Genomic DNA, 533,436 nt, shown 5'->3' with positions numbered 1-533,436 from the left:
TCAAACATTGGCTGCATTTTCATACATTTGTAGTGCTTATTTCAAGTCTCATTGTGCCACCAGCAACAGCACATTATTGTTCCTAACCTGGGGATCAGGACTGCCAAAGGGGTCCAATGATAAATCTGATGAGGTCACCAGGCGATAAAAGGAATTTTAAAAAGTTTTTGCTTTTTTGGGGGGTGAAATATGGATATTTTCACCTCTTCCGGCATCTAAAAACCCTTCTAATAAAACAATCTGATTCTTTGATCAAACTGCCCCACATAGAGGCCACACACTGTGATGAGGAGACACAAGGTAAACATGCAGTATTAGTTTGGATCCTGCTTTTTAATAGGTGGCTTGATTTTTGCATGTATTTGTGCATGTTTGTGCAGAAATAAACTTTGGCTGGAAAACCAGTGCTAGATGAATAAAAAAGATTTAGGACCATCGCTGCTGTTTTCCTCAGCAGTGTGATCAGGATCAGGAACTCCTCTGATGTGCACATTTGATCAAACATAATAGGATGCTATCTGCTGTGATCAATAGGAGAAGCTTAACTGCAAACAAACACAAACGAGTCTAGACAACAGCAAACAGCCGACAACCTGATTGGGGCTCTACACAAATCAGCTAAAGCAGAAGAGTGAAAATCAAAGTGGACATGAGGATTAGATGGAAACTGTTGAGAGACTGAGTGCAGAGAGGCTGTGAAGTTTTTGGCACAATGAAGAACACATCTCATATCTATACAAAAAATAAAAGCTAGAAGCCTGGCAATGATAAAACAGGCAAATGATAAAAGCTGCTGAAACTAGGCCATCAAGGCTACGCTTTCCAAACCCAAAGTCCCTCCTCTGTGGCCTTATTTCAATGGGATTGTTTGTGAGAGCAATGTAATTTGCAGACAGGGCCGTGGGGCTTTAGTCTCAGCTGCAGCCATGTTAAATGTCTCCATTTCCCAAGTCTAATAACGAAGGTTTTATCAGAGCCTGCTTGGACCAGCTGGTCCCTGGTGCTGGACAGGGGCAAGAGCTGGACTGCCCAGTCCAGGGAGACTCACCCAAGGGTGGGGAGAGCAGATGGAGAGCCTGCCCCAACATGCAGAGCTGCAGCTGAATGTGTAAATGATTAAGATTGTCGTAATTTCCCTTGTGACTGTGGTCTAAGGTAAAATCCAAAGAAATTCAAAGTTGTTGTACAGTACATGCACATGTTACATCATGTGCAACAATATGTTGACTGTGAGAGCATCACTGAGTTTGCATGCACTGGTGTGCGTAGTTCTGCATATCTCCTGCAATCATCCATCCATCTCTTTCAGTTGTTTTATTCAACAACCCCCTCTTGTATTCCTCTCTCTCTCTCTCTCTCTCTCTTCTTCTCTCTCTCTCTCTCTCTCTCTCTCTCTCTCTCTCTCTCTCTCTCTCTCTCTCTCTCTTCCCAGTCCTCTCATTATTCTTTGAGTGCCGGCTCTAAATTGGTGGGGAGCCGAAAAGAAAGAGCGGCACAGCGCTCACGTGTGACCTCACTGACCCATTCCTCGTCAAATCCAAGGTCCAATCTTACAGGCACGCTAAACAAACAGCCATCACAGAAGGCATCTATAATTAATGTCACCTGCTACTTGACAACTTTCTGATGGATATAACAGGCTGGAGACAAAATCCCCGGGACTCCCTGCATGTTGGAATCTCCATTATTTTCCTGCATCTTATTACCTCCTCTGCTTTTCATCACTTCTTTCTATAATTTGTCAGATGTTTACAGCAGGGCTCAAGGGTGGATGCCCGTCAGTCTACAACTGGTCCAGAGTGAAATATCTCAACAACTATTGGCTTGATGACATTTTCACAATATAAGACATTTATGGTGCCCAGAGGGTGAATTGTAATGACTTTGGTGATCCCATGACTTTTCATCTAGCGCCACCATCAGGTCAAACGTAGGACCAAATACCCAAAGTAATGTAACATCAGATGTACCTTGTAAAGATGATGTATACTCAACATCAGCATATTAGCCTCATCATCAATAGCATGCTGAAGTAAGCATTTAGCTCAAAGCACAGCCTAACAATCACTTTCAGGATTGACGTCACATCATCATCTCCCCCATTTTCCCTGATTTTAGGCTTGATTCAGAAGAAGAAATGTCTGACTAAAATAGTAAACAAAATACCTGCTAAACATCAGAATGTTACCATGTGCAGTCTCACAAAGCCACTAGCATGGTTAAAAGCCACTACAGTTTTAAAGCCACATAGATCAGCTTTGTTCTGCTCAGTAACAAACCGTAAATGTCAACATACAAAACTAAACATTACCACACGCAATACCACACGTTTGGTTTAGTGTCTTCATGTGATTGTTCAGTTTGGAGGATGTGACAGTGCATGGACAGTGTGAAGTCCCCAGACAATGTGTGTAATGATGATGTAATAGGTTGATAACACACACACACACACACACACACACACACACACACACACAGTCGCTCATACACAGACGCACTAATGACCTGCACAGACCTTTGCTACCACTAACCTCTTACACTTTACTGCAGGAAGTAACGAGGTTAGGTGGAGGTAGGACCACACTACATAACCAACAATACATAACAACCATCACCTGCAGCCCTGGTTTGGTTAACAGTGTATCACCACATTATAGTTTCACATCAAAAACACCCTCACACATGTACAGTATCTGCTGTCCTGTATTGAATTCAATGGCAAACTACAACACAAAACACAATCACGCCTATCTTACCAGAAGATTGCATTGTAATCGAGTTTGTGTGACAAGGACCAATGATGATGTTGTATTAAGTACTGGAGAGCAGGCAGGCACTAGTACCCCTGTGGGGGTCTTTCACAGCTATGCTTCTCTTGAAGAATCACCTTTCCCTGTCCCACATTTCTCCGTGATCAATTCACGTCAGCTGGCCATATTTTATTTAACACTTAATCGCCGCGCACCCTTCCCTGCGTCCCCCGCAGCTCATTTGTTCACATGTAGGGGAAAATAATTAAGAGCATGTGATTGCTCCTTTACACTCTTCTCACCTCTCACTCCTTCACACTTCCCTTTGTTTCCTGTATCTGATTCAAGAGGCATTCAGCAGAAACAGGTCAGCCAGTATTGGACTGTTTCTGTATTTATTATTCCTTTCATACGGCGCCCACCATCTGTTGGGTAGAGGAGGCTCAAGATGCCATAATAGAAGCTCCAAGCAGGTTTTAAGATGGTCCTGATCCTCTTTTGTGAGCCCCTGCTTTGTTACTCATGAGTTTTCTTCCACAAAAACCTCTTTCTTTCTTAGTGTAAAACTCTTTAATCTCGTGTGCCCTTGGGTCCTTTTCACAGCTACCTTTTAAATGATATACTGTATCTCACTCAGACAGCAGAGCGTGGTTGTGTTTTCTCAGACCTGTGGAGAGGTGGCGTAGGCCTTAATTGTGCTGATGAGGCAGGAGGGCAGAAACACAGCTGACAGCTCTCTAAATGGACATGATGTTTCACCGTACTCATGCCAAAGCTGCTCTACTTTCTGCACATATAGCATTTCCTAAAAGCCCAGAGGAGTCTGCAAATCATTGGTAGTAAGAATAACGACTGTTATGCATTCACAATTTTGACTTCATATTAAAAAACACAATTTTTTCGTGTACAATATCTATGATTTACCAGTATTTCCTTGTACTGAAAAATTAAGGCAAAGGGACACAGAAATTAGTTTTAAGGGAGAAATGTGAGAGCTGGGAAAATGCCTTAAGGTTAGGAGTATTGTGGTGAATGAAGCATTCAGATCTTTTACTTATCAAAAAATAGAAATACAAAAAAGTAAAAAATACTCCATTACAAGTTAAAGTCCTGTATTCAATTAATGATAAAAGTATTATCAGCAAAATTAAATAAAGTATCAAAAGTAAAAGTACCCATTATGCAGACAAAAAAACAAACAATAATTAAATATCAACTATTCATTTTATGAATTACTGATTTTCAATCTGTCCAGGAGATCCTGTAGAACCTGTTACTTGTTGGAAATATACAGTAGTCATGAAAATCAAGGTTAAAGGTTAAAATCTACAAAACATTGTAATGAAATGTAATCCAGTTTTGGAGGACTGGGTGTCTTTTCTGTGCTAATATCAGCTGCTCCAACTAAAAACTGAGCCTGTCACCAGATCACCTGAGTCAGCCACCAGATTCTTCTATAAAGTAGCATAAAATGGAAATACTCAAGTAAAGTACAAGTACCTACAAAATTTAATGTAGCATATTCTATAAATAGAAGTCAAATATTGTTTTATGGACAGACTAAACAAGCAAACAAGCAACTTATCTTTGGACTCATATTTTGTTTTTCATTCTGTAGACTATCAAGAGCAAATGAATAAACTGGTCCCAAAACTCCTCTCCTGCATTGCTTATTCCCCAAACCATTTCAGCTACATTGCTTTCATTAGGGTGGTGAAAGCAATGTACTGTAGCTGAAAATATTTGGAGAATAAACATATATTGGAAAAAAAGTTAATATAATTCAATTTGTATAATATTGCAGCTATGCACATTTCTGTGCATTCATAGAATCAGAAATTAAATTTTTTAGACCAAAAAACATCTAAGGTCTATTGTTAAAATAACTGTCAGTTGCAGCACTGATAAACCAGATTTAAAAAAAAAGTAAAACCGTGTTTTTTAAGGAATACTTCTTTGTGTCAGCCTTCTGCTCATTAGCACATTTTAGCTGAAGATTCAGACAGTTCACACTGCATGGCAAATTAGATTGAGCTGCTCCCCCTCCCGCCACACAACACACACACACACACACACACACACACATACACACACACACACACACACACGTCTAAATCACATGTATTTATACTGTATGTAACGTTTATAATATGCAAATAGGATTGTGGGTACAGCTTTGGATTCTGCTTGGGCACTCATTTGTGGATAAATGGTCAATAGCAACCATCATGTTACTGAATATCTGCTAAAGAGATGTGCAATAAAGAGACACATTGCAGTATGACAAGGGCAAACACACTCTTTCCACAGGCGACTTAACCCCCCATTCATCTTTTCATATCTGTCACATCCTCATCAGTTTTATTGTCTTTGTGTCTTTGTGCCCTCAAACAGGAACCCCTCTTTCTCTCTCTGAGCATCCATCAGCCTCCCACCCTCCATCTCTCTCCCTTACTTTTTGCTCTCTTGCGTGCCCTTGCTCTCCATCTACCTTCCTCCCACCTTCCTTCTTCCCCTCCCTCTCTCCTCCTCCTCCTCTTCCCTCCTCCTCCTCCTACTGCGCTCTCGACTCGCTCTCATTCCCCCTCGCTCACACACTCAGGCAACATCCTCCCATCTCCACTTATTTCCCTCTCACCTCTCCGCTCCTCTTGCCTCCTTCCTCTCCGTCACCTACTGACACATATCATCTCTGGCATCTCCCCGTCTGTTGTCTCCCTCTCCCTCCATTCTCTCCTCCATTTCTCCCTCCTTCCCTATACTCCCTCACACACTCAACCTTGCTGCCTCGCGCAAACTCACGCGTGCACACACTCTTGCTGATTGGCACTCAAGGACAGAGCACCCTCTCTCCCATACCAGTGACCAGGCGGTTTGCTCGTGTGGCCAGGCTTCTTGACACTGAGCTCAGCTGAGGAAGAGGACGAGGAAGAGGCCATGGAGCACAGCCACATCTTCCCTGTATTTCCCCCAAATGGGAGCACCTGGAAACCAGGGGAGCATCCCTCTGAGTTTGCCCAGGGATGCCCTCTCGGACCACTGCCTGTCATCTACTACAGTGTCCTGCTCTGTCTCGGCCTGCCGGGTAAGATATGTGCACACAAGTATGTGTTTTATGTGTGTGTCCAATCACATGCACGTCTCATGCTGTGTTCATTTGCTCATCGGTGGGTTGCAGGACTCATGCTTTGCATCTTGATTTGTTGTGCATTTGTGCGCAGGTTTGAGTGAGTGTGTGTTGTAAACACCTGCTCCAAAATGTCACTCTTTACACCCATATGTGTGAGTGTGTGTGTGTGAGAGAGAGAGAGAGAGAGAGAGAGAGAGAGAGAGAGAGAGAGAGAAGGAAGGAGAAGGAGAAGAGAGAAAGAGAGAGAGACAGACAGAAAACATGGAGGTCAGATGAAAGAGAAAAAGTGTCGATGCCTAATCAGAGGTTGGTGTTCAGATGTTGAAAGCCCTCCAGATACACATCCACACTTCCCCAGCCGATCACCAGAATGCTGGACTCGTTCTGTGCTAACATAAAGGCTAATTCAAGTGTTTTACTATTTAATCCTGATTTTAATGAATACAATCAGTCTTGTCTTATTTGTCTTATTATATGCTTCATCCCTTTTCCTTGATAAAGACTGGGAGTGAGATGTTATCAACAACCTAAGCTCAAAACTAATCTGCAATGCAAAGTGCAAAGTCTTCGTACGCCAAGACTGCAGTTTCTCCACAAGATTTGCAGCCTTGTACTGTAAAAGTAAAAGTCTGTCTTTTTGATTAAATCTCGTCTAATCATTTCTCCTGGATGGCAAATCTAGTCTTGCACAAGCAATTCTCTCTGCTGTCATTTAAAGTTTCTCCTGCCTCGGACGTATTATTTGATTCTGCTGCGGAATTGTCTTTACAAATGCAATTGAGGCTGTTTGTTTAATCACTGAGTAACAATAACCCATGAGTGTAATGCAATCTTACAATGGTTGTCTGAATTAATGGCAGAGTCGAGAGCGGCGGGCTGATACTTTACAGCAGCCGAGTTCGACTTGTTCAATCATTATGACACAGCTCGTTCCACTCAAGCTGAATCATGAATGTTTCATGAGTGCGGCATGTGTGAGTAGTAGTGACCTACAGACCCACACGTATTTAACACTCTCGATGGATTGGAGGCTGTTACCTTGATTACCAGGCATTGTTTCATTAGTAATAACAGCAACAGGGCTTCAGGGAGACTTTGTCGTGTCTGTACATTTCTCACAGTTTGACATTTGAGCTGCAGACAGAGAGGGGTCACATTGAGAGCACAGGTTTGAGGATGAAAAGAGAGATGATGGAAGGTGATGAGAAAAGGGATTATGCAAGTCAAGTGGTGGAGAACGATTACTGCGTGACCTAGGGAAATGATGAACCAAAATCTTGGGGTGAACAGAATGGGGTATAAGGAAGACAAGGACACCCAGAAGAAGGAGAAGAAGAGCGGAGTTAAGAGAAAAAGATTAATTTCAGCAGAGCCAGTGAAGTAGCACCTCTGAGCCCTGAGTGGGGGAGCTACAGACGACGGAGCTGAGACAAATTGCTACATTTTTAATTAATCGCTTACTCGCTCTCTCTCTCTCTTTCTTTCTCTGCTCAACACACCACACTGCTTGAGACAGAACAGAGTGTGCTGGCATAGCAAACAGCACAATGAAAGAGTTGGTGCTTTGCCTCAGTCTTTGACATTCTGGGATTACAGAAGTGAGGCCTGCTCTTTGTACAGTACAGTATATCTTAAAAGACTCAAAGCTAAGACACATACTGTACAGTATGTTGAAGCTGAGCTGTTCTCTACGACATAACTGGATGTTTAAGTGAAGCTGCTCTGAATATCCGGGTCGAGACAGCTGCTTTCACGCGTTGTTGTTTGAGTTGAACATTTCTCTATACAATCAGTTCATTATGATGGTGTTCATAGACTTTTTACCTGCACACATACATTTGAAATCCTACCTTCTCAGGTGTTGTTAACTCCAGGTCACTGTTGATGTTTGAATATTGCCTGCATTTACATGACCTGCAAATGTAATATTGATAAAATGTATGTGCAGCAGGGCACAAAGCCACTAAAAGGATTAAATAAATTATATTCTTCTTCTATTTAATAATTCTACATTTGTAATTAGTCATCAGGCTCCCATAAAAGACATTTTTACCAAAACCTGCATCAAATTGATTAAGTTCATTTTTACATATATTAAATGAATACATTTAAGCATTAAATAGTTGAGGGATTTAAGATGGCCCGCCTATTTAATGTCACAATTGAACTACCATAGTTCAGTTCCTCCATGGAAGAAGAATTCAGATCATTTACTTTTTTATTTATTTAATATTTTATGAGATGATCCTTTGTTTTCTATGCAAAGTTGTAATCTAATCTAAATTGTAATGTAAGTAACCAGTAATTTTAGCATGAAAATAAAAGTAGGAGAGTAATGACATTATTTGCCTTACAAATAAGGTAGAAGTAGAAGGAAGCACAAAATGTAAATACAACCTTTAAATTGTACTTTACTTAGTTAATTTCAAGCACTTCAATTTAAATCCTGTGCGCGCATTCGAGCAAGGAAGTTTATTTTTGACCTTGGAAACAGTGAGACTGCCTTAACAATAAAGACAAGAGCATCAGTCGTTTCAGCAAATGCCCAGAAAACAATATTTGTTTAAGTTCGACTGACGTAGATTTCTAGCGGCCATAGGAAATATGAATCTGGTCCTCCAGGAGCAAAAGAGGAAATAGAGAGACAGTGGGGTTTCCACCAAATAGCATTGCCAATTTTCAACCAAATTTCCAGATAAATTGGCAAAAGAAAATGCAAAGTGATGCGCATTTCTATCCACTCCCATTATTCGAATATTAGGAGTTGGGCTCATCTGAATAAACAGTTGATGGAGCTAATTCTTCAATCAGGTGGTCAACAATTCACACTATGGCATAATTGAAAGAGCACCAGTCAAATCTAAAATAGTTAAAAACCATGAAGAAAACTTGATGGAAATATGGCATTTACGTTTGATTCATGTATTAATTCAAGGAAGGTTACAGTCTCCTCATCGCTGCACACGTTTTCATCTGCTGTTGTCTTTCGTCCCTTAAGTGTAGAAGAAGCTTGAGTGACAAATAAGTGCCATGCTTCATGCTTGTCATAATTAATTTGCTAAGTCTGTTTCCACTGCACTGTGTCGCATTTTGTTTTTATCAATGCATCAACTTTTCCAGCCAAGTGTAAAATATTTTTATTTTTCAGCATTTCCACTTAGATGTTTTTATGTGGAAGTTGAAAATGTACATAAAAATAGCAAACACATTTATACCGCAGAGGGAGAGACTGTTCATGCTCCTACCAACAGTCGCGTTGTTTTTTTCCCCACAATCGTTCCCTAACCTCAATCAAGTGGTCATTATCGTAACCATGACGACGAGACCACGATGTTTCCTTAACTAAGTTGTTTTTGAGCATAAATGTAACCAAAACTTAACCGTCATGCAGTGCTGTGTTAGCACTGCAGTATGGTCTGGCTACACCCCCTATCTATTCTGGGATAGGTAAAAAAAAATGCTCTGCCTTGTTTGTATTTCGTTAAACCAATTACAACCGTCCTGGGCAACGCTAAGCCCCAATAGTGGAGATAGCGAAAGGGGGAGGCATCCATTGAGCCAGACTAAACCATCAGATACCACTTTTATTTTTGAAATGGATGGCACTGTATAAAATGGTAGATTGATAGAGAACATGCATACGTGTCATTCTGAAGGGCAGTTACAAATAGACGTATTCATTTAATTTGGAGGGTTTGTTGGAAATAGTACGTGCAATTTAATACTCATCACTCAAATTTCTTTTGACTTTTTGAGCCCTTACATCAGGCGAATAAAACTGGCTCAGGTGTTATCACGTAATCTAAGTGTGGACGTGCCAACAAGTGGTTGTATAGTGTAGAGATGTGTGCACATTGTGTCAGCAGAAATGTGTCCCTCCTCCAGCTGTGCAAACGAACCTGCATCAACTCACGTACTCCATAGTATTTGGGTGCGTTCCTTTCCTCTTCCTTGAAGCTTCTCGCAGCTTGTGTGGCTGTTCGACAGTCAGTGGTGTGATTAGCGCAAGTGAGAGCTGAAAAACATCTCCTCCTACTCCCACTTATCCATCCACCCGAAGGGGTAAAAGGTCGGGGATGTTCAGCACTAACAACCCTCTATTCCAAGTCACAGTGGTCAGGTGTCAGTCGCATCTGTGGTGTGATGGTGGCTTGTTAATAGATACTATCACTCTAGAAGTGGAGTTTGAGATCAGTAAAAACTGGACAAAGAGGAAAGGATGTGAAAGCATTTGTTTGACACAAAGGAAAAAGATAGTGAATATTTAAATGTAAGAGAGTTTTGAGCTCTGGTTTGTCTCCAGTCGGCAGGAAGGAGTGGAAGGGAGGGAGAGAAGTGATGAGCATGTCAGCTTGTCATGGGGGAGATGAGCCAGAGAGGGCGCGGGAGGACAGAGAAGGCAAGAGACGAGGGACGTGTTGTTTGAGGCATTAAATCAGAGATGTTGTTGAAGCAGTGACAGAGCTGACTTTGTTTGACCATCTGATAACAAAACCCTGTCACCGCTGATGAAAACACTGCAAAGCCAAATCCCTGCGTGTCGTTTGGCATTTTTTTGGACAACAGTAATGCATCAATCTGAGGTTAATTATAGTGCTGTGATCTGTAGACGTTGTCCTAATGTCGTCTCATTTCATCCATTTACCCTTCTTCTTGTCTCTTCTCTGCATTTAACTCTCTAACTAACTCTTACCTTTTAAGATATTTTTAAAGCTGAAACCTCATAAAAAACATTTGGAGAAGATCCAAGAGCACATTATAATTGTGGCACTGTTTATGAACCCTTTAAACATGATAAGCTGAGTTTGTCAGTGTGCAGTGTCTCTGACAGTCACTGTCTGCAGGGATAGCCTTGATGTAAGGACAGTCATGTCCAACAAACTTTGACTCACTCTGGCCTGTCTGTAAAATGAATGGCTGTGATGAAGAGGTGAGCAGAGGCAGAGCACTGCAGTAGCATCAATATCATTAGCAGCAACCAGGGCTTGTCTCTCTCTTATATGCCCAGCAACCTTAAATATCTTGTTTCCTTTCATATCTCTCCTTTTCTCATTCTTGCTCTATTTTCTTTATTGCATCTTTCTTTTTCTTATGAGCTTCCTCTACCCTTCCTCATTAACTCTCAGATCACACACATCAGGCTGATGCTCACAATAAAATGTGTTGGATTGAAATGATCACATTTTCATGGCATTACAATGCCTGATTTTCAATGAACGATTTCACTTCATGACAACATTAGGAGGTTTCTATTAATTTTAAACCGTTTTAAAACATAGTAAGCATAGTAAACATAGTCAGTAAAACCATACATTTATCTTCAATGTATGTTTTTTGTGGCCTTGCAGCAGGGATGTGGTCCTGGTTTCCGTTTGGGGGAATTAAGGAATTGCCCTGCTTTATGTCCAGTCTGACACTTAGAGAAGAGAAAAGGGAAATGGTTGTCATCAGGAACAAAGTGCTTGTGACCTTTGAAGCAAGCTTTGATATTCACCCCCTCTCTGTCTCTCGCCTAACCTCCTTTCCTCCTGCCGTCACTGCTCTCTCTCTCTCTCTCTCTCTCTCTCTCTCTTTCTCTCTCTCTCTCTCTCTCTCTCTCTCTCTCTGCTGTCTTTCCATCTAATTCTCTTTCCATCTAATCCTCCACTCATTCCCTCTCAATAGCCTGCTCTCTTTTTTTAACTCTCTATGACCTTCCTCACACCACACTTCACCTTTCATCTAATTCCTCATCCCTCTCTTCTCCACTCCTCTTGTCTTATTAGCCTCAGGATAAGCCGTCAAAGCCAAACTTCAATTTCCTCCAAATGACAGAAAAAATCCTTAATTACAATGCTCACTTTCATTGTCTTTTTTGGGGTATAATTTCCTTTTTTATAGGTTCTGTGTGTGTAATATGAGGCCCATGAGAAAGCCTAATGACTAGTGTGCAGCATCTTATGTTTTGCCATTGGTTTTGAGGGGTTACGGTAAGATGCGCAGTGTCATTTGTCGACAACCCTTCTGAACATGTCCCTTTACTGGTGGGATGAGTCAGCCTCGTTACACACCTCGGGGAGCACGCTGTGCCTTCTCTTTTCCCGCTAAACAACGTCAATGGCCCTGTCCCTCGTCATATAAGAGAAGCAGCAGGGGGGACTGCAAACACAAAAGCACTCCCAAACAAAAAGACAGAAAGGGTCACCCGTGCGAACGCACACACAAAATGTACTATACATTGTTTTCCCCTGCAAAGAGAAAAGATGTGGACATTGTGCATGTGTCTCCACCTGAATGTCCAGGCATGGGATGCACATGTCTCTGCATGCATGCCTGAATGCCTCTTTGTATATGTTGTCCTCATGTCTCTGTTCTGTGTGTGCACGAGTATGCAGCTCTCCAACTCATCTGAGCCCCCTCCCTGGCCCCCAAGACAGCATAAAGAGCAGGAGTCAATTGAATTGAATGGGCAACCCAGTGCAAGCTGGCTAGAGCTAAATGGAAATGTCAAACTCGCCATGGATCCCTTTTGTTTGTCTGTAGAAGGTCCTGTGTCACCGGGGAGCCCAAACAGAATAATACCCAGCCAGTGACAGTCAACACCTCAGTGTTTCCATTTCATGTCATCCCTCTCTGTTTAGCAGTATGTGGATAGAGAAAGAGCGAAAGTGAGGTACGAAAGGGGAAGTGAGGCGATGGATTAGAGGCGACGTACATTGTGCAGGGTTACCTCATTTTCACTGCATCGTTCGGCTCAACTCACCTTGACTCAACTTACTTTTGGTACAAGTTGCATCTTTCTATTTCGTTTTCATTGCAGATATTACCCCCTCCGTAGTTGGGATTCTCAGCTGATCGCCATAGCGGCGCCGAATAAAACTGCCGTGACATAATCTTCAATGCGCCTTTCGCTGGATCCTTTCATCAGCAAATAAGTGCACTTAGTCAATTTGTGTGTTTTTTGTGTGATTTTTTAAAATCTGGGGTGAGTGAATAAAAACATTGCGGTCACTTGTGACGGTAGCATTGCTATTTAAAAATGGGTTTGTACAAGATGTCCCGTGTCACACTAGTAACAATTCTCTCAGATCAATCAGTGTTTTAACTCCACATTTAGTATTGGCTCAGCTCGCTTGGAATCTCAACCAAGGTGGTACCAAAGAAAGTACCAGGTACTATCCACGACTTTTGCTAATAAAAAAACAAAAAAGAGCAAATCGAGTTGAGTAGAGCTTTGACGTACCATGCAGTGGAAATGCAGCAAAATGGACCTCCACCAGGAAGCTTATGAGCAGTTCAGAGCTTAGCAGCAAACTTTTCATGGTACAATAAAACACAAATACTGATAAGATCACTTGGATAAACCAGATGAGATTGTGCAGGTGTGTGTACATAGGAAATGACAGCTGTGAGAGGCAGCTGTATGGGAAATGACGAATACAAAGTCTCAGTATGACCAAACAGAGACAAAAGAGTTTGTTGAAACAAGCAGTAGGCCAAAACAAGAACATAAAAAAAAAAAAAACACAGACAGATATATATATTTTTTGTTTTTTTTATATATACACACACACAGGTGTATAGACATAACAGACATAACAAAAACAAAAGAAATAAAAGGACTGCAACTAACAATGATTTTTATTGTTGATTAATCTGCCAATGGCCAACATACAATGATACACGTCATCTTGATCTAAAAATATAACGTACACAGTGTTGGAACATGGTGACATTATCTCTTCTTTGAAATTTTGTAGACTATTTGTTCTGTGCACAGAAGAGCTAATATATATATATATATATATATATATATATATATATATATATATATATATATATATATATATATATATATATATATATATATATACAGTACAGGCCAAAAGTTTGACGACCTTCTCATTCAAATCATGCTTTCTTTTATTTTCATGACTATTTACATTGTAGATTCTCACTGAAGGCATCAAAACTACGAATGAACACATATGGAATTATGTACTTAACAAAAAAGTGTGAAATAACTGAAAACATGTCTTACATTTTAGATTCTTCAAAGTAGCCACCCTTTGCTTTTTTATTAATAAGGGAAAAAATTCCACTAATTAACCCTGACAAGGCACACCTGTGAAGTGAAAACCATTTCAGGTGACTACCTCATGAAGCTCATTGAGAGAACACCAAGGGTTTGCAGAGTTATCAAAAAAAGCATTACGTTAGAGGAACTCAAATCAGCATTAAAAACAGCTAAGAAAGGGAAAACACCGGGGTTGGATGGAATTCCATCAGAACTTTTACTACAGTACTTTGACACAGTAGGACCTATGATTTTACAAACTTTAAAGTTGGCCATAGAGAGGGGCACCCTTCATCAACAAACCAACACTGCACTAATTTTGGTCATACACAAAAAGAACAAAGATCCTACAGAGTGCTCGAACTACAGGCCCATCAGCCTCATTGGCACTACGCCTAAAACGCTTCATTGAGAAACTAGTCCACCCCGACCAATCAGGGTTTACACCAAAGCATCAAGCTACAGACAATATACGCAGATTACTCCATGTAATAGAAGAAGCCAAAAACCTTCCAAAAACAGCAGCAGTTTTATCACTGGACGCGGAAAAGGCTTTTGACCGCCTAGAGTGGAACTACTTGTGGCAAGTAATGGAGAGGCTTGGTTTGGGAGCCAAATACATTGACATGGTACGTACTTTATATGCGAATCCCACGGCCATAGTCTTAACCAATGGCCTGCATTCACAGCCATTCCCCATCACGCGGGGATCGAGACAAGGATGCCCCCTATCTCACCTGCAATTTGCAATCTCTCTTGAACTGTTAGCCCAGGCCATAAGGCAAAATAAAATATGTAATGTCCAGATTAAATCCAATAACTCAATATCGTTATTTGCAGATGATATTTTGCTGTACATATCTGACCTTGAGAACTCTGTTCCAAAACTTCTTAAAATCTTTAACGAATTTGGCTCAATCTCCGGCTATAAAATCAATTGGAACAAATCTAATCTGTTCCTGTTGAACAACAGACAGGTGACATCAGCTATTAGTGATACAATACCAACTCAAAGCAAAATTACATATTTGGGCATCACCATTCACGCATCGCTACAGCGAGACTATGAAACTATACTAAGTAGCGTTCAAAGGGATCTGGCTAATTGGTCTGCACTGACGGCATCACTACGGTCCAGGATTGCTGTGGTTAAAATGAACATAGTTCCCCATGTGAATTTCTTAAGTACAATGATCCCCTTACCCCCACCAATACATTTCTGGAAGAAACTTGATACCGTAATTCGGCAGTATATCTGGAATAATAAACAACCTAGGCTAAAATACTCTACCATGCAACGTACCACAAACACGGGAGGCCTGGCCCTCCCCAACCTTAAAGTGTACCACAGAGCTACGGGCCCTCAGAGTGTGGATAGACCCCTCATCTACAGTCCCATGGAGAGAAATAGAGCAAAACCTCACTGGAAGTCTTAAGACTGCAAGATCTTGCCTTCACAAGTGTGTGTCCAAAAAAGTGTATGCTAGCCTATGGCCCTATTATCACATTGACCAACTTTAAACAGGTGGAGGAGCAACTACGCTACACCAATAAGTGGCATTTGAACACCCCAATTTGGCACAACATACACTTAATGTCTGGTAACAAACCTTTTGTTTGCAACCAGTGGAGTGACAGAGGTATTAATACTCTAGACCAGCTATTCAATGATGAAGGTATGTTAAGTTATAAAGACCTGAGAGCTAGCTTTGAGGTCCCTAGGACATCCTTCTTCCTTTATCTTCACTTAAAGTCAGCCCTAAAATGTTATGGAGTACCATGGGGAAACGGTCTTGAGATGCACCCTATCATTAAATGGCTTGTTGATTCTCCTGTGAGAGGATTAGTGTGCAGGATTTATGCTAAACTGATGCAAGTATCCGTAGGAGAACTCCCAATAGTAAAGAAATGGGAGCGAGAGCTGAGTCCGGAGGGGAACGTAATTAATTGGGAGTCAGTTTGGGACAAGATTTGTATTAGTTTTGGAATAAAACAACATCAATAATATCTGATGTGATAGGATGTCAAATTCCTACTGACCCAATTGTTTTTTTACTTAATGACAACTCTAAATTTCACCTACTTGGGAGACAGAAGAAAATTTGGCTAGCCGGATCAACTGCGATCAAAAAAATGATAACAAAATCATTTCATCCCCCACACTCGCTTTGTATAAAACAGTGGTTGGCGTATTTTCTGGACATAGTTATGCTGGAACTCTCTACAGCAAAGATTAACAAAACCAAATCATCAACTATAGACCTATGGAAAAACGTAGCACAACAGGTATCGGTCCTAATGACTTCAGCATCCTGCGTTTTTGTTTTTGTTTATTTGTTTGTTTTTGTTTTCCTCGAGACCGCAGAGGGTGTGGGGAGAGGGTTGTTGTTCTTGTTCAGTTGTATTTGTCTGTTCTGTATGTTCAAAAAACTATAAAAATAATAAAAAGTTGATCTTAAAAAAAAAACAGTAGCTGAAAACAAAGAATCAATAAAACATCAACCAAGATTTGACATAAAAGCAATTTAACTTGGGGGGGGGGGGTTGTAGTGCAATCCAGCAGCCCTACATGTACAAATATATTGGCTTGTCGAGTCTTGTAAATGTAAACATAAATGACGTCTCATTTATGTTTATTGATAGATTGTCTGTTAATGTATTGTCGCGTCCCTAATGATCTGTGTGTGTGTGTGTGTGTGTGTGTGTGTGTGTGTGTGTGTGTGTGTGTGTGTGTGTGTGTGTGTGTGTGTGTGTGTGTGTGTGTGTGTGTGTGAGTGCATGTGTGTGTGTCTTCTGTGGCACATCCTCCAGTCTGGAAAGGACATCTTTAGTCATTATCTGGAGCCGGCTTTGTAATTTGTAATCAGCTGATAGTGGCTGAGGCTGTGAAGTGTGATCTACCAGACTCCTAGCTGCCATATTTAATCCAATCCCAGATCTATTACTGCAGAAGGGACAGGACCACAGAACACACAGTGACAGCTGCTAAGTGCATTGAAGTCTCAGTGATGCTGCGATGCAAATCCACGTCAGAGGCATCTTCGTCTGAGACAGATCGGACATGTCTTCATGCCGCACCAGCAAGTTTCACTAAAGGAAGTTGGTTAGCAACAACGATGGACAAAATTATTGACTGTAATTGATGTTAGTTTAGGTAATTGAACCAGTACAGCATGAAATAGGAATCTTTGGATACATTGGAAAATTATTGATTTTCACCTCTGAATTTTACTTTACATGCAATGACACTAGTGTCTCCTTTAAGAAGCAGAAATGTCTGAATACTGTATAAGAGGCTTTTCCAGGATTAATATCATACTCTTACAAAAAACTAAAATAACAATTTACATATTATTGCTTTCTGATGAAAGCCATTTATTACCAAAATGTCAAGATCAGGAATTAAGAAAACTAATCTTGCACATGGAAGTGCATTTAAAATATTAATATTAAAGGTCCCATGTGCAGTTTGTGGCCCCTAATAGCGCTGTCCAGTAATGTTTTTAAGAGTGGGTCCACAGTATCTCCTGCAAGCTGATGGTTTCATGCTATCCAACTGGTTTAAAGTCAGTAACAATAATGTGCCCCCAAAAAATTGCAGTGCACCAAAAAAAGGCAAGGAAGAAGAAGACTGCTAGGAAGCAAGCATGGATATAAACAATGTAGGTTTGAAATTCTTCGATAAAAGAAATTGTCTTTGAAAATGTTTAATGGGGGGGGGATACATTCAACAGGTTTAGTAGGTAAGTAAATGTAAACATAACATAGTTAAAAAAAATTTAACTGTGTTATCTACTAAACCTGTTTTAAAAAAAACAGTTGACGTACAATACTATACTAATACTAATATTTAGAATTCTCTGTACCGATATTTACAATGATTCATTCAACAGATTTTATTCCTTTTACATCCCAGCAACACTACAGTGTAAGCAAAGCCATTGTCTTGTGTATAGTCTCTTCCAGGTTTGGGAAACATTTAAGCAAGCTCACACAGTCACCTGGGAATCATGTGCACACATGGTGACAGTGGGAAGCAGGGAACAGAACAGGACAACAAAGAAAGAAGACGTGTAATGAGCCTGTTTATTACACCATACCAAAGTGCAGTATCACGTGAGAGGTCGAAAGCTGTGCTCCTCCTGTCTGATGCAGGCGCGCAGAGGTCATGCATTGGTAGAAGCAGCAGTGGGATAAATCAGATCCAGGCCGTTTCCATGGTTTTTTTAGTAAAAAAAATGAAAGCCCTCCTGGGCTATTCAGCTATCCTGTGAAAGAAAGCGACAGAGTTGGAATAAATAAACAGAAGGTGGCGAGGGAAACAATTAATTTGGCAACATGGAAGAGAAGGTGTAGGTATATGTCTGGGACATGTAGTAAAGATTAAAAAAGAGCAGCAGACGGTGGCGTCCTTGTGCTTTGTTTTAGGAGCTAAATTGCCGGCGGCAGAGTGGTATGCAGTAGTGAACTCAGCAGTTTGCCAAGGCTGTTGCCCTCCTCTTTTTGTTGTGGCTTTACTCTTTATTATAGATAACAATTTGGCCAAACGCAGAGGCAGGTGCTGCTGGAATTACACAGCAGGTGTAGATGAAGGGGAAAAGGGAAGGGAGCAATAAACAGAGGAGGGATTACACAGTAGGAGAGCTGGTTGAACGTGGTACATACTGACTGGGGACGATAACAGATTTGATTTTGTGTGTGTTGTCATATAGGCTGAAACTGAAAGAAAATGTGTGCTTGGTGCTTTTGATGGTGCCCAAAATTGTTTGTATTTTGTGTTGCAATGCAGTTACACTTGTGTGTTAGCTCTACCTAGACTAATGTCCGCTGTCTCTATTGCTGTTATGTTTGTTGTTTCTTCTTTTCAATTGCCTGCCCACTAACAACATTCTTCTGTTTCCTTCCCTTCCCTAACCTATGTCCATCTTTTTCCAATCTCTCAAAACTATTTTGTTTACCATCATTCCCCTATTTCATCCACCTATTTACTTTCAATCACCTCCCTTCCTCCCGTCCTTCCTCCTTCTAGCTAACATCCTGACCGTGGTTATCCTGTCCCAGCTGGTGCTGCGTCGCCAGAAGTCTTCCTACAACTATCTCCTGGCTCTGGCAGCCGCTGACATCCTGGTCCTGCTCCTCATTGTTTTTGTCGACTTCATATTGGAGGATTTCATTTTGGCCGCACCGCTGCCTCCGTCATTAAACAATGCGGTGCAGGTTCTGGAGTTCTCCTCCATCCACACCTCCATCTGGATCACCGTGCCTCTCACCATTGACCGTTACATCGCTGTTTGCCACCCGCTGCGCTACCATACAGTCTCCTACCCGGCCCGCACACGAAGGGTGATATTTGCTGTGTATATTGGGTGCTTGCTCTCTGCAGCTCCTTATTACTGGTGGCCTGAGCTGTGGCACAGCCTGCCTGGGGTGGGTGGTGGTGGAGGAATAGTGGAGGGCAACAGGAGAACCGTGGCCCAGCATGTCCTGGTGTGGGCCCACTGCGCCACTGTCTACCTCCTCCCCTGCACTGTCTTCTTCTCCCTAAACGCTGGCATCGTTTGTAAGCTACGCCGACGACGCAGCTGTTTCCGTCTGCGGGGCTACTCTACCGGCAAGACCACCGCCATTCTCCTTGCCATCACCTCCATTTTCGCTGTTTTGTGGGCGCCACGTACCCTCATGATCCTCTATCACTTCTACTCCCCTCCACCAGCCTCACAAGGTGCTGGTCGACTGCTCCACATGCTCACCGATCTGGCAAACATGCTAGCGTTGCTCAACACCGGGGTCAACTTCTTCCTCTACTGCTTCATCAGCAAGCGTTTCCGAGGCATGGCGGCCAACGTGCTGCGAGCCTTGGTCCACTGCCGGAAGCAGCCGCCGCCATTCTACGCCAGCCACAACTTTTCCATCACAAGCAGCCCCTGGATCTCACCTGCCAACTCCCACTGCATCAAGATGTTGGTGTACCAGTATGACAAAAATGGGAAGCCCATCTGTATTTCCTCTTGAGTCCTCAGCTACCAGCAACCTCCCCCACCCTCAGTTGTTGGGGAACATTGTCAGGCATTGTCTCCTTGGTGACCAGCTTTGCCCGCATGGGACTCTTTGAGGCTCGAAAATGTGAACACACCTGGAGAGCACATAGGTGACAGTTTAGCTAGCGTTGAAAGATAACAAAATGGTTGGATAGAAAGGTGGAATAGCAAACAGCAGATGCCTGCTTGAAAGAAAATTGCCTCTTATGTTCAATTCACAAAGCAGCAACCAGCTGTTGATTGTTACCTCCATGCAAAAAAAAATACAGCTATTGTAAGTGACTGACTCCAGACTCACAGACTGATAAAAGGTATAGGACCATCATCTATTACTGATGTTCATGAGCCACACCACGAAAGAATAAACTGGCAACTAGATGAATCCTTGGTGAAGCTCAAATGCCTGTTGACATTGAATTCTTTATGGACGCTCTCTGTTGCACACTGCCCCCAACGGCGAGGAGCTTTGAACAGCTGTGTCTTTGTCCGTTGGGAGTCATTTCCAGAAAGCAGAGATATCCAGCAGTCAAAGCAGAGTCTAGGCACTGAACTCGAGCACTGTTAAAACAGTGCTGTCATTTCCAGTTGAATATGCAGAGGAGTCTCAAAGGCATGTTAATTTGGGCTTTTATCAAATGAACAGTGTCAAAATGTGTGCGTGTCAAGTTCATTTTAGCAGTGCAGGTCACTTACAAGTCGGCGCTCTCTATGGACATTACCCCACAGATTGTGGTAGGATGAGTAGACTCTCTTCTTATTGTTGGTTAAATATTTATTAATAGTAGACTTGACTGTTATTGTAGCTTAACAAAAATACAGGAAAAAAAATATGACTTGGGGTCAGATCCAAGGTGTCATTAATCTAGTAATCACATTTCCAATATTAGGAAGAGGAAATTTCTGCTATTAGTAGATAGTCCTCTATTAACTATTAATGGTCCTTGATGATTTACTGTTAGCCATTATCTGGATGAATATAATGAATGTAACATCACGTAAGCCCTTTAGCTTTCTGAGAGACTGAGAGAAAAAGAGAGAGAGATAGAGAGAACAGACAAGTCTGCACTCCATCCCTTTCAGTTTGTGTTCCCTCATCCAAGGTTTTCTGTCCCATGATGCAGCAGTGAATTTGGTCTCAGGGTCAAAGTGACACATTTCATCTCTGCTCATTCTGCGGGTGGCTGATGGCAATTCAGTAACATTTTACAGCGAAACACAGTCACCTACATCAACTTTGTCTCAGTGCTGCCTGGTAACAAACTATAAATGCACACACACACACACACACACACTGTGCTCTGTATTGCCCACAGAAAGAGAAAGAGCACATTGAGATCAATGCACATCCATTCTGCAGACACCTGGGGCATTACCAGTGTTCATCTATCTAGCGAGAATGGAGCTGCGCCAAAGGGAAGATTTTTGCTAATAACAGCCTGGAGATCTCAGACACATCAGGCCTTGTAATGGATAAGGCTTTAAATCTGATGAATGTTAGGTGCGTCTGTCATAGATTATAAAGTCATGCCCTCCAAACTCTTGTTTGACACTCAAACGTCTGAGACACTTTAAGGGGTGACTGCAGGTGCGTCGTTCTTTCTCACAACATTTTAAACAAAACAACTGGCTGCAGCTGAAAATCAGGGCAAAGGTTTCATAGTTTTATCAAGTCAGTTGTAATAACTTTTTACCAGCTTTATTGCTGAGATATTCGGACATGTCAACTCAACAAAACACGTCCTTAGGGCGAGGAGTACGAGTGATCAGCCAAAGTCTGCATTCAACGTAATTAAATCCAGATTTAACGAATGTTGTTTTAATCTTTCACATCGCTATCTTCCATCCCATTTGAACATGGTCATATGGTTTTAGACCAATCAAATTACTGAATTGGCAAGGAGTGTCTCATGATTGATGTAGATGGTGCAATATTTTTCTATGAAAAGGAAAAGTAATTAGTATGGAGAAGGTCAATGTGCCTTTAACTGTAAGTGTGCTGTACTGAAAACACTTTACAAAAACAGAGACAAGCTAAGATAAAAAGAGAGCAACCAATGAAGTACACATAAATTATAGATTTAAAAATAAGTGTGACCATTAAAGACTACTGTCCCTTCTCCATGCACATTGCAAGTTTTGGCTTGTGTTGCATTGCCCTGTAAAGTGTTTCTCAGCAATACACTTGGTGAATAACTCAGATCAAATAGGAATTATGGCCAAAACTACAAAGACCCAGGTTGTTAAAAAAGTGAAATTATCTTAAATTTCCAGTTAGAGCTACATGGACACCAATTGTTTCTAGTGCTGTATTTGCAACGATTCTAACTGTTGGCTTATGTGATAGTCTTTCCAATTTCTTTTCCCATCAAAGATTACTTTAACTGGAATGAACCTATTTACCCCCTTTTCAGTTCAGTTGTTCTCTCAGATCATGACTGGCTCCTCCACTTTCAATTCCCTTTCTTTCGTCTTCACAAATTGATTTTCTTCAAAATTGCAATGCGAATGAAGGAGTACCAGTCACCACTTGCTACTCACCTCTTTCACTCTGCACTCCTCCCTCTCATCCCTCTTTCTTCCCACTTTATGTCAAATGCACTCGCTCAAAGTTAATTTCACAAGTGTCCTTTTTACTTGTCAACTGATTGCCTTGAAGTCTCGTGTGCTACATGTGCATACTGAGCATATCAGTCCATCATTTCTCTTCAAAAATGGATCCAATGCGGTTAGGGACCTTGAGATTAAAATGGTGGATGTCGAGAGTTATTGGATGGAGATGAACGGCCCAAGGGTTGATAACCCGTGATCACTCAGCAAGCTCCTTGACTCCAGGTCCAGCAAAGTCATTCTCAGCAGGACGTTACAAATCATTTAGTGTAAAGGAACTAAAATATGTGCTTTAATCCTCAATCAGTATTGCCTAATGAGCTGACTATGATCATTAAGAAAGTAAAATAATTTGGGCTTCAGCCTGAGGAGCTCATGCCAGATCAATGTTGCCATGACATTCATTTCACATGTTAACCACATCCAGTGTTTCAGCTGATGTTTATGTGACATTTGTGGGAGAACTGGCGCCTCAGTCAAGTGGCCTCATGGGAACGAGGCGGGCATGCTGGGAAACCAAGGCGAATGGATGAGTGGGAGGTGTTGAAAGAGTGTCACATGCAGGTGCTTCGTCTCCCACATGAGGCATTCGGTAGCATGTAAAAGGGTTTGTGTATGAGGGAGGGGGTGATGCCAAGAAATCCTCCCTAATATGAGAAAGAAAAGCCCAAATCTATATTTTTTCAGCCAGATATTATAAAGATAACCAAACATAAATCAATCAGATGGAGAAATTGTATTTTCTCTCTCACACCTCCTCCGTTTCCTCTCTGTCTCTCTCTACCTGCTTAGCTCTACAGTGTGTGTGTGTGTGTGTGTGTGTGTGTGTGTGTGTGTGTGTGTGTGTGTGTGTGTGTGTGTGTGTGTGTGTGTGTGTGTGTGTGTGTGTGTGTGTGTGTGTGTGTACATAATGTCCGTCTTAGAAAGAAAGAAGCTTTAAAAAAAATTGTGCCATAGGACCTGTAATGTATGAAATCAAATATTGTATTTATTCCCAATCATGATGAATATAATTACATACAGCACAGTATTATAACGATATATCCATGAATGTACAATTGATGCTTCTGGCATTTTTTTGTGGTATTTTTCTGATTGTGATTTTCTACACAATGACCTTTTTGAGTATTTTACCTTTCTCCATGGCAGTGTTTCAGAACTGTTTTTTGATTGTACTGGAGTATTTATAGGCTTGCACAATTCAGTTTTGTCCTCCTAATGAATGTATTGACTGTATAAAGAGTATGTATTACTGTGCTGTAAGAAGGTATGCAGAAAAGCATTGGTTAATATCAATCTGTTTGATTAAATAAATAAAGAGCAGTATCTCTAAGGATTGAGATATAGTGCTGCTGATGATCTGTGTCTTTTCTGAGTCTTGACAACTTTTTTTTTTTTTAATAGACAAATAGCATATGTTGCTGATTTCAGTTGCCAATCACAATTTCTGGTAATGCTTTGATGTAAGGGACCATCATTTCTGAACAGTTGTCTAATATTTAATTTGATTTCTGACACATTTCAGGAAAGAACTGTGTAATTTGGTACTAATTATGGGGGCAGTGTTCAAATGGTGCTCTTGCAATCGATCAATTAATTCCAATGAATTGCTAACCTACAGAGTCCTTTAGTTAGGTGAGCTGATCATGCACAAATGTGACATTTTGGCTACAAGCAAGCATAAAATGTAACATATATAAATAATTACATTTCCAATAATAAGTTGATAATGACTTAATAAAAGTAAATCTGATTAAATTGAAGTTTTCTTTCAAGGAAATTCCTATTTTCCGTTATTTCCAGGAAACTTTATACGGTAAAATAAAAAGTGTTAACCAATTTTTCCAGTTTTGAATGAAGCCCCTTATATTGAATACACAGCTGAACGAGATATTCATATGACCTAACATCTTGGACAGAATTTCTCTCCTGCTTATTGACATTTTAAAAATTGATCTAAATCCAACTGTTTGTATTGGCATTTAGACTACACACCAGGACATTTGCCTCCATCCATGTGAGTTTTTTAACAGATGAATGTCGATAGATGATCACTGACAATCAACATGTGCACCGTGGCCTGATTTTTCAGAATCCTAAACACACTGCAGAGCACTTACAGCAGTGCTGATCCACAGCACCAGCTCAACTGTAACAATCCAGGTGATAATCAGAAGCTCAGAAAGATAAGTGTGTGTGTGTGTGTGTGTGTGTGTGTGTGTGTGTGTGTGTGTGTGTGTGTGTGTGTGTGTGTGTGTGTGTGTGTGTGTGTGTGTATGTGTGTGTATGTGTGTGTGTGTGTGTGTGTGTGTGTGTGTGTGTGTGTGTGTGTGTCCTATTAAAGTCTTGACAGCATTGCTGACTCAACCGACACTTTGTCCCTGTCAACATCAGGATAAGTGAGAAACATAGCATAGTGTTTGTACATGAGAACAAACACACACACACACACACACACAAAGATTTTATCTGCCTATAATCACCTCTGGTTAAAGTCAAAGCAACCCAAGTGTGTCAGCTTTCAAACTCCCCCTGGTTACATTCACAGTCAGCCAATCACTGTCTTGCTCATTTTCACAGTCTACCAATCTTCAATACGCAGAGCTCACGACAAGACAATTAACACCAAGAACACTCCTGCCAACTACAGCTCACTGTTAACTGACATTTCCCTGCATAAAGCAGCTGCAACAAAAGGATCACTGTGTCTGTTTCAGTGAGACAACCTGCAACTGGCCTCTTATAATAAATCACCACATTGTATATACGTTGAGGTCACCGCACTTTTCATCTATACAGTAACATAAAGTAGGTCTGTCTGATAAATAGTCTGTCAGCCGTGAACCATCTCATCTTATCACATGAAGCTTATGTAACAGACGAGGAGCGAAAGGGAGAAAATGAGAGAATGAAGACAGAAAGATTGAAGGACAGTGTGTATGAGTGTGTTGCTGCAGTGATAAAGATGGATGAGTCTGTCTGCTGCTGCTGTGATTGGGCTGCTGCTGATTGGGAGTGTGTGCATATGCAAATATTTATTTATTTGGACCTCAGACTGGTGTGTGCATTTTAGAGTAAAGAAAAGCAGAAAGAATTGTTTAAAAAGAAAGGTGAGAATGAACATTACATCCTCTAAACATCAGTGCAAAAGAAGGAAATTTCTAAATCTATGTCAAGGCTATTTATTATACTTTAATATGTCTGTTATGTCTGTCAATAACACTTCATTACTAGATATGATCAATATGTCTTTATTAACAGGTTATGTATCGCAGTCATTTAAAGTAGCTGTGATAAAACCTCTTCTGAAAAAACCCACCCTCGATCCTGCGGTCTTAGCCAACTATAGACCTATAGCTAATCTTCCCTTTCTCTCCAAGATCCTTGAGAAGGTAGTCGCTAATCAGTTATGTGACTTCCTACATACCGTAGAAATAGTTCATTTGAGGACTTTCAGTCAGGATTTAGAAAGCATCATAGCACAGAGACGGCACTGGTGAAAATTACTAACAACCTTCTAACTGCTTTAGACAAAGGACTTGTCTCCTTACTTGTCTTACAAGATCTTAGTGCTGCATTCAACACTATTGACCATACCATCCTGTTACAGAGACTGGAACATTTAGTTGGCATTAAAGGAATCACACTAAGCTGGTTTAAGTCTTATTTATCTGATCCATCTCAATTTGTTAACAATGAATCCTCCAGGCACGCTAAAGTTAGCCATGGCGTTCCACAAGGCTCAGTGCTTGGACCAATTCTATTCACCTTATATATGTTTCCTCTAGGCAATATTATTAGGAAACACTCAATTTTCTGAAGTTAAACTCAGACAAAACCAAGGTTATTGTGCTGGGCCCTAAACACCTCCAAACCTCATACATCTCAAGATATAGCTAGTCTGGATGGCATTGACCTGGCCTCCAGCACTACTATCAAACATCTAGGAGTTATTTTTGATCAGGATGTATCGCCCACTTAAAACAAACGTCAAGAACAGCCTTTTTTCACCTTTGTAACATTGCCAAAATTAGGCACTTCCTGAAAAACTAGTCCATGCATATGTTACTGCCAGGCTGGACTATTTTAATTCCTTACTATCAGGTTGCTCAAATAAGTCTCTTAAGACTCTCCAGCTGATCCAGAATGCTGCAGTGTGTGTTCTGAAAAGAACTAAGAGAAGAGACCATATTTCTCCTGTACTAGCTTTTCTGCATTGGCTTCCTGTAAAATCCAGGATTGAATTTAAAATCCTTCTCCTGACCCACAAAGCTCTAAATGCTCAAGCACCATCATATCTTGAAGAGCTCATAGTACCTTATTGTCCAACTAGAGCACTGCGCTCCCAGAATACAGAGCTACTTGTGGTTCCTAGAGTCTCTAAAAGTAGAATGGGAGCCAGAGCCTTCAGCTACCAGGCTCCTATCCTGTGGAACCAGCTCTCAATCTGGGTTCAGGAGGCAGACATGTCACTACATTTAAGAGTAAACTTAAAAACTCTCCTCTTTGATAAAGTGTATAGTTAGGGAGTGAGGAGTTGCAGTCATCGCCTAGACCGGCGAGGGAGGGTTTACATCTACAGGCACGGCACCCCTTCTCCTCTCTGCTTCTCTTCATAGTCGTCAGATTCATCTACCACCCCTTATAGAACTGGCTAAGGTTTGCCTTGCACCAGCTCTTAATTATGCTTCTCATAATTTTAAATTCTCAATTTAACACATACCAAAGGATGTGTTTTAAATGTATCCACTGACATTCAATCAGTAAGTGACCGCAAATTTAGAAAAATTATAAATAATCACATCCTGTCACCCTATTTTACAGTGTCCCTGTCTCTCATATTATATATTATATATGAAATATAATAAAGGCATGACATATAAATTGTCTTCTAACTACTAACTGCAAGTTTCTTAAATAAGGGTTGTCAAATTTTAAATAATACAATTATGTTAATAATGGCTGAATTTCATTTAGCTGCTTCAGTTTTAGGGTCCTGGTATTGGGCATGCTGTCTCACTCTCACCGTTATATGTACTGTTAGTAACACCTGCGCTTTTCTTTCTATGACAAGTCAAAATGTCTGCTGTAAAAAAGAGGTTGTTTTTTTAAAGAGAATATATCTTCTCTAAATAAAGATGATTAGTTAAGTCGTTGTGTGAGTATGTTTTCTGAGTGATAATTGCTGTGGATGATTAGTAAAGGATCTGGTTCTGGATTACTTTTGTGGTAAAAAGAAAAGAAAAAAATCCTTTAGACTTTGAATGACATCTGAGGGATTGATGGAATCACAAGCAGCACTGAGATCAAGGAGGACCAGGTTGGAGCGCTGCCCAGTGGCACCAACTGTAAGGATGTCATTTCAGACTTTGAGCTAAGATGTCTCTGTACTATGCTTTAAAAAAAAACTCTTGTTTGCTTGATACCTCTGAGTCTTGACATTTACCCTCATGAAGCTGGAAACCTGGTCAATAAAGACCCCTAGAGCTGGACCTTGGTTGTTAGTGTGATAAAAAATTTTTTAAAAAATGTGCTAGGAGCCCTCACACACTACAGTGAGTCATTTGATTTGATGCCACTGTAATGCCATAGATTTGCTTAATGGAGCTTTAACAGAGAACTTTTAAAATCCAGAGTCTGAGCAGAAGGCTGCAGGTTCCTAAGACAATTTATGGATTCAAATAAAGTTTTAGGATTATTATGATTATCATTAATATGCCAGGCAAAATAATTTGTTCTTGCAGTCTTTACTGCATTACAAGAACCTTCAGTTCTGGATGAAACACTTTGTGCTTTTTCACTTGAGCTCAGCTTTTAATTGTGCATGCAGGTCCACTTAACCTTGAGGAGGCACTATGAGGAGCTTTTTAAGTGTTTAAATCATAAACTGCTGATGTAAAATATGGTTTATCTACAAGGGAGTGGACACAATAACAGCAATCTAATAAAATGGCCCTGCAACAACTAGTACTGACTGCATGATTGTTTACATTAGTGGTGCTGTTGTACTAGAGTGTATTGTATATCCTAACACAGCTGTTCCAGCACATTTGGTGTTCCTGATATTTTCTTCACAAAGGTTGAATTTATTGAAGAGCTGTTTTATTGGATTTCATTATACTGTTATTGCTTCCGTCCGTATCTGTCTGTGATGTAGGTGTATGTGTCTATAACCGCCTCAGGCTCTCTCTAAAATACTCAACTCCTTTACTGAGCAATAACTGCTATCATCTTTTGTATAGTCAGACCAAGTGTTTGAGATTGAAAAAAATAAATACTGTAAATAAATATAACAGAAACAGGTATGAGACACGGCAGCACTCTGTCTTGTGACTCAACTGATGAGGTTCAAGTTCTTCACGCAGAAAAGCGCAGATAATTACCAGCAATTGATTTTTAACCAAGTCTCACCGTGCACAGATAATTGACTGACATGGTAAAAGACATCAGTAACAATTTGTATCTGCAGAATTACAGTCACAAGTGTGTCACACACCTGAGCCTCTTTCTGACTGGAATGGCAGCTGGTGGAAAATTACCCCTTCACTGTGACAAAATTATCCTCTGGGATGATGGCGCTTACAATTTTTACTTTTTAATGGGAATCTCAAAACATTTATATTTTAACGACGAGCCTGAGAATTGTGTTTGAAAATGTCACTCAATGTAAACATAATTTATACAGATTACAGAAAATATAGTGTTTCTCAATTAACAGTTATTTTGGTTATTTCACAGGAGAGAATAATACTGTTTGATCTCAATTGGAAAAAGGGGAGGTCACATACTCTGTTGTAGCAATCTGGACTTTGCAATATTTTAATTTGAAGGTCCCATATCATGCTTATCTTCAGGTTCATACTTGTATTTTGGGTTTCTACTAAAACATGTTTACATGCTTTAATTTCCAAAAACAAATGTTTTGTGCTACTGTCTGTCTGAATATACCTGTATTCATCCTCTGTCTGAAATGCTCCATTTTAGCACCTGTCTCTTTAAGACCCCTCCCAGAAAGGTCCAATATGCTCTGATTGGTCATCGTTTCTGGGTGTTCTGCATTTGCGCTCCACCATCATTGCAGCCGGGGAATGACTGTAACTGACACTGTAGTGGCACTTTATATCTATATATAGTAAAGTTGTGACATCACAACTGTATGGAAGTCCTGACAGCTCATTTTAAAGGCACAGTTTTTAAATACGGGCTGTAGATTGAGCATTTTGATACTTTCACAGTATTTATATAGCACCTAGACCTGCTTTATAATAAAAACATTCAAATCTCACTTTTGTTTTTTATAATAATAATAATACTACCAAAGGTAGCTTTATGGAAGTTATAATTTGCTACGTTTTATTTTGATTGTTGTTTATTTAGTCATGAATATTTTATGGTATAGAGAAATAAATAAAGCACCTAAGAGTTTTCAAGAGCTTTAAGCTATTTAGGCCTTCTAAAAGGGAAAACTGGACATGAAAGATTTCTAACCAATGTGTTGAGACCTAAACATCAATTCCAGTCAAATCCTTCACTTTGCTGTATTGCACCATATTTGAACTTAATCAGTAAAAAATTACATACAATATGTCAGTTGCTGATCATTTAAGATTTTGTAAGGTTTGTATTGATGCTTTGTTGCCACTTTGTGCTAGTTTAACAAACAAACCTGATGACCTCCTCTCCTGACAATCATAGAGTCGCTTAATAAAGCACTCATGGCTTTCCTGTGATAGAGAGAGATGATGAATCCATGCTAATCCCCCTTTCAGTCCTTCTCCCCATCTGCCTCTCCTGTGTCTCTGAATACCTGACTGTTTAATGTATTACCCACTGTGCAGCACCCTCTGCTTTCATCTAGCTAACCACACCACCTTGATGTTGGAGTAGTGCTTAATTCAGGGTGGTTAGAGCATCAAACAATCTGCAAGTCCAAACAACTACACACACAAAAGGTCACCTGTGAAGTTGACGCAGGCAGTATTGTATGGGTGAGATTTTATGCACATGCATCATAAAAGATTTGTTTAGTGAAAGACCTCTCAACAGTTTGATCATCACATGATTCTACCATGTGGAAAATTAATTATTAATTATTATTAGATCCAAAGCTTGTTTTCCTGCATGAAACATACACTGCTGTATGAATGCCTCCCCTTGGTTCAAAATAATAAAGCAAAGGTTAAATAAGTGACTCCAGCAGCTAACATTACAGTAAAGCGTGTGTGGCACATGGACAGAAGAGGCTCCCCCTGCCTTCCTCAGGGACACATTGTGAAGTGATGGAAAATACAGAAGTATGGCCTGTTGCCACCCCTATTAATCCTCTCTCTTTACTCTCCTCCTCTTCCTCTAGTCAAAAGGTATCGTCCAGGTCAGACTCGCACAAAGGTGCAACAAATAATGGATGAGGTTGCATTATTCTACCATCACCTTTCTTTAATGATGACCTCCCTCTCCTCTGCCTCCTCCTCCTTTTGATTCTATCCTCTCTCAAGAGCTGTAAATAATCCTGCTTTAGCTTTTAGCCGTCTCCCTCTTTAATCATAACTCAAACAGTGTATCAGAATGCAAAACTAATGGCAGCAACAGCAATCCATCAAAACACTGGAGTCGCATGCATATCTGATGAGGAGTACAGTAGAAACAACACAATGCAACAACACTTTGCTGATCAGGTCCATTTTTCTTTCAAGTGCTGTTTTTTCAAGCTGTAAACCCACTGACCCAACTTTTGAAAACGTCCACCTTACTTAATTAGTCACCAGCACCTCATATATTTTGCATCCAATTGATGAATTGATGTTCTCTGATAGACTGCAGTGGCTGTGTTGATTTATTGTAATTGAATGTGGGAAACATGCTAATTTAATATTGCAAATTCAATCACTGTCCATAATGAAGTGGATGATAAACCAAAAAAGCTTGACGTTGGGCTTAATCAACAGAGATGTACAATGTGCTGATAGAAGCAACATGTGACACCTAAAACAAGACAGGTATATGGGGCATTTATTGCTTAAAGGAATAGTTTAACATTTTAGGAAACAGACTTTCTTGCCATGAGATAGACACCACTCTCAGGTCTGTAAGGTAAATATGAAGGTAAAGCCAGCAGCTGCTAACTTAGCATAGCATGAAGACTAAGAAACAAAGGGAAACAGTTAACCTGGTTCTGTCAAGGTAACAAAATCCGCTTATACCTATATCTATATTTAGCTAGGACCAGTTGCCAGGCAACCAGTGGTGACTTTAGGGCATGGTTTCTCAAAGTGCGGCCCGTGGGTCAATGGCGGCCCTCAGAAACATTTTGTGGGGTCCCTGAACATGAAATGCATGGAATATATTTTAATCATCTGTCGTTTTCTTCAATACTTCCACTTTAAAGCTTACATTTACAGTAATACACTTAGTCTTAGTCATTGCCAGACCTATCTCCACAGCGCTGTGGCGTAAGTTTTGGCTACACCACAGATACATTCTGGGATAGGAAAAAAAACTGCTCGGTGTTGGTTTATTTCTTTAAACCAACCACAATCGTCTTGGGCGGCGCTAAGCTCTGGACGCAGAGACGGTTGCTCTGCAAAATTGTCTCGGAAAAGGGACTTGTTTTGATGGAACGTTTGCAGCCTGCAAAAGAAAACGTCACATACAATATTGAATATTGTTAAGAAATTCTAAAATACGTGATCGTTTGATTTCTGAGGAGGAAGGAGAGGCTGGGGTCGAATTGAAAGTTAAGCAAAAGGTTTAATGAACAACACGATGAAAACGACATGACAAAAACAAATGTTACACTGCAGCTGACAGCGGACTGAATCCATGCTTCTCCTTGTGGAGTCACATAAAAACAGCCATGCGACATGACAAAACAATACACTGTAAACAGCGGACTACAACATGCTTCCCCTTGCGGGGTCACAGTTGAAGCCCTGAATCCTTCTCTGGATTCCCCATTTATTCCCTACACCTGGGTTGTTCCTCAAATGAAATCTTTCCCTATTGGTCAGATGTCTCTCAAGGGAAAGGTGGACGTTCCCAATCAATGTGTCTTGAGGCCACACCCGGTCACAGGATCTTACCGAGGCTATGTCAATTGTTTCCAAACTACAGGAATACACATTCTTTGTCCTAAAAGTCTGGCCCAACAGGGGATGGCTCCCCAAAAAGCAGAGACAACAGTTACCTTTTCTGTGAGGACAATGAGTCTTCTAAAGCATCTACTTTCATGCTAAACAACAGACATGACCTAATTAATTCTTTAGAAGCTTGAGTTTGGGGTGAGGCAGACAAATGCTGATTAGGTGTAGTTATTTGATTAGATCTAGCTGCAGGCTGCATAAGACCAAAAGTACATTGTTTTCAAAACATAAGCATGGTTTTAACTTTTTACAACCTAACAATATATGAAATGAACTGTTCACACAACACAGTAACGTGAGCTATTTAAAATACCTGGATACATTTAAACATATACATATTAAACGTAATTTGCTCTTACCAGTGTATCGCTGTGTGAACTTCGTCCATAGCTAATCCCAGGTTGTTGTTGTTTCCCAAAGCGAAAGGACTTTGAGAACGACACAAAGAGCGGAAGGTGAGGGTCAAAGCCTGTATCCTGTATATTTTAAGCAAGGATTTCCAGGCTTTATCCTGGAAATGTACTTACTTTAATCCAGACTAAATAGTAGGCCTACTCGGCTACTGCATCAAACTGTGCCCCCCTAACAAGCGTCTTTCAAGTAAGGAATGACAAATTGTAGAAAGCTACTGGTTACATGGCAAATAGTGACACTATGTGAGTGTCACTAGAATTATCTTCTGTCATCAATGACAAGCCGGGAGGTTGCTGCTTGATTGGCACTCGTCATCAAAACTTTGAGAACCCCTGCTCTAGGAAGTAACTAATAAAATAATCTGGTAGAATGGAGAATGGTCGTTTTATCCTACAGAATTTGTACTAAATTAAACAAACTAGGTGGAGTGGATTTTGTTACTTAGGCCTCTAAGGAAAGTTTCACTGTTTTCTGTCTCTCTGTTAAGCTAAGTTAGCTGCTAGCTCTAGCTTTGTATTCGCACAGAGAGCAGTAATCTTCTCATCTAATGCACCCATTTCTTTTAAACATGCAACATCTCTCAGTATTCTTATGTTTAACAATGTATATCCTCCTGTGTGTACTCTATGTGTGCAGTGAAGCTGCTGTTGTTGTTGGTGAGCTTAGAGAGGTTTATGAGGGCTCTGACTTTGTCCTCTGCAGCGCCCTTTACCACCCTCCAGGGAGCTCGCTTTGAGCCTCTCACTCTCCCCACTCGGAGGACAGGAATTGAAAGCGGCCCCGCTTCATCTGGCAAAATGACAACCACTGACAATAAGGACTATCCTATTTGACACAGGGCAGACTCCAAAGACATTTTGTTCTCCTGTGGCCAGTTGTTGGCTGAGCAGTACTGTGCAACTTCAAAGAGAGGTGAACAAAATCGGATCTCGGAGAGAGGGAGGAGGATAGAGACAGCTAGTGTAATGGAAAGGACCGTATCTATTGTGACAAGGGGGGAAAAAGCACCAGGTCCCTCTTATTTTCTCATGAAACAGCAGGCGTTGACTGATAGCATGTCTGTGAGGGTCTGTGACGTCAATAATGCAATAAAATATAATTTTGGAGGCCACACAATAGGTGGACATGCATCAGTTAACATGAAAACACAGGAGATTTCCAACTACGTTATGCTCCTCTTCTCGCAGTGATTAGTTTTTACAATCAGCGAATGCAAATTGGAATTTGCTGACAGACCATCAATCACATCCTGGCTGCAATATGTTCAGCGTCTCAGCACGTGCCAGTAGACATATCGTACAGTCAATTTGCTCTCAGACACTCAGATATATCTCTGCAGCAGTATATGGGACACATTAAGAACATTCAATTTTCATCTACACTTAAGTAGAGGAGTGGGCTGCTTTGTCATTTGTCTCAGGAGCCATGGAGCAACTCTTTTTCTTTCATCCGTCTTATTTTGTTCAATGGTGCAAAATGTATTTCTAATGTGAGTTTGCTATGCCAGCAATGAGGTTAATAGCAATGGTTTACTAGTTGAACTACAAATGAGTGTGCCGTTTCAGATTAAAACAAGTAATATCTGTAGATATTTTACTAGTTGTGGTGTGTTTCATGGTACAAGGCAACCTAATGCTGACCTTATTTGTTTTGCTTGACATTAATTACTTTACTTACTAAGATACTAATGAGTTCAGATCAGTTCACACTGTGGCATTACATCGTACAACACTTTCACAACACATTACATTCAGTTGTTCTTTTTCATGCCATTATGTCATTTGAATGAAATTGTTTTAGTTGTGGAAGAATTAGTAACATTTTATTAACATGTACCTAAGAGGAGAAAAGCAGTGAAAACACACTCAGTAAAACTTTAACAGCTAGTCTTTAATTTTCTGGACAGAAGCTGCGCCCCAAATCCATACTGCATACAAATAATGATGTTTCTTGTATATTATTGTTGCACAAGACAGTGCACGAAGGAACTCACAGCTGCCAAAAAAGTAATAAAATTAAATGGTGTTGAGGTGACAGCTAGGAAAGAGCTGGGTAAACATAAAATAAATATAAAATCTTTGGTTGGTACAAAACAGTAAAGTATACTATACTCTACTAAGCAGTGTAGGGAGCCCACAAGGGGTCTGAAAATAAATTGAAGGAGCCGCGAGATGATTAACAGAAGAGGAAAGCACAAAAGATTTAAAAGATTGTATTGCCATTTGCACAGATATAGGACAGTACAGATATAGTATTTCTCTCAAAATCAAGCTTTTTAAACGAAAGGCAGTTGAAGATTTAATATAAATACAGAATTAAAAAAGATGTAGCCTACATATACTAGTCCCGTCAAACGATTAAAATATTTAATCACGATTAATCACATTAATGTCAATTAATTGCAATTAATCGCACATTTGTATCTATTCTAAATGTCCCTTGATTTCTTTTTGTCCCATTATTTTTTCACATTTTTTCAACAACATGGAAAAGTGGATCGGCTTGCTTTGTGCTTTTGTCGCCTGGCTTTGATTAGGGGGCGGAGAATTTGCATCAGCTGTGTGCTTGGCCATCAAGTGATATTTCAGACTGGACGTGCTGCGATGATCAATTCACGACAAAACACACAGATCACTTTGGTCTTGTCAATGGAACCATTTGACAACTTTTTAAAAGTAAACTTTCCAGTCAGAATCTTATTGTCATCCATTTTGGCGTCTCGCGCTCGCCATCCACTCAAAACGTAACGTTAGTCTACTACTCTTTGGCTGGCTCGCGAGCCCAAACAAGTGTGTGCGGCGTGCCTGTTGTTATGTTTCCGGTCTAGCTAGATCCGGTGTGGTGTTGTAGTTTTTCTAACGTTACTAGTTGTTGCAACAGCATGTAAAAAAAACTACAAAGTTTGCAAAACAATGGACTGGAGAACAAAAACTCTACATGACAGAGATAAAAACGTATAATATATATAAACATATATTACTGTAGAATTTGAATTCTTCATGACTATAAAAATATTTTCATAACATGAGGGAACTGCTTGCAACCAATGATGAGTTGTAGCAGGTTTAGTTTTAAGAGGTCACTCCAAAAGCAGTATGATAATTTTTAATCATATAAATGGTACATACGCAATCAATTAGTAAGTAGTATGGAGCAGATCTGTACAACTGACCTTTTAGTCACATGCTGTTTGCTCGGCCAGATGTTTTCCAACTGTGAGAGAAGATTAAGCCTTTCACCAAAAACTGAAGTCTACTACCCAACTGCCAGCCAGGCCTTGATATCAAATGAAGCAGTGCGCCGACGTGTGGCTATAAGCATAGCAGCAACCAGGCTGCGGTGAACTCCAGAGTAAAAGAAATGAGGCATAATGTGGTTCACTGAGTTCATTGTGTTTAGCAGTCTGGAGAGGTAGACACAGTTGCTCTCTCACCAAACCATTTCCCTGTAGTCAATACAAAAAGAGAGTGATTAATTAGTATGGCCGGCAGCAATAAAGGGCATAAATAAGTTGTCATCACTGGCCCCGGAGGTGTCTTTCTTTAGTGTAGCTCAAAACAGATCATGGTTTCATTTCCCTCACAGTTATGTGCCCACATACTCTATATGTGATGCTATTCAAAACTCTAGGGGCTAACCTTAATGTGTGGGGGGCTGTGGCAACTCATATCTCTGATTGAAGAAGTAATCAGCAGTGGAAGTGAAGTTCAGTCATTTAATATTCTGATCAGCCTCACAGAGAAATATCTGGCTGTTGCCATTTAATAGCAGCACAGAGCAGAAGGGAAGAAAGTGGGGTGATTATTTTTAAGGAGCAGTTTCAGTATGACAGCTGTGAAGTAAACTAGGAACCCCCTCTTCTGGATTTCTGGAGAAATACTGTTGTGATTTCCTTCATGTTTGTATTTTAAATAGTGTGCAGTGTGCACTGGACGGCTTCTTATTTAATACTCACGGACAAATCATTTGATAATCCATCACTCGTCCAATAAAAACGATTGGTGGTTCATGGTGCAATTAGGCAGAAGCAGAGAAGGCTGGGCATGACATCCATCATAATTAGTGACAGTGGTCCTTTAATGACAATAAGTTCTATGCCAGAGAAGGAGGAGAAGATATGCAGATGGGCAATGCTCCAACTAAGAGGCAACAAAGTCAGAAACTGGCAAGAATAAACTGAAAGTCCTCCTGGCTGTGAGTGTCTTTGTAATCAAATCCACATATATAACTGCCTTTTAATATCGCAAAAAGCTGATTAAATCTATCACAATACCTGATGTTGCAATAATAATAATAATAATGACAAGTATGCATGTCTTTTTTTCTTAAATACTATACTATGACTTTTTTCAACATACTATACCATGACGTTTTGGGGAATTTTTTCGACATACAATACTAAGACCTTTTTCAACTTACTATACTATGACTTTTTACGACATACTATACTATGACTTTTTCATGACTTTTTCTACATATTATACTATGACGTTTTTGTGACTTTTTTGGATATGCTATACTATGACTTTTTTTCAACACACTGTACTATGACTTTTTTCGACATACTATAATATGACGTTTTTGTGACTTTTTTCGAAATACTAAACTATGATGTTTTTTGACATACTATACTATGACGTTTTTGTACCTTTTGTCGCCATACTAAACCATGACTTTTGTCGAATTCTACACTATGACTTTTTTCGACATACTTTACTATGACTTTTTATCACTTTTTTCAACATACAATACTTAGTCTTTTTTTCCATCCATCCATCTTCGTCCGCTTATCCGGTGTCGGGTCGCGGGGGGAGCAGCTCCAGCAGGGGACCCCAAACTTCCCTTTCCCGAGCAACATTAACCAGCTCCAACTGGGGGATCCCGAGGCGTTCCCAGGCCAGGTTGGAGATATAATCCCTCCACCTAGTCCTGGGTCTTCCCCGAGGCCTCCTCCCAGCTGGACGTGCCTGGAACACCTCCCTGAGGGCCGCCCAGGGGCATCCCCACCAGATGCCCGAACCACCTCAACTGGCTCCTTTCGACGCCAAGAGCAGTGGCTTCTCCGAGCTCCTCACGGATGACTGAGCTTCTCACCCTATCTCTAAGGGAGGCGCCAGGCGCCCCCTCCTAAGGAAACCCATTTCGGCGCTTGCACCCTGGATCTCCCGTTCTTTCGGTCATGACCCAGCCTTCATGACCATAGGTGAGGGTAGGAAGCGAAACTGACCGGTAGATCGAGAGCTTTGCCTTCCGGCTCAGCTCTCTTTGCCGCCTCACGGTGCGATAGATGGAATGTAATACCGCACCCGCTGCGCCGATTCTCCGACCAAATCTCTCCGGCCCCATTGTCCCCTCACTTTCGCGGAACAAAACCCCAAGGTACTTGAACTCTTTCACTTGGGGTAAGGACTCATTCCCTACCTGGAAGGAGGCCATTCGGTTTCCTGCTGAGAACCATGGCCTCCGATTTAGAGGTGCTGATCCTCATCCCAACCGCTTCACACTCGGTGGCGAACCGATCCAGTGAGTGCTGAAGGTCACAGGCCGATGATGCCATCAGGACCACATCATCTGCAAAAGCAGCGATGAGATCCCCAGCCACCCCGAACCGCAACCCCTCCCCACCCCACTACGCCTGCGATATCCTGTCCATAAATATTACAAACAGGATTGGTGACCAAGCGCAGCCCTGGCGGAGCCACCCTCACCTGAAACGAGTCCGACTTACTGCCGAGAACCCGGACACAGCTCTCACTTTGGTCGTACAGAGATTGGATGGCTCTGAGTAGAGACCCCCTCACCCCATACTCCCGCAGCACCTCCCACAGTATCCCCGGGGCCGGTCATACGCCTTCTCAAATCCACAAAACACATGTAGACCGGTTGGGCATACTCCCAAGCCCCTCCAGGATCCCTGCGAGAGTGAAGAGCTGGTCCGTTGTTCCACGACCAGGGACGGAATCCGCATTGTTCCTCCTCAACCTGAGGTTCGACTATCGGCCGAACCCTCCTTTCCAGCACCTTGGAGTAGACTTTACCAGGGAGGCTGAGAAGTGTGATACCCCTGTAATTGGCACACACCCTCTGGTCCCCTTTTAAAAAAGGGGACCACCACCCCAGTCTGCCACTCCTTGCGCACTGTTCCAGACTTCCACGCAATGTTGAAGAGACGTGTCAACCAGGACAGCCCCTCCACACCCAGAGCCTTGAGCATTTCTGGGACGGATCTCATCAATCCCCGGGGCTTTGCCACTGTGGAGTTGTTTGACTACATCAGTGACTTCCGCCCGGAAATCGACGACAATCCCCGTCATCCTCCAGCTCTGCCTCTAACATAGAGGGCGTATTGATTCGGATTAAGGAGTTCCTCAAAATGCTCCTTCCACCGCCCTATTACCTCCTCAGTTGAGGTCAACAGTGTCCCATCCTTACTGTACACAGCTTGGATGGTTCCCCCTCCCCCTCCTGAGGTGGCGAACAGTTTTCCAGAAGCACTTTGGTGCCGACCGAAAGTCCTTCTCCATGTCTTCTCCAAACTTCTCCCACACCCGCTGCTTTGCCTCTTTCACGGCAGAGGCTGCAGCCCGCTCGGCCCCCTCGTTACCCTGCAACTGCCTCCGGAGTCCTCTGGGATAACATATCCCGGAAAGACTCCTTCTTCAGTCGGACGGCTTCCCTGACCACCGGTGTCCACCACGGTGTTCGTGGGTTACCGCCCCTTTGAGGCACCTAAGACCCTAAGACCACAGCTCCCCGCCGCAGCTTCAGCAATGGAAACTTTGAACATTGTCCACTCTGGTTCAATGCCCCCAGCCTCCACAGGGATGCACAAAAAGCTCCGCCGGGGTGCGAGTTGAAAGTCCGTTGGACAGGGGCCTCCTCCAGACGTTCCCAATTTACCCGCACTACACGTTTGGGCTTACCAGGTCTGTCCAGAGTCTTCCCCACCCCTGACCCAACTCACCACCAGATGGTGATCGGTTGACAGCTCTGCCCCTCTCTTCACCCGAGTGTCCAAAACATACGGCCTCAGATCAGATGAAACGATTATAAAATCGATCATTGAACCCTGGCCTGGGGGCTCTGGTACCAGGTACACTTATGAGCATCCCTATAGTTGAACATGGTGTTCCGATAGACAATCCATGACTAGCACAGAAGTCCAACAACAAACAACCACTCTGGTTTAGATCAGGGAGGCCGTTCCTCCCAATCACCTCTTCCAGGTGTCTCCATCATTGCCCAGCGTGTGTGCGTAGTCCCCCAGCAGAACAATGGATTCCCCACCGACTGGCGCCCCCCATGCAGGACTCCACTCAAGGTCTCCAAGAAGGCGCGAATACTCCGAACTCCTGTTTGGTGCATATGCACAAACAACAGTCAGAGTTTTCCCCCACAACCCGCAGGCGGGAGGCGACCCTCTCGTCCACCGGGGTAAACTCCAACGCAGTGGCGCTCAGCCGGGGGCTTGTTAGTATCCCCACACCCGCCCGGCGCCGCACACCCTGAGCAACTCCGGAGAAGAAAAGAGTCCAACCCCTATCCAGGAGTACAGTTCCAGAACCGAGACTGTGCGTAGAGGTAAGCCCCACCAGATCTAACCGGTAGCGCTCCACCTCCCGCACCAGTTCCGGCTCCTTCCCCCACAGAGAGGTGACGTTCCACGTCCCCAGAGCCAGCGTCTGCTGCCCGGGTCTGGTCCGTCGAGGCCCCTGACCTTCACTGCCACCCATGTCTTTTTTTGACATACTATTCTATGACTTTTTTATTACTTTTTTTCAACATACTATACTATGACGTTTTGGGGATTTTTTTCGACAAACTATACTATGACCTTTTTCAACATACTATACTATGACTTTTTTCGACATACTATGCTATGACTTTTTCATGAGTTTTTCGACATACTATACTATGATGTTTTTGTGACTTTTTTGGATATACTATACTATGACTTATTTTCGACATACTATACTATGATGTTTTTTGACATACTATACTATGACGTTTTTGTGACTTTTTTCGACATACTATACCAGGACCTTTTCATGAGTTTTTCGACGTACTACACTATGAAGTTTTTGTGTTTTAATTCAACATACTTTATTGTGACTATTTTCGCCATACTATACTATGACTTTTTTTGCCATACTATGCTGTGACTTTTTTCAACATACTATACTATGACGTTTTTTTCGACATATTATACTATGACGTTTTTTGACATACTATACTATGACTTTTTTATCACTTTCTTCGACATACTATTCTATGACTTTTTTCGACATGCTATACTATGACTTTTTTATCACTTTTTTCAATATACTATGTCATTGAAATTCAATGTAGAAGAACTTTCTTGTTCTCTTAACAAATCACAGAGTAGCCAGTGTAATGAATCAGAGTGTTCTACAACGAATCTCCAAACATATCTTCATTATATACAAAACTGGAATCCACAAAAGAGGCAAATGGTCAAGAGTCTCAGACAGGAGACTTCTTTGAACCATACATATCCCAATTAGATTCTTCCTGAAATCACAAATCATGTTAATTTACTTCACACATCCCTTTGTTGTGTAAGAAACAAATATGCCTAAAACATATCTTTCTTTGTCAGGACAGATATCTTAGAGGGTTAAGAGATTGATTGGAAGCCAGAAGGTTGGGTGTTCAGGTCCAATATGTCTCAGTAATTTTTGACGTCCATTTATACTAAGTGAAAGAGGCAAATGACGAAAAAATGATCACACATAGCAGGTCAGATATCTCAGAGGGGTAAGAGAATGATGCAAAGATAGAAGGTTGTATGTTCAAATCCTACATGTGATAGTAAGTTTTGAGGTCCAGTATACTAAGTGAAACAGGCAAACGACTAAAACATAAACATGTGTGTCAGCAGACAGCTAACGGTGATAAGAGAATAATTGGAAGACGGAATCAGTTGAGTTGACGACTTACTATACTATAATGTTTTTCGACATAATATGCTATGACATTTTTCGACTTACTATACTATGACTTTTTTCTACATACTATACTATGACTTTGAATAATTTTTTTGGCATACTATATTGTGACTTTTTTATCACTTTTTGTCATATACTATGACTTCTTTCGACAAACTGTGCTATGACTTTTTTGTCACTTTTTTTGACATACTTTACTATGACTTTTTCCGACATGCTATATTATGACTTTTTTCGACATACTATACTATGACAATTCATAGACTTTATCATTTTATCACACAAAATACTATTACTTTTTTCAACATGAAATACTATGAATGTTTAGGATTTTTTTGGGGCATTTCAGGCCTTTTTTTGATAGGACAGCTTGAAAGGGGAGAAAGAGGGGGAATAACATGCAGCAAAAGGCAGCAGGTCGGAATTGAATCGGCAGCTGCTGCGGGGGCACTCCCTCTACCAGATAAGCTACTTCTTTTTAATCACTTTTCAACATACAATACTAAGGGCTGCAGGTCAGAATTGAATCGGTGGCTGCTGCACCAAGGACTGAGCCTCTGTACATGGGGCGCTCCCTCTACCAGATAAGCTACTGTTTTTATCACTTTTCAACATACTATACTATGACTTTTTCTGATATACTAAATACTATGACTTTTTTAAACCTTCTATACTATGTCTTTTTTATGACTTTTTTCAACAAATTATACTATTTACTTTCTCATCACTTTTTTCGTCATACCTATACTATTTTCTTTTAAAAAATAACCTAAAATATTCCACTATTGTTTAATACATTATTGGTATTATTCAACATATCAGTGAAGTTCGTACTAATTAAAACCATTCCCACTTTTCCAACTACTCTCACTACTTCACTTTCGTCTTACACAATTATGCCAGCAATCCAGTTTAGCTTTAGCAATTTAGCTTTTCAACATTCACAAGCATTTTCTGCAGGAAATGCATTTTCTAGTTTAAAGGTGCCCTGCCACACGTATTTCATTACTTTGTGGTAATGTCTGAAGTTCTACCACGGACTCTAACATTTTTTGTGGAAAAAAATGCCTTGGTTACCTTGTTTCAAGCCATTCTAGTGTGGTATAGAAAGCCTGCAGGAAGACTCTGCTCGATTTGTGCCAGTTTTCATTAATATTCAATGAGATAAGCTGCTTGACTCATTGGCTAACAGCTAGCCAATAAGAGCCTGGAAATCAGCATCCTTTACCCAGCGCAACTGGGTGAGCTCATGAATAGTAATGAGCTCAGGCAATTGGCCTGATTTCTCTGCTTAGTTCTTTTCAGTGGCTAGAGCTGACAGAGGAGGTAGCAGTTCATTTTCAAATTCACGACATAACACAAACACAATATTATATTTATTCTACAATAATACATAATACATACAAATAATTCACATATACTGTATAATTTATTTAATTCTGATTAACAGTTTTGGGCTAAATGTATTGCTCATATTTATTTGATACTTAGTTTAGTTTTAATCTCCCATAATGATCTTGCCTATTGGTGAAACCAGATATTTTATGGACCGTTGATGCGTCTTCCCCCAAAATAATTGACAAAATATGTATATGGGAACGCTTCAGGATCCCCCAGTCGGAGCTGGTTAATGTGGCTCGGGGAAAGGGAAGTTTGGGGTCCCCTGCTGGAGCTGTTCCCCCCGCGACCCGACACCAGATAAGCGGACGAAGATAGATGGATATATAATACCACTGAAGTAGCCTGGTTGACACCAGACCCACTCTCAGTTGTAACTGAGAGTGGGTCTGGGCAAGCTTCATTCACAGCCTATTTCCAAAGGGGCGTCACCAATGGACGCTGCTCAAATGCCTCTGGGCGCAACTGGATAGTCCTTCAACCAATCAGATCAACAATCCGGGTGACGTAGTGGCATCAACGGGTTGCTGCGCTTCGGTGGCCGTCATTGTGTAAAATCCACCTCAACAGTTGTGATTGGTGCCTCGATTTGGAAAAATTGGAAATGGGCTTGAAATGGCTCTTGGCCAGATTGAATTGCAGAGCAAATCTCAAATTTGCCAGAAGTCCGTCAGGGTTTTCCCAGGATACCACTAAAGGAATTCTTTAAGAAAGCAAAGCCCCCAGTATTGTCCTGAAACATATTTGGTGAGCAGTAGATGGCAGCAACAATACCAACTAGATTCTCTCTACCAGAAGAGGAAGAAGGAGGAGAAGGAAGAAGAAGGTGTGTTTATAAAAAGGGTGTGTTGCTACTGTTGGAGTGACTCTGAGGCAATTACAGGACACAGTTTCACATGTTGTGAGCTTAGAATCGAACCAGGTTTACTACATTGTTCAGGTTTGTACTTGTTAACTTAGTTATATGTTTTTTTCAGAAAAGTTCTAAAGTCATTAATGGTGTAACAATAGCTGTTAGCTAGTCAACTTAAGGCTTGTATTCTGTTACAGTCCCTGTTGCTCACTTGAATCCTTGAGTCTGTGTCTAAAGTTTTATTTAAAAAAAAAAAAAAAACTATAGCTGCTGTCAGGATGACTCAGTTTTCCTCATGTCCTCAGTCTGGTGAGATGGAGATGCAGCACAGCAGCAGCAGCAGCAGCAGCAGCAGTGTGACTGACTTTCAGCAGCTGTGGGGAAGTTGGACCACCCTTCTGAAGCGTTTTCATGATGACCCCAAGGTAACACAAAAACACCACATCTGTCAATAGCTTTTTATTGAGTTTGAGTTAATTGAATTTATGCTCACAGTTAAACAACTGAATATTTTGTGTATATGTTTACTTTTTACAGCAGCATACCAGAGGGCACTGCGTTGACCTCCTCCCATCTTTCTCTCTTTAACAGGTAGCACAGCTGAAGAGCACAAGACTCGGACAGTACCTGAGCAGCCACCCTTTCTTTGCTCTCACAGTGTTGCTGTTCGGCGCCTTGTCTGCACTGCCTGTCGGACTTTTCCTCTCTTTTGCTCTTGTGACCTGTATTATGTCGGCAGTAGGTTTTGTTTTCTTTGAAGGTATGTGTAATCATGTCAAAATCAATTTTCTAAAATATACTCATCTGACAGTACTTTAACCCATTTTGTGCCCGAAGACTAAAACAAAAATACCACAACATTTGTTCTGATTGGTCTAAGTCTAGAAATCTGGTACGGACATACTTTGGCCAAGTATTTAACAGAACTACTTTTAAGTGGTTAGATCACAAACAAAAAAATCACACTTTCATCAATAGTTTAAGTCTAATATAGGCTAAAATGTCTTTATTCAAAGCTTTCCATATGAAATCTATTTTTTACGCTACATATGTGTGCACATCTTTGATATTCAACTTGTTTTGAGTTTATAGATACCAAATACTTGATAGTGCTCCTTGTAGTTTCTGAGATACAGCCATTTTCTTATCATACTATATATTTAGTCTTTGGGCACATCCAATGCCTGTTTTTAACTAAAATATAATTAAATGTATAGAAATGTACCCAAAGATTAAATATAGTATGATTAAAAAAAACTCATTTGTGCAAAGTTTCTGTTGCACAAATGGTTAACCAACAATTTGTTTCTCTGTGTGTCTGTCAGTGTTTCTGTTGTTTGTAGGAGGGCTGACTCTGCTGTGTCTGCTACCCGGCATCGCCCTTTTCTCTGTCATGGTTTCAGTCATCTTTAATGTGCTTTATATCACCGCCTCCAACATCCTCAGCCGCTATTACCCGCATCTGACAAAGGTAATGTACTGAGGAATCAGTGTGTACCTAGGATTCCGAGTGTAATTTGAACAAAAGATGACCACCCATATGATTTTATTATATCAATGTTTCAACCACACTTGGTGTTTTTCAAGGTAAGCTCAGCCTTGAAGATATAGCCTATATACAATACACATGATAGTAATCTATAGTCATCAATAACATGATGTCATTAATTAGAGTTCAGGACATTATATTTAAAGCTGCATCTGACACTTGGAACGCAGTTGGTCGAAAACGTCAGTGATGCAGTTAAATCAATGGAGTTTTGTCAACATCTCTTCTAAAATGGGAATACAGTGTACACACATATAACTGACAATATTATTTTCATATCGTATTTTTTATTTTCTTCTCTGTTGTCCTTTATTCCTACCAGCAATGTAAAGTCCAGGAGGAGGCGAGTGAATGTGAAACTTCATAACTGAAGGAAATGCAGTAGGTTGATTCTTGAAATGACCCTTCAAATGCACAGTATGTAATAATTTTCTATGCACAAAGACTCCCTGATGGTTACTGTATGTCTAAGGCCTAAATATTACATATTTTTCTAAAATGCTTGTCATCATCTCTATATCTAGACATTTTATATAGGTGAATTGTTGTGATGTGGGACACTTGCACTCCAGTGGGTGACCTAAAAGTCAATAAATGTAGCTCTCCAATCATACTGTAGAATAGGATGGAGCAATCTTCAGCAGGAAACACCCTGTGTGTAGACCTTTTATATATGTCAATGGTGTAGACCACCCAAAGGTCAGTGGCAGTGTTTAAACCAGACTGTAATAAGAAATACATAACATATAAAGACTGAAATAGGGTTCGAAAGGTGGGACAGTTTGATTGGCCTGATGTGGAACAGCATATTTTTTTGCAATAACAATGGTTATTTACAGGGTTTTAGTCTTCTAATGCATTATTTTAAATAAATAATAATAATGTTTGAGTTCAGAAAATTTAATAAAAATTGTTCCACTTAATTCTATGCATATTATTGATTATTCAATGTAATGTATTTCAGATCACAATGGTAAAGAAGAGAAATAAGACACAGAGAAAGGCAGGCAAAAAATCAGGGAAGGAAATTGAATCAGTGGAGGCAGGAAGGATGAGGGGAGCAATAGACTATAGACAGATCGTTGAGGATGGTGGGGTCCCTTGGCTGAGGCTGTTGGCCAGAGCCAATAGCTTGAATGCTATTGACCTGAGATGTTTATATTACATGAATTAAGATAATTTAGGCCTTTTAACATTGTCCCACATTTTGGACATGCAGATTGTCTGAGACAACTTGGCACTAAGAGTACTGATATGTACCATTTCTTTTATTAGTGTGATATAGCTACATTTTCTTTTCTTTTTTGGTTTGATTAGGACACATCCTGGGGATTTCGGAGTGGTATTGAGTGTGGATGTAATGTGTTGGCTTCATCTGAAATGCAAACAATGTCCCACATTTGGCTAATTCAAGAAGAATAAAATGTCTACAACAGCCAAAACATGAATCAACTAACCTTTCAATTGCATTAATAGCCATATACGGAAGACTTATTTTAGTCTAATCCAAACATATTCTATATGCACTATGCACATATCTTGTGAAATGGTGGCTGATTTCAAGTATCAGAGAAAGATGTTGACTCATGGCTGAACAGTGTAGTTAATCCAAATGCACTATTCTATTCAGTCTGAAAATGCCTGTGTACTGTATGTTGTGTATGTCTGCAAATATCTGATGCACATGCTTATTAAGCAAAAGAAATCACTACAAAATAACTGTTACATGTGTGTTTGCTGTTGTAGAAGAAAATGAATTACCTAACAATTTTAGTCTCATTTTATACTGATATCCTCTTTGTGTCGCCTGTGTTAATTAAGTCTGTCTCCCTTTTTGCCTCGCTTAGTATTTAAAACAAAGTATTTTACTTTGGTCACTGTGAGTGAGACTGTTTCTTTAAAGCCCAACCCAGCTCCAGGGGAGTTCACACCTTATTTAACAAAGGACCATTTTTAAATAGTTTGAGATGGTATTGGGTCCATGTAAACCTACTCAGATAGTTTTGTGAGTGAATGTCTTCTCAGCTTTTGTTATTCTGTTGCTTCCTGTAACTTTGTATAGAACCCTGACTAGAAACTCATTCTGGTCAGAGAGAATCCTACAACTTCTTGTGAGCTTCTTTCTCCACTGCGCAGTGAATAAAACTCATCTGAACCAGCCACGGAACTGGACCTGAGAGAACTTTTTCTTCTACACTGTTAACTTTAAAAGAGCACAATGTTGTACGTTTGTAATGCAGCTTTGAATAAATCCTTATCAGGATAAACAGTTGTGCTGGTCTTCTGTCCAAACAGAGATGGAGAAGTTTCTTGGCTTTTAAAACAATGTATTATTGGTGATAGATTATCTGGTAAAAAATGCAGTCTAATGTATGGCACACACCAATTTTATTTATCAATATGGTATACTGTACAATTTTCTTCATGAGATATCTCCATGTATTACAACGGATTTGAGTTGGGGAAATAATGGTTATTTTATCATCTTCAAATGTTGTATTTATAGTGCACTTTTAAAATACAAAGTGCTTCACAAAGCAGCAAAATAAAAGACAAGTCATACAATCATCACAGCTTAAAAAAAACTGATTAAGAAACTATTTGGAGTTTAAAAACCTGTATAGTGTGGGTAAGAAAATATTTTAAATTTAGTAAGAGTTCGTAGGAGGTTCAAGTACAAATAAAATCAGGAAAGGCTCTCTGATAAAAAATACAGTATGTTTAAAGAAGGGACTTAAAGGAGACCACTGACTCAGCTGACCTAATTTCCTCAGGCAGATTGTTCTAGAGCTTCGGAACCCGACTGCAAACGCTTTTTGTTAGAATAATACTAAGCACATTATGATTAGATTAGATTCAACTTTACTGTCACTGTGCAGAGTACAAGTACAAAGACAACAAAATGCAGTTTGTGTCTAACCAGAAGTGCAAAACAAGCAGAAAAGTGCAATGTGATATACAAAGTATTGACAGGTGGTGCACAGGCAGAACATACATTGCAGTGTTATAAGAGCAGAATAATGTAAATGTAATATGTACAATGTATGAACAACATGTACAGATATGTGCAATGTAGTAGCAGTGACATTATAATAGTAATATATATATATATATATATATATATATATATATATATATAATATATATATATATATATGTGCAGGATGAACATTATGAAGAGCAGTAGAATCTGGCTATGTATAGGTGTAATTACAGTATGTACATTTGTAAATAAATAGAACAGTATGGGTGGGATAGGGTAGTGCAAATTATCTAACCTAACAGACTGAGGTCTGTTGGTTAGTCATATTTAGACAGAGGATCTGTGTATTGCTGGTCATATTTCAGAATTTCTCACCCGCATGGAGCCCCCCACAGAAGCAGACCTCCGCTGCTCTGCTTCTCCGTGCACTGGCGCTACGGAGGGAAACTAAACACTGTTCATCTAAACACTGTACACACAAAGATGACACAACCCTTTAAGTAACAAAAGTGTCCCTTTAAGGAACATTTTCAATGCAGGATATAAATGCAGGGCTTTTACTTTAAACGGCATCTTTACAGTTTGGTATTAATACTTTCACTTAAGTAAAGGATCTGAATACTTCTACTCTACCACTACTCTCCATAGTATTCGTAATGGTCAAAAACACAATGTACTTAAAAAAAAAGGTTTGCTTCATATCTGTGCTTGCGTGATATAAATAATCAAACAGCGACACAAGAGTGTGATTCTAATAAAATCTTTAATGGAGGCGTTATCATGCACAAAAAGACAAAAAGTTGAAATAATCCTTTAGGAATGACTACTTTGAAAACAAAAATTCAAAAGTTAACAAGAGGCCTGTAAATTTAATAAAATTCACCCATTGAACAACTTGATCACCTCTACTCAATAATCGATCAGCACCATGTGAAATCTGTTTAACTGTTCACACTCCAGCTATACGGTTAACAATTGAAATGTCACAACTAGTCAAAGTGCTATAGGATCTCATGCCAAATATCCCTATTCAGTCATTCCTTATTGCTTTACTCTTGACTTCATAGATTTCTACCTTGAGATAACCGACAAGTCACTGTTTGAAGGTGTTCATGAGTTTGTTATTGGGGTGCAATGCTGGCAGAAACAAAGTTTGTGCTCCATCTACATCCCAAATGTGATGTAACATTGTTAAAAGATTGTGTGAAATCCATTTTAAAGCTGTAGAACAATTTATGTATTTTTTTCTTCTTCAATACAGTAAGCTGAAGGAAAAGAAATTCAATTAACACATGAAAAGGTTTAATTATAAATGAGATAGCCACCATTTGAAAATGCTGACATCTATGTCCAAAAGATTGCTGGAATTCAATTTATTTCATGGGTTACATCTTAAACCTAAGTTGAAACTAAAAATCCTCTCATGAGTTCTGCTTACAAAATTGTCAGATTTATAGAAGAAAAGTTAAAATGTTTTACAAAATGCATGTGCGTTGGAGTGAAAGTGTTGCTGTTGGCATCTTTGAATATTTCCATGAGAAGGTACATGTATTACAGTATATGCAGACAAAAGGAAAATCCAAAAGTAAAAAAAGAAAAACTGTGCCAAAGTGGACGTAATCCTCATCAGGCACTCAGATACATTACCTCTTTAGTCTCACTCAAGACTGTACATTGTGTATTCATTACCAAGTCAAACAAGGTACTTCTCGGAGTCGACCCTATTTGTGACATTATAAAAAAAATAAAAAAACAAGCGTATACGCCTCACATGTAGAAAAACAAAAAAAGCCTTTTCGCTTATTTGAACAGCAATGAAAAGAAGTTTAAGGCAAGATGCTGAACACAGAAATCCAAAGGTTGACCTAGTATGATTTTTGTTCAGCTCTGGTGTTTGTTGGCATTTACCAGTTGTCCATCAGCAATCATCAAGAAGACTAGTGTTCCCCCCCCCCAGATAGTTGGCTCTCTGCCTCAGGCATCTTTTGCTGTAGGTCACGAGATTACATCATGTGATCTCCCCCACCACCCTGAGTCTGCTGGGAGTCTCCATCTCCTTCTGTAGGTTTTACGCCGGAAGGCTCAGCTTCTTGCCTTTCAACACTGAGGGGTGAGTTAGAAAGATAGACAGTCAGAAACCATCACTAGGCCGGTATATGTTCACTTTGCCATAAATTATTTACACTTCTTTGCTTTGATCGTTTCAGTGTCAGAGGTTCCATTTTTTAAGGAGCATTTAAAATGGAATTCTGCAATTTGTGCTCAGAAGCAAGATCTGGTGGTGTGAACCAAAAGCCCTTTTCAATTAAACACAGGAACTAAACCGTGAAGATTAGGCCATTTAGACCGATGAGAATTTTTGTTATAAACAGCTTGCTTGAGACACAATTTTCACAGATAAGAAATAACACAGAGACGTGTTGTTCTTCGTAATTTACCATCATGTTTGAATGGCTGCAGGATGGACACGCTGTGGTGAAAAAGGAGACCAAAAACTCCAGAATGTCTGTCTCTACGAAATAGATGATCTGCTGAGTGTTCTACGCATATTTATTTCTGCTTTACAACATAAAAAGGTGGAAAGGCAAATCAATTTTCTGCATTCCTAAAAAAACGTTCCTAAGGGGGGGAACTGGCAACAAGATGTGAGGTTATGTCCAGGAAGTTTTCAGTGAAGCGCGTATGGAGGCATGCATCGATTTAGACCAATGACGTCACTGATGACACCCGAGGCCCGAATGAAGAAATTATCGTTTCTGAATAAAACGAATAGTCTCCCCTCTACATAAAAAAGATACATTTCCTCAACTAGATGATGGCCCCAAGAAAACTACTGTATTTAAGTTACTGTAGAGAAAAAAACTGTGATGTCCAAGATTTTCTACATCATTATTGTTTCTAGACAAACATTGCACAAGTGTAAATAGTTTCAGTTTTGGACGCACTATGATGGGATTGAAGATTATTAATAGTGAAGGAAAAGTCTTGAACGGTCTTGACTTTACTCACAAGCAATTTCTTTCTAATGCAAAATATCCACAGTCATGGTTTCGTGGGAAAAAATTTATTCTGAAGTTCAACCGATGCTAATATGCGGCTTCGGCAGTCTAGGTTAGCCAAATTAAGTGTGTATTTCTAAATTGACTTGTCTTTTTAGCACAAAAACAACTTTGTGTGTTTCCTGGGACAGTGTTTCATTGCTGAGCTACTGTGGACAGTAATACAAAGAGGGATTTTTGTACTAAAAAGATCACTTGATTCAAGAAATTCTGATTGCTTAAGCCTCATATTAGCTTCAACTGAACTTTAGAATGAGGTTTTACAGGGAACAGGGACTATGTATCTCCTACATTGAGGTTACTTTCGGAAGGGATCACTTCAGGGTCAGTGTGGACTGGAGGAATGATAACAAATAACTCTTACAGCATACATATAACTATACGACATATTGTTGGATTATTTCATTAGTTTTGATCTGTCTAATGCCACACTGGATGATACCAGCAGGTAACCCACCTTTGGTGACATAAAGGTAGAAGAAGTCACAGTAGAGGACAGTCTGGACCAATCCGGCAAAGATGGCGATCATGTCTAAGAAGCCTTCAAAGTAATAACGCCAGATCCAGTTGAGAAGATAGAGGGCCCGATACAGGCCCAGGCAGAACAGGTAGTGGGTGGTGATCGTCTCTGCCTCGCCAGTCTTGCTGATCATGAAGAGCTGAGGCAGGATTGCCACCGACTCTAGGTAGATGGAGAATGTCCACAGGATCTGGAGACAGATAGATTTAAATGTGCAGGATTACAAATATTTATTAATTAATTATTAATATTAGGTAAGTAGCACTTACTAGGAATTTGCTTTGGTTGCTGGTGCATACATAAAACCAATATTATAAAAATAAACAAATAAATAAATACAGAAACAAATAACACATACATATAACCGTTTAACATTAAGAAGGAAAATAAAGGCTGTATGGTTAGTGCAGGATGTACAAAAATGTAGATGCTCATTCATACTACAGTAAATGTGATGTGATGTTTATAGCAGGATGTTCTTAGTGCTCAGCTCCTTTTCCGATGAATCATGTCCCGCTTTGACAACAATACAGAAGGTCGAACCCACCTCCATGAGAGAGAAGTTGTGGTTGATGAGAACAGCAAGACCCCCAACGGGAACAACCAGGAACTCCACTCTGAAACTGTCATGGTTGCCATCGTAGGTTGCCCTGAACTTCACGTAGATCAGGTAGACTGTGGCGTACGCACAGCCGATGTAGATCAACTGGTAAACAAAGCAGAACGGCTTGTCATTTAAAAAAAAATAAAAATAAAAATAAAAAAAAGTAGTGAGGAGAAATACGGGACATGTATGAAAGGCTGCTGGTCAGAGCTTGGGCGTGACTGGTGTCTTACCTTCATGCTTGTGTTATAGAGGGAGATAAAGGAGGTGAGCAGATCCAAGTAGCGAGTGGTGAACACCACAGCAAACAGGATTTGGCTCTTTCCAGAGATACCTTTAACAGATGTATCAAGCACATTTAACATTTATGTTGACCCAACAGCAACTTCAGAACAGCTTCACAAGTAGTTTGCATACAGTATGAATCAAATGCTTTTCCTTGTTGAACGGTGACATCTACTGGAAACATGATGAATATTTATCTGGAAAATCAGCAATATCAGTCCTTTTGGACTTGTTTTATTCAGGGTTTCTGCAGGTTTCACCAAGTCAAATTTAAGACTTTTTAAGATCGTTATGAATTAAATTTAAGACCTATATCACGACAGAAAACGGCAGATGTCAGAGTCAGGATCATCTGAAACAATTCTGATTTCCTCATTCGCATTATAGGACTGGTTTCTAGTGACCCTGTGGAGGACCCAGAGTAAGGTTGGGTATAAGACTTTTTAAGGCCTTAAATTTTGATTTTGAAATTTAAAACTTTAAGACTTTTTAAGACCCAGTTTATTGGCATAATGAAATTGCATGTATAGTGTCTGGTATTATACAGTCAATTTTAATTACTTTGACTAATGCTATCTTAGTGAAAATGCACAAACTGATAACCTCTCAGGTTGGCAGGCACAAGAGCAACTCAAGTGCATGGACTTACACAGTACATCAAACTTAGGGCATCATGAGAAGACAAGAAGTTTGTACAGGTTTCTCTCTGGGTCTGTATGGACCTCTGACCGGATCACAGTCACAACAGAGTCTCTTACAACAGTATGTTGGTTCCAAGGACAATTACAGGCAGAGATGAACATCCCTCACACATCTTTCCCTGACCTTTACCATGCCTAAACATTACGATTTTAACTTGCAAATAAGCTTAAGATGTTTTAAAGGGATAGTTTGGATGTTTGAAGCAGGGTTTGAGGTACTTAGTTACTTCTTAGTCAGTGTATGATCTACAGTAAGGCGGTCAGCATGACCCCAGTTTGGAGAAGAAAACATTTTAAATAAAAAAATCGATCAGTTTAAATGTACTGTATATTTAGAAAATGTTTGCCGTTTTACCTTGCCGTCAGACAGCCCTTGCTGCAAACAAACTAACTGATCGAAGCAGCAGTAGACCAACAACTCCTGTGTTCTGCAAGGTAAAATGACTATTTGTCAAGGGAGTCTGCCTCTATGAAGAAAGCATAGAAAACTGCTTCAGTTTCCCGTCAGAAAGGGCTGTTGGGGGGGCGGCCTCTAGCTCACCCAGTAAGAGTGTTCGCCCCATGTTGGCTGAGTCCTACAGCGGCGCGGGTTCAAATCCGACCTGCTGCCCTTTGCTGCTTGTCTTCCCCCATCTCTCTCCCCCTTTCGTGTCTATCCACTGTCACTAGTAATAAAGGGAAAAAGTTCCCAAAAATAATCTTAAAAAAGGGCTGCCGGATGGCAAGGGAAAGCAGTGAAAATACTCAGAATATAATGTAATTTTTTTTTTTTATGTTTTTTCCCTCGTAAAATACATTTGGCACGGTCCACAGCAGTACATTGCTTAGCTTCTGTGCCAGTACTCCTGCCTTCTTCTCCAAACCTGGGGGCCGCAATCTACTGTAGGTATACACTAACTATGGAAAAATACCTCATATAACCCCACTTCAAAAACTCTTAACTACCCCTTTAAGATGCATACAGATCCACACTGGGCAGCAGTGAGGTTGTTGGTTTGAATCTGGCAGATTTTCTGTATGGAGTTGTATATTCTTTGGGTCTGTGTGGGTTTCCTCCCACAGAAATGCAGGTTAGAGTGGCTTTCATAAGTTTACACACCCATGCTAAAGTTGACTAAAAAGAGGAATGAAAAAACATCTTTTGGAAATTGATCTTAATGACTTAATTAAAAAGCTTAGGAAAATCCAACCTTTAAGGATACCAATTTTCTTTGTGAATAAATATTCGTAAATAAAAAAATTTTCTTCCTTAAAATACAGGGGGCACAAGTATAGACACCCCTATGTTAAATTCCCATAGAGGCAGGCAGATTTTTATTTTTAAAGGCCAGTTATTTCATGGATCCAGGATACTATGCATCCTGATAAAGTTCCCTTGGCCTTTGGAATTAAAATAGCCCAACATCATCACATACCCTTCACCATACCTAGAGATTGGCATGGTTTTATTTCAGTTAGCCTAATGGGTGGTTTGATTTGCATTGAGAGATGATCTTATGGAAAGTACCCCATGCCAATCTCTAGGTATGGTGAAGGTATAGTATCCTGGATCCATGAAATAACTGGCCTTTAAAAATAAAAATCTGCCTGCCTCTATGGGACTTTAACATAGGGGTGTGTATACTTATGCCCCCTGTATTTTAAGGAAGAACATTTATTTATTTACAATACATTATTCATTCACAAAGAAAATTGGTGTCCTTAAAGGTTGGATTTTTCCAATTGTTTTTAATTAAGGCATTAAGATTAAGATTTTTTTTTTGTATTCCTCTTTTTAGACAACTTTAACATGTGTGTGTAAACTTATGCAAGTCACTGTAGGAGTGACTTTTAGTCTGAGTGAACTTGTCTGTATATGTCAGCCCATTGATAGCCAGGCGGGGTACAGAGGCTAGAGGCCCCCTGGAAAGTATAAGCGGCTGGAGTTTTGCCCCTGCAGTGTTTGTATAGTCTGTCCTCTTTCCAGGTCTTAATGGTACAGAGGAGGTTTTGGGGTTCTGCCAGTGCTTGGCGGCACTCTGACGTTGATCAATATTTTCTCTGATCATATCCTTAATGTATCTGTGCACCACATTACCTAATATTGTCATTCTCGCTCTCAATTGTGTAATTGTACTATTGTTATTTCTGTCTATTATACAAAACATCTATTGCATGTACTGTATGTCTGTCCTGTAAGCTTTTTGTAAAAAATAAAATAAAAAATAAAATCCCATTTTATCCCGTTAAAAGGAAAATGTATGAGTTGTGATTTTAGGCTATAAAGTTTACAGATTATGGATTAATGGATTTTCTAACATAAATCTCTGTAATAAACATTTTAAATTCACTGTGTAACTTAGATGTAGATACTACGTGATATCTAACCATGTTAGCCTAAATAATGGAGAAACACCATCAGCTCTTAATTGTAACCTCAATTAACTTTTGCCAATCCCAGCGCTTCTCCTCATAACCAAGTAGTATCCATCCACCAGTTTCCTTTTGACTGCACATCAGAATTGACTCTTATCTATCTCTGTGGTTCAATGTGCGGTTTACCATCAATACATAACACGTGTCATAAGAGCTAGCGGAATTAAGCATGGTAAAGGTAAAAGAAAAAATAACACTTTAGCAGGTTAGATACTACCGCAGGGCATTCTAGAACGCCACGTCAGAAGCCAGACCAAAAACATCGAGCACCAAACTTCATATTAACAGAGCCGGAGTGAATGGATGAGTTATGTGTAGAGAAAGCAAAACCAACCGGTGAACCTGAAGGAAAAAATACACTGCAAAAAAATCGGAATAACTTTGTGTTTATTTGCTCATTCATCTACTAAGCAGCAGTGACCCAAGTGACTACTTCAATCCGTAACGTAGTTTAGCTTACATGTTACAACTAAGTTCAACTCACATTAGCCATCCCAACAAAGTTACGTTAGCTGATGCTATGCTACATTGGGACGTTATTGCCTCTAACTTTAAATAGGTAACGTTAACTATATATTTTCAGTAACGTTAGATATAACAGTAACGTTAGACTGCTACTAGAAGTGATGGAGGTGCAGACAGCCGTTTCCAGTTGTTATCGGCTAACGGTATTAGCCTAGACTCAAATGAATGGGTGGGAAACGTTAGCATGTAGCTATCGTTAGCTAGCTTGGAACTTGCTGGTAAGAAGAGAAAAACTAAGCTAAAACGATTTTAGCAATTTAAAGACAGGCAAAGTTAATCAGTGACGTTCGAAAAACAATATTGTAACATATGTAATAGAAATTATAGCTGTGGCTCACCTGCACATGACCTGCTTTTCCATATTTTGAGTAGCAGGATGATGATAGCAGCCAGATGAGAAAGGTCCCCTGTCAGTCTGAAGACGTTCATTGTTGCAGAATGAATTAACAGACACTAGCCAGGAAGCTAACGGGGATGTAAATCGTTTCACACCTACTACTATCTTGTGGGAAATATTCTCCTCTGCAATTTAGCAGCAAATCGGGCTGCAGGCTTCACAGAATTGGAAATATGGCGAGGGTGCAGGTCGACGTGGAAGGGGGCGTGAGAAAACACACAGAGACATTTGGATTGGACCAAAATCTGACCGACAGTACAAGAAGATCCAACGAGCTGAACGAAAGGGAGTAAAAACTTTGCAAATGAGGAGAGACATTGGGTGGGACCTATGGGTGGGACCAGTGCTTTAGCTGGTATTTAACTATCAGCTCTGCATAAAATGGCCTAGTGTAATGGGATATATGGTATTATAATTATACATTATTCGGGTTGTTATTAGCGATTCATTAACATGTAAACATCGGTCAGAGGTCGTCGAGGTGGAGCTAATTCTAGCAATTGTATACTGTAGGGTGGTTAAATCTGAGACAATTCTCCATATTTTATAACATAACCATATAATCATCATTGTTTTTGTATGTAAAATATTAATATGTAGCCTAAAGTAGCTATAATAAGTAATGAAAACGGTCAAGTAAACATAGTGGAGTAAAAAGTAGCCCACATTATTCTCCTCTGAAATGTAGTGGATTAGAAGTTTAAAGTACAGTAAAATATAAATTACAAGTATCTCATAACTGTACTTAAACCGAAGATGTTTTCATGTATTCCGGCTGTTAAGACTTCAGTTCAGGTTGAAGTTGGGATAAAATACGCTTTGATTTTGTGAGGTCCTCAAACTACTCGAACCAATAAGAATGATGAAGATGTAATCCTTCTTTCCTAGATTGCGCCAATATTGTCAATGCACAGAGATGATGGTGCACGTCATTGGTGATTTTAGACCCTTTTTACCCTCAATTTCATCTCAGCCCCCCTAAAAATGAATAAAAAACAATAAAAAAAATAAAAAAAATTTAGTGCTTCAAGTTAGAGTTTGCTAACTTGTCTGTTAGTGACAGAGGACAAACAATTACAGGTCCAAAGGGCTTGAAACAGGTTTAATATCCTGTGATTCTGTCGCCAGTGCTATGCACCTGTAGAACCCAAATTGAAACGTAAGCAAAACAATTGCTGAATGTTAGAACATTGTTTCAAACTGGTTATTACTGTGACTTAAAGTGTCAGGTTTAGTTCCATCATAGTATTAATAGTGGCTGAGCCCCCCTAAAGGTCTGATCTTAGAATCGCCCCTGGTACACGTCATACAGAAAATGTTGTTCATATTATAAGGCATTAACAGGCAGATGGGGCTACTTGTGGTTTCCCTTTATAATGACACACAATCTTTCAGTATTCAGTGTTAAATCTATTTGCACTTGATATTATAAATGCCATTGTTTTCATGTTGTCATGTTTGTAAAAATCCAGTGTTACCGTTCAGCTGCGAAAGACAGGAAAATAAAAAGGAACTAAGTGTTGAGGAAGTGCAATATACCCACTTCCCATGTTGTCACCCGTTTAGAAAGCCTCATGTGAGGAATAACAAGATCATTCACAAGCTGTCAAGCCTCAGACATGGATCAGTTGTTTTGGTTTTCTCTCCTGCTCACCTACCTTCCAGTAACAGGTAATACGTCTTTGTTAGCATTATATAAATTAGTTCTTTAAGGAATAAGATTTTCAGGGATTTCATTTTTCCACATATGAAATATAAATTATCCATATTAGCTTCTGTTCAACAGTAGCTCAGGGTTTTTTCAGAAACCTTTTGGGCTACTGAATGGTATAGGCTATCCGTTCAATTTCTCTGTTTATCCGTTCCAGAGAGCATGAAAAAAGAGGAGAGCTGCTTATTACAGCCAAACAAGGTGATCTGGCGGAAAACAGGACAAACTGCTGTTGTCAATTGTACCAGTTCACATTGTTCAGGCAGACCCCTGCATTATGAGTGGTTTACTTTCAAAGAAAACTTCCACCTTCATCTCAACCTGAATAGCAATTCTCTCAAGTACAGCCTGGACGGAGCATCTTTAATCATCAAGTCACTTGATGCTAATGACAGCGGGATCTACTACTGTGCTGCAGTATCGAGTGGACCCCCAGGAGCCGGCGCCCAGCATGTAGGGTTGGGTACAACTCTTGTAGTGAGGGGTAAGAAGAGATGATTTTGAAGGTGAGGCACATCTGTTTAGATGTGTTGATTAAGATGGATTGGGACAGAGCTTTTGTTTTGTTTTTTAGAACAAATTAAAACAATGGCAAGGCCCATTCTTCTGTGGGTATCATTTGTCCTCTTGGCCATCTACAGCTTGGCAGTAGTGACACTTATTCTAAAGAAGGTAAATTACTTCGACATATTTATTTTAAATGTTATGCATATTGTAAGATCTTTCAGAGTTTATAAAAACAAGACTGAAAACTGAAAATGTATTGATGTGAAATGTACCTGTTCCTCTCTGTTCTAGCATGGCTGCAATATGAGCATCTGCAGAAGGAAGTGCAAAACTGACAAGGTTGTAGATAAAGTGTCTGTTTGTCTGTTTCAATTTGTGTTTGATAATGTTTCCTAAATGGGGAAAATCTAACAGAAGCAAAAATAGGAACAGGAACCAAGGCCTCTATGAATTACTGGGCGGGAAAAGGCTCTTACAACACCACAAATGACAAAGCATTTGCTAACCTGCTTTTGTTAACACACCTAAAAAAAGAAATCTCCAAATATCTCTGTTTCATAACAAATTTCTTCTGAACTTTCCAAACAGAATACCTCAACTAAAAAAGCACAATTCCATGACGTGCTACAAGAAATGTACAGCAGACGGAACTTGGACAAAGGCAAAAAAACTGTGGGCAGAAACCGTTCTCAAGCGGAGGTAAATCTTGTTGCAGCATGTTGTGGTTAGATTGAGTCAACAGATAGACTGAGTGAGCATGGAACTTCTGCATAGCTTGTGTTACAGCATGTATCTAGTTTTAACATAATTTTCACATAGAATTGAATGTAGTTGCAGGCTGCAAGCACAGAGTTCAAGAGCTCAACTGATGACGTCTATCAAAATGTAAAAATTCCACAGCCATGAAACACCTGATGGTGGATGCCGTCATGTGACAGAGGAGATGAGCACATCATCAAAGACTGCAAGTTAGTCATTTGCTTGTTCACCTTTTCTCATGAATTGAGACATAACAACCAATACAAAGGGCCTGAGTTTTTCAGTTTCAGCAGTGACAGACAGACGGCCCTCTGTTCAGGTGTTTGCAGTTTTATCTACATTATGTCGATTGTAATTCAATTTCTTGCAAAACCACACCCAGAAAAAGAAAGAAGAGAAAATCCAATCCAATACAGAAATGTACCCGAGTCACATCATTTTAATCCACCAATTTCATTTCTTCCATATATCTTGGATTTTAGAAAGCCGCAAGATAGAAAAATAACTTGTGAATTGTACTTTCAGGAATAGAGAGTAGAAAGAAGCACAAATTTTCTGCAAATAAGGTAAATGTTAGAAGACATGGTCAATTCCTATTTTGATATATATATCAAGATTATCTAATTATTGACTAACGCTTCTCAACAAATAAGGAAAGCACAAACTTATATCAACATTCTGGGCATAGTTGTGTACAAACTAAGCAAATTTAATCAAAAACCATGGAATATAACAGAAAATGTTACATTCAAATATACTTTCATTAAAAGGTCCCATGGCATGAAAATGTCACTTTATGAGGTTTTTTAACATTAATATGAGTTCCCCCAGCCTGCCTATGGTCCCCCAGTGGCTAGAAATGGTGATAGGTGTAAACCGAGCCCTGGGAACCGGTACTTTTAAAACGATTCCGATTCCTAAACCGATTCTTGAAAGACTGAAAAATGACAAAAGAAAGGCTTTTTTTAAAACTGAAAATGATTTAAATTGAACAATATATTAACGTTTTAAAGTACTTAAATATATAATAAGTAAACCTAAGTCACCTAACACATAATTACAATAATTTATAACAAATAACAGTTACACTATTAACAAGTAACAACAAAATAAATGTTGAGTTGGTATGCCAACCAGCTTCAAACTTTAGCAGTTCTTTTGCCTTCTCTGGCAAGATACTACACCTCTCCTGACTTATGGCATGTCCTGCACAGGAGAAAACTCTCTCAGATGGTGTCCAAGAGGTCTGTACACACCCAGGTATGAGTTTGAAAGGGCAGACAATTTGGGGAGGCTGTCCTGCCTCCCCCACCCCCAGGCTACACGGTCTTGTCCTGAACGATAGACTAGCAGAGTAAGTGTAATATGTTTACTAGCGATCACGTGCAGCGAATGGTTAATATGCTTTTACGTCCGTTTTGGTGAGCCCAGAGGGAAAACATGCCATTTTAAAAGTAGCCTACATTTACGGTAGCTAGCTAACGGTAGACTACAGAGAAAGTGGGATATTTTTACGTCCATTTCGGAGCGTGTACAAAAAGCCGTCTATCAGCAGTGATTGTAGAGTGCATGTCCAAGAATAGCGCGGATACGCGCTCACACCGCGAGCGGGCACGTGCGCCACTCGGCAGAAAAGGGAGAAAGAAAAAAAAAAAAAGAGTCTGCCGCTGTCCGGAGCGACAAAGGGAAAATATTTTAGTCGGAACAGAAATGAGGAACCGAAATTTGCGTTCTAATCCGGTCCGAATACTACCGTTTGCGTAGGAACCGGTTCCATAGTGGAACCGGGTTTCGGTACCCAACCCTACTTATGAGGTCATAAGGAGCAAGGTTACCTCCCCTTTCTCTGCTTTGCCCGCCCAGAGAATTTGGCCCACCCATGAGAGAGAGACATCATGGCTTGCAAACAAGCAAAGTGGCAGTTGGTCAAGGCCACACCCCCACCCTCCTCCTTGCCCCCCTCTCGCCTCCTCAATAGCATTTAAAGCTACAGACACAGAAATGGCACATCCTAAGGAAAGCTCATTGTGGGACTGGCTCTAGTGGCTGTAATTCTGCACCAAGGCTGAATTTCGGGAAAGAAACTTAAGATACAGTATTAGGGGACCACTAAGGCCTATATAAAAGCATCCAAAAAGCAGCATGTCATGGGACCTTTAAAAGTTGATCATTATAAACAATGTAATGACATAAAAGACACATTACAGATGCCTTTACATATAATGCAGTAAAGCTTATGGTAAACAAAGCAGAAGGTTGTATTTTTGGTGCTGGACTAGAGTTTGCTCTAAAAAAAATCATCAACTTACAGTAAAGGCAATATCTCAACAACCGGATGTTTGTGATGCATTTTGCGGTGTCATATTCTGTATAATGACTTCCAAATAATCCAGCCAGTTAACATTAAAATTTACTTTATAAAGTCACAGTGGATCTTTACATGTATTTTTTTTTATTTTATTTTTTTACACATAATAGGCTGTGATATGATTTTTTTTTACTCATACTATTCACTTAAACATCCTTTGTTCAGCGTCTGTGTGCATTCTTCCCTTTCTGCCTCCAATCTCCCATCTTTAAAAGGGGGTGTACTCAATATTCAGAACATAAATATAGCAGGAAAACAACTATTAGATATGTAAAGATATAGTGGAGTAATGGTGTCCTGAGCAGAGAAGAAAGTCACACTCTCCTGTGTGTGTTTCAATCTGACCTTCTCTGTTCTTTGTAGTCTGAGAGCTGTGTGGAGGCAATCCCAAACCAATTTGTTTTCTGAATATCAAGTACAGTCCCTTTAAACTTAAATGGTGTGAGCCAGATTTTGACTGAAAATTTTGAAGCTCTAATGTTACTCAAATTCACAGTGAAAGTGTCTGTAAAAGGCCCGACAGATGTAGATGCTGTAAAAGCATCACCTTGATTTACTGTATTCTGGAGCATGGCTGGAATGTAAGCTGCAATTGGTAATTTTGCCCATGTGTACAATAAAGATGATGGCATTTACTGTACTGCAGACAGTTATTCATATTTGTTTTATTGTTTGGTTAAATTTTGTGTTTTGTTATGCATGTGAAACAGTGTACATCTTGGGACGTAAGACACATTTGAGAAAAACATTTTGACAATAAAAGTGAAATCAAAATCAAATCAAATATTTGTGATATTTTTCCCCTTGTTTCTTCAGGTAAAACGAAGGTCAGCCTATTATTTACTTTAATGATGATTGGAGTTAGATTTCAATTAGGGGCCTCTCCTGGGGCCCCATTTCACCAAATAAGATAATTACAACAAATAAGCAAACCTGCAATTTTTAATATGAGAATTGCTCTAGTTTATTTTGACGTTTCACTTATCAAAACAAAGACTGTAATAATGAGCATGCAAGAGCCCTTTAGGACTCTCATTTGTGACATGTGCTGCCAGCATTTGCAATCTGTATGTAAGTGCTGCCTGTGATTTACATTTGGGAAAAAACTGAAATCCCAACAGCAAAATATAGTGTAAACAGGGTTCTTAGAGTGCTTTTAGTCTTTCTCTACTATCCACAATCCAGATGGATATAACAGAAAAGTTTGACAAAAAAAAAACTTTTTTGTTAATACATACAATACCACAAAGCCCTTAACTAAAAATCGACCATGCAATGTGAAAGTCCATTATAGAAAAAAATCCAAATTAATGCTCATTACATTTTTGTACCTCGCTTTCTGATTCCATATGGTGTAAATGTGCTTCTACAGAAGAGGTAGTCAGTCTACAGTAAGTAGCCATTTAATGTTCAGCTTCTGTCTTGGTTCAAGAGCTATAACATTTAGCTGCTAACACTATTTTTATTGGATCTTATTTTTAATGGAAGACACCCACTATTTCACTACCCACCACCTAATTTCAACTGCCAGTTGACTGTTTCAAGATGCCACTCAACAATTTCTGTAGCGACTTTTCCATTTACATTCATTTTACAAGTACAGTTCCTCCATTAAGAACAAAGTAGTATTTTTCACCTGCCTTCTGAGGAATTAGCTGCAGTTCAGTCAGTGACAGTGACAATCAGTGACTGGAAAAAGACATTTACACATTACTTTTAACATAACCTCATACTTAATCAATAACGAATTTTCCCAAATCCCAAAAAATATCAACCAGCTCACTTTGAATGCTGAAAATATTGAAGTTAGCTGTCAACGTACTTTATGTCAACTGTGTGACTGCTGCGCATGGAAAACGGCCTCCACGCAAGGGCTTGCAGAGCAGCGACACACATGGGCACCACACACACCAAATAGAACATGACACTGTGGAGGCTCTCCGAAGCGCTGCAAACAAGGAAGAATTTTGTTACAGACACAACATGCATTCATTTATAACTGCAGTGATTTAGGTGTCACCATTTCGCTTGCTGCACACTGTTATGACAATAACATGCAACTGTAAATGTAACAACCTGAGCACGTTAGGCAGATTGTTTATAATAAAAACAAGAGAAGTGTTTCTTAATGTTTTTAAGCAAAGTGAATGTCAGACCTTCTTATTTTTATATATATATATATATATATATATATATATATATATATATATATATATAAATAAATAAATAAATAAATATATATATATATATATATATATATAAATAAATAAATAAATAAATATATATAAAATTACTTGATATTGAAAACAATATCATGCAGGACTGCGAGTACAAAAATTACTTGATATTGAATTAAAACTACTGTGGCTTGGATTTTAATAGTTGCCGATTATACTGATCAATGAATTCTTCATACCAATATTACATTAAATCCCAACATCAAGTTTTGACCTTTAATTCGAGAAGAAGCAAGAAATACTGTACCTTGGATTTGAATCCCTTCCTGCGTCTTTCAGCTGTTCATATCCAAACTGGTTGAGGATATTGAGAACTATCATAGGGGCCAGCGACTGAGCCGGCTTAGTGAACAGTGCATTTGTCCCAAACACCATAGATGAAAGAGGGGAACTGTAGAAGGGGTGGGGGGAGGAGAAAACAGGCTCAAATACTATATCACCAGTCAAATAACAGCAATATGTTTGATTATAAATGAATAAAAACATAACTTCATTGGATACATCGGTATATTTGGCATTGGTGTTCTTTTTCCGATGGAGAAGTGTTGTATATCTGTATGTGAGGAATGACTGAGATTGTGGAAATATGCTGCTAATCATATTTGGTTTACCTGCGCTTGTACTTCTGCAGGTCTGTGTCAATGATGTCAGCCAAAGGCAAGCCAAAAAGACTGAAGGCTGCTTGGATTATGACCCTTCATAGAAGACAGAGAGTGAAGGTATAATTCAGTCAAAGTGGAGTGATTATATAGTGTGAACATAAATAAGTGAAAGAATGTTACAAGTCATTTAGCCTCTTACATGTTAACGGTGAGGAAAAATGCCAGGATATAGTAGTGCTGAGGACCGAGTGTGAGCATGATAGCCGCCATTGCAGCCTCTGTGTAGAAGGTGAAGAGGATGATCCTGTAGTAGCCAAGAGTGTGGAGCTGACTCTGACAGCTCAATACTAACAGCTGGGATGGAAACAAGGGGTCAGGAACTACACATAAACACAAAGTAGCATATTATAAAATAGTGCATCAAGCATTTTGTCGTTGGTGCATTCGGGTGCTTTTACAGAGTTCTGACATCTGAATGAGTTTGAGAGCGGGCTGCCAAAAAGCACTGTATTCATGATCTATGTTGTAAGTAAGTATGATACTAAGTATGGTCGTTTGAGATAATGGGAGGACAAAAGGACACAAGCCACTGAGGGACAATACCTGTGGACAGATGAATCCCGCTCCGTACATAATGCTCTTGGCCAGTGATGGAAGCACATCTGGAGGAATCAGGTGCTCAGCAAATATCATGGTGAAATTATTAAAGAAAGCTAACATAAAAACCTGGAAGAAGTTCATTAACACAAAAAGCTGGAAGTCCCTGTTGCTCATAATTTGCCACGTCAAAGATTTTAACATGGAGAAGGAAAATGCTGATTGATGGGAGGTCTGGTCATCACCATCATCTACATCTAAATCAGGTCCTTTGTTATCAAAGCGGCTCTCACTGTGGAGGCCCGTGTAGAGCATGCAGCCACAGCTCAGGATAGCGATCAGCACTGTGAAGGCTTGGAAGGACGCAAAGTCCTCCATGTTTCTGGTCAGCACACCACAGAAGAGGACACTGGAGGAGCCAATGAGAGAAGCTACCTGAGAAATAAAAGGGAGGGGATATGAAAAGGATGGGCAGTTACCCTGTTGGCTTAGGGGCATTCAGAAAAAAGATGGCAGAAGTGTTTGGTATAAAAAGTCCTTACCTGGTTGTACTTTACAAGTCTTAGTCGGCTCTGATGGTGGCTGGAAATCTCTGCAAACAATGCACATTGTGCCAGCAGCACAAAAGTCAGCATGCCGTCAAAAGCACACAGCGCCACCATCAAGTGTAAGCCGCTCAACCAGTCACCAGGGGCGTAGGTCTGCCATGGGAACCAGGCTAGAAGAAAGGCCAGCGAGTAGAGGGGAGCACCATACAGGATGGAGAGACGTCGCTGAGAGCAGCAGGGCACCCTGGAATTATCTTGCATGTAGCCAAAGAGGGGGTCATTGATTGCATTCCACACCATGTACACCACCTGCAGAGATAGGATTATTGATTAAAGTGTTTTAGGTAGTGCTCAACAGAATGTTATTGAAGCCTGTTCCAGCTTTTCAAATGTGAGGATTTGCTGCTTTTCTCCAATTAACATGATTGTAAATTGAGTATCTTTGAGTTATGGACAGTTGGCCAGATGAAATAAGCAATATGAAAACATCACCCCACACTCTGGGAAATTGTAATAAGCATATTTCACTATTGCCAGATATTTTATTGACTAAACAATTAGTGATCAGTAAAATAGTATACAGCGTAATCAAAAAAGATAATAATAATAATAAGTTATAGTCCTTTTTCAAAAGGAAAGCAGCCCCAAAAATGAATGACGTTGAGATTGAAAAGGTACAGGGGCATATACCGATCAGAGGTGTGATGGTCCACCAAAAACTGCTCTGTGTTCTTGATTATAACCAAATCCAACCCTGTTTCCACTGGCCGAATGATTGCAGTTTCTACCTTGTCAATGACAGGTTACGTATGATTTATTTGATTCATGAGGCTTTTATATGACAAATTATAGCCCACCCAGACCCAGTACTTTTTACCAGTTGAAATAAAATAAAAATGCACTTGCCAAAAAGAGACTGCAGCTCCTACCTTAAAGGTTGTTTCTGCCTCAAAATGACTTGATTTCATTAATGAGGGTTGTATTTGACATATATTACACTACGTTTTACCTGTTGAAATACTTTACTAGGCGATAAAGCTGAAAACAGGCTGCCACTCTGCTGAACGGCAATCCGTTTTGGGCAGATGATATATATAAATATAATATTATTTTATGGCCTACCATCAGCCACGTTTCGATCTCGACGCTAGTGGAAAATGTCACTTTAACTCTTGACTACAGCAGTGTTTTACTATTATTATACGTCACATGCATTTGCATACTAACAACAGAATATGTCAAGATAAAATACTCACTTGTGATTGGTGGAATGCTCCCTCTGATATCTTGTACTTATTGAGAAAGAGTTTGACATAGTAGAAGCTAAAAATGTTGTTTATCATGCCAGATCCCAGTGTAGTCATGGCATAAGCCACAGCTGCAGGATTGAGCCCAAAGTTTATCAGATGTCGGACTACTATCATTCTTCCGGAGGCAGGTTTGTCCTCCACAGCCATGACAGTTAACGCAGACCTGTCTAACTAGCTGGAGCGAGGAAGTGTTGTCGCTTGCAACAACTATGTTACGCTGTTGTTGTTGTTGTTGTTTAGCATTGCTAAAAAATGACTGCTAATAATAGCAAAAATAGTGAAGTTGGTCAATATTCCAGAGCAAAAACGCATACGGTAATGTTACTGAGCTTGCTGTGGTTCCAGTTGTCTGATGTTCATGTTGTCCACATGCAATGATGTTACTTTCCATAAAACAGACTTACTAAATGTTTACTGACGCTGTGTTTAAAAAACACAACTGTCAAACTCAATTTCATTTCTGTGTCTGTGGACTGGGGCGGGGCTTCTAAATGACATACAAACATCTAATTGGTCAGAAGCGTTCTTTGGCCCAACTTGCTGCTTCGTGATTTGTCGACAAAAAGGTCTGCTGGCGGAAGCAGGACATTACGACAAAGTCGAACGCATTTTAAACATATTTAGCAGTTAGTCTTTTCGGTAGATTGCCTTAGATTGAGAATAGTATTATAATTTAATTTTAATAATCGGAAAAAATAAAGATATTTTTAAAGCTAATTTTCTCATATCGTAGTTGTATCTGCCACCTGCCGGTTGCTGGGGTGTATTTGCCACGTTGCTGTAGACAACAGACTTAACGCCTCACGCACACCGACCGGGAGGATGTAGTTTACATTTCTCCACACACGGTGGTGGACGGCGGACAACTTCAAGCTGCTAGACATACACACACACTCACACACACCTGTGTGTCAGGCTTCTCTCAGGTGGAGCCGCTGACACACTCGCCCCGCGGCTGTAAGATGTTAACTGACATGATTTTGGAGGAAGAGTTTGACAAGAATGGAGAGGCTTGGTACGACCCGCAGGACCTTGAACACGGTGAGCTGCTCGGCTCTGTGGTCGCACCCTAAAACCCTGTCTGACTGTGTGGGCTGCTGATGTGTTATTACCATAGACTGTAGGTTATTACTTCATAGACAGTTGCATACAGACAGTAACATAATGTAACTGAGTTATTCAGCTGTGATAAGTTTGCTAAGTTAATAAATAAACTTGGACTATTGGTTGCTTGTTAGTTGGTGATCATGTGTTTTCTCTGTACTGACGACATGCCCTAACTTAACTAAAAGAAATGGGCTCACAGATGAAATGAGATTGAAGTCTGTAGCCTACTCTTGTGACTAAATCATCACACTAGTCATGGGGTGGTTTCCTGAGGCTGTCACACTCCTGTGTTGGTTATTTTCTGATATACTTGCCTTTAATGCATGTTGAGTTTGTGTCCACAGAGGTGGGTTTGAGATATAGAAAAAAATATATAGTACGAATAGTAGTAGTAGTAGTAGTAGTGGAGTACTTTATTACTTTAATGCACACGATAAACTGCAGTTTCAACAGGCAAGTCACAGGAAGTAAGAAATAAATATTGCCATTATTAATAAGCAATAACTAGGCTGAAACTAGAACCTAACTCTAAAATGTATTGAATATACAGAACAATTATCATTCCCATTAATAATATATTATGCACTGTATAACAAGGTATTGGATGTGCTTGCATACTGTATATTAAAATAGAATTAAATGAAAAAAATGTATGTATGTATACATTACATATACTCACAGGTAGAGGTATATAGAGGTTATAATACAGGGATATGAGAATAAGAGATGAATATAGGCACGTTTAAAAAAGTGCAAGAGAACAATGAACAGTATTGTAAAGATTAACAACCAATAAATTATAGAACTGAATTAGTTACTGAGAACCATTAGTTGATTAATCAATAGGTCGATGGACAGAAAAATTATCAGCAACTTATAATCAATAGATTTTTCTAGTCATTCTCAACCAAAAATGCCAAAAATTTGCTGGTGGTAGCTGTGAGGTGAGCTGTAAGTGTGAGGTTTGATGCCTTCTGTTTGGCATATATATATATATATATATATATATATATATATATATATATAAACCACTTTTCTTTGGCATATATATGTATATATATATCTAAGAAAAGTGGGTTTTTTTGGCCTGTGGGGCAAATTAATCAGTAATCAAAAGAAGTGTGAGTTGCAGCCCTAATGAAATAGCATTGGGTTTAATTTAAATTATGAATGTACTAGTAAATGACCAAGTGAGCAGTCTGTCCTAGTTGTAGGAAAAAAATCTTACAGTAGGCTTCTTGGGCAGAAGAGCCACAGTCCTGATACAGAGGCGGCTTTTTATACAGAGTGATGGCAGTAGGAAGGAAAGACTTCCTGTAGCATTCCACAGTGAAGCTGAATATAACTGATTTACTGTTGGTGAGTTAGGGTAACAGTTTGTGCAGCATCCTTCTCTCTTCCACCCACTCTAAACACTTTAGAGTGGGGCTCAAAGTTGTTATTTGATAGATAGATAGATAGATAGATAGATAGATAGATAGATAGATAGATAGATAGATAGATAGATAGATAGATACTTTTATTCATTCCAAGGGAAATTTTAGGTATCCAGTAGCTTAGACAACCATAACACAACAAACACACATACACACATATATTTCACATACATAAAAATCACTCACAGAAATTTAAAGAGTTAGGCCTAACAATTTGTGAAGTGATTACAAAGGTCTGGTATGGACTGACCAGACCTTTGTAATCACTTCACAAATTGTTAAATTAGTTTGCCACATGACACGTTTGAGTGTGAAAAACAATGGGCATACACGTTTTTTTGCGTGAAACATGTTTGGTTTCATTGCATTGTTATTAAAACAGTTCCACATAACACATGCTTCACTTTACTTCATAGGACTAGTCAACACTGTTGCTGGACAAGATCCAGTTTTTAAGAGAATTTTGTGGGAGAAGGGTTGCACGGAGATTCCAAGACATGCCTAAGATTCCTCCGTGATTCACCAGTGGCAGATTGTGAGACAAGTGTGTGTGTGTGTGTGTGTGTGTGTATGTGTGTGTGTGTGTGTGTGTGTGTGTGTGTGTGTGTGTGTGTGTGTGTGTGTGTGTGTGTGTGTGTGTGTGTGTGTGTCTGTGTGTGTGTACCCTTTACACACGTCTAGTTCTATCCATTGCCTGTGTTTGGGCATTGAAACAGTCGTGTGTCTTGTGTGTTTACATGTTTTCCTGTGTTTTGACAGATCTCCATTTGGCAGCAGAGCTTGGGAAAACCCTCCTCGACAGGAACCATGAGCTGGAGCAGGCCCTGCAGCAGATGTACTCCACCAACCAGGAACAGCTGCAAGAGATAGAGGTGATACATGTTAGGAAGGAACTTATCAGAGTTCTTGAGGCTCCAACAGTGTCAAGTGTGTGAGCAAGGCATATCCATTTCACAATGCAAAGCATGTTTTTATACAGGATATCCTCCGATGGAAGTCCATGTTGAGAGATCTGAAAAGCTCTTTCACTGCAAGGGAGATGTCATTGTGAATTTGTCTCAACTAAATAGGATGGAGTAAAAGCTAATCCTGACCTAGAGAGCCTTTGGTGCGGCCTCTTGGCAGTATGTTCGTCCACCTAATTATAGATACACTTTCACCAGCTAATTCCACCTTTTACTTGGACATTGTTCAAGCAACCAAGATCTTAATTAAGATTTTGCTTTTGCTCTTATTCCACAAAATATTTGTTATTCATATTACTTTAATCAATACTAGATCAAACTCTCTTGCAGTTGTGTCAGCCTACCTTAATACATTAGAGCGTATATTTTGCTTTTCAGGTAAAGCTTATAAATAAAATTAATTAGACCTTATGTTTCAATGGTCAGCCATTTAATTTTTAAATTAATTTTGTCATATGCAGCCAGTGCTGATGTATTTGAATTTGAGGACATGGCATTCAGCAGGCCAACAAAGATAAGAGCCTTAATTTGTTTACGGCAAGGGCCGGTGGCTTGAGGATTTATTGAGCTTGATATGGTAATCCCCATTCGTCTCTCTTCCCCTCATCCTCATGCAGTGTCTGCCACTGGTCCTACCCACTACAGTAGACAGTCTTAAAGCTGTTTGTGTGTGTGTGTGTGTGTGTGTGTGTGTGTGTGTGTGTGTGTGTGTGTGTGTGTGTGTGTGTGTGTGTGTGTGTGTGTGTGTGTGTGTGTGAGAGAGAGAGAGGGTGTGTGCGTGCAAGCGTGTGTGTGTGCGTGTGTGATACAGCACTAGACAAATGGTTGCATCAATTTCTATCAGAGAAAAGTATATCAATTGAAAGAAGATAAGAGGGCTATTGCAGAAACATCTTTGTAGACAATGAGTGCATTTCTTGTCCAACGTGCAATATAGCTCACACATTTCCCTGTCACCATGTTAAGAGTCGTTTAAAGGCTCTAAATACTGTAGGCAGCTCTTTGCTTCTGAACAAGCCTTTGTCTGTTTGGTAATAAAATATATTGGCCTGGGATATAAAACCAAATGTAAAAGGGTGTATAACTTGCTACCTCCTCTCTTTCTTTTCTATGGGTCGGTTTGAAAGAAGATTACCTCCCGTGTGGCTTCAGCATTTCGATCTTTTAATGTGTGATAATCAAGTGATAATGTGTTATAGGAACTTTAGACTCTTTGTTTGTATTTCTCCTATGAATCTGAATCAAGAAATGTAATCTATATACACATGTGTAGCGCTAAAACTAACAATTACTATCATTATAAGTTCAAATAAAATACAAAAAATGTCTGACACAATTTTCCAGGGCCCAATGTAACGTCTTCAAATGTCTTATTTTGTCCGTCCAACAGTTCAAAACCCAAAAGTATTCAGTATGCAATTATATCAAACAGAAAAAAGCAGCCACCCCTCACTTTGGAGACGATGACACACAACAGTTTTACCTGACCTTTGCAGACTAATTGATTATTACACGTCATTAATTTAAGATACAGTAAAGCGGAAATGACAAAGATTTAGCTTGATTTGTGTTTACGCTTTACTTTTCTCTCTTGTTCACCAGTACCTGACCAAGCAGGTGGACCTGTTGCGTCAGATGAACGACCAGCAAGCCAAAGTGTATGAGCAGCTAGATGTGGCCGCCAGGGATCTGGAGCAAGGCAACCAGAGACTAGTTCAGGACAGCCGCCTGGCCCAGCAGAAGATCCACAGGTCTGTCTACCAGTTATCAGTGAATTTGGCTTTTAAATTATATTTTACATAATTATATATCCCATATCTGATCAAGTGCAGAACCTCACTGTCACATTCTTCTTTCTCCTCTTTCCCCTTCAGTCTAACAGAGACCATTGAAGGGCTTCAGACTTACATGGAGGACCTGCAGACTCAAGTGGAGGAGCTAAAGACTGCCCAGGCAGAGCGAAACAAAAGAGAGCTGGCAGAACAACGCCGCAACCTCGGAGCACAGAGTGTGTCCTGTATCAAAGAGCTGTATGACTTACACCATGACAGGTATTTCATGTATGTGTGTCATTGTACATGTTCTGCTGTATGGTGCTATTAGCTAACAGCAGAACCAAAGGATGAGACACAGGGACTATTTTCAGAGGGAAAATGAGTGTGTGGTAGAGGGAGAAGTGACAGAGTGACGGCGATTAGCTTCGGTGCGAGTACCGACTCTAGAGTCATAGTGAGAGAAACAAAGTGTCTCCCCTGTGCTTTCTGACCAATGTGAGACATCTTTAGCAGGAAAAGTTAACCCTCTCCTAGATTTGATGTTGTTTATGGGGAAGGAGAACCAGGAAATGAGTCGGGGGAAATGGAACGCTACCAAGCCACGGCCGAGTGACGTGCGTCGCTGCGACGTGTTAGTTACATTTTTCGAGAGGTGCACATCAGGCTACCGTGTAGGGTCCGGCGTAGACGCAGAGGGGTCTGCGGGGGTACGCCGTCGATTCTACGCGCAACCATAAAAAGGCCTTAAAGTCACAGTAGTTACCATGTGAATTTTGACACAAATGTATCGGTTATACCCAGGGCAATGTGGATAGATGTTTGCCTTACCTGCACCTTTACATGAAACCAAAGAAATGAAGGGTAGGTCATCTGAATATTAAGAGCACCCGTCTGTTGTGTGATCATCTATTACCCTCAGCCCCTTGTATGCTGACTGGACACCTACAGGTCAGCCAGAGCCAGGCCAGACCTCCTTATCCAAAGGAGGAGGAAGTTAATCCTGCTCCATTGTCATCAGTGTCCTAATACATACACACAACTGTTGCTTTAGCTCACCATTTGTCATGCCACTTGTTTAATGTACTTTAGAGAGAGCAGAGGTGTAACTTATTGTTTGAGGGTCAACAAAACATTTGTTAACCTGAAACACTTTGCCTCCTGTTTATGTATAGAGAAAATGTGTCATGGCAGCACCTAAAAGCGTAGGTTTTGTTTCAATAGTGGAAACAATGAAGTAGGAGGCCTAACATAGCATATTATGAATATAACCAAACATTCAATTTGTTGTTTAAATTGCTGCATTATAAATGCATTAACCCTATAATCGCGTTTAGTTTCCTTGACCTGACACCACTCCAATACTATAACCTTGTTTTTTTACAAAGAGCATTCTCCTTAACTGCATTAAAAGCATAGATTAAAGGATTTGACACATCACTCTACTGGACACTATTAATAGAGGTTTTAGTGAGTGAATCAAACTCAAACTGTAAAAGGGGACAAAAAGAGGATTTTGAAAAGTGAAAATTATACTATTAACTCTTTGTACATTGAGGCCCTGTTTAAAAGATATAGCTCGCGGGTGAAAACAACAAAATATTTTAACAGATGTGCCTTTCGTTTAGACGGCGAAAGCGTTTTTGGGGCTTAGGATATTGGTAGTGCTCCCGTGGGTGCTGTGGCTTATCACGGTCGACTGTGTCGGTCATCATCAGACAAACATGCAACTCCACCTCCTCGTCTGTCCAGACAAAATTGTCAGCTTTTGTTGTTCGCTTCGCCATGTTTTGGTTTTGCGCTACCAGGGAGAGAAGTAGAAGGAAGGTTCTACGCAGGCGTGCGGACTTGGTGGTGTTGTGTGGCAGTGCTTCACACTACCACCTAGCCACCTGGTGTGCATACTACATTGAATTTCACACACTTTTGCGTCACCATATTCACGAAGCGCTCGTCAAAACGCGGAATAAAAATTGAGAACGCAACGCCACTTTTGCGTTTTCTCTTCAGATCGTTTCCGTCTAAACGTAGCCTTAAATGCAACTACAGTATTCATGTATTATGATCTCAGTGTTTGTTTTATTCTGAAAGTGCTATTTTGTTACACACTTACTGACACTCCACTGTCCTGGCTCAGGAATCTAGCCCACAACGGTCTGCGTGTGGATGGACTCTGGTCACCGCAGTGCTCTTTCTATGACCGAGACAGACGCCAAGACCCGGAGGAGGAGAACGTGGCTCTCCAGCGCTCCGTCCGGACCCTTGAGAGCCAGATAGCTGTGGAGCGGAGCCGCAGGGAGGCTGCAGAGCGTGAGATTGAGTTGACATCCAGGGAGAACATAGACCTGGAGCAGCAGCTGGCCGTGCTGGCTGGCTGCCGAGTCAGGCAGAGGGAGCTGGAGGACGAAGTGGAGCAGCTGCGGCTTCTGTGGCGTGCTGACTGCGCCAACAGGTAGGCCTGACTTGTATACGAACTACAAATTCAGATGGTCAAATTATTTTGGCTCCATTTTTATGACTGACACTTGGTGATACATTTGATATGCAGCACAAATACAGACCTATAACAGGTGTAAATACTTGAAACTTGACTTAAGCCACTTTGTCCCCTCCACTCCCACCAGTGTCAGAGGACTGGATCAGCTGCAGTTGCCTGAAACAGTATTATTTGCCTCAGAAGAAAGACCGGGGCAGGATGAGATGGAGGAGAAGGTAGGAAAGGATGAGGAGCAGAGAAGATACATCTGGCAGAGGTGTAACAGTGACAGCATTTTGAGAGCGACGGACCCAGATGAGATTCGGCGTGGTCACGAGCAGTTGTGCATAAGGCGAACGGAAGCGGTGAAACAGAGGGGCATCTCTCTGCTCAACGAGGTGGACGCACAGTACAGCGCACTGCAGGTGGCGTATTTATAGCACGTCTGGTACAATTTATGCAAAAAAAACTCCGAAAAAAAAGTTTTTATTCTTTGTCAATTAGGTTTGTTGTAGATTTAATTTCAATTTTCAGATTGTTTTCTAAAAATGCTTTCCTTGACTGATAATGGAGACTGTACACAGCAGTTAAAAGGAAATGTATACACTTCCTTAAAATATGTGTTTGTTGTCTAGGTGAAATATGATGAGCTGCTGCGGCGGTGCCAGCAGGCAGACGGGCCCAGCCATAAAGACGTCCAGACATCCAACAGTCCCTTTGGGTGCAGCCGGAACCGCCGCCGGTCCTCAGCCGCTCTGTCTAATCTGACAGTGGGTCTTGAAGACAGCCAGCAGCCCGAATACAAGGCTCTCTTCAAGGAGATCTTCACCTGCATCCAAAAGACCAAAGAGGACCTCAGCAACAACAGAAGTCCAGTCAAGGACAGTGATGCCCAGGGCTCTGCCAGATGACTGTATTATTCATAATCCTGGGATTTGCACTTGTTTGTGTCCATCAAAGTTTTTGACACAGGAGAAACTTGGAGGTTGCTTTGCTACAAAAATATCTAGAGGTTGCAATTGCAATATCTTTAACATGCTGCAATCCTTTTATTTTATTTTATATTATAATTATATCATTTTAACACACCTATTTAACACACCTATGCTTTTTTTAGTCAGAACTGTTACTATTACAACCTTATCAAAAATGTGTTATAATACATGTTACATAAAGCAGCTGTGTGATTTGAAGTAAGAATGCATTCCAAAGTTGAACAACAAATTTGTAAAAAATAAATAAACAACAAAAAAACAGAAAACTATAGATGATAAAGAATTATTGTACAGGGAGATATGTATAGTTAGAATAATATATACTATCAGATCCTCAGCTAATAAAAAGTGAAAAATTGTACGAAGTACAATTCCACTGAAATGTAATCCCCAGTACATTTCATTATGTCCACCTCCAACAGTAATCAGTGTTTGTGTAATGTTAATTCTTTGACCACTTAATCAATTGGTGCTTGGTAGGGAAATGCACACATGGAATATTGTTTGTGTGTTTATATAAGTTGTTATAGCTTTTATGCATGACTTATGCAAACCGGATTGTTGTAATGTTGTAATAGGATGAAAAACTGTAGCTATGCAATAACTAAAGTCTCAGGAGTTTACGATAATTAGCTTAACAGCTCATGTGAGTTGGTTTTGTAGGTTGGCAATTCACCAATTGAGGGTCGTTGGTGTGTCACCAGAGAAATATCAGTGGACACTGGAAAACTTGTTACTCGTCTGTGCTTTCTGTTTTCATGTCTGCACAGCTTCTGACAACTGTCTCTATGCCAGTAGGACACACAACAGCTCTGCACTTTTTATGACTGAATCGCATTTTACTTTTTATTTATTTAAAAAAAAAAAAAAGGTTTAGTGAAGATTAAATTATATTTATTTTCTTTGTTGTTAAATTTGCTGAGCAGATTGGTCAGATGAGATTGACTGGAAGTGAAAGTAATTTTACACTGAGGTGCTTATTTTGTGGATGTAAATACTTTGTCTGACACAGGTGATTGAAAAAAAATGTAAATGTTCCTTCATTTATAAACAATATACTTCTTTGCTTAAAATTGTCAGAATATTTCTTCTGACTTGGACATTTCATGCTATTAATATAGAACTGAATTGTGTTGATCAGGTTACCATAAACAATGGAAAGACTTCAATAAAAAGTTACATTTTTAGGTTTGAGTTATGAGGTTGTCAATTTACTTTCACTTTCCATGTGATGTGATGCTCATGTGAAAGAAGATGCTTAATGGACAATGCTGATGTACTTAAATACAATATAAATTAGTATGGCATTTAGCAATATGCTGTTTTGAAGCTGTGAAACTCTTCCAAGTATTAAAAACATTGATGCAAGAGCCTGTTGAGTTTTCTTCATGTCCAAACTCTGACATCATCAGCACATGCATCTACAGTAAAAGCTGAATTGTGGACACTGTAGCAAGTGAGATAGCATCACTACATAGTTTGTGTGTGCTGAGATGTTTTAGCCTGTCCTCCCTGCAGTGTGTTGTAAAAACAAATAAAAGAACACAACAGTAGTGAAGCATTTTCTTTCCCACAGTACCCAGAGGACTCCTCATTTTTCAAGACCTCCATCCCCCTGTGCACTCTATGGCCCATCAAACAATTAATGGGGCTTTGTGTCTTTTCATAATTAGATTTTGCATAACTGGGATTTACCCACCCTGCTTTCAAATCCAATAAACCTCCAAACAAGGGGATTGCATACCAGTTTGCCTAAAGGGGACAGGTCTTCGCAAGACCACAAGCATACAGGCAGAAATCTTACAAAGCATTAGCATAGCAATCAGCAAAGGTCTGTCACAGGAGTTAGACCAAAGATAATGTAAAAATAAATCTGTAGGAAACTAGATTTTCAAAAGGATAGATTAGCTGTCAAATTAGTTACATTGTCTCTCATGGCAGCAATTAGCAACGTTTCATCAGCAGTGAAAGATTAAGTCACCACTGGAAGTAATTAATGCACTATTTCATTTAATAGACATACACATAGAGCCCACAAGAACAAGAGTAAAAAGACTCAGCCCAACAGTAAAATAACGCTGGCTAACAGTGAATTTACTTAATTAGCAACACATTAGCCTCACACAGCTAGCTAGTATGCTAGTAGCTAACTTGGTTAGCAATAGCCTAAACGGACGCAGAAAATAACATGTAAGTATATATATGTAAGTAACATATCAGCAATTACAAACTTGCTGTAAGAGTAACGTTACCTACAGATCCTTCTCCAATAAGGGCATTTGAGGGGTACGCTACATAAAATGCTCTGACAAATTTATGGGAGGTGGTGAGAGTAATGTCATATTACAAATACGGTGACACCACCATGACATGCAACACATCACATAGCCTACAGTGATACCATTTCACTCCAACTCTGGGCAAATCCAAGACTCTCTCTTCTCTCTCTCTCTCTCTCTCTCTCTCTCTCTCTCTCTCTCTCTCTCTCTCTCTCTCTCTCTCTCTCTCTCTCTCTGCTCATGGAAGTCTCCCAGACCCATAGACTGGCCAGATCACAATTTCACAAGCAGTGCACCGTCATGTTTTCAAAAATCTAAATCACTGGCTTGCCTCAAATCACTATTTTATATCCCAAATTAGCCTACATGAACAGCGACATTTTTCAGGGTATTAGTTTGTTACATTAAATACAGGTTTTGGGGAAGTAGCTATTAAATTCTCTATAGAATTTCATATAGCTAGTACATATTTTAGTTATTTATTTATACATTGTGAAACAGCTGCGTAGAGGTAGCGTGGCCGAGTGGTCTAAGGCGCTGGATTTAGGCTCCAGTCATTTCGATGGCGTGGGTTCGAATCCCACCGCTGCCATTACTTTTTTATTTTATTGACAGACTCCGAAGCATGCACATAATAAGTCAGCATACACTTAAAAACTTAGTTATGTGAACACACTATGCACATAGGCCTGTATGACTCATTTCGCTGCTACAGAATACTACATACCACAGGGAAAATCTTTGGCAGTGCAAGAGCACACTCTAGTGGCAGCCTGCAGCCTGCATGTGCACAAAAATACCATCTTACTCTAAGTGGGTTGTGTTTTCATTAAAGTAGAGGCAGGCATGAAAACGGGTGTGAAAAAGATGAGAAGGATATTACCGGGGTCCGGGGGAGCATGCAAAGCATACAAAATACAAAGCATACAAAATTTTAGATATTCCATATTTTAAAGCATCAATCTGATGCATTTTGAGATGCATTTTTTGCCAACCAACAGTGTTATATTTCAATATGCACTCATTAAAGTTAATTTGACTGGCAAAACAGTTACAGTCCTTCTGACATTACACAATAATAAAAGTCATAATTTTTAAAAACTAAAAAGTTTTGGATACATTTTTACTTCTTCCAACCATATGTTAAATAAAGAGTCAATGTGGATTTACATATTGCAATAATATCATAATCCTACAATTAATCATTGTGAAAATTAAACTTTACTACTTTGGCCAGGTCATCATCAGAAAAGCTAGACGTCTAGACTCTGGGACAAGGCCGTTATGTTTAAATACCTGCCATGCTAATTCCAAACAAACAGCTTTGTCAAGACAGTTTGGGCTTCAGATAGCTTTTACACATCATGTTCCGCTATGAACGTGCACACAAGTATTGTTTGTATCACAGTCGGTCAGTAAAGGAACAGTTGCAGCGGTAGCGGTCGTTGCCGGTAACGTACTCGTATGACAGAGTAAACGGACCGAAGCTTAGTGACTAGCATCTAATGACTAGCAAGCACTTTCTTACCGCTGCTGCCGTCCAGTGTCTTCCTTCAACATGAGCTGCAGAAGCAAGCACCCGGCTCCCTCAATTTGAGGCACCAAGTGCAGCTTCCCATCTCCACCATTTTCCTCTTGTCCTCTATTCATGCCCAGCGCCATTTGTTTTAACTACTTTCTCAACTAAAGCTGCCTGTATCTACATGCTCCAAGTTTGATAAACTTTGACTAAATCTTTTTTAGCCGCGTTACCAGACCACACCGGCAACGCACGCTCACATTTTGGCAAAGACCCTTCTGATTGGCTAGAACTCATTTCATTGGTTGGTGGAACTCGTTTCATTGGTTGGTGGAAGTTCGATGATTGGTTAAATCCAGCGCATTAAAACAAATCCCATGAGGACTTTTTAATTTATTTATTTCCCACCTATTTTGGTTTCAAAACGGCGAATTTCGCTGAAAGGTGAGTGATTTTCATGTCTGTAGAGGAATTGAAACTTGAAAATAAATGTGCTTATTGTAGTTACTCATTGATAATGCTTTTATTTCTAAAAGTGTACAAAATTACTAATAAATAATTAAACTAAAGATGTGCAAATCACAACTAATCTTTATCATAACACCTGGAAACTTTAAATACAATAATTTAAAATTATAATATTTGTAGTACAAAGTTAGATTTTTTTTAATGAAATCATAAATTCAAACTGTTGATAAATCACTAACATTTACATAACTCAGTTTTCATCATTTGGAAATCAGACAGATATATACCAACATCAAGAAGGTGGAACAAATTATTATATAACCTGACATTTTGAAGACTTATTTTAGGGCATATTTTATTGCATCTGGTGGGCTTCATTAATACGTCACATGTGGTGAGAATACACCATCAAACATTTAAATTCCAAACAAATTTGAAACAGCTTATTGTGCAGCTGTCCATCCAGTACTTTTCCAGTGAGTATAGTTTAGGTCTGACAGAATATGCAGGATAGCATCAGTAGCAGCAAGCTGAGGCCCATCAGCAGCAGCAGGAGGAGGTGTTGAGGCTGCTGGGAGGTCCAGGAGAGGCTGAAAAGAGCCAAGCTGGAGCGAGGCTGTCTGGACTTCAGGTACTGCTCCACAGAGTCCGTTAGGCTGTAGGGCTTTGGACAGTAACCCAGCTCTTGACGGGCCTTGTCGATCTTGAAGGTGTGGCTCACAGCTATGCTCCTCACCTGCAGTGGAAGACATTTGTGTTATTTGTACAAATGTTTCATTAAGACAGGAATCATGTCTGGAAGCTCCTTAAGCTGCTGCAGAGAAGTCCAGGACAAGTCAAAGGTCATACTGTCAGGCCAATGGTTCAGATTAAACTCAATTTGGCAAACTTGGTTTTACAGCCTGAAAGCCTGTGACTGATGGATGCCTCCGGTTACGGCATCTTCTTACCCCTCTGGGATAAGGTGTCTGCATGTGAAGTGAGAGAAGAGTTTAAACAGACACCAGTGAGACAAAAAGGGTTCCTAAAAGCTACATCCCAACTTATCTTGTCATCCTCCCACACGAGCCAGTTCTTCTTCGCTCATGACGTAAAACTGCTTCAATCAGCACACACCCTTTACAAAAGATCTCCTCTGTGTGACTCATGCCAGATTGTTGTGTATTTACCTGTTTTTTTGTTGGACACACTGAGTCCTGCTCATCCTGTCTGACTTGACAATCATCCTGACTATATTTATCTCCCTCTGGTAGCTGTGCCTTTTTACTGCCTTTAATTTCCCCCCACTTGAGATGATTCAGCATTTAAAAGTAATTCACTGCCACAAGCATTACCGTCCTGAACTAATGACACAGTATGTAGTTTGTGATGTTGCTGATGTGGTAGTGATGTAGAGTGCCTTTTTATACAACGGTATATATATTAAAAATATACCGCCATCCCTAACCTGTCTGTGGTCTGTCTTAAAACAGCTGAGCACAGCGAATGTTACTTATACAGGAGTAACACATATGTGCTTCTTCCTTCATGTGTTTGCAGACCTGGAATTTATAGGTGAGAGGAAACCTCCTCTGCGTGTCACATGATGGCTTAATTTACAGTAAGAGTTGGCTGGACCATTTGAGCCCAGCCAGAAGGCTGCCCGACCCCACTCACCATAGCAACAGCCACTGTGCTGATGTCACCCACAGCAGTTTATGTTTTATTCACAGGACAATCATCGATCCCCGGGCCAGCAGCTGTCTGACAGAGTGAGCTCCAGGTGCAGGCCCACGGGCTCAGCTTACATTTCTGTCTCATCACACATTCATGAGGACCGCAACGGAGGCTCCTCAAGATGCATCATAAAGGTCTCCCCAGGCTGGATTACTGCCTGCCCTGATCCTGATACATATACATACAATTCTTTTGTTTTTTAATAGTAGTCGGACCAGCAGATAGTATTAAAATGCTTCCAGTGACTATGGGAACTTTGGTATTTCATTATCTGCCAATTTTTTGAATTCATTAAAGGCTCCCTTTGGTTTTCCATAATTTATGCACAAGAGATAGCGTCAGACGAGGGAGCAGGAGAGCAGGGGGGCTGATAGGAAAATACCCAGCCTAATGAAGTCTGTCTTCACTGTTGTGGGACATACTTAAAAAAGAATCTACTCGTGACAGGTAACCTATCTCCAACACACAAGACACATACGTTCAATTAGGGAGGGACAAATGCATGCATGTGTTCAAAACCCGCTCCAGAGTGTTACATTTTTATTTAGCTGACGCTTTTATCCAAAGCGACTTACAAGGTCAGTGCTTGTATAGCATTAGGAGCCACAGAATCTTACAGGAGACTCGTCCCAAGATCTCTGGCGGGAAAGCCAGTGTTCTTACCTACTGAGCTATCCAGCTGCGAATGGTGCACTGTTCCTGGCAGCACCATTAAAAAAACTGGGTCGAGGCACGGTGGAGTGAAGGGAGCAAGCCCCTTTTTAACTCCTGATGCTAAAAATCTATTTCATATGTTGTCCCCTTATAGAGGAAATATCATAGAGTATAAAATTGGGACATATCAGATATTAAAGGCAACAATGTGTTGTAACTTTCAAAACTATAGACCTGTCATTATGATCAAAATGCATCACAGTTCATTCAGATCAGACAGATAAAGGAGCTTTTATAAGGAAGTTGACTGAAGTCTGAGAGAAAAAAAAGTTTTAAAAGAAACAGAAGAGGCACAAAGAAGTATAATTACCTCACTTCTGGTAAAGAGGAGAGGCACTTCTATCACAGGTCTCAGAACTACATGCAAATATTCAACCAGGATGGCTGAAAATAGAAGAAAATATACAAAAGACAGTTGGCGTTAACTTGCAAAATCAAAATAAAACAATATAAGGGATATCTCAAAGGTGTACAAATTTAAGAGAAAGAGAGGCGAGCTACCTGCTAAATAGACCAGTGAAACAGGCAGGTTTATCAACGGTCGGCTGTAGCCCAGCTTTTCAAACTGCAATGGTAACATGAAACAGACAGAAGTACATTCTACTAAAGTTTTTACAACATGCAATTCAATTTAACTGTGAAATATCCTTGAAAGTTTAAAGAATAAGGCAGTTGTATATTGTTGGTTTGGGTGCTTTCATGAGATTAGTTGACAATAACAAAAATATAGAATATGACCCGCCTCATCATTTACAGTAACTCACCAAAGGTGTCAACCACTCAAACAGATTGACTGAAACTCCATCATTAATGAAATAGGCCTGTCCACTCTGCAAAAGAACAGAAAACAATCGGGCATTACTGTATAAACTATCTTTTAAAGCTGATCCCAGCTGACATTTGGCCAGAGGTAATGTACAACCTGGTCAATCACAGAGTTATTTAAACTGAGAACAGAAAGGTGGACTATAGCAGGACTAGAGGGACTAATCATCTTTAAATATAAACAATATTCAAGTCATAAATAGGTTATTAACAATAATAAAGTAAGGTTTGAAGCTTTGTTGTAAATCATAATCTCTACACCCTACACGCTACACTGTCATCTGTCAAATAAAGGTGAAAATGCCCCAAAAAGTTATCTAAAAAATAGATAAATACAAAAATAATAAGGTTTAAAAAAAATAGCCTTCAGGCCTGTGTGGCTTTATTAGTCTGATCACATGTGTGTGTTGTCAGTTTGCCCTGACTCACAGCAACACAGCTCCTCTGCAGTGTGAGAGCCTCAGCTGCCAGCGTGTGGGCCAGAACCAGGTTATTTACATGTACCCAATTCATCCTGGCCCGGGGGTCACCAAATCTGAAACTGAACAGCCGGCGCTCCACATTCACCTGAGAGAGAGAGAGAGAGAGAGAGAGAGAGAGAGAGAAATATGATTGTTAAACCTCTGGCATGCAAGATTGAGAATTGAAAAGCAGGACTAAGAGGGGGCAGGCAGTCAGAACATGCTGGCAGGAGACTGGAAAGATGCAGGGGGTCACCTTCCGTCTATTTGTCTGGATAGTAAGATAACTGACAAACTGAGAAAACAAGTTTAAAGTGGTAATGTTTAAAAGGCACTTGTGTCATTTCCCATGTACTTTGGGTTGCTGGCAGCTTTATACTTTGTCGGACTGGCAAAAGGATTCAGACTTATAGCTGAGTTTGTCCTGAAAAAATGGATATCATGCATGTGGGGTGAAGACAGTTTAAAAGGTGAAACAAAAACAAAAAAGAATGCATAGAAAGTTGACAAGAATAACCAAAATCATTTAGAAAAAAATCAAATATAAACTGTTTTAATACAGCACTGTAATAAATTGAAACTAATGTCCGTATATATATATCATTACTTATTTTATGCTAATGATTTGGAATTATAATTATACACAATTTGTAGTTTTGGGGGCAAAACATGTGAAATTAACTCCATACTAGTAGATAAGATTAAAGGCAAACTGCAATACAGTGTATAAAAACTGTTGGACAGTAAACCCAGAACATAACCAACCACATCCAGCCCTCCAGCAGACTGTACTGCTGCCTCGTAGAGGACAGACTGGAAGAAAAGGTGACTGTAACTGGACACCCGGAGAGCTCTATCAATAATGTAAACTCTTCAGGGAGAACACCTTCTGCTAGGGAGGCTTCAGATACTGCAAGACGTATATTTGTTCCAGTGCCACCACAAAAAGAAATGAATCTTTATCATATGACAATATGTTTAATTTAGTCTCTCACCATCACTCTGTGGAGGTGTCTCCTCTCCTCTGGTCCGTAGATGCCACAGGGCCGCAGGACGCAGGTCCGAAGCCTGAGGCCTCCACCTTCAAGAGAGGATTGCAACTTTCACTGAATATATTCATGTATGTGTTTTTTAAAATATGATGCTACATATTGGACAAAGCTATATTAGGAGCAAACTTTGACAGTGGTTAGCATCAGTGCACTCATATTTTTGGTTAAAAAAGGCATCCTCACTGATGCTGGTGTTTCTCTTTTTCCACTGTGTATCATATGTAAGTGTATTGTATAATATTGGATGATTGTAGCTCTTTGCGCCTTGTAATTAGATACAAACGTGAGAAGTTTAGAGGGAATAATTGTTGAGTACTTTCCGCCAGAGGAGGATGTGGTTCAAGTTTTTTTTCCATTGCCTCCTCATAAAGACAGCAGTGGGAAAAAAACGTATACTACATCCTCCTGTAGAGATACATGAGCTTTAACCCGCAGTATGCAATGAGACAGCTCTAAGGTTAATTGAATGTATAAAGTGAGGGTCACTGATGGGATGTCGCGTTACACTGATGGTAGTCTATGTTCTTGACGTTCCACTTCCGGGATTGCTCTGTTTCCGCCGCAAAATCCGTCGGATTTCACTCATTTAGGCCGGATATCTGTTGCCTTGGGCTTCCTTTGTGTTGGCATTTTAAACTCTGGTCGATTTATGAGGACTATGGTTAACTTCTCTTCAGATCTCTGCAGGGTAAATCCAGACAGCTAGCTAGACTATCTGTCCAATCTGAGTTTTCTGTTGCATGACTAAAACAACTTTTAAAGGTACACATGTTCCACCAAAACAAGTTCCTTCCGAGCCTATTTCGCAGCGGCACCGCCGCTTTTCTCCGGTGCTTGGCACCAGCCATGACGATTGTGATTGGTTTAAAGAAATGCAAATAAACCAGAGCAAGTTTTCCTCCCATCCCTGAATGCTGTGTGGAGTAGCCAGACTCTCCTCCAGCGCGCTTTGGAGGAGGGTCTGGCAAAGCGAGACTACACTGTAGGAGGAAATGAGACGCTTCTGTTAACACCTGTTTAATGTAAGCAACAGCAGTGGAACTTGAAACCCATTATAGATATTAGAAAATTGTAAAATAGTCATGTGACTGCTGCACTACATACTGGCACTGTACTGTCCAGCTCTAAATTTAAACTGGGGTCATTGTACAGGATTGCACACTGAGTTTCCATGGCAACCATTCAGCACTTCAGTTTTTCTCTTTCACATTTTTACACAGAAACCAAAAGCTACATTTGCAATCTCCTCTAATTGCACCCTTTTCATGTCATGATGTGATTAAGATGCCACATCGTTTCACACCTTTCAGGGAGCATCCGTTGGCAGAGAGGACCATCTGCTCTGCAATCGCTTTGGTTCTGGAGTAGTGGTCGATGTGCTGGAACAGAAAGAAAGAAAGAAGCATACTGAAAATGTATTATTGTTGGCAAATGTGTGGGACATTTATAAGTGGTCCTTTGTTGTGTTCTTCATTCTAGGTTTTGGTGATACATCGGTAGATAGGACATTTATAGAAATGTATGGGTAACATTTCAATTGACATAAAAGTAGCAGTCAGATCTTTTACTTAAGTAAAAGAACCATAGTGTAAAATACTCTGTTACAAGTAAATGTCTGCATTCAAAATGTATTAGCATGAAATGTAATTAGCCCATTATATAATAATGTATATAATATAGTATATTAAATTATTGGATTATAAATAGTGATGCATTAATGTGTTCATCACTTTAACGTTGAATCTGCTAAATGCGGGCTGATTTCAACTGATTATTAGGTTAGATTACAGTCATCTATAATACTACCTCATAATGTATCTATTGATTATGTTTGGAATTAGCTAAAGTTATTAAGTAAATGTAGTGGAATAATAGTATATAGTATTATAGAAATGCATTATAAAATGGAAACACTCAAGTAAAGTACAAGTACCTCAAAATTGCATTTATGTACAGTACTTGGGTAGAAGTACTTAGTTACATTCCACCACTGCAATAATAAGTTTGATAAATTAGTTGTTTTTTTTACTCACTACGTCGGGGGGCACATACGGCACCGAGACCTCATCACCCTCCTCAATTGGTTTCCCAGCAAACACCACATTGATGGTACTGGTGTACACAAGCCTGGGGATGCTCCTCTCCTTACACACTGAAAGAAAGCAGTGTGTCAAGTGCCCTTTTATGATGACTTTTAAGTAGCTACAGATTTCAAATTATATTCAGAACACATCAAATGTATTTATCACAGTGTATGTGGGACTATGACAAATAAGATAATTCTTACGAGAATCCTTACCGTTTATGACATTATTGGTCCCTTCAACATTGACTGACTCCACCTGCTCTTTTTTCAGCTGGCAGACAAATAGAATAACAATGATGAGGTTAATCCATCTCTTATTTTCACCTCCTGTGTCTTTCTATGCTGTAAGCAGCTTATGTACACCTCAGATTGGGTTGTTGCATGATTACAGAAATCCTAATCAGCATTGTTTTGTCATCATGTTGGTTTATAGCTCCTGGCAAACCCCTTCATCTTTCATCTCTCATACACACACCAACAAGCCAGCAAAACAGAAAGTAATTGTAGTGAGATGTGTTTGCTTCATTGGTGGAGCACTGAGGGTTTTAGCAGGGACGTTTGTCCCTGTATTAGTGTATGTGTGTATTGTATATATATGTATTAGTGTAGTAAAATGTGTGGAAGAAAAATGTGTGGATGTTAAAAAGGTTTGTGATTGAGATGCTAAATCGGTGGAGTGCTCTTCTATATGTAAGAAGAGAACAACAATGGCTCTTATTTATTCATAAACCTCTACTAAATAGACCAACATTGTATGCATCTTCACTTCTCACAATGGTGACTGGTACTTAACTTGTAACTTGTTCTGGAGATTGGCTTCAGCTGCTGATTCATGCAGTAAATATTGAGTTTGGAAAGTGTCATTAAAGCCTTGTGTTATCCTGAAATTTACTTCTTCATCAACATCTTTTATCCTTGGGTTCAATTTGACCCCAGCAATTTAAAACTCCAGAAAATGTGTGTAATTAAAATGATTTCCCAACATTATGTGTCAGGTACTTTGTCTCTTTGTTGACTAGCTTGAATGTGGTCAAATTGACCCTAAGGCTAATAGAAGGGTTAATTATTTAAAAAGGACTTTGAGGCTTAGGGAACTCATTTACTATAAGTACATAAGTAATTAATTCATTGATTAAGTAAAAAGCATTCAATGTTACTCAATGAGTCTTTCTATGTGAAAATACATGTTGACTGAATGCTCTTCATCATTCCATGAACACCCTCCCTACAGACAGTCTCTGTTTCTTTGACCTTTGTTTGAATGATTAAGTGCTGAAAAGATGCTAAAGACGATATGAAGGGAAGTCACCTGTTCTGGTCCAGACATGCCGTAAGACGCTGTGTGGAATATACAGTCGACCCCTTCACACACCTTATAGAGGGAAGAATAGTCCCGGATGTCACTCTGTAAGAAAGAAATAAGAAATATTACCCTTAATTAATTAATGACAGCTCTGAGGACACTAGTCTATGCACACACTCGCACACGATGGCAGCAGGCTACCATGCGACATACTGGCCAACCATCGGGAGCAATTTGGGGTTAAGTGTCTTGCCCAAGGACAATTCGACAGGTGGACAGCCAACCCTGCGATCAGTGACAGAGTTTGTGTGAGTCCATATCTATCCTATGAAAGGACAGTTGTAATTAAGGTAAGTGTGCCGTGAGGCCTGCAGGTGAAACCTGAATCATGTCTCCAACCTCTCTGACCCAGTCAGCAGCTGGTGCTCTAAGGCTGATCACTCACCTGTGTCTGTTTCCAGCCAGCATGCAGACTAACCACAGAGACACACTGATGTTGGCTGAAGCAAGGAGATACTACAGTTATTTTTTAAGTCTGCGTGGAGCAGCATAAGTTGTGTAAGTAAGTCATGTAATGTATAACCCAAACCAAAGCTAGAAGTAAAACATCCTGGAGGATGCCGGTCTTTACTGCAAAAGGGTAGACTGACATTAAAAATTATTTGCAGGGAAAGATAAAAAAATAAATTAAATCAACCCACCAGGGCGTATAATTGACCTCCATCTAAATAATATAAAACAAATTTGCATTAAATACATATGTTATGACAAGACACAATTATAAACCATGTTTGTGATTAAAGTCCTTTGTAGGATTTTAAGAAATATGTAATGTGTATTTAGTTTTTGGTTTGCTCATTTAAAATGTATTTACATCTTTGTCAGATTCTGTTCCTTTTCACAAACTATGCAATGGTGAATGTAATTCATATTCCTGCCACCATTCTGATTGGTAGTTCACAAGAAGAGGATTTCATAAGCTTAGAAGAGCTTAATAATACCTTACTGGTTCTTTAAAGTCCCACATTCAGCAACGAAACCATTTGGCACATATTAGGCCTCTAATATGAGGTCCATTTATTGACAGCTCTTTGTCACAGTGTAGCAAAGGGCCTAACATATCTATGCTAAAACTGTAAAAGAAATAGCAGTGAAGGGACAGTGTTATTGGGCAAATTTCCATAAATTAAGAAAATGGAACCACAACTGTATGGCTGAATAATCATTGCCAGTTGTCAGTGTTGGGTGTCCTGCTATCAGAGCATTGCTGGAAAGCCATTTTTGTATTCAGGGCAAAGTTATTGCGTAAAAATGCAGGGAAATTGGAAAAGTAGAGAACTATTAATCGGTATAATAGCAGGATTTCAAACAAATATCTTCTTCACAGAGACAGTTATCTCTCAATTGTCCCATACCTGATAGAAGATCGCTCCATCAGGGATATCACAGGGAGGCATGTTAATGTCCACAAGGATCACCGACATCCCCTGACTGGCCAGTTCTCTCGCTAGCCTGAACCCAAAGTATCCCCCTCCTCCTGTCACCACCACCTTTCCTGTGGAGACGCGTGGTGCCAGTGCGGCCTCCTCTCCCAGTCTGGAGACCACACACTCTGGGTTGCTGCAGCTGGCTGCCACGGCTCCACTTACCCTGTGGCGAGTGGCCACGGCCGGGCTGGAGGCCACGGCCGGGGCCGGGTGGTTGAGCCATGGCTGGTGGGGGAAGTTACGCATGTGGTGCCCGCTGGCCTGCAGGCGACAAAGGGGGACACTGTGGCAGGGAAGCGGCTTCATCTGGCAGAGAGAGCCTCCAGTCTCACTCATGTTGGGACCGCACAGCTCCATAGATGTCCTGATGACGAAAAAGACAATACTAAAATGTTTTCGCCCCTCTCTCTCTGACACACACACACACACACACACACACACACACACACACACACACACACACACACACACACACCGGTTCTGGTGGTTGATTAACGCAGATATGTGCTGATTAGCTCTCATAACGGGCCAGGTTGGTAGCGCACTGCCATGAGTCCATGAGGCAACTGTCTGATTACTCCACATATTTTCATTGTGATTACATTCTGAATCTGCCCCGGTCTCAGGTAAATATAGTAATATATTCTGTAAGTCATTTTGGGGTACAATTTGGTTTTGGAGAATTATAAAAGCAGCAATACCACAGGCCAAGCAATCGGCCCTTTACTAGTAAACACAATAACCTAATAACCTGATGGACACTTTGCATAAGGGCCTACAACTTATGACACCCTCACGAAGAAATTAAGAATGAATGCATGTAGGCTACAATGTTCACCAGTAAGCTAAAAGTGTATTACTCCATTGTAATGTCTGAGTTAGTAATATACATACCCTATAACTCCACGCCACCTGTTAAGCAAAACCTCTTCTGTATTTCTCTCCAAAACGAATCAGCTAATCAGACATTTAGCAGGATTCAAAGTGATGAATAAACGACACGCGGATGAGATTGCTTAGTTCGATTAGATTGATTATAGGCTATACACTTTAAACTTTCCTAATACTCAAATTAATTAATTTACCTTAACATTCCTTTCGATCTCTCACATCCATACCTGTGCCCGTTGGCTCATGAAATAATTCAGCCTATAAGGTAGGCTACATGCCCTTTCCTCTCGTGGTGGCTCCTGACGCGTCCCATTTCATCCCCTGTACCTTCACCTGTAGAGGACCCACCTACCGTAATGTCTGGATGCAGGACGCAGCCCCGTTGCAGTGAGGATCGTGTTTCCAGCTCCTGTAGCATCAGGTGGACGAGCAGAAACCTTCCATGCCCCTTATTAAGTGCCCAAGTACATTTAATGTGGTTCCCTTTAACTTCACATTAAAGTGAAACAACCAGCTTAACCCCACAGATTCCATACAGTTGGCACTGCCACAAGAGAGACAAGGATTGCTCCCAAGAGTAGGCTAGGCCAGGCTACACGATTTAAGTGTTTAAGGCTATATAAAAAAAAAAAAAAAGTTTAAACAAATAGCCTACAGTAGGCCTAACGTTAAAATAGACAATAATTAAGCTATTAAAAGAAAAATGTTGTATTTTGATTACAAAAGCTGATAAAATACTAGCCTACGTAATATTAATGGTTCAATGATAATAGGCTAAAGATGATTAAATTAGCGTTGGCGGGTCTGGGGAAGTCATGGAGGGGGAAGAAGGTTCATGAGCATAGACAGTGCTCATTAGTAGGCTATTTTAAATTGGAAATAAGGAAGTGGGAGGAGCTATGGTGGATGGCTGGGAGGGAGACAAATAGAGGAACGGGTCGCTTTTACTCATGGCTACAGTTACATTGTTAATTCAGTGTAATACATTAATGTCAAATAAACTATTCCATTTAAATAATCTGATATGAAACTATATCAATAAATAGCCTAAAGCCACGGACAGATTTATGATTTATGGCCCGGCCCCTGGTATAGACCCTTTTATAAATTTGTGTTTGGTAGATTATTTCTCTGTGGTAACAATGCTTTTTGGCAATACATCTTATACCGTTGGAAAGCCTGTTTAGTTCCCTTTCAAATGGTGCCCCATTTGTAAGAAACATGCATTTGTGGGATGAGCAGCAGCGCTGAGTATGTGGGTTGCGCCCATGAAAAATTTGCCAAATCTTCTCTGCCAATGCCAAACAGCTTATTCTGCCATTGACTCGTTTGGTGGATTGGATGATTGAAGTTTGAAGAAACAAGACATATTGGCAATTCAACAATTTATACATTTCACAAACAGGAGCCTCAGTAGCGTGTGGAAGAACCATACACAGCCACAACAGCCTGGCATCTCCTCCTCATGCTGTTCACCAGCCTGGTCACACACTGCTGTGGGATGGCATCCCATTCTTCAACCAGCATTTTTCGCAAGTCAGCCAACGTGGTTGTGTTGGTCACTCTGACACGAACAGCATGCCCAAGCTGATCCCACAAGTGTTCAATGGGGTTGAGGTCAGGACTGCTGGCAGGCCATCCCACCCTCTCCACTCCCACATTCTGGAGGTAGTCTCTGATAAACCCCGCCCTGTGGGAGCGAGCGTTGTCATCTTGGAGGATAGAGTTCGGTCCCAGACTGTGGAGATATGGGATTGGCACTGGTTTCAGAATCTCATCTCTAAAGTGTCAATAGCAACAGCAAAATAACCTGTTTGGCATTGGCAGAGAAGATTTGGCAAATCTTTCATGGGCGCAACCCACAAATGCATGTTCCTTACAAATGGGGCACACTTTGAAAGGGAACTAAACAGGCTTTCCAATGGTATAAGATTTATTTGCAAAAAGGCATTGTTACCACAGAGAAATAATCTACTAAACACAAATTTCCTTACTTTTTGTGCTAAGTTTATGTGCCAGTCTGCAACAAGATATATTGTATGCAAAGTTAATATTTTCTTCTTTCTATCTAGGCCAAGCTACTCAATATGAAAACAATCATTCAATATCCTATGCTCCACTACCCTCAGAACACCATGGTATTAATGATTATTTTTCCTTTATGAATGATAATGAAACATATCTTAATTCACTGCTCCTTTGTTGTTTCAGCACTCGGTGTGATAAAAGGATTGAGTTACTCTCTCATTAAATGCTGCCAAGCACACCCATGAATCAAAGTCAGCAGGGAGCCGTCACCTTGTTTGACCTGCTGCAGCGGTGAGGGGAAGGAGTGCTGTGGTAGAAGGGCATACCTAGCTTGTCTACAACCTTGCCAAACCCTACCCCAAGGTGAACATCACCGTGAAGACTGGAAATAGAGTGGGCAGGTTGCTGTGATTAGCTGGCAACTCCCAGTGCAGTGTGGAGGGCGACGAGCACCTGCAATGATCAAAGATAAGGAAAGGTAGGCTGAGAAATGTGTAAAGTTGGGGACTATGTGTAAAGTCGGGGCTGCCTCTAATAAATATTTGAGTTATTAATTGGTCAGATTGTTATTTGATCAAATTGACTGGCTGTTCTAGAAAATATCAGTTAATAGTGAAACATGTCTATCTCTAGTTAGATGTATCTAAACGTCTTGTTTTGTCCAGTAGCCCTACATCTGAAGAGTTCAGTTCATAGAAGACAAAAGCAACAAAAATTACATTTAAGAAAGTAGGAGTTTTTTTGGCCTTATTGCTTGAAAATGATTTGAGCAATTAAAGGTGCAGTAAGCGATGCTGCGCAAAGAATGTTGATATTTGAACTCAACTGCCAAACAAATGCAACCCCCCCTTCAGAAGCTCCGTCCCCCAGATTCAGGGACAGCTATGTGTGCATCATACAAGAGCAAGTCGGGATCAAGTCGGCTACAAATCTAACCGGCATGCATGCATTGGGTGGCAATCACTGATGATCGATTCTGCGCAGGCCTGGCTCATCTCAAACGAGCCTAACTGCTGGCCTAAGTGTATTAGATTAACATCATTTACTGTACCTTTAATCCATTATCAAAAATGATTAATCAATTAATTTTCTACTTGGACTTATTGAATCAGCTCTAATGTTAATGCATTAAATCTGCTAATAAGCTAAATGTGTGTGAGTCAGAATTTTACAAACAGCCTACTGTGCAGCAGTGGAAACCAACATCACATTTATTTAAATTTTTTCAAGTTTAATTTCTTTTCTGAAACATTGGATTTTATTATTTTGTACACAAGGCGCATTGCAGCCATATACAAAATAATCAAGAATATAATATTAATAATGTTTAGTGATACTTACATAATAAGCAATAATCTGCACAATAATAGCTGTTTTGACCTATGGTGGACAGTTGCTTCTTCAGGACTGAGATGTGTTTTAACATCACAACATCCTGGAAGTTACAAATCTGCCCTTTGGGAGAAAAGAATACTACTGTAGAAAATCAAGGATCTTGATCTTCAGTCCTGGTCCAAAGACCACAGTGCACTTTGACTTTGACTCTAGATTAAGAGAAATAAGAATAAGAATCCCACAGAAATGAGCAATGGGCAGTAGGAGGCGCCAGACAACAGCATTTGACTAAACCATGAGCCCTAAACACTGCAGAATACCCTAAAGGTCAAACATGGTTTTGTTCTCTCTAATTACAGCTCAGATAATCCACAGTCAGTGTACCATAATGAGTTGAAAAACTGATGCTGGATCAGTTGCTCCTGGTCGTCTGCTTTCCTCTGGTTCTGTAGTTTCTATCGACAAATGTAGAGAACAGAGGTGTATGCTCCCACTGGCTTCTATGTACTTTCATAAATCAAAGTAACAAAGGCTGATGATGACTTATTGAATTGTATATTATATTGATAAAATCAACTTTCTTAAGGATGTAAGTTTATGTACAAAATAAATAACACAGAGACTGAATTACGGTACATTCTCCAAAATCTGATGAAACCATCACTGGGGGTTTCATGGCAGATAAGTTGAAAATACTTGGATGATGAATTAAGTGGATGAAGCGTGTGTTGGATTCTTGACAGCTGAGAGCAGGTGAGGGAGAGATATTGAGTGACAAAACTACAACGAAAAGCCCTCAAAGGCAGACATGCTCTCCCCCAAAACACTTTGCATGCAGCATACCTACATTCACACTGGGTGACGGGGCCTCAGTCCCATGTGGGTGGAAGGTTTTTTGGGGTAAAGGATCCATCCTTTTTCACACAGTGTCATGCTGAAAAGCAACCTGCCAGAAAGAGAGAAAAGAATACACCTGACTGACACCAAAGACAAACTAAAAATGTGTTCTTCAGAGAGGGAGAACTTAAAGCACCCATGACATGATGCTCTTTGGATGCTTTTATATAGACCTTAGTGGTCCCCTAATACTGTATCTGAAGTCTCTTTTATATAGACCTTAGTGGTCCCCTAATACTGTATCTGAAGTCTCTTTTATATAGACCTTAGTGGTCCCCTAATACTGTATCTGAAGTCTCTTTTATATAGACCTTAGTGGTCCCCTAATACTGTATCTGAAGTATCTTTTATATAGACCTTAGTGGTCCCCTAATACTGTATCTGAAGTCTCTTTCCCGAAATTCAGCTTTGGTGCAGAATTACAGCTGCTAGAGCCAGTCCCACAATGAGCTTTCCTTACTATGTGCCATTTCTGTGTCTGTAGCTATTGAGGAGGAGAGGGGTGGCCTTGACCAACTGCCACTTTGCTTGTTTGAAAGCCATGATGTCTCTCTCTCATGGGTGGGCCAAATTCTCTGGGCAGGCAAAGCAGATAAAGGGGAGGTAACCTTGCTCCTTATGACCTCATAAAAAGCAAGATTCCAGATCGGCCCATCTGAGCTTTCATTTTCTCAAAGGCAGAGCAGGATACCCAGGGCTCGGTTTACACATAGCGCCATTTCTAGCCACTGGGGGATCATAGGCAGGCTGGGGGAACGCATAAACAACGTTAATAACGTTTAAAAAACTCATAAAGTGAAATTTTCATGCCATGGGACCTTTACAAAATGTGACAAAATACCTTTACACAGTACAAATAAATGGTCTAACGCCCAGTGCCACGCTGTCACAGGCAATGAAAATGCCACATAATCATGTCATCAAATAATATCATACTTGTTAAGTGTATTTAAACTCATCAAGTTACAAAAAGAGTAATTACCCAACATCCGTACTTGTAACACCCTTCAGTGAAAGTTATTGCAACATTTATTTTGATGTTGGCAGGTATATTTCTTGCTGAAATGAGCAATTGAAGTGGATTGTAAGAAGCATTTTAAGAAGCGGGAGAAGCTTTAAGGTCACACTCCTGAAAAAGGCAGCCTGAGGAGCTAATGCTAATGAGGAGCTAATGAATAGGGCTTTAAGCTAAATCAATTAGTTTTACTTGATGTATAACCTCTCCGAAATCCCTTGTGCGATAAAGTGGGACACAGAGAAAAATGAAGTTGCAGTAAGAGGAAGATGAGAGGCAAAGCAGTGGATGAATTTTATTTATCCAAGTAAGCGATACTGAAACAAGAGTCAGCCATGCAAAAGCCTCTGTGAAGCTGAACTTCAGCTAATTGCTAATGCTAGAGTGCTAACATGTTCACAATGGCAATGCTAACATGCTAATGTTAAGAAGGTGTAATGTTGAGTATGTTCACCATTTCAGCTTACCATGTTAGCAGTAACATTGGCTAGTCAGCACTAAACACATAATACAGCTAAAGCTGATGGGAATGACATGTTTTGCAGATATTTGGCCATTAACCAAAGTATTGGACAAACTGAAGTTTTGACCTGATTACTAATAAAAAATGAATCAGTACATTGTGAGGGGGCATGAGTGTGTGTTGCCTACATTTTATGGCAATCTATACATCCATAGTTGTTGAAACACTTCACTCAAACCACAAATGTGAACTTTACGATGGCACTAGAGGAAAAGTCAGAGGGTTGCAAATCCTTAAGATTCAGACAGAATTAGCTCTGAGAAGGAATGATGACTGTCGGCCTACATTGTTTCATGGTAATCCATCCAATAGTTGTTGACATATTTCAGTCTCGACCAAAGTGGTGGACCGACCGACTGATTGCATTTACTCTGCTCATTTAAGAGACACAAGGGATATGATTTTCAGGAAATATAAATGTCAGTAGTGACTATTATTTTTTCAAAAGAGAAAGGTAGTGGGGGTAGCGGGACTTATTGATACAGGAGCACTGATTCACTGATTAAACCCTGACAGTTAATTAAACCCTTTCCAAAAAAGGGTTGTTCTGCTCTTTTACCTGACCCACACATTTAATAAATACAAAAGTGCAGCATAAGGGCTGGCTGCACTGCAGAAATGAGACAGGAGAAAAGAGAGGACAGAAAAGTAAGTGTTCCTCAGTGACCTTCAGTCAACCTCAACACAGGAGAGGAAATTACAATCAGCCACCAGACAAACACTTGACCGTGGGTGAAGGGCAGCCAGCCAGAAATCACTTGCTGAAAATTCTCTGAAAGCATACTCAGTACTCAACAAGTATAGCTTACGTTAGTACACTAGAGTTGTATTCAATAAAACCACTACAGTTATTGTAATAAAGGTTGTACTTACTAAGATGAAGTCTGATAAATTGCCTCAAGTGATGTCACTTGAGTCAACATCAGTTGGGGCTGAGGACTACAAGTTTGAAAATGACAAAAAAAGTTAGAAGACAAAAAGAGTTAAGGTGTAGACACATATAGCCGACGGCCGACCGTTGACAGAAAACCCTGTCGATGTGATCAGTCGCGTCCCCGAGGTCCAAAAAACTGCCACACAACAGACCAAAAAGACGAGAGGAGACGAGACGTAATACATCTCTATGACAGCAGGCAGCTCTAATCTGTAATGTTGCCCAAGAAATGAAAACCGAAAGCTGATTGGACGAACGCGTCACATGGGTTTGTTTTCTCCGGAAATTCAGAGCTAGACTGTCATGGCGGCCGTTCAGAATACGATCTCATATTGTACTAAAATAGTTCACTGAAACATGTTTCTGAAAACATTTTAAGCAAGAAATAGGCCGTGCAGTTGCTGAATCTGTCTTCATTTCAGCTCAACAAAAGGTCAGTTTAAAAGATTTTCGTCAGATTTTGAGAGACTGTAGTCACCTCATCCCGCTCATCATTTCCGGGTGAGTCCCGACTGCCCTGCCTCCGACCGAACATGTCAGGTCGGCCAAAATGAACGCCGACAGCCCCCCAGACGTATGACGGCACGGGACACACCAAACAGATTTGAGTCACTGACCTCGCAAGACTGTCCCACGGCTGATAATCGGCCTGGTGTGTCAGCGCCCTTAGAAAGAAGTGCGTTTACCAGACCTCTGTAGCCGGCTCCTCATCTCTGGCAATACAGGCAGGCGGTACAAAGAATGTGTTTGAATAAAAAAGACAGTATCGATCACATCTCATGGTAATCCTCAGCAGATGGTCATGACAACTGAACTATCTCCACGACGACTGAGCAAACTCCATCTACTGATGATGAAAAGACTTGACTGAAAGTGCAGGAAAAAATAATAAAGGGGTACTCTAGCGATTTGCTATTGCACTTCCATAAAGTCAAGGGACTCACAATAGGCAGAATGCAAAAAAAAAAAATTGTCACTATTAAAGCATATCCAAGATATCCTGACGTTTAGTTTGTAGTACGAGTCAAGCTCCAAAAATAATGGATCCTACGTTTCCCATAATGCAACTCAACAGTATCTTTCATTATATCCTCTTCTTTCCAGTCCCACACCTCCAGTTTTAATGCAGGCTTTCTATTAAAACCCTTCTTTCAGTCTCAAGCAAACCCAAGCTGAAATAACCCTAATGACATCACTGTGATATCATCAGGGTGTGTTTTGATAAAGAAACAAGTGTTTTCACAAGCTGAGTAGTGCTCCTTATGACGAGAAAACTGAACGTCATGCAACTGGGGGAATGCTACTTTAAGTTCAAAGTCTCAAGTGTTGTTATTGCTATGAAAGTCATGTACAGTATAAGTTACTGTATAAGACATTTCAAGTATATTTGTTTAACAATGTCATACATTTAACTCCTTTTTATTTGTTGTGCACATTGAACATACAATACATAATTAATTAAATACATAATATAAAATTCATATAAGTCATAAAAGTCATAAAACAAACAATGCACAGCGTGGCTGCAGCTCTCACCCCATACGAGGTGATTCTAATTTTGTCAACTCTATTATTAATTTGGGAGTTTGCTTTTATTAAACAGCACAGTAGAGAGAAACAGGAAGTGACAGGAGAGGGGGGAATGACATGCAAGTTAATACCCGGCTTTAGTTGAACCAGAGATGTTTTAGTTGTGTGATTTGTTTGAATCTAAATCACTGACCGATCGGGAGTCATTTTTTCCTTCAATTTCTCACAAATCACTAGCACGTTTTTTCTTTACTAAAACTATCTTTTGATGTATGACAAAAACTGTTAAATGTCAGTATGAATTTCATCTGATTTGTCCTGCGAATGAAGCTTGCTTCCGTCCAGTCTCGCTTGAAGAGATAAAGGAGAAAGCAATTGAGAAAGTGACAGACAAGCCCGTAATTCCTTAGAGGACTAAATTGGAAGCTTGGGACAAAGATGATGGCGGTACTGCTGCTTCAAGGACAGCTTAAAAATGAGGGGAGGGGGGGGGGTAAAGCTCCTGCTGGTGAACCATTGACTGACTGTTTTGTCAGATCAAAAGGGGCACAAAACCTGCTCCTAGTAGCTCCATAACAGAGAATGTTAAATATATTGTGAGAAAGCAACAAGGATCTCTTAATTTCATGTACGGTTTATTAGTTCAGCTTCTTTCTGGCACACATGTTTTGTCAGAATGTTTTGCTCTCTTTATCACCCTGAGTCAATATTTTGCAAAAGCCCAACAGGAGGCTGAACAGCAGCACAGATAATATTGTAGCAGAATCTGACAAACAGTTTTTACTCCAAGCTCACTCTTGTTAAGGTCAGAGGCTTGCAGGCAATCAATATTTGGCAGTTAGCTTTCAATCCATCGCTCCGGAGCCCAATCAGCCCGAGCAGCTGTCCTGATGCACCTGATGGCTCAAAGCAAAGGACGGGGAGAGAATAGAAGGTGAACTTCTTCCTACGTTTAACTCTGCATTTATCTGCAGCTAAAACACAATATATGGAAAACTTAAAGAGAGGGAAAATGCATGTGCATATGTTTTATAATTGCAGAGAAAGACAAGGAGAGAACGAAAAGGACTACAGTCACCTCCTTTGTTATCACAATGCCTGCAATGTCCTCCAGTCGTCCCTGACAGAGACCGTCAGTCTGGCTCAGCTCTCATCTCCCTCCATAACGACTTGGCATCCTTACTATTAAATACCACATACATACAGTATAGCCCGGAAATCCAGACCCAAATCCAAAAGATTAGGGGTCTGGCAATCAGTAATCAAAATGGCCCAACTCGAAGGGCGGCACCAAGCATGCATTTGAAAATCTCAATGCACGCAATTGGATAACACTCCGACCAATCACAACAATACACGGGGTGACGTATCCAGAGCCCCATACGCTTAGCTACCAGAGGAGCTAACTGGTAGATTAATTTCTTGCCGTATACGGTCGGCAAAACAGCAAAAGCAATGGGCTCTATTCAAACCAGGACCACATTCATCATTCATATCTGGTAAAAACAACAACAATATTTTCTTTGTGTATTCAGCACTTATTTTTTGTGAAACAGAGGGTTATTCATGATAGCTGCTTCCGACTTTGTACTGCAACTGCTGCACAACAATGTCCTTCAGGCTAAATAAAGTTCTATCTTATCTTATCTTGTCTTGTCTTAAGAGATCTGGATACAGCCTTGCTGCCAATTCGTCTCAGTGGCCACTCACATATTTGTAAAACTTTCCCAGAGCCAAGAAAAGCTAGTTTGATTTGCGTGATGCCATGGCAACGTCAAGTCTACAGGCCATGAGGGAATGTATGGGCATGACCAGCAGGAGAAACACTAATGTAACAGCAAACCTGAAAGCTAGAAAACATTTTTTGGCTTATGCGCTCGATGAGCAATTGTCATGCAAATGACTGGCCGCCATCTTTGAGTCCGGTATCCAGTTCTTATAATACATCCATGGTTTCTTCAGAATAAAAGTACATTTTTAATGAGATGTTCATATAGTTTTGGTGTGAAAAGCGATGTGACAGTTACCGAGGCGTCGTATCGCTCTCTCGTCGAGAGCCAACTCCCTTTATGCCTTCCCCTCAGTAACCCCCGCGTCTACTATGCCCTCTTCTGCCATACGGGAACGCCAGTTACCGTCAGGGGAGCGGATGTTTTGGTCTATTCAAAAGGAGTTATTTAGATACTTCCCTGATTGCTCCCAGGGTCACTGGAGGTCCCTTCATTCTTAAGGACGCCCGCTAGCCTTCCTCGGTCGCCGATCTGGGAGAGGTCAGGCGCTCAGGTGCTCTGACCGGCTGAGTGGGTAGGGAAATGCACTCCCTCTAGGAGGTAACAGGAGGTCTGGCTGTCTAAATCGCCGGGCCGCAACTCGCCACGGGCGGTTAAAGAGGAGTCTGTGCTATCCCCCGTGAGGGTGAAAAGAGAAAAGAGAGGAAAATACCCCAAAGACACAAGAGACTGGTGAGGCTTTGGTCTCCTAGCTCAGCACGAGCTCAGGTAGTTTTATTTATATGATAGAAAAAGAGACAAAATAAAGAAATAAAGAAATTAAACTAAGCTCAGAACCGGGTCGGTTCAATGAGTGTTGCTCTGGCTGTTAGAGGTACTAAGTCTTAAGTCCTCGTGGCAAAAAGCACAAGGTAACCTAGGCTATCTTAAATGCTATTCTCAGAACTGGGTCGGTTCAATGAGTATTCCTCTGGCTGTTGGAGGTACTAAATCCTTGCACCTAGAGCACAGGGTAACTAAGCTGTGATTCCTGCTTGCAAAGCTTCTCTTTTTATGCACAAGTTGGTTCACTCCTCTAGACGCAGCAAGGTTTGTTCACCATAATTTCATCTCCTTATAAGGTAATGCAGAAGACACTTTACAGGAAACTTCACATGTGTCATACAAGATAAGCAGTTAGAAATCAAACAGTTGGGTGAACTCCAATATATTTCAAATAATGCACTACAAATTAATACATTTTAAGCAGCAGAGGTGTCAAGTAACGAAGTACAACTACTTCGTTACCTTACTTAAGTAGACATTTTGGGTATCTATACTTTACAGCAGACTTTTTACTTCTACCCCTTACATTTTCACACAATTATCTGTACTTTATACTCCTTACATTTTAAAAATAGCCTTGTTACTCCTCTTTCAGTTCAGCTTCGTTTCATTCCGGCTTGTCATCGTTCAAAAACACACACACAAAAAAAACTATCCAGATAAATCACGCCATCTGGATAGAGTGAATTTGACTGTGGTTGGATGAGAAGTATAAACATATACCATTCGACACCCTATTGGTTTGTACGCAATCCATCGCACCTGCACAGACCCGGTGCTAATACAGCACCGGTGCCTTAACGACCGCTATCTACCGGACCAAATAGCAACGCGGATTACGGTGCCTTATTTAGGTGCCACTTAAATGCCTGCGCTTCTCTCTGATGCTCTGAAAACGGACATTAGAGGGAACTGAAACATTGCCGCTCGGGACGCTAGTTAACACTACACTCGACAGCAGGTAACGTTAGCCTACCGTTAGCTAGCAGCTGGAGTAAACACGTTAACATGCTGACAGCTAAACGGTGTAAAAGTGTGTCTGTATTTCACTGGAGATGATTCCAACATTACTCTATAGCTGCCGTTGTCTGAAAAACACAGACTCAGCCTCGCATCGTCAGCCTTGTAGTGCATTCACAGTTGTTGTAAAATACCTTTTTCCCATCCAGTGGTTGTTTTTGTAGTTGAACAGTAATTTACTGGTGAAATAAGTTATTGTTATAAGATATTATTATTTTTTTAATAAATCATTTAATTTTGACCCTGTGGCCTTAGAACAAGCCATTCTTTTCTTTCTTTTAAAAAAAAAATCTTTAGATCAACTTTTTATTGTTATATTTTTATTTATTATTGGCTTTTCAGGACGATGAGAATGATGTCAGCAGGCCAGGCCTCTCTTTCGGGCCTGAACTCTCCCCCCTGGGACTCCTCTATCTAACCCTGGCCTGACACTGTGAGAGTCTGGGGGACAAGCACGGGACAGTTGGGCTACAGACAAACCTACTACTGTCCAGGTTATTTCTGTCTAACTAGACAGAAAACATTGAACACTGAAAATGGACATTATTTAATTTGAAGTGTCCTATTATGTCATGTTAACAAATAACACAAGAGACTTTCATGTCTATTCTCATATTTTTTTGACGTCAGATAAAGAAACAAGCTCCTCTGTTCAACAGGATACAGAAGCCTACATTATCACACACACACACACACACACACACACACACACAATCCTCTCCGTTGAGTACACGTGTCTCGCCCATCCTTGCACAGGCACAGACTGTTCTCACATGTACCCATACAGTCCCCAATGACTCATCTAAGATAACACAAGAGGCATATCAAAATAGACATTAATACCCTCATTAAAATAAATAGCAGGGTCCAGCAGAAATAAACACGGGTCGCAGGCTTGGTCTGTGGGCCGTGAGACTGCGGCGCCTGCAGCCTCTCCTCAAGCTCCTACTGTTACAACAACATACCAAACACATCGAGGTCCACTAGGAGGTCTTTAGGATTCCACAAGGTTGTCTGATGAATAATGGGTGCTTTCACTTGAAGGGATTTGTGTCAGCAGTAATATCCGGGGAATGATGACTGACAGAGGAGATTTGTCTGATTGGACTCATGTGGGGTAAAGGTGAACTGCTTCATAGGAAGTAAAGGAGGAGAGTAAGAGGAGGATTAGGTCTATCTGGGTAATCTACTACTAAACAGAATATTTAGAGAGCACACTGACATATAATTGATTCTAGTCTTGAGCAACAGGTGTATCTTTTATTCAATGAGTCAGCAGTGTTATTTTATTACTTTATTTTTTTCCCACTTCATTATTTAATGAAGCGACAAAATCAACCAACCAGTAGAGTTAAAATAATCTAAATCTAAAATAATCAAAGCAACCAATCACAGCATCATCCATTAGTGCTGATCAACAATCAACAACCAATACAATGTTTGAAGCATTTTTCTAAACTTTCTTATACATTTTTTTATGGAGTTGATAAAATTTCATGACAAAAAGATTGAACAAATCAAAATAAACAAAAAATATTAACAGGTGAGTATGGTCATTCGTAACAAACTCAATCCGATAAGGAAGGCTGTGAGTTGCAGAAAAAAAAGACAGCAGATATGATCGTTGTTTAAAGGCACATGATATCAGTCAGTGTGTAGAAAGCTGCTGGGATGCTAGATCCCCGATTGCTGCTGTGGTACTGTATGACAGCAGTGATCACAGCCAAAAATATCCTGTTACTTTACAATGGTCAACACACAGTAAAACACTACAGGGAATAGGGTACACATTTTAAAGCGTTAATGCGTAACTTTATGATATGAATAAACGTCTGTTACATTCAAGCCGTTGCCAAATGAGTTGCTACAAAGCTAATTAAGCCTATCAGCTCCACACAACTCTCTCTGTATTTCTCAGTATGGCGCTCAGAAGATTGTGGCGTCCAGCGACTTTCCCTTGCAGAAACTTGAGTGAAGATAATTACCTCTTCTGAAGAGTCCATCGTCTTTTTTAAATCCTCCGTGTCCTCCTTGAGCTACTAGCAACTGCGTGGGGGAGGGGTGGGGGCAGCGCGTGGTCACCGAAGGCTTGTATCATGTGGACGCCTCGACAGTGTTGTTGTCATTACTTAGAATTCCTCTGCTCTGGAAACAAACTCTTTCTTCTACCCCCCAGGACCAAGCTCCACACCATGGGGGATCGGGATTTCTGCTCAGCCGCTCCTCGTCTGTGGTATTCCCTCCCAGACAACCTGACGGCTCCAAAAACCACTGACTCGTTCAAGAAGGGCCTAAAAACCTTTCTTTTTAAAGGTGCTCTAAGCGATGTTGGGTGACGTTACTTCTTGTTGACGTTCAAAGTATTGTCAAACAAAACGGAGGCTAGCTCGCCCCTCCCTCCTCCTCATCCCATCCCCTCCCCCTCCCTTCCGTGCTTCCACGCACTAACCCCCCCACCCCCAAATCCTTCTTGTTGGTTATTGGCTGGAATGCTGGAACTCTGTTTGTTATGTTTGGTGGGGCAGGTTGGCGCAGTTTGTTTTTGTTGGCGTTTGTGGACCGCGTTTTTTTAAAGTGTGTTCAGGGGACAGGCAGCTAGTGGATAGTGAGGAGATTTTTGCTGTATGTGACAAAAAATATTGTGGCTTAAAAACCGCGTGACATCGCTTACACCTTTAAGCAAGCTTTCGCGTAAATCTTATCTTATTTTTTCTTTATTTGTTTATCTTTATTTCTTTGGTTTGCTTCTGTTTTTACCCTGCTCTTAATCTCCCGTAGCACTTTGGGATTGATATTTCAATGAAAAGTGCTCTACTTATAAAATGTATTATTATTATTATTATTATTAATTCCTCATGGGAGCGACAGAAACTACACACTATAGCTTTAACTAATAGATATCTCAATGAAACTTCTACAGTTACATCACTTACAATAAGATAATTATTCTTTTAGTTTTCTGAAATGTTATGTTTAAACATACAAATGAGGCATTATCTAATATAAATGTGCTAATTTGCATTTCCAGGATAGAAATCTGAACATTGGAAAAAGCCAGGTTCATAATTCTTGCTTTATTTTGTTGATATATTACAGTCAAAGGTTTTTCATAGAGGGAATTTTGGATATCTCTTTTTTTTTTATTACTCATTGAATCAGAAAATACTGTGAGCAGCCATGTTTTTTGGAATAAAATTTTATTTAAATCAGGCTATGAATGATATTTGAACAAACCCCTTTGTTTTAAACCTTCATAATATCAAACTAGAAAGTTTGGTGTTAGTGCTAATTTATTTTTTAGAAAGCTGCTATTGTATTGTTTGTATTGTAAAATGCCATACATTTTTATTGGAAACCACTATTTATAAACACGTAAACAAGTATCTAATAAATTCTGACTGAAAGAAGACATGTTATGGAAGCAAAATAGTCCTTGCCTTAAATTGAAAAGAAAAAAATCTGACTCATGTCCAGTATCATATTGTTTTGTGATTTTTTTTTTTTGCAGCTTTGTTAACCTTTCAATCACTCAAAATATAATATAACATTATAAGGTTTGTGACTCATGTTTTTCTGGCACAAACACATTCGGTACGTTAATGATGGAGGAAGAAAAACTCTAATGTCTAATTTGTCACGCTGAAAAGCCTATTGATCAATTGCTAGCTTACAATCAGTGAAGTATGTGAACAGGCTGACGTTTTGACCTTTGACATTATACCTACTGATAACCTGGGTAATATAAATAACTGGTAAATGATCATCGATTGATAATTACTTTAATGAGTTTTGGTCAGATGTTTACATTCCACAGAATGTTTTACGAAACATTTCCTTTCCAAACGCTTCGCGTTTAACACAGAAAATAATACTAATTTCAACACTACAGCCAATATATAATATTTTCAATAATAAAGCACTATATAATAAGTTAGACAATGTGTATATATGACTCTATTGCTCTGTCTGTCCTGTTACAGTTCAGTTATGCTGTAAACAGTCAGGATGTCGTTGGACTGCAAACACACAGTCACAGGTGCTCTCTGTTAGAACTGCTGTGGCAGCTGTGTGAGCTTCATATGACAGCAGACAGCATACGTGTGTGTGTGGGTGGGTGACGCATGTGTGTGTGTGTGTGTGTGTGTGTGTGTGTGTGTGTGTGTGTGTGTGTGTGTGTGTGTGTGTGTGTGTGTGTGCATTTAGCAGCATCTGTTCGTACACTCGGGTACACCTAAGTGCCAGCAGATGTCCTTTGCATTCCAGTGTTTATCATGTGGTGGTAACATGTGTTTGTGTTTATTTGTGCAGACTCCTGTTATTGTCAAAAAAAATACACAGTGACAGAGCAGGATGTCCAGCTGTTTGAATGTCATTGTCCCAAACATGACAGCAACATAGAGAAAGAGCAACAGTGGAGCAGATTTAACTCTGGAGCTGCAAAGCAAGACTGGGAATTTGAAATTAAAGAAGCTCTAAATCATCGACTATGGTCACCAGCTAACTTGGTCTGTTTGCAGTTTGGTGCCAGATAGGTAACGACACCAAAAACGAAACCAAAACAAGAATTGAAATGTACTAAAACGCTGCGAAGCCGAGGAGAGTTGGTGATAATTGCCTGTGAGTTCATCACTATGAATGATCCCTTTCACGTTATACATTGTTATTTGATCCATTGCAAGTATAGAAAATATGGACTGATGCAGCTTTAACATTACAGTAAGATGAAGACAAGGTGTTAAAATGTTGCCATTTCAGAACACAGAAACTATAAATTGTGATAGTATCTCTCTTGTGACAATAATTGTATTTTTGTTCATATGCAGATCTCCATCATTATTTCTTTTCAGAAAATACCACCTTGACTAATAATATTAAAATAAGAACTTAAAAGAAGTGAACATAATTACTAACATTTTAAAAACTAAATTCCATCTGACAAAAACGACTCAAAGTATGCCAACCCTGATGTCTGCAAACACACATTCAAAAATCAAGTTTTCCCAAACAATGGTAGCACTGCTCACATTGTAATCAAATAGATTGCATTAATTTGTCTTCTTGTGATTATTCTCCTGAAACTTAATTGTCCTGTCTTGTTTCTGTGTTTCTCCCCTCAGCAGCAGATCTGCTGTGTGACGAATGCTGACGAGCAGCAGACAGACATCCGTCTGGGAGGAAACATCTGCATCCTCTGCCGGGCCTCTATCTCCCACCTACTGACCGATCAATACTGAAGGCAGCTACAGTTAGCACCAGCGAAGCATCTCAGAGCCCTCAGACCAGCGTGTCTCACATCACTTTGAATGCAGTGAGTATACTGCTTACATAGACCTTTTTTAACAGCAGAAGATAAGCAGTACTGTAGGTGTGGCTGTAAAAGCTGCTGCGTCCAATGAACTGGGTAATTAAAATGAATACATTTGAAACAGTAAACAATATCTGCATTATGCAAAATATCCTTTTCTTAAAGGTGCCCTGCCACTCAAAACCGTTTTTACTTGTATTTTTTTGAAATATGTTAGGTCCATATGTGTTTGTGTTATGTAGTGAATGTGAAAATTAACTGCTACCTCCTCTGTCAGCTCTAGCCACTGAAAAGAAGTAAGTGGAGAAATCAGGCCAGTTACAAAAGCTGGTCAGTCTGACCAAGGGGGTAAGCTTCGCTTCAGAACTCGAACCTCCTGTGGCGCCATTTTGATACAACAATATCACCTCTCGTTAGTATTCCATTGACTGACATTCATTTTGACGTCACTTTGACAGCAAATAACTTTACATCTGAAGCGTTTAAAGACTCTATTTGTCCATTGTTTATTTCTAAAGAAACACGACAATGTATAAAAGGCTCCATTACCTTGTACCTCATGTTACGGCTCCGTAGTTTTTGTAAAAATAGGCTGACGATTGTGTCATAACCAAGCGACTAAGGCCGGTTACGCACTGGAAACATCGCGCGAGTGTGTCAGCCGCGAGGCATGTATTTATATTTCGGCTCCCATGTTAACAGGTTAGAGCTTACACACTGCCGGCGTGAGACGCGCGTCTCAGGCGCGGCTCGAGACGCGCCTGAGACGTGTGCCTGCTAGAAATAGAACCGACGCCTATTTTTCACGCGAGACGCGAGCGTGTTGGAAGCGTTTCCAGGCAAAATAGTATTAATACATATTAATAAATGACATCTTGATGTTTGAAAGTCTAGGTTTTGACATCAATGTAGATATAAATGTAATACAAAATTTCAGAGAAAAGATTTTCAAATATTGCACCTGTCATACAGAACGAAATATTCTGTAACATATTTTGCAGTCAATACTGCCGACGTTGTCTTGCTTTAATCAAATCAGTAGGCTATATATAAATGGTAGGATAGGCTATGATAACAACGTAGTGTGTGTTCTGAGTGACGGTCCAACATCCGATAGGCTATATAGGCTCTTTACAGCTACACAAAGTTGTTCAGACAGCCCACCTACCCATTTATCAGTTTGAATCTGTCGGCACATCTGTCCCGAGATCAGCCCTCCCTGTACCTAGCAGCAGGAGCAGCGCCACGTCAGACACGCTTCTGGTATGTAGGACACAGAAAAATCCACGCAGCTGAGACGCAATAGAAACGCCACGCTCGCGAGACGCGTGCAGTGTGTAACCGGCCTTACTGTCGCACAGTAGAGGAATTACCGTACAGTACAGGAGAAGCTCGCAGGCAGTTTCGACTTACATTATCTGTTTAAGTTTAAAGTGCTCATATTATGAAAAAAACACTTTTTCTGGGATTTGGGGTGTTCTTTTGTGTCTCTGGTGCTTCCACACACATACAAACTTTGAAAAAAATCCATCCATGCTGTTTTGAGTGAGATACGGTTTCTGAATGTGTCCTGCCTTCAGTCTCCTGGTGAGCTGTTCAAAATCGGCTCGGACTGTGACGTCACAATCCGAAATGAGCTGGCTATAACACTAGCATGGTACCTCGTTCTCAATAGCAAAGCACTGCTACAACACACACAAGTTCACCATAATCTACAAAAGAACTACTTACATGTGCGCCCTCATTTAGAAGTCTCCCAGCTAATCCTGCCTTGTAACTGACTGAAGTTGGAGAAACAGCCTGTCTTTTACTTCTATGGAGCTAGCTAGCTGACATGATCTACATCTGAGCTACTGAGCATGTGCAAGTGCAATCAAAGATAGTACAGAAGAAGAAAAAGAAAAGAGGTCTCACTCTGTAGCTAAAACAGAAACCAGGTGAAAAGAGGATCTGCAGCAGTGAGAGAGAGCTGTGCAGTACAACAAAAATATGGTGTTTTTTGAAAATTAAACCATGTTCTGCATGGCACCTTTAACATACAAGAAAAACAATGTTTTGAGTTTGGACCTATAAAGAATGTCTAGAATTTGATTTTTTTGTAATAACAGCATCTAAGCGGAGAGTAAGCTCTGAATCAATAAGAATACTCAATCAATATTTTATAGTTTGATAATAAAGATTCATTACTGCATGTAATTGAAAACATATTTCAGGGTCTTTTTTTAAAGTCCCCCATCCACTATAAACATGTATTTTGCTTATTGTTACCTCACTGTGCAGGATGATGTACAGTATGTGCACTAGGAAGCTGTCTGCTGAAAAGGGGAAAGTTTCTCAGTTCTCATTTTAAATATGAGTTTAATAGTGGACGTACCAACAGCATTTTGTGACATCACAACTAGTTTGGAGACAATTCAGTTCCAGTACATAACTTGTAAAACAAGTGTGATGTAGAAACGTGTAGCCTCTCGTGTACACACACGAGTAGGACACGCCCTGTGTCCAGCAGTTACTTATAGTCATAGTTTTTTAAATAAGCGAAAATAAGTAGAAGTAGGCACATTTTTAAGAATGTCTAACCAGTTAATTTAAGTTTCTGTGGAAACAAAACACAATAGACAAATAATAATTCCAAGCAGTGTATTTTTATGTCATAAAAAATGTTTTCGAAGGGTTGCTTGTAAATTGGTGTAAATAGATAGATAGATAGATAGATAGATAAATAGATAGATAGATAGATAGATAGATAGATAGATAGATAGATAGATAGATAGATAGATAGATAGATAGATTGATTGATTGATTTCATCATCAGGTCCAGGTGGAGCACAGAAAGCTAGAGCAGCCTCTGACGAGAACAGATGGCAGCCATATTTCCATCTAAGTGCTCTTGGCAGCATGCTGACACAATAATCTGCCTTAGCGGGCAGAACGACACCACTGTAAATAATGAACACAGGGTTCATACACACATTTGCTTATAAAATATAGGAATATGAATTCTCTCACCGCTTCTTCCACCCACACGACTCAATGTCATGTTAAGGCACCTATCAGTGTGTGCAGCACTGAACAGGAGTGATTTCTGCACTTTGGTGTTAAAAGAGTAATTTCTATCATATATTGATTTCAAGATATTTTTGTCTGTCTTCAATACCAATAGCAGCTGGCAGAGATGTGATATAGTAAATGGCAACACAGCAGCTTTTATCAGAATATTTATTTGGGTAAATCTGCTTAATATAAATAATTGGTGCTAAGAAAAAGAAGTTCCTTGGCTGGAAATGCCAAAAAAGTGCACACAACTACTATTTGTCTCTCGGGTCAGTCCTCCAGAGCAGCTCTTCTGCTTCTTCTTGAATCTCTTTTATTGTGTTCTTATTGTCTTATACAAACTAGAGCAAGAGTCCAGATGGCAGACTCTTGTTGAACGACAGACATTTCCACAATATTAGAAAGGGATCATTGCTTGATAATGTCTCATTAGACAAATTTAGCTCCCAGCAGTTGAGAGTAACATTTTCACAGGCAAAATCAGCCAACAGTAGTCATATTGCAACAATTCATTGTAATGCACTGCAGTCGGACATCATTGTAAAACTGAGAACTTTTTTAATTAAACCTAGTTGAAGTCTGATAGTGAAGCACTTATCTGTCCAGTTTATTACCTTCCAACATAGTATATTATCCTGTATGTGTATTGCTGCGATACTCAGGCTTGCAAATGCTCATTTTAATGCATAATAAAAAAAGTTTTTATAGCTAATTATCTACTTCATTTTTAATGGCAAAGCAGAGTGCACGTTACTTGCTTAGCAAACCTACTGGTTAGTTATAACCAAGCATTTTGGGCCAAAGAAACGTCTCACCTCCATCTGGACTGCAGAGAACTGTTCTGGGATCTGCCAGTGTTGATCTGTCCTCCAATAACTCACTATTAAGCATCTGCTGCCGATCAGGGGGGCCCGACTAAATCAAGTCTAGCAGTCTCAACTGTGAGTCCTCCTTTGTACAGTGACTCGTCCCCTCAGTACATATGCAGGGTGATACTTTATGCACACTCTGAGTCAAGATGCAATATAAAATGGAGGTTTGGGTAAAAGCTAACAAAGAAACCACTGCAGGTCAGGAGCATTAAAGATGCTCTAAGTGATGTGACACGTGTGCACAAATGTATTTATTCTGCTCATGCAGTGTTTTGCTTTGATGAATAGGTAGAGGTGAGAAGAACTTTTTCATTTGTCATACAGTAAGACTGCTTGTAACCTCTTAATAGATCAATACCTTAATGCCGCATTAAAAGTTTGGGTTTATATTTTATATTTAAGATTATTAACTTGTAGCAATTGTTTATTTTAATTTTCTCTTTCTACGTTTACTGTGACCAAAAAAAGGCAATTCCCCTATATGTAAAAACGTACTTGGCAATAAACCAGATTCTGATGCCTTAACAGGTAAAACTTCACACCGCAGTATTTAAAGAAAAAAAAAATCATATGCAAGGAGCCTTTATAAAAGTTGAGATCAAATATTCATTAATGCATTTTTCTGTAGTTCTGATAAACTCCCGCAGCTATCTTCAGAGAGCAAAGCACTGTTTGGACTGATGTGATCCGCTGAGCCGAAATACTGTGACCTTCTGAAATCCTAAATGGAAACACTACTCATGCTCAACTCCGCGCTGCAAGTCACTGAGAGGCTAATGGAGGTGCAGTCCTGAGAGGAGTCGTGCTGTCTCATCTTCAGCTGCACACTGACAGTGAGAAAATGACAAGTAAATGAAAGTGACCCGTCCAGCTGAATGCATGACAGACATGAATATAAAGACCTATTCATGGTAGTGCTGAGAACTGAACACTTGCTTTCAGATCTCACTGTGCCTATTTGTGTAAAGTGTGATAAATCTGCTCTCTTGAGGAATCCTGAGTTTGTAGTGCATTGTTAGTGAAGGAATGAAGGGCGTACATGTTTATTAAGAGAACCCATAAACTGACGGGCTAATGCTGCAGAAAAGCAAATAAGAACTCCAACTTCAAAGATGTTCATGTTTTCTCTTCAGCTGGAAGCTTAGAGCAGGTTTCATGAGCCTTACAGGAATAGTTCGGCAGTTTGCTTATTTGCTTCCTTGCTAAAATTAAGGGGGGATGATTGACACTACTCTCACATTGGTATTGATCTTCTCATCTAAGCAAGTAAACAAATAAGCTCTGTTAAGCTATTACTTTAAAAAACAGTCATAACTTTGTCTAAAAAGGTAAAATAGTCTTTACATTCCTGAAAAACTGACAGTTTGAAGGTTAAGTTGCAATCAAAAGCAAGGCCAGTTGCTGCCACTAGTCTTTGAATAATAAATAAAATATTTTTGGCAATCAAGCAAGGTCTACATAAAGGGTGCAAATACTGCACGTCCTCTGGAAACGTTTCCAGCTTTCAAAGTCACAAACGCTTTAATGCAGACTCTGAGCGCGCATTGCTGCAGAGCACGTGCTCATAACTATGACGGTGATGCACATGATCGGTCATCACAGAAACTAAGATATTATTCTGATGGAATGCAAAGTAAAAGCCTCAAAATGACTGACTTAAATGAACCACTTAGCCCAGACAATAAACCATTCTAAAAATAGATTTCAAGGCCACTTAACAGCATTTAACAGATGCACTCTGGGAACAGAGAAAGGCCTTGCACTGATGCATCCTGGGTGGCTGCCCTTGAAATAGGTTTTTTTCAGATTTAATGAAGTAGGAGTAGAAGGACATTTGGGTCACATCCTGCAGAAGTAGCATGTTGCTTTTAAGATTAACAGGTTATGGAGAATCTCTCTGATTAAATGATCTGCTTTCATTTGGCCATCATCTCAGCTATTTGTTAGATTCACACTTCACATCCCCTTATATAAGAATAATAAACCATAAAGACTGTGTCAGAGTCACACACACATTTTTCCTTTTTATTCAGTGATAAATAATTTCCTATGATCATAGGCTTTATGTGAAGACATCCGATCAAGGCAAGAGACAAATTAGAGGGCACACATTGCCACCATTAGAAAATAATAGCAGAAACAAAAACAATGAGGTAAGAAGTTCTCTCTTTTTTTTTTTTTTTTTTATACATTTGTGGTGCTTCTATTTCTGTTACCTATACTGTTGAACGCACAGTGCTTCCTAATACAGAAATCCTGCCTTTTGTGTGTCTGTACATTGTTAAACAAAAACAGGTCATGGCACAATACTGAACCAACCAAGACAGGGAGGGCACTGACTGCAGAGTGTAGAGTTAGCAGTATACATCAGACCGAGGAAGAAGAGCTGAGAGCAGGAAACAGAAATACAAAGCAAAACTGTAAGACTTCGCGACAGCGCTCCATGATTGAACGAACACACACACACACACACACACACACACACACACACACACACACACACACACACACACACACACACACACACACACACACACACACACACACACACACACACACACACACACACACACACACACACACACACACACACACACACACACACACACACACACACACTATCTTAGTGTCAGTAGGTTGTATGCTACCCAAATTGTTATGAGTGTAAACATGTAAAGTACAAGCTTATACAGTATGTGTTTATTTCTGTACGCATATGTGCAATTTAGTTGAGGGATGGTTGTGTTAAGTTAAATTGTAAATGGACTTTTAATATTTATGTATAAACCCAACTAATTTCTGAGATAGTAGAGATTTGTGTGTGTGTGTGTGTGTGTGTGTTGCACTCACAGGCCTCAAAAGCAGCACACTGAGGCACAGCCCCATGCATGGACCTGACCTGCAGTCCCTGTGCCTCCACTTTTTTTACAAAGCAAGACAAAAACATCCCCTGGCTCGTTTCTTTCCCGTCCAACATTAAAGGAGAATACCACCGATTATTAGCATTCACATGCTATTTTCACACCTTAATGTAACTTGAGCTTCTACTAAAAAGTCAATACTGTCTGCTATAGTAAGTGATAAATGGGTTATTCTCAACTCCTCGAAAATGTAACACCACAGTGATGTAACACCTTTGAAAAATACTTTAAAAAAGGCCACTGTGCTTGTGGCTGTACTGAACATAATTAGTACTACAAATACAAGAGGTGTGTTAATGTTTAGATGATTATTCTCTAAATTCAGTCTTGTAGTTATTGGCAAAAGATGTGTATCAGTGTCATGGGTTTAGCTTAGCAATTAAATGGCATAATGCAAGGTCTTACATTGAGTGGCATTCTCCTTTATAGTACTTGACTTCCTGTTCTGCTGCCCAGGGAGGTCACCCCTCGTTGCTACCTGCTCCTGATCTGCAGCTGGTTGGAGAGCGGCACACCTGCACCTTCCTCTCGTCCACAGCAGCCCGTGAGCTGGCCCGCACAGCTGTGCTCACAGCTGCTCTCCCCTGCCACACACCTGGGGCCTTGTGAAGTGACAGGCAAAAATATACACTGCCCTAAAGCCAAGCTGGCAGAAAACCCTCAAGTTGCCCTCAAGGATTCGGTTAAGTGAACCTCGATTACACTCAAGCTACTTCAGCGAAAAGGCTGCGTGGGTTGGAAGGAGAAAAAAAAACAAAAAACAAAAAAGAAAACAAAATGTACAACAACAGAAAAGCACACGACTGAAATAGCTAAGAGAAGCCAAAAATAGCAACAGGAGCAGTCGTGACGGTGCAGATGTGTGCTGACGGCGGCCGGGGGTCAAGTCAAGGAGAAGGCTGAAGTGGTCCTCAAAAAATGTGCGCAAGCATTGTGGCCGCAGTTGCCTTGACAGCAGCAGATTAAGCACCCTTTTCCAACAGAACAACAACCGAGACAGCCATATTTAAAATCAACAGTGGCACGGTGCTGCGACAACCTCGGCTGTCCGTTTTCTCACCCCTTTGTGCCCATGCCCCCTCCTTTTAGTGTTTTGTTCGTTGTCATTTTTTTTTTTTTTAGTCGTTAGGTACTCTGCGGTGCTGCGGCCCCTTGACACATAATCAAAGACTTCCCTGTTTCAGGCTTCTGTTCAGAGTTTGTTGTTTTTGATTTTCAGTCATTGTGTGTTTGTGTAGATCCCGTAACATTTTCAGAGCCTCTTGTGTCGGTCCAGAGGCGAGCATGGTCGAGTCCTCAGCCTGGGAGGCAAACTTTGCCTGCAAACAGAAGTCCCACTATGGTGAAGAAGATGGAGAGGACAAACAGCACGTACGAGGAGCCGACCACTGTGTTGTTGGGCAGCTTGTACGGCTGGCCTCCCACCTCGTTAATATAGAAGCCTATGGGAAAGATGAGCGCCGCCATGCAGAACAGGATCACTGGAAGGAAGGAGTGAGAGAGAAAATGTTAGCCTACTGTACACTTAAACATAAAATATCCTATGATTCTGTACAGACACCTCCTACTGCAAAAGAAATAAAAGATGGGACGCAAAAGAAGGTCCGACTTCAGTCATCGTTTTTAGCCTTTGTTCTCCACACAAGGTGCAGAAAATTAAGCATGAACTCACTCCACTTGAGCAGGAAGCATAGGCTGCTCAAACTGAATTAGATTTTAGAAAGTTCATTAGCGACCTCCAATAGTGCCTCTCAAATAGCTTTGAGAAAGCAATTACACAAAGCAGACCCTTGTGCTTTTTAGGAAGATGAGAGACTCAGTCAAAACGCACTGTGACACAAAATGTTTCTGTTAAATGGCATTTAACCTTTGGGTTTTAACATTAAAAGATATGTTACATGTCGTAGATAGCACATTATTCTGACAAATATACATTAACAGAATATCAAGAAACACATCGGAGTTGCCCAGTTTATAATCACCACACCAGCAATTGGGGAAACCCCACATTTTACACCAAGATCAGGGTTATCAGCGCTTAAGCGCTTTCTACCAGCACTGGCAGATGGAATGGAGAAGAAGTCTCTATACGTGACAGTTGGAACTGTCGCGTATAGAGACTTCTCTTCCAGAAGTAAGAACTAAAAACACGGCCATGGAACACAGCATTCCATGCAACAGTATGCCGTGTGGATCACTTCATATGTCAAGAAAATCATGGTAGGTTTTGTTTGTGTTATTTGTTTATTTCATATTGTTTTTTAGCAACCTTTAACGAACACCATTTTCCATAAGCCCTTCGACCTTTTAGGGGTAACGGTGTCGAGTCGGTGGTTAGTTCAGACACGTCTGTAATCACAGCAGGACGAAACGTGAAGCTCTGGCAAAAACATATGGCTATGGATGAAACCAAGTTACGATAGCATAAGTACTGAAAACTCAAAAGAATTCACTCTTTACATGTTACGTTTGCCATTCTGTTGGGTTGTTTGTATTTCTACCTTTCAATTACAATACTTCTGATATTGCCTGTCGGCAGCATTCGTCCACAGTCAAATGTTCTGGCAAATCTCTAAAAAGATGATTGATTTAATGTCAGTCTTGAAGTTAGTAAAGTCATGCTTTTGTGTGGCTTTAGGCAATTATTTGTGGGTAAAATTGTATCATAATCAAGTATTATCCTTGAGCTCACCACAGATTTACTGTATTTCTGACACCACTTGAATGCAGCATTAGTTTCAGTAAATGTTTCTCCATGAACCATAAATAAGCTCTTTAGAACAAACTCAGGCTGATTAACACTGTTTAAATTTCTCTATGTGCTTAAAGGCGCAAATCAGTGATCGGATTTCAGGCTTTCTAAACAGCAACATCCAGCCGTTGACGTGCTACAAGTTAAATCCTACATTAAAGTCAAGACAAACATGAAAGACTGCAGGAAGCAACACATATGCTGATGTTGTTGTAGTTTCCTACAGCTGCCACTAGATGTTACATAAGAGCTTCAATTTACTGATAGAAACCTTTCGTCAGACGCATGATTACAAACCTACTGTGCATCTAGGTTGTTTTTGTTTGAACTGTGGCCCACTGAAACAAATTTAGTTAATTGATTTTTTTCGGAGAGAAGAACGTCAGTAGAGCTGAAGGAAGCTCCATCAGCAACAGCAATCAACCAGCTTTCATCTTTTTTTGTATTTTATCCCCCTTAGAGAAGTTTATAAAACACATTTCATAGACTTTCTGTCTACACTGGTCAAACACTGACACTACAATTCACAAGTTTCAGCTAAACTGTCTCACTCAGTGTTTATTTATGCAATTTAGTAAACCGGCTTATAGTCAGCTTTCTGCACCTGATTTTGTCAAGAATGGTATGGGATTAGAGCAAAGGTCTTCAACAAGGGGTCCGACCCGTAAGGGGTCCTCAGAGTCACTGCAGGGGGTGACAAATTATTATTTGGCCCTTTAAAACAAATGCAAGAAAAGAAAACAAATGCAAGAAAAGAAAGGCAAATAAGCATTTTCGTGTAAAAAAAAAACTAACATTTCATTTACACAACATTGATGATAGGCTTTACTAATCAAGGTAAGGGCAGCCATTCTCAGATATATTTGAGCTTGTATGTTTAATGTATGTTTAATATTAAAATATGATGTACAAATCTGGCCCAGTATAATAAGAAACTCAATTGTATACAATATGGGCTATGTAGTAGGGGGTCACTGTTCTGTCTCTCTTTCAGCTAAGGGGTCCTTGGCCTAAAAAATGTTGAAGACCACTGCATTAGAGAAACCTAATTTAAAAGAGTAGTCCTCTGATTTAGCAATGCACTCCTATTACATGTCAGATTCACAATGGACAGATGATTGAAATCGATAGAGCAGGCTATGCTAGCAAGCTGAGATGAAGATTGGCTAGAGGCTTCTTTTAACTCCAACCATTAACCCCCTAAAAACTGACTCTACTCCCCAGCACATGAAAACACACTTTGATGTGTAAAATCCGCGGAGTTCCCCTTTAACCAGATTTTTTTTAAATTGGCTTTTTCCAAATACGCATGTGCATGACAAAAACTTCAGAGGAAAATTAACCCTCTAATAAACAGTGAGCATGTTGTGATGTTCTGCACAGCATGTTTACAACTGCAAAGCAAAGCAGAGGTCAGGGGTGAAGTCACGACTTATCATACTGTCCAGAAAGTAGGTGTCTGTGATCGGATAGCAAAGTTGTCACTAATTAGAAGAGCTCCCTTTTTCCATTTCCTTTAAATATGTTATTAGTATATATTCCTGAAGCTTTTGGTCTGGCTCTCAGTACACTTCTGTAACACACAGTGACGTTAAAACAGCCAAGCAAACTGAGACTTTTGTCAAACATAGATCAATGGCTGTGCAGAACTTGTGGAATGGCTTCATGTACTTAAAAATAACTATTATTGCATTCAAAGAGCACAGTCGGATCAACATTTCTTCCTGGAATGATGTCTTAGAATGGTGGGGGTGGGGAAATGTGACCCGTTATATGCTACTGTGTGTGCTACATAAACTCTAAAGTTTAACCATCAAGTATTTCAATACTAGATATGACAGCTCTTTAAAGTTAACTGAGGCTGAGTGAAATTATTTTGGTTACCTCAACAGTGTGTAATCCATTTGACAGCACATGAAGCCATTTTTAGCTTTCACCCTTTCTTTCCAATTAGCAGAGATGTTCAGTACCTGAGGGATGCCTTTTCCAGGTCATTCATTCATTCATTCATTCATACATTCATACATACATACACTAACTGGTCAAACATCTCCAGTCTGCCAGCGAGCATAAATGAACAATGTCAGGTAAACTTGCGTCAGAAAGCACACACAAGCTAACATTTACGTCTGTCATTTGGCACTGATGGCACACTTGTTCGCCTGCTGCTGGTGAAAGTATCTTAGCGGATTAACTAATGACTTATAAACATTAATGTCTAGTACAGACGTTACCTCTGCACTTAAATAATAGACCTGTAACAATGAGTCTATTATTCATTTAGTTAAATCAACAGAAAATTAACTTGCATCAATTTAGATAATTCAGACTGATCTCATGAAGTGGCGTATGTATGTATGTACTCGCTATTATAAAGACGCATACTCGCTATTTCGCATGTTTATCAACGCCGTTTGGCCTCCATTGACTTACATTACCTTGCGATTGCGTGTGAATTGACGCTGTATGAAAGGCCGAAAATCTGCTTAAGGAGGTTGGTTGGGGTGGCAGATGGGTAAAACACAGGACTTTCACCCAGGAGAGCGGGGATCGCGTCCCTCGTGTGATGTTTCCTTTCCATGTTTGTTCTTTTCCTAATCCCAACCCCGTTCTTTTCCTAATCCAAACCGTTTTTTCTTTTCAACCCAACCCCCACACGCAACGTGGCTTTAGAAAGACGTTGCAGACTACAGTCAGCTGTATACAACGTAGACATACACGCGGACAGCTGACAGATAACACGCCTCTTGGCTTTAGGAAAGTGGCGTGTAGGTTTTCACCAAAGTCATGATGTCACATTGGATAATTGATTCATCGTTTGACCTTTTTCATGCAAAAGTGTTCAACATCCTCTAGTTCCAGTTCCTCAAAGGATTTGCTGCTTTTCTTTGTCTTATGTTATAGTAAACTGCATATTCTTGCATATTTATTATTACCCCACTCCCACAGATGACCCTCACACCTTGGGGAAACACTGCTGGTATGTGTGTGTGTGTGTGTGTGTGTGTGTGTGTGTGTGTTGTGTTTTTTGTGTGTGTGTGTGTGTGTGTGTGTGTGTGTGTGTGTGTGTGTGTGTGTGTGTGTGTGTGTGGCGACACAGAGGCGGGTCTGTGCAGGTCATACAAAGCTGTCCATTCAGGTGCCGGAGGCCTGGACCCAGTTGCACTACAGACTGCCCACCTTCTCTCAACCTTCAACACCTGGTTGCCCTGAATGCACCACCCCCGTCTCCTTACAACCAACTTCACTTTATTCTTCGTCCCTCCACGTCCATTTGCGTCTTTACATTGGCTCTTTACCTGTACAAACATTTTTTTTTTCACTCAACTTGCCTTCTCATTTAAGCTCCCACCCATTTCCTCACTTAACTTCTCCCCTACTCGGCCATCAGCAGAGAGGTTTTGAAACAAAACAGCTAATTTCAATTTCTAATTTTGCCTTTTCATCCTACACTTCAACCAGGCTCAAGAGGATCCCAGGAAGACCATCAGTCTCTACAGTGTCAGCTAATGGTGGTCTTAAAACAGAATAAAGTGATGATTTATCCTTCTCTTACAACAAACCAAGCCAACAAACCTTATTCTGGGATTTAAAGTGATAATCATCATTAAAAAGAATAACAACAATTTACCTCTCGTCTACTATGGCCAACAGAAGCTAAGCAAGGGTGACAAATTATCACTGTTTCCATGGCAACTGCCTTCCTTTCCTTCAAGTGTGATGGTTAACAATGAGTCAACACCATCCAATTTAGCCAACACAGATTTGTGCTTACCGGACAGACAGACACGTTTGTGGAGAAAGTGGTGATTCATCAGGAATTAGGAAACAAAACCTAATAACAAATCTGCATTTGGCCTGGCAGGCAAAAAAACTTGAGGAAAGCACAGGGTGTTTGTTCAAATCTGCAGAACAAAAAACCCAGTGTCCTGAAAAATGCACCCTGCTTACAAACAATAATACAGAGCATTGTGACTTCACAGGCCACTGCTCCATCTGTACAAGTGTGCTTTACGCCATCTATTCCCTTAACAGCCCAATCAAACTCCGCCCTCCCACACAGCCTTACGAAACCAGCCCAGCCACGGTGCACGAGATGGATGATGGGTTATTATCGAGTGCTGGAAGTGCATCTAAAAAAAAAAAATTAAGAGTGGCGATGTTCAAGGCAAAGAGGGAGAGAAAACACTAGAGAAATGCTGTGGCACATAAGCCACCCACTCTGGTATCAGAGGAGCTGCATTACTCAATAGATCAGCTTCAGGGAGCAAGAGGAGTCGTTAAGCATGCAGGAAAAAAAAAACTCATGAATGCACACACACACACACACACACACACACACACACACACACACACACACACACACACACACACACACACACACACACACACACACACACACACACACACACACACACACACACACACACACACACACACACACACACACACACACACACACACACACACACACACACACACACTTCTGTATATAGCCTTGGATGCTTTTGATGACACTTATCTATACATCTAAATTAGCAGTGCATAACAGGGCCAATTCATACTTTGCAGTGACATCATTACCATGGATACCTGGCGGGCAAGAAACGCCGATAGAATGGCGCTGAACAGTTGCCAGTCACGGGAATTGCAGCCTTGCAGATTTCCAATACTACAATCAATCAACTATTCATACCATATGTCACTCGGAACTTGTGATCCATACACAGCACCCGCTGATGTTTTCATTGCTTTGAAGCTGGCAAAGTCTCTACCAGACTTGGAGTTTGGAGATATTTACATCTATCTTATACAGAATCCGTCACTTTACACCGCACAAAAAATGAAAGCCTACAAAAGTACAGATAGCTATCTTTTTTTCAAGAGTGGATGGGTTAACAACGCTGTCGTATGAGAGGTGAAAAACAGGAATATCTTCATAATCAAAGCAAAGGTGAGTGTTACTAGTTAGTTAGTTAGTTAGCTAGCTAGCTAACTACCCGCTAACGTTTGCTAATCTGTTCAGTCGTGTGATGAAGTCTTCATCTGAATACGTACACCCTGCCTGCCGGCGAATGACAGCTTGATAAGTAGTTTATTTTTTTAAACCTTCTGCCAACACTAGGCTATGTATCATGTAGGGTGACCAGACGTCCCGGTTTGACCGGGACAGTCTGGAGTCCCGACAAAAGCGGTGTTGGGACGCCAACCACTATGAAATTGTCCCGGTTGTTGCGATTAAATAACAGACGTGGTCTTATTATAGCCCGATCATTAACTAAACCCATGTGGAAAGACTAATAAAGCGTCCAGCGTATGATTTTAACAATGTGTGTGTGTCGTGTGTATGTGTGTGTGTGTGTCAGTCAATCGTAGTGGTCTGCGTCTGCATAATCTGTGCCGCCAGCGTTACGATGTATATTTGTAAACATTTTTGCAATGCCTCTTCTTATCGGTGTCGTTTTAACCAGTCTTTTGCTGACACCTGTGTTAAATTTCACATTAGGCTTTCAGCCAACAAATTGATTCTTGAGCAAATTCACTCAATTCACACAACAAATATACGTTATAGAATGATGTTCTTTCCCGCCAGCCAGTAGTTGTGACGTCACGTGTAAAGTATGAATTTTGTGTGAGGATTCAACCTCATCACTTCTCCTTTTATTATTTCCTTCCCTAAAGAGACTATGTCCATGAGAATACTAATGTTGCAAAGGTGACTTTCTATAGGTTATGTCAGGACAGATGAAGTGAGACAGAGAAGAAGGTGAGATAGCTCCAGGGAGAATTGTGCTGATGGCAAGTCCAGTAAAGCAAAACAATTTCATTCAGCGTGAATGTCATTGTCTGGTTAACTTACTGCCAGTAAAGGCGATCCATCGGGCGTATTTGGTGGCTTCTCGGCGCCAGTGCGATGCCACGAGCAGTCCACAGGTGACTGTGAGGGAGATGATGCCCATGATGATGAAGAAAAGTGTAGTGACCCACTCTGGGGGCAGCCGAGGTGGAATACAGGTCCGGTCTCTTCCGTGGATGGTCTGACATTGTCGGACTAGACCGACTGTAAGGGCACCTGCAGATAGAGGTTGTTGAGGAGGTTTTCACTTTAATTCGTCATTCAACAAGCACACAAAAACACTGAATATTGGGTTTACCAGGTGATCTATGACAGGGGGTCTCAACCCTTTTTTGCACTTTGAATATTTTAACACACATTAGGCCTTTTATTTCCTCTACCTCCTGTGAAGAAACTGTTGAGCTCTCATGAATTCTCTGAAAAATAGGATAACAGCATGCACAAATTGAGTAGCTAAGCAAAGATCAGACCATGGCAAGTTCAATGTAATTACTGCTAAAATAGCCTAATGTACAACTTTTTTTTGCACAATCATTTGATTCCTCACAACTTGGTAGCCCCAGAACTGGTCCGTAACATGTAACACAGGAGTTGGGAATCATCAAGCAGAATTTAATACAGCACAGCAAACAAAATGCAAATAACGGACCCCCTGCTACATATATTCTATAAAAATGAATTGCACAGTTAATCCTTAAGCCTAACTGTATCTGTGGATGGCTACAGTAGTGGCTAACTTACCTTTAGGCCAGTAAGCCTATCCTCAATGTATTTTTCTTTTCACAAATTGCAGAGTTATCTTTGCTAATAAGTTGGATTCATGTTAATTTATATTTTCAGTAGGGCTGTCGAACGATTATTATTATTATTTTTAATTAATTAATTGCTGAATTTCTATAGTTAATCCCGATTAATCGCATGATTAAAATTCTATTATTTCGCATTTCAGAACTGTTTTAAGTACATATTAACAATGGAAAGCAATTCTTACCAGTGTATATTGATTGGGAATCAAATGAACGCAAAGAAAGTTACTTTATGAACTTGATTTTAAGATTTGTATGTTTATTATTTATTTATTTACTGTAAACAAAAGGAAAATGTGTGAATCTAGTCACACATTTAAATCTAGAGTCAATATTAGGGTAGGGTATTGTTTGGTTTGGATACCGGTGCTAAAGCGGTATTTTTAAAAACGGTACCAGTGCCTTAACCGATTTTGAAAAATCAAGTTTAAAAAGGTCCCATGGCATGAAAATTTCACTTTATGAGTTTTTTTTAACATTAATATGAGTTCCCCCAGCCTGCCTATGATCCCCCAGTGGCTAGAAATGGTGATAGGTGTAAACCGAGCCCTGGGTATCCTGCTCTGTCTTTGAGAAAATGAAAGCTCAGATGGGCCGATCTGGAATCTTGCTCCTTATGAGGTCATAAGGAGCAAGATTACCTCCCCTTTCTCTGCTTTGCCCGCCCAGAGAATTTGGCCAACCCATGAGAGAGAGAGACATCATGGCTTTCAAACGAGCAAAGTGGCAGTTGGTCAAGGCCAACGGTAGCTGCAGATTGTTACATCCCGGTGTCGGAATCCTCTACAGTGAAATACAGACAAACTTTACAACGTTTAGCGTTTAGGCTAACATTAGCTGCTGTCGTGTTAACTAGCGTCACGTGCAGCGATGTTTCTGTTGCCTCTACCATCTGTTTCAGAGCATCAGAGAGAAGCGCAGGCATATCAGTGGCACCGGAATGAGGCACCGAAATCCGCGTTGCTATTCCTGCAGCAGCAGGATGCATTATGAGGAAGTATGGCAAAGTGCGGCAAAGGGTCAAAATAGTAGCCTGTTAGGCAAGACGCGAAGCAGAGTGAAGTGAAAATAAATTAATGAATGGCGGCATGTGATTAATGAGATTCAAAAAAAATGTAAGCGTTATGCTCGGCCCTTAATCGTATCGCAATTAACGCGTTAATGCTGACAGCCCTAATTGTCAGACAATTTTATTTTGAAAAAATATTATCAAACAATAATGTTGTGCCCCCCGCCCCCCCTGCAGTGACCTCCTTATGGTAACCCCCTTGTGGTCATAAACAAAACATATCAGCATCAGTGACTGCATACGGCATGCTCAGGAAATTCATTCTAAAATGTCCCAAAACTAATGATAACATGGTGCAGAAGGGAACAGCCAAATCATCGACACCTAAAACACAAGATAAGTGGCTTTGAAACGTCAAAAACATGTAGAGGCACTCAAACAGCCCGAGACCCACTGAACGCAAACTTCCTACACAGAGGCCATTTGCGCAATTTGCGCATGTGATGCAAATTTCTTAGACTAGATATTTGAGGGTGACCGTATGCCTCAAGGCCTGAATAAAAACTGTGGGTGAAAAAACTACAAGAATGAAAATTAAGTGTCTTGTACTGAACAGTAAAACTAATTCGGAGGAGGGGAGACAAAAGTGTAGCAGCTCAGCTGACGTCAAGTGAGAAAGAGAAACAAGTGAAGGAGGAGAGAAGAGAGAACCTCCTTTAATTAGTCAACAATTCAGTGCTAGCGAGGAGCTGGGGGGTCTGCTCTCTCCACACTGGTGGGCTCAATTATGGCGGCCAATATTTTTTCCGTGGGCTTTCACACTCAAGAAGAGATAGTGAGGCCTAAATCAATCATGTCAGTTACTGAATCCATCCAACGCAAGTATGACAATGATATTAAGACAAATTTTCAGCAGCTTTTGAGACCCAGTATCTCTGTAAATATAGGTCAAAGCCTTCTACACTTGACAATAACCTTCGCCTTCCTTCATTTCTAGTCTTTGGCTAGGATCTTTGAATATCTAAGTATGCACACTGATGTTCTACTCTACCCATCCATCATTGATCAGACAAGGAGTCAAATGGACTCATGTCTCACTATGAGTCATGAGCAGAGCTCTGCTAAAGCTCGAGTGTGAAGGCCAGTACTCCGAGCAGGAACATGCGCCAGTGGTGCAGCCACTGTGGAGGGACGCCATTCAATTAGAGCAGGTCCTCAAGGGGAATTTCTACCTGAGTAAGCAGAACAGCATCGCATCACTCAGGCCTCTGCTGATCAAAGGTCTCGGGCAAAGAAAGGCGGACTATAAAGCGAGAGGCTGTGGGGGATGTGAGGTGTTCATTTGAAAAATTAGAGGGGTTTTATTACACTTGGATGACGTATAGTGGTCTTTTGGGATGGCAGATGAGCAGTCCTACACCCCATGCTACATTGGACACTTTGTATTTGTAGACAGATTATAGGGCATTGTTATACTGTGTAAAGAGACACAACAGCACTGCATGAAAAATGCAGCACCCTTCTTCATTTCAATGAAGCCACAAGGCAGATAAAACTAGGTTTTTGCAGCGACATCCTGCAGCGAGCGCTGCACTGGCCAATCAAATTGGTACAAGCACACATTCCCGGGTAATTACGTTGTAACATGAATGAGAGAATTCTGCAGTTTACCTGGCAATTGTCTCAACAGAGGTTAAACACATTTTCTTCTTTACAAGTTAACAGCAAAAGACACAAACGGTTGTAGCGTGTTCTGGTCGTTGATAATCCTTTAAAATCGTTGATGTTTTAATCAAACTGACATTCCGGGATTGCATGTCTTTGTCACAAAGGTACCTGAAGCAACACTCCCTGACAAACGCAGCTCCTTGCGTTTCTTTAACGCAACACTGTTTTCAGTCTTAAAATGGCACTAGCTATAAATGTCACAGTCATAATTAATAAACCCCACACTTTAAAAACAGATTCAAAGGCAATATTTTAATTTATTTTTGCTAGCGGTCTTCTTTTTTCCTGCTTTTGCTGCATATGGTGGCTCATTACCACCATCTGTTGATCAGGCCATTGGCATGTGCATCCTCGTGTGAGTGCACGAGATGAACAAAATGGGGACCCACACATGGATAACTCCATAGCGCTAAAAGAGGTCAAAAACTCCCCAGGGAACCTTTAAATAAACTTTGTCCATCTATTTAAAACTGTTAAACATATACGGTATGTGGCTAAGCTAATTCTGAATTGAAGCTTTAATGGCACAATGTCTTCTCAGAGTAATGCAGGGACTTTATTTACTCTACATGTTTGAGGCATTATCTGAAAAAAGAAACATTAACAACCACAAAATAACCAATTCACTGAAAAGGCAAGTCTGTGTAGGCGACATCATAAAAGTTCAACAGGGGCTCAGCAGGTGGGCGGACGTGTGCATAAGATAAGTATGTGAGCTAGAATTTCAGAAGGTCAAGTGCATTACTTGTTCTGTCTGGCACCCAAATCCAGACATTTTATAACCTGTCTGCTATAACCCTTTGTATATTTACACAATGAATACATGATGCTGCTAATAACCCTATTGAGTCCAACGCACTTGAATACGAACAGAATAGCAAAGCCTGTGTGAGAAAAATGTTCATGTCGCTCCAGGGGTGTGGTGCGTTCTGCAGGTGGTCCAGAGGAAATCCTGTCCCCTTTTAAACGCCCATTGAAAGTACTGCTGTTCTAGTAACAACCCACACACACAATGCAAGTGGTTTTAAAAAAACCTTGGGAGCTGTAGATGTTAAAGTAAGCTATGGAGCTGAAGAACTGAGGGCTTTAGATCTGCCGGTACAGGCATACAAACCTACATTTTAGACTACACGCGTCGTTAGGGTACACCTTTCATTACAACCAAGGAAAAACTGAAAAAGGATGTTCTCTGTCTTCACTTTTACCTTATTGCTAATGCAATTCAATTCTCGCTGTGCAGAAACCATAACATAAAAATGGCACATGAATAGCTCACAGGCTTACTCAACAGCCTATTACTGAAGTCGGTAACAAAGTAACCTTGAGCAAATCAAAGTACGGGAGGCTAGCAAGGTAAAAAAAAACAAAAACAGGAACTTGTGCTGCGAACAGAAAACCATTAAGCAAAAGTTTGAAAGCTGCAGTTAATGGCACCGGTTTATGACCATTTCTCCTGGATCCTCTGGCCTCCTGCTGTTTCACTAGCTCTCTGTGTAATTCCTGCCTTACAACAGGCAGGCACGCTATGGTACACGGACGCAGGTAAACAACTCAACAAGCAGGCGCACACACAGACACAAACAGTTCTCGTTAAAGTTGGACTTATGGTCAAAAAGCAGTTGTGTTCATGATACATATTTCATTCTAACATGGGAGACTCCACTTCTGTCTTAACTTGCAAACACACAACCATACAAAGCCAATCTTTTCGTGTAACAGAAAACGAATAAGCCTATTTCCCAAAATGTCTAATTTTTTCTTTAACTGAGGGAAGACATTAAAAAGTACAACTAAGCACCAATGGCCCATTTTCACCCTCTAGCAAACATGATGAGCAAAGGTCAGAGTAAGGAGTGAAGGGAGCATCTGGCTGTATAAAGGTAAGGGCACTGTTCACTTGTGGGTAATAAATACATATTGGGCAGAAAGATCACAAACAGTCTGGGAGAATGATGCTGCAGTTTGCAGTCTAGTAGTGATATTGTTCTTGATAAGGTGATGGCACATCTCTAGTATAATGACCATTTCCAAACACAGCAAATCAGTGTCAGTCTATCTGCTGATCGAGCACATCCGCAGGGTCAAAATTAATCAAAGGTGAACTCTGACTAAAAGTCCACCGAAGAAAGAAACAATGCTTGAACTCAGTTGAAGTAAATGGGACACAGAGCCATTGTGACCATACCTTGAGCCTGCTCGAAACAGCCTAAATGGACTCTCTTTAGTTTACGAACAAATCTTTTATGGCCCCTCTGTCTCTAACATACAGAAATTAATGGGTAAATCCTTTATTTTGAGGCCCTACTCACTTCCACGCCCCCATTGGGCTCTCTTACCCTGCCGTCAACTTTGTGCATACTACGATCAAAATACTCCTCTCACCATGTCTCGGTCCAAATGAGAGGAAATGAGGTCCGAGTCTGCTCATCTTCAGCATGAGGATGCTATCATTAGTGGAATATGGGGGGGTGCTGCTGTTTCAAAGCTCTGGAGGGATGAGTCAAACAGGCCTCTGAACTGTGGTGGGCAGCAAGTAGGCAAGCTAAAGCAGCAAACAGCTGCGTCTTCTGCCACTGCTGCTGGAGGCTTTTAAAGCACCCACTTGCCTTGTTGGGGCACTGGAGCACAGCTGCTGTGTATGGCCAAAACTTGGATACAAACCATGTTAGACCAGCCCACGAGAGTATTGCATTCTTTCAACATAAGTGCTAAATGACAAAGCTAGTCTTATCTAATATACAACCTGCAGCGCCTATATAAAAGCTAAATAAGCAGACAGCAGTTGGAATGCTATCACCTGCATGCAATGAAAGTAAACACTTGGGCCACCTGCAGGCAGTAAGTGATACAGCTATTTTTTTCCTTTTAAAGCTGCTGTTTTCTGTGTGCGATTTAGGGGTGTAACAGTAAACAGAAGTCACCATTCGGTTCATACCCTGGTTTAGGAGTCACAGTTTGGTGCAAATTCGGTACAGTGGTACAGCAGTTCTGCTTTTGCGTCTAAAAGGCAGCGTGAAAGCAGCGGAGATAAGGAGTTAGGATCTGCATTGTTTTCTCCTTGTCCCGGTGATTGCCGCATCCGGGTGATACCGTCGAATGTGCGCTAGCATGTTGAACCGGCAGGCAGGTCTGGTATTTTATTCGCGCTCGTCATAGTGGGACTGACTCACATGCTAATTAGCTTGTTGTGCAATCCCCAGCACCTGACTGTACGAACGGCTTACGGCGGAAAGCTTCTGGACGAAACTTACGCTTGTGAACTTTATTTCCACATCACGCGAATCAATCTGCATCGGTGTATTCTGCGCGCACCAAACAGTGACCCCCGTTCCACGACGGTTCGGCACGAATACACAAACTGTTACAGTCCTAGTATTAATTAAACAGAGTAATTTTCAAACGTCGTCATGTTTACATCTGTAGTTCTAAACCAGCGCTGCTGTTTTTGTCCTTTCCTGTTGGAGGCACAGGTTGGACTGAAATGCAGGTCTAAACTGCTGACTCTAAAACTCTGCAACTAGATGACATTGGCTGGGCCTGGTTTCAGTTGCTTTGCATCAGGGACACTGTGTGTCCTTGTGCTTTGAAAAAGAATAACTAAAATAATAAAATGTAATATTCCTCCATTTCATCATTCATTTTTATATATGTATTTAATTATATAATTACAGAAGCCATTCCTGTGCACAAGTGATTATTTACTGTAATTTTGACAAATCTTAGTCTTTTTCATGCATTTTGTACATTTATATTGTTTCCTATTTGAAACTATATATGAAATTATATGCATGTTTGTTTTTCCCCAATAAGCCAACAAATGTGGCATTTTTCCTGTCGATCACAACTTTCACCTTGTGATCTCCATCAACAGCAGTTTTCAAAATGAGTTCCACCTAAATTAACAGGTGGAAATCACTGCCACTGTTGATTTTGAGAAAAGGTCGCCTTTAAGGTTTAAGATTGTCTATGAAACCTACATCATCTTGGATGTGGCATGATGAAAGGCCAATCTGTGAATTAGCATTTTTTGTTTCAAGGGTGTGTGTGTGTGTGTGTGTGTGTGTGTGTGTGTGTGTGTGTGTGTGTGTGTGTGTGTGTGTGTGTGTGTGTGTGTGTGCAGGGGCGCCGTATAGGGGGAAAGTTAGGACAATTCCAAGGGCCCATGACTGACAGGGGCCCCAAAAAATAGGTAAAAACTAATAAAATTATTAAACCATCATCATTCAAGTATATATATTTCAAATATAATAATACAATTAATGATCTCTTTGTTTTACTTGTTTTTGGCAGTAAAAGTTAAATATCCCCATTGACCAAAAAGTAAACATCCATATTGACCGACCACCGCCCTGTATCTGCATGAAATGGTTTGGTCCTGCCTCAGCGCACTCAGCGACGGTGTTTAGTTGCAGTCAGTAGATGCGCCAGAACTACAGTGACCACAATGTTGCCAAGTAACGTTATATCAAAATCTGGTTTTGAAAAAAAGGAAAGAGAGAAAAGAGAGGAAAAACAAAGGAAAGGGTGTCAAACTGTAACCCAGTTTTTCACCAAGAAAGGTGGGTAGCCTCTAGTCTGTGAGTGGTATTAACCTGTTGGCTTAATGTCCTTAGTGAAATAAGCTAGCTAGCTACAGACTAGTGTTAGCCTACATTTAATCACCATTTAATCAGTGCAGGGAAACGTTTAGCAAGATATTCATATTGAATCATTGTCCCTACCCCTTTTAGCAGACTTAACAACAGATGAGTCAGCAGCACCCCAGTCTCCCCCTAACTGTGTCTCTCCCTGTCCCAGTGAAGAAGGTGAGCAACACTGTGTTCAATGACATGCCAGTTGGCATCATTGCAGGTAGTCTGTGGGGATTTCTCTGTCTCTCTTGCTCTTTTTACCATTACAAAAAAAAAAACACATTAATAACAATTATTTTATCAAATAATGATCATTATGAAATAAAATAAAAAAACAACAACAACCTACTGTCTGTATTGGATGCTGGACAGTTGGAAAGAGTGAGTAGCTTACCTGAGCCTGCATGTAAGATACAGACAATATTAAAATAATCCAGTTTGATACGTTCATTTAGATTGAATTATGGAATGACATCTATAGATACAGACTTTATTATTCCCATCATGAAGGACAATTTATTTGAGAAGCTTGCGCACACACACACACACACACACACACACACACACACACACACACACACACACACACACACACACACACACACACACACACACACACACACACACACACACACACACACACACACACACACACACCGTATCTAATGTATGTAATCAATTGGTGGTGATATAGAACTAGGTAATTTGGGTCAATGTTCTGTAGTGTTAGTGTTATTTATTAGTATATGGCAATCTTGCATCAAATAGTGAACTACATACTAGACTTGCATGCAGGGGTTAAATTGGGCCGGGGCTCAGCCCCAGCACATAAGCCTACTCGTGTCCGGATGTGCCTGCTTGCAGTCTAAATATGTCACAAAAAATATGATGAAAGTTAGGCCTGGGCAAAAAATTGATTAAATTAATGAATTCAAATTTTTTGTTGCGGGCGATTTAAAAAAATAAGTAAATCGAGTTTTTGTGTAATGGCGCATTTTTGGCTCCCCGGAGCTTCCGTAACGTTAGTTTCACATAGCAGTATGGCAAGCGACAACAACAACATCATAGCACACACGAAACAGCAACAGCAAGTGACAACATGGCTACCGGTGAGAGTGGGAAGTTTGTTCCCAAGAAAGGAATAAAATGATCTGTTGTGAGACACAAACAACATGGCAGCGACAGGGACTAACATTAATTATTTTCTTAACCAGTCGTTTCATTACTTACTTATCCGTAATCTCCGCCGAAATGACCGGCAGCTCGCGGTGCTCTGTCCCCGGCTGACAGTCACCTATTCTGGGATAACTGAACCACCAGCTACAGCTGACCTGAAGGAGCACCATGTGGGGTACCAGAGGCGGTGTTGAGGAACTCTGTTGCGGCTCAACGCATCTACTAAATGCCGCTGATACAACCGAGCTGTGACGGAGGTCAGTAGCGGCTTAAACAACTTGCAATCGCCGCTCTGTAGCACGGAGCTCCGCTTCGACGTTTGTTTTTATCGCTACGAAGGAGCTTGCTACAGGTATGCTACATTCAAGAGACCATGGGATGTTAACGTACGTTACAGCAACAGATGGAAATAGGGGCAAGGTTGCGCAATAACGTTAAAATGATTTGAACTTTTAGCGAGGAACGAGAAGTGAATTACCTGTATGTGTGAAAACAACTGTATCTCAAACATCAGTTTTGTTGTTGTTGAATATATAGCCCCCCCCCCCCAAAAAAAAAACAAAACTGGTAGGGAAAACACTCAAACCAATTTATATTTCCACAAAATTGGCATGAATACACATAATGGTACATGCCCCATGTGTGTGTGTATGAGTCAAAACAAAATAAAACTTGTTTTGAACAATTTCTTTGTCATCTGCAGATTGATTTTAAGTAGAAAATCGATTTAAATCTTAAATCAAATTTTTATTTTTTTAAATCGGGGATTTTATTTTTAGGCCATTATCGCCCAGCCCTAATGAAAGTGATGCTTTTGAAAACATGACATTTCTGACAATAAATGAAAGATGTTTGAAATGGCATGTCTATTTTGTCTCGGCGGAGCTGAGATGAGAATTAGAACACGGCAACAACCCGCCCAGAACGGCAGACAATTCACCACCGCGGGTCAACAATAACGCCAAAGTGTCTACGTCGGTAGGATTAACAGATAGAATGCCTTCTCCTAAAGCTAAAAACCCCGTTCGCAGCGGTGGAAGTTTGGTGCTCGGAAGCTCCACCGGCCGCTACGAGTTCATGTCGCTGACCAAGCCGTGGAACCGGTTCTCGCTGTCGCATCTCCTCCAGCGGGTCACCTCCGAGCATTGGAGAGCCCCACTCGGTACCGTGTGTGCGCGTGCGTGCGTGCGTGCGTGCGTGCATGTGTGTTAGTAAAGAGAGAGAATGGGAGAAGGAAGTTTGTGTGAGGTGGCCCTGGTCACCACAGACCCAAATCTTCTCAGCTGTTGCTATTGTCATATGCTGCACTGTCTCTTCATGTGGCACATTATGATTGGCACATTGTATGGGTCATTTCTGATATAACAAGGTAATACAATGTGTAATCAAGTGATGACTGATTAACAGTAGGCTAATGTAAATGCTAAATGCCCTAATACCTGTTGATACAACAATGCAAAATATAGGCTCTTAACCTTGCAGTTTTGCACATATCACGTAAGACTCGATTTCTCCATTTCTTTGCAAAAACCTCTCCAGAAAGTGCCCTTTAACGGTTTATTTTTAAAAACAATTTCACGGGGGTGCATATCCCCGGACCCCCCTAGGGAGAGCCCCCCCACATAACAAATTCCAATTTAACCCCTGCTTGCAAATATTGTGCTAGTACTAGTATTAAACTACAAGCAGCAAGACAGTTGCAAGCCTTTAATTAGAGTTCTGTAAAGCTTTTGATGGGACAGTTAGGTCCTAGAGATGTGGTGACAACAGCTGCGCAGAGGGGGTCCAATTAGATTTTTTGTCATGGGGCCCAAAATTCCTGGCAGCGCCCATGTGTGTGTGTGTGTGTGTGTGTGTGTGAGCGCACACACACACACACACACACACACACACACACACACACACACACACACACACACACACACACACACACACACACACACACACACACACACACACACACACACACACACACACACACACACACACACACACACGAGAATCAGTTTGTGGCGGACACTACAGCAACAATGGCTTTGTCTTGAAGCTCAGCACAGGAAATCAACTTCAGCTGGTATTGCCTGAGGATATCACACTGAAGTGAGGACAGTGTCATAGATATACACACTCTGTCTTTTGTGTTGTGTTACAGTAGTGCTACTTCTCCTTCCTCAAATGTTTGTTTATTTACGTATTCTTGATTTGTTCTCCAAAAGCTTTGATCAAATCACTTGACCAAAACAGGAGGCAAAAGCCACACACACTTAATGAGCAAAGGCAGCTTTATTGCTGCTAACTGCCCAGGAGAACATGTCTGTTTCTCAACACTGAGTACAAAGAAGACACATTGAGGTCCTACATAGGAGCGTTGTCAAGTGCTGAGCCACCCTAACAAACAAAACAACAACAGAGCTGGGAACCAAAGGTCAGCTGACTGGAGATAATATAATCTGGGGAGTCACTAGGGGCTCTTACTTCATATTAATAACTAAACTTCCAACACTACACTAGTCTATTGAATGGGATAGACAAAATAATGCAAACAACTCATGATAAATAGTTTAACTCCGATATAACTTGAACACAATCAGTGCACAAAATGTGGCTCTCATGAATCCAATTACGGTAGCGACATCAGCTCTAATAGAGGCCCAAGAATCCAACAAAAGAGTGTAACAGAGCCCCAAAGAGAAACTGTAAATTTGTATTTAATATGCCTAGACCATCTTAAACAAAACAGGCAAGACTGTACTGACAAAGAGGAGAAAGTAGAAACTATGAAATGTAAAAATAAGAAGACAACCTAAACAGACTTCACTTTAACGTCCCCATTTAACATTTATAATTACTATAATACTATATAATGAAGTTGTAAGCAGCTATATACTGCAACTGTGTTTTACTATACTACTACTCTAAAGTTTGTCTTTTATTATAAGTTCATACACCAGTCTCCACTCATTGGTGCCCACAGAAGACAAATACTTATAAAAACTTGTATCTGCTTACAACTACATTATAGTGTGTTATAAATCATTATTTGATATTTAGGTTAAAGTGGTACAGCAAAAACTAACCACAAATGTGTGTGGTTGAGACCGCACACCCAACCCATAAAGACTAATCCAGAATCTTTTATTTACACTCAAAGCTCTGTCACAAAAAACTTATTGTACATTGGCATTTAAGGTGCACATTATGATGCATTTCTACTTAATGTACAGCTGTATAATGAAAATCTGCTTTTATTTTTCCATTGACTCAATAATGTAAAGAGGCTTTTATAGGACTACGTTGCTGCTGATGCCTTACCAAGATGGACAGAAACTGTAACCTACTGTCCAAGGTGAATATTTATTTAAAATTTACTAACTGCCTTCCTAGATTAAAGAACACTACAGAACAATGACTAGAATAAAAACCTAAATTAATTTACTATCATACATTACACCATGGTCTGGGTGAACACTCAATTCTGATTGGCTGCAAGGTGTTCATTAAAAATTGGTATAGAGTGTTTCCCGTTTAAATTAAATGGAGAGAAAAAAAAAAAAAAAAAAAAAAATCGGATAATCTTATTTACTACACTGAGTAGTCCTTTCAGTGCCACCACAGGATGGCGCTAACACACAAGCTTCAAGATGCAAGTTACACTTCCCCTCTGAACTTCCTTTGTTTCACATTTAGCGACCATCTCACATCCCGTTCTCTTTTCAACTCACTACTTCAGGCTGTGGCCGACAGTAAACATGGCCTATCATTTGTTCATTAAAGCCTTTATATTGATTTGGGGACAATGGCATTGCTGGATAGCTAGCTTGTCTTGTTGGTAAACATACTGTGAAGTTATATTTACCGATTGTCAACCGTACACAATATTACTGACTTTGGATCTTGCTAGAATAACGTTAGCTAGCTAAAGTCTGGTTGGTAGCGGTCTGAGCTAAAGGGTTCTATGAGCTGAGTGGACTAGAAATATCTAGATAAGACCTATCTAATGTCTGTCCTATTTACTGGAGCAGTGACCAACATTTTCATTGCATAAGAACCTAATGGGATGGGAATGCTTGTTCCAGGTATTAGTCAAACCCTCCGGTGTTACCAAGGAAACAGACTTATTGTTTGAAAAACTTTCGATTTTCATTGCAAATGCATAAAAATATATAAATGAATAGTCTTAAAAAATATATTTAGCAAGTGACCATGGTTTAAGCGGGTTAATGGTCTTTGAGCTGTCCATTATCAGGTAATTAATGGTTCTGGCCTCCCCATCGTCCATTAATTCCTGATAATGAACACCTTGTCGGGCATTAAAAGGTGCTGTAGATAGGATTGTGAAGATCCAGGACTTAGCCAAAAGATTTTAATATGACAACTTCTCAGTCCCTCCCCCCTTTCCGTTAAAGCCCAAAACGGTCTCCTAAGCCCCTCCCCCCACAAGGGAGAACGAATGTGTGTGCATGAGCAGTGATTGACACGCAGTAGGAAACCTGCTCTAACACACAAACACACACACACACACACCAGTTTAAATGTAGCGAAGTTTCTACTTTCTGTATGGTTACCCACTTTTTGGCTGTAGTAAACTCTCTAATACAATCAAATGGCATGCATTGTAGATGGTGCCCTCATTTCATTTGCATCCTATATTTGCTAGGTGTGTGTTGGCGGATGATGGACCCTCCCTGACCCAGTTACTAATCTGTCATCCTACAGAGGGAACAAAGAGGAGCAGCTGTCTATCAATAGCCTTGGTGTGTTTTCAGGACCGACACAAATAAAGCAGAGGACTAACAGCACGTGCTTCTCTCCAAAATCAGCAGGGACACCACAAATGAGCACCTGCTTCGGTTCCTCAAGTGATCACTGATTAGATTGATCACTTTAAATGTCAAGTCACAAGAGGAATACAGGATTAAACATTACTTTTAGTGTTAAAATAATAAGCCGCTTAATCAACTAGTCGGTGGACAGAAATAAAGGCTGCAACTAAGGACTATTTTAACGATTTAGTCTGTTCCGTTTTTCCCGAATTATGATGGCCGTTTTTCTCCATTTTCTGACATTTATATAGACTAACCCTAGACGCAGCAGAGGTCCATGGTGCTGATCAATCAGAAAACACTGCTGTGTAGGACAAAAGATGTTGCTGCAGATGAATGGAGCATATCTTTGTTGTGGAGATTATCGGATGGGAAATGGTCATGTGGTGTGGGGGGGCAGTGAAAAAACAAACATAATGGTAGTTTTCAGTGGCAGCTGTGGCCTGCTTCATTTACCTGCTGATTCACCAGTGTTGATCCAGTCTGGGTTTGCAATGCTGGCTATTGCAAAGATATCTGCTGCCAGAAACAGGCACCCTGAAATGATCGTTAGTTTATCCATATCGCCAGCTTATGAAGCGGTGAATGACGTGGAAAAATGTGGTGGTCGTAGTCCAAATGTGAACCGAGTGTTAGGAGATTCAGGGTGGGTTGTTATCTGTTATCAGTCAAACCTCGCCCCCTTCAACAGGAGCCTGCTGCTGTGGTTCTGCTGTGCATTTTGCAGCAACGTTAGCTCCTTCGCGTCAAGCAAGCAAGAGCCTCCAGCTACACAAGGCTCAAAAACGACGCACAAAAGCATCACATCGCAAATACCCGTTGTAGTCCAGTAAGGTAAAACGATAGCTCACTCAGCGCCGGGGCCCTGAACTGTTTTTGTTGTCCTTCGGATCCGTTTAGCAGCAGCAGCCGCAACAGCAGCATCTGGTACAGCTGCAGCAAGCAAGCTAGCTATTTCCCAGATTCGGGCTCGGTGTGCCGAGCTGCGGCCCAGAGGCTGCTCGACGGCTGAGACCGCGCTAGCATTTCAGGCACAATGTCACATAGACGGAGGTGGAGAAGAAGCAAAGCAAGTCCCCCTCACTTCGCAGTATCCGTGTTTCCAACGAAGGTCTAACGTTAACGTTAGCTAGCCGTCAGGAAAACGGGAACCCATCACCCTCTCTTGCTTATTCGAGCCAGTTCTCCCTCTGCGCTGGAATAGCATCTGGTACTTTCAGACCGTTAGCTTTACCTCGTCTTCTTCTTTGGACCACGGTGAGGAGTCGGTATTTAACGCTGCGTATTTAAATCCAAAATAGACGTTAAGTCCCGATGTGGACGGTAAAGCGGTAACGTTATTGTTATGCTTTCCACTCGTGTGCCCACCGTTAGCTCAGCCTCCCTTTCTGCCAAATGACATCAGGCGAACACCCCCACGCAGCGTCGCACACACAGAGCTCAGTGTCTTCACGTTCAGAAAGGGGAGGGGGGGCGGGGGATTTGTTAACTTCTCGCGATACTATGCAAAAATTGGGGGTCGGTGTAGTAGTAGGAACTGAATCAGTGCTACAAGGGTGCACCTTTAAAACCACACACAAGTCTCAGATTCAATGCAAGTCATTTGGTTACTTTGATAATCCGATTAATTAATTAATTGCAAATTCGGGGATGTGCGCCATTACTCAAGATCAAGTTTGTAAATTTTTGATCTGCTCAGAATTCAGAATCAAAATTTGCATAGTTAGCCAATTTTGAGGCCCTTGTGTCAACATCTAATGTTGAGACCTGTAGGTACTCACAACTCATAGCATATTCCTAAATAAAGGTGTTTAATTGAATTAGAGCTGAAATGATACAACAAAAATAATTGCCATTCACTGTTCAACATTAATTTAGCAAACTATCACTGATTCTAGCTTCTAATATTTAAGTTTTGTATGACTGCAAATAAAAAAAATATGGGTCTTGAGTTAAAGCAAACCATTCAAATATTTCATCTTGGGTTTTGAAAAATTGTGATTAACATATTCACACCTAATCTGGCATTATATTGTTAAACAATGAATCAAAAATAATTAACAGCTAAATCAATAATTAGCTGTCTCTGGACAAAATCGGAGCAAATTTGCCCCTGGACCACTAACAATAGTTTGGCTATGAGTGTATTTGGAGACTTAGGGTACACCTTAAGCAAGTACTGTGCATAAGTACAATTCTGAGGTACCTTCAATGTTATACTATACTCAAACTACATTTCAGAGGGACATTTTGTACCTTTTACTCCACTGTATTTATCTGACAGTTAGAGTAACAAACCACTCTGCAGATTAATATTCTACATACAAAACATAAAATAAACACAACAATGTGTTAAAACAAAACACACTTATTATACTTTAATATTTTTTTATATTATTTTGATTATTCATTTACATTTAGCTGCTATTGCTTTATATGCTATATGCTTTGTATACAAATATTGATACATATGCTTACATGTATCAATATTTATTCCACAACTGTTAAATCTGCACAAGCAAAAATAGGGTTGGTTAAACCTAAATTTAGGACTTTCAACATTTAGCAACTTTCAAGCCTGCATGTTTGTGCTTTTGGGTCCCCCTATTGGTTGATGAATGGAACATCTAACTGCTAAAATACCTGCTTTTTAACCACCAGACTACCCTCATACTATTGATACTGCACTTTAATCCTTCAGTAAGTCTGGGTTCATTCCAAGATACAAATTTAAGGGACAACCAGCAGTTGTTACTGTCTTTAATTTACATAGATATACAGTTAAATTGACAAAAAAACAAAAGAGAAATTGCATTATGATTCTCCGGCCGCCTGTTGGTGCTTACACTTACTGCAGGACAGAGAACAAATGATGACATCAAATGAACTGTTGCAGGAGGCTGTGGCTTTGAGGTCCTCTTTCCTTTTGAAGCAGCTAGGCATAGCATGCTCAAGTTAAAAGTAACTGTTCTTATACTTTATCTTCATACTTCATCCACAAACGGTGTATTCACCAGGTGTCCACTAGCTGCCATGGTCTTCTTGCCATCCACAAATTGTTTCGCAGCCTGTAAATAAAAGGGCAGAGGGAACTTTTTAATTTACTGCTCAGTCAGTACCTTATGTGGTAAATTACTCAAACAGTACACAACTCCATTTACTATCATAACATCTAACAAATACATTGAGGCATAAAAGTGCAACAAAATTTACATTTCTGTAATTGAATGTTTCTGCCTCATTATGTCTGCATTTACTTTTTTAGAATTCATAAATAGCCACACACACACACACACACACACACTTTCTGACTTAAAGTTAATGCTGCTGTGCGGAACTTTTGTCTCCACCGTCTGGCAGTTAGAGTAATTACACAAACACTGTCAGTGCATTAAGAAAAGCAGTGGGATTCATAATAACGCTGCATCACTGTGGTCTCTCCCCCCTCCCTGCCTGTCAAGGTATTGGGTAATACAGGTAGAGTGACATACCATTTAACCAATCAGAGAGCCAGAATAAGCAGCTATAGTGTGAAGAACTGTAAATGAGTGAGCAAGGTTGGTTGATGGCACTTTGTGTACTGCTCATGTAACTGTAAGTATACTGAGAAATACAGAGAGCAGTCCCTGGCACTGATGGGCTTAATCAGCAATGTGTGAACTCATTAGGCAAGGGCTTGAATGTAACGGACATTCATTTATATCAAGTTCTGCACTCTAGCTTTAAATAAAAGACCGGTATGTAAATAATTTAAAAGCTGTATTAATTGATTTTTTGCCACATGGAGAAAGCAGAACAAGCTGTAAGCTCAATGTTGACGTATTATTACCATATAAAGCTGTTATGAACAGGTTAACAAACAGTTGACTATTTACACATTCAGCAGACATGGAGCAACATCAGCATTCATTTGGTCTCATGTTTATGGAAATTTGATTACTGCAAGTCCAATATTTACTCTTCTTTTAGCTGGGTTTTTGGTCTCCAACTCCTGAGGGAAATATCTGTATCTTTATCTGCTCAGTACTCCGCTATGTTCACCGGCTAGTTGGGCAGGTTGTGTACACACTGTGCTTATCTGAGCTTTTTCACTGAGAGAAGCTGCCTGCTGCTGATAATATATTGCAAAGAACGACTTAAGCAAAGGTGTGACTAAAACTTGATTCAAGATTGACATACAGTACATTAGAGACATTTACCTTGACCACATCGTCCTGGGTGACAGCATCTATAGCCTGGAGAACAGCGTCAGGGAGCTGGTACGCCGCAGTGGTCAGAGCCTGAGCACCGATCTCCTCCATCAGTCCCTCAGAGCTCTCCAATGACATCAGGTACTCTGATTTTACCTGGTTCCTATGCAGACAAGTCAAACAAAAACCAGAGTCAACAACATATTATTATGGTACACAACACTGCTTCACCTCTATGTCCAACGTTACTCAGTGAACTCACTTTGCTCTGCTGATGTCCGCCTCTGATACGTTTCCCTCAGCCACACCTCTCACTTGAGCAATGGCAGCTTTGATTACCTACGCAGAGGACGGCAACAGGCAACAGCTCAGTGAAATGCCGACTGTGGCATCTTTTCATATTTTAGATGCGGTAACATTTGTCTTGGAAAGAGTGAATTCGGCAATTACCTCTCCTGCAGAGTCAGCTTGTGCAATGGTATAGACGCCAAACAGGCCGGAGTCAGAGTATGAGGCATTGAAGGCTGTGGCCTGAAAGACAGCCATAGGTCATCTGACATTAGGAAACAAACTGCGCATTTATAACTAATGCAACACATAACACAATGTCATATAACTCTTTATTTCCTTCTTTTCTTTCTTTTTTAACTTACATCAAAGGGCTGTGTGGTAGCTTTGGCAATACCCTGGCTCAGTTTGCTGGTAATGTTGGAGCCCCTCTTTACATGCGGCCCGGCTCCCAGGATCCTTTGCAGCACACTGAAGGTATTAGCCTCTGCGCTACCTGTCACACCACCCTCACTGGTAATCAGTGCGTGGACCAGGTCATCATTGTTTTGCACCCGCAGCTCACCTACACACACACACACACACACACACACACACACACACAGTGTGTCACATCGTGACAAGAACGCAGCGGTAAATCTCAAAGGGTGTAATGTCGCTATTAAACATGAGTTTTACCTCCACGGTACACAGCCTTAGCCACAGGTGCTCCAGCCCCGCTGTGGACACTCAAGAGCCCCTCGCCCATTTGCCTCAGGACGGAGTGCTGTACACCTGGACGCAGAAATGAGAAAAACTAGCATTGATTTGACAAGTTACACAGAGTGGAACACAGAGCACCTTCATTAACCGATAAAGGCTGGACATTCCCAGGATAGAAATATCCATAAGAGCATGATGAACAATCAGGCATGCTGACACTTGCATTATTTGCTTGCAGGCAAAGTCAGCCTAATGTTTGACATGTTCAAAAATCCACATTAGTACTGCTGGCCTGTTGTATTGACTTACTACCACTATTTCTTTGGGCAAAGGCCAAATGACATTTGAGAGGAACACACACACACACACACACACACACACACACACACACACACACACACACACACACACACACACACACACACACACACACACACACACACACACACACACACACACACACACACACACACACACTATATTCAACGTCATCAATCTGGTTACTATGACCTCAGAGTGCTGACTAAACATTAGTAAAAATGAAGCCTTGTTAAACAAAGCCCGATGAGAAAGGAGAGCAGCTGTGAAAAAACGATGCAGACAAGCGACACTCACCCAGTCCTACAAGAGCCATTCTGCCAGCGGTGAAATGGTCCTCAACAAATGACTGCAGCTACAAGGGGACGATGAGGAGGAGGAGGAAGAGGAGCAGTGTGTAAGAGCTATGCACACACTAAGGATAAAAAGCTATATTCGTATGTCTTGCTAACAAAGATCCATACCTGTGTAGAGGAGACACGACCAACCATGTAGTCAGGGCAGTACAGAGAGTTGGACAGGGCGTTTTTGTACGCTGCCTCATGCAACTTCTCAATTACACCTGCGGGTGAAAACAGAAATTACTCCGAATTACAGAAAGCATGCTCCACAAACTACATCTTCAAATCTCCACTAAAGTCAAAGTGAAATGAAAGTTGGAGTGTCTTTAGCTTCATTAATGTGACATAGGCCCTATTTCTCTAAAAAAAAATTTTTTGACATGACACATATTTGACATGTAACAAGAGAAATTAACAATCAACACAAAATTCGAACTTGGACACGTTTTACTGTGTCTTTACGCATTACCGTTATAATGAATATTGAGTCAAATTAGTCCCTGTGATATGCCAATCCCACTGAGAAAAAGCAGCCCACTATGCATCTACTTGCAGCTTTTAGCTCACAGTTTTTGTTTACTCACAGATAAAGAAGCCAAATAAGAAAGTGCCAGTTAACGATTGATCTACATTTGTCAGATTGGTCTGATATTGCTCTCATTCCGCTACTGTATAACAAAGGCCAAAGTTCTGTTGCTGTTTGCTTTGGCCCAAGAGCTCAAAATCACTTAATGCAGATTTCAAATCTGACAGTGGAAACCCACTGCACACAGAAGCGCCGCGAATAGCTGTGAAGCGTAGATTTGTGCCTGACCGCGCTCCTGGCTGTTGATACCAGACGCGCATTTCTCTGTGCCGGACACAAAGCGATCCTTCTCCTCTTCACTCGACAGAACGGCTCTCTCTCTATCTCTCTCTCTCCCAGTACGTTTTTTTTTTGGTTGAGTGTGTGTGTGTGTGTGCGCGCGCGCTGTCCGTCAGTCTCTCTCTCTGTGTGCCTAATCACGTGTCTAGCTCTAAACACAGCTTAGAAGTCAAGACAGCCGGGGTGGCCTCTAGCTCACCCAGTAAGAGCGTTCGCAACATGTTGGCTGAGTCCTGCAGCGGTACGGGTTTGAATCCGACCTGCTGCGTGTCATCCCCCATCTCTCTCCCCCCCTTTCATGTCTATCCACTGTCTCTATGTAATAAAGGGAAAGTACCCAAAAAAATAATCAAAACAGAAAAAAAAGAAAGAAAGAAAGAAGTCAAGACAGCCAAAAATCACCATAGAACTGGGTGTTTTATTTTGAATTTTATATTATTTTGAAAAGTAACCAACTGCAATGTGGCCTTCCTGTATATGATTACCTGCCTGGCTTGACGCATTCCCTCGCGGCTCGCAGACAAAATAGAGGAGATGCTGAAACGTATTTGCAGCGCACAGGCCGCAGCTGGTGTGGCGAAATGAAAATAGCTTTGCTTCGCTTCACGGCGCTTCGCGTGTTTCTGGCATGACATGACACCACAATTTCCACAATGAAAAGGTAGGTTAGGAACGGATATTTTGTTCCTGGTACTAACCTATCTGAGGACACTGCTGAGCCAGAGCCTTGTCGATCTTCACCCTGGACGTCAGATCGTCCACCTCCCATGGCCGGAAGTCCTGAGCTGCAGTCACGTTGACCAAAAACTCAAATAATAAATCTCTGCGTGCACACACACAGATACAGTAAGGTTAACACATACTGAGGCGTCAACATAGGAGTGCAACAACATAACAGGCTCGACATAAAGAGGGACGCACTTACAGGTGATCTCTCAAGCAGTCTGCGGTGTAGACGGTGGTCTCTCTTGATGATGTCACACTGCAGGTACAGATGACGACACAGTTGGTTCAATGTGGTGGGCTATTTGGTTACACTGGTATGTATTTATAGCAGGAAATGCAGGAACTGTCAGTGTGTGCATGTGCAGAGAGTGCCCTCACTGACCTCAGGCTGCCCCCCAGTGCTTCCACACCGCGACAGATCTTGAAGGCAGACGCACCCTTCGTAGTCTATAAAACAACAAAAAGCATGTTGGTGATATAGGATTTAAAAACTAACAGGTTGTGGGCTGGGATACCTCTTTAATAAAGTATGATATACCGCAAAAGGAAAACGAGAGCTAACTGTGCTCTACAGTAAGCAGCTACGAGAAGACGCATTCAAAAAGTACCAGGTTTGCTGCTAGTCGAAGCACATGAGAGACGCCCTGGTTTTCCACTGTCTCATAGCGACACCCAGCTTTTACAAACACACCAACACTGGACAGGGGGGAATTGTTCTCCAGAGATGCTACCACCAGACCGTTTGGAAGCTTGGACACCTAAAGCAGCAAAAAAAACATTTTGTTTTACTAAAAACTTGCAATCTCACTGTAAACAAATATACGTATATGTCCAGTTTGATTGTAACCTGCAACAGCTATTCGTGTGTAGCCGATGGCAGGACCGACCTGGACATTTTGGGAAGGGAGAAGTGCAGCTGAGGACGGTGCGCGGCCTGTGAGGGGTTCAGTCAGAGCTTCACTTCTCCTGGCAGCGGCATAGCAGCGTTTCTGTGGGATGTAGTGACACTGGATTTAAGACTAGTGACTTCTTTAGCAATTTTCCCTCTGAGAGAATCCTCTTCCGTGGAACTTCTTCCACTGTCCTTGACAGTGAGGATAGTTGTTAATAACTCAACATGAGATTCAGCTGCGTTTTTTGTTAATCAACCAAACAAATAACGAAGTGTACGCACTACATGATCATTTCCATGTATGGCATGTGATGTCAGACATTGACAGCCTGTAGTAAAGTGGAGTAGGGTGCGTGAGAGTAGGGTGTTCCGAAATTACCCGTGCAACTTTGTACATTGAGACCACATGAACATGTGTCCTGTAAACAAAGAATTGGGGGAGTGTATCTGCAAAATGTCTTGGTGTATTTGAATATGACCAAATTGTGGGCGTTGTTCGCCTGGATCAAAATATTTGGGATACGCGAGTTTGGTGATGACCTTCAGGTTGCATCCAGCTGAACCACAAGCGGCCCGACCAAACCGAACCAATTGCCTGTTTTGCTGCATACGCATTATACCGGACATTCAATTAATGTGAATGATGCCTTACTTTAACCACGCAAGCAAGTCTTACGTTAACGTTAGATAGTTAGCTAGCTAAACCTGCATTAGCTAGCCACCTAGCAAGCTAACTAGCCAGCAGGCTAACTGGAGCCAAATGCGGTTTCACTTTTAAAGCAGACCGAAAACCACAACGAGCAGAATTTAGCTCGTGTCGGCTCAGATAATACAGAGAAAACACGAGACTCACGGGGAGATTGTTCAGAGCCCGGATTCCTCTCATGACTCTAGTCTCTCTCCTTCAGCCGGTACAGAAAGACAGATATGGCGGCGGACTAAGGTATTACCCACAATGCACTGGACCGTGCAGCCGATCAAAGATGATATAGGATTTCAAGATAAACTCTTCTCTCTTCTTTATCATAAACTAAACTCTGGTTTGTCAAATCATATAAAATAATGAACTACGAAATACTGAGCCGAATTCTAAACTAAAATTTACTAAATTAAAACTGAGAAACACACAAAAAAAGTACAAACAAATACGTTTTGTTTACATTTAGATCCTCCACAAAACTCATGCATATCCGTGAGCTCTGAACAAATACATTTCCTTTATCATAAAATATTTGCAAGCCTATTTAAAAAATATATATTTTAAATCCTGCATTGTTTACATTCATTCACTCTTATTTCCCCATCTTTGCTGGCACAATACCGCCACCTGTAGATCAGTGTAATAAGCTCAAAACATTCATAGGAAAGTATGTACGTCCTTGTGAACTTGCATAAGATAAACACAAGGACCCATTTATTAGAAAAACCGCTCCATAGCACTACTAGTGGTAGAAACTCCACAGGAAACCTTTAAGACAAAACTATGAGAAAATAAGTTTCAACTGAGAGACGAAAGCAGCCACTACCATTTGAACTTCTTTATTAACTTTTTTCCTGGCAGAAAAGAGTTTTCAGTTTTCTACTAGCTCTGCTTTAAATCTACTGTTCTGCAAGACAATGCTTTCTAGGTTTAAACAAATTAAATGTATATTTAACTATGTCAAACTTGTCACTGTGCATGTTCCTAGGTCATCTGTGAAATGTAAAATAAAATCCCAGCACTCACAAATAATTAAAAATCTTTATTAGAACCCACTCCATTTAAAGTCACTAAAATGCATTATGCACATTAAAAAAATATACTCAACATATTACAAGTAGTAAAGACAATCATTCAGAACTTACAAAGATTAATTACAAAAACACTGCTCACGTATAGACGACTTTTTCACAGGAGACCTTCGAAGATATTCACATACATTGTAGATTCTTTGGCCCATAGAGCATCTTTTGATAGAGCGTAATGTTTACCATTTTTTCTCACAGCTAGTCACACCCCATTAAATACGCCACAGAATACAAAAATCCACTTTGTTGGCCGAGTAAACCTTCAGAGTTCAGGTGCTCGAACAATAACAGTACCCTAAACATACATCATACGGAGGCGAGTTATGACTGCAGTCGTCAATCAGTAACTTGAGATTCATGTACGATGTTTCCTTTGTCGCCACGTCTAAAGACAGGACCCAAGTGAGACTTATACCACAAGCAGTCAGTTTAAAAACAGACTACGCTTTGCCGCCTGTAACAGCTCAAACAGCGCTCTGCCAAATCCAGGCATCCCTTCTCAGTTCGCTGTCCTCCACAGCTCTGAGCTTTGTAGGGCACCGTCCCCTAATGAGGGTGCAAAGAATAACCACATAAGATTTCCTCAGACAGATCAGCTGTCATTTGGCGTCCCGGGAAAGCTGCTTATGTGGAGGTCCTTCCTCAGCTGGAGAGACACACAGCTGAGCCAGCTGCGACTGGTGGTCATCTCCCCAATGATCTCCCACATGTCCTTCTCGTCACAGTACCTCTCGATAGTGTCATGATATCTGCATGAAATGGGCGATTAGCATTAGAACAAGAATGGCTGTAAATTGTCAGTGTTTTTAATCCAAAGGAACTAAATCCGGAACCAAAAGCCCATTTTACGCATTCCTCTTTGCGTTTCAACAGCATCTGAACACATGAAGATAAGGTATATAGTCTGATTTTCAAACAATTCTTTGTATTTATTGTTGAAAGTTTATGTTTGAATGGATGCAAACAAGGATGTATAGAGGTAAACCAGTACATTCCTGAAATAGTTCTTAGGCTCCTGCAAAAGTTCCTGCTGGGATTAGATGACTATTAGATTTAAAAGCTACTTTTTTGGAATTTTCCCAGATTAGCCTCTCACCTGTCCCAGCCTTCTTCTCCTCCCAGGACGTAGATCTTTCCATCCACCACAGCAGCACCAGGCCGGTAGCGACGTTCTTTCATGGGGGCGCACATGGTCCACTGATTGGTTTTGGGATTGTAACACTCCACCTTATCGGTGTTCTCTGTCGAGGCATGCCATCCACCTGGGAGAATGAACGAGAGATTGAACAGTCAATGTCATTATCTTGCCTGCTTTCATTAGAGTGGTTGCTGTGTTGTTGAGCGCTTTAACGTGTTACGCACCTATAACATAAATCTTTCCTTTGAGTGTGCAAGCAGCTGAACCAGACCGAGCGATCTGCATGGGGGCAACCTCTGTCCATACAGAGGTTTTAGGGTTGTACACCTGAGCAAGGTCTGTGCCGTCGCCATCCTCTAGAATTGCACCACCTGTTGCCACATGTGACACATGAAAAAAAAAAAATAAATAAATAATAAAAAAAAAAAAACGCAAATCCAAATATTTTTATAATAAAAGCACGACCTCAAGAAAAGCGTTCACATGTGTAGTTTCCTACCAGTAACATAGAGGAGTCCGTCCAGGGCCACCACAGCAGGACTTGTGACAGCCATCTTCACAGATTCTGTGAATTGCCAGGAGTTGGTGTGAGGGTTGTAGCACTCCACCGAGTCCAGGCGAGAGCGTCCCTCCCACCCTCCCACTGCATACACAAAGCCGTCCAGCATCACCAGGCCTGAGAGGAGTGAGGACGATTAAACAAGTCACCAATTATAACAACTTTTTACTTCTCTATGTGCTTGTCCACTGTGAGAACTTAACAAAACACGACGTTACCTGTTACTACGGTGTAAAAAATTAGCAACCAAAAATGAGGAATTCAAAGCTCTTGGTGCTGCTAAAACATAATCATAAAATGCTTCTTTAAAGACCTTCTTGGAAAAGACCGTTAAGACAGATTTTTCTCTCTTTTTTTTTTCCCCCCCTTCTTCTCGCTGAAAGGCAGATATGAAGTCTTTTACAGTAGACAGAGCCCATCTACGGCGAGCCTTTTCACTCCTTATTAAGCCCCATTGTACTGAATTTGGCTGCAGTTCCACCAGAGTTCCACTGGGGGTGATCGCGGGCAAGTGCAAAAGGAATGGGAGTCTATGCAGCTAGACGTCTAAATTTGTCTCTTTCGCCTGATTGCCGTTGAACAATCTCAGATTTGATTGTAGTTTTTGCAAATTCAACATGGATTGTAGTTTGAAAGTTGAATGAACGAGTACTTATGTCCTTTTGATTTCTTACAGGTTGAGTTGAGTTGTTGCCCATAACACGCTAGCATTCTGCTAATGAATGCTGATTGGTCAGTGAAGGACTGATTACGACCAGAGATCCTGCTCGACGGCATCCGAAGTGGAACCAGAAGGTCAGAGCAGAGCCCGTCTACGGAGAGCCTGTTCCCTCCCTATTAAGCCCAAAAACTCTTTCTAGCCCGTGTATTGACAGGGAGAGCCTAACCTGTCAGCTGTGTTGTCGATGCCTCGAGAGAACAAAGGAAGCGACTCAGAGCTTGCCGTAAAGCAGTATCTCCGGTCAATACGATGTGTATGACGTCATTGACATTTTAAAAGGCTTTTTAGAACAAAAAAGCGACTTTAAAAAAAAAAAAAAAAAAAAACAGCAGTGTGTATTTTCTTTGCCTCCCCTTTCGAATGCAACATTCAAATTACTAGACAAAAAATTCTGAGAAAAGTAGATTTTGAGGGGTATAGCTCCATAGACCTCCATTCATTCTGCACTCGCCCGTGAGCGCCCTCATGTGTAACCAGAGTGGAACTGCAACCAGTTCAGAAGCCGGAAGTTTCCCCGAGAGTGCAAGTTCTCCCCTTATTAGACAGTCTCTGTGGTATGAGAAAGGGCTTGTTGTACTGAGACTGCCTCACCTAACTCAGAGCGAGCTACATTCATGGGAGCCATCTCCATCCAGGAGTCGAAGCAGGGGTCGTAGCGCCACATCTCTCTGCTGGCTGAGCCATCAGGAAACTCTCCTCCTGCCAAATACAGAGTGGAGTCTACAGAGACGGAGAACAGGAGGATGGAAACAAACACGTCACTTGTCATATGCACTGCGTCTTAAGCTTAGCTGTTGCTCATTTCAGAGGGTGGACACAATAGGGAGCATCATTATCCACTCGGTCATGAATTTAATTTCACTGAATCTCACCTGACAGGACCAGCCCGTGTTTGCTCACAGCGAATGGCAGGCAGGCCAGATTCTTCCATTGATTCGTCACAGGATCGAAGCTCTCGACGCTGCGCAGAACCACCTTGTCATCCTCCCCGCCAACTGTCACTATCACTTCAGCTGTCTCTGTTGCCATGGCAACAGGAGTAGAGGAACAGAATAGTAAGCCCAGGCACGTTGGCCTTTGGATTGATGTTCCATCTAAAACTAATTTGCCCCTGTAGGACACAACGTAGTCGTGTGTAGGGCTGCAAACAATATTATTTGCATTATCGCTTAATCCGTTTGGTCGATTCATCATTTGTTCCATAAAATACGAAAAAAATGCCCCTCACAATTTCTCAAAGCTGAAGTTGACGTATTTAAATGTCTTGTTTTGGCCGACCACGGGTCCAAACCCCACAGATAAGTGGCTTTATATGATAGAAGACCAAGAAAACGTGTGAATTTGGCATTTTTGCTTTGCCTTTGATTAATTGGTTATTACAAAAGTTGCCGATTGACGTTCTGATGATTGACTAATTGATTAATCGTGTTCTTGTGGTTTGTGTATTGCAAAAAAAAAAAACAGGTGTATAATCAATAATAATAATAATAATAATAATGAAAAAAATGCTTGAATGTGTACCTTTTTATACAAAAAAAGGGAACAAAATGTGAGTCTCATCCTTATATCACTTGATATAAGGATTTCAAACTAGAAAGTGCTAATTGAAAAAAGTGTAGCAAAATAAACACTAGATACAGCCTCTACTCAAAGAAAAAGCATGCGATGCGAGGGAGTTTACCGGTGGACCTGCGTGGCCTGGATCTGGAGCAGTAGAGCTCTCCACGGCGGTCCTTTAGCAGCAGGTAGTCCTTGGCCTCAGAGATGAGCTTCTGGCAACCCTGGTTCTCCTTCACCACATCCAGAGACTCGATCACATCGTGGAGGTAGTAGGGGCTGATGAGAGGCAGCCGGATATGTTCAAGGACCTTTGAGGAACAAATGGAAAGAGAGAAATCTGATGAAACTGTCAATGTGCCAGCTATTATTTCATTGTTGGAAAGTCACAGGGCTCAGTCAAAAGTTATTTACCCCCCCGATCCCTTAAAAGCAATAATTTGACATGTATATACTTATTCGCCTTCTTGCCGACAGATGAGAACAACTTACGAGACTGTGTGTGCATTATAATGAGGATGCAAAAAGTAGTAACTGAGCTTGTGTAAACTGACCTTTTCAAAGCTCTGTTTGCGAGACGTACATTTATTCAACCACGATATGGCGGCCTCAAACACCATCTCCTCTTTAGGCACATTGAGAAAATCACTGGCAATGATTTCTGTCAGTTTGTCCACACACAGAGACAGGAACTCCTCCTGGTGGGGAAAATATAAATAAAACCATGACTAAAATGTGAATGATAACCTACTCAATCTGTTTTGTGAATGGACACAATTTTGTTTATGGTAGTTTTTTTCATTTGTGAAAATAGTTTGTAACAAAAAGGTGACATATAGAGTAAACAATACACATAAGTAGACATACAGACATTTAATACAGCAGTTATGTTGAATGTTGGTATGACTGAAAATTTAATGTACAAATCATATATTAGGGTAAGTGTGTGTATGCAGGTTTCGATGTTTGGATGACCGTCATGGTGTACATGTTTAGTGAACCTTAGGGTGGGATGTACTAATTATTCATGGTAGCTAATCATCTGTGGGTCTCGTTTTTGATTGCTGTCCGGGAGGTAGATATCTTTGTTAAGCCCCTTTCACATATTAAACCCACAACAATGCCAGGTCCAATTATCCTGGCAAGGTACTAGTGGCACGCACGAGCAGCATTGCATCAACTTGATAGTGTCGATGATTTTCTGTAATTTTCATTTGAGAAAACTGACTTGACAAAATGCAGTTTTCCATATTTGTTGAGGAGTCAGGTTGGGCAATTTGACAATACTGTACATACCATGACAAAATAGATTGATTTTTGCTCTTTCAAATCTTCTCAAAGCAGCAAACACCTGGTTTTTAAAGTTTTTTTCAATTATATTTACTATCAATTATTTTCTCTATTAATCATGAACACATTTAATCTATACAATTAGTGAAAAATGCCCCTCACAATTTCCTAAAGCCTAAAACTCATGCGTGATACTCCCCAAATTTGCATCTAAACAAGTAGGCGCAGTCTGCAATTTTGACTAAAGCCCCAAATGCCAACACAACATACAAATCCCCTTTGTCACAAAAGGTACCAAAATGGTAAATTTGATCCTGGACGAGCCTCCAATTTGTCACAACTAAAAAAAAAACAAGGCTCGACAAAGGAGGGGAGACCACACGTGAGTTGCAACTATCAAGACGTTTATTTTACATAACTAAACAGGGAAACCAGTGTAATGACAAAGTGAACGTATCTGGTTGACTGCCACCAGCTTATAGATTGCCTTGCAACCAGACCAGGTGAGCCGTGTGTCCCCATCAGCCTCTCACCTGCTGAGAAACACTGCTGAAGTTCTCGTGAATGTAGTCCATGCTGCGTTTCTCCAGCACCTTACAAGAATGGGCCTCAGCAAAGCAGTGAATCCCCACACAGTTCATCTCATCCATCTGATGCTCCATGAAACGACAACAGGCCTCTCGAACAGCCATCACATCCAGCAGATTGGCAGCTGCCAGCAGGGCCTGGACCAAATGTTATTAGTTTTCAGCACAAATGCTCTTTAGGAAGGGTGGCAGTGGGGAAGGAAAAAAAAAATAAGAGCTGATAATTTACCTGCACATTTGCTTTAGAAATGTAGACCTCTGAGGTGTAAGCGTAGCTCACCAACATGCCAATCATCTGAGGCTCAACTCCATTGATGGCAACACGCTCCTGTTTGGACTCTATCAGGTCAGTGGAAAACATTGCCTGAAGAGATGAAAGGAGAAGAAAAAAATAAAATAAAATCATAGCAGTCTAGCTAATGAACATCTGGACTTAGGATCTCACATCCCTTATTTGATAGCTCCTCGATCCTCGGCTGAACCGGAAAGCTGTCCCTCCTTTATGAAGGCCGTCTCAAAGCTCTTATTTCTGCCCCGAGGAGCAAGGAGCGAGCATCGAGGAGGGATCACAAAGAAGCCATGAGCGAGGATACACGAGAGCAGCCTTCCCGGAAGCCGTGCAGCTGAAAAGGCTGCCAACTTCACCCATACAGCTGACAAATTGACAGGACGCTTTAGAGGAAAGGACATCTCATCTCTCTAAAAACACATTTCCTCCTCGCATCTCTCCTGTGCTTCTTCGGTGGGACGGACTAAGACGCGAGGAAGGGAGCCAAGTGGAGGAGTCGAGGATGCAATTCAAGGAAAGTGAGATGCACTTCTTGTGTGTGTCACTGACAAGACTAAGAGGGGAGCTGCGTTTACCTGGAAGTAAGAGCTAAAGGAGGCCAGCACAATGCGATGGCAGGGGAACTCCTGTCCTCCACAGCACAGGGTCACATCACAGAAGGCGTTGTTGAGCCGCAGGCTGTTGAGGCCCTGCAGGACAGTGTTGGAGTGCCGGGGCTCCACAAATAGGTAATCCTCACTGCTCAGAGAGGATGGAGGGGCGGCGGCAGCAGCAGCGGCGCTGGCGTCCTCCTGGATCGGATAGGTGACGTTTATAGTGGACGGCGAGGGCAAACCGGCGTTGACAGCAAATATTTCAGCCATGTCTCACTTTGCTCGGTAAGCCTGCGAGGTTAGTAGAGGCAAAACGGACAAGATAAGTTAGGACACCTTGACGACATATTCTCACTTTAGGTAAAACAAACCACCGATTTGAATATTAGTAGTAGTCCTCAGTAAGTTAACTCTAATTGATGAGTGATATTTGTAAAGTCGGGGGGATAAGCAACAAGCGGAGAGACGATCTGAGATTGTCTATTAGCTCACTAATGAGGCTTAGCAGAGCAGACGAGCCGTTACATCGCGAGTAAAACGAATCCGTCATTTGAGAAGTATTACTGCTACACACCAGGAGCACACAGGTGAGACAACGCTGTTACCTGACAGACATAATCGTGACCACTTTGACGCGAGCCCACTCTCCCCACCATCAAACGGCAAACGGCAACGACCAGCATTTAAAGCGACTCACCGGAAGACACTCACAGCTCAAGAGACTTCGCCTTCGAGTACTTCCGGCTTTGCTTTTAAGCTCCCGCGCCGCCTGCGCTTTTCATTTCAGAAAGTGATTCATAGTCGTATTTCTTTCTCTGTTGAAGTTATTTATGGTCAAGGTATAATTGTAAAATATTTTACTCAATCGTTTACAATTTACACTTGACATTATGTTGTTGGTTATTGTTGCTGGTATCTTTATGTAGGCCTATCCTACACCTATGTTTTCACATAATGACTTTATTAAAAGGTATTTCTATCTTGCTGTAAATTTTTCTTGGAACTGTATGCGGACAACATTGAGAGCAACTTCAAATAAATGTCCTTGTATGTGTAGGCCTACACACACTTAGCCTTAGTAATGATTTCCTAATTTAAACTAAATCTTCTTAAAGATGGATTAGCAATCAGACATTAATTCATTTTTGGCCACAAGCTGTAAACACAACACTGAAATACCCTATGAAATTGATTTTGCAAACATTTGCAGGGCTGGATTTAGCCTGTCTATCCTGGGGGAACAGTACAATATTTCAGGGGGGGGGGCTGTGATTTCAGTCAACATGCATTATCGTTTTATCCTTAAGTTTAATGTGTGTTCACATTTGTTGTTTGTCTTGTTTCAAGTCATCAGGTGGTGGTTTTGTAGAAGAAGAACAAGATCAAAATTTTGTTAGCACAAGTCTTTATGCGTTGCATGGGCAGGGAATTTAGTGTTCTTCCTTTATTTGCTTATGACTCTTCACTTGCAGTGAGTTGAGCTCCTTTATCCACAATTACTTGTACCATACCTTGTGGTGACCAACATTTTGTCCCCAAATGAAAGGTAAGAGGTAAAAGGTAAAACGATGTGACACAACACACGCACACGAACATGCACGCGCGCACACACACACACACGCACGCACACACACACACACACACACACACACACACACACACACACACACACACACCAGATAATATTAAATTAGAGACATGTTTTTTTTATTCAACAATTATTTTGTCAACAGAAAAATTAATTATATAAAACATAAAAGAGCACAACCAAAATCAGCCACTGACCCTGTTATGTCATTTATGGATTTAAAATCGATTTGCTTATGTTATAATTGTTTTGTCTGTGTCAACCTGATTTATGGAGGCCATTGTTGATATTGTAGGTCCTAACAGTCCTGACATACTGTTTGTAAATTAGTTTTAACATGGATAGTACTGTATAAACAAAGCACAATGTCATTCCATCTCCATGGAAAGAAGTTTGATACTTTAGGTTGTAGGAATTGTTATTTTGAGAAATAATTTGCTGAATCATCTTTGTTTTATACAGAAAATCAAACTTTTGGCTCTATTTACAAAAGGTACTGACTAATAAGCTTCAAACATATGTATTTAATCACTGTTCATGTTTTTAGATCACAAGCAGCTGTCCTTCATGATGCCAGGAGTCTCCAGTGCTTTCTTTCTGTGAGCAACAGCTTCCAGGATCTTCTTCCTGGGTCCCAGCTGGATGCGAATGCCTTTCAGGTCTTCATCAGAGCAAAGCATCAGTGCCTCCAGGTCTAGGTGCTCTCTGCTGAATGCAAGGGCAAACTCTGGCAAGGAGATGGCAGACAAGAATGCATCCAAAGGAGAGGTTTCCTCATCTTCATCATCATCCAGTCCCAGATCTTCCTGATCCCAGGGCAGATCAGCATCACCATTCCCCTCGAAACCAGCGGCGTCTTCCTCTGCCTCGAACAACTCGTTCTGAACGAGGTAGCCAAGACTTTCATTGTTCCCGCTGGGGATGTCCTCTGACTCCACCCCCATCTTCTTCATAAAAATCAGACCTCCAAGGCCGGGCCGGTTGAAGATGGACTGTTTGACTTGGTCTGGTTCGTCATCGTCATAATAACCTTCGGAGCCTGCCATTCCTTCTCCGTCCAACATGCTCTCATCTTGCTCATTGAAGACATCCAGAAACCCTGGCTGCTCAGACGCTCCACTCTCCTGTTTGAGGAAAATAACATTCCCATCCCCCCCTGATCTCTGCAGTGTGCCTTTATCTTTCTTCCCGAGCTTCTTCTGGAGTGTGCCTTTAACCCTGGCTGTAAGGGAGCCAGATTTATCAGCAGCAATAAGCTTGGAGAACTGCTCATTGACGCTGGACATGGTACCACCGTCTGAGAGTGCTGATGCCATGCTGGCTTCTGAGACAGACCCAGTATTGCCACGGTGCATTTTATCCATCTTGCTCTGGTGTTTCTTTTTAACCTTCTCACAGAGTTTCACGCGCTTCTCAGCCTCTTTGACAGCCTCCTTCTTTAGATTGGCGACCTTCTTGGGATTTTGGTTGGTCTGCTGTGAGGCGGCAGCGTCTAGGAAGCGCACACAGTCCATGCGGTCACGAGAAGCAGCAACGTCCATAGCTGTGTGGTATTCATTGTCCAGTGCAAAAAGGTTAGCACCGAAGTTGACCAGAAAGCTGAGGATGTGCATGTGGCCGTTAGCCGCTGCGTGGTGCAACGGTGTGTTTCCCCAGATGTCACTCCTGTTGGGGTCTCCTCTGTCCACAAAAGAAAGAATTGATTTAAAGGGTTTGTGGAAAGAAAATCTTAAAGATATTTTAGATAAATTTTATAGTATTTTTCTTATTTGATTTGATTTATTTGTGAATCTACAAAACTCACAAATTCAAGGGACAACATGATAAAATGTGAATATTAATTTCCAACGTGGTCCCAAGGTGTTAAAATGCAGACCTAAAACATATATATATATATATATATATATATATATATATATATATATATATATATATATATATATATATATATATATATATGTATGTATCAATACGCCCAAATACAACAAAAACAGAGTTTAGGAAAGAAGAATAAAAAAGTAAAAAGTAAAGGTACTCTTGTTTTTAGACATCAAGGATCGCGTTGAAGTTGTTTTTATCTTATTCTATCTACAATGTGCCAGATGCTTTAAAGGCATTTTTTATATAATATTTATAGTGCCTTGGCTTCTTCCTTGATGTCTATTAGATTTGTTCATGCCCCCTACCAGAGAACACCGCCTTTTTATCACTAATATAAGTTCCAAGAAGCTCTCCACCCTCTTCTGTTCTTCATTGTGTACTCTTGTTTTTGTCAACTTAATATGTAATAGCCAAATATTTCACAATATGGCACTAGTGTAAGAATAATATTAACTTTATCAAAAAAAAAGTCTAAGAAGAAACCAATCCCCAAAGAAAAGTTGTGATAGCCAAAAGTAAAATGACTCTTCAACCCTATAAGTGAAAATGTGGGGAAAATCTTTCAAAAATGAATGGCACTCGAATAGGAGAGACCCACTGTGGTTTGATGTGGTCATTTTTTGTCGCACTATACAGTGAGTCTCTCTTTATTATTATGTTTCCCAGGTAAATCAAATAATAGCTAACCTGTCTTTTAGTTTGTTTTTGTCTGTTAAGTCATGGCTCAGTTTGCTAGTTAAAGGGATAGTTTGCCATTTAGAAAAATACACTTTGCTTTGTAACCGAGAGTTATGAGAAGATTGATACTCTCATGTGATAAATATGAAGCTGAAGCTGAGTAAGCAGCCGGTTAACTTAGCTTAGTATAAAGACTGGACATGGTGGGAAACAGCTAGCCTGGCTCTTTCTAAGAGTTAACAAAATCATGAAATATTGAACTGTTACAGCTGGATCCAGCTACATATTTACCAGACAATCTTCTCGTCTAACTCTTAGCAAAAGAGCAAATAAGCGCATTTTCCCAAAGGTCAAAGTATTCCTTTAAATGTATGTTAAGAATGACCATATAGTCTTTCATATACAAAATAAACTCACATCTAACTAAATAATACCAAATACAGTTGAACATAATTGGTAAACTATTAAGATTTAAAGTCCACTTATGGCTGTGCCTTACTGTCACAGCCATAAATGTCTTGATTGCTTTATTTCTGAAACAACTTCTCATAAATCCCAATGACCAAAGCGGAAAAGCCTCAGTTAACTGTGTCCACGTAGGTGAGGTGTGCCTTACGCCCTACTACCTTAATATCCTCCAAACATCTTTTCTGAACCTCATTTTTCAGTAAGAATGCTGTTCTAGATTTGAGCCTGTCTTTTGTAGTGTTGAATAAAGGATGGAGGTGGGGGTGGTGGGGATAGATAAATGGCTCTTTTGTTTTACAGGATGGCTTTGGCTGATTAAACATTTGGCTCAGCTCATGGGAGAGAATAGTCTAAAGAGTGGAATGAAGTTTTGGCTCATAATATGATAATGTAGACATGTGAACACCAGCGTGTAAAAAAAAACCCCGGATGAAGTCCTAAAAAATAGCATGAAACACATTATTTTTCAATCATAAAGTTCACTGGTCAACATGTTAACCTTTGCTCAGTGAACACTATTTATGGTTCTATTGTATATCTTAGTTTAGTTTAGTTTTAGAGCATTATACATGTAATAGTAGAATTTGCAATAAAATGTATGTAATTATATGTCTTAGTGTAACAATAGTTAAAAATCAAAACATATCAATAAACGTCAGAGCTCTAAGATAATAAACATGGAGATAAACCTTGCTGTGGCCACATATTGTTTCAGTATCTGTGCAGGCTGTAAGAAGCCCAGATGATAGAGAGGAGTGTATCATGCTTACTCTCTGCTGCATATGAGCTGAAGAGCATCGACATGTCCGTGGAAAGCAGCCAGTAAGGTGGGAGTCATGCCGTCCTCATCTGCGGTGTTCAGGTCCTTCCTCGTGGCCTCCTTCAAGAGGTCCAAGTATCCATCAATCGCTGCTTTGTGGTACCTAGACATCTCTTCAAAAGAACAGAAAATGTCAAATCTGTTACTTCTTTTTCTTTTTTCCCCCCACGCTCCTGTCAGATGCACAGACTGACTCGACTGCAGACCCGAGCAAACAAAGTGATCACTGGGCGTGAACGTATCAGCAGCTCAGAGCCATAAAACAAAAGCAAAGTCCAGTTCCCTACTGTCAACTGCACAATTTCACCAATGATGCTCGAGAAAAATACCCAAGAGTTATTTAAAGCTTAATTATTACGTGTGATACCGGCGAGATTCCCAGTGTTATACCATAAGTAGAATTATGAGAAACCTTTTCTGCTAATTTATAATACTTCTTTTTACTCTACTACATTTATTTTACACTTATTTACTGATTCAAATTTTGCATATGATATGATACTTAATTGGACCCTCACATCGACCAGTTACAACATTAAACTAAAGCAATAATCCACCAAATGTAATATAACACATTATGAGTGCTTTTACATGTTCTTTGAGATATTTTGCTGTTTTAAATCCAGCTCTGTGTCATCTTAGTGTGGGCAGTGTGAGCGGTGTTTGGCTTACAGAGCTAGTTTAAAAAAAAAAAGTATCCCTTTAAGTATATTTGTTTATACTATTTCATTTTGAATGGAGGACTTTTACTTATTACAGTATTTTTACTTGGTATATTTACATTTAATTTTGAGTATTTTTTACATTGTGATATTAACAGTGGTAAAAAATGGTAAGATATTTTACAATACAGTATTTTTCTTGCATTTATAATTAAACTCAAGTAAAAGTACAGAGGTATTGTCCACAAAATTTAGTTTAAAAAAGTAAAAGTACTAATTTTGCAGAATTATATATTCTTTTTATTATTATGTTTATATCATTGGGTTATTCTTACTTATCCATCTGTTAGAAGTATTTTAATGTTGTACCAGATAAAGTTGAAGCTAACTTGAACTTTTTTAATACACAGGGTAGTTTATGTGTCATCTTTTGTAAGATGATAATTTGTATAGAATATAAAAGTATAATTCTTGTCTGCAAAGTAACTAGTAACTATCGCTGTGAAATGTATAGTGGAATTGAAACTACTCAAAGTACAAATACCTCAAAACTACTGTAAGTACAATACTTGGTATTTGGTTACATTCCACCTTTGATAACTATTTTTAGTTTAGTATAATATCTTAATGCTTCTTTCACCACTGGTGATTTCTCATAATAAATAGTTTGAGCCTATTTGTAACAGCATATGTCATGAGGTAAATTTTGCATTCCCTCCAGGCTTATGAAAATAAAATATCAAATCACATAACATGGTAGAATGCTTTCTAAAGACACACAGATTTTACTGATTTCAAGTGACCTTCAATGAAATCGATGTATGTTTTATTTTTATTTTTTGTTTTATTAATGGGGAAAAATCTCAAAAAGAAATGAACTGATTCCAAACTTTTCCAAATTAACTTTTGACTATAGACTGTTAATATTAACAGTCAATGCTTTTGACAAGGTGCCAAAAACTGTTTAATTGTGGCATTACAATTAGACATGTTAAAAAGAGAAATATATGTATGATGATTTAGTTTTATTTTAAAATGCTAATTTATTTTACTGCATTTAAGAAACACGAAACAAATTCAGTAAGCAAGCCAACCAAAAAAGTACACATTTTTGCACCCTCCACTAGAGTAGGTGGCAGTAATGCGTTTTTACTACTTTCTAAACGCCAACAGAAGAAGAAGAAACAGGAAGAAGAGACTATAGAAGAAGAAGAAGCGTCGTCAACCAACCCGGTTCTTTTTACAGTCACTGGGTTGGGTTCAACCGTTCAACCAATGAGTCGGGGCTGGGAGGAAACATTGCTCGACACTTTTCTCTCTGCATCGTTTTCTCTTGTTTCTGATCCGCCTTGTATACGTGAACACCATGGAGTCGGAGCTGTGAAAGTTTATGCCATTCCCCAAACAGTTCCGCAGCTAGAAAAACCAGACCGACCACTAGCTACCTCTCTTCGGGTCCTTCCTCCGCGGTTACTGTCCCGGTGTTTGGGTCTGCAGAGATGTCCGAGAACGGTGGCTCGGCTGTCGGCCTTCTGTCTTACGAGACGCTGGTTCATGCCGTGGCAGGTGCAATGGTGAGCAGAGATAAAGTGCAATAAAAGGAGATGTCATAAATGAATGTAAAGTATGTGGGTGGTCTGGTCTTTTGTCTAACTAGCTTGATGTTAGCAGTGCTGGTATTGAAGAGGGAATTATTTTACTGGGGGAGGGAATGAGCCTTTTGTCATTTTGTTTTTTATTTTTTATTTTAATTTTTCATTACAATGCGTTGTCTTTTTAGGGGAGTGTGACAGCCATGACCGTCTTCTTTCCTTTGGACACAGCCAAAAGCAGACTGCAGGGTAAGTTGGAGGTCTTATCATCTTGGACAGAGGATACCTAATAGCAGTTGAACGAGGTTTTTATATTTATTTTAACAATGTCTTTATTGATTTTTGTTTATTTACAATAAAACCTGGAGCAGCCAACCCACAACAAAGTTTCTCTCCTAACATCTGTCCTACTATAAGAGACAAAAAAAGGAAAGTAAAGGATAGTCTACTAATTCAGTATTGCGCTAGACCAAGATATCCTCATGTCCTCATGAGTCAAGCTAAGTACACTTGTACACCTTTTTGAAAAGTCTCACCTTTTTAGACTGGTCTTTGTATAACCTTTATTTATTCATGTTGTTTTATACGTCCTTATTTTTGATTAGGGAGCACTTTGTACTTCTCTTGAAAGGTGCTTTCTAAATAAACAATTACTTCCCATTTTCTTGATGCCTTGTAAACACCCTTGTCCACCCCTGGTTTGTTACTCAGAGTTTCTGTTTTAAATTTGAAGTCTCAAACTCAAGCCAAGGTAAAGCTGATGGCATCACCTGGTAGGGCTGGGCGATATGGACAAAATCAGATATCACGATATTTTTGGCCAAATACCTCGATATTGATACAGCAACGATATTGTAGTGTTGACTATTGGTGCTTTCACAAAATATTTACATAAGTCTGGTACGTTCAGAAAATGACATCACTTTACTGTAATGCAGCCTTTAAAACCAGGAAAAGACACCACTTATGCCATATTTTGATATTACGGTATCCAAAATCTAAGATGATATCTAGTCTCATATCGCGATATCGATATATTGCCCAGCTCTATCACCTGGGTTATTTACTTCAGGCTTTAGAAAGCTTCTTCAGAGCCACATAAATCAGTATGCAACCACTGAGGATGAGATTCCTCCTCATGTCCAGTAAACTGATCTTTTGATCTTCTGATTTTTTTTTTTCTTCACTTTTGTGTTTTCAGTGGATGAGAAGAGAAAGTCTAACTCTACCCCTGTCATCCTGGCTGAGATAGCAAAGGAAGAAGGCTTGTAAGTATAGTTTTTTTTTTTTTTTTTAAATGCAAGCTTTTTGGTTTGATTTAGACAACTCAATGAAATACAAGTGCAATGTATTTGCAGCAGATATTTATAATCAGTAAAATCTGTCTGAACTATGGATGAAACAGTAAATTTATCAATTAGTTGATTGACAGCAAATTCATGTTACAATTTAGTTAATTTAAATAATTTAAGTATTTTCTTAAAAAAAAAAAAATTCTCTGGTTCCAGCTTCTCTAACGTGATATTTGCTGGTTTTCTAAGTCTGACTCTCCATCATTTCTCCCAGTCAGGCTCTATACAGAGGCTGGTTACCAGTCATCTCCAGCCTCTGCTGCTCCAACTTTGTCTATTTCTACACTTTCAATACGCTAAAGAAGCTGGCGGCATCTGGTCCAGAAAAGTCCACACCTGGCAAAGACCTGCTCATGGGGGTTGTATCAGGTAAACACACGTACAGTAAAACTAATATATGATATATAATATTTATGATCTTATGGAAACCATCAAGTAGTAAAGGTGTTGAGAGTGTGGAACTTTAACATATAAATGAACGTTCCATTCAAGCCCTTGTCAAACCACTTCACCCAATGCTGACTAAAGGCCAATTTATGCTTCTGCTTTAAATCGACACTGTGGGTACGTACATAGGTACGTGGAGATACGGACCCTACGCCGTAGCCTGACGTGCACCTCTCAAAAATTGTAACTACACGTCGCGGCGATGCAGACCGCAACAACTGTGATTGGTCCGTTTAGCTGTGGCTTGGTAGGGTTGCATTTCCCCCTACTCATTTCCGGGTTCTCCTTTTCCATAAACAACATGAAATCAAGGAGAGGGTTAACTCTTCCTGCTACAGATTTCCGACCGTGTTCAGAAAGCACAGGGGAGACACTTTGTTTCTCTCACTATGCCTCTACTGTAGATTCGGTACTCGCTCCGAAGCTAATCCCTATCACTCTCTCACTCGCTCGACACATTCCCCATGCAGACACACATGCCGGCCCTGCTATTCTCTTAAAGAGATGGACGCACACACTAACACACAAGTGTAAACTTCAGTCCACTTAGGCACATAGGCAACGGTGAAAGCTCTGCGTAGAGCCTCAGCAGAAGCATACATCCAACTTTAGCCTATCACTGCCAGGGAAAGCTCTCTGAATTCCTCGGTATACTGGAGTTGTGGTGTCTGGAGCCTTCTTAGGAAGTAACTAACATTACAGCAGATGAGCGAGAGGAATGTGCACTTTCTTCTCAGTATACATAACATACCCACATTGACACAATTAAATGACATAATGGGAGTGGAGAAAATGGGCTCCATGACACAGCTCCAGCTTATATCCATTTTTTTTCTTCCTCTCTGCATTTGTTTCCACATGAATGCCACTTGTAGATCAGTAGAATAATGTGAAACCATTGGCAGGGTATCATTGTATCATGTGTATCATTGCTACTTATTAAAGCGCTGTTCCAAAGAGCTAGTACAGGTCAAAAACTCCATGTGGTATCTTTAAAAATGATTGATTCAAGAAAGCTAACTATCTGTTGTTCATACAGGGGTGGTGAATGTGATTCTGACCACTCCCATGTGGGTTGTCAACACTCGACTGAAGCTGCAGGGAGCAAAGTTCAGGAACGAAGACCTCCAGCAGACCCAGTACAGGGGCATCTTTGGTATGTGATATATCTTTCTATATTCAGTGTTCAGACTTGCTTTTTTCGTTACTACCCAGTTGTAAAACCCTGCTGTGTTCGGGCTTTCCTTCTCAGATGCTTTCTCCCAGATCATAGCCAATGAGGGTGTGGGAACTCTGTGGAACGGCACTCTGCCCTCTCTCATTCTCGTCCTCAACCCGGCTGTACAGTTCATGCTTTATGAGGCCATGAAGAGGAAGGCAGGCAGGGGAGGGAAGAAGGTGAGAGGACGCTGACAGTGTTGTGTAGAGTACTACATTACCAAAGCTAATGTGTCGGCCTCGACTCCTTTTCGACTGAGTTGACTCATCTCATTTGCAGCCGTGGTCAGTCTAGCAACTCGCCGTTGGAAAAAAACAAATTTTGGTCAGGCCAATCACATCGTGTATAGAGTCGGTGGGCGGGCTTAACATAAGGACGGCAGAGTTGCGATGGTTCCGCGTGAATACTGTCTATGGTGAATTCCTACATCCATGGTGAATTCCCCTGCTACTTGAAAACAAAGAAGATGGCTGCTGCTGCTGCTGCTGCTGCTGCTGCTGCTGCTGCTGCTGCTGGCGAACAGCGGTCGGAATCGGCTTTGGCAGCGAGTCTGGAAGACTTGGAGTTAAGCACTGAAGTCATTCTTAAAAAAAAAAGGAAGATGTTTTGCCGACAGGATACGGCAAAAGTTAAATCAGCTTTAAACAGCTTGGCTAGTAATGAACCACTGTTCATTTTATGTTTTGATAGCCAAATCATATTTGTAGGAAAACTTGTTATAAATGTTCTAGTGAAACCACGGGGTATTAGTGGGTTAAATCTTTGTCTCCTACCACAGATCTCCTCAGCAGAGATCTTTCTCATTGGAGCCATTGCCAAGGCCATTGCTACCACCGCAACATATCCTCTTCAGACAGTTCAGGCCATCCTGAGGGTAAATACTACGTTATATAATGTTTACTTTCCAAGTGGTTAGAGGATAAGCCTGATGATATTCTATATATTTGTTATTGTTACATTATATTGTCACAACATTTGTTAATGGCAAGAGAAGAATAAAGCAGCGTTCAGACTAAATTGAAAAAGAAATCTTTTCTATGTAAAAATATAGAAAATCTGTGCATAAAAGTTTAGGAGCTTGACAAGCACCTCTAATGGAGCCCTTGGTAATCACTGTATATTGTAGACCATATAGATGTTAGTGGTGCAGAATGTCTTTAAGATCTCATGACAAATGGGTTAGGGTTAGGTCAGTTCTTCAACCTCAAATCTCAAGGAATTAAGCTAACCTGCTTAATGCTTTCTCATCAGTTTGGCCAGTACAAAGGTGATGGTAAGGGCGGAGTGCTTGGAAGCCTCTCAAACATTTTCTCTCTGCTAATGGACAGAATCAAGTGAGTGCAGCTACAAACACAAACACATTCACTGATACACGTGGCTGGTTATTAATACACATCTGTTCCCTTTATCACAGGAGGTATGGTGTTCTTGGTTTGTACAAAGGCCTGGAGGCCAAGCTGCTACAAACAGTACTGACTGCTGCCCTCATGTTTGTTGTGTACGAGAAGATCACCGCCGCTACCTTCAAAGTCATGGGCCTGAACAAGAAACTAAAGCAGTGAACAAACCCCTACTTGAATACAGTACTGCATTAGTACGCTCGTCATCAGTAGGTTTTATCTATGCCTACCTATGATAATGTTGATGCTAGGAATTGTTTCACTCGCATTAACGTTTTAATAAGAGATGGGATTGGTGCCTTCTTTTTAGGGCCACAGATTCCCACACTCGCCCCAAAACATACACCATAACCAGAGCTGGGTGTGATGCCTATAATTCCCTCTTTCTCTTAACCTTAACTGGTTCCATTTGTGCAGACTGGCCGTGATTTTCTCCACTAGTGAATCTCTGTTGAGATGGTTATAAGTGATCTTACCAGCTGAGATTTTAAAACTAGTCTGTAAAAGCATCACAGTATTTCATAATGAAAAAGGCATCATATGACATTTTGGGAAATGAGCTTATTCGCTTTCTTGACGACCGTAAGATGAGAAGATGGTATCAGAATCTCTGCTAGAAAGCGAATGAGCTTATTTCCCAAAATATTGAACTTTTCCTTTTAACATTAGGGGCTTTCTGCAAATGATGATACCAATAAGGCGAGCTACATACTTAAGTATTACCTCGATCCAAGCCAGTGGACCATTCTTCACAAACTCAGTCTTATCTTTTAACTGTGAATTTAACTGAGTTTGATAGAAACCTCATGAAATTACTGCCAGATGAATGTTTTTTTTTTTTTATGTGCTGACTTAAGATGTCATTATTAACCACAAATTGGTAGTAATACATTAACAATGAAACAGAGAAGAGCTCTATAGACTTGTGTGTAAAATCTGCACTTACATTTCCAGCTCCGAAAAAAGGTTTTGATTTTAATAATTATAGTAAATTAAGTAAAAAATGAATTTAGGGAATAAGTACTTAACAATACACAGTTTGAGAGTGTACACATATTTCAGTAGGTGTTAAGTGCCTCTAAATGATATCTGAAAAACTGCACTATGAAGTGATATAAATGCTGTGATGACTGTTGGTGATTTACACAAGCCCATGATGCACTTAACTGTTTACTGTCATGATTGTATTGGTCAGTATGAACATTTACTCACGTAGGTGTCTTCCATTATTTATTTCAGTATACTGTTAGTAGTGTTGGGTTTTCACGTTTTGCAGTACAGTATTTTATTTTTTTTTATCACAGCACTCTTTCTCCAATTTGGTGAATGTGAAGTTTCTGCTGCCTTTCACCTTAAAACGATTTTCAAAGTTCATTCACTCATTTTGTTGCTTCTAAACTGGTTGTTTAATCTGTAACGTGAGTTTTAATCATTACAAGAGGTGCTGCTCTCAATATTACTTTGTAACATCACATTTAGGAGAGAACATTTTGACTGTTCATTGTAATCAGTGCCAGTGGTGAAGCCTAGTTGCAAGTAGTAAGGATCCTGTCAATTTACCAAAAAAAAATAGAAATTACATTATTTACCAGATTTGAGTAAGTATTATGTTTTTGATTGTTTTGCTTTCTCACACACCTGATGTTCTCAAGGTACACCACATTAGTTATGAGTAATGTTACTTGTTGAATTCACAATATCAAATGTATATTTTGAGTAAGGGAATTCAAATGTAGCTTTCACACAAAAGGTGTTTATGAAAAAAAAAAAATAGCAAAGAGAAAATTGAAACTGCCGGGAAAGTAAATGGTAAAATCTGAGGATAGAAAGTGTGAAAGAGCAGAAAGCTCTGAACAAAGAAAATGTCACTAGTAGTCAGGTTAGTCAAAATGACAACATGAGCTTTATTTAATAAGAAGGAGCCCACAGCTGGTAAATGTCACTATTCGTTATAAAACAGCAAAGGCAGTGACAATAGATACACCATGTAAACTGTTTTCTTTACAACTGGTTTTCTCCAATGACAGTTTTTTTTTTTTAAGATGAAATATTGCTGAAATATTGTTTTTTAACACCCTACTTGAAGATAACTTTAACTGTGGATGCAAAGTCATTTTCATGTATTTACATATTTTTTTAAAACATTTTCTAATTTTGTTTCAATTAACATCCCACTGTTTCGGGGGTTTCAATTATTGTTATAACATAATAAAGTCTCAAACAATATTGACGTCAGTGCATCATTACGGTTTAATTAAAATCACCACATGCAAGATGAAAAAACATGGTTCAGTTCTTACTGCTGAACAAATAAAAGATAAAAAAGACATTACATGGTAGCGATCAGTGACCCAAAAGGAGTTCTGTATGAATGTCAAATTTCAATGTATTTTGGGAAACAATCCTCCATTGGAGGTCTGAATTAACAGTCCTAGTCGACCACGTCTTTGTTGTAAATTAGGACTGAAGGTACGAGTCTTAACTACTGGTCATCTCCTCCACATACCAGTGTGGCAGGAAGGAATACTGGGAGTCCCTGTGGACGGAGTAGGTCACATCTCTGTGGGGCTCCCAGGAGAAAAGGTACACCACACTGGGGAAGCAATAATAACTCATGAAATATATTTTTCTTAAAATGGAAAAAAGGTTAATGTAGTCTGTCATTGCAACTTACCTTGGATTGTCTTCAGCTGCGATACGCTTCACAAAAGAAAGGAAATCACAGCAAAAGTTCATACAAACTGTTGGCTTCCAGCAGTTGTGTTCATTCTGTCCAGAAGTAAGACAGAAAATTTCCAAATATTGAGTTAATCTTTTATTTACTCATGTCCAATAACTTTTTATTTGAAGAAAAAAAAAAGACAAGAAAAGATTTCTCAATGATTAGTTACGTTGTTGACCAGCTGTTTATCACTGCAAAAAACTTCACTGTACCTTGATGAGATGTGACATTTTAGAGATGGGAAAAGTGTCCACAGTGACAACCACTCCTTCATGATCCCGAAAACCTGCCACAACACGAGGGACCCCAGGGAGAAAAGACTGGGCCCACCACTTCAGCAGTTTAAACCTGAGGACCACCAACATTCAGATATGGCAGTTTAGAGTGGGTAAAATCAAATGTCCCAACAAACAATATGACATGAAAAAGTGAATTATGTGATGCTTCACTGTTTCATCACCTACCTGTGGAAGTTGCTGCGCTGTTTGGGGGTGCAGATCTCTGCAGAGGTCTTCAGCTCGATGTAGCATGCAGGAGGAGCTGGAGCGTTGGGATCTTTATCCCGGCAGTCCACCTCACCAGAGAACAAGAGTCTGTGATCTGCGAGCCGAGTTTGCACCACGGTGCAGAAGGCCTCATTCGTGTTAACCACTCCGCCTGGGTCTGGTACACTGTGGGCATTATCTACAGGGATGGACAAATGTGAAGCGTTATCATTTAAACTGCTATCATCCCATGTGCTTTTATATGATTTGTGTGTGTGTGTGTGTGTGTGTGTGTGTGTGTGTGTGTGTGTGTGTGTGTCAAATGTAATAAAATGAGACATACTGGTATGGAAGCCCATTTCTGCCAGGAAAATAAAAAAAGATTAAAGAAATAAAACTACTCACTGTAATAAGATTATGTTATGAACACAAAGTCACAATTTGTATTTTTTAACTTCGAAGTCAAAAAGTTAAAGCTATGAGATACTAAGTCATAATTGAGATAGTAAGTGATAAGATACTAGATAAAAAAATACTGACTTTCTTACTATCTCACAACTTTGAAAGTCAATTTTTGACTTAACATTTCTAATTTTGACTTGCTATCTCAGAACTGAGATCATAAAGCGTATGTTATTTTGAAATACCATGAGTTACTTTTATTTTGTCATTAAGAACATTTCACCTATTGTTTGTTTTCATTTCCTGGCTGAAATGGGCTTCCACAGTTATGATGACTATATATAAAATAATGTTTTATCATGATGCTTGTGAAATGTATCTGAGCTGATGTAAGGCAGTTAGTCAATATGAGGACTGATCATCAGGGTTTGAAAGAAAACCAAGTAAACAGCAGTAATAATAATAATAATAATAATAATTGTAATTGTTGGGTCTTTGTAAATTAGAGTGTGGTCTAGACCTACTCTATCTGTAAAATGTCCTGATATAACTCCTGTTGTGATTTTACACTATAAATAACATTTAATTGAAGTGAATAATACTCTATTATAATACTACTATTGTATAAATGCCTACCTGCACATGTGTACTGCTCAAACTTGTATCCCCAGTACATCATCTCTTCATGTCTCTCTTCGCGATTCTCTCGATCCCTACGAGCAGCTTCTGTTTCCACTTCACTTATGTAAAGCGTGCCCCTGAACCTGGTGACCGCCAGCAACCAGCCCTCCCGTGTCTCATAGGGAGAGGTCAGCAGCTTGGTCAGATGACCACGCCATGTCACAATATCGACATCTAAAGCACTGGGAAGAGCAGAGGTTGATCAAAGAATACATGTCCAACAGGAAAATTATGGTTATAAGTGGTTGGATTAGAGATTATAGATCACAATTGAGTATCTATCTGATCTGTTACCCTGAATAAGAAAAAAAAGGTAAAAACTAATAATAACACTTACCGTGGTGAGGCCGTGGTCACCCTTGAGCTGAGCTTTGATCTATTGGCCAAGATCCAGCGTAGGATGTGGTCCAGCTTCTCCTTCACACGGTCATCTCTCTTTATAAAGCGGTCTTTGTATCCATCCCTCAGGTCAAAATTAGGATTTCTGTCAGGTTCCACATAGTATCTCATCTGTCTGCTGTCATTGAAGAATCTACGCTCAGAGTCGAGGGAAAAACATCCTACTTCAACAGGCTGTTTGTACACTGGAAAGTCTCTTTCATATAGCTCCCTTCTGGTGCTCAAACCCTGAGAGCTGGGTGGGTTTTGCCGAGGAGTTGTCCCAGATTTATACGGGTGGTGGTTTGGTCTGGAGTGTTTACTCCCACAGGGATTTCTTCTACTTTCATCTCTATCTCTTTTGTAAGCTGACAGGCGGTTTTGGTAGCTAGAGTTGGGATTGTGGGATCTGTGCTGGTCCATTGCTACCTATTGGGGAAAAGAGCAATGAAACAAACTGATGACATTGATGGTTATTCATATTTTCTCGATTGTCTTGCTCTCCTGCAGGACAGCCAAAAAATGTTCTGCCTGTCATCACTAAAAAGACAGTGCTAACCCTTTTCTTTTTTTAAATGATGCTACAAGTGCAATACATGTTTTATGTTGCTAACACAAGACCCATACTCATATTTGTATATTGTGTACAGCACCTTTTATTTTATAGTTTATTTTTATTTTATAGTTTATTCATGCTTCATACTGAAAATAATAGATTCTCGTAGTACACTAGTCTTTAACAATATTATATATTCTATTACGAATCTAATTTTGCATGGGATCAACAAAGAGTATCTTATTTAAAATAAAATGCACACAATTAAGCACATCACATCGTGATCTGTGTAAATGACCGTCTATTGTGTGTGTATGTGAATGCAGACAAATAAATAATGTAAATATGTTTGTACTGAACGCTGTGTACTGGTACAAGTGTGTCTGTAGTGTATTGAGTAAACAGACGTGTTTTGTGTCAGGTTAATAAGATTTTAAAAAACAAAACAAAAAAAAGCTATTTTGTGTATTTTACTTTGGCAATGTGCGATTCCTTGCCATTATAAAACTACTTTACTACTACCAAAACTAAACGACCAGTAAATAAATGAAAAACGTACCTTAGTCAGCGTAACGTTACACAACAAAAGCAGCTAAGTTAACGTCACGTTTCTGTCAATGACCGTTCAGCCACAATAAAAAAACGGACTTTGTGTCAAAACGACTGTCATGTGTTGCAGCATCTTTTTTTTTAATCTAGCTACACAAAAAAAGGCAATAACGAATACATAAAGTGTATTTGTCTCGCTAGCTGGGTAGCTTACTAGCTAGCAAGGATAGCACCATAAACGACCCATAACACAAACTCAAAGCTACTTCCGTATGCAGTTTCTCCTCCAAACCGCTTGGTGGTAGCCGCGGTACTTCCGGCAAACAGCCGTTAGTCTCTTAAATTGTCTCTAGACAGCCATGGTTGGAGCTGTGACTGGGACCAAAGCGATATGAATACTAATATTGTTGTTATAAGTAACTATTAGGTAAGTGTTTCAACTGACTGGTCAAATATTTGCTTATTTGTCAATGTAACGTTAGCTAGGTTAGCTGTATTAGCTTGCCTAACAAGATAGACAAAATCAAGGTGGGGTCGTGGCAATTTCAAAATTGTGTAACGCTAGCTTAGTCACTTTTTCGTCCTGATTAGAAAAGCCATTGTCTCACAAAAGTAGAACTAACTGGCGGTGAGAAGCAACGTTGAGTTAACTGGTTCATTTATCATACGTTTGCAAATGATTGATAGTATTTTCTGTTATCCCAGATAAACATGAACAGGAAACGGGCTCTGATTTCAGACACTTTCAAGGTGAAGAAAAGAAGAAATGGCACGCAGAAGTTTGGAGCTGTCAGTGATGGAGATGGTAGGCGTGACTGCTAAAAAGCTAATAACAATTTTGTTGAAATCTCATCTCATGTAAAATTCACTTTACATGTACTGCTTCAAATTAAAGGACCGACTGACATCAGATCCACCCTTGAATACCTCATGACACTGTTCCCCAGGAAGCTCTTCAATGACACCTTGCCTCAAATCGTTCTTAAGCACCAGCTCTACAGCATACACAATGACAAGACTTTGGTGGACAAGGAGCTGGTAAGATGGCTCTTTAGTTTTCAGAATGGTCATATGTGTATCTATGTAAATGTGAAAACGCAACCCACTGCCCTGCTTGTGGTCCACAGAATAAACTGCGGGAACGAGGAGAACTGCTGATGTTCCAGCTCGGGTTTGATGCTGACACTTTTGGGCTGGTTTTTGCTTCAGATTACAAGGCCAAAGTGCTGGCAGGAGAGGAGGGCAGAGCGACACGAGCAACAGTGGAGAAGTTTTTGCAAAAATTGCCCTCTCCTTGCACAGACCTGAGCTTCACCAAAGACAAGATGCTCAGGGAGTTCCTCTTCACAGACTCTGAGATAACGTATGAAAGACTCCGATCTATCTCATGTTAGGTCTACTTCCAAAATGAATAATTGTTGAAAAACGTCACACCTAACACCGAAATGGCTTTAATACGTGTCTTCTCAAATGTTTACTTTATACAGTATGTACAAATAAATGTTCAAAGATCTGCACATACTTTATTTTCTCAACCCTCTAGGCAGTTGGTTAAGTCAGGTGTCCTCACTGTAAGGGATGCAGGCAGCTGGTGGCTTTCCATTCCCAATTCTGGCAAATTCACTAAGTACTTTATACAAGGTGGGTGTTAAGAGAAACAGAGTCTGAAAAATACTTTGCTTTAATGATGAAATGTGAATTTCTCATTTTACAAGATTTTGACAGTGCTTTGCTAATTGGAGGACTGTTTGTTTTCTTACCATTTCACCACTCATCCTAGGTCGTAAAGCAGTCCTCGGCATGGTGAAGAAGTCCAAATATAGTGAAGTCTTAAAGGCAGAGCTAGAGGAGCGGCGAACAACCTCACATGTGAAATTCCACATGAAATACCATATCCATGACATTGTTGGTGCAGAGCTGGTAGAGAGGTAATATCTGTTTGTATACACGTCGCATGCTATTGATTCTGAAATATGTTGATTTTTAATTTGAGGTTTTTGCAGTAGGTTGGAGTTTATCTGTTTAGTCTGTCAAATGGAAAAGACAGGTACTTAATGTAGCTGCTCTCTTTTAATTATCCTCAATTCACAATTGTTTTTTTTTTGTTTTTTTTACATATGCTAGAACCCTCAGGCTAGATGCTGGCTCTCAGGTGTTAAAATATGTTTGTTTGTTTATGAAGTCATAACCTTCGAAAACCAGCAAGCTTGATCTCCGTAACCAGAAAATGATCAAATAAAACATTGCTATAATTGCTTAAAATTTCAAATCTGTTTTTAACTTCTATTTGAATTGTTACTCATCTTGGACAATTGAGGAATGTCACTTTATTTACTGAATACAGTTTTTGTTTTCTTCCCAGCATACCTACAACTTCAGGGATATTGTTGCGATTTGTTGAGCCCTGAACCACAGCAACAAGACTGAAATCGGTGCTTGGTCGAAGCCAATGAGTGGCTGAAGATTATGAAGTGTTTGTATGAGGACTGTTGGTAAACTAATTTAAGATTTCTGAGTTTGATTCTGTGCCAAATGCATTATAAAAAACCTTGTGGGTTTATGAATTGTCAATTATGTTGACATTATTCTGGTTTTGAGTCATCTTGTAATAAAATGCATATGCATACTGTACTTATGCGCACACCATGGAAGCACTTTGTTACAGCTGTTCCATTTCTGTGATGTTTTAACTTTGGCTTACAATTGAGATCTGTCCAGACTGTATGAAATAGGATCCAGTCAGCAGTGTTGCCAGAATTGACTGACAAGTGGCCCGATCAGAGTCTAAAACTAATCTGATATACATATGGCTACTGATTTCCTGTTTCCTTAATATGAGGAGGTGCCTCTGGTCTTTTAATTTGTATAAACAGGTCTTATTTAAATCCACAGTTATAGTGAAAAAAGATTTCCACCCAGTCTTAGATAATGTTCCATTCAGTGTATTTTTCAGTGTAACAAGTATTTACTTATATTAACCAATACAAGCCTTTAGAAATATTTTTTAAATCACACAACTAACAATATAGTTATTTGAGGGGGAAAAAAATCAGCCTAGCGGTAAATGTCAACAGTTTCTGAAGCTTCCCAATTCGCCCATTGAGTCTACATGTTCTAATATAGTCTACGGCAGGGATGGGCAACATTTGTGATAAAGAGGGCCACAACAATGTTATCCTCACTATCTGATGGCCAGATTGTGACTGCACACTTTCACCAGTAGGATGCTGTAACGCTTATCATTCAATTAAAGTTTAGCTACCAAATTAATGAAAACTAAATATATACTGTAATCAAAGTTTATTTTTCCAGCATTAATATTTATCATTCAAATGCATTTAGTAATGCTTCTAGTCATTTAATGAACTTAACACAGAAACAAAAATCCACATTCCTGAATAAATTATTTCAGTCATTCCAATCATATTTTAGTTCAGTCACATTTTCATTGAATGGTGCTTAACAAATTCACATTCAAAAATGTAGACAAAGTATTATTGTCAATATACTGTATTACTGCCTCTGCCTTATACGGGCTTTCCCTCCCTCTCTCTTTTTTGTTAACAATGAAATAGCAATCATATCTAAGGTGATTCATCTGCCACGGAAAGGGGAGTAATGTTACTGTAGTGGCTTTCCCGATCGTACTTGAATGAGAAAAAAAGAAAAGAGACCATAGACTGTATAATATACATAGACAGTAAAACAAATATAGTCTATGAAAGAGACAGATCGAATGTGCTTTGTTGTTTGGCAAACATTCAGCTGGACACAAACTCCGAGTCCCTGGCAGTTCCGTGCTTGGGTTTCGTTTTCTTTTTAAAACTTTCTTGTGGTAGCGACAGAGGCAGTGACGTTTCCCGTTTACTGCACGGGACTCCTAACCGCCTCGACACCTGTCACATACTTGGCCATCGCAGACTAACTGGGTCTCATCTTTTAACCGCAGGCAGCTGCGGTTTTTTTCGGCTCCCCACGCGGCATCACCCCCCCAGTAGGCTACTAGCCACCCCCATTCAAAATAAATGGAAAGTTGCGTTTTCACCGTACTGTCTGTCTGACGGCCGGGCAATGTAAAAGCAGCTGATCGCTCAGTAGCCTGCCCCCCCCACACACTGAACTGTGGTAGACTCGCCCTCTCCTCGTTTTTCATCCTGAAATAAAAAATTAAAAAAAGCCGTCAACTTTGTAGATCGCACATATGAGAGTATTTAAAAAATACAAATAAAATACCGCTTGCTTGGGCCGCTTGCTCCCAACGCCTGTGAAACAATCTATTGATATTTGGAAATTGATTGGCTGGCCCCTGAGGCATTAGCTCTACTTCATGCTTCAACAAAGTAGGTGTCAGTCAATAAGTGTTGCATCAGGGGAAATCAGGTGGCACTGTCCAATAAAGAGGCAGAGCAGTCTGTTTTACTTGATTTTATTGGCTTTCTCAAAAAGTGACAATAGCTTTTATCCATAAAACTAAAGAGTCACAACATTGGCATGAATTAAAGCACAGCTTGATGTCTGAATACAATACAGATGAGCAACATGTACTTAAACCCTGATTTAGTAGTTCAAATACATTTTGTAAATAGGCAAAAAAATATAACTGTTGCAATTCTAATCTTAGTTTTCAGTATATGTTGCACATACATGCTATCAGCATTAATTACAAAAAGCTAGGCTTGTAGGGAGATTAAGGTAGCGTTAACTGTAGAGGTAATAAAGAAAAGGATATTCATAGTGTTAGTTTAACAATACAGTGAGTGAAGTGTTACTTCTGTGAAGAAAGATAAAAAAAAACAAAAACAATCAAATCACATGATTATAACAAAAAGACGAGTACGCTGTATACTACACCATAACCGACAGTAGCTTTGTTACGGTTATTAGCAGGCATAAATGCTCTTCTTAGTGACATTGCTTAGCCAGTAGTGATGCTATTAAGAATCAAATGTGCTGCACAAAAAAGGTATTTCTGATAAATGCCCACAGAGCATTGAAGGTGCTCTTGTTCCCCGCCACCAAAACAGTTCTAATCAAATATCTAATTAAGTTTTCAGCATTGCATTCCTGGGCAGCTACACAGTTGACAGACACTTTTGGGGAAACATTGCAAAGGAGAGAGAGAAAAAAAAAAATACCATAAACTTGACCGGTCCAATTGGAGCCAAACACATAAAATACTGGATAATTTAGACGCGTCAGGGTTTAATAGCACAGTTGGTGTCAGACGATCTGTTACCAGTGTGAAATCACACCGGTGTCATTCAATCCATGAGAATGAATGAACATCAATCTCCTAGGACTGAAAACTTACTGGTAAAGAGATTGATCATGCACAAACAGTAATTTGATGGTTGACAGTTACTTCAAGTTCCTTATTGACAGTGAGAGGACATGTGACCGCCCTCACAAAAGGGAAAATGAATAAAATGCCACTGATTTCGTGACAGCAAGCTGTCAGCTGTACTTTGAAGGTTTAAAAAGGTTTGAGACAATAGAACAAAGGGTTTATTTTCTGTTAAATATACAGCATTGTCTGCAGAATGTATTTGGCAATATTTCTTCCACTCAAAACAAACAACCAAGACTGTAAAAAAAAAAAAAAAAAAAAAAAAAAAAGGAAAGGTGGACAACCAGTGGAAGAACAAATGGAAAACATTCCACGGTCCATTTTTTTTTTACAAAACATCCAATCCACTTTAGAAGGCCTCAAGAATTTCATAGTTATGTCTGTACAGTATATGTTGTATTGAAAGAGCTAGGGTCTATAATCTTACAAACCCTTCTAAATCTGACCCTATGTCCAATTGTTTCATTGAAACGGTTGGTAGAACTGCTGTAGCTACACTTATGGAAGGAAAGAATCTGAAGTACATCGTTTTTGTGTGTATACTGGTGTGTTTCTCCTGTGTCTTTAGCCACTCCCTCACCACTAGCGGCCATGTTCCCCTGTGACCGTTCCAGTGGAGGAAGTCTTAGAGAAGAGAGCACTTCTTCCCCTTCTTCTTGACGGGGGGAGGGCACAGGACGGCCCGGATGGCCTCGTCGAACACAGTTTTAAGGCCACGTTGAGTCAGGGCAGAGCACTCCAGGTACTTGACGGAACCTGAGGAAACCACACATCAAATATTCGTTTTCTCTAAAATGTTTTAATAATTTATACTTTATCAATCCCGCAAGGGAAATTACAATGTTTTCACTCTGTTGTTAGAATACACATTGCAAACAGGCCTGAAACAAACACACACACACACACACACACACACACACACACACACACACACACACACACACACACACACACACACACACACACACACACACACACACACACACACACACACACACACACACACACACACACACACACACACGTCAGAGTAAGGGGGTTGCAGCGGTCGATGGACAGGCACCCCGAGAAGTTGGGGGTTCGGTGCCTTGATTAAGAGCATCTTGGCAGTTCCCACGGGGTGAACTGGCACCTCTCCAGCTACCAGTCCACCACCTCCGGCTCCTAACCCAACTCCCCTACAGACTGAGCTACTGCCACCTTAAAGTTTAAGGGGGCTTTCACACCTGACTCATTTAGTTCGGGTGACTTGACTAGAGTTTGTTTTGCCCCTTTGTGCAGTTCATTCGGCAGGTGTGAATGCGGCAATCACACTCGGGTGCGCCCCAAACAAGCTTACCGAGACCTCCTTCAAGAGGTTGGTCTTGGTACACTTTCAATCAAACTCTGGTGTGGTTCGTTTGTGGTGAGAACGTGATCTGACCCGAACCAGCTGTGTACTCTGCAAGTCTGAGCTAAATGGCTCCTGTAGTCAGGTGTGCTTTGCAATCTGCGATGCGGCAGATCATGCAAACTGTAGCAAGCTTGCAATGTTTCTCTCACAGAAATAGACTGCAGTCAAGCTTGCCGTCACCGTGGTCAATCCAGCCGCCGCCAACGTTGGACACCGACACTGGGAGAGTAAGGTTGCTCGCGAAACAACGTCTGATTATTTACGTGAAATGAGCTGGTTTGACCATGGAGATGGAACAAATATGAACTAGTCCAGAACACAGGACCTTCTTCCTTTATTCAATTTCTTGCTCCCGCCCCCAGACACATCTGACCAATAAGCAATTTTGGTACGCTTGGATTTTTCCCAGGTGTGAAACGAAACCGAACCAAAAAGGAAAATCGCTCCAAGTTTACAAACTCGTCAACTGATTTGGATCAGAGCAAACAAACTATAGGTGTGAAAACGACTCAGGAAAAAGAAAACTTGACAAAAAAAAAAGAGAAAAGTTGACATTGTGGTTTTACCGATTTCTTTTGCCATCGCCAGTCCTTGGGGATATGTAATTGGAGAGAGTTTCTTCTCCTTCAGCTTCTCCATGGTGTCCTTGTCATCTCTCAGATCCAGCTTGGTACCCACCAGAATGATGGGAGTGTTGGGACAATGGTGTCTCACCTCAGGGTACCACTGCACAAAGACCACAACATTAAGATGTTAGGGGTATAACTTTCCAAACCGGTCTATGTTATTGTGAACATTCATTTAGAATGACCAAGGAGTACATTTAAAGTAACCACTATCAGATTTTCTCTTTGGGCCACTTTGGGGCAGCCTTAAAAGAGTGAACGTGAGAGTGAACCAAAAAAGTAAAGCTGTGGACTGGAAAACCAAAACAGTTAAATCACAATTTTATCGAAATCGCAATATGGACTAGGGCAATATCCAAATCGCAGGGGGGCGAAATATTTGTTAAAAGGCAAAATATGCGTCAACCCATTCTAAAATAAAGTATTGTGGTGCTGCAGAGACATCCCGGGCTACAAATCGTATCCTACAAATGCTAAGTGATCATTCCCTCCAATATCGTGAATCATATTGCAATATCAGTCAAAATAATCGTAATTAGATATTTTCCTAATATCGTGCAGCCCTAGGAGATTATCATACATGATGAGGATAATAATAATAATAATAAGAAGAAGAAGGCCAGTGTTTACTTGTTCTAGTCCAGATTGAGTATGGGAAATTAATGGATGGCCCGTTGCACTCTTAATGAACAAACTATTATTATTATTAAGCAAGACACATCAAAACAGTCAGGAGTGAGTCTCGCTTTGCTGCTCTTTACAAATCTGAGTCATCCCTGGACAAAAACTGGCAGCTGATCAAAATCCTACCCCTGATGCCTCTCATCATGCCATGTCATGAAACTGATCCACGAAGACCCCTTAACAGCCTCTACTCTTTAACATAGCGGCAATGCATCAACTCACCTTGGCACGGACGTTTTCAAATGAGGCAGGACTCACAAGCGAAAAGCAGATAAGAAACACATCCTGGTAAGAAAAAGAAAACAATGCAATCATGATGTCGCACAAAAGTGTGGTGTTTGTCTTTCCTCCAACTTCCTTATTCAATCTAGAGTCCCAAACGTTCCAAAAGGGCAAACACAACACAAGAGAATCTGTTTGTAAAATATTATACAGCAATGTCAGACGTTTTTTTTTTTTTTTTTTGTACTGTACCGTCTGTGGGTAGGAAAGTGGACGGAGTCTGTCATAATCTTCTTGTCCTGCTGTATCCCAAAGGCCCAGGTTCACGGGCTTCCCGTCCACCATAACATTGGCAGAGTAGTTGTCGAACCTGACAGATGTAATAATGGGAGAATGGGTTAACCCCATCAGGATTCCCATAGACCGATAAATATTAAGACAGAGTCTTATAACATTGTGACAGGAGATAAACTAAAGAGTTCAAATGGAAAAGAGGCTCTTAATTGATCTGCTGTGGCCTTTGTCTTCTTCAGCTCTTTCTTGAAAATTACTTATCGTTTTTATTATTTGGCTCTGCTGCCGCTGAGCTAAAATCTTGTTTATCAACAACCTGCTGAGCCTGTTCATGCCACACTGACTGTGATACAGAGCAACACTGTGTCCATAGCTGGTCTAGAATCAGATATGTTGCAGGTTTTGCTTTTTTTATATACTTAGTTGCAGTGATTGTAACAATTTGCAAGCAGACACATTTTCATCTAAACAAAGAAAAGAAAAGCAACTACAGAATAAGATGTCACCTTAATCATGCAGCGACTGTATAGTAACCAAGGGCAGAGACAAATGATCGATCTGTAGTCTAACATAAATAAATAAGGTCTACTGCAGTCTCAGATACTCACACTGTGGGGATGTACTCTCCAGGAAAGGCATTGGTGGTGTAGCTGATGAGCAGGCAGGTCTTACCCACAGCTCTGGAGAGGAGAAGTAGAGGAAAAAGGATTTGTTTTGTGTTTATGATTTTATGCCCCCACATAAAACAAGCATGTAAAAAGCCTTGTTTTGTGCAACCTATGATCCAAAAACCAAAGATACAAGATATCCACATTGAGAAGCTGAAGCATGTGAATGTTGGCATTTTTGCTTGTAAAAATGTTCCCCCAATGTAATATTCGGTCAATCTGATTAATCGACCAATCCTTTCAGCTCCACGAGAGCCTCCAAGTCAAAAACAGATACCATTAAGTGAACCCATACTTTGGGATAACATACTTGCAAGGTGTAGACTGGGTTTAGTTTTTTCAAGATATGCATACAACATCCCTAGAGCATAGGGGTGGGGGAAAAAAATCGATACAGCATAGTATCGCGATATTTTCCGCGGCAATACTGTATCGATACACAGATGCCAAGTATCAATCTATTATTATATATGTGCAGCAACAAAATTTAAGTGAGATGAACAAACAGAGAAATGTATCTTTTTAGATAAAACAGATGTTGACAAATTTTCCTTTTGGGGACATATTTTGAAATTGTTGGAAAAAAGGTAATAAATTGCGATAAATAGCAGAATATTGCAATATGTTCAAAATCACAATAATATCGTATCGTGATGTAAGTATCATGATGATATCGTATCGTGAGACCTCTGGTGATTCCCACTCCTACTAGAGCAGTGCATTTGCCAAATATGAAACTTGTGTTGTACCCTTTAGCGTGAACCCTTTCTACTGCAAGCTTTCCCTTAGTCAAAGTCGAAAATAATAAGTCATAGGCCCATCAATGACTCTGCTGTTGTGGTATCCACCACACCCTGAACAAGGTGTGGATATGTTTACCTCCCACATATTGTTACATCCTAAAATCAGTCAGGTAAAGATCCTTCTTTAATCATTTACTAGCTAATCTGTAACTGTTGCAGACACAGGCTACAAAATTTGCTTTTAAGAAGCTGGAAACACGTCGCATGTGTAACATAACAGTGCAATACACAGCAACTAACACCAACACACAAACAAGACGCTCAACTCTTCAAATTCCTCAATTGACAAGTAAATGTTGCCAAACTCAAACTTAAACTCTGATTAAGAGGGATATGAGAACTGCCCTGTGATGTCTGACTCACCCAGGAGTGAGAAAAACACTGTAACCGGGATAACCAAGTCAAAGAATAACGTTAGCCAATCACTTGTATACTAACTATTTTTTAATGCAATAGTTTGCCATATCAATAATACCGCATATACATATAATTTGTGGCATATAACTCGTATCAGCAAAAGGTGATAGTTAACTAAATAATAACGTTACCCATGTAGCATAAACAGGTAGTTAAAGTTTAAGCCTGTTAGCTTAACTTTACCAATTAGGAAAAATCTGAAGCAAAAGCCTTTACCGTTGTGGTTAGCTAACGTTAGTCTGATGACATCATTTTCAGCTTCGTTATTTAGGTTAAATATTTGGTGGGAGAAACGTATAGTCAGCTCGATTACATTAACTTACCCGTCTCCGACAACGACACACTTTATGGCCTGCATTGCGCCGCAGCTAGAGGAATGCTAAGTTAGCCCGGGAGCCAGCTAACGTTAGCTCACGTTAGTCTCTTTTCCTTTGTCCGGAATTGCTCGGTGGTGAAATGTCCCAACAGCGTTTCGCTTACTGCCTTTGATGTAACAGCGGAGCTCCTGGGGTGTGGCACAACTTGTGGGGAACTTACAGTGACTTATCTAGCACTTTAACAAGTTTACTCAGAAATTCCCTCGCGACATTCCCATGATTTTCGTGGGCTGATCTGGAAGCTATGAAGCAAAACAGCGGCCACCACCCGTATTTCTATGGCCACCACCCCTGAGGAAAAAAAATGAAGTTAGCCACCGCCACCAGATGGTGCATCCGGTGTGCTGGGATGAAACGCCCACAGAAACTTTAACGATCTATAACGTCCTCAGAACAAACAGCTGTCCATTCACCGTTTTTTATGAAGTCAGAGAATGTTACCAGACAGAATGGTTGGGGGGTTAGTATTTTTAAAAGGAATTTTGAACTTGACCACTTACAGGAGATAAAAGAAAATAACAAGTAAGACGGACTATTCAGAGTGTGACACGGATTGAGGAAAGACGTCAGCTCAACAAACCCTTTTTAGACTAAGGAACTCGTTTGATGGAATTATTCCCTAAACTCTGCCCTCCAGGCTGTGCACTTCACCTTACAAACAATCAAGTTTCTCATGTTAAAACAATCTCAGACATTCTTTCAATGCTATATATATATGTAATAAATGCACCAAGCATTAATTACATTTGGTTTGACTTAAAATAAATTGTATTTCTTTATTCATTAATGACTCCTGACTTATGGACACTTATGCCAATAACTATTTGAATATGACACCACATTTAGATATAAAACAAGAAAGATGTTAAAACGTATAACAGTGTTGTTAAATACACATTATTATTATTATTATTATTATTATTATTATTATTATTATTATTATTAATTTATTTATTTATTTTTAGTTTATTTATTTATTTTGTAATACCTTCTGGTTGTATGATCAGCTGTGTTTGTTTCTATCATATATTGTTTGTATGGAATTTGTGTATGTAAAAAAATAAAATAATAAGAAGAAACTGCCTGAGAGTCTGAAGTCAGGGCAAATTTCCGCACGTACACTTTCAACTTCCGTGTGTGTCTCACCGTTATAAGTCCTCCCGTTGACCATAACAGGAATCGGTAGAGAAGCTGTCGGGGTGGAGCAGAACTACCAAGACAACCACGCACAATAAAAGTGGATCTCGGTGTCACACAGCGATAGAAATATGAGCTGTCACTCATCAGTCATCACTTTACTCGTTTGTTCGCCTCACTAACTGACACAGTAACCTTAGCAACGGCCCGGGTAGATTTCGCCTGCCTGTATGGCGGGTCTCTCTTATTTAGTACTCCGATTTTCGGGCTCCGCTGGTCGGACTTACGGAGTGTTTTCCAAAGGCTTGACGAGGACTTTGTTGATATTTTTTGATCTCGCATGGCGACTGCGAATCAGATTCCCTTATATCTATCTTGTGGCGTCAATGATGTTTAATGTCAGATTGCAGGTAAGTTGATGTTGATTATTCAAACACTCACTCCTCCATGTTAAACGGACCAGCTAATGTTTATTTGTTAAATTACCTGTTTAAGGCTAATACATCCTTGGTTTAATGTTACGATTCGTCAATTGTCAAATAAAGATTTGTCCTCTAGATATTAACGTTAGATTGATTTTAACTCCATTTAAAAACAGTTTAGGCCTAGCTACTAATGCAGTTTAATGCATCAGCGCTGTAAATCCAAAGGTTATAGCTAATGTTCGGTTTTAAAGAGGTGTTGATTCGACTGTATGATCATTTGGGTGCTGACCGACCGATGCTGGATTTTTGAGGCAGATATCGATATTTGGTTTAATAAAATCACATAATGTATCGGTTAAAAGTAGCCTGATTGCCTCCCTTAGATTTTTTTTTTTTTTTAATTAATTTAAAATTGCGACAAAGATGCATGAGCAGGATATTTTACAGTTGCAAAATTCACTTCAGTCAGTGCTCTCCTGTGGACAAACTATGTAATGGTAACAGTCTGTGAATTTCCTTAGACCTAATTTGGCATTTCTGTACTGACATTTCGTGTTTGTTATCACCTGACATATACACCGATACATTGGCCTGGCTGATTTTATCATTCTAGCTCTAATTTCCATTACAAGTTATAACTCATTATTATATGCATGCTTCTGATTGATTCAAATTCATTCATTTTGTGTGTTGCCTGACCGAGTCCTCATCTCTTTACAGGTCCACATTGAAATCCACTGAGTCTTCAATGTCTGTATTTGGACTTAAATCAATAAATTGTGGGCAATGCCATGTTTCAGCTCTCTAAAAGGAACAGTTTGACACCGATGTGGAGGAAGAGGACACTTAATTCTGTGTGATGATGCAACAAAGTGGCATGGCTGGTTGTTGCGGTCAGACTTGGCTACACAAGCCCAGTGCCTTCTGGGAAGGACGGCAGAGAACTTTGCAAAAATGAGCTGGGGTGAGCTGTGATGTGTGAGGGTGGAAGAGGAAACGATGGCTCGCATTAACCCTTAGAACTCGCCACCTGAGATCCCGGAGCCGCTCCATCCAGGTGGATTTTGAGACTCTTTGGATATCAAGGATTTTGGCGAGGATTAGAAAACAGATGATTCTTACTGTGGTACTTTGTAGCTACTCTTCATTGCCTGACATGTATGTTTATTAGGTGCTCAGTGTCAACATCTCACTTTAATTTAAAAAGTACATCTACACCGCATGACACAAACGAGCATGATTTTCGTCCTCGGTGGCTCGGACACTTTATTTGGGGTTAGCTGTGTAAGCGGTACATGCTCTTTCAACAGAGGTTTGTTGTCGGAGGACAGCACAGCTGCCAATACTGGAAATGTACAGTCTATTATTAAGTGCAGTCTCAAAAGGATACGGTGCATGTCTTCTCTGTGTTCGCACACACATGTCGTTACACTCGTTGTTGTTCATTCTGCATATCAGCTGCACAGGAAAGGTGGCGTTGGTGAAAAACCCTACTTGCAAAGTTTTTTTTGTTATTTTTTAGTTGCATATGTTTTTATTTCTGTGAAAAATGTGCTTGTGGGAGTTTGAAATCACAGAATTGACAGTAAGGATGATTACATTTGGAAATAAATAAATTAATGAAACCACAATTCTCCACATTTCCTATCATTCTAATAACATTTAATAACGTTCATTCATAATCTAGGTTTGCTAAACTACCATTTAAAAAGAAAGCTAGAGTGTTTTACTAAAACGCTCCTCTCTTATGGTGTGCTAATAATCCAGCAATGAGTCTTGATCATTTATACATGCTATCCTTTTTCCATTACATTTCTTTGAATATATAAATGTTCAAAGTAAAATCCACTTCCTTCCTATTCTCCTTTTACGTTCATCTCCTGTTACATAAACAATATAGAATTAAAAATAATAATTTATTATCTAATTAAATTTAAGAGGACAAATTGCATCAATTTCAACACTGCACACAGAGAAAAAGAGAATATAATAATAATAATAAAAACTTCAGTTTTTTATATATCATTACATTTCAAACATGGGACCATTCCCAACATCACCAAATCTTAAAAAAAGGTTTCCAGATTTTTGCTACAAATTGGTCATCATCCAGTTATAATCAGCAGTTCGTTTTTGCTGTCTGAGCTGTAACACAAGCTCTCCTCCAATCGTCAGCATCGGTGGAAATTTCTTTCAACAAATCCAACTTCCTAAATTGGCCATCCTACTCTGATCCTACTATGGCATGAACTGTTGCAGTACCAGATCTGTCCGCACGGGGGAAGCATCCTGTCACAGTACTGGAATTAGCTCCCTGTATGTTGACATCAGGCATTATGAGCTGTCAACGTCTTTCAAGAGGGTACAGGTTAGATTTACACAGGTAATGAAGCTGTAATATAATAAAAACTATATCTGACACCACGCCGGTGAAAGCAGAATTTCTTCTGCTGTACGGCTAATTGTCATGATTCATAATATCAGTTTTACTCTTACACCGCTTTACAAAACATGTCATCAATAAATCTACTTCTTTAAAGGAAAAGTGAACTCATCTTGCACTATAAGTTGTATTTGCTTCTTCTTTCTTTGATCTACTGTACAAAAATTAAAGAATCCTCTGTGATCCATTTTTATATATTTAAAGAAAGAGTGACCACTTGTAATCAATGAATCTTAGCCACAGACTCAGTTGGCACCTCATTTGAATGTGCACTTCATGGTAGATTTTCAAACTGCTGACACTCGCCCGGCGCAAAATGTCCCCAGCAAACTTATCCTTACCAGTCACTCTGATGCCAGGCTGCAGAGTAAAACCATCAGGGGTTGCCAAGGCAACTGTATTCCTCCATGTGACCCCCCCCCCCCACACACACACACACACACACACACATGACTCTTTATGGAAAAAGAGGATTTATTTCTCAGGGATTTGCCAAAGGAAAATATTTTAATAGGGTTATCATAGAGGACTGGCAGAAAGAGAGAGAGAGCGATCTATAGATGTAGGAGATAAGTTGGGTTATCTGTACTCTGTTTTGTCCCAACCACCATTTGTACCCAGAGAAAAAAGGGGTTGTGGAATAAAGATTAGAGAGTTTTAGCCTTTGGCATCTGCAGCAGCTCACATGTGTTTTATTTGAGTGAGTGTGAAAGAGTGATTATACTGCAAATGGAAATGGCAGGGATTCAATTAAAGCTGCAATGCAGTATATTTAATTCCATACACATTATTCATAAACTTTAAACAATTCATTTGTGTGTGATCTTGAGAGTTGGTGAGCTTTTCATTTTGTTTTTCAGTATTTAAAACTTAGGTGGTGTTACGTTTATCCAGGCTGAATGACAAACCAGTTAAGAGCAGTTGCCTCTTTTTTTTTAAATTATAGATGGTAAACTGAGTCCGGTAACTGAGTCCCTTTCCAAAAGCCTGCATAGCCTTTATAAACTTCCTAATGTCAATAGTAAAAGATCTCTCTGATTCAAATCCTGAACTGCAGTTTATGGCAAAGAAGCAAACATTTCCCTCCACAGTTTCATTTGCTCAACTAATCCACTATTTCATTTTAGGAGTTCATTTGCAGAAATAGATAAAAACCATTCTTAAAATCAATAAATCAACAACATTTTGACTGACATTCACCAGTTTGATATTCCCTGGATTTCATAAAAAAAATACACAGTAAGTAAAAAAAAAGGCTATATCTTATTTTGCATATGAACCCTTTTGTTTTTCTACTGTTCCTGTAAAGCTGAAAACAATCCCAATGAAATTCTCCACACCACAAGCTTTAAATCATGGCTCTGTTACACTTCATTTCAGATCCGTGTTTGCCTGCCATGAACTTCATGCTTTGCAACCAAACAATAAATAAGAACAGATTTTTTTAAATCAATATTGGAGCAACTAAATGTCATGTCTTAGTTTGGAATCAGCTCCTGCACCTCCTGCAACTTAAAAGCTGAGCATATAATACATCCAAATGAAGATGAAACAAACTATTAAACTGCTTATTAAACTTGCAAAGTTATCCTAGTGTGTCCAATCACAACTACTTATTTGCTTAACAAACAGCATTTCTATTGTGGCTGACAGCCAGTCACGGACATTTATAAATAACACTCTTTAACACACTACGGCCACGCATAGAAAATGGATTACAAATGCTAAATGTAATCAAATATTAATCCACATGATTTTATCTATGATGATTTTAGCCTGATTCATGCTGATCCCTCTCACCCTCAGTTTGAGGTTTTGGCATCGGAGAGCATTACTGTGTGTAACGTCTTCTCTGTGGTTTATTTAAATAGACCTGTGTTATAACTTTGATTTGAATGCCGTCAACCGGCAGGCGAGAAGCGTATGCAAAGCGCTAAATAGGATGAGATCAGGTGTTGAGATGAGTTCCAAGCTGACCTCAAAACTGAATAAAAGGAGTGAGAGTGAGTGGGGGAGGAGAAGAGGAGGAGATGTGGAGGAGGGAGATTTGTGTATTTGCTGTATTCATATTGTGGGACTGAAACAGGGCCAAACAAACAAAAAAAGCATTCAAATATGCACCTATTTTAGGAGGTGTTGGTGTGCCATTTTTCTTTTTTCATAATTTCTTCTTTTTTCTTTCCTGTGATATGCATTCCTGCATTGATGTGTTGGACAAGTGCATTTTTATATTGTGTATAGCCTCAAACATCAGTACAAATATTTTCTTTCATAATCATTATGCCTTTTAGCAAATGAAAAATACGTACAAGCTTTGTGCTGGACAGTCACAAAAACGGCAAATACCCTTGATATTGCATCATTGCATGATTTTCTTTCAAGCAGCATCAATATATTAAATATGATGATAGGTTTATTTCTTCTGTGTAAACTGTCAGCTGCACTTGACTTAACAGGTTAATTTATATACCATTGTATATCATGTTATTGTTTGATCCAGCATGTTGCACACCATTCTGTGTTCTGTTATACTGTATCCTGTTTACATAATCTCTCTATTAATAATTCTTGAAATGTTACTAATGAGCTGGGGTTCATTTTGTGTGTGACTTTTGTGTTTTTTTGTCATAATTGAGTGTTTGGGATGTAAAACCTTTGGAAAAGCTCAGCAGTGAAATCCTGGGAGGAATAACCTTTACAGCTTTTTATGTAACCACAGCAGGTCTAGGAGAACACACACACACACACACACACACACACACACACACACACACACACACACACACACACAACTACATACGCACACACACACACACACACACACACACACACACACACACACACACACACACACACACACACACACACACACACACACACACACACACACACACAGGTTCTCGAGTATACACTGCTGCCTTTGTGCCCAGCAGACAGAGTCCATATAAAGACTTTACTCATATGTGTCCTTGGGTGCAGAAAATCAACTCAACTTTGCCCTTCGATCAGATGGCGGTCAAGATGCAGAGCTGGATATAAAACCAAATGAAGGACGGCGGAAATCCTGCTGCACTCTGCTTCCTGTGACCTTCTGTCACACACGCCAAAGATTAACCCTTTCACCTTTCAGAACAGGAAGGAGGTGTGAAACCCTGTCACATCCCTGGTTTACAACAGTCTATGCCATGGTTTTGGGGGATAAACACAAAGAGGAAGATGGTAGAGGAACTCCCAAATTCAACTCTGAATCAGCATAATATCCTTCACCAAAGGGACTAAATATTAAGCACCTACAGTTCTGAACCACAATTTCCTCCCCAACTTTAAACATAAGAGTGGTCCTCACTGATCCCTTTTTACAGTCTATTTACAGAAACATTGCAGGGTTCGGATACCTCTGGGGGGTTAATAATAATAACTTTATAATAAAATATATATAGCTCCTTTCAAGGTACCCAAGGTCGCTTAACAAATAGGGGGGGGGGGGTTAGGGGTCAAAGGACTTAGTGAAAATAAATGTTTTGAGGTGCTTTTTGAACATGGGTAGGATTGGGGCACCTCGGATAAAAAAATAAAAAAAAAGTTCTTGAACCTGCACTTTCATATGTCTCTTTGTAGCTTTGCTTATTTAAAGCTAATGTACTTGCACTTACTACTTGTTGTCTGGAGTTTGAACCTTCACAGTTGAAAGCACTTAATTGTAAGTCGCTTTGGATAAAAGCGTCAGCTAAATGACATGTAATGTAATGTAATGTAAAGGCAGAGCGGACGTGGAGTGGTAGACTGCTATAGAATGTGATTGCACTGGACTACATTATGGAGGGAGTGATTTGGGGGGAGGTGGAGGTAGAGAAACGGGACTGCTTATATGTCTGTGTGTTGTATAATTATGGGTTGGGCAGTTTTAAAGGGAGGAGGTGATCACCCTCCGGGCATTGCCGTGGTGACTGGAGCATATGAAGTGGTATGACTGCTCAATCAGGTCACGTGAAGTCGGTCAGGAGTACCACAGACGTTTCCCATGATGGTCGGCCTAATCTGCCAGACGTGCATCTCCCTGGGGGTATGTCTGTGGCACTACAGCCCCGAAAACCCCACACATGTTCACTTCAAGCCACAGACCTTTTTACTCTGTGATGACTTTGTGGCCCTTGTTTTGTGGTTTTGGACCTGAAAGAGTGGCCTATACACTCTAAAATGACCGAACCAAACTGATATTGTGTTGATTTTAAAGCTTTAAATTCATCACTGAGGATATCTGGGCCACACCGAGCGGTTTCTTTCATGACTCATAAACACATTAGCATGACATTTATGTGGAGTAGAGCGTACTGAGTGCGTTTGTGTGCCAGAGAGACAGACTCAGGAATCAAATTGCTTTTAATGGAACTTATACGACTTCAATGAGGATGCTCAGCTTGACCCGGTCCAGCACTGACATAAACAGACAGTAACACCAAATTTGTCTAACCATATTCCCAAAGCTATCGGCAACATTATACATATGACCTATTTTCCACTTGTAGCACAGAAAACATTCAAATCAGGGCTTGCTCTGTGTGATAACTACTTTGCATCAATCCACCTCGTATGTAAAACCTTAAAACTAGCAGAACTGAAGTGAGAAAGACGCTTCCTGGGCCCTAAACTGCAGTGACTTCACCCTGATTTCCTCTTACTAAACACTCCCTTTCCCCCTGTTTTCCTTTGTTTTTTCCACACTACTAAGTGGCGCACATCTCCAGGAATTTAGTTTCCTTTAAAACACATGGCCAAGTCTTCACAACCTTAGCCTCATGCCAGAGTGCAGAGAAAACAAACACTGTCTGGATGCATGTAGCCAAATATCTGCTATATTCACACCAACCCCTCACCCAGGGCAGTGTGCAGCACGTTTATCCAGGTGTAACTTCAGCATCTCGCTGTAGTTCTCCAGTTTCCAGCCAGACTGCGCCAGACTGGATTATGCTGGATTGAGGGGGTTCAGTAGATTGTGTAGTCCTGTTGATGTGAACTTGTAGAAAATGACTGATTTGAGCTTCTCAGTTTCTGCTCATCCCCTATGACCATTACATTTTTGGAAGATGGTGAAACAAACTTAAAGTGGAACTGTCTGATAATGTACGTACATTACAAAGGATGACGTTTTGAAAATGTTCAGAGTAGTAATTATCAGTCAAACTGAAACTGATTAAATATGAAACGAGATAAGTCATTTGCTTCTTTTTCTACTTTAACAAAACAAATACATAGTAAAGCTATTACAGACTTAACTTCACCACTATAAGAAATCAGGAGAACTGTTTGACTGTTTGTGTTATGTCTGGAGAACGTCATTTTGTTTAGGACAGATGACTGAGAATGAAAGATTTGTCCAAAAGAGACACCTATGAATAAACAAATGAATGAATACGTTTACACATCTGTTCATGCTTGACCATTGGAGTAATGCAGACAGGAAGTGAGACCCCCTCCTTCTTTGCGGAGGCAGGAATGCTATAATTGAAACCACGTGTGTTGTAGAAACAAGCTCTTTCTCTCTCTCTCTCTCTCTCTCTCTCTCTCTCTCTCTCTCTCTCTCTTTCTTTCTTTCTTTGTGTGTGTGTGTGTGTGTGTGTGTGTGTGTGTGTGTGTGTGTGTGTGTGTACTTCATGCTATTGTTTCCCAACCTGATCACTCCCTTATGTAAGAGTCTTATCCTCATAGTCTGATCTGAAATCAGTCTTTTATATTTTGGATTGGTAGCTTTTTTGGGATTACAGAATCTATTGATTATATTTTCGCATTTTACTTTTTTAACCTTTTTGAGCAGCTGTGTCATTTAGATTAATTTGCTAAATCATTTTGGACAGGATAGAGGTAGGCAGCTGTTGCACACACCATTCTCCATCAAGCTTCCTATCTCTCCTTAATATAATAGTAACACCTCTTTTTAACCATTTTAACAACTACTGAGTATTATAACCATAGTGAAGTTCAATGTAGTTTTACCTTAGGTGTACCTAATAAACTGGCAACTGAATGTATTAAAAATAATGATAAAATAATCATAACAGTAAATAAATTGTAAGACTATTAGCCTACATTCAGTTTACTGACATACGATGTGCCATGTGGTTAGAAAGGAAGCCAGAATCATCCACACATTAGAAAATAATTAAATTAGGACAATAATAGTTTACAGTGGTGGAAGTAACTAAGACCAAGTAATGTAGCTACTTAACTACAATTTGGAAGTACTTGTACTTGAGTATTTTATATTTCCTTTACTTTACTTGAGTATTATAACATTTAATAACATACAGACAAAACATCTAAGTTTATAAAATATGATGCAGTGCTTTACTATTAAACTAACCAGTAGTGTATACAGTAGCCTATATATGGCTGCCCACTGAGAATTTACAACATGAAGTCAAACATATTCATTAATATAATGTATTATTAATAATATAACACTCTCAAAGGAGTGATTCTGCATAATTAGTACTTTAACGTACCCTACTTACCTAAACTAGCCTACTTAACATTTTTAATTCAGGACTCTGACTTGTATTGTAGTAGCCTATTTGTTTTTAGCATATGGTATTTGTTATTTTCCTAAAGGATCTAAATACTTCTCCCACCACTGATAATATAATAATTGCCCCCTAATATAAGTAATAAAAAAATAATTCTAATTTATTCCATTAGGTTACATGTTAAATTAAATTGCCATTAATTCTTGAGGGCAGTGGTGGAAGAAGTATTCAGATCCTTTACTTAAGTAAGAGTACTAATACCACACTTTAAAAATACTCTCTTACAAGTAAAGGTCCTGCATTGAAAATGTTACGTGAATAAAAGTATGTAAATATCAGGAAAATGTAGGCCTACTTAAAGTATTAAAAGTAAAAGTAGCCTGCTCAATGCAGAAAAATCCTCACATTTTAGAAACGATCAAAACAGTTAAATCTGTCAATCAAATAAGTGTTCAACCGGCTAATCATTTCAGCTGTCCTTGTAGGCCTATATATTGTTGTTGGGTAGTTTAATTTATAATAAAACATCGTATTTTATAGGCTATATATGTTTTGTGGGCAAACTAAAGCTGTCAGATTAATGTAGTGGTGTAAAGAGTACAATTTCCCCCTGAAATAGTGGAGTAGAAGTAGAAAGTGGCATGAAAAGAAATATAGCCAACCTCAAATTTGTACTTAAGTCCAGTAGTACTTGAGTAAATGTAGCTACAGTTACATTCCACCACTGCTTGAGGAATATAACCAAATGTCACAGCATGATCTAACCATGTCAAATAATCAATAAAAAAGATTAGGCTATAGGTATTTGTTGTTGTGTATAATCTCACTGTTGCCTGGAGTCACGTGCGCTGATCGGTGATGAATGCTGACGCGCAGAGCACGGGCTGTGTAGCGGAGTTGGGATGGGATTAACAAATGGTGTCCATTTACACAGAGCACCACAAACACTTCCTGTTGTCAGTTTCAAAATAAAGGAGCGTGACTTGATTAACCCATAAACCCTGCGTGACTCTTTTACTCTGAATACACAGCTACGTGTACTTCCGCCATTGTTCCAGTTGTGTGTTGGCCAGCTTGACGTAGCCATGCCAACTACTCTCCCGATACTAGTGGAGTGAAAGCGTATTGGGAGGGATAACGAATACACGCTCGACCACTGTGGGCAAAAAGACACCGCTGCTGCCGCCGCCGCTGCCGCCGCTGCTGCTACAGATACACACCGCTCACTGACTGACGGGACCGGAGGGACTGCCTCGCGACAGTGAGGCGTAAATGGCCATTACATTTCCTAAAAGAAATACGCTGCTCGTGAGACAACCTGTGTACCAAAAGCGTCCTGGAAATTAGGACGCTTATTTGCTGTATATTAGAGCCCCTTTTCGCACAACGGAAGTTTCTGCAACCGATTTTGGGGGGGGATCTTTGATTTATAGACTGGAAACATGGACGAGGACAACCAAGGTATGATTCATACAATGAAATTCAGACCAATGAATTCTAGCTGTTTCAGTATTAACATCCAGGAGACATGTGCCTCTGTAGCCTGCTGATGATAATAATAATAATAATAATAATAATAATAATAATAATAATAATAATAATAATAATAATAATAATAATAATAATAATGTTATAGTGACTTTGGCCTAATTTGAGTGATTTTAGACTTAGAGTTAGTTTTATGCCAGGCTCATGCAGCAACATTAATCTAATCTGTCCACAGTCAAACACATCACACATCAGCATTTTCTGGTAGAGATTACTTATATGAAGTTGCCTCTTAAATGAGCAGAACACACACACACACACACACACACACACACACACACACACACACACACACACACACACACACACACACACACACACTCATGTTGTGTCATGATGGTTTTAAGAGCATGCCTTGTGTGCTAGATGTGTGAAGGTAGAAAGATTGACCTAATTTCAAGGTGAGGAATAACAAGACCCAACAAGGTTATTATCAGGCTGAATGTATCAGCATGATGACTGTCCATGCTTCAGTGTCCTATTGGTGCTGTAGCCAGTAGACTTGTGTTTATCTAAGCCTTTGTCAGCTGCGGGCTGGTGTCACTCTGGCCCAACAGGTCCTCTCACTGTCAACCAAGCATAGCCATGAGACACGGATTCATTTATTGACTCATGACTAAAGTGTTAACACCATAGACTGTTAAAATAAGGGTTGACACAGACGCGTCACTACAACACGAGCCTGCAGACTATACCGCACACTTCAGGACAGGGGCAAGTTTAAAAACTTTTGAGAATAAAATATGTTGAGACTGTTAAAATGTGTAAAAACCTGGTTCTTGGCAATAATACCTACATTTTTAATAGCTGCTTATTTTTTTCAGTGTAATAAAAGAATGCAGAATAGGCAACTTTAAATATTCTAATATGAACCTTTATATTGATAAAGGTTCATATTAGAATATTTAAAGTAGATAGCTGCTATTTGTAACTCCAAATAGCCTGCAGCCATGGACAGATGTGACACAACAGGCCCATGGACACAGACATGTAAATGGTCTCTGAGCAAGTAGTCTATATCCTTCGTGTTTCACTTCCGGGATTGCTCACGCATTTATTTTCCGTTTCCTTCCGCTTTCTTTGTGTTGGAATTTTAAATTCTGTGGATTTATGAGGACTATTGTTGACTGCTCCTCAGATCTCTGCATGGTAAATTGAGACAGCTATCTAGACTATCTGTCCAATCTGAGTTTTCTCTCGCACGACTATTTTGCAGTGGCTTTGTGAAGAGTTTAGCACCGCTCAAGACGATTCTGATTGGTTTAAAGAAATGCCATTAAACCAGAGCACGTTTTCCTCCCGTCCCCGAATGCTGTGTGGAGTAGCCAGGCTCTTGGCGGAGGGTCTGACAAAGCGAGACTACTGAGCAAGACACCCAAACTGAATCTCTGTGGTTGTTTTGCATCTGTTTGTGGTTGTTTTCTGCCTCTTTTTGGTTGCTTTCAGTTTCTTTGTGGTTGGTTTCCGCCTCCTTGTGGTCATTTTGCACCTCTGTAGTCGTTTTGCATTTCATATTTTGCCTCATTGTGGTCATTGTGAGCCCATTTATTGTTTGATTAGTCCATATCGACGACTCTGTGTGGACCCGCCAGACCTTCCTTCACAGTGCTGTGGAGATAGGTTTGGCATTGCGTGACTATTGTTTGATTGACTTTACAACAAGAAATTCTAACTGTAATGTCACTTTAAATACAGAGGTTCTGTTGCAGGGGCTTCTGGGCCTGTAGCCTGTGGGCCTGTTTAGTAAGCCATCTATGATACTAACAACAACTACGTATCATCTTCTTACTCTGGTGGGGGGGCTGTGCCACCTCTTACCTCCCCTCTGGCAATGCCCCTGGTTCAGCAAACTCCGCTAAGCCTGTAATCATAAACTGAATCCTGCAGGTGAGAAACCCTTACTCATGTTGTCTAACCTCTGTAAGTCAGCAGTAATCACTGCCACATGCTCACTGCTTGCAGAACTGCAGGATGTGACTATTTGAGCATTGCGATGCATGGCATGCGGGCATAAAGCTGTCATTGTGCTCTGTGCGGCCAGCCTGGCCTCCAGTGGTGGCACACATCAGCACAGCCCCACAGACAGACATATGGTGCTGTGATGCCGACCATGGATAGCTGACAACAGCCGGGAGCATATAAACACACACACACACACACACACACACACACACACACACACACACACACACACACACACACACACACACACACACACACACACACACACACACACACACATTCATGGCTGCACACTGACACACAAATTAAATTTCTCCTTTTCTCTTATTGCACTGTTTGCAGTGAAGATAGATGGATGGATCATGACGTAGAATTCTAACTGTGAGTGTGTGATTTACGACACAGTCTGCTCTCTCATCTGGAATAAATAGTGTCCTGCATACTGCAGGAAAGAAAGGTTGCAAAGCTCCTGTTTTTTGTTTTGGTGTTTAGTGTTGCGTTGAAAAGTTGGCAACATCATCCACAAATTGCTACTTTTTATTAGAACAACATAACACCCACGCAACCACACCTGAGCCCACAGCCGAGTTGGGCTCACTGGGGTTTAGCAAAACAAAATAGATGAGTGATCGTGCTGGCGAGGAACAGGTATGGATCTACTCAGCAAGTGGCAGGTTGGTTGACAAAGTTCAATATCTGACAGTCATTCCTCACGAAGGGACACACACACATTTTTCCAGGAAACAAGTCAAGTGAGAAGGAGTGAGGTGGACAGAGTGATACACCGAGGTGTAAGATGGAGAACAGACAGCAAGAAAGGCGTGAGAATGGAAAGAACGTGTGACCGCAAAAAGATTGTGGGTGAGACACAGTCATAGTAGCAACGATGGTGAGATGTCTGAGAGGGAATGATTGAGCGAGACAGGAGATGTGTGTGGAGGGGAAAAGGGGGGCGGGATGAAGTGCCCCAGCAAAGTTGGAAAATGGCCAAAGAAGTATGTAATGCCACCAGCGAAAGACAGCAAGGGAGAGTGGTGGTGAGATATTCTTACTGAATCGATTCTCCAGTGTGTTATGGGAGTTTCTCTCAATGAAAGTCCTTCTTTTCAATCATAATTAACTTACTGACCAACGAGCGGTCTCCAGCCATCCATAACCTTCCATCAAACCAGGTCATACTTTTGATGGAGATTCAGTTTTCATTTTTTTCCCCCATCTTCTTCTCTATGTTTTTTTTTTTCAGTTTCACCTCCTTGAAATCTTGTCTTTGTTGGACAAAGAGACCTAGTCTTACTTACACATTACACATTACTTTACAAAAGATTTTTTTTTGCCGTGCTACCGTCATGGCTCTATGGTTGGCATGTTGGTTGACTGACTGAATATAGACAACTACTGGATGGAATGATATTATATTCTGTAGACTTTCACAGTCCACAGGGGATGAATCGTAATGATTTGGGGGGACTTTTTCTCTAGCGCCACCGTGTGTTTGACATTTGTGGTTTTCATTGAAATGTCCCAAAATGGATGGATTGTCATGAAATCAGGAATAATTGTGATAACTTTGGTGATCCTCAGTTTGCATCTAGCGTCATCATCAAGTCAAATTATGTCCATTACTTTGGTTTATGACCTGCAAAACTATTGACATCAGCAGTACTTTAAGTGCTACTTAGCGAATGCTATAGCATCCTGCTCACACGCTTAACTAAGATGGTGAACATGGTATTATACAGCCTAAACATTAGCTTACTGCATTATATTTGTAAGCATGTTAGCATGCTGCTGCTAGCGTTTAGCTCAAAGCACTGCTGGGCCTATGTGCAGCATCACAGAGCTGGCTGTAGACTCCTGTTTGATTCTTTATTTTCCTGTATCTATTTTTCTCATATCAGTTACTTTTCTGCAACCACAGTTGGCCGTACTGCACAAGGCTTAGAGAAAACGGGTCCACACACAGTAATCCATCTGACACGCATGACAGTCAACAATACAATGCCTTCTGCCACAACATTCGCTCAATGGACAATAGGCCAACAAGAGCTCACAAAGCTTTGCTACAGTGTAGCTTACTGCAACACATTCTGGTTCTGCATGACTGACTTTGACAGTCCATCAAATGTACACCTACAGTATCTCTGCCTCCTCTGCTTCAGCGTAATCTTGGTTAGTTGGTGAGCTGTGTGCACATTGTCAATGGAGACTTCATGAGTGATGTCCATATGGTATGAATCAGAGCATATATGCTAGACACTGGCTTCACAGCACGCCTTGTGACGGCTTGCGAGTTTGGCTACAGACCGCTCTATTTACACACTGTGAAAACCAGTCATTTAATCATGGCAGTTCAGTGTGTGAGTGTGTGTGTTAGTGTGTGGTCTGTGGGGTTACGGCACACTGCAGCCCAACCCAGGCGAGAAGAGACGCACACAACGAGCTGGGCTTTGAAATCTCTGTGCCATTCATCTGCCGGCCGCAGGACAGTGCCAGCAGCTTCCTGCTACATTCAGGATTTGTGATTTTGTCTTTAGTAGATTTGCAGCTGCTGTCTTTTCCCCATAGCCCACATGCTGTCAGGTGGTTAAGAGAGGAGCGTCGTGAAGTCTTCATGGAGCTTAGGAACAAATCAGGCTTTAATAGTACACACCTCTTCAGAGTGAATATCTTCCTTGTCCATATTTTAACTCTTTTAAGAGAGGTGACCCAGTTCACCTGTACTGCAGATATCTACAGAGAACTGTGGCTGTGGATGTTTACTTCAAGCCAGAGTAGGCTCGGGCAGGCAGTAAGGATCTGTATGAAGCCTGTGTGATGGTGAAGGACCTGAGGGCCCTGCAGGATGTTAGGGAGTACTAGAGGGACGGTGCAGGATAGACCCTATTCTGTACTAGTTACCTCCACACAAAATGTCTGATGCTTATGCTATGTTTACACGTGGCCGGCTATTTTCATAAATGGACATTTCAACCTCTCGGTTTTCAGAAAAGTGTTCGTTTATATGTACCCGTGTATATATGCCGTCAATGCAGTCAAGAGCACGCCAGACCTGTAGGTGGCAGTGTAACGAGAAGCTCAAGCCCACGTTAGCCAATCAGAATCCCGACAATAGCAACAACAGCAACCAATCATGTCCTCTTTCTCTCTCTCGGCTGCCTAAACCTCCGTTTGTCTCAGTTTATATGCAAACGTGCAAACGAAGATTTCAAAAATCTCCACTTTGGCCGGAGTTTTTAGAAATAATCGTTTTCTGTGATAAAAACAGGGTTTTCGTGTAAATGAGAGGCCAAACCGCAGGAAAATATCTGCGTCTTCCCTTTGTGTAAACGGGGCTTTCGAGTGGAGGGTAATTCATATAGCACTGGCACTGACAAGGTTTTAGTATAATTTTCAATGTTTGAAATGTTAAATTCAGGACATTTGGGGAGTTAAATTTCAACAGGGTTTGTACCTGACACTTAACTCGCTGTAAAATCACAACTTTTTTGTATGGATTTAACAAGACATAACGTGTACTAGTAGGTAGATTTTCCCTAAATTGTCAAACTATTCCTTTAAGATGCAACTTTAGTTTTGCCAGTGACAATTATTTTTTTTCCATTTTTGTGTGTGTAACTCATCTCTGTTAAATAATGTGTTTTTGCTGTCTTGATTGCCATGTGGTCTCACACTGTCATGCATTAGCAGGTCACCACGGCTCAGTAACTGCTGTGAGAAGCTGATGGGAAGATAAAAAAATACTTCTAGCTTCTGTATGTGGCTCAACGGTACTGTGTGTGTGTTTCATCTTTGAAAAAAAGGTCAGTGAACACAGAGAGCCCTTGTTGAGTTTGGCTTCCCTGAATATCAGATAGCACATTACATTTACCCATGACATCCCCTTAGTGGTTTAAGTTGGACTCAACAGACATTAGGTCAGACTGATCCACGTGGAAGTCAACTTTCTGGATTTGGACATGAGCAACTTGCATGAATAAAAAGCTGCGTTTAAAGTGAACATGAGGCGTGTGTGCAAATCCTCTTGGACCTCCACTCTGTTTTCTCTACCTTATAAAAAAGGGTTTGAAGTTCTCTTATAAGTGGCCATGACGCTGATGGCAAGACTTGTTTGGAGCAGAGGAAAAACACGTTTTAAAAAAAAGAAAGTATCCAGTTTCCTCTTCATCTAACAGACAGCTCTGTGCAGTAAGGGTCTACTGCTTAACAGAGTCCCAGACTGGGATCTGTCTTTGTCACATTAAGACCATCAAGGGGCTCGTGGAGGGGAGACGTGAGGCAAATCGAGCCATTTTTCTCCTCTTTGGAAAGAAAAATCAGAGCATGCAAAAAGGTCCCAGGAGTCTGAAGTCATGTGCTGAAGTGAATTTCTGGCAAAGAACGTCCTGCTCCATTTGGGCCTTTGTGGGAGTTCATGGCTTCCATTAAAGTGTGTGTGTGTTGTCTGTCGGAAAGGGAAGAGAAGGCCGAGCAGAGTGGACAGGAAAAGGGAGTGTTGGAACAATTATGTAAGATTATTTGACCTGCTGAAGATGCAGGAAAAAGGTGTATCCCCCTCTGACTGTACATCCAGTGCTTCATACTCTGGAAACACAACACACTCTCCCACAGTCTGTAGTTTACTCTGATTCAGGCCAAAAAAACACTCTTACTCTAGTGACCCTTTGTATTCAGCTCTGCAGTCCACTCTACTCTTGTACATCTCTGCTCTGTCCCAGTGTGTTTGTGTGTGTGTGTGTTTGTGTGTGTGTGTGTGTGTGTGTGTGTGTTGTGTGTGTGCGCGCGCACACAGCCCTCTTGTCTCAATCCCTGGGGATACTCCAATACTCCTGCATGTAAGAATGGATTTGTAACACTTGGACTTACTCATGGGGGTCAATGTGACAGTAAACTAATACAGCACATCTTCAGTCTTTGCTAGTTTTCTTTTGTTTGTTTTTTGCAAAATGGGCATGTTTCCACCAACTACCCCACTCCATTTTTTGCTGTAAGATGCTGCTGCATCATGCAAAATTCATTCTTCTTTAATAGGGAGAGAGGATGAGCTGTGACTGTGCCGTTGGTGCTGTAAAGAATGCTGAGGTTGTTGCAGTCGTAGTCTTTCCTTTTCCCCATCATTGGCTCTGTGCTATTCAGAGTGGCAGCGGTGTTCTGTTTGTCACCGGGAAAGGCTACAAAGAGCACAGCAGGATGACCATGTGACACATGAGGCTCTTGAGCAACCTGTCAGTGTGTATATACACACGTATGTGTGTTTGTTGGTTTGTATATGTTTAGGTGAGAGAAATGGAAGAGATGGAGGCGTGCTGCAGTGGCACAGTTTCAAAGAGATACTGATAGGGAAGCGGATGCTGCGTTCGGATTCTCAAAGTAGGTTAGTGGTGCAAGGCTCAGCCCAGCTGTGTATACCTCATGCTTCTCTCCTTCCACTGTTTCACTTGTGGAGGTATGTGTGTTTATGTGTGTGTGTGTGTGTGTGTGTGTGTGTGTGTGTGTGTGTGTGTGTGTGTGTGTGTGTGTGTGTGTGTGTGTGTGTGTGTGTGTGTGTGTGTGTGCATCTCTTCATATGGTGTGCACACAGAGGATTAGTGTGGGCTGCGAGCCCTCTCCATGCTGAGATAAATAGAGGAGATCAAGTGGAGAGGGATATGGATGACAGTTAGTGGATTATAGGTCATGGGCTCAGGCCGCTCTCTGTCACCACTGTTGTCACAGACACACACACACACACACACAACACACACACACACACACACACACACACACAAAAAAAACACACACACACACACACACACACACACACACACACACAGTGTATATTAACAGGATTCAATCATAACAGAAAAGCTGCCCTGAAAGGAAAAGAAGTGCAGAAAAAGAGATATCCTCCATTCTGTTTTTCTATTCTGTCAAGTGATTTATAGTCTGTTGTGTCACCAGGATTTTCTTCTCCTTACTCCTCAGTATTTTTAGGCTCTTTTCCTTCGCCCTGACCCTTGAATTGTTAAATTGTTTTCGGAGGTAGGACAGCTATTGTTGCTTTAGTAAGGACTGTGAAATATAAAATGAATGGCGTCGATAGAGCAGGTCAGGGCGGCAGGCTCCAGAATTGTCTGCAACGGCATTGATAACCAGGTCTTTCTACAGGGACAACAGCTCGACCACTTGAAGTGTTGTCATCCATCCCCTATTGCTATAAACACACACCCTGCACGCACGCACGCACGCACGCACGCACGCACGCACGCACACACACACACACACACACACACACACACACACACACACACACACAAACACTTTCTCTTCTTGTCTCAAAACTCATGATGCGTCAATGTCAGTGCTTCAAAAGATGATGATTGTGTGTGATTGATAACCTGGACTGGCTTGAGTGGGACATGACCAATGTGACACACACATATACACACACATATACACACACACACACACACACACACACACACACACACACACACACACACACACACACACACACACACACACAGTGGCCTGAGGGTATCTCAAAGGGTGATTTACAGTGGCTATCAGGCACAGGTTCCTTTACACATGTATTTAATCTCTTTGTTGACCTCTGTCATGCTAAATTTCTGTCATACAGTGAGCACATGCATTACAGCCAACCTTGAAAAGGCTTTGTAGTGTTTTTGTCATTGTCTCTTGATAATGAAATGTGACCAGGGGAACATGACCATCATTAATCCCCTTGTAAATGGATTTGTACCTAGGGGACACAGGACATATTTAAGCAAAACTATCATCTTTTCTTAACCTTAATCAGAGTGTTTTGGGATGCTGAATTTGAAACCTGATGACTATTGTCAAAGTACTGTGCTTTGTATCCCCACCATCCACCCTAAACACTTCCCACAACAGTAGTATTTATTTTATAAGAGAATTTTACTATTAATACCACAAATGGCTCTGCCAACAAGGTCATCACTGATGTTTTTCACTTACTTTCATCTACTCCTCTAGGAAAAACAAAGTCTGCTCCTCTGTAGAGATGATGCAAGAATCAGCTGATGTTTACTTCTAATCAGTGTTCAACTTGTGAGATTTAAGATGAAAGGCTACAGAGGCTCGTAATCTGGAAAACCCCTTTACACAGAACCTGGGAAAGAGTGATGGTCTGACCTGAACCGCCCACATATTTCGGTTATAAAGGAATCCTGGCTCAGGTTTTAATGCTGTCATGAACTCTCTCTTCTCCTCCTCATCCGCCTCCTCTCCTTCCTGCTGTCTTGAAAGTGGAGTCCTACTTGGCAGCTGGATCGTCTCTCGCCTCTCTCTCTGTCTGTCGTCTAGCTCTGCTCTACTCTTTCCCAGACTTAAGGCCTAAACCCAATATAAACAGCCTGTGTTGCTGCCTCCTCTGTAGTCTTTATTTCTCTGTCTTCAAGTTCTGTGTGTCAGGGTCTCCATACCAGACTGTAGGCAGGTGAGACACTACAGTTATTTCCTGAGTGAGTCACAGGACTGTTGGGGTCCTTACTGAGGCTGTGCTAAGAGTTTCTGGAGGACTTGTATGTCTTGACAGAGTAAACCATCTCACAGCTGAGTAACCTCGTTTACTCACCCCATATATTAAGTAGTAGTTAAGTAAAAGTCCTGCATTAAAATGTTTAGTAAAAGTACAAAAGTATAAGCATCAAAACATACTTTAAAGGTCCCATGGCATGAAAATGTCACTTTATGAGGTTTTTTAACATTAATATGTGTTCCCCCAGCCTGCCTATGGTCCCCCAGTGGCTAGAAATGGCGATAGGTGTAAACCGAGCCCTGGGTATCCTGCTCTGCCTTTGAGAAAATGAAAGCTCAGATGGGCCGATCTGGAATCTACCCTTTCTCTGCTTTGCCTGCCCAGAGAATTTGGCCCACCCATGAGAGAGAGACATCATGGGTTTCAAACAAGCAAAGTGGCAGTTGGTCAAGGCCACACCCCCAACCTCCACCTTGCCCCCCCTCTCCTTCTCAACAGCTACAGACACAGAAATGGCACATCCTAAGGAAAGCTCATTGTGGGACTGGCTCTAGTGGCTGTAATTCTGCACCAAGGCTGAATTTTGGGAAAAAAGACTTCAGATACAGTATTAGGGGACCACTGAGGCCTATATAAAAACATCCAAAAAGCCCCATGTCATGGGACCTTTAAGCATCAAAGGTAAAAGTAATTTTAGAAAAATATATATTATATTATTGGATTATAGTTTGGGAACCACTGTTGTAAACGACAAGGCGAGTGGTGAGTCTTGTGATCAGTCGTGCATGCTGGTAGGGGAAGGTGACATTGTGTGCAGAGCTGATATTATTAAAGAAATAGGGAGCATTGCTGTCATCTCAACAGATCTGACAGAAAATTCTTCAGGGCTTAGTTTGGCCCCACATATACAGGTTTAGTATTGTGTGGCTGAATCATTGGTCAATTAGGAAAGCTCTTGTCTAGACAGAGTGTGAGATTGAAGGACATTATGTACAACAAGATCAAGAGACAAAACCAAGCAATAAGGTTTTATCACTGTCAACCAACAGATCCTGTATCGTTTGAATGGCAGGCTGCCAAGATCACCATCTTCTTTTCAAAATTTCTCTGCTCTTCCTTTGGGAAAAAAGCAAAAAACGTAGCAGGATGTAGACTAGGTGATGAGATAAGAAAAGGTCTCAGTTTCTACAGTTGATGGATGGCTGAAAGACAGACAGACAGATGGGCTGATCGTTTATCATTTGAAAAACATGCAAAGCTGTGTAAGAAAAAATAAGCATTTAGTAAGAATGAGGCAGTACTTTGCTGTAGAGGAAATGACGTGTGTGGTAAGATCAACAATCATAATGAAAGACTCGCAGTCAAGCTCGTAATTAGGCAAAGATAAAGATCAAGGAATCCTGCTGCCAAAACCACTTTGTCTGAGGATTCTGACATATGATGGCCCAAAAATAAACCAATCAGAAGCTGTTTTTCAAATTCAAAGGCAAGGGGAAGCGTTTCTTTCAAAGTGAAATTTGGCAAACGCAGTACTTGTTCATGAATAAGTGACTGTGACTAGTGGGTTCTTCAAGGGATTGTGTTATAGGGTGTTTGAGGCTTTGAAGAATCAAACGGCTGTGTTGTGTTTGATGTAACCTCTGATTTTTCGTTGTAATCTAATTTTCATAAAGGGAACGCTGTGGATGTCTCTTGATGAGAACTGACAACAAGTGACTGCTGAAGACTTAGAGAACATTCTGTAACTTCTTTAGGCCAACAAAAATTGTTAGGCCTTTCTGGGGGCAGTGTGTGACAAAAGTGCACATACACTACATTACATTACATTACATTACTTACTGCTGATCTGATGTGAAATGAAGGCAAAAACCCCATCATCAGCGTAAAAAATAGCCAGAAGCCTTTGTGAAGCAAAGATGGGTCTTTTGGTAGTTTTAGGGCTAATGATGGGTAAGTGATCTTCAGGTGATTTTCCGCTCTGTGTGTGTCTGAAGAAAAACAAAGTGAGTTGAAGCAGAAGAACAAAGTGTAAGAGTTGAAAAAAATGCAGAAGTTGATAAAATGAGACTAGAGGAGGTGTATGGAGAGCTGGTTGGACCAGGCTGGGCGGTTGCAGAAGGAGGAATGTGGGCTATTTTCATACCATTACTGTCATCTGTCAAGAAGCAAAAACGTTCATACCATTACTGTCATCTGTCAAGAAACAAAAACCGCCCCCTTTTTTTAGTGTGTGTATGTGTGTGTGTGTGTGTGTGTGTGTGTGTGTGTGTGTGTGTGTGTGTGTGTGTGTGTGTGTGTGTGTGTGTGTGTGTGTGTGTGTGTGTGTGTGTGTGTGTGTGTGTGTGTGTGTGTGTGTGTGTGTGTGTCTCTGCATGCTTGAGAGCTGTGAGTAGGAGTAACGTTGAGAGGGGAAAACAATTACTACACACCTACCAGCCACGATTGCAAGAGTACACGAGCTGGAAACAAGCTGCTAAAAGCTCTTACAACAGGCAGCTACAGTACTGACACTTACGGTACTGACCATCATAAGGACACAGACACCTCTGCTGATGGCATGTCAGTCATCATGGCAACTGGAGAGAGGAAAAGGCGATGTGGTATGTATTTTATGCAGGAAATAAAAACGAAGGATTCGTCTTGTGAAAGTGTTATGTTGTGTCAGATATAGGTGTCTTATTTACCTGCAAATGTGAACATGAGCCCTTTGGAGTTTTGTTTGTCAGTGTGTCACCGACTCTAACACACTTACCCAGCTCTTTTACATCACTCTTAACTCAGCTGGGTTGCAAAAATATGCAACAACCACACCATAATCTTGTGCTGTGAACTCATGTAAGTGCTCTCTAATTAGCCTGCGGTGGGAAGGGCAGCGTCTGCCCTCGTCATGCTTACGGGGTTGCTATTGTTACGAGAAGACCGGCCCAGCAGCCATAATCACGGCAGAAATCCCCTCCATTGTTACACATCAAGCCTAGTGAAAATCAGGAAGCATTTTACTTTGGCGGGGATTATCACTCTCAAAAGGACAATACAGGTTTGGTTAAGTGTTTAGCAAAGGAGTTGATGAGTTTTAGTTCGATTGACGGCCTCTAAAGGTTAAAAAGACTTTACTGGTGGTTGTAAATTTTGGCTAATTAGCTACAGATCCTGAATAAATGAAAACTATTAACAATCTGGCTGTTGGACAGACAAGAGTAGTATATCTTTTACATGTTGCGGCTGATGCAATCTTGTCTGAGATATAAATAAAAGCGCAACATAGCTGCAAAACAGACCTATTTTACTTTGCTTTCAAAGTAGAATTGCACAAATGAATGCATGCTTTCTTATATCCGTCAACATTTTTGAGAATTGGGCATATTATTTGAATGAAACATTATTGGAACCCACGTTGACATAGTTTTATGACTCTCCAAGTTGAGCATTCAGCAAACATAACCCAATACAACTGGGGTATCAGCATGCAAAACCATCCTCTCCACTGACCTTGATGCCAAGGATATTGGAAAGGCTTGACTGTCAAAGGCGTTTAGTCATCAATAAAGGCCCGTCGGTCACGTGAATCAGATCCCAATCTCTCCATTATCTCCAGAAGCATTAGACAGTAAACTTTATCAACTGAGGTCTTCCTGTCTGGACTGTGGACTGGAGTGAGGAACCCGGCAGTAATGTTTTATTCAAGAGCCTGAGTAGTTTTCAGTTGATTGAGGTCTAAAGTTTCATCCACAGATCAGGCAGCTGGTCCTACATGTGGAGCAGCACTTCTGCTGACACCATGCTAAAGTATAAAGTATTAATAGTTGTGTTTATGTACAGTAACTGAGACAGTGATCAGTGTCTCCAACAAAGAACGTCATTGAGCTGGAACAGCTTCTGTTATTGGTGGCATGAATAATTTGCATGTGATGCGTTTTCCTTTTTATTAACCCTATGACTGTCTAGAGCATGGGCAAGTTTCAGACAGATATAATGGAGTCATGAGATTCTACCACTAATAATATACCAACTGTAATCTTAACCGACAATGACCTGGATTCTGTAAGACTAAAACTTGATCAACTTTTCCTACTTTGTGAAAATGTTTGCATTTTAATACTTTGATAATTCAGATTTCAGTCCTGGTTGATCAGAAGCTGTGTTTTTCGACTACTGGTAACTCATGTCTCTGTTTACAGTGCAGCCAAACAAACTGTAGGCTTCTGGGCACGTTTTTTTTTTTTTTTTAAAGAAAAAAGTTAATAATTAGCTATTTTATAACATGCTGTGAGCAACCTTAGCTGCCTTAGCTGCACATTGAGCCTTGCTGAACTTGGCTTCTGACCTTTCCTCTAACCCCAGGAGGTGGTTTTGACCCGGCTGGTTATGGTTGACCAGGAGAATAGAGCTAAAAGTGATTGTGAGATTTGAAAGAGGAAGTTACAACCTCAATGACCTTTCCTTTAAAACATTCTGGACCTCGTGTCTGTCGGCGAAAACTTGAGCACAGTGGCAGTTACTCATCCATGCATGCCTTAAGAGCAATGGTGTGTGTGTGTGTGTGGGGGGGGGGGGGCTAAGCATGCAAGTTTGAACTATTATGATGATGTATTGATTGTAACTGGAACAGCAGCCCCCTAAATTATAATATGCAAAGGCTGAGTGGTGTTGCATTGGTAATCTATGTGGCCGTGCTTGGGGTTAAGCATGGAGTGTTTATATATAACCTAATATGGATTTTTTTCATCAGGAGGGCTGCTCTCTATGGGAATATGCACACATAAACACACACTCACAGATTCCTAGACTTTCATGCATAATGCATCATATGTCCAGTCTCGGCTGTACAGTAGTAGTTGTCCTCACAATGATATCAGATTACTCTGCATTTTCCTCATGCTATGAAATACACACAGCGGGGGAATTGTTACCCCAAACAAATTCAGTCTCCTCAGACAATTTGTCCCATTCCAGCCAGAGTAGGAGGGATGGAGGAGTTCTTTTTGCACATTATAGACGTAGGTTGCCTGCAGGGTCTCTTTGCTCCACAATTACTTCTTTATAAGGCAGTTTAAATGAAGGCAAAGAAACAAGTTAACGGAGGCAGAGAGTGTGAAGATGTCTGGTGTGCTGTTATCTGTTCATACATCACTCTTGAGTTTCTCCCTTTCTTTGCTGTTTGGCATTGAGAGCATCCTTTTGCTTTAAAACTTTTCTCTCTTTTTATCCTCTTCAACCCCACAGACCGTTCACTGGGGGTCCATTATTACAATCTTATGTTGCATGGACAACCAAAAAACGAGCAAAGCCAACAGAAATCTATTAGACATTTGTGTTAAGATGCTAAGTTTCCAAAAATGGGCAAACTCCATCTGCTGAGGAATATCGTGTGATATGATTGAAAGCTCCAAAACAGATTCCAAATGGACCTCGTAGTGAGATTGTTTTTGTCAGCTACTGTCTCTCAGGTCGAAAACTTCTCTCAGGTCGAAAACTTCTCTCAGGTCGAAAACTTCTCTCAGGTTGAAACTGTATCAGTCAAAAAACTTTTTCATCTTGTCTCTGGATGTTTATGAAGTAGATCTGTAACGCTACAGGATACTCGTACTTTTTTGCTGAAGTTGAAACATTTGCTTCATGCCGCTCCATTGCACAATTTGTTGCAAAAAAATAAAAATAACTAAAGGGAAAACAAAATCCTTTACAGAGAACCAATTCATCCACCCACACAGTCCCCAACAACCTCCCTCCCACTTTTATTGCCACTTGACAAAAATTTACTTGACAGTCTATACTTAACAATTTCAGTCTTACAGTTTACAATAAATATAGGATTCCATTAAATCAGCATCAGCTGTCTTACTGCCATTAAGGACATTTACAATCAACATTTCTATCACAAAGGACTTTTCTTTATTGCAATGAAGCCAGTAAAATAACCTTTTTTTATATACTGTATATCTTGACCAATTAGGGTGAGTTATCATTCAGCTGTACAATGCTTGGTAGACATGGTATGTATACTCCATTAGCATCTTTTTAAGTTTCATATGTCTTTTAAAAATTAGTTCTCTTTCTCTCTCCTCTGCCTTTCTTCTTTTGTTTCATCTTGTAGAAGTTGGAAGATACTGTGTGAGCATCATTGTGGGAGAGAGAAGTGATCACACAGCCATCTGGATCCCAGCTCTCTTGTCTGGCTGCTCGTCTGTGATAACATGAGCTCCGAGCCCTCAGAACATAATAACCTAATAGTCCATAGTCACTTTGTTTTACAGAGCAAGACTGAGGGGATGGAATGATTTAAAGGGTGTGAGAGAGATGCAGTAGATAGATAAGACGAGAGGAAATAACTTTACTTTCTTTTTCTATTATTTACAGTCAGAGGGGAAACATTGGAAGGGGGGCGTCTGAATTGCAAAGCTGCTTAGCGGTATGATTCGTTGGGGGATTTGAATGTGCTCTCACCCCCACTTCAAGCACGGGGGTGGAGGCGGACAAAGAGAAAGATAGAGGGGGAGTGTGTGTGTGTGTGTGTGTGAGTGTGTGTGTGAGAGAGAGAGAGAAACAGCGTAGGAGAAGCACAATCTGGTATAGCTCCATGTGAAAATGACCTAATTCCTGTCAGCCTGCTCTCAGATGCATTGCTCTTTTCTGATGTGTTGGGGGAGGTCCTCCTGAGGGATAAGGGGAGAGGTTGATGTGGCACGGTTAAATGAAAGATAAGGAGGTGGCTCCTGGGGACCCACAGTGTAGAATAAAATACATGTAATGTGTGTGAAGTCTAAATTCTGTATGCATGGTGTGTATATTGTGTACTCACCTGTGTATACAGTGTTTGTGTGCTCATGCTGTAAAACATGCATGTTGCGTGATGTGCCGCTCTCTCTCTGCAGTGTTAATTACCCCAAATAAGGGCCCGACGAGAGTCGACTATCTGTAAGCCAATATTTGAGGGGGCAGGACTCACCAGATGCTCAGTGGTGTGTGTGTGTGTGTGTGTGTGTGTGTGTGTGTGTGTGTGTGTGTGTGTGTGTGTGTGTGTGTGTGTGTGTGTGTGTGAAGCACAGGATGTTATTTGTGGAAGTGATCTGCTTTCCAACACGGATGTTTCTGTGGTTTTAATTTGGTTTGGAATTAAAATTCTCATGAGAAACTTTTTCCTCATATGTGCCTACAGTACTTCTAACACCTGCTATACAGTATATTATAAATGCATAAAACTGTACTGTAAAGGTGCTGTAAAAAGGTGGGAAATGGCACTTTTTAAATTAATTTATAAATAAATAAATGAGATATAAACAAACACAATACACATGAAGACAGAAGACAACAATATGGCTGCACAATAGTATTTACAGGAGTTGGTGGAGACCAAAAACAGAGTTAAAAAAGAGTGAATATTGGACTTACATTCACCAGGTAGCTCTGTAACTGCTGGATGTGTAAATATGCAACTGTTAAATTCCCCATATCATCTTAAAAGGTGATAATATCTTAATGTTGTGTTCACAACTTGTTTTCCGCCTGTCCCAAATGCCTTCGCCCTATGGTTTCTGGCAGCCCTTTGTTGTTGTAAATTGTATTGTAAATAATGTCTGACCATGAAAGTAACCAATGTCTTTGAGATGACATATGAGGCCTTGTCCAGTGAACAGAAAGCTGTCATTGTCTTTGCCAGACTTGTGAGATGATAGATTAAGCAAATAATTTATAATTTAGGAAAATTCTTACCTATAATATATATGATATAATCATGCTTACTAATTTCCAAAGAGAAAGCATTCCCAAACAATGTGATAATCTGTCCCAGTAGAAACATTAGTTTCTCAAAGACAGTTTAATGTTTTTCCAAACCCTGCTCCAATCACAGTATTGAAAGGTAGTATGTCCTTACTCCAAAGAGGATAGTTCAAGAGTTCAATAATAGAGGAGTTCAACAATAGATTCTTTTTACTGCTATGTTTGGTGATTGGATGAGCGGGTGAAGTCAACCTACAGTGGGCAAAATATGCACAGACCAAAGACCTAAATGGTAAATAGTAAAGAATGAATGTACTGAGTTCACATTTTACAAACATATTTGAGAGTGTATGAACATGAGTAATGTCTCTAGGATGGATCATTGAACAGGTATGCCCGGCTTAATCCCTGTGACTCTGACTGGCTGGTCGGAAGGTGAATTAATTTAATCCATCCTCATAAACCTGCCCCTCCCTCTCTTGCTCACATATGCTCTTTCATTTTCCCCTCTCCCTGTATTTTCAGTACCTGAGGACCTGTCTTTGGAGGAAAGAGATGAGCTGTCGAACATACGACGCAGGAAAAAAGAGCTTCTGGATGATATTGAAGTGAGTAACGGCCTAATGATGACTTTTTTTATTTGCTCAAGCAGCAGAAAGTTTTCGTAAGTAGGGCTGAGCATTATGATCAAATTGGAAACTAATAAAATGAGTTATTGAAGTATTTATTCATTACTGAGTCTGAAGACTCTTCTGATGTAGTGCTGAACAAAGTTACATATTGGCATTGAACAATAGTTTGTATATGTAATGTGTGATTTTGTCTATATATCAGAAAAGTAATCCTATCGAGCACTTCATTTCGCCTCCCAACTGTCCACTAATAAGGGCAGACATGCCCTGTTAGGATTTTATTAAGATTGTGTAATATTTATTTTAACCCATAGTTTTAACTATATCACACATCCCCAACTATAAGGGAACCCTAAAAGAAGAATGCCCTTTGCTATTAAATATTATGTACCTATCAAATTAGGAACCTCTTTGACAGTATTTACTTGTTCATTGAGAACTACAGCTGGATCTATGTTGTCCTACCCTTTCTGTTTTTTAAATTAATTTTGAATAAATAAAACTCAAGTTCTAGTTTATGGAATAAGTAAATAAGTAATTTTTCTGTTTTCTTCTCTGCAGCGGCTGAAGTTTGAGATTGCAGAGGTAATGACTGAGATTGAGCAGCTAACCTGTGTAGGGGAGAGGTGAGTTTTTTTTTCTTCACTAATTAAAATAATTGTTTAAGGGCTGCAAGTAATGATTGTTTTTATTATCAATCTGCTGTTTATTCCCAGAGCCCAAGATTACATATTCAGATTTCTCGTTGTGTCCAACAAACAGTCCAACATGAAATATGTTCAGTTTAAAATTATACAAAACAGAGTAAAGCAGAAAATATTGACATTTAGAAAGCTGGTACCAGCAAATGTTTGCCATTTTGATGGCTTCACATTGCTTATTTTGTCTGACAAACCCAAAGAAAATAAATGTACAGTGATAAAAAAAACACAGAGAAAATGAGCCCATCCTTCTATTTTGATGTATCAGTTGACTATTTGATTCATTGACTAATCGTTTCAGGACTAGTTCATTCTTTCTTTTTGCCTCCTCTGCTTTTCAAAGCCATTGAGCAATGTTGTCGCTCCTTCCATGAGCCTCACACCTGTCGGTGTGTGTGTGTATATGTGTGTTAATCTCCCTTTGTTTGAGGAGTGAAGCGGGACAGTCCCTTGACTCAACATTAGCCAAACAGTCTGTATTTAGAGCCTTTCATTCGATTGGTAGATGAGGTGAAGTGAGGCTGTGTGTGTGTGTGTGTGTGTGTGTGTGTGTGTGTGTGTGTGTGTGTGTGTGTCAGGTGCAGCTGGCAAAGGGGCTCGGGCTATTTTGGGCACACAGGAAGCATAGGGATCATTCACAGATACATACAAAGGTGGAGATTTCCATTTGGACCACATGCAAAATGTTTTCAGGAAGAGTGACATCCAAATGGCTGCAGGATGGATAAAACTGTTTATGTACAAGTGCTTATATACACACTGTAACGGAGTAGTAAATAAACAAAGTCATGTTACATCCTGGATGGACCCATCCCATACTTACCTACTGAACAAACACAGCATGCAGCCTGGGGACAACACCACACCCTTTACGTGATGGATGTGTCTCATTTTTTTTTATTGCAGCAAAACCACACAAAGAAACAAACAGATCGCCATGGGGAGGAAGAAATTCAACATGGACCCTAAAAAGGTCAGGCCTAGTCCTAAACCGATTGTTCAGAATCAATATCACATGATTAGATTGAGCATCTTGAATTACATTTTAAAATATCTCCAAGCCATCTATCAGGGCTATTAAAACAGCCCAAAACAGGTAACTGAAGTGTAAAAGTGCACTTTTTTTTTTAAACAGGGGATCCAGTTTCTTCTTGAGAACGATCTTCTCCAGAACACCCCAGAGGATATCGCACAGTTCCTCTACAAAGGCGAGGGGCTCAACAAAACAGTCATCGGGGACTACTTAGGGGAACGGTGAGCTTTCCAGTTTTCCCTCTGTTTTTCTTCCACCCCTCTTTTTCCTCTCCCCATCTACTTCAGATCTGCACTGCATGTGCTCAGACGAGGGCATAAAGCTCCAGGAAATTGGTGGTCTGGATTTCTGGAGCAGAGCAGCGACGGGAGACGGGGCCAACTGAGTGGACATGTGGTTCCTATCGAAGGGAAATCAATGGGGATAGGACTGTCAAAACAACAGGGATTTTATCCTGCCTGCAAACACAGTGGCTTTCTGTCTGAAACTAGTGCTGTGACATGGCTGCATTTACTTTCCATGTTGACCCCCAAAACATATGAATTTGTCACTGTAGTGCATTTCCGAAATTAATCGTTTCTTTTGTATCTATTTGAATGGAAAGAGTGTAAATAGTTAAACATGTGTGACCCTGCTCTCCTTCAGGGATGACTTTAACATCAAGGTCCTCCAGGCGTTTGTGGAGCTTCATGAGTTTGCAGACCTCAACCTCGTACAAGCCTTAAGGTGAGTGAACAACCAAATATAGTACTGTGTTAAAGAAATGCAAGGGTCTGGGTGGGAGTCTTCCTACAGGTGCTGGTGAGAAGTCGAAATATGGTCCAGGAAGTCCAGTTTGAATGTAGTTTGAAGAATTAACAAACCAATTACATAGTGATTTATAATACTATGAGAAAGGATTTTTTGACACATTATTACAGTACAATTGTACGAGGTAAACTGTAGAATTATGTCATGCATGCTACAAAGTAATACACCAGGAATGAGCACTAGCATGAATTTGATTGAATCGGCCGATGCAACACCCTGACAAACGAGGCTGTGTCACGGCAAAAGTTTAGCCAGGTTCAACTTCTTTGCAGACGACCTAGTAATTGTTTTTGCTGGAGGCCTCTGCACTGGCATTATTTAAAATGAATTGGATGATGGTGTTTTTTTATTCAGTGCTAATGTTGGTCATAACACCGGATTATGCTGCATTTACAAAAGATTAATGAAAAACAAACAAACATCTGAGAACTATAGTAGGGTTTATAGTTTAGATTGAATATACAACCACTGCAATATTTTTTTTGGGCTTTTCCACCTTTAATTTTTGACAGTACAGCTAGGGGGAAGACATGTAGGAAATTGTCACAGTTCGGATTCAAGCCCTGGACCTCTGCGTCAAGGCATAAACCTCTTAGTATATGTGCACCTGCTCTACCACTGACCAACCCGGCCACAACCACTGTAATATTTTATGAGCTGTCATTCACTTTTCTCTCTCTGTTCCTGATGATGTAGGCAGTTTCTATGGAGCTTCAGACTTCCTGGCGAAGCCCAGAAGATTGATCGTATGATGGAGGCGTTTGCCTCCAGGTACTGCCAATGCAATCCCGGTGTTTTCCAGTCCACAGGTACCACACACACACACACACACACACACACACACACACACACACACACACACACACACACACACACACACTGCAGTAGACTTATGAGTCAGACTCAGCTAGACAGTCCAGGACAGATAATATGGACCAGCCAGAACACCTCAGCCTCAGATAAATGTCTGTCTTCCCCCAGCAGACATCTAGCATGTGGCAACGACCATGGAGATTTTTCCTAAAAGCTGGAGAATATAGACAGTTTCTGACTACATAGATATCTGCTTTCAGAGAATCATAACTTGACTGGAGCAACAGTCTGTTTCCTTTGCCGTTTTCCACCGTAGTTAGCAGCTTCCTCACCAATTGCAGTGCGTTCACTATTGGTGTCTTCAGCAGTGATAATGAAATCGATCATCGGTCAATGGTCATTAGTGCAATCTCAGCCCGTTGCACATCGTCTTCTGCTCCTGTGTTAACCAAGCGAGTGCTGAGGGGGACGCAGGTGACAGCTCAGGTCATGAATATTGATGTGGTGCAGTGGTGACACACCCAGACTTAGTTATGGGTCATCTCTCAGGACTGGTGCGCTCAGGGTCATAAATTACAATGCAGAGGATGTTGACTGGGGCAGTTAGTGTGTGGATGGATGAGGTGGAGGATGGTTAGCCGGAGTTATGATGTGTGATTTGCGTGTGTGCGTGCGTGCGTGCGTGCGTGCGTGCGTGTTCATGACTGCAGCCCTCCAAAGGCCTTGGAGGGCGCCAGAATTCTGTGTGTCCCAGAATATAGGGCTCTTTGTTGATTAAACTCTCATTTTTATTAGACTGAGTCCTACATTTTTGTGAGAAAATCTGTTGATGGATTGCTGATGACAAATCCTTTGTGCTGTCATTTCAATAGCATTATAATAAATTAGTGAAATACTTTCCACTGTACAGCCCACTGATACACTTTTAATAAGAGCTAAGTTTGAGTTTCACAATAGAATGTGAGGAAGAAAATGTTTGGAATTTAAATATAAGTGAAGGATCTCTTTGTATTACAACATCAATAATTTAAGATAGACCTAGTGACAAAAGATCAATCATTTTGATAATGTCCACACTAATCCATAAATTCGAAGCAAGGAAACGTTTCGAAAAGTTTTCTACACACACAGAGAGATGTGGGATTGTGCTGTATTTTGTTTCCCCGTAACAAACATTGTATAATTAATTACCTCCACAGACACCTGCTATGTCCTATCATTTGCCATCATTATGCTGAACACAAGCCTGCACAATCCCAACGTCAGAGACAAGCCCCCCGTGGAGCGCTTTATCTCCATGAACAGAGGGATCAATGAGGGGGGAGACCTCCCAGAGGAGCTACTCAGGGTGAGAGCTATGACTTTATTAGTTCGTTAGGTATGACAAACGTATCCAATGTAGTGTGCACAGAAGAAGAAACCTAAAGGAATTTCTCCAGAGTCACGCATCACTAATTGAGATGTCGTAGCTCAGCAGAATTAGATCTTCCCCCTCAGGTACTGATTCTAATGATCTTGTGTAATCTTTCAAAGAAAAACACAAAAAAAGGAATACTGTAGGCTGACTTTTTTTACCAAAGTGCCCTTGGCTTCCTTTACATAAGTAAAAAAAGACACTTTGTTGAAGCTCCCGGAGTCATAGAGGTATGAATCAATGTCTCTCACTTTCTGACAATAAAAAATAGAAAAAAAATTTTTTTTTTTTTTTTTTTAAAAAAAAGGGGGGGGGGGGGGGGGGGTATCTGGAAGTGTTAATGTGAACATTTCTGTTCCATAATCTTCCTCTCTTTTTGTTTTCTTTCTCCGTTCAGAATCTATATGACAGCATCAAGAGCGAACCCTTTAAGATCCCAGAGGATGATGGGAATGACCTGACGCACACGTTCTTCAACCCAGACAGAGAGGGCTGGCTGCTTAAATTAGGTTAGTGTGTGCGTGTGTGTGTGTGTGTGTGTGTGTGTGTGTGTGTGTGTGTGTGTGTGTGTGTGTGTGTGTGTGTGTGTGTGTGTGTGTGTCTGTGTGTGTGTGTGTGTGTGTGTGTGTGTGTGCGTGTGTGTCTCCGCACATCCCCCCTGCATGCAAGACATCCTGGATGATTTGATTTGGTTACTCTCCTACTCATCCTTACTCCAACTATGGCTTTATTCTCACAGTCAAGAGAGACTTTTAGGACAGAGTGAGGTTAATATCACTCATGCTCTCTCACTTGATGAGGTGATGTATCATGTTTTAGACTCAGTGAACTGGAACAGATCATCACTGGTAACATTTTGTGTAGCAGCTAAAGGTTTAATATGTTGAAACAAATGCTGAAAAATGCTATTAAATTTTCATCTTAAAGTTAAGATGCATATGTGCGTGTGCAGAGTTATGTCACATGAAACCAGATATATGCAAACATGCTCTTTTTGTCGCAAAGGTTCACAATAAATGTTCAAATGAGAAAAACATGTAAACATACAGAATTAAAGTCATGTTGCCAATGTAAGTAAAAATAATAACGTTGATCAAAGTAGTTAATTGAAAGTAAGTATATTAATGATCTCATCGTAGACTGAAGAAAAGTTATTATTATTAGATTCTGTCCCCTAACTTCGTAGGAGCTTAGTTACTGTATACATGGTATGTTGGTTTACTTTGATTTCTGAAGTTTATATTGTGTACTTGAGCTGTACACTACACTGTGGTAAATTATATCTTAATAAATATATATATTTTGGACAGCTGCAGAATTGTCAACATCTCTAGAACAGTTATTATTATTGTATTATTATTTACAACACTTTAACTATTATTTTTAATATTTATGTGTAACCTTTAAGTTGCTTATTCTTGTCCCCTTGCCTCAGAGTCATTTTAGTCCCTACCTGCCATTGTTTTAAAGTGACGGATACAGTATGAGTGTAACAGTAACACAGAGTAGAGAATCTAATGTGAACCTACAAGAAAGAGTGATGTTGGGTGTTTTACTGTCTTGCCATAATTAAAAAAGATATATCCATGAGGAACTGTAGCCCGAACACTACCCATCAACAAAACAGGGTTACATACATTTCATTTCCACCTCGCTTTACGTGTATGTATGGTCTGCACTATGCATAACTTGTGCACATTCTCACCACACACATCAGTTCTTCGAAAAAAACATTTTACATTATGTGTGAAAAATGGTGCAGACATGTTTTTTTGTGTACATGGGCATCATCATCATCTTAATGTAGTTTAGGAAGGAACACACACCATATATATTTGTTGTGTGTGAGTTGTTGTTGTTGTGTGTTGCATGCTGGGGATTGGATGTGTTTGTATGCTTTCCTAATGAGGTAATAGTTTATGCTCTTATTTCTTCTTTTTGCTTTCTCGTTCCTGTTTGTTTACACATAGTTTTGATTTGGTCCTTGCTCCCTTGCTCTGCAGTTCACACATTAAAGTCATTAATTTAAAGTCATTAATTTAAGTCCTTTTTTCAACACTTTTAATTGTTGTTAGAGGTTGATTTATTTCAACATAAAACTTTAATAGCCGGTTTACTGTTTGTCAAAGGTTAAAGGGCAAACACACTGCAGGTGATCAGTTTTATTACTATGTTCATACACACATTCCTCTCCCTCTGTGTAACGTCTTTAGTCTCATCAAACTAGTGAGTATGAATGCAAATAGCCCCATTGTGGCTCACAGACCTAACGTGATTATATTCTAGTGCTGTTCCTCCCTGGAGCCATTTCCCACACCAGTTCTCGCTATAATATTTCTAAATTAACGCTCTAAAAATAAACCCTGGAGGATGTAAAGGAATAAATGTCTTTTTTTTTTATCAAATCTCTCTACACTGAGCGGAAATGTGACCAAGCTTATTCAATAGCCAGAGTCTATTGAAATGTAAGGAAACCCAGAGCTTTTGTAATTATGTGTGGCCCATATAGGGTCATGTGGGGAGCCACGAAAACAGGATGGAAATGCTGCAGTAAGAAGTGTTGTGACCTTAAGGGATGGTTAGTATTGAGAGGAACTAATCAGGAATATTAGGTGAAAGCACACACACAGGAAATGATTATAAAGTGCTTGTGCTCAAGTGCACGTCTTGATTCATGTTTTGTGCAAGTGTGTGTGAGCTTAGATTTGCATTTGAAGGTCTTTCTCATAGCCTGCATGCACACATTGTACATGTGTCTCCACAGAGCTTCCTCAGTGTCAGCAATTGGTGTTTTTTTCCAACACTGCAGTCACTGCCAGAGGCTGAATTCCGCTTCAAACGTGTTGGACGTTTGCACTCGTAGTTTGCACAAGTTAACATTGGAGGTGGTGAACTTGCTCTGGGGTTTAGTGTGTGTGTATGTGTGTGTGTGTGTGTGTGTGTGTGTGTGTTTGTGCTTACATGTCTACATGTGTGTTCATTCAAGGGTACCTTAGGTGCCACGTTAAGTTCTTATCAAGTGCTGTTTGCTCCCCTCTCCCGAGAGCCAATGAGGTTTTATCCTGTTGCCTTTTAAAAATGAATAAGTAAAGTCAGCAATAATTTATCAGTTGTGTGAGTCATCATTTAACAAAGTTCAAAGTTAGCAGAGATAGTGGTGGTTGATTGTAATCACATACTATTCAGTTTTCGTCAAACTGGCTTGCCTGCATATTTTAGAAAGTCAAAGTGAACTTTCTCTCTATTGCAGGTTTACTTTTGAACATCCAACCACAGCAGCATTAATCTGAAACACTGAGTTTAAAACATAGAGAAAAAACATGTCAAAAAGCCTAAAAACAAAAGAGGCATACCATATAAAACCTTCCTTTACATGTAGGGTTGGACATGTAGTAGAAAACTACATAAACGGTCGTACACTTTGGATCAGCCAAACATAATAATTGACTTTTCAATGGCATGTACTGCTTATTGAGTCAATTAAGTATTAATGTGTGTCTAATTGCCTCATGACATGATCATGTGGGTAATGACAAGCAGCCTTTCTTACACAGGAAATTGAATTACAGCAGTGACCTGAAAAAAAAACATGTAGAAGCAGTAATTTAAAATGCATTGTTTGGTCTTTTTTATGATTTATAACAAGTATGGAAGTCAGAGTTAGCAACAAATATCCATACAATACTACTTTATAATATCTATATAATTGGATGTGGGTCAGCTTCATTAACGATTGTCACATCCCGGCTCTTTTTTCCTGATGGGAGACAGCTGGTCTGTCACTGTGGCCTTTGTGTGACTTCCTGTCTCCTCTTCCTCTTCCTGTCAGGGGGCCGAGTGAAAACCTGGAAGAGAAGGTGGTTCATCCTGACTGACAACTGCCTCTACTACTTTGAATACACAACAGTGAGTTTTGATCAGTAAAGTGCTTCTTTGCAAGCATATGTGCTGGTTTCTGTGTGTGTTCACGTCTACAGATGAAGAAGATTTTCGGAATTTGGGGTAGCCATAACACATTCTGGGATTATAATGAATAGGGGGGAAAATATGGAGTAGATCAACATACGGAAATTCAACATATCAGTATCCTGTAATTTTCACTCGTGGCTGCTGTGGCTGCTGTTTAGCAAATGCTTATTGGTCATCAGTTGTCGACATTTATGTTCTAGCACATTGGCACTAGTCTTGTTGGAGGTTACTCCAAACGGGCTTGGGTCGGCCCTGTTTGGCAACGAGGAGTGTTTATTCATCAGTATTATTTTCTTTATGACTGCTAGTGTCCATGTGTGTTTGATGATTTGTGTCAATTTTTTTAAGAATAAGCTTATGTGTGCTTGGTTGAAAATGCTTATCATTGCCTCTGTGTCCCTGCTAAATGCTACATCAGCACTGTCCTCTCTCTACCCTGGTATTATTCTTTAGGACACTATCATTATGTCGCGTCCTCTGGTCTGAATGCTCCACACACACATTATCTGCTCGGTTAAAGAGCAGCAAGGATGAGAGGAGGGGGACAAGGTGGATTTCCATGCTGGCAAAACATATCACAGAGGATTGTATCCTCTTTTCCCTACCTCACTCCTCTACTCTCCTCTTTCATTTTTCTTTCTGTCAGTTTATTCCATCCTCGTCTTCATTTTATGTGATTCTTAAATGCACCTCTTGCTTCGTCTTGCCTCTTTATATCCTTTCTTGTTTGCTTGCTTCTGACTTTGCCATCAATTGCACTCTCTCTTTGTATTCACTTGGTTGTTTTTCTCCATCCTCTCATGTTTCTCCTTTAGGACAAGGAGCCTCGTGGGATCATCCCGCTGGAGAATCTAAGCATCAGGGAGGTGGAGGAGCCCAGGAAACCTGTGAGTATTACCTCATTAGAGACCCTTATAATCTTTTCTCTTCTGTTACCGTGTCTATTGGATGTTTAAATTCTAAGTACATGTCTTGATGCCCTGACTTTGTCCGTTCTCCAGAACTGTTTTGAGCTCTATAACCCCAATCACAAGGGCCAGGTGATCAAAGCCTGCAAGACGGAGGCAGACGGGCGAGTTGTTGAGGGTAACCACGTTGTGTACAGGATATCAGCGCCCACGCCGGAAGAGAAAGAGGAATGGATTAAATCCATCAAGTAAGACTCCTCACAAGCACAATTAAATCAATAGTTTGACATTTGGGGAAACAGGTTTTTTGCTGAGAGGGTTTATTCATCTAAAGTCTCCACATTAGTAGTAACATTAAATCGCCTTGTAAAACCCCAACTTGTTTTTATACTTCACTGTTGTACAGATTAGACTATAAAGATATAACGTGTTAATAAGAGCGCTTTAGAGGTGCTGGTAAGAAGATTTTGTTACCTTTGGACTGAGCTAGCTGTTTCCATCTGTTTCCACTCCTTATGCTAAGCTAAGCTAACCTGCTGCTGGCTGTATCTTCATATTTACTGTACAGACATGAGGGTATCAATCTGTTCATCTCATACATAGAAACAGACAACAAAGGTGGGGTTTCTTTCTGTCAGATACCATACATACTGTAACTCTCAGTAATAATAATAACCTTGCTGTCAGTGACCCAAATGTTGCTCTGTAATCGCCTGCATACAAGCTGGTGCAATGTCAAAGAGAGTTGGCTCAGCAGAACAGAACACTTGTATACTGTAATATAGTGCAATCCCCCCCCCTCCCCTCTCTATACTCTCAAAGAGTATTCACTGGGGAAATGATGGGGGATTAGTCACTGCTTATAGCAGCCCAGGGGTGAGCCAGCAAACCCAGTTAACCTATCCAGGAGAGGCAGCTCCAAACTGGGCTGACGTACTCACAGCCACAGCAGCTAACAAGCTGCAGCTTGTGCTTCACCAGAGGGGGTCCAAGAGGACTCGGGGTCTGGGGAGATAAAAGGCGTTTTATGGAAATGATGATTTTCCCCTCTTCTAAAGTAGAGATGATCACAGAGGCAACGCTAGATCTGCTTCTCTTGAGTCACAAACACACAGACCCAGATGATGGGAGACCAACTGGGTCAATGGAGAAAGTGGGCTATGTTATGTGTTGTACTGTATATATTTTTATATTTCCAGTTCCATCAAATGTTAAGGACAGAAATGGAGGAAACGTTATTTTGTATTAGTCTCGGCACCCTTTCTTGGATTTGATCACCTTTACAGTGGAGAATTTGTTTCATGAAATTGGGTTTTGCAAAATGACAAAAGAGCAGTTTGAAAGAGCAGTATAGTCATCACATACAGATAATACAAATGAATACTCATTCTTCAGCGCGTGGCGTTGTAAAGGGAATCAGAGATATCCGCAATGGGGGGTTGAGCCTCTTTTTGCTTAGTGCTGGTGCTAACAGGATTTAGCAGCCGTGAAACTGGGCTCCTCAGTAGAGCCCAAATAGCTTCCTGACTCACTCACTCTCATTGTAGGCTGCCTTTCCATCGCTCTTAGAAAAACACGGGGAGCAGGAGAACGCAGAAGAGTCAATAATCTGGAGCACCTTTGTTCGCCCTACTTCAGACCTATAAACCTGCAGAATAGTAGGAGGGAGAGTGTGCTTGTGTGTTTTACTACGAGTTCTGGAGGAGGTTCCAGCAAACCGGAGTACTAAGTAAAAACTTGGGAGGGAGGGGGGGGTGGGGGGGCTTCTTCAGAAACCATGGAAACCAAACTAGGTCACTGCACAAACATTTTTTCTTTTTTTTTGATCTAGTTAAGGCAGGGGTTTGTATAAATGTGCCTAAATTTCCATATCAAAGATGCTTGAGACCCTCCTCTCATGTGGCCTTATTATTTATTTCATCACTGTCCTTTGATTGGCCTTTTCTCCAGGGCCAGCATTAGCAGAGACCCCTTCTACGACATGCTGGCCACCAGGAAGAGACGCATCGCCAACAAGAAGTGAAGAGGGACAATCTTCTCAACCTCCAGCTCCTCCATCTTTCTCTCCTTCGGTTCATGAACACATAAACCACACACACTGCGAAGCTGGTACACCACAGAAAAGTCCTTCAACCCCAGAAAAAACTTTTCCCCTGGACTGTCTACAAGTCATGTGCACTTGCTGGGGCTGATACATCACACACTACTGAGGGGACAGCAGACCTCCAGCTAACAGATATGTGGACTCTTGCATTGAGCAGCAAATAAACAACCAAGTCAGCTTGTTTCTCATCCATCTCATGCACACCCCCATACCTCCCCCTCTCATGGTCATAACATGTTTCTAGGTCTCCCTAATGCACAACTGTCATGTTTCAGATGCACATGCATGCATGTGGGTTATTATAGACCAATCAATATGTTTGTGTTTGTTTGTGTGTGCATGTTTGTGTATGCGTGCGTGCGTGTGTATGTGTGTATGTGTGTGTGTGTGTGTGTGTGTGTGTGTGTTTGTATGCAGCAGTGTGCATGCTATCAATGCACCCAGGATCTACAGTATGTGTGCGTACAAGCGTTCCCTCCACCGTGCTTTATGAAAGGTCATTGTAATTCAAAGTAGAGTTTAGATGTATTGTCGACTACATGGGGAACGATATGTGAGTGAATTAAGCCATTTGGAGGATGAAAGGTGGGAAGAGGAGACAGATGGAAACATTTGGGAGGTTGTGGGTAGGTCAGTGCAGCATAACCTCACGTGGACCATGTGGTCTTCTCATTCTGGTGCTGATTCTTCTCTGCAGGTGCCATGGCTGAAGCTTTGCTCAGAGTAACCTCAGAAAACAGCGCTGGCTTACATTTAGGTTCCTAACAAAGCATTACAGTCTTGAGTCAGCTGGGCTGATTTCATTTATTTGTGTGGAGCAGAGAATTTTGAAATGTGCATACTTTTTTATTTTAGTTGACTTGGAAAGGAGTTTTTGCCGAAGCTTGAAATAAAAACTTTCTTTTTGGACGTAAAGTTGCAATCCTTAAGATTTCAGTCCTGGTTAATTTGGCAACACAACCATGATTAACGGTGGTAACTGCAAGTGTGCTGTTTAATACTAAAGCAAGCACTCCTTAAGCAGCCACTTTGTAAAAAATGCAACAGAACAGCAACTTTTGTATCATTTTACAGTGCAACCAAACAAAATGAAGTTAGTCAATAATAATTGCTAATGTAATGTTTAACTGTGTTAACAGTTCACAGTGGCTGCTCCTTGTTTCGTTACTCTCTTCTAAAAATAAAAAATGATCCGCTGATGAAAAAAATGCCCAAAATCCACAGAAAAGTGTCAATTTTATGAAAACCTTAAGGATTTTAACTTTAAAAAATTGTCTGCTGGGTAGGTTTTATTTATGGCTGTGCAATGGCCCAATAGGGTACCAGTCCGATTAAGCTTTTTTTCTTCTCTTGTCTATGGCCTAGGTCAGTGAAGGTTGATGTATTGTTGTGATCCTGTTTGCGTTTTGTTTGTAATCCTAAACAATCTTGCTTGCTTTTGTGTTCTTCTCTGAAAGTATATAAGTATAACCAACCAACTTATCATTTTTGTATTTATTTTCATTTGTGAAATGGTTTAATACTACCTGTAAATGTTATACAATGTATGCTTAAGTTATGTATGTATATATAATGTATAGGTTTTCTGGTCTCTTTGTTGTAGTATGCACACTCTGTGTAACATGCTTGAGCCTACAGGCAGATGTTTGCATCAGCTGAAGTTTGGGGTCTTCTTTACAAAAGCCTTAAACATAATCATAAGTAAACATATGAGGGTGAGGAGGAAGATGATGATGATGATGATGATGATATTGGTCAATAACTGTGCCGATGCTCTTTAAATAAGCCATGACAAGTGAGAAAGATGGTTGTATTAATGATGATGATAAAGATTATAGTGAAAATGATGTTTGTTGTTAATGATGATGATTATAGTGATGTAATATCAGTGTGATGATGATGATGATGATACTATCATTAATGATGATGTCAACAACTATAAACAGCAGTAGTTTTCTATGTGATTGTAAAATAAAATGAAAGCCTTGTGGTCAAGGCAGAATATTATCTTCTACTGCCCTGTGTGGGCTTATAATTACATTAACTTTTTTATTCTCTGTAAAAGCGGTCACGTTGTACATTACGTGTATCTATATAAAGTATACATAAAGCATATAGCAGATGTATGGTGTATTTATTATTGATGCTTGTCTTGACCTACTTATTTGCATAAGTCATGAGCTATCGTTAATGAATTATACAGATATTTTTAGCGAGGTGACGAGCTCTCTGAATGTATAACATGTCATCCTCCATCATGCAGCGCAATAGTATGGTAAGTATGGTGAATTAACAGGAAGGGTAAATCAAAACATTTTGAGTCCCTGAGAGAAATCTGAGTGGGAGAGAAGATATGGAGAATGACTGGGGAGAGAGCGTCCTCTACTGGTTTTCCTTTTTCATTTTCAAGTCATAGTCAATAATAATGAGTTGTGGAAGAGGTATTCAGGACCTTTACTTGAGCAAAAGTGATAATAACACAATGTGAAAGTACTCCACTACAAGTAAAAATCCTGCATTCCAAACCTTGCTTAACTATGACCTCAGTAGGAAACCTAAAATAGAATTTACGCATTTACGACAATGTCAACAAAAACTGAACATTAGCACTGAACTTAACATTTAGCATTGTAAAGATAGATGTTATGGCCTGACTGTTCTATTGGATTACATTAGATTGTTCAGGTGTACCTAATAAAGTGACTGAGTGTATTTATCATGTGTGTCAAAAGACAAAAACTGAGATATCTGCTTCTGCAAATTAACCCTTCCTTTCTAAAACCAAATGATTAGATCCATCAAAAGTCAAAAGCCAGTTTCCACAAAAAGTCTCACTGTCAGTGTCAGCCTGTTCTCATAAACCTTACGTTTGAAAAGCTACGAAAAGATAAGCACTGTAATTCATATGATTTACACGTTTCTTTTGCACCACATTGACTGCTGCTGTATAAGAATGCGGCTGGCCGAGTAGGGATCACTATGGTCGGGGAGGATGGAAGGATGAGTGGGCGACTGGGCGGTAACATGTAGTGGAGTTCGCTTACCGGGGAAAACAACAGACTTTCACCCAGGAAATGCGTGTTCCTTGGGAATGTTTTAATACAAACCACAATCTTTACCTAAACTTAACTAATCCTTTTGGTGCCTAAACTTAACTTCTGTCACCGCATAACACTCACTTTTTCTTGCCTAAACTTAACCGTAATCTCCACCGAAATGATCGGTAGCTTTGCGGCTTTTCCCCGGTGCTTAGCACCGCCCAAGGTGATTGTGATTGGTTTAAAGAAATGCCAATAAACCAGAGCACATTTCCCTCTCATCCCCGAATGCTATGTAGAGTAGCCAGACTCTCCTCCAGCTGGCTTTGGAGGAGGGTCTGGCAAAGCGAGACTACACATAGAGTGGCCTAACTTTCACATCTTATATGAGCTGTCTGTTATCCCTCTCTGATGTTTGCCTGTGCCACATTCAGGAACTGTTGTACCCGTATGTAAAACTCTGTTTCACCTCTGAGGGGATGATGAAAATTTCCCAAGTTATACTGTAAATTTGAGGATGGACCTTTTATCAGTTTAGATTACCGAAATTTACAAAGCATTTATATTTGAAAGGATGTGACAATTGACAACATACATTTGCATGTGAGGATTTATACAGTGAGGTTTTGAGATACACATCTGACATTATTTGTGTATGAAAAATAAGCAGTAAAATCAATTTACTGGATCAACAGAACAGTACTTGTAAAAACATCAATTTTAATGTTTGTCACACTATATACTGTGGAGAATTCCACAAAGTGTTTAAGGTAATCAAGATTTTTATTTGACAATTGTGCCAAGAAACTGCAAAACAAACTGTGCACTGCCCTCCAGTGGATAAATGTAGAATCACTGTGTGAGGACATGTATTTTTACAGATGACTCCTCCTGCACACTGTACCAAACATGTTTTATGGCAAAGCAGTGCTACAACAACACCGACACTTGGAAAAACAGCACCTAATTCGCAGCATCATCTTTACATCAACTCTCTCATCGTTTATTCATTTAATGTCCAACAGCTGCACATACTATATAAAAATCTATATAAAACAAATATGTATGATCTTAGCTTGTTCAGTCTGGATGTATAAATGTACCTCGGTGTCTCTCCTTATTTAAATCAAACCAGGAATTAACATTTTCGTCATGTCTTACTGTTATGATGTTAGAGACAAAACAGAGTCTTTAAGGTACAAAACAAACCCAACAACAACCTCTGGATGCTTGTTGACAGGACTTCTTGAGTTTCCATATTTACAGTCTATGGTTTCCTTCCAGGACTGTCATCACCTGCTATCTGATGGTTGTTATAGTGGTGATGGATTGTCTTTTCATTGCATCTCACACAAGTCTTCGCCTTAGCGAGACGGTTAGGTTTGCTGATGTTTCAGTGTGACATGATACATAAATACTGCCACAGAAGAAACAAAAGCATAAGATGCATTCATTTCTTGCAAAATGACGAAGCCGAGATATTCACAAAAAGAAAATAGCTACAGTATGAGGCACTGGAGGGTGAAACGATAAAATTAAACCAAAATATACAGTAGAACATTATTTCCCCTTTCAGATAAAGTTTGAAGGTAATTAATGTATACCAGATTTTAACTTTTTGGAGACTTTTGCAGAAAGAATAACGTCATATTGGGTTTTTCTTCTAAAATCTACAGACTTTGCCTCTTCCTGGGAAAAAAAAAACATAGGTGCTGCTACAACGACAAACTCCCAATAAGCCTCTCCTCCCTGACCCTAAATCCACAAGCACCTCAGCTGTAAATATTTAATTCTTCAGGTCACAGTCAAAGCTGCACATATTTTTATCCCTGAAAAACATCAAACTCAAAGTTAAATATCTAAGTAACTTTTTCTTGAAAGGAAACTCACTAGGTCCTTGGGACCCCATGTGATCCTTCAGGGAGCCTTCAGAAAGCTTTGGGCGGCCTCTGCTGTGATGGCCGACCCCTCAGCAGGGTGAAGAGGAGACCTGATCATAGTCGGGGCATTTGAGCAGAGCAGGGTAGCTGGCGCTCATCTGGAGTGAAGCTTCACTCGAGATGTCAGAGGGACTTCGCCCACGCGACCAGGCCTCTGGGTGGAGGAATTGGCTCGAGTGGTCGGAGCAGTTGCTGAGTCGAGGGCGGTAGAAACTGGGGTGACGAGGCTGATAGATCTCCTCTGCTGTGTAGCGCTTCATGAACAGGTAGACGGACATGACGCCTGCGCTCTGTAGTGTATAGAGGGACACGTGAGATTGAAATTAAGTCAACGGATCAAAATATATGCAGAGGATAATGAGCTCAGAGATCATGAGCTGTAACAATTTACAACATAAAAAAGTCTCCACAGCACAAAACTTTGCTATAGCTGTTTGTGATTGCTTCGGTTTTGTCATTTGAAAGCAATCAGCTAAAGTGTTATAATTTTTTTTACCTTACACACCACATTTATAATGAGTGGTAACTGTTGATATTAATAACAATTATAACAAATATAACAATTTATTAATACTGATATTACTGTAACAGTGTGTGCGTGTTAGCCATTAAGTTAATGTGGTGTTGCAGGTCCTATCAGCAACCACTAGAGGGAAGTGAACACTCATGATTCTTATTGTAATACACTCTCTCACTGACACTAAACTATAAACCTTTTCAGTAAAAACCTTCAAGTGGCTGTCCAAGTAGTGAGTCTGATAATGTCCCTCTGAATGAAAAAGTAGTTCTGTAAGGTAAGATGGCAGTTTTCCAACCAAGTTTACCAAGGGCCTTATAGATAAAGAGATACCAGTGAGTATCACGTCTTTCTTGGAGAGAAAACCATCCTGTCTTATGTAAAATACAATGATGTGTACCATAAACATCACCGGCATTGTCAGACATGCGTGTAAATTAAGTTAAATGTTTGTTATTTGGGTGGTGTTGCAGTAGTTGGAACCGTCGCCTTAAAACGAGAAGGTTCAGGGCTCATACCTGCCGACCGGCTAAAAAGAACATAGTAGGCATCATAAATGTAAAGTTTATGGCAAAATAGTTCTATTGATTGCATTAGACTGTACCTAATAAAATGGAAACTCAGTGTATAGTAAGGCTATTGATTGGGATTAAATGGCCATTCACACCTAAAACTCAGAGATAACATAAACCACGTTTAATTTAAGTGTCAGAAGTTTCTGCTACAGTAAAGTCCAAGATATGAGTAGATTTTTCGACGCACAGAAAAATGATGAGAAGCAGCTGGTGCAGTGAATTTAATTTGTTTTATTGTTATACTTGGAGCTTTTTGTTTTAGTTACTGTATAACTAAACATTGTTATGTTTTAATAATAGTGTCTGAATGTGTATTCTACTGTTCAATTTCATACTACATGTTTTAGGTCTGTCTTTTAACATCTTTGGACAATGGTGCAAATACGTGTTCTCACTTTATTATGTCATCCCTTGGATTCATGTGTTATCACAGCAGTGCCAAAGAGCTGAACAAGTCTTCTGTGTCTGTGTTCAGTTGCTCACCTCAGTGAGCAGGAAAGAGATGGCAGAAAAGGCAAAGGACCAGCCGTACTTGTAGGTAAAAAAGGTTTCACTGCTCTTAGTCCTATTCAGCATTTCATCATTTATACTGGAGATGTACAGCACCAGGCCCACCACCAGAGCCAGACCTGAGAGACAGAGAAATTAAATTAAGGATTGGACAAAAACAAGAAGGAGACAGGACAGAAACATGACAAGAGATAAGAATGGAGAGAAGATCAGTGTTACCTGAGAGGATGAAGAAGATCCCGGAGACAAATGCCAGGATGGTGCGGTGAGGCCGGACGTGGCCAACGTTGTTGAGGACGAAGCCGATGAACATGAAGAAAAGGCTGACCAGAGGGAACGGAGTGGCTGAGCGGATCATCTCTGAGTAGAGGAGCAAAGCTGCTGTTTAACCCCCAAACATCCAGCAGATGGGTTTGTACATTTCAGTGTAAAAACTGAGGCAGAAAAGTGAAATTTAGGAATGTTTTGCTGATTTTCCCAATAATCCCAATATTTATCGTCTGCTCTTTTGCCAGACTTTTTAAATCTCAGAGATTATTACTCTGGGTGGATTTATCCTTCAGTAAAGATTTGACACTGAGCCACGCGGAAGGACTTGCGAGGTGATTTATCTATGAAAGGTAATAAGTATTCTGGAGAGGAGCAGCATGAGGGTTCGGATGACTCAGACCCATCTGTCTGGCTACATTTAGGTGATTTCTGAGCACAACCTCATTGGAAAACAACACGTTTTTTTGCCATGAAAATACCCCCCGCTGTTTATTTGAACAACCTCAAGGGGACACTTTGAGTTATTAAGCCTGAAGTTACTCACTGAGCACGTTTACTGTGGACTCGGACGTCAACTGGACATCCATGGGCATGATGTAGGCGATGGTGAAGCAGCGACCAGACTCGCCACCTGAATAGGGAAGAAACAAAAACCTTGAGACAAAGTTTAGGTGAAGAAGAGGGGGTGAGGAGACGTGAAAATAAATTGGGAGAGTTGTTCAATGTCCCTTGTTAAATGCAGAACTCATAGACAAAACCAAAAGGCCAAAAACCGGCAGACAGGAACAAGAAGACCAAAAAAGCAGGCAGGTATACTATGGAGCTGATGAGGGAACTAGGATCAGGTGTGCAGGTTGGTGTGGAGGTCAGGTAAAAGGTGGAAACACATAGAGGATTGCTGCAGGACAGAGAGTGACATAGGAGGGACATATTAGATACTGGCAGAATCCAATGAGCCAAAACAAAAGACGCATAAAGAAACGTGTTTTATTTGTATTTATATATTTACTGTACATTAAAGTAACAGTTCAATATTTTTGGAAGAACACTTATTTGCTTTCTTGCCAGGAGTTAGATTAGAAGATTGATACCGCTCTCATATAGTAAATATGCAGCTGGAGCCAGCAGCTGATTAGCTTAGCTTAGCATAAGGACTGCAAACAGGGGGAAACAGCTAGCCTGGCTCTGTCTGAAGGTAACAAAATCCACCTCTAAGGCTCTTTATTACACAAAAATAAAAATGTATTGGCAGGGACCAGTAATTTCCTGGAGTTTCAACTAGTTGCCTGGCAACATAACCCCCTGTAAAACAACATTTTTTCCCCCGAACAAATAATTTATTCTGTATTACTTGAACATGTGAGCCAACACAGACGATGTGCATCATGTGGAAGATATAGGCAATACTGTTTCTAATTGACTTAATAGATTTGACCAAATAAGCTATGTAGGTTTTTTTATATAATTTAACACATCATGTGTGAGTTACATCCCATCTCGCAAAGACTACACAGTCATTATTATCACTTCAGCATCGTCACATACAGATACCAGCTGGAGTTAGCACAATGAGATGACATCTGTCTCTGAAGACAAGTTTTTGTTTGTTTGTGTGTGTGTGTGTCTGTGTGTGTATGTGTGTGTGTGTGTGTGTGTGTGTGTGTGTGTGAGTGTATAATTATGTTGCAGGACTAATTTTACACTGAATGCTTTAAGAGAGAAATACAAACACACTTTCTCTCACTCTGCTTCATGTACTCCACACACACACACACACACACACACACACACACACACACACACACACACACACACACACACACACACACACACACACACACACACACACACACACACACACACACACTGATGACGTTCTTGTGAATGTCAAAGCTGACTGATGCAGTGACGATATGTCAGTGTGATAGGATCATCTCACTGCTGCTGCCACGTTTAGACGCTGCACAATACAAATGAACATCCTTGAATAAAGATCAGTCCCCTCTTAACACCATTACATGTATCTGTGCCACAATCCTGATTGAGTCAAATCACAGGAGCACAGAGAACCACGCACCCCCAGACTCGTTACTCACCAGCCAGGAAGCAGACTCTCCACAGGCCGGAGTGCAGCGACGTCTTGATGTCGATGCTCTGGTTCAGAGGCATAATGACGCCCTCCTCCAGGTACAACCAGTAGTCTGTGCTGACTGCCACTCCCAGCAGCCCCAGGCTACTGATTGCAAAGACACTGCTCAGCAATGTCAAGGCCTTCCTGCTGCAAGCGCTCATGGTGACAGCGGGGGAATCTTCCAGCAGGGGTCGGTTAAAATGAAGAAAAGTCCAAGAAGCAATCTGGAGGAGGAGAAAGGGGAAAAGAAGGTTGGATTACCGGTACAAATGGGAAGTTGGATGTGGCGACCCAGTGTGTGTTAATCAAATAAATAAATAAATAAATACAAAAGACATTATGAAATAAATATGAATAAATACAGACAAAATAAATAGATAAAATATATCTATTTATAAGTAATATAATAATGAAATGGTGAAATAATCCAGCAATTTCCAAAAACTCACCTCATTAATAGGAATTGTTATTTCTGTTTATTGCGGGTCATTTTTATTACATTCCAGCTGTTTTCATTTAAAAATATCCCTTTTCCAGTTTCTTTTTTATTAAATGTTTTTTATTTCATAATGCCAGCAATGTTTATGTCTCAATCAAGGCAAACAGGGGTGTCAGATATGTGATTGGTTATTGCTTTGGTCTGAATGAGCAGCAATTCAATCACTTTTGTTTGTCTTGATTGAAAGACCAAGATTGTGATAAAAAGTGACATTATTGGGTAAAACGGTTGAGGGGTAAAATATTGTGAAATAAAACAGACTGGAACAAGGACATTTTGAAATACAATCTGTGGAGTAAAATAAGAAATTGTCTCATTTAACATTTCATAAGAATAAGGTAAGTTTTAAAGGAATAGTTAAAAAAAAATTGATTTATTTTAATAATCTTAAGTGAGTCAATAATAAACCTGTTTGAGCCTCAAGACTGAGGGAAATTAAACCGGCCTACTACTGTGAATACAAATGCTCACATAATTTGAAATCCAAGACAGCCATGAATCAGCGCAGAATCCCTCAAAAAGGTTAGACATTCATAAAGGCATTAATAAGTCACTCGGAGTGGGAATTTGCCAGAAATATCATCTACAGTGACAGGATGATGATTTAAATTCCATTTAGGACACATATGAATGATCTATGGACGGTGATGACATATTGTCAGGGAAAGGCTAATTTGAATGGCTAGACTTAAAGACTTACTACATGTGTGCATCCCTCCCCTTTTCTGTTTTAAAACAACCAGAATTGAAGCTAATAAAGTGCTAAAAGAAACGCTGTCAGCTGCTTTGGGAGGTCACACTATTCACAGAAACAGTCCAGAAATCTGCTCGTTCACCTGCAAGGTCACCTCTCTTGCTTTGAAGAGGCCTGATAGCTCATATTTGTTTCATATTAACTTCCTTGCTTATTATCGGTCTTTGTCAGCAATATTATTCTTTAAATGTTTACCTTTTTGACTAGATAGTGACAGTAGAGAGTCTCAAACCTCTAAGTCACCAGGATGCTCCTCAGCAGTTTTAATTTCTGCTAAATCAATTTGCTTTATTGTAGTCCACAGATGACAAAATACCAGATGGGAGAATTGGACTTGCAGATTTGCAGGTGAAAAAAAAAAGCCTACTACATGACTATACAGTAGGCCTAGTCATGACTGTTGAGCCTTGTCACATGCAAATCACCACATCAGATCCACTCCACAACTTGAGTTACGTTGCTGAATCAAAACATTTCGGCTTATCTCTTTGCCAATGCCAATATGATCAAGCTTCTCCATTCTGTAGAAAAACAATACTCAACTTTTTAATATGGAGTAAATACACAAAAGAACAGAAATACTCACACTTGTAGAACTTTTTTTACTCTCAAAACATCAGATCTCAGTAATATAACCTAACTCTCCTTTGTGTGAAACATCCTTTCCATCAACAGTCATTTAACCTTCTACAACTTTATGCAAATTGTTATTTTCCCAGGGGGGTACTGAGTTTAGTTTTCACGATAACCCGTATAGCCTATAGTAAGCCTGATATTCCAATAAAATACTATGGCTTAAAGAAATATAAGATATACCTCGATGTTAGTAGCCTATATTAGAAGGGGAAGTGCACAATCAAAACCCCAATAAACTCACAACAAACACTATGCTTCATCTGCGAATATGCGAAACACAGTTAATTAGAAGCAGGAGTTGAAAAAAAAAAGTAATTGAAAAAATGCGACGACAGCATACAAACACGTGTTCCTACCTGTTTGTAATCTGTACAGTCTCAGCGCTGTTTCCTGCACTTTGAACAAATGTTGTGCTCAAGTTGTGGATTAAAACCTGCAAAATTCCTTCAGAAAACCGTAATGTGAAGCCGCGGGAAGCTTTAAGGACCGAGACGATGCAGCAGTGCGTCAGTGCAACACACTGAGTCAGACAAACGCCTGGTGCTGCTCTATGGCTGAATGCAAATACACAGACAGAGAGAGAGAGAGAGAGAGAGAGAGAGAGAGAGAGAGAGAGAGAGAGAGAGAGTGTTTCAGGACCAAGGACAGCTCTACTCAGCCAGCCTCTTCTCATAAACATACGTTCGAAAAGCTACGAAAAGTGAAGCACTGTATGATTTACACGTTGTTGTTGTTTTTTTTGCTGTGTGCACCACATTGACTGCTGCTGTAGGCCTATAAGAACGCAGCTGGCGTAAGGTGGTCGGAGAAGATGCATGGATTTACAAGCCAGGGAACAAAAAAAACTTTCACCCAGGAAATGCGTGTTCCTTGGGAGTGTTTTAAGAGGCTTGCTTAAGTGTAAATTAGCCTTTCTAGCATTTTGCACCTAAACAAATCACGATCTTTTCCTAAACTTAACAAGTTGTTTTGGTGCCTACTCTTAACTTTCCTCCCTGCATATAACTCACCTTTTCTTGCCAAATTATAACCGTAATCTCCACCGAAATGACCGGCAGCTCGCGGTGCTCTTTACCCGGCTCACAGTCACCTATTCTCGGGTAACTGAACCACCAACTAACGCTGACCTGACAGAGCAGAATGCGGAGCACCGTATAGTCGGCGGCAGGAAGCTCTATAGCGGCTTAAACAGCTAGCAACTGCCTCTCTGTAGCATGGAGCTCTGTAGACGATGGCACGTCTTCTGGTTTTCGTATATGTTTTAGTGTGCATAACTTTTTCTACAATATAGGAACCCGTTCATGAGAATGTGTTGACTCAGCTCTGACAGACAGTTCAAGTAGGCTACAGTGTGCAGAAAAAATGGAATATAAGTAGTCAGTGTATATTCTAATGTAGCATTGTTTGTGTGTGTGATCACTGACCTCCTAGGCCAAATTCTGTTTTAAAAAGCACATGTTGAAAATCACCTTCCACATATAAAATATATTTCACACACTAAATTGTTGAAAGTACACACATTTTTTTCACACATGAAACATCAATCAAATCACCGCCCCCTCCTTCCTTTCAAATACTATTGCACATGTAATATTAAAGTGTAGCCTGATTTAAAACCTCAATAGAACAATAATATAGCCAACAATACACACATTAGCAGTGAAGCTGGAAATCGAACACTCCCCCCCCCCTTCCGAAAGAAAACAGTATATTCATATTTTTCATACTTTATTTATACACAGTTTCCATCATACCACAATGAACATAGGAACAAGAAGAATCAGGTTAACAAAAGTAGGGGCAGTGAAAGGTAACGCATACAAACATCCCTGTGGCTCTAACTGTAGTGGTACATTACCCTGACTGGCCTGACATGTAATTATCTCTGTCATGGGTCCAAAGTTTTTATATTTTTCTCTTCTTCTCCTCCGATAAAGATTCTCAATGTGAGACATGTAAACATTCAGTTTTCTCTTAACCTTAAAAATCTAATTTTGGTCCAGATGTGACAGCTGCAACATCAGTCTGCATGTTACACTAAGTAACTAATTCGGGGGTTAAAAGTAAATTTGGCAGTTTTATGAAACGTCACTGTTGTAGCATTGTGTGCCTAAGTAGTAGCCTCTCAACAACACACCTGACTGGAAACAAAAGACTCAAGATTGGCACCAGTGAACAACAAGCCAACAGAAGCATTTTACATAGATTTGTGTTGTTTTTTAGCCAAACATGTCAGGCTACATGGCAGCAAGTGGGAGGAGATGAGCAGAAAAGTGCACAATGCTCGTTGGTTAATCTCGTTCTGTGCAACAAGTTGGGGAAACTCCATGCACCATGATCTCTGTATCATGCAGGGGTCTTTCTCATGCTTAGATCAAGCCTCACCTCACACATGCACACAATATACACAAGAAAGAAGAGACATTTTGCAGCCACCTAGGGCTCGTATTTGAATTTGTTACAGAAGGAGTCTGCCCTGAGATGACCAAGGCAAGAGGGCATTCAACCTTTTCACGCACAGTAGGTGCTGCATATTCGCCATGACACTGAGTAGTAGAAAACAATGGATAAATAGTGGAAATACATATTACAAGGTTTGCTGATCCCAAAGCTACCAAAGATTCAGCCAAACATTATATATATACTCCTCTTCGGGGTAATCTAAACATAGACATGTTCAAACTGTCTATGGTAGTAAAAGCACATTCAGTTCGTAGTATAAAATCTGCAAGTAACTTCTCTTTCTGAAACATCTCTTTGAAACATATTTACAAAATAATAAAAATGGGGGTACAATAGAGGTTGTTTTTTTTGGACATAAAAGTTGAGTTAAGCGAAACATAAAATATGAACAAAAGCTTTTTTCCTTTAACAATTTTCTTCAGGATAAGACTCTTCAAAACATACAACAATTATATATCAACATAGTTTATATCGTAAATACTAAACTTTACAATGATACCAGACGTGTACTGCATCCTAGAGTCTACTGTTCATACAGAGTCAGAAAAATAAGCATGCAACAGAGATCTGCTTTGTGCATATGGAAATAGCATCGTTATACTTTAAAACACTGTCTCTTTGATCCACAGTTTTCTGACCCTATAGTATACTGACCAACACTGCATTCAAATAGCGTAGACAGCTTATAACCAAGCATAAGCATGATGTGCTTCTGTTTGTCTATGCTGAGTTAGATATACTGTATCTCCACGTCCTACAAAACAACACAAAGAAATGTCCCTGTTTTAGTGGGGTTTTAGTGTGTTGGGAAAAACATTACAAGGATTTTAAGAACTGCAAAAGAAATGATGTCTTTCCACTTCTACTTTGGCACTCATGTAACAGTATACTACCTCTTGTTTTTTTAATATAAATATAAAATACACGTGTAGCGGATCAGAAGTAGATAAAGCCGGGACAGAGCAGAAAAATATGTTCCGTTCTCGTCGTGCATTGCAGCTTGTTGCGTAGTAAGATGGGGAACATGAGAAAGGAAAACATCTTGCATCTTTAATACCTAATAACAAAGTAACCGGTCACACATTCATACGCAAGAAAAAAAGGCAGCAGGTTTGGTTAAACACAGATAGAGAATAAAGAACACATATGAGATGTTTGGGGAAATTATGCAAGCATATCACCGCCATGTAGTTGTTCTTCAACACTTTGTTCCCCTCTTCTCAGTCACTTTTGTACACAGATTTTGATAACTAGACAGAACACTGTAGAGGATGATATGAGTCTCATGACGGCGGGATCGTTTGTTGGAGTTTGTAAGGATCCTGTAGTCAGCGACAGTCCATGCTTTTGAGTTTTTTTTCTGCTCTCTCCTCATACCACACTGTGCAGGGATGGATGGATGAACTGAGGGTTCATGTAAGAGAAGCCTGCGAACTCGCTCTGGTCGATGTTGGCGATGACCAGCTGGTCGGGAGGGGTCAGCACGGGTTGTGTACGTGTGAAAAACTTGTCAAAGTTTTCTGCTCCTTTGCCGCACTGAAAGAGATTAAAAGAATGTCAGATTATTTTGATCTCTGAACTGTAAAAGACTGCAGAAAAGAAGCCACTGAACTGTGGGCTCATGATCAAAAGACATTTCCTCACAAGTCTTTTAATAGAATGCTTCCCAACGGTCCCAGAGGGAAGGTGGTGCACAGCCCTATGTATAGCCGGGCAGAAGTTGTAATTAATTAGATTAGGAGCTAACCCTAAACATCCACAGTGGAGGTCATCAGCATCAGTGTGCAGCTCCACTTGAGGCTGTCATGCGTCTCCGGCTGAATAGATTTTTGCATATTGCTGCGTGTCATGCACAATATCATCACTGTCACGACACTTTTACAAGAAAGCAAGAAAAACCCTTCAGAATGAGTAATGCACAACAAAAACAAATCTGTGGTTTAGAGTGGATTTCAGTGCCTGCTGTCTGTGACACATTTTCTCCAGCGACGCATCAGCATGTCAGGCATTTTCAGCTGCTCTGTAATATCACAGAAGCATTAAAGCCTCATATGAGTCTTTTGTTTGCTAGTCCCTTCAGGCCAATTAATGACGTCGCGTATGAGCTCAAAAAGCGCCCAGAATTGATGGATCCACTTTTAGCAATGTTTTCCTCCCCCCCCTCTGTGAGTGGAGAAAAGATACATCCGCTGTGTAACCCTGCATTAATGGAAGTAAAGGGAACTCTGCTCTTAGAGAGCTATTTTTAATCCTCAGTGGCAGCGTGTGTGTTGCTTTGGGCGCTGTGGGCAGCGAGAGAATGGAGAATGCGGAATTCAACAAGCTCAAAAAGAGTGTTTTGTGGTGACAGGAGAAGGTTTAGATGTCGGTGAGGGGGGGGGGATCTGGTGACTGCAGCTGGGTTTCCGGCCTCAAGCTCTGCTGGGCGTAAAACCATCACACTGGGTGAAGATGGATGGGAGCGCAAACATAATAAAACACGCAACCATTCATGCATACACACTTCACGACTCTCTAAGGAAGTCTTCAATCCTTTAACAGTGATGCATTCAAGAGTGACACAGTGATTTGCTGTTTTTAGCATCACAGGGACGGCAAGAAAACTAAACAGGAGCATTATATAGAAATAAATCACTCTACTGGATGTTTTATGCTAATTTTCTGATACGTGTTTATTAGTTTCTGTCGTCTTCCATCATCTCTTTCTGTGTCTAAACATATCCACCTGTTTTTTTCTTTGAATTTATACCTCTTTGCTGAGGTAGAAATGTTGGTAGCGTTGAGCTAAAATTTGATGGAAACAATGTATTGAATAAATCATGTTTGAGACCTGCCTTCTCGTCTTATTCTTGTTATCAAAGCTCACTAAATTAAAAAAAGAACTAAAATGGAAACAGATTAAAAAGGACCTTACGGATATGTGTGGCCAGATTATATTCATAAAAGGAATGCCATTCCCTGTTCAATTAACATGAATAACAGGTGCTTGATCAAACAATCTAGTTGTCCAATAATCTTGTTTGATGCCTCCCCAGAAAATGTGCATAAATTGATGGAAAACCAGGGTGAAATGTCAAAATGTCAACTTTATTTAACTTGCTTCAAATGCTCATACAGTATGTACACTGAAATAGTTTTTGTGTTTGCTGTAATCATTCCTTCCTTCTATACTGGCCCTGAAGAAATTTCTTTGCAAAGTGATTTTAACGTAAGTGAAGCTTATATGAGACTCAATGGAGTTCAGACAAATCAAGTGGGAACAGTATTTGCCAAAATGTGTTCCTCCACTGCGGCTCAGACAGGAACCACTGTCTGGGGAACACAAAGAGGGAATTATGTACTAATAGAAACTCACATCAGCTTCAGCTGAACCTTAAAAGTAATTTCTACACAGAAACAGGTGGAATGTAATCCCCATCGCTTACATTATTGTGTCAAAAAGAGATCTTTTCTCAGCCAGTATACAAAGAAGGAATGATTACTGTTATGGGGCAGCATTCTCTCCCATTGTGTTTTTTCCCCTTTCCATTGTGTGCCCGTCTGTCTTCCTCTGCATGTGCATGTAGGCGCTGGTCACTTAAGGACGTGGCTTTACCCACTGCTCTCACGCACTGCTGCAACAAAATTACTCAATTTACTCATTCAGATTGTTCATTCTACCTGTATGTGGTACGGCAATTCCAAGATTTCTATCTATCCAACTACATAGATGCTCGGGTGCCTGCTAACCGAGATTACTCAGTCCTGGTTTGGTCCCTAAAGCCAGCTCTCTGAACACATTTTTGGACTCATCACTGCCTGCCCACTCTCTGAACCTTATTATCAGCCTTAAAGCCATCCGGCTTAAGCCCTGTTACTCTCTGCTCCACATTCAACCATGAGTATTGACTTCTTGCATTAAGAAACCTTTAAACATGCCTCTCTGAGTCTTGTGTTGATCTCTGTGTTTTGGGTCAGAAAAACTGCAAATAGGCATGTGAGTATTGTATTTAGATAGACTTGAAAAATGCAAACCTATCCTTTTAAGATTTGTAAATATAGTGCTTGAAGTTTGGAGACACATAATAAGACTGAACTGTGTGAAGAGACCTTGAGGCAATCCTTCCGCCCATCCTGATTCTCTTATGTTACTACACCTCAACTAAATGAATGAAGTGATTGTTAGAGAATATGGATATCCTTGTGTGTCTCATTAAACCTTTAGAACATTGTGAACTGAACCCTGCTTTGTATCACTTTGTTCTCCATAGCTCGCCACTGCTTTCAGAATCTACTCACAGGGAATAAAGCCAGTAGATGAAGATGATAGGATTCGAACCACAGAACAATCCTGATGAGATTGATTCACAACAATATGATTTTTGCATCAATGTAATTTGCTGTATTAGCCAAGAACAGACATTCCTTTATGGATATTTTATCTATGAATTTTTTTTAGAAAGTGCAAAATATCATAATGCATATCAATATAATATCCCATTTACCATGATAGAGGAAGACTGACTGTCTCTCTCTCTCTCTCTCTCTCACACACACACACACAGCATCACTTACCACTTTAGGTTTAAATGGCGGCTGAATCTCTCTGTTTGCCAGGCGATCCCAGTCGATGCGTCGGAAGAAGGCCTGCTCCCTGATGTCCCTCTCGCCCTCTAAGCCACAGCCGAGACGCTTTGACGGGTGCTTGGTCATCAGCTGGTATTAAACAGAAGAGGAGGCATTAGAAGGTGTGACAATGGCAGTTAGCTGCTTGAGGAAAAGCTACAAATAGGGAAGCAGAGCGATAGTGTGTATTTCTAAAGCTTCCTTATATTATCAGCAATCCACTTTGCTTCTTGCCTGCATTATATTACACTATCATGCCAACGACCTATGCAGAGCCAGACTGACACTCAGTGTTTTCGCTCATCCAGCTTTAAAATAGTGGCAGGAAATTACACTGCCTTTTCATAACTTAGTTTCTGATTCAGCAGCTACTTTTAATTTAGACCATGAATAATTTCTTTTGCAAATGAGATGTGAAGCAAACAATAAGGATCCGGATAATTTATTTTGTCACCGGCTCTAAGATGATGAATGATATTTCTCGTGGCAGCATGCAGTGACAGGGTGTAATATTATAATAAATGAAGGTGAGGTATGTTATTAAAAGACTTGATCAGACTGTGCCTGGATCTTAACTGAATCCTCTCTGGAGTGTAAGTTGACTTTTAAAACTAATTTCCTTGTTAAATAATCATGACAACAGTGATGCCGCTTCACTGAGATGATGTCACAAAAGTGCTGCCAAGGTATGAGGGGAAGAGATGCCTGCTAAATAAAGGATCATTTTCGAACACCATGGAAATTTGTGACTCGACAGTACTGACGGAACAACTTGTGAGAAACTGGGAGCTGGTGACATGCTTTATAAAACACTGTATGGCCCTTTAAACAGAACTTACTCCCTTGCAGATGGACACAGCTTCTTTAGACATGGACTTGGGGTAGGACACATTGTGTTCCATGATGGACTGGAAGAGCTCGTCTTCATCCTCGCCATCAAATGGAGGCTGAGAAGAAAGACAAACACAGTGTCACAGCTTGAGGGTTATTCTTTGAAACCTGACAAGATACTGAAGTGACAAGAGCAGCATGTTAAGGTGAGCTGAGCAGTGGGAGCTGCTGTGGGTGTCACAGGTGTATGTTACATAACTGTCTTGTACTCAGAGATATTTAAGTTAGTGGTCCCATGATGCTCATGGGTGCTATATGTATTAGGTCACTTTGATTACACAAATAAAGTCAAAACATTATCTAGTTCTCTGTATGTATTACACTTGCAGCTCAATGACTTCCTTAAAGGTCCCATATCATGCTCATTTTCAGGTTCATACTTTGTTTTTGGGTTTATACCAGAACATGTTTACATGCTTTAATGTTCAAAAAACACATTGTTTCTGAATATACTTATATTGACACTCTGCCTGAAACATTCTGTTTTTGCCGTCTCTTTAAGCCCCCCCTCCCGAAAAATGTCTGCTCTGATTGGTCAGCTTTTCAGGGTCATTTTCATATGCGCTCTGCAAGTCTCTGCACGTCATTGCAGCCGGGGAATTCAATTCAATTCAGTTTTATTTATATCGTCAAATCATGTTTGTCACGTTTTGATAACTTTACAGAAACTCAATCTGCTTTATAATAAAAAAAGATGTGAAAATCTCACTTTTTACAATTTGGGGAAAAATCCTGTTATAATTGTTATTTTGTGTTTATGTGTGTAATTCATCTTCAGTAAGAAATATTATTTTCAATACTGTAGCGTTAACTATTTTTAAAATATTTTTAATCGATTTAAGGTTCAGTCTAAAATGTCAGAAAATGACCAAGGTTTCTTAGAGTTCGAGTTAATGTCTTCAAATTGCTTGTTTTGTCTAAAGAGTCCACAAGATTAATTTACTGTGAAATGCAGCAAATCCTCTTGTCTGAGAAGCTGGTACTAATTAATGTTTTTTTCTTAATGAATAACATTGTTAAAGTACAACTTCATGGATATACACCACTTAATGCATAGTCCTAATTGAGGTATGATATAAAAAACCTTATACTGTAGACCACAACTGGTGCAGTAAAAAAGCATATTACCTGTCCCGCCAGCATCTCATACAGAAGAACTCCATAAGCCCACCAGTCCACTGATTTTGCATAAGGCTGGTACGCTATAATCTGACAGAGGCAAAAAGTGAAAAGATTAAAAACTTGAAATAATCAAATATGCGCACACTACCCCATCAATGATTTCAGAGAGGTGTGGTTCTGAACAGATTCAGTAATCTCTCTCTCTGCTGCCACATACTTGTTACATACAAAGAAAAAGAGAAACAGTAAAGATATAAAGAGAAACTGTGAACAGTAGCACTGTAAAGGAGCATTTATCTCATCTAAACTCAAAACACAAATCAACCACCATTAAATACAGTGAGCTATTTTGAGCTGCCTTAACAAAGGGGCTTTCTGCTACCCTCCAATTTGCCATTCTACACCTCCCTCCCACACACAGTATACACACTGACACACAAACAATAATAATGATCATGCAGACGCAAAGGCAAAGAGCTAAATCACAGCTGCACTCGCCTTTAACAGAGACATAAATGCAGCAATTTATCCAGTTCAAAAAGTTTAAATTTAGCCATACATGATAGCCTATACTGCTATGGGTTTGCATACAGTCAAAGGATATTTCATGGTTATACTTTGCCTGGAAAATGATTTGAGAATGACTTTCCAGGTCCAACGAGCATATATTTTGTGCTATAATGCCAGAAGTTGCAGTCAGGAGAGCAAATGAGATGTCTCATGAAGTCATCATAAAGCATTCACTGTCCAGTGAAAAAGAAAATAAACGCTTATTGAGTTGTCTCTGATTTCTTTAAAGCCCAGGAAGTCTGGAGAAAAGAAGACCCATTTAGGGGGAGCCCTAACTCCATTTCAGATGTGTATAAAGTACTAGAGACCCATACTTGAGTAAAAGTGCAAGTGCTCTATCAAAAAAGTGACTTGAGTAGAAGTAGAAGTGCTCTTTAAGCACCACTGGACCACACTTAAGTAGAAGTACTAAAGTATTCAACATTTTTTGTACTTAAGTATTGCAAGTAGTTTATTTTAAAATCTACTACTCAAGTACTGAAAGTAAAAGTACAAGTATTGTGTTATTTAGTTATTAAAGAAAGCAGTCAAAAGTTTGAATATCATATTGTTTATATTATTTCAAATGTTTAGCCTAAGGCTGTAGCCAAAGGAATTAACACATATTAAATATTTTATATTAAAAATAACAAATATTAACAAATACTGAAATTAAATGTACAATTATCACACTGTGCAAGTAAAATGAACATCCTCTCCAGCAGAGTAACGATTAAAGCCCCCCAAAAACATATCACACACTAGCTAGTAACATGTGTGATGTACAGGAAAGTACAGATAAACTAGCAGCTTCACATCACAGGGTCAAACGGTTAACATTCAGTACTCACTGCAGACTGAAATAACTCAGGAATAGCTGAATCTGCTGCAATAATAGCTAAATAGAAAGAGTACAAACTAACATCATCTCTGACTTCTAAACGGGCAACCGTAATGATTTTCTTACATAAATTACGTAATTAGCGTACGTAACTACACACACTGTAACCTGTAACGATGCAGCACATAAAAAATGTGTCAGAGTAAAAGTATTCATCGAAAATATGTACTCAAGTAAAAGTGGAAGTAGGAGAAAAAAATAATACGCAGTAGAGTACAGATACAGCCTTTTAGTACTTAAGTAGAGTAGTGAAGTAGTTCTACTTCGTTACTATACAGCTCTGCTCCATTTCCTGTGAGAAAAGTGGAGTAAGTGCTCCCCCCCCCCATCTGTGAGACAATGTGCTCCCTCATGAGTCAGTGCAGACAGATGGAAGGGGAGAGATACACATAGAAATACATATACACATATTATAAGCCAACCATATTATTACTGATGAATCATCTCTGCCCTTCTCCCCTGTGTAAATAAATGCTTGTAATAACTTGTTGGTTGTACTGTTTTTGAGAATAATACTATATATACAGTATACAACAGCTGCACAAAAAAATTTCAAATCCATATATATAGTGGACAAGAAAGTCTAAAAATAAGATGCAGTGCGATTCTTACTGTAATCTGGGACCAGTTTCCCCATTACAGACATCTCCTTCTCACCTCCGGTGCGATGTAGTCCGGGGTGCCGCAGAAGGTGCGTGTGCTCATGCCTTCATACATGTTCTCCTTACACATGCCAAAGTCAGCAATTTTGATGTGGCCCTCAGAGTCCAGCATCACGTTGTCGAGCTTCAGATCCCTGCAGCAGAGACAGGTTGTGAGGATTTGTGACCACTGTGATACTTGTTGTGTGTTGCTGTCAGCTATCCAGACTGTTGCTCTGCACCACTGCCACCAGTTTATCTGTCTGCAGCACATGTCATACATCAGGAAACCAACAATAATGTGTTTTATATTTGTGCTTTTACAATTCAATGTGTGTCTGTGCTTGTGTTTCATGTCTCAATTCTTCATTTTCTTCCTCATTCACCACTTCTGGCAGATACATCTGTCACAAAGCAGTGTCAGGATGCCAAACACAAGGCTGGTGAGATATGTCCTTAGTCCTTAGCTGAAGTACCGAAGAGGAACAGGGTGACCTTAGCCTCTGTCAATCATTTCTTTCTGTCCTTTCTATTTTTGCTCTTTTGCATCATATACCCTTCCTGGGGGTATACAAGCAGTGCAGTTTACACACAGCAAGGCTAAATGTACAGGTCCATTTTTAATCTCTTCTTACTTACTTACTTTCCCTACCCTATCTTAATTTCTCTTTATGTCTGTCTTGTGTGTTATCTTGTAATAGCCTTATCCTTTGTCTGCTGCTTTACTCTGCCCATCAGTCTCTCTCTCCAAGTCAATTTCTAAACTACTTCATCATGTCTTACTTCAACTCCTACATGTTCAAATTCAGCTTGTCTATCATGTTTTCCTCCATCACATTGCATAAAAATCCCTTACTATAGATTTTACTTCACTTTTTTTGCTCTCTGTCTTCAATGAGTCACACTATGTTCCATTGATCTTCAACACGCAGACAGCCTTTATATTTCTCTTCAAATCTCTGCTCATACTCACCTCATCTATTTATCTCAAATCTTTTCCTCCAATGTATTTGCAAAATGTTTATGGTAAACAGCCTGCATGTGTTTTGTTTTCCAAAACACATGCATGAATTTTAGGAGAATGTGGTGTGTCATTACATAAAACACTTTTTTCTCTGACTCACCCACCTGTAGATAATTCCCTTTCGGTGCAAGAAAAACAAACCGACAGCAATCTCTGCTGCATAAAACCTGCAACATCGAAAATGACAAAACAAATACACATCTTCACAAAAGAAATTTGTCAGGGAAGTGATTCTACTGAATACAAGAAAGCAACACACAATAATCCCTTGCCCTTATATTAATAAATGTCTGACCATGAACTGTAACGTTCCCTTGTTGCATGTCATTCCCCATCTTTCTACTGTTATCTAATAAAAGCATGAAATGTCCAAATAAATATAAATAGCAGTTGTTTGCACACAAATATCAGAATTTTAGGACTTAGATGTCAGTGTATTATGGTACTGCTTTGTTAGCTATGGTGGGTGTAAACCATTTTATCTGCCTGGTGAATATCTTTGTTATTGTTAAAACAGGTGCCTGTGGATAAACTATAGAGTGTCCTTACACTGCCTGTGGCTCCTTGAATTTGCCCATACGTTGGATATGATACATAAGGTCTCCCCCGTTGATGTACTCCATCACAAAGTACAGCCGATCCTAGATTAAAAAAAGGATGTTATTCCCCAAAGAGCAGCTCTAAATGGATGCTACACAAAGAAAAGTAAACGCGTGCACACTAAAACCTGCAGTGCATTACATAGAATTATCCTTAGAAATAAACATATAACATATATATAATGTATCTTAACACCTGGTGGTCCTCCAGAGATAATAAAATGCCTGACATGACCTATTCTTTCAGGAATAAGGCTACGGTCAGCTCATATACCTGTAATATAAATCAGGAAGCTTTGATAAGGGTCACCCTGTCTACGCACAGAGTTGACGTCATACTGGAGACTTTATATTCAAGGGTGGTCTCAGCCCAGTATCAATTTTCTCTGCAGGGGCGCCGGCAAAAGAGTGCGAATAAATAGACAGTAAGTGGAAAGGCAAAGATATATGTAACGGACTCACACCGGTATAAAACGTCAGGGATTGGATAGACAGCAGTTGAAAGAATGATGAGGGAGCACAATAGCACCCGTTATATAAAGTAAATTATATTTTATTGTGTAACTGCAGTTCTACAGCAGTGCGGGAAGAACGCAATAAAAACGACTTTGGCTGAAGTTTTCACACACCACAGTCTGGAAGCAGGAGTGGAGCTGCGTGAGGAAGGGCGGTTTGTCTCTCTGGGCCAAGACCCTCTTCTCCACCATTGTACATTCAACATCATCATCCTGGATCACAACATCTTTCTTCAGGATCTTGATGGCGTACAGCTCCTCTGTTGACTTCATCTCTGCCAACATTACCTGCAGTTGATGAAGACACCACGTCACAATGAAACAAAGAGATTATGGATTTTGAAACATCAAACAAATGCCCACTATCAGGCATTCTTTGGCTGCCAAAATTAAAGCGTTACAAGATTAATTAGCTTTTACATTATGCCTTTAGTGTCAGGTCTCACCTTGCCAAAGCTGCCCTTCCCCAGCAGGGCCAGGAAGTTGAAGTCACTCAGTCGGAGCCGGTCCACGTTACCTGAAGGCAGGCTGAACCGCCGATGGTCTGACGGCGTGATCACTTTCTTACCGTGGCCCAGCTTGGCTTTCTGTAGCGTAAACAGTCAAAATGGCATTACAAAGTGAAAAAGTATATTCAGTATTGATATGAGATTTCATCTACATAGTTTGATAGTTTAGCATTAACAAATGAAGTAAATAATAATGATAAGGAGATGCTCATGCTGGTGTCTAACAGCTGGTCTGGAGTCAGAGAATCACATCTGGCAGATCACAGACTGCCACACAAAGCAGGACTTAATCACCCGTTGCTCAAATTTTTTCAGGAAGTGTGCACGTCAGCTATTGATCACAGTAGGACTGTGTGTTGTCTGCTGCTTTTCAGTAAGATATAATCTGTTTCATTAAAAACTGAAAACACATTAACAACTGATGTAATGACCACAAAGCATTTTAAAATGATAATAAAATATCTCTCCACATGGGTTAAAACTACAAGAACCTGTCATTGACATAAATCCACATTAAAGTGTAACATCTAATATATTTATTGCATCATTAATTAGAAATGCCAATGTAAAATGTCATATAAAGGGATATGTCATATTATTGTACCATATTGATTATTGACGTTGCGTGATCCTTTACATTTTCAATCCAGATATTTATTACTGTATTATGCATGCTGCCATTACATTTTGATACATGATAATACATTCTGTAAGTGTTTAGCAGTTATTACATTACCCTAAAATGTGCCAGGATGGATGCACTAACATCCCTCACGTCATCAAAAACTGGTTAGCTGCAGATTTACAAGTCAGAATCTAATCAAGCATCTCTAATCTTCCTCTATTTCTATGTTGAGAGAATATAGTGATCTATTTCTTCCCACTGACATGTCAGACATCCTCACAGGTATTCAGCATGATCTTTCTACTGGAGCATTTTGGGAAATTATGATGTGGGCAGTCAGCGGGGGGGTGCCAGCATTGCAAGGTTCCCTGTTGTTATAATGACTGGCCTGCCAAGCGTCTTTGAACAAAAAGGGCAATTAGGACTCTGCCTGCTCCCATCACAGCCATTGTCTGTTTCTGGCTGATAGAGAAAACAGGCGACCGGTGGGGCACAGAGAGGCTGTTGCCACGCCAACCATTTCTCTACTCTTAACTCAATGTGACAATACTCAAACTAACATTTGTCACATATTTTGACTCAGGCTCTACATGCACACCTGGTAAGTTGGTTAATTAAGAGCAGAATAATGTAAACATTAAGAAGGTGCGTCAGTTACAATTTCACATACTTATGTCATTAATCAACAGTTTGCTCTGGCTTTCGTCATAATGTGTGATGGCGATATAAACTGGTGGTTCCCAAAATAAATCTGAGGGGGACCACAACACATATACAGTGTATATATACAGTATATATATATATATATATATATATATATATTTATAAAATAAAGAAAGAAATTCTTAGTAAAAATTTAATTATTTTTGATAGATTTATTCTGTATTCTTTTTGCTTTTTTTCTTGCAAAAAAAAAAAAAGGATATTTCCCTCTGTTCTGGCTTCTAAAATCCCTTTACAAGGAAAAAATACTTTTTGGTTTTACTGCTAATACCTCATGGCCACATATGGGATGACAAGCCAAAAAAAGATGGACATAAACACTATTAGAGCGCTGCTGGAGGAGATCGGCCGAGGACAAAATTGGTCTGGTTCATATCTAACCAGGTTTTAAAGCTTGGGTGTGTTTACATCCATTAATGTCTAATTTAGGAGTGGAGATATTTTTGTGCATGTCAGCACTATACAGGAAAAGTTTTATATATCTACCCATCACGTTATCACATTGCTGTTGTTGCTTTTATCATGTCATAAAGTTTTGTCGGGAGGAAACTTAAATTTAAATACTGTGGGGATCCTGTGCTTAATTTGTTTACAGTTGTTCTATCGTCACTCTTACCATCTCGTGGTGATTTTCAAAACACAGAACATTTACATAAACTGTACATGTCTAATATTTTACATTATAAACAATTCACGAAAAAGAACACATCGACCTGTTTCAACACAAACAAAAGATGGAATATTTATGTCAATGTGGCCACACAAAGTTGTATTCAAACACATACAATGCAGCTACACAACAGTCTTATAATGGATATAACACTGCCACTGTGTGGAGACATTTGGCATGCACACCAAGAACAGCAAGAACCTGCCTGTGTGCGCATTCATTCATACAATTATAGTGCATTAGTATCAGTCCATGCTTCCAGCCCTACAGCCTTCTATAGTCCTGACCAAAGGTGGAATAGTAGAAGGCGGACTGTGGACCACACTGTCAGCCAATGAGGAGTGGGTGTGAAGCTGTCTTGGGTAATGACAGTACACTGACAGTAGTAAAAATGATGACACCAACAAAGACTTGAGTGGTCCACAAATTTACTAACAACAATGCTTTGTGGTGTTTGTGTGGAGTACATATGTTAAATCTGTTATATGCAGGACATCTATTTAAACCTTCTTGTTCCTTTTGTGTTTTTTGGAACACCATCTGCTTTTCTGTCTGCACTGTTAAGCCAAATGCAAATGTCAGACTTTGCTGATGCTGACCATTGAAGCAGGTGCTGCAGGTGCTGCAAAACCATCAAAATGTATGATTGAATTGTTCCTTAATATTTAAATAAAATGTAGTCCTTTTAATAATAAAAAAAAAAACAAGTTAGTTTGTAAGCATGAAACAGAGAGAAGTAGAAAGTTAGTGTATAAGTGTGTGAGAGCAGTTAGAGAAATGTGTGTACAACAGCAAGCAAATTGGGCTGGTTCAACTATATGCTGTTGAGAGCCTTTGTTAGTAAATCAGATTAATTTGTGGAAGCCCAGCAGAAATCCACAAACAATCCCAATGCGGCCAGTAAAGTGAGCGTGATGCAGGAATAGAGACGGAGCAGGCAGAAGAGCTACCTTGAGATAGTGGATATTTAACTGGCAGGCCTAGAAGAAAGAAGAAACTCACTTATTAGTGCGGTCAAAGGTTAGCTGGTGTAAGCATGAGCTGGGGAGTGACAGAATATATATGTGGACTTGATTATTCATTATTTTGATCTGTTATTATTATCGTTTATCTATGAACGATAAAATGATCAAAGGCATGACTAGAAAACAGAGTACATCCTTTTCTGTCACATCTGGTTTCATTTCTGCATCTCGCCCCAGTTTCCACGGCAACAGCACAGTTGTGTGAAGACGCTATAGCCTCGGAGGAGAGTCAAGACACTGAGTATTAAACCACACGGAGCTGGACTTTAATAAAACTGCCCTCGCTCAGTGGAATCCCATATGCTTTGCACTTGTTTACATTAATATATCAGCCACCTTCTACCTGCATGTTATTAAATATGGACGTGAAGAGGTTATGAGTTTTATTTAAAGCACAGATGTTTTAATGTGTTACTGTAACAGAAACCCCACTGCAGTAAACAGACTGGCCACTAGAGAGCGAGAGTTAGCTGCATTGTTGCTGCATGATTTTGCTCTACTTTACTACGAATCCTAGAAAAGTATACATTCTGCCAACCATTTTCAAAGCAAACAATAGTCTTTTTGAGTTTTAAATGTTTTTCTTATTAAGTTATTAAGTTTGATGTACATAAAGCAACAAAAAGTCTCAAAACTGCTAGCAGACCAATCATGGCACAGCATTGTTATGGACTGCATTCCCAGTGTATACATCATGTGCATGCTTCACTCCAAAATAGTTGCCTTTTATAAGGTCTGGGACCCTTACTTGCAGCATATTGGGCCCACGATGTCATCCTCCTTGCTTCGTGGATTTCCTAGATCAGCCTAGCCTTTCTTTGTGACTTGGTTTTAAGTGCCCACTATCTGACGAGTGCCTTGTAGCCTTGCTATGTTTATATGCTCTGTATTGATTGTCATCTGGTTACTGCTTTGCCTTGTTGCAGAATACTGAGAGGGGGAGGCTGGATGAAAAATTTTATTCATTCTTACTTTCATAATAATTTTCTATTTACTGTATCCACATGCCCACATCCTGCTGTTTTTTTCCCTTCTTGTCGTGTCTGAGCTGTTCTGTGTTTTGAAAAATGCAATAAAAATATATATATATATATAAAAAAACTGCTAGCAGAGTACACATTTATAAAATCAGTATGTACAACTACATCATCCACTAATATCAACAACTTGTAAGAGTGATAAAAGTAACCAGATGTAATGTAAGGTATAAATGATAAAAGTAAATTGGACAAAACTTGTAAAAGGACTGAGGTGGTCCAAGAAGCATGATTAAGATAGAATAATATTAATTATATATAAGAAAAAATTAAAATTGAATAAAAAAGATGACATATTAGAAAGCAAGAAAAAGCTTAATCCAAAACAGCAGACAAGAGTGTTTGTCTGGTGTTTATGTGGGCTGAATTACAGTAGACAGTAACAAAAACAGTTTTTTTCAGTCCAATGAGGGCAAGGAGATACAGCAAAACCATTAAAGCTGCTATTTCAACAACAGCATAAACCCTTTTTGGCATTCATTTAGACCCTCTACATGATTTATCCTTCTGTATTACTTCTCAAACTAAGTTATGTCCCATTGTAAAGAAAAATAGCCTGCCTGTTTCCACTGAGTGAGTATTGTCAATTATTATCTGTAGCTGCACCTGCACTTCTTACATAAGGCAATCAGGAACTTGCCTCCTTTGTCGACTGTAAGCTTGTACTGTATGTATTTGGGGATTTTCCTTTAAAATCAAGAGTATTCGCTTTATCAATGCCAGAAGAAAGCGATGTCCCTCTCTGACACGAAGGGTGCAAAGCACAAGTGGGGGAACAGGACAAGGTTACCATGGTGACAGGAGAGGATAAGTGAGTGTATACGATATACATGTGTGCATGTGTTACAAAAAAAACCTACTTACAGTATGCTTTTATTGAGTGTTACGAAATCATAACCTTGCGTGGCAGCTGGATTCTCGCGATATCATGCGACCACGCGAGAATTGCAGGATCACATATCACACGAAAATCCATCTTATCAGGCTTGAAGTAATGCGTTTGTGTCTGAACTACCAGCTGTTCGACCAATCAGCGGCCTGTGAGGAGCTACGGGAAGCTACAGGTGTGGTTTGGGTGTGTGGGACTGTTCGATCAAAACAACAACGGACGTGATAGACAGATGGTTCATACAATCACCTTCCAGGTATTTTTTTGAAAGGGTCTGCCCTTTCCCAAACAGTTTCCAATGACGGCTTCTCACACAGTTCTGTGTAACAAACCATCTGGTGCGTCAGGTTAACAAATTCAGTCAAACTTACCTCAAACTTCTGTCGGAGCTCCAGGTTGACGTCGTCCATCTCAGGGATGGGAACATTGTAATACTCTCCCTCCTCCTGGTTCAGCAACTTGTACCTGAGGGAGAAAAAAGAAAGAAAGAGAAAAGTGAATCTATATTTTATCTACTGTACTATTCCTTGAATCCATCCTCTGTCCACCCAGACAGCAATAACACTTTACATCTCTGCACCACTTCAATCATCAGTAGCTGATTCCCTTCCTTTGAGTGTTTGCAGGTCTGCACCCCTTCAGCAGAGACTTCATCTCTAATGTACACATCCTCTGGCCACTTGTCTAATGATCTTTTATATACAGCAGACAAACACACAGAAGTAGTTTCCAGGGCTACATTTTTTTACAGCAGGTATTTCCTGGATCTTTGTAACTGTGCACAAAGCAGCAGTCAATCAGACTCGGTTTAGGCAGGTATTTTAACATGGCCAAGGAGTGCAAGTGTCTGTTTATCAGGAAGAGACAAAGCAGGCCGACAAAGACAGAGAGACAAGGAAATTACGCCGGCAGGTGCTGTTTGTCAGAGTGAATGGAGTCAGAGTTTACGTCTGTTTTACCCACAGTGTGCTGGTGTTTCACAGTGACGTTAGGTTGGTGGCCAGTACAGTATCAAGCACGGCTGGAACCACATTGACTTACTGTTATGGCATTCCTATTTCTGACGAAGTTTGTTAAAATATATATTTTGCAAGTTTAAATGACCAACTGTTAGCGGTGTTAAAAAAAATCCTTTAAACCCTTACATACATTTAAAGAGACACCTTTACTGAGCTGTATTTATAATACTAGTACAGAGCCCGTTAAAATGTGCCTGTTTGGAATGGGCGATTGCTTGGCCTGTGGTATTGCTGCTTGTAGAATTCTTCAAAACCAAATTGTATCCCAAAATGACTTACAGAAGGACCCCAAACCACTTAATATGCAACTCCACTGTATAGCCTACTACTGACTTACAGTGTAGGCTACGTCTACATCAGAGGAAGACATTGTACTACTGTATTTACCTGATAAGAGAACGGGGCAGATTCAGAATATAATCACAAAATATCACAATGACAAAGTGGAGTATTCAGACATTAATGTCATGGACTCATGGCAGTGCGCTACCCACCTGGCCCGTTATGAGAGCTAATCAGCACATATCTGCGTTCATCAACCACCAGAACCGGACCGTTTGTGTGTGTGCGCAGAGAGACAGAGAGAGAGAGAGAGAGAGAGAGAGAGAGAGAGAGACTACAAATACATGTTCCTGTGTAACTTGCACACACACTTACAGTACCTATCCATCATCATCTGTTTTTATACATTGTATTTGTTTATTTGAGTGTGTGTGTGTGTTTGCCTCATTATGGGTATACAGCCGTGTGTGAAGATGCTTTGGCGTCGTTTGGCGCCAGCGTTGCCATGGAAGTGGCTGCTGCCTTTAATGGTGTCATGGCCAGCGGAGGGGAGGATTTAGATGAGAACGTGGGATGCTGAGATTTACCTTCTGCTTCTTATACTTTATTGTGTCTCTCTGTGTGTGTGTGTGTGTGTGTGTATGTGTGTGCGTAAGAGACCGAGAGACAGAGACAGGGAGGGGAATTACCTCAGCTGAGATTTTCATGTGTGAACTATGAGCTAAGAGCTATTCAGCACATGTCTGCATTAATCAACCACCAGAACTGGACCGTTTGTGTGTGTGAGCAGAGAGACAGAGACAGAGAAGAGAGAGAGAGAGAGAGAGAGAGAGAGAGAGTGTCTCGTGTTGTATGATCGTTAACTAATTTAACACTTCAGCAGATGGGGAAGTGGCCAGGGGCTAGAGCGGCAAAAGCCAATATGTGCTTCTTTTACCGATATATATTAAACGATATCTTTTGCATTTCTAATCCAAACAATGTCAAACTTGCAGCAAGACATGTGTAGCAAGACACGTGTCAAGTTTGAAATCCATCGGACTAACGGTTCTAGAGATATGCACATAACACACAGACAGACAGACAGACAGACAGACAGACAGTTCCTGCAATTTATAGATAGATAGATAGATGATAACAATTGCTCACACAGCCTGTTCCCCAGGCCAGGTCTGAACTGACTGCTTTTAGTTAACTTTTTATGATGTAACCCACAGTACTTTATTATTCCTTTAAAAAAAAAAATCATATTTCATATTCTACTGAGAATTATGTTTTTAGTTGCTACTTTTACTACAGTCCAACATCTATTATGTTGTTCAGTATCCTGGATCTCCATTGTCCCTTGAAGATGAGATCTCAATATCTGATTAGATAAAGGTTGTATAACCAATCAGAGCAACTCATTTAATATACTACCATAATATTAAAGAAAAATTTGGTTAAAAAAACAAAACAAACTTTGGTCTGCTTTACACTTCTGATCAGTTTCAGCAACACTGGTCGTGATACTGGTACAACACTTTGCATGCAGTTTACTGTGCTTTACTATTTTACATGTAAAGCATGATGTATAGCTTACTACGCTGTATAAATACAGAATGTAATGTCATTCCAATTTCTTTGCTGCTGGATATGACAACGTCCTCACACCAGCGGATGTTTTGGAGAATCTGATACTTTAAACGTTCAACCTCTCAAATGAAAGGGACTAAGAAAGACTGACTGACCATCCACAGTTGGGAGCTTTGATGAGCTCGGACACTCCAAACGACATGGAGCCCATGAAGTCGTTCCGGGTGGTTCGGTCCCAATCCCACACCTCAATGGACAGACGGCGGTCCTTATCTGATGCTTTCAGCTTACTAAATACACACATATATACACACAGAGGAAGAAGTAACAACATGTGATGAGAGAGACTGCAAGAACAAAAAAGGGGTCTTCTTCTTGTCACAAATAAACATAAACAACAATAGACAAACACAGACTTGATGACTCACAAGGTGAAGGACTCGTTCCAGCAGGGGTTGAGAGAGGAACGGATGGTCCTGGTCTTCTGTTTGGTCTCGTTCTTTGGGTCGGGGATGAGCTTGAGTTTAACATAAGGGTCTGATAAACCATTTGGATCCATAGGAATCAGGTTCCTGGCTTCACCCACTAGAAGATAGAAGGGAATCAAACAGAGAGAAAATTTAACCATTTGTGTGTGTGTGTGTGTGTGTGTGTGTGTGTGTGTGTGTGTGTGTGTGTGTGTGTGTGTGTTCGAGCCCCAAGCCAGATTCAGAGACTCCAGAACCATATGTGTGGATTTCTGTAATACCCTAATGTCACACACATTTTGAGTCTTTGCAAGTTGATTTCTAAACCATACTCTCAAAAAATGAAAACACAGAATGTCTGAAAACTATAACGTAAGTTACTGATCAAAATGTGTATAGCATGGAGGATTGGCAAGTATGGCCAGATTTGTAGTCTTATTTACTTATTCAGTAAACAGATATCTATTTAGCTAGATATATAGATCAATCTATAGATAGATAGATAGATAGATAGATAAACAGATAGATAGATAATAGATATATATATAGATAGATAGATAGATAGATAGATAAATAGATAGATAGATATAGATAGATAGATAAACAGATAGATAGATAAATAGATATATATATATATATATAGATAGATAGATAGATAGCTAGATAGATAGATAGATAGATAGATAGATAGATAGATAGATAGATAGATAGATAGATAGATAGATAGATGTGTTTCTGTCCTCAGTTCCTCAGCTAATGGCTCATCAAATCAGACACCACATATGCTGACAACAGGTGCTGCGAAGCGAAACATACTGTCCAAATTTACTTGTGAAACAGCACCAACTGGATTATAACATTGGTGGGTGTTAGGGCACACGCAAATGTAAAATCAACAAAAACAAGAAAAACTGCAGAATACTACTCACACTAAAAGTCTGTCTGACACATTCTGTTGTAAAAAAAAAATATGACAGTGAAAATCAAACTACACTATCCTTCCTTGCAGCGTACTCTCTTTCTCACATAGGTGAGTGGATAATGTGAGGGAGGCGTGACGTTTCCCTGTGTGATAACTGTTTTAAATTGACCAAAAGGGAGTGCTGTTACATAGCAACAGGAGTGTGGGGGGCCATGAGCATACACAACATCTACTGTGAGTGGCCAATGGGCAGACTCCATCACTGTCACACGTAGCAACATCATGTCGACACACAAATAAATGTCAGCTATAAGATCATCATATAGAGCATTATTGAAACAATCACTGGACAGAAAAGAAAAAAGGAAAACTAATAGGCCACATAACAGATAAAATCAATCTTAAGTTTCTGACAGTTAACACACAACATAACTATAAAAGACGGAGAGCAGAAATAGGATCACACTAAATCCTCTAAATTAGCTCCAACCTCGCCACTCTGCATACGCAATCAGACTGAACAAGGAGAAAAAAGGCTGTAATCTGAATGTTTCAGGGAGTCAGTGTGAACTTTCACACAAGGACACATTCACTGAGATTCTTCATTAAAACAGTGATAATGTATTTTCACTCTGAAGAATAAATATGGGCTGAATACAAAGCAAACGTTGGAAATGAAATCATTTCAGAGTCACTGCAACTCATTTAGTTCTGTGTTTGCGAGGTGTAATCTGATTTATTCTGACATTTAGCTTAGCATCGGTCTGTGACAAGGTTTGTAAAACAACATGCTTCTGAGGGATGAAGAATTATGAATTATGAAAAACTCACAAGCCGTATGAAAATAATGATGAGATAGAAACAAAGTCAAATAAAGGCTTTGTGTTGATTTATTAGAGATAAAACGACTGGTTGATTAATGGATTAGTCAATCAACAGAAAATAGCAATTTGTTTGATTATCAATTAATAATTTAAATCCATTTTAAGGCAAAAATGCCCCAAAACTTCTTTTTCCATTTTCTTTTAAATGTGAATATTTGCTGGTTTCCTCAGTCTTCAGTGATATTATTTATCGTTTTGGGACTTAATTTGACTGCTAACATTTTATGGACCAAATGATTCATCAAAAATGTCAATGGTCATTAGTTGCTGTCCCTATTCTGGATTTACTATTTTGGGCATTTTTCCTAGGTTTGAGGGAGTTACTTTAGCAAACAGAAACTTTTAAAATTGAAGTCAAATGACATTTTAAAAACTTGTAAAAATGGAAAAATGACACAAAACAAAAAACAAGCCAAACATCACACAAAAAGAATATCACAGAATTTATATCATGAAGTTAATAATAATATGGTAATATTGTAATATTGCATGTTACAATTAACTACAGTAGAGGGCAGTGTAGGTCTCTCACTTTGAGTTGCGATCTGACAGAACAAGGCACAGTCAGAAGTTTTTACCTTGTTCATGAATGTGTTGCTTCAACCTCATGGTTCACACATAACAATCTCAGCTGAGGTAATTCCCCTCCCTGTCTCTCGGTCTCTTACGCACGCACACACACACACACACACACACACACACACACACACACACACACACACACACACACACACACACACACACACACACACACACACACACACACACACACACACACACACACACACACAATAAAGTATAAGGAGCAGAAGGTAAATCTCAGCATCCCACGTTCTCATCTAAATCCTCCCCTCCGCTGGCTATGGCACCGTTAAAGACAGCAGCCACTTCCATAGCAACGCTGGCGCCAAACGACGCCAAAGCATCTTCACACACGGCTGTAAACACATAATGAAGCAAACACACACACACACGCACACACACTCAAATAAACAAATACAATGTATAAAAACAGATGATGATGGATAGGTACTGTAAGTGTGTGTGCAAGTTACAAACACAGAAATGTATTTGTAGTCTCTCTCTCTCTCTCTCCCTCTCTCTCTCTTTCTCTCTCTTTCTCTCACACATACACACAAAATGAAACATCATCAGCAGCAGTGATCAAGGACCATCTCTGCTGTGTGTTGTTGCTTAGATACAAAAAGAGCTGCTTTCCTTCTTTATCCTCCCCTCCCATCGCTCCTTATGAGGTAGTTACCAATAAAATTAGTGTCTGTGTGTGTGTTTTGTCTTTATCACTTGTTTGGAGTAGAACACATTATATAGACAGAAAAAGCAAACTTACTGTACATTATATGTCTTTTAACTTGATTAGAGACTTCACTAATCCACTATCACTGATACAAGGCTGCTGTTTATGTCACGCAAAATTACCAGCATACATCCACTCTGCTGCTTTCGTGCAACTATCGTGCAACCCTCGTGTAACCATTGTGCACTGGGTCACACAGGAGTAAAATATTCTGCCTTTTACAAAAACAAAAACACAAAAATGTGCACTGGCACTTATGAGACTTTAGGAGCCTGAAACCTTTGTAGATAATGAATGACAACGTTTTTAATTTCTTTCTTCTCTAAAATGCTTACTTATTGTCCTATAGCTCAGATAATTTCTGCTGAGTGTTATTTCCCTGCACTCAATGCTATCAGAAAAACTGAAGAAAATAAGTCTGAGCTGAAACTTAAGACTGCACAAACACAGTTAACCCTATGATATTTTTTTGACATTCTTCAGGAACACAAAGAAGATGAACTGAATGCCTTAATAAAATATAAAAATGCCACAGCTATAAATTACATATCATCTGGATCCCAGGGTGGTTGCGTACAGGGGCGTCAGTGGACCGACAGTGTAATCTTCAGAAAATTCATGATGAAAATGAAATTCAAATGTATTGTTGCATAACAATGCCATGTGCAACCAATGAATGGCTGATAATCTGAAGAGGAAAGCTGCACAGCCAAACAGGAGCCGGATGGATCCCTGCAGTGCACTGTCAGAGATCGGAATGCAGAAATTACACACACACAGAGTGAAGGGAGAAAATAAAGTGCTCATATTATGCTCATTTTCAGGTTCATAATTGTATTTAGAGGTTGTACCATTGATGCAGCTCCTCTTTTCACTCTGTGTGTTGAGCACTCTGTTTTAGCGACAGAGTGAGGCATCTCACTTCTGTTCCATCTTTGTTGGGAGTCGCACATGCGCAGTAACTATGTAAGGACTGCTAGCCATTAAGAAGCAGAGTACGAGGGTGTGCCACGCTAGCAGCTAGGCGAGCATTATAACGGGTTACAAAGTGATGCTCGTTTGTCACGGAAGTAAAGGCTGGACTACAGTAGAGCTGTTTGGAGCAGTTTGTGAACAGTGATTTCTGTTGGAGATGGTAAGTGCCTTTGGAGTAGATTTTGGACTGTTTCACTTTGTAAACCTATAACCAGTCCCTTCAGAAAAACGCGATTATGCGATCGCATAATTCAAAGCATCATCAGCCAAAGTCCACATATTTATGCGGGGGCCGCATTTTTTCAAATACGCCGCACTTTCTCTGCATAAATTGCCGATTTCCGCGCAAAATATGCGGGGCTTGCATGATTTCATAATCCCCGCATTTTTGTTGCAAAAAAGTCACATATATCTTAGCAGAAAGTTGAAAAATGTTGCGTTTACTTCACACAAGAGCAGCCATTTTCCCCTGTTGCCATGGGAACGTTATGAAGTGACGTAATTACGCGACGTGAACATCATCGAAAAGCTTGGGTAAAATGTTGGGGAAATCACTTTTTTTTTTTCTCTTTTTCATCAAAACCGCAGTTTTTGCAAGTTCCCGCAATTCCATCGCATAAAATTGCATAAATATCCCGCATATTCCATCGCATTTTTTAAGAAAACGTGCCGCATAATCAAGGATTTTTGCCCGCAACAATCACAAAAAAACTCATGCGCAAAAGATATACAACACAATAAAGAGAAAAAGGCAAAAAGCATAATATAAGCACTTTAAGGAAGTGTAATTATGACATTTCTACCCACACTCCCTTAAAAGGTCCCATATCATGCTCATTTTTATGTATTTTGGGTTTCTGCTAACACAAGTTAACATGCTTTAATGTTCAAAAAACATTATTTTTCTCATACTGTCTGTCTGAATATACCTGTATATACCTGTAATATACCTCTGTCTGAATCGCTCCCTTTTAGCACCACGTCTCTTTAAGTCACCCTCCTGAAAAGCCCAGTATGCTCTTATTGGTCAGGGTTTCCGGGTCTTCTCCAGCTGTGCTCTCTGCGTCGTGGTGTGTGCACCACCATTGCAGCCGGGAAATGACTGTAACGGCACTGTAGCGACACGTTCTTCCTATATAGTAGTAGTAGTAGATGTGACATCACAATCTTACGGAAGTCCTGACGGCTCGTTTAAAGGCGTCGTTTCTGAATACGAGCTGTGTGCATTTCTCTGTGAATTGAGCGTTTTGATACTTTCACATTATTTATATATCTATATATACCTGTTGGGAAATCTCACTTTTAACAATACAGGACCTTTAAAATACATTTGAGCACTTTCAGTGATGTTTCTTTTAGTGATAAAGGGTTTAAGGGAATTATTATACGGCCTGATGGATGAGATCTGCTTAGTCGACAGCCAAAAGCAGCAATATAAAGTAACACAATCTATTTCCTCAGCTAAGATGTGTTGGTCACACTGCAATTTAAAATTTTAATTTAAGCCTCTATTTGTAATATGGTGCTATGAGTTGTTGTCAACTGAGAAAAAAAAGTATTGTTGTTCAATTGTGCTTTAAACCTAAGGCGAACATGTCAGTGGTAGGAAATCTCACCATGAGTAAACTGCGGTGTGCTCACTTTGTCCCGATCCTCAGATGCCCTATGAGTGTGTGTGTGTGTGTGTGTGTGTGTGTGTGTGTGTGTGTGTGTGTGTGTGTGTGTGTAGGCAAGCCATAAAGGGACAATAATGGCATGTTTGTGTTTGCCTTTTTTAAAACTCCAGAATAAACCTCTGCTCATGCCCACAGGTTGTTTATATCGCTTTTGCTTTAAGAGACGTTGATCATGAAGAGGAGTAAGAGAAGGATGAAGGAGGTATTTACAGTGAAAAAAGAAATGAGCAAACAAGGTAGAGGAAGAGCATAAGAGACAGAAGATGTAGAAGAAAAGGACATTAGGGCCAGAAGGGAAAGGACAAGTCACTCAACTGAGCAATGGATTCAGCTGGTAGAAAAAGAGAGGACGACAGAAAAAAGGACAGATGTTGATGTCTTATTGAGGAGCTCAGCAGGTATAGAGGGAAAATAGATGACAAGGGGAAGGGGGGGGGCGATATGCTGATGTCTCAAAGGAACAGGTTAGAAGAAGGTACCAGCGAATGTCAATATTGGAAGAAAAGATGGAGAGGAGAGATAGAGGGAAAAGAGGAGAGAGAGAGCGAGAGAGAGACTGGGGGATATGTTTGTTTTCTTGGCTGGAAAGATTTAATCAAGTTCACGGCATCGGTGTGGTGAACCACAAAGGCCTGCCACTTGTCTGTGGGAGCCGGAGGGGAGCTGGAGAACAAGCTGAGGCTTCACTGTTCAGACCGCTGCCATTAGAGAGGAGGGAAAAAAAACACTGCAAGACATTCACTTCCTCTGCCGTCTCTTCCTCCTTGTCTTGTTCTCAGTATTGATCTTTATCTTCTTTTCTCTGTCAATCACAGTCCATGCTTTGTCTAAACTGGTCCATCATTATTACATTCCGCTCATTGTTTTGGTTTTGTGCCCTACATAGTTACTGTTTTGCTTCAGTCTCACCAGTCTCGTCAGCATTGTTTCAAGCAGCAGGCAGCTGGTGTCGTGTGGTATCTCTGTACGATACCACACGACAGCATTTAGCAGCTAAAGATACAGATACTTTTCTCCGGAGTTGGTGGGGACAAAAACAGAGCTAAGCAGGACTTCAATTTGTCAGGTGGACAGAAACACAACAGTTCAACCCATCCTCACCCAGAAAACAACCCTATAGGTTGATTGTGCAAGCAGCTCAACGACTCATATTTACATCTGTAGTTGCGTCGACCTCTCGTGGTTTTAGTAATTATCACAAGAGCAAATGACGAAGTGAGGTTACAAAGTACAAGAGCACCACATTAAGCTTAGTTTAAGCTTAAGTTTGCCATAATAGTTTAAGAGGTACGTTTAAAGCTTGCCCCCAAGTGACCAAAAAATCCTTTCTCAAATCATTAGTTAATAAATCAATAATTAGTTGTTTCAGTGTGTCTGCATTCTATTCAGACTGCAATACAATAAAACTGAAAAGCAGAGCGAACAAATGCTGTAAGCCAACTGTGATAATAGCTTCCTCAGCTTCCCTATTTCTTTTCATCTGGATGAATATAAAAAAACATTTTTATGAAAGCAACTATTTCTAAGTCAATCATGTCTGCAACTCTGTCACTGCTGTAGCCGGAGGTTATTCCTGTTTGATCCCCACAGAGTTTAAAACACTTTGGCCCTGGCAGTCATATTCCCTGACCACCGCTGTCTCCCCATGTTTGTGTGTGTTTGTGTGGGACAGCAAGAGAGAGGTTATGGAAGTATCCCGGCAGCCATTTCTCTCCCTGCCGTAGGGGTTTTAACTCCGGAGAGTTTTCCACTTCAGGTGCTGCTCTTGACTGACAGGATAATTTGGAGGTGTTGAACACACACACACACACACACACACACACACACACACACACACACACACACACACACACACACACACACACACACACACACACACACACACACACACACACACACACACACACACACACACACAAAGCTACAGTTTAATTCAGTTTCAATTTATTAAGTTATTCATTTTAAATTAAGTTACATTTCTTTTTGTTTCAGGTAAAACCATCTGGAATCACAGTATGCCTAATTCCCTGGGTGCAGCAGTCCAATTTCACTGTTGACAACATTGATGCATTACAGTAGGAATGGCACCCGATTCCTTCCATTGAAAGTTACTTACTGCTTTTTGCGGAAAAGAATTGGGCCCGTAGAGCACGCACATTACAGTCCTTCCAGCTGACTCTCCAGAATCACACAATCATTATATTCTGATTTAGTTGTTCATTGTTTTATTGGACCTGATTGTGATAATGCATAGAGTGTTTTAAGAGCATTGTGACACAATTAACAGCTGTATAACTTTTTATGAGAAAAAAGTATTTTTGGGTCACAACACTACGCAAAAATCGCCTCAGACTGTGTGAGGAAGTTAAAATAAAAGAATCTCACTTGATAATGATATCCAAAACCAGAATTAGGAACTGAAAGAGAGCTTCGTCACATCACCTGAAGCTCAATATCAGCAAAACCAATGAGCTTGTGGTGGATTACCAAACTCCAAAACGTGGATGCTTCACACGCATTTTCAATCCGACAGCACAGAAGATATATAGAATCACTACAGTTTCAAGTGGGCATCCAAGTTTAGGGTCACCAATTCAGTATCTGACCAAATGTCTCAACTTCTGTTGCCGAGTTGAATAGTGGCCAGAAAAGTGTTTTTGTGTATTTTAGAACACATTATTACATTGCACATTAAGTGAAGTTGACCTGGACCTTGGATATAAAATGTCATCACTTCATCATTTGATCCTATTAGACTTTTGTGTGGAATGTTGTCATAATTTTTTATGAAGGTTTTGCAAGTTTTGTGAGGTCACAGTGACCTTGACCTTTGACCGCCAACATCTAATCACTTCATCCTTGAGTCCAAGTGGACGTTTGTAGTAGTAGTAGTAATTCCCTCCAGGCGTTTCTGAAATATGGCATTCACGAGGATGGGACGTACGGACAGACAGACTTTTCAAAAACATAATGCCTTCTGCCATGGCTATCGCTTGTGCGGAGGCATAAAAAAAACATTGGCAACAGAGTGAAGCGTCTGAAGCGCCTGCACTGACAGAGAAAGGTTTCTCAGCATCCTTTCAGTATTCCTGAGTGAGTTAATGAGTGACCACTTAAAGCAACACTATGTAACTTTTACCTGCAGCTGTAGTTCCAGTGAGACAACCTGTAGGGCACATCTGTCAAACTCAAGGCCCGCGGGCTTTATGTTCACAATAGATTTTGGCCCGCCTAGATGTGAGCCAAACCAAAAAGACGGGAAACTGTTTTACAGACTGCAGTTGTGCAACACTCAAAGCAGAATTTGGCAGATTTGCCGACTTTGAGGCTCAGAAATTGCCATAGAACCAGAGAGTTTAAATATTCAGGCTGTGAAACAGGTTGTTGTATAAAAAAAATGTCTTTAATTTGCTAAACTCTGTGACAAACTCTATGATGGCTAAGGACTTGCTGATTTTTTAGGGCTTTATGTCGACCAAACTATTATGTTATATGTTATTGAGAAAGCTATTTGAGACACAAATAATACAGCCAAAGGTATTTTTCAACTTTTTGGTTGAAAAAAATCATTTCAAACATGCCTGGCCCTTGATGTGATTCTCATTTTCCAGTGTGGCCCTCAGTGAAGTTGAGTTTGACATCCCTGCTGTAGGGGGACGGTCCCCCTACAGGTTGTCTCATTGGAACTACAACTCGCGTTGTATTGCGAGTTGTAGTTCCAGTGAGACAACCTGTAGGGCTAAAAGTTACATAGTGTTGCTTTAAAGCAAGCATCTGGCTAGAGGCAGAATAAACAAAATGTTTCTGATTAGTTATATAAACTCAAGTCTACGCCACAGAGATTTCTTTCAATGGTCATCAGGGAACCTCTTGCTTACTGTACGTCTCTCATCATTTAAGACTGAGCAGCCTATAAAGTACTTTACAACACAAGACTATGCGCTGATTAAGAATAAGACCAACCTGTGACGTGTAGTCTGTCCAAGCTGACCTCGATCTTGAGGAAGAGGCGACCCCGGCGCTCCGTGTGGTCCGTCCCACACAGGCTTGGCACGTTGACCACACATTGGTTGTGCACGTTCATGTCGCAGGCTAGAAAGAGACAGAATGTTGAAGTGAGGTGTGTTGAGTTTATCTGTAAGGGGACTTTTTTTAGGCACTCCACGTAACAGTGAAATGTACCTCTTTCCTTGTTCCATATGCATTTGAGGTTGAAAGAGAGGGCAGGTTAGGATACGTGAGTGTAAGATTGCACATTACGCTGAATTTAACAAGTTTAATGCAATGTTTGATGCACTTATGCGAGGAAAAGCCTCTGCCTCTGAAGAAAATGTGCAAAAAGAGTTAGTGTGATGTAGTGGGGAAAAGAAACTTAAATCAACCTTTTTTCTACGGATATCTCAATGACAGCAGACAAAGAGTGAGCACAACATTTTGCAGGGAGCTCTGCCTTGAATTACAATAAAACAAAATCAATTTCAGCTTTGTTCTTGTTGTTTGCATCCTTGAGGAATACCAAAACAAAACAAATGTAGGTTTTGCAGCTGCTGCCAAAACATTACACATAATGCTTCAGATAACATATTATTCATTGTGAGTCAGTCATTCTAATGTCCTCACCTCGGTTTCTGTACTGCAGGCAAAGTCTACTCTATTCAACTTAAGAGACATCTAACGTCTGTGAGTAGGAATAAAATATTTTTACTGTCACATTTAGCAGTTTGATGAAGCGCTGCTGTGGTTCTGGATCTTTTGGAAGCTTTCCACTGGAGTAAAGTCAATGCCTATCCAGTGTTGACTGCAATAAGTTCAACCGGGACTGAGCCTGTAACTCCTGGGCTCAGTGATTATTTTCTTTTTGGACCCACAAACAGATGCACAAAAGGCTGCAAAATATTTGTTTTGGAGATGATTGAGTGCAGAAATGTCTATTTTAAGTGAGTGAAAGCAGTAATCAAAAGCCACTGCTTTTGTTAAAGGTCCCATGACATGGTGCTCTTTGGATGCTTTTATATAGACCTTAGTGGTCCCCTAATACTGTATCTGAAGTCTCTGTCCCGAAATTCAATCCCGAAATTCACCCTTGGGGCAGAATTACAGCCACTAGAGCCAGTCCCACAATGAGCTTTCCTTAGTATGTGCCATTTCTGTGTCTGTAGCTATTGAGGAGGAGAGGGGGGGGGGGCCTTGACAAACTGTCACTTTGCTCGTTTGAAAGCCATGATATCTCTCTCTCTCATGGGTGGGCCAAATTCTCTGGGCGGGAAAAGCAGAGAAAGGGTAGGTAACCTTGCTCCTTATGACCTCATAAGGAGCAAGATTCCAGATCGGCCCATCTGAGCTTTCATTTTCTCAAAGGCAGAGCAGGATACCCAGGGCTCGGTTTACACCTATCACCATTTCTAGCCACTGGGGGACCATAGGCAGGCTGGGGGAACTCATATTAATGTTAAAAAACCTCATAAAGTGAAATTTTCATGCCATGGGAAAATAAAAGGTACTGTGTAGCACTATAACTTAAGTAATCACCACATTAACAGAAATTATATAATCACTATGAGCAGATGAGCTCACCATCTAGTGGACTAACACACACACACACACACACACACACCCTCCTCCCTCACCACTCGGCAGGCTTGTCAGGCTGACATGCTGGGAGGAGGAGGGATGAGGAAGCAGCTCGTAATGGCGATGGCCTCCCCGCATCAATTTTGTTTGGTGTGCCCCCATTACCATCTGCGATGAGGCCACCACGAGAGACCCACAGATGGATGGACAGAGTAAGAGGAGGAGAGAGGGAGGGAGGATGATGGATGGAGACGGCGTGGAGACAAGAGGGGACAGATGAGGTACAGTAAGGAATACAGAGGAGGAGGAACAAAATGTAAAGGGAAATAAAAAAAAGTAGACTGACTGTGTACTGTAGAGGAAAAGGATGGGGAGGATGTGTGGGAGTACAGAGAGAAGAATTGGGAAAGCAAAGAGGGAAGAAAGAGAGGGGGGCCAAAACGGAGAATTAAAATCAGGAGAATACAATACGGAATGGGGGTCATACATGTAAAGAAAGACGGGAGGACTTGATAGAGGAGTGTGGGTGGAAGGAATGGGAGCGCAAAGAGGAGGAGTAGGGAAGGACAGTGAATTTTGCCTGGCCTGCATATGTGGCTGAGAGTAGTACAGTATCAGTCTATTCCCATCTGTTCTCATTAGGGCTGACCAGCACAGCATATTCAACACAGGTGCACACACGCACGCACGCATGCCTCTCTCTCTCTCTCTCTCTCTCTCTCTCTCTCTCTCTCTCTCTCTCTCTCTCACACACACACACACACACACACACACACACACACACACACACACACACACACACACACACACACACACACACACACAGGGTGTGTACTCACTGTCACATTTCATCCCTTGGTGGATGAGACCGTAAAGCAGCGAACCACAGTGGTCACAGAAGGTTGGACTGCCGTATGTGTGAATCTTGAACTTGTGCTTGCTTCGGGGGTCCTGAGCAACAAAGAGAGAGATGGAAAAACCATAAAATATCAGATATCTATTTTTTTTTTTTTAACATATCTTTGTTTTCAAAAACAACAACTGAGGCTGATCAGGATGTCTTTAGTTTTGTATAGGGTGCAGAATGGGACAAACTGCAATGTTGTCCTCATGATAGTGCTACATTTACTTTTTCCCCACTGGTAAACTCCACAATGTTTCTTTTTTCTTTGAACACATTTTACATTGTGTTGCTTCTAACAGGCAAAAGTTAAATTCCATTTACTTCTAGAGGCCACAAAGCCCTCAGATAATCATTCAGATGGCATAGTTTGAGGTTTAGAGGCTCAACTGTAGTGTCATAAGAAAAAAAGGGGAATGAAAATTCAACATTTTTGTTTAAGGGAATTAGTGTTAATTTTTTCACCTATTTTTAATTTAGTCTTAGTCTTAGTCTTGTGCCAAATGTCCTTGTTAGTTTTAGTCATATTTAGTCATTCACATATCTTTTTTTGTTAGTCAAGTTTTAGTTGACTAAAAGTCTCGTAATTTTAGTCTAGTTTTAGTCAAAAGAGAACTCAAGGTGTCTTAGTCAAGTTTTAGTCAAAACATTTTAGTCTTTTTTTAAAGAGAGTCTTTTAAAGAGATTATTTCTGATAACCATTTCAGTCAAATAGTTATATAAAAATAAATTATATAATGTTATATAAATATCGAGCCTCTTCCTTATTTCACCAGTAAATTCCTGTTAAAAACAACCACTGCATGGGAAAAGGATATTTTACAATAACTTTGAATGCAGCACGAAGCTGGCGAGGCGTATTTCAAGTGAACGCAACATATGTGTTTTTCAGACAACGGCAGCTGCAGACTGTCGTACGTCTCGGTGTTGGAATCCTCTCCAGTGAAATACAGACACACTTTTACACCATTTAGCTGTCAGCATTTTAACCATGTTTACTCCAGCTGCTAGCTAACGGTAGGCTAACATTACCTGCTGCCAAGTATGGTGTTAACTAGCGTCACGTGAAGCGATGTTTCGGTTGCCTCTAACGTCCGTTAATGAGCATCAGAGAGAAGTGCAGGCATTTAAGTGGCACCGAAATCCGCATTGTTATTCGGTCCGGTAGATAACGTTTCGTTAAAGCACCTGTCGGTGCCGTAGCACCGGGTCTCGGTAACCAACCCTATAACAGCTGAATATTCTATCTCATGATGGAAAAGTAGAGGCGATTGTGGATGAAAATGAAGAGAGATTTTATCTTTTTTTAGTCTCGTCAACAATAATGCATGTTAATTTAGTCTTAGTCAGCGTTTTTGGACATTGGCGCAGTCTTGTCATCGTCTCCTCTTAGTCATGAAAAAAAAGGTCGTTGGCGAACATATTTAGTCTCGTCTCATCTGACAAAATTAACACTAAAGGGAATACAAATGGACCTTTCTTACAACATCTGTTCATCACTCTGCTGCTTAATGTCTCCCTCAGAAATTAATGTTTGCAAAGAGCATCCAAACAGAGCTGACTTTCTTTGCCTCATTAACACACTAAACAGCACTTCACTTTAATTGGTATGTACCGTGGTTGAGTTTTAGCTGTATGATACATTGTATCTATGATATCTTCAGTGGACGAGACTGATGCAAAGAGAAAGAGAAAAAAAGAAGGGAGGAAAAAAAGAAATATCCATCTGGAAAGGAGATGTCACACCATTATCAGTGCGTGGGAACGTGTAAGGTTTGAGTGTTTTCGTGCTTGATGTCAGATCTCTACATCTTGTCATCCTGGAAGCCGTCCCAGCATCCTCCCCATTTCAGTCTTCAAGTGTTATTAGGGCACAAATACTCAACGTACAGTGATCGTACGGTGCCAGAAGCAGCGCAACTGAACAACTGTTTATCTTGGCCTGAACATCTGGCACTGACGCGGAGTAAAAATTTAGCTAATGACCAATTGGGAATTGATGCACTGATGCACTGATAGGTTTCCAAGAATAAGAAACAGGATAATATTATAAAAAAATATGTTTTCTGCAGCACATACAGTATTCATGTCATTCAAGTTTTGTTTGTCGGAAATCGATTCATAAGTTCTCCAGTCACTATTGTGATAGCTGAGGTTAGCTAATTTCTACAATCGCCACAAAACAAACATGGCCCTAATTAAAGCCCTGCAAATGAGAGTGGATAAACCCCCCACCAGCGTCGCCTCCATCACGCTGAAATGTGTCAGAATGGCTGCATGTGTAATTATACAGGCCACTGACTGAGTAAGTAGGCACACATTGTTTAAAAGCACCCCCCTTTTTTCCAAGCAAAGAATTTGACGGCAGAAGTAGAAGGAGGAGCAAAAGACGTAGAAGGAAAATGTATGAAAGAGGAGGGAGTTGGTGTGATTGGCAGGGAAATTAGTCAGTGGCGTGAGTGAGGGTCCCAGAAAAGTCTAATTAGCATGTCCTCCTTTTAGTGAGCTTGCCTATTTTTACTCATTTCCTGGGGCCTTTCCTGGAGGCTTTTATGGGGGGAGAAAAAACAGATGGTGTAGTGGTCTTGCCCCTCGTCTCCTGGGTCTCCCAACTTCTGTAAACCAGTTTCACCTCCTGACTGCATTCTTTTCAACTTTTCAATTGTGGGAACATTGAAGTTATCTTAAAAGAGACTTGCTGAGTGAACACCAGGGACTCTCCCTGATCTCTATTTCTTTCTCTTTATCAGCCCTCTACCTCACTCCCTTCCCCTCAAGTCTCTGAACAGTGAGCCCTGTTTCTCACTTTTATGCCAATCCTTCTATCTCTCTCTCTCTCATCTCCCTTTATATCTTTTCTCTCTCTCTCTCTCTCTCTCTCTCTCTCTCTCTATCTCTCATATCCCTTTATATGTTTTCTTTCTTTTAATCTGTGTCATTGTCTCTCTGTATGTGCTCCCCTCATCCTGGGAGCCATGGGTGAAATTAAAATGGCAGGGTTTCCACTCACAGTCAAACTGCAACCCATTGCAGGAAGAGGCCGGGTGTGAAGACATTATCTGTTCAGCGCTCTGGGCTTCTGCATGTGTGTGCGTTGTCTGCATGCATCATGCATTTATTCCACCCTTTAGGCCAAGTCAGTCTTGTGTTGGTGCTAAAAACCCAGAAAAGCGCACATGATTTAACAACCTGAACTGAACTGAACAATTGCTCAGACGCACAAGAAACCCTTCTCTGTCTCTCTGTCTCACCTCTTCTGACCGCAAAATAATCTCTCTTCTTGCTCTCAAAGCGTGGAGAGATGATGACTATACTAAAACAACACAAAGAATAAACTCCAAAATAACAATACAGTTGAACCTGAATTTCTCTCTGCACAAGCTTCTCTTTCCTGAAGCATCATCATCTGCAATTTAAAAGTGTCTTTATGTTCGCAGGGCCCATATAGTTTGTCAGAAATTTTATTTTTTATATAGTCAAGCTCAGTATTAAACTTCTTGTTTACACCATTAGTCCACTTGAACACAGATGTTTCAGGCTCTGCCAAAAGAAGAAATAAAGAAAACATTTGAGAGTGCTCCCCTATATCTCTACTATATGCAAGAGACTCAATATAAAGGCAACAAACGGAGCCTGTTTGCTTCTTTGTTTTGATTACGTATTAAACAGAATAAGAATATGCATAATATTTAAATGTGCAAACACTTGAAGAGGCAGCACTCTTGGCAGCTTTCATTGTGGCCCACGCTCCCACATTAAAATCAACCATTTGGTCAAGTGAATACACAGTTGTAGATGCTTTTGATTTCTTCCAGCTGAGAAGAAATCTGAAGAATCTTTTCCCTTCGGTTTGTTTCTGTTGTTGAAGCTATGCCTGTTATGAGAAGCATGAATACATGACACACAAATCACTAATAGACAGTCAATCATGTAAGATCCAAAACAAGTTAGTCATGGAGCTGAAGCACTGGCAAATAGAATACATATGAAATATCTAAAAGTGGAGTGTGGCACATCTAAAAACTGACTTGCTAGGTCATCAGTTTAGCTTGTATTTATCAAACATCCTCTCAGCCATTTACAGTAAATACTTAAATACTGGACATCATGCTGCGCTGGGGGAAGATGCTGGCGGACAAACCGTCGACACTAACAGACAGAGCTGCTGAGGCGAAACCAGGGAAGTTGGTTCCAGTGAGGCGAGATGATGCTGCTGCCGAATTCCTCGGAGCGTAACAAGGGCCACATCAAGCAGAAGAAAGGGGAAGAGGGCGATGATGAGAGCAGAGTGACAATATGCCAAAATGCCGGTCTTGCTAATTATAGTCAGGCATTGACAGGCGCATCGCCATCAGAGGTAACAATATCTAATAACTAATTGGACATTATCGCCATAAAAAGTGAAGGGCAGAGTGGAGAGGCTGATGACTCATGTCCGGGGTTAATTGGTTAACAGGCGACCCTAGAGAGCTGCCTTCCCATCGGCTTCATACATATTGGGTTGATGGCTACATAGACAAAGTGTAATTCACCCATATGATGCTTCATAAGTACACACATTGTTGTTGTCAAGTATTCTGCCTACTGAAGTGACCCTAAGCAGCACACTGCATTTCTCCAGGGCCACTTGAAAAGGAAAAAGAAAGGATAATTAGCTTAAAGTAAAATGCCACTTTACCATCAGTTACACATACACATCTCCCCTTTCTTTTAAAGGGGTGATAGAATGATTATATAGGGTATTTTACACTGTTCCTTAAGGTCTCCTAATGGGGTATGTAAATTGGTTGGGCTGAAAATTGCCCGAATGCTACTTTATTAGGCCCTTAACTACCCTGTGAATATGGCTCTATTTGGAACAAGAGCTTTTCTTCCAAATATGGTATGCTAATGAATATTCAGAATGAGCTACGCGCTGATTGGTTTGAGCAAACTACATAGAAACACATGGGAGACTCGGCAGCAGGCCTCATATTTCAGACACTGCAAAGTTATACATTGTTTGTCGGGCTATTTCGTTATTAAATTCACTTCTGAGACTTTTTTAAGCGAGAAATCAACTATATAAAGCTCAAATATGGGCCGTTTTACGAAAATTGATGGCTAATTGCAAATTTGGTAAGACTGTGTGTCGGAGTTCAGCCGCTGGTGCTGCCTCGCCGCCCGCCGGTGCTGCCTCGCCGCCCGGCCTGCCTTCCTTCACAGACCCCGGCCTGCTATGAGGTACTTGGAGCTCCGTCACGGCTGGCAGCCCACAGCAGGGACTACCAACCCCGCTGCCCTGACAGAGCTCCAGGGCCTTCAACTCCTCTCTTCCTGCTAGCTAAAGGGCCCGTTGTGTGAGAGTGAGAGCGTGGTTACACCAGCAATCTCTTACCACATGTTACACACATGTCACGCCACTTATACAAAATCTAACTAAAGGTCTTATAAAGCTAACAACGGTGTCCGATTTCAAGTTAATTAATATTTGTGAAGACTAGGTGTTTCGTTAGCTGTGACTGTCCCTTCAATCCTAGCTACAAATCACGGATAGTTAGCTTCCTTTTCGCCTTATTCCGAGTATATTTACAGTTTGAATTTCGTCATGCCACGTATACAACATCTAACTAAATGTCTTATAAACCTAACAACTGTGTCAGATTTCAAGTTAATGAATTTTTGTGAATTCCAGAGGAATTCTAAGAGGAGGCTAGCTAGCTAGCTCTCATTGATAGAGCTCCATCCAGCCGCAGGCTCTATCAATGAGACTCACGGACAAGCGGCGTTTATTTCCCCAATCATTTGTTTAAATAACTCAACACATTATAATTACACACATTAAAAGAGTAACTGGAACCTGTGGTAAGAGAATGCTGGCGTAACAAGCTCACTGACCGCGCTTTCACTCACATACACCGGGTATTTAGCTAGCAGGAAGAGGGGAGTTGGAGGCCTTGGAGCTCTGTCAGAGCAGCGGCGTTTCGTAGTCCATTAGCCCAAAACGGTGACTTTGCGCGGGTATGGAGTGCTGTGGGTTGCCAGCCGTGACTGAGCTCCATCTACCTCACAGCAGGCCGGGGTCTGTGAAGGAAGGCAGGCCAGGTGGCGAGGCAGCTACACAGGCAGCACCAGCCTCTGAACTCCGACACACAGTCGGACAAAATTTGCAATTAGACATCAATTTTCGTAAAACGGCCCATATTTGACCTCTACATAGTTGATTTCTCGTATTAAAAAAGTCTCAGAAGTGAATTTAATGGTAAAATAGCATATGAACAATGTATACAATTTCTGAGATCTGCACGACCTAGATTCAGAAGACTAACTGATCTCAGGTCAGTTGTGTAGCCTATGCAAATGTTGGGGCATGACAAAGAGAAAGACTAGAGCCAAATGAGGAGGAGCCCCAGTAGTTGACGTCAACTATGGGGCTCGTTGAGATTCGCCCGTTTTCAGAGGCAGTTTCAAATAGTGAGATTTGCAGAGAAAAGAGGTGTCAATGGGATTTAGAGGTTCTATGTATGTCCTAGTTACCCACTAAACTGTCATTATTCAACTATGACAAGGTAAAATCAGTTTTGCATTCTATCACCCCTTTAAAACAATGAAACTGTATGTTTATGTTATGTATGTGTTTCATATTTAGCACTTTTGCGGGAAGAATGACTGAAAGAATTGTCGATTACCATCTGCACTTATAGGTAACAATAAGCAATTGATTTTTTACCTTAGCAGATGAAGTGACTTTATAATTTGTCTCTAATTCACATCAAAACATCCCAAATCTTCACCCTAAAGATTTAGAAAAAACAACATACACACTGAACAGCTGAATTGATTTAGTGATTCTATGCAATGAAGCTCTGTCTGTGGAACTATTTATGCATTACTGTAACAAACACACACTGGATATTAGCCACAATGTTTGTGTAAGTGTGTGTGTGTGTGTGTGTGTGTGTGTGTGTGTGTGTGTGTGTGTGTGTGTGCGTGTGTGTGAGAGAGAGCAGGGGCTTGGGGAAACAAAATGAACAACTGTACAGTTGCTATGGTGATAATTAAATTCAGTGATAGATTGAAAGCCAGCGGAGAGTAAGCAAACAGTGGAGGGGAGGAAAACAAGTAGAGAGTAAATCACTATGTGGCTTAATGATATTGGTGTGTGCACCTTGTTTATGAAAGGCAAAAGAACTACATAGGAGAAGAAAACTAATGAAGAAATGAACACCGTGGAGCCATCCTGCCTCATGATGATGATGATGATGATGATGATGATGATGATGAAGAAATCTTTCTTTTCCTCAGCGCTGAAGCTCAGCTGCTTGGCTTGAAGAAAAGACCATGGAGGGATGGGTAACACTTTATAATAATGGTACATGAATTATCATGACAGGAACAGTATGTTAATGATCAGTTAAGGTATTTGAATCATCATGACTTCTGATTTATTAATGATGTTCATGTCTTCCAAAAAACTGACCAGTCCCAGCAGTTTACATATATTCTTAAAGAAATTGAACTGTTGTTATCATTGTTAAACATTTCTTCTTCATAACTTCATCATGTTTGTGGCCATTCATAAAAACTGCTGATCTGGTCCATCTTTAACATTGATAAATAAGATATGATTAATGGTGCCATAGAATGAAATATATTAAGAATTAAAGCAGTGGGTTGGCAAAATGATACTGAGGTCACTACAGTGACAAAAAATACAGCATACTGCAGCTGCATTTTTATAGTTGCTTTATTCACAACAACAAGTGTTGCCTGAGAACAGCGCTCAGCCAAATAGGATATTTATAAATTTTACTTTTTACTAACTTTACTAACTAAGAATCTGAAAACAAGAAATGTCTGGACCTTTTTATTTTATTTGAGAGGTCACAAAGATTGAGGCATATACCACCATTAATCATATCTTATTTATCAATGTTAAAGATGGACCAGGTCAGCACTTTATTTGAAGGGCCACAGACATGATGAAGTTATGAAGAAGAAATGTCTAGTTAATCATGATTACAACACAATTCAGTTTCTTTAGCCTGTTACTTTAAATACTGATTTACCTATGAAGAAGACATGAACATAATAAATCATGATGATTGAAATACCTTAATTGATGCATTAATTAACGTATTGTTCCTGCATTAAGTCATGAATGAGATACTATTAATCATGGTACATTACTGATAGTTTATGAAGTACTACATGAATGAATGCATGCATGAAGTCATGTGTGTATGAGAGATCAGGGGCTTGGGGGAAATAAAGTTAACTGTACAGTTGCTATGGTGATAATTAAATTCAGTGATAGATTGGAAGTCAGCAGAGAGTAAGCACACAGTGGAGGGGATGGAGGTGTGCGCAGGTGGGTGGCATCAAAGCTGTCAGCCAGCCACAGTGTGCCTCGCTGAATGAACTCTGTCAATTACACAGAGGGAGGACAGACGGCTTCACCTGCCAAACCTGCTGGCTTCTGTGGTTGTGGATGTGATGCTTTGCTGATAGAAAGAAAACATCTCTGGGTATTTATTCCATATCTTTAGAAACTTAAATAAATGCAAATAAATGAATGAACTGATTGGTTTTGCTTTTAGGAAAGTAGCAAGTTCACTTCACTTCACACACACTGGCTTAAAACTGTGTGACTAACCAATGGAAGTATTACAAGAACTGAATACCTGACTCAAAGTTGATGCCCACTCACTTGCATGAAATTTATCATTGAGCGCTTAAGCAGAACATATTTTCTAGCTCCAGGTTTGCTTCTACATTGTGCAGCCCAGTGCATTAGTGGGATGACATCACACACTCTAAAATTGATTTTTAAAAGGTTTTACAAATATAAAACCTTCATGGATTCAAAATTAATGATACAAAGAGTGATAACTGATTGCAGTTGGAGGTGTGCTGTCAACAGTTTTACAGAAGTCTCTTTTATACAGGTGGTCTAAAAATGCTTTTTTGCTCTAATACCGTGAGATGCCACTAGGATAAATTGGCCAGAAAGGCTGAATTGCGGCACCATTTGCTTCTGCGACTTTGGAGACGTGACAGAAACCAGTAAGATCAGTGATGCTGTACTTACGAACAGTGATGCTTTAAGCTAAATGCTAACGTCAGTATGCTAACATGCTCACAATGACAATGCAGAGCTGCCAACTTTTCAAATAACCTTGGACTAAGATTTGGTGGGGCCAACCAAAATGTAATCTTGATCGCTATACGTATGTGAGTACGTTCGATACCTCCCGCGGCTGACAACAATCCAATGAGCGCGCTGGTCTGGTAGATGTGCTCCGGAGGACAAGTCATGCCTTTGTGGCGAAAAATTTTAGTTTATTTCCCCCTCAAAAATAGGTAATTGAGCACTGTAGTGGTTATGATCATATCAGTGACTATGTAACTACATGGAAACAGGCCAAATGATGCCTGTTGCTTGTACAGTAATAGTGTTACTGAAGGTTAGCTCTAGTTCCATAGTTAGCTACGTTACTCCAAGCTTCTTCCAAGTTCCCTTGTAAACACCTCCGCTCTTCACTCTTCACACATTACGCTCCGATCTGCACACTGCCGTTTACCTTTTCCTGCTACAACTGAATTCCCACAGGACTTCAGCACCAGACAGCTAGCCTTCTGTAACACTGTACAAGGCACAGGCATCATTTGGCCCGTTTCCATATAGTTACATAGTCACTGATATGGTCATAACCACTACAGTGCTCAATTACTTATTTTTGAGGGGGAAATAAAATAAAATTTTTCGCCGCGAAGGCATGACCTGTCCTCCGGAGGACACCCACCAGACTAGCGGGCGCTAGTTGGATTGTTGTCGACCGCGGCAGGCGAGGAAGGCGGGGAGGAAGCAGAAGCAAGTATGCCGCCGGGCGGGCCTGCTAGCACGGCTAAGGAAACTACCACATAGATCGCCACTGCCAAGACTCCTACTCACCAACGCCAGATCGTTCACACACAAAATGGATATATATGTATGCTACAAATACATACGGAACTGCTGCTTGTTGATTATCACCGAAGCCGGGCTGAACACACTCACTCATCCCAGACGGCAGCTAGCAGCTAACAGGGTAGGTGAATTTAAACAATGTCTGAGTTGAAAACGCATCTTGTTGTCATGTAAGGGCCCTGTTTCACAGACATTTTAATTGTATTTTGTGTTAAGAGGCACAAAGGCACTCTTTATCTTATGCCCCCAAAACTGCCGTTTTAGCTCACTGGGAGCTCTGGGCATTAGCTGCAGCAACTCCAGTTTGCTAGGACCGATTTGGCTCGTTTTGTTTTTGCTATTGACAGTACTAACATAGTTATAGTGATCAAGATTAAAAATCGGCCGGAGTTCTGCTTTAAACCTGCGTTCTATCGAATTTCCAGGAGGGGGCTTCACTTGTTGCAAAAAAAGTAATTAGAAGTCTACGGGTCTTCTTCAATACAGCATGATGTTAATTTTATAAATAATAGTCCTATTTATTTTAAAATTGATGATAAAGCAGGCGATGCTTTATGGGTGTTGCTACACTTGACTGTCAATTATGACAAGGCTTAGCAATGTGTGAACTTGTTTTTGGGTGTTGATCATGTTTTTGTCTTAAACTCTTCACTTCATCATTATGCTAACCAAGCTAGCTAGCTACTGCTAGGGTTAGCTGGTACCTCAAGAGAAAGTCTGAATGGTCACAGTACCCGTAGGTCCGCGTTTACCTGCCGGTAAATCTCCATTGGATGACTCTCTTCAGAAGGGTTGAAAATCTGCAACTTTCCCCCTTTAGCGTTTAGCTTAGCACAGCTCCATTGCAACCATAAACAACACTAGCTTGGCCACGCCATCCTCCCCAGCTCCACCCTCTCGACAAAAATCGTCACATCTGGTTTCAAAAAACCAAGATGGCGATGTCTGTATCGCCAAACTCAAGGCTTCAAAGTCCACAAACCAATGGGTAAAGTCATGGATGCTACGTCCATGGTTATAACGCTAAGCATAATATCAGCTCAAATCTTCTAATGTCAAATGGACAAATGATTGCCAAACCATAATCCATCTACTTGTCTACAATCTCTCTCTCTCTCTCTCTCTCTCTCTTTCACACACACACACACACACACATACACACAAACACACACACACATCTGAGTCCCGGAGAGGAGAGATTCGCTTCACACGATCAATCGTGTCACTTGTAGGTAGGAACTAATCTGTCTTCTGACACTGATAAAAACAATAATGAAGCTGTGACTCAGTAGAAAAGAAAAGAAGACAGAGGACTGAGGGCGGATGAACTGACATGAGATACATCAACAGCAAAAAACAGAAACAGGTTAAATGAATGTAAGGGCAAGACTTGGAAACAAAAAGATAACAGAAAAAGATTGTAAAAAGTGGAAGAATTAAAAAAAAGCACATTGACCTGCTCATTGTTAGCTCCTCTTTTATCTCTCAGTTAACATTTTTACACTGTGAGTGTTGTCTTTATATTCGTCTCTGTCTTCGCAATTGTTGCTGTAAAATGAGATCTTGTCACCCGACTGCATTACTGATTTAATTAGTGGGGTGACATCTCTCTCTCTCTATCCATCTGCATCAGCCTGTCAGTGTTTACTGTAATGGGCCATCGTGTTCAGACTTCCACTGTAACCTCATTATGTAGCCTACAAGACAGATTTATAGCCTTTAAATCAGGCAGCAAATACAAACGGGCAACTGATGTTAAAGGAGGAATTAAACAAGTATTAGCTGTATTATAATGCACATTTAGACTGTAAGAAAAGAAAAAGAAAACGAATTTCCTGTTTTTAAGCTCCAAGATGTTATATGACGTGATGCTGTATGTGTGTTTGTGTGTGTGTGTGTGTGTGTTCTCTTGGCAGTTCATGCATGTCTTGTATATGTGCCATTTGTTGTGTGCCTCCTCTGATTGTACGCCTTTCCAGTCTTGTTAGTGAATTAAACATCAAAAGGCATTAGGATATCAAACATGCCACTCACATACATGCAAATATGCACACACATGCACATACACATGCAGACACACAGGATATGTATGAGCTCATTAGTGAGAAATGGTACAGAGAGCAATGTCAGCAATCTCCAAGCGAGCTCACTGGATTAAGGGATACAAAGATTTCTGATGATGAGATGTGGAGTTGATTATGGTGATGATAGTGTGTGTACCAGTTAGCTGAGATATGGCTTGAAATACACAGTATTATGCAACAGTTATAATCAAGCTATCCTATCTTGTCATAGAGGAAGGATGCACACCATTGGTGGAAGAGATGCTCAGATCCTTTACTTATACTTTACTGGTTCATACTTGTATTTTGGGTTTCTATTAAAACATGTTTACAAAAAAAAACATTATTTTTTTTCTTCTGAATATACCTGTATACACCCTATGTCTGAAACGCTCCATTTAAGCGCCTGTCTCTTAAAGCCCCCCTCCTGAAAACTCCACTCTGCTCTGATTGGCTTGCAAGTAGTTATCAAGCTATGGGTGGTGATACTTAGATGGGCAGTACATTCTAATGAGCCTGCATGTGACATAGGAAAGCAGCCAAATCCAAATGGCTTGTTGAATCCCATGTTTTCGGACTGGGTTGTCTTATTTCACAGTTTGTGGGTTGGTAGGCACTCCAGATACCCCAAAAAACATTTATGAAAAGGTGCGTTTTTCATGATATGTCCCCTTTACTGTAAGTGTAATAAAAAATACTCCATTACAAGTAAACGTCCTACATTCAAAAGTATTATCTGCAAAATGTACTTAAATTATCAATAGTAAAAATACTGAAAACAGAAAAATGGCCCCTGTCAGTGTATATTATTATATGACAAAGATTATTCGAAATAGATTGTTGAAGTAGCATTTTAATGTTGTAGCTGGTTGAGGTGGAGCTAGTTTTGAATATTTTATATACAGTTACATTAGTCCAGTGGTTCCCAACCCCCCTAAAATGGGTCACAGGATAAATCTGAGGCAGGATGATTAGAGGAGAGGAAAGAAGAAAAACTAAGTTCTGCTATACAAATTTGTGTTCATTTTTTTAAATGAACACAAGGGGCTCCAACTAGATTCCAACTAGATTTGATGGGTCACAATTATTATCATATGTTTTGTAATGTAAAATCTTTATTTGATGACTACTAGTGCCAGACCCTCCTCCAAAGCACACTGAGGGAGAATCTGGCTACTTCACAGGGATGGGAGGAAAACTCTCTGGTTTAATGGCATTTCTTTAAACCAATCAGAATCATCATGGTTGGTGCTAAACTCTGCACAGAGCTGCTGCAAAATAGTCGTGCAAGCAAAAACTCAGATTGGACAGATAGTGTAGCTAGCTGTCTCAGTTTACCATGCAGAGATCTGAGGAGCAGTCAACAATAGTCCTCATAAATCCACCGAATTTAAAATTCCAACACAAAGAAAGCAGCACTGGAGCAATCCCGGAAGTGGAACGCAAAGGATATAGACTAGATGACTACTAACTATAGCAGTACAATATATGTAGGGGTACAATATTTCCCTCTGAATTGTAGTGGAGTTACGTGCAATACTTTGTATTTAGTTACTAAGGTATTTAGTTACTTTCCACCACAGACATACACACATAGAGTAGACACAGGTGTCTGGCCGTTAATCCTTTCCTGTCATTCTCTAATTAATAGCAGAGGAGAGATCCTGTGTTCAGATGCATTCACTGAACACTGCACAGCCTTTCATCACAACCCAACTTTCATCATCAAACACAGCATTTAATTAGACTGACTAGGATATGAGGCCTGCTTTTATATTCATATTTGTGTGTAAATGTGTGTGGGCCTCTGGCTTACATGTGCTGCAGCTAAGCCTTTGTTGCTGTATTCACACAGAGGCCAAACGGGGCTTTCAACCTGTGAAAGTGTCATCACTTTCTGGGTGCTCTGCCATCTGGCTATAGGTCCCTGTAGTTGCAGTTGTCAGGCTTCATTAGGAGACACGAATGGCGACAGCTCTATCACTACTCAGTGGTAACTGAGCTAAATGGGTGCGAGAGAGGCTGAGCTGTTCAGAGGATAGTTAACTTTGTCGAGAGGTAGTTGAGAATCCCACTTAGAGTAGGAATAGGAATCCAGGCTTTCCACTATGCTTATACCAGGCCAACAAAAATGGCTACATACTATACTGCATGCAAACACATTCTACTATACTGCTTTTACCCATACACAAGTGCATATAAAGTGTGTCCTCTTGCATCAGACCTGGGAGCTGAACATTAAGCTTCAGACAAACTGAGTAGGTTTATAGATTCATTATAATTATAATTATATAATTATATTATTTGTTAATTATATAGGGAGAATGTTAAAGCTGCATTATTAAGCATGTTTATGTCTCTGAGCTTCTCTTTGTGGTTGTTTATGAATGAATAGTTGAACATTGAGTGCATTAAATTATACTGAGCTGTGAATTTACTGTTGTATATGTTGTACATTTACAAATAGCATTACATATTTTAAATCATCGCTGTCCTATGAAAACAATGTATCTTCCTCAGCTAAGAGAAATACTTTTCAGCTTTGTGGCACTGAGGGGTTTTAGTGGTTTATCTAGCTTAACAGGTGGGGGGATGTTCTTAACCCATTAAAGGAAAACTATATATGAGAGATGAAGATATATGGTTTTAATTCAACAAGTCATCAGAATCAAACAACAGAATAGCACCAGTGGTTCATGCCCTCCACATAAATGTTTTTGGATCTGATGCCACAATCATCAGGAAGACAACGCATTGCATCGTATTTAAAAACACAACCGTTTTCTGATCTTACACTTCGATCGTTAGGTTTTAATTAGCTGTAAGGACAAAACCAATTTGTTTAGTTTAAAGAAAAGACAATGATTTGGGTACCACTTTATTAAGGTAAGGGGAGCTTAGTCGTCATGGTTAAAATAATAACCACTTGGTTAAAGGTGCAAGTAGGTAAGACTTATAAAACTAACTTTCTGTCATATTTGCTGAAACTGACCCTATGTTCCAGTAGGCTCCGCCCTCCTACGTACTTAAGCTCAATTTTCATTTCCCTTCAGTACTACGTCTGGGTTCGCGGTATAGTCTTGGGTTTTCTCCAGCCAAATTGTTGGTGGTCCAATCAGCAAACAGAGGGAGTGGCTGAGAACAATGACGTTGAGGCTGTGCGCTAGAGTTGTGGCGGAGAAAGATGCGAGCGAAGCCATTCGGTCCGTTGTGGCAACGCTGCCAAATATCCAGAGGTTAAAGCCCGAGCAAGAACAATCTTTGCTGAGTTTTGTTGGTGGCCATAATGTTGTGGCCCTCCTCCCCAGGGGGTTCGGGAAAAGTTAGATTTTCCAGCTCGCTCCTTTAGTGGTGAAGGAGTTGGCTAAGGTTAACGCTAGCGATGCTAATGCTAAAGATAAGCCTCGATGGTCTCCCCTCTTGTTGCACACGCGCATGACATACGTCACAACCAAACGTTAGCGATTGATTATGGCAGATCCAGAGTGGCTCTGGGCAGATCCAATAGTTTTAAACTTCAACAGAGTACCCGCCTTCAAGGAAGTTAACACTTGTCAATGGAGAGTGGCCAGACTCTTTGTACTCACCTACAGCCTGTAGTGTAGTGTGATTTGCAAAAATCCAAAGCTCCCTGTTGTTGATGACTGCCTGTCAATCACTGCTCATGCACACACATTCATTCTCCCTTGTGGGGGATTTAGCAGAAAGGGGGGAGGGACTGAGAAGTTGTTGATGTTCACATCCTGGATCTTCGCAATCTTACCTACTGCACCTTTAAGGTCAGGGAATTTCCGTGGTCATGACTAAAAGAAACCCTTGTTGGCCCTAGGTAGGAAACAGCTGAAATGTGTCCAATGTTTTGTTGACCCATCCATCTACCCCGACCTCCTCCCTCTGCAGACTTTGTGGCTCCACAATAACATTAGCTAACTTCCTCCTTTGCTCACGACTGAAGTGGTTGTAGTGGGAAATAGAATATTGCTCTCAGTAAAATTGTCCTGGATGAATAGGAGTAAAACGATTTAAAATATTGAACCAATTACAGAAGAGATACGTATGTAACAAAGGTGTCTGTAGGTCTCAGCAATCCTGCAAAGGATCAGTGTCACTCCTGCTTTCTCTCTTATCAGGGACTACAAATATGTTAAATTAGCAACTATTAAATTAACTATATATTAAAACATTGTGCAAAAACAAGACAAAGTTCAGCGAGCCTGTAGAGCTAAAAAGTAACGAGTTAAGAAGCTGACATAAATGTTCATTCTCCCTTTTCCTGTTTGCTGCCGACACTTCCATCTAAGTTAACAGTGAATATTTACACATGTTGTTTTACTGTACTTACACAATCTGATTTTCACATGAGGCAGTTTTATGAAGCAAGCTATTACCACTGCCATAAAAGTTTAAGAAAAAGGGAAAACAACAAAACTTTTCAGGTCATATATCACCTGCATTCCCCACAGTGCTTTGCAGCTGTTCCCATTTTACCCCCAGTTCCCTGGTGTGTTTATTAAAGCTTTGACTTGCAAGAGAATCGGACAACTGGCTGTTAACATACCTGCACGTAAATCACTGCGACATTGCCACAGAAACCAAGGAGGACAGGCCCCAGGTGGCCAGCTCTCTCTCTCTCAAACACACATGGAAACTATATTTAACCAATGCATGATATAAACACTGAAGACAAACCGTAACACAACACACTGTACTGTTTTCCATATTCTGTAGGCATCAGGTAACTAAAACAATAATATTATTTCTGTCACTCAAAGTCAAATGACCTGTTGATTTTGAGAAGAACTCAGAGCAACATACTGTACACTCTGCTATGACCAAACTAAACATACACTTGAAAAACACTAAACCCCTTCTGCACTGAAAGCATCATTAAGCTCCTGATACTTTACACATCCTTCAAATTACGATCAGCACCCACAGGATTCGACAATCATCATCTCTTTGATGAATCCTCCATCTTCTGCGATGATGAGCACAGCTTTACACAAGTGCTTATAGGAAGTGTGACATCAACAATAAAACAAACCCAGGAAATTGAAGGATCCACATCCAGCCAATGGAGTAAATACAGTAAGAGAGATAGATAACTAAAGCCAATGGCAGCATGGGATGTAATTACACACATGGTAATCCTCAGCAGCCATCTGTCACAATAATGTGTATGGAGGACGTATGGGATGTTGTTTGATTCATTTTGTGTGATCATTATCGTCTTAAGTACAGCAGGAAGGATATACTCACTTTAATTAAAATGCCAACATATATCATATATTATTACTGTTAAATACCAACAATATTTTCCAGTGATGTGTTTGTACAGAAGAGTAGTAAATAAGAAATTAAAGATCTAATTATTAAAGTAGTTCTTCAGTGGGATTTTGAATGAGCCTTTTTGTTTTTTACTTCTGTTTCACTTTGAGTCTCTATAATGTGGGAAGAGCACAACACTGAGTGTGTGAGCTGCCGATGACCTCAGTGGGTTTTGACAGAACATGAATAAAAAGAAACATGTAGTGGGAAACAGTGATAATATATATGTTGTCTGGATAATATATGTTGTTTTGTATATCTGGAGTTTGTAACAATAATAATTTCCCCCTGGGATTATTAAAGTATTTCTGATTCTGATTAATGCTCCAAGTAGAGGGTCCTCCCTATGTTCCCAGGGTCCTATGTTCTTGATATAAACTAACATTGTAGGAGATTGGTAAATTAAAATTGCAAAAGAACAAAGTGTTCAGCCACTGTGGAGATATCTAAATCTGCAAATTTGAGGGCTTGGGTTTAGTATAACATTAGTAGGCTTTTAGCTGTACGTGGATGATTTCATCAAATTGACCCAAGGAAACAAACATGGGAAAACATTGCTGAGAACATAAAGCCCTTTGAAAGATCTCCTTAATGAGCTGGGGAACAAAGAACCCTGGGAGCATGGATACGCTCCCCAAGTAACTTTGGGAGAGAAAGGTAGTTAGCCTAGCTTGATAGCTTCCACTTTCAGAATGGGATACCAAACGTGACAGGACGATGAGTCCTACCAAATGTAGAATGTTGTAAAGGGACAGACAGATTAAATTGTTAACAGTTCATAACCAATGCTATGTGAGCTTAAAAAAATGAGGGGGGCATTAACATTAGCATTATCAGGCTACACAGGGCTATTATGCATCCGGCTAGCAGCCCACCACATCTCCTAGCAACACTTACCAAGCAATGTTCCCTACTGCCATGGGAAACCCTCAGAGGCTAGCTACAGTAATATTAGATGCCCAAAACAAATTTGCCCAAAATATAAACATCTGCATAATAGTAATTTTATTATAATTTATATTTCCTTACAAATAAAGTGAGGAGAATTCAAATTTCAGTTAAAGGTGTGTGTGTCATCTAAATATGCGAACGGATGATCTGGTGTCCTCTGTCCTTCTGCTACATGCCTCTGTGTGTGATGCTAGGTGTCCTAAACTCTCTGACATTCAGGCTGTGTGTGTGTGTGTGTGTGTGTGTGTGTGTGTGTGTGTGTGTGTGTGTGTGTGTGTGTGTGTGCGGATTATGTCAGATGCCCTGTAGCTGGCAGAGAGACCACTTTGGCCCCTGATGCTTCTGTCCAGCGTCCAAACAGCACACGATTACCAATGTGCCACTTGATTGTGTGTGTGTGTGTGTGTGTGTGTGTGTGTATGAAAACGTGTGACCGTCACTATTTACGACTCTGCAATTACATAAGCAACGCAGCTGCTCTTCGTCTGTGTTTTCTCGTGCTGAATATGCAGCTTTCCTCCTGCCACTGGCCTTGTTTACAAATTCACTTGCTCTGTCCAACTGAAGGCCCTGACAGTATTTGTTGACTGAAAGCTTTCAGATCATTGAAAGGTTATGCAGCAAAAGGATGAGGCCAAAAGATCAACAGCTGTCCTGTCAGTGGGCTGGTAATCCACAAGTTGTCAGTGATATGGGAACATCCTCGTATGGCTTATCCATACGTACTACACTCTCATGATTAGACGGAGGGACATGTCACTGATGATATGAGATGTGTGGGTCTTAGATAAGGTCGACCTCTGACCTGCGGCTGTGCAATTCACTAGAATTAAACATATAAGCTTTAACTGCACTTTTAATCCTCCTGCATCAAGTGTGTCTGTTTCAGTACATGTGACCGCTCATAATCAGTTACACTAAAAGTGCATACTTGTAAGGAAAACCAAAGTGAAGATGGAGAAACACATTTTTTTTATAAAAGTAATTAGTGGCCTATTGTTGGAGGAGAAATTCTTCTGGTGAAGCTCAATGTGAAGACGTTATTAGTTAACGATAATGATTGTCTGTCATTTGGATGCTAAGTTTTCCTGAGAGGTATAGCTCTAAATCAAAACTGATTAGGATGATTATTTATTATTTGCCTATACAAAATAATTACTACACATTTGAGGTCCTGCAGCTTTCTCACAAACACAAACACTGCACAAAATAAGTTGTGTGCCACAAAATGACTTTCACTCCACAAATTCACTATAGAAATGATCAGTGTTAGAAGAAAACTTTCAGACCTTTTCCTTAAGTAAAATACCACGAGTAAAAGTCCTGCATTCAAATGTCTGCTATTTGTGGGTATTTTCACTCGCTTCTGATGTTTTATAGAGAATAGGGAATTGATTAATTGAGAAAAGAGTCGTCAGATTTATCAATAATGAAAATAACGCGTTTTTCACAGATATTCCTTTGGCTTTTATTTGAAAATTAATAAATATGTGACACAAATATGTAATTTCCTGAGGAGAACACCGTTTCTAAGCTGTTTAACTAAACATCAGTTCTTGCAATGACATTACAAATCATAATCACAATATAGAGAATGAGAATATTATCAATTTGCCATTATAATGCAGCTCTGCTCTGACCTTTTAACAGCTTAATGTTTATTATAATGAACTAAAATCCAGTATAGATGTTCCCATTTACGATATGCACTCACAGTCTCGTTCGGCTGCACAACCCTCCAATGAGATGCATGAGGGGATAACCTGTGGTGACATTTAGATGATAGAAAATAATGAGGCCATAAGAATATAGTATAGAAATACTTATCCTTACACATGACACATAATCCACCCACTCGCGAGACAAACGTCCAATTACACAGCCCTTGTGTGAATGCATGAATATTTCACACATCAGTTTTAATATGCTGTGGCTGAAATGATCGATCATTTGATAAGGCGCCTGCGCTGACTAGATTGTGTTCAAGACATTTAGAGAATATTAGAGGTCTGGGGGTTTTGGGCTGATCTATTCTTGTCAGGCTGGGCGTCTCAAGCAGGGCTGACTAATGATCCGACGGGCTCGGCCACGGCATGAGGGATCAGTGACAGCTTAATGAGGCCACAGGGCTTCTGTGCTTACAGAGATAGAGGCAGGAGGGCGGTGTGGTGGAAGACACAGAGAGGGAGAACAGGGAAGGAAAATGAGCAGAAAAGAGAGAAACCACATGAGAGGAAAGGGTGTAAGAAATGATAGCTATGAAGTGAGGGAAAAAAAAGGACCAAAAAAAAAAAGAGAGATCAATTAGAGAGTAGGGAGCATGCAGTTAAAATTCATGTATGGTGTAAGGTGTCCCACTGATGTCCTCCCACTCCTGACACGGCTGGGATTCACTCTGTGTGTGTGTGTGTGTGTGTGTGTGTGTGTGTGTGTGTGTGTGTGTGTGTGTGCGTGCTTGTGGAGCATCCCTAACTGCTCGGTGTGTTATCAAAAAGTGAGTGAGAATGAGTCACTCCCAGTAACGGTTAGGAGGGGAGGTCCCTCCTGTCGTCGCTGCTGGAGACTGGAGCACGACTAGGTGCGACATAGGCCTGCATGAGCACGTTCACACCGGACAGAGCAAGAGGAAAAAGGATTGACAGAGAGGGAAAATGAATGAATTTATGTATTTATTTAAAATTTCTTATTGGAAAACAATAAATAAAAAAAGCTCACTCTTGGGTTGAACTGATCATCATTTGTGTCCACACTATGGCCATAGGTTTGCCATTAATTGCAATATATTTATTTTTTATATAAAGATTTTTTTGCAAAAGTTGATATGTAAAATCGCATTGCGTATTTCTTTTCCCAGACAATGTAGCTTAACAGTTTTGGTGATCCTCTGACTTTTCCTCTAGCGCCACCATGAGGTTGACATTTGTGTGTTTGAGTAAATATCTATTAAATAACTACTGGATGGATTGGGAGGAACTTTAGCACAGGCATTGATGTAGCATCATCATTAGGTTAAATTTTAAATGTGTCCAATACTTTGATTTATGACCAAATACCTGCAAAACACAAGCTGTACTTTGTCTTTAAGGCTAATTAGCCAATGTTAGCAGGGTAACATGATTATGAGGATGAAGATGGTAAACATGAAAAACATTATACCTGCCTAGCATCAGCATTATAGAATTGTCATTATGAGCATATCAACATCAGCTGATAGCATTAAGCTCAAACCACCGCTGTTCCTTATTACAGCCTCACAGAGCTGCTAGCATACCGTAGCTGTGAAGCCTTTTCTAAGAAAGATAAAGAAGACTACTTCTGTATAATAAAAGTGGTATGTGCTGCATGGCAAAAAATAAAAGCAACAAAGAGTTTCATTGAATGGATTACTAGACCAAAGCAAGTTTCAAGTCACTGCAATCTCATCTCTGAACTGTATAGAAATGAATCCTAACCAGCGGCGCCGTCTGAAGTACGTCTAAGTTGGTATTTCTCCTAATTAATTAGGAGACAGAAAGAGAAAGAGAGATGTGCCTGAACATGTTTCATCTTCTTGAAGAATTTGTTCTCACGTTTTGTCGATGCCGTAGATGCCATCCTTAATTTCTGTCAAGGAAAAAAAAAGAGCATAGTAGGACAGCACAGGTCATGTAAATGCGGTCGTCTCAGTTTTTTCTTTCTCTAAAATGGGGCAAGTCAGTAATTTTGCATTTGGCAGATGTGTCACTGTGCTGAGACTATAAAGTGGGACGCAGATTGTGGCTGTTCTCAGGCGAGAGTCTTGAGTCATATGAGAGGACCTTAAGCACGCACGCACACGCACGCACGACGCACACACACACGCACACGCACACACACACACACACACAAACACACACACACACACACACCTAAAGCCACCCAGGGGACTCAGCCATAGGCCTTGAGACATTTGTTTTCTCAAATAGAGCATTACATAAGTGCTTGATGAGCCAGGCAGTAAGGACAGGAGGGAGGAAGGGTAAGGAAGGAAGACAGGAGAGGAGGAAAGACCTGTGAGGTGACATCCCCAGTGGAGCAGCACTAACTGGCTTTGTTAGATAGACAGAGGCAGACAGAGACCTCAGCATGGCATCTCACCCCTGGCGCCTCATGGAGAAAATTCGTTGCCCTTTTTTGGCTGTAGATTTAGCTGAACAACTCTGGTTTTCTATTTGTTGATGATACAGTGAGACTATCCTCACAGGAAAAATTGCAAAAGCATTGGTCATTCGTTCACCTGTGTTTACATTTGCTGGGCAAGGATTTTTTTGTGGCTGTAAGAATTATGATCTTTTATCTCTAATGAGCAAAGGCAGAAGTACTGTGAAGTGGGTATAGCACAGGAAAACGCCTGGGGGTGGAGGATAAGATGGGCAATACATTGCATTCCCTTTTCCTACCAACAGTCAATATTGGTTACGTTTGACTGCGATGATCATGTTTTTTCTTTCCAAACCTTAAAGCAGCTCTTACCAACATTTAAAAATGAGCATATCAAATTACAACCAATTACATGCAGTAAACATATCAAATAACCACATGTAACGTGAACTGTGATTATTTTGACCTTATCGCAGGTTCCTCATCAGCAGATTGAGTTTGCGTGGTTGCTATGGAACTGTAGATGTTCATAATTTGCATAAAGTTAAAAGCTGCACAACAAGCATGTAAGTGGACCTTGAGTCGAGAGTCAAGAGAGAGTCAAGACTTAAATGTCAATTTTCAGTCAACATGCATGAGAAGTTCTAAAAGTGAGGATGAGGATGTTATATGGTCAAAAGCTCCTAAACAAGGGAGTAAGTGACCGTTGAGTTGAAATGTTTTGACTTATTGGATGCAGCATGAAACAGGTTTTGTCTTGAGGGTTGTCAAACCCCCACCTTATGCCAAGGCCGATGAGGTGGCGGGGCGTTTTGAGAAAGCTGGACAGGATCCTGGATACATGCAAAAACTGGTGTGTTTATTACAAAACAATAAATCAAACTCAGACAAAAGGGCACCAAACTGAAATCCTGGATATACAAAAAAACCGAAATTAAAACGGAAGCAAACTAACTAACAGATAAACCTGCAACCTCACAGTAAGCTGCCATGTCCTTTCTATTTGCTCCTTCTTCTGAAAGCCCTTTTAACCGCTCAGCCTCACCAAATTGGACCCTACCACCTGCACACCTGAATATTCTCTGAGCTAAACTAAAAGAGCAACCTTAACACTCTTTATCAGAAAATACCATTACATTTAGATAGAACAGTTACTGCTGCCATTACTATTTATACATGTATGTGCACCCACAACAAAAGGCAACCAAAATATTATAAAAATGTCATTCACTGCATAACTACCTTACTTATTTTTCTACACCTTAGGAGTGCTCAGCCCCTCCCTGTTGAAAGGACCTAATCAGGCACACCTGTATGTACTCTCCTTGATTAAGCGGGTGAACAGCTGATCTACCACCACCTAGGGGTGCACCGATCCGATATTAAGATCGGATATCGGCCCCGATATTGACAAAATAGCTGGATAGGGGATAAACAGATCCACGGGATGATCCAGTTTTTTTTTTTTTTTTTCTCCATCGCACCACATCCTATGTTATTCGTCAGCAGCATGTGTGTAGCATGCTGGAAGAGTATTCACTTTTTTGTTTCTACTGCTACATTTTATTTATTTTAATTTATTTTAAGAAGTTTGATTACATTCTATTTTTTCGATTTGAATGCACGATTGTTTTTTGAAACAAATAAATAAGAATTCAATATGTTACATTTATGTTATTTTGTCTTAGTTAGGACAGTAATGTTTAGTTAGGAAAGTCTGGTGCCTTTAGTCTCTTCCACATGGTGGAAGGAAGGTATAAGGTGGAAGGTATACAGTGTATTATTAATTCAGCAAAGGTATCGGTATCGGGTATCGACAGATACACAAAGCCCAGGCATCGGTATCGGGACTGAAAAAGGATTTTGAAATTAAATTAAGGATTAAGCAGACACAAAACATTGTTCATTTTGGGAACAGAGGCTAGTGAAAAGGGAGAAAGACAGCCTTTTCACAAGGGTAAACTGTGGTATTTGATTTAAAAATGAGTTGGTTAATTGGCCAGTGTTAGTTGTGAATATTGCATGTAAACAAGCTTCACGTACTGTGTGTGTTTAAACACATACAGAGAAAGAAGAAGAAACCCATCTGCTGTCTATCTGGTATCTTTGCAGTTTGAGCCAAATGTCACACTTTGCTGTAAGACCTCTCAGCACCTGCAAGTGTGGGCATGCTGCGAAGGGTCAAGGTGAATGATGCATCAACGAGCAAAAGCCTTATTACAGTAAACAAGTCAACAGGTTGTGACTCACTTTCACAGGAGCAAAAGCTGCTACGTGACACCTCTTCGCCATTTTTGAATATCAACACTCACAAGGCGAAAGGGGGATGTTGTTTCTGGACTGAAATGGAGCAAAAAACCTGCTACATGTCTTCCTCCCTCCCCTCCCCTCCCCTCCCTACCCTTCTCTCCTGTGGTCCCTCCCTGGAGGTGACATTAATCACGAGCTGCCTCCGCCTCCAGTCTGAGGAATAGGTCAGCTCCCTGGCTGCTGTCTGCCCACAAACATGCACTGTTTACCAGCCTGTCTGCGGTTACACACACATACACAAGTGCAGGGGTATGTGCAGAGTTTCTCACACACACACACACACACACACACACACACACACACACACACACACACACACACACACACACACACACACACTTGGTACACTGTACTGTAGGTCTATAAATTATTCATAAAACTCTCATCTGATCAATTCAATTGCATTACTTGATTACCTTGAAGTGCTAAATAACACTATTCTTATGATTTGCATTTGCAGTCAAGCATTTTTTTTTTTCATTTCTTATTTCAGATTGAGCTAATGTTTTTGATCTCTTATTGTAAATCTAGTTATGAGTTCACCAGGAAGCAACATCTTGTAGTTGCTTTTCGTCTTCTCTTTTAATTGCATACAAAAATATCACTTCTGAAAAGTGTAACAACTGTCAAAAAAGCCATTTGGCAGCATGTGTGATACTGTGATAGTTACTATTAATATAAGGCTGCAACTAACAATTATTTTCATTATCAATTAATCTATGTTTTCGATAAATCAGTTAATAATTTAGTCTGTAATGTGCCACAAATTGGTAAAAAATGCCTCTCAGAATTTCCTAGAACTGAAGTTGATGTTGTCTTGTTTTGTCTGACCAACAGTCCAAAATGCTAATTCAGTTTATATAACATATATATGACAAACAAAAGGAGAAATTCCCAAAATTTTGCTATATTTTAAATTTTTTTTTTTACAATTTTACATTTTACAACTATCTTGATTATAATTTTTTGTTTTTAATAGACCAATCAATCAATTAATTGTTAAATTAACACTTGCAATAACACACCTGCAATAACTTATTTTCATAGTCACTTGTGGGAAACAGCGGCAAACACATTCACATAAAATGACATTATGTGAAAAATAAAATTGATTGATATAAAGTTGATATGGTGAACTTGTTAGAAATTGGTTTTCTTATTCAGCACAGATACGGAGCTACATTGTCATTATTTTGGCTTGCGTTGTCATTTTACTGTACTGTAGCTCTATTTTTGGTCTCCACTAACTCCTGAGAGAAAGATCTAGCTCTTTAGTGGCTAAATGCTCCATGTTCACTAGCTAGTTGCTAACTGTGTCTACTGTCTGGTGCGGCTGGGCAGGTAGTGTACAGTGAGTTAATTGGAGTTTTTTTGCTGAAAACAACCCTGATGAGAGCAGTGAGAGTCAACCAAAACAACAAAGTCATAGGGCATAAAAACAAAACAATAAGCTTAAAGCCGCTCAAATTGAAACTGCGGAGTTCGGTGATAATTCTCCGCAGGTTCATCACTATGAGCAACTCTTTTAACATCAAAGTATTAATATTAATTATTATCAAAGTATTAATCAAGATACATATCAAGTATTAATATCAAAATATTAATACAGGTTTTAATTTATATCAGATTTTCTCTCTTGTGCTGGACAGACAGAAATCTTTAGCTTCTCTTCTATTTTCATTGTGTGACTGTGTGTGTGTGTGTGTGTGTGTGTGTGTGTGTGTGTGTGTTTGTGTCTATTATTGAGAACTGTGTTTATGACAGAAAAACAAGTTTTGGGTCCCTGGTCTTTGCTGTTGCATATTATGTGACGACCATGAAAGCAACCTGCAGAAGTTGCAGGAAAGAAGTGATGAACTTGAAGTACATATTTCAAATGAAGGCAAAGGGAAGGAAAAGAAAGAGGGAGGGGGAAATGATGTTAAGATTACATCATTTCAGAATTACAGATAGTTGACCTATTCATTCGAGCCTTGGTGCAGCACAGTCTGTTTTCATTACCAGTAAATCAAACCTAAATCCACATTTAATCTTCTCATTTATTAGTGAGTCAGGCAACAAAATGAACCCTGATATCAATTTGGGATTTGTTAAATGCCAACGAGAAACAGCCATTGCAGTGGCATTCAAATAAGAATTGAACACATGATAATACTAAATCCACCTTCGTTATCCATAATCTCCATGCTCTTAGAGGCATTGTTATGCACGTTAATCGTTGATGACAAAACCCGATTTGAGCTTTATAAAATTACACTCAGCAGTGATGTGTTGTTTACACACAGTCATTAAGTCCTTTAATCAGGTTAGGCTCTGTGGTACACTTCCTCACACTTTCCAACAGGCCACTCCAAGTCTTTCACCTGCTGAGAGTGCAAGTTGTATGACTATTCATCTTCTGCACGTCACCTCTGTGGGGCGCAGGAACTTGTATCATCATTAGTCTGTCTGCAATAAACAACCCTTCATTCATTCAGCAATCACATCGATGAGTTGAGTGCTTGTGTGTCTGCATGATTAAAGACAGCATCTCAGACAACAAAAGATTCTGTTGATCTGAGTTGGATAAAGATCGCGCAATTCAACACCTTTCATTCAGGTAAGTGGACTCGTTTATCTGGCGGAAGGAGCGTAGACTGGCTAGGTTCCCGGGCGGATCAATTATTGATTAACAATGCAAACGCTCCAATTGGTAACAGCCACTTACAAAGTTTCAAAAAAAGTGCAATCCAAAGAAACAAGCTCAAACAAAGGAACAAAGGAAGTTCAATTTAAAAGAGATCAAACTAGGTTAGTGTGAGGAGCACAGTGGGTCACAATAACACAGCGTGTCGGCCCAGGAGACGTAAACATGTCAGGGAGGCTAAACTCCTCGAGAGTCCACCTCTCTGAGCAGCTCCTCTATTCAGTAACACTGCAGTCACACACACTGGCTCAGACTGACATTTCTGGGGCAGCTATCTATTGTGAAAGTGAATGTACCTGACTGAGAGATCCACCTCAAAACACAAACAAGATTCTGACTAAACTTGAAAAGACTTGAAAAGAAATGTAACAAAGTGTTCACAATTATTGATAATGTACAGTAGTTTTGTATTTACTGTATTTATTTGAAAGCCAGCATTCTTTTTGTACTAAATATATTCTAATAGAGCTGAACGATAAACCAGAAATGTATCCATCCATTTTGCAAATGTCCAGTACCAGGTCATGGTGAAACCGGTTAGCCCTTCACAGTAACCTCTTCCAGTTGCTCCAGGGGGATCCTGAGGCATCACATGATCTTTTGGTCAAACTGCCCAGTTTCACACTGTAGGAATGTTCTGATCTATTTTTTTGTTAAATATACAGACTATAGTGAATCTAACTCATCTATTGAAATGTGTCAGTTTTAGTGTCAGAGACCAGAGCACACACCAGCAGGAGGTGAACACACATGCAGGACTTGGAGGACACACCAACACTGGCAACAACGGTACAACTTATACATGGATACCTCCCCTTTTCCCCTCCATCTTCCCTGCAGGCAGAAAGCCCTCTAGCTCTCAGACTTTCTTCCTTGCTCTACTCTGGGTCCATGCGAGAAGAATGTTCCCCGCTTCTATTTTCCCATTTTCCCATCTCAGCTTGACCTCCATGTGTTAATTCATACATTACATTACCATACATTCCTCTGACCACCCACCCTCATTATCTACTCCTCCTCCTACTAGTTGTGCTTCTTTTAAAGACCAGGACCTCAGGTGCGGCAGCTCTCTGTTCTTTTCCCTCAGAAGAAGATTCACTAAATTCCTCCTAATTTAATAAAGCTTTGATAGGAGCTCAGCGCCCACACTCTTATTCCCATACTGCTTCTGGCTTGATGCCTCAATTTCTCTTTGCCAAGTCTTCACCCTCGTTCTCGTTGTCTTTACCCACCCTTACATTTCTCTCTTTTTCTGCAAGCCTTTTCTTTTGTAGACAGACTCCCTCAGAAGATGTCAGTACGTTTCACCCCACTTCGACTGCCCCTTATTAAAAGGAGAAAATGAATTCTCATCCACACATGATCTACTCCCATTAATACAATTTCACAGGAAAGTTGGAAAGTTGACACACTGGGCATCTTGATAAGCAAGGTGAATGGTTCCATCTGTGCTGAGATAGTATCAATGTTTATCCTTAAGATGATCGGGCCTTACAATAAAAATACGTTGACTAAAAGATGATCGGACCTTAATTACCATCCTTAACAAAGTTATTGGTCACACTAGGTTGGAAAATCTCGACACTGTTTTCCCGAATTAGTTGACTTTACTAGAAATTTGCACGGAAACCTGTTGCCTTAAACCGTTTAAGTTTTTACAAAAGGTGAAACCTAACAGGTCAAGTTGTATTACAGTTTTTCTCAGTTGCTTTGGCACATTTACTGAAACAAACTTACAATTGTCAAAACTCTAAGTACAATCCTCACACCCCATGGTACATTCAGGACATCACTCTATGTGACCTGCAAAAGGTGATTACTCAATCAAAATAATTAACTCATGTTTCAAATGTAAATAAATCCATCAATGAATAAATCATTGTCATCAAAACAAAAAGTTCCTTTATCACTGCTTAGACCAAGACAGTCAAAACACAAAGACATCTTGTCAAATGACAGCGTACTCTGAAAGAGTGATAGTTACGCTCTGTGATATTGTCCAGTTGCTAACATTGTATATTTAGGGAGCCGAATAGTATCGATGTCAGCCATGGCACACACTATACTTGCTCAATGTATGTACACACCAGCCAACCACAAATACACAAAGGAAGCTTATACAGCAGCAAAATAATCAGGAAATAATGTACAAGTATGTGCAAGAAAAAATATAATTTGGTGCAAATGTATCAACCTCAAGGGTCATCTAATAATAGACATCACACCTGATATCCTCCTTTGCAATGCAATGAGGGAAAAATCCTTTGGCATGATGGAGAAAATCAAATTTACATTAGTAGTCATTACTAAAAATCATTAGTAAACATAAGTTACTTTTGTTGAAATATAATAAATATGAAACATCAGCGTCTATTTATCAAAACTATAGAAAGAAATAATTATGTTAAATAAATATGTTTTTTTCCTTTATAACAGTATAGATTTAAGTACAATGTATTCAATACATTAGTTCCAGTAAAACAGAAAGGATGGCAACACATTGATTGTAATTTCCAACATGCACTGCATTGATCTGAGTGCCCATACTCTTCCTCACTGCCCAGACCCCATCAGTCCCCACCCGGGGCTCAGTCATGGTGCAAGAATAAATGTAGATAAACATGAACATTAAATCAACCATACAAAACTAAAACCCACGTAACATAAATGCAAACCCAAAACAGTAACAGAACATTTTTAAAACACACTTTAAATAGGACAGAAACCGTTCAGAACATATATTGTTTCCCATGACCCTTTGCACCACTTTAGCGCAGAACAGTTCAAATGACCCGCCCCTTCCATACAGAAACTTAAAGCTTTAGTGTGTAACGTTTTTTATATTAATGAACGTCCGTCACATTCAAGCCATTCCCAAACGGAGTTGCTACAAAGCTAATTAAGACTCAGCTCCACACAACTCTCTCTGTATTTCTCAGTATGGCTGTGTTCAGAAGATTGTGTCGTCCAGCGACTTCCTAATCCTCCTGTCCTCCTTAGCTGCTACTGCATCGAGGAGGGGTGGGGGTGCGTGCACGATCAAGTAAGGCTTGTATCATGTGGACCCGCCGACAGTGTTGTTTTCATTACTTAGAATTACTCATGGGGGCGGCAGAAACTATGCACTATGGCTTTAACATCCTTAGTTATCGCTGCTTAATATGATCTGTTCACTGCATACTCAAGCTGATTATTACAAACAACTAATGTGATATAGTAATGAATATGGGTTTTAACAAAACGTGAAAGAATAAGTAGTGACCACTAAAAAGTTGAATTAGCCTACAACTAAATCTGGGTTTGCAGTGTAAGGCTAATAAGAGGGCCAACTGTGCTGAGGAACTGTTTCTCCATCAGCTCTTTAACCTAAACAAGATTTAAAACCAAGCGTCCCATGTGTAACATACCGGCTGTGTGGGCTGAAATGAGCCTGTGGATTTGCAATGTCCACTGATATTATGTCGCCTTTTGCTGCGCTCATTATTTTTCACAATTTCTTAACTTTATTAAAACTGGAAACGTCCGACTCAACTGAAAAATCCGACTCTCTTGTAAATCTCCTCTATCTTCTTAATTGCTTAGCGCTCATTTCCCGCTGTTCCTGCAGGTCTTTGGGGTTTATTTAGGCAAAAGGTTTCTGTCTTTGTCAGTCTGGGAGTGGATTTTAATGAGCTGCACTGTTAATAAGCAAAAGGAAGGTCATCATGCATGCTGGGGAGCAATATACAGTAGATATGAACACACATGCAATGGTCTTACATAATCACATTACAGTACTAAACAGGTTTTCTTCAGGAAAGTATACAGTGGAGGGTGGAAGAGACAGTTGGTGTTGTTTTATGCAGCTGAACTGAAGTATGTTGGTACAGGGAAAACAAAGGTTTGCTTTGGAGTAACAGTGCAGCTTCACCATGTAATCAAACTAATCTCAAAGCAAAGTACAAGAGTTCCACTGGCCGACAGACAAATTCCCTGGTACAATTCTATAATTCAGCTATCAAAGCTAAACATTCCCTGTGGAGTTTTGTTTGTTTGAAGACTAACAAAGTCCGTTTGCATTCAGTGTTCACCAAAAACGCTGTGTGTATCTCTGAGCTCAGTACGTACATATGTGTCTGCAACATGCTAAAGCTTTGTTAGTACAGCGTAGGCAACGCCATAACAACATGCATAACGTGCGATTAATTAACAACATTGATAATTAATGATAATTGAAGTCTTTTATGAAGCATACATCACTGTAAATGGGATATCTTTGGGTTTTGGATTGTTAATCTCTCTGACAAAACAGACAATTTGTAGACTTTGGGTAACTGACTCTTTAATAGACCTAACAATTAATTGATTATTTAGAAAAAAAAAGTTATCAACAGATTTATCTATAGTGAATATTAGTATTTGGTGGAAGTCCTTCAAGCAATTCTACCTAAAGGTGAGTATTGTAGCTGAGTAAAGGCACATTGCTGGTTTATTGGCCCACTGGCTCAAACCTTTTAAAATGTACCCCACCCGCTGCTGTGCTGTAACAGAGGCAGGCATTTGCAGGCGTCAGCAGGTGGCTGCGCTACAGTACCCATGCCCCACTGTGCGTGTTTTTGTAAGGTGGCCATTTTTCACACGAGTCGAGGAGAAGCGTGTGAGTGAGAGCCGACAGTGTTTTCCTTCTCTGTGCGGCGCAGCCTGGGGACAGTCATACAAACAGTGTTCGTCACACTTCAGCATTTAGACGTGCTGCATTTAGGCAACGTGTGATGTTTTCATTTGCACACCCTATCAATAGCAGCAAAAAGAGACCGTCTGACACCAGGTGTATTATATCTCCGTGCACTCACTCAAGCATAGGAAGAGGTGTAAACATGGCAGGGATAACAGCAATAACAATTTACTGTAGGAGATGAGTTTAACATGCTTCCTGTTTAATTAGGTATGTGCAACTTGTCTGAGTACACTCCTTTTGACATGCTGTTCTCAGACAAAACCAGACAGTTGATGATAAAAAACCTAGCATGCACTCCACTCGTATTCTGAGATTCCCCATTCCTGTCTCCTGCCTAGAGACAGCAGGTGGAAACCACAGTGTCCCCAACAAGACCTAACATTCATCAACACACTGGCTTATGTAACCAGGCATGGGACCAATAACTGCAGATTGCAATTTGATATCTGTGATTAAATCAGCAGCTTATATAATTACTCATATTTTCCAGCTGTTGAACCATCTGATACTTTCAGGCTAATTGATTTCTGATGATTAAAGTATGGGTTATTTATATACACTTCATATCTTATGAACATTGCATGAATATTACCGAGTTCACACAAAATAGTACTGTATAGGCTAACCAATACTGTATAACTAAAAATAAAATTTTCCTTTTAATCCAAATCTCTAGATTTTGAACCAGATGGAGCAAATAATCCTGTAAATTTGAACTCAAATTCCATTCCATTACGACATACAAAATCATCGCAAATTATTTTTGTGTCTCTCTCTTTCTTCGATCACAGTCATGCTAAGGTAATCATTTTTGAAACGCACCAAAGTTTTCATGAATTTCAATAAATTACAGTTTTTGACCATTTTTGCAACTGCCGCAATAACTACAGTGGCAATTACCTACTGTATTTTGGGGTTTAAGAGTAATTTAGAATAAAATATGAATTAATGTTCTGTTAAATATTTAGATCAGGGGTAATGATGAAGAAATTAAGAACAAACAATGAACTTTATGAACTTCTGGAAGTTTGGCATGCAGGTAAGTCTCTAAGTGCATTAGAGTATTAGCTAAACTATCCTTGACACAAAAACAAGACTTAAAGCTACACTGTGTAAGAATTACTCCCATCTAGTGTTGAGATCATATATCGCAATCAACTCTCTCTCGCCACGCATTATTGCAGCTACGGTAGCCTTCACGCTTCAAAAACCGAAGGTGTACAAAAGGCCGTCTATCAGCCGTCATCGTTGGAGTTCATGCGTTCTCTTAATACATCCATGAGTTCATGTCGTAGAGTGCCGCGGACACCACGAGCGGGCACGCGCGCCACCCGACGGAAAGGAGAGAGAAAGAAAAGGAGACTGCAGCGGTCCAGAGGATAATTAACTAGTTGGGATTTGGTGTGTGCCTCCAAAGCAGCTCCAATGTTCACTCTTTTTCTGGTCTCTTGCTCTTTTCAATATCCGTTGTCTTTTTCTGGGCGAAGAAGACTCCTGTTCCTGAAATTTGGATTTTGAATACGTGTGGTCCTCCATGTTTCCTTCTTCAAACTTGCCGGGGCCGGGAAGCTACGATACCGATTAGCAGCAGCTATGGGTCGAAAACACGAAAGGCGAAGCAGTATAGCCTGTATGTCCCTTACCGGCTAACGTATTTCAAGATGGCGCAATATTATGGAGCGTCTACCCCAGTTCATGCAAGCGCAAATGTAAAATTCCAAGCTAATGGGAATACTTGAAATTTATGGTGGTGGTCAATATTCATGAAAAAGGACAAGTTTGTGAAGGGCAATACAGATTTTGATAATGAACAACTACAAACGTTACACACTGGGGCTTTAATATTATCACTAATAAGGTGTTAATCTGTTGCATTTACATGTATTCATTTGGCGGACACTTTTATCCGAAGCAATGTACAAAATGACGAACAATCTTCTTCAAACTTTATATCATCGTGAACTGATTTATTTACTAAGAGCTTGCCACTGCGGTACAATAAGTTAAGCGCCATCCCCACAGTAAACACTGTTTAGAAAGTAAAACTAAATCTAGGCGGCTGCATATATATAAAAAAAACACCAAACCCTAAAAAAATTCTAACAAAAGGTTTCTCAGCTGTTTTTTGTAGTATTAGGTGTCCTTAATAACATACTAAAAGTTTACCAAAGTTTGACCACTATAAAAGTGTAATTTTCAAGATGGCGTCCAAGATTGGCAGGAAGCCCTCAAAATATCCTAACTTCTTCATTATTTGACCTAGCCAAGTAATCTTGGTGTCAAACCCCATGTTTTCTGGGTCTATGAATCCATTGGACTTGTCTAAATTGCCCTGACATGATGACATACTTATGGAATACATTTTGTGAGATAACTAAGGTTTAACCAGAGATGTAAACGATTTAGCCTATGTCATGTAACTCCTATTCAGTACGCGTTTTTGGACACATACCCTTTCTTTGCTAAAACATAGACTTAACATTCAATGTAAAAGTTATTCCACCCAAAAGTAACTTAAATTACTTTTACCACCACCACACCTAGGGCTGGGCGATATGGAGAAAATCAGATATCATGATATTCTTGGTGCTTTAACAAAATATCTTCACACTTAGATTTTAGATAAATATCATCAGTAATGTTGACATAATGTCTAAGTGGGGAAAAGGCAAATAATAGAACAGCTAGAACAGTCTGGTAAGTTCAGAAAATGACATCACTTTACCGTAATGCAGCCTAAACAGGAAAAGACAACACTTATGCCATATTATGATATCCAAAATCTAAGACAATATCTAGTCTCATATCATGATATCGATATAATAGATATATTGCCCAGCCTTAACCACACCCCTCCTCACTGGGAACAGTTATTTTCCCTCAGTCTGGCAACAGGTGCAGCCCCCTGTCTCCATGGTAATATACGCTACCGGTCAAAAGTTTTAGAACACACCAATGTTTCCAGGTTTTTATTCAAATTCATGCAGTTCAATGTCTTATTGTACTCTGAAATGAAATAATAGAAAAAATTAACAATTTAAGTTAAAAGAGAAATCATGGAATCAATTTATGAACCAAAATGTATTCTACATTTTTGACTCATCAAAGTAGCCCCCTTTGGCAGATATAACAGCTGAACACACTCGTGGCATTCTTTCTACAATGGAAATCAAATATTCTTCAGAAAGTTCTTCCCAACTCTGTTGCAGAAGTTCCCATAAATGTGTGGCACTTGTAGGTTGCTTTGCTTTCGCTTTTCTGTCCAGTTCATCCCAAACCAGCTCAATGGGGTTTAAGTCTGGTGACTGTGCTGGCCACTCCATGTTTGTAAGCTTACCATCTTGTTCTTTTTTGCTAAGGTAGTTCTGGCATAGCTTGGACTTATGTTTTGGGTCATTATCTTGCTGTAGGATGAACCCCTGACCAACTAGGCGCATACCAGAGGGTACTGCATGGTGCTGCAAAATGCTGTGGTAGCCGTTTTGTTTCAGGGTGCCTTTCACTCTGTACAAATCACCGACCCTGGATCCAGCAAAACAGCCCCAGACCATCACGCTTCCTCCTCCATGTTTGACAGTTGATGTCACACACTGAGGAACCATCATTTCACCTACTCGACGTCGTACAAAAATCCTGCATGATGAACCGAAGATTTCAAATGTTGATTCATCAGTCCATAGCACCTTCTTCCAGTATTCAATAGTCCATTGACGATGTTTCTTGGCCCAGGCAAGCCTCTTTTTCTTATTCTGACGTCTTAGCAATGGCTTTCTTGCTGCAACTGGACCTATCAAACCTGCCGCTCCAAGTCTTCTCTTTACAGTTGAAACTGAGACTTGCTTATTACGACAACTATTAAGCTCTGCTTGAAGCTGTTGTTCTGTGAGCCGCCTCTCACGCAAGCTGTTGACTCTCAGAAACTTGTCTTCTGATTCTGTTGTGGCTTTGGGTCTGCCAGACCTCGTCCTGTCAGAGTTTCCCACAGTTTCTAAGTGCCTTTTGATGGTGAAGAATACTGTACTCACCAACACCTTGACTTTCTCTGTAGGAAAGACCAACATTCTTAAGTGTTATGATGGTCTGTCTCTCTTCCATTGTTAATTGCCTTTTTCCTGCCATTTTTATAGCAACACACTACTTTCTGCAGTACACTACTGTTCATATAATGCTCACGAGGGTATGGTACCACAGTGTGTTCCAACAATACTTTTATACAAACAGAGGGGTTTGTATAATCCAGACAAGTTGGAACACCTGTGGGAATTGGTAGCACCAACTTTAAAAGCTTGATCAACCTCCATTGCTGCAGAACAGCTTTACGTTGTTAACCCATTTCTTGTTCCATGAAAAAGGCCTTTTTGTAAAATTCTGAAATGTTCATTATTTTTCAGTTTTGGGTAACCTTACTTTTTTTTTAACCTCAGGCAGTTCACCACTTACCTTTGTAACATTTCTAGCTATTCATTGGACTTGAACTGCTAAAATTTCAATAAAAAATTAAAAAGATTGGGGTGTTCTAAAACCTTTGACCGGTGGTGTATATTACAGAAGAAATGTCTTATTCTCAGACACATGCTCACTGTCATTTTATGGGGGTATCAAAAGAACATTAGAAAGATTTCTAACACATGACAAAGGCCATCAATGTGAGTGTATTAAGAGAGGATGACATTGTTGGATTAGCTTGAGGAAAAAGTACACTCCAAATGCAATTTTGACCATGAGTCATATTGTTGTTAACCGAGAAACTTGCCCCATTTGCTGTAAAAACTTAAGAGATGGCTCTGATGTGATAGAGGTTCATCAGAAGGGAGCTGATGGATAGAAATCACCAACACTAGGCAAAACGATATGAGAAATATGCAATTACTTAAGGGAAATTTTATTATTAAATTGTAATTGTATTTGCCCTTATTTTTTGCATAAATATGCTTGTAACCAATTGCTTTAATATATATAATTGTGCTTGTAATCAGTTATTTATCATACAAATATGCTAATTAGAATATTACATGGCTAAAACATGTATAAGGTACCAGTATTCATGGTGAAATAGGAATACAAAGGAGTAATGGTCTTTTTAAGGACCTGGCGGCCACCATTTTGAAAATGGGACCTTTCTTGAAGTCAAACTTTGGTAAACTTTTAGTAGGTTTTTAAGTACATCTGATACTACTGTAAACCACTGAAAAATCTTTTGTTAGAATTTTTTTGGGGTCAAGCCATATTTGCAGCTGACTAATCTGCTCTGAGCCTGACCCTGCGGATCCACTTTTGCGACACGACTGAAGCGTGGTGTCGCGACGCCTCCCCTAGAGCATTTTTGTAGTAGGACGTCTAGAATAAAGGACCGCGAGAGACTTCCCCCAGTCTCCCATGTGCTCTACTTCTATTGGATAGTCACGTCACGTTCAACAGATTTATTTGCATAAATATGGGCATTGGCCAGCTTTTTGATGCGCAGCATTTTTTCAAATGCAGTGCCGCCTTCCCGGGATGCTTTGCGGATGCGTTAAAGTCGCTTGACGTCACCCATAGTGGAGCGCGGCGCGACAGAAATGTCGCACGGCCAGGTGGATCTGCACGGTGACAGTATAAACAGCATCCTATGACTTTTGAGCAGCAGTCTAACCAATGGTAGTAAAGTAAAAAAGAAAAATGTAGTCACGTAATTTATCTCATTGAGAGCAATCTGTGTGAAATGACCAGAGGCTGTCAGTGTGGGACATCTGCTCAGCCTAAAGTAATGTTGCTTACTACTTAACAGACAGACAGATTGTGATTTGTGACTGAAGAGCAGCCTCATGTTCACAGCCCCTCAGTGTGGCGGCCTTACATAATCATAACATCTGTAATCTAAAGACCAATTTGTTCCTCTTGGTTAACGACAAACAGATGACCTCTCTGACTTACATATTGTACAGAGTTATCATCAAGTTATTTCATCACCCCTGCCTGCTCTTGTGGCTGTACTCTGGAGCGCGTGTTGATGCGCCGAGCGAGGCTTGACTCTAAACTGTAATCAGCTCTCTGTACACTTCTGCGTTAACATGTGGAGAGATTTGACATTGTGTAAGCCGCTGGAGCAGAGTGTTAGCTAGCTCTCCCAGCCGTTGCTGGAGGGAGGGACTGCATGGCAGGCTAACAGGGCACTTTGCTAACCTGGACTGATATCTGAGCACAGGAACTGAGTTTGAGAGTTTAGTTTTTTAGTAAAGCAAAGACAAATTGTAGAGAAATAAGTATAATAATAAGAGAAATAAGAGGACAACTGTCCCCCGAACTGCACTGATGCCCAGTAACTGCATCAGAACAGAGGCTGCAACCTTTGAAGGTATAAAAAAAACAAAGAAACATTCAGTTGTCATAGCTGCCAACAGCAGCACCCTGAGAAGGAAGGAACAAGGGATTTTCCATGTTTAAGTACACCACCTGTCAATGTGATGCAGAAAGATGCAGCAACTCAAGTCTTTTTGATGCTCCGGCTCTCTCTTGCTCACTCTCTCTTTCTATAAAGGTTGACAGAAGGCAGATGACAGGTGTCACTAAGTGTAGCCAGGCAGCTAGTGTTGTTCCTTTTTTTAGTTTTGGGTTGTTGTTTTCTTTGCTTGCCTGGCACAGACACTGAGGACACCTCCAAATGCACCTGAGGCACATCTCCTAATCAGGGGAGAAGTGTGTGTGTGTGTGTGTGTGTGTGTGTGTGTGTGTGTGTGTGTGTGTGTGTGTGTGTGTGTGTGTGTGTGTGTGTGTGTGTGTGTGTGTGTGTGTGTGTGTGTGTGTGTCTCTCTCTGTCTGCGTGTGTGTGCATCTTTGTCTGCGTCTCTGTGCCCGTCTCTGTGCATGTGAGTCTCTGTCTCTGTGCATGTGTGTCTCTCTGCCTGTCTCTGTGTGTGTGCGTCTCTGTCTGCGTCTCTGTGCCTGTCTCTGTGCGTGTGTCTCTGTCTGTAAAGGACCTAGATGTCTACTTTGTGACAACCGGTACCGTGCATCAGGCAATAATAATAATACATTTTAAAACACAAGGGCGCCTTTCTCGGCACTCAAGGACACCGATAGGCCTACTCCAGCCAGCCATCTTTGTTTACATACAACAATATGAACTCCTCTGAGACTGATTGTGTGCTCATATCCATGTCATCATCACAAATTTAATATTCATAGTCCAAGAACTTAGTCAGAATTCTTCACATCTTTTCAGAGTAAATACCACATCTAGAAATAAACAACAACCTGTGTCATCATCAAAGTAGCCTAATTATAGGCTACTTTTGCAAAGACGCATATAAATATTTTTGTTAATCTACAAAGGTTTTGGGTAGGTCTCCACCAGTGTCATGCCCTACGGCTACGAAAGGAGATCTTCGATCGGCTGTGTGTCCCCTGTCTTACAGTGCAGCACAGATAAATAAGTAATTTTGTCTCTAATATAGGGAGACAAATATTACATTACCCCTAATCAGTGCCTCTCATACAGTCTAACCTTCTGAAAAGTTGTATTTACTGCAGAATCGCATTATTAGTTTATAGAATTCTCCCGCAGAGAAAGTGCCATTATCCTTTCAGCACTAACAGCCATATGCCCAGCTGGCTAGTTAAAGTCGCTCGCGCGCTCTCACACACAGACAGCCCTATCCTGACACACACGGACACAGTTAACTCATCCACAAGCACATATAATCAGTTTTGGGAAAACGGCTGGGCTCTCCTCCTAATGTCATTTTCTGAACACGGGACAGATGCAGTTTCTCAGACCTGAACTGAGCCTCTGGTAATCTCACTGACAAACTGCAGCTGAATTACAGATGACCTCATTTGGATACGCTGAGAGGTAACTACTGAACTGGAAACAGTTGAGCTGTTGTTTTTGCAGGCAGTTTATTTCTAAAGGATGCCTTCTGTCTCAATGGAAATAAAACTTTTACTTCAAAATGCCCCATGAAGCTGAGTTTATATGAAGTGAAAAACATCATAAAATTGTTATCTAACTAATCTAAAATTGTTTTTTCCAATAATAAGGAAGGATGAAGCATGACGGATCTTTGTAAGACAACCTAATGTTTACAGTAGGAGCAAAATATCACTGTACAGTATATTCTTTATTTGTGTGGATTATATTCAGTATTGTGAGAGGATGATTTCTAATTTCAGAGTGGACAACTACTCAATAATCTTCCTTCCAGCAAACCACTGTTCACTTTCCTCTCCCATCTCCTTTTCTCAGTGATGTCCTCATTTTCACAGGAGCCAGTGGCTAATGATGCCAATGAAGTACATACATTAGATTGGGAAGCTGGATGTGTTACTGCCCTTCTGACTGCATACAGTAGCAAACTACCTTAAGAAGATAAGTCACTTTAAGTTTACATACGTCTTTTTGAAATCCACTTTTTACTAGAGCGGAAACAATTAGTCGATTTATCGATAAGTCGATTTACAGAAAATGTATATATTGTTTTAACAATCAATTCAAGCTTCAGTGCATACTGAATTTATGATATTAATGAATGCCCATTACATTCAAGCCATTGCCAAATTAGTTGCTACCAAGCTAATTAAGACTATTATTTCCAACATGCACTGCATTGATCTGAGTGCCCATACTCTTCCTCACTGCCCAGACCCCATCAGTCCCCACCCGGGGCTCAGTCATGGTGCAAGAATAAATGTAGATAAACATGAACATTAAATCAACCATACAAAACTAAAACCCACGTAACATAAATGCAAACCCAAAACAGTAACAGAACATTTTTAAAACACACTTTAAATAGGACAGAAACCGTTCAGAACATATATTGTTTCCCATGACCCTTTGCACCGCTTCAGCGCAGAACAGTTCAAATGACCCGCCCCTTCCATACAGAAACTTAAAGCTTTAGTGTGTAACGTTTTTTATATTAATGAACGTCCGTCACATTCAAGCCATTCCCAAACGGAGTTGCTACAAAGCTAATTAAGACTATCAGCTCCACACAACTCTCTCTGTATTTCTCAGTATGGCTATGTTCAGAAGATTGTGGCGTCCGGTGACTTTCTTGCGCCGAAATTCGAGTGAAGATAATTACCTCTTCTGAAGAGTCCATCCTTGAGCTACTAGCAACTGCGTGGGGGATGGGTGGGGGCGGTCACTGAAGGCTTGTATCATGTGGACACGCTGACAGTGTTGTTGTCATTACTTAGAATTCCTCATGGGGGCAGCAGAAACTACGCTCTATAGCTTTAAGTAATTGTTCACGCAAAAATGTGTTTTTGGATTGTTCGTCCACAAAACGGCAACTTTAATACGTCACATTGGTCTTTAAGAAATGGTGACTAAAGAATTGTGATCATTTGTTTTTTTTCTGACATTTTAAAGATCAAACAATGAAGTGATTAATTGAGGAAATAATCAGCAGATTAATCGATAATCATGGGGTTAATAATCTAACCTTTTCCAAAGCTTGTTGGTTGCTGTTTTTTCACTTCACATAGTAGGGGTTGGTTGCTTTGACAGGCGTAGATGGGCTGAATGGTACATGTAAAACTGAAAAGACTTCGATATTGTGCGTTGGGTTAAGTCAGCCTTGGTTCAGATGATTATTTTTGCCAGAACTGAAGCATATACAAATATGAAAAAGAAGAAACAAATAGCCACAGCACACCAATTTCCAAATCCAATAACACAATCAACTGGACAGAATATCCAGTAAGGTGAAGACACGTGACAAATCAAACATATGGAGCTGGATGAAAAATACTTCAAACACATGCAAAAGCTTTGCAGCCGTGTTGTTAATGAACAGGGCAAAAGACAGATGGTTGCAAAGATGATCTGCCAAGGAGAGTATAACAGCAATAGTATACTCATGTAAAGCATAATCTCTCTAGTCACACCGACCAAATCTGTCACTGAAAAACATAATATCACAAAAAAGGAAAGAAAAAAATATATTTTAAAAGGGATTGCTGGTCAAATATCTAGCCGTGTTATGCATATGTAATCTGGTTGTGAAACCCATATTGTTTCTCTATGGATGAGTCACTTTCATTCACTGGTTCCAGAGTGATCCTTGACTGATAATACAGCACTATTTACCACCTACGCCTCACAATGTGCTGAATGGAAAACAGAAAGAGAAGAGAGAGAGCACTTTTCACTCAAATGCTAATGCAAACATCTCTCTCTCTTCTGCGAGTGGATCAAAGCATCTGCCGGACAGATGACGCCATTCACTTACCAAGGCCAACCAAAGGGTCACTCATGTCCCACAGTGCAAAGGGACAGTTTGTGTGTATGTGTGTGTGTGTGTGTGTGTGTGTGTGAGTGTGCGTGTGAGTGTGTGTGTGTGTGTATGTGAGTAAGTAAGAGAGAAAATGAAAAATGTTTGTGTGTGTGTCCATGTCCGAGCCCCAAGCCAGATTCATGAGAGTCATGACACTACACTGATTCAGAAGCTGAGGGGCAATGATGGAGGAGTGTAGACGGAGTGATGGTGAGAGGGATGGATGGATAGGTGTTGGTGAGTCATGTCAATCGCTCTGAGTCCGGACAAGAAACAGATTCAACTTGAGGGGCAATCGGAGCGTGCAGACCTCTGCCAAGGTATGCCCTATCTCACAATGTTAATGCAGCGTTCATTTTCCCAGCAGGGAACTATTTTTCAGATTATTCTGACACCACATGAATGCAGCACAAATGCCTCGCAGTGTATCCGCTCCGTGACTCAGATCTGCTCCAAAATGTAATGGGTTCTATCTTTGCTCATACTACACCCTTCCACTAAGTTTCAGTAGTTTTTCTGTAATCCTGCTGAATAGAAAACAAACCAACAAACAAACACAAGAGAGACACACACACAAAAATATAGAATAGCTATAAGAACAGCTTCAGCCTTATCCATTAAACTACTTGCCTCTTAGCTTTAAAGTTATAATTTTCACACCTTTTCAGATACTATAATGACACCTGCCTACAATCAGTCTACAGTCTGGTGTGTTACACATGCTATATAGTTAGCATAGAGCACCAGCACATATGATTCACTGGGGACACATGATTTTAGTTTGCGTGGTGGCATCACGGGCAAGTTGACTGTTTGGTGTGTAGTTTTTTTAAACTTAACTATGTTGCATGAAAACTGTTTTAATTAAGGAAAGGGTGAAAAAATGACAAGATTAAAGGAAAATAAGTGCTTAGTTTGTGTATGAGCGAGTCCCATATCATCATTTGGAATTCAAAGAGGTCCATCCCCAAAGGGCCCTCTATTCACTCTTTGCCAAAGCCAGTCGGTAGATAATGGGCACAAAAACAGGCAGACCGAAATGCACAATTAAATGCAGGTCAGGTGTGTGTCTGTGTGTGTGTGTGTGTGTGTGTGTGTGTGTGTGTGTGTGTGTGTGTGTGTGTGTGTGTGTGTGTGTGTGTGTGTGTGTGTGCGTGCACATGTGTGTGTGTGTGTGTGTGTGAGAGAGAGAAAGAGAGAGAGAGACAAAGAGAGAGAGATACAAGAGAAGAAGACAGAAACAGTTGGGCAGGAAGATAGAGCTGAGGAGATGCATGGTTGAATAACAAGAAGGTAGCTCAGGAGTGAAAATGAACAATGTGTCTTGGTGGGCGAGAGACAAGACTAATGAGTTTTAAAAAAGAAAGTAAGATGAAGAGAAGCCGTTACAGAGCGACTGCTGTGATAGAAGTTGATTAAACACAAGGTGTAAAACAAACGTGCATTCTTAATTGCCCCGGATGCAACAGCTTCACTAAACTGCATCGACTTTCCTTTTGAAAACACTCAAACGAATTCTGATATTATGATATTATAATTATATATTTAATGAGGAGAAGTTGAAAATCGCAGCGCGGAGGTGCTGAACAGAGTATTGTCATTGCAGTGAATAACATTTTAATGTTCCTGCTTTTGTAAACATGAGAGGATATTGGGGTGGGCGTGCGTCTTAATTGGATTAGCAAAGGGAACATTCACTAGCAGGTCTTTCGGTCTGGTGAAGCTGAAGCGCGAGAACACCACCGTCTAATTGTGAGTTTGTGTTTGCAGTCGTATGGGAGAGATGAAAAAAGTACCGCTGATCAGACCGTATGGGGGCCAGTGGTGGAGGAAGTATTCAGTAGCGATACTACATTGTAAAAAATACTCTTGTAAGTAAAAGTCCTGCATTCAAAGGTTTACTTAAGTAGTAGTAGAGAAGTGTAAGCATCAAAATGTACTTCAAGTACCAAAAGTAAAACTACTCAATTAGCAGAATGGCTCATTTCACAATAATATATATATTATACTACTTGAGTGATTAATTATGTAATATGCAAATTACTTTAAAGGTCCCATGACATGGTGCTCTTTGGATGCTTTTATATAGCCCTTAGTGGTCCCCTAATACTGTATCTGAAGTCTCTTTCCCGAAATTTAGCCTTGGTGCTGAATTACAGTCACTAGAGCCAGTCCCACAATGAGCTTTCCTTAGGATGTGCTATTTCAAAGTCTGTAGCTAGAGAGGTGGAGAGAGGGGGGGCAAGGTGGAGGGTTGGGGCGTGGCCTTGACCAAATACCACTTTGCTCGTTTGAAAGCCATGATGTCTCTCTCTCATGGCTGGGCCAAATTCTCTGGGCGGGCAAAGCAGAGAAAGGGGAGGTAACCTTGCTCCTTATGACCTCATAAGGAGAAGATTCCAGATCGGCCCATCTGAGCTTTCATTTTCTCAAAGGCAGAGCAGGATACCCAGGGCTGGGTTTACACCTATCGCCATTTCTAGCCACTGGGGGATCATAGGCAGGCTGGGGGAATGCATATTTATGTTAAAAAACCTCATAAAGTGAAGTTTTCATGCCATGGGACCTTTAATGTTTTATGGGTAAAGGTGGAGCTAATTTTAATTACTTTAAATACTGCTAGGTAGCTTTCCCTATAATAATATATCGCCATTCATTAATTAACTTATAATTTGTATGAATAATCTAAATCTGCAAAGTAACTAGTGACTAAAGCTGTCAAATAAATGTAAATGAGTAAAAAGTACAATATTTGCCTCCAAAATGCAGTGTAGTAGAAGTATAAAGTAACATAAAAATGGAAACACTCAAGTAAAGTACCTCAAAATTGTACATAAGTAAGGTACTTGAGTAAATGTACTTAGTTACCTTCCACCTCTGAAAGGGGCTTATCATCTGTATGTTTGCACAAACTATATGGGCATTTGTGTTATTGGCTTGTTGCATGTAAGTACACAGACATCAGTGCATGCTGCGGCTGTGCTTGACCTCCACTCTTATCTAACCAAGGACAGATCCCCTTGCTGGCTGGAGGGAAGAGGAGACTAAGGCTACAGCAACAGCAGGACCACACATGCACTCCAAACAGAGATGCTGCATATCGAGGGACCACAGAGGTCAGACTCCAACACTGATAAAACACCACCACCCACTCCAACACTGATAAAACACCACCACCCTGCCCCGACAGCATCAGATAAGCTTTAGAGGGAAAGAGAGGAGGCTAATGAGGGACAATGTTATCACACCTGATGTGTGGAAGCAAACAGTTGCTGATGCAGCAACAGAGAAGTGCTCGTGATTGTGATATATATTGCAGAAAGAGGGTTAACTTATACAGGCTGATACAAAAAAATCACTATGATGACATTTTGCAATATACTTTTTTTCTCACTATAGATTGCATGCTGTACTGCCTTGTAATATATCAAACAGCTGAACTTACGTCTGTGTCAGGACCCTTGTCGGCTCCAGGACAGGAGAAAGTGACGAACTCATGGCACCGTTTGTGGACCACAAAACAGCACACTGATAGAAAAGAAAGAAGACAGTATTACAGTAACAATTTATGATACAACATTGCACACATAAACCACCAAATCTGCCTCTTACGGGAGCAAAATATAAACACACAAGTATGATATCTTTATTCTGTCTAGTGTTTTGTGACAAATGGTTGAGAAATAGAGGGAGAAAATGAAACACAGTAAGCAAGAGACTGTGCATGTAAATTAGCATCACTCAACCTTGAAGTGAGTTTGACAAGCCTCTTTTATACAAACACACAAACAAATGCAGACCAACAGACTCATATGCATGTGCGCTCCTACACTCACACACGAAAAATGTCACTATATGATCTAGTGCATTCTGCAGCCGTCGGCTCTTTACAGTCGGTTGGGTTGATGCCCATTGCATCATCGTCTCCCACCACACTTGGATCCGCCTCTACCAAAAGTGTCACTCAACGTGACATGGCTGACATGACACCCGACGCTGCTTTCACGTCAGCGTCAGTTTACATTTGGACGCCGGCGCAGATCTGGGGGGGAAAGTGAAAGTGTGGACATCTGCGACAGACTGACTCTCACTCTGTGTACCCAACTGTATTTTCTTCCCTGCCATTGTTTGAAATTCCTCATTCTTTCTTTCTTTTTTTCATTCTCACACAATCTGTCTGCTTCGCTCATTGTCAAGCTGCCTGCTTGTTCATGTGCACTTTTGTGCTCTCCCACCATTGTATTTGTGTGGTTTTTGTCTCTTACTCTGCCAACAACATCACAGTTGCCAGACAATCTGACGGCCATCGGTTGAACAAGTGAAATTTGTTTCCTGAGATGTCCAAGAAACAGCAGGGGTTTCGACTGTCCATGCGAATGGCTGGGAGGATAGATAGATCATGAATATGAGCATTTTATCATCAGTATTTTCAGCATAATGATTGTTTCCATCATCACAATTCTAATCCAACCCTAATACTCACTACAACATTTCTCCCTGTATATGTATGTGAGAGGTGAATATTCCCTCGATTCTGGTGTAGTGCTGAGCCAGTGGCAGCGTATGAATTCATCTCTCTTAGTAATAAAGACAAAACAAGGCAGAGAGGGGAAGGAGGGGGATAAAAGCTCAGCAATAAAGTAGCTCATGGTGATTTATCCATGCTCTAAAGTTGTCATCTGTGCCATTTGTCATTTTCATAATGCACTGCACATACAAAAACAGAAGCAGGCTGCAGTATACGCAGGTGTAAAGCCAGGTGGCAGAATTTTATAGGATCCAGTCAGTGGAGAATTTTCAGCCATGCTAGTGATGTGGCCAGACTGAAAAATCTCAACTATTACATGGATTGCCATGCAGTTTTATACAGACATTCATTAATCCTAATGACTTTGGTGAGTTATTGACTCTCATCTAACGCCACCATGGGAAACTTTGAACTTGTCCGATACTTTGATTTATGAATAAATACCGCAAAACTAAAGACATTCCCAACAGCTGTACTTTTTGTTTAGTATTAAATAGGAAATGTTGGCATGCTAACATGCTAAACTAAAATGGTACACCTGGTCAACAATACACCTGCTAAACATTAGAGTGTTAGCATTGTTATTGTCAGCATTAGCATTTTGCTTTAAACACAGCTGTGCCTAAGGTCAGGCCGCTCGATGGTGTTTTAAGCCCCCAACGTCTCCTTCCAGGCAGCGCTGTGACCGTTGACTTCAAGGCACCTAACACTAACCTTACTAACCATAACCATTGCCTAATCGACTTCAAGGCAGTGCTGCGAACGTTGACTTCAAGGCACCTAACCCTAACCCTAACCATTGCCTAATCCTAGTGCCTTCCAGGCAGCGCTGCCTGGAAGGAGACGTTGGGGGCTTAAAACGGTCAGGCCGCTCAGAGCCGCTTGCATGACTATAAACTCTTAGTCCTTTTGGACCATGTCGTTTGGTAATAAAATGTGGGAGTTTAATTAAATTTCAACACAAAGTAAAATAATAAATAAAAGTTATTGCAACAATGCTACACACCCCATCAAAAATGGTTTGTTAGGTAACTGTTTTTGTAGTTCACAAAGACAAGGAGAGCAATGATTCTTCTCCAGTAATCAGTTTCAGAAGTCAGGATCTCCCAGATACTTAATCATTAATACATTAATCATATCAGTTGTAAAATATGAGGTGTAAAAATCAATAGGCTACAGTTTTATTTCAATGTGTCGGATACATATCTAAACATGAATTATGTTGAACATTAATAGTCTATGTTGAAAATCAAAACAGTTTGTTCCTCAACAGCTGTGATTAGAGATTTGAAATTAATCTTTGAATTTTAGTCATTCATATTTCATTACTTTAGTTGTAATATTGTAGATTTTTTTTGAAAGCCAAACATGCTATCGAACCCCCAACCTCAGCCAGCACAATAACGTAACATTTAAGGGACTCTTAAGACTCAGAAAAGATGCAAAAAACAGACAAAGTGAACAAAACCAGTGTTGAAATCCCTCTTTATTGCCTTAAGGGTTTTCAAAAAATATGTTTTTCTATCTGTCACTGCAGAGTATATCAGCAATTGTTTTGGCGTAGACCTCGGAGTATTCATTCCCACTTCCCACATCCACCTCCAACTCGCCCCACAGTCAAACTTTCAATCGTCCCAGCCCACATCCTGCCCACTCTGCTGTCAATGGAATAAAAAAACATTTTCTTACATGCAAAACACATGAAATCTGTTGTGCGTATTTTCATCTTCTCTGCTTCAATTCTGTGACAAACTTTTACTCAGCAGGATTAACTCTGAGTGCAACCATCGGGTTTCTCTTTTCCTCCCTACAGCCTACTTGCAATATGTGAATCACGGGCGTAATGACGTCCTTACTTCTTCCTCTCCCTCCATCCATCAGCACTCCTCACACCCTCAGCAGCCACACACCCCCTCGTCCATGGCCGCCTGTGTTAGTCCTGATCTCAAACCAGCTTGAGTGCTGGTGCTGTAGTGTGGAGCTGAGCAGATGGGCTTGACACTGATCTCAGTACAGAGGTGAAGAAGGGCGGTTAAGCTGTATATAATGGAAGAAATAAATCTAGCTTTAGACTGTGTGTGTGTGTGTGTGTGTGTGTGTGTGTGTGTGTGTGTGTGTGTGTGTGTGTGTTACCCAGACTTATACAAGACAGTGTTTCTCTGTGACTATAATCCCTGGCTGCAACTCTCAGGCGCATGCAAACACACACACACACACAACACACACACACACACACACACACACACACACCACACACACACACACACACACACACACATTAATCTAAAAGCTGTTTTAAGAAAGCAGGAGCCAATATGCTGCTGTGGCTGAATAACAGTGGCAATCTGGGGACTCACAGGATGTTACATGCAACCAACCAATCAGGAGGAAAGCTGTGAAGACACCTTACATTTATTTACACCTGATTGCTAGGTGATAGACAAAAAGAGGAAGAAACACATACAAAGAAACCTGGGGGAGGACTTACATTAACAGTGTTTTTTGTGTGACTTTAATGCTACTATAATAAATCTTAGGCACAAGGATCTCACTGGGAAACTCCGTAGTAAGAAGTGTCTCCACATGGTTTAAGTCCTCTCAGGAAGAGTTGTGTGAAGCAACAGGAGCAGAGGTGACACAGTGAAATACTGTATCGTCAGGGATATAACGATTAGGGGTGCACCGATCCGATATTAGGATCGGATATCGGCCCCGATATTGCCAAAATAGCTGGATCGGAAAAATTAACAGATCCACGTGCCGATCCAGTTTTTGTTTTAGCACCGGGGCCCGTGTTAACTGCGTACCCTTCTCACTCATGGTAGTAACTTTATAACACAACAATTAATAACCCACAACTAACTATCTTAAAAGGATAAAACACCAAAGCATATAACAGTTTGAGACTTAAACAGTTTCTAACACTAATAATTGTACATTTACAAATGTAGCTACACCGCCGAATGGCATGCTGGGTAACATTACATCTGCTAGCCTAGCTAGCCAGGTAGCATAACAGTCTGTTAAGCTGGGAGAGGCTACGGTCGGTACTGCACAAGAACCTAGAAGAAAGTTAGCTAGAGGATGAAGAAAGACCGGAGATACACCAGAACAACATGTGCTCAGGAGAGGAGCCGTCTGTTGTTCCCAAGTTTTTTTTCTTTCTAACAAATCGGACATAATTTAGCCACGGTTGTTGCCCGTCGCTCTAACGTTACTCGGCCGTGCTAACGTTAAAGACCTGTCACTTAAAGCATGCAGCGGAGCAACGTTATGAACGCAATCCACCTCCGGTCCCGCTACAGAACGTTGAGAAAGACTGGTTCGGAGCAATGACTAAAACTCTGGATTTAAGATGTCTTGCCTCGCTGAAATACGTCCGCCAACCTACTAACGTTATTCAAACAGCGAAGGAGGCTGACAGCGGAGCTACGTTCAGTCCCCCACTACAACCTAACTTACCTGTGGCCAAGGTAGTGGTTATACAGTACTAGCTTACAACTATTTAGTTTTGAAAGGGAAACGGTGTTAAAGTTGTTTGTATGTGTAGGCTATTCATTCGATTTGAGTTTATTTTACTACTTTGCAGTTTGCACAATACAAATAGTTTAGCTTCTGTAACTGTGGAGCCAAGCAAACCCTTAATCAAAGCTTTTAGTAAACATGATGACATTAACATGTTTTTGTGATATTCTATGTACTCCTGACAGTAGAATAAGCCATTATAAACCTATATAAAGGTGGCCCATTATTGATGGCCCATTATTATGTATTTAAATTTATTTTAAGAAGTTTGATTACATTATATTTTCGATTTGAATGCACAATTGTTTCTTAAATAACAAATAAATAAGAATTCAATACATTACATCTATGTTATTTTGTCTTAGTTAGGAAAGTAATGTTTAGTTAGGAAGGTCTGGTGCCTTTAGTCTCTTCCACATGGTGGAAGGAAGGTATGATGTGGAAGGTATACAGTTTATTATTAATTCATTAACGGTATCGGATCGGTATCGGGTATCGACAGATACACAAAGCCCTGGCATCGGTATCGGGACTGAAAAAGTCGGATCGGTGCACCCCTAATAATGATGAATTACTATGGGCTTTGTTTCACCGGTCTAATTTCATAAGCACAAACTAGATAAGGGACTTCGGCATTACAAAGCAGCTTACACAATACAAAGGCTTTCTTGTGAGTAAATGTGTGTGTGGGAAAGAGGAAACGTGCATTAGACCCTAGGTTGGTGGGCATTTTGTAGCATGTTGTCACACTACTATACACTGCAGCATTTCTCCACCTCTCCATCCACATCCCTATCTGTCAACCATGGATCCTTTAAATTAAGGATTTATCCCGGGCTAATCTGGTGAAATTTGTAATCTACCAGGCCACTGTTAATAGAATTATGCTGTGCTGTTGCCAAGATGAAAAGCTTGCGTTGGAGATAAGGGAGAGGGCAGAACACCTGCAGCGCCGGACTAACTCAATACCTTCCAGACACATTCAATTGATCCGGGCCCCCAGAGTGTATCTGAACACAAAGGGAGCTGAGGCTTTGATCCGAGATCCACAGGAGGAAAAGAGGGAAGGGTGCGAGAGGACAGATGAATAGGCGGAGAGGGACGGAACAAATCCACCGGGGTTAGGGTTCACTCTAAAACCTCCTGGGTTATTTCTTCAACCCAGTTTCTGGGTTATTTGTATTGGGTTAAAATGATGGGTTATTTTTTTCAGAGAGTAAACATTTTCTGGGTTATAGTGCTAATATTTTGACCCAATTCCTGGATTGTTTGGGTTGCTGGGTTATTTTTCAAAGAGTAACCCATGTTCTGGGTTATAGGTCTCTCTCTCTTTTTTTTTTTTTTTTTTTTTCTTCTCTCTCTCTCTCTCTCTCTCTCTCTCTCTCTTTTATATATATATATATATATATATATATATATATATATATATATATATATATATATATATATATAATGTATTTTTTGTTGGAGTGGTGTATTTTATGGAGTTATTATATTATCATGTCAACATAGTTTATAATATGAACAATCACACTTGTGTACATTATGATAAAACAGTATCACCAGTATTTGTAAGAGATATAAAGTGACACACCCTCTAAACATGGATATATTAACTAAGAAATAAAAGAAATAAGTTCATATATTAAACCCTTGCCCTTATAACATACACATCAGTCTGCCAGAAATTAAGAAGAAGAGGAAGAAGAAACACCTCCTTCCCTCTCTACCCCCGTAGAAGAAGAACGCCCCCTCTCTCAGAGGAGGGGTGGGACTGTTGATACAACGTATGTACATATCGTCATTTCAGAGCGAAGGAACTACTCATCCCATAAACCACCGCACACTAGATGAGTAACTTAGTATTTGAAGTAATGCAGGAAGTGTGCATTTAGTTTCCATGCTTGTTGTGTTTCCAGAATAATGTTAGTGAGTAAATCTACTGAATGGCCACCACACCATAACAGAGGAGTGCGATGTGTCAGATGAGAATGCAGAGGTTTAGTCACATATTTCATGGCAGTAAAAAAAACCCCACCAAAGTCCATCTGTATGTCTTTGCCAAACCAGTATAATACATTTTTGGGCAGGGTCATCCCTTTATTTCTCATATCATTTTGGAGGAGTTAGTTTTTTTGTTAAAAAGGGTTAAAAAGGGCCCAGGACTGGGGTTGTTCTTTTGGCCCAGAAGTTGGGTTATTTTAACTACGCTGTTGGGTTATTTTAACTACACTGTTGGGTTATTTTAATCAGAGATTTGGTCAGGTATTTAACCCAGAAGTTGGGTCAAAAAGAGTAACCCAATTTTCTGGGTTGAAATAACCCAGAAATTAGTTGGTCCCTTTTTAACCCAGGAGTTGGGTAAAAAATAACCCAAAATGGGTTATTTTTGACCCAGGAGTTTTTAGTGTTCCTGACTGTAGACACATGGATGTTGAAAGAATGTTTTTATCTGCTCAAACAACTATTGTACTCTTGCATCTGCAACATTTTAGCACCAAAATATTGTTGTGTTGAAGTCACGATCTGGAAATGATGCACAAATTATTAACTGTGCCCCGCCATACACTTTAAATAAACACAGACAGTGTGTAAAATGCTTTGTTTCCCTCCTTATTACGGCTCTGTGGTCTTTCTCTAAATTGTTTGTCATTTCAGGCAAGAAAAATGGCTGTAGGAGAGGAGAGGCATGGAGAGGGTGAGGGGGGTGTATTTTCCTCTCTTGGCTATTTTTAGGCTTGATTCTGGCCAGGGCTGGAACAGTGTGTACTGAACCCCACTGTGGTGGAGAAGTGAGGGAAGACATTTTCTCTACACCGCTCTACACCTGGCCAATGGACACTATAAATACACTGATAGACAAAGACATATCTCAGGGAAACGTGAATGTGCGCGTACAGTGAATGATGAGTAAAAAGCTTTTCCTCTGTAAGTGCTGAATGAGAGAGAATGGTACAATGGGCCTATAGAAGTACTGTATCCTAAATACAGCAGAGAGCAGTACTCCAGCCTGTGTCAAGTTCTCATCAAATTTTAAATTTTCAGTTCAAAGAGAAACTATATCTGTATGGTGTTTACCACCCTGGTTAATTCCACTAGCCTTCTGCTCTCATGATTGAATCTGTTAAAGCAGCAAAAAAGCAAATAAGAAGAGCAAATTTCATCTCTATTCTGCACTTGTTTATGTCCATACTGTGAACAAAAATGTATCTTTCCAAACACTCTATGTCAACATCACTATAGAAGTATAAACATTACTTAATACATTTTATTTATATATATATATATATATGCAGTGGTTAAATTGGGCCGGGGCTCTCCGGGGTTCAGCCCCGGCACATAAGCCTGCTCGTTTGTCCGGCTGTGCCTGCTTGCAGTCTAAATATGTCACATAAAATTTTATGAAAGTGATGCTTTTGAAAACATGATATTTCTGACAATAAATGAAAGATCTTTGAAATGGCATGTCTATTTTGTCTCGGCGGAGCTGAGATGAGAACAATCGGAACACGGCAACAACAAGCGCAGCTCTGCAGACAATTCACCACTGCGGGTCAACTACATAACGCCTAATTTAGTGTCTACGTCGGTAGGATTAACAGAAAAAATGCCTACTCCTAAAGCTAAAAAACCCCGTTCGCAGCGGTCATATGCTGGTGCAGCGGTCTTCATGTGGCACATTATGTTAGGCACATTGTATGGGTCACTTCAATAACAAGCTAATACAATGTGTATCATCAAGTGATGACTGATTAACAGTAATGTAAATGCTAAATGCCCTAATACCTGTTGATACTACAACAATGCAAAGTATAGGCTCTTAACCTTGCAGTTTTGCACATATCATGTGTAAGACTCGATTTCTCCATTTCTTTGCCCAAACCTCTCCAGAAAGTGCCATTTAATGGTTTATTTTTTTAAATAAATTCTATATATATATATATATATATATATATATATATATATATATATATATATATATATATATATATATCTCTTCTAGACGTCTCTGACTTCAATAGTGCGACCTCTGAACTGCTGTCATTGCAGTGAGTGACAGTTCTGCGATTTTCCAGGGCCACAGGTCGCATAACCCTTAACCACCAGCTTGAGATCAATGGCCAGGGACCACAGTTGGAGTGACTTGACAGTTAAGATAACCAGAGAGTATACAGAAATATGTTATATTTTGTGCAGGATGATATTTCAATTTATATTTTTATTTTATATTTATATTTTTCTGTATTTTGTCCTGCATTTCGCTAAAGGGTAATTACACCCATTTTCAAAATCTATACATGTTATTCCTTTGGTCTAAGATAGTCCAAAAATATTAGTAAACATGAACAACTCTCTCTCAACTCCATAAGCTAGAGTGCTAAAAAATGTTGTTATGTCATCAAATATATGGTCCGGAACTGCTTCATAGACAATGCATTTGGAAAGACGTTATAGATGACGCTGGGAGCACCCAGAAGAATGTTCTTGAATGAGTATACTCTATGGGTACATTTTCTGTTTCAGAACTGAGAACACTACAATAGACTATTATTTTGTAATACTTTTTTGGAGAAATATGTCACAGAATTTGAGGCAAGGTGGGTCACCTTCAAATTCCCTATGCGGTAAAAAACCTTGTCCAAGTAATGGCAGATTGGTTCACAGTTAAAGACGCTGTAGCAGAATAAATTGCCTCAGTATATCACAATATAAGTCTCTGTCCTTTTCCCACCACCCTTGGGAGATGAAGTATGTGTTATATATACCGACAAGCAGTGTTTGCCTGAAGAGGGAGGAACTGAACAGAGCTGCAGCTACAACAAAGGCCTGGAAACTCAATTTCAGCACATACATTCAATTATGCATGCTATAGGCACACAGAGGACAAAGACATAAAGTAGGGACACAAACAGTGACCACATGACCTTGAAAGCATCAATGAAACTGTACACAAAAACCGCTGATGGACTACATCACAAGAAAAGACAGGAAGAGATGGGAATGGGAGACAGAATAGAGCAGACATGAACAGAAAATAAACTTTCTTCAGGGCACACAAAATTAGCAAAACTTCCCCAGAACTCTGTTTGTGTCTAGCCTGAATGAATATGAATGTGCTTGATCGTTTATATGTGTGCATTTATGAAGATTTATGCAATTTCTGCATGGGAGCGGGGAATTGCAGAGAACAGAGTAGAAAACCTCAGGGGAGATTCAGCACAGTTGGGATGCTGCTCCGTTTTTTAACAAAGCAAAACAAAACAATCGTCACAAACTCCCTGAACAGTTACAGATGGAGAAAATGGGGACCTCATAACATCTGATTGGCTGAGAGAAGTTGGGAGGACTTTCAGTGGAGTTCAAGGAGAATTTGGCCTTGTCAGATTGCATCACAGCGCCTATGTTGTCCTCTCTCTCCTCCCACACAGCCCTGCAGGTTGGCAGGAGATGGCAGCTATCACCTTGGCTCTGTGTCTTATGAGATCTGTGTTTGATTATGCATGTCTGGATAGCGTGTTACAGCTGTCCCAGACAGTGGAGACGATGTCCCCAGGGTGCATGCTTATTTTTTTTTTTGCATGTTCTTTTTCTCACTTTCTCGTCATTTAGTACAAACACTAAACAGCCACGCTGCATTGTTTTCCCCCTATATTCAAGCCAGCAACAATAAATCTCTGTGAGCATTAGGATCTCATTTTTAACCATGCAACATATTGTACAGACATTCATGGTTCCCAGAGGATGAATCCTGACTTTGATCCTCTGCCTTTTCCTCTAGCGCCACCATCAGGTTTACATTTTTTATTGACATATCTCTGTTGGATGTATTACTGTGAAATTATGGCACAGACCTTCATGTTCCCCGGAGGATGAACTATCATAACTTTGATCCCCTGACCTTCCATCAAGTGCCATTATTGGGTCAACATTTAATGTTGTCCAATCATTTTTTGTATTGTATTTATGACCAAATACCTGCAAAACTAATGACATTCTTAACATCCTCAGCTGTACTATGTGTTTAGTGCTTTTAAGCAAATGTTAGCATTCTAACACACTAAACTAAGGTAGTGAACATGGTCAATTTATACTTGCTAAACATCAGCATGTCATTGTGAGCATGTTAGCATGCTGATGCATTTAGCTCAAAGCACCCTTGTGCCTAAGTACAGCCTTGCAGGGTCGCTAGCCTGGCTGCAGACTGTTAGTCATGTTTATATAGAGTAATTAGTCATTATTTTCCATGTCATTAGCTGCCCAACACCCCTGGAATACATTTCTGTATGCAGAAAAACAGAGATATGTGCATGCCAGTTAGACATAAATGAACACATGAATTATCAGATATGATACACACAGACACACACACACACACACACACACACACACACACACACACACACACACACACACACACACACACACACACACACACACACACACACACACACACACACACACAGAGGCACGCACGTAGCTCATACTCACACAGATACACACAGTCTTTGCAGCACTAATAGTGTTTGTATTAAGAAATGGCCACAGGGGGACTGGATCAATTAATTTAAACTACAGGTAGGATTGTTCGGCTGCCAGACATCTCTGAGTTACACAGGGGAAATAGTGATACTGCCTCATGAATTAAATATGACTCAGCCGTCGACACACACATATACACATACGAATACTTGTTTATGCTTTGAGCGCACACAGAGACATATGCACATATGCAGACAGAGGCTCATTTTAACACACATACATACATACATACATACATGCATAAACACATTAATTCACTACCTATGCTTTATTTCTGTCAGACAAGACGGACACACAACATACAGTTTGTTACTTTGTCTGGTTCTCGTCTCCTCGGCTTCACACACACACGCACGCACGCACCGTCGGCTTCGCACGCGCGCACACGCACGCGCGCGCACACACACACACAAACACACACATACACACACACACCACACACAGGCAAAAGGCAAAGGTCACAGCCAAGTCTGAGGCTGGTGCCTGGGGACAAGCTGATACCACACATCAACATCAGAGCATCTTCCACTCCTGCGGCACTGCATGTCCTAGACTAATATGTTTGGGACCAGGGAAGTTAAGGCTAAATTTGTCTCAGGACACTTTGAAACATAAATACCACACTTTGTTTTTTTTTTCTTCCTCATTTTAGTCACTTTCCATAAATTCTCCCACAGGTCTTGTTTTTCATCTTTTCTCTGTCTCCCGTCTTTCACGTTCTTGTTCGAAGACAGAGATCAAAAAGAATTGTTCCATATCAACAGTGAAAACTCACTACTGTGGTAGAAAAAAAACAACCTTTGTAATAGAAAAATGTGCTTTTGTTAACACAGTATAGCCCAAGGCAACCTCAACTCAACACTATTCAGTGAGTAAACATACAATTGTATATGAACCTATGGATTATATAAAATAGAAACAACTATTGGTGGTCTATTCTCCACTACAGACAGACATCCTGCTGCAGCTGCGGATATACAACTGATACAATATGGCAGCTAAACAGTTTGATACACTTCCTAATATGCCGACTCTGATGTTTGCTCCTGCAATTTTATTTGTTTCTCTTACTCTCCTCACATCAAAGCAACGAGCAGAGACAATTTTGACTTCTACCATCCTGCATCACTTTCTTGAGTTCATTTCCTGAGAAACTACAACTGATCTCACAATAAGCTCCTGATGTATTTAGAATCCGCCAAATAATTACAATTGTATGTTCGTGGTTGCTGCTGTATTGTTTATTGTATGAATAAGAAAATTGGAAAAATAATGTTGCTTGTATATATTTTTTTTAAACACCCTTTTTCAATTCAGTACACTCAGGGATTTTGCTACTACCGCCTTGCTTGGTCTGGTATGACCAGTAGCTTATGATGGCTAACGTTAGCTAACTTTATATAGACGTGGCTAACTTGAACCAAGAACACTGTCACAAAAGCAATATTTCAGAAGGCTTTGTTTGACAACATGAAAGAGGGTCACTTCACAGTTTCATGTTCAATTGATGGTGTATTTGTGTGCATGCAGCTATGTGCACAGAAATATATACAAGATGCCAACATTAATATTACAACTGGTAGCTGTTTTCAATAAAAATATCAAAGATCCTGTGCTGATCAGAGACTACAGCATTAGATCTGATTGTGTCAGATGTATACAAACATGAAGCCCGAATAAAATATGTTTTGCAAGTAGCAAAAAGGCCCAAACACTTTAATAACAACAGCTTTAATAACAACCCGTCAAATGTTTCCAGCGGTGCTTTGGTTGAGCTGCATGAATCATAGTGAAGTTAAGTTGTAGTATGAATCATATTTCACTCCTGTGTAGGAACACGTACACATCCACCTGGCGTCAGATAAGCAAACACAAATTAAATAAATTAAGATGAATCATCGTAGTCGTTTGTGGCCATGAATCACTGCTTAGTAAATCATGAAAAACAACAGTAAATAAATTGATATGCACACAGGTAGCTCTGACACACCAACCCGATGGCCGGCCTTCAACAGAAAAGGCAGTCAGAGTGACTGCCTCCCAAAGTTGGTCAAAAAAGTGCCTCGGAACACACCGAAGCAACGCCGACTTGAGCGTACGTTCTGCGCGTGCGCGAGACGTAATACGTCTCCATAACAGCAGGCCGCACTAATCTGTATTGTCGCCCAAAAAATTAAAACGACAGCTGATTGGACGAACGCGTCACGTGGGTCTGGCTGCTCCCGGATTTTACAACAGATCATAATGGCGGCTCGTTCGGAATACGATATCATATTTTACGAAACGTGTTTCTGAAAACATTTTAAGTGAGAAATAGGCCATGAGGATGCTGAATCTGTCTTCATTTCAGATCGACAAAGGTCAGTTTAAAAGATTTTCGTCAGATTTTGAGAGGAGTTAGTCACGCTCATCCCGCTCGTCATTTCCGGGTTTGCGCTCCACCAGTCAGATTGGCCATTGAGTCCGACTGCCCACCTTCCGATTCAACATGTCAAATCGGCCCAAATGAAGGCCGACGGCTCCTCCGACTGACAAGGGCATGGAACCCACCGAACAGACTCGAGTCACTGACCTCGCCAGACTGTCCGACGGCTGATAATCAGGTTGGTGTGTCAGGGCCTTTAGAGATAGAAGACAGTTGATTTTCTATTAGGATTTGAAGATTGTATAAAACTGGATTAAATAATATAATAGAAAATAATAGAAATAGAATAGAAATAATAGAATTAAAAACTATATGCAAAACAGGAGTGGGTGAAAAGGACTGACAGGAAAGCAAAGGAAGGAAAGGAAAAACATGCAACAAAAGCAGATTTGATTTTGATTTGACTAACTAAGTTCTCTTCTAAGTTTGTATTATCTCATTGAGCCAGAAGACAGTACATCACAATATAGTTGGAGGCTTCCCATCTTTTCATTTTGCTGAACTGAAGAGCTGATCCAGGGTCAGCTGGGTCCAAGTTTACTGCACAGCAGCCATGTAGACAAAAGCAGACTGGACATCTCTCACTAGAGGCCTGCTCTTTGCCACAACCTAACACACACACACACACACACACACACACACACACACACACACACACACACACACACACGCACACTTATACATGCACATACTGTACATATACACACATCCACACGCAAACACAAGATGCAAATGTACAGGAGATAACTCACAGATGGACACTTACACATGCAGACACAGCCTCCTCAAATATGCAGACTTGAAAACACACACTCTCTCAAACAAACACAAACAGGCACGACGCGCACGTGCACACACACACACACACACACACACACACACACACACACACACACACAAACACACACACACACTCTCTCATTCTCTGTCCCTCTCTTAATCCATCCAGAAGTGTATTTTTGTAGCACAAAAACTGCAGAGCCCAAGAGAAACACAGTCATGGTGTATTGAGGTCAAGAGGATTGAGTCAGAAAACCTGGCCATTGTAAGTAGTAAAGCAGTCAGTAAACTGTAGTGTTGCTTCAGCCCCTTTATTGCTGATTAATGGCACTCAGCTGAGAAAGGGAGCATGACTCTTCTCGTCACTAGGCATCTCTGTGCTTGGCTAATTGGCCTAGTTAATCTACACGCCTGCATCCAAGCCTGTGTGGAGCGATTAGTCAGCCTGTCGAGTTCATGGCTTGTACCATTTGGAGCTGAATAAGACGAAAGGCAGCAGCTGTGGCAAAATGGCATTCTGTGCTTTCTGCAAAATGGTTTCAATTAACACCTGCTACCTCCCACACCACCCCAAGATTACTTAATCTTTTTTATCTTTGACTTTTGTTTCCATTCAGTTTCAACAACAATTAACTGACTTGTACAGCCCTGCTTGTGAAAGGTCTATATGGATAACAGGGTCAGCTAGTTGGTTTGCAGGTTGGTCAGACAGACACTTATGTCTTGTTTGGAGTAAAGACCTGCATGACTGCTTTTCAACACTAACAACAATGACATATACAAACACACACTTGACAATCACATAACTTTAACGCTGCTATAATTGCTATTTTAATAATGCCAATCAAATTACAATGTGAAAGGGGTTGCTGGTAGTGATGAGCCTGCAGAGAATCATCACCTGAATCTGCAGCTCTACTCGGCTTTACAGAGCTTTACAGTGAGTTTCAGCTCAATGTTTATCTGTCCAACTGCACCTTTACTGTTTTGGTTCACTCACAGCTCGCATAGCCTTGTTTTCATCTGTTTAGCAGACAGACACAGTTAGCGGCTAGCTGGTGAAAATAGTGGAGCATTTGGTAGCTAAAGAGAAAGATATTTCCCTCAGGAGTTGGCAGAAAGCATAAACAGAACTAAAAGAGAGATAGTATTGGATTTACATAAAACACAACTCCAAAATGAATGATAAAGTTACTCCGTAACTGCTGGATGCGTACATAAGCAACAATTTTGCCATATCATCTTCAAAAGAGACGATACGTTAATATTATGTTCACAACTTGTTTGCAAGTGGCCAAACAATCAGTTATTGGAGGTTTAACCTTTAACGGACTGATTAATGATGTGTTTCTGAAGGACAAAAAGAAGAAAAGCTCTGATGGATCAGAAGGATATATCTGGTCAGCACTCTGCTCTTGGGTGCACTAAATAACTCATGACATTTTACTGTGCAGACAGGACTATCTGTCAGTGAAACTAGAAATGCATGAGGTTGCCATTTAAACCTGATTTAAAACTGTACAGCCATCTTCTCTTATGAAAAGAATGACCAAGAAGTCCTGTGAGCTGTATCCATTTTGCCCAGTTTAAATGCATGATTTGATGGTAAATGTCTACATTTAATATAAGCTCTGAATTTTATCTGCACGTTTCTGATAGTTTTTCTCAAGTTATATAGTTACATAGTTGATGAGATTTTTTTAGTCTGGACCAGAGTGGTGGAAAAAGAGACAAAAAAGCTTGTAGGACAAGTAGTTTTGAGCCCTGCACCCTTCTCTTCATTTTTAATGCTCTCAACAGTGGGGTGATTTAGCTGGCCCATTGAATACGTATGTGGTTAACCTCACTTTCAGATACAATTACGCCCACTGCTCTCCTCCTCTCTCTGCCACTGTGTTTCTTACCACCCCTCTCTGGCTCCACGTAAAGAGCTGCTCTCACAGACGGGGGCCTAATTTTTCACTCAACAGCTTCCCCTGCCACACTGTTGTGTGAAATCGGCTCTGTCAGTGCAGCCGGCCGGGATAAAAGAGCTGTTGACACAGTCTGAACTGACTGTTCAAGGCTACCGTGTCTGTCTGACATTCAGTTTGCATTACAGAGCCTGCGAGGGTGTCACAGTGATAATGTGCTAGATGGAAACAGGCTGTAGTGTGTTCGGTACATAGCTGTGTGTGTGTGTGTGTGTGTGTGTGTGTGTGTGTGTGTGTGTGTGTGTGTGTGTGTGTGTGTGTGTGTGTGTGTGTGTGTGTGTGTGTGTGTGTGTGTACAATGTGTGAGTAGGTGTGAGCAATCCTGCTGTGTGTTGCCATGAGGGCTGTGGTTGATGTATGGCTTACTACTCCTATGTTGGTCATTCTGCACCAGCTTCAGAATCTGTTACTACTCACATAAATTCTATGTCCACTTACTGTACATCAGCTAGACCATATGTTCATGTGGAAAACAATGCATGATCAATAGGTAAAATGGAGGTAAAGGGGGACTGATCAAAGGTCAACAAGCAGTAAACTGAGCTTCACCTTCTCTTTCACCCTTTAAGGAGGCATGCCAGCAACAAGTCCTCATGATCTGTAAGGAGACATAACAACTGAGCTCTCTTACTGCAGCATTAGCATTTCCTCCCTCTGGCTTGAATACTGAACTAGCAGGGAGATTTGTCAGGCAGTCCCTTAATTATTTACTGAAGCAAATTCATCATGTTTACATTTCCTAGTCATAGATAGTATGGATAGAGTGATGTAGAATAATAAAATATGTTAAAGTCACTGTAAGAAATGTGTAATAAGGATGAACCGATTATAGTCAAAATGAGCATTGGATAAAGTTATTTAAAAGTTATTTATATATGTATGCTTTGTTGGCAATAGTTCTGTTTTCATAAATTAATTTAAATCCTCAGGATCTATTGCTACAGTGCATGCTTTCAAATATTAGAAGAAAACAGTTGTATTAATAGTTTCATTCTGGATGTCTATACTAGAACATGGGGAAAGTACCTGAGCTTTCTGTGGTGCTCCTAAGAATCACTGTGCTGGGGAGAGACATGTATGATGGGCTTATGGTGTTGTCATTTATACATGTGTTTATTTGGTTTATGGTTTATTGTCTATTTGTTAATATTTTGTTAGTGGGGTCACCAACCTTTTTGAAACGGAGAGCTACTTCATGGGTATTGAGTCATACGAAGGGCTACCGGTTTGATACACTCTTCTGAAATAACAAATTTGTTCAGTTTGCCTTTAGTTATATTTGATTATTAATGATTAATGATACTCATCTATGTGAAGACACTGATCATGTTAATGATTTCTCACAATAATTATCAACAATGACTTAACAAGGTGGGAAACAGATAATATCAATATTCAATTTTCATTTTTAGAACCTGAGGGCTAATCATGTGGTCCTTGGGGGCTACCTGGTGCCCGCGGGCACCGTGTTGGTGACCCCTGGTCTATATCAACGACGTTTCACTTCAGGGATTGTTCAGGTGGCACTGGATATTCCGCCAGATGTCCGTCACCTTTCGCTTTCTTTGTGTTGGAATTTTAAACTCCGGTGTTCATGTTGCGATTTGTATGTTTTGTATGTTGTTAAAAAATAAAAATAAAAATTGTTAATCACAAAAAATAATGGTTTAATTCATTAAGTTTCTAAGCCCTGCACCTATTTGACAGACTGTTAATATACTGTTGATATAGTTAGTATAATCAAGTAGTATTTTGGCTTTCACTCACTTCTGTTTCTCTATTTGCAGAATGAGATGCTTTTTCATGAAAGACATAGGAGTTACAAAAAAAAGGGAAGTTGCCAACTCTGACACACAAACAACAGACAGCACAGAATATACTCTCCCTTATAATTTTATCCGTGGGACCCCAGAGACCATAAATGCAGATCAAAAGATAAAATTCCTTCCATTCTAGCATACAAGATGCCAAAGAAAACATGGTATCAAAGCCCCGAAAGATTTTCCCTTGTGGTGCCTGTTGCTATATTTGCTCTGAGCGGAGCAAAGAGGCTGGGAAAGACCAGGAGGAGAAACAACTGTGACACCTTCAATTAGAGCCTCGGACTTGACAGTGTCCTGTCTCCTGTCCTCCCTCATCTCTTCCCCCACAAGAGAGCGCAAGGTGAGAACACTGCAGATGGAGCACCGGTGAATGTGTATGGATGAATTCAAGAGAAATGGGCTAAAAAAGGAGAAGTTTGTATGTGCATTGATGTTTTCAGAAAAGTAGCTGACTCTGCAACCTGCTTCAATATGAGCTTTAACAATGTGTGAAAGAGAGTTGATACTAACCAGCAGTTCACCTTTAAAGCAGCTTCTAGTACATTAACAGCCTGTCAGAAATACAGGCATCTGATATCACACATAACTATGGTTATTATGTGAGATAGTACTTTAATATAGGTGTGTTAAATTCCCTCTAATGCCTGCTTAGAGTCTTTTTTGGAAATATTAACAGCAGAGTCATAGTTATTATCACAGTAGCCTACATCATCAGTTGGCAGATTTCCATGACATTAACACACAATCTGTTGCTGTGTAATGTGTTTCTATGCACAGATAAAAAGAAAAAAAAAAGAAAAACATTTACTTTCCATAAATATAAAAACTAGATGTGGTCAACCCAATTATAGCTAATCCAAGTCTATAAACGTACAAGAGTTTACACCTTAGAAATTTGTCATTTTTGAGGAGAAAAAGGTGGAGCAAGCTAGCTGGTGAGCTAGCCTTAGCTAAAGCTAATTACCCACTTTTTCCTGTTTCCTGGAATTGGAAAATACATTTTGATACTTGTTTTTCTGACTCAAAAATAGGACAGTAGCTTAATATTAGATCATAACAGAGAAAAAAAAACAAAACAGATAAACTATTCCAACAGGAAACTAGCCTAGCTTAGCAGAGAAGCACTAGCCTAACTGACATCTCTGTAGGCACCGGCTCTCCTGGAAGCGATATTAGGAATTCCACTATGGCCACGCCAAGACCCGCCCTTCAATTTTTTTTTTTATTAGTTTATTTATCAAGGACAATGCAGCGCACATTATTACATACAATTATCATAGTCAATCCATAACAATGTGAGTATATGTGTTGCATTAAAAGGTTTCTAGCCAATTGGCTAATTTGCAACCCCAGTCACAATCATGCAGCTAATAAGTTATATACTAATACATTACATAAACATTTCGCAGAGTCGTGACCACATTACACAGAACAGCATATCCCGTAACAACACAAACCCCAGGCACCCGGACACTCACACTCACTCACCTATACCCTAACCATAACCTTGGCAGCCATATACAACCAGCCATGCATCCACAGATAATACATTACTACAACACAGCTGACTCAATGGTTACATTTTTGATTTTCTTTCAGCCAGTATTTCACCATTGTATTAAATGTTTTCAGTTCAGTTTGTGTTTTTATTTCGATTGGTAAATTATTCCAGAAATGGGTCCCTATCACTGAAAAACATGACTGGCCGAAAGTAGTTTTGCGCCCCTCTTCTATGCAGTTGCCACCCACTGCTCCTCTAGTGGCCACTCTTCTTGTATTTGTTTTTGTCACAAAAGGACAGAGTACGGCTGGAGCTAGATTATTTGCACATTTGAAAGTCAGTTTAAGAAAAGAAAACTTAATAAAGCTATCAAAATTTAAAAGCTTGTATTTCTGTACTATCAAGCAGTGATGCCACATTGTTGGTTTCCGATCCCTTATTTTCAGTGCCTGTTTATATAGTGATATGATGGGTTTGACTGTTGTCTGGGAGGCTTGACCCCATACAGTAGCACAATAGGATAAGTGAGAGTATCATGGCATGAAAAAACAATAAAGCTGCCTTAACAGGTATGTAATGCCTCATCATTCTAAAACAGTTCAGGTTTGTCCGGACAGTCTTACAGAGTTTATTAATGTGTTTATTGAATTTGAGTTGGGAGTCCAGAGTAATACCTAGAAATTGAAATTCCTCAACTTCCTCTATGACCTCTTGGTCTATTTTGATAGTACACTTAGCTTTCCCTCTTATAGAGAAGCACATAGATACAGTATTTAAGCCACTGGGATATACCCTCCATTTCCTTGGTCAGGGTCTCTGCTACTGCACTTGGTGTCCTAGCTGATGCATAAATCACAGTATCGACAGCATACATTTGACAGTTAGCTGACTGACAGCATGTTGGTAAATCGTTTATATATAAACTAAAGAGCAGAGGCCCCAAGATGGAACCCTGTGGGATACCCATTGTGGATTTTAGTGATAGTGAGTTCAGTTTTTATTTTAACACGTTGCTCTCTATGCTGCAGATATGATGCAAACCAACCGATAGCATGTTCAGAGAAGTTGAAGGTGGTGAGTTTATTCAGGAGTATATTGTGGTTCACGGTGTCAAAGGCCTTTTTTAGGTCTATAAACACAGCTGCCACAACATTACCCTTGTCCAACTTACTCTTAATGTTCTCGGTAAGGTAGCAGTTAGCCATTTCTGTAGAGTACCCTTGTCTAAATCCAAACTGTTTGGAGTTGATAAGTTTATTACTTTCAAGATGCTCTATTAGCTGTTCTGTGATAATCTTTTCTAAAATTTTGGAAAGAGCAGGCAGTATTGAAATTAGCCTATAATTGACTGCTTGGTCCTTTGCACCAGCCTTAAAAATTGGGGTAATGATGGCTTGTTTCCAACTTTGTGGGAATTTACCCATTCTTATGGAAAGATTTACCAAGTGGGTTACAGGTTTAACCAAGGCAGAACAGTGAGTTCTAATGAAGGGCTGTCCAACCCAAACACATCCGTTGCCTTAGACTTATTTAGTTTGTTAATTATTTTATGTACTTTATCCTGACTAACCTCCTTAATTTGGAAAAGCTTTGATGGCTCATACTTTGTGGTCTGTGATAGGGTTGCTGATTAAAAATTCTCTGCAAGCTCCTCCACTGACTGAACAAAATAGTTATTAAATTAATTTGCAATAGTTAAATTGTTAGTACTGGTAACTCCATTTACTTCTAGTTCAGTTATTGTTTTTTGTTGGTTAGGCTTGAGTTTATTAGGGCAATTGAGGTGCTTCCAAAGGGATGCGCTATTTCCTTCAGATTCCTCAATCAGTTGCATAAAATAGGCTGTCTTTGCCTTACGCAGTTCTCTAACTACTGCATTTCTCAATCCTTTAAAGATGAGAAGATCAGTATTTGTTTTAGAAAGCAGTGATTTTTTCAATGCATAGTCTCTTTTTCATTAGCTGACAAATATCATTATTCAGCCATGGTAGGGAGACTTTTCATTGCTTACCTTTAAATGTCTTTGTGTATTTCCCAATCAGATTTGTGAGGTTTTTTGACAGGGAGTTACAGCAATTTTCTAAATCATTCGATTGCAAAATGTTATTCCAGTCTAGATTATTTAGATCGTTTTCAACTTGTGTCATCTTATTTTTAGGGATACCCGTGTTCCCTGGTTTGTTTTCCTTCGCAAATATTGGAAACCGTTGTTTAGTAAGATTTCGGACAGCCAAAGTCATATTATGATCAGAGAGTCCCGTTAACAGATTATACGTTCTAATGATTCGCTGGGGTCTGTTAGTGACTATCAGATCTATCATAGTTTTACTTGTTCGTGTAATCCTTGTTGGGCCTTTCATCATCTGCTGAAAACTGTGTTTTAACAGCAGCCTCTTTCAAGTTTTTTCTACGGATCTTCTCTAGCCAGTTAATATTAAAATCACCAAAAAAAATAGATTTGGTGCCACTATTTACATATTTAAAAAGTTTATCTAGGTTATCATAAAATGAAACATCATGAGATGGTGGGTTATATAGCACTACAATGTTAAAATTCATCTTAGGGGATAATACAACATTCAAAGCCAAACATTCTAATGATGTATCCAGTTTGATTTCATTACAATTCAGAGTGTCTCTAATATAGAATAGTACTCCCCCGCCACCTTTGTCAGATGTTCTGTCCTTTCTGTGACCGGGGACAACCGGGGACATCAATCATGCTGGTCGGGATGTTACTGTGCATCCATGTTTCACTCAACGCCAAAAAGTCTAAATTAGAGTCAGTTAGCAGGTGTTGAATCTGATCACATTTTGGTAATATACTCCGAATGTTCAAGTGTCCACCCAGAATGCCTTTAGGTTTAGACGTAGGCTCCCATATTACCCTTGCGTGCATTCACACACTACTATTGGCTAGGCGTACATGCTTACATGTACAGGTGGTCCTATCCCCTGACCAATCCCCTAACCCTAAGCTTAACCACTCAAGGTGAAATGCCTAACCCCAACCAATCAAGCTGCTTCGTAGGGCGGGTCTTGGCATGGCCATAGTGGGATTCGTAATTTTGCCTCCTGGAAAGCTACCTTTATGTCGCATATTTAAATGTATTTTAATTAGGTCTAAAGATGAAGTCATTAAACCAGCTCATTGTTTCAAATGAACACAGCTCAAAAATACATTTTGTTTGTAGATGTGTATATCTTCCAAACAGAGAGATGAGTGAGATCTGTAACAAAGATTAAGAATCAGCATAAAAAGGAATACAATTAAGGTTTTACACCTTGTATATCTTTTTCACGGCTTGGCTAAGAGTCTTGAAACTTCAGCATACTACACTTCCAAACACAATCTGTTTAGTGTCTACTGTAACCTAAAGTAGAAGTACAAATTTGCATATTTTAATTTGTTTACAGCAGGGAATCGGTTTCTGGTTGAAAATACGTTGACAGATGGACAGTCAGGTAAAAAGGGAACGAGGTGTGAGGATGACTAAGAGCTGCGCTGCAGTCCCTTACTGGGTGACCCTCAAACTGCACAACACGCACACACCGCACCACAGGAGCAGGAAGAAAGAACACACGCTTTAGTAAAATCGGCACAGGCACACACATTTTCTAACCCTCTGCCTCTCCCTCGCTCTCCCTGTCTCCCTGCATCTTTGTCCTTGCACAATAATAGCACGAATGTGAGGGTGGAAAAGTCCCATGTGTCCATCTCAGCCACATACTTCCTGTTTTTCCTCTATTATGTGTCTTTTTAGTTACCTTTTATCTGCACTTAATGACTTTAGTCTTTATAATAGGCTACAGTTCAAGTACTGGCCTGACACATTTATCAAGACTGACCTAAAACAACCATAACAGGAAATGAGAATATTAAAACAGACAGCAGTTTGTTTTTTTAAAGCAAAAATGCCACATATTCACTCGTTCTACTCACATGTGCAGATTTTCAACTTTTCTTTGACATATCTGATAGTAAACTGAATATCTTCTGACATTTATTATCTTTTTGACATTTTACAGTATAGGCAAAATGATTAATCAAGAAAAAAACAGGCGGATTAATCCACAATGAAAATAATTGTGCATTGCAACCCTAAAAGACGATGAGTGCAATGATGCTACTATTGATTACTGCACAGGTTTGCTTATCGAAATTCAAAAGATTTTAGGCTTGCCACCTATTTAGTGTAGGGAATATAACAAACGTACTATGATTCTTGCTAAAATAATGTCCGCTCAGCATTGAAAAATACACACATTGTGTGCATATGAGATCTTGGAGAGAAGCACCAAATGAAAACCAGACTCCCATCTTAGTTTTTGCTTTTTTGTCCTTGGACCCCCAAGCATCATACCTGAGGACACACCACTCTCATACACACGCTATAAGACACACACCCAGCGAGCTCGAAATCCTTCTGAATGCACATTTTGCTCACCTTATGTGGGTCAAGGCGACCTAAACCATTCCCAAAATAGCTGTGGGTGTAATCACCGCAGGAATTCATTAAGCACAGCTGGAGTGGTGAGACACGTAGAGTAGAGGTGAGCAGCCCGGCTCTAAATCCCCTGGGGAGAGTCTTTCCATCCACAACAGATAGCGGAGTGTCGCACACACAAATACACACTTACGTTATTGAGCCATTCACCTTGATAATTATAGACAGGAACCAAGTATTAATAAACATTGTATACGTTGTCATGGCAACAGATGGTTTAGGTGGATAAGAGGTAACGTCCAATAACAGGGTTAAATGTCTGACGCTAAACTATAGGTCTTCTGTTCTGTGCTGATAGTGTCTTTTATATAAATCATTGGTGCACCATCTATTATGGATGAATCCAACATGCTGCCATCTTCCAGGCCACTATGAGCTCACACTGAGCTCACACTGTGTCAAGTCTGTACATATGACAAATGCAAAGGCCGATATGCAAGAGGTCAAACCAATCTATCCAAAAAATAAGCAATGCAACAACATACTGACACTATACTGGGAAGTCATTCTCTAACAGTGTGGTAGGAAGTTATCGGCATCACTCAACCAGCCAGTTGTTGTATCTCGTCATAGATCTCTTCCGTCTCTCCTCTTGGTACCATTTTTGGTTGTTGCTGTGACTGCTCCTGTCGCGCTCTATTGTTGTTTTTGCATTCAGCACAAACAAATCTACACACATACGTTTTTTTGAGAATAGCATACACAGTTTCATCATCGTTCCCTCTCCTTACGTCCCCCCATCCCTCTCCAACTGCTCTTTTGCCTTTGTTAAAACATAGATTATGAGAGAACAGCATGTGTCATCTTATTACACAGCATTGTGTCTCAGCAAAAACACACAGGCAGCTCCCTGACAATTAACTACCCACTCTCAGCTAAGTAATGCTGCCGAAGACCCCTTTTTAATGTCACCAGATGACATTGTGTTATGCAAGCAAAAACATTGTGACATGATCTGCTGAGACAGTCTGTTAAAATGAAAATATTGCACTCGTGGCGGTCAGTGCTGCACTCAGAATGGGGGCAGAGTCTGTCGCGAATTGGCTATGAAATGGTCTCCTCCCTGTTTTTGTGCTTTGGGGTACGATCACAAAGTGCTGCTGGTTTGGGTTTTCATAACTTCATTCATATCTTCATATCACCTATGATCACAAACGTTTCACCCAGACAGGCTCACAAATGCATCGTCACAGCTACTGAGGCCCATTTTATAAGCCAAGCTCCAGCGTTGTTTTAATATTTTTTCAGTGCTTGCCCGGGGTAGTTGGCAGAAATTTGGCAGTGAGGGCCACGCGCTGTCACTATAGTAACCTTGGCACACCATACTGGCAAGAGTTTACAGTAGCTATTGAAGATGAGGAAAAAGATATAGAGAACTTATGCTGTTAATCAAAATGATTTTGTAAGACGTCACACAGGGCTGGTTTGGTGTGTGAGAGGCTCCTGGATAGATTTCTGGGAACTGGTCACTGCACATACAGACATTAGCAAGAAATATTGTATAGTAAAATATTGTACTGCACTGTCTTGGCTGTAAAGTTTATTCCTTAAGGGAACTAGGAGGCCCCACAGTCAGACAGGGACTTTAAACAATGCATAATAATAAAAATAACTCAGTCTAAATCAAAATAATAGCCTTTAAACAGCAAAAAGATGACCAAGATAAAATTAAAATACCAAAGTGGTCCCCAAAAATAGCACCAAACTTCTAAAAATAACATAAATGTTTTAAACAGCATATACCAGCAAATATTTCATTGTGTTTGAAGTTATAATTCTTAAGATTTTCAGGAAATACAAACCTGTTTTTTTATACTATCTATGGTCTGCATGTTTTAATGCAATAACCATTCAATGCATTTACATTCTGTTGTCATTGTTGCGAATCTCTGCTACCAGTTAATCTATCTATCTTGCTACCAGTCTATCATAAAATCGACTTCAAATACTGCTACTTGTTTACTAACAGAGGTGGGTAGTAACGAGTTACATTTACTCCGTTACATTTACTTGAGTACGTTTTTGAAAAAATTATACTTCTAGGAGTAGTTTTAAATCACTATACTTTTTACTTTTACTTGAGTAGATTTGTGAAGAAGAAACTGTACTCTTACTCCGCTACATTAGGCTACAACGAGCTCGTTACTTTTCTTTTTACCTCTTTGGTATTCTACGCGTCATTGTATTATCCCCCCGCGTATGCCTCATTTTAATGTTTTATTTTGACAGAGAGAGAGAGAGACTTCCGCTAAAGGCTCTACCATGTGGCTGTGTTTCACCAATCAAACGTAGTTGTGCAGTCTCGTCACGTGACCATACTCAATCTCAGCGGCGGGACAGGTTAGCTTTACAGCCGCAGCAAAACAAAAATGACAATGCCAGAATCAACCGTCGGCAGAGGCCAGATCAACATGTCCTGGATTTATTATTTATTACCCGGCTTCACCTAACCTAACGCTGTAGATGCATTGTTGGGACCAAGCAGGGGGTTAAACATTGATCTTAACCAAAAATGGCTCAGATTGAGCTGACTGTAGAGACAAGGGACACAGGGAAGGAAAGACAAAGGATCTTGGCCTACATGTGAATCCCAAAGCCAGTTTCACCAAACTCCTACAGGCTGCCACTTGGAAGCAGAGTCACCAAAATGGAGATTCTACCTCCAACACATGGAGGGCAAGGCAGACTGGTGGTGAGACAAAGAACTGCTTCACACCTGTGACAAGGTTGCGCTTTTCCCATTGGCTGCCGGGCATTGAATGCACCACCCCGCCACTAGGAGGTGGAGGAAGGATAAAAGCTGTCTGCGTTTGTGTCTCTTCACTTTCCACGGTAACCCAGTTTACTGACAGGAGGTGCACTAGTCCGGACTAGCTAGCCAGCATCACCTCGCTGGTCGAGATTGAGCTGGGACATTTTATATCTGTCTGATATACAAAGGGGACCCAAGGGGATACTGACCCAGTATCTCCTCACATCTGCAGCGGGTTTAATCAGCCTGGATTCAAGAAAAGGACTACGTTCCGTTCTTCTTGCATCGTCGACCTGGATCGCGTGTTCGTCCCCTGCTCTGGACAAAACGGATCGTTAAACTCTGGCGAGAGATTAACTACAAACAACACATGTACAGTAAGAAGGCTTACACAGTTCTGCCCAGACGTTAGAACTAGTGTGTTTGGTTTGTTTATTAATGAGCAAAGGGTTCGCTACCGCTTGTTGCCATTAATGTGATCTGTGATTGTAATCATGTATTGGCCCATATCTGGTTTGATCACGATACTGTTGATTATGTTGTGTTAAGTAGCTGGGTAAAACCGTAAGCGCTACCTGCTAAATCACTCCTTTCACGGAGTTTAGTTACTGTCTGCGAGATCATCGCGGAAATCAGCTGTTAGCCACTGAGCTGGCCATTATCGAGAACTAAGATCAGAGTGTTTTTTATTTCCTCCTTTTACTCTTTGTCCTTTTACATACACACGGACACAAGCTAGCCACGTAGCTCCCAAGCTAACGCTGCTAGCTTAACCACGTGGGGTCGGCTTACTTTTGTACAGAGCTAAAACACATGACCAGGGCTGGGTTAAGCGTGCGCGTTGCCTAGCAACCCCCTCGACCTTTTCAACCCCTCCTCATGCACCCAGCACCACTACCGCCCTCTTGAGGCTAAATAGTTTTGTGCAGCTCACAGGAGTAGCCATTTTGGGAGTTGTTTTTGTGTTAGAACTACTTCTACTTCATTTCATTACGTGCCCTCCACTTTCACAACACTGACACACACACACACACACACACACACACACACACACACACACACACACACACACACACACACACACACACACACACACACACACACACACACACACACACACCACACACAGACGTGTTCATGACATATGCTGCTTTGTTTTTGCTTTGTTTGGTTGTGATATTGTAAAAAGTATATACGTTTTATTATTGAAGGATTATTGATTGACTACTGATAATTGTGACGTTAATAAATTCGATTATACTTAATTAGCAGTTGCTTGTGATTATTTGTGTGCTTATTGTGATAATTGCTGGTCGAACAGGTCCGCGCTCGAATTCACACCTTCCTTTGTTTCCTTTTAAAGGATTACTACAGAAATGAGACTGTTCCACAGTTTGATTATTGGCCCCTGACTTGCAGGGTGGTGCCCCGTTTTGATTGTTTGTCGATTTGATAAAGTTAATAACCATATTCATAACTTCATTAATATTGATAAAACATCTTTTGATAATTTGCCAATGATCAAATCTGTACCATCCTACAGCATAAATCACAACTCTTATCAATATCACTTATCCCCGTCAGTCAGGCACAAGATCTGACTATAATTACACTTGTACTTTCCATAAACTGCCGTTGCTTTAGCCTATTATTTCAGTTGCAACCCTGGCAGTGGAAGCGATCGTGAGAGCAAATAAAAAATATAAAAAACATAATTCAAACCGCTGTGCACATTACACACGGCTCAAGAAGCCGAGAAATAGCCGATATGTAATATACTCATCAGGGAATGTTAACGGGGTTGTCGGTCTCTAAATGTTTTTTGTATGAGCGCATCTCTCTCTCTCTCTCTCTCTCTCTCTCTCTCTCTCTCTCTCTCTCTCTCTCTCTCTCTCTCTCTCTCTCTCTCTCTCTCTCTCTCTCTCTCTCTCTCTCTCTCTCTCTCTCTCTCTCTCTGCGCACTGAGCTCCGTCTGATCTTCTATGAACGGTGATCGCCGTTATCAATCGAGTATTGATTGGTCAGTAGGCGGAGCTTTTACACCAGAAAACCCTGGTGAACCTGAAGTTACCTCGTTAACGTCAAATCTTGCTTCGTAGTACAGGCCTCTGGCCTCATAATGAAAGCTTGTTTACCTTAGTAAAAGTGCCAAACAGCAGCTACATTACCTTGTTCTAGTTCTGCCTGCAGAGCCTGGTAAAAAAAGTATAAAGGTTTGGAAATTTGTGTTACTTGTGCTTATTTATTTTTTTATGTATTATTATTATTATTTTATTGATTTTATTTTTTAAGTACTTAAATTTACCTGGATTATTTTAATTTAGGCTATTTTGTAATTAATTAATTAATTTTAATTTATTTAATTGATTGGATTAACTATAATTTGCCTAAAGATGATTATTTTGTATTTTTGTCTGTCTGATTGAATGCTTGTGTTAAAAAATAAATCAGAAGTTACTCAACAGTTACTCAGTACTTGAGTAGTTTTTTCACCAAGTACTTTTTTACTCTTACTCAAGTAATTATTTGGATGACTACTTTTTACTTTTACCTGAGTCATATTATTCTGAAGTAACAGTACTTTTACTTGAGTACAATTTTTGGCTACTCTACCCACCTCTGTTTACTAATCAATCAATGGTCTAGGGCCAAATACTGTACATCTTTGACTTGCTTCCACACTAGGAACCCTCTAGACCTCTTACGTCATCATGAATCAGTTTTCTTACGGTTCCTAGGACCAAAACAAAACATGGTAAAGCTGCTTTCAATTATTATGCTCCATTGCAATAAACTTCCAGAAGATCTGCCCCAACTCTGGCCATTTTCAAAAATAGGCTAAACGAGTTTATGTTTGCTTCTACGGTCTGATTAACTCTGCCTTCATTGTTGCTGGTAATTTGCACTAAAATGATGTGACCACTTTTTATTTTCTATTCCTTTTTGTATATTTTGTGAAAAGCACTTTGAATTGCCTGTGGGCATGAAAACAAACCAGTCATTTACAGCATTTTTGGGGGGCACTGGTTTGTACTGGTCAATTTGACAAGCCACCAATGTAGACAAAGAAGAGCACGAGCCAATACAGTGTGCGATTTTGGTGGCCTTTGAAGCATAAGGCCGAGAAACTGCTGAAACCAATACTATATATATATATATATATATATATATATATATATATATACATATATACTGGAAATTGTGTGTGGAAATCAAATTGTGTGTGGTTTGCATATTTGTAATTTTAGTTGATATTCAACCAACTGAAATTACAAATACAGTACTAGCAGTGGGGGCATGATGCACAGAACAAGACTAAAGGGGCTGTAATCCAAGAGTGGATGTGATCTGATAACATAAAACACGCATCAGAAGAGCTGCTAACATGATAACAAAATGGAAATGGCACACTTTGTTGCTACACTAGTGTTGAGTGAGAAGTGGAGATAGAGGGAAGGGAGACAGTGAAGAGGAGGGGGCAACACTCAATAGTAAAAAGGGGGCATTTGAAAGTGGAGCAGAGACAAGCAGAAGCAGAATTACACATAATTATCCGGGCCAGCTAAGCTTCCACTCTTGGTGTAATTAATGCTGTTCAGCTGGGAGAGGGTTTAAAATCGTCAATATATTAAAGTCTGTTTCAGTGATTTCTCCACATTCTAATGAGTCCTGAGCAGATACTTCTTAGACTCAATGCTAAGCTTGACTTGATAACTTTCAGAAGAAATAAAGTTTGAAGTGAAATGGAAAAGACTGCTGCAGGACTTTAATGACAATCAGGTTAGTTGAAAATGATTTAAGATATTTCAGTCGCTAACTAGTTTTGATGTGAAAACTCTCAGATGTATTGCGCTTACTGTATACTGCGTCTAATTCAAAATACATTACAGGGTTTATCTGTTGAGCATATGGCATGATTTAGCATTTGACTTTCTTGCTCTTTTGGGTGCTCATCATTATGCTGGCAGTAAAATCTAATTTGCTTTTGGATTAACATTTGAACTACTGTTCAGATTAGTGATGCACCGAAATGAAAATTCTTGGCCGAAACCGAAAACCGAAAAAAGAGGAAACCAAGACCGAAAACCGAAACCGAAACACCGAAAGAAATTAAGCCAATTATTAGTACCATTGCATTTATGGCTATGATTGTGTACTAACTTTACTAAAATCAAGGCATTGCAATTGTATAAATTAATATTAAAGTTTAATTAAAAAAATATCTAGCAGAAATATGGCTACAATCTGATAGTCACATACAGTATACAGTAGCCTAAGAACAGAATAGCTTACCTATTGTTATTATTATTATTATTATTATTATTAATTGAGGCACTTTCTTGCAGGATTTCACTGAACATATCAGACAACGAGGGTGCATGCCCCTCATCTGGTGCAGCGAGACAAGTCTTTTTTTCTGCGCTCTGATCTCCTGCGCTGGGCGCTGCTCCGTCTCTGTCTCCACGCGGGTTCTCCGCATCCATCGCGGCCTGGATCATTTCTCGTGCGCCCTGCTTTATTTCCGCATCCAAGTAATGGTCTTTTTAACGCGGATCAAGTACAGTCGCGATGAAGTGCAGATGATCCGAATAGATCTCACTGAAACGTGTGCTGACAGACTCTAAGAGCGTACTTTTCATTGTTTTCACTCCGTGGTCCGTCTCAACCTCTTTGCTTAGGAGACGCTTTGCAGGTGGAACGGATCGGGTACTGACACACGTGCAGGTCGCGTTTTCTGTTTGCGTCATCACAACATTTTCGGCCGTATTGTTTCGGTGATAAAGGTATTTCGGCCGAATATTCGGTGCATCCCTAGTTCAGATAGTTCAAGGTTTGAGATTGGGTGTCAATCATATTCACAGTTACTTCTATTTCTAGTATTAATATATTTTTCTTCGCACAGATGATTGTTTTAATACGGAGAGAGTAAGCTTATAATACACAAACTTTGCTTAATTTTAAGTGATTAAATAAAGAAATGAGCTAGGCTTTTATATTAATGAATTCTCTATTTCCTACAAATGTGGCACGGTAAATAGTCAAGTGAGACCCGCACAACGTTGAGCAGGAGATTAATAATAATAACAAAATCCATAATAAAGCAACAAGGCTTAGATCTGTTTTGTAAGATGTAATGACACATCTATCTAGCCCATCTTAACACATAAAGCAGAGTGGAGAAGGAGGACCCTTCACATCCCGTCACTCGAGAGAAGCAGCGCTGCGTCTCAGCCCACCATTGTGTAAGATGTTTATTGTTTGGGGCTCCCCTTCAGGACTTGCACAGCGCTCGCTCTCATGTTCCAACACCCCCACACTTCTGCGCCTTGATTGGTTAATGAGGTCCACTGCTCCATTCGCGGAGGAAGTGATTGGCTCTACACCTACGCTGCCATTAGGGCCCAGCGAGGGTCTATTTGGAGGCATGTGTCAGCCCTCGTCATGCTAACTGACACATACATGATGTCGCCCACGGGGGTAACACATGTCCCAGAGAGTGTTGGAGCAGCCTACACCCAACTCCCTCATCTGTGCGCATGATAAAGATCTCATCATCATCATTTGAGGAGAAGCAAATAGTCACAGAGTTGGAAATGAGTGTAGGCATATTGGCTGCATTTGGTATGCAAATATATTTCAAACACAACAAACTAGGATTATTACAGTCACGGAGATGTCACCATGGAAGCAAAAAGCGGACTTAAGAAGAAACACGAACAACATGGAGATGATTTATGCCAACAGCATAGTGAGCAAACATCTTTTCTTCTGAAATGTCCTCGAGCAAAATACTGGTTATCTCTTTATATCCGATTGTTTTGATATCAAAACCCATCCATCTCTTTCCCTATAAAACATTGTTTAGCTGTCCAGCCACAACTTTACTGTTTTGGTATACTCCCTCAGTTGTTTTCTGTGAAAAAGCTCTAAAACCCCAACAAACAATAGACAGACACAGTTATCAACTAGCTGGTGAACATATTGGATCGTTCCCTCAGGATTTGGTAGAGACCAAAAACTGTGAAAATCTTGTGATTTCCTCTTAACTGCTCCACAGCTTGAAAGACCTGTGTTTTGGGACACATCCACCACCCCGACCTCCTCTCTGTGCTGATTTTCGCAGTCTAATATTAGGTGCTCCGGTACAACAGCCACAAGCTGTTGCTGCCCTGCAGTCAATCGGGGGTTACTGTAATAATAGTCTATGTCCAGGATGCTTCACTTGCTCCTGTGGGTCCTTTTTCGCCGTTTCCTTCCGCTTTCTTTGTGTTGGAATTTTAAACTGCGGTCGATTTATGAGGAATATGGTTAACTGCGCCTCAGATCTCATCATGATAAATTGAGACAGCTAGCTAGACTATCTGTCCAATCTGAGTATTCTCTCACACGACTAAAACAACTTTTGAACGTACACGTTTCACCAAAACAAGTTCCATCCCGAGGCTATTTTGCAGCGGCTCCGTGCGGAGCTTAGCGCCGCCCATGGTGATTGTGATTGGTTTAAAGAAATGCCAATGAACCAGAGCTTGTTTTTCTCCCATCCCGGAATGCTTTGTGGACTAGCCAGACCTCCTCCGCAGCGCTGTGGAGGAGGGTCTGGCAAAGCGAGACTAATGTAATAAATACGTGGAATACATAGGTATTACAGTGCATTACTTTTTGTAGCTATATGTTTTAAATGGATAATGAGAACAGCCTGGCCGGATGGACTCAAACACGACTCCACATGAATGACAGTGTTGCTGTGTAACTGCTGGATGTTTAAATAAACAACTGTTTGCCAACTAATTCACCATATCAACTTAAAAGATATGCCAATACAATGCTCACCACTTGTTTCTGCTGTCCCCAAGTGGCCAGAAAAAAATCTGTTATCACAGGTTTAAGTCAATCTGATCCAATAACTTCAACACGCCTGACAATCTTTGTTATTACTACTCACATGCAACTTGGCCACAGTTTACAAGCTATTTTGTCATCACCTAGACCTAATACCCTTTCACTCTGCTCTCTTTCATCTGCTCTTGGTGGTCACTCTGCAACAAGAAGCCAGAATGTATAAAAGGCCTCTTTGAATTTATCATCTCTCGCACCCTCACACTTCCACCCATGCAACTGCAAATCTTAGTCTTTTACGTATGCGTTCACCTTTGCCTCCTCCTCAGCTTCTTTCCACGCTCTCCACATTATTACAACTTCTTTTTCATCTTCTACTTCCAACCGCCTCTCCCTCCACCTCTTGCTTTTCTTGTGTCCAGACGTAGGGCTCTCCTCCCAGCGATGGCTTCTCACCTCTCCAGATGGCACAGTCATTTCCACAGACACTCAATCTCAAAAGGAGGGGAAGGCAAGGGGGGGGGCATCCAACATGGCAGCAAGTGATCCAACGCTGAAACACACTCACACTGGTTCTGTGACATTTGGGTAGGAATTTTTAATTAATAATAACTGAAATGTAACTAATTAAAACATGATTTTTCTGTATTATTCTATTACATTCTATTCTATTTTGAAATGATTCAGCCTTTGTTCATGTGTCATACTTTTTTGATGTAAAAAGCTGATTTGATCAAAACAAAACTTGAAATTTTGACACGTGGATCTACAAGTGTTTAACGTCTATCCATCTGTCTAACCTAAAACACTTTTTTTAATATGCTGCTAATCATCTGATTTTTATTTGGTTTGTGCAAATGATGTTCTCCATACATTATTAATAATTTTCTGTTTGAGTCCAGTCTGCAGTAGCAGGGGACACATCCTTACCTAAATTTAAATCAAATTTTAAAAAGTTCATGCCAATCTTCTTAAAGTTTGAATTCTTCACAGAAGTGGTGGTGAATGGGGTTTATACAGTATATGGCGTTAAACACTATAATATCTCAAATTAAATATACAGTATGATAAATAGATTTATCTCACTGGAATAGTTAACACCTAAATCCAGATTTTACACTTTTCTTTATTTGACACAATAAATGTATGAGTCATGCATAAAAATCACAACCAACATACAATGAAAGTAAGTGAGAATAAAAAAGAAAAGATGCACAGCGTGAGGGGGCGAAAAGGGAGGGGTAGTGGCGTCCAGTGGGTTATTATATTGGGTATATATAACTCAGCATGTCCATATGACAGGATTTATCACTGTTGCAGATTCTCCACGGTCGACCACGTCACAACCAATGAGCGAACCACGCCCTCTCTAAAATGTATATTAAATAAACTAACCAACGTACTGTAGGTTTTTTTATTATATCGTGGCGAGTCACACCTTGTAGATGGTGACTCAAAGTAAAGAAGGTTAAAGTGAATGTACACCAATTCCAAGAAAATGGCAGTAAATGTGAGGCTGCTGAACAAAAAGGCAGTATGTACGATCTTGGTTTTTAAGTGATTCATTCATCTGTAATTCTGTAACCTGTGTCCTACATCCCCAACCACACAGAACAACACATCACATTACCTTTAACAATAAAAAGGTACACCAGCCACCAACCTGGGAGCAGCAGGGGCTCTGTTCTCCACCCACACAGAGATCCTTTAGTAATAAAGGCGTTTCCACGGCACTGTACTGCTCGCTGTTGTGTTGTGTGGTGGAAGTGGGTGATCACTGGATAATAAACAATCTATCTGGCTTTAAAATGCACAGCAGGAAGCTCCAGACAGCCCTTAATCTGCCCACACATAAGAAACAATACACTTACTGTATGTCAACCATGCAGGGAAATGGATAAAGATGAATGATCACAGGAGCCCCACTTTCTCACCTTTCTAATAACTCAACGTTCTGCTGGTGCAGCTGTACCTCACACATGCAACACTGTCACCTTTAGCAGCACAGATATGACTACCTCACAATGACTGTATGAAGTATTTAACTTTATGTTCCTGCCTCAGAGAAGAAGTTCTTAAAGGTTCAGTTCTTAAACGTTATGCATGAATAACAAGCTAAGCTAATATACTGTATGCCTTGATTTAGAGTCTCATAGTTATAAATATTTGAGCTTCTTAATTAATTTCTTAACAGTCCCACATCCCGTGTCTCCGTAGTGGTATCAACAATTTAAAAAAAGCCTTTATGCATCCATCCCATGAAGTAAAGAGAAACCTGTACATCAAGCCCCCGGGGACTATCCCACTATATGGTTCTCAAAAAAGCAATGCATTCCTTATGCGCACTCTACAAGAAAATCCAAGAACATGCATCTGTCAGCCCACTTCCATGATGAATTCATGGTCAATGAATGCTCCCCTTTCAGACAGTTCAGCCTCTGTACACATGAAGAATTGAAAATATACTTTATATTACCATTTAGAAAAAAAAGGAACATGAATTGTAATCTCTAGACAATGTAATCAATTTTATACATTTGTAAAAACACACAGATATGCATTACATACGGTTAGCATGAGCACAACACAACATATCCAGTCATATTCTCATGTAAAAGACATATGTGTCCATGGGGTAGAGACTGTTTCGGGAAGAGTTAATTAAAGCCACAGATCTTCTCACTGCAGCATCACTCCATTACATGACCTACAGAATGACACTAGTGGCATGAAAACAACACACATGCCAGCAAGTTTGGTGCAAATGTATACACAGTATAATGTTGACATTACCACCTTCTAAATGCAGCTCTACAGTCTGGGCCCTCCTAACACTGATGACCAAGCCTTTAATGTCTGGTAGTTTATACTTTAAGCTCAACTGCAGTAATCTTTTCACATACAAAGTGTGTGGAAATAAAGTTGCTATGCGTTTATTTATGTGCACATAATGCAAATGGGAGAGAACATTCATAATGTAACATATCTAACTTCGATTAGGCATGATACATAATGCATGTCATTTCCATAATCTTAATTTTCTCCATTCAGTATTTTATTATTTTACATTTTTTGTTTACATTTTGTGTACAAGTGCCTTACTGGTAATATAACCCTTATTTGACCTTAGTCATCCCCATTATAACTTCATCTTGTTTCCCTCACCCTTAGCTTTGCCATTCCCACCTTCGGCTACCATAGTATCAGATGTCTTGGGGGAAATGTTATACTAGCAAAGATTGTGGAAACAGGGTGTTGATTTCAGGACACGTGTGGCAACTTGACTCCATGTAAAAGCGTTAAGTGGAAATCTACTATAGCCTTTTAGCTCTTTAAATAAGCAAAATCAGAAAACATTTCAGTACGATTGTTGTCCTGCTGCCACACCTGTTAACGATTTGGCCACTAATTGCTCTGTCAGCAGCTGTTGCTAATGAGCATCGTTAAGTAAGAACTGGATATATAGGAGACAGAAATGCTTCAATAAGGAAAGAAGTTACTTTCAGTGAGCTGCTTGTCTCAAACCATAGCTTCTGGGAAGTATAGGGTGCTGCGTTTCAGTAAACAGCCATGGCTCTTGGACTTCTTCTTTGGTAGTTTTTTTTTTTTTTATTGAAAAATCATTTACATTTTATTTGTTTCAATTATCTTTAATAGTGCACATTTTAATCAGGTGTTTGTTCTTTACTGGCCTCCCTTGCAGGGTTTCCTACATTTGTTTTTTGCTGTTTAATGACAGTGCTGGATTGCCATCTGTAAAAGGTAATGATTTTCTTCCTAATTACTGTATTAGGCCTCAGGAGTATCTTTATCGTTCACCCAATTTATTTAATTTACAGGGTATGGTTATCCATATAAAGCTGACTTGCGTAACATGGGTGATGCTAGGGAAGATGAAGTCGAGACTGGGCAGGCTTCAGATTACCAACCGACTGGCCTGTTTTACACACGCTACAACAAATTTTCAGATGCACAATGGCCAGGTTTGGTTTCATCTCAACAGAACCTGCTCAACAGACCAAGTGCTCCTGCAGCAGACAAACTAGTTAATGGTGGGTCCAGATACTTCGAGTTGGAAAACCTTAAATCACTCTTGTTCCCTTCAAGCCCCAACCAGGCGAGTAATCCAGCCAATCCTCGGCCAGGCCCTGCTTCTACAAACTCTATGCCTTCCTCTCCAGCTGGTGGCTCTTCTCTGTATGTTAGTCAAACTGCCAACTATGAGCCAATCTATCTGGCCCCAAAGTTTCCCAGCTTTGACTCTTGGAAGCCTCAGCCAGATGGCAGGGACTATGGTGTGGTTGACTCTGGTTTTGGTTCCCCAGACTTTAACTCTGGCTCCAGTAGAGATGGTGCAAGTAACATTCCTCATCTTGTATTTGAAGAAGTCTTTCAATATCCATCCGAGACAACTGGGCCTTCCAATACTGCAGGAGGGTATAGCCAAGCTAATTACATGAGCAAGGGGTTTTCAACTGGAAATGCCGCCTCACTAGGGGGACCCTCATTCCCCAGGAACCCAACTAATGTCGGTGCCCAAATGGGCTTGAAGGGTTTTTGGATTCCACAAAAACAATTTGTCGGCTCTCAAAACGTGGTTAACCCGAGAGTGCGTAAACCGATCCTTCCTCCTCCAAGCTATGGAAAGTCCAGTAATGGCTACCAGAAGGCCAGGTACATGCCAGTGTTTCCCTATCCAATGCCTGTAAGCTCAAACGGTGTCCAGGGTCAATCTGCTGCCCCAAAAGGTGTATAACCCTCAAAGGTATGTCCACAACTTCAAATGTAATTCTCTAAATGCTTGTTTGAAACCATGCTTAATCCAGTTTGTCTTCCAGGGTCAAATGGTTACAACATGGATAATGTCCTGAGTTGCAGGTGAATTTTTTTTCTTTCAAAAGTAACTAGCAATGCATGTCCAGCAAATTCTAAACTCTGCTTTCTTGCTTGCAGAATGATGTGCCCTCCAAGAAAAATAAAACTTTATTCAAAATTCATTGTTGTAAGCCATTTTTTTTATTCTTTAGTATGACTAGATACACTGCCTCCATACAGTATTTGCTCATGGCACCACCTAAATGTAGGCTACTAGCAAATGCTGAACTTTGTTTTTAGCCAGTACCTCATTTTAAAAACTAAATGAACAAGCACTTGAAGTTTGAAGCACAGCTTTAATCTTACAGGTAATGTGTAGAGTTTGGGTCAACACACATTTGTATGACTGCACTGGTAATCTTTACTCTACCACTGATAAATTCACCAATATAAACATAAAAGTGGGTTACCTTGGCATTGAAATCCTTGTTTCCCAAATCCCCTGCAACAAAAAACAAGTGTTAAATGATTTCTGCCACAGCAATAAGGTACCCAATCTCTATAGAAAACTGATTACTAATGAGTCTGGAAGCTTAAACTGCTGTCTCGGTTTAAAAAAAAAAAAAAATGCAAGTCTTAAGCGCACAAAAGTGCTCGTTAAAACTATGGAAACCAACGCACAATTAAAAGAAAGTATCGGCAGTCTCATTTAGGCTATAATGGAAACTTACTGCAGCAGAACACTAAAAGTTGCAGTTTATCACGTCCTTGAACACAATCTGCCATCACAAAGTGACAGAGGCTGTAGACAGGTGTGCATTAGGGGTGCTTACCATATGAAGTCTGTACAATGGCTGCAGAACGTCGGCTGCTTGAAAAATCTTGCAGTAAATTTGTGGTTTTTCACTTCATGCACATTTCTCTGCCGCAAAGCACCTTTGCGGGCGAATCGGTTCCCAACCCCAGCTGAGTCATTATAATGTAAAAGATGGTCAGCCATAATGGGGGCAAACAAAACTATACAGCCACAACTTCGTTTTGTCCCGACCGAATTCTGTGAGGTCCTTGGCTCGTCACAGCTCTTGACACGATGCTGTAGCCTACTGCTGAAGGAGCTTCTGACACACTGCACTGCACGCCTCCCCTCTGCCTGGACTAAAGCTGAGCGCTTCTTTTTCATTCAAAGTGACGTCGGTGAAGTCTGCCTTCACGTGCTGTAGGAATATTTCCATTGACATATAAAAGGATATTTCACTTAATTTTCCGTGCACAATTAACACGACAGTGTATACATTTGGTATCTATGAAAGCACATCCACTAATGTTCTTTGTATGTAGGTCTACTAAATTAGGCTCTTTTAGGTAATCTAGGCTATGTACAAATATAGGTTATATATGTATATATATATATGTATATATGTAAAAATATATATGTTTTCTTTAATGAATGAACCAAGGCGCCATATTAATACATCCATGCATATCCCCCTATCCGTTGCTGACCATCCAACAAACTAAGTTTTGTGCGCCATCGTGTGGATTAACATTGTATGCCAGACTAAAGGCATAGCCATTGGTCAAAATCATGCCAGGAGAGGCAACTATCTCAAATATTCAACCTTATTTGTCTAATGTTACATTCATATGTTGCTCGGGCTGAGAGTTGATTCTATTTTTAGTTTAAACATGGTGAATTTAAAAGCTAAATGATGTTACTAGTGTGAGTTAAAACGTAGTGTATGCTAAAGTCTAATTAAATATATGGCCTTAAAACAAACTGAGAAACAAAGATCTAACGTTAACTTAACATTTTTAACGGGAAACAAAATAGAGCTCCAAAATAGAGATACATGGGTAAAAAAAACATGAGTAGTTTCTATGGCAACGGGGAGACGCTGTGTCTCCACGGAAACCGGATGTGGCGTGAGTGAGGACGCAGCAGACGTTTGAATCGTTTTAGCGGTCAAATCAGTGCCTAAAGTAAGTCTCATTTTAGTCTTAATTTTAACGTTACACTTTCATGATTAATGTGACCTTTTTGGCGTGTCGTTTGTCTCTTAAAAAATAACACCAAGCGAGCGTTTTACAGGTCTGCTTTAGCTAGTCTGCTAATGCTTCTAACGTACAATTGCTCCCAGTCCCGGTAGTTAGCTAGCTAGTTAGCTAGCTAGTTTAGCTAATGTTTGTTAACACTGTAACGTCAGTTATTCGGTGGTTGTCATGTTATGTTATAACATTAGCTACGTGACACGATGTTACCCTACCTGTTCCTTATAACTAGGTCAGCTACAAGCACTCCTTGTAGCTAGCTAACACAGGCGACGCTATCAACTCACTTCTTATTAACCGTTGTATCCATTTATTCACCTGCAGTCCTTGGACACCATGAGCAAGCACGAGGACTCATGGGATAGTCTGGACACTGAGTTTGACCATTTTCTACTGGATATGAAGCCATATGTGCTTAAACACCCCAACAAGACAGGTGAGATATACATTTCATCTCTCTTCGCTTACTGTGTCTCACCTTTCTGGACACAGCACAAACCTGGACTCCTCACAATTTTATAAATTTTATTTGTTTTTTCCTCTGCTTTTAATAAAGTCGATTTATACATTCTCTGCAACAGCCTTTTAGTTAATACAGGTCAACCCAACACTGATGAAATGGATAAAGGACTTTCTATAGTACCAGCCTCAGCAGCATGTAGTAGTTGTTACGGCCACAACAGACAAACACTATTTAAAAAGTGACCATTAACATCGAATAACACCAAACCCAAGGGTAGTAAAAGTAGATCAAAAATTAACTACAATTAATTAAACCAAAACTATGGGAGTCTGGAGATCTGGCCAAAATGAACAAAAGAAGAGAAGAAGCCTAGGCCAACCCATCAAGGGCCATCGGACCCAGAACTCCCCCCCCCCCTAACTAAAGAGAATAGACTAACTAATAACAAAACAAAGCCGTGAAAACTAGACTACCAGACCTCCATCCTCAAAGCAATGAAACACAAAAGCAAAGATAACAAAAGACAACGATGATCCGTGCTGCTTCAATCTCTCTCCAAGCGATTTCTGTCTCCCTCTTATATCCAGGGGCGGGGCCACCCTCAATCACAGATTGGGAACACCTGAGATGAACAGAGTCGAGGAAAGAGAACAGGGCAGGGAGCACGTAACAGTAGTCTATGGTTTTAAATCCAAAAACATGATTTTTAACACTGGACTCCCCCAAGGCTGCGTTTTATCCCAAATTTTATTTACCATTTACACAACAATATAACCAGTAATAGCAATAACATGTCACTTTTTAAATATGGGGACGACATGGCCATGGTTGCCCACATCAAGAACAAGGACTCCCTATAGCTACATACCACCAGCAGGTGAACAACCTCATGTCCTGGATAGAAGAGAGCTCCTTGAAGCTCAATGTCTCCAAGACTAAAGGGATGTGCTGTGGGGGGAGACACACCTTTGACTGCCACCACCCTCTCTTTGAACCCCTGAGGGTGAATGGGCAGGCAGTGGAGCAGGTGGAAGCCTTTGTGTACCTGGGCAATGAGATTGAGAGCCTTCTGTCTTTCTCCCAACACACTGACTCGCTGTACAAGAAGGCACAACAACGCCTGTTCCTGCTGGGGGAACTCAGAGGCTTTGATGTGAGGAAGGACATTTAACAGCTGTGTACAAATCACTCATTGAATCAATACTCACTTTCAACATCTCATCCTGGTTCAATTTCATCTCTGTTAAGAATAAATCTAAGCTTTCCCGGATCATTAATCATTGGAAATAAGTAAAATAACTGGCCAAACCCAAACTCCATTATCACACCCAAGCAGTTGAAAGGAAAGTCAATCACATAACAAAATATCCCACTCACCCCCTGCATAAATAATTCCAGTTACTACCATCAGGCAGCTGCTAAAGTCCCTCAAGCCAAGATAAACCCACACCCAGATGAACACTATGCCACTTTGCACACATAATGTAATTTTAAAAGCTATTGTATGTTTACTGTCTTTGCCCTGTCTGTTGAGGCCATGTCTAAGACCGTTTTCTGTTATGACAGACAATAAAGTTTTCTGAATCTTCACTAAATCTAGCCTAGTTTAAACATTGATGTAGCAAACTTAATTGCTGGCTCTGTTTTGTGCTTTTTCTGGCACTATTCTAAGCAAATTAATTTCATTAGAATCCCAACATGGCATCGTGACTTCGCGTAAACATACACACCACTTTCCTAAAGCCAAATGGCATGTTATCTGTATGCATTTTCAGCTATCCACGTGTATGTCTACGCTGTATGCAGCAGATGTAAACATACCCACCATGTGGCGTCGCCACTTTGCGTGTTACCACGAGAACGTGACGTACTATCGCGAGAACAATGTCACGCATGTAAAAAAAAAAAGGTTGGGTTTAGGAAAAGAACACATGGAAAGGCTTTTTGTAACATAAAAAGCAACAAAAACACGCTTAGGAAAACAATAAACGGTTGGGTTTAGGAAAGAAACATTGGGGAAGGCTTAAAAAAAAAAAGGCTGAATATCGCCACACGCGGGACGCGAACCCAGTACTCCGGGTGAAAGTCTTGTGTTTTACTTATCCACCACCCCAACCAACCTCCTTACATGGACCTACGTCCCTTTTATACTACTCGATATGGCGAAAATTCCCTCGTAATGTAGGACAATGGCCGGCGAATTGTGTTGATAAACACGCTAAAAAGCGATTATGCGTCTTGATAACACGCCAAAATGGCATACGAATTGGCGTGTCATACATACGCCACTTCATGAGATCAGTCTGAGAATCCAAATCAATTTTATTACCAAAGTAAATTTTCACTTGCAAGGAATTTGCCTTGGTGCATATATATATATATATATATATATATATATATATATATATATATATATATATATATATATATATATATATATATATATATATATAAAAGGGAATAAACAAAGCAAAGTACTGTTACAGTCAAGAACATTAATACAGAATAGATATATTACAAAAATATATAAAAAGAAACTAACAAATATGTACAATATACGTATTTAAGAAAGGGAAAGAAGGAAGGGTTTAAGGTTTAGCGCAGGGTGTGCACAAATATTGATCAGAGACAGACAACTCCCAGAAATTAACTGACAAGATAATACATAAATGTATTTAATTACTTATAATATCATGTCCCCTTTTCTTCTCTCTTCCATGGACCTCAGAACGCCAGCGATGTGCTGTATGGATAAAGAAGCTGTGTGACCCAGCCACATGTGGTTCAGGTCTGATAGGTCGCAAGAACCGCAACATGCACGCTCGTTTGCTTCTTCAAATGCTCAAAAGAGGGGTCCTGGAGAGGCCTTTCAACAGCAAACCGGAGCCTGGCAGTCTCAAGACACTCCCTACCTACATGGTAAGAATGACTGTTTCATGGAATCATAAATTAAGGTTACGACCGTAACCCCGGTTCTCTGATAGCATGAGTGAGATGTCTCACATATGGGGTACGCCTCCTCGCGTATCCCTCAGAAGCACTTTCTCACTACGCCAGCCATGATTGGCTGGCCACATCTGACGCGAGACGCACAAGGGGCGGTCCTCTATATAATCCACAGCCCGTGCGTCTTACGGGGGGGGAGGGGAATGTGCGATGCGGAGTCTGTACTTTTTTTCGATAGTTTTGAGCACCCAGTTTGATTCCACGCACGCCCGCCAGTGGTGCACCCGCTCCGCGAGTGAGCCCACTGAGGGATCCGGCGCCATAGGTGGAGCAATGCTGCCTCCCTGCGGCGAGCAGCATTGCCGCACCACGGCAGCCACGAGTATGTGTACAGCCCGCCCCGCTACGGGGCTCGTAAGGCTGTTTATGTTTTTCATGTTTTGCAACACATAATCTTTTGCATGCAGTGCCCTCGGCTCGGCCTGGATGCACTGATGGGCACAATTTTATTGTCTTTGAACAATACAACGTGTTTGTGCTTTTGACAGTGGAGGGCGGCGTTAGAAACAGAACATCATCCCGTGACTCTGGGTTCAGAGCCGCAACGGCAGGCTCCCGGGACTGGCCCCAATGCTGTGGGAGAGGTGCGTGTGTCTGGCGGACACGCTTTCCCTCTCCTGGCAGCGAGCTAGGTTGCCTGCTTGGCCCTCCTCAACGTGGCACAGTGGTTGAAAATCACTGATATAGAGGACCGCCCCTTGTGTGTCTCGCGTCAGATGTGGCCAGCCAATCATGGCTGGCGTAGTGAGAAAGTGCTTTTGAGGGATACGCGGGGAGGCGTACCCCATATGTGAGATACCAAACAAATGCTTGAAAGAGAACTATTGCCATTTAGTAGAAAATAACTTAACACCTTTATTTGTAGTGTAATGAACTTCGAAAATGCTGTTATAGTCAAGTTTAAATGAAGAGACATTTTTTTAGAGGCAATACTGATTACTTAGTTAACCCAATCTTCATATCTTTTTTTGGATTTTTATTTTTAGTCAATCTACTTTGATGAGCCACTGACTGCTCAATCTGTGGAGCACAGCAATGCAGGTCTGCCTGACTGGGTGACAGGAGAGCTAGGTGGCTATACTGGTGACAGTTTGGCTGCCAGTCTGCTTAAGGACAGAGTCATTTCCACACCTATCACAGCTCATCACAGGTACTATTCCAATATACTACAATATATTAACTCAGTGATATATAGTCCTACATATCTTTTAAAAAACTACCTAAATAAAACTTGTCAATGGCAAATTAAATATCTATCTTTTTTTTTCAAACCTACATACATAAACATGGTAACATGTTTTCTCATCTTTATAGATTTGATCATTAATGTGCACTGGTACATAGTAATGCATTTTTTTGAAAGAACAAAAAACTGACCAGGAGCCAGATGTTAAGACATGATGGCTGGATGTGTACATCGGTGTGCTGATTGGAAATCACCAATCTGGCACTACATTATTATACATGGCCATATTATTTTCATACTGTTTTTATGTTTTCACTTTTACATTGGTCAGCTTTTCTTGTCGTATGCCTAATGTAATGGAGCTTCATTTTCTCCATCCTGGCCACAGTCCATTAGCCTGACATGGTCATGCTCAGATTCAAGTCAGAATGTGAGTACGAACTTCCCGACCTCGAATGTTGTGGGCGGGGCTAAGTTTGGCTGGCATCCAGGCTAACAGTCCATTGCTTTAACATTCAGAATTGGAGTTGGGAGATGTGGACTTCTTAAAATTGTTTTTTGGTGAACTGGTGTTGCTACCATGAATAGAACATGATACAGATGTTTAAAAGTCAACTAGATTGACCATATATATAGACAAACAGAAACCTTTATCTAGAGATGTTTCTATATAATTCCGTGCAATCCTTAGTTATGGATGGAACTACACTGCAGACTAGAGTCCCATTTAACAGAAGCAGGGTGACGACTGTCTCATATGAATTGGTCCAGGGGATACTATATTATCTGTCAGTTATCGGTATATGGGCAATATAACTTTCCTAAATGGAAGCATAACATACTCTCAAGAAGAAAAAGAGTCTGGAAGTTCAAAACAAATCTGAAGCTGAAAAAAAGAAAGCCAATGAACCGTGGGGTGTAAAAGTAAAACCACTACCATCCCATGCTGTGTGTTATGATCTCTCAGTGTGCTTTATGTGAGGTCCTGTCATAAAACACTGTCACTGAGATACATTGGGCTTGGAATTACACAGCAGTGCTTTATAAATATTTTTGTTGCCATACTCTTTGGTACAAAACCTTTTTGAAACCAAACTGAATGTATGTGCTTAATTCCTGAGGACTTCTACTGACCAACTACAATCAGCAAAATGATCAGTGTATTTCTGTGATTTGGTGGTTATAACTTAAATTTTAACAAAGGGATAACTGAAATACTAATGGTGCAACAACACAGGAACACAGGGTGAAAAGAGGAGCTGCAGCAATGTGCAGTACAACAAAAATATGGTGTTTTTTTTAAACTTAAACCATGTAAACCTATTCTGGTACAACCTCAAAATACAATTATGAACCTGAAAATAAGCATAATATGTCTGCTTTAACACCTGGCTTGACTCCTATACCTGCAAAGAGTTGATTAATGAGGCAATTTATATTAAGTTGGATAAAATGTATTTTCCCCTGCATTGCAATTTCAAGATTTTATAGAGAGATGGGGTCCTGTAGATTAACATATCATGTGTATATATGTCCCATCTAAGGTCACTGTTAGATATGACAGAACTGCTAGTAGAGCAAAGCAAAGTGCAGCTCTGGGAGTTTGAATTGGAGGACTTTGATGAGGAAGATGCCAAGCCTCTTCTCATTCTGGTTTGGGAGGTAATCAACAGCATGAAAATGAGAGACATTGAGTTTGAAGCCAGAAGGCTACTCAAGTTGCCAGAAGACATCCCTCCTTGTTTTCAACATCCAAAGTTTGTTAATTTGGCTCAGGAGTACGGAAGGAGCCTGACACAGCAGCTGCAGTCGGCCCCAGCTCCAAACTGCTTGGCCCAAGAGATGTGGTGATGGAGGTGCTTCCAAAAGTCTTGCAGGGCTTCTGGTTACCTCCTCCAAGCACCTTCCTCAACATGCCCTCCCAGCAGCTCAGTGAAATGGCTGTTGGTATCACAAAGTTTGTTTTGGACCGGGTGTCCACTGCTTTGTCCACTGTGCACCGGTTCTCCCGGTCCATCAGAGACAGCATGGTCCTGTCTATCCAGGAAACGGTTAGGCAGATGTACCCTCAAGACGTCCTGAGGAGAGGGCTTAACTGCTTTGCAGCAGAGGTGCTGAACACTATTGTTGATGCTGCAGTGAAAGAGGTCCTTGTGCTGCTTCAGCCTCAGACTGATACTCGTGTCTGCAAATTCAAGCACCAAAAACGATTGCACCCAGCACACCCAGGCGGGAGATTTGAATGAGGAGCCTGGTCTGGAGGAAGATGGTGAACCAATCCAAGATCCAGAAACTTCTGTTTTGTCTTCTCCGCCCACTCCTCTGACTCCCAACGCTGAACCTGCTGCCAATATTTTCTTGGATGAAACCGTATTATCTGCCTCTATGCCCTGCCTAGAAGCTGACTCTGCTGTGGTTCCAGCTCTGCCATCTTCTGTTCCCCCTACTGATGAACCTCTTGCCATCACTGTCATTCAGGATGGTTTGACAATCGGCCAGATTGAACCAACGGAGCAGTTTACCCCAGAGACAGACGTTGCCGAGGTGTCATCACCACCACTTCCTCTGACCCCTGCCACTGAACATCCAGTCACGGCATCAGTCCTGGATAGTAACAATATGAATGAAAAGACCACCAGAAAACCTGACTCTTCTTTCTTGTCTCCTCCACATGCTTCTCTGACTCGTTCTAAATCTTTTGCAAACATTGACTTGGATGAACCAGAGGATTCTTCCTCTGCGCCCAGCCTAAAAGCTCCTGTGGCTACAGCTCATCCACCCCCTCCTCCTGCTGAACCCACAGTGACTACATCAGCCCTGAATAGTGAGGACTTGAGTGAGAAGATGACCAGAGAACCAGACTCGGTTCTGGTTTCAGCTCCAACACCTACCGTGACCCCTGCTGATGAACCTCCTACCATCACTGTTGTCCAGGATGGTTTGACAATCAGCCAGATTGAACCAGCTGAGCAGCCTGCACCAAAGGCCAACTTTGCTAAGAGGACATCTCCACCACTTCCCATGACTCCCCCTGCTGAAACCCCAGTCATTACTTTAGTCCTGAATGGTGAGGATGTGATCAAGGAGCTCAGCAGAGAACCAGACTCAGCTGTGACTGCGGCTCTACAGGCTCTTCCAGTCGCCCATGATGCAGCGCAGGATGACCTGACAATCAGCCAGGTTAAGGTTGAAAAGAAGAGTGGAGTCCAGCGCTTCTTCAGTTGGTTCAGGAAAACACTATGCTGCTGTTGCCTGCCTGAAGACGCAGACTGAGGGCCAGATGTACTATCGCAAGGGGAAAGTGGGAGTTTCCCATAAAGAGATGGGAGGGGAAGCGTAAAGTGCGCCTGTGATGCCCTTCGGTGTCATTTAAGTGTTAACTTGTGCTTCCTGTTTGCAGGTTACTAATTAGCTCAGCTGGTTGTGGTGTGCTGAGGCCACTTAAGCTGCAGTATCCTCTGTCTCTTCTCTCTGCTCTGGCTGTACTCAAAGGCACACCAAGGTTTGGTTATATTTGGTTAGGTTGTCCTAGGTTTGCTTTTTGCTGAGATTACACTTTACAACACCAACACATGCACTTATTTCACTCATGCACACCCTACACCACTGTCGCTACTGATTTCCATATCCCATTCTGTATATAGTTAATTTGGTCTAATTTGTTTCAATTTGGTGAAGTATTGTTTAAACATTTAACATGGTATTGTCTCCCTCTTTGTTATGGCCACCTGAGCCAGGTCATGACAAGTGGGTGCTCGTTAAATTAAGTTATATTAGTAGTGGTGTGTTTAGTGTTAATTGGTTGGTCCAGCTAAAGGTTGATTTTAGCTGTGCTTCGCAGGGTTTGTTTTTCTTTGTTGGGAGATGTGTTTAGTTGGAAGCCTTTGTTTGTGAGGTGATTTGTCTGTGGTTAATTCAGAGAATGATTGTTACTGTCTGTTGCCCTGTGGACAGAAGTTTCTCAGTCAGGTTGTAGGGTGCTTTAATCCAGGGATGGTGTCTGTTTTTCTTTTTCGATCAGTGTGGTAGGAAAGTGGCTAGAGCGATTGTCTCAGGGGCACATCCGCTGCAGCTGGAGGGTCGGCAATTTTTGGTTGCTCTTTCAGGCTGCCAGGCTAATGTCATTGAATGCATTTAATGGTTATTATTGCAGTAAATGCAGTGTATAACTACCCACCGCAAATACCACACGAAGCCTAGGGTTGAGCTTTAGCTAGCTTTTGGCTAGGCAGTTAGGGGGAAATTCTCTGTCGTTGGGCTGACAATTGCTAAAGTGCGACTGTGATGGTTGATGTATAGTTTTCTGTATTGTCCTTTGTGATGATGGCTTCCATGTCTGATTTTCTTTTTGAGGCACCCACAGGAGATTTTATAAATGGTTGTAAAAAGGATCAGTTGTTGGAGATAGATGATCATTATGACATTGCTGTTGCAGGGAAATGTCATAAGGATAAGATTAAAAGGAGAGTTTTGGTGTCTTTATTTGAATGTGGTGTGTTCAATTAAACTGAGACTGATGGTGCGTTCTTTTTGTCCACCGAAGTCGTTTTACGAGTTGTTTTCCGGAGTTACGACCCGGAAGTTGCAAAAAGAACGCCCCCGAGGTCGTATTTACAACTCGTCAGGTCGTCTGAACTCAGAGGACCCCGAGCTCACTTTCAAAGATGGCTACGTCGTGCATCACACGTAGTAAACATTGTGGTTTTCTACAGTTTTAAGCACTTTTGTCTTTGTTGTAACCAAATGAAGAAGTCGTACACATAGCACTGTATACTGCTACCTATAGGCATGTCGCTACAGTCTTATTAGGAGTTAAATACCGCCTGATCAGTTATTTTGTAGCTTGTGCAGCTGAGACGCTCGGTTGCTATATGCCAACAACGGCTTTAAGCCGAGCCTTGAGCAGAAAGCAGAGCAGTAGCCTAACGTTAACGTTAATCAAAACGTAATTTTCATGTATCAAACTGTGAAATATAGTTGTGTAATATGTCAATAACTGGGTGAATAGAATCCTAAATGTTACTAAAAATGTTACAAAAATCCATCTTTTCTCCAACTCGTAGTATTGTGTGACAAAAAGAACGCAACAACCCACGGTAACTCGTTTTCCGACATGGATGTGACGTCACACTCGAGCTACTAGTTGCGATTACAAGACAAAAAGAACGCACCATGAGTCTGTGCCCATGTCCATATCTGTAGCAACAGGGTGAGTTTAACTTTTGAGCAGCAGAAGGAGCTGTTAGCTTTGCAGTTTGAGCAGGAGACGCATAGCAGGCATTTTGAGAGAGAGGAAAAGTTTGAGTTAGAGAAACTTCGGCAGGCAGAAAAGCTTGAATTGGAGAAAATGCATCAGGAAACTGAGAGGAGGAAGTTGAACTTGCAGTCTAGGTTGGAGTTAATAAGAGAGGGCAAGCTTGTTCCTGGGGGTTCTGGGGGTCATGATGATGCCTCCATGAACTCTGCACCGGGTGGTTTGGATATTGTTGCCAACTTGCATTTAGTGGCGCAGTTTAATGAACGGGACCCTGATTCTTTTTTCACTCTCTTCGAACACGTTGCCGATGCAAAAAAAAAAAAACTTCAGACAGGTTGCTGATGCTTCAGTGTGTCCTCACTGGTTGGGCCCAGGAGGCCAATTCGGCTATATGTGGTGAGGATGGCTTCGATTATACGACTGTCTTGAAGTCATACGAGTTGGTTCCTGAAGCTTATCGTCAGAAGTTCAGAAACTGGTTAAAGGGGGATAAGCAGACCAATGTAGAGTTTGTCCGTGATTTGACTTGCCATTTTCAACATTGGTGTTCTGCTACCAAGGTGAGTTATTTTGTGAGTCTTTGTGAGCTTATCATGTTGGAGCAGTTTAAAGATGCCCTCCCTCAATCTGTTTCTATATATGTAAATTAGCAGAAGCCCACCACCGCACTGAAGGCAGCAGAGTTAGCTGATGACTTTGTGTTGATGCATAAGAACAGTTTTGGTGAAGTACGCTCTGTTGGAGATTGGAAAGGTAATGTTGGTGGCAGTATGAATCCGCGCAGTGGCGTGGAGTTTGCAAAGCCAGGCCTCTCACGTAAGCCTGCTTGATCAGCACGACAAGAGGGAAGTACGATATGCAACTACTGCCATGATGAGGGTCATTGGAAAGACCAGTGCCTGCTATTAAAGGTAAACTCAATTTGCCTTTTCATGCTCCAGCTATGCTTTGTTCACAGTCTCAGAAAAGCCTGTTTGTATGGCCTCTAGTGTGGGCTCGGGTCAGTGGGTAAGTTGAAAGGTACAGTTCAGGTTTCCATCAGTGCCCCAATCTGTTTTGCTCTCTCTCTTCCTCTGAATTAGCTTGAGGATCCAGTTGCTGAGGTGTGACAAGGGTGAGAAGACAGTGCAGGTTTTGGGGAGGTTCCCTCATGCTGGGTAGGCCTACAGTAGAATTATTGCAGGACGCCCTGTCATGTGCCCCAGTTGGTAAATGTGTTTTTCTTGTTTGTATGCTTGGTGGTGGTTACAATTTTCGGTGTTTTGTGGCCCTTGTGGCCACGTCTTTGGGGGGGGAGATGTGATGCCCTTCGGTGTCATTTAATTGTTTTTGCTGTCTACATTGAGGAGGTGTGTCTTAACTTGTGCCTCCTCTTAGGGCTGCTCGATTATGGAAAAAAATATAATCACGATTATTTCGGTCAATATTGAAATCACGATAATTTAACACGATTACTCGTTGACTTCTGGAAAGATGTTGCAATTATTGAACTTAAAAAACAGTGGAAAATGTGCCTTAATACTTTTCCTATTTAAACTTTATTTTTTTATTCAGAACACGAGAAAATTAGAGTTTACTTGCAAAATGTAATGAGCTAAATAATTGTTTCTCTCGATTATTCTGTTTTTGTGATCATTGGGAGCCGAAATCATAATCACGATTAAATTTCGATTAATTGCACAGCCCTACCTCCTGTTTGCAGGTTACTAATTAGAGTAACTCAGCTCAGCTGGGTCTGGTGTGCTGAGGCCACTTAAGCTGCAGTATCCTCTGTCTCTTCTCGCTGCTCTGGCTGTACTCACAGGCACACCAAGGTTTGGTTAGGTTGTCCTAGGTTTGCTTTTTGCTGAGTTTACACTTTACAACACACACACGCACCTATTTCTCATGCACACCCTACACCACTGACGCTACTGATTTCCACATCCCATTCTGTATATAGTTAATTTGGTTTAATATGGTTCAGTTTGGTTTAATAAAGTATTATTTAAACATTTAACATAGTGTTGTCTCCCTCTTTGTTATGACCACCCTAGCCAGGTCATGACAGCGCCTAATTATGTATTTTGCAGTATGTACAAAAACCGCCCGTGACAGCGCACCTAAAAGCAGGTGTTATCGAATCTCCGACTCAGCGTTCACATTCCATTCCAGCTGTTAAACTCCTCGCTACATTACAAATATTGGCATCAGGATCATTTCAAACAGTCTTAGCATCAGCAGTGGGAATATCGCAGTCTGCACTCAGCCTATCATAGCATCAGTATTTAATGCTTTGCTACAGCGCACTACTCAGTATACATTTCCCCACCACTAATGCTAAAATAACACGCATCAAGCTGTTACCTCATAAACAAGCAGATATATGTTATCGCTAAATCTTTGTTTTCACTGTTTTGACTGACTTGAGAGAAGGAGGCCCATTCTATTGCGCTTTTAAATGCGCACAATTTACGGTATAGTTGGCAGAAAAAGGCGCTGATTATCCGATGAACTGCAGGTTTGGTAAATCCGACATAAGCTTATGTGTCACAGCGTGTGCTTTCTGCGGTTTGGCCATGGCGCAGATAACGCTACTTTTAGCAAATATATGTACATCTGGCCCTGAGACTATTCCTCAGTTTGATTATTTCTTTTTTCGTATTGTTTATATTCCTGTTGAAAATAAATTCATTGTTGCATATTAGTCAGTCCACATCACTCTTTCATTTAAATGTGTTGTGAATTCATGCAACAAGACAAGACGTTACGAGTCTTTATAGAGGTTTAACATGTCTTATCTCAGTGCCAGAAAAGTGTGAAAAATCATAACATTTATTTTTATGTAAGGATATACAAACAGCCAGCAATAATAACAGACGTAAGAAATGAGCACTTTGAAGTGCAGAGAAATTATTAAGGTGACAACGTTTTTACTACATACACAAAGAATAAACAAAGGAATGCATCAGAACAATCATAAAGGCTAATACTTTTGAGTTACTAAGAAACTTTCTTATTAAAAATGTATATTTTAATGATTGAGGGTAAGGTACTTAAGGTATTTTTACTGGGGACATTAGTCCTATTAAATGTGCAAAGTTGACCAAACGTGAGATAAAACTGCACTTCAAATGTTGGCTAATAATAAAAAGGTGAAAGGGGAGAGTATAATTAATAGTTTATAGGACAATACTGGTAAGGTACTCCAATTTGACACTACTGAATGATAGACATTTACATTTCATTAATGTGATGTTTCCCCCCAAACTTTACTCACTCTAAACACTAAATTGATTTTAGATAATAGGCTACAATGTATTACTATGAGAATTGTGATACACTATGATCCGTGAAAAAAATGTCAGTGAGTGACCAGCAATTATTAAGTATTATGATACTTGATCTTAGGTCACTATAAAATGCTTTTTAATGTGTCATGATTATTGTTATAAAACATTATGGATATTTACAAGTGCTTATAACTATATTTATACAGTGCTTCAAGTGCATAATGCATTATAAGTATGTATTCATAATGCATTATAGACCTGGGCGTCGTAGAAATTGTTACCGATATGGTATATATTTTATAAAATCTTGGTCCACCAAGTATTTCTCATTTTTCTGTGATAAATCTGTTCTAAATCATTCTCTAAAGCAATTTTGACAGTTTAAAAAAAAGTATATGTCACGGTTATAAGGACTAATATTTATAATCTGATTGAATCCAAACAGAACAATTCAAGAATGTCAGTAAAAACTGTAACTCCATCCATAGACTGTATTTATTATGACAAGAGACAAAGAAATAAGTAGGATGATTAGGAAAGGAAGTAGGGAGAGTCATTCCTGCTGAATCCAACCCTGTTTAGTTTCTGGCCTCCCATCCTCTCTGCTCTTCCTTTTTGATGTTGTGTTTTCAAGGTTTGAAAAGTGCTTGAATTTTGGATAAAATGCTTGAAATTGTAACTATTTCTTTTACAACAAATACCTATCTGACTGAATAGTTGGTTTATTAAATTGAGAAATAAAATGTTGGAGAGCCTAAAATTAAACCTGCTCGCTTGTGCATTTGTGACTGTGATCTGCCGCCACGCCAAGACCCGCCCTAGGAAGCAGTTCGATTGGTTGGGGTAAGGCATTTCACCTTGAGTGGTTGAGTTTAGGATAGCCGATTGGTCATCATGGACACCTGGCCAATAAATGGTATTGATGGGCGGGTCTTGTCGTGGCCATAGTGGGATTCGTAATATCGGCAGGCTGTCGTTTCAATGAACGTTGGCTGGAAGATGAAAAATACAAATTATGGATTAAACGGGGACAAACCCTACAAACCCAAGAGTTGCCTCTTGTAAAGTCTGCAAAAAAAGACATGCAGCTTTTCACAATGGGCGAGTCTACGCTCTCGAGTCACATGAAGTAAGTTTCAAATAAGCCAACTGGGCCCTATTTCAGGTAGAAGGTTTAACAAACTCTGAGTCTAACCCTGATGTCTGAGTTGATTTACCCTGAGATGGGAAACTCTGAGTTTTCGGTTTCAGAACAGCTGATATGAGTTGGTTCAATCAACTCAGAGTAGGTTCATGCGCGTGCACCACCACAATAAAAAGGCAGCATGAATGGAGCCATGATTCTACGATTCACCATGGTAACAACCACAAACAAACGGGTCAGTGGAAATACTAATGCGCACATACAGCGAGTTTAAAAAAAACAAAAACAGCAGCTGCTGCAAAAGAGAGAGAATTTGCGTGGGAGAAAATTGCTGCTAGAGTAAATGCGTATATTCCAATATAGTGTATATCATATTTAATCATAAGTATATCCTAATATTACTGGTGAAATGGTATTGAACCTATAATCTATTTCATTTAGGTGCAACACTGCGGACGAAAAAGTACTACACCTACTAATCCCGTTCTGAGGCTGCATCACCATCATTAACAGAATTATAATCCATAAACTTTTATTTGAAAGGGTTTACATCATTCACCTGCAATACTGTGGAACTCCTTTTAAAAACATTTAAAAAACGTTTGCGATCGAATCACTCTTCTGACGGTGCTTTGCTACAGTGGCTTCATGCTCCGCATCACCAATGTTGTAAAGACAAATGCCGTTTGCAAAAAAATGTAATGCGACACAGATAATCTGCTGGGATGTAAGAGCATAGATAGGTGACGTTAGTGATGAGGACGGATAAGGTTATGTAGCCTAGCCTAGGCTACATAACTGGTTGACTGGGAAGAAAAACGATACTGCTCAAATAGGAAGTTATCTGAAAATTAAAATGTCGGGGTTTCAATATCCTCTCCCGACATAGAACACCCTGCGAAGTAAAGCAGCTTCTTCATCAACGGGATCGTTGACAAAAGGAAATGCCATGTTTTGAGAAATAAAACGTTTTATAGTCTGCCTAACATGGTTAATAAACCAACATAATTTTTTTTATTCATGCCGATAACAAACTGTGCTAAAATGCGCCTGATACAGACTGAATGAATGAATGAGGAAATGAGAGAGCGCTGTGTCAGAGGGAGGAGACTTGAGGTTTCTTGAAGAAAACCTGCTCCCGACCAGGTTAAGTTCACAGGCTCAGTTACCATAGTAACTGACTCTAAGGTGAAATTACCTCTCTTTCTGAAACCAAAAACCCAGAGTTTCCCTCATCTCAGGGTTAACAAACTCAGTTTTCACTAAACCTGCTTTCTGAAATACCACCCTGAAATAGCCTGCTGTACACGTTAGTGCCAGTTAGCGCCTATTTGTTTACGCTAGTAACTTCTAGCTAGGAATTCGCAGGCTAAGTGACTGGGAGTACTTGGTGTGATAATGTAATGTTAGTATTGCATGTCCGTCATGGCACGTTCATTTGTGGAATATACAGTGAACATAGCCAAAGTTACATCACAGTAACTGTAACGTTAACTACCTGCAAATTAAAACCTGCAAACGTTAGCCTGGTGCGTATCAACAATCGTTGATTGCTGAACAGAAATCGTGTTAGATGGAGTGTCATACAAGTAGCCTACTGTAAGGTTGAGGATGACCTTATGCAATATTTACACTGCTCTATTCCAGTAGATAAATGTATATGTCTTGGCAATGAAGTACATTTTCTTTTTCAATTAATATAGGCTATTTATGAGGCAGGTGCCTGTGCACTGTCAGTCTTCTGGGTTAAAATGGAATTACAGGTTGTTGTTGCACTGTCTCAGATTTTGTTCAAACCTTGTCTATATCAAGAATGTGTCCCAAAACCAAGGCCTGTAAAATATTTCTGTTCAAATCCTATGTCTTCATATTTTAGCCCTTGAATTTACTTCAGTTTTACAGCCTGAAAATCACATTATCTGGGAAGCAATATTTGGACATGTATTCATAGGCAGCCCAAACTTTGTAGGGTGGAAGACAAACATGTCAATATGACTGAACCATTACAAGTTTGTACGGCATGTCCTAGATTTGGAAAAAAGTGTGAAAAGACTGAAATTAAGGGTAGCAGAAACTCTAAGAGGGTGCACCACCTGTTTTCCTGGATTTTGACCCGGAATGACCCAGCTGCATGCCATTTGTCTCAAATCCTCCCACTCAGGGCTCCTCTCCATAGCTGTCTTACTGTATGTTATGTTATGAACCATGAAGAGAAGGTGATAATTCAGGGTTAGTGAAGTGAACCTGTCGAGTGATTTTTTTTTTTTGGAGTAATTCTTTTTACATTGACTCAGGCAGGTAAGATAGCAAGCAAAGTATACATTTAGAAAAATAAAACTTGTGTTTTGCTTAAATATCTGATCCTTCTGCTATTACAAAACACAGTTTGGGCTGTTTATAGCATTATGTCTTTTAATGTGACAAAAACGCAAAATAATTAATTTTGACTATGTATTGGTATATATTTTACGGTGGTGTAAGGTGCTGGAAAAAGCTTTAAAATGGACCTTGAAAGTACTTGAAAAGTGCTTGAATTTGACCTTGGAAAAGGTGTACGAACCCTGTCAGGGCATTTTGCGACCAGAATTTGAGATTGTGCGACTGAATTTTACATCCAGTTGCACATGTGCGACCAGTTAATTTCCCCCCTTTTTTTTACACATTAGACGTGGAAATTTCGGTACCTGAGAGTTCGTAAGCGCAAGCTTATCTGTCCTCTCTGCATATGACAGATAGCGGGGCGCGCGCACATACACACACACACACACACACACACACACACACACACACACACACACACACACACAGAGGTGCGGATGGAGCAAACTACTCTGCAGTTTTGTTGAAGTCACAGTTAGTCACGGAAATGCCGACAAAGTGGTTGCAAGTGTGGTTACAGTTGTTAAAAACTTCACGCAGACAGCGTTTGCTGCGATATGATATTAACGGTGAGGCGAAAGCGGTCACGGTGCTGTTGATGTACACTTCCTGACAAGCAGGCACAACTGTGGTTTATCTGCCCTGGGGGATGACTGACAGGCTGAGGCTGTAAGGCAAGGCAGCTTGATTTCTACAGAACCTTTCAGCAACAAGTCAATTCAAAGTGCTTTACATGAAACATTAAAGAGCAGTTGAAAACGGTCATTTAAAAAATAATAATATACAAATACAAGAATACAAGTTACAGTGAGTAAGAAATGAATAATTATTCAACTCAAGGTTGTAGGGATGGGTTTGGGAGGAGAGAGGGAGGGGTTTTATTTTTTATTTTAGTTTTGTAGCCTAAACAATGCATTTTTAATTTTAAGTTGAAATCATTGTAATTGTAGACTGGAGACTAGAGTTGGTATATTTTTTAAATATTTGTACTGTCATGACAGCAATGTGCTGTCAGTTTACCTTTTATGTTGCATCTTCAAAAGTGCACAATAAAATGTGAAACTAAATTTGAAACCGCACATTGTAATTTCTATTATCAAAGTGTTTATTTGTAATACAGTGGAAATTAGTAGAAATGTGAATATTTGGTTAGCATGTTGATTTACGGTGTGTACCCCTAAATTTTCTGGTTGCACCCCTAAAATTTTCAGTTGGGGGCCACTGTGCTCCTAGTGAAAAAAGTTAGTCTGGAGCCCTGCCTGTGAAGAAGGCCATTTTGTATACATAAAAGCTTTTACATTTTTTCATAAGAAGAGGGCCTTGGACCTTTTTTCTCTTTTGAAATAACATACTCTCATTTCACTATTGAAGAGTTCACAGTTGTTTGTTACTGTATAATGAGCTTTTGGCTCTCCTCTCTTTTAAAATGCATCATATTTTACAAACAAAAGTAAAATATGGGCATTCTAGTATGGTCTTCTATGTTACTGTACAAATAGATTTATTGAAAAGACAGCTCTCCCTTGTTCCAGCCGGTGACGATGAAAAACACATTTTGGTCAGATATAGAATATGCTACATATAACACATAAGATATGTATCCAACACTTCTGTGTTGATGTTCTTTTATCAGACTAAAAACATTGAACTTGTCTATGAAGCTGGATACACACAGCTTTCAGGACTGATCGCCCATAGCATTTGCTTAGCAGCACTATCCGAAAAGCCAAAGACATTGCCAAGTTCTTGCATCAGTCTGCTTGAGCTGTCCGTTCTGACTTTTCAAAGAGATGCACTTCAAAACAGCATGAGAGGATGAGGAACCTGTTGTATTTTCTATCCATCTTCTATTATTCTCCTCTTTACACTTTCCCAACCTGAGGTCTAACCCCCACAGAGGAGAGAGGGAAGCAGAGAATAAGGCTTGGTAGCTCATTAGCTTGTTTCTTAAATAGTTTGATTTCTATTCTTGTATGAGCATTGGCTAAATGTCTAATACCTAAATATATGTATTTTTGGATCTAGGAATGGGCTGCTTGATTAAAATTGCGTGACTGAAAGCTCATGTGCCACTCAGGTACACATGCACATGCATACACATACAAATGCGCGTGTTTCAGCATGCCTCCCTAAATCATCCTAGTTTGCTTAGGGATATTTCCTCTGACTACAGGCAGTTCAGGCGCTTGACAAAGTGATGTTAGTAATGGCTCAGGGTTTTTCATTCCAATTACTGTAACAAGGAAAGGAAAATCAGAGCCCAGTGGCTTGATATGCTCATTATCATCATAAAAAGCACTGTAAGTGTAGTAAAGAGAGCTTAATATCCACCGGGGCACTGTGTAAGAAAGAGTACAGGCCCACTGCTGCCATATCTAATTCAGATTTTACTCTTGGGGCAGGGGGGGTTGTAGAATATTTGATTCTTAGAAAGTCATCATTAGGTCTAGTCTTTAAATATTTGTCACACTTTAACTTGCATTATCTTTCCCATGTACCACTAGCAGAACATATTTTTATTCTGTTCTGAGTTTGTACCTTAACACTTGAAAACGACAAAATGAAGTACATTTAAAATGCCAGCATACTTAAATCACTTGCTCCTTGAGAGTGGAATTCATGTTTTCATAAATATGTTTGAATCAATTAATTTGATTCAACATAGGCTGTTGTTGCCTTATATACTTTATTTTATATGACCTTATGTCCATTAGTGAGGTATTTGTTGACCTGTTTGTATGACTAAAAGGCTGCATCTGTTTGCATTATATAGATGCTATAACTTACAGTACAAGTGATTTGAAACAGTGTGGCTCCGTTCAGTAAGGCGCAGCCCTTTCTCCTCGCTGCTATAGAAGGTGTGGATAGAGAGGTTTTGTGGGGAGCAGACTGCTGAGTACCATAGTGTCTGATTGGGATAAGACCATGAAAGACGCTCAGATCACAGGCTAACTTCCTGATGGAGAAAATTAGCCCAGCCAAGAGTCCTTTTATGTGTCTCTCTCATTTAGATAAGATTAAATGGAGAAACTCATCTGATTCCCTGTGATGTGGCAACGTTTGATCTCTGTCTCACTCGCCATTAGTCAGGTGATGGGCACGGCTTCTTTTAGCTTGTGAAACAGTCCAATTCAAGTTCAAGATCTTAAGGCGAAGTTGGGATGATTTTCTGATGTTTTGAGAGATGTTACTTCTGTTTCACACAGAAGTGGATGTGCTGTAATGCATGTGTTTAACAGACACGTTAAAAATGCCCAAAATCAGTCCAAATTCCCTTAGCAAATTCCACCATGCATTCTACTATTGCTGTGCTATCCCTAATTTAGCCACAAGATAGAGCCACTGCTTTGTATATAGCACTAATTCGGGCAAAGGAATGCTGTCTGTCTATCTTCTTATGTCACCTTGTGTTCAAAGGAGGCAAATCATGATAAAGACCTAAGGGATAAAATGGTCAGTGTGGGCTGGTTTTGAAATGCTAATTTGATAATCTGCATTGCTAGTGTCAGGTTTACTGATGCTGTTTACCAGCATCTCTTTTAGGCATTTCTTTCTAATTTGTATCTCCCTGTTTTCCTCTTGTCTTGTCCTCTAACTTCTGTCTTCCATGTGTGTGATTTTCATTCACATATGAAAACTTTTCAACCCCCTTTCCCCTCTCCCTCCTCTACTTTTTTCTGGGTAAGTGCGACAATAACACTGTCCTTGCACTTGCAGAAGTCAGTCATTGACGCTGGTATAAATGCCTCACGTTTCTCTCTCACAGGCCATAGTGTCGCCACTGATCTTGCCTCCAGGTGGTTTTGGGTTATGTTGGAGGGAGTGCAGGGGCAGAGGGATGTTTGTGTCCCAAGGTCAGACTGCCTTCCTGAGTGTGCCCGAGGCTGAGACCTGGGCCCACTGGCTCTGCACCTGGGGGTCAGGCTGGGGTATAGATGTCAGGCTGCTTTAATCAGCCAAGCTACAGCTTCTGAGGCTCTACATGGTGTTCTCATTTTCTTCTGTGTGTGTGTGTGTGTGTGTGTGTGTGTGTGTGTGTGTGTGTGTGTGTGTGTGTGTGTGTGTGTGTGTGTGTGTGTGTGTGTGTGTGTGTGTGTGTGTGTGTGTGTGTGTGTGTGTGTGTGTGTGTGTGTGTGTGGCTCTGGCCTGACTTGCCACTGCTTTGATCTCTGGGCCTCAGACTCCAGACACATCTGATTCAATTATCCTCATCCACCTGTTGACTTAGAGGCCCAAGATTGCAAAGCTTGGCCCCCTTATCCAAGTTTCATGGCTGCATGTGTTTGTGCATGAGCATGCAGGTGCGTGTGTATCTGTGTGTTCGTGTGTGTGTTTGGGTGTGTGTGCACATACACATGCACAGACAAACCAATATGTGAGAGAAGGAGTAAGTAAGTACATGAAAGCTGAAGTCTGTAGTTTCTTTTTTTTTTTTTTTTATATATATATTGATCATAATTAATTCTGAAATTAATTCTTAATTCTGCCTAATGACAGTATTATTGCAAAATTATAGTTTTTTGTATTTTTCTGTGATAGTTTTCTTTTTTAACTTTATTTATTTAAGGACATCTAATCCTCAGAGGTAATGTATGTATACCTCAGTTATACCTGCCCACCCAGTGCAACTGATGTGCATCAGCACTTAGATGGTGCTCAGGTCAATTTATGCATTTATAACACATTATTTACATGGCATTACATGGCATCTCTGAAAGACTTCCTGGTGTGTAAATGAGCATCACACTGCACCATGACATGACTACAGTTGAAAATTAGCCAGCTGGCTAACACTGGCACATTTACAGAAATGTTAATTCATGTGTGTTGTCCTTTTTATAAAAAAAGAAGAAAACTGTACAGTAGCACAATGTAGTTATTACATATGAATATGCACGGCTCCAAAACTATCTGCAGCTTTAAGAGTGGATATTGTAATTCTTCAGGCCACTGCATACTCTTAAATCTAAGAGGGTTTTCTTTCCAGAAACCTCTCAGGTGCTTTCCTCCATGAGATAAAAATTCTGAACACCAGGAATGCTAAAACGAATTACATAGGAGAAAAAGAGCGCCCGTAGGCTTCAAGTTGTGAGTGTGAAACAGTGCCCTCTAGAACACGATTTGATGTCTCTATTAAATGACAGCGATTTTTTTTCTTCTTCATTGTTGTCCTACATCTTCCCATCTCCTTTCACATCTTCATTCAATTAGCATTAGTAGGCCATTAGTGCCTTATGTGCCTGTGCTTAACGAGATAGTGAGCTCAGTAATGCGTGTGTTATGAATGTGTGTGCGACAGAGAGAGCGTAGTGAGAATGAGAAGTGTGCCAATAAATATAAGCGGTTTCCCTGTCAAGCTCTTTGGATTAACCATGATGGACATGATGAGAGACAATGATTGAGGTGTATGATTATAAAAGGATTGTAAAAGCCATTGACTGGTGCCCTGTGGGCTGTCCATGGAAACAAAGTCATGTATAGCAGAGACGTTTATTGTTCAGATGGGATGAAATGCAGACCACAAACCAAGCAACCAATGCCAGATGTTGATCTGTGTAAATAGCGAGGCATGCTGCCTACGCAAGCACATTCATATGCAAACAGAGGGACAAAAGCAGACTCCAGAGACATGCACAAACACACACATACTGCACTGTAGGGTAACCTGTCACACTTTCCTTTTTGTTTCTCGCTCTTCTCTTCCAGGAGAAAGCTGTATGATGAAAAGACCCCATCACGACCTGTGTCCTCCAGTCCACTCAAACAGTCACCCAGACATGATGCCAGGAGGGTTAGTCCATCACCATATTTTAGACTGTCAACCACACCTCTGGACTCCTCTGAAGTTAGGTTTTCCGATTTATAGGTAGATTTGATGACACATTGAAATATTAACAGCAAACCCCTCTGGTGCCAATACAACTAGCAGCCACATTGTTTCGCTTTCTTCTTTAATGTGGACCAACTTGGAAATTCCTGAACCCATTTCCTCACCTAATGGTTTTGAATACATTTGACAGTAGCATACACTCAGCTGCCAATGTATTAGGTACACCTAGCTAAAACTTACCTTCATGAACGGTATAGAGCTATCTAACAGTGACCACCCACTTTTTGGACTGCTACAGTCCCAGGAGGGATTTTCCCCATTCAGTTGCTCCAATGACTTTTCAGAAAATACTTAGCTTGTAACCAAGCCAACCAACTACGAGATGAATTGGGACCATAAAACATTTGATTCGGCTAAAAAAAAACATTTTGAAAACAGCAAAGGTGCAAGACTGTGTACCTAAACGATCATAGACTTTAGTGTTTAAGTCTACCTTGGATGGTTAAGACATTATGGCTAATAATCCAAATCCTTGCAGAAAATAAATGGGATTTTCACACCACACTGTTGAGCTCTATAATGTTCAGTTTTTGCTGAAACTGTTTTAGAGAGGTGCTGATTCAAATTCATGGTCATTTTGGAGGAAGTAGTTTGTGGTGCTGTTAAATTATATTGTGTTATACTGAGAGGTGTTTCCGTTATTTTCTCTAACTTTATTGATATAGGTGGGTTTGGACAAAATATTGAACATACCTCTTAGTATAACCGAACACAATTTAACAGCACAAGAAACTACAGCCTTTAAAATGATTCCCTTAAAACCAGACATTATAACCTTCATAAAGGTAGGCTTTATTGCAGGGCTGTTTTGTTAGACTGCACTAGTTTTAGCTGAGTGTACCTAACAAACTGGCAACTGAGTGTATTTGGGTTGAATTATCGAGGGGAAAGTTGTACGTCCTCATCAATACAACTCAGAACACTTCATTGTCTCACCCAAAATGATCACAACTCTTCAAACCAGCGAGAAGAGCACAGCACAAACAGAAATCTGCATGTAAATTAATAAAATCTGTTCTAACTTTGGCAGAAAATTGTGTTCATGCAGGACCGCTCTCATAGTAAGAAGCTGTTTGTGAAATATATTTTCAGGGCCTTTAATGTGTCATCAAACCATCATGAATCTACTGTACAAGTTCATGGTGAAAGCCAATGTACAGTTCATTGGCACAACTGCGAACATCTGTGGCCAAAACCGTTTGAGGCCATTCATTCTTATCAGTGTTTAACACAATGAATTGAATTTGAATTTCTGATGCAATACAGAGACTGTGACACGCTGCTTTGAACAGCCAGTGACCCGCATACTCAGCATTCCTAGATATTGAAATGAAATGTTTACTTTGTTTGAGGGTGAGGCTCTGGGACCTTAATGCCTTTTTAATCAGAAGGGGCATTTAATCCTGAGCTATTCATTCAGCAATTTCTCTGTCAGTGCAGTTCCGCTGAGGTACACCCAAGGTCCACACTCCACCAGATCCTAATCAAATTCAACAAAATCTCTCCTTTTCCTATCGCTCTCTTAACTTTATTAGATATTTCCACCATTTCAAACTTGCTGCCCAACCTCGACTTGAGTAAACTGATCTTGTATCAACAGAACCCCTGGAAGCATTCAAATTATACTGTATTAAACAAATCCGGAGGCCCGTTGTAACAAAAGGCTGGGGAAAACAAGGATGACAGGCAGTTTAGCTGCCTATGCCCCTCTTGTGGAATTTTCTGCATGACGAGAAATGGAACTGCCAAACATCTGGAGTGCTGTATGTGAGAGGGCGGAGAGTGAGGGAGCAAAGGGTGGAGAGATGGAGATAACGAAGGGAGTAGAAAGCTGTTCATGTGGGAGGAGAACACATCGCTGTACTGTCTATCTGTAAGCTTTTAAAGAACCCTTTTGTTGTTGCCAAGAGAGGAATTAATATTGTCAAAATTATAACCTCCATCACTGTCTGATGTTTGCTTCCTCAGGCCAAACTGCCAATCAAATCATTTCAATTCCCTTCTCTAATTTATAACAATTTCCATGTTGTTTCTCCTGTTTTTGCCGTTTACACACTCTTACACTCACCCTCAGGTGGATATGGGGCTGAAGGCAGATATGTCTCCCGATGACAGTGACCTAGAGGCTCGTCTCAACACCTGGAACCTGGGGGTGAGTCCAGGGGCATGCCTTGAGCGTCATGGTTACATGCAGCTGTCATTATGCTGCAGCTTATTCACAGTGACAGTGAATCTGAAGCTCACGAGTACACCTAAATCAACAGGGGAATGATGCTGAGCCGTATTGCCTACACACTGCTTAAACAAAAGGTTGTAAAAGCCCTTTTACTTATGTCCTCTTGAAACCACTTCCTTAGGCAGCTCGTTGCTGTTGTAGGACGTGAGGGTGGGATGAGGAGTGGGAGAAGGGTTGTGTAAACTGAGCATTTGAAGATGTGTGCGCCTCTCTTATCTGCTCTGTCTGGAGTGCACCAGGCCAGGGCTTGATAAGCACTCTGCCCTCATGTCTTTTATTCCCTTATTTATTCCCCTATCTCCTCACCTGCATGACCCAGAGTCTCTCTTTTTATTTTTCCCTGTCGCCTGAGTCCTCTCTCCCACATTTCTCACACAGTGATGTTTTCTACAGAACAGCGCCTCTCTTTCGTTTTTTCTTCTTCTCTTTCTCTATCTGTTTCTCTCTGTTCTACAATCTTTTCTTCGTCTGGCACTTTCCCCCTCTGTCTGTGTGTCCATTTACCTTTCTCCACATCTTTCCATGTCTTCCTCTCTCTTTCAATACTAGGGTAATCTGAGGTTTCTATCAGCAGACGTGAAGCCGTGCACTGCCCCGCTCTGCACTTGTCTGTGTTGAGACGCTGATAAGAGGCATTGCTTGGCAACGCTCCCCCAAGCCTGCATCTTTGAAATCAACAGATGTTCCTACACACACACACACACACACACACACACACACACACACACACACACAGAAAACCCCTTCAAATTGAATTTCCCCTCGGGGATTAATAAAGTATGTCTTCTTCTTCTTCTTTACAGAAGTTTTGTAGATGCACTGCTTCAAAGCGGCCAGTTCCTACGAAATTTCAGCACATCCGAGCGTCCTCTATCTATCTAGAACATCTTTAGCGTTGCTTTAGATGTTCTGAAGCAGTCCATATCAGTTTGTTCATTTCACCTCTAATGTAATAAAGTCTGTGGAGTCAGCATGGTGGCTATATTGGAGAGTAGAAAGCAGATTGCTTCAGACTCGGATAGGAGTTTCTTTAAGAAACACAAAACCTGAGTCAGCTGGACCACCATCTGTTTAATCTTCAGTTAGTCTGTGGCTTGTTTGCTTGTTAGAGTTGTTATCTAGCAGGAGTTGAGAGTTAGAGACATTGACTTAAGTGCACACTGACCTGTGGTGAAGAGGAAAAAAAGGCATGCAAACAAGAGAAAATTGCTTAAAAACTTGGCCTATTTTCTTATATGGAATTCCATGGTAGTCCCTACCACTTGGCGGTCCCGTTGTCTGTGGTTAAATGGGTGTGCTGACGGCTTGCTCAACGCTAGTCCGAAACTAGGAAGCCATCAATCACTGTGTGTTTGTTTGGCTGGAGAGCAAGGCCTTGTGATGTGGAGTGTTGTTCCTCTTCTGCGTCGGTCCATCCATCCATGTCAGCTTCCAATGACACAGGACGCTGTGCCAGCTGTGAGGCTGGACAAACATGAGCACACTGGAGCATGTGTGTGGGCACGCAGAATAAGAGTGTGTACAGACATACGTGTGCACCAAATCCAAGTTTAGTATCACACTGTGCCAGCATTACACCACAGCATTTAGTCTACACATCTTCCTTACCCTGTGGGCCATGCTCAATCAAATCTGATGACTGGCTGTCTGTGGGTATAAAAAGAAATCCCATTCTTGTTTTCAGCCTAGGCTCTAGTTTAGAAGGATATTGATTGATACATCATTTGGTAAATATGGATAATTTTTTAAGCCAGTGCCAAATATAAGTAGCAGTTCATCACACATCATGGCACACACCATTGATGCTGCTCTATGGAGACTATATTGGGTAATCTCGTGCATGTGTCTCTCTGTGTGTGCATGTATTACAGTTTACAGTAAATGTGATTGTAGTCAAGCTGGATGTCTCCTTTTGTTGAGAGCTTACAGTAACAAAATGTCTGACCTGTTTTACCTGCATCACGACTCATCAAGTCAAAAGGCAAAGCTGCTTTCATCTATTTCCCCCGTCACTGGCTCACCCTGAAGCAACAGATTGTGACTTTATCTTTGTACAGTAGTAGCTGTAACTATTTTAGTCCCAAGCTTTGAGGCTCTTTCAGGTTCTCTTCTCTCATCTTCCATTCATTCATGTTCGGCTCCGTCGGGGTTGTGCATTAAATCTTTTCTTATTTTTTATTTTACCAGTGCCACACTACCTCCCCTTCTTCCTCCTTGTTCTCCTCCTTCATCCCCATGTTGAAAAGATTAGCAACAGAACTGTTTACTGGGCGTCATTGCTGTCATCTCCAAAGTCAGCTCCACTGCTTTAAAAGGCCGTGAACTTGCCATTAGTTACTGTAGCAGCCTCTATAGACAGTGCATGAGAGAGAAACACTATGAAATGGTATGATGGTGTGAGTTCACAGGAAAATAATGAGGTCATAAACAAACGTCAAATAGTGGGAAGGAAAATAGCAGGTTGTCAACACAATGTTTTTTTTTGCAGTTCGTGTCACAGTTAGTGAGCTGTATTGTTGCAATGGTGCAGAGTTATTTGGACTGTGATCCTTGTGCATTCAAGTAGTTTAGCAGCTCACTCTTTCTTCCATCTCTTGTGTTTCATATTATAATCAAAGGACATGCCCTGTCAGTGTTTGGCAAGGATGTATACACACGTCTCCATGTGATGGTAAACGGACCAGGGATAGCTTACAGATTAGTGGTCCTGAGTGTTGACAAAAGGGCTGTGTTAGGACAGCAAAGAGGGACTGAGAGCGGAAACAGAACCGGCCACACACACACAATGCCTTGAAGTAGCCTGACGCATTCTGTCTTTCTAAACAGACAAGAGTTGACGGAAGAGACTCCAGCCACAGCACAGAGCTTTTGATGTGTTCCCCGCATTGTTTATGACAAACTGAGGGTGGCGGTTAGATTGGTGTAGTGGTAAAGCTTTGTTAGGAGAAGAAAAAAGAAAAGAGAGGTTAAAGTTTTTCTATTTACTCTTTCAGATTGAAAACCCCAGGTATTTGCGAGAGAACCCCATTCCCTTATCTCCGGTAAGTTGTCAAGGGGTCTCTGTTTTTTTTGTATCTTTCTATAGACAAACGTTCTCTCTTTGAACTCCTCAGTCACCTCATCACCTAATCTCGCTCCTCTTTATCTCTGTAGATTTTCAAGTCAAGCTTTGGGAGGAAAAACACCTTGGCTGATGATCAGGGCCCACACCTTCTACAGAGCAAGGAGGTATACACCACAGTAATGGCGCTTACCCACTGCTAGTAGCAGCTCTGCTCGGCTCGGCTGGAATCGCCCGCGTTGCCCCGTCCTCCTTTTTCCATTGCAGTTAGTACTGCCTCACTGCCGTGACCTAACGCTACACACACATAGAACGTCGAAGGTGTGTTGTTGTTGTTGCCACAGCCAGAAGACAAATTTTGTTTCAAAAGAAGTTGGAGGCAGCAAAAAAAAAACACCGCTGGCTAAACTATTTCAAAACGGCGGGTTTGTTCAGGACACCCCGTCTGTCGCTAACAATGATGACACAGTGATTAGTGACAATTCTCTCCGACCAATCAGTAGTCTGCAGGTTTTCACGTCACCTTTTGGTATCGCCTCAGCTCGCTTGGAACCTCGACGGAGGTGATACTAAACCAGGGACTTTTTTCATAATGGAAAACCAAAAAAGGCAAGTCGAGTCGAGCGAGAAGTTAAAATTTAATAGAAAAAAACCCATAAACCCCTTTTTTTTTCTCCAACAAAACTTTAATTTTATTTATTATAATTATTATTATATTTTTTTTTTTTTTTTTTTCTTATTATTTTTTTTTTTTTTTTTTTTTCTTTTTTATGTCCATTCCAGTAAGCCTAAACCCTTGCTACAGTGCTCACTATTCAACATGCTCACAGCATTTGTATAGAAGCAAGTGTTGAACACTTACAGAAGTTAAAGCTCCCCTGACTGCTTTATGGCCCCCATAACCATGTACATACATCTTAGTGCATAGTTTGTATTGTTGAAATGGCCGAGGCGAGCTTTCCTCTTAGAAGACAAAAATAATGTTGGCTCCCAGTGATGACAGTTTTTTCCGTATGTGGATTTAAGCTGAAAATCCCATTCTGAAGGCATGCTTTGAAGTCCCCTCTGCCCCTCTCCACCGTCGGCCTTTACCCGCACTGTTAAATATAAAACTAAGCATGACTTCGCTGTAATAGCCGTGGCTTTTCATGTCTGCTTGGGGAAAGCGCTCCACTCAGTTAGATGGGCTTCACCAGGAGAGGGCAGAGAATGGAGGGAGAAAGGGCAGATAGAAAGGATAAGGATATGAGATGTAATGGACAACAATGGTCTTTGTTATTGACCTGTCATAACAAAGATCTGTTTGTAATTCACATGCGTGGACACACACACTCTTCCCCATACACTTCCGCCCAGTCAGTTGATCTACCATGGGTTGATATTGAATGTAGCAACACCAATCACCAATATGAAGACATTAAAGCATAGTCCAATGCTTTTTGATCCTTCCTCAGACTGGCTGACTGGCTACATTCAGCTCGGTGTGTGGTGGGAATATAAATGCGTCACATCTCAGAAGACCATATTAATCCTCCACACCAACTTTACTTTGATATACACAGAGATACCAGTTTATCAGTCACACCATAAGCTACAGTAATTCAATCCAATTCAAAAGCACTGCAATAAATTGTGTGAACTTATACTGTTCAGTTTATTAGAGGGCCAGAGGCTTGTATGTTGTTGTTGTATGGTCATTTTTGTGGCTGTAGTTAATATAGATTAACTACAGTTACTACAGTTAAGCTACAGCTACTAATTTATTAAGAATATTTTGTCCCCCTCTTGTATGCAAGTAGTAAGTATAGTGGAAAAAATACCATTCGGATTCAGTTAGTAGGTGGCCTTGAATAAGAACATAAAGTTTCATAAGAGAGGCTGTAGGAAACTGAACCCGCCTGTCATTTCCACTGAAGCCAGAATGCTCTCAATATGGGAACCAGTTCAGGAAAGTCGCAGAGAAACACTGGGAGGGACACATCGGGAAATGAGAGGAAATGGTGCAGCGCTAGGGTTTTTTTTCCCCACGGTGCTTAGGTTTGTGTTGTTTGCATACTGTAGCCAATACGTTTCTGTTGTTTTCTATCATATAAAGGTAACTTTTTAAGCTGTAGGGAAAACATGAGGAAATAAAAGAATGTATGAAAAATGTGTCCATGCATTCAAAGAGAGACTATTAAAAGATATAGTGTGTGTGTCGTGGCCTTACCTTCTATTCCTCCAAGGCTTATAGAAGTTACTGCCAACAGACTTTTGTACTTTTTAGCCGTGTTAGTGGCATGGTGCTACTGATGGCCATTATGTCAGCAACTACTGCATTGATTGCCATGAAATTGTGTACAGACATTAATTGTTCCCAGAGGATGAATCGTATTGACTTTTTTACTCTAGCGTCATCAAAGTTTTTTTTTTCACAAAATATCTCAATATCAACTGGACAGATTGGCAAAATAAATTGGTACAGACATGATTCCCAGACTATGTATCTTACTGTTTTTGGTAATCCCTTGACTTTTTCCTCTCGCGCTACCATGAGGTTGCCATTTGAATTTGTATTTTTTGTTAAATATCTTATAACCTGTTGGATGGATTGCCATGAAATTTGCTGCATGCGTGCATGTCCGCCTCTGGATAATTTGTAATCACCGTGGTGATCCCTTAACTTTTCATCTAATCATTATCAGTTTTTCAAATTTCAAGTTGTCCAATATTTGACATGACATTCCCATTAGCCATATGCAGAACCTTCTCTTGAACTTGCATTGTCCCTATGTAACTCTGATTCCCATTATGAGGTCCTGAGAATTCCCTTTTGACTATACCCTCTCATGTGAAAGAGGAATCATAATAGGTCTAGGCTTTTGTCAAGCCCCTTTTTCTTTAAAGGGGTGATAGAATGCAAAACTGATTTTACCTTGTCATAGTTGAATAATGATTAAAAAAATGGGTAAATAGGACATACATAGAACCTCTAAATCCCATTGACACCTCTTTTCTCTGCAAATCTCACTATTTGAAACTGCCTCTGAAAACGGGCGAATCTCAACGAGCCCCATAGTTGACGTCAACTACTGCGGCTCCTCCTCATTTGGCTCTAGTCTTTCTCTTTGTCACGCCCCAACATTTGCATAGGCTACACAACTGACCTGAGATCAGTTAGTCTTCTGAATCTAGGTCGTGCAGATCTCAGAAATTGTATACATTGTTCATATGCTATTTTACCATTAAATTCACTTCTGAGACTTTTTTATGTGAGAAATCAACTATGTAGAGGTCAAATATGGGCCGTTTTACGAAAATTGATGTCTAATTGCAAATTTTGTCCGACTGTGTGTCGGAGTTCAGAGGCTGGTGCTGCCTGTGTAGCTGCCTCGCCGCCTGGCCTGCCTTCCTTCACAGACACCGGCCTGCTGTGAGGTAGATGGAGCTCAGTCACGGCTGGCAACCCACAGCACTCCATACCCGCGCAAAGTCACCGTTTTGGGCTAATGGACTACGAAACGCCGCTGCTCTGACAGAGCTCCAGGGCCTCCAACTCCCCTCTTCCTGCTAGCTTAAAGCCCGGTGTATGTGAGTGAAAGCGCGGTCAGCCAGCTTGTTACACCAGCATTCTCTTACCACAGGTTCCAGTTACTCTTTTAATGTGTGTAATTATAATGTGTTGAGTTATTTAAACAAATGATTGGGGAAATAAACGCCGCTTGTCCGTGAGTCTCATTGATAGAGCCTGCGGCTGGATGGAGTTCTATCAATGAGAGCTAGCTAGCCTCCTCATAGAATTTCTCTGGAATTCACAAAAATTAATTAACTTGAAATCGGACACTGTTGTTAGGTTTATAAGACATTTAGTTAGATGTTGTGTAAGTGGCGTGACGAAATTCAAACTGTAAATATACTCGAATTAAGGCGAAAAGGAAGCTAACTATCCGTGATTTGTAGCTAGGATTGAAGGGACAGTCACAGCTAACGAAACACCTAGCTAGCTAGTCTTCACAAATATTAACTTGAAATCGGACACCGTTGTTAGGTTTATAAGACATATAGTTAGATGTTGTGTAAGTGGCGTGACGAAATTCAAACTGTAAATGTACTCGAATTAAGGCGAAAAGGAAGCTAACTATCCGTGGTTTGTAGCTACACATAGCTAGGATTGAAGGTACAGTCGCAGCTAAGGAAACACTTTGTCTTCACAAATATTCATTAACTTGAAATCGGACACCGTTGTTAGCTTTATTACCTTTAGTTAGATTTTGTATAAGTGGCGTGACATGTGTGTAACATGTGGTAAGAGATTGCTGGTGTAACAAGCTCGCTGACGGCGCTCTCACTCTCACAGAACGGGTCATTTAGCTAGCAGGAAGAGGGGAGCTGAAGGCCCTGGAGCTCTGTCAGGGCAGCGGGGTTGGTAGTCCCTGCTGTGGGCTGCAGCCGTGACCGAGCTCCAAGTACCTCATAGCAGGCCGGGGTCTGTGAAGGAAGGCAGGCCGGACGGCGAGGCGGCGAGGCAGCACCGGCGGGCGGCGAGGCAGCACCAGCGGCTGAACTCCGACACACAGTCTTACCAAATTTGCAATTAGCCATCAATTTTCGTAAAACGGCCCATATTTGAGCTTTATATAGTTGATTTCTCGCTTAAAAAAGTCTCAGAAGTGAATTTAATAACGAAATAGCCCGACAAACAATGTATAACTTTGCAGTGTCTGAAATATGAGGCCTGCTGCCGAGTCTCCCATACGTTTCTATGTAGTTTGCTCAAACCAATCAGCGCGTAGCTCATTCTGAATATTCATTAGCATACCATATTTGGAAGAAAAGCTCTTGTTCCAAATAGAGCCATATTCACAGGGTAGTTAAGGGCCTAATAAAATAGCATTCGGGCAATTTTCAGCCCAACCAATGTTACATACCCCGTTAGGAGACCTTAAGGAACAGTGTAAAATACCCTATATAATCATTCTATCACCCCTTTAAGTTTTGTATTATTCAGTGTGCCGATGTGCTGCAGTAGCAGCAATTGGCAGAATGACTATTATCCATCAACAACATCAAAACGTGTGTAATGATCGGAAATGGTGTGCTATGACTTTTCTAAGAGATTTGCTGCACGGTTTTCACGAAATCGGCAAAAAAACGCCGCAAAATTTCCCATAGAAATCTTCGGGAAATCACTTAACATAGTTCAAAACAAGCCCTCTTTGGGGCCATACTGTATCGCCATACTTTAATGTAGAAAAATAATTAAAGGTTTAAACCGAAGACAAGACTTTGGCCTTTACTGGGCTGAATGGGCATTCTGATATCAAGCACGCTTTCTACCAAATCACAGTTTATGTATCGTCCAGTTTTCAGACTGTTTCAGATTTTCTGACTGACCCGTTTGTTACCTGCTCTGTGCCGCATCTCTTTGACACCACATCAATGCGTTCGCCAGACTGTTATCTCTCTTGTGATGATAATATTTTTGATGTTTGGACCCACGGTTTTTGAATTACAGAACAAATTTGAGAGGTATAATTATCATAAAATGGACATTTTTGACCCATTAAAGATACTGTCTCCCACTCTCTCCTCTACTCCCTCACTGCGGAAATCACCATAGCAACAAATTCTGACACACACACCTCCTATAGAGACTCTTTACTGTAGGCCGTGTCAAACAGCAGATTTACTGTTAGCCAGTGTTATTCGGATGTGCACCAAGTAGTAGGCATGTCAAAATTTTCTAGTTTAAGATACCCCTACTGATCATGTGTCTTGCGCCACCATCGGCAGTTTAAAGTGTGTTAAGTGGATTTAAGGAACTCGGAACCACAAAGGATACAGCTGTGACCATAAACACACACACCCGCACACAGTATTTTTCTAGAGTCACTCGAGTCACCAATTCCACAATAACCGAATCATCCTAAATAGCCTCCTAAGCTTTCCTGCAGAACCATTAAAGCCTTGTCCAACCCTGCCATTGCGTGGCTGTCCAGGCCCAGTCTATTAAATCACAGTGACATCACTTCCCTTTAATCCCGAAAGCCTAGTTGAAAATTTACCCAGGTTTAAAGCGTTATACACGACACGTCATTAAGCTGGCGGCAGCTTAACGAACATCTCAGCTTTCTCTCCAAACTCCTCCTCTAGCTAAGCTACCGACTGCATTGATACAGGTGCTGACCGCTCTTTTCCTATGGACAAATGAGTCGAAGCTGAGAAACTTCACCGTCATCAGACATTGCTTTGAGTCACTTAGCTTATACAGTATGTTTGCTTATGGGTGAGTTGTGGAAAATGTCTGGCAAAAGCAACAGAGTCCTGCTAATCCTTCAGCACACCCTAGAAGTGCTTAGCATTATGAGGGCTGGGTCTTTGTTTGGAAATTCAGTTAAATGGTGAACGATGAATTAGGCTTACAGAAGGAGATTCTGATTGCAGCACCCCATCTTTCTTTTAAAGATTGCATGTGTGAGTGTGCATGCTGTCTTTAAACTAACCCCTTGGTACCTGACCTGAGGAATGGTTGGGAGTAGGCACAGCCCGTTAGATGAGTGTATTCATGTCAAGCAGTCACACTCTCATGGTCACAAGCCCCTGACTGGGGACCAGATCCCATTGCTCTCTGTTGCCATAATGATGCAGTCTCTCTAATCTAAGGATCCTCTGGGATGGAGCTTGAGCTCACAGCCTGTGATTTAGAGGGCCATAGCCTTTTTTTATCTCAACACAAAGAAGTGCAAGCTAGTGAGCCTTAGTAGTTTAAAGGGGACCAGACTGCTTCAGGCTGAGAGACATGAGGGACCAACATGGTTCCATAACGATAAGGTTACCAATAATAATAATAATCATCTGTTTACTTACTCTGTGTTTGGAACTACCCTTCTCTAAAACTGTGAGGTTTTCACATGTCAGAGATTCAATTGTAGCCAAAGTTTTTGTTTGTTTCCTATCTGGACAGACTTAACTTCTTGTGGATGTGACATCTAAAGTAGCTGCTCCTCAGTAGATAGCATAACGCTGCATACCGACTATCCTTGAGCATCTGTGTTTACTGAGGATGAAAGACGCACGAGGACATTGTACATCGCAAGCAAGAAGAAGGAGATGCACAAACGCAACCTTGCTTTGTGTGGCCCAAACAGTTAGCACGATTTGTGAACACATCCCTCTGAGGAAAAAGGCCTTGACCCCCGCGCCGGATTTGAGAGCAGAAAAAGCAACTGTTTCCGTCTTCTCCTTGCATTCCCTCTCTCATACCCCACCACCACTATCCCCCCTCCCTATTTCCATCCTACCCTCTCATCCTTTCAAGAGTGAAGTGTCAAAAAAACATGGCATCTTACAGCGTTCGCTACATCTCTGAAGAAGAGAAGAGGGAAAAAAGCTGTACCACCCAGTCGGGCTGATTGAAGGCATCACAGACGCCTTAGGTGTACGACATTCCTCCTCCTCCTTCCTTCACGGACGACTTTATAAACAAGTTTCAAACGTCCCTGATCTGGTTTGACAAACTTTCTCCAAAGAGCATTTGAAGAGAGGATGAGAAAGTGACACCCCCACATGTGTTTTTTTTGTTTTTGTTTTTTTTGGGGGGGCGCCGGCAGAATCAGGTCTCCACTTACTCCTCTGCTTTTCAATCACTGCCATCTGTCTTTCTCTCACTTTCTTTTGCTTTTCCCTTTCTACTCTGACAGGTCTCCTGTGGTCCCCTAAATTGCACAAGAAATGGTGGTAAATCAAGACAAAAGACACAGTACAAAGAGAGAACGCTTAACAGAGCGTTGTCAAGGATACAGTGTATACATGCCATAATAAGGAGAGGCATTAAGAAGGCAATTAGATGAGTCTTAGCTGGGCTTTTACTTTGCTCAGAATGATCATCCAAAGTAAAGTGGAACTGGAACAAAATCTAAACTTTGGGATTTATAGATTCCACCATTTTAGCACGCATGGATACGTATTTGTTCTCTAACATCCAGTGTTCTGTTGATGTCTGTATTGTATCCTATCAATATTTATACACACTTAACCATACTGTAATTGAATCATATTTTTATTTAGGCCATCATCAGTGTCGTGGGAATGTTCTTAATTGTTTTGATGTCTAGAACAAACAAGAGCTAGCCTCGGGATGTTCACACACACAACCACACACTTTTAAAGGAAGAACATTGTCACCCTGCTCCAGGGTTGATTAACAAACCAGAACAGACAGTGACTAAGCATAAGTAGTGACATCAAAGTGAATGGCCAGTCATCTTTCTGTTAAAGGTTGTCATGTGTTGTGTGTATGTCTGCGGAGACATCGTGTGTGTGTAATTTGTAGTAAATGAACTAGAAAGAGTTGTTAGAAAATGCTGAGGAAAATACATTATTTTAATAAGCAAATGTGATTTACAAAAGACCAAATGATAACAGTAAAAAAAATTTAAATTAAATAAATCGGATTGCAAAATATATACGTAAATTGAGAAAGATACTAAAAAACAAATTTTAAAGGGGTTTAAAAATGGATGAGTGTTATGTTAAAGATTATTGATATGCTATGCTAGAGTCTCTTTAGCACCACCCATAGGCCAGAAAATAAGGACTGCCATTCAAATCTGTAAGGATAAACCCTTTTTAATTTGAAAATGAAAACATGTTCCGTCTCTGGAACACCCTCAGCCAAAAGTTTACATGTTTGCCCTGCTAGTGGTAAGGCTCTGAATATAATAGAAAATGTATAATGAGCATTACAACCTCACAGGGCTGTTGTGGCTGTCTTCAACTAAATAAGTTCTTAACTGTCTGTTAGTCACAGGATTTCTTAGAAAAATCTGTCATTTAGTATAATTATCTCTTCGCAGACAAAGGGAACGCCTTTCAAAGACTAAGTCCTATTTGTGAATAATATTGTCATGCCAGTTGTGATAATTATTTTCCATTAATAACGAATGACTAATCTGACAAATGATGGGTTTTATTTGACGAAGTCTGGGAAGCCATATAGCTTTAGGAGATGTGTTCCAACATGCACATGACCACGCTGAACTCTGACTGCTATGTGTATGCAAAAGTACAGACACACACAAACACACAGGCATTCACTTTGTTGTGCTTACTAGAGATTTTATTGCAAATGTACACACACAGAAACGCACACAGTTGAGTACATCTCCGCTTCACACTGTTTTTTGAAGCTCCGCACACGGATAAATTGTTTTAAATGTTAATATGGTTTATTTCATCATCAGCTGCCTTTGTGTGCAAGACGGGACACACTGTATCTTCTTTCATTCAGATTTATCGCTGTTATCCTGTCACTCTATGTTTGTTTTTTCCCCCTAAGGCATGTCTAAAAAAAAGTTAGGACACAGATCTCAATGTTTTACTCCAGAGAACAAAACTTGTTACTTGTGCTGCCTGATGGTAATAACTAATATTTCAGCCCTCAAGCAGATATCTTTTTGATTACCAACTTTATTTCATATATAGACATACAAACCAATTTACTAGAGAGTTAAAAGTGCTCCAGAAATCCATTGTTTTACATTTATGACCTTTGGTCTTCTATGTGTTTCCAGACTGATATGAAGATCAAAGTTCTGGAGTCTAAGCACCAGGAGGAGAAACTGAAGATGCAGCAGAGACACGATGCAGATGTTGAGAAAGTAAGAATCAAAACTGAAAGGTTGTAAACACTCCAGCACCAGAATTTCAACAGCACAATATACTGTCATTTCTGAATCCACTTTGTAGCGTATGAGAAAAGGTATATTGATGTCACTGATTTGAGGATTTCTAATGGTTGCAGTTTTCCACTATTTAGCGTCACATCAAAATAAATGTTATAATCTCTTACAGTCATTAATGCTTGTAAATCCAGAGTAAACCAGCAGACCTATTCTTATATGGATTCAATTAGTCTACCACAGATGCTGTATGAAGCACAACCAAGGTCCTATAGCTTTATATGCTGTAGTATTTAGTGCATGACCCAACATTACATTGGTTATAGTTTGACTGTGTCTTTGCAAACACTTTTCTTCTGGAGTAAGCTGCCCAGTCAGAGTCTGCAAGGGAAGGGCGTAGTCTGACCATTGCTGAATCTCATTCTGGGATGCTTTTCTACTGCTTTTCTTTGTTTGCCATTGGCATGAAATAATTCACTTTCAAGTGTTTAAAACCCAGACTGAGCCAGTTATGGGAGAATATCCAATTTATAAGAAATTGTTTGTAGAATCCTCATAGTTCCGCTTATATTATGAATACATAAAAAGAGTTTCAAACAAGTTAATAATTTCTCTTGGGGACACTGGAAAGGCAGGTCTGTTAACTTGTGTTACGATGCCGATAATTGACTCTTGATTCCATTTGGTGACAAATGAAAAGGAAAGGAACGAGTCGTTCCTCTTCTCATCGCCCCATACCAGAAATAATCTGCTTTTCAAAGTTCTTTGTCAGCTGGTGAAAATCACAGTAAAGCTGGTTCATTTCACACTTAGTGCCCATCAGTAAGGCTGCAGATCAAGCACCTGGGATCTGTCACGTCCTTGGTATGACTTTCCTTTGGTGCCACAGAAGCTTTTAATAAAAGACAGAAAAACACTCCAGTTTTCCTCCACTTTAAGGTGCCCGTTGCTTCTTTGTGTTTGACAAGAGACAGGATGACAGCTAGCTCTCTCTCCCTCTCTTTAATTTCATACCGATTGCGAGTTATGTCCGATTTAATTTCCGCAGAATTTTACCCAGTATTCCCTCTAATGGCTTCAAAGGGCAGTGATTCAGGGGTGCGCTCTGACGAGCCTGATGGAAGGTGGGCAAGCTAGGTTTAGTGTTAATTAGTCTCCTTATGAATAATGTATGGTCTGCCTGGTCATTGTGGAGGAGGCAATGAGGGAACAGGCCCAAGTGTCGTATGCATATGGTTGTGGATCAGTACTGTGTACAGTTCTAAAATATGTAATAACTTCAGGTGAAAAAGAACATCTTTATGTTCTTATTCTAAACATGCAAATGATCTGAGATTGAAACTGAAACTGTAGTGTGCGTAGTTCAGGCCTTCCGTGAATGTGCACGACCCCCACCCCTCCTCCACGCAGTTGCTAATAGCCAAGGAGGACATTCAAAAAACATGATGGACTCTTTACTTGATTTTCTGCGCGTGAAAGTCGCTGGATGACACCAGTTTCTAAACATAGCCGTGCTGAGAAATACACAGTTTTGTGAAGCTGATAGTCTTAATTAGCTTTGTATCAACTATTTTGGCTATGGCTTAAATGTAACGGACGTTTATTAATATAAAAAAGTTACGCACTAGAGCTTTAACACTAGACCACAGTGTACATCTATTGTAAGACAATAGATGGTGAATAATATACTGTATTTTCTTTGAATACCATTTGGATTAAATTACATTAATGTTTTTGTTGTGGAATTTGTTTCTCTGTATATAAAGGGAGGATACTCTTTAGTTAGTTCTAACTTCAGATTTTGTAGGTGTGTTCACTCCATTCACTGGTGATATTGGTTAAAGTCATGGACAGCCAGGCTGGATTCCCCCTACATTAGGATGTCTTATAAAAGCCTAAAATGGGCTTACTAAAAGCTGTCATTTCCCACCTTCTAGTGCACTCTCTCTAGACCTAACACTGTGTCACCGCCTTGCTCGGTGGACCCCTAAAAAAGACAACAATCTCTCTGGGGTGGCAAAATGGAAAACATTGGGTATCCCTAAATGTTTGTTGAACTTTGCCCCATCCGCCCCATCCTCCTTTCATCTCCCCCGTCCCATTCACACAGCGAGGATGACAGGCTTGGCGACTAAGTGCACTTGGATAGAACAAAATGCTAGAAAGATAAAGTCTTATGGGCTTTGGGACGGTTCTTGACGGAAAAATAACCACTCTTACTTTCTGCCATTTCAGACAGAAAATCAGAGCATCATCTGTTGTTGGACTAGTCTGTCTTGTTCTGTCTTGTTAATTGGATGTCCAATACCAATACCTTTTTATTTATTTATTTATTTGTATATATATAAAATTGTATCATTATACATTTTAAGTAAACTATTTGATTTAATTGTGAGAGTAGAAGTTGGTAAGGTAACTGCGGATTCGTCATGCCTATAGAGTACAATTTTACTTACTTCATTTTACTTAGTAACTGGGCAGAAAACCACCCTTGGAAATTGTTTACAACCTGTTAGAAATATGTACACCTTCTTTCTCAATATGGAGAGTACTAGACTGTCCTTTTAATACTGGAGCTCCAGCTCTCCATGGCCTTATTTAACTAATTGCTCACAGATGGCAGCAGCAAGCAGATGCCTTTACTTCATCACACCTCAGCACAGGTGGTTCACTCAGATGGCATTTTACTCAGTTAGCCTGTAACCCTCCTAGGATTAGATAGGCATGTGGAAGATGAAGTCCTGTCAGGTCATACAGTGAATTATGTATACAAAATGTTCCATCTTCCTTTTAATAACATTTTAAATCTACATTTGTTTTTGTCAAATGATCACAATTGAGAATAAAGGGCTGTTTTGTTGCAGTGTTCACAAACATCACTGACGTAAATAATCCTTGAAAACATTGATTATTTACATGTAGTTATAGTTAGTTGTACTATTAGTGCCTTTTTTAATAGACCTGCTACTCAATTTTAAGATGCCCTGTGGGTTTTCTTGTAAACAAACAAAAGTTTCTGTTTACACTCATTATTTTTTTTACCTAAACATGTTTTGTATATCCTTGAGGCTGTGAATCCTGCATTGGTTGCATTTATGTTTACTTACTACTTCTTCCATGTCTTGTTGGCGCATCACTGTGTTTCTTGGTGTGTTACACTTACCTGTAGATCAATGTGAAACCATTTCCAGGAATTCACTAGCGTGAATATGCATCCTTGTGTGTGTGTGTGTGTGTGTGGGTGAACCAACAAAGCAGGGACACACACGTAAAAACATTTTTCCAGAAAACTACTAGTGGTCAGACACCTTTAAGAGTGATTGCAGGTTCCAATGCTGTTTTTGTTGGTTGTGTTCCCTTCTGTTTATATTTGGTTCACGATTGGTACCTTTTAAATTTAAATGCGACAGAGGATCTTGAGTAAAAATTCAAAACTTGAACATTGAAAAAATGTGTCTATTTATAGCTTTCGGTTTATAGCTTTAATAGCTACTGGTGAAAGTAAAACGCTTCAGACAGACAAGGCACTTTAACAAGAACCTTCATAATGTAAGCAAGTTAGCCATTTTCTCAGCTGTAAAAAAGCTGAATATTCTCCGGTATGTATGTAAAAACAACCTCCCTTTCCCTTTCTTAGATTCTGGACCGAAAGAATGGCGAGATTGAGGAAATGAAGAGCATTTATCGGGCCAAGCAGAAGGAATCGGAGGAGATGACCCATAAGCTGGAGAAGAAAGGTGAAGGGTCACAGGATTGCAGGGTTAACTGGAAGGATGTTTATACTAGTGTCTCTGAACACTCGGTGTAAAGGGCCCGAAAAGATACAATTCTACAAGAGACTGCGCTGGTGTAGGGTGACGTTCTCCAGCTGTGCTTCTCAATGTAAATTTTAATTGCACTATGTGTGCCTTTTTCTTCATGCTTAATTTCCTCTTCCCTGTTCCCATCTCACTCCTCGCCTCTCCGTTCTTTCGTCTGTCTCTGAAAGGATTTGATGAGAAACATATAAAGTTGGCAAAGAGAAGCGCTACTGGCCTTTTGATAGAAGCAATATCTTTATTGACATTGATATACTGACAGCGCATCAGTGTGTGTGTGTGTGTGTGTGTGTGTGTGTGTGTGTGTGTGTGTGTGTGTGTGTGTGTGTGTGTGTGTGTGTGTGTGTGTGTGTGTGTGTGTGTGTATATGTATATGTGTGTGTGTGTGTGTGTGTGTGTGTGTATGTGTGTGTGTGTGTGTGTGTGTGTGTGTGTGTGTGTGTGTGCGCGCGCGCGCGCGCGCGTCCAACTGTGCACATACCCTGAGGCAGGGCCTGACAGCTCCTTGTGTGTTTGTGTATGTGCTCTTCCACAGTTCAAAGTGTGCTGCGGGAATCCCAGGTCATCTGCGAGAGCAAAGAGAAGCAGATTGCTGAGCTGAAGAAGATGTCGGATCAGAGCACCGACTCCCTGAAAAACGAGTGGGAGAAGAAGGTATGAGGACAAGTTGAAGGGTTTGGATATTCTGCAGCCCAACCCCTGTAAGCAGCCCTGAGCCAGAGGAAGACTGTTTGATAGCATGAGACTAGAAGACTTTGCTGGAAGCAGACAGGCTCTCCTGCACTGTTAGAAAAAAATCTTTATTCTTTCATGCTGTGCTTAAGTTAGTGTGGTTTTTTTAGTGCTGAAAAATGAATGCTCTCTGCCCTGGGTAAATTGTGTTTTCACTCCTGATAGCTCGAGCTAACCGATCTGTTGGCGCTCAATAAGATCCTAATGAAATTTCCACTTCTCTCTCACAATTTTTCTCAGATGTAATAAAAAACAAAAAACGTAGTCATATAAATTATGTTTATTCCCCTTAATTAAGCAAAACATGACATGCCTAAAGAAATAGATTTAATGAAAGAAGAAATGATCAAAGAAATAAAGCAAGTAGTCGTGGAAATACAGGGACAAAGATTTGTGGCTGATACATGTAGTTATTCTGTGTACTTCCAGCTCCATGCTGCTGTGACAGAGATGGAGCAGGAGAAGTTTGAGTTGCAGAAGAAACACACTGAGAACATCCAGGAACTGCTGGAGGACACCAACCTAAGGCTGGCTAAGATGGAGGCGGAGTATAATGCTCGGTCACAGGCAACTGTGAGTACAGGAACAGGCATTAATGTGCGTGTTTAGCATTTAGATATTAATCATTTTTCAGCACGTATCATTGACAGCCAGCGTATCTATACAAGACAACTTTGTGGTTGACTCCAAATCGTATCAAATAACCATTTACCTAGTCCTTATGTAATACGATTTAACTCGGGTTAGTACACTTGTGTTTATTCCATCCATCTGGGATCATGACCTATCATGGATGCCTCGGGAAGGAACTTGTTTTGGTGGAACATGTAGAACTGCAGAGATCTGAGGAGCAGTTAACCATAGTCCTCATAAATCCACCGGAGTTTAAAATTACAACACAAAGAAAGCAGAAGGTAACGGACATCCAGCCGAAAAGAAGGACATACGGCGAAATTTCCGGCAGCAACGGAGCAATCCCTGAAGAAGAAGATCGTGGATATAGACTATACCAAAAGGAATGAGCAGCTTTAGAACGAGCATCCTCTTGCTGCCCTTTACCAGCGGCAAGGAATTCAAGTGTTCTGACACATGTGGGCAAATCATTTTATTTACCCAACACCAAACTTTTACTGGAACAAACAGGATTCTGGGTGACAAGATAGACATTTTTGCCTTTTGCATAAAACTCTTGCATTGTTTAGCTTACGATAGAAAAGTTTATACATCGGTCGTATCTCTAATTATTAAACAGAGACCCACGCCACTCCATGGATCAAATGAAGGGATGAGGGAATGACTCTCACATCTTACCAACTTCATCTATATAAAGGTCTTTGATCCACTTGTGTATTAAAACCCCCACATGGCAATGGTTGTGCGTGCACACATGGATACACACACTCACACACACACACACACACACACACCTCCCAAAGCTACAGTTTATTTGATGTCATATGAAAAGACTTTGGTTTTAAGCAGGATTGTACACATTACATTAATGGGGCTCATCAACACTCGAGGCCAATCGAATACAGTGCTTCAAAATTATGATTGGTATCAGTATCAGCGTTCGTGGGCTTTCATACATATCACACATACACGCATATTGCTTCTGGCCTTAATCTGTCAGCAGGCCCACATTTAGGAGGCATCAAACACCGGACAGTGCAGGGCTGGTGCTAAGGCCCCTCTTTTAATAATTAAGGACAGAGAAGGCCAGAGAGAATGAAAAGAGCCCTCTGTCGTTGTAAATTAGCTGCTATCCTGCTGTGAGTTTGGGCCGACCCACACACACACACACACACACTCTCCTTGTGTAAGAAGTTCAAAGTGGACTTTATCTCAGGTAAATTATTACAGCTCCCTAGTTTCATGGTTGGTGTCTCTAAGCTTAAATCTTTAGAGTCAATGCTGTCTTGTGTTCTTTTATTGTGAAAAGGTCTGTCTTGCTCTGTTGACTTGTTGCTGATAGTTATACAAGTATACAAATTTCAAGAAGTCAGAAGACCTGAGACAATGGCCCTCATTTATGAAACGTGCATACGACCTAAAACAGGCGTAGGGCGGGCATACGCCGATTCCTACGCAAAGCTCTGCATTTATCAATTTGAACGTGAGCGTAGGCTGCGATACAATCTCACGTCTGGTCTGTACTTGTGTACGCAAGTTTTCAAGTCAGTGTGGACTTGCAGTGCAGCATATTATCAGTTTAACAGGAGAAGGAGAAGTCATCAGTTGATCACTTATCAGCAATGGCAGATCTGGCTCTTTTAGAAGACCTTTATGCGCCGGTACAACAGTGCACACGTACGCGCACGGGCCACGGTGGAGCGCTCCATCGGATTGATTAAAAGCATATGGCTCTGTCTTGCATCAGCGGGGGGGACCCATACACGGCAGAAAAAGTCTGCAACATTGTTTTAGCTTGTTGGGTTCTGCACAACATCGCGCAGGAAAACAGGGTGCCATAAATGTAGTGATGAAGCCAGATGACCCGATGCCCAGAGAGCAGTGTCCAGCAGCACAGCCCCAACTGGGGGCTGTACGAAGGAGACAGGATATTATTCCTCGCTTTTAAAAGGTATAATGTTATGTTTGGCAATGATATTCAATACAGGAAACATGACGATACACAACATTTTTATTTATTCTTCAGATTTTTGTTTCTCGTTTAAAGTGTTGTTAATGGCCACAAGTGAACGATTTATTTGTGCCATTTTCCGAGTTATTTCGGCTTGTTTTTCCAGCCCCTCGGCTGTCAGGAGACAGGGTCGGGGTGGTGGTCCAGCACGGGTGGTGGAAGACATGGGCTCTCCCTCACAGCTGTTGCCTGGTTTTGACTCATGAAAAAAAACAGTAAAATAAAAGACACTGCACAAACTCTGCTACAGTGTGTTTATTGAAATATAGGTACACCATGTAGGCCTAAGAGATTGCAATATAAGCCTGTATATTACTATTAGGACTATGGCATACGTATGTCAAGTGTGTATAAATTAAATAAACTTCAGCTGGAGTCCGATTTACTACGGCAACAATGTTGACTGCATCAATGATCTCTTTCCATTCCGCATTCTTTCTACAGCCTTTAATACCAGTTTTCAGGCTGCCAAATAGTACACACGTTAGTGCAAATGAACCTGAGATATCAGGGTTTCAATCTCCACCTCTGAAAAGTGCCGCTTCTCAGCCGGATTACGTCTCGCCGTGTCGTAAATTGTAGGGGCGAGGCCTCAAAACCGAGAGTATATTGGGGCGTGATATTTAAATGATGATCGTTTCCAGCCGCTGCATTTATCAATGTACGACCATTCTTACGCTCAGATTGGTGTGATACGAACGTTTCATCAATCACACGTGAAGCCTGTCGTAAGAGGATTTCTGCACTCATATCTGTCCTGGTTTCTACGTTAGGTTGATAAATGAGGGCCATTGTGTGCTCGTAGAATATTCAGTCCTCCACGACTTTGACCCAGTAGCTTTGAGCATGTGGTTTGTACACTTAATACTATATACCCATTTGTGTCAGGCCACTACTACTCCTCTGCTTACTATGAGGGGGAGATGTAGATTCTAATAAAAAGTTCATTCTCAGGACACAGTGTGAAAATTTCACTCAGATTGATGATTCATGTTCATTCTAAAACAGCATACTGGATCCTGTTTAATAACAGTGAAATGATGAATGTTCATCTGCCCAATGCTACCTGGTTGGATTTCTATCCATCAGCAGATCAAAGATTTCACAAGGGGCTTATAGATATGTCAGATGTTGTTATTTTTGGACGTTATCTATACACAGGGCAGAGCAGATAGAGTGACTAAGTGGGTGTTTGAAAAGAAAGACAAGCCGGTATCTGCCTAGGTATTGCACCATTCAAACTCGTGACTATAGTCCATGCATGTCCATATCCAAATGATTGATAATGGAGATATGATGAATATGGTCTTGTGGTTAGAGATGAACTAGCAGAAATATGCCTTTCTTTGTACTGCTGATAGTTTGATGATTGTTGAGCTAGTATTTTGTCATCTTCTGTTGCTAGGAATTTGTGTAACATATCTGAACTTTAAAGTGGTATCAGCCTTAGACAACCATATCTGTGCATCCCCAGTAATAGTTATAGTAAAACAGGAGTAAACAAACTTGCAGGAGTATTTGTTTGAGACCTGTCCCACAAGTCCACGCTATGCTCTGTGTCCCATTCTTCTGTCTTCTGTCAGACTCTCTCCTCCACTTGCTGCTCACACTAGAGTTTAAAACACAACGTGCATGCATACACACAGCCTGACAAGTCCCAGGAGATGAGTGATGCAGGCTGTCTTACAGTTGCTGGCCTCAGTTCTGATAAAAAAAACTGTAAAATGTCATCCATCACTCTGTGTGACTTTTTATGTTATAAATTACATGTTTTTTTTTTGTTCATCTTCAAAGACTTTATCACTTCTAAATCTCTGAAGGGGAGCAGAGCTCATAATGTACCGTATGTAGTCTGCTCTTCACACCTTGTAATTCTCCTTCTAAAACACCTAATTAGGGGACATCATTTGCTCCCTCTGAGTGTGTCCAGCTGTGCCCAGTCCAGCCTCAGCTCTTTGGCAGGAGATGAGAAGAAGCACCTCTTCATACTAAGTGTCAGCACACGTCCCAGCACAACACAGACCCCTTGTTCCTTTTTCTTAGAGCCCTACGCAACTAACGCAAAGACAAAAATCTCTCTTACCAGCCTCGCCGGGCGCAGCTCTCGTACTCTTTTCAAACACACCGCTCCCTCCTCTCCCCTCATTCCACCTCCTGTCATCGCCAGCCTCTGTCATCGTCTAGATTGACTAGCACGCTCCATCTTTAATCAGCGTCCCGTCATCGCCTTTATCAGCATGCCCACGCTGCATTCCACGCTGTCATAAGCACACACAGACACACAAAGACACACGTGCGCATGCTGTAGGACAGTATGCAGAGAGGGGACGTTTCTTTTCATCAAATCTGTGCCAGAAGAAGCTGTCTGCATCAGCTGGACTTTGATCATTGTCTTATCTGAATCCTGATTGAGTTTTTGACATTTGCCAATGAAATAACGCAACAGTGTTGGTACAGTGGAGCGATCTAGTTTCAGCCATAACACATATGATTAGTTAGATTGTATACATTTCTGTAACACAAGTTAAAGCTAAACACTGGAGTTCTATTGCACATTAAAACTGTCTCACATTGCACTGAAGGTCACTCTGGTATTCGCCTCGCTGTCGGTGTATTTTCAAAGTAAGAAAGGGCACAAGATACAAACAATACAGGGACCCGCTAATCAAAACATTACTCCACAGCACCACATGTGGCCAGAAAATGAGGCTTAAATAATCCTGTTACAGTTGGAGTTTATTAATATGATGAATATATAGGCACATTGACATTTGACATGTTTAAATAAGAGTGGCAGGGTTACCAAAAGGGAAAATTACCTTGTTTTGCCTGTGTTGCTCCAGCTGTCAGTATGTGGGCAACAAGGTAAAACTGTATCTTGAAATTAGCTTTAGAAATTTTTCAAAGGCACTGCTGCAGTTGAGCTTTTGTAGACTGGATACAATCTTTTTACTTGATAAGATCTTTCCCTGTGTAGCATTGAAAGGGTTTTTGCTGGTTCGACCTTTGTTATAGTTTGTATAGAGAAGATGTTTTCGGTTTTGATGACTCGCAGATCTGTGGTGAATAATCAGTCTATTTTAAGTCCAACCTTCGCTTTAGACCTGATAATAAGTACTAAATACAACTTAAGCAGTAAATATCTATACATTACAAGTCTAACTTCAAATAGTTTAGAAAGTAATTTTAAATGTGCATTTTAAAGAATCAGAGAGGTGGTCAGCTACATTGTTAGCCACATTGGTCCTTATTTGCAACCACATTTCTGTGTTTGACTTCACTATGGGTGCATGCAGTCCTCTGACCAATGACATTTTCTCAGGCTAGTGCCCTTAGTGGTTGAAGCTGTTTGGTTCAGTGGTTTCTGTGTATGCTTGTGGTTCAGGAGGAAACGGTGTGTGAGCTGGAGCTACGGGTAAAACGGCAGTCGCTGGAGGTGGAGAAGGGCAACGCGCTGCGCCAGAAGGTGACACAGGAGAAGGCCCAGTTGGAGATTCACATTGCATCCATCGGCGCCGAACTGCAGGAGGCCAACAGACGGTCTGTGAAATAGGGAGCGATAAGCGGGGTGGGGGAATAACTAGGTCAGTGTATGTGTTAACCATCCTGTCATGCTCTGCCACAGAAATATGATTCTGCAGAAGGAGATGGAGCAGCAGAAGGAGCAGCATGAGCAGACAGTGCAGAGGCTCCAAGCCAAACATGAGACTGACATGAGCCACTTACATCAGGAGCATGCTCTGTCTGCTGCTAAGGTCCACATTACCAGAACACCTCCACGTGACTCTCCCTCTCAGTCTGCTAGATTTACAGTTCATTGATGAAAAATACAAAATTGTACCAGATTTAACTACATTTCTTTTATACCAATTTCCTCTCTGTTTCTCTCTTCCAGTCCTCTGAAGTAATGGAGGACTTAGAGAAAACTGTAGCTCTACTCAAACAGCAGCTCCTGGACAGTGAACATCGGAGACACCAACACGTCAAGGTATGATTTTTGTGGTGGCAAGGGTGTGTGCATGTTTTAATGTGTATATGCGCAGTGCAAAAATTCCATCTATCTTTTCTATTTGTCCCTGTCACCAACTATGACAGTGCTTTAGATTAGAATGGGCTTTGTGTGGTTTGTCACGGGATCGCCAGTATCATTTCAACTCTGCTTCCTTTCAGGATCAAGAGATGAAGTTTCACCAGGAAAAAGATGAAGTGCAGATCAACTGTGAGAAAAAGGTAGTGTGTACTTCAGTAAACCGATCCACTGAGCTCCATAGCTTCTGTCGTTGCATTAAAACAGCCCTGGACAAAGTTATTACGGTCAAGTGGAGATCAAAGCCTGGAGTCACATGTTCCTTTTTGGTTCTCCTTACTTTTAGATTTTATGTCTAGTCTCGTAAAATCAGAGCCATGATTAACAGGAAGATGAAGGACTGTGCAGAGAAGAAAGAGGAGGATGGAAAATGTATAATTTAGCATCAGAGTTATCAAGCAAAGAAAGTTGAGAATGGGAGTTATAAGCAAATCTGAATAAAGTTGCCCAGTCACTCAAACGAGGACAATCAAAAGGGACATTTTTACTGTCTGAGGTATGCACTGTCAGGGTACGCTGGCCGGCACTTAATTGCCTTTACTTTTGAGAGACCCTTTTTAAAGCCATAGAGCAGCTGTAAACCATAGAGTAAAGAGACTATTGTTAATGATCTGAGCTGGACCAGACTGGTCCAAGCCAGACTTCTAAGGTGAGAGTCAGATTTTAAAGACCTGCTGCACCTGGGTCATCCTCAAAGTGCCACAGTTATAATGTGTGTGCTCGTGGTAGGCTGGCATACCACGAGACGGGCCCCTCTGGCTGATACACCTGCAAGAACTTAGCAGGCCTCTGTGCACTTTATTCAGGGTCAGGGTGAATTTAAATTAAGCGTCTCTGAAAGAAAGTCAGTATTTGGGTTTTCCTCAAATACATTAATAAACCTGTATCTGTTTTCCACCTTCTATCTTCTGGATGGTAACAGCAGATGTAAACAATAAAAAAAAAAAGAGTCAGTCGTTCATTTAACCTTTTTCTTTCCCCTGGAAAAATTCATGAGAAATGAGAAATGTGAATGAGGCCGGAGTAAGGTATCTGGACATAAGGGCCCATATGGCTGCCACAGATCCAGAGTGAGAGGCCCTCAATGCAGGCGGATAGGCTCAGATGGTACTTTTGATGGTGATGGGTGATAGAGAGAAGAGACAAGACCAGATGTACAAGGTCACAGGCAGGAGAGTTTTGTTGGGTGATGTTTGATGCTGTCTGCTTTTGCACTCAACTACACCTCTCTCTCTCTCTCTCTCTCTCTCTCTCTCTCTCTCTCTCTCTCTCTCTCTCTCTCTCTCTTTTACCCTCTCTCACTTCCTCAGGTTTTGGCAATCCAAAGTGAAGCAGAGAAAGACAGAACAGAGGCTAAGAGGAAGATAGCCAAACTAGAAGATGCACTCAGGTACAGTGACAAAGGCCATACTAAAAGTGTTATTAGTTTGAGTATCACAGTGAACGTTTTTGAAATTGTACAATGTCAGTGTTAAATCTGAACAGCAAAACATTTTAATTTTGTACTGATAAGAGATTTGGTATCCAAAATTGCTATATTTTCTATGGTTAAACACGTATCCAGTGTTTTTGATGGGACAGCTGCAGCAACCAGCAAAAAAATGGAATACTCCACTCAACCTCCACTTCGCCCCTATATACACTTGACTGTACATTTTATCAGTTATGTTAGTATTTACACAATAATGACATTAGTGAGCTCTAAAATCATCTGTGTATTAGTGTGTCTGTGTGTGGTCCTCCTTCCCTTTTGGCCAAGTGTTTGACATAATGGTCTTAGGCACACCTTTAGCATGTCAGCCTGTCTGGGTGTGCCTGTGTGTGCTGTTTGATTTAGATTGCGGGCTGAATCGTACAGATATAATAGAATTGAATGCTGTCAGGGAGAATTTGGGGCAAGGTGTGTGTTTGTGTGTGTATGTGTGTGCAAAGGATAGAAGTTAGGAAGAATATCATCAAAACAGCAATAGCGCCCGGGGTTATTTGACAGGTTTATGGACAAATGTTGTGCTTTATTACTGTTTGTAGTGAAATTGCCCCCTTTGGTCATGACATTTTCAACATACATAATGCTAGTGGAGCATTTATTTTGCAATTATTAGTATCACACATTTGAGCCTTGACTTTGTGGCTTCAACCTTTTATTAGAGAGTTGTTTATGTCTACTGACTTTAGTCTTTGATCATAAGAACAATTCTGATTTAAGGTGGAGTTTGGTATTAACAAGCCAACCCTTGCACACTCTCTTTGATCTTTTTTTATAACTACCGTAGTAGTACCGGTGGAGTTGAGAGCCTGGTAACTGTGATGAGAAGCTTTACATGTGATAAGAATTTGTGTTGTCTTGAAGAAAACTAGCAAACTTAATCCTGCAGTATAAATCAAACTATACGCATTACCTGATAAATAAAATACCATGTTACTAAAAAAGTAACAAAGAAAAAAAGAGTCAGTTTAATATAGATTTAATATTTAATAAGATCTAATATTTAATTAATCATGACATACTGTAGAAATATTTTTTTAAAATTATAGTATGCATAAGGTAAAATAAAAGTATGCATAAGGTAAAATAAAAATGTGTTGAAGCTAGGGTTGGGTATCGTTTGGGTTTTTTCCGATACCGGTTCTAAAACGATACTTTTAAAAAGGCGCCTATCGGTGCCTCAACCGATACTTTTAAAAAGATTTAAAAAAAAAAAAAAAAGTATATATTTAAAAAAGAAAAAAGGAGCACAAAACGACAGTCGGCGACATTTAAGAACGGCTTGTTTATTTCTAAGGCCATATGGTCAAAATTAAATGATTGATTAAAAATGTAATAACAATAACTTATTTCACCAGTAAATTGCTGGTAAACGACAAAAACAACCACTAAATGGAAAAAGGGTATTTTACAATAACTTTGAATGCACCACGAGGCTGGTGAGGCGAGTTTCAAGTGACGCACCGTCTGTGTTGTTCTTCCGGCAACAGCAGCTGCAGACTGTTACATCTCGGTGCTGGAATCCTCTACAGTGAAATACAGTCACACAGTTTAACATTAGCTGTCAGCATTTTAACCGTGTTAAATCCAGCTGCTAGCTAACGGTAGGCTAACGTTACCTGCTGCCAAGTGTATTATGTTAACTCGCATTACATGCTTTTGTTGCCTCTTAACGTCCGTTTCGGAGCATCAGAGGGCAGCGCTGGCATTTCAGTAGCACCGAAATGAGGCACCGAAATCCGCGTTACTATTCAGTCCGGTAGATAGACCGGGTAGATAGACCAGGTAGAGCACCGGGTTTCGGTACCCAACCCTACTTAAAGCTGCACTAATCAATATTTTTCTATGTGTGATGTGGAGGGCTCACTGTTATTGATAAACATCGAGACAATTATCGCCCAGCTCTGCAGTTCCCCTCTGCACTACAGATCCTTTTAGCGCCTTTCAGCACTTTGTTTTGGTTGTGCGGCGCACAACTTTACTCTCATTGCGCTCATCAATCCAATCATCTGTTTTGAGTGAAAAAGCTCTGATGAATCCACTGTACACTATCTTTCCAGCACCAAACAACAAACTGACACAGTTAGCCAGTAGCTGGTGAACATATTGGAGCATGTATCAGCTAAACAGCCAGATATTTCCCTAATTCGCTATTACTTTGTGTCTTGGATGTGTACATGTAAATAGGCAATAGGGATCGCAAATCGTATGTGTCGTGATTTTTTTGCGCCGATTTTTAAAATTGATTCTTTTCCCTAGAATCTATATTTATTTATTTTTTTACCAAAAATATTTTCTATTTATAAGGTAACGCTGACGGCGCCTACATCATATCCGTTTCTAGCAAAACAGACCCAAAGCAAACTGACTGACTGACATGTGATGTGCATTGTTCTTAGAAAACAATTAGATTTTAGAAATGTCTCATGATGTAATTGTCTCTAGAAGTGTATTATTGAACTTTTGTTTTTGTTAAAGAAGGAAAAGAAAATCGCAATACTCAATACTATAAAATCGCAATACTTCTAGAATAACAATAAATGAAAATCGCAGTACAAATCGATCGGCACCCAGCCCCCAGACTTCCACAGACTCCAACCAACCAACCAGTCAGCCAGGCATTACATTCCACTGGGTACTTCTAATCTAATGCAGCACCACATTTCTTGGTCACAAGCAGATTACAGTTTCCCTGGAGAAACTGGAATGTGTTCTACACAATTAAACACAACGCCCATTCAACAACCTCAGCTCCAGCTCCAGCCATACACAGCCAAGGCCAGTCACAGTGCCATCAGCTCTCTTGATAGGTTTTCAACTGTTTGTCACAATATATAATGGCAACCAGGGGCAATAATAGGTTGAGCTTGTCTGTATTTGCTTTTTTTTCCTTTGGTCGTAATCAATAATCCAAGGCACTTTGTGTCTTAGTCAAACACTTTTAAAGTGGCCTCTAAAATCAAGGATAACTCATTGTAGTGAATAAGAAAATGTATTAAGCTGTAGGACATGGCTATTATTACTGTTCCTTTGTGTTTATGTCAGTGCAAAACAACATGAAAACAAATTTTGTTTAGTATTCAGCGTAAAGATCGCAAAGGGACATTGATGGTTGTGCCTGCCTATTGTTTGCGCTTGTCATTGTCAGCCCGGCAACAGAGGACAAGCTTAAACACAGCAGACAGATCCGTTTGTGCATAAATTATCCTTGTTGTTAGTATCAGTAACGAGCCAGTCATTCCCTCGTTTAGTGTTAAACACTGAGAAGCGGAAAGTGGCCCATCAGGCTTTTAGCTAATTAAGTACTACCCACACAAATGCAGACCCACACACACACACACACACACACACACACACACAGTCTGAGTCTACCTGCCTGCTGTCGTGGCAACACTGACGGCCTTTAAAGGCGATCCAGGAGAACTTCAAAGTCAGAGCAAGCCCGCATGCTGTGTGTGTGTGTGTGTGTGTGTGTGTGTGTGTGTGTGTGTGTGTGTGTGTGTGTGTGTGTGTGTGTGTGTGTGTGTGTGTGTGTGGATGGGAGGATGGATGATGAAATTAAACTGCTCAACATGCCCTCCGTGTGCCAGATACTGTGTGGTACTGTATGTGCTCTTTGTTATTATGTGTTTGTTGATCCTCACAATCTACTAATACAAGTATATCAGCATAGATTTATTAATAACTATTTTTATTTTAATATTGGATTTCTTCTACAGCTGATGATAAATGTGTTGTCAGTTTTTATGTTTGTTCATATGTAGCATATATAGCTGTTATCCACACCCCTTTCTTTCCATGGTTTACACCCACTCTTTCTTTCCAGTATGAAAAGAAAAATCACCCTGTCCTGCCATGCAAATAAGCATTGCTTCGTCAATTTGAGTTCCAGGTCTGTGTTACTATAGCAACAACAACAGAAAAAGCATTACAAAGCTTTGCAGAGAACAAGTTTCTCTCCTTTTCTTTCATCCCAACGTGCCTCAGATCATTACAGGGCATTAGCATAGAGATGGAGAGATGCACCACAGAGGGGGAAAAAAGAGGGAGAGGAAGCTCATCTGGGGAACAGCTTGCCTGCTTTTGCAACAGTGACCTCCAAATCACAATTTAAAAACATCAGAAAATCACCTGAATGTTTAAAGTAGAAAAGAAAACAGCTGGTTTATATCTAGATTATGGTATTTCTTTCCCCATGAAGCCGCTGTCATATATTTTTTTTCTATGTTCTCCCTCGTACCATTCCAGTCCTCCTTCCTGCCGCTTGGCACCCAACTGGCTTCATCAAAACCATGTGCCTGCTAAGGTGTGGTGCAGGGTTGTAGCAACTCTGACTGTGTCTCAGCAGCAACTTCTGCTCAGTTTGATCGTTTACAGTTTGGAGTGGCAGAGGCAGTGTCTGCGTTAGGCAGCAGCAGGGAAAGCGTGCTTGCCTTCATGAGAGGCTACACACTGGCTGTCCAAACCTGTGCTCACACTCCCGCTGTCATGGCTAGGATGTGTCATGGTGTGTAGAATTTACACCAACTCGTTCCTTCGGTCATAATCCTGTTCATCCCTAATTATAGTTTCTTGCTTTTTTGCTATTGTTTTAATTTCATGTGTTTTGTGTGTCCCACCACCAGGCTACTGTTTGATTTAGTAAGTAGTTCAGCTCTTGAGACAACAAAACATTTTATTTTAGTGGGGTATTAAGTGTGTGTGCCTGCCTGTCTGTATGTATACCGTACATCTTTGTGTGTCTTTGAAGTGGTCTTATCTTTCTCAGCATTCCTCTCCCATGACAGGAGGGATGAAGGGAAGCAGGGGTGGTGGTGTTGGTCCGGAGAGGGACCAGAGGTAGCTGAGCAGAGGCTGTGCAGCCTGCAACCCCAGTTAGTGTTGAGGTGCAGGAGCAGGTGGAGGTATGGATCCTGAATATTGAAAAGCTTCACCGGGGCTCAATATTTACTCCCATGGCAACTGCATTGAAAGCGGAGGATAGGGATGGGTTAAGCGCCAGTTCGATACCACAGACCTGACAAAAGGGAAATTAGAAAGAGCTCTTTAACTCCCATAGCCAAGGTTATCAGAGGTAAAGGACAGTTACATCTTCAGATACTCTTGCTTGTTTTAATATTAATTGAATTAATTAAGTATAGGTAAATGAAAACCCCATAAAAATCAAGAGAGTAAAATATCAACAATAAAAGCTGTTTGTTTAAAGGGGCGCTATGCAGTTTTGGCCATTTCTTCGCTTTTTGCTCGCAGGTTTCTCTTTGGAGCTCCCCCTACAGCTTCAGAATAGATATTTGGCAGCTCTTATGTTTACGTGTGTCTGACTCCTCGCTCGGTCAGTCTGCCGTTTCTCGCTTTCCTAGCTTTCTGCTTCTTTTTTGCCAGCTCAGTTATGACGATAGTATGAAAAACTCCATCGTGGGGCAGCCTCTAGCTCACCCAGTAGGAGCGTTCGCCCCATGTTGGCTGAGTCCTGCAGCAGCGCAGGTTCGAATCCGACCTGCTGCCCTTTGCTGCGTGTCATCCCCCATCTCTCTCCCCCTTTCATGTCTATCCACTTTCACTATAATAAAGGGAAAAGCAAAAAAAAAATAATCATAAAAAAAAAAAAAAAAACTCCATCGCTACCTTGTTAGCCGGTTCCTGAATGGGCGTATGTGTGCAGTGCCGTGAAGCAATTTGTTACATCGCGAGACCTGATATCACGCGATTGCAAGGGTGTTTTTTCCGCTCACAAGTGCTAGGGGGGAGCGAGATGACCACCATTCAACTCGAAAAAAAGTCATATAACCATTCCAATGACTCCGAAGGTAAATTAAGCTAAAAAAAACTGCATTGTTCCCCTTTAAGTATTAGGGCTCCAAGTGAATAGGGGTGTAGGGCTAAGCTTACCATCTGCTATCACGGCAGGAATGTCTAATGGAGCAAGTCTAGACAGTTTTTAGTCTCTGTGAATATTGAATTAAATGGGCAGATAATAAGTTTCTACTCCGGAAAATTAGTTAATAGTTATCCTGACATTTAGTTATTCAGCTATAATTTGTCGTATCTGTTCATCATAGTCTCGTATCACTAAATACATGCGCCTGATTGATATTGTGACACTTCCATATCATGGTGTAATGATGTTAAATGCCTACATGATTATCACACATAACCAGATTTGACATTTTTACATAAAGCTAGCTTACTTACAAATATGCACTGACACTATGAATTATTACAGTTAATTCCTGTGCTGAAACAACTCAATTGTGATAGATTTTCTTTAGGGCTTTCATTCTTTCGTTAAAAAGCCTCCAACTTCATTTTCCATTGCATAATATTTGACATATGCAAATACAGTATGTTTACTTTAGGGACTCGTGCCTAGTTGATTTAGCATATTATGCTGTAGGCTGCATAATTAATGAAGCCAAATAGCATCTGAATGCACAGCGAAGAGAAGAAAATCCCTGTTTCCAAACCATGTCATGAGTAAGATCTCTTCTCGTAAAGAATGAGTTGTGTAGAAATATTAAATAAAATAACTAAAATCCAGAGCAGTTTTGAAGTACGAGACAGATGTGTATTATGTCTTTTTCTTCTGTCTCACCCACATGTTTATCCACCCACATAGTGGTTCTGTCAGCCTGGGCTGCACCAGATCCCTCTTCAGCCCTCTCTCTCCTTAGTGTGTTTAGTAGGCTTTGACACACTGAACAGCACGAGGGAAAGTCACTGCTTTCTTCCCCATTGTAGAGAGAGCATGAGCGTCATATGAGACTGTTTGTATAGATGAGTTAAAATGTCATCTGTCATGTCCTCCAACACTTCAGCACGGCACTAAGCCACTTCCCTTCTGCCACGTCCAGTGATCTTGACCTTTCTTTGAAATGAATCTGGGTTGGGCTGTAGCTAACGATTAATTTCATTATTAATCCTCCAATTATTTTCTTGAGTAATCGATTGATAATTTGACCAAAAAAAGTCAGGAAACAGTGAAAAAAGTCTATTTTGGCTACCCAGAGTTCAAGGTGACGTCTTCATATGTCTTTCCTTTTGTCTTTTTTGACCGACAAACAGTTTAAAACTCTTGGAAAATATTTTACTGTCATAGAAGACTAAGAATATCAGAGTCTGTAGCCAGTGAATGTTTGGCATGCTTAAAACATGGCTTAAGCAGTTATTTGATTATCAAAATAGTTGCAGATTAATTTTCTGTTGATCAACTAATTGATTAATCGTTTCAGCTCTAAATCTATGGGACTGGTATAAATAAGGAAAATGTAACACAAAGCACAGGAAGGTATTTTTAAGAGTTAGCAATTTTCTTATGCTGACTTATTTTAAGAAAGGCTGGTAGCAATACTAGTGCAGCAACTGTTCCCTGCAAGCACCCAGATGACTGGTGTGCACTGGTGCTACTGTGGGAGATGGATAATAATGATGCCTCTTTCTTTTTTACCTATGTGACCATTTTGTTTCAAGTCTTGATATGAAATACTGTTTATAAACAGGCCACATTTGTAGGCAGTTTTAAAGCCTTCAAGCTCAGTGATTCTGTGTTTTCTACTCTCTCTTTTTTTTACTCCTTCTCCCTCTGTCTTTAATATTTTCTTTTTTCTCTCTCCCTTTCTCTTTCTCTTGGGATGAAAACCAAGTCAGTTTTATTTTTTTGTTTTGCATTTTCTCTCTTTTTATGTGCTCCCTCATTTTATTTTATTTTTTTCAGGCCCCTTTGATGTGTCTGTGGATTCGTTATCATTCCGTTTGGATGAGCTCACAGACGCAGATGCGCGGGCGCTCACATGCACTTGCGCACACACCACGTGTACACACACTCTCTCCCTCTGTCTTTTTATACTAGAGACCAGAGGCATCCGCATGCAAGCGTGCATTCTAGTCTGTTTGTCAGTCTTTTCCATGCGTGGCTCCACCCACATCACAGTCCATACAATTCTTAAATACTCTGCTTACATGAAAAGAATATTTGCATAAGCATTTAGACTTGCGTCTGTTTGCATTGACTTTAATGTGTACTCTTGTATTATATGTACATGTATGTAAATGTTTACATACACTAAGTTCCTTGTCTCTGTATATCCAGCACGTGGTGCACACTCACACACAGGCGGCACGTGGCATTGTGTGGTTAGGGCAGCCCGGGAAACGCCGGCATCCCTGCACCCCTCCTGTCTGCCAGGCGGCTGGATGGCGGAAGCTCTTTCACCCTTTCTAGCACAAACACTCCTCTCCTCCTTGTCGTCCTCCCCTTTAAACAGCCGTTAGGATTGAGGGATGAGAGGACTTCCTCTTTAGAGAAGGCACATCTTTAATTTGAGCCTCCTCTCCTTCCACTTTTCTGACCAGAGATCCATTTAAAGCTGACGGGCCGCCCTGGCGCTGGCACCCCTCTCCTTCCTTACCCTCTGTTTCTCCCTGCCAGGCCTCCCTGACTCTTTTTCTCTGTCCTCTCATCTCACCCTCATTGCTCTGTTATTGATGGTGACACACTGTCTACCGCTCTAGTGACCACACACACAGGGAAACACACACACAGTTATTCTCAGAGGAATCGTTGATGGTGCTATGTGTTCACCTGCTCTCTCCAGCTATAGAGCTTAATATGTTTCAATGTGTCACATACTTGAAGTTAGCTGCAGTGACTTTTCCGGTGTATCCTCAGAGATATAGGCCCAGCAGCCAGCTCCAACTTAGTCATAGTGCATTCCTTGAGTAGAGTTGTCAGTCACACACAGAGTTTGTGACTGTGGCTCATGAACAAAGGCACATGTACGCATGTGCACGCTCACACACACACACACACACACACACACACACACACACAAGCTCCGTCATCTCTCGAGCTAGACACACACCCAATTCATTTCTGCTCAGTCTTGGAAGTTTCAAAAAAAACTTGCTATTTCTGTGACATCCTCTTTTCCATCTTCCTCTCTTTTTCCTCTCTTTCTTTTTCCATCTTAGTCTCTCCACATTTCCTTTTGTGTCTGTCTGCGCCCGGAAGGCAGTCATCCAACGAGACTGATTAATAATTACAGAGTACACAAAATTGGGAAAGAAAAAAAAAAACAATTTCTTTGTCGTTTGATGTCCGACATGAGAGAGACCAAAATTACAAAGAGACAGAAAACTATAAAGAGGAGAGAAAGCTTGCACATTCCTTTTTCAATCCTCTGCTTCTGTTCTTTTCCTTTTTTCTTGTTTTGCTGTTTTTAATCTCCTCTGTCTTTCTCTGTTGTTTTTTTCATTTTATCTTTAGTTGTTGCTTTGATTATGGTAAGGGATTACTAATATTAACAAAAGGCTAACTTTTCTAAATATGTGTTCAGGCAAAGACTATAGTTTTCTCTAGATATAGTTTGTTTTTGTAGGTGTTTGCGTGACACAGTTGTGTTAATGGGCCACATCCTTTATGAATTTCAATGCACACACTTGACAGTGCTGCTATGTGAAATACAGATAAATGTGTGAAGAACAGTCCTCCCCCACCACCCGTTATGTGCCTGCTGTACTTTTGTCGTATTTGTTCTTATAATTGGTTTAATGTCCCCCCCACTGGCCAAAAATGAATTCTTCCTCCTGCCTGTCTGTCCACAGGGAATAATTATACATACAATGAGCGTTAATTTACAAGGGAGCAGGAGACAAGCACACCATCACACAGCCACACATGGGCATAATACTGTACACACCACACACTATAAAAAGATAGTTATATTCTCTCCCTAACGTTGTCATTTTTGTGCATTAATCAGAAGAAGGGTCTTGGAAACTTACAGTAGCTGATGTAGTAAACTAGAAGCTGCATAGCAGTTGTTTCTTCTTTTCTGTCTAGAAAAAAAGCTTAATTTTGTGCTAAAGTTTCAATGAGGTTCACCTGTAAAATTGTTACCATATACCAGACATGAATATGGCAGGGACCGGAGTGCTAAAAGTTAAAGTTATTTTACAGGATTTTTTAATGATTTTGTGATTTAGAGCAATATAAAACAGTTGGTCTAAAAACATGCATTTTTTTTTTTTATCAAACCACTCCAGTTTCATAAAGTTATCCTCAATGTAGCTCCCAGCAAGGATTAAAAAAAAAAAAAAAATAGTCTTTAATTGTTTATGAAAAGACATTCATTGTATTTGATTAGATTTTGGTTGGATGCTAGTCTGTGGGAGAACATATAAATATTTATTGTACATAATTCTATCCAGACTATATGTACGTGTACATGATAATAAAAAAAAAGTAGATGAGTATATATGTATTTGTTAAATGTCTTAATATAAGATAATGTTCTATGTCATTCAGGTATATATTATTTATAAAAAAAAATACTAAATGATTTACAGTAAACGTTTAACTACAGTATTATCCAGATTTTTGATGGGATTTCGACCACACGTTCTCTTTAAGGAAGGTTGTGTAATGGATTTAGGAGTCTGCCAAAATCCAATATGAATATTATATGACAAACACTTGGAGCTGATAAAATATGTGGGATGTAAATGCATGTTGACATGATTGCTCATAGTCAGGTCTGGGTCCTAGTCAAAAACAAATCATGTGTGTCATTGTGCGTGACTACAGAGTTTGCTCATCAGTTATGAATATGAAAGGGCATTATAGAGCCAGACATTTATTTGTACTTTTTAGTCAGCTAACAATCATCTTAGTAAATTTGGTAGTTGGACCTCAAATCTTATTTTTATGGATACTATTTTTTGACGTACACATTTTGTAAACCTCTATTGCTGAAATTAGGTTCAGGCCATTAGTATGTCTGGCTGTATATTTCAACATGTAAATTCTCAGGTGGTTTACAAAAATAACACCCTCATACTCTCCCTTCACTTCTGTCTTTCTTTCACCCTTTTTCCATCCACCCTGAAAACACACTCCTGTCCCCACACACCCTCCGTGGGTTTGACTTGACAGCTGCTTGGTATTGCTGTATATGATGTCGCGGCTGGGTGCTGACAGCTCTCAGTACGAGGCTGTCCCTCTCACTATGCCTGTCAATCCATTTCATTTTATTATTTATCTTGAACAATCAACAATGTTGCAAAACAAAACAAAAAATTGAAAACCACAAAAATAAAACACAGACAATCAGAATTTACCAAAAACCCACAAAAAATACTAATATAAAAGGATTAGTTTGAGAAGGAGCAGTACACTATCCCCGCAACAAAAAATATTTGTGTCATCTGCAAAAAAAACAGTCAATTTTAGTACATTTGATACTTTGCAAATGTCATTTAGGTAAAGGATAAACAGTTTCGTGCCTAAAACTGACCCCTGTGGAACGCCACAGGAAATACTGAGGCTCACTGACCGGTGATTACCCATCTGGACAAACTGACTCCTGTTTTCAATATAGTTTTTTATCCAGTTATAGGCCAAACCTCTGATGCCATTCAGCCCACAGCTCTGTGACCTGACATTTTCCAGCAATAGCAGCAGTGTACCGGTGTGGAAGACACATGCACACACACACACACACACACACACACACACACACACTAAGATATTTAAGGTGATAGATACTGAAGAATTGTATTCTAAGGGCGTTTTCACACATGAAAGTCTGAACGAAGGTCCGGACCAAGGTTCATGTTTTTGTTACATTGTATACATTTGATCTGGTAAGTTTTGGTTTCATACTGCAGTTATGCAAGCGCACTAAAGATCTCTACGTGACAAAACTACGTCCTGCCGTCATCACATACATGAGCTGCGTCTCCAGATACTTAGAATTGATTGGTTTGTTGATGGGCTTCCCCGTCCTCTCGTATCCTCTCTCTGTGTCGGAGTTTTTTCAACTGACTGCTGCTCTCCCCTACTGCCGCGGCTGTTTTTGTTTTGTTGTGATGTTGAGAAGCAAGACACAGGAACTTTCTTTCTGGAGCATTTATTCAAAAACAAACTGAAACCTACACTGTACATTTACTACCACTTAACAAATAAACTGCTGATGTATTCTCTGCTCTGATAGCCGACAGCTGTCTTCTCTGAGCGCATTCACCGTCACTCTCTCTCACTAAGCACCGAGCTATTCCTTAAAGGAGCTTCCCCGGTCCTGTAACCCAAGGAGAGCCTGCCAGAGCTTCTTGTATTTGGTCCGAAAGTACGAACCATCCAAAAAATGCTTTCACACTATAAACGAACCGGACCATGGTTCAGTTTGGTCTGGACCGAGACCACCTCTTTTTTTATCGGACCAAAATTTGGTCTTTTGATCCGGACCGTGGTCCGGGGGAGGTTTCACACCTGTAATTTTGGTTCGGATCAAACTAAAAAGTCAGAAAGTCCGGACCAAATAAGGTATGTGTGAAAACACCCTAAAATGACTTTCCCATCACTCTTCACTCTACTCTTTCTAATAAAAGGGTAAAAAAGGAAAATGCTTTGCGTCATCCATCGTTCGGTTGTCTCTCTTTTCTTCCTTCTCGAAAGCACTTTTTAACTGCTGTTTTGAAACTTCTATAAAACTAAAGGTCACTTGCTTTCTTGACAAAGCATTTCTACAGATATTCATTTCTGTGTGTATGTGTGTTTGGTTTAAAGGGAGATGGAGAGCCAGCTGGACAGAGCCAGGGAGAGCCAAAGGCAGCAGATCCAGCAGGCAGATATGGCGCTGGAGCAGTTCAAGAAACAGGTGGAGCTGAGCTCTGAGAAGACCTATGCTGAAATGAAACTCCAGGTCTGGTACACACATTCAAGGCGCTGGTGGAAGGCACTTAGACACACACACACAGAAAAGCATAAAACACACTTCTCATTGAATGCGCAAAGTATATTAGCTTACAAAAAGCAGTATCCATTCACACATTCTGTTTAATGTATACAAGCTGTACTTCAAGTTCAGTCTCTGATATTCATGCACATTTGTACATTTTCCAGTTGTGTTCCTACTCTCTCATGTTTGCTGTTTCACAGGCGGTAACCAAGACAATGCACACACACACATTTTGTATTTGCAGAGACACAGCCTGACCGCAGATGCAATGCTGGCTGCGCTTAAATTCCTCCCCTTCACTTCCCCTTCAATTGCTCTTATACTGAAAGACAAAAAAAAAAAAAGAACATTATCATCCCCAGGCTATTTTCACTCATTTAGTCATCCCAAATGAACAACATGATTTATTATCCTACTCATTAAGCAGCTGCATTTATTACTCTGCTATCGCACGTTGACCTCACTTCCTCTCAGTGGGCGTGACACGGGATGGTGGGGTTTCGATGAAGAATGGGTCACTCGTATTAAGCAGCCAGACTAATTAGTACAACAGGCCAGCCTCACAATCAGCACTTCACACTGCGTGGGCTGCTGCTGAATGGGAGAGTTCTCCAATCAATATGCGCTCAGCTGTAAACTTTAGATGCTGTCTTACAAGACAGTTTGGCTATAGGCGTTTTTGTTAAGCATTTTTTTTGGTGTGTGTGTGTGTGTTGATGAGGCCTACTGTTGCTCTGGGGAGAATTTCTCAATCCCAACAGCCTGCTACAGATATACACGGACCCAGTCACTGCCATCAGTTTTGTCGCTGCTTTTTACAATTTATCATACTCCTATAGAGTTGCATTTACATCCCGCTGTGCTAACTGAACTGCCTGGCTGGTGTGTGCGCTGTATTGACGAGGCAGCACTGAGTGTGGTCCTGAATGAAGGGCGACACGTTCGGGAGATTAGCAAGTTTTTAGCAAGTCTGATTAGTAAAGTTTTTCGGCATATTGTGTATGGTGTAGTGTAAGAAAACGAGAGAGGTGGGTGTCAAGTCTATACTTTGTCATGTTTGTGGGCACACAGAGCAAACTTTTCTCCAGAGTGAATTTAAAATGTTTGTGCTGCTTGCTTACGAACCCTAAAGAAGGCAGAAACCTAAACCTCAGATATCTTTTGCCTTTCAAGTGAAAAAACGTATTCAAGACCCCTTAGGAAAAAAGCACACTAAGTAAAAAGTGACAGACAGAGAACTTTGGTTTGCTTTCTTGGTTGTTCCTGCTCCTTGAATACAAGGCTCTGTGTTTTTTTTACTATGGTGAGAAATTATATCTTCTTCTCTCGTTGCTTGGAAAATGTCTGTTTTGCCGTATTTTCCCTCTTCTTCTTCCTACTCCTTTTGCCTTGTTCTCATCCTCCATCCTTCATGCCCGTCCCCTCTTTTCCCCTGGCATCCCAATCTCCAATCTGACTTTATCCCCAGCCCACATCAAAGCTAAAACAGGAGCAGTCTCTTCTGCATCCCTGTCATCCTCTCTCTCTCTCTCCACCCCACTTATGCTTCGCTCCATCACACTCTCCTGCAAAGACTTTAAGTTTTTTACCGTCTTTCTTCATCCTTCCATCTTTCCTCTCATCATATTCTCCCTCTCTCTGTCTGCAGACGGCATTGTATCTAAATGGATTATCTGTATCGCTCTCTTCCTCTATCTGTCTTTCTCTCATTTTAAAATCAGCATCCCACTTTTAGGCTGCACTTAAAGGAAAGAGTCTGCCCTATTTTGGTTGGGAAAAAAGAAGCACCACACAGAATCAAATCTCTGTTACATGCATGGTTCAAAGGAGGCTTCAGCATTTTAAATGGATTAATCAAAACACATTTAGCATTTTCTGAGTGTTACACACAGCATACCCCTGATTCAGAGGAGTTTCAGTAAATTACATTTACAATTGATTTGGTTGTCGTCACCCTAACAGTAAATATGAAAGTGGTTGGCTGCAAGGAAGTTAAGATGAATGGCATAAATATTATATCCCTTATTTTTTTCAGAAAAACAAAGTCCTCAAAGAGGCAGAAGCTTGTGACTTTCTAACTGCGTCTTTTGTCTTGCAACTGTGAATGTGTGAATTTTTTTTAAAGATTATTTTTTGGGGCATTTTAGGCCTTTATTGTGATAGGACAGCTGAAGACATGAAATGGGAGAGAGAGGGGAAATGAATGCAGCAAAGGGCCGCAGGTCGGAGTCCAACCCGGGGCCGCTGCGTCGAGGTGTAAACCTCTATATATGAGCGCACGCTCTACCAACTGAGCAATCTGGGCGCCCAAATATGTGCATTTTGATGTGAACTACTGGTATTACATATTTAATGTTAATTATAATATCATACTTTGATGAATAGCTTAATATATTGATGTGCTGTTATTACAATATCATTACGATAAGATCATACGTAATGGGGTGAATATATTCTTCCCAATGGCAATTCATTAATTTCAAATTAAAAGAAAGATGTTACAGTGGCATCACTCTGCTGCAGATGCATGGTAGTATCTTGCAAGTTCTGCATGCGTTAGATTTATTGTACTTATGCTGCAACCAGATCTAATGAAAAAATATATAATATAGCAGAATGTTGAACAAAGATGTATGTCCAATCTTCTGAAATATGAGATTTTGAGTCGCATATTATGTATGCTTTTCAGCAACATAAATGTATTCCAGATCGTGCCCCAGCCTAAATGTTTTACACACACATTTTATAATTTATGTATTTAAATGTTGAATTATCTTCAGTCTTTTGCTTTTTTTCTTCTTCTCATGGCTCCAGATGCAGAAGGTCGACGAGGACCTGATCCGCTCCAAGGCTCTCAGGGAGAACCAGGCCAAAGAGTTCTCCCAGCAACTTGATGCACTCAGACAGAAATATGAGCAGCAGGTCTGTAAGAGTCTGTAACTTTCTGTCCATCCGTCTACAGTTGTCTTGTTTCTCTGCTCATGATGAAGCCAGGGGAAAGAATTCTCTTCTTGCTTCTCTCATCATCACCACATTGTTATCTTTTCTCTATTATCGGTGAACACTTGGGCAGCTGGAGCCAGCCAAGGGGACTGACATCCATTTGCAATAGTCTTGTTATTGCTCCCCATCTGTTCCACCTGATTAATTTCTCATGATAAGGGACACGCTTTAGATTAAGCTTGGATTGCAGCGCATTAAATATCTTAAACGTTGCCAGTTGAAAACTAATGCAATCTGCATAGCAGGCGCTTGGTCCCTTTATCTTCGCATCTATGTCACTCTTCTTCGATTAGGAGTCTAGAAACCATTTTCACGACTCATTGAAATCCAGCTTGCTGATAGGAGGAAATATCTTGTAGAGCATTGGATTCAATTAAACCACAGAAATGGATATTATCGGAGGCAGCAAGTGTCATTATAGGCAACAGGGAGCATAATCTATATTTCTATTACTTACATTTCACTTTAACCTCACAAGCCTGCTAGTGGTGATTTTTATCTTTGGCAATGTGACTGAATATTTTAGCCATAAAGGATGTGTAATCTAAAATATAATCTTACCACTTTAGGCAGTGTTTAGAGAGTGTTATCTTCAGTTACCTTTTTGTGTTTCTTTCTTTGTATAACCTGTGTGCAACTATAGTGGAGTATTTGCTCAAACAAATGTTGTTTGTGTACTAGTGAATTCCCACATTCATATTACAATTGTATAAGATACGAATGCCTTTAAATGGCTTCACAACACGGTTTAATCACGAGTACAACATCAGGCAGAATAATCAGGAATGTTATTTTACTCATAATCATGCAGCAGTACATTCATATATCACGATATCTTCCTTTAAATAAATAAATAAAATAAATTTAGAGGGTGCAGCACAAACTGGTGTAGCGTCTCTATATTCCATCTGTATCCACAACATGATTAATTTCCAGCCACCAAACTAGCACTCAACCTGTCCCTTAATAAGCATGCAAACACTCATTTCCAGGCCAGATGGAGTTCACACCATATGTAATTTGCTGTAGATAGTTAGAAATAGATAGGCCAGTGTTATTTCCATGGTGTGGAGAAAAGGTTGTCCGTTATTGATTTGCTCCGTGACTGAACGCTTGTGTTTGTAATTATAATGATGTATCCACCAAAAACAAGTTTAACTGGGGAAAGTGTAAAATGCATGTTTTTAGTTATTGCTGTCATAGAAAGCAGACAATGCTGCTTAAACCGTTAAACAGATTGTATGTATAGCCAAAAGACATTTTCATTCCTCTATAATTGATCCAGTAACTGAGAATTTATCGGTGTCTTGAGTTCCAACAACAATATATAGTTCTGACAAATCATAAATTCCATCTCATGGAAAAAAGAGGTAAGTAATCAAAGCGTTGCAGAAAATATTGAAGTGACGATTATCATCTGCTGCTACAGAGAGTGGGGGTGCAGTTGACAGTTGAAGCCAGCTACATAGGGTTAGCAAACATCAGGCAGGCTTTTGTCTTGAAGATGAAAAAACATATAAAGATGAAGGGCCTGTCTTTGTGATGATGTTGATGTGAGTGCTGGTGACATTAGCGACACAGTTAGAAGGGTAGAGAAAGAAAGAAAGGAAATGTATTTGTACGCACTTGAAGACTTGTGATTATTCATGAGTTACTGTGAGCACAATCGTTTTATGTTGTGTGTACATTCTGCATACTGTGTTTTTGCACACACACAAGCATGACCACGAGTACTTTGTGTGTACCCAATCAGCCACGCCTGCATGCGTGTGTGCATTGTGCCTCCACTCCAGAGAGATTGGTGTCACAAGATTGCAGGGGTCAAGTTTGTCCATTCAGATGCACACAAAAGAGCATTCCCTCAAGGGCAACTTCAATGCGACTTTAAAAAGGGAGCTATGTATGAAGGAGTTGTTTTCCAGCCGACCCTCCTGGCAGCTGGACGTCATTGTCTTGACAGAGCTCTGCCTCTTTGACGTTGGAGTGATGTAGTGAGGTCAGATGGCTGGTTTAGAGACTTGGCCTTGAGAGTTAAGGGAAACCTAAACAGCTTCATTCTTCAGATGTTAGATTGGGATAATAGATAATAAAAGAGTCTAGTTTATAGACATGCACGTTTGTGGACGTACTTTACCAGCGCCCCACACTGGCCATCTTCAAATCAAAAGCTACAGTGAGGAATAAGACGTTTGTCTTTCTTCCCTCTCTCCCTCCCCTTCCACACTCACCCCAGCCTCCCCTGCTGAGACCAGACAGGGCTTCTGTTCAACTCTCTTCTACACCCTCCTCCTTCCTCCTCCTTCCCTAACATTTCAGATCCCCCCCCCCCTTGGGGCTGAAAGAAGCCCATTACCTCACTGTCCTGCACGTACACACACATAACCATGTCAGGCCAGGCTGACAGGAGTCGTGCTGTGCAGTAACACCCAACTCACTCTGTATCTGTGGCACCAAGCTGTGCCATAACCGACTCAGTCTTCTCTTATAAACGCCAAGCCGGTCCCTTTAAGAACCGCAGCACCCAGCATCCTCCGCTGCACGCTGGCGCTACGTGATGTCACAACCAGGCTCCTTGCTGGGTCTGCTCTCTGTCATCTCCTCTCCGTCTTTTTCTGTAGCTGTTTTTCTCACAATGGATCTATCTTGCCCATTTCTTCATCTTCGTTTCACCTCAGGTACCCTCTTTCCTCCAAAACCCCCCATGGCCCAAGACTCTAAACAGGAGCGAACAGTAAGCCACGACGTCCTCCCCCAATTTCTGTTGCAGTATGTCCTGCTGGAGAGTTATTGAAGCAATTGCCTTCTTATCAGTCTGTCAGCTGTAACTTGTGCTGCTGTATGCATCTGACTATCCCTGTGGGACAACGTATTCTGGCTGTGGATCTCATTTGTGTCTATCTATTATGGAACATGAAGGCGGTGCAAATTTGTCTGTCTATGGAATGCACTGTAGACCAACAACAGCATCATCAGTGGCAGCATGTGGAAGATGCTGCCCATTCTGCATAGTGTTTGTCTAATGGAGCTTTGTGGTATTTTATGAAGAAAAAGAAAAATGGGGTGTGTGTGTGTCTCATTAACTGAGCCACACAGATAAAATTTTATCCAGCTATAATTCTTCCCACTGCCCGTTTCAGAGGGCATTTAGCAAAGCTCTCTCCAAACCTGAGGGGTAAATTCTTGGCTGCCAAAATAAAGTGTCCATTGTAGACTTCCTCTCAGTGATGGGGATGGGATCCGGCTTCCTGTAGATAGCCCCTCATTCATCACCTGCTCTGAATAGCACAGAACGTCCGAAGATGGGGCCGGGGATAGAGAAGGCACCGGGCATAGAGGCTGTGGATCTCCGCTTCTCTGGCAGGCCAGGTAGGGTGCCATAAAGCACAATGTGCAGGGGATTAGCTTCAAAGCAGGGAAGCGAATGGGCCCCAGGCCCCTGCTGTCCTTTCAAGGCTCCGGCTGGGGCTGCACGGCAGGATGGTGTGGGGGTCACTCGTCCCCCCCGCCATGGGGGAGTGGGAAGGGAACAGAGCCTGGGAAAGGCTTGGGGGCTTGGGCTGGGAGCTCTGCTGCCAATGCTCACCTCTCAGCAGGTGACTCCGCTCACAGTCGTGCTGGGATACAGACTTGCTTCAGCTGCCAGGAGGATTAAGCCCTGAAAAATTGGGACTTTGTGTCCCATTAGAAGTGTTTTATTTTCCTCTACTGTATTGCGGGTCGCTGGTTGTAACTCCAGTGAGGCTAAAGTCTACTGTATGTTTATAGAGTAAGCAAGCCTTCATGTTGATTGGTTCATACAGCTCCTTGCTATACTCTGACTTCATATATCCTTTATTAGCAGCATGAACTCCAATGATAGCAGCCTGGTAATTGATGCTTGAGCATAATCCCATTAATTGTGAAAACATGGAAACTGATATTGATTGATTAATTAATGTAATGAATGGATTTGAAATTGGTTAAATTAATCCTGATAATATAATTATAAGCAGTATCAAGAATCTTTTAGCATCTTGGCGACTCTCCTCAAGGTTTCTGCTGTCCTCGTCTCCCTCTTAAGTTTTTTTTCCTGATTTGTGTTTATAATGATCATCATAGTCATCGCCTAAGCCGATTTTCGCATGCTGTCAGGCGCATAGCATGGGGCATTAGGTAGTTACTGCAGCCAGATGGCTAACCCCTACCAGCTTGCATGCATAGCCCAAACTAGCTGCTCTTTTATATGCCGATGGCAGAATAGGGCGAGGGGGACAGATTTGAGGAGAGCAGGGGACATTGAGGGCCGCTCTGTACTATTGGCAGTAGAGGTGGGAGGGCGGGGGAGCAAGCCAGATGTAAACACATCACATCATGTCATCCTCTGACAATGTGAGGAAGCGGAGAAACTTTTTCCGCTTTTTTCCCACCTTACTACCAATTTCGCCAAATTGGTAGGGCACATGGGTGTTCTAGGTGGAGGAAAGGGGTTTAAGGAATAGGACGAAGAAAGGATGAATGGATCGGTGGATGGACAAGTTGTCATGACGACAGGATTGCTCTGAGTGTGTGTTGGCTGATGAAGTCTCTCTTTGCCTGCTTGTCCAATCAGATGGCTGAGCAGCGCATGCAGCACGAGCAAGAGAGGACGCGGCAACAGCAGCAGCACAGCGCCGAAAAGGACAGCCTGGTCCAGGAGCGCCAGTGGGAGGTGAGCAGCCTGGAGAGGCAGGCCAGGGCAACCCTGCAACAGCATCAACAGCACACCCAGGAGTGGAGGAAGCGCGATGCCCAGGTAGGGGGTCTCCACTGATCCACGTTTGCACACACATCTACACATGCTGACCCACCGCTCTCCCGTGGACAACCATTTTGTATTTTGCCCATTGACGTCTTCCTGGGGTTTCAAAAGCACAGCGGGTTAAGACACTTTTTTTTTTTTTTTTTTTACTTGAAGCAAGACCGATATTGAGATTGGGTGTGAATCGTTTTATAGATTGCCGTGTATCTGGTGTGAGTGTACGGAAACATTTAGATATTGCTATTTGAATAAAAATACATTTTTATTTTTGGCAAAAATGTTATGCGTAAGAAAAAGTAAAAATAAAAAGAAACAACAAATGAAACAAAAAAATTACACAGTCGCAACTTCTAACGCTGTTTTAAAGTTTTTATTAGTTTTTATCGCAGCAGGGTTTCTTGATAGAAGTGTAAAGACGTGAAATCCAGAAACCACAGGTAGCTAGATGAAGGAGAAGAAATCTGTTTTGTTGAGCGCCAAGCTTTTATTCCAAAACCCTGGGTCGAATTTCTTTTTTTATTTTCCGCTGAACGGTTGTGGACTAACATTAAGCGCCCTGTACTCCCACCGTAGTGCATCTCTGCATGGCACTCTCCTCTCACCGCAGGTAGCCATCTCCCTCCGGAAAACGCTGGTTATTCTCTTATTTCAGCATTGGCGGCCACTATGAGTGTATGACATGTGGGTCTATATTAATGGACATCTCTGACACTGAGAGGCTGTTCTGTTACCATTTAGCCAAACCAGCAGGTCTTCATCTCATACCCCTCGTTCTGTCTTCGCCTCGCTCCAGCCTGGGCTAGCTTGAAGCTCTGTGGGAAGCCATTTGACAAACCAGCCCCCAACTGGGGATGTGTTTGACTCTTCAGGCTTCCTCATGAAATGGACATTGTCAGCATGCAGAGATTCTTTTTTTTCATTATTGGCCGTTAGCTGGAGACAGGGATCCAGCAAGACATATGTTGTATTTTTGGACAAAAAGTGCCCACACAAAATGACTGGCGGAGAAAAAACTATTTTAGGTTTAGGTACAATAATTTATGGCAAAGGGGAATTTAAGAGATCATTACATTTACCACTAATAACAACAATTGGATTTATTCTTTTAAAAGGTGTTTACCAACACTGTATCAAAGGTAAAAGCCTATTTTTCTTGTAAAATACAGCAATATTTGACGACTTAAGAGACTCCCCAAGCTGTTAAATTTTAACAAATTTGTCTTCTGTGTTTCATTTTTTGTTAATGTTACATTTTAGGTGTGAACAATGAAACTAGAAGGGATGCTCCCAGTAAGGTTCAAAATGGCCCCCTGTTGCTAGCTTAAATGTCAAAATATTCCTTCATTTGTAACCTCTGTTACACAATGAGGCAATTATTTAATAGACCAATAGAAGCCATCCCATACCGCCAGGATACTGCTATACTGGTTGGCGTCTACCATTTCTTTAAAAGGCTAGAAAACGTATAACATAAGGGAAAAGTCGTGATTTTGCTTTTCATTCCCACTCTAATGTTCCCTTGTCTAATATTTTTGGAAAATGTCTTTCACTGCACCGATGGCACCAGCTAGTGGGTTATTTGGTTTTCTGGAGATGCCGTCACAACAGGACATTTCTGCTGATAACATGCTTATTTACTCGTGTCAAAATGACATGTAGTTTGTCAAATCTTAGGAGGTGACAGAAAACAAACTTCCCCAGTGCTCATCTCATATTCTCAGTTCCTGTTTGCTCGTGCAGCATTTTGAGTAGGGATCAGACGCCTTCGGAATGTCAGATGTTAAAGCGGCAGAAATCAAGATTTTCACTCAGGCCTTAGAAAGATGGAGGACAGGATTGGGAGGTTTCTGAAAGTGGTGGGGATGTGAGCTGGTTTGACTTACTATGTGAACCCTGTTCCATGGGTGTGCTGTTAAAATGACAAGAAGCTGACACACCAGCAGCAGACATGTATTAAAGATGAGCTTCTTTCCTTTTCTTTTTTTACATTGAGCAAATCCACTTATTATTAAACACTGTTGCATTACCAAAGTTGTTTACCCCTTAGGAACTCTGTACACCGATAGCAATGTGGCCCTCACTGGCAGCCTTTCTAAACGCATAGCACAGGGCTGTGAGAGCTGTGAAAATATGAATTGAATTTCGTAAAAAGAACATTTTGTTGATGCAATACAGAAAACATAGAGCACTTCCTGTAAAAGCAAATAATACAGCTTATTTTCTTCTTTCTTTTCTCTTGTGCTTCTGGGGGGCTTAGGACTTTTCATCAACACACTCCCACCACATGGGTCAGATGGACAATATATCATCATCAAGTGACATGTCAGTAACAGGCAACTCAAATGCCTGCCGTGGCGATTAAACCCAGGCCTCATTATTTTTGACTCTCACACTTTCTCTCAGTCTTCCTGGAATCAGTGCAAGGACAGTTGCTGCTCGGAAGTTGGCTAAGTGAACAGCAAATGTCAGTCACACACTCATAGGATGAGTAATACCCGCTCATCCCCTTGATGTGGCAGGACACTAATAAATAGCATTCCTGACTCTTGACTTGTGTTTGAGAAGGGGAGCCAATGAGTCGAGGCAGCAATTGGAGGAAAGAGCTAAAAAAAAACTCACACTGGGACACGTTGTCCTCATCCCACCAGATGAAACTCTGGCTTCACCCGCCGTGTAGCCGCTACATATTATGAAGACTATATGACCCATCTATTGTGTACTTGGGGCTTCTATTTGTCAACATTCACACTTTTAAGTTATCTTTTCTTTTTGCTGTTTGTGCCTTAAATGTTACATGTCATGATATCCCTGATGAAAGAATCAGAATTAAGCCGCTGCATTCAAGGCCTGGTGTGTGTGGTTGGCATCCCACTGACTCCGGGGATTAACACACAATTCCCGGCCTTGTGGACCTGAATGTTCTTTTAAAAGAATACCATTTTTTTCTTTTTTTCTTTTTTTTTTTATACCAAAGTATGAAATGAAGATTTCATTTGGTTGTCTGTCCAGGGTGATGAAACGTGTTGTCTTGTTTGCCCGCAGCCAGTTCTGTGTTGTTCTGTCAGCTGATCAACGCCCAAAAAGAGGGCCAAGGAGTTTTGTAGACTGTTTTGGGATCCATCAGCAGTACACCCTCTAACACGCCTGAACACACCCCAAATCCTGATGTAGTGGCCTTTTTCTTTTTGCCTCTCTTGGACAGATATTGTGATGAAATCGTCCACCATGGAGTGTTAAAAATATGTTTAACATAGTACAGGAAAACGATATCTCACACTGAAGTCACACTAAACAAGAAAAATGTTCCACTCAAAATTGCACAATTTTCAACTTGCCTTGAAACTTTTGTAGTACTTATTTCATATTCTCTACAAAATTAAGCATTTTTGGTAGGGATGTTCCTAACAACTAATTTCCCTGATGTTTAAACGGACGTTTAAACTTCATAATAATAATACATTTATTTTATACAGCGCTTTAACTTAAGGCACTTTTACTCAAAGGCTCTTTACATGAAAACAAAGACAGAAAAGCAGTAAAAACATTTCTGTGCAAACTATGTCAATATGTTAATCTTAAATGTGCACATGAATTAAATAATAATTGTAATAAGAAGTTTAACGAACTAGTATTTCTGGTGTCGACTAGCGAGGATAGCAACGACTTAGCCGACTAATCACGCACATCCCTCATTTTTGAAGCATGTAAAGATTGTATTATAAAATTTAATTTTACATATTTCACTGTTATTGCTATTGTTCTGAATATATTACATTTTGTGTTTGTGAGGCTTTCAATTGTAGAACATAAGTAAAGGTTTGACTTTACAAACTAGGACAAGCATTATAAATTCATTTGAAGCCTCTTTTTTTTTTTTTTTTGCAAACAACAGAATTGTTTGTTCTATGCAAAACCCATCATTCACATTTTTCCCAACAGCTCCTCTTCAAAACTAAATTTATAGGTATTATTTTCCCAACTAATATAGTCTTTTCTAAAGGAAACGTACACACCATCTGGACTTCAAACAGAATAGGAGAGAGCGAGAGTCTTGTGAGGTCTTTCTTCTGGGCCATGATGGACTAAATAATGATGCTGTCAATTTTTCAAAGCCTTTCAATCCCAAGTATGTGATTAAGATGAGTCAAATGAAGAGGGTGATGACAGACTGAGTCAAAGCTTAGAGAATGTCCGATGAAGAGAAGAAGGCGGACAGCTAGACCAGTGTGCACACTGATTGTCTCAGCGCTTGTGTATTGTCACTTACCAAATGATCAGCCCCTGAGATCTGGTATCGTCAAGTGGATCTTGTCTTGTTATTCAGTGATTTCCAGTAGCGGATCCCACTGAGCGGGCTTGTCACTGTGTTTGTGATTCTTTGAATGATTTCATCACATCTTCTCATGTACTGTACATCTAAGTATTTATGTTAGAACCCAGCTGATTATTTTCATTCAGAAGGATCTATCATTGACAATGTCATCAGTGACTACTGATGTGTGATGTGTTGAGTGTTACAGCATGCTCTCTTTAAGGCCATGAAGCCATTTTAATATGTAGGCTACATGCATCACATCTGGGATTTCAACAACAGTAAAACATTCATTACCACATTCTTACCTTTTTTTCTTTGCATAGTTCAGTCAAATTTCACATAATGATACATGCATTAAATCTGATTCTGAACATTAATACATTTTTTATGTTTGACGGAGAATGAGGGTTATTTTGTAGGTAATTATTTGTCAGTTATATTGCTGATACAATATTAAAACATTCACATATACTGTACATAAATACTGTGCTTTAAAATGAGCTTACAGCATGACTACATACACACAGTTTTACTTTCATGACTGCATTTGTTTCTTTTAAATTGTCAAATTAGAGTCAGTGTGAGGGCCAGATAAAGTTTAAGGTAAGGAAATGTTTTGTGAACCTAAAGTGAAAAAAAAAAATGGAAGGAATAATCTGACATTTTGGGGAATACACTTATCACTTTCTCACTTAGAGTTAGATTAGAAAATAGATACCACTCTCATCTCTGCATACCGGTATGTGCATAAACTAGAGCTAGAGGAAGGAGTTGATTAGCTTAGCTTAGCTTAGTTTAGCATTAAAGACTGGGAGCAGCCCCTCTAAAGCTCACTAGTTAACATGTTGACTATTGTTTGTTTAATCTACACACAATCCAAGCTCCACAGTTATCCCACAGACATGGAGAGTGGTATCAATCTTCTCATATAACTCTCAGCGAAAGTAAATAATAGTATTTCCCAAAAATTTTAAACTATTTTTGTGAAATTCAAAACTTTTCAGAGTAGAACAAATCTAGACTTAAGTTAGGTTTATAGCTCAGGTCAACTGAGTTTAAAGGTGCCCTGCCATACAAAACCGTTTTTACTTGCATTTTTTGAAATATGTTAGGTCCATATGCGTTTGTGTTATGTTGTGAATGTGAAAATGAACTGCTACCTCCTTTGTCAGCTCTAGCCACTGAAAAGAGATAAGCAGAGAAATCAGGCCAATTACAAAAGCTGGTCAGTCTGACATCATATTGCCTGAGCTCATTACTATTTATGAGCTCGCCCAGTTTTGCTGGGTAAAGGATTCTGACAGCCAGGCTCTCATTGGCTAGCTGTTAGCCAATCAGATTCAAACAGCTTAGCTTGTTGAACATTAATGAGAACTGGCAGAAATCAGACTGAGTCTTCCTGTAGGCTTTCTATACCACGCTAGAATGGCTTGAAACAAGGTAACCAAGGCATTTTTTCCACAAAAAAATTACAGATACAGAGTCCATGGTAGAACTTACAGACATTACCACAAAGTAATGAAATACGTGTGGCAGGGCACCTTTAAGCTAAAGGTTTTCCACCTGTCATGGTAATGCTAACTTTATTACTCACAGCAATCATTTGAGTTGTCATAGCAGGAAAAGCACAGGTGTACCTACCGTAATAAGATTAATTATAGGTCTGCTCCGTTTAGGTGTGCCTTTAAGACATGTCAGTAAGCCAACATGCACAATACCAGAGCACTGGCATGCCTAGATGGAATACAGCTATGATAAATGTTATTAGTTACACCTATGTTTGCCAAGTCATAATATCCGCTGTGAGAAAGGTTTTGCCTGTTTATAGTTATGTCACCTGCATCTAATACTTTTTTTGATGGGAAAACATATGACTTTCCTCTTGTGTTTTTACATCTTTAACATCTGCCCGTAAACCACAAGCATTTCCCAAATTAGCATACCAGAAAAATAATGAACCTATTAAAATTAATGTTAAAGATGTGCTGAACTGATTACCCAGTTTTTCCTCTTTATTTTTGTTTTGTTTTATCAGTTTTGTCAGAAGCAACTGCAAAGTGAAAACCCTTTTTTTTTTTTTTTTTTAATAAAACATGTGGGCACTCTTCACCAAAACATAATTGGTATTCTTCCTACAAGGGAGGCTGGCATATTATGGTTGTAATCAAACAAAGTTAGAACAACTCCAGCTTTATTATCAGCACATCCTGGCTGTTCAGTCCATAAAATGATGATGCTGCTTAAACGATTGTCATAATAAAGTTTGCAGGCAGAGTAGTACATAGGTTAAAGGTCCCATGGCATGAAAATTTCACTTTATGAGGTTTTTTAAGATTAATCTGCATTCCCCCTGCCTGCCTATGGACCCCCAGTCGCTAGAAATGGCGCTATGTGTAAACCGAGCCCTGGGTATCCTGCTCTGCCTTTGAGAAAATGAAAGCTCAGATGGGCCGATCTGGAATCTTGCTCCTTATGAGGTCATAATGCTTTTTGGCAAAAGCCAAAAAGCATAATATGACCACTTTAATGTGTATAGTTTGTTAACCAGAGTTCTGTTGTTCTCCCAATCTTTTGTCTTCTTAGATGACATGATTTGACCCAACATTTTGACACTCCTATTGTCACTAAGAGCTACTTCATCCCAAAGCTCCACATCCGCGTGGCTGTGACTTTGCTCACACACTTCCAAAGGAGACATGCTCTTTTGGCCTCTTAAGTTTCTAAAGTGTCATTGCCAATGCCTCTGTTCTGGGAGATTATACTCTTAACTTATTAAAAGATTTTTTTTGGAAGGCAAATCATCCACATTTGTTAAAGAGAGAATTATACATTAAAGACTCTAGAGCTCAGATCTAATAGCTGCTTGCCCTTGAAGGCACAAGCAGTGAGACGGGTAATGTTGAGAGACAGGAGGCGTTGGACATAGAGAGAGAGGATTGCGTGCGTTTTTTTTTTTTTTCACCTCATACTCTCTGAATGTGCTTCATGCCATTGTATGTGTATGACAGCTAGGCCATGTGTGGCTGTTTGTGTACGTATGTGTGCGCACAAGTGGATCAGTCTGTGTGTGCCAGTGTTGGAGGGAGTATAACACAGAGCCACAGCATCTGCCTGTTTTTGTGACACTCCTTTGAAGTCTCTTTGATTCTCCCCAGTGCCCGCTAAAAAAGACTTCAGACACTTTCTGTCTGATTGCCTTAGCATGGCGTTGTCCTAGGATGCCCAGGCTTTTGAGGGGAGGGAGGGGTGCAGGAGGAAGAGCAGAGTGAACCAAAGTAAGAAATAAACCAAGTAAACCAAGAAGAGTAATGAGAATGTGCAATAGCTGGGAAATACGTGCAATATAGGTAAGGAAGTGTGAAACTGCAATGCATTTTAGAGTCACCTACACTTCGCTACAATGATTTTTTTGCTCATTGTTTGCTGTAAATTGGAGGAAATGATCATATGCTGATAAATGTAATACGTGCGGTTATGTACTACAAATTGGCTATTTGAGGACAGTAAACTTCGTATTATCCAAATGTAACAAGGATGGCGAATGTCATATCATAAATGTACATGTAATATGTCCTCTTACTCAAGCATACATTTCAAAATAATCAAAATCTTTCAGTTTTGAGACTAAGCAAACTTCATAACACCAGCTAAGTGATGCATTTTTGTCCAAACCATAAGCTTATCTTTTTCCTTTTGGCATTTCCCAAACTTTTGAGATGTAGGTTCATTGCATGTCTCAGACCAGTCTTATTTTTGGTGTTTCAGAAGCTGTGGGCTTGGGCTTATTAGCATTCCTACTATGTAATGTTAACGCTCACTCACCTTTTTTTATTCGAGAAATATAAATTATAAACATAGACACGATCGCTACAGTTATGAGTTTTTCTTTTTCTTACACACAAAACACCCTCCTCCCAGACCACCCCATCTCACCCGATTGGACCAAATAAGAAAGTATTAGCAATACAGATAATTATAAAGGAAATACATACTTAGGATTGAAACCTAAATAAACAAATATGACTTCTGTGAAGGACGGCACGCCTTCAAAACTCTGTCATGACACACCATAGTGGAGTACTATAGCCAGGTTTATAGTGTAGCTTGAATATAGAGGGGGGCAGTCATTCCTCCGGAGCCAGGATGGTCACTTACTACACCGGTAGGGCTTGGAGGTTACTAAAGTATGACAATAGAGATTCCCACACTGAGAGGAATTTGTTAAAACCTCTTATTGTAAATGTAATCTTCTCAAGATGTAAAAACAGCATTACGTCCTTAAGCCATTGTGCTGCAGTGGGCGGGGCGCTTGATTTCCAATGTAGTCAAATTTGCCTACGTGTCAGTAAAGAGACAAATGCTATGATGTTGAGTTGTTTTTCGCCTCAAGTTTGTTCCTTCATCAGGTACACCAAATATGGCAATCATAGCGCATGGTTCTAAAGTCGCACTGGCAGCACTTTTAAAGGGCTCTACTGGGTAAAGTCCAGGCTGAGCAGTTCCAAAAAGAGAAATGTCAAGAGAGTGGTCATGCCATCGCAGCAGCCCCTACACAAACACACAGAGGAAAACAGAAACATGTAAGCATGTTTGTAAAACTTTCCTACACTTAGTTAAACTGTACAGGCACTCCCTCATACTTGGATACTTTGTCTCAATCTCTCTGCAGCAACTCTTGTTGATGTTTTGGAGTTGACAGATGTGTTGTTTCCATATTTTCACCCTGCAGGACACAGAATATATTTCTGCTTCTCTTTGTCGCTCACATATTCGTCAGAGAACATCTGTGCCCAGCCAGACCCATTGAAAAGCCATTTGTCAGTCCCAGAAATGCATGAGTGCAGAGAGGCATACGGGTGGATGTTCTGATACGTTCTCTTCATTGGTACATTAAATAAACACATTTAGACATAAATCCATCTGGAGGAATACACAATAAACAAAAATAGATCTAAAGTAATACAGTTCACTTAAGCTAAAATGATCAAAGTAGCTTCCATCATACAATACATCAAAGTGTAACAGAAACGCATTTCTGTGTACCAATAAAGACAATTTCCTCTCACTTTTTCCATCTATTCTATCATCTGGAATATGAAATCTTTACCCAAGAGCATCTCAGAGCCACGTGGTTATCTGCAGGACATTAGTTAACATTTACCACTGTACATCTCTGTTTCCATCTCTTTCTAGACTATTTCAGATTTGGAAGCCCAGTTGTCGAGTCTACGTGAAGAAATCCAGGGAGCCCATGCACAGCACAAGCAACAGTTGGCTGAGATGGCATTGCTCCGGGAGGAGGAAACACAAAGGGCGTTCCTGGACAAGGAGGCATCCCTGGAGCGGCTCCGCTCTGATATGGAGCGTATCCGTGGCGACCTTGAGAGAAGCCACCAGCGGGAGAAGGATGCTGCTCAAGAGAAGGTGGGTGAAGGGTAGGAGGGAAAAGATGGGAAATCGCCAGTTTCCAATAGGATGCTGTCTGCATCATGTTACATCACTCTCTATTGCCTGTGTGGATGAATTTCTGTTTAAACAAGGGGGAGGCAAGCTACCATGCAAGGCGAGTTCTGTGTCTTGTCAGACATGTGGACAGGAAGGGGCCGGTGATCGAACTGCCGTGACCCGCTCTACCACAGCAGGCCCCCAGGGGAGGAAGGCTTGCTCGGGTTCATCACTGTATGCTGCTGTCATGTGGGTGCAGTTGTACAGATCAGTACATCGAAATGTTTACACATCCAAGCTGGGGTTAAACCTGTCCATATGTCCTCTCAGATGCACCCACCGACTCACACAGCCACCACATAAAAGCCAGCTCATACTAGTATGACATTTTACCACATCCATCAAAGCTGTGTAAGGTAACAGTGCTGTCAGCATCTACACATGTACTTGTGTATTTGTAGAAATTAAGTGTTTTGGTTGACCCTCTTACCATCGTGGGATATACGGTTTTGACATGAACACACTAGTTAGGGCATTGGACTTAAGGGTCAGTCACAGAGTGGAAACCAGAGCATTTCAGTAGAGCTATTATCCAGCGTTGCTTTTTGCTATCTTAGTGAGCCAGGAAGTACTTCAATTAGAACTTCTGAGGTTCCCTCTCTCTTTCTTCCTTGCTTTCTGTCTCATATTCTCTTCCCTCGCCACTACAGAAACTGGACCCACGGCTGGGAAATCACCCATAATCTTGTGCTGGTCTAGCAGGAAGCTGACCTAAGGTAGTGTTGATCAGAACCTAATCCCTCGGCAGGTCCCATCAAAGAGAGCATTTTTCATTAGACACCATCCCACGCCAGCTGCGCAGCATTAGCCCGGGAATGCAGGGACCTCCAAAGCACCCAGCCGGCCGTTTTGGCTCCATATGGTACACAGAACCAGGGGTACTGAAGGGAGAGAGATCCGAGGAAAAGAGTGTGCTTATTACAGTTTAATCCTCATTTGAAGAAATCAGGCTATTTCCTATCAGTCCCCTTTTTTCCTTTTTGGATATGTGATGACTGTTTTGCAGCTAAAAGCTATTTTATCTTTTTGGCTCACTTTAATTCCTCTCTCTATCTTCACACTTTTTGTATACTTGGAAAAAATGACCCACGGTTGTCGGGGAATCTGGAGTGGATTCAAAGCAGTGATGCTGACTGTTGAACTTCGACTGATAACACTATAAGCAATGTGCTAGTTTCACTTTTTATGAAAGAGATTAATGATTTCTCCGTTCTTTTTAGTCAGCTGAAAGTGCATGCTTCTAAAAAAAAAACTCAGCAAAGGTTGAACATCTTACTTTTCCCCTTTTTTTTCTACTTTCTAATCTGTCTCCAAGTTTGACTTCGGAGTGGGCAGGGAAAAGTTTCACTACTTTGTTGCACCCTCTTTTTTTTATATGCGGGATTGAAGTCAGCCAGCTCTCAGATCCATATTGACTCATTCGCCCTGTTTTGTAAGCTGAATATTTCTCATTCTTTTGATGGAGACAGAAATGCTGTCCTCTGCAGTCCACCATCCTCTTGGAAGCAGAGCCTGGGCAAACCAGCTTTTCCTCCTTTTTTTTTTTTTTTTTTTTTTGAACACATCTCCTAGATCCTGGAAAAAAGGGCCAGAGAAATCCATTAAATCCATGAATGGATTCCCATCAAAAGACACATTCGTTTAAGGGAGAGACAGAGAGGGATACAGGGGGATAGGGGGATGTTTTGGGAGTAGACAGTCAGAGCTGTTGGAATGAAATAATGAGAAACAGAATATCAGAGGAGATAAGATCAGACGTTCAGATAGTCCCATACATTTGAGCTGCACCAAAAAGAAAGGAGGAGAGAAGGAAAAGTGATGGAGGTAGGCTGAGTAGAAGGTGTGGGGGGTTTTAGTCTGTTTGCTATTGAAGTTTATCTTTGTAAGTGTGTGTGTGTGTGTGTGTGTGTTGTGTGTGTGTGTGTGTGTGTGTGTGTGTGTGTGTGTGTGTGTGTACATGTTCGTGAGTGAGACTGAAAGCACACAACCCCAGACCTCCCAATCTCTGTTCTCCACTGAGGGGCCTGTGAAGCTGCCTCTGCCTGATAAAGACGCCTCATCTCTGGGCTACAGTTAGCACGAATCCTGCCTCTCACACACACCACCTCCTTATCTAACTTTCTTATTCTCCTCCACACCTCCATCGTCCATCTCTCTCTCTGTTTTTCCCCACATCCTCCCCCCTGCTTTCAAGTTGTGGCAGAGCACATAACATTAGGGTTTTCTATAAAGAGTTACCAGAAACCAGGGCTGGGCTTTAAGGAAGTGTATGAATATGGTTTCTTACCACACATACATATGCACACACACTCTTCTGTATGATCCCTAGCATTTAAAACACAGGTCATATTTGCAATTAGAGCTTGATATGCAGTACTTTATGAGCTTAACGTTTGGTTAGCGTTGAAAAGGTCTTTGTGTTGGACCTCTTCACCTTACACAGCTGTATTGTACTCACTCCTTGCTTGTCAATACTAGAGATCTGAGATACCGTGAGACAAAAGATCAAGAGGCCTCAGGTTTGATAAGAAATGAATAACGTCTGGAACCTTGAATTAATATTTGCTTTTAGTCTGGAGAGCATAGCTTTTTGAACTGCTAGAGATTAGACACATTTTGACTGATAGGTTTGTGTGGAACCAGGTGTGTGAGTGAGTGTAAGAGTGTACACTGTACTCACTGGCTCAGGTGATAGAGCGGTTGCCTACCAATCGGAAGGTTGGTGGTTAGATCCCCGCTGCAGTCCCATGTCGAAGTGTCCTTGGGCAAGACAATGAACCCCAAATTGTATGGCAGCCTCGGCCACAGTGTATGAATGTGTGTGAATGGGGTCTGTAATATGTAAAAGCGTCATTAAGACTAGAAAAGCACTATATAAATGTGTATGTTACCGTACATGTGCATAAAAAGTGTGTATTCACAAAATACACTCAGGGCTAGATGTACCAACGCTTTTTCGCCCACTTCAGGCATATCTGTTTTGCCACATGCTCGTAAAAGCATGGCGAGGTATGTACAAACAGGCCGCACTGAGGTAAAAGCGCAGACTGCCCGTCGCGGGAACTGAAAATGGCAAATTGCACTTTTCCGTGTCATGCATATCCATTCACAGGAGGGTCAAGGGGAAAGTGGGAGTTTCCCATAAAGAGATGGGAGGGAAAGCGTAAAGTGCGCCTAATTATGTATTCTGGGTTATGTACAAAAACCGCCCGTGACAGCGTGCCTCTATTTTGCGGTGAAAATTCTCCGCCTCTTAAAAGCAGGTGTAAACCAGCCGCAAGCGGGTTTCCTCGCATATACCTCCTGGTGAAATGGCAGCAGTAATCCGAGCAAGACGACGACATAGGCCCAAGGGGGTAAGCTTCGCTTCAGAACTTGAGCCATCTATAGCGCCATTTTGTTGCTACCTGGCCATCACCTCCTGTTAGCATTCCGCTGACCGCCATTTTTTTTTTACGTCACTTGACTGCGAATAACTTTACATCTGAAGCGTTTAAAGACTCTATTTGTCCGTTGTTTATTTCTAAAGAAACAAGACAATGTATAAAAGGCTCCATTACCTTGTACCTCACGTTATGGCTCCGTAGCAGACGCTTTTATAAAAATAGGCTAACGATTGTGTCATATAGTAGAGGAATTACCGTATAGTACAGGATAAGCTTGCAGGCAGTTTGGCTTATATGAGCTGTTTAGGATTAATTACTAATGTTAACTAGCATTTTCGTTAGCAATAATTACCCTGTGCCTATGTTATCTCCTTACATATACCTACACTCTCTGTCTCTGTAAGATTGGGAATGATTGAGATTTCTCTTGGCGCAGCTACCAGAAGACTTCCAACTTTCAGAGCCTGCATTCAGCCGTATCATAGCACAAGTACTTAACACTTTGCTACAGCGCAATTTACGGTATAGTGGGCAGAGAAAGGGGCTGATTACCCGATGAACTGCAGGTTTGGTAAATACGACGTAAGCCGAAGTATCACAGCGTGCACTTTCTGCGGGTTGGCCATGGCGCTGATAACGCTACATTCACAAATGTACGTACATCTGGCCCTCAGTGACAGGGGACACACTTTCTGATGATTCCTCTGGCAAGTAGTAGAAAATGAGTGTGTAGTACATCTCTCTGTGTGTGTGCGTGTGTGTGTGTGTGTGTGTGTGTGTGTGTGTGTGTGTGTGTGTGTGTGTGTGTGTGTGTGTGTGTGTGTGTGTGTGTGTGTGTGTGTGTGTGTGTGTGTGTGTGTGTAAATGCATGCATGCCTACTTTCACTTTAGATCAAAGGGACAGGACATTTCATCAAACACTAACCAAGTGTGACAAAACCACCTGGAGGCAAACATCAGCCAATGAAAAAGCAGCTTTTGGGCATACATTAGCCAATCCCTGCTCCCCGTGTCACAGCACTATTATCCCTCTGGCCATGTCCCATGTGACTCCCTTGGCATAAAAGGCATGACAGTACTCACTCTTTCTCTGGTACGCACGCACACACATGAACGCAGGTTGAGCATCAGAAAGCTGAGGTATGAAAGACTCTGTTTTGCAATTAGTCTCTTTTTCCCACAGGATTTTTATTTTTGGGGTCGAGGAAGCAGTCTATGCACATCCACAAACTTGAGGGGTTCTTCCTCTATAGGTTAGGTTGGCTTACACAATGTATGAGATGTTAAGTCCCCTAGCTTGAGCTGGAGCTAGAACTTTCTTTTGTGGATCTTGACTTTATCTTTTGTGAGCAGATTTTGTCTCCCAACTCATTCATTTAATTTCATCTGTGAGAAACTGTGACCCCCCCGCTTAAAGAAAAAAAGAAGAAAAACTTGTTTGTGATCAGTTATACAGCTGGAGAAAGGATTGCAGTGGCAGTTTGGTACCTCAGCTCAGGCACAGACTTCAAACCCTCATTTAAGTTGTTTGGCAAAGGAAAATCGTCTGTATATAACTTTTGTTTGTTGTGCTATGCACAAAGCTGAGTAGGCGATCTTTTCATGTGGCCGGAGAAGCATCTGCTTTCACACGGTTTTCCATGTGTGGACACATGTGCCCCTGACCATCATTACATGTGGTTTGACTGATTGGATCTTAATGTGTCTTCAATGTGTTATTGTTGCATTCACATCCATATTTAGAGCTGTGCATTTGTGAACAGACCACCCAAGATGTTTTAGTGCAAAATGTGCACACCGCTGATTTCCCGAATTTGCACTGAACACGGTGCCAGTCTTGGTTGCTCTGTGCTTCTTTTTTCTTTGGATCAGTTTGTGTGGATCTATGCTCTTACACCAGTAATGCCTTTGTCATTGTTCATCTCTACCTGTGTGTTTGTTTTTTATTCGTTTTCATTGACACAAGGAGAATGTCCACAAGCACTGATGATACAGTGTCAACACAGCTGTTGTGAACAAATTAAATTGGAATCTTTATGTCCTCGTAAAACTACAGAGAAATCTTAAGTTTAAACTCAGGATGCAGGAAGTTAAACCAGGGAGATGTGTCAGTTAACACACTATTTCTAGTACACCCATTAACATTTTCATAAAACATCCATATCAGTCCATTTACACTAGCTTTGATCCTTTGTACTTTCAGCCTTGGCGAGTGTACCGTTCTCTCTCTCAGCCAGAAGATGGTGATACAAGGTTGTTGTCGTTGTTGTTGTCATAGTGATGTCTCGTTCTTCTCTCTTGCCCACTGTCACTGCTGACTTATTAAGTTGGTTCTCTGCCATTTGGAGATACACCAAATCACATTATTTAGTCGGTCATGGATTAGACAAGGAGGAGAAAACATAGGCTGAGGGATGATCAAAGAGGGCCTACATTCACCTCACACTAACTAAAGACTAAATGGGAGACAAAGAGATGTGGGAGGCAAAGCCATGGAACTCATTTAAGGGGAGAAAGTGGTACATTTTAGGATGTTTAGTGTAGGGCATTTAGATTATTGGATCTATGTGTCTGCTGTTGGTATATGTTTACATCACAGCTGCTTCACAAACACATTAAAGCGTTTGTGTAGGAACATATGTTGTGTGTTTGTGTGCGTGTACGCATGCCCGGACCTATCTGAGCTCCTCGTTTCCTCAGTGCACCATCGGGCCCGACGGCGAAGAGAGAGCAAGTGAGTCACCCAGCAGATGAAAGAGTCAAAGTAAAGGCTTTGCCGTCCCAAAAAAACATCACACAGCTCCCTTGCTCACTTTTTGAAGTGATCCAAGAGGAGGGAGGGAAGCGACACACTTTCTCAATCGTATTAAAACATGGCGTCAGGCAGCTCCCATCTTGTTGCACGCTATAGATTACACTTTGGTTTGAAGTTGAGTTTTAAGTGGGACACCATGATATTGGGCTCTGTTTATTTGGGGGGGTTAAGTTTCTAATTCAACTCAGCAACATCCTACATCTGAACACCAGACAGACTTATTGATCAAAGTAGGGATGGAGGCATAAATAAATAGTAGTGAGGTCTACCTTGGCAGAAATACGACATTTCAACACAGTTTCAACAAAGTTCAATGACCAATTGAAAATAAACATAACACCTCTTTCGCAAAATTGTTGCTGTCATAGTTTAAAGCGTAACTCTCGCCAAAATGCAACCTAGGGTCATTTTGTGAATGTACCCGAGTCAAACTTTCATTTAAAAGCATAATTAGGACGGAAGCGCCACTTTTAAGATTGACCGTATTCTCGTTTTCGGTCAAATGGCCTTTTGAATGGGAGTGCTAGGGGCACTACTATGACGGCATCAAAATCGCTATTTTTAAAACACTAAGAAGGCTCGACACAACGTGAAACTTTGCTCGAAGTATCACCAGGGGCTCTACACATGAACTCCAGTGTTGAGGACATTGTTTGTGTACACAGAGTTTACTAAAAAGAAAGGTTTTGATCAACTCACTTTAGCAGTTGGTTTTTCCGCTCGCCGCCATCTTGCTAGTCAAAAAGTGCCGATCTCCGAATGTGAATGAACGCATCTATTGATTTTAGTATTGTTTCTTATATGAGGCTCCTTTTTCAACTACAAGGTCAATATTGTTTTTCACTAACAACAAAACAACGAATTATCCGGCATTTATATGGAATTAAGCTTTAGGAGCTTTCCATCTTTATTCTCCTCTCTGTTACGTTGCATTCCGAGATCGGATCTTTTTGACTGGCAAGATGGCGGCGAGCGGAAAAACCAACTGCTCAAGTGAGTTGTTCAAAAGCTTTCTTTTTAGTAAACTCTGTGTACACAAACAACGATCTCAATGCTGGAGTTCATGTGTAGAGCCCCTGGTGATACTTCGAGCAAAGTTTCATGTTGTGTCGAGCCTTCTTAGTGTTTTAAAAATAGCGATTTTGATGCCGTCATAGTAGTGCCCCTAGCACTCCCATTCAAAAGGCCATTTGACCGAAAACAAAAATACGGTCAATCTTAAAAGTGGCGTTTCCGTCCTAATTATGCTTTTAAACGAAAATTTAACTCGGGTACATTCACAAAACGACCCTAGGTTGCATTTTGGCGAGGGTTACGCTTTAACAGTCATCGTTACCTTTGCCTATACAATAGTTTAAACAAATCTGTATACATGAAAGCATGAATGATACACTTTTTCTGTGGTTTTAAAGTCAGTCCACCTGCTTATGTTGAAGCATTCTGTGATTCTACAAGCGATTCAAGCCATTAAGCATTCACAGCCTCAAACTAACTTTTTTTCCTGACCTTATGATGGATGTTAGATGTTAAGCCCGCTCACACTGATGGTAATGGATTTAATTGGTTTTCAGATACCAAGAACTGGCTGGTTGAGTGTGTAATCACTGAACATTGGGTATGTTGTGTGTCTGTGTTTAATGTATGTTCATCTGTGGTTGCCTGCCTGTGTGAGCCTGTGATGCATTATTTCTGTACTGCGTGTGATGCAGCTCCGAAAATGAGCAGCAGGGATTAAGAGAATCACTACTGACAGGCAGTGATGGTAAACTGTGAAATGGAAATAAAGTCTCTTGTCATTACAGCACCAACTTTCACTCTCACACACATATGCACAGCAAGACAGCAATGATTACAGACAAACGAGCAAATAACATCTCCAGGCTCTCCCTCGCTGACGGATTGAACTCAAATTGTTATGAGAGACATATAGCGAACAGAGCATCGTTTTGAATGCTTACAAATACTGCTGCCACTAAAAGGGAGAGCATCTCTTTGAAATCATGTTTTTTTTTTGTTGAGAAATGTATCCCACAAATCAGTTCCCTAGTGTGCAATATTACATCATGTTGTGTGCAGGGTGAAACTAGCAACAGGCATAAAAAAGAGCATGTTTTGTGACTCATCGTCACTTTAAAAACATCCCTGCCCTTTTACCCAATCACCTGTCAATCTGTTGTCCTTTTTATGTGTGGTGTGACATCACCCTTGCATCAGTTTTATATCTTCTGTCAGAGTTCAGCTTTAGAGCGATGCTGAAAACCATAATTGCTCTTAAGCAATGTGAGATGATAGGAAACATATCGAAGAAAAATGCCATATGGAGGCAATATTCTGTCCAGGACTATAGACTGCACTGAACAGATTCTGAAAATACTGAAAACTAACACACACACACACACACAGAAGTTATCATGTGTTGGCAGGATTACTCTATTGAGAAATGTTTACTGTGGTTTCTTCCTCCTTTAGCAACAATACAACGGTCCATTACAAACAATGGGACTGCAAACCTTGAGCAAATGTCACTTCCAAAAGATCAAACTCTGGATGTGTTTGGCCTTCACGTGTCCTGTTTGTCCATTGTCTGTGTTTGTCTGTGTTTGAATGTGTGTGTGTGTGTGTGTGTGTGTGTGTGTGTGTGTGTGTGTGTGTGTGTGTGTGTGTGTGTGTGTGTGTGTGTGTGTGCGCGCGCACGAAAATGTTGTCACCCGTTTTCCTACACTCTCGCAAGTCCTTTTTTAATGTGCACGTGTCAGTATGTGTGTATGTGTGCGTGTTTGGCCTGGTTCCCACTGCAGATTATTAATTAAGTTCTCGTAAGCAGTGCATGCCTTGCCTTCAGATCCACTTCTAGTCTCTTTAACACACACACACACACACACACACACACACACACACAAGTACCCGTACACTCACACACTCACACACACACACACACTTCAAAGCAGCCGCACTCCACACAGCTAGGATTAAGAGGCGATTGAAGAGCCTGATACAGCCTCAAAGTGCCTTCAGCACAAAAATGCCTTTGGCAGGGCACAGGTACTCTCTTTGAAAGTGCTTACACACACACACACACACACACACACACACACATACATATACATGGCTGGGCTTTTAATTTAGCTCAGATTTTTCCTTTGTATTTGTCACAGTTTTACTGTACTATCCAGATCTTCATCTATTTCCAGCCATTTTTAATGTATGTTTAGAAAGTTGAGCTGTATGATGTTGTACAATGCTTCCTGCTAAATTCCCCTGAGTGACTTTAGGAAAAAAAGGAATAAGCTAGTAGCAATCTCTTTATGTTTTTATGAAACATCTGAGCCTGTTTGCATGTCAATATGGCCATATGTTTCCATGAATACACTCACATGTGTCATGTACAGTACAGAGTCTCATACACACACACACACATCTCATTACATCACAGTCAATTACAAAGTTGATCCTGATATATAACTTTGATGTAAACATTTTTCACTACTGGGACACATTTAAGTCTCATCATTTCCTATTATTTTCAAGAAAATCATGTTTTTTGTTCTTTGTGATGATGTTTTTCTAGCAAATGTAGGTTGCTTGAGAGTTATGGTAAAACTAAATCTAATACTACTGTAACTACCACAGTGTCATCTAAGCTGTAGCCAAGATGGAGCAGTCCAGCACCATTAAAGGGAGAAAACAAATGTGTCAGCTGTAAAGAAAAACATTGAAGGACTCCATTTGCACCCCCTCTCCCACACACAGTTCTTTCTCTTGCCTTTTCTACACCCTTCTTTGTCTCCCCCTCTCTCATCAGCTGCTATAGGGCCCCTAGGGACAAGTGGGCTGCCACTCAGATCCCTGGCACAGGAAGACAGGCCGGTATCCTTGGTGATGGCTCTGTGTTTCCGTGGTGACAGGTGTGTCCGCTCAGAGCAGGGTGGCTGTGTTTGTCAGGAAGTGTTTGGAAGGGGTGCAGAGTCCAAACGCAGCTCAGGTGTTGATGGCTGCGAGGGGTGTGTTCAATGAAACAGTGTTTGTTAGTGAGTTGTCCGTCTGTCAGTGGCTGTCAAGAGAGTCAAGCGGGTGTGTTTGAATGTGTGTGTGTGTGTGTGTGTGTGTGTGTGTGTGTGTGTGTGTGTGTGTGTGTGTGTGTGTGTGTGTGTGTGTGTGTGTGTGTGTAATTTATAAATCAGGGTTACTGCAATGTTGGCTTGTGTTTATATAGGTATTTTTATATTTCCTTCGTAATCAGGAAGCTTTCAAGAATTAAATATTGGTGCGTTATACTTTGTTGCTTATCACTGGCTCATCAACGGCATTGCGGGATGCTCACTGGGGAATATAGAGCAGGGAGTTTTAAGTTGATCAGCATCCCCTTAAAAGACTTGCCTGCCTTTCAAGTAATGACCTATATCCCCCAATAGTTCAAGCCTGCTCTCTGCAGTACTTGTATAGACCTTGTCACTGTGCGTACAGGCAGCTATCAACATCCCTATCGAATTCCAACACTTCACACCTAATTATCTCACTCCACTGTTTAGCCTCTCATTGAAACTCTGGCATCACAACACAGCTAGCTGAATGGAGGCAGATCTTATATTAGACACTGGCAGTTTTTGCTTCCAGCTGGCTGGCTTCCCATAGAGAAACAACCATAAACAAAGAGATGAGCACCGCTCAATAAACTCCTAACAGCAACAATCTCCATTCACTCCTATTCTGTCTCCCCTGTTTTGTGTCTCCCAGCTTCTCCCGATCATCTTTTTTTTCTCCCTATAGCTAATTGGCAGCAACGTTTAATTCCCCCCCTCCCCCCTTCTTGTTAAGTGATGATTTGTTGGCAAGTGATCAAAGGGGAATGCCCGTGGTGCCCACTGTGCGCCATGCCCATCACTACCTGCTGGCACACATGAGCGCTGGGACTGGCGCTGTGCCAAGGGGCCACAGGCCTGCACCGCGGGGGCACACTGCCAAGAGGCAGAGGTCAACGTGTGTGTGTGTGTGTGTGTGTGTGTGTGTGTGTGTGTGTGTGTGTGTGTGTGTGTGTGTGTGTGTGTGGGTTGGAAGGGTAGTGTGTGCATGCACTTCCTAATAGAAGATTCATTTTCAAAACTCTCTCTCTTTGTGTCTCTCTATCGGTATGTCTGCATATCTCTTTCTCACACTCCCCTCTCCCTTCTTATTGCAGACCAACAGCAGGTTGAAGCAGATTGAGAAGGAGTACAGTCAGAAGCTCGCCAAGTCTGCCCAGGTATTCAGTTTTCTTTTTTACCCTTCATTTTTCCCGCTCTTTCATTTTATATTCCTCTTTTTCCACTGAACCCCCTGAAAGATTGGACAAACTGATGGAAGAGATGAGGAAGCACATATGAAAATACACACACAAACACACACACACTCTTAAACACACAGCAAACCACCCTGCCCTTTACCCTTCAGGAGATTTGCCCAGACACACTTGTGCACAGCACACACACATCCCATATCAGGCATGAAGTTCAGCAAATAAATCTACACCTAAAACATTGTTTGTATTGCATAACAAATATTTAAAGGCATCCGCACAGACCGAGGTATTTCAACGAATCCTAAAGATATCCCTGCCACTTTCCAATCCTTTTATTCAAAGTTGTATGAATCCTCCTGCAATCCTGAAAGAGCTAAACCTGAAGAAGAACTGGGTCAACCCATTACGTTAGAGGAACTCAAATCAGTGTTAAAAACAGCTAACAAAGGGAAAACACCGTGGTTGGATGGAACTACAGTACTTTGACACAGTAGGACCTATCATTTTACAAACTTTAACCTTGGCCATAGAGAGGGGCACCTTTCATCAACAAACCAACACTGCACTAATTTTGGTCATACACAAAATGGTAAAGATCCTACGGAGTGCTCGAACTACAGGCCCATCAGCCTCATTGGCACTACGCCTAGAACGCTTCATTGAGAAACTAGTCCACCCCGACCAATCAGGGTTTACACCAAAGCATCAAGCTACAGACAATATACGCAAATTACTCCATGTAATAGAAGAAGCCAAAAACCTTCCAACAACGGCAGCAGTTTTATCACTGGACCCGAAATAGGCTTTTGACCGCCTAGAGTGGAACTACTTGTGGCAAGTAATGGAGAGGCTTGGTTTGGGAGCCAAATTCATTGACATGGTACGTACTCTATATGCGAATCCCACGGCCATAGTCTTAACCAATGGCCTGCATTCACAGCCATTCCCCATCGCGCAGGGATCGCGACAGGGATGCCAGCTATCTCCCATGCTATTTGCAATCTCTCTTGAACCGTTAACCCAGGCCATAAGGCAAAATAAAATATGTAATGTCCAGATTAAATCCAATAACTCAATATCGTTATTTGCAGATGATATTTTGCTGTACATATCTGACCTTGAGAACTCTGTTCCAAAACTTCTTAAAATCTTTAACGAATTTGGCTCAATCTCTGGCTATAAAATCAATTGGAATAAATTGAATCTGCTCCTGTTGAACAACAAACAGGTGACATCAGCTATTAGTGATACAATACCAACCCAAAGCAAAATTACATATTTGGGCATCACCATTCACACATCGCTACAGCGAGTTGTCCAGGACAACTATGAAACTATACTAAGTAGTGTTCAAAGGGATCTGGCTAATTGGTCTGCACTGACGGCATCGCTACGGTCCAGGATTGCTGTTGTTAAAATGAAAATAGTTCCTCGTGTGAATTTCTTAAGTACAATGATCCCCTTGACCCCACCAATACATTTCTGGAAGAAACTTGATACCGTAATCCGGCAGTATATCTGGAATAATAAACAACCTAGGCTAAAATACTCTACCATGCAACGTACCACAAACACGGGAGGCCTGGCCCTCCCCAACCTTAAAGTGTACCACAGAGCCTTTCAGCTACGGGCCCTCAGAGTGTGGATAGACCCCTCATCTACAGTCCCATGGAGAGAAATAGAGCAAAACCTCACTGGAAGTCTAAGACTGCAATACCTTGCCTTCACAGGTGTGTGTCCAAAAAAGTGTATGCTAGCCTATGGCCCTATTATCACATTGACCAACTTTAAACAGGTGGAGGAGCAACTACACTACACCAATAAGTGGCATTTGAACACCCCAATTTGGCACAACATACAATTAATGTGTGGTAACAAACCTTTTGTTTGCAACCAGTGGAGTGACAGATGTATTTATACCCTAGACCAGTTATTCAATGATGAAGGTATGTTAAGTTTTGAAGACCTGAGAGCTAGCTTTGAGGTCCCTAGGACATCCTTCTTCCTTTATCTTCACTTAAAGTCAGCCCTAAAATGTTATGGAGTACCATGGGGAAACAGTCTTGAGACCCACCCAATCATTAAATGGCTTGTTGATTTTCCTGTGAGAGGATTAGTGTCCAGGATTTATGCTAAACTGATGCAAGTATCCGTAGGAGAACTCCCAATAGTAAAGAAATGGGAGCAAGAGTTGAGCTCGGAGGAGAATTAATTGAGAGACCGTTTTTTGACAACATTTCCCACTGTTCCAAGAACCCAAATCACCAGCAGATCCACTTCAACATATGCCATACTGGACATATTGGACATATTGGACGCCTCAGAAGAGATACGTCTCTAAAGCCATTCCGACTCCCTATTGCACGTTTTGCCAACCTGAACAAACTGGAACTTTCCTGCACGGTCTGGGAGTGTGAACAGGTGCATGAGTTTTGGAATAAAACAACATCAATAATATCTGATGTGATAGGATGTCAAATTCCTACTGACCCGATTGTTTTGTTACTTAATGACAACTCTAAATTACATCTGCTTGGGAGACCAAAGAAAATTTGGCTAGCCGGCTCAACCGCGACCAAGAAAATGATAGCTCAATGCTGGCTCCCCCCCCCCCCCACACTCGCTTTGTATAAAACAGTGGTTGGCGTATTTTCTGGACATAGTTATGCTTGAACTCTCTACAGCAAAGATTAACAAAGCCAAATCATCAACTATAGACCTATGGAAAAACGTAGCAGCACAAGTATCAGTCCTAATCACCCGCGGCGCTACCATTGGGCCCGGGTGGGCCTGGGCCCACCCATTTTAGGTCCAGGCCCGCCCATTTTGACCCAGGCCTATAGTGAGTGATTTTCATTCTAGCAGTTCATCCAAAAAGTAGCCCGAGGAAAGCTTTGAGTGAAAGCTTCTCAGCCAATCAGCGGCTTCTATCCCACATGTGGACTGTTAAGCCTGCCCACAGGCTGCATCTTCACCAGCAAGTGATCCAATGAAATGAATGACGTTTGCACGCAAGCTTTTCAAACAAGCTCAATGAGACAGACTGTAACTATTAGCTAATATGAAACGAAAAGCAAAGAAATTTTCATTTAAATTCAGCAAGTAAAACTCCGAGGAGCAGGAGGAGGAAACTCCCGCCATTTTAAGTAACACGGTTACAAGTGACGAGTTAGCATCCTGCTCGGCCGCCCTCTCCCCATCAAGTCCTCCCGTAGCCACCCCCTCACACCAGCAAGGCAAGTAGGCTAACATTAACGTTAGTGTCTGGCTGTCTTTTTTTATATATATATTTTTTTTTGGGCTTATTTTAACTGGCCCATCCAGTTTTCTGGAGGCCAACCTATAATCAAAATCCTGGCGCCGCTAGTGGTCCTAATGACCTCAGCATTACAAGAAGTAGAGGAGAGTGACTAGGCAAGGTTTTTGTTTTTTTGTTTGTTTTGTTTTTTCTTTTCTTTTCTTTTCTTTTCCTTGAGACCGTGGGGGGTGGGAGTGGGTGGTTGTTCTTCTTCAAGTGTGTTTGTCTGTTCTGTATGTTTAAAATGGAAAAATAATTAAAAAAAAATTGATCTTAAAAAAAGAATACACATTACACACAGGCCTGAAATACAATCACATGCTCAGTACCTATACATGCACTAATGGAGAGATGTCAGAGTGAGGGGGCTGCAGCTGTCGATGGACATCATGCAGTTGGGGGTTTGGTGCCTTGCTCAAGAGCACCTTGGCAGTGCCCAGAAGGTGAACTGGCACCTGTCCAGCTACCAGTCCGCCACCATACTTTGGTCTGTATGGGGACTTCAACCCATGATGTAGCCTCTGCAAGATCTTGAAGCAGAAGTATAAATCAACCTTAAAAGATCAGTTAAAGTCCCTACTTATATTTCACACACTTATTTGTCCCCTGTCCGTTCACTTGCACCAGTATCCTCCTCCTCTCCATTCTCTCTCCTGTGCCTTTAATAGCTCTTTGCTCCATACCTGTTTCTCTTCCTCATGTCATGGCACACTTCCAACCGAGGCCCATATGTTTAACATTACTGCTTGTCTCCTCAGACTGAGCCCCATTTAAAACTGAGGTAATTCTTCTCTCCAACCAGGAATATAACTTCCCAGGACACACACTCCCAGGACTCTGTCATTCCGCAAAATGTCTCAGAAAGTTCAGGCAGCTTTTACCTCACCAGTTTAAAAGATAAAAAAAAACCTAAGTAGTGTTTACATTACAAAAGAAAAGAGTTTTCTTCTTGATTATGTAGCAGGGTAAAATATCACAATCATTTGGCCGTAATTGCACCTCGTTACACAAAGAGGAGATTCAAAGGGGAGGGGGGGGGGAGATGTTTTGGTTTTTTTCTTCTTCTCCTTTTTAAATCCCCCCATTTTGGGTTGGCTGGCAAAGGCCCAGAGTTGAAAGCGGGGTTGACAAGCAGATGTTGTGAGAAAACGGTAGCTTATTAGGTTACACAATGCTCGACTTCAAAAGAAGTCGGATGCTGTGCGAAAGTTCAGCCATGTTTGCCTGCTTTGGCGTTGTGGTACGCCGCCGCAGACAAAGCAACAAATGATTAATCCTCTGTTTTGGGGACACAAAGCTGGCACAGGATCAACAAACGGCACTCTCTCTCTGACAATAAAGAAAAGTCTTGGTGCGCAGAATTCAACACCTTTGTTGAAGTGTGTAGTTATACACAGGCTTATGCTGAAGGTGTGGGTTTTTGTGCAAACACATTAATATGGTTGATTAATGCAGGGTATTTGTCATGGGCTTGGGCGGCTTTGTTTTAAGAGGTAAAGGTGGGACGGGTGGTGGGTGTTGCCTACCCCTTGGGGCAACTCAGTCAAATGTAAACAAGAGGCCTTTGAACCTCAAAGGCTAACCCCAGTTGTTAACCCCTCAGTGTCTGACAGGGGGCATCGCTCTTGAGCTCAACTGCATGGCTAATAACCCAATTAAAAACATACCACGCCATACATTATCCTGAGGGGACTGAAGACGCAGCACATACGGGTATATGTTTACATGCATGCACACACACACACACACACACACACACATACACACATCCCTCTCTTGCACGTTAAGTCTTTGGTTTTATCTCTCTTTCTCTGCCTTTCTCATTTACACACACACACACACACACACACACACATTTACACAGACTCCTAATTAGTGTCTCTCCAATCCAGTCCTGTGTGTTAAGCATCTAGCTGTGAGTGGTCCTCCTGGGTGACCTGTGAACTGAACAGGGCTGTGCTCCCTTCCCTCACTTAATGATCCAGCTACAGTGGGTGGTAGCTGTGGTACTGGCGGGAGATCATTACTTATCCCTGACCGTCCCACCGTGGGAGTAGGTAGGTGGTGGAGGGAGTTTGCCATGGGAGGCACAGTACATGAGAAGTACCATGTTCTGGAAGAAAGAGGTTGAAGTTCACTCCATATGCAAATGTACCTCATTTAATGTACCGCATGTATTAACCAAATAGGATATGTTGCAGTATTAATTCAAATGTAGGGATGAACCCACAGATAATCATCACCCGACTGTACAGCTTTCCTCAGCTCTACACAGCATTTTACTGTTCATCAGCGCTTTATTCTGGTTTTTATGCCCGCAAATTTACTGTTCTTCTTCTTTCACTCTCGCTGCTCTCCTTAGTGTTGTTTTCAGTGAAAAGGCTCTGTACACCACCTGCCCAACACAAAATAGCAGTCAAAGTTAACAAACTAGCTGGTGAACATAGTGGAGCTGGTCTAAAAATAGTTTTAGATTAATAGTCGATATTCTGTCGATTAACTAATTGATTCATTGACTTATTATTTCAGCTCAGTTGCGCATGCCAATGCATTAAATAGCTGTTCATTTCTGAAGACTAAGCATTTTTCTGTCACTTGCCATTTTGTTCTCACCTCACTATTTCAATTGCTTAAAGGAACACGCCGACTTATTGGGAATTTAGCTTATTCACCGTCAATACATACCCTTCTCATCTCAGTGCGTGCTGTAAGGCTGTCTGACGCCGCCAGCAGCATCAGGCCAGCACAGAACATGCAGGTGAATGGTTCCAGTAATTCTACTGCTCCGAATTGTGACGAAAGTGACAAAATAACGCCAACATGTTCCTATTTACATGTTGTGTACAAAAAACAACGTCACATGAGACACAGCCGTCTTCTAACCGTAAACAAACCGGGAACTATATTCTCAGACAGGTTGCTGCAAAGCAAATCATTCCGCCCAAGTACTATATTCTTCCGCCTGAGAATATAGTTCCCGGTTTGTTTACGGTTAGAAGACGGCTGTGTCTCATGTGACGTTTTTTGTAAACGCATTTACATGTAAATAGGAACATGTTGGCGTTATTTTGTCACTTTTGTCACAATTCGGAGCAGTAGGATTCTGGGGGTTACGGTGAATAAGCTAAATTCCCAATAAGTCGGTGTGTTCCTTTTAACAGATCATAGGTGTGTGCAGCAATTAGGAGGTCTGGAACCAGGCTACACTATTTCAACATCCGCCACCAGGTTTTCACACTTATTTTCATGAAATTTTGCAAAGCCTTGCCTTTCCTATGGTGGCCATCGTTGTATGGCCTTAGTTTTTCACCCTTCTGTTTACAAACAAGTGAATTAACACAAGACCTGCTCATTTCTCCACTGTTTTTTTTTTTTTTACCTCAGGCTCATGGATAGGTAATCCTGCCTTTAGCCCTGAACAGAGCTTGCTAGCAGGCTGGGGAAATAGACAAGTCTCACCAGACCAATTACAGAAGGCCTGGCTGGCTATCAGACAGAAAAAAGGTGCTGTATTGTGTATATATATACAGGAATAACAAGACAGACAGCTGAGTTCACTAGTTTAGAGTGCCGCCACCGCCTGGGGGCTAAAGACCAGCAGATGCAGGGAATCCATATTGTAAAATAATGATTACGCCCAGAAATGATGTTCCCATAATAATGTGTCATTTGTTGCTTTCATGTGGCTTTCCTGCTGACAAAATAAGCCTAATCTCTCTCTCTCTATCTCTCTCTCTATCTGTGGTCGACCCGCACCACTCTTAACTCCCATACTCCCACACAGTGTGCAGATTCCAGCAGGGCTAGTCCTCCAGAGTTTGAACACGGTAAACAATTATCTGTCTAGCCCAAAGCTAGCAGCAGCACTGCTCCCCACCACCGCCTCTGTCTCTCTCTTTCTCTTTCCCCCTCTCTCCGTTCCTCTCCCTCTCTCTTTTTACTCTCTCTCATCTTTCCTCTGCCTTTCCCTGACAGTGGCTTAAATAGAATGTTAATTTTGACTGGAGGATTTCAAAGCCAAGGCAGTTCCTTTTCATCTTGGTGTGCACTGCAAGTTCACCAACACAGTCACTCCCCTCTTCAAAAAGGAAGTTGTTTTTTCCTTCCTGTCTATTTTTTTTTTTTTTTACTTCCCTCTTCTTCTCTCTGCTTTCACTGTGTCTTCTGTCTCTTCTCAAAAAAGACACAAAACATGAGACTCCGGGAAAACTCAGTGTTTCAAGGTGATGATTGTTACTAGGGTTGGGCGATGTCCCCTAAATTGGCAGTTGACGATGTTTACAGTAAAACATCGTGATGGACGATAATATCATCGCCGGGGGGTAGCTCATATCTCTTTACATAAATATTTTTTTCTACTACTATGGGCCAACAGTTAACATAGAAACGATTAGACATACATTTAAATGCCCTCTGTAAATGGTGCCCTGCTGGTAGGTTTTACAACGTGACCTACTTTAACTTAAGTACGGTGCAGTAAAGTCAATCAGATGTCCGTGATCTGCGTAACGACAGTACAGTGGGACGTTTGCCTTCAACAGAGCGACAGTAATAACCTAATATACCATCATTACTGAGTTTAAACTACATTCTCGGTTATGTTTGCACTGAATAACGCATTCAATAAACAGAAACATAACTCTTGCAGCGCACATGAACAGATGCGCAATATTAGCTCACACATAAAATAGCACTCTCGTGAATTAGCCTACTGTTGCTAACGTATATTCATAAATCCTGCATAACATCGTCCCGTACCTACTACCTACAGGACCTCAGACTTACTTATTGATGCACGCACAGAGTAGTGTCGACAGACTTAGTCCAATGAGGGGAGAAGGAAAGTGTGATAGCGTTCCACGTTAACGCTTTTTTCTCTCTCACTCGAGACCGCTGTGTCCAACGTTACTAGAAGGTAGAGCAAGCTACAACTGACAGGGAGAGAGAGAGAGAGAGAATGTATCACTACAGCCAATCCAGTCTGCTCAAAGCGATGGTCTTTTTCACAAATAGGTTGCACGTAAAGGGGGAAAAAGTAGCTTCCACTTAAGGAGCCCTATGTCTTGTCTTTGTGTCTTTGATAGTTTAAGACCGACGCACTTCCCGTCCAGCGCCAGCGACTAGGATTAGTGTGTTTGACAGGGTGGGGGGGCGTGGCATCACGATGGTGGCTCTCTCTGTGCCGATGGACGATATCATCGTCCATCGTGATGGCTGGCCGACATCACAATGGACGATGATATCATCCATCGGCACAACCCTAATTGTTACTGCCATCCAAATCTGTGATGAATGTGAAGCACATTTTCCATCTGATACAAGTCATTTTATCAGATGAGTGAAATGAAGCAAATCAGCATTTTGTTGAGTGAACATGTTTTCTCTGCACTTTGACATTTTTTACTGTGTCACTGTCAAAAGTACATATAACTTACCTATGCACTGGAAAAAAAACTTCCCAAGATCCATTCCCCAGTATGTCAACATGTCTTTTTACATACTCACTGACCAGTGGGTCACTGTGTGATCAGTTGTCCATCTGCTGATTTTCTATCAAATTAAGAATAAAAATCTAACTGGATTTGTTTTCCCTGTCTCTCCTCTTCTCACCTATAGCTAATTGCGGGACTACAGACATCTGTCTGTGACTCAAAGGAAGAGGTTGTTCGTCTGCAGCAGGCCATGGCCAAGCAGTTGGAGGAGTCCAACGTTCGATGGGATGAGGAGAGGAGGACAATAACTCACCATGCTGATAGGGCCAACAAGGTCAGTGTCGTGCACTTAGAGGACTTAATCACACTTAATAATTGCATCTATAAACATTGATGATATGAGACACAAATGACTATCAATAGATGTGAGGGGCAGCGCATTATTACTGCATTACCGGAGTTTGTGGCAACATGACCCTACTAGCTAAATGCTGGTAAAATATGTAAGTGGCTGATAGGTTTGCTTCACTCAATAGCCAAAAAACAGTGGTAATTTATTGAGTGGCTGGTACAATTTGAACATTCCCTAGCCATTTGGCTGGTGGACAAAAAAAACAAACCCTGATCACAATCTATGCTGATTTACAGTAATGAATCAGAGCAGCATGTCACAATTTTGGGAAAAATTAAAGACTTTTTACAAGTTGGGAAAAGCACAAAAAACGTCCGTAAACTACATCTTTAAAAAAAAGCCTTGTCTGGATTTGACTTTTATGGAGTAGACACGGATCGCTTTTTTTTTTGTTAAAGCACGGTCACGGTTTGTATGTATGGGCTCTGTCATTTATATAGTAAGCTGCAAACTCCATAGTGTCTTTAAGTGGCTTGTGTGCTCTGTGTCTGGCTGGACCTTGTAAATCTGTCTGCTGCTCCCCACTTCTTTAGTCATAGCCTCTCTATATCATTACTGTCATTCTCTTTCACAGTTAAACTCCTTTTTTTAAGCATTCACATTTCTATTTCTCACTTCATTTCTTTAAACCTGTTCTAATTAAACTTCACATGTAGAACAATATTAGTTGATACAATTAAGAGATTAGGAATGAAAAATGTCTCGTTGTCTGTTTGACTTTGATGTGCCACTGCTTAGTAATTGAGACACTACTAGCTCCTTTAACGATTCCGCAATAGTGCCGCAAAGAAGGTCTGCAGTTATGCAGGCTTTGTTTATTCACACAGAACCAAGCAAAGGCGGCATAATGCCGCCCCAGTGTGTGATTTCACATAGCATGCCGGCCTTCCGGGAGCAAAAGAGGCATGACGTGTAACAACAGCGTCGGTGTCTAGTGTGTGTGAGCCGATACACACCGGTAATCAACCTCCCGATCGATCCCCAAAACTGCCAACTTTATGCATTATAGTAGCACAATGGTCAGTAGAGAGAAGGATAGAAATGGCCGCAGCTCCTGCGTTTGTATGTGTTTAAGAGAGGGAGAGAGCGAGTGGAAGGGAAGGTGGACTATTGCTTGCAATGTTTCTGTAAGTTATTAATATCTTCAGCTACTCGGAATGCTGCTTTGTCACTTTTTTATCTGCCTGTGGTCAACTTGTGCATCGTACTATATGTATTCCCGCTATGCCGGCTGCACCTTCCAAACAGACGTCTTTGTTAGGGCTCTGCGACTAACTCCCCTGCTGGCTTAACAACTCTGTCCCCCCATGCTGTCTTCTTAAAGGCGCATCATTCCCGCCTGGAACAAGCTGTGCGAAAGGGGCTACTATATAAGTAAACAGTAAACATGCCATAGGTAGCTCAGGGAAACTGAAGTAAGCTATACAACACAGTTGTCATGTATGTGACTGTCTTACATACAGTGCAACACATTTTTAAATGTAGATAAAACAATATTTTGTTCATTTCTTTTACCTGATCTTCATTCTCCTCTGTGCCGATTTCTCTTTTGGACTCGCAGGATCTTTAATTCTTCCTCTTGCCCTAGCAACCAGACAGGGACACAGTGGTAGTTGATTGGGTGTGGCTTACTAAATAAAGAGTTGTTGTGTCTGGGATCAGGACATTTTCCCAAACGCAACCTTGTCTGTTTGTGGTTTGCAGCTGCCTCATATAGTAAGGAAGCAAATCTGTGAGCCTCCTTTTAGCTCTCCTCTCCTTCTAGGCCCTGGTAGCCCAGGCCCCTAAAGCGGCCGTTTTGCTCTAAAATGGCTTTCCCCAGTCCTGCCGGCTGCCGCACAACTAGAATGCCCAAAATGTCTTTTGCATTCCATATGCAATTGATAGTAAAGGCTGGTACTGGTTCTATGGTCCAAATCATTCAGTCGTAACCCAGGCAGATCTTTTCAGAACCCTTGTCTCACTCATTTATAAACACATTCACTGTGATCATGTGTTCAGATAATCAGAAAAGCTTCAGGCAGTCATTTTCAGTGGGACTACACACATGCAAAGCACTGTAGAAGATGAGCTGATGACTTTTTTATGCATAAACATACATTGTGTGATTTTTTTTTTTTAGTTGATTCTTAGCAAAAATAAACTTTGTTCTTCCACAAATATGTACTCATTCATGTGTAATTACTTCCACCAACTAATCAAAGTATTGTTGTATGTGTAGAATCTGCCATTCAGAATCATTCAGAATACATACGAGTGACTCGCTCGAATGACGGCAGCCATGTAGCGTCTCCATCTTTAAAATACATTAGCCAAAGAGGGACATACCTCCGCGTTTCGCCCTCTTACACCTATTGGCACCGTGACAAATGCAAGGGGGAGATTACACGCCAGGGAAGCGAAAAAGAGAATTAAAACGACAACGCGACAGGCAAAGCAACAAGACCAAAGTTAATATTGGAGTTGCTAGAACAGCTGCGTGTAAACGTCCACCGTAGGAGGAAGGGCTGGAAAGTAATATTCAGTTGGTTGTCATATACAATTTCACCGCTAGATGGGAGAAATTCTTACACAATGTAGCTTTAAGTGACACCCCATAGTGTGAACCCGATATGAACAATTTATTTAATCATTTTTGTATTCCTGTTTCACTGAAGGGAGTCGTTACCTATTCACAATCTTTGCTTGCTGTCTAAATGGAGGACAAAAACTACATAAACATTCTATGATGAAGTTACATACACAATAATTAATCTTCATTTACCATCATTTCCATGAAATGTTTGTCTTTATGTTATGGTGGATGACTCTGACCACACCTGCTCACATTGTGTCTCTGTTGCTTGTAATCTAACTACCATGACACAACAAACACACACACACACACCATCTCCTCTGTTGTAGGCTGTGTTACAAGACACAGGCCATGGCATCTGTGTTGGGAGCAGACAAAGGCTTTCTGTTTCCATTATCTGTGTCCTCATTATTATGATCCCCCCTGTATTAACCACCCGCTAATGAGACTCCAATTAATAGTTGAATTGCTTATTAAAGGCCAGACATTAAGGGAAGAAGAGAATCAATGAGGGAGAAGAATGTAAGATTGGTCAAACAGGAAATAAAGAGACAGAAAATTAATAATTAAAATAAATAGTTGGTGAAAACTTGAAGGGAGAGGAGATGGATGAGATGGTACGCAATGTAGGGAAAGAGAGCGAGGGAGAACCAACAAAAGGATGGAGGAAGTTTGAGGATTGAGACAGCAAACAGAAGGACAAGGGAAGAAAGGGGGAGAGAGAGAAAACAAAGAAATGGTGGAGAGCTGTCAGTGGGCCATCGAGGGAGTGTGTCGCCTGCTGACATTGTTTCCATGCTGCTCACTTCAAAGGGCTCGGATTATGAAGAGAGCGAGGGGCTTCAGACAATGGGAGGGGAAGAAAATAACATCAAAGTTAGCCGCGCATTTGAATTGGGATAATCCCAAAAAATTTTTTTTAAAAGCCCGGCGCCCCGGGGAGATGGGCCTTTTTTTCCCCCCCCCCCCCCCTTTTTTTTTTTTTTCCCTTAATTTACTTCCTTTTGTGTGGTTTTTTTTTTTTTTTTTTTTTTTTTTTTTTTTTTTCGACCTTTGTATCTCGTAAAGCCCATTTTTTTAGAACAACGGTAGTACCGTTAAGTATGCTTATTATCTGGGGTTTTTGTATAAGTGACGTTTAGATAGTATTTGCGTGTGGTGTGTGTGCACATATAGGCATGAGCGCTTGTGTGTGTTGTCACAGACAGGGTACTTGCATTGCTGGCCCTTCTCAGTTTGAATAGGAAATAGACTAAATATCAAAGTGTGTGTCGCAAACTGTTGCAGATGTGAAGTGCGCAGGCTGGTTAGTGCGATGCCCCTGTCCAGATTAATGAGCAGACCCACTGTTGGGCTCCAAGTATTTTTATGTGAATGGGCTTTTTGTACTCTAAACTGTACTGTTTAGCTCATTGTTTTGGTTTTCTGGTTCATACATAAATTGAATGGTTGTGAGATTCAATAAAATGCTTGTGTGGACTATCCATCCATCCATCCATTTGGAAAAGGAAGTTGCTGTGTCACACAGTGGATAATAAATAAAGAGAAAATTATGTTATATGCCCTTCCAATGTTTCACCTTACTCCCTGCCTTTGTTTCCTATGAGTGATCTCTCATATGAAGTTGAATTAGTTGTATTTAGGTTACCAATTATCTCATAACAGTGGGCAAGGCAGGAGTGGGCAGTTGTAATGCACTGGAACCAGGCCAGTGTCAAAGGACTGTGGAAGGTGAAAACAAGATGAAAGCGTATTCATATCAGTTAAGGGGAATGGGAACCAATATAGAGGAAGCCAGTGTAGATCATTGGTACATAGCCAGCGTTTGGGTGAGAGGATTATTCACTTCCTGATCTGTCATCTGTTTCCCTACGTGTGGTATAAAATGTCTCATATTGTGGATGTTTTTTTTTTCCTTTATGAGACGCAGGGGGTTGAGGTGAATGTGAAGTTTAATAGTAAGGTTATTGGGATTACTTGAATACATGATGTGTGCTTGTGTGGCCGTGTGCACTGCCTGTGTGTGAGAGTGTATGTATGAGTGTGTGCCTGAAATGTGCAGCTGCCAAATCTGACAGAACTCAAGCCCACATTAGCCTGCCAAGAGAAAGGTACAAAGACACACATACACACACAGAGGCCTTGTCTCTTCTCTCTCTCTCTCACACACCCTATATTTCCAACTCTGTATCTGCGAACTCTTTCTGTCTCAAACTCTGTCTGTCTCCACACACCCACATACACAAGCACACATGCTCACCTCGCCCTGCCAAAAGGAAGAGGTGGCTGGTGAATAAACAATGGCACTCCGCCCATAGTGTCACCCGCATGGGCTTTGATCAGCACCGCTGTTCCTGCTCCCCACAGCAGTGCTTCCTGTCTTTCTGCCTGCCGAATGCTACCATGCACGCGCACACACACGCCTATAACTTAGTGTTCATGTCTCATTCTTATACATGGGCCTACATATACCATCTCTCTCCCACTGTCTCCTCACTAAGTCTTTATCTGTATCTTTCTGTCCCTCAAACTCACACACAAACATAGCTTTGAGTTAGTGCCCCTGTCTCTTCATCTTTCAATAGTGTTGCATTTTCTATCGTACACCCACATACGCCCAGTGTTTTCACACACACAGGAATACACGCTTTTGATCCAGGCCCATCCAGCAGTAACTTCAAGTGCAAGTCAAAGGGAAGGTCATGTTGTAGTGTCCTCTGGGTGAAGTAACAGCAGACACATTACATAATGCAACAGTGACCATTGTCTCACTCTGTTTGAGGATGAGAGTGAATATATGAGGTGCACTGTTCTTTGTACATTTGACAGTGTGGGGTTTACATTTCATTGTCAAATTTAGATTGACTGCATGTGATCCAGGTGCTTTTGCTTTTATGCATGCATGCCAGTAACGAGTGACAAGGCTCCTGTGTGTGTGTGTGTGTGTGTGTGTGTGTGTGTGTGTGTGTGTGTGTGTGTGTGTGTGTGTGTGTGTGTGTGTGTGTGTGTGTGTGTGTGTGTGTGTGTGTGTGTGTGTGTGTGTGTGTGTGTAGGCCCTCACAAACATGTACACATTCAGTGGGGCTAGTTGTAGCAGCTGCAGTTTGTCTGTAGTTACATATGCATTAGTTTCTGAGGGGGTTGAAAGGATGACTTTGCCTGTGGGAAGGAATGGCAGCAGTGGATCAAGAACAGGTGTGCTGGATACCCTCTGAGGCAAAGAGCTGCTTCGTGTGTGTGTGTGTGTGTGTGTGTGTGTGTGTGTGTGTGTGTGTGTGTGTGTGTGTGTGTGTGTGTGTGTGTGTGTGTGTGTGTGTGTGTGTGTTCTCTTTTCGTGTGTCTGTCCATGTCCTTCAACACATCTCCATGTTCTTTATGTCAACTTTGAACTGTGCATTTGTTTACTGAAGTTTGAGCCATCTGTGTTTTAGGGCAGCTCGATTATGGAAAAAATAATAATCACAATTATTTTGGTCAATATTGAAATCACGATTATTTAACACGATTACTCATTAACATTTGGATATAATGGATAGTGTCCAGGGTATAATCTGTTAGTGTCCTTTATCTCACAGAAAGAGTCTTTGGATCAGAATAAAATCTGTTTTACTACTGTGAGTCGGTTCGCGTTTTCATACATATAACATTAGCGTACACAGCTAATGAACAGTTCCACAGACCTAACACAATGTGCATCTCACATCACATGTTGACTCACTATGACCACTACTACTGTCATTACTAAACATTGTGCCAAAATATCAACAATAATGTCGCTGTCAGTGGGCTTATTTGCTAGCTAACCTTAGGAAAAATCCAGCACATAGATGGTACCTTAGAGTAATGTTACGTGAAACAGGTGATTTAACGTCCCTGCTCATTTACATATAGCTACTATAGTCTACTACAGCGGGGGGAGGGGGCAAAGGCAGAGGGACCGCAGGGTTAGCTAACGTTAGCTGTTCCCAGACAACTGAGTTGGTTTTGCCTTTTTTTGCTCACCAAACGCTGCTGCCATCTTTACTCGCGCTGATTTTTTAAATTCCAGCAGATGATATGCACACAACTTGGGTCAGTGTAACGCTTATTAGTTCAATTTTCTAAGCACAAACGGACATTTGGAAAAACTGAAAAATGGGTTCCAATATCCAATTTTTCATTTTTTTCCTCCTTGACAAATTAAAAGATTGGATCTTTAAACTGTTTTTCCAATTTTCTGTTTTTATACAGAGGATCAGAAATTTTGAAAATTACAAAATTGCGTCTGGGCTCCAATTATTCAATACTGCAATGGTATTCTCTCCCTCATTCCGACTAGCTACGCCCCCCCACTCGAAACCATCAGTTGCAACCACCTCTGACCCCTATCAGTTTATATATTTTTTTTGGTCCATATGCAGTTAATGACCTGCATATTCCACAAAGTAGAGGAAGAGAATACCATTGGAGTATTGAATAATTGGAGCCCGGACGCAATTTTGTAATTTTCTAAATTTCTGATCCTCTGAATAAAAACATAAAATTGTAAAAACAGGTTAAAGATCAAATTTTTTTAATTTGTCAAGGTGGAAAAAAAATGAAAAATTGGATATTTGAACCCATTTTTCTGTTTTTCCAAATGTCCGTTTGTGCTTAGAAAATTGAACTGATAAGCGTTACACTGACCGACTTGCCTCCCTGACTGGCTTCAGGAGGGGCGGAGGGGCGGAGGGGCGTGCGCATGCGCGTGTCATTCAGAACACAAGACAAAATAAGAGTGTTCTTGCAAAACAGAACATGGCAAAATAATCGATTATACTATTTTTGGTGATCGTTGGGAGCCAAAATCGAAATTGATATCGAAATTCAATTAATTGCACAGCCCTACTGTTTCTGCAACTTTCTTTTTCTGTGTGTGGGCACGAATACTACTTTCACAGTTAATTTGCACTTAAAAGTGTTAAGAAATTTTTCCAATATTAACATTAAATCTAATGACGCCATTAATATGGACGGGTAGTACTACCAGTATCACTGAGAATCAACACCTTTTTAACCTTATCCTTGTCCAATAAACCAAATCGGCACCTCTGCGTATAAAGTTAGGGGTGACTGTTCCCAGTTACTGCACACTAGCTATCCAGTGTGAAATGGCAGAGAGACAAAGCAATAATACTAACTTGTGAAAACATCAAACATTAGCAAGGAAAGGAGATTTACCTACAGTGTTTAATTCAGCCATTAGCTGACTACACTTGGGTTAAAAGGTGACGACGTGATGAGAAGGAGGTTTCCAGTGGCATGTCCATGTTACTTCGTTTTTGTCGAATTTTGTAAGTAGACAATGATTTACCAACATATTAGCCTTAAGAAGTTGATAATTTCATATTGTTTTTAGCCTAGTCTATTATAATTCACTTAGCCAGTGTTTTGCTCAGCTATAGCTTGATATAGCTATGATAACTACTTTTGTAGAATCCTGGGTATAGTCCGTAAGGGGCTTATGTGACCATTGTGCTCTTAAATCCTAAAAGGAGTGAAGAGACTGTAGTGCTATCAGTAAGGCTGCACTCCAACTTCCAGTTCAGCCCTGCTTTGTCCTTTTATATTGGCACTAGAAATGTCTCATCTTGGATCTGTAAATATATTATGTGAAGGCTCTCTCTCTCTCTCTCTCTCTCTCTCTCTCTCTCTCTCTCACTCACTCACTCACTCTGTGACTCGTTTATGTATCTGTGTAAGCACCCATCTTCCTTTTTTTTTTTTTTTTTTTTTTTTTTTTTTTTTTTTTTTTTTTTTTTTTTTTTTTTTTTTTTTTTTTTTTGTTGTGTGTGTGTGTGTGTGTGTACAACTCTACATGTGTGCATGGTGTTGGCTGATTGATGACTTTTCCGGCTGTGGGCAGATTCCCGGCAGTGTTTGATCCACATATCAGAGGAGGTGGAAGTAGGAGAGAGATAACATTCCAGGATGCAACTAGGGAACGTGGGAAATGGAACAGCTCATAGAGACCATACTCCATTCTCAGACAACAAACGGAAATTACTCATTAAACCACAGGCCTAATGCTAAGTACAAAGAAACCATGACTGCCTAATGTCTTGTGCTTCCCCGTTTGAAGAATCCCATGTGCTGACAAATCTGAGATGTAGACGGAAGTAGACAAGCTGCCATTACTGCGGTGGCACCTCACTTGTGTATAACACTCTAATGTAAGCAAGGGATTTCACTATTTAAGCTATTATGCCAAGAAATCTGCCTAGCAGATCCTGTAGAACCGGTTATATGTTAAAAATGTAGTGCGCAAACTCCACACAGCAGTCTCACCTCTAGACTGTGGAGCTCGGACAGATGAGGTACATTATCTTTTGTTTTTTACAAAAGCCTGTGTCATAACCAGTATCAGACTAGTTCTCTGAGACTGAATAACCCACACATTTTACCTTCATTGGGTCGGCCAGTTAAGGCGACTGCCGACCGTGACTATCCCAAACATCAGCCACCGGATTTGTAGTTAAAGCTGTGTGATCACCAGGGGGCATAAATACTCAAACACAATTTCAAAGAAACACTAGCCTGGCAAACTATTGTCTTATCAAGTTGCTATGGCTTATTTGTCACCCACTCACCCAGCAGTTTAATATTGGGACTTAATGAGAGCAGTGAGACTCAGTACTTTATGTAAAGGTGGCTGGAAGGAAACTGCATAGAGCTGCAGAGTTGGCTTCAGCCCTCCAAGTGACTCTTTCACATTCACATGTTTAAATATCTTAACCACTTTTAGATTTTTGGGGTGTAAATTACACTGTAATGCAGACAGCAGGCAATGGGTCTTCAGCTAATTTAGTAAAATACTCTCAGCTCGATATATATAGAGACATCTTGTTACCTGCTAATATTTGTAGCAACTTGTGTGACATCACTGACAGCCGGAATCCATGTTTTATTTTTTAGAGTTTTCAGTCTGCAATTGTAAAAACTTTTGCTTAACTTTACATCCATTAAATGATATGCTATTTGATTAACAGAATATATGTATGTGAGCCCACACAAACACACACACAAATACACACAAAGGGCATATGGTGCATATTTCAGAGTTGTTTCCTATTCTCTTTCTACTGTAGCTCACAGCAGCTGAAAGAGACAGAGACGGAAAGATAGAGAACATTGTGTTTCCCCTGTGGGCATAGCTCGGTTGCAACATGTCTTCATTACCGCTGCAATTGTCTTACTATTTTCATCAGTACTAGGAAAGGCGCCTCTATAACTGTGCCGACATATTGCAATAGACGAGATAACTGTTCTATTTGCTGTTCAGGAGAGTTTGCTGCAGCCGTCATCACAGTATCTTCCCACTTCAGTTACATATTATCAACTCTGGGAAAAGTGCTGAAAAGCATCAAAGCACTGAAAGCAAGTCAACCAATCAGTCATACCAATATTAGGGGTGGGAATCGCTTGGCACCTCACGATTCTATTCCGATTCAGAGGCCAACAATTAGATTCTAAACCGATTATCGATGCATCTCGATGCGACAATTTTTTAATGTACATTTCCATGCGTGATTTAAAAAAATATACATCTGAGTTTGCTACTCAGTTTGCTAATCACTTCCTAGACAAAGCAGCTAGACAAAGCTTAGATTTTGACATATATTTGTCACACAGTTTTAATGAAATGTTTTGTCTACTGAGATTTTTATTTTGTAGTCATTCCATGCTCACCTTCTCTCACAGTAATCTTCCATGTCAGAGGCTCAGTCATGTTTAAAGGTGGATAATTGGCTTCTTAGAACATGAAACATGAGGTGGTCAGATGTAATGTGATAAAGTAGATGAACAGCCTATATGTGTTTTGCCTAATTGTGTTATGTATGTCTTATTAGATCATGTGTATAGATACTAAATTTTGATACACAATTTGTTTTTCCTTTTGGCCATTTTTGTGTGTGTTTTTTTCTGCACTCTTGCCTAAACTCTAAGTTGTTGTCCGTTATCCCATCCTCTTACAGTCACTCTGTTTTTGTGCTTGTCTGGAGACAGTAACTTTTAAATAAAAAATCAACACATTTAAAAAAGAAAAAATTATGAACTTATCAGAATCGAGCATCGAATCGTTCTAGAGAGAATCGCGATGCATCGAAGAATCAATTATTTTCCCCACCCCTAACCAATATCAGTTATATGTTTTAGAGGGGCCGTCCTGGTCCACTTGCTAAACCACATGTTTATATTCCTACACACACACACACACACACACACACACACACACACACACACACACACACACACACACACACACACACAGACAGACAGACAGCTAAGCAAAAGTTTCACTTCTCTAACACCTCAGGAGGGAGACCTAAGTCCTCCTACAGCTTCTCTCTTACACTCACTGCTTTACCTTTCCCACAATCCTTTGATAAAAGTGCAGATAAAAGAGAGTCTGTGCTCATCTCTCTGGCCATCCACCTCTCCTTGAGGTTAGCACCTCCTTTATTATTTACTATTAGATCAGTAGACATACATACACACACCACCTTGTTCTCCTAAAGCTGGTGTGCGTGTGTGGGCGCAGTCCACATACTGTCTTTGCTTATGTCTGTGTGTTTCGTGCCCCTTGTGTATGTATTTGTTCTTACCCTTTTGCTTGTGTGTGTGTGTGTGTGTGTGTGTGTGTGTGTGTGTGTGTGTGTGTGTGTGTGTGTGTGTGTGTGTGTGTGTGTGTGTGTGTGTCCTTGGCTGGAGGCGGTGCAGTGTGAGGTTTTCGCTGCTGTCTGAAGTCCTCCAGCCTCAGTGTCATTAGAGGATCTCTTTAATCCAGACTTTGGGAGAAACTTCTGACAGCACGCTGCAAATAGAAGGCCCCGCCGCACATGAAGAGCAGCTCTGCTCCTAACAAAACACCAAGTTTAAAGAGGCCCCTGGCCTTTTTTCCTCCTCCCACTAATACCTCCCTTCTTTCTTCTTTGCTTTTTTTTTCCTGCCCTCTGTTGCTTTTACTTCACCCTAGGGAAACATGCTTGCCTTATCTGCGCAGGAGGACCACCCAGGAAAGATGACTCAGGCATCGGTGTATCTGTGCGCCTGTGTGTGTATGTTTGTGTGCGTACCACACTGGAATTGCACACTCATTTGACTGAGTGTAGCACCCACATTTTTAGAACTTTTGCTGTTAATATTAATGCATGCCTGTACCTGCATGGATAGCTCTGAGCGGTGCGTTTGTTGGTGCTGCGTGCGCGTGTGCCTCTCTAATCCTTTGAGCCAAAGTTTGGAATGAAAGGCAGAGGCACATTGCTGATGGAGAGGTGAGAGAGGCCTTCAAGCTCCCAACTATGGGACTGTGCAGCAGTCCGCTGCCCCATTTCCTCACTCTGGCCACGTGTTTTTCTACTTCATGCCCCTCCCCTCTTCCTCAGTATCTTGCTGTCTCTCATTCTCACCTTTCTGAGATTTCTCTTCTTATCCTCCTGATATCCGCCTCCTGTCTTATCTTCCTAGGCTTTTTGCTTTGCATTTTGTTTACTTGTATTCTCCTTCATGCACCTTTCTCCCCAACTCCTTACCCCCTCCATCTCTCCCTAAGGAAATCTGATTTCCCCCTCTTCCTGGCCTGTTCACAATGATCACAGTCTGCATGGCTGATAAAAACCATATCGCCCTGAGCATCTGGAGACACTCATTCACGCACTTGCACAAACTAAATACTATAGAGACAACCAGCATCTAGTGTTAACGTGTGTGTGTGCGTGTGCGTGTGCGTGCGTGCGTGTGGTAGAGATTTAACTCCAACAGGACCATATTATTAGCCATATTAATGTACAAACTTATTCATCATCTCATAGTCTAGCACTGGATTAAAGTCTAAGTCAGACAATGGTATTCAAACTGCATCAGGTGGGCTATGCATGTGTCTACAGTGTCCACGTCATTGTTTTGTGATTCTCTTTTCAGTAGTAGTATATTTTTAATTCATATTTGGGGCTACGAGAGTTAGTTTTGCTCTATGCCTAAACACAGCCCTTAATACAGTATAATAAGATCATTATGTCTGACAACGATGCAGACTAAATATTTCCGAAGGCTCTTTCTGACTCACAACGCTTTTATTCATCAGCAGAATCATCCCATGTGATTCTATTAATGAAGTGACAAGTGTTGAACCTCTGCCCTCAGAGTTGTTTTGAGAACATCAGCTACAGAACCCACATGAAAAAGACGAACACGTCACCAGTGAGGCCCACAAAGTCAGCCTAACTTCCCAGAAGAGCTGGTCCAGAAACGCTGTGTCACAGTGCACAGAATCCGAAAAGGGAGGGGTGGGGTTGGTTTGTCAGGGTCTTCTTTGTCAGCCGTACTGCTGTCTTTAAAAGATTGATGTGGTTGAGGTTAGGGTCACAGTGGGGAAGTGTTAGAGGAAGGAAGGGTAGGAATTGAAACTCTGTATGTGCAACTACCTTCTAGGTAATCCACTGACATACAGCAAGTCATACAATTATCAATCAATTGCATTTACATTGCCCAAAATCAGAAATTAACAATCTGTACAACACATTCTGACACTCTATATCCTTAAAACTTTGATTCAGATGAGGAAAAAGAAAAATTTAGAAACCTCACACTCCCATGCCTTGGTCCCTATCAGAAAACTTGTATGAATTGTGTCAACTCCACTAAAAAAGGCTTTTCTAGTGTAGTCAAGCCTTTTGATTCACCAATAAACAAAATTAAATGATGAAATCGAAGGCAAGGCGTTGCAATGGATTGAGATGTGGGCTGTGATGGAATAGTGACTGGCTAAGAAATAACCTGATTAATAAGAGGATCAAGGCGCAAAGCTGTAAAACCAGCTGCCTTTCATGCTGCAGTGCTAAAACTGACCTGAACATGCTCCTGAATCATAATAATATAGTAAAGTGTGTTGATCTAGGAATCTATCTGTCCAAGGCTTAAATTAGCCACTGCAAAAGAAGGAGGTACATTATAAAGCTGATTTGACTGTATCAGTGCATTTCAGGTGCGGGTTCACACTGTAGCACAATCTTATTGTTATTGAAAATTGTTAAATGTCAATAAATGAAAATATAAGGTGGATTTTCCATTAATTCCAGCGACTGTGAGATCTGCTGTATCTAACAATCTGACAAAAAAGGCTTCAACTTCCTTTTCAGTCAGTAGTTCTCAGAGAGATACCCAGAAGTTCAACCAGGCCCTGAAGCCTAACAGTCTGTGTGTGATTTATGTCAGTGTAGCGGGTTGTAGATCAGGCCGGTCATGCCTATCACCTGGACTGTGTTTCCATCAGCTCGGAGAATCGACAAGGCAACACCTGGCTCGCTCACTCAACTCCACTGGGGAGAAACACTGAGGATATTGATGCTAGCCAGTGCCCCATGCACTTGTTGGTGTGTGTGTGTGTGTGTGTGTGTGTGTGTGTGTGTGTGTGTGTGTGTGTGTGTGTGTGTGTGTGTGTGTGTGTGTGTGTGTGTGTGTGTGTGTGTGTGTGTGTGTGTGTACGTGTGTGTACGTGTGTGCGTGTGCGTACGTGCGCGTGTGTTCTTTTATGTTCAGGTGTGCGTGCATTTGTGCACATGTCACTCTCTCTGCTTTTCATGCAGACTAATCAAAGACGAAGTGACCACATGTGCGCTAAAAACATCTGGTTCTGCGTTGGATGCAGGAACTGCGCCTTTCTTTCCACTGCTATCAATTACAGGCAGAAAGGGGAAAAATGTCATACACACACATACAGTGCATTTTCTTTCTTTCTTTCTTGCCTGGATCTTAGAAAGCAAAAATAGATTAAATTCTTTATTGGCGCCCCTATGGCGAAATTTGATCAACTCAGGTATTTGGATTACATGTGAGAGAGGTTCTTATCCACTAAATGATACAGTATATCTCTTATTACTGCCAAAGAAATAATGATCCCTAAAGGAATGTAACTTTACAAAAGCCTTGGAAGTTTGCTAATTCCCTGAGTGAGCAAGTCTCTCTTTCGGCATGCCCTTGTCTAGAAATGAGTTTGGGCTTAATGAGGCCAGCTTGCCAGTAATTACTGTGATGACTTTATTATTAGCCTTTTAACACGCAAAGACTAATCACAGGCTGCATTTTTCCTCACTGTCCCTCTGTCCTGAATATTATCTCATTGGCTCTGTCGGTCTGGATCGGTCTTGTTTTCTCAGTCATAGCCTCTCGTTCAGGTGTTTCTTTCCAGCTCAAATGTATCTGTAAATTAGTGTATATCACTTTGCGTCAGTTACACATCACATCACACAGATCGGGAGTTGCTTTTTTTTCTTTTTCGTCAGTCAGCCGACAACACTGACTGTCTCTCCCTTCTCCCAGGCTCTGCAAGAAAAGGTGGAAAGTCTACAGAGGCAGCTGCACTGCTCAGAGAAGAAGCTGCTTAGCAAAGAGCTTGAGACCGAAGAGAAGGTAATATAGTCCCTCTTTTTTCCCCTCAATCTCTCACTATCTGTTTTCCATGCTCGTCAGGCATTCACAAGAGCGGCAGTCCGTCTCTCTTACTCAAACTCATTTGCTCCTCACCATTACCGTTGCATCACTCTCGCTGCCCTCTGCCTTTTCGTCACACTACTCTTTGCTTCCTACCAGCACAAAACCTCTATTTGACTTCTTCTTAATAATCATGAGATCCTTCTTTGGAATTGAATCCCTTTATTGAGCCCTTCAACACCCATCTCTGTTCCCCCCATCACCTGCTGTCCCTAGCCCCTCACCCCTTAGTTGCCATCCTTACTAGACCCTCCAGGGGGCCACAACAGACAGAAAAATGGATTCCCTCTCATTCTCCTGTTCAGAGCCACAGATATGCCCCCTCGCACATTTCCCAAATTCCTTGAGATTTGGCTTCAAGAGCCAGCGCCTAGGGCCAGGAATGCCACCACCGCCTGTGTTCAGAGGGAAGCCTCTGTATGTGCACACACACTACCCGTTGCTCTCCAGAATGCTCTGTAATCAAGGCTCTGTTTTGACCTTGACACACACAGAGAAGAAAGCCCTAATGACTACACTCACACAGGAGGCTCTTCTTTGTACCCTGGTATGTACACCAAAGGCATTCATCCTTGTGTCCCCTCTGATCCACCCACTGACCCTTGTACACACTTCACACACTCGTCACACACCTCAGTGTCTGGCCGTCATAAATCTGCAGGAAGGGGTCAGTGGTTTTTAAGAGCTGTTGGTCACTGAGCCAGTCCCAGAGGCGCTGCACATTGTTTTTTCTATAACTTGGAGGAGCTGACCCCTGAACCTGCCTGCTGTATTGTCAGATCATTTCATCTGGACAAGGGTTTGGGTTACTCTTCTTCAGCTTTGCATTTATGTGTTTGGTTAGCGTTATTTACTAGGGATGCACCGATCTGACTTTTTCAGTCCCGATACCAGGGCTTTGTGTATCTGTCGATACCCGATACCGATCCGATACCTTTGCTGAATTAATAATAAACTGTATACCTTCCACCTCATACCTTCCTTCCACCTCATACCTTCTTTCCACCATGTGGAAGAGACTAAAGGCACCAGACCTTAATAACTAAACATTACTTTCCTAACTAAGACAAAATAACATAGATGGAATGTATTGAATTCTTATTTGTTATTTAAAAAACAATTGTGCATTCAAATCGAAAATATAACTTCTTAAAATATATTTAAATAAATAATAATGGGCCACCTTTATATAGGTTTATAATGGCTTATTCTACTGTCAGGAGTACATAAAATATCACAAAAACATGTTAATGTCATCATGTTTACTAAAAGCCTTCATTAAGGGTTTGCTTGGCTCCACGACATTATACAATAACTTTATATGAAGGAGAATCCATGAAACAGTTACAGAAGCTAAACTATTTTTATTGTGCAAACTGCGAAGTAGTAAAATAAACTCAAATCGAATGAATAGCCTACACATACAAACAACTTTAACATTGTTTCCCTTTCAAAACAAAATAGTTGTAAGCTAGTTGTATAAACACTACCTTGGCCACACGTAAGTTAGGTTGTTGTAGTGTGGTTGTAGTGAGCGACTGAACGGAGCTCCGCTGTCAGCCTCCTTCGCTGTTTGAATAATGTTAGCAGGTTGGCGGACGTATTTCAGCGAGGCAAGACATCTTAAATCCAGTGTTTTAATCATTGCTCTGAACCCGTCTTTGTCAACGGTCTGTAGCGGGACCGTAGGTGGATTGCGTTCATAATGTTAATGCGCTGCATGCTTGAAGTGACATGTCTTTAACGTTAGCACGGCCGAGTAACGTTAAAGTGGTTACACACCAACCAGACGGCCGACCCTCGGCAGAAAAGCCAGTGGAAATGATCAGTCGCGTCCTCGAGGTCCAAAAAGTGCCACAGAACACACCAAAAAGACGAGACGAGACGTAATACAGCTCTATATCAGCAGGCGGCGCTAATCTGTATTGTTGCCCAAGAAATGAAAACCGGCAGCTGATTGGACGAACGCATCACATGGGTTTGTTTTCTCTGGAAATTCAAAGCCAGACTGTCATGGCGGCCGTTCAGAATACGATCTCATATTGTACTAAAATAATTCAGTTTCAATTAAATTTTATTTATAGTATCAAATCATAACAAGAGTTATCTCGAGACACTTTACAGATAGAATAGGTCTAGACCACACTCTATAATATATATATATATATATAATATAAATAGTTCACTGAAATGTGTTTTTGAAAACATTTTAAGCGAGAAATAGGCCATGCAGTTGCTGAATCTGTCTTCATTTCAGCTCAACAAAGGTTAGTTTAAAAGATTTTCGTCAGATTTTGAGAGACTCTAGTCACCTCATTCCGCTCGCCATTTCCGGGTGAGTCCCGACTGTCCTGCCGCCGACTGAACATGTCAGGTCGGCCAAAATGAACGCCGACAGCCCTTCAGACGGACGACGGCACGGGACACACCGAACAGACTCAAGTCACTGACCTCGCCAGATTGTCCAACCGCCAATAATAGGTCCCGTGTGTCCCGGGCTTTAGAGCGACGGGTAACAACAGCGGCTAAATTATGTCCGATTTTTTAGAAACAAAAAACTTCAGAACATACGGCTCCTCTCTTGAACACACGTTGTTCTGGTGTATCTCCGGTCTTTCTTCATCCTCTAGCTAACTTTCTTCTCGGTTCTTGAATGTGCAGTACCGACCGGAGCCTCTCCTAGCTTAACAGACTGTTATGCTACCTGGCTAGCTAGACTAGCAGCTGTAATATTACCCAGCATGCCGTTCGGCGGTGTAGCTACATTTGTAAATGTAAAATTATTAGTGTTAGACACTGTTTAAGTCACAAATTGTTATATGCTATGGTGTTGTATCCTTTTAAAGAGAGTTAGTTGTGGGTTATTGATTGTTGTGTTATGAAGTTACTACCATGAATGAGAAGGGTACGCAGCTAACGGGTTAACCCGACGGAGGGAAAAAAGAAAAAGAAAACTGGATCGTGGATCTGTTAATTTTTCCGATTCCCGATCCAGCTATTTTTTCAATATCGGGGCCAATATCCGATCTTAAAATCGGATCGGTGCACCCCTATTATTTACTGTGTGATCCATCACTGAAGACACAATCAATTGTTGTATTGGTGAAAAGTTTTACCACAGATAAAACATTTAACAGCAGAGCTTAGGTGTGCTGCAAATGAAAAGCGTGCGTGCGTGCGTGCGTGCGTGCGTGCGTGCGTGCGTGCATGTCAAACACATTATAGTTATTAAGCAAGTGACAATAAGCAAGAGACAAGTCAGTATTTTTCAGGATAATTTTCAACATCTTGCACATGACCTCAGATACTCAGTGTCTGTCTGTGTTAGTAGAAAGGTGTTTAACACTCCGGGCCATTGAGGCAAAGTATACTTCTGGTAGGTGATGTTGGTTCAATCAAATGTTGGCCCACTGTTTTGAAGAGTAGCACATATTCTGATTTTCACACTATTCAACTGTGCAAAATATCATGACGTTTTGTTTAAAAACAAGAATATTGTGGATGTAATTTTATTAATGTAATTTCATTTTATTATTTATGTATTTTTATTATTTATGTATTTTTTAGCATTATTATTTTTATGAAATCACTCAAAACCCACTTATTGCTTGTGGGCTATAGAGCTTAGTCTTGTATGACTGAAAAGTTTTGATACTGGCACCAGTTCAAAACAGATTTTAGAGCTGATACCAAAAAGGCTTCTTTCTGGTATAAAATCAGCAACATTATGATTTAAATCCGGCAATATTGTCAAACTCAAGAACTGGTAAACAATACTAAGAATTTGATTAAGCATTTGGTACCAATCTTACATACTTTGACGGTTCCTAATAGCACAATGCCACAAACACATTTCACTTGTTTATCGCAGATTGTTTAGCTGTGACAAAGTTGGCAGCAAAAACACCAACCGGAAGTGTGCCACAGTCGGATAACAATTAAGGAATCTCTGTGTATCAACCAACTCGGAGCTAAACACCATCCCTCAACAGATACAACAGTTGATGCAGGATCTGTAAGGATGGTTATAGTAAGAAGTTTTTAATAAGATGCCGCAAATAATGTTTACACGTAAAACATGTCTTCATCATAGTAAAAAAAGGCAGTGTTGACATTTGAAATGTCTGCTGTCTCATCAAATTTCCGAGAAAACAGATATACACTTCAAACATTATACAGTAGAAAAATCACAGAAAACGTGATAGATTAATTTCTTTATTTAGTCCACATTATTTATTTGTGATCAATTAATAGATCCAGTAGCTTTCCCTGCACATCAGTTTGGTCACAGGAAGTCACAGTTTGTCCCAGGAAGTGAGCCATATCTACCAATGCTTTTTAGCCTTCAATGATAAATATGTGCAATTAACTCCAATTGGGGCTCTTTTTCTTGGTCAAAGGAATTTGCTGTTTGCAGTAATAGATGAGTGATGTTTCAGTACTGCCGCTAATCTGTTGATGTTGTTGTACAGTTGTTTCTGAGTCCCCAACATTGTCCCTCTCCTGTCACTGCACCCTTATTTTCTCCCATTGTCACTGTTCCTTGGCTGAGACTAGTAGGTTTACAGTGTCTTTGCACGGAGCTAAACGTGTGTGTGTGTGTGTGTGTGTGTGTGTGTGTGTGTGTGTGTGTGTGTGTGTGTGTGTGTGTGTGTGTGTGTGTGTGTGTGTGTGTGTGTGTGTGTGTGTGTGTGTGTGTGTGTGTGTGTGTGTGTGTGTGTGTGTGTGTGCGAGTCAAAGTTCTACTCCCTGTGTGTGGCGAGAGGCTGTCTGAATCATATATTTACTCCTGCCTCCTACCCTGCTCTCACCTCAGGTCATGCTCGCTCCAACACACATACGTGTGTTGGAGCGAGCATGGTGTGCATGTCAGTAGATAAACAGCTTTTCAACTGTATATTTTTTCACTTGGATTGTGTGTGACTGTTTGCATTAGTTTACATCATATGTGCATCTGCATTGTTGTGTGCACACCGGTTCATTGTTTCCTTGTGTATGATAATAAACCTCCACTTTGGCTCTCCTCACACTGATATTGCCCTAGTTTATCTGCCAAGACTTGTCTTTGTAATCCAATCCCTCACATGCAAAAACAGCCTTTCTGCCCAGACTTCACACAGATGTTACTTGCCTCACACTCGCAGGGCCCTCGCAGGCTCCCCCACTCTAAAATGGCGGATCAGCAGCTCACTTTGTGGTTCAATGCTCCTTGAAGAGAGAAGCAGAATGTTGAAGACTACAGCTCTTTGTATAAATACATAATGAGACAGTAGCAATGGGCACGGTGAATTGTACAAGTTTCAGAGATGTGTTCTCCTGCAACATGGAAGCTTGGTAAAATAATAAAATAATTTCTGTAGTTCAGTGTTGAGTATTGACACTGAATATACTGACATAAAAATGCAGAGGAGTTGAACTTAAGTTCTGTTCGTTTTCCTGTGTGCTGTTTTTGTTGAGGCACATTACATTAGCAGCCAGCTACCAATCCATCCCATAGTTCTAACAACTTCAATAAGATCTGTAGCCACTTCTAATCTCCTCCTGCCTTTTTTTTTTTTTTTTTTTTTTTTCTTTTTTACTTTTGTGAAGCTGTTTCTTTTTTCCCTCTTGCAGCAAAGCGTTTTTAAATTCAAATGGTGAACTCTCTGAGTGCCAACTCAGTGGATGTCGAGGTGGAAACTTTGTGAGTGGCATCATTTTTGATGTACCCCCTTGTTCCTGACAAGGTTTTTGTCACTTTGGAACAAGAGGGTATATCAAAAATGTCTTTCCAGCAGCTACTCACCTTCTCAACCTGTCCCACGCAAGCCTGCACACACACACACACACACACACACACACACACACACACACACCCCAATGTCATTAGCATACATCAAGCTTCCCAATGATGTGACAAACTTTATTTGAACGTTGAAAGTGTTGAGGGCTTGTTTCTTTCTGCTGGCAGCTGTCAAAAACCACGCCATGTGACAGTACCAAAAGCAAGAGAAAGTCAAAACCACAATCTAAAGACTATATATAGATGAAATGTTGTCATTTTAAGATGACTGGGAGGGGAAAACGACTGCCGCTCCTCGCAGTCTTCAAAACTAGAGAATCACGCTTCATCAGGAACAAACAAAATCAGATTTTTAAAAGAGCTGTGGAGATGAAACCTGATTTTTCTCCTGAAAGTCAGTCCTTTTTCATTGCTTTGGGAAACAGTGGCACACTTTTTTTACCCCGTGTTTCCCTTCCTCTCTTTCCTTTCCCGCTCACTCTCATCTGGAGTCCGTCAATGACCAAAACCTCATGGAAGGGTTTGATCAACAGTATTGTTCAAAGGCACCCGACATCTGTCCTAATGGTGAGGAGGCTTTTCTTTTCCGTCACATGCCTCCTGCCACCTGTCAGAAAAACAAACATGCCTTTGCTGTAAAAAGATGTTGAAAGAAGAGAAAAATGTGTGTTTACACTAAGAAAAAGTGAGCGGAGGGACCTTGGAAGAGGCGAGAGGATGCAAAGCTGAAGGAACCAGTCAGGCATCTTTGGGGAGTTTGAGAGATGCTCCTGTTTTTGGATTTTAAGAGACACAGTGAAGTCACAAATTTGAATCGGCTCTTTACCTATCCTTGTCGGCTTTTTTCTGTATCTGTTAGCCAAGCATATGTTTCCACAACAGAGATGCCATTATAAAAAAAAAAAAAAAAGACTGCTGCCTCCACCCACACACATTGCATAGTAAAATATGGCTAAGCTTTAGTTAGACGTGCTGTGGAAAGTGTGAAATAAAATGTGATCGCAAATGCTTTGGTCTGCTACTGTGCAGTAAGAGCAGAAATCTGTATCATATGCTTTCAGGTTAAGAAATGCTTATTTTATGATAAGAACGATACAACTTTAAATAATAAGGGATATTTTATAATGCTTTTCTGTCTGTTACAGCAGTCGTTAGGTGCAGTTGACCACAAAGTCATGGGACAGATGCCAGATACACAACCTTAATATGGACTTCTCGCTGTCATTGTTACAAAAGCATTCATGGCTGGTTCACCCTTGCTACTGTCTATACAATATAGAGTGATCCCCGCTGCTCCCTGTGAGTCCCGGTGAATACGCTGTTGCTGCCGTGTCCATTCTAATGTATGGGAAAGAAGATGGAGACAGCATTGCCACAAAGGAGCTTGTAATTTAGGCAGAGCGGATCTCTCATTGCTGGGATCTCTCATTGCTGTGGTGACTGCACCATACATGAACCAAGAATGCAAAACTAAAAGCGTGGCTTTTGAAGAATCTAGACTTATATTCAGAGTGGTTGTAAGGGATGTGTTTATTCAACCATTGTTTATTGCTTTGGTCTGAGGTAGTTGAGTGTGTTTTGTCTTGGCTTGCCATTTTGTTATGACTACAGAAGCTGCTATAGATAGATAGACTTTTTAGAAAAATTTGCACTCCCGTAGCTTCAGCTGATTTTTTAAACTCCCGGACATCCAAATTAAAGCTTCTGAAAACCCGTTTCCTTTTTGCCACTTGTTTAAAAAGGTCACTCTCAAATTATTCTTGACTTCATTCTCACACACAGAGAAAAAGACATATTTTTGTAAACTTCAAAATGAATAGGGCAGAAGGAGCTTGAAAAAAACTGGCAAAGTTGTGGCAGTCTAATCTACTGCACACTGTGCCGAGACAAAGTGAGCTGCTTCATGTTGGGATCATTTATACTGGGGGATGCTTTGAAGTGCTTCCCAATCCCTTTCATTGTGCCCAGGAAGATTAATTAGCCAAAGCCAGAACAATCAGTTAAATCCACAACAGGAAAATTATTTTAAGAAAACCAATCTTTTTTTCCCTCCCCCTCACCTCATTCACGCTCTCTTCACATGAAAGACTGGACTGATGAGAGGAGAGGTGGGGAGCTTGGGGATATTCTTAATGTTAGCTGGACTTTGGCTCTGTCAAAGACATTATGGACAGTTGAAATGCTCAGACTCTCCTGGTTACACCTTGAAATACAGTATGTGGGTGAAAAATGTTGCTTTTCACAGCCCCCGTTGATTCCTCCAGCTCTGCTAAACTTATTATCAAGCTCTGGATTAATTCATTCTGCAAGTCTTTTCAAAATGCTGTAAATGCTTTAATAGTACTGTAAAAGCGCTGTGTGTGTGTGTGTGTGTGTGTGTGTGTGTGTGTGTGTGTGTGTGTGTGTGTGTGTGTGTGTGTGTGTGTGTGTGTGTGTGTGTGTGTGTGTGTGTGTGTGTGTGTGTGTGTGTGTGTGTTGAGGGGGGTTGAACTAACCAAACCCTTTTCAACTTCTATAATCAGACTCTGGTTTAGTGGAGTGTAATTTAGCCCCAGACAGACTTCCTCCAGTCCTCCCCAGTGGAGCTAGCTAGCTAGCTGTTGAGCTGCTGCTGTGTTTGATGTGTTCTGCCCTCCACCACTGCCCTGTCCTCTTCCAAACCCAGCTGTGCCAGGCCCATAAATGCATTGTGTCAGCTCTTGCTGTAGTCATCAGCAGCCAGTAGGGGGTGTTGTGCAGAGCGAGTCATGCCAGTCGGCGGACCCCCTGTTGAGATGTGAAGGAGCTGTGAAGAGCGAGGGAATACTCTGAGCCATGAATAAAGAGGGGATACCCACTGTCTGTCTGTGTGTCTGTGTGTGTGTGTGTGTGTGTGTGTGTGTATCCTCCAAGGGAGTTGTTCACTTGGGCGCTGTGTCTGAAAGTGTCTATATAAATGAGTATAAATAATTTACTTGATTTTGTCTTTTTGATTGTGTCAATGTTTTTTTAATCCAAATATACCAACAAATGAAATGCATACAGTGTTTGTGTGTGTGCATGGATAATGCATTTGTATTAATGTGATGATTGAATAACAAATGTGTAATATGGATTTATTTTTCTGGGTGTTCCTTCTAAGTTAACCGACACCGTTTGACTGCCCTGCCTCTGTCCTCTCAGGTGACTGTGGTGCGTCAGGAGTACGAGGAGAAGATCAAAGGTTTGATGCCAGCAGAGCTCAGACAGGAACTGGAGGACACCATCACCTCTCTGAAAGCTCAGGTGAGAACTGACTGTTTGCCAAATACAGATTAGAGACAGGCAGGGCCCAGAACAACTATGCTGACACATATATATAATCTGTTGGTTTTAGTTTCAAAAATGTTAAAAATTGTCTGGAGACTCATGTTCTCATTTTCAACCTGTAAAATATTCCTTTCATTAATCCATACCCTTTTAAACCCAACAAACTGTATATTGGACAGATTGTCAAAGTAATGTTCTGTATCTTCATTCTTTTTTAAGGTTGATTTCAATCCTTTTGTCTTTCACTTTCCCTTACTATAAATCAATTGAAACAGTCAGAAACATAACCCACACATCCTGTATGAATATGCATGTTGGAGTACCAATCCTCTTTATAACCCTTAATCTCTCCTAGTCTCTCATTAGATTTAATTGCATTGCATGTCTCTGAGCTGTGTCTCGTACTAATATCATTGGGCCCATTTTGACACTGAATATCAATAAAGGGCTTTCACTTTCTCAGCTTTTACATTGTAAACAAAAACGGGATTTCTGTAATGATGATACAACCACACAGCACAACTTTTTGTAAAAAAGAAAAAGAAGGGGCTCATCATAAACCCCTGCCTTGTTTCAAAAGGTCTACCAAGATCCCATTTCAGTGTGCAGACCACAGCTCTGTGATCAGATATGTTTATAAGATGTAATTGATGAGCAGAGTGGTCTCTCCTCTCACTGACAACGTCTTGGGCTTTGCACATTAAAGTGCATTATTTTTACATGGTGGTACAAAAAAGGTGGGGAGAGTTTCCAAGTCTCTGGAGGCATCTTACCACATTTTGTTGGGGTTTTGCATATACTTCACCACTGTGAAGTGCCAAATGAAATGCTAGAACTTTCCTGAGGTCTCCCCCACAGAAAGGAATGTACCCTCGGCTGCAGTACGGTAGTCCCAGAACAATACGGATTCTTTCGGAGCCGTGATTATTCTGCCAGGCTCTAGATGCCATGTAAATGTAGATGGGGTTTATTTTCACTTTCAGCCAAAGACACTTCATAAATATACTCCCACTTTGTAGCCAAACAAAAGAATGGCGCGGCCTCCTCTCGTAACGTCCTAACCTCAACTAACCTGGCTTATAATCTTCCCTCTGTCCCCATGTGCCTTAACCCCGCTGCCCTAATCTTCTGACCCCCAACCCCTGCTGTCCCGACCTCTGGACTCAACAACCAAGCCTTTCTTCCACTTAGCTAACCCCCTCCACCCAAAAGCACAATCGACCCAAAGCCATTATACCTTCTACACCTCCAGTGTCTGTATTCTGATGCACTGGTTTCCTACTTCCCTCATTCTGATTAAACAACTAATCAGAGTACATTTTTGTTATTGCATTATAGTTATATTATAATATTGCATTGTGTGTCTGTGTTGCAGGTTAACTTCCTTCAGAAGAGAGCCTCTTTGCTACAGGAAGACCTGGATGCCTGTCGCAGCAGGAGGTTAGCATGATTGTTTAGATTTGTTTAGAATGGTGTGTGCTTACGTGCCTGTACATAGTTCAAGTTTATACTTTTGGACAGTACAATGCACGTATAGTATGTGCCTTTCTTTTTATACCAGTGTTTCAGGTTGTGAGTATAGTAAAGTATGAACACCTAGAATTACTCATCTGCAGTACACTTTGTAACACACAATTAATGGTGCAGTTACATTAGAAGTCTTGTCTTTGACTATGACAGCTTCCAGTCCTGAGGGCTTTGATTTGCCTTCCATCCATCATACTGTAAGAGCCATTTATGTCTTTATAAAAAGCATCTTATATATGCAGGGATAAGAGGCCTCGTCAAACAACGCTGCTGCTCACATCTCTGCAAACATCTCTCAGGACTGCCATTCACATCACAGTAAATTACCAGTTATTTCACTGTGCTCTACCTCACAAATTAAAGTGGCGGAGGCGTTGAGAGTCTCCAAGAAACAGTCACTCAGAGAGTTAGTTTAAATTCCATGATGGTGTTCTTTAATATTGATGTAATATGTTGGTTTATTGGTTTAACGCTGGAATAACCCAACTCTTTCTGCACAGGTAACTATGGGAGAACCACAGCCTGACCCCATGCCGGGATATGAAGGATTAAGACGTCCAATCAGGTGTGAGCATTAGTGACTGTTACAAGTTTTTACACACCTGTCATGCAACTGGATCAATCATCTTTTGGTTTGATGTGCTGTTGTCTCTCATGGTTTTATTAACATATGAACTATTTATTCATTGTCAGATTTAAGTTTAGCTTGAGTGTGTGTGTATATATATAATTCTGATTACTTCGTTCAGTTTTATATTTTTTTTATTGTTATGGATATCATAGGCATTTAATGCCAAAATCCATCATTTTTAATAAATAAAAACAATTGCATCATTTTCTATTGTCATGCTATTTTGTTTTAATTCTGAGCATGTTTTCTAATCCTCGTCAGATACCTCATAATTAGTCCCACAATTAGGGGAAGTCCTGCTGTTGCCCTTGTTTTTATATGACCACAACATGCATGTTAACCAAGATTAGCTCTGTAACTTAACACTGAAGTCATAGACCTTGAATTCCCATCTCCCCCATCACTATTATGCATTGGCTTTCTGCTCAAAGCCCCTGTTTGAACTGTAAAGAGTAGTTGGGGGTTTGTGGTTGGTTCAGATAAAGAGCGCTGCGAGTCAATTGTTTGAAACTCAGGCCAACCGCTACAGTCCTTGGGCCCAGTGTTTCTGCCTCCTCCACCACTTTGTGTTTTACCAACGGCTCCACTCAAACCCCAGCTGAATTACTCAGACGGTGGAGTCCATGAAATGGCCACCATGTCTCCAAGTCCTCTCCAATGTCTCAATAGTGTGGAGGTTTTATGATGAAGATAATAACATTTAGTGGACCAAGGATGGGCTTCATAATGAGCCCCCATCCATTGTTTTTTTTGTCTCTCTGGTAGGTGAGGAATGCATGGCTTTGAATACTGATCATTTCAAAAGAATGCAGTTTTTCCCTGGAAAACAATTTGGAGGCGTTATTAAATTCCAAAATCAGATTTGATTTCAAAGAGGCCTCTAAACTTATTTGCATTGGAAATGCTTTCTTTTTACACCCGCAGTTCGCGCACTTCCATGTGTTCCCATTGTCCGTGCGTGACCTGTTCTGTCTCCAAGCGAAACCCTATACCCATCTCTGTATTTATTTGATGTGCTGATTCTGCTGCCCAGGCAAAGACAGAGAAGGAACAAAAAAAGAGAGACGAAAGGAGAGAGGACTGTCAGACCGACATCTGAGAAACAGGAATTTAGTCTTTCAGCACAAAGCCTTTGTACGGTCTGTTGTTTCTGGAAGAAGTGCACAGAGGATTCAGAACTGTTGCAACACAGCATCATAATGCATGTGCACTTGTGTACATGTAAGGAAGTATTTGTGACATTTCACATGTACTGTATGTGTGGTTACATCCACGTGTCAGTAATGGCCTCAGTATACTTCAGACAAACTAGAATGACCAATACCGATTGTGTCTGAACTGGCAAAAGTGTTTAATCATTTTCTGAATGGCCACACTAAGCCTGACACATATGGAAGGCGACTGTCGTTCCAAGTTGGGCCAACGGTGAGCCACCGTCGCTTTAGTTTGTGCGGTGTGTCACTGTCACCAAGTACCGGTCTTCGTTAAACAAATTCCTGATGTTTTTGAAGGTTTGAAGCATACCATGGTCCCCTCACAGGAGTTAGGGGGACCTACAGTACATCCTCCAACAATTATGCGTACCTTGAGCAATTTTCCAGGTTTGTAGAGGTGAGAAAGTTCTATTTACACGACTACTGCTATCAAATGTCATACGAATGCAACACCTAGAACGCCTTCAAGGAGAGGCAGCTTGAAATGTGTGCTCTTATCCGCATTTGTACAATTCATCACGTCTCACCCCTCTCTTGATGACGCCAGGCCATTTCAAACAGATATGAACACTTGAGCCCTCAGACGAGTCAGACGACACATCATATGAACAAGTTTGTTTTACTCATACTTTGCCCTTTACATATATCGTCGGACGCTTCCCCAACCAATTCTACTGTCGGAAAGAATGTTTCAGATGCTGTAAGATGATCCAACAAACACTTAATTTAAAGCATAGTGAGTCTTTATTAATAACTTTAAACGGAGCTGCTGATGCTGTACATTTAAAGGGTAACGTGTACTCAGCCCTTTACACCCAAACAGGCTCCAGCTATAACCTTTGCTTCAATCTGTGTTATTACTGTGACATAGTTTCACTCTAATTGATTGTCTACCACCAAAATAACCTCCATAATTGTGCTTGTGTAAATACAAGCAATGAATGTCATTACCAAGCAGCCGACATGGCCCCATTAAGGATCAAAGCCCTAGCTTCCTCTCAGTTATCTCCACATCAGACGGTGGATTTTTATGTGACAACAGTAAAGGGCGGCCAGGGAGCTCCCAAGGTTTCCACCATATTCTCACTTCAGTACTGTAATTTTTCATTTCATGTGTTTGCTTCAGCTGGAGTTTTAAATGTTTCATTGTCTCAAGAATAGTTGTCATGACATGAGTGCACAAAGGCCCATTTAAAAATCATTGCACACTCTCAAAATGCACTCACGATAAAAAAAAAAAAAAACTGCCTCATGGCACTGAATCAGAAATGTAGAGCAATGGCAAGTGTGGTACAGAGGAACCTTAAATCACTTTTTGAAATATTTTATTCCAACATATCTGAGAGGTCTTCTCTGCCTTTTACTAGATCTACACGTGACAATCTGTGTGTGCACGCTTTATTCTGAGCGCTATGACAGGCCTCTGGGATTGACTGTACATCAGCGTGTGATTGACAAAGTCATTGTGCGTGTGTGTTTGCGTGTGTGCGTGAGCTGTGTGTCACTGGAGCTTTTTATAGCGCTGTATTCTGAGTCAGACCCTAGGAGGCCTGTGTTTTGCTGCTGTATGCTGCTTGCATAAATAAATCTGTTTATCGCCAACACTTCTCACACACACTTCCACCATGTTTTCTGCCTTTGTCTCTCTCGTAGCTTGTATCACTCACTCTTTGTTGATACGGTAGTTATGGCAGTGATTTTTCCTTTTTTCCATGGGCCCTGTCACTCAAGTGCAACAAGAGCTGTGAAAAAGATATGCAGCTGTGTGAATTGAGAACAAGTGGGTTAGAGGCTATGCAGCCTTAGTGAAGAAGGCACAGCAGGTTGTGTTTGTGTGATTGTGGCATGATTTTGCCATCTATAGTGTGGGTTGAGCAAAGGGACAGAAGATCATGCACTAAAGACTGTGTGGGAGGTTTGTCTGTATCGCTTGCCCTATGTCTCTGTCTGAAAATCTGGTATCTCTGTCTAGCTCTTTACATTTATCTCTCTCAGCCTCTTTTATTATTCTTTACATATTCTTGCACCTGAACTGGTAATAGTTAAGTAGACTGTGGCCACACTAATGCAGAAAAAGTTGAAAATGCATGTTTTTATTATTCTTTTTGACCTTCCTTTAATGTTCCATTAACTTTTAAAACATATTCTCCAAAAGTGCATCATTTAAAGATCTATTACTGTGGAAGGGAATAATGTATGAAGACACAAACCTAACAGCTGGACTGTTTTGCAGTTTTTCTCACTTTTCCTTTTGTCTCTGTATGTTTATGAAGTGCAGTCATTTGGGATAGGTGCACATTTTTCTTTAATTTGTGCTACCCAGAGTGAATTTGCATCCGTTTGTGCCCAGTCGTGTCTTTGAATTGACTTTACATACTTTCCATTCAGTTTAAACGCACCAAATAACTTTTTAAAAAATTACAGAATTTCACAATTCATTCATACATTTCACTTTTCAGTGTTTTCTTTACACATTTAATTTCTCAACATTATGATCTAAATGCTGTTTGCAAGCCTTCTCTACATAGACACCTATGCAATTGTGAAGCTGCTGGCTCAAATTGCACACACAAGAAAATTCATATTCTTCTCTTGATTTGGGAATTCAGTGTTTAATGCCAAACATCTGACAAGAAACATGTCATATTGAGCTGCATGTGTGTGGACATGGTGTGTGTTTAAATGTGATAATGAACACTATTGAATCTTGTTGTCAAGCGAGACCGTGTTTGAGCTGTCAGCCCTCTTCAGAGCATATAGCTTTTTGCCATGGTGCTCACCCTGTTGATGTGTCACAGCCCTCTAATGGAGGAACAGGAAGCAGGGGGAAAGAGATAAAAATCTGGCATTTGTTGAATGGACGAGCAAGTTAATCACCTTACCAGTCTGGGAACCCTCTGCGCTCCGGAGTCAGGAAAGAGGAAGACCGGGTTAAAGTGATGGATTAAGGATGAGTGAGGGAGCCCACAGGGTTAGGTTAAAGACTGATTCAGAGACGGATCGCTGTCCTGTCAAGCATGGCAGAACAGTGGCGTCCAGCCTGTGAAGTGTCTGCATGGTGCTTCAGTGCGAGCAGCAGCGGAAATGAAAGTCATTACTGTCAGTGTGGAGTGAGCTTCATGGCCCAAACGGGATTAGACAGTGCATCCGACATTGTTTCTATACATTGGTAGACTTAAAAGTCATGCGCAAAATGGGATTAAAACGAGGGAAAAAAACCAATAAATAACCTTCAACAGCCCCCCCTCTCTCTTCTTGCCTCTCTTTTATTTCTTTTCTGCCTTCCTTCGCTACCAATTCCCTACCTATTTCATGTCTCATTCTTTCTTCATCGTCTTTTCTCTTTCACCTGTCTCGCTCCCTATTTCACTCTCTGACACATCTCTCTTTCCTTTCTTCCATCCTTCACACACTCATCCCAATCATCAAAATGCACAGGTAGGCGCCGACTCACACTTACACTTTACATTCTCTGTTTTGCAAAAAAAAAAAAACATCCTTCTGGGGCCAATTGGCGCTTGAAATCCAACTTCATTCCCCTCAAACTGAACCCTTTCAAAAACAAACCCCCCTACCACCCGCACTCTCTTTTTTCTCCTCTTCCTCTTTCAAAACAGCCCCATAACAAGCTGGCGAATTGTTGCCCTTCCTTAACTTTTAAGGGTATTATGCACCATGTCCAACTTCAAAGCCTGTCTTGACTCCACACTTTAATTGTATCTTCCCCAGCTCTCTGCGTGCCATTTGATTCTGCTGACAACAGCACTTCTCCCTCCGTTCTCCTCCATCCTCTTCTGCCATTCTTTGGTCCTCGATTATGTTGTGTTTTGACCCCCGCCACCACCACCACAGCTCCTCTCATCAGCTCCTTGCTCCCTTCAGAGGCCATTGTCCCCCTGTTGTCACCTACTTTAAAGAGGTAGCCTCCATTTCCTCTCTCGGCAGTCGGTTGTTGCCCCGGGTGTGTACACACCAAACAAACTTGAAACAGTAACCCCCTGTCCTACATTGGCTGTCTCCTGCTCTTTTTATCTGCTCTCTCTCTCGCTCTCTCTCTCTCTCTCTGTCTGTGTCTGTGTGAGCTGACTTCCTCCTCATGGCCCTGGTTGATAATTGCCATAAGCTTCCCTCTTGGTTTCATTTTCCATTGTCCTCCCCCAAATTCTTGGCTCTGGCTTGAGATAAAGGGATGAGTACTTCAAAGGGGTCTGCAAAGAGTTTAACCCCAAGCCGAATGGAACAGCACACAATACTGTAATTGAGAGCAGTTACTGATCACAGAGCTGCGGCACAGAGAGGACAGCACCGGTAGACACGCACGCACGCACACACACACACACACACACACTGTGAGTGTTTATGACTGCAACTGAGGTGGCCAGTAGTAGTTACAACAGGCCAAGGCTCCTCAGGAGACCATATAACACAGTTGTCAAAACCTCTCTAGTCCTCTTAAGTTGTTATATAGGAAGTGTTTTCCATTCAATCTGACTGGAGATACCATAGACAATTAAGATGCTTTGTGTATTCTGTGCACATGCAACAAAAAAAAGAAGAAGCAGTCAAGATGAAAGAATTGATTGGACCCACAAGTGATTTATGCATGCCCTTCCGTCTCTATTTATAGGGCTCTTTGTAGTCAGACTGAATTTGACCTGTCTCTGTAATAATATCTTCCCAAACAGAGAGACAGTTGCACCTCGTAACCTCTCCCCTGAAACCCTCTTTCAAGGGTCTTTTTATAGGGCCAGGAGCCAAGGACACCCCTGGTCTCAGGCCAGTCACAGACCTGGGGTCAGCTCCTGAGGGGCAGCAGGGAAGACCACGACCTATGGGGACCTCCCATGAACCATAGAGAGGGTTGACAAGGCAGGACATGAGGGCTCAACTGGCCCCTGGTACTAGCAGGGGGTCCACACCATCGCCATGGTGATGGTTTCCACCCCGGTGTGTTTACTGTCAGAGGTCAGCCTGAGCCCTCCAAAGTTAACAAAGGCTGACATTGTCGAGGTCTGTATATTAGCCAGATGACTTGTACACCTACAGAAAGACCCAGACTGTGTAGATGAGCTTTTATGAGATAAGAAATGATGTTTGTTTGGACTTTGTTTTAACTCAGTCATTAATGTCTCACATCTGACATGGTGTCAGATGTCAGCTATACTGTACATCAGTAGGCCCCAACATTTTTTTGTCAGATGCACTCCACACTGACATTTAGTTTATGTGTTTTACCATTTTTATCTATCTCAACCATGTATCATCACTTTTCTGTTTCAACTTAACTGCTTGCTTCCTAATTAGTTTTCACGCACTCTCAACACATGGAGTTCAGGTGCATAGACTGTTATACAGTCTATGTTCAGGTGTTACAACTAAATCAATAAGTGGATTTTTGAAAATGTAATTTCTATTTTATTTCAAATAGTTGTGCTACTACACAATTGCTCCACATACCTGCAAGCAAAAGCAGAAGTAACCCCAGGGGTACAGTTACTCGCTCAATGGTGTTTTTTGCCTCCAACGTCGCCTTCCAGGCAGCTAACCCTAACCTAAACCCTAAACATAACCATTGCCGCGCTGCCTGGAAGGCGACTTTGGGGGCAAAAAACACCAAACACCACAGTTATTTCTGCTTTGCAATTACTGCTGTTAAAGTTTTGCTGGGACAGTACATTTGATGCAGACACATTGGGGATGTTTTTGTCCAGGATGTGAGCGTGCAGAATTTGAAGGCGATAAAGTGGCCTTTGAATGATGAGTAATACCTTAGTCATCATGGCCTCTTCACCTCGATAGGAAGCGAGGCATCAAGGGAGAAGGTTTCACAGCACCTTTAGCAAACAGGCTGATCAAAGTCTTTGTACTGTACTTTTTGAATGTCCACTGAGACAACAAGGGAAACTCAGACACCTACTGTCCCTTTCAAGAATATAGCCATCTTGTACAAAGGGTCTCTCCTGTGGTGGCTCATTTGAACACTAAAGCCATATCCAAAACACAATTGACTCTGTTCTATAAACACTAGTCATCACTGTCTGTAGCTAGTCCAGTACGGATTAAAATGTCCACTACTGCCTGTATCTCAACAACACCTCTCAGTCAGACCAGTGAAAGGATGTATAGTGAATGTCTGGTCTATCTATGGACTTTTCACTCCTTTTTGTGTTATCTGCTGCAGTTAAGTGGTATGCACAAAGCAGAAAGCTGTACTGTCAGAGCTGCAGAGGGGAGTAATTCTTCTGTTGCTTAAATGATATGATAACATCCTTCAGGGAACTTATCCTTGGTGAACAGATGTTTTAATCAGGTGTGCATGCATGCACAGCACCATGTGCCCTTATTGCCACTGGTAGGAGCTGTGGAGTGATGCACAGCACTATGATTTGATTTCCTATTGCAACATGTTGTATGTGAATGGTATGTGGATAATTAAAGTGTCTTATTTTAAATGTCTAGGGGTTAAGCGTAATGTAGAAGACTTGTCCTGCTGAAGTTTTCTTCAGCAAGTCTTTGAGTCCTGCAGGACGGACACATCTGTGCCCCTATGCCTTCCAAATAGAGTCTTAAGGGGAATAAAAATCATAGTTTAATTATTCTCCTGGACTATTGTCTTCTTGTAATGTGACCAAAACTGTATATGAGGATATGAACGTGCCATTCGATGCGCGCATTGTGCATCCCCAGGTCTCTAATAGGTCAATCTCAAAAACTATGCGGCACTTGAAAAAAAAAAGGATCTCTGCGTCTTTAAAGTTTATGTAGCAACAGAGGGATTGTAGCGATAATGCTATTGGGGCGGCAGATCAGTTACTTCTTACGCTCCAAAGCCTCGGGGAGTTGGCTCAAGATTGCTTGTCTTTGATAAGGTCCTTACTATGTAGCTTCAACTAGGGTGATGTGGGAAAAGATTGGTAAAACGTGGCAAAAAGCTCGCGGGGCTGGAAAATAAACCGACCAACCCTTAAAATATGTTTCACTCAGAGTGATTGCAACGTATCTGGGCAGCTCCGACACTTGTCTTGTTTTTTTCTTTTTTCGGAGGCATCAAGCTGCAATTGTTTTTTATGCAGCTGTCGGGACCCGGCGGTAGGTTCCTTACTTTGAAGTGCGCTGCTCCAGCCTGTCGGCTCAGTTGGTGTTGGAGTCGCCTACAGGAGAGACCTACCGTGCAGCATGGCAGCCTGAAACCATAGGGAAGAGAGAAGAAGGAGGGAGAAAAGCGGTATTTTTTTCCTCTCGTGTGCCTTTTTTTCTCCGTAAACCGACTCAAACCTGAACGGACTGTATGTGGATGCGTTGCTGAGACGAGGACTGTGGATTATACGCACTTTTTTTGGTGGATAAAACTTCAACAACTGGAGTTTAATTTAAGGAGAACTCGTGGATCGATGGTAAGTTACAAGAGTATGTGCCTCCTCAAACTGGCCCCCATTAGAGTTCCCTTTGATGTGCTGTTGACTCGCCTTTGAAGTATTGTTCAAGGGAAAAGGAACCGCTTTTCTTAAGTTAAAAAGACTCCCTCCCCCCCCAAAAAAAAAAATCGTTTATGCATTATTCATTTAATATTCGATTCGATATTGTTAGATCCATATTTAAAGTTTAAAGTAGAACATTTAGTAGTAGACTAGCTCGTTTCTTTTGTGGAATTCCTCCCCCCCCCCCCACAAGATCTGAGACTTTGGTGTACTTGGGATTGGACGTTAAAGAGAAGTTGTTTTTCGCCTTAAGTGCAACATTTAAGAACCTTTTTGAAAGACTACGTGACAGTGAGTGGGGTTGTAATGTACGCGGTCGCTTTGAATGTAATTTTGAAGGGTTGCTTATTTATTTATTTTTTTCGAAAAGTATCCTGAAAGATTTAGCATGGGAAGCTTTAGAGCAAGTGTCCGGAGCTGCTTCTCTACGGTCACTGACAAGTTAAACACTTGAGCAATGTAACAGTTTGTCAGCGATACAAGTGACATATGCAGCGTTGCACATCAGCCGCCGATACACTGTAACAGTGATGCTTTCCGGTGTTGAAACAATTAAGCGATCATCCGTAACAAACTGCTCTTAAATCTGTGCGGTAATGGGACAAGAGATAGCTGGACGTTTGAAACATTTGAGCGTGTTAAAGCTGCTGTAGTAGTACACCAAACACAGAAGCCAGCTGCAGCCGGTTAACTCCATTAACTATTGTGGTCACGTTTTTCGATCTCTCCGAGTTCGTCCCACATCAATATCCTACAGGTACTCGCGGGGAGGCTCAATTTGACGTGATTTTAGTCGCCTGTGATGAGATGTTGAGACGTAGAAATGACTGCCCCAGAAATGGGAAAGTGGCAGGGGATGGTAGAAAGACATGTGCTTACATTCTGCAGCAGGCAGTCAGGCTGCAACCCTGACACCAGGTGTGATGGATCTGGAAGCTTTAATAAAGCCGTGTCCGTTTGGAAGGATAATGACTAGGCTAATTCTTAATGGTGATCAGTTTATAGCCCCGCTTGACATATGCTACGTGTGATTACTATGCTACTTCTGGTGAAAAGGGGAAGATGATGTAGATTCAGTTCAGACATTCGGTTCGCTCAGGTGGTTTCTGCTCGACTGTACATGTGAGAGAGAGAGAGAGAGAAAAAATCACTGTTAAATTCTTGTAAAATTTAACCAATAGCGCATCGGTAGAAATCACATTCCAGTTTTGAGATGTGAAGAAATGCTGTTTATGTAATGCTGCTGCAGCGTTTTCTCACATTTTTTTTTCTTCCCCTTTTATTTCTGTGAACTAGGCTGTATTTTTCTGTAGAAGTCAGAGAGGGTCTGAAAAGACTCTTACTGCGTCTCTCTCCCTTTGAAGTTGGCGCGGATCTGGTTGTGATTAGATCAATACTGTGTGTTTCAGAGAGAAGACGGGCAGCCACAGAGAAGCCCCCCCCGCTGACACCAGAGAGTGAGGAGATTACAGTAGAAGCTCAGAGGAGGCGAACAACACACGGGCTCTCTCTCCTGCTGCCTTCAGAGCCATGAGCCGGGCGCTTATGGACCATATCGCCAGTAGTTTCCGAGAAGATGCTCCTCGACCCCCGGTGCCGGGGGAGGAGGGCGAGGCGCCCTGCTACCCCGGCAAACTCGCAGTGATGAAACCCGTGGAACCCCCCAAATCGGTTTTGCTCGGCTCTCCGGGATCCTCGGCGAGGAGGAACGAGGATGGTCTTGGGGAGCCAGAGGGGAGTGCCTCCCCGGACTCGCCGCTTTCCCGGTGGACAAAGTCTTTGCACTCTCTCCTCGGGGACCAGGACGGCGCTCTTCTTTTTAGGACATTCCTGGAGCGAGAGAAATGTGTCGACACTTTAGACTTTTGGTTTGCCTGCAATGGCTTTAGGCAAATGGACCTCAAGGATACCAAAACGCAGAGAGTCGCCAAAGCAATTTACAAGCGCTACATCGAAAACGACAGCATTGTCGCCAAACAGCTCAAGCCGGCGACTAAAACCTTCATACGGGATAATGTCAAGAAGCAACACATAGACTCCGCGATGTTCGACCAGGCGCAGACGGAGATCCAAACCAACATGGAGGAGAACGCGTACCAGATGTTTCTGACCTCTGACATTTACCTCGAGTACGTGAGGACTGGGGGAGAAAACCCGAATCACGTCAGCTCGAACGGATTGGGTGACCTGAAAGTTGTATGTGGATACCTGCCCACGCTCAATGAAGAGGAGGAGTGGAATTGTGATTTCAAAGCCAAAGCGCTGGTTGGATTGTCGGCGAAGGCGCAGAGGACCACCGTGTCCATGAGGGCGGTGGAGGTGATGGAAAGAGGATACAGGTATGGTTGCAACACCTTTTTTTTTTTTTTTAAACGGTTTAGCTTAGAAGCCATGCTGCGCATTAATAAAAGTCCACATTACAAGCAACTAGACACCTTCTTGTCATGCGTAAAAGTGCAACATGTTTCCCCCTCCTAATTACTTCAGGGTTTCCTTTTTAAATTTGTAGAAAACTCAGTCTATATTTCACTCCCTGGCTCTATGGCCCCTCTCAACATCACCATCAGCAGCAGCCCTCTGCTGGCGCTCGCCTGGATTTCCGGGGCTTTGAAATAGTTCAGCAGAATGAGGGATCGTCTTCCACGGAAAAGTTCACAGAGCGTGGCTGGCTCTGGCCCCAGCCATCAAATAATAGATGATGACATTGTTATGCTATGCCTCCTCCTGTACCACACTGCCCTCAAGCCTTTGGCAGCGATATAAATCTATAGCAGATATATAGAAGGCACTTTGAAATGTATGTTTTTCGTAGCTTCATTTTGATGCTTATGTCCTTTCGAGCTCTGCCTGCCCATTTTTAGTAAAAGAGTCAAATCAAAGTTCACAAAAAAAAGAGGGCTTTTATGGACCAATAGAATTAATGTTTTAAATAGAAGTCCCAACATGGAGACATCTTGTGATGTTGCCATAGATAATGGGACACTGAAGTTGCTCAGATCTCACCTTTTTATGAGTAGGACAGGCTAAGTAAACTGACAGCTACCTGCTTTGGGCCACATGGATTGACAGCTTGTGTGCGACGATCGGCGTGGAGGGGACTTTCCTACAGTGGGGTGCTTGTTGCTTAAAGTGAAAGAATAGTCCTCTTTTGACATGAAGCCCCTTTGTCACCTTACAGATTCAAAACATGTGGAACCCATTTCTCCCTTTTCCGCTTCCCTCTCCTCACCTCTTCTTCTCATCTGACTTATTGAAAACAAACCCTGAACGGCAGCAGCTACAGTACAGAATCAACATCCACCTCCCCACCACCCAAACCCTCTCAATCTCTCCTTCCCTCTTTTCTCATTAGCATCAATTCTCCTCTGATTTCCTCTTTTGCTGCTTTGCCCCCTGCCTTCTCCACTTTTAGCTTTTTTTACCTTTTTTGAAAACTCAGGGATGGGGACTACAAGGCATGCTTTTGGAGCGAAAATGAGGGGAAAGGGAGCGAAAAGGGGAGAGAGGGAGAGGTAGTGGGAAGGGCGAGTGCACCTCATGAAAGAAAGGGAGGAGAAAGGATAAATGAGGGGAGAGAGAGAGGCAGGGAGGGAAGAATGCAAGGCCAGCTGTGTTAAATACCTGACTCTTTGCAAGCCCCTCTGAAGGTCAGCCTGGAGCTGGGGGCCTACAGCTTTAGTCCTGCTGGGTCTCTCCCACATGAAGAGCCCCCTTTTTTTTTTTTCCTCTCCCCTTTCTTTCCTTCTCTGACACACTCTCATGCTTCCGCTCTATACTTTTTTTTTTTTTTCCCCACTCTTTTGGTCTCTCCCCCCTTTCTCCTCCTCCTGTACCATGGCAAGAATGCATGCACAGCGGGAGATGCATGCTGAGGAAAGAGTGAGTGTGAATGAGAGAAATGGAAAGAGAAATTGTGGGCATAAATGCTGCAAACCACAGCTCTCCCAGTGCAGATGAACTTGTATTTGAATGCTGGAGCCTGCCAGTCACCAGAGTAGCCGGTCCCATTCATTCATTAGTTGTTATTGGTAGCAACTATTGAACACATGAATCACTTCTTCCTCTTAATGTCATTAAAACCTCGGAAGATACAACCTTTCTTGATCCTTAACATATGTGAAATACATACGGAATGTCACCCACCTGTTGGATACTGTTTCATAGTGTTGTGTTAGGATTAATCTGATTTCTGTTGTTGTAACCTCTCCAGATCATACAAGAGAGGAGACTCGATCAACCCCTGCCATGTGGGCTCTTTTGCCCCCGTCAGCAGCACCAATGACAGCGAGGTTTCCAGTGACGCCTTGACCGACGATGCCATGTCTGTGACTGACAGCAGTGTGTAAGTGAATATTAACCATGTGGGTGTGGGTGAATTATGGCCCCTTGAAAACACTTAAAGATACCCTGGAGCAGCAAGGATAAGGCATGAGTTAGGTTCCATCCTTGCATATTTTTTTTTAACGACACTGTTATAATTATAGTTACAATTATATATTTTAACATTATTCTGTAAACGAAGAGAGACTTTGTGAGTTGATACATGGGAATGAGGTATAGAGGCTTTACATTTAGTGCATCAAGTTGACACTGTTGGTAAGAGTGTCACAAAGTAGTGTTGCAACTAGTGGTAAGTTTCTCTATCTAGTTATTACTATATTCCATCTCAGTCTCAAAAATGTCACAAGTTGTGAGATTCCATGTTAAAATGTTTTGTCTGACCAAAAATCCAAAATATAAAATGTACAATGAAATGTAGAAAAGCAGCAAAGAAATTAATTTGTCAGCATCCCGAAAATGAGCAAATGTTTGGCACTTTCGCTTGCTAAATGTCGTAAATGGTTAGTCAATTTTCAAAACTGTTGTTGATTAACCACCTCTGGGTTGACTAATCAAGGAATTGGCTAGTCGTTTCAGCATAGAAATAATGCACGAGCGTTATGCCTCTATCCACATGTGGTTTGTGCTTATCTGTGTACGTGCCTCGGGCCTCGTTCTTCATACGGATTACTTGGCGTAATCACGTGTCTCGGTGACAGGGTACTATGAAGTCATTGCATGGTGCACAGCTCAAGGCCAAGAGCGCTCAGGTCAGCTGGTTTTTGGACAGAAAGCAGAAAAATCTTGGTGCAAGTTCCTCTTTACCTCATCTCACATGGGCCGCGTCGAGGCCTACAGTATATGGATGATGTCACTGAAGCGGCAAGGTTAATCATGACCAAGCTAAAGACTGAGACACTGATGTTCAGTGCAACCAGTGGCCTGGGCTACACATAAATATGGCAGTTATAAAGAGTTTTTTTTTTTTTTTTTTTTTTTTATAACCGGGTCTTCTGCTCTGGCATATCTCTAGACGGCCATGCTTCAAAGAGGCCGAGGCCCATATAGTCCTATTCTGCTGTACTTTGCCCAGTGCCGTTATAAAGCCCTGGCCACAGGGACACAACCCCCACACACCGAAATTCCTGCCCACTCTGGCCTTGATCAGAATATCTGCCGCTCTTTAGGTCAGTTAAAAGGACCCATAAACATTTGAATCTCATTTACAGATAAAGAAAAGAATAAAAGAGGGAAAAAGCAACGGGGACGAGGCGGTTGGGTGGGAAGAGAAAGCGAGTGCTGGAGGGGGATTTTTGCTTATATCTTATTTATGGATTTGCTTGGACGCTGGGGAATGCAGCTGCGCAGACTTCAAACATTACCTTATCTTACAAACCAGCCTTTTGATGTGCGGAGATCAGAGGCTGGCTGCGCTTGCCAAATGAAGATTGGGAGGAGGGGAGGGGGGCGGGAGGGTTGCTTATGCGCATGACTGTGGCATTTCAAAGCAAAAGTGGAAAAGTGCTCCTCAGTTAGGCTAGGTCACCAGGAAACTGCTGTTTAGCATGGAGAAAAGACACTGTTTTACACTGTCAAGTGCTTCGGTTTGAAGCTTGAGCTTTTGTTGTTTGATTACATTTTTTTAGCCAGGCAGCCGTTCAGTCCCTCAGATGGATTTAACCAGGTTAGTTACACCCTTGGGTCCTGTCCTGCAGTAACTCTTTGAATGAATATAATGAGTTGCTAATGCTAACTGATAACTAAAATGTGTCCTCAACAGAAAAGTCAGTAGGGGAATGCTAATGCTGACACTACTTCTAGCCCATAGAGCAGAGTGCACTGTGACTGCAGAGTTGTTGTTTTTTTTTTTTTTTGTAAACTGTGTGTAGTGTTGAAAGGAAATAGCCAGCAGGATGCCCAGTTCTGTGCTGAAGCCAGAGATGAAAATTAGTGTCATTTCTAGGGCAAGCAAAACCTTCTACCACCTCACTCAAAACCATGTAACCCGGTTTGCTCCGATACACAAACAAGACCGGAAATGCTGATATGATTAACCTTGGAGTACTTTTTATTTATTTATTTTATTCTCAAATTGAGTCTAAAAGATGAAAAACAAAATGGATGGCATAATGAATTGATTAGATTTATTCTTGCTTGAACTGCGTTTTGATCTACCCTGTTGGCTAATAAGCTTCTTCCTGAATGGCTGTTTGGTCTTAAATCATGTATCTCATTGGGTAAGTGACCTTTTGTGATCTGTCTGTACACCCTCAGAGATGGCATTCCTCCGTATAAACTGGGCTCAAAGAAACAGATACAGAGGGAGATGCAGCGCAACATGAGGATGAACAGCCAAGTCTCTCTGCCTGCTTTCCCTGTAAGTACACACACACACGCACGCACACACATAACCACACACACACAACCCATGCTCCAAAGTCTTTTTGAACCTGGGTCCCACAGTGTAATTTCCATACCACCCTCTGTTCCGGGTCTCTCTTGGTTCTATGAATAGTACCGCACAAACTGTATTCGGCATTCTCAATTGAACAACACCAGCAAAGATCTGAAGAGTAAAGTCAAAGACCCAGCCTCCCACACACACACACACACACACACACACGCGCACACGCACGCACACTCTGACATAAGCGCACATTCACATACAAACACAAGCCCCCCTCGCTACCTTTGGTGTCACCTACACCCCCATTAGGGTTCCTTGAAGTCTGCAGGAGCAGAGGGGGGTCTCTAAGCTGTTTATCGCCGCAGCGCTCGGAACACACCAGGGTTTTTCTTCCCTACCGATGCTGTAAATATGGAGAACAGGGAGAAATGAGGAAGATCTCTGCCGCTTTATCCCGAGGGTGCTGAAATCAGCCCGGCTCCCAACAAAAACACAGATACTCAGACACATTCACACACACACACATGCACGCACACACAGCGCTTTGATCCAAGGATGAATGGGGCAAACGCACAGGAAAGTGACAACTTCCAACAGAGCCCCCTTTTTTTTTCTCTCTTCTTTTTTCCACAGCACCCCCTCCCCTAAAAGTGAGGGATCTTAGGGAAGAGTTTGAGCGTGTCATGTGAGCTCTCAGTGGGTCAGGGGGGAGTTTGTAGCTTAAGGCTTAAGAAAGGCTAACTTCAGTTTGACAGAAGAACAGGAAACCTCTTGCAGAAGTCGTAGTAACAGAAGCAGCTTGTTGAAATAAACTTGATGTAACCCCCTTTTTCCTCAACATTATGAGACATGCAGCAAGTGTTGCTTGGATAAGGGGGGAAAAAATCCACAGATTGCTTCACGTCACTCTTCTCTAACTGTCCCCCTTTTCGCTTTATTTTCGCTTTTATTCTTGTTTTGCTTTTCCGTCAGATTTTTGGCGATGGCTTCCATTCCCATGGTGCGCCAGCCCCAGGCTCCATCAGACAGTGTCTCTTTTTCTCGCTCTTTTCTCCCCTTCATCCCTACAACAAAGGGATGGGAGAAACAAAAAGAGGAAGAAAAATCAAGAAAGCCCCTGTGCAAAAATGCTAATAATTTAAGATGTGTGTGCATGCGCACACACACACACACATTCTCATACTGTCACTATACTGTAACTCAAAGGTGCCCAGTGTGTGACAAGGGGGTGGGGGATAAATTACCTCAACCTTTCTGATCTCTCATCCTTTTTGGCACCTTTATCTCTTTCCTTCAATCCGTCCCTCTCTTCATTTTCTCTTTCTCTTCCCCCTGCGAGCACACATCTCTGAATCTCAACTTCTCCCATTTTTTATTTTTTTTTTAATCCATCATCCTTTCCTCCCTGGAGTTCTCTTCCACCCCCTGTCGATATGTGGCTTTTATTCCTAGATGTAAAGCCACTGCTTCCCATCTATCTATCCCTCCATCCCTCCCTCCACCACCCATTCTTCCCCCGCTGAGTGTTTGATATTTGACGAGGAAGCCTTTGAAGTGAGCTGACTTTAAAGAGGCCTGCTGATGATGACAGAGGGAACCAGCCGAGGCCTAGCCCAGCATGACCATACACAAGACCTGCCACCCCTTGAAACAACCCCCGTAGCCCTGGGTGCCTATGAGAGTGCCCTGATCACTACCACCAATGGTGGAGCAGGCCCTGGTGGAGAACGATGCATACATGTAGACCGATGAGGGGAAAGGAGTATGGATATCTTTTGTCCAAGTTGGGGAGGGTTTGGCGTTTTTGTCATGGAGGGATGACACACGATACAGTGGCTAACGTATCTCCTTCTCCCTAAAGCGTACTTGCCGTCCACCCAAGGAGATGGTCCCAATGGAGCCGTCGCAGTTTGCAGCTCAGCTCATCTCCCGCCTGGAGAGCCTGAAGAGAAAGCAGGACACCCTCAGCTCTCTGGAGGAGAAGCTGCAGCAGATTCAGGAGGTTTGTAGAAGATTGGGGTTTTTTTTATTTATTTTTTATTTGAGGAGTCAACTGTAAGGTGTTTTTATTTATTTTTATTCCTCAGTTGATGATTTTTGTATGCCTTGTTACCAGGAGGAGGAAAAAGAAGACTCCGAGATCCTAGGAAGTGCTCCCCAGCTCTCTCCCCACCCCTTGACCCTCCTCCCTGGCTCCTCTGACGAGGACCCCCAGGCAATTCTGGACGAACACCTGTCTCGCGTCCTGAAGACCCCCGGCTGCCAGTCCCCCGCTGTCATCCGCCACTCGCCTCGCTCCAGCTCCCCAGAGCACAGGCCCATCATGCGCACAGGCTTTGGAATCAAGGCCCTGGTTAGGACAGGGCCCTCCAGTTCTTCTGTCCCTAGTCCTGACCAAGGGGCTATCACTCTGGCCTTGGGCCTAACAGGACCTTCGTAAGCAGGCAGAGCACAAAACACATCCACCACCACTACATCCACCACCATGCCAGTCCTAAGACTAAGGAGCAGATTGAAAGGGAGGCAGCCCTCAGGGTGCATGGCCTGTGCTCCAGCAGTGCCGAGTGCCAGCCTTACCAGCGCAGCCGCAGCCTGGGCAGGGAGATGTGTGGGTCGGTCTCAGCAGACAGCAGTGTGGGGTCAGTTCCAAGCACCTCTTTGATATTCATGTCTTGTTAATTTACATTTTTCTTGTGTTGATTGTATAACAAAATACAATACTAATTCTCTCTCTCTCTCTCTCTCTCTCTCTTTTCTCTTTCTCTTCCTCTCTTCCTTCCTCCCAGGCGTTCCAGCTCTCTGTCCAGGCGCATGTGTCGTTCAGGGGCTGAGGATGGAGTAGCAGAAAGGTGTGTGGAGGACCTACAGCTGCCCAGTGACACGGCAGATCCCACCCAGAATGTGCTGCAGTGGATCCTGGAAAGTAAACGGCAAGGCAGGCACAAGTCTCACAGGTAAGCAGTTGCTAGAATGCGGAGTGCTTTGGTTTTTAAAAGGTCTAAATGTATGTCTCACCATTGCACGTTGTTAATGCACGTGGTCTTATTTTTATTCTTCCTTGCAGTAACCAGAGCACCAAGAAATCCTTTGGAGGCTCCTCTACGCAGACGCACACGTGGGGTGGTGGTGGAAGCTGTGGCCACCTACGTAGCCACCAGCCAGCCCAACCATTCATCCAGGACCCAGCCATGCCTCCCCTGCCCCCTCCCAACACTTTGGCCCAGCTGGAGGAGGCCTGCCGCCGACTGGAGGAGGTCTCCACCAAGACCACCAAGCAAAGGTACCAAGAAACTAGAGAGCAGTTTTGCTTTTAGCCTCAGTCTGCTTTCTTCTTTCATTTCTAGATTTGTTCTTGGATTTTCACTGCAGGAAACATAAAGTTTATGCTGTATCTCTTCCCAGGCATTCCATTTCCAGTCTCCAGCAAGAGAAGAGCCACCTCGTTCCTGTCCAGGGTGAAGGGTCCGTCCCTCTGTCTCTAGCCAATCCCAGCCCTGCTGGCCTCCTCACCACCAGCCCCGGCCTCCAATCAGAAGAGTACGATGCCTCTAGCGTCCTGCCCTCCCTCTCCTCTCCTCTCCTCTGCTCCTCTTCCTCCTCCTCTCAGCCATAACCTCCACCTTGCAGTGTACTTCTACCCTTTTAACTCTTCCTGCTTGTCACCCGCACTGCTCACCGCACATGTAGGGAGACAGACGCGTAGTCGTGTGCAAACACACACATCCCACACATGCACTCCTCCACACACAGTCACTCAAAAGAGAAGGTGACCCCCCCCCCCTTTTGCAAAGCTTGTTTTAAGCTTTGTACACAGATGCCTGGCTCTGCCTCTGTTTGCATGAATCTTGTATATTTGTGCTGAGTGTGTAGTCACTGCACCACCTGACTGAGACATCCCTTTCATATATATGTATCATTTTTATTGGCTGTCCTTCAGTGAGCTGGCCGTCGGCTGGGGCGAGCAGAGCTTTGCAAAGTGAGCTCCTCTGAAGTGGGCCTACAAAGCCTTGGACATAGCTGAAGGGGAATTGATAATACTGTGCCCCTTCTCCGTGCACACGCAACACATAAGTACACACTTACTGATGGCACTAGGTCACTCACTCACTGGTGTTATTCTTCAGTCAGGGTGCTGTTACTGTAGTTCTGCTCTGGTATTGTAGTCGATTGCTGTTAAAGTCCTTTAGAAGCTTCGCTTCGTTTCTCATTTCTATTTTGAGCGTTATCTTGTTAAGCATCATGAGTGTGACTCCTTCTAACGCACCCTCTCACTTTTTGTCTACTTTCAGGTTGAAGGAGTGTAAAAAGGGTTTCGGAGGCGAGACGGTGGTGACCTATTTCTTCTGCGGTGAGGAGATCCCCTACCGCAGGAACATGAAGAGCCACAGTCTCACCCTGGGCCACTTTAAGGAGCAGCTCCGCAAGAAGGGCAACTACAGGTGTGTAGAAATTGGAATACACCGGTGCCGGTTGAAGTTTTACGAGAGACACGTAAAATGAACTTTTGCCACCGGTGCTTCTGTGATATTGTGATTGCCGGCAATAAAACGCTATCCGTTCATTGGCCTTAATGTCAAACAATAATTGCTAACAAACCGTTGCCTTTGGGAGTATAAACACAAACCCTCTTGCAGACAGTGTTGAGGAGCAGGAGGAGGAGGACGAGGAGGAGGAGGAGGAGGAGTGATTTAAGATATCTTCAGTGGTATGGGAGCTTTACGGCTGAATTTGCGATCCATGTTCTTTAGTGTCCTCTCATCATAACCTTGGTGACATTTAAGACCTTGTCACTCTAACCAGGCTAAAGATAACCACAAACTGAAGCAAGAAAGGCTAATATTAGCTAGCTGAAAGGCTACATGCTACACTATTGAGTGGTAAATTTATACTTTTGTATTGTGGTCAGTGCCTGTGTGACCTTAAGACCTGATATATTTTTGTGTGTGGAAAGGATAAGAGGGAGGGAGGGTGCTGCGGGGGTTAGTGGAAGAGTTTGAACTACAGCGATTTGGGTCCCATCTGGTATTGATTTCCATGCTAAGGCACACTTAATACACATGGCTTTGAAGCCCCGGCCCCTTTCATTTCAACCAACAAAGACTCACACAAATGGCCAGCGTGCAAATTCTTCACTGATGCTATCAGTGCCTCCTTTTTTTTTTTCTTTTTTTTTCTGCCCTGGTGTGTGTGTGCATGTGACTGCGCTTGCGTTGAACGTGCACAATGTTTACACATGTTGTAATCATTTTATGGATATTTTTTTGAAAGGCAGATTGTTAAATGCCAGATTTGCTTGTTTGCTGTACTTCAGGCCCCGGACTGAGACTGCACAGCTTTGTGTGTTTGCGGAGAGAGATTTTGACTTTGATTGCTCCTTTCCAGTTGGCATCAGGGGAAAACGATCAAACGTTTATTGTTTAGGCTGCCGTGGTCTCCAGGATAAGCATGGCTTGAGTATTGTGTTAATAATTATCAAAGTATCAAACCATTTCTTGAGGAAGAAAAAAAAGCAAAAGAAACTTCTTCCTGTCCAGATGTGTGCAGCGTTTTTGGATCAACAAATGTGACGAGCACTTCCCACCCCCACCACCTCTCTTCTTTTCTCTCTGGCTCGCTGTCTCAGTTCCTGTGTCATACCGTCCACATTTTTTGGAGAGAGCTGCACGGTGCTTTAATAGCAGCCAGAGAATGTGTGGAGTTGGGTCATTTCAACATGGCAGCGGTTCAACAAAGAACAGTACTGCAGGGCCCTGCCAGACGATATTGGTGCCAGATGTCAGTGCAAACGGAGAGAGAGAGAGAGAGAGAGAGAGAGAGAGAAGGGGGGGAAAAACAGATCTAGCCACATAAAACATGTTCCAGTGGAAATTCAGGCTCTCTCTGTCTCTCTCTCAGCAAAAAAAAGATCATTGCTCTTTGAAGATTTTTTTTTTTTTTTAAGAGTTGCACGGCTCCTCTTTTCTTTTTTCCTACCTCCTTCAAAAAGGAAAGGAGGATACAATTAGCAGGCGTGTCTTGTGCTCTAATTGATGTCCTCTTATTTATCTACTTAATCTTATTTACTCGTCTTTATTTCCCTTAGAGAGACCTCTTGTATTCCGTTTAGTTGAAGCCTTCCTGTATTTCAAATGTAGCTGCTTTTTATTAGCGACCACCCTCATGCTGATTGGCGCACGTGTACTCAGACCTTTGCGAGGATTTTTTTATTTTTTAAGACTATAGCTCTTGTTTTAGTATTGCATGTTTCCACTTTGTCAGCCTCCCGTCTCATTAAAAACAAAATGCTCACAAACATACCCACATTCCAGTCACCCCACACAAGGAGCAAATCGAGGCATTTTTCCATTACATAGTTAATGAGTGAATTCTGAGACACCCCCCTAACCAACCCACCCCTGCTGGTTTCGCTTCCTCTAAAATGAGGATGGGGGGGGTGTGCATCATTAATGGCTCAGTGAAGTCATGGCTGACAAGAAGCCCCTCCTTTTTTAGATTTTTATTTTTTCTTACACACACACACACACACACAGAAAGTTGTCAGTCGGCTGCCCTTCCTATAGCTCAGTGAGAGCTCATGCTATCAACGGGGGTAATGACGGACACAGTGTACTGCTAGCTCTTTCTCCTCCTCCTCCTGTCTTCGTTCTTTTCTTTGTCCCTGTAATAATGAAACAGGGATGAGGAGTGAGTGAAAGCCCGTGCATGTGTGTCCTCTAACATGTGCGCGAGTGGGTGTGCAGGAGTTGGGGGGGGGAGGGGGTGTAATGACAGGCAGACTTGCAGGCACCCAAAATTTCAGCCTTTGTCAAAGGACCCCTTCATTTGCACGTTGGCCTAATTGGCCCCTGTTAGCCGGGGCAAAGCTCACGGCAACACTGTGGAGAAAAAGGAAAGGGAGATGTAAAAAAGAGAAGGAATGGAGGGAGTGGATGAAGAGAGCGAGCCTCTCATTTTCGACTTTTCAGAAGTCGGTTCCACCCCACCCTGAGAAGTCGGTCTGTAGCTCAGCAGGCTTGGTTGATTGTGTACCGAGTGGCTTTTCATGGATCGCGGAAATGAGGCTTAATGTTAAAAAGGTCAAGGGGGGGGCAACAAGCTGTTTTAACTTTTTAGAGTTTTTTTTTTTTTTTGTGTGTGTGTGTGTCTTGAATCATGCTTGTTGCGTATGATAAAGTCTTTGGGTGTTAACTCCCTCTTGTCTCTCTGTTGCAGGTACTACTTCAAGAAGGCCAGCGATGAGTTTGAGTGCGGTGCGGTGTTTGAGGAGGTGTCAGACGACAGCTCCTTACTGCCCACCTACGAGGGCAAGATCCTGGGCAAGGTGGAAAGGATGGAGTGAGACCTTCCCATGTTGTGGATTATACAGACGTTTCACACCTCCATGGATGTACTCCCTGCATATGCTCCAACACACACACACACACACCACAAAATATGTCTTTTAAGCTAAGACTATGACTGGAAATGTTGTTGAAGGAATGTCAAAGAGGTTTGGGCAGATGGACTGGATGAACGATGGACAGGAAAAAAAAAAAGGAGGACAAGTTATCGCTATTACAGGACTATCATATGGACAACCCGCTTTGAAGTGAAGAAAGTGAAAGACTGTGTGTTGCTGGACTGAAACATCTTCGTGTTTGCAGAAGAGAATAATCTTAAGAGACTCTAGGTGAATGACCACTCCTCAAAGAAGCGGGCCGGTGGGTTCAAAAGACTGACAGCCTACCTGAGCCTGCCTGCGCTTGCATCTGCCCACGGGCACTTGCTAGCACACCACTAATATGTATATGCAGATATACATGTACATTGCATTGTATTGTGATGCTCGTATTGCTGTGTAAAGATTTATATTGCTATTTATTGGAAATATCCCTGCCCTAACTCTATTATTCCTCCATGGACAAGCTGCTTGGAGTTGGAGTAACTTCTCCAATTTTCCACATCTGTGATTTCCCCCCCCCCTTCTGAGCATCAGTTCTCAAGCAAAGGAAATGGGTTTTATGCATTTTCTGCCCCTCGTATTGAACTGTAAACTTCAAAAATACCTCTTCAAAAAACTCCACCTCTGTTCCTGCAGATTTAGTGGGACATCATCTCTGATCTTTTGGCTGTAGAGCTTACTGCTGAAGCTTTGAGAATGGCTCTTTATCACTTAAAAGCTCGATAATATATTTACTACTGCAGTGCTATTTGTGGCTGTGTCCCCATCTGCTCTGAGTGTACTATGAAAAAAGGAACAAAAAATGCTATTCACGTTTAATTCCCAACTCTGGGACTCTGCCCAGCTAGCCTTGATCTGTCGCGTCTTAGTGCCTTTGTTTCAGTGGCGCAGGCATCGCACAAATAGCCTGTATTTACTATGAGGAAACTGCCCTGAACAGGTCCTAGAGTCCCCAAAATGTGTTTACACCAATATTAATATTTACCAACAAAAAGCTCTATAATGTGCTCCCCAACGTGCTTGCCTATGTGATTGTGTGACTGAGTTGCTTTTGAGTAGGGTTACTGTGTGTATTTGAAACCTGCACTATGAGCTGCAGATGATAACGGTGGTGATATACACTATGTCCATAGTGTGTTAATTGAGTACAGTAGCTGTGCCTACATGGATTCTTGCCGTGTTTTACCCAATTTTCAGGGTCCTATTACTCCCTTGGTTTTTACAAGGGGCCTTATGTTGAAAAGATATTTTTATGCCTTTTAGTATCCGTTTCATCATGTTTATGTTTTATAATATTTTTCATGGCTTCCTTGGCTCCACTTGTAAACTGCAAATGATGCGTTCTATAGAGCTCAGTTATAAAAGATGCCTCGGTACTTTAATTATTGTAATTATGAAGAGATGTAGCCTTTATTAAAATGTTCTATTTTTCAAATTAGCAATTGGCTTTGTGTGTGTGTGTGTGTGTGTGTGTGTGTGTGTGTGTGTGTGTGTGTGTGTGTGTGTGTGTGTGTGTGTGTGTGTGTGTGTGTGTGTGTGTGTGTGTGTGTGTGTGTGTGTGTGTGTGTGTGTGTGTGTGTGTGTGTGTGTGTGTGTGTGTGTGTGTGTGTGTGTGTGTGTGTGTGTGTGTGTGTGTGTGTGTGTGTGGTGATGGGGGGGGAGGGTAAGGTGAAGGTGTATGTGCGTGTAACAAACTTCACCACACACCCCGCTGCGGAGAGTGCAGCTCGTTGGATCCGGTGAGAAATCTCTGCCAGATTTGCAACCATTATCAGCGCTTAATTTACTCCCTGTTGGAAATGTAAAACATGCAGCATTAATTTGGCCACCAGAGCCTCTGTGTGTTTCAGTGTAATATGGAAAGAGAGAGGTAGAGTATCCAAGTATGTGTTAATGAGACTTGTGGTAAATGCGTGCCATAAGTACATTTTACCCAGCTGTTTGAATGGTTAACTGTTCCTATGGCCCCATGTGAACTGTGTATGAGTGTAACGTAGTCTTTTGCTCGGACTCAATCAGGGTCCCAGTAAATAGACGATAACTCACAGGGTGGCTGAAAACAGACATGAATGTAAGTTATAGGTCAGGGAGTCTGAGGAGTAACATGTTTTTAAGATTAGATTCTGCCTTTTTAAAGGACAGGTTCACATTTTGTCTTAAAACAATCAGTTGCCTATATGAACATTTGAACAGGTTTTGCTTGCTGTAATCCTGATGTTCATACTGGCCAAAGAACCCTTCCTAGGGCATCTGTAATTCAAGTGATGGACAAAATCTACAGTAATCTTTTTATGTAATGTAATATGTTAGAAAAATCAAGTGGGTATCTTCCAAAGTTAGACGTTTTAGTACAAAATTCAACTTTTTGCAGCTCAACAGTGAAACCCAAAGAGGGAATTTTATACCAAACGGACAGTTAATTTGGATGATACCCACTTGATTTATCTAACTTAAACTGCTGAAACCTCATATTGGCTTCAGGAAATGTATACAATATCAGGACTGGATTTTGTATCCCATCACTTACATTGGAAGTGCATTGGGAAGGGGGCTTTTAATGGCCAGTATGAACAGGAGGAACGATTAAAAAAAACATACAAACAACATACATGCAAGGTCACACTATCAGTACAAGACTCCTATGAACTGAGTTGTAGGTTTAATGAAAATCTACATTTATGTGGCATTATCTCATGAATGAAACTAGAGACAAAAAAGTAACAAAACATAGTCATTTGGTTGATGTTCTTAGATCATTGATCCTTTATAGTCTGACATTTTTAACCTCTACCCTTTTAAAGGCAGTTGTTTTTAAAAAATGTTCTTATTGTCAACAAATCTCATTAAAATAAATGTGTTAGTTCATCTCTCTCTCAATACTATCTTACTTCTTTACACCGTCTGTGGCTCTCAGACTAAAAGCCATTGGTTCCTACTATAAATCTTTAGAAGTCATTCGTTGGGGACTATTTTTTATGTGGATTAATACACAAGTAGCAACGGTCATAGATGTGTTTTTAACAGTTTTATGACAACAATGTACGTTATTGGGACAGGAATAATCTGTACCAGGCTACACAGACAGCAATCAGTTACTTTTTGTTTTGGTCTTTTCATTGGATTTGTTGGCAATAGAAGAAAAATAGCATTATACTTTAATATCAAACAGATCATAAAATTAATTCTATCCAGCTTTTATCAAGCTTTTTGTCAGCTGAGACCTGCAGTTGTGTAAGATGTAAAGAAAGCTATATGTCACAGTGTACACCAGGCTACCTTACGTGATACCTTAATTAATTGTAACATGTAATAGCGTATAGCTTCACACACATACACACTGATATCTCCACAAACGTTTTGCACACCACACTCCTTTGCCACCCTCTTTCCTTTTTAGTTTCATTGGCTAAGAGTGTTACTAATGCTGCCTTTCATATTAAAAGGGCATCATGATATTGTTAAAATACCATTTTCAGCCCTTTCATCAGCAAAGGTCAGTGCATACACTTGAAGGCCATCCTTTGGACTCTTTAGAACTAAGAGGGTCTCACTCTGCGGCGCTCCACTGTCAGAAGGCCTTGTGAAGCCATCTTTGTATAGAGGGCTATTTTAGATGGGGTCATCTCTTTGAACAGTGCACTGGGCTAGGTAGACTCTAGACTGCTATTCAAACACATAGGTGGGTATTAAGATTTGGGGGCATTTGAGGGTCGCTGAAAACTGTTTATTTGTGTATGTGTATTATTTGTACGACTGCAATCTTAAGCCATAGGTTTACATAACATTATTTAGCTGGTTCTCTTCCGACTGCACCGAAGATGATGGTTATAAAAAACAAAACAAATTGCACTTACATGTGGCACTTTGTAGTTTGGCTTATTTAAAGGAATACGCCTTTGTTTGAAAATAGGGCTTATCACGGTCTACCCTGGCTGTAGATAGGTGGGCCAACGCATTTTTTTGTCTCAGTGCGAGTAATTAGGTTGTTTTGTTGTCTTTTGTTGGTTCACTTTTACTCACAACATGCTAACCGGCAACATAGGATTCCATTCACCGCGCTAAGCTAACTAGCGGCGGCGCTGCCGGTGTTGCACTGGACTAAAACAATGCATGCACAAAAAATGCGTTGGCCCACCTATCTACAGCTAGGGGAGACCGTGATAAGCCCTATTTCAACAAACGGTGGCGTATCCCTTTAAAGCTAATGCACTTCGTCAAAGTGATTCTTGCTGTTCTGAGTTTGTACCTTCATGGTTGAATGCACTCATTGGAAGTCGCTTTGGATAAAAGCGTCAGCTAAATGAAATGTAATGTAATGCAATGGTTCTGTGCATCTGATTTACCGCCCACATCTCTGCTTTTCTTTGGCGAAAAAGTAAAAGATGATACGTAATATTAGTCTGACAAAATAACATAATTCAAGATCCCCTTACAGCTTTTCCCAGAGCTTTTAATCACATCTTACGTTCTTAATCAGCGTATGGAGTTTGCTCAGTCCTCAGGGCCACCTCTTATCAAATGGCTAAAGTTAAATACTAAGTCACAGGATGCATGGCCGGATGAAGCTGTTTGGGGGCCCTGGGCAAAATAATTGCTGTTAGGCTCCTCTTAGTCTTGCATTGCCAGACCTTCCTCCACAGCGCTGTGGAGGAGGGTCTGGCTAGTCCACACAGCATTCCGGGATGGGAGAAAAACGTGCTCTGGTTTATAGGCATTCCTTTAAACCAATCACAATCGTGGGTGCCTGGGTAGCTCACCTGGTAGAGCGTGTGCCCATATACAGAGGTTTACTCCTTGACGCAGCGGCCGTGGGTTCGACTCCAACCTGCTTTGCTGCATGTCATTCCCCCTCTCTCTCCCCTTTCATGTCTTCAGCTGTCCTATAAATAAAGGCCTAAAATGCCCCCCCAAAACAAATAATCACAATCGTCTTGGGTGGCGCTAAGCATCGGAAGGAGCCCCGGCAAAATAGCCTGGAACATGTGTACGTTCAAAGGTTGTTTTAGTCATGCAGCAGAAAACTCAGATTGGACAGATAGTCTAGCTACAGTAGCTGTCTGGATTTACCCTGCAGAGATCTGAGGAGCAGTTAACCATAGTCCTCATAAATTCACCAGAGTTTAAAATGCCAACACAAAGAAAGCGGAAGGTGGAATGTCCGGCGGCACCTGAACAATCCCGGAAAAGAAATGCCGTTGATATAGACTAGACTCCTGTTGTCTCCAAGTTCCCATCAAGTACATCTCTATTATTCACAGAGACCGTGAAACGAACCAGTACTCATATGGGGTTTGTCCATTGGCTCTTTTGGCCATGCCGAGCCAAACCAAACCATGCCTTGCTGATTTGCGTTTCCATTACTAGTTTTCGTCACTAGCCGTGCCCGAGATGGCGCTTCTGGGAATAGGTCCAAAACTTGCCCGACCTTCCTCCTAGCGGGCTGCTGTGACGTGCCGATCTCTGCCATGCTGGGCTGATGCGCTGAGCCAGGCCGAGCCAAGTCAGCATGTGTATGGAAAACCATGCTATACTGGAACAATACTATGATGCTCTAGGTCTTTTGTTTGCCACTTAGTTTGTGGTAATTTAACAAAACACAAGATTATTTATGAAAATGCACCATGTAAAATATAGGGCCACAAGAATTTGTATGTATGCAGGCCCCAGTTGATATAATCAAATTACACCCAGTAAACCTGGGGGTTTTGGGGCTGCTGGAGGTCTGGGGCCACAGGGCAGTTTCACACATTGCTAATTGGTAATTCAGCCTTAATGTAATGAGAAATTGAGTCAATTTAATGCCAAATGAGCAAACTTGAAAACTCTGGAAAAAGCAAGTAAATTGAGTTGGGTTTCAGTATTTTCAGTCAGATTTTTAAGTAATTATTAGTATTTTAAGTAAACACCCCAACATCCCCATAATCACACAATGTTTTCTAGCTTAATTTTACATCCATACATTCTTGCCCTCAGGAGGTACTTATCTTATAAGTACTTATCGGGTACTGACAGCTATCTGGGACACTGAATGTTCACCACTTTAATAAATCAGCTAGTGAATTGGCACAACTTTGTGCCAACCTGCCACCTCACCCTCACCCTCACCCCACCCTCATGTCCACATCTCTGCCTGCTATTGTTTCCCCCGATGATATCCAACGTCTGCTACCTGTCCCGCCCACATGAGGCAAGATCAAAGGCTCTGACTGTGAACAACGGCGCACAGGAACCTTAACAGGAAGTCAAACTAGGATCACACAGATGCGCTTTGATTGGTGGAGGCAAGGCTTTGACGTCCATATACAGTCATTACTCTGCTAGACACTTTCCAAAATATGTTGTTATAGTACAACAGACGTGGCCTCGACCCCCTTCAAAGAGAATCCATTACAAAGCAGTGGAGATGCCTTTATCAGTAGGAGCAAATAGTCTGAAATATGAAGGATTTGATCACAAATCCTTGAAAACACAATGTAGGTTAATGTAGAGACATCAAACCAGAGCACAGCTGAGCATGGAGGCCATGGGAAAAAAAACTGCTCACTGTCTGTCACCGCGAACCTCAACCTCATTGAAATACACTCCAATCATTCCACCATAGACGGATACAAGAGAGTGAGACCCCCAATTTTGAGTCTTGAACCCCTTCATTTGGAACCTGGATCAGCCATGCGAGTTGTTCCACACAGGCATCGACCCAGACAGCCATGGGATTGTGGTCAACCAGGGGGCCTCGTCTGGAACCTGGCCAGGCGCCACTGTGGTAGCTGATCCCCCTACCATGTGACCAATCCATAGGACCAATCATGTGACTTTATGCTGCCTGATACCCTCTTCTAACCAATGGCAGACTAAGTATCAACCAGTCCCAATCTGCTGACATGTGTAGATGACAGCTGCTTGGCCAAGAAGAAGCAGAACCTATCCATCAAAAAGAAATTAACAGGGTTATTATTGTAGCTTACAGACTGTTCAAATGCAGTATTACTGAAAGAGTGGAATATAGGCATCACTTAAATTATAGGAGAGTGAGGTAATACAGAACACCATGAGAGAAGATATCCTATGTCTATGAGCTTGGAACAATACATTGCATTGCTCCTGTTTTTAGGAGACAAGCGCCTGGTAATTTAATGACCAACATATGTGACCAAATCATTTGAAGTCTGAAACAAATCTTCCAAAGTAGTTTTTTCCCCCCAAAAAAGGGCTGACAGAAAGAATAGCCATTATATTTCCCTTCCTAATCACATGGCAAGAACCTGAAGAGATTATGTATCTCAGAAATGCTTTGGAAAATGTAGAAGACAGGGGTTTTGTCGTTAAGGGCCAGAAACCCAATCTGCCACCAGTGTAGCGCAGCGGTATCGGATGCTGTGCTGCTAAATGGGCGCTGAGGACTTGAGGTATGCTAGCTGGTTGGGCCGCGCCGGGGGATTCTGTGTGCATCCTCCCTGCAGCTGTAGGAAAAGCATCTTTTGTAAAAAAGAGTGACCACCATTGTCCTCCTTTGGTGTTTACGTTTGTCTTAAATTTCACCTAGTGCACAGTGCGGCCGCACCAAGCCACAGGATAGGCATTGTTCTGGGCCCGTGCAGGAATGGTAGCCTGCAGTCACCTTCTTTCTGACTGTCGCCATTGTCCCACCACCAACCCCCCAAACTTCTTTGTTTTTGCTCCCCACCACAGACAGCTCAGATTGTTGCCTGATGTTGCTTCCTCTCGTCCCATTGTTTCCACGTCTCCTCTTATGTATGACTTTTCTCCTCCTTGTAGGTCAATGTGTGTGTCGGTTGGCTGAGTGGTTGGAGGGGATGGGAGCGTGGGGTTGGAGGGGGGTTAGGGTACACAGAGTGCATGTGAAGTTTTATGGCTAACCGCATGTGTTTTTGAATCTTTGAGCCTCCACGTTTTTTCCCAGAGTGAGGGGTTGGGGAGAGTCTGTTAGCATGAGGATAGGGCGGAGAGAGGGAAGTAGGGCATGAGAGAGAGAGAGAGAGAAAAAGTTAAAGAACCAGGACTGGGACATGTGGTTCTTGTTTGGGGCACTGCATGCAGAGATGGTGGATCTGGCTTCTCTTTGCTCCAACATGCATCTACAATCTAAACATACCACTGATTATTAAACAATATGGATGCTCTCATGCCCCCTCGATGTGAACCAGAAAAAGATAAACACAGCAGGATCACAACAAATCAGCCTCACACTTTGTTATCAAGGCAAGCTGTTTCCTTCACTTAAGTATGCACAGAATTCGAGGACACATTCTTCCATTACAAATCTATCATATTTCCTTTGTATTAGTCTACAGTATATCTCCAACGTCCGAGATCAGGTTACTTATTGGTTGTAACTGTGTGGGAGCATATTAGCATGATGCCTCTGGGCTCTGTGAATTCACTACAGTATGTAGTAAAGTTAGACTGTGAACTACGTGAACACCAAACCACAGCCCCCCATTCTAGATACAAGCAACACCCACATAACTCCATGCCCTATGAGCTGTTTTACATGTGCACACAACCCCCAAAACACTATAAGGCCACAGTGCAAGGACAATGATTTTATGTGATATAATCTGTGGCAAAATTACCCATAACAATTTTATTGAGATGATCTCGTAAATGCTTTATTTTGCAGGTTCATAGTCTCTTGACTTCTACTCTAATTTGGAAGTTGATGGCAAATTAGACAGTAGTCACTTCTAATTCATTAATTCTGATGACTAGCTAGTGTAAACTGGAGAGCCTTTTAGTGAACTTAAATGTGTCTAGGCAAGAATACAATTCAGTTACATGGACAGTAAAACAAGACTTAATGAAAGATTAATGCATATTTACTTTGGTTTAAATGGATAAGTTCTTTCAAGGAAATTCATTTTTCCCTATAATTACTATACTTCTTTACAGGAAACATCTTGGGAAATTATCAGGAAATTACAGGCCCGCAAAATAAAGCATTACCAGTTATCGCTATAGGTTACTATGATATCCACATTGATTATATTCTTCTCAGCTGGATTTTGGCTGCACATAATTCACACAAATTATGATTTACATTTTTACAAATTTAACACCAGTGGTGGTTTACTCAAGAACTGTACATTTACGGTACTTGTACTTTACTTTAAGTCTTTTCTTTTCATGCCACTTGCTACTTCTACTCCACTACATTTCAGAGAGAAACATTTTTACTCCACTACATTAATCTGACAGCTTTAGTAACTAGTTTTGCATTGAATACTTTTACTTTTAATACTTTAAGTACATGTTCCTGATCATACTTACATACTTCTACTTAATTAACATTTTCAATGCAGGACTTTTACTTGTAACAGAGTATTTTTTTGTAGTATAGGCCTACTATTAGTAATTTTACTTAAGCAAAGGATCTGTAATTTTTATCTCATGGCTATGCGTCACACTTTAAATAGTCAAATGTAATTTGCAACCAGGGGGTCTAGCAACTCTCCGTTGGCTTGCGAGCTGGAAAAGCCAAACTCTAGCCGGGCCAATCACATTGTGTATAGAGTCGGTGGGCGGGCTTAACATAATGATGGCAGAGTTACGATGGTTCCGCGTGAATTCCCCGCTACTTGAAAACAAAGACGATGGCTGCTGCTCCTGGCGAACAGCGGTCTTTCGAATCGGCTTTGGCCGCGACTCTGGAAGACTTGGAGTTAAGCTTTTCTTTGAGAAAAGAACAAAGAACGGCACTGAAGTCATTCTTAAAGGAATATTTCACCGCTGGAAAGCTGAATATATCTTTAAATTGGGTCACTTATGTAGTAGAAATGTGAAAAAAAAATTGAAATTGGTGCCTTCTAGGCCGAGAAAAGCCAGAAAATGTGTTTTGGTCTTATATGGATGAAAAACACCAAATCCCAGAATGCACCTGCTTCGTTGCTTTGAGTCCACTCCCAAGCCACGCCTACCGCTTGACAGACCGACAGAGGCATTCAATACACTCAACGCACGTGTTTTATTGTCATTTCAACCATACACGAAACAACGTTTCATCCTGACTCAAGTGGTGTTACACATTTAACATATATAAAAAACGACATTATATAAAAACGACTTACGAAACAGGCTACATTTAGTACACACACTTTATAGGCTCCGTAAAGTTCAGCTTCGCATACTAGCATTAGCGCTGGTGGGCTGTAAACACCGAGCATAAACACAGCCGTGAATTAGTGTGTAATGTAGAATGGTCGGCATTTAACAGTCACAAACTCCACCAGCAGTTAGCAGTTAAATGGATACAAATCACCACACATTTCGCCGCCCTTGGTGTTAACACAGCCCACCTCTTTTACCTGGCGACAGAGCATCTCTAGCTCCGGAGGGCTAGCAGGCCTGGTAGCTGGACAGTCCGTACACTATTCAGGCAGGTTTCCACAACAACAAAAACACAAAGTTTCTGAACTCCACGTTGGGTGTCGTTGAAGTTGGATGTAGTCCAGTTTGTGGTCTAAATGAGCGGACACTTGCAAGCAGGATCCGTAAAGTTCAGCTAACGCATACTAGCATTGGTGTAGCTAAACACAGAGTATTAACACAGCCGTGAATTAGCGTGGAATGTCGAATGGTGGCATTTAACCGGCATCAAGCTCCACCAGCAGTTAGCAGTAGCTAGTTTGGATTTTATTTCTACACCAGTCCGTTTAACACAGCCCACCTCCACGGGCGGGCGGAGCAGCCTGGTAGCTGGATAGTCCCGGTTCCGGTACACTGTTGTTCAGGCATGTTTCCACAACAACAAAAACACAGCAGTCACTGAACACACGTTTGGGATTTTCGTTGAAGGAGGATGTAGTCCAGCTTGTTGTTTAATGAGCAGACACTTGCAAGCAGGATGGCTGGGACAGGTGGACAGCTAGCGTTAGCTTTCCACCTAGCCGATGAGGATGTCCCCTAGCCCGCTAGCGGCATTGGCGCACACCGCTGGTCTCCGTGCGAAGCGACTCACGTAGTGTGCCGAGTATTGCGTCTGGGTAAACGCGTCTCCTCCATATTCTCCGATCTGTACCGATGCTATCCCGGTGGTACACCACGTCCGGTAGTTTGAATGCAGATAATTGTTGTAAATGTTTTCTGCTGAAAACCGAAAGCCTGTTTAGCGAAGATTCAAGATGGCTGACAGTCGTTTTCATTCGGAATACCTCGCCCAGACTTCGGCAGTCCAACCCCTGTGGGCGTGTTGAAAACATATGGAAGCAGATCCTACTACTGGCTGTAGTCCTTTGCCTCTGGCCCAAAAATCTTCCAATGACGCAAAATCGTCATTTTACGTCATCGGAAGATTTTTTCCAGGCCCCAAATGCAGAAATCTCTCGTCTCAGGGGGACATGAGGGAGGGAGGCACGGTCATTCAGAAATACTATCGGGTTTCTACTGATACAAAGCTGAATGCTAAATTGGTGAAGTATCCCTTTAAGAAAAGAAGATGTGTTCGGAGTTTTGCTGACCGGATACGTTTAATCTGTCGACTAGCGTTGCTCTGGTTGGATGTAGCGATATCCTATTGCGTGTGGAGGAAGGTCTGGCAATGTGTAACATGATTAGTTGTTTATTATCAAAATCTATGTTGCCCGTTCACAAACTTGTCCTTTTTCATGAATATTTACCACCACCATCAATTCCAAGTATTCCTTTTGGCTTGAAATTTAGCATTTGCATTCGCATGACCTGGGGTAGACGCTCCATACTCATGCTCCATCTTGAAATACGTTAGCCGGTAAGGGACATACAGGACATACTGCTCCGCCTTTCGCGTTTTCGCTGTCACATGATAAACTCACAGGTGCTGCTAATGCTGCTAATGGGTATCGTAGCTTCCCGGCCCCGGCAAGTTTGAAGAAGGAAACCTGGAGGACCACACGTATTCAAAATCCAAATTTCAGGAACAGGAGTCTTCTTCTTTGCCCAGAAAAAGAAAAAGGATATTGAAACGAGCAAGACACCGGCTTTTTGAAGCGTTAAAGCTATCGTAGCTGTAATACGTATTTTGAACTGCGTGTGATAGAGAGTTCATTGCGATATATGATCTCAACGCTAGATGGGAGAAATTCCTACACATTGGACCTTTAAGCTAAAGAGCGTAGAATTGTATTAATTTATTCAGCTTCTTTATCATGCAAATGGTTGTTGTTTTGCAGATATTTGAAGATGGACATGTACAATGCGAGTTTTTTATCCAGCAACTGTTTGTTTTTTTGGCTTAATTTTGGAGCTTTCTTATGTCGGCGGGTTTACACGACGCAATCATGGATGATCGGAAGTTTGACAATCCGACGAACAATATGTTTTTTTCAAACCCTACAGGCTGCTACTACAGGCTGAATCAACCGTTGGGTTACATTTTTGTTCAATACTTGTTAAAAATTTGAAAAAGAGTTTATGTTGATGATGATGAGGAGGAAAAAGAATCACTATTTATATTTTTGCCAAAGAAATCTTAGCTCAAGGTCCAAATATCCTACTTAGATAGCCAACATGAGTCTAGCTCACACATTTTAACATCAGTATTCTTGATATAAAATCCTGGGTAAGACCGGAGAGGTGTACAGGGAGTTAATATTCTCAAAATTTCCCGATAATCAAATGAAAAAACAACAACCTCTCTCTCTCTTAAGCTGTAGAAACCATGGGAACCAACCTTAATCCTGTATCCTAGCATTAGACTACAGCTGGAAAAGACCCATGCTGGTAAGATTTAATGATGGAGGACAGTGAAGGCATGGCCTTACACAATCATCTCTGCTGGTTCTTACAGTTGTACATCCTCCTGGGCTCCCCCTGAATGATGTCATCTCTCCGTCCTCAGCATTTACCTTGTTGGAAAGAAATAAGAAAGGGAGGAAGGAGAAGGAAAGAGCTGGGAAGGGAGGTGGATATGTGTATGAGCTGAGGGTCCTCACTCCTGCTGGTCTGCCTGGGAAAGGAACGGACCTGGCTTCACATCACACACAGCCTGCATCAGCATACGTGTGAGCATGCATGTGAGTGCATTTGCTTGCATGGGAGTGCGTATACTTGTGCGTGACTGGGAGAGCGCACAAAGGGAGGAGAATTGTTTCAAAGGAGAGAATTAGAAAGGATAACAGGGGACGTGTGAGAAAGCAAGGAGAAATCAAGGAGAGGGTGTAAGTAAAAAAAAAAGAACGTTATAAATGTGATGAAAGAAGTCATGTGGAGTGTGACCATGGATGAAGGCTTCACAGGTGCAGGAGAGAAGAAGCACAAGGGGTAATCGACCGATTAAATTTAGATGAGACATACAAAAACCTTGGGTGTCTGCTGACCAAAACTTTTCAGGGGCAAAGAGGGCAGGGGGAGTCATCAGAAGTTGGAATGAGGAAGGGGAGGGAGGAGAAGGCTGTGATCCAGATGAAAAGCAAAAAATGCCAAATGTGGAAAAAGAGCTGCAGTGCTTGCGTCCCTGGCTGGGCGTGGGTCAGAGCCGGAGTAAACAAACCCACAGCTTAGCAGCGCGTTTGATCTGTTCAACTGCGAAACACTGAGTGGAGTAAACAGAAAAATTAGACTGGGTCAGCTACACACCAAAACAAGTTGGATGTTCCAAACCAAAAGCAAACGGTAGGGGGTTCTCACCATGGTCTGTGATGACCACTTTTCAGCATCTCAAACTGAGTCTGTCATCACTTATTTTAGGTGTTAATGAAACATGGTGCCTTCTTCCAAAGTGAGCTTTTGAATTAGACAAGGATGTTACTATACCAGCTGAGTTCAACTGATTCCAATTTTGCTTGTGTTTATAGGATTGTGGCATGTTACAGGATTGTTTATTTATCAGACTAAAAAAGCTTGTGGAATGTATCTAACTCTCTCCTCGTACACATGGGGGGGTTGGGGGGTAGATGAACAAAAAAAGGTTGTTCAAGAGTCGGATCGCTAGTGGCGGTTGAACGACACAAACTAGGTCGCTAGTTCACTCATCCCTAGTCTATATCCACGACTTTCCAATTCCGGGATTGCTCCGGTGCTGGCGGATTCACTCTTTTCGGCCGGATGTCCGTTACCTTCTGCTTTCTTTGTGTTGTAATTTTAAACTCCAGTGGATTTCTGAGGACTATGGTTAACTGCTCCTCAGATCTCTGCAGGGTAAATCCAGACAGCTAGCTAGACTATCTGTCCAATCTGAGTTTTCTGCTGCATGACTAAAACAACTTTTGAACGTACACGTTCCACCAAACCAAGTTCCTTCCCGAGGCTATTTTGCAGCGGCACCGTGGCTCCGTCCGGCGCTTAGCACCGGCCAAGACGATTGTGATTGGTTTAAAGAAATGCCAATAAACCAGAGCTTGTTTTTCTCCCGTCCCGGAATGCTGTGTGGACTAGCCAGACCGTCCTCCGCAGCGCTGTGGAGGGCATCACTAACAGCATTACTCACTTGTTCAAACATCATACCCTGACCTTTATGTCAACCAATCAATAGTTATTTGTCTCTCTTAGTTACCTGTTATAGTTACGCTGTTATAGTTCTAGACTGCCGGGGGACTTCCTTCCTTTGACACACTGAGCTGCTCTCTCATCTCCCTTTCTATTACTGTTACTATTACTATTACTATTACTATTTGTGTGCAGCCCGTCCCAGAAATGCTTGTTACTAATCCTAGCTTCTGGGGAGTTTACTCCCCGGAGTCCTTATGCTTTTTTCCCCCAGCGTATTTCCTTGGAGAACGTTGGCACCAAGATCCTGGTTGCAGCTGTCGCCGTGGTCCTGCTGCACTCCCTGCTGAGCTCAGCGATGCCCTGCAATGTCATGCTGCGTCCTGCTGAACCCTGCAGCTTCCCGCTACATCCAGTCACTGTTCCATTATTAATGTGACTACTATCGCCACTGTTCATCACACCCCCAACCGGCTCGTCAGACACCGCCTACCAAGAGCCTGGGTCTGTCCGAGGTTTCTTCCCAAGAGGGAGTTTTTCCTCGCCACTGTCGCACTGCTTGCTCTTGAGGGAATTACTGGAATTGTTGGAATTGTTGGGGCTTTGTAAATTATAGAGTGTGGTCTAGACCTACTCTATCTGTAAAGTGTCTCGAGATAACCTATGTTATGATTTGATACTATAAATAAAATTGAATTGAAAAAATTGAATGAAATCATATGAGGTACAATTCCAGTGAAATGCTATCCCATCAGCTCCTTCAACTTGTGCATGATTCACGATAAAGCAGAATGTGGCCGTCAGATCGGCACACAGCAAAAGAGTTACCGGTTGAATGACACTGCACTCCTGGATCCAGCCAAGTCTTGGCGAAAGGACACCACAGCTCCAAACATCCTGCTGGAAACCGACGCAGCCACAGAGGCCACCCAGCTCACCGTCCGACGGCTAGCAGGATGCCCAGTAGAGAAGTCGCAGTCGGTGTTCAATTCGCGTGCCCCCTCTGATGTAGAGATAGAGATGAATGCAGAGATGGTCTTGCTTGTCTATTTAGTCAGGATCGTAGCCACAGGTTGTAGCTGATGGCCATCTTCACCTTTTCCTCTGTCCTTCTGATGTTTTCATTTGAAAACTTTGAGGCCAGGCTAGCGGAGTCAGCATGAGACTGGTGAGTTGATTTCCCTATCCTGAGGAGCAACTGAATTTAAGTTGAAGTTTAAGTTAAACGACAAACCAACAAGGTTTGTGCGAGTTTTTTGTTTTGTTTTACAAGTTTGTGATGATTGTATGATAAAGATGAATGATGGCACAAACGGTGAAGAAAAGGAATCCTTCATTAAAGTAATACACAGTTTCACATTTGTTAGATGTGTGAGAATACTTATAATCTCATGTGGCTTTGGTATCATGATCATTTTCACAATCATTTAAACCTGATCCTCTCAAGATAAAAGCTGATGTGCAAAACCTGTCAAAGGCGCAATGCTCCATTTATCAGCCTGCTGACACTGAACATCAGAGGCACGGTTTTACTTTGGTGGACCCTGGCTACCTTTGAATGCTCGTTACTTGGCTGAAAAAGAAGCACGTCAGGCGGAAGAGTCTTAACGACACGCCTTTGCCTGTTTTTCCAGCCTTGAAGAAGTTAAAATTAGTCCTTTTAAAAGGCAAAATTCAAAGCCGGGAGCATGAAAAGGAGGGCAGAATGAAATGTCGGCACTGCAGTGTTAAAAGGGAGATGGGAGATGAGAGATCCTAGTGTCTGACTTTGGTGTGACTTCAAAAGGCTGTGTTTAAAGCGGCAGGCCTTAATGCTGGCCTGATAGCAGAACTATCGTGTCTGTGTGACCTCCCACAGCTGGCCAGCCAGGGACACAGGATTAATGCAGCATGTGTGTGTGTGTGTGTGTGTGTGTGTGTTTGGTGATTTCTTGATGTGTGCGTATGAGCTTGTCTGCTTTTTGTACATTTGTGTGTCAGCACTCTTGTGGCTATAGCTGTGTGCCTTGATGTGATTGTCTGTGTGCCCTTTAATGTTTGTGTTTTGATGTCAGTGTATGTGTTTGCCTGAGCCGTGACTTTGCGCAAGTGTGTGCACACAAAGGTTGAAGATCTAAGCCAGGCTCTGCCCTCTCTCCCTATGCACAGGGGCTTTTTTTCCTTCTTGTTAAGATTCAAATGCTGATAGGCTTTGAACTGCAGCTGTAGACTCTGCAGTCATTTCACCACTTTAGCTCAACTAGCTAAAGTTGCCCTTGCACTGCCTGCCACCCTATCGCTGCTGCCATTACAAACCATCACACCAGCCACATTAACTGCATAGCAGTGGGCGAAGGCATGCTGCACTCTGTTTATTAAAGCAGGGATTGATGTGGCAAAACTGACAAGTGGTCTGAACATGAGGTTGCTTAGCTCAATGTTTCCCTTTCGGAGAAAGACAGTTGATCTAATGTTTGGCATGTAGTAAACAATTTCCAAAATGGATTGAAGTAAAGTACTGTATATTCATTTAACCATATTAGCTTTTTTGACCATGCCAGTAGCATGCCTCTATGGATGGCAATGTCAGTCCACCACTTTGGTCCAGACTGAACCTATTGGATGGATTGCCATGACATTTTGTACAGACATTCATGCTCCCCAGAGGATGCAATCCACCAAATGTAGTTATCCCCTGACTTTTCATCTAGCACCACCAGCAGGTCAAGCTTTTTATTCGTCCAGCAGCTTGGTTTATGACTTTCTAAATCTTGCAAAACTATCACTATTCCCATTATTCCCATTAGCCTCAGCTGTATTTTGTGTTCAGCGGTAATTAGCGAATGTTAGCATGTTAACAGGCTAAGCTAAGATGGTACACATTGTAAACACTATACCTTTTTATATCAGCATGTTAGCATTGTCAGTAGCTGTGTTTCCATGAACAATGTTTAAGCACATTTTGAAGTTTTGCATTATAAAAGCTGTATGGAAAATTCGATAAAAAATCCTCAATTGTGCTAAAACGTTTTTATGCTCGCTTGAGGTGGTATTTGCCTTTGTGGAAAAAAGAGTTGATGCACTAAATGGGATATGGAAACATGTTTGCTGAATAGGTTCTGACGTAGCAATTAGCTGCTTCTGCTGTTAGCGTCTTGCTGCATGCATTAGAATTATTGCATTAATTTGTCTTTGTCTCCGGACAACATGAAACATGGCCAATACTAGCTGGTATGAAAGAACAATTAAAACTTGATACTAGCTTAATTAATAAACACCTGATTGTTCTGTAAAGTACTTGTATAGGCAATAAAATCTGCAAGTTGGGCAGCAAGACGCTCCGCTACTGAAGCGCTCCCGGTGTGGTATGGCACGTGGCGGAGGACCGAACCAGAGACGGTTTAGATCCGAGACGCCCCGACTCAGAGTGGTTTCCTGTATCTGTGTCACGTGGGCTCCACCACGGCCACGCCTCTATAGGAGACTAGCAGCGGGTCCTGAGTGTATTGATTCCAACGGGAGAAGTGAACTTGAACACAGATTATGAGCGATTATTTCGCCCCCATAGTCTATATATAGTCTAAGTATATATTGCACCCATTTTTCACATGCCACATATCTCCAGAATATTCTGACACTAAAATGGCATTTTTCAGACGGACACATCAGGAGAAAATTTACTTTGTTTGAGACCTGTTTCTGTCTCAGTACCAAACTCTCGCAAGATCTGGCAACGCAGAGAAGCTAACGTCAGCTAATGTTCGTGAACGCCCTAACAAAACTAATCTCCCCTAGAACATATTAATACATTTTTCAAATATGGGGTGACCTGTGGCCAGGATAGCTCAGTCGGTAGAGCGAAAGCACATATACAGAGGTTCATGCCTTGCCTCAATTTTCCTGCATGTCTTCCCCCTCTCTCTCCCCTATTCATTGCTTTTTTATCATTAAAGGCATTAAATTGCATTAAAAATAATCTTTAAAAAAAACTAAAACATGGGGTGCCAAATAAAGGCCTAAAATGCCCAAAAAATAATCTTAAAAAAAAAATATATATATATAACTTTTCATCCATCCACACGACGTTCACTACATGTTCAAATGAGGCCACGCCCCTGTAGGAGACAGGAAGTGTGTACCGTTTCATACCATTGACGCTGCTTGAAATGCAAGAACACCAGATTGTTCTGTCTTGTTAAAATGTTCAGGTGTTCAAAAATGTGAAAAATCTCTAAAGAGCGTCTTTGATTCCTCGCACTGATTGAACACAAACATTGCTGGTAATTACCATGATGAATTCTTGACAGATTAATGGGTCTGGATTTTTTTTTTTTTTTATAACTGTTATCATCTTGCACAGACTTGTCAGTTTATTTTTCTCTCTCTTTCTGTCCCTTATGTTCCTTTTGGGGCGTCTCTCCTTATCTGTTAGAGCTAGCAGGTGAGAAATGCCGAGCAGTCTCTTTCCTGCTCTTTAAAGTCCAAAAGGAAGGATACTGCTGAGAGCTGCCTCTCTTCTCCTGCACTTGTTTGTTCTCATTTCATCTCTCTCTATCTTCTCTCAGGAGAGAGCGCAGACCAGTGCAGATGTTGTGAAAAGACCGCTACATACACACAGCTTTGACACACCTTCATATCTTTGCACCTTTATGTTCCATTCACAGAGTGGAGCCCATCAGGGAACCTTTCTCTGCATATGCATCCCGCCACGTCCGTATCCTTGATTTCTGTTTTGAACTGAGCTGAGAGAGAAGACCTGCATGTGCCTATCAGTTGATCAAATAAAAAGTTTCCAGTGGTCACCTCCCGGCTCCTGACTGTGTGTCCGCTCGGCTGACAGCGGGAGAGAGAGGGAAACATCAGGAGACGCTCCTGTCACACCCCGATCTCTGCTTTGATGAGTCACATCAAACGATGTCCATATATCTAAACGTCATCCTCAAAGGAAACACTGGGGGAGGTGTGTATATGTGCGGAAGATACGCACAAAAAAGAAGAAAAAAAAACTCATAAAGACATAAACAGGCTTCTTTGTTTTACTGGGTTGAGCTGTAGATAAGGTTTACTTATTCAAAAGTGCCAGATACAAGGATTGTAATTTACTTCAAAGTTCTGTGTGTTTGGGATTGTGTGTTGTGTCGAGATGCAAGTTGCCAAGCAGAGATAATAGACTTCTAAAGGGATATTAAGGCTTGGAAGTCTCTCGCCGGGCTATTCACGGGCAGAGATTTAGTCGCTATCTTTGCTATTGTGGCGAATTTGCATCTCAGGCATTGGAGCAACTGTTTCTGCAGTTTAGGGTTTATTCCAAGCTGTCACGTGCTAGCAAGGAGTCTGAGATGAAAAGGAAACATCAAAGACTGATAGACTTATGATGTTACCTAACTGGATTTGAATTTGATCTACTATTCCTCTTATTCATATTCTACTTCCTGTTTCCTTGTAGCTGCTGCAGTTATTATCAGTTTTGTGGCTTTTATTGATGATTCTCTTTTTACTTCTCTTATTTTCCTCCATTGTTTTGTCCTCTGGCTCTTCTTGGCATCGTGTTAAAACTACAGCTGCCAATAAAGAGGCTTTTTCCTGTGATGAAGATTTAATGTGCTTGTCACACGGCGCAAATGGCATATGTTTGCCCCCGTTGCTACTTTGTCAATATTCAGCCAGAGAGAAGGTAGGAGGCATGCATTTATTCATCATTTCCTACAGGTTCTTGTGCTGCTGTCAGGAGAAAATGAACAAAAATATAGTTAGGCACCAAGTTGGAAATGTTTTAGGGTTGTTTTGTGTGTGCTGCTCAGTTTTTATATGTCCTCCATTCAAATTTTGATTCTCTGCCCGAGCCCGAAGTAGACATTTCCCGCCACTACCCATGCGCAGCGTCTCTTCCACTCGCACGCATCACACTGCGCCTGCTGTGCTGTAGCTATGGTGTAGCTTAAGTGCAACATGGAGCTTGAAGATGTAAAGAAAAAAACAGGAGAATTAGCCTACCTTTGAGCAAGTTTGGAGGAAAGTCGGAGGTATGGAACCATTTTAAACAAGCCGTGGGCAGTGACAACATATGTGTTGGCTTTGTCGAGTGCATTAAGTCCAGCATGCTGCTCGCCTATGACAGCAAGAAAACGAGGACGATGAACAGACCCATGAAGCAGGCTGGCCATGGCAGAAAAGATGATAGTCATCCTTCAATGTCCTCTTTTGTTACTTTTCCAAGCATACCCCTTCTAAACAGATTTCTGCAGTTCAAACAACTCGGGATTGTAGTTGAGAACGTCAGTTATAACGGCCCACGTATTAAAAGAAATTTCGGGTAATTCCAGTTAATGTGTCGGGCTGGGCCGGGCTCGGACACAACGTGCACGGGCTCGGGTAGGGTTGTGTTGGGCTTGATTTTTTGGGCCCGATTTCAGGTTTAATACAACAAAGAATATGAAGAATCAAGCGTGTGCAGAGCAGGCAATCTCCCCCTCCGTCTTTTTTTTTATTTATTTTTTTACTTTTCTGAAGGCCACTCAGAGGTTTAATTGAACATGGAGCACTTTCTTAAAACTAAATGGGCTTCATTCTGCTTTTACGTTAGCTGGAAGGGGCTTTAATAGCATGGTTCCAAGGAAGAGAGGAGGGGGAGAGGACTGAGTCATACAGAGATGTGAAGTTTTATGTCTTTGTTCATCTCTTTTAGAATGGGAAACAAGAGATGAGAAAGAAAGATGCCGCTGCTGGTGCACAATTTTTAAAGAAAGAGTACTGTGTGTGTGTGTGCTGTGACATGTATTATATTTTTATCTGGCCATGTGTCTGGCTGCCTGCATGTATGTAGTTTCTTGCACTGGCCTCCATTTGTGCCACCCTCCCGTCTCCGCTCTGTCATTCTGATGAAAGTGATCAGGCCTCTTGCGCCAGCACGGGGCCCGGCCCGCTCATTAAAAATGCTAATGTCTCCCGCCGGGTCTTTGATGCAGGACCCAGGCACACAAAGCCAGCCAAGGTTACCAAGGGCTTGTGTAATCCTTTATTCGAGGCCCGATGCAGGGAGACACCCAGCTGAGAGCCCTGACAGTCACAATCAATCATGTCAGGGACGCGTCACACAGGTCTGATGACCCCCTGCAACACGCTCTGCATTAATTAGCTAACGGAGGAGATGCACAAGAGCGTACTGCACACACACATACATGAACAAACATAAAAGTACACATGCTACATCCTCCAGCTTCTCGAGTGGCTTCAAATAGGCATCAAGCTGTGAATCTCTCAAGCTGTCTAATGTGTGTGACTTAATTACTGTAATAGTGTGTATGTGCAAATGGACGAAGTGTGTGAGTGTGTGTGTGTGTGTATGTGAGAGAGAAGTCTTTGCCATCATCACTTCTTGCAAGCTTCTGATCACGTTTCTCTCCTGACAGCAAAGCAATGACGCTTAAAAGAGAAAGAGAGCAAGAAGGATGGAAAGAGAGAATAAGATGGGGGGGAGAGCAGAGGATTGAGATGGGGGTTGTTTTGAAGTGTGACATCATGTTATCAGAGCTTGCCTAAAACCTCGATGGCTGGGCAAGAGCTGTGATGATGATGATGATAGTGTGTGTGTGTGTGTGTGTGCGTGTGTGTGTGTTTGGAATTTGGGACACATGCTCAGGTCTCGTCTGACTCAGAACAATAACACAAAGAGATGGCTCCCCGCCAATGCTCACCCCCACAAACATCTAGCTTTCAGCAAAGTATCACACTTTAATTCTTGATTGAAGAGAATAATGCAAAACTGCAAACTTTGAAGCAATACTTCACCCTCAAAATGATCATTTGTATTAATTACTCACCCTGTTACCTTGAATTCTTAAAGAAAAATGAATCTTTTTTCTAATTTTTCTCACATGCGTCCATGGTGAACGAAGAATCCAGAAACTGATAAAATGATTGATAAATCCACACAGCCCCCGATTACTCGATTATTCTCAATTTTTTGATTCTTCGCTCACCGTCGAGGCATGAGAGAAAAACAAAAGGGGAATTTGTGTCAGGACTTAAGCCCGATTCATTCAGTTACCTGCTCTGTACGGTGGCCGACAGGGGCAAACACACTGCAACTTAATGAAACACACACAAATAGACAAAACACAAGCAAATTAGAAAACCTCTTCATAAATTTGACAACACATGCGCAGCATGTAGCAAACATGCTGCAACTACACACAACACAACCAAATACACAAACGCGCTGCAAATACAGAAACTATGCAAAAAGAAAAGCACACAAACTCAGAAAACAGAAACTATGCAAAAAGAAAAGCACACAAACTCCGAAAACAGAAACTATGCAAAAAGAAAAGCACACAAACCCAGAAAACAAATGCAACAAAAAAAACGCTGCATCCAGATTACACAACGGAAGTTCTCCAGGCCTCTAGGGGGAGCGCTAAGTGGAACAGCTTGATTTTCGATCCCCAATCAGCGGCATGGCTTCAGGGAAGGCTGCTCTCCTGTACCTCGCTCATAGCTCCTTGGTGATCCCTCCTCGATCCTCGCTCCTCGGGGCAGAAATAACAGCTTTGAGAAGGCCTTCACGAAGGAAGGACAGAACAACTTCCCGTTCAGCCAGGGACCGAGGAGCTATCAAATAAGGGAACAGGGATGTACCGAATATACCGGCCCATCTCCACCCTGTCTGATTGTCTCATTGTCTAGTTTGCATTCACCTAGCTTTTCAGCCTTCAATCTGCCTGCTTGATCCCTGGTTTGATGATTCTCTGCCTCCCCCTTATTTGATAAGTTTGCCTGATCTGACTATTGTGACCCTTGCCTGCCTTTTGACCATTGACTAAAGTAAACTTGGGCTGCGGTCAAATAGTCTTTTTTGCCTAGGAAGGTTCCTACCTGAGGGAATGACTCCAAAGTATCTGCAACAAAGAGCTGGTCAAATTCTCTAAATGCTAAAAAAAAATGTTTCCTTTCTTATCTCCTCTAGCATAGGGCACACTAGACCATCCTTTGGAAGGAAAGGAGATAATGTCCCACAATTCGTTGCAGCAGCAAAATTGAACCCTAACTCTAACCCTTCGGCCAAAAACAAACAACATGCTTATCTTGCATAAATGTAACATTGATCTTCGTACAATCGCACTACTTGGGATTCATGTTGATAAATATGAGGACAGCGGGGTGAGCATGAGCAATTCTGAGCCTTAACAATTTGGATGAATGACCTCAGTATTTTTTAAAATCCCGAATACGGCCATTATAAATGCTGAGATATTGTGAACAAGAATGCTGATATTATTTCACCTACAGTATGTACTCACATCGGTTACATAGTATCTGCACAGTTTTACACAGCACACAATTTGAATAGTATTTGCAGCTTATGTAGTGTATTTACATACTTTAAGTGGCTGATATTAGAATTCATTGCAGGCAGGCTGATGTAGAGCTTCCCTCAGGAGTTACTTTGCTCTTTGTAACAAACTTCTGAATCCACTGCACACACAGTAGGCTTGACTCCAAACAATACCTGAGCATACCTTCTTTTCCTGCTGTCACGCTCTGCTTTTATTTTGTATATTCTTGGCTTCCCCAGCCCTGAGCGCTTGGCACAAAGCTTGTGTGTGGCCTTATCATCATCCACTGTACTCAAAAATAGAGTGTTGCTCTCACTTCAGAGCAGGGCAGACTCTTGTTTGCTCTGAGTCCTGACAGCGGAGCAGTGTGGTTGGAAGGTGGCTCAAAGGAGACAGCGCCGACCAAGTGTGTGTGCACGCGCCAGTGTGTTTTTTTCAGTCTTGATGAGAGTAGGTGCCTGCTCGAATGAATGTGATTCATTTCTGGGAGGGAGCGCAGAGGCGATCAATTTGGCATGAAACAACCTGTTACATCTCTTCCTCCCTCAGCCTCATCCTCCTCCTCCTCCTCCTCCTCCTCCTCCTCCTCCTCCTTCACCTTTTCTGGTGCCACACGTCAAGGGGAAGCAGGAATGCAGGAAAGGGGAAACAACAACAGAGAATGTCCTTCTCCCTGGAGCTATCTGGCAGTGTTGGATTACAAACTGAACACACACACACGCGCACACACACACACACACACACACACACACATGCAACTCTTTGTAGTGAATCTACCTCTTGTCTCACCTTTGCCCATTACTGGTGCCTGAAATGTGAGAATACACTGGCTCGAGGGCTTGGCTCAGGGTGGCGCTTGGCACAACCTCCACCATTAAAAAATCTACAAATTCTTAAGCCTTTAAAGAAGCATACATTTTGCCCATAGCTTTCTAAATTATTGATTGAGGTGAGATGGATATACGTGAATAACAGTAATCACAGTAATTATCCAGACAGATGTTCAGATAAGCAAACCGCATAGCAGTGGATGCAGAAAGAAGAGCCAGCCATCTTGTCACTCCGTCGGCTGCACAGTCAGGCAGCCAGACAAACATTTAGTCCGGCTGTCAGTCAACCAGCCCGACAGCCAAACCAGCAAACCAGACACTGTGCCTGGAAAACATAGAATTGAAAAGACAAGCAAAACCAGAGAGTGTCCGATGGCGGCTCCAACTTTTTGAGATGCCAAAGGAAGCGACACTCTGTCACCCAACACTTTAATTACCCGTGTGTGTGTGTGTGTGTGTGTGTGTGTGTGTGTGTGTGTGTGTGTGTGTGTGTGTGTGTGTGTCTGCAGCAGTGCCAGACCTGTTTGGCCAGATAGGATGACTGTCACCTCTCATCTTCTCAAATTAGTCTCCCTCTCCCAACCACCACCACCACCACCTCCTCCTTTAGGCCAGCCCATACCAAGTTTCAGCAGAACACTTTTCAACACATTTTGGCATAGCTTACACAGAGATATTTGGCCCTATTTTCTCTGCAAACATATCCTCTTACTTATCCTTTCTTCTTCTTTTTTTTAAGATTATTTTTTTGGGGCCCTTCCCTCCATTGACAGTGGATAGACCAGAAAGGGGGAGAGAGATGGGGTTGACACGCAGCAAAGGGCAGCAGGCCAGACTCGAACCCCGCGCCGCTGCAGGACCCAGCCAACATGGGGCGAACGCTCCCACTGGGTGAGCCAGAGGCCGCCTCTTTCTTCTTTTTTTTAATCGTATTTGTTCCTGCAACCTTTGGGCACATCAATCACAATCTGCTTAACAGCAAGTATCTTTCAAAATATGACTCCTCAGTACCTTTTTATTTCCTGTTTCCAGGTACTACTCTTGCAGATTGTTATCTTACAACAGACCTATGCCCGTAAAGGGTTTTAAAGGGTCAAGCAGTCTGCAATCTGGTTCAGTATCATCATCATCATCATGATCATCATACTTGCCATTGTTGTGCACGTACTGTTTTGCTGACAGATTATCGCCAACATT

At 40.9% G+C, this 533,436-nt stretch overlaps 21 protein-coding genes, 4 long non-coding RNA genes and 1 other non-coding gene across 40 annotated transcripts; 14 read left to right on the top strand and 12 right to left on the bottom strand.

Moving 5' to 3' along the window:
* The first annotated feature begins 5,206 nt into the window (after positions 1-5,206).
* gpr139 (G protein-coupled receptor 139) lies at positions 5,207-19,965 on the top strand. Its single transcript, XM_039825072.1, has 2 exons — positions 5,207-5,835; positions 18,966-19,965. Exons 1-2 carry the CDS (start codon positions 5,688-5,690, stop codon positions 19,946-19,948), a joined length of 1,131 nt encoding a protein of 376 aa, XP_039681006.1. The 5' UTR covers positions 5,207-5,687; the 3' UTR covers positions 19,949-19,965.
* Positions 17,728-33,127, bottom strand: LOC120574706. The gene is made up of 3 exons (XR_005641886.1): positions 33,080-33,127; positions 19,872-20,069; positions 17,728-18,204 (listed from the first exon to the last, which is right to left on the bottom strand). It is a non-coding gene; the product is annotated as an uncharacterized LOC120574706 (long non-coding RNA).
* An 11,204-nt stretch (positions 33,128-44,331) lies between these two features.
* On the top strand, positions 44,332-48,170 carry LOC120574878 (lipid droplet assembly factor 1-like). 3 transcript variants are annotated; one of them, XM_039825367.1, is made up of 6 exons: positions 44,332-44,441; positions 44,660-44,779; positions 44,946-45,114; positions 45,680-45,825; positions 46,226-46,284; positions 47,221-48,170. In XM_039825367.1, the coding sequence occupies exons 2-5, from the start codon at positions 44,669-44,671 to the stop codon at positions 46,268-46,270; spliced, it is 471 nt and encodes a 156-aa protein (XP_039681301.1). In that variant the 5' UTR covers positions 44,332-44,441; positions 44,660-44,668; the 3' UTR covers positions 46,271-46,284; positions 47,221-48,170. The 3 variants fall into 3 exon arrangements, with proteins under 3 accessions (XP_039681301.1, XP_039681302.1, XP_039681300.1); XM_039825368.1 differs by having other exon boundaries at positions 47,966-48,166; XM_039825366.1 differs by having other exon boundaries at positions 46,226-48,170.
* Positions 48,171-49,630: 1,460 nt separating this feature from the next.
* LOC120574877 (ER lumen protein-retaining receptor 2-like) lies at positions 49,631-57,611 on the bottom strand. The gene is made up of 5 exons (XM_039825365.1): positions 57,334-57,611; positions 53,303-53,403; positions 53,013-53,171; positions 52,403-52,655; positions 49,631-50,989 (listed from the first exon to the last, which is right to left on the bottom strand). Exons 1-5 carry the CDS (start codon positions 57,422-57,424, stop codon positions 50,955-50,957), a joined length of 639 nt encoding a protein of 212 aa, XP_039681299.1. The 5' UTR covers positions 57,425-57,611; the 3' UTR covers positions 49,631-50,954.
* Positions 57,612-58,960: 1,349 nt separating this feature from the next.
* si:ch211-139g16.8 (immunoglobulin superfamily member 6) lies at positions 58,961-61,194 on the top strand. 2 transcript variants are annotated; one of them, XM_039825364.1, is made up of 6 exons: positions 58,961-59,063; positions 59,261-59,587; positions 59,678-59,775; positions 59,902-59,949; positions 60,199-60,309; positions 60,511-61,194. In XM_039825364.1, the coding sequence occupies exons 1-6, from the start codon at positions 59,012-59,014 to the stop codon at positions 60,514-60,516; spliced, it is 642 nt and encodes a 213-aa protein (XP_039681298.1). In that variant the 5' UTR covers positions 58,961-59,011; the 3' UTR covers positions 60,517-61,194. The 2 variants fall into 2 exon arrangements, with proteins under 2 accessions (XP_039681298.1, XP_039681297.1); XM_039825363.1 differs by having other exon boundaries at positions 60,442-61,194.
* Positions 61,195-63,387: 2,193 nt separating this feature from the next.
* Positions 63,388-68,517, bottom strand: mfsd13al (major facilitator superfamily domain containing 13a-like). The gene is made up of 7 exons (XM_039825987.1): positions 67,978-68,517; positions 66,716-67,030; positions 66,180-66,608; positions 65,776-65,930; positions 65,586-65,669; positions 65,222-65,365; positions 63,388-64,685 (listed from the first exon to the last, which is right to left on the bottom strand). Exons 1-7 carry the CDS (start codon positions 68,176-68,178, stop codon positions 64,544-64,546), a joined length of 1,470 nt encoding a protein of 489 aa, XP_039681921.1. The 5' UTR covers positions 68,179-68,517; the 3' UTR covers positions 63,388-64,543.
* Positions 68,518-68,814: 297 nt separating this feature from the next.
* On the top strand, positions 68,815-78,150 carry cdr2a (cerebellar degeneration-related protein 2a). Its single transcript, XM_039825827.1, has 7 exons — positions 68,815-69,072; positions 71,334-71,446; positions 73,142-73,290; positions 73,414-73,590; positions 75,449-75,763; positions 75,936-76,212; positions 76,423-78,150. Exons 1-7 carry the CDS (start codon positions 68,994-68,996, stop codon positions 76,696-76,698), a joined length of 1,386 nt encoding a protein of 461 aa, XP_039681761.1. The 5' UTR covers positions 68,815-68,993; the 3' UTR covers positions 76,699-78,150.
* Positions 78,151-79,571: 1,421 nt separating this feature from the next.
* Positions 79,572-79,653, top strand: trnal-uag. Its single transcript has one exon. It is a non-coding gene; the product is annotated as a tRNA-Leu (tRNA).
* Positions 79,654-81,200: 1,547 nt separating this feature from the next.
* sdr42e2 (short chain dehydrogenase/reductase family 42E, member 2) lies at positions 81,201-105,431 on the bottom strand. 2 transcript variants are annotated; one of them, XM_039824237.1, is made up of 14 exons: positions 105,406-105,431; positions 95,794-95,892; positions 95,331-95,401; positions 90,621-91,056; positions 89,212-89,307; positions 88,116-88,173; positions 87,850-87,968; positions 87,120-87,195; positions 85,760-85,845; positions 84,733-84,870; positions 84,243-84,308; positions 83,980-84,043; positions 83,789-83,862; positions 81,201-81,784 (listed from the first exon to the last, which is right to left on the bottom strand). In XM_039824237.1, exons 2-14 carry the CDS (start codon positions 95,857-95,859, stop codon positions 81,536-81,538), a joined length of 1,599 nt encoding a protein of 532 aa, XP_039680171.1. In that variant the 5' UTR covers positions 95,860-95,892; positions 105,406-105,431; the 3' UTR covers positions 81,201-81,535. The 2 variants fall into 2 exon arrangements, with proteins under 2 accessions (XP_039680171.1, XP_039680172.1); XM_039824238.1 differs by lacking the exons at positions 95,331-95,401; positions 95,794-95,892; positions 105,406-105,431 and adding an exon at positions 91,778-92,739 and having other exon boundaries at positions 81,202-81,784.
* A 9,218-nt stretch (positions 105,432-114,649) lies between these two features.
* mosmoa (modulator of smoothened a) lies at positions 114,650-139,796 on the bottom strand. The gene is made up of 3 exons (XM_039824239.1): positions 138,811-139,796; positions 124,185-124,397; positions 114,650-117,053 (listed from the first exon to the last, which is right to left on the bottom strand). Exons 1-3 carry the CDS (start codon positions 138,914-138,916, stop codon positions 116,869-116,871), a joined length of 504 nt encoding a protein of 167 aa, XP_039680173.1. The 5' UTR covers positions 138,917-139,796; the 3' UTR covers positions 114,650-116,868.
* A 1,304-nt stretch (positions 139,797-141,100) lies between these two features.
* Positions 141,101-147,653, bottom strand: LOC120574126 (cytochrome b-c1 complex subunit 2, mitochondrial). Its single transcript, XM_039824235.1, has 14 exons — positions 147,530-147,653; positions 146,672-146,773; positions 146,393-146,542; positions 146,167-146,231; positions 145,984-146,040; positions 145,757-145,881; positions 144,317-144,414; positions 144,150-144,207; positions 143,511-143,606; positions 143,198-143,397; positions 142,995-143,075; positions 142,807-142,883; positions 142,554-142,707; positions 141,101-141,422 (listed from the first exon to the last, which is right to left on the bottom strand). The coding sequence occupies exons 1-14, from the start codon at positions 147,560-147,562 to the stop codon at positions 141,339-141,341; spliced, it is 1,380 nt and encodes a 459-aa protein (XP_039680169.1). The 5' UTR covers positions 147,563-147,653; the 3' UTR covers positions 141,101-141,338.
* Positions 147,654-148,405: 752 nt separating this feature from the next.
* si:ch211-256e16.3 (kelch-like protein 20) lies at positions 148,406-155,921 on the bottom strand. 2 transcript variants are annotated; one of them, XM_039825718.1, is made up of 12 exons: positions 155,804-155,921; positions 155,181-155,489; positions 154,546-154,680; positions 154,263-154,454; positions 152,994-153,137; positions 152,564-152,750; positions 151,755-151,901; positions 151,474-151,602; positions 150,102-150,278; positions 149,827-149,973; positions 149,561-149,726; positions 148,406-149,213 (listed from the first exon to the last, which is right to left on the bottom strand). In XM_039825718.1, the coding sequence occupies exons 2-12, from the start codon at positions 155,466-155,468 to the stop codon at positions 149,057-149,059; spliced, it is 1,869 nt and encodes a 622-aa protein (XP_039681652.1). In that variant the 5' UTR covers positions 155,469-155,489; positions 155,804-155,921; the 3' UTR covers positions 148,406-149,056. The 2 variants fall into 2 exon arrangements, with proteins under 2 accessions (XP_039681652.1, XP_039681653.1); XM_039825719.1 differs by lacking the exon at positions 155,181-155,489 and having other exon boundaries at positions 155,804-155,889.
* Positions 155,922-156,883: 962 nt separating this feature from the next.
* anks4b (ankyrin repeat and sterile alpha motif domain containing 4B) lies at positions 156,884-160,925 on the bottom strand. The gene is made up of 2 exons (XM_039823972.1): positions 160,584-160,925; positions 156,884-158,466 (listed from the first exon to the last, which is right to left on the bottom strand). The coding sequence occupies exons 1-2, from the start codon at positions 160,742-160,744 to the stop codon at positions 157,335-157,337; spliced, it is 1,293 nt and encodes a 430-aa protein (XP_039679906.1). The 5' UTR covers positions 160,745-160,925; the 3' UTR covers positions 156,884-157,334.
* A 1,564-nt stretch (positions 160,926-162,489) lies between these two features.
* On the top strand, positions 162,490-169,076 carry LOC120574003 (peroxisomal membrane protein PMP34). Its single transcript, XM_039823968.1, has 9 exons — positions 162,490-162,869; positions 163,076-163,136; positions 164,089-164,155; positions 164,454-164,608; positions 165,726-165,842; positions 165,939-166,084; positions 166,684-166,779; positions 167,157-167,239; positions 167,320-169,076. Exons 1-9 carry the CDS (start codon positions 162,795-162,797, stop codon positions 167,465-167,467), a joined length of 948 nt encoding a protein of 315 aa, XP_039679902.1. The 5' UTR covers positions 162,490-162,794; the 3' UTR covers positions 167,468-169,076.
* Positions 169,077-169,185: 109 nt separating this feature from the next.
* dxo (decapping exoribonuclease) lies at positions 169,186-173,335 on the bottom strand. 2 transcript variants are annotated; one of them, XM_039823965.1, is made up of 7 exons: positions 173,089-173,335; positions 171,933-172,402; positions 171,551-171,777; positions 170,492-170,711; positions 170,240-170,375; positions 169,980-170,074; positions 169,186-169,898 (listed from the first exon to the last, which is right to left on the bottom strand). In XM_039823965.1, the coding sequence occupies exons 2-7, from the start codon at positions 172,394-172,396 to the stop codon at positions 169,784-169,786; spliced, it is 1,257 nt and encodes a 418-aa protein (XP_039679899.1). In that variant the 5' UTR covers positions 172,397-172,402; positions 173,089-173,335; the 3' UTR covers positions 169,186-169,783. The 2 variants fall into 2 exon arrangements, with proteins under 2 accessions (XP_039679899.1, XP_039679900.1); XM_039823966.1 differs by having other exon boundaries at positions 169,980-170,005.
* A 50-nt stretch (positions 173,336-173,385) lies between these two features.
* LOC120574004 (serine/threonine-protein kinase 19-like) lies at positions 173,386-175,729 on the top strand. 2 transcript variants are annotated; one of them, XM_039823969.1, is made up of 7 exons: positions 173,386-173,505; positions 173,784-173,883; positions 173,974-174,116; positions 174,206-174,441; positions 174,622-174,719; positions 174,859-175,006; positions 175,441-175,729. In XM_039823969.1, exons 2-7 carry the CDS (start codon positions 173,790-173,792, stop codon positions 175,484-175,486), a joined length of 765 nt encoding a protein of 254 aa, XP_039679903.1. In that variant the 5' UTR covers positions 173,386-173,505; positions 173,784-173,789; the 3' UTR covers positions 175,487-175,729. The 2 variants fall into 2 exon arrangements, with proteins under 2 accessions (XP_039679903.1, XP_039679904.1); XM_039823970.1 differs by having other exon boundaries at positions 173,396-173,505; positions 173,818-173,883.
* A 1,759-nt stretch (positions 175,730-177,488) lies between these two features.
* Positions 177,489-184,298, bottom strand: LOC120574005 (ras-related C3 botulinum toxin substrate 1-like). Its single transcript, XM_039823971.1, has 6 exons — positions 183,856-184,298; positions 182,253-182,324; positions 181,603-181,720; positions 181,351-181,413; positions 180,385-180,544; positions 177,489-179,181 (listed from the first exon to the last, which is right to left on the bottom strand). The coding sequence occupies exons 1-6, from the start codon at positions 183,888-183,890 to the stop codon at positions 179,051-179,053; spliced, it is 579 nt and encodes a 192-aa protein (XP_039679905.1). The 5' UTR covers positions 183,891-184,298; the 3' UTR covers positions 177,489-179,050.
* A 764-nt stretch (positions 184,299-185,062) lies between these two features.
* Positions 185,063-187,102, top strand: LOC120575506 (small integral membrane protein 10-like protein 2A). Its single transcript, XM_039826336.1, has 2 exons — positions 185,063-185,456; positions 186,192-187,102. Exons 1-2 carry the CDS (start codon positions 185,277-185,279, stop codon positions 186,210-186,212), a joined length of 201 nt encoding a protein of 66 aa, XP_039682270.1. The 5' UTR covers positions 185,063-185,276; the 3' UTR covers positions 186,213-187,102.
* Positions 187,103-195,521: 8,419 nt separating this feature from the next.
* Positions 195,522-227,661, top strand: LOC120575015 (cytohesin-3-like). 2 transcript variants are annotated; one of them, XM_039825577.1, is made up of 13 exons: positions 195,522-195,896; positions 213,688-213,770; positions 214,356-214,420; positions 215,402-215,468; positions 215,631-215,749; positions 216,174-216,254; positions 217,035-217,147; positions 218,351-218,499; positions 218,963-219,074; positions 222,395-222,471; positions 223,350-223,421; positions 223,536-223,690; positions 225,393-227,661. In XM_039825577.1, exons 1-13 carry the CDS (start codon positions 195,878-195,880, stop codon positions 225,463-225,465), a joined length of 1,185 nt encoding a protein of 394 aa, XP_039681511.1. In that variant the 5' UTR covers positions 195,522-195,877; the 3' UTR covers positions 225,466-227,661. The 2 variants fall into 2 exon arrangements, with proteins under 2 accessions (XP_039681511.1, XP_039681510.1); XM_039825576.1 differs by lacking the exon at positions 195,522-195,896 and adding an exon at positions 207,848-208,043.
* Positions 227,662-229,188: 1,527 nt separating this feature from the next.
* On the bottom strand, positions 229,189-236,958 carry cacng5b (calcium channel, voltage-dependent, gamma subunit 5b). Its single transcript, XM_039823832.1, has 6 exons — positions 236,773-236,958; positions 234,493-234,751; positions 232,941-233,027; positions 232,346-232,486; positions 232,100-232,245; positions 229,189-230,814 (listed from the first exon to the last, which is right to left on the bottom strand). The coding sequence occupies exons 2-6, from the start codon at positions 234,686-234,688 to the stop codon at positions 230,554-230,556; spliced, it is 831 nt and encodes a 276-aa protein (XP_039679766.1). The 5' UTR covers positions 234,689-234,751; positions 236,773-236,958; the 3' UTR covers positions 229,189-230,553.
* A 1,169-nt stretch (positions 236,959-238,127) lies between these two features.
* On the bottom strand, positions 238,128-356,186 carry si:ch73-374l24.1 (protein kinase C alpha type). 3 transcript variants are annotated; one of them, XM_039825102.1, is made up of 18 exons: positions 356,020-356,186; positions 355,657-355,688; positions 316,625-316,707; positions 270,730-270,841; positions 268,283-268,411; positions 258,509-258,665; positions 258,236-258,370; positions 255,576-255,669; positions 253,204-253,233; positions 250,173-250,313; positions 249,841-250,014; positions 249,162-249,253; positions 248,717-248,779; positions 247,605-247,743; positions 245,504-245,584; positions 244,324-244,431; positions 243,434-243,574; positions 238,128-240,415 (listed from the first exon to the last, which is right to left on the bottom strand). In XM_039825102.1, exons 1-18 carry the CDS (start codon positions 356,184-356,186, stop codon positions 240,251-240,253), a joined length of 2,043 nt encoding a protein of 680 aa, XP_039681036.1. In that variant the 3' UTR covers positions 238,128-240,250. The 3 variants fall into 3 exon arrangements, with proteins under 3 accessions (XP_039681036.1, XP_039681039.1, XP_039681037.1); XM_039825105.1 differs by lacking the exons at positions 355,657-355,688; positions 356,020-356,186 and adding an exon at positions 317,016-317,086; XM_039825103.1 differs by lacking the exon at positions 253,204-253,233 and having other exon boundaries at positions 240,251-240,415.
* Positions 243,456-244,991, top strand: LOC120574720. The gene is made up of 3 exons (XR_005641892.1): positions 243,456-243,606; positions 244,334-244,521; positions 244,878-244,991. It is a non-coding gene; the product is annotated as an uncharacterized LOC120574720 (long non-coding RNA).
* Positions 353,850-354,327, top strand: LOC120574718. Its single transcript, XR_005641890.1, has 3 exons — positions 353,850-353,964; positions 354,075-354,133; positions 354,211-354,327. It is a non-coding gene; the product is annotated as an uncharacterized LOC120574718 (long non-coding RNA).
* Positions 354,736-355,368, top strand: LOC120574719. Its single transcript, XR_005641891.1, has 3 exons — positions 354,736-355,136; positions 355,210-355,249; positions 355,325-355,368. It is a non-coding gene; the product is annotated as an uncharacterized LOC120574719 (long non-coding RNA).
* Positions 356,187-357,074: 888 nt separating the features above from the next.
* On the top strand, positions 357,075-495,042 carry cep112 (centrosomal protein 112). 5 transcript variants are annotated; one of them, XR_005641884.1, is made up of 28 exons: positions 357,075-357,166; positions 357,560-357,671; positions 360,427-360,617; positions 361,691-361,854; positions 379,649-379,733; positions 381,907-381,984; positions 385,062-385,109; positions 385,222-385,296; positions 394,681-394,767; positions 398,426-398,525; positions 399,142-399,260; positions 399,768-399,911; positions 405,368-405,522; positions 405,608-405,737; positions 405,878-405,970; positions 406,153-406,212; positions 407,380-407,459; positions 420,118-420,253; positions 423,104-423,211; positions 427,881-428,063; positions 437,578-437,808; positions 449,267-449,329; positions 458,280-458,429; positions 473,419-473,508; positions 482,534-482,635; positions 484,035-484,099; positions 484,687-484,751; positions 494,919-495,042. XR_005641884.1 is itself a non-coding variant. In XM_039825063.1 (27 exons), exons 2-27 carry the CDS (start codon positions 357,572-357,574, stop codon positions 484,688-484,690), a joined length of 2,841 nt encoding a protein of 946 aa, XP_039680997.1. In that variant the 5' UTR covers positions 357,075-357,166; positions 357,560-357,571; the 3' UTR covers positions 484,691-485,002. The 5 variants fall into 5 exon arrangements, 4 of the variants coding, with proteins under 4 accessions (XP_039680997.1, XP_039680999.1, XP_039680998.1 ...); XM_039825063.1 differs by lacking the exon at positions 494,919-495,042 and having other exon boundaries at positions 484,687-485,002; XM_039825064.1 differs by lacking the exons at positions 357,075-357,166; positions 494,919-495,042 and adding an exon at positions 357,217-357,275 and having other exon boundaries at positions 484,687-485,002.
* Positions 495,040-509,115, top strand: axin2 (axin 2 (conductin, axil)). The gene is given in 11 exon segments (XM_039825067.1): positions 495,040-495,848; positions 497,720-497,851; positions 500,104-500,206; positions 502,098-502,238; positions 502,353-502,647; positions 502,650-502,875; positions 503,023-503,190; positions 503,301-503,516; positions 503,639-503,773; positions 504,526-504,675; positions 507,449-509,115. Coding segments are annotated over 11 exon segments (2,502 nt in total). The 3' UTR covers positions 507,576-509,115.
* Positions 509,116-533,436: the final 24,321 nt, after the last annotated feature.

This window comes from Perca fluviatilis, chromosome 15 (assembly GCF_010015445.1).
Source record: "Perca fluviatilis chromosome 15, GENO_Pfluv_1.0, whole genome shotgun sequence".
In the NCBI taxonomy this organism is placed as follows: Eukaryota; Metazoa; Chordata; class Actinopteri; order Perciformes; family Percidae; genus Perca; species Perca fluviatilis.
The sequence above is the reverse complement of the archived record's forward strand: the minus strand, read 5'-3'. Positions and strand labels throughout refer to the sequence as shown.

Bases quoted from the DNA above. Each gene is read 5' to 3' on its own strand.
- gpr139 (XM_039825072.1), top strand. From the start codon at position 5,688: ATGGAGCACAGCCACATCTTCCCTGTATTTCCCCCAAATGGGAGCACC. The intron at 5,836-18,965 runs GTAAGATATGTG...TCCTCCTTCTAG, and splicing joins GCTCTGTCTCGGCCTGCCGG to CTAACATCCTGACCGTGGTT.
- LOC120574878 (XM_039825367.1), top strand. From the start codon at position 44,669: ATGGAGATGCAGCACAGCAGCAGCAGCAGCAGCAGCAGCAGTGTGACT. The intron at 44,780-44,945 runs GTAACACAAAAA...TCTCTTTAACAG, and splicing joins GTTTTCATGATGACCCCAAG to GTAGCACAGCTGAAGAGCAC. The intron at 45,826-46,225 runs GTAATGTACTGA...TATTCCTACCAG, and splicing joins ATTACCCGCATCTGACAAAG to CAATGTAAAGTCCAGGAGGA.
- LOC120574877 (XM_039825365.1), bottom strand. From the start codon at position 57,424: ATGAACGTCTTCAGACTGACAGGGGACCTTTCTCATCTGGCTGCTATC. The intron at 53,172-53,302 runs GTAAGACACCAG...TTTGTTTACCAG, and splicing joins TCTATAACACAAGCATGAAG to TTGATCTACATCGGCTGTGC. The intron at 50,990-52,402 runs GTGGGTTACCTG...CTCACCCCTCAG, and splicing joins CTACCTTTATGTCACCAAAG to TGTTGAAAGGCAAGAAGCTG.
- si:ch211-139g16.8 (XM_039825363.1), top strand. From the start codon at position 59,012: ATGGATCAGTTGTTTTGGTTTTCTCTCCTGCTCACCTACCTTCCAGTA. The intron at 59,588-59,677 runs GTAAGAAGAGAT...TTTGTTTTTTAG, and splicing joins TACAACTCTTGTAGTGAGGG to AACAAATTAAAACAATGGCA. The intron at 59,950-60,198 runs GTTGTAGATAAA...CTTTCCAAACAG, and splicing joins GGAAGTGCAAAACTGACAAG to AATACCTCAACTAAAAAAGC.
- mfsd13al (XM_039825987.1), bottom strand. From the start codon at position 68,178: ATGGCTGTGGAGGACAAACCTGCCTCCGGAAGAATGATAGTAGTCCGA. The intron at 65,931-66,179 runs GTATTGTCCCTC...TTTCCATCCCAG, and splicing joins CGGGATTCATCTGTCCACAG to CTGTTAGTATTGAGCTGTCA. The intron at 65,366-65,585 runs GTAAACCAAATA...CCCCTTCTACAG, and splicing joins CTGCAGAAGTACAAGCGCAG to TTCCCCTCTTTCATCTATGG.
- cdr2a (XM_039825827.1), top strand. From the start codon at position 68,994: ATGTTAACTGACATGATTTTGGAGGAAGAGTTTGACAAGAATGGAGAG. The intron at 71,447-73,141 runs GTGATACATGTT...CTTGTTCACCAG, and splicing joins AACAGCTGCAAGAGATAGAG to TACCTGACCAAGCAGGTGGA. The intron at 73,591-75,448 runs GTATTTCATGTA...GTCCTGGCTCAG, and splicing joins TATGACTTACACCATGACAG to GAATCTAGCCCACAACGGTC.
- sdr42e2 (XM_039824237.1), bottom strand. From the start codon at position 95,859: ATGGATCCTTTACCCCAAAAAACCTTCCACCCACATGGGACTGAGGCC. The intron at 95,402-95,793 runs GTAGGTATGCTG...ATTTGTCGATAG, and splicing joins CCCCGTCACCCAGTGTGAAT to AAACTACAGAACCAGAGGAA. The intron at 91,057-95,330 runs GTACACTGACTG...TTTCGTCATCAG, and splicing joins CAGTTTTTCAACTCATTATG to GACATCTATGGAGCTGTGCG.
- mosmoa (XM_039824239.1), bottom strand. From the start codon at position 138,916: ATGGATAAACTAACGATCATTTCAGGGTGCCTGTTTCTGGCAGCAGAT. The intron at 124,398-138,810 runs GTAAATGAAGCA...CTCTATCTGCAG, and splicing joins CAACACTGGTGAATCAGCAG to GTGCCCTTACAGTCGGTCTA. The intron at 117,054-124,184 runs GTAAGTTAACCA...CCTTCCTTCCAG, and splicing joins ATGGATCGCCTTTACTGGCA to TGATCCTGTTCTGCATGGCG.
- LOC120574126 (XM_039824235.1), bottom strand. From the start codon at position 147,562: ATGAGAGGAATCCGGGCTCTGAACAATCTCCCC. The intron at 146,543-146,671 runs GTCGGTCCTGCC...TTGCTGCTTTAG, and splicing joins TCCCTTCCCAAAATGTCCAG to GTGTCCAAGCTTCCAAACGG. The intron at 143,076-143,197 runs GTAAGTTAAAAA...GCTGTCTTTCAG, and splicing joins CTACCACACAGCCCTTTGAT to GCCACAGCCTTCAATGCCTC.
- si:ch211-256e16.3 (XM_039825718.1), bottom strand. From the start codon at position 155,468: ATGGCTGAAATATTTGCTGTCAACGCCGGTTTGCCCTCGCCGTCCACT. The intron at 151,902-152,563 runs GTAAACTCCCTC...CCATGGCAACAG, and splicing joins CAGGCCACGCAGGTCCACCG to AGACAGCTGAAGTGATAGTG. The intron at 149,727-149,826 runs GTGCGTAACACG...TCATTCTCCCAG, and splicing joins AGGAAAGATTTATGTTATAG to GTGGATGGCATGCCTCGACA.
- anks4b (XM_039823972.1), bottom strand. From the start codon at position 160,744: ATGTCTAGGTACCACAAAGCAGCGATTGATGGATACTTGGACCTCTTG. The intron at 158,467-160,583 runs GTAAGCATGATA...TTTTGTGGACAG, and splicing joins CAGCTCATATGCAGCAGAGA to AGGAGACCCCAACAGGAGTG.
- LOC120574003 (XM_039823968.1), top strand. From the start codon at position 162,795: ATGTCCGAGAACGGTGGCTCGGCTGTCGGCCTTCTGTCTTACGAGACG. The intron at 164,609-165,725 runs GTAAACACACGT...TTGTTCATACAG, and splicing joins GCTCATGGGGGTTGTATCAG to GGGTGGTGAATGTGATTCTG. The intron at 166,085-166,683 runs GTGAGAGGACGC...CTCCTACCACAG, and splicing joins CAGGCAGGGGAGGGAAGAAG to ATCTCCTCAGCAGAGATCTT.
- dxo (XM_039823965.1), bottom strand. From the start codon at position 172,396: ATGGACCAGCACAGATCCCACAATCCCAACTCTAGCTACCAAAACCGC. The intron at 170,712-171,550 runs GTAGGCATTTAT...CCATCCCTGTAG, and splicing joins TGAGCAGTACACATGTGCAG to ATAATGCCCACAGTGTACCA. The intron at 170,075-170,239 runs GTACAGTGAAGT...ACTTCTGGACAG, and splicing joins AAATGTCACATCTCATCAAG to AATGAACACAACTGCTGGAA.
- LOC120574004 (XM_039823969.1), top strand. From the start codon at position 173,790: ATGAACAGGAAACGGGCTCTGATTTCAGACACTTTCAAGGTGAAGAAA. The intron at 173,884-173,973 runs GTAGGCGTGACT...TTCAAATTAAAG, and splicing joins AGCTGTCAGTGATGGAGATG to GACCGACTGACATCAGATCC. The intron at 174,442-174,621 runs GTATGAAAGACT...TCAACCCTCTAG, and splicing joins TTCACAGACTCTGAGATAAC to GCAGTTGGTTAAGTCAGGTG.
- LOC120574005 (XM_039823971.1), bottom strand. From the start codon at position 183,890: ATGCAGGCCATAAAGTGTGTCGTTGTCGGAGACGG. The intron at 181,414-181,602 runs GTACAGTACAAA...TTTTCTTACCAG, and splicing joins CACTTTCCTACCCACAGACG to GATGTGTTTCTTATCTGCTT. The intron at 180,545-181,350 runs GTGAGTTGATGC...GTCTTTGTGCAG, and splicing joins TTGAAAACGTCCGTGCCAAG to TGGTACCCTGAGGTGAGACA.
- LOC120575506 (XM_039826336.1), top strand. From the start codon at position 185,277: ATGGCGGGTCTCTCTTATTTAGTACTCCGATTTTCGGGCTCCGCTGGT. The intron at 185,457-186,191 runs GTAAGTTGATGT...ATCTCTTTACAG, and splicing joins TGTTTAATGTCAGATTGCAG to GTCCACATTGAAATCCACTG.
- LOC120575015 (XM_039825576.1), top strand. From the start codon at position 208,001: ATGTCAGTCATCATGGCAACTGGAGAGAGGAAAAGGCGATGTG. The intron at 213,771-214,355 runs GTGAGTAACGGC...TCTTCTCTGCAG, and splicing joins AGCTTCTGGATGATATTGAA to CGGCTGAAGTTTGAGATTGC. The intron at 223,691-225,392 runs GTAAGACTCCTC...CCTTTTCTCCAG, and splicing joins GAATGGATTAAATCCATCAA to GGCCAGCATTAGCAGAGACC.
- cacng5b (XM_039823832.1), bottom strand. From the start codon at position 234,688: ATGAGCGCTTGCAGCAGGAAGGCCTTGACATTGCTGAGCAGTGTCTTT. The intron at 232,487-232,940 runs GTGAGTAACTTC...TCCTCTACTCAG, and splicing joins GTCCACAGTAAACGTGCTCA to AGATGATCCGCTCAGCCACT. The intron at 230,815-232,099 runs GTGAGCAACTGA...TATACACTACAG, and splicing joins TCTCTTTCCTGCTCACTGAG to AGCGCAGGCGTCATGTCCGT.
- si:ch73-374l24.1 (XM_039825102.1), bottom strand. From the start codon at position 356,186: ATGGCTGACCATCTTTTACATTATAATGACTCAGCTGGGGTTGGGAAC. The intron at 250,314-253,203 runs GTAGCTCTTCTG...TTTACGCTACAG, and splicing joins TAAATATCCACTATCTCAAG to AAAGCCAAGCTGGGCCACGG. The intron at 244,432-245,503 runs GTAATATGCTTT...CTTTCTTCTCAG, and splicing joins ATGAGATGCTGGCGGGACAG to CCTCCATTTGATGGCGAGGA.
- cep112 (XM_039825063.1), top strand. From the start codon at position 357,572: ATGAGCAAGCACGAGGACTCATGGGATAGTCTGGACACTGAGTTTGAC. The intron at 379,734-381,906 runs GTTAGTCCATCA...ACTCACCCTCAG, and splicing joins CCAGACATGATGCCAGGAGG to GTGGATATGGGGCTGAAGGC. The intron at 381,985-385,061 runs GTGAGTCCAGGG...TTACTCTTTCAG, and splicing joins TCAACACCTGGAACCTGGGG to ATTGAAAACCCCAGGTATTT.